A 576,716-nucleotide genomic window follows, 5' to 3' on the forward strand; every position below is an offset into this window, starting at 1 on the left:
TCTTTGTTTTGGGGCATTCAATATCTTCTCTTCTAGGTATATGAAAATATATAATACATTATTGTAACTATAGTCATCCTATAGTGCTATAGAACACTAGAACTTATTCCTTCTATCCAGCTGTAATTTTGTATCCTTTAACAAATCTTTTATCCTCTCTTCCCCCTACACTTCCCAGCCTCTAGTATTCTCTGTTCTACTTTTTACTTCTTTGAGATCAGCTTTTTTAGCTTCTGTGTATGAGTGAGAACATGCGGTGTTTAACTTTCTGTTCCTGGCTTATTTCACTTAACATAATGTCCTCCAGGCTCATTCATGTTGCCGAGAATGACAGAATTTCATTCTTACTTACGGCTGAATGAGATTCCATTATGTATATATACCACATTTTCTGTATCCATTCATCTGCTGTTGAATACTTGGGTTGATCCATATCTTGGCTATTGTGAACAGTGTGGCAATAAACATGGTGGTAGATAACTCTTTGAAATATTGATTTCTGTTCCTTTGCATAAATGCCCAGTAATGGGACTACTGGATCTTATGATAGTTCAATTTGTAGTTTTTTCAGGTACGTCTGTACTGTTCTCCATAGTGGCTATACCAGTATGCATTCCCACCAACAGTGTATAAGAGTTCCCTTTTCTCTGCATCCTTGCCAGCATATGTTATTTTTTGTGTTTTTGATAATACCCAGAGTATGCTTTTGAAGTCAGGTCTTTCTGACTCCAGAGTCTGAAGGTGTAACACTACCCTGGGTTGCCTCTCCATAGCATGTTCCCTGATTTCTTGTTCAAGAAGACTTTTTTCTAACAGGTGTCATTCCTAGATGGCTCTCTTAAGATCTTACTCCCTTTTGGCATTTTACACCTTACTTATACAATCATTTTTAAAAAAATAGCAATTCAAAAAAATATAATTCAAGTGTTCATCATATCCAGGCATGCAAGCCTTTTCTAAATTTTTTTAAATAATAAAAAAGCCCCACGGAGGGAAGGAGGTTATTTGTGTCCTTCTGACACACACTTTTAGATTTTGGTCAAAAAGTCTAGTGGGTGCAAAGTGACCCCCTTTGTCATTGGAAACAAATAGGAGCATTCTGTGTGCTACTGTCCACAGCCACACAGATATGTTTCCCAAGGGAGCTCATCAGGTCTTCAAACATTTAGCAAGCATGACGTGTGTGAGAGACAGTATTGGAGAAGGAAGACAAGCCTTGCTCTAAAGAAACTTACAATCCAGGAGCTCACCCCTTCAAGGAATTTACAGACCCCAGACAGATAATAACATTAGGTCCATGAAAGCCCACAGGGCAAGAAGTTCAGGAGAGAAAGAAGTCATAACCACCTTGGAAAAAATCTCAACTTGTTTTATCAGAACTCAAAGGCCAATTTCTCACCTCTAGCTCTCTTCATTAGCGCTTATTGACCAGTATTAGGGAGTACCAAGCCAAGAGTAAAGCTAGGGTGGCAGAGGCCATAAGCTAATTGCAAAGAACAGAGTTAAAGAAACATGCGAGTTTCCCCTGAGCACCCAACTGCATGACTGAAAATGGATTAATTTGTATTTCTAATGGATATTAAAACAAGAAACATGTGAATATACTAAAACAAATTTAAGGTCAAGCAATGCAAAGTGTTAGTGTGTTTTCCTTCCACTCTTAGCGGCAGCCTCTTATTTGGTTCTTGGGCTCCTTCATAAAAAGATTCTGTGTTGTTTAATGGCGTCAGCTTCTGGAAGGCTCAGGCCACTTAGTCCATCAGGTGGCCAGGCCTGAGGGATGGGTCTGAAGAGTGGGCATTGGAGAGTTAAACCAGGGCTGACTTCACCAGGCCCGGTCAAGTCAGGGGCGAGCACATTGTCCTTCCACTGGAAGACGGAAAGGGGAGAGGAAGGCAGGCCCTCCCCACTCACAGGTCACCTCGCAACTTTGCTAGGCACTACCCACCCTTTAGGGATAAGTCAAGTATGTGGTGGGCATAAAAGGCGGACAGGGGAGTCATTCTGGCAAATTCCAAGAAGGTTTTAAGGGCTCCCGAGGCAGGTAGGCCCAGATGCTGTTTGGAACTTCCTTTGGGGTGGAGGGTCGGGGGGCGGAGGGCCAGGGCCCCCGCATGAGGGGACATGCTTTTAAACAGCTGCCTTCCAAAAACCATTCTCCCTGCTTCTCTGAGAAGCACCCAGCTGTTGTTTATATTTTAGGACAGCAAATCCGGTTATTTGTCTCCCTATTCCGTGATATTATAAAGTAATGAATGGTCCATTAAACTAAGTTTGGGATCTCGTCTCCCCACAGCCACCTCGCCGGCACCCTCAGCCGGGGAGGCCGTAGGCGCCGGCTGCAGCCTGTCAGCCTCATTCCCCTTCCCTCCACTACCTCCCCCTACTCCTTCCTCTCCTGCACCCCCCCTCCCGGTTATTTGGGAGATTAGAGTTCATTAATTAAATCCTGTGCTTAGATCGAACTGTAACATTATTCCAATCACATTTATCTTGCAGGCGACGGCGGAGATGGCAGCCTCGCTGGAAACGCGCGGGGGAGCCTGAGCCGGCGACCGGGGACGCACGGCGCTGCGCGCTCCTTCGCCACGCCGCCGCGCAGCCCCTCCATCTTCCTGCTCGGCGTCCGGCCCCGCGCGCCCCTGCCTAGGGGGTCCCGCTGCTTTCCGGGGCTCCTGCCGGCCCCAACCCCCGGCCCCTGTCGCCACCCCGCCCCCGCCCGGGTCCCCCTCCTCCGCCACGCGCGCGCTCACACACACACACACGCACACACACACGCCAGCGAGCTGCTGGCCGCTCAATGGACCGATTTCCCCGGTTTCCCTGAACCCAGCCCAGCCCGGGATGAGAAATTGCAAAATGGCCCGGGTCGCCAGTGTGCTGGGGCTGGTCATGCTCAGCGTCGCCCTGCTGATTTTATCGCTCATCAGCTACGTGTCCCTGAAAAAGGAGAACATCTTCACCACTCCCAAGTACGCCAGCCCGGGGGCGCCCCGAATGTACATGTTCCACGCGGGATTCCGGTGAGTGCGGGCCTCTGTGTTAGCGCCCTCGGGAATTTGGTTGCTGGGGTGTTTGGGGAAGGGGAGACGTGGGGGAGGGGTGTTTTGGCTTCTCCAAGACTCTTTGGGCCAGATAACTGCGCGGTCTTTCCACTCCTCTCTCTAATTCTCCCTTCCCCCTCTCTGTTTTTTTTTTTTTTTTTTTTTTTTTTAACCCAAAGCCCCTAGAAGCCGTTGTCCAAATCGATGTGATTGCATTTCTCGTATTCTTCCTCAGCATCCCTTCCCTCATTTCAGAAATGGGGGTTGGGGGAGGCTTTCAGGAGGGTGAGGGTGGAGGGAAAGACGGTGTGTGTGTTCGGGAGGGGGTGGCGAGAGGAGATGGACTGGCGTGAGGGGAGCGCCCTCCCAGCGCCCTGTCCTCAGACTCCGCGAGCCGGGCCCGGGGCGGTGCGGGCGGTTTAATGGCGCAGGCGCCGGACTCCCCTCGCGCCCTCCTCCTCTCCTCCTCCAGCCCTATCAAAGGACACGCGGGTTTATTCTCAGGAAGCCCCTGGGGCGTTCTCCCTCGACCCTTTCCCTCGCTGCCACCGCCCCCACCCCCTTTCCGGGATTCCTGCATCCCCCGCCCCCTGCGGGAAGCGAGCCTCGGAAGGGCCGCCCACCCTCGCCAGGTCGGAGTCACCGCCCGGCGCTGGGCCGGACTGAGAAGGCTCCAGGCGCAGCTTGACGCAGCTCTGCGAGAAACCCCACCCCTACCTGTGACCCTGGGAGCTCTCCCAGCGGGGCATCCTGACGGGCAGGTGGCAACTACAAAGTGCCACCTGTGGTCGAAGCTGGGACCGAGGCGAGGAACCCAGAGGAGCCCCGCCTGGACCGAGAAGCGGAGTTGGCCGGCGGCTCCCGGGGACCCCCAGCCAAGTTATAGGAAGTGAAATCGGACGTGGGCTCGGGAAGGAAGAGGTTAAGGCAGGAACCACCCCTAGCCTTTCCCTGGGTCTCAGGTTTCCTCTGCCCTTTCTCCAAAAATCAGTTCTCTGGGGCTGCAAGGGCGTAGCGGGTCAGGCTGGCGGGCGGCCGCTGTCCGCGGTGCTGATTCCGTGGTCCTCGCAGCGCCGCGGGCTCCAGCCCTGCGTCCGGCGTGCGCCCTGCTCTCCGCATGACGGCCATTTTATGGTCTCTCCGGCACCCGGAGGGATGGACAATGCAGATGGGGTTCCCTAGTTTTCTTTCTTTCTCTCGGGTGTGTGTGGGAGCAGAGGGCGGACCAAATGAGAGAGGCTCCGGGACGGAACGGAGCCCGCGCGCGTGCCAGCCTGCCGCCGCCCGGGCCGCTGGACTTTAATGGCTACCTTGGCTTCCCCGAGCTGAGGCCAGCACGTTTGTCTGTGCTCATGCTCCTCTCCAGGTCACAATTTGCGCTGAAGTTTCTAGACCCGTCATTTGTGCCCATTACGAATTCTCTCACCCAGGAACTCCAAGAGAAACCTTCTAAGTGGACATTTAATCGGACAGCGTTTTTACATCAAAGGTAGGATAGGAGGAAAAGATCCAAAAGGTGCTTTTAAGAATTCTAGAGCTCGAAACAAAACAAAACAAAAACAAGCAAACAAAAACATCTAAAACAACAAACATCTATACCCCCCACCCTCACCACCAGGTGTATCTGCATTGTTTTCTTGGCATGACTGCCCAAAACAATGATCAGGAAACTTCTCCTGAGTATGTAGTGTCCTGTCACAAAAAGGACACATCAGGACCAATGTGAATAGAAAAAAAAAAGGGTATTTCACTTGGGCTTGACTGAGCACCATGATTTACAGCTAACAAGTCTGGCAAGTACTACCAAAGCCATCTATTTTTAAAAAACAGACAAAAGGTTAGTTGCAAAAAGACCACCCAATGCATTTTCATTCCGTCCCTGAAAAAAACTTGAAAAATAGAATAAAATGGTATTGTTTCATTGAAACACACGGAAAATGCCATAATCTGTCTCCATCAAATTACTTGTGAAAATGCTGGCCCAAATGTATGTAGGTATTTAACTATGGTTTTCTTTTGGTTTTGCCTTTTCATTGTCTTTACAGCTTTGCTTATTGTAAAGCTAACTTAATTCACACTAATTGTAGCAATTTCATTTTATAGACGTAAGATGGTTTTGGGGTTTTGTTTTTTTAGGTGGAAGGAAGAAGGATGAGATTTGTTAAAATGTATTTATTCTACTCAATGATTCTGGTCTACTCTTAGCAAACCACAGTAACTCATTACTCCTTCCTTCACGGTGGGATTATTATACTGCTAAATGGGATGTGAGCCATCTAGTGTATTCATTAGAAGTGTGAATACTTATTTTACGAACCACTTTATTTAGGGAGTTGTGTTTTGGTCTTAGCATTTCTAGTATTGCTTGTTCTCTCTCTTTTACAAGTTTAATCTACGGGCAGAATTAAAACAAATTCAGTGGATATTCATGGTCTCATGAAAATACTGTTTAGATGAAAAGTCAACATACAGTCATATGATTAAGATTAACATTTTAAAAATACTTATGGTTAATTATAAATTAGTTCATGAAAATTGATCAATTCTAAAACTCTGGAAGTGTTTTTTTTTTTTTAAATAATTGGGAGGGCTTTAATTCAATATTAATTTTATAGTCAACCCAGAACATTTTCATGGGTAGAACACATTTTAGGTTTCCCAAGAACATGTTTCTAACTCAATAAAAAATATTCTTCCCACACTAGGCCATGTAACCCAAATGACCAGTCAGAAGAATATTTCTTTTTCAAAACTTCCCTCATTTTAATTAATTAGATAATCTTTAATAAAATTTTTACCAGTAGCATTTAAAATCTGCCTTACTTTTTTAACAACTTGTAAGAATGGTACTGGTAACTTGGGAAGTTTCAAAGATTTCAGTTGCTGTTGCCTCTGTTTTGAAGAATAAAGTCATTTTTAAAATAAAATTCCAAGCAATGTGATGATATGTAAAGCATTTCATTTCATTCCCGCTACATTTTAGGCAAAAGTTACAAGAAATTCAATGGGATTACTTAACATTGGAGAATCTAGCAGCAAAGTAGCATGTTACTGGTCTCTCTTGAATATTTTAAATAGCTAAAACTTTAAGAAGAGATACTTAATTTTACTTAAAGCTCAATATGAAAGCAACCTGAAATTAGTTCTAAGTATCAATCTTGCCTTGTTTATGTACTGAATTGTTAGAATATGGACGTATTTTCAGGATTTATAATAGCCTTGTTTTCTAAGGATTAGGTTTCTTGTGTTTCTATATAATCAAGTAGAAAAAACTCCCTGTTTCATTATTCAGAGGGCCTTAATGAGATTATCATCTTATTTGTATTAAATATTCAGCTATACCCACTGCTATTACCATCTTCTTTTTCAATAATAGATAGTGCTGTCCTGACTCATATCTATTTGGCTCTTATTTGGACACCAATGATATTTGATACTGTTTGAGCACTGCAGTCCAGTAGCAAACGAGTAGACCCTACTTACAAACTCTGTGTTACTAATGTTTGTGCATTAATGTGAGCTATTTCGGGCCTGTGTAAATTGTCTCCCTGTATTTTCTGACATAATTTGCTCTATACCTCCCTGCTGATCAAATAAGATACATTCATCATGTAGAGCAGAAAACCAAGGTATGGCAGCTAAAACTGTAAGTTACATTTACAAGCCTCAAAGAATACACTCAGAAACTGACTGAAAGATTAGAATATGCGAAGATTGTGAAGCAGTCCTCCCTTCAAGGACCACAATTATGTATATATAATCTTTTTTGGATTCAATGAGCCTAAGATTCCCTCTGAATGAAATGTCAGCATAAGACATAAGATGAAAAATCAAGTCTTCTGAATGGAATGCTTTTCATGAATTTTTTTTTTATTTTAGGCAAGAAATTCTTCAGCATGTCGATGTAATAAAAAATTTTTCTTTGACCAAGAATAGTGTTCGGATTGGACAACTGATGCACTATGATTATTCCAGCCATAAATATGTTTTCTCTATTAGCAATAACTTCCGGTCACTGCTTCCAGATGTGTCACCCATTATGAACAAGCATTATAATATTTGTGCTGTGGTTGGAAATAGTGGGATCCTGACAGGGAGCCAGTGTGGACAAGAAATAGATAAATCAGATTTTGTTTTCCGTTGCAATTTCGCCCCTACGGAGGCTTTCCAAAGAGATGTTGGAAGAAAAACCAACCTTACCACCTTCAACCCCAGCATCCTGGAAAAATATTACAACAATCTCTTGACTATTCAGGACCGTAACAACTTTTTCCTCAGTTTAAAAAAGCTTGATGGGGCCATTCTTTGGATCCCTGCATTTTTCTTCCACACTTCAGCAACTGTGACCAGGACATTAGTTGACTTTTTTGTTGAACACAGAGGTCAGTTAAAAGTCCAACTGGCTTGGCCGGGAAATATAATGCAACATGTCAACAGGTGTGTATATTTTATTGCATTTTACTCATACTCCACCAGATGGCAAATCAATGTTGTAATCTCTTGGGGGTGGGAGCCATCCAATTCATTAGTTGTTGTGGTGAGTTTAGTAGTAGTTAGAAGAAACTCATACCTTTTGTAATGAGTGAATGAATTAATCATTCTAGCTAAGAAGTTCCATCTACCCACAGCTGGTAACCAAGTGTCAGATGGAAAGATTGGTGCTTCATCAGTCTCCTGTCTCTTCTCTGTCCTCTCCCTTGCTAGTAAGGCTATGGAGCAGTCATGGAAATCACCACAAATCAACAATTTTCTCTAAATAGGTAACTATATTCCAAGAATGCCAATGGCTAAATTAGAGACAAATCAAGTGGTTTTTTTTTTTTTTCAGAAACAATGAAGTTGATTTAAGTTTATGTGTTTTGTAGATGTCCAAGGTTAGCAAAACACCTAGATAAATCATAAATTGCACAATCTGCCTTTATAATCTGATATTTTAGGACAAAAACATGAAAAATGTATTCTATAAGCATATTGTTACCTCTTGGAATTTGATAGACAGATCAGCCAGAAATGCAATATTTTCATCTAGTCTGGTGATTTTCAATTCTGGTTGTATATATAATCACTTGAGAGCTCTAAAAATACTATTGTCTAGGCTCTGCCTCAAGAGATCCTAATGTAATTTATCTGGTGGGCAGGGAGGTGGAGACCAGGTACTTGGTATTTTTTAACAACTCCCCTGATGATTCCAATATGCAGTCAGAATTGAGAACCACTAGTCCAGGGCATTTTATAAAACAAGATTAATTGTAGAGTTTTTTTTCTTTTAACTCATCTGGAGAAAATTATCTCAACTTCAGTTTCCCCTATGTAAGTAGCCTCAGTGTCCTAACATAGCCCTAGATATTGCTATAAGTTGGGGTGGGTTCTGGGAGACCTGGTAAACAGAGAATTCTGAAGATCTTTGTTCCACAATAGATTTTCCCCATCCTGTAGCCTCCTAAGATGTAAGATCTGTTTAGTTGACCTCTCATAGGAGGAATTACAGCCTAATAAACTGGTTTGTATCTCAGTGGTAGAGTGATGCCATAATTTATGGTCCAAACTGGAACTTTTTGTTTGAGAGAAAGGGGGTGCTATTAATAATTGCAACACAGAAAACTGAAAAACTAGGACTGTCCTAGTTCCCCAGGATATATGGTCACCTTTTTAAGTAGTAATGTAGCCCAACTCCTAAGTTTAAAGATGAATCAATTAAGGTACAAGGAGCAGAAGTTATTTACCCAAAGTCACTGCCTTAAATGAGCAAGACCAGAGTTAGAATTCAGGTCTCCTGCCAACCTGTCCCATGGTCTTTTGATCTCCTCATTTTGCTCCCCTTTTGTTCAGTTTAAGTTTGACTATACCGAAAGGGTTGTCAGAGTCATTCCAGCTCCTTAGACAGGAATGTTAAAACCAAGATTGAACTTTTAAATTTCATCTGAAAGGGGAAATGTTCACCTTTGAAACCTTCAAGTAGTGAATAAGAAACTACATGTGCTTAGAAACTTCCGGAAACTATCCTGTGTGGCTGCCTGCCACAAAAGTGGAGTTAATCATAATGTTTCACAGCCACTCAGGCCTCAAAAAAATACATGGGTTCAATGAAAACTGGAAGGAAATACAGTCCACAGAAACCTGACTAATGAACAGTTTCATTCTGCCTGCATCTCCAATGATACACACACCACAGAGAAGCCTCAAATATTTGGTGGTGTCAGCAGGAAGGTTTCTGAGTACTAATATTATTTAAATGTGGAAGGACTAATACCTATAATTTATTATTTACATTTAATGTATCTTACACACTTTCTGAATTTAAAACATTTAGCATGCCAGATTGTGGCATGCTGAAGATGGGCTTGGGAATCCCCAGTTAGAAGACAAAGAAGCAAGGAATACAATTTTTTACAAGAGAGAAGAAAAATAAGCCTCCACAGTCTTTCTAAACTCCGAATGAAGGGTTTATTTCTAGGTTTGAGAAAGGAAGGGACAGAGGAGTTTCCCTTAGATTAAACGACCTCCTTTACCCTATCCAAGAGCCCTTTATGTAAAAAAAAAGCACAGTCATTTTTTGGTGGCCTTCTGTTGTGTCACTGCTGAGTCAGAGCCACACCACTCTTTAGAAAAACCCAGGGGCAGCTTCAAAGGCCAGCTTCAAAGGTGTGCAAACAGTACGATCCCAGGAAATCCCACACTCACAAGGGCCCAACACTTAGCTTAATACTTTGCTCTTGCACTCGAAATTTTCAATACTTTTTGAACCAAGAGTCCAAATTTTTATCTCTTGCTGGATCTCACAAATTATGTAGCCAGTTGTTCCCAGAGGTTGTTTTTGGTTGCCTAAAAGATAATTTCAAAGCAAGCACTATTTAGGTTACATTAACAAATCCACTACCCAGCCCAGTCAGATTGACCTTGCTGATTGAAACCTTCATCGCTGACCTTTGAATCCACATGTACTTATTGTTCCACAGGTACTGGAAAAACAAACATTTGTCACCTAAACGGCTGAGCACAGGTATTCTTATGTACACCCTTGCATCAGCAATATGTGAAGAGATCCACTTGTATGGATTTTGGCCTTTTGGATTTGACCCCAACACAAGGGAAGATCTTCCATACCATTACTATGACAAAAAAGGAACCAAATTTACCACCAAGTGGCAGGAGTCCCACCAGCTGCCTGCTGAGTTTCAGCTGCTATACCGAATGCACGGGGAAGGGCTCACCAAGCTGACTCTGTCACACTGTGCCTAAGAACTCCGAATGGAAAGTGCCAAATGGCTGTTTAAAAAGTGCCCCAAATCAAATTGAATAGTATTCAGAATAGAACCCTAGAGAATGTCTTATAAGGATTGTCTGCCATTTAAAAGGAAAGATGTCTTTTCTCTTTTGCACTGCTCTTTTAAGAGTTTTAGCAGATTTAGCAGGACAGATGCACTGAAGCCACATGGTTTAGACTTGATTGATAAAGGGAATGCTGCATTTGGAACTATGCTGCTAACTAAATGGTTTGAAGTATTTTCATGTTTGGATTTTAATAATAAACTGCCTCTCATTTTCATGAGGACTAGAGTTATAGTTTCTGCAGCTCTGCTCAGATAGTCCTCATAATCAGAGGCCTCTGGCCACCTGGGGCAGGATCTGTTTTGCTGGTGGGATCAGACTCTGAAAAATGGAAATGTAAATAACTGGTTTGTATATCTCATCTTCTATTTCCTTATCTCTGTCTCTGTCACCATCTCACTCCCTTTCTCTGCAACTACTCCCTGCCCTACCACCTTGCAGTTTAATAGTTTGCTAGGAATCCTATTGAATTCACTTTGCTTGTATGTGTTGCATTTGTACTTGATGTGTTTAAGGTTCTGGGTAACTTTGATGTTTCATGTCAAAATGAGCAAATCACAATGGACCCCCTTGTGATTCCTTTTTTAAAAAAATTGTCTCTGATGCAGTCCTCACCAATCCATTCAGTCATTCTACATCAGGATGGTCCCTCTGTGGTGAGTGGGATATAAGGCAGTGTATCTTTCATGATCACACAGAAAGCCTATGTTGTGGGTAGCATTGTGTCTCTTGACATAGGCATTGTTATGGCAAATAATAGCACTGTGGCCACATCTGTAAGGCCATTCCAGCCTAAGTTTAGTGCCTCCCATAATCCCAACCCATGCACTGGGCTAGGTGTGCTCTCAGAATATAGAGGCAATGAATTAGCTTAAGACCCTGGGACACATAAAGGAAAAGGAAGAAGAATATTTAGAAGTTGTTATGGAATTCTGTGTATCCCAAAGTGCAGTAACCATGTTACCCATTCCAGCTGGGTTAAAGTGGAGGAGGAGCTTGGCCAGGCCAGGCTCCCAGGTGACTAGTGCTGAGGTGCGATCATTTTCCGTATCATTCTGTGCACCACCACCAATCCAGAACCATTTGTTCTCTTTGAGAACACTGTAGCACTGGATACTCCCTCTTTCCACTGAAGTCAGATCTATACAACTACAAATTAAGCACTTCAAAAGAAAAAGCCATTGTGCAGTGGCAAGAGTTGGAATCCAAGATTATGTAGACCTGTGATGAAGGAAGTAGCTGGCCATTCTCATTTTCTTTATTTCAGCCTTATGAGTAGAAATCAAATCATTCCCATCCCTGGCTTTTTACTGAGCATCACTTTGTTCTTCCAGTTCAGCCCAAAGTCTGGCCAAGTTGATGTTAAATTTTAATAAGAGTTTTTATCTTCTTTCCAAATGCCAGTCAAGCATATTTGTTATGCATTTGAGTGGGGTAGCTCATTCTTTTCCTGAAATCTCATCCATATTGCTTGCAATGTGACAAATAACTCTAAAAAATGTGCTGTAGCTCAGTGATCAGCTCATTGCCCCTCTTTAGGAAGGTATGATCATGCCTAAAATTAAACCAAATATGGTAAGGAAAGACACTATCCTTATGCTCATGTTCTGCCTGGTCCTAAACCTGCCTTATTATTCTTTTCAGAAAGCAATCTAATTAAAGCAACTTGCGTAGATCCAGATACTAACTAATGAAAGAAACACCAAGTTCAAATGTGTTACCAATTGTGACACACATTACAATATAATTATTAGAGGAGACATTAAAAACATTTTTTAATTCAGTGGTATAATTTGATGGGTATCACAACCACACTGTTCCCTGTCCCTTTGAAGAGGACTGTACTAATGTCCTCACACTGTGCTCTGTTGGGATCACTGAGAGACTGACAACTGACAGAAGTGTTTAGTCGGCTGTTCCTGAGCACTTAGTTCATTTGGTTATAGCTAAGTGATATTAATGCCAATATTACATGGGCCAGATTCTGACTCTGGAGTTTTAATCCCAATGTGCCCATTAGTTTTCACTAAATATAAATGCATAGACACTATAAACCAAGAAAGTTAAAAGAGGAAAAGACCAGAATCTCTAAAAAACAGTTTATTGTTCTGTAGTGGACAATTTAAATTTTATCTCATCATAATGCCCAGGATTTTTGTTTAAGTTCAGGGAGATTTTTAAAATCTCATTGCACTCTTGGCTCCATCTTAACCTTAGAGTGGGAGGACTTTCCCATCCCCCACCACCGTGTTATCTATCATTTTAATGAAAACTCAAAATAGTGAGGAAATGGACTTCTCTTCAGAACCTGAGGGGTTTAGAGATCAGGCTCATCTCTGCTTATAAGGAGGACTTCCTGGAGATGATCCCAATAGATCACCCTTCTCTTTTGAAGAACAGCAGCTTCTAGCTGATCATGCAAAATCTCTGTTTTTAAAGACTGTTTCAAAGATTAAATCTATACAACCACTTTTATGACCAAAAAAGTTGGTGTGTCCCAAGTGTCCTAATTAGAAAGGCAGCTGGCTTTCCTGCAGCTCCCAGGCTTGTGTAGTCAGGTGCAGTGAACTGGGCAGTAATCAGCTCAGGACCATTGGCTCTTTCCTCCTCATTCAGCTACAGATACATGCCCTGGCTTTTGCATTGACCTTGCTTTGTTGGTTCTAGACTAATTATATCCTTTTGTTAGAGCCTTTTCCTTTTTTAGGATACTCACAACAGAGTCCACCTTCAGCTATTGGAATACATTTTACGACCCAAGGCTTTCTACCCATAACACCAACACAAAAAAACAATTAAGTTGCAGGGGGGGGAAATAATCACAAACTTTTGGCAACCTGCTTAATGCTAGACCCTCTGTTTTCATCGGTTATTCTGAGTGTCATGTGCAGACATAGATCCAAGGGAGACAGGGTTAAATGGTGGTGTAGAGAATTCCTCCCACACCCCAAAAAATCTTTCCAATATTTGATTATTAAAATGTCTATCATTTCTCCACCTTGTGTCTGTGTCTTAAGTGCCTGTGACTATTGTAAAAGTGCTGTATGTTTAGTAGTGTTATGTGCCTGGCAGTGCTGACTATGACTGCTGTGCCATCTTGTCTGTGACCTTGATGTCAGGTACCTGGCCATGGGGCTACCAGCAAGGATGTGCAAAGGAAGAACCGCTGCCCCTGCCCTCAGCCTCCTTATGCCCGAGCCACTATTTATCCATGAATGTGAATGCCAAGAGAAACCTAATTTGGTTGGGAAGACAAGGAATGGGAGAACATTTCTTCTGGTTTGAGTCAAGGCACTAATTATTAGACACTCTCAGACAGCAAAGCGGTATTGACCTGAGGTCAAAGGAAGCAGGGACAACACTGTAGAATGCTAGGACACTGGAAATTAAGAGGCCTTCAGCTTCACCAGTCTTGATTCTTGACTTTACAAATGAGAAAATTGAGAAACAGAGAGCCTAGGTGATTTGCCCCAGATGACACAGTCAATTAGTGGAGAAATTATGATTCCTCCTCTAGTACTTCTTGGCCTTACCAGCATCAAATGAAGCTGGGCTCACAGGGAAAGTGAGTTTTGGTCTGGGATCTGCAGGGCACATAAAATAAGTTGGAATGGCTATAAAAGAGGAAAACAGATTCTCCCCTCCCTCTCAAAAATTACTTCCCAACACAGAACAATAAAGGAAATGCTTATATGGGTATGCAACTGTCCACCAGTTATTACCTACCTTCTCCCTGAGATGAAAGAAAACACCCTTGGTAAATCATGATTTGATAAATAACAATTCAGTTACTGGTGGTTCATGCTTGACAGCTGGACTCTTACCCAATAAGCTATTCATCTTAATAAAACCTTGTTTAGTAATGTATATGCATAATTTAGAAGTTGAAGGCTGAAAATTGTTGTGTACTTCTCCATATATATATAACTTTCATCGGGGTCCCTTGAGTTAAGAAATGCCTTCTATTTTATAGGTAATCTCAACAACAGACTTTGAAATATTGTGTTTGGTTCAATATGCTAAGAAGATATACAAATAATAATAATTTTGTGAGTCTTCATGTGCAAAATGACAAACTGAGTAATTTTCTGTATAATTCTGGATTCTTAAAACCTTTTTTCCCATAATTGTTTGAATGCACTAGGCACAAGTTTCTGCTTAAGCCTCTACTTCCCCCGGAATGTGTAGAACTGTCATTTTGCTTACAAAGGGGCTATGTGTTTGTGGCTGGCAGCCCAGATGGAGCACCCTGGGTGCTGGGGATTGAGGGCACCTTGGCCAGCTGATTGACCTGTCTGGACTCTGTGGCCCAATTAATCAAGGCCACAGATCAGTTGGTACTAAGCATCAAAATGACTCATTATGCCTCTCTCACACTCCGATCGCTTTGCCACATAGATACAACATTTGAAATAGTAATCATTTTAGAATGTCATTATTGTATTATATATTGTTGTTATGCAGTATTTCTGAAAATTTATTTTTATTGTGATGACTTACGATTGAAGACGTGTATGAATAGATGTTCCTCAGTGAAGCCTATTCTCTTGTTGTTGATGACAGTGGCATCAGAGTGAAGAGCTATTGCTGAGTAGCTGACTTCAGTTTAAGGTTACCCTGGGGTTCTGGGGTTAGGACCCGGATTATGCAGCTGATTCCCCAGCAAACACAGCTGTATGAAATAAGCAACTCTTCAAAATACAATTCTTGCCACTCACTCTGGACCTTTGATTCATAATGTCCTGGGATAAGTCCAACTTACAAAGATTCCCAGGTGATTCATGTGGCCAGCATTTGGAAACCAATAATATATACATTGGGAGTCATATATACCATTTTGAACAAAGTAGCTAAAGCTTATCTGTCCTTGTGTGATTGGTTTCACATATTCCTTGAGGTTATCATGGTAAATGGCAATATAGACATAGTCTTAGTGACTCAACAATTCAGCTGTTTCAGCTGAATTGACCAGTTGCTAATTTATAAGCAAATAGTAACTGATCAGTTTAGTCAGAATGGATGCAAGCCCAAAGACAAGGTGGAAAGCATAGCTTTAATATACAGTTTATCTCAAGGCCAGCTCTTCATATTTCCCTCTTTATATTTCAAACTAAGAGACAGATCTCAGGTCACTCATCTTTAGAACTGGTGAGAATGAGAAACAGGGAACTTAAATGATTCATTCAGATTCAATTTGGAAATCATTCCCAGAGCCTAAAATATTTCCCTAAGGGGTCTGACTTATCAACCTCAGGTAGTATCCAGAACATGAAGGTATTCAGGCTAAAATGAAACCAATCAAAAAAGGAAATTCAAGAGGCTCCAGTTCTAAGACCAACCCAGTATAACAAGGTTGATCAGTTATTACTTGCAGCCTTGTACCACCTCTGTTGGATAATGTGCCACCATCCTAATGAAGCTTTGCCCAGACTTCTTTCTATAGCTGTGCACGTAGAAAGGCTTTAGACAACAGTGATACCAAAGAGTTCCTTTGATTTTCCTTCTGTGTGATTCTCAGACAGTTTTAGCTCTTTGGTGTGCTGCCAAATGTTTAACAACTGGCTCTGGAAAACAGTGGAACCCAGATTTTTAGCACCTACCAATTTCCATGGTGTAAATACTCTCATCCCAGCCAATTTCAAGCTACTAACTTAATGTCAACCAGCTGAAAACACAACAATATGTTTTCAAGAGCTAGTATAAGTTGGCTCCAGTACAGCTTGAGCCGGCTCCAGCACAGCACTGCCTGAACAATTTTTAAGTCAGTGAGTACCAAATAGGAGAGGCTAGCAGAGGCTTTGGAGGGACTTTCAAATGTCCCCTCCACCAAGAGGAGCATTTCCATGTTGGTTCGTTTTACTGATTTTAGTAAAACAGCATATTATTGGGTCCTAAGGTGTTCAAATATTCCACGTGACTCTTAGGAACCTCTCAACAGACTCCCCGGTACCTTAGGAGATTACCAACTGTGGCTTTTCTAATTTCTAAGGGTGACCCTCCAGGAAAACATTCTTTAACTACCAGTTAAAATCATGTTTGGCTGATCTTTTTAAAAAAATCTATACGTATAGTTCATCACTTGTTTCCCCAACTTTTGTCATTTTCCCTATCCACTTGCCCCTCATCCTTCTGACACAATAAAAAAAAATTACAGGTACCCACAAAACAGTCCCTGCAAAGGAGCAGGGGAAGAACAAGGCACCCAGTAAGCTTACTTAGCCCTACATATCTGGAAAGGCTCTGAGGTTCCAAGCTCTCTACCCCACCAGGGGACACTCAGTAAACATCATGCAGAGAGTTTAAGTTGCACTCAGCTGGAGTTGATTTGCCCTCAGAAAAGTTTCCAATGGTCAAGAAATACCACTGGGTAGGAATATCTCTGAGCAACTTCACTGCTGACTGGGCAAACTTTGTAGGATAAGGTGTCATGTGATGCTTTGCAGTTAGCTAAGCTAATGTAAGGCTGGACCATGAAAAACAAAAATCAACTAACACGCATTTGGCCATTGCAGTCCCCTGGCATTGAGCAATAGAGCAACTGTGCTTTCTCACCACTAGTTGTGAGTTTACTTCCAACTGAGTGTTTAGAAATCAGAGACTGGGCGCAGTGGCTCACACCTGTAATCCCAGCACTTTGGGAGGCCAAGACGAGTGGATCACAAGGTCAGGAGATCGAGACCATCCTGGCTAACACGGTAAAACCCTGTCTCTACTAAAAACACAAAAAATTAGCCAGGTGTGGTGGCAGGCGCCTGTAGTCTCAGCTCCTCAGGAGGCTGAGGCAAGAGAATGGCATGAACCCGGGGGGCAGAGCCTGCAGTGAGCCGTGATAACGCCATTGCACTCCAGCCTGGGCGACAGAGCAAGACTCCACCTCCAAAAAGAAAAAAAAAAAGAAATCAGATACTCTGGCAATCCACAGAACAAGCTTTGTTTGCAAATTGGAAGTTTTTCTGGTAGAAGTCATTCTTATGTGGGCTTCATTAAATCTTTTGGAAGGTAATGTTGGGAAAAAATATGCCTGATTCCTAGGACACAGTGAGTGGTCATAAATTGCTATCTGCATGTAGTAAATCAAAATTAGATAATGAAGGACCAACTCTATTTTCCTTACTGTAATAAAATACCCTACAGGTTCTGAAAGGCATTTCTAAACTAAATGCTTGAAACGCAAGGTAGACATTTTCTATACTATGTGTAAAACGCCAGGTTATACTTCTGTTTTCTTTCTTCCTAATGGTCATTGAAATGAGCTTGTTTCTCTACATTGAGCAAGCTACATTTTATTTTAAATGAGTCAGGCACATGTTCAAATGTTTGTCTGTATTCCCACAAAATTGCACGCAGCCTGAGCACAAGTATGCCTTCACCCTCTGGCTCTTTTCCTGACACCAAAGAGAGAAGTCCACAGCTACAAGCACAAGGGACTTGTGTTTTATTATGAACAAATTCACAAGAAAACCATTACTTGAGAAACTAGCCACTCCCATAACATTTTTAGTCTTAGGGAAGAAAATTGTTAGGGAAGAAAAATTGGCAGACAGTGGGAGAGAGGTTTGGTCAATGTGCGTAAGTGGAATAAAGTCACTGAAGTACTTGCAAAAAGAAGAGGGAGATTTCCCTCTGAAATATGGAATCTAGACCATTTTTTAAGACTGAGAATAACTGTACCCCTGATAGAAATGCTCTTTAGCCATATATCAAGATCCAGATCTGAACCCATATTGTGCAGAAAAGCACAAGAGCCCTTACAGCCAAGGGCCTTGGGAGGAGTTGATTGACAGGCTGAGATCCAGTCACTAAGCATCATTAGTTAGCAATGAAGTTCTCCCAGGACACAAAACAAATGTATTGAAACATCACAACACACTATCATTTACTCACATGGGACAACCACCTAAGTCCATAGCAAAACTTTACAGATCTAGATGTTATCTCACGTCAGGATTCCAGATCAACATCCTCCATGTGGAGATGAGACAACTGAGGTTCAGAAAGTTAGAGTGACTTATTTGCACAGCTAGCTAACTGGAATTAGAGTCTAGGTCTCCCAACCACTGATTCTGCTACTCCACACTGTGCTGCTTCCATTGGTTAGATGGACATTGACAATTCATTGTGAAAGCATTAATTAGAAGTCAAGATAAAAGAATGTTTATGATATCTTCTCTCACTTAACATACTTTGGTTTCACCATTTCATTTTAGCATTTTAAAGTATAGTATGTCAGTATAGAATGAGGAACAAAGCTCTTTAAGAGTAATGATGAAACCAAAAGGTAAAAAAGTAGAATAGCAAATGTAAGTTATTAAATAAATGAGCAAGAAGTATGTGTCAGGGAAAATAACTGCTTCTTATATTGTTAATACCATGATTCCTTGCCCACTCACCCCCTCACTCACACACTTGATGCATTTGTCTTGGAAAATGCCATTTTGAGATACTGGTATTGAAGACTTCCCTCTTTCCCAACTCTATCAGAAGTTCTCTTTCTCTTTGGAAGAAGTCAAGGGCCTTACGAATCAGACTGACCTCTCTTGTGACAGGCAGCCTCGCCTGTCCTTGGAAACAAGCTGCCAGACTGTGAGGGCCACAGAGACCCAAGAGAAGCCAGCACTGCTAGACTGAGGAACTTGTAAATATCTTCTGCCTTCTTGGTGAACAAGGACAGAGGCAATTGTGTGTATATTGTGACTGTAGTTTGTGAAGAAAATGCAACGGTTTGCTTTGACAGCTCCTCAGATGTACTTGTTAAGTGTGAATGTGCCTGCCTCATTGCCTTGTGTTCCAAACACAGTACTGAATGCGTTGTTTTTAAATAAACTGTTTTGTTGTGCTTTGGGAAACACTGGTGGTTGTTTGTCACATTTGGAAGACCCCCCCCCCACCACACACACACACACACACACACACACACACACACATACATGTGCTAACACGTACTCACATTTCATCCAGTGAAGAGACTGAATGCTTCCTCCTGCTTTATATTTTCAGCGTTTTGAGGTCCTTCCCTTGGAAATTTGTAGGACCCCAGAAAGGTTGAGCTTGGCTGTCTACAGCCATGAACAAGCAGGAAATACTCAAAGTCCCCACACATAACTTTTCCATTGGTCCTTTAAATGCTAATCATGTGACAGGCCTTAACATTATTGATAATAATACATTACTCTTGAATGTTACTATTACATACATCATTTTATTTAATGAATAATCAGGTGAGGGAGAGATGCTGAGGGAGTTGTCCCTGCTGTGCAGTTAGTGACAAGTCAAAATGAGAACTCAGCCTGACTCCCAGTCCAGTGCTCCTTCCTCTGTACCTTTCACCCCATCCCAGGCTCTCTCTAGATCACCTCCTCATAGAAACTTCCCCAACTGCTACTGTCAGCCTCTATCCCTTTCCCTGTGCTGGTTTTCTTCATGCCACTTTTTAAATGATACTATTAACTTGTTTACTCAATGTTGATCTGTATCATCCAATATATTATAAGCTCTACCTTCAACAAAGCAGGAAACATTGCCTGTCTATTCCCACTACACCCCCAGTGCCTAGAACAGTGCTATGAGCTGAGTAGACTCTCAATTGATATTTATAGGATGGATAGATGGAAGAATGAATGGACAGATGGGGGAAGGAGAGATGGACAGATGGATAAATGGATGGACAGGTGCACCATGGAGTCTGTGTAACACTTCAACTCTTTCTCATCCTCCTCCCCATCTTTGTACCCACGCCACAGACACCAGAAGTCTTAACTTTTCTCTGACTGTGCTGCCTCAGACAGCATTGTGAACAAAACTCAGTAAGCATTTATGGACTCAAGGAATGAATGAACAGTCCTAGGAATTATTTTTCTCAACATCTGTGCTCCAATGTCAAAAATGTCTCAGCATATCAATGCACAAAAACACATCCTGTTCTTGTTCCTAGTTGATTTCAATTTCCAGCAAAAGGAGAAACTCAAGCAGAGTAAAAAAAAATACGGCATGATTGAAAGCATTCCACCTTCAGTAGACAACGGTTGCATCTGAGAGGTCCTGTGGGTCTTTAATTCAAACATAAAATCCTTACTGTTCCCTGCACATAACACTGGGCAAGATATGAACAGGATACAAAATTAGCAAAATCACAATGATTATCCTAAGGAATTTAAAAAATCTTCTTGGAGAAATGGTGCAACATACTACAGGAGTGTATCTTATAAAGAGAAAGAAAGAAAGAAAAAGATGACCCCATTAAATTTGAATGAAGACAACAAAAATTTTAGAGGTCAAATGTAATGCTCAGGGCTTATATCTTCTGAAAACTATTTGCCTGGCTGATGATCCCTGGCAAACACACACACACACACACACACACACACACACACAAATGGTACATTCTGAAACAAAACAAAACACTTCACAAACTTCAGCAAAACATGAAATTGACACCAAGTATATTGCAGGCTCTCTGCCTGGAGCTGATTAGTACAAATTACATTTTTAAAGTAGAAATTATTTTTTCTAAGAAAATACATTACCATAGCTTGATCAAGACAAGAAAGAATTTTTTTAGAAGAGATACAGAGAGAACCCCCCCTCATAGAAGATCCAACCTAGCCCAAGGCCCCCAGGCCAGTAAAGATGCTGGCCTTCTGATTCCATCTAAGCAAGAGTGTGAGTTCCCCCTCGGACTAGGTTCCCATGCAGGTTGAGGGTCCAGGGGTGGCTGGTATCAGCTTCAGCTCCAGAATCATTCCCCGTTTTGAGTGTGCAATTCTTGGTAAGTGAGGTTGGTTCAAGGAATATGCTGCTCTGAACATTAACTCATACTGCTCAGAATGGCAGAGCTGATCAGGAACTTAGAGATTCAGTCAATTCAATGCTCTCATTTCCAGATGAAGAAACTGAGGCTTGGGAAGAGAAAGTGACTTATTCAGATATGCTCTCCTAGTGAGCAATAGTTTAAGTACCTTACCAGTTTTTATAAAACGAAAAAGAAAGTTCTTTTTTATATCAACTACAAATTCTCAACTCTAAATAAAAGTATTCAAAATGACAGTCTGCTCATTTCATTTAAATTAATTTATTTTTATTATTACTAAACTATTCATCAAAAAAATTAGAAAATAAAGATTACATTTGCATTACATTTGACCTCTAAAATTTTTGTTGTCTTCATTCAAATTTAATGGGGTCATCTTTTTCTTTCTTTCTTTCTCTTTATAAGATACACTCCTGTAGTATGTTGCACCATTTCTCCAAGAAGATTTTTTAAATTCCTTAGGATAATCATTGTGATTTTGCTAATTTTGTATCCTGTTCATATCTTGCCCAGTGTTATGTGCAGGGAACAGTAAGGATTTTATGTTTGAATTAAAGACCCACAGGACCTCTCAGATGCAACCGTTGTCTACTGAAGGTGGAATGCTTTCAATCATGCCGTATTTTTTTTTACTCTGCTTGAGTTTCTCCTTTTGCTGGAAATTGAAATCAACTAGGAACAAGAACAGGATGTGTTTTTGTGCATTGATATGCTGAGACATTTTTGACATTGGAGCACAGATGTTGAGAAAAAGAATATTTTTAAGACCTAAACCTTTCATCTGTTTTCTCTGAGTGTGTGTTTGTTCTGTACATACATACTATTGTGTTTTCTAGTTTTTTCTCACTTAAAATTATATCAATGACATCATTCCATGTCATTAAATATTCTATGATAAACTCAAAACATGAAAGCACTATAACTTATTTAACCTCTTCCTAATTATTGTTTTAAATGTAGGTTCCTTGCAACTTTACATTGCTATAAACAGTGCTCTGATGAATATCTCTGGAATTAAATGTTTGGTTATTTCCTTAGATAAATCCCTTGAAGTGGATTTTCAAGAGGTATGAACAAATTTTGTAACAGGAGTCTTTTTCAGGAATATTTGAGAAAAAGCTCGATGACCAAATTTCTAAATCTTTATTTTCCTAGAAAACTTACCAACATGTTAGAAGAAAAACATGCGTCACCATTAAGGAAGACTTCCTCAACAGAAGGATTATGCATTTTTGTGTACTAAATAAGCAAAATAAATAAGCTATTGTTGTGTGCTTCTTCAATTCAGTTACCATATCTCTTGTTTAGAATCTGGGAGAACTTCACACACTCAAGACAGAAAGCCTATCCAGTTGCATTATCATTATTAATCAAATAAGAAGCACCCAGGACCATCCGGAAGAGACGGACCTTCAATACAATGATAGACAGCTCTTTTCCTTATTCTGAGAGTATGTTTACTGCTTACTCAGTCCTACCAACATAATAATGCTTCCAATTCACATTAAGCCCAAGAAGTCAAAATGAGGAGGTTGAACTAAACAACCTCCCTGGAGGCTACACAAATCCTATAGATCAGTTGTTTTTGTTGAACCTCTTTTAATCAATATTTCCACTTCTATAGGAGAGATATGAATTTGTTTTAAGCAAATTCACACTATGAACATACAGATTTTTCAAAGCAGATATTATTAAGGGTAGCCAAAGCAGTCACCACAGGATTCCCTATCTACCACTGTCGCTCTTTTAAGTAAATCTGTATTTCTGCCCGACTAAAAAATTGTAAATACGGCCGGGTGCGGTGGCTCACACCTGTAATCCTAGCACTTTGGGAGGCAGAGACGGGCGGATCACGAGGTCAGGAGATGGAGACCATCCTGGCTAACACGATGAAAACCCCATCTCTACTAAAAATACAGAAAATTAGCCGGGCGCGGTGGCCGGCGCCTGTAGTCCCAGCTACTTGGGAGGCTGAGGCAGGAGAATGGCGGGAACCTGAGAGGCGGAGCTTGCAGTGAGCCGAGATCGTGCCACTGTACTCCAGCCTGGGTGACAGAGCGAGACTCCATCTCAGGAAAAAAAAAATCGTAAATATATTTATCTTCGTGGGCCTTATGGCTTCGGTTGTAACTCCTCAGTTCCACTGTTGCAGCACAAAAGCAGCCATAGATGATATCTAACTGGATGAGCATGGCTGTGTTCCAATAAAACTTTATTTACAAAAACAGGCAGCCGCCAGATCTAGCCCATGGGACCACAGTTTGCCAACCCCTGCTTTAAGAAACAAGCTCCTTACTGTATGTAAAATATTTCATTTGACCTTCAGCGTATTAGTCTCCCAGGGTGGCCACAATTAATCACTGCAGGCTTGGTGTCCTTTTTTTTTTAAACAGGGTCTTGCTGTGTCACCCGGGCTGGAATGCAGTGACCTGATCACAGCTCACTGCAGCCTCAACTTCCCAGGTTCAAGCGATCTACTCACCTCAGTCTCCCGAGTAGCTGGGACCACAGGCTTGCATCACCAAGGCTGGCTAATTTTTTATATTTTGTGGAGATAGGGTCTCACCATGTTGCCCAGACTGGTCTCAAACTCCTGGGCTCAAGCAATCCTCCCATCTTGGCCTCCCGAAGTGTAGAATTACAGGCGTGAGCCACTGCATCAGACCTGACTTGGTGTCTTAAAACAATTGAAATTTATTCCCTTGAGGTTCTGGAGGCCAGAAGTTTGAAATCAGCATGTCAGCAAAGTTGATTCCCTTTGGAAGCACTGAGAAAGAATGCATTTCATGCTTTTCCCTTGCTTCTGGCAGCTGCCAAACCCTTGTCATTCCTCGGTTTTTAGAAGCATAACTCCAGTCTCTGCCTCCATCTTCACATGGGTTTTCTGTGTGTCTGTGTCTGCTCCCCTTCTCTTCTAAGAATTTAGTGCCCACACAAATCCAAGATGATCTCATTTCAAGATTCTTACTTTAATTACATCTGCAGAGACCCTTCCCTCTGGAAAACATTCAGAATGTCCCCTATCTTTTGGGGGTCACAATTCAACTCACTACATCCATTTACAACAGGACCCCTCCACCAAATAATTCAAGGATTCACAGAGTAGAGCTCAGGGAGCACAATTCAGTGACACACGGACTCGAATGTACTCTAGATGTGACTGGTCCCCTTCAGAGGTAACAAATCTACCTTGCAAAAGTCCAACAGCATTATTGGGTGATGGAAGTTATGTCCTCAAATTATATTTTATAAAACTTTCCACTGTATTAGACAGTAAATTGTGTGCTTCCAACAACAGATTCAGAAACAAAGCAAACACCACCTCCAAGATCAACAAATTCCAAAGATGTTCCTAATATACAAGAATTTATGTCCCACACCAAAGACATGCTCAGAGCCAAGGATATTGATCTCATATGAGTTTTCCAGCTGGGCTGCATGCACCAAGTTGAAAAAAGAAAACATGGATAGAGAAAATATGAAAGTTGATCAACCTATGACATGAAGTGATAAGTTCAGAAAAATGTCTAAAATGTTTCAGTGGACACAGTTGTTCAACATCTTAAAGATCCATTTAAAACTCATTCTCATCTCTGAAGCAGATATCACAGATATATAGATATAGATTTAAACAACTTTAGTCACAAACACTAATACGTCTGATTTAACTTCCAGAAACCTTTGTGACCAAATCAGCAAACAAAACCTATTGGGAACTAAGGTGGAAATTTAATCGGAAATAATTTTCTCAGAAATGGAACACATTGAAACTATCTTTAACAACGTGTAGAAAATAGAAACAGTAGCTGATTAAATGACTTAAAGGAGAGAAAAGTCAGAATTCAATAGGAAATCAGAAACTAAAATGTCCACAATACTTGTTTCCTACTATTGGAAGTACTGTGTTCTTCAAAATGAAACATGAACAAGAAAATTTTCTGCCTTCAAGTATGTCAATACCAGAATGGCTGCTTGGATCCTTCATCCTTAGGAGACAAAAGTATATGTAATGTGAAGAACTCTAAGAGGACATGGCCTAACTGATCTTTCCTGGAGATAGCCTGGAGTATCCAGATTGGAGGCATACCACATCACATACCCCCAACCTGGGTATCTAGACCAGGGAAGTATTGTCTTGTGCCAGGGACCACTACATGGCTTATTTGTTCTCATTCTTTGATCCAGCCCTAGGAGAAGATATTTCCATGTGATGGATCCAGCAAACACTAGGGGAGGGAGAAGGGAGAATGGAAGAGGTAAGTTCAGTGAATCTTTGGTACAAAAGGAGAAGGGTCGAGTTGATCTGGATGTTATCTAAAGAAGAGAATCATGAACTACAAACCAAGGACAAAGGATTATTCTCTTAGCTCTTTGTAATTCCCTGTGTTCCTTATTGATGAATACCTAGACTGTTTCCATGTTGCAGGTAGAGTTTCCTCTCTGACAGCCCCTTTAAATAGTCTGTTATGGGCCGGGCACGGTGGCTCACGCCTATAATCCCAGCACTTTGGGAGACCAAGGCAGGCAGATCACGAGGTCAGGAGTTCAAGACGAGGCTGACCAACATAGTGAAACCCTGTCTCCACTAAAAACACAAAAATTAGCCAGGTGCAGTAGCGGGCACCTGTAATCCTAGCTACTTGGGAGGCTGAGGCAGAATTGCTTGAACCCAGGAGGTGGAGGTTGCAGTGAGCTAAGATCACACCATTGCACTCTACCCTGGGTGACAGAGGAAGATTCCATCTCAAAAAAAAAAAAAAAAAGTGGTTTGTTATGGTCTGAATGTTGGTGCTCCCTACCCTATTTCATATGTTGAAATTCTAAGCCCCAAGGTGAGAGTATTAGGAGGTGGGACCTTTGGGAGGTGATTAGATCATGAAGGTAAAGACCTCATGGATGGGACTTTATAAAGGGATCCCAGACAGTACCTTGCCCCTTCCACCATGGGAGAGCACAGAGAGAAGGTGTTGTCTGTGTACCAAGAAGTGGGCCCTCACCAACTACCAACTCTGCCAGCACCTTGATCTTGAACTTCCCAGCCTCCAGAACAGTGAGAAATACATTTCTATTGTTTATAAGCCAACCAGTCTACTGTATTTGTTATGACCACTCAAATGGACTAAGACATGGTCCCAGGATGCTGCTTCAGCAAAATCCTCCTCTATTTATTTCTTTCTGCCTACACTAACCTTCCTCACACATAGACCCTATAGTTCCCTCTCACTCAGCTCCTGGCTTGGTGCCCCCTTCTCCACTGCCCCTGTATGGATGTAACTCCAACTCCAGATTTCACCTTGTTTTGTAATGAAGATCACTCTTGAGATGCACAAGCCACAATCTCAGTCTTATTACGGTGCCCCCCAAACCTAAGCCAGGCCCTGGGAATGACTGACCAAGCCCACAGCACCCCAATAACCAAGCCCATTTCGGAAGAGCAATCAGACAATTATCAGAATTATCCCAGGAGCTGGGAACTAGAAATCTAGCCTCCTCTGCTGCCAGTTTAGGGACATAAAGAAGCCCAAGGGATAAAATAGGAAGTAGCATGGTGATGAAGAAAGAAAAATTAAAAGAGAAATTAACTGAGTCCCTCTAGGTAGGGAGAAAGTATCTGTAGAAAGAGAGTCAAGAAGCTGGAGTGGGCAGATTCCTGATAACATCATAGACAAAAATGCATCTTCAAAAACATATTCATGATTTTGCATTTCTAGCAGTGTTTAAGTCAGCCACATGAATTTCTGCTGTTAGACCACTGAGATTTGGGGCTTAATTTATTCTCAAAGCATAACCTAGCTTATCCAGATTAATACAATACCTTAGACTTTAAGCTTTCAAAAACAAATATGACCAAAGGATGGTCTGCACATAGAAACTGCCCCAATTTAACCTATTGGTATCCAGCTACAGACCTGACCTCCCCTCAGTAGGCTTTCATTCCCCACTCCTATTCCCTCCTCCTGATGTGGAATTATTCTCCGACTCTGCCCTAAAGTCCCCACCATGGATGGCATTCCTTGTATTTGTTGCTTCTTTGGACTTTAGCTCATCTTGCTTTGGATTTCTACTGCGTACCTTGTAACCCAACTAATGTAAGTTCTCTGGGGGCCAGGACCACCTCCCTAACCTCTTCATGTCCTTTACTCTGATGCATTCATAGCAGGCACACAGTGTTTGCTAACCACACAATTGCTGAGATGTACCTGTTGCTCTTCTTACAATCATGTCTGTGAAGTCCCTGTAGCAGCTCATCCTGTCTCCTTGGCAGTATCAGTTCTATCAACAGAAAGTGTCTCATACAGTTTCAGAAACAGGAGGATGGTATAGCTCGGTTTGTGGTCTTTGTACTAAACAGCAGATTGAAGGATAATTTACGCCTCAGTGATTGGCCTGTCTCAGGCCCAGCCAGAAAGTTCTGTTGTGGTCATTATTGCTTTTCTTCAAAAGTAAATTGCTCTGAGAAGTCAGCACACAGTATGATACTAATAGAATAGTAGACATAGTTTTCATGGGTCTATATATCCAGAAATCCCTTCACCTTCCAATGTTCAATCATGACACCTTCCCTCTTATCCCTTTAATTAGCATGTTAATTAACAATGGCTGGCTGGGTGTAGTGGCCCACACCTGTCATCTCAGCACTTTGGGAGGCTGAGGTGGGTGGATTGCTAAGCCCTGGAGTTTGAGAACAGCCTGGGCAAAATGGCAAGACCCAGCCTAGGCAATATGACGAGACCTCATTTCTACAAAAAAATACAAAAATTATATGGGCATGGTGGCCCACACCTGTAGTCTCAGGAGGCCAAGGTGGAAGGATTCCTTGAGCCTGGGAGGTCAAGGCTGCAGTGAGCTATGATCACACCACTGCACTTCAGCATGGGTGACAGAGTGAGACCCTGTCGCAAAAAAGCAAACAAACAACAAAACAATGGCTATCTCTGCACGTTGACATTTTTGTGCCTTTCTGTATTTTGTAAATTTTCTCCAGTGAACATTTATTTTTGATCTGATTTTATGATTTATGAACATTCATTTTTTGCCTTCTCCCTCTATCCCCCATGCCTCCTCTCCCCCCACCCCCACCATAAAACCTGATGATTTCATTCAGAACATAGTTAAAGACATGCTAAAATTCCCTCAGGGGATATCAAGTCCTCACCTATGGCTCAGTCCCATCAGTAAGTGACCACCCTGACTGGGTAAGTACTGTGATGGGTATCTTCATCCATCGACAAAAATGTTCAGCCAAACAACAGAAGCTAAGCAAGAGAAGTCAATAGGCCCCTACACTTGTATGGCTACACACAGGAGTCTCAGTCTCCACAGAAAGTTGTCCCAAATCACCAACTTGGGCTGGATGCCAGTGGTGTCCCATTAAGATTCAGTGTCTTCCTGGTGGGGAGACCCAAAGTGGGCACCAGCAGCTCCATGAATCGGGACTCAAATCAGGGAGCAGGAAGGAAATGAACCGGTCAACACAACCCCAGCCTGCTTCTTTCCACTACTTAGAAACAGGACGGCAAGAGACGATACTTTCCAGGTGAACAGGCACTAAAAGTGTGGGTTTCTCAGATTGCGAACCAGAGAATATTTAGAATATTAACATTGGAATTTAGAATGGAATTTAGACATTTCAGAGGCTCAGAGAAGCAAAACGATGTCTCCTAAGTCACACAGCTTGTAAATGACAGAGGCAAGACTGGACTCTAAGTCCCTTGAGACCTCAAGTAAATTATGCTTCAATAGGAAAGAAAGAAAATCCAGCCTATAGATGTGGAAAAACACAGCAATGTTAGCAGTGTCTGTGGTCATGAAGTCACGGAGATGCAAGATTGGACTCTAAGTCCCTTGTCATGCAAAGACATGACATCACATTAGAAAGAGCACAGGAATATCAGAACCAAGTGTGCCTCACCTTCCTGGGACCAGAATTGCCCCCTCCTGGTTCCTTAGCCCAGGATAGATCCGCTGGGTCATGTTTGGGTACAAAGAGATCCTTTGTAGCAGCCCAGAAATTGGAAGACTGCTTCCTCTTTTATCTAACAGGCTGGATTTATTTATAAATAAACTTATTTATAAGAGTCTCTGTCCTCCTAACTCTAAGCAGCATGTCTGTTTCCCCTTTTAAATTCCACTTCTCTCCCAAGATCCTAAGGAGGGTCACTAACTTTTGGAACATTATCCAGTTGCCTCCCAAATATTTTCTACTCCCTATAGCACTTATATACGCATGAATATTACTTATTAGATGCCTTCTAGGACTGAATTCTAGTCATATGTCTCCTTTAGTAAATTGAATCCCATCAACTTGATGTTCTAATATTTCAGAATGGCTAGAACCTAGTCACTTAGGACCTTTTCCTCAGTCCCGTCAAATCTTTGGCAGCCAGAAGTGACACTAATAGTTTTTATTCTCTATGGCTCTTATAAATACAGATTAATCCGTTGCCTTTCAAGATTTTTTTTAAAAGGTGACTGTTGTAAAGAAGATTCATTATTTTCATATTATCAGAGCAGGGGAAAGCAGGATCCATTTTTCATCCTATTGAGAAATTAACTTCATTTTAACAATAGTTTTGAACCTAGAAATGTCAATGTCTTCTTCTTAGGAAGTCTGTATTATTTCACAGGCATGGAAGGCAGCAGCCCATAGACTGGAAGGACTGCAGGCCTTTCTAAAACCCCTCTCACTGCTGTGCAATATCGACCATGCTGATAGATCCTGATGTGGCATCAGATCAAACAGAACCCCTGAGATCACTCATAAGATCCAACTCCTGGATGCAGACTGTCACCTCATATAGCCTGAGACATTTTAGAAATGCTTAGCTATAGGGCAGCAATTCATCCCTCTTTTCCCAGGACAGGAGCAGTCCCCAATTCTTGTACTGGCATAATTATCAATGGAGCTTTATTTGATTCATTCTAATGTCATGATTTGGGCAATATATAATAAAATGGTCATCCTATTTACTGACCATCTACTCTGGCCACTTCTTTTCATACAAGGGGAAACTAAACTCCAGGGAAATGAATGACAGATATCAGCTCCCAAAGGGAGGTGATGGCACCAACTGACCACCCCTAAGCACCAGCCAGCCAGGCTGTACTGGCATCTCCATGACTTGATGACTACAGACGCTCTGCTAACATTGCTTGTTTTTCCATATCTATAGGCTGGATTTTCTTTTTTTCCTATTGAAGTATAATTTACATATTTAAAATACACAGATTTTAAATGTTCAGTTTCATGAATTTTAACTCCCAAAACAACATACAAAACATTTCTGTCAATCCTGAAAATTTCCACTGGGCCCCTTTCAGTCAATTCTCCCATCCTAAAGGAAAACATATTCTGATCTCTGGCCCCACAGATTATTTCACCTGTTCTTTGACTTCATATAAAAGGAATCATACAGCTTATAGGTCTGGAAGGGGTGGTGGAGGGAATGTAATCATTATAAAATATACCCAGTTAGAGCCTTTTCTATAATAAAGGCCCACTCTCCAGAGGAAAATATTTTGCCAGGGCCTTATACCAGCTGGGGGAAGAGAATTTCTCCCACTCTAGCCTTCTGTAGCCTTCCTGTCTCACCTAAGAGAGAAAAAAAATGCAATCCACAGAGCTCAGAACTTCAAGAAAATAGATTAGGAGTGGTGCAGTCAGGGAAAGGAAACGAAACTGGAGGGAAAAAGAAGATGACTGAAGAAACACTTGTGAAGCTCGCCTCTCTGGGACACAGGCCCACTAAAAGACTGAGATTTAGATTACAGAATGTTCTTTCCTACATATACCTTACTACTACACCAGAAAAAATAGTAGTATTAAAACAGGGGCGTACAGCCGAAAGAGCCGCCAAAACAGAGGCACTGTCTGAGAAGGAGGACTTAGGAAAGCCCAAAGTCAAGAGGACACAAAAACAAGGATAATACAAGAAGCTGAAGCCTCTGGCACGTGTAACTACAGCACATGTTAAACACAATCCAAGTCTTAGTCAGATTAACATAGATTCTCACACTAAAGGCCTGTTTAGGTCAGTTTCTATTACCCAAAGCAGCATGCTTGGCTTTCAAGAAAAAACTACAAAGCAAAACAAAATGAAGAAAAAACAGAATCCAAAGAGCTAATCATTAGGTCAAGAGTCAGAAATAATACAGATGTTTGAGTAACAGGGAATTTTAAATAACTATGATTATTATGACAAGGACTCTAATGGAAATAAAAAACAACCTGAAAGAACAAATGGGTAATGGTAGAAATAGAAATGCTAAGAAAGAATCAAAAGGAAATACTAGAAAGTAGAACAGTGGTTACCAGGGGCTGGGAAATGGGGTTTAGGAGATGCTGGTAAAAGGATACAAAATTTTGGTTAAATAGGAAAAATAAATTCAAGAAATCTATTTCACAACATAGTGATTATAGTTAATACCATGTATTGTATTCCTGAAAATCACTAAGAGATTTTAAGTTTTCTCATCATAAAAAATGATAAGTATGAGGTAATGCATATGTTAATTTAGCCATTTCACAAGGTATATATGCTTCAAAACAACATGTTGCACATAATAAACATATGCAACTTTTATTTGTCCACTAAAAATAATTAATTATTTTTAAAAGGAAATGCTAGAAATCAAAAATGCTATAATAGAAATGTAGAATGCTTTTGATGGGTTCATCAATAGACTGAACACAGCCAAGGAAAGAATCAGTGAGCTTGAAGATAGGTCAATAGAAACTTCCCAAACAGAAATACAAAGAAAAGAAAGAGTGAAAACAATAGTAACAATAACAGAACATTCAAGAACTCTAGGACAATATCAAATCGTACACCACATGCATAATTGCAATACCAGGAGAATAAAAATGTAATGAAACAGGAGAAATATTTGAAGTAACAATTGTTGAGAACTTTCCAAAATTAATGACACCAAATCACATATCTAGGAAACTCAGAGAACATGATATTGTTCAGTTCTGCTACTTTATCACTAATTTTTCTGTCCATTGTTGAGGGGGTATAAAATGACCAATTATGACTGTATCTTTGTCTGTTTCTCCCCTTAAAAGGTCAATTTTATGCCGTAATATTTAAGTTATCTCATAAGGCATAAGTACATTTAGGAATATTACATTTTTTCATGAATTGGTCCTTTTATCATTATAATATATCCCTCCTTACCTCTGGTAATACTCTTGACTTGAAGTCACTTTTTAATATATTAATAAGTAATTATTAATAAGTAATATACTAAAAAGCTACACAAACTTTCTTATGCTTAGAATATGGGTGGCATAGGTTTTCCAACCTTCTACTTTTGATCTGTTTATATCTTCATAAAGTGTGTTTCATGCAAAAATTCATCGATTGGGGGTGTGTGTGTTTATTTAATCTAACAACAAAGGTCTTTTATGTAGGATATTCAGATACTTTACATTTAATGTAAAGTTTATTGGAAACAATATATTTGGACAGATGTTTCATCAAAGAAGACATGCAGATGGCAAATAAGCACATGAAAAGATGCTCAACATCATTAGCCACTAGGGAAATGCAAATTAAAACACAATGAAATGCCATTACCTACTCATTTAAGTGGCTAACATCAAAAAGGTTCACTACCAAATATTGGTGAAAACACAGAGAAATTGTTTCTCTCAAACACAGCTGGTGCAAATGTAACATGATACAATCACTTCAAAAAACAGTTAGGTAGTTTCTTAAAAAGTTAAACATATATCTACTCTATGATCTTGCCATCCCATTCCTTTGTATTTACCCAAGAAAATAAAGCATAGGTCTATACAAAAGTTTGTGCATAAATGTTCACAGCATCTTCATTTGTAGCAGCCAGAAACTGTACATAACCAAAATGCCCATCAGCAGATGAATGGATAAAAACACAGTGGTACAGCTCTACAACTGAACACTACTTAGCAATAAAAAGAGAAGAGCTAGTGATATGACCACCAACCTAGATGAGTCTCAATGTAATTATGTCAAGTGAAACAAGCCAAACCTAAAAGAGTGCATACTGCATGACTGTATTCACATAAAATTTTTGAAAATACAAACTAATCTATAGTGACAGAGAGCAGACCATTGGCTGCCTGGGAATGGAAGGGTAGGTGAGGAGGGTTGAGAGGGAGGATTACAAGTGGACAGAAAGAAACTTTTGGAAATGATAGATACATTCACTACTTTGTGGTGAAGGTTTCATGGGTGAATACTGATGTCAAACTTATCAAATTTTATACTATAATATTTGCAATTTATGTCAATTAGAGCTCAATGAAACTCTAACATATATATATATATATATATATATATATTTTTTTTTTTTTTTTTTTTTGAGATGGAGTCTCGCTCTGTCCCCCAGGCTGGAGTGCAGTGGCATGATCTCGGCTCACTGCAAGCTCCGCCTCCCGGGTTCCTGCCATTCTCCTGCCTCAGCCTCCCAAGTAGCTGGGACTACAGGCGCCCGCCACTGCGCCCGGCTAATTTTTTTGTATTTTTAGTAGAGACAGGGTTTCACCGTGGTCTTGATCTCCTGACCTTGTGATCCGTCCACTTCGGCCTCCCAAAGTGCTGGGATTACAGGCGTGAGCCACCGCGCCCGGCCTCTAATATATTTTTTGAGTCATTTGGAGTCCAGTTGGTTTCTTATCCCTGCCTTTGGTGTGTTTTCCTCCTGCCACTGCCCTATTCTTCTTTCCTAGGAAAAGCTCATCACTTTCTGGGTTATATTTCCTTGAGGTTTCTTTCCATCCTTGGCTCTCTGATTTTTTATAGTAAAGTTTATGTAACATACGATTTATAATTTTAACAATGTTTAGGTGTCCAGTTCAGTTGAACTAAGCACATTTACATTGTTTTGGAACCATCACCACCATTCATCTCCAGAACTTTGTCATCTTCCTGAGCAGAACTCTGTCTCTGTTAAACAATTCCCATTTCCCTCTTTCCCCAACCCTGGGCAACCATCATTCTACTTTCTGTCTCCATTAATTTGACTACTCTAGGTAACTCATATAAATTGACTCATATATTTGTCCTTTTTTGGCTGGCTTATTTCACTTAGCATAATGTCCTCAAAGTTCATCCACATCGTAGCATGAGACAGAATTCCCTTCTTTTTTATGGCTGAACAATGTTCCACTGTATGCAAACCACATGCTGTTTATCTATTCATCCATTGATGAACACTTGGGTGGCTCTATTTTTTGTCTATTGTGTCTGATAGGTTTTTTAAGCTACGGTTTTGTAGCTTATCTGGACTATTCTTCTTTTTAAGGTGGAAACAGTGGTGTTTTGCAACCTTCTATTCCCTGACAAGAATTAGAAGTCCTCTATATATTGAGTCACAATCTCATTTTTTAATCTGACACAAAATCCTAGAATTGAAAAGATATCCATAGCCTATCAAATAAAGAACAATAACAAATCATAAAAAAAGCCGTAAGTAATAAAGCCTCCAATTTCTAAAAGAGTTTATGTTTTTCAATGTCTGTGATGAGATACCTGCAGCATAAATAGGTATGCGGTCACAGCTGGGTAGAAACTAGAATTTATATGCTTCAATTCTTAGTCTAGTTGCTCTCCTGCAACATTGTGTTGTCTCCACAGCATTAGTGGGAGATGTAACATCAAATTGAGACATGATTTCACCAATTAATCCATTTTTAAATAAACTAATATGTAAATTTAACAAAATTCCAATAGAAATTTCAACTAGATAATGGTAATAGAAGGCAGAGATCAAGGCAAAAGCCAACTTAACTTGACAAAGTGACTATTAAGCTCAGCCCGAAGAATAACCATGAAAAAAAATCCAAAAATTATTGAAAAACAATTACTAATGAATGACTAGCCTTGGCAGATATTAAAACATATTAAAAAGTTACTATAATTAAAAGTGTATTGTTAGTGAATGAGTAGACAGAAAAATCAATATGCTCTGTTCTTGAACAGAAATTCTGAAAGCAGATCCAAGAATTCAGTATCTGATTATAATGACATTTTAAATCAGTGATTAAACAAATGGTATTGAGAAAAATTGGCTAAGCACCTGGAAATGAATAATAAGAATGTTACGGTCATTCAGGTTTCCATATCTAAAGAGAGGTAGTTGTTGCCATTCTCATTGTACTGTTGCTTTTAACACAATCTCTCATATTTCCATTAATATAATCTGTCCCATTGTATTTATTTTTTTGTTTCATTCACCAGGAAATTTTTACCAGATCACTCAAACATTTAGATAACGAATCACCTTGTAAATAGTCACGCAAAGTAAGCAACGTTTTTTACTGGCAAATTTTTACAAATTGGGATTTCTTTCATAGTACAAGCTGCAATGGGAAGGCGAGGGAATATTCTTTAGATATTTTCAAGACTGACATATTATTTACAAAATTCAACAAACACAAATTAAACTCATTCTATGGGTCCATCAGTGTGCTAAGTCCTGAGGATACAAAAATGATAAGGCTCAGTCCTCCCTTCAAATTGCTGTTTAACCCATCAATTATGTCAATAGACTGTCTGCGATATCATCACCAATTTGCTCATTGTTAGATCACATTGTTTAGTTATAATAATAAGAGCTCATTGGGTAAAAATACGAAATACTAGGCAAAAATCTAAAATTCCAGAAAAAGTATTCAATATAGCTTTTGCTTATTAGATCTGTGCAGAGATTAAGCAAGATCATTAGCATCTGATACCTGTGTCTGAGGATGTTCACTCTAGCAGATCTGCCGAACAAGATGGATCCTCCAGTCTTTCCCCCCTCGCCCCACAAAGCAGACACAGCTGGATGCTTTTCATTGCTCTACCCTCTCCCTGAACAAATCTGACAAGCTGATCACATTAGGCCATGACATACAAAATATGGCATAATTGTAGACTGTAATCATCATGATGATAGCTGACTTGATAAGAGAGGTCAAATCCCATTTTTATATCCTGAATTTCTAAAATATTGTTTCGTCAAAAAAATCAATTTCTCATTTTTCTAGCGTTAACTTGAAAAGGGTATAATTGATCAAGCCTAAATCCCTTATATCACCCAGGACTGTGTGAAAGGCTCAGACCCAGCAAGCCACTTGAGTTAGGGCCCGGTGAACAGCAGTTGTCTCCAGCATCTAACACCCATGGGCCTGAACGGCTTCAAAGCAAGAACACGTTTTACATCCTTTGGTTAAGACTGTGGGGAAAACACAGGCTCATGGAATATAGATGCTCAGCTGGCTCATTTGGGTTTTGTGGTCCAATTTGTGGATGAGATATTTATAAAATCCGGTGATTACAATGCCATCTCATTAACATTCGTTAAATGAAAACCACAAAGTGCAGGATGAGAACTCCAGTCTGAGTCTGAGGGGAGAGGGAGGAAGAAAATGCATAGGGAGACTGGTTTTGCTACCTCAGCACAGGCTTAAAGAGAGACCTGAGACGGAGGACCTCTCCCACTTCCTTTAAGTTAGACACTCACGTGACTAAATGACAAAGGGAGGGAAGAGGTAGGAGGGTCGCTTTGCTATTTGTCAGTTTTGTTCCACCTCTGTGCTAACCAAATCTAAGTCAAGGCCAACTTGATTTTCCTATGAATTCAAATTATCCATTCCTTGTAACATTTAGCCAAGGAGACATCTCCTCCAGGATGTCTGCCTAGATTACATTTACCCCCATGCTCAGTAAGGCTGTGTGGACTGGCCTCCACTCACAGTATTTCAGCACATAGCTGCTGTTCCTGCCTTGTGACTGATTTCTGCCCCTGTCCCTGTGGGGAGGAGTGTGGCTTCACAGAGAGAACCAAAACTATGCTGTCAGAAAAGCCTGGATTCCAGTCTCAGCTCTGGCACAAATAGTCCCAGAACCTCTGATAATATCCACTTTGCAAGAATGACACAGGGGCAAGAATTAGTGGAGGAGGGATTATGCAAATTCTATAATATCTATCCAGCAAGTGGGCACTCAAAGGTAGTTATAATTATTATTATTTTATTAATATTGCTGACTTTTCTCTTTTAGTCAATCTCAAAGTCACAGGCGGTTTAGATAATGGATTCTATGTAGACTCAGCAATAGGATAATTCATTCAGTGGACAGTCAGTAAACACTAAATAAATGTATGAATGATGCTACATCCACCAGGAGAACATTTAAAAGTTGGGCTCCATCTTCAGTGATTTATCAAATTTAGTGATGACGGCTACGCTGTGTGAAGAGGCTTTACTTAAGGACTCCGCAAAATTTTCAGACAGGTCTGTCTTCCTTCTTTGTCAATTATATAAAAGTCTAGATCTCCAGTTTTCTTCTCTCCTAACACACTACTGCACCTAGTCCCCATGACAGGCAAAAATGCTCACGCACACATGCACATGCACACATACATAGAGCCAAGATTGAGTCAATGGTGCTGACTCACTAAATGGGGAGCCAGAAACTTCAAAAGAATATGCAGAGGCAGAGACTACCGGACTTCTGCCACACAGTCAACCAAAAATCCTGACCCATGTCTGTATCTTTCGTGTATTTGGGGATGACAGGCAGAGGGCCATCAGCTAGAAAGAACTGTTTCTGTGACTTTAATTCCATGGGGCCTTTTGTGCTTTTCTTCTGCAGACCAGTGCTGCATGTATAATTAACCCTCTGCAGGCTGAGTAACTGAAGCTGTCCAGTAGAAGCAGAAGACTGAGGCTGTTCTCCTGAGGGCCAAATAGAGACCAAGAGGAGGAAGTTACCAGTGCTAAGACGATTTTCTAACCCTACTAGCCTAAAAGCAATAGAATAGGCTGCCTTGGGAGGTAACAAAATTTTCAAGATGATAATGACAGGAACTGTTGGAGAGACTCTTGCATTGGGAGGAAACAGAAGTGGCCAGCCTTTGGGGTCCCTCAACCTTCTCAGATTCAGTAAGCAGGCACCACTGAAAGGCCGGGAGGCAGAGGTAGAGTGAGCACCTTTGAAGCAGTAGTTTTGGAGCCATTAAGAAGCTACTGCGCTTCCCTGTTAATTATGTCTAGGTTCATATGAGAGAGTAGATTGTTATACACAGAGTCACATCATTCTATTCATTAAATCCTTTCACCAAGGGAGGAAGAGGTTTGGAGAAAATATTTTGTTTTATTTTTCAGCACAAGAATCTTAAAAGCCTTGACTTGTCACCTAATGGTTCCTTCCTTACAGCTGGAATATCCTTAAACTCCCTGTTCGATCTTCCAAACACACATTCCCTTTGTCCCTAGGTTTCCCTCTCAATTCCACCCTATGAAGCATAAGTAGAATAAGCAGCAGACAGCCTGGTATGATTTTAAAGGGATGCAAATTCCCTTCCATCCAAAGTCTAGCTCCTCTACCTAACTGCGACTGTCCCTGAGGAAAAAAAAAAAAAAAAAAAAAAAAAACTGCTATCAAAGACACAGCTTTAGGTCAAAGCAATTATTCAAGAAGGACCCTGGCAAGTGCACAACAAGCACCATAAACCTAGAGGCACACATGATTTTTACCAACTTCCTAGCAAAGAAAGTGTCCTGAAAAGACTGGTAGCAAGACCAGAAGATCTAGATGAGGGCAGGGTTGGGGAGGAAGCCAGTATGCAAGATGAAAAATGGATCACAGAGTTAAGAGAATGGCAAAGCCATGAGAAGCATCAAAGTAAGGGAGGGGAGCTGAGTAGCCAACAGTTCTGGAGTAGAGTGGAAACACTTCCTGAGTGGCTACTTTGTTCTGAGTACTACACAGTGTACTGAAAAAGGTCATGGCCTTTGATGTCAGCCAGGTCTGTGCTTGGTCACTAACTCAGCTTACTCGTGGTCAGGTATTTAAGTCCATCAGCTCTGGTTTTCTCCTTTGTTTTGCCAGGGGATTAAATGAGATAATTGTGTACAACACAGTCCTTGGCACATACGTGTCATTTTTCTCACCCTCCCTTTACCCTAGTTCTACAATTTGACAAAATTGACTCTTGTATTTTTGCTACAGGTTCCAGCTGTTCCAGACAACCACCCTCCCCAAAGCACACTCAATTTCAGGAAGGTGCTAAATTCCACTAGCCCTGGGCCTCAAGCAAGCATCCATCTCCAAAATCTCAGCAGAGCGGTTCTGCAGCCATGTTCAATGGTGAATACTATTTTTCTTTGAAAATAACGACAAGGGGCTGAACAAGATAGCAGAATAGAAGGTTCCACCTAATGCCCCCCTGCAAGGACAACATTTAACAACTTAACATTTAACAATTTAACAACTATCTACACCCACACAAAAAGCACCTTCATAAGAATAAAAAACCAGATGAGCAGGCACTGTACCTGGTTTAACTTCACGTTGATGAAAGAGGCATGAAAAGGTAGGAAAAACCATCTTAAATAGTCGCTTGCCACCCCCCACCCTTCTCCATGCAGCAGTGGTGTTGTGTGGAGAGTATTTTTGCTTGCTGAGGAGAGGGAGAGTACAGCAATTGTGAAACATTGAAATCACTGGTGCAGAAAGAGAAATCAGACCAAACTCAGTTGATACCCACACACAGACAGGGCATTTAAACCAGCCCTAGCCAGAGGAGAATCACCGATCCCAGTAGTCAGAACTTAAGCTCCTGCTAGCCTCACTGCCACAGGCTAAAGTGCTATGGGTACCTAAATAAACTTGAAAGGCAGTCTAGGCCACACGGACTGCAACTCCTGGGAAAGTGCTAGTGCTGAACTGGGCCCAGAGCCAGTGGACTGACAGGGAACATGACTTACTGTGAGATATTAGCTGGGACAGTTAAGGAAGTGCTGGAATCACCCCTCCTCTAACCCCCAAACTGCACAGATCACAGCTCCAAAGAAGACCCTTCTTTTCTTCCACTTGTAAAGAGGAGAGTGGAGGGTAAGAAGGACCTTGTCTTGCATCTTGGATACCAGCTCAGGAACAGCAGGATAGGGCACCAGTCAGAGTCTTGAGGCTCCCTTTCCAAGTCCTAGTTCCGAGATGATATCGCTAGACACACCGTGGGCCAGAAGGAAATCTGCTGCCTTGAAGGGAAAAAAAAACAGTCCTGGCAGGATTAATCACCAGCTAACTGAAGAGTCCTTGGGCTCTGAATAACCAGCAGCAATACCCAGGCACTATACAGAAGGCCTTGGGTAAGACTCTGAGACTCACTGGCTTCAGGTGACAGTCAGGATATTCCCAGCTGTGATGGCTACAGGGTGAGACTCTTTCTGCTTGAGAAAAGCAGAAGGAAAAGAAAAAGGAACTTTGTTTTTCACCTAGGTACCAGGTTGGCCACAGGAAGGTAAAGCACCAAGTAGGCTCTTGTGATCCCCAATTCCAGAACTTGGCTTTTGGATGGCATTTCTGGACCTGCCCTGGGCCAGAGGGGAGCCCACTGCCCTAAAGGGTGAGAGGGTGAGATCCAGGACAGGCAGCATTTACAAGCTGACTGAAGAGCCCCTGGGCCTTAAGGGAACATCTGCAGTAGTCTGGCAGTACTCCCCATGGGCCTGTGGTGGTGATGGCCATGGGGTGGGACTCCTTTGCTTTTGGAAAAAGGAGAGAAGAGTGGGAAAGACTGCATCTTGTGGTTGAGTGCCAGCTTAGTCATAGTACAACAGAACACCAGGTAGACTTCTAAGGTTTTTGACTGTAATCCCTGGCTCTAGGATGGCACCACTGGACCTACCTTGGGCCTGGGAGAACATGCTGCCCTGAAGAGAAGGACACAGGCCTAGCTGGCTTGACTATCTGCTGATTGTAGAGTCCCAGGACCTTGAGCAAACATAGGCAGTAGCCAAGGAGTGATTACTGCAGGCCTTGGATGAGATCCAGTGCTATGCTGGCTTCAGGTCTGACCCAGTACAGTCCTAGGGGTGATAGACACAGGGGTGCTTATGTCACTCCATCCCCAGTTCTAGATGACTTAGAACAGAAAAAACAGACTTCATTTGTTTGGGAGAAGGTAGGGGAACAGAACAAGAGTCTCTGCCTGGTAATCCAGGGAATTCTTCTGGATCTTGTCCAAGACCATCGAGGCAGTACCTCTGTGAGCCTGCAAAAACCACAGCCTTACTGGGCTCGGGGTATCCCAGCTTAGATCACAACACCCAAGTTCCTTCAAATATCTGGAAAGCCTTCCCAAGAAGGATGGGTAAAAACTAGCCCAGACTGCAAAGACTACAATAAATACCTAGCCCTTCAATGCCCAGACATAGGCAGACAACTATAAATATCAAGACCATCTAGGAAAAAAGAAGGCACCAGGGACCAATCCTGGAGAAACAGAAACATATGACCTTTCAGAAAGATAATTCAAAATAGTTGTTTTGCAGAAACTCAAAGAAATTCAAGATAACACAGAGAAGGAATTCAGAATTCTACCAGATCGGTTTCACAAAGAGATTGAAATAATTTTTAAAAATCAATCAGAAATTCTAGAGCTGAAAAATGTAATTGGACTACAAAATAATGCATCAGAGTCTTTTAATAGCAGAAATGATCGAGTAGAAGAATTAGTGAGCTTGAAGACAAGCTATTTTAAAATACACAGAGGAAACAAAAGCATGAAAACCAGTGAAGCACACCTACAGGATCTAGAAAATGGCCTCAAAAGGGCAAAGCTAAGCATCATGGCCTTGATGAGGGGGTAGAAAAAGAGATGGGGTAGAAAGTTTATTAAAAGTAATAATAACAGAGAACTTCCCAAACCTAGAGAAAGGTATCAGTACCTAAGTACAAGAAGGTTGTAGAACACCAAAGAAGGCTACCTCAGGCATTTCATAATCAAATTCCCAAAGGTCAACAGAAAGAAAGGATCCTAAAAGCACAAGAGAAAAGAAACAAATAACATACAATGGAGCTTCAGTATGTCTGGCAGCACACTTTTCAGTGGAAACCTTACCAGCCAGGAGAGAGTGGCATGATGTAGTTCAAGTGATGAAGGGAAAACATCTTTTACCCTAGGCTAGCATATCCAGTGAAAATATCCTTCAAACATAAAGGTTTTCCCAGACAGATGAAAGCTGAAGGATTTCATCAACACCAGACTTGTCCTACAAGAAATACTGAAGGGAGTACTTTAATTAGAAAGAAAGGGATGTTAATGGGCAATAAGAAATTATCTGAAAGTACAAAGCTCACTGATAATAGTAAGTACACAGAAAAACACAAAATGTTATAACACTTTAACTGTGGTATGTAAACCACTCTTATCTTAAATAGACAATGAATCAATCAAAAAAATAACTATGACATCTTTTCAAGAAAAAGACAGTACAATAAGACATAAATCAAAACAAAACGTTAAAAAGCAGGGGGACAAAGTTAAGGTGTAGTGTCTTTATTAGTTTTCTTTCTGCTTCTTTGTTTATGCAAACAGTGTTAAGTTGTTATCAATTTAAAATAATGGATTATAAGATAGTATTTGGAAGCCTCACAATAACCTCAAACTAAAAAATATGTGATGGATACACAAAAAGTAAAAAGCAGGAAACCTAAATCATATTGGCCAGATGCCTGTAATCCTAGCATTTTGGGAGGCCAAGGCAGGCAGACTGCCTTAGCTCAGAAGTTCAAGACCAGCCTGAGCAACACAACAAAACCCCATATCTGTTTAAAAAATAAAAAATTATCCAGGCATGGTGGCATGTGCCTGTAATCCCAGCTACTTGGGAGGCTGAGGCACAAGAATTGCTTGAACCTGCGAGGCAGAGGTTGCAGTGAGCCGAGATCAAGCCACTGCACTCCAGCCTGGGTAACCGAGTGAGACTCTGTCTAGAAAAAAAAAAAAAAAAAAATCATATCACCAGAGAAAATCACCTTCAAATCACCTTCACTAAAAGGAAGATAGAAAGGAAAGAAAGAAGGAAGAGAAGGCCACAAAACAACCAGAAAACAAATAACAAAATGGCAGGAGTAAGTCTTCACTTATTAATAATGACATTGAATGTAATGGACTAAATTCTCTAATCAAAAGACATAGAGTGGCTGAATGACTAATTTTTTTACAAGACCCATTGATCTGCTACCTGGGAGAAACACACTTTAACTACAAAGACACACATAGACTGAAAATAAAGGGATGGAAAAAGATACTCCATGCCAATGGAAACAAAAAAAAAAAAAGAGCTATACTTATATCAGACTAAATGTATTTCAAGACAAAAACTATTAGAAGAGACAAAGAAAGTCACAATATAATTCAGCAAGAGGATATAACAATTATAAATACGTATGAACCCAACATTGCAGCACCCAGATATATGAAACAAATATTATTAGAGTTAAAGAGAGAGACAGACCCCAATACAATAATATCTGGAGACATCAATACTCCACTTTCAGCACTGGACAGATCTTCCAGACAGAAAATCAACAAAGAAACATTGAACTTAATCTGTACTGTAGACCAAGTGGATATTTACAGAATATTTTATCCAACAACTGCAGGATACACATTGTTTTCCTCGGCACATGGATCATTCTAAAAGATAGAACATATGTCAAGTCACAAAACAAGGCTTAAAAGTTCAAAAACTGAATTAATAGCTTTATAGCTATAAAAGTGTTTACATCAAAAAAGAAGAAAAATGTTAAACAAACAATATAACAATGCATCTTAAAGAAGTAGAAAAGCAGGAGCAAACTAAACCAAAAATTGGTAGATGAAAAGAGATAATACAGATCAGAGGAGGAATTAATGAAATTGACATGAAGAAAACAACACAAAAGATCAACAAAATGCAAAGTTGGTTTTTTGAGAAGCTAAAATTGAGAAACCTTTATCCAGGCCTAAAAATAAAGAGAGAGAAGATCCAAATAAATAAAATCAGAGATGAAAAAGGAGACATTACAACTGATACTGCAGAAATTTAAAGGATCATCAGTGGCTACTATGAGCAACTCTATGGCAATGGATAAATTCCCAGACACATGCAACCTACCAACATTGAAGAAAAAATGGATAAATTCCTAGACACATGCAACTTACCAAGATTGAACTGTAAACATATCCAAAACCTGAACAGACAAATAACAAGTAATGAAATTAAAGCCATAATAAAGTGTCTCCCAGTAAAGAAAAGCCTGGGACCCAATGGCTTTACTGTTGAATTCTACCAAACATTTAAAGAAGAATTTATACCAATCTTTTTATTTATTTTTTTTTTTTCTGAGACGGAGTCTCACTCTGTCGCCCAGGCTGGAGCACAGTGGCCAGATCTCAGCTCACTGCAAGCTCCGCCTCCCGGGTTTACGCCATTCTCCTGCCTCAGCCTCTGGAGTAGCTGGGACTACAGGCGCCCACCACCTCGCCCGGCTAGTTTTTTGTATTTTTTTAGTAGGGACGGGGTTTCACCGTGTTAGCCAGGATGGTCTCGATCTCCTGACCTCATGATCCGCCCGTCTCGGCCTCCCAAAGAGCTGGGATTACAGGTTTGAGCCACCGCGCCCGGCCGAATTTATACCAATCTTACTCAAACTATTCTGAAAAATTGAGGAAGAGGGAATAGTTCCAAATTTATTCTGCAAAGCCAGTATTACTCTGATACTCAAACTATTCTGAAAAATAGAGGAAGAGGGAATACTTCCAAATGTATTCTACAAAGCCAGTATTACTGTGATACCAAATCAGACAAAGACACAAAGGAGGAAGGAAGGAAGGAAGGAAGGAAGGAAGGAAGGAAGGAAGGAAGGAAGGAAGGAAGGAAGGAAGGAGAAGGGGAAAGGGAAGGGGAGAAAGAAGGAAAGGAAGAAAGGAAGGAGAAATGAAAGAAAGAAAGAAGGAAGGAAGGAAGGAAAGAAAGAAAGAGAAAAAGAAAGGAAGGAAGGAAGCAGGGAGGGAGGGAAGGAGAAAAGAAAGAAAGAGAAAAGAGAGAGAGAAAGGAAAGGAAAGGAAAAGAAAAGAGAAAAGAAAAGAAAAAGAAAGTAAGGAAGGAGATAAAGAAAGGAAAGAAAGGAAAGAGAAAAGAAAGAAAGGAAAGAAAAGAAAAAGAAAGAAAGAAAAGAAAGAAAGAAAGAAAGAAAGAAAGAAAGAAAGAAAGAAAGAAAGAAAGAAAGAAAGAAAGAAAGAAAGAAAGAAAGAAGAAAGAAAGAAGAAAGGAAGGAAGGAAGGAAGGAAGGAAGGAAGGAAGGAAGGAAGGAAGGAAGGAAGGATTACAGGCCAATATCTCTGATGAATATTGTTGCAAAAATCCTCAACCAAATAAAATTCAGCAATATATTTGAATATCAAATTCAACAATATATTTAAAAGGATCATCCATCATAACCACCAGTGGGATTTATCCCTGAGATACAAGGATGGTTTAAGATATGCAAATCAATTAGTGTGATACATTATATCAACAGAATGAAGGACAAAAACCACATGATCATTTTAATTGATGCTAAAAAAGCATTTGAGAAAATTCAACATCTTTTCATGATAAAAATCCTCAAAACTGAGTACGGAAGGAAGATACCTCAGCAAAATAAGAGCCATATACAACAGACCCACAGCTAGTATTATACTGAATGGGAAAAACTGTAAACCTTTTCTCTAAGATCTGGAACATGAAAATGATGTCCACTTTCACCACTGTTATTCAACATAGTACTGGAATTCCTTGCTAGAGCAATCAGACAAGAGAAAGAAATAAAAGGCACCCAAATTGGAAAGGAAGAAGCAAAATTATCCTTGATTGAAGATGATATGATCTTCTATTTGGAAAAAGCTGCAGACTCCACCAAAAACCTAAGAGAATTGATAAACAAATTCAATAAAGTTGCAGAATACAAAATCAACACACAAATATCAGTAACATTTCTATATGCCAACAGTAAACAATCTGAAAAAAAATGTAAGTAATCCCATTTACAATAGCCACAAATAAAATTAAATACCTAGGAATTAACCAAAGCAATGAAAGATGTCTATAATGAAAACTATAAAACATTGATGAAATAAACTGAAAAACGCCAAAAAATGGAAAGACGTTCCATGTCCATGGATTGGATCAATATTGTTAAAATGTCCATACTACCCAAAGTAATCTACAGTTTCAATGTAATCCCAATCAAAATACCAATGACATTATTCACAGACATTGGAAAAACAATCCTAAAATTTATATGGAACCACAAAAAAACAGGATAGCCCAAACTCTCCTGAACAAAAAGAACAAGACTGGAGGAATCACATTACCCAGCTTCAATTTATACTTCAGAATGACAGTAACAAAATAGCATGGTACTGGCATAAAAATAGACACATAAACCAAGAGAACAAAACAGAACCCAGAAACAAATCCACACACCTTCAATGAACTAATTTACAGCAAAGATGCCAAGAGCATACTCTGTGGCTGAGAAAACTAGATATCCATATGCAGTAGAATAAAACTAGACTCTTGTCTCTTGCCATATACAAAAATCAAATCAAAATGGATTAAAGACTTAAATCTATGACCTCAAACTATGAAACTACTACAAGAAAACATGGAAGAAACTCTCCAGGACATTGGTCTGGGCAAAAATTTCTTGAGTAATACCCCCACAAACACAGGCAACCAAAGTAAAAATGGATAAGTGAGATCACATCAAGTTAAAAAGCTTCTGCACAGCAAAGGAAACCATCAACAAAGTAAAGGGACAGCCCACAGAGTGGGAGAAAATATTTGCAAACTACCCATCTGATAAGAGATTAATAACAAGAATACATAAGGATGTCAACCACTCTATAGGAACAAAATCTAATAATCCAATTTAAACATGGGCAAAAGACTTGAATAGACACTTCTTAAAAGAAGACATACAAATGACAAACAGGCATTTGAAAAGGCACTCAATGTCATTCACCATCAGAGAAAAGTAAATCAGAACGACAACTTATGTCCAGTTCTAGATGAAAATGGGATGAACTAGAATAACTTCCCCAGTGGTAAGGAGTCTGGACTACTAACGGTTCAAGTATAATTGTCTTTATCCAGTTGAATGGACCTCATTCATTCCATGAACAAATATTTATAGAGTACCTACTATGTGCCAGGCACTGGTGTAGGTGCTGGGGATACAACTGTGAATCAAACATAAGCTCTGACCTCTTGGAGTTCATATCTTAGCAAGGAGACAGGCAATAAACAAAGACAAAAAGAAAGAACAAAGGGAGGGAGGCAAAATGTATCACTACCTAAAATTAAAAGCTGGGGTCATATGTTAGAGTGACTAGGTGACCTGAATGACAAGAAGCCAGCCATGCAAACATCTGGGTGACAGCTATGAGTTCTTGCCTCATGTTTCATAGAATCATGTACTTTTCTTACTGAAAGGGACCTCAGTGATCAACCTCAATACCCCATTTTTTTAATATAATGAAATTGAGACTCAGCCAAGTAGCATGATGTCTCCAAAGTCACTCTGAAAATTACACAGGGACTTCCCTGTTTATTTGAGAGAAGGCTTAAACAGACAAAATGATAATTATTCAACAAACATGTATTGAGCCAGTACTTTTTTTTTTTGAGCACTGTGATGCCCACTCTAACTTCTTCAGAGGAAAAGGAGAAATACACAAGTGAAGTAAGCAGACACCCCTTCTGTACTAACTGCAGGCCTGACCATTTGATACAAAGTAGTAAAGACGAAGATTTACATGGGCTGATTCACCCCAGAAGGCTGAATAGAGGAGGTCGGGTGAATAGGATTTTGATAAGCAGAAAAGGCGGGAGGGCGATCCCATCAGGAGAAACATACCAAATCAGTGCAGAAAAGAGGAAGAATGGGGTGGGGAAGACTGAGGGAAACTAGGGAGTAGTTGAGGAAGGGTGGGGCATCAAGACTGGGGATGGTGACACCTCAAACACAGAGAGAGAGTTGGGGGAAGAGGAGTTGTAAGACACATAAACATCACCAGGCTCACCCTTTGCCCATCACTCAGTACCTATCACCTTCCAGCTTGCAGAGGTGCTAACATTTGAGGTACTTAAACTCATCTTGATCCTTTTTTCTCATCCCCTTCACTTTTTCTTCATAACAGATGCTGCACTGGGTACCCTACACATATCAATGTCTTCTAGGCCTCACAGGTACTAGTCATTACAATCCTAGCTAGCAAACTGAATCTCAGACAGGTTAAATAAGTTGCCTGAGGTCACACAGCTGGAAGACAGTGGAGCTAGGATTTTAATCTCTGTCTTTTGAACACCAAAGCCCAAGCACTCTCTACTTGTTACTATGAAAATATTCAAATACAAAATTATATAGAAAGCAAAATCAAACTTTGCCTCCTTCATCATCTAGCCATCAGCCAGTCCTACCTGCTTGAAGACTAGAGGTATTTTGGCTACTTCTGAAATTCTCTTTTTACCTCTTGTCAAATTTCCCAGATGTAGCTCAACTAGGGACAACTTGTACCAACATTTGTTTCACAAGCTATTACTAAGTCCTCCACACAGGAAATATGGAATGTATTTCTGCAGGTCCTTGAGCCTTTGCAGGTGGCATAGTACTATCAGTATCATATCTTTCTAAGACACACAAAAAATAATTGGTTAAAAGATGGAAGTGGAACAACAGGGAAGAGGCATGAACAAGTTCAGAGGACACATGGAAGCTTCATGAACAGGTGGTCCAGGCCCACATGTACTCCACCCCTGCTGCCCTAGCACCATTCATTCACTGTGAGGGAGTCCTTCAGGACCAGCTGATGTAGGAGAAAAAAGGCTGAGTTACTGCTGCACTTCAACACACTCTTGGGTGACCCAGAAGCCTGCAACGAAGACAAATCTTCCCAGCAGTCAGAGCTTCAGGTGTTGCCCCATCACCCACCTTACATGGGAAAATAAGTGGTCCAAAGCTAGGCTATACAATAACTCATGGACAATAGCCTAGCTGGTTATTCAGAGGTTAGGCAGATCATTTGGAAGACTGAGGACAAGAAGGTCTAGGAAGAGGCATGTGAATAACCTATAGGAAAAGAATATGAACAATGAAAATCTTCATATTATTTGTTGATTCTCATTACATAGCATCTCTGGTGGGAGACACCAAACCACCAAGTTGACAGAATGAATTGGCCAACTGACTTCAGCCTATTTTTTTTCATCAGCCACCCCAGTGCTGGGACGGTGCTTGATCACACTTAGTAGCAGTAATTGCACGAATGAAGCCTATGCATGGCCCCAGCTTACCAAAGCTACTTGCAGCTGCTACTTGCCACTGTCATCACCAAATGTCCAGCCTACCAGCAACAGAGACCAGTGCTGAGCCTCCAGTGGTGGTACCATCCCTCAAAGAGATCAACCAGGCATTTGGTGTCAAGTCAATTACACTGGACCTCTTCTACCCTGAAAAGGGCAGCAATTTGTCTTGGCTGAGATAGACACCTATTGCAGCTATGTGTTTTCCTTTTCTGCCATTAGGCCTGGACAGTACTCTTATCCAATGATTTGCAACGTGTTTAATGCACCAAGATGGGATTCCACAAAACACTACCTCAAGACCAAGTGACCCATTTTACAGCAGAGGTGGTATGACAAAGGGATACATGACCATGGAATCCACTGGTTCTATCACATACTGCACTACTGAGAAGACACTGGCCTGAAAGACCAGTGGCATGCCCTCTTAATGATACAGCAAAGGGGCCATTTTGGATATTATACTGTGGAAGGATGGTGCACTATCATCCAGGACTCATCATATACCCTAAATGACCTATATGATTCTGTGTCCCCAGCAGGTTGAATAAACAGGTCCAGGAACCAAGAAACGGAATGATTTACCAACAGTGCATCCAGTAACCCTCCTGGGATATTTGTTTTCTATCCACTCAGGGTTAACCTCTGTCAATCTAAATATTCTAACTCCCTAAAGAGGAACACTTGTACCTGGGGACGTAGTTAAGAGTCCCTTTGAACTTTAAGCTACAGCTGCCACTCAGTTACTTTGGGATCCTCATACCAAGAAACTAGCAATAAAGTAAAGAAATCAACCAACCACCTAGCAAAGGTAATCGACCCTGCCCAGCAGGAGGGGCTTTGCTTCTGCTACACAATAGAAGTAGGGAAGAATATGCTTGGCAGTCAAGTGGTCCACTAAGAGGTGTCTTGATGTTCCCATGCTCACCATGTAATGGTAATGCATAAGAATAGCAACCATAGACTGAGAAGCGCACAGCAACTTGGGGCTCAGGACCCTCTGGGATGAGGGTTTCATTACTTCCAGCAGGTAAGTTACCTAGACCAGCACAGGGAGTAGCCAGAGTTGAGGGGAACGAGTGTGTTTTAAAAAAAAAAGGAGGGGGGGCAGTAATAAACCTTGAGACCAAACTGCAGCAGCAAACGCTGTAGTATTTCTCACTAAACTTTCACTCGTAAGCTCCCGGGAAACCAGACCAATCAAAATCCAATAGAAGATGTTCCCAAACATAGCGCAGTTATTATAAGAAGTAAGTGGGTTTCAGCGACATGAGGGCTGGATTGGGTGCACACTAAGGAGATCTCCACTCAGATCCCCTCTTCAGTACAGACACGCTCAAACCTTTGCTGCTACGAATAGTGAGTGCTGGGGACTCACAGCTGAGTTACCCACCAGCAATTACCTCTGCTGCAGGGAACTGCCTCATCCACGATGACGGCCCCTCCTAGGGAACAGCCTATGGCCAATGACTGGCTTTTATGAAGGGATACGGAGGTCTGGCCCCATGCTTCAAATAGGATTAGCTCTAAGAGGCTATCCCAGCTCCAAACCTCTGTGTAGAGACACCTGAGACCTTTTTTGCCACAAGAATACAGGTCAGTTGCTTCATCACCTTACAGATGTATATCCTGAAAACACTTGCAATAACTTTCTGTGTCAAGTCTATTTCAACTCTGTTCCCAAGTCTGTTTCCCAGTACCCAGTCTCAGGCAGCCTCACTCACACCCATTATCACATGGCGCAAGCAGAACAGCACTGGAACAGAGAGCAGGAGAGTTTATTATCTTGGCCCCATCTCCTTTAAGTTCTCTGTTATTCAAACCTACCTACCCTCTCAAAACCTAGGTGGGTAATCCTCCCTCCGTGCCTCATTTTGAATCTACGAGGGTACAGAGATTATTAAATAAACACTTTGCAAAACACTCTGCTCCTTCTAACAAAATGGGCCAGTAAAGACAGTAAGGTAAGGACAAATGTCAGAAAGTTCACATGCTGGTGTCATCACAGACTGGTTCATGAGAAAGGGATAAGAAGACTAGTTCATTAAAGTCAAATGACGCTATGAAGGTCATTTAACCTCCATGACCCTGTTTTCTAATCTATTTTAAAGGCTTGTTCTGACTACCCTCAAAATTTTCATGAGACTCTTCTTGGTAAAGATAACAATACCTACCTCATGGGCTTCTTAGAAAGACTAGTTAAAATCATATGTTACAATATGTGGCACATGGTAAACACACCACATATGGCTAAAATCCAATGATAAAATGCCTGCAAATGACTTTGAAAACTCAAACATGCTACAAAAATGACAGTAATTATTATAACAATGCAACATATTTAATATGTAATGTTTCACCTTTTTTCAGAAGGTTGGCATTGTGTCTCTAATATGAATACGGTTCTTTTTTTCCGTTTCTTTTAACTACAAAGCAATTAGTGCAGTGTATGCCACTTGGTAAATGCTTAAAACCTTTTGCCTGACTTGCAAGGCAGGAATCAGTGAGTAATACCATGCCTTGGTAACCTGTCACTGCTAGGAAGTACTTCTGTAATGTTCTGTGGAAGAGAGATTTTTTATTTTTTGCATTAGACTTGAAAAGGGGAGCAGGAGCTACATTTCCCCAAACCACCTGAGACATCACACAATGATTTCAAATGCACTTCTATTTGTCTGAAAGTATTCTATTCAAGAGTTACTTCTAATCACCTGATATTTCAGGGTGCTGGTATATGTGCACCCATTTTCCTTTGCATTTTATTAAATGAGAAATCAAGGATTGTATCTATCCTATGCTCAAACTTTTTAATGGAATCAAAATCCTCTAAGATTATCTTAAATCCGGGTAATATTTTTAAGTGGGACCTGAATTTAGCCAAATAGCTGGGTGGTTTAGAAACATGTCTATCTGTCTCCTTAAAGTGATTCCATGAATTTGGATCTCTATGTCACTGATTCACTTCAATGTTGGCATATATACTATGAGGAAACACGTTGATAGAAATTCAAGAAACCCTCAAATAAATGCCAGTATGTCTCTAGAAAAGGATGGTTTAGACAGTCCTAAGCTATGTATTCCCTTCTCATGAGTGAAGCTAACTTTTTCCCTTATCCTTCACCTCCCTCTCTTTATCTATTATCAGTGTCCCAGTCTCTGCATCAACCAAACAGCTTTCTTTTCCAGAGTTATCTCAAATCTTACTTTCTGCTGCCTTTCTAATACACATTAATTTCCAGAACTCATCTCACTTGCAAAACTTGGAATGACCCCCATATAAATAATCACTGCAAATGCCAGGAGCTTTGTTCAGTTTGATTTCTCCCCCACAGGACTGAGACCAAAGCATGAGCTGCCACCTGTTATCATGGAAAAAGTTGTAATCATTATAGAATAACTACCTAAGATACTCTGTAGCATTTGGTGTTTGAATGACAGGTCTCTATTTCACAGAGGAAACACACTACAGAATTTTTTTCACTCATTCCTATTATAAAATGTTGTTTCTTCACATTAATGATCTACATCGATATTACCCTGGAAGACCTATAAGATTCATTCATACTTGATTAATTTGAGGCACTGATACCCATAAATCACAGCAGCCATATCTCAAGCTGAGTTTTGCATAGCACCTGAAAACATATCCTTGAAGAGTTCCATTCCCTGAGTTACTGCTGTATGCCAGAACAACATGATAGAAACATTAGTGCTAAAGTCTTGATGGTTGAGTCTATGTTCCTTTTCAGGATAGTGCCTGTTTTTTCACAAGATCTTCACCGTATGGTTTGAATCCCTGCATTGTTATAGTCAACATTTGGCCACTCAGAAATCTAGCCACCACCAAAATATGTCAGTTGCAAAATTATCATCAGTCTTGTCTTGTCTGACTCTAGTCTTCAAGATGGCTGAGGGTCTGAGGCAGGGGGATCCCTGAGCCAAGACCAAGAACCAGAATAGAATACGTAATAGTAGTCCTTGCTTTGCCACTTACTATGTGAGTTTCGGTAGCCCATTGACCTTTCCTGGCTTCAGTTTCTTCACAGATAAACCATGAATAATAATGTTTGCCCTGTATTCTACCACAGTGGATTGTAGTGATACATAAATGAGATAAAATATGCCATAATACTTTGAAACTGTAAAGTGATATAAAAAATTATTATTATTAAATCTCCAGCAATAGGTTCTTATCACAGCCAGCTGGCAGGACGCTATTGAAACCTAGAGATCCATTTCTTCTCTATCTATCTATTTCTCTATCTACATACTAACTACTTATCTATCTATCTATCTCTGTCTCACCAGACAAGGGAAAAGTTTCCTCAATTAGAGGGTTTTTGCTTCAGAATTAATGCTATATGACTTGTAAATTACATTCAATAACAATAGTTCACATTTGTAGAGTCTCCTTCCTATTGCAAAGCACTTTAAAACTGTCACGACCTGGAATTTTCACAGTAAAATCTGTCTTGTCTCATTCAGTTTTGTATTCCAATGATCAACAGAGTAATTTAAAAATATTTACATCTTGATCAAATGAATAAATAAATCCAAAAGAGAGAGAATTGACTAGGAAGCAGGAGAACTATTTCTAGTCCTGTCGCAGACAAGTGACTTATCCTCTCTGGATGTTATATACCTCATTAGTGAAATGGGGATAAGTACAGCTTGTCTCCTAATGCAGAAAGCTAGAAGGGAGTATAATCCTCTTATTCTATAGATGAAGTGAGGATAAGTGACTTTATGCCCTGGAGTTGGTAAATACTTAACGTAAATATATGTCACACCTCACAACACATTATTGTTTTGTGTAATCAATGTTCACTTATTTACCCACATATTTGTTATTTCCAATGCTCTTCACTCCTTCCTGCATTTGTTTCCAGATGTCATCATTTTCCTTCTGCCTGAAGAACTCCAGAGGTCTGAGGCCAACAAAATCTCTAGAATTGTATTTCTTTTGCCTTCACATTTGAAGGATATTTTTTCACTGGGTATAAAATTATAGATTAGCCGCTTCCCCCAGCCCCTTAAAGATGCCATTCCATTGCCTCTAGCATTCATATTATTATTCTGTCAATTATATTTTTGGATTATTTTTATGCATTGTCTTTTCTCATGGACTTTCCAAAAAATTTGTTAGATGAGAGTTTTCTCTGTATTTATCCTTTTCAAAGATCATAGAGCTTTTAAAACTGTTACTTGATGCATTTCATCTGTTTTGGAGGATTTGGGGAATTATGTCTTCAAATATTCCTTCTATCCCAATTTTTCCCTCATTCTATTCTGGAAATCCAATAATACATGTATTAGGCGTTTTCATTGAGTCGAGTACATTTTGTATACATGTTTTTCTATATTTACATCCTTTTTCCCTTTCATGCTTTAGCCTAAATGTTTTCTATTAACCAGTCTTTCGGCTCCCCAACAGAGTAACTTGGATGTCTACCACCACCTGCCAATAGTGAGGCAGTCTTCCTACTCTTCCCTGGGAAATGTCAGAACAAGCTAGCTAAAACAAATGTTTAAATAAGATCCAAAGTCTCATAGCATAATACTCAAAACATCCATGTTTCAGTGAAAACTCACACAAATAACAAAGAAAATATCAACATTAATTTTAAAATAAGAGCAATAGTCACCAACACTAAGATGACAGAGATGTTAGAACTGTATAACAAAGATTTTAAAGAATCTATTGTAACTATTCTTCACTGAGCAATTATAAACACGCTTGAAACAAATGAACAAATCACCTCAAGAAAGAAACACAAGATAATCAAATGGATTTTTTAAACTCAGTGGATGAGTTAGACAACAGAGTGGAGTGGGTACAGGAAAGAACCAGTAGAACAGAAGATAAAACAATAGAAATTATCCAATCTGAACAACAGAAAAAAATAGACTGGAAAAAAATAAATAGAGCCCTAGAGACACATTAGACTAAAACAAAAGAGCTAAAATTCATATAATTAGAGTCCCAGGAGATAAAAGGGCAGTGTTGAAAAAGTACTTGAAGAAATACAGCAAAAACTTCCAAATTTCACAAAAGACATACACCAAAGATTCAAGAAACATAGTAAACCCCAACAATATAAACCCAAAGAAATCCACACTAAGACAAATCATAGTCGAACTTCTATAAACTAAAGATAAAGAAAAAAATCTTGAAAGCACAGAAAGAGAGAACTGATATCTTGCCTATAGAGAAAATATCATTCAACTGGCAGTGGATTTCTCATCAAAAATGATGGGAACCAGAAAAAAACATGGCACAATATTTTTCAAGTGCTGAAAGAAAAGAACTGTCAACCCAGAATTCCATATCTACATAAAATATCCTTCAGAAATGAAAGATAAATCAAGGCAATCTCAGATGAACATAAACTAATTTTTTTGCCAGCAGTACTAACCTAAAGGAATGGCTTTTAAAAATCCTCTAAGTGGGCCGGGCGCGGTGGCTCAAGCCTGTAATCCCAGCACTTTGGGAGGCCGAGATGGGCGGATCACGAGGTCAGGAGATCGAGACCATCCTGGCTAACACTGTGAAACCCCGTTTCTACTAAAAAATACAAAAAAAAAAAATACTAGCCGGGCGAGGTGGCGGGAGCCTGTAGTCCCAGCTACTCCGGAGGCTGAGCCAGGAGAATGGCGTGAACCCGGGAGGCGGAGCTTGCAGTGAGCTGAGATCTGGCCACTGCACTCCAGCCTGGGTGACAGAGACAGACTCTGTCTCAAAAAAAAAAAAAAAAAAAAAATCCTCTAAGTAGAAATACTATTAGAAAAGAAAAAATATTGGATTATCAGAAAGAAATATACAAAAAAGCAAAAATATGAATAAATATACTAAATTTTTCTTCTACTCTTCTCAAAATTATGGTTGACAGTTGAAGCAAAAATTATAACACAGTCTGAAGTAGTATTAAGTAAATGTAAATGAAATATTCAAAACAAATATAAATGGGGGAAGGTAAGGTATGTAAAAGAAAGTGAAGTTTCTACACTTCACTTGAACTGGTAAAATGTCAACAATAGCAGGCTGTGATAAGTTATATATATGTAATATAATACCTAGGGCAACTGCCAGAACTATATAAAGATACAAATTTTAAAATGTAGTAGATAAATCAAAATAGAATTTTAATAAATTTTCAAGTAACACACAAGATATCAGGAACAAATAGAAAAACAGGAAACAGAAAGCAAAAAATTAAGCACAATATCAACAGTTACATTAAGTGTAAATAATCTAAATATATCAATTAAAAGACAAAGATTGGATGAGTGGCTTAAAAACCATGACTACAGGAATTCGAGACCAGCCTGACCAACATGGTGAAACCCCGTCTCTACTAAAAATGCAAAAATTAGCTGGGCATGGTGGTGTATGCCTGTAATCCCAGGTACTCAGGAGGCTGAGGCAGGAGAATCACTTGAACCCGGGAGGTGGAGGTAATCGTGCCGAAATTGTGCCATTGCACTCCAGCTGGGCAACAAGAGCAAAAGTCCATCTCAAAAAAAAAAAAAAAAAAAAATTAAAACAATTGCAATGATAGAGTATGTTCTTTGTTCACAAAGGAAGCAAACTAGAAATCAATTAACAAAAGTAACAGGAAATCTTCAAACACTTGGAAACTAAATGATACACAATTCATTAAGGAGTCCAAAGAAAATATAAAGATACACAGAACTAAATGAAAATGAAAATTCAATATATCAAAAGATGTACGATGCAGATAAAGCAGTGCTTACAGGGAAATTTATAGCACTAAATGCTTACATTAGAAAAGAGGAGAAGTTTCAAATCAATAATCTAAACTCCCATCCCAAGAAGTTGGGAAAAGAAGAGCAAAATAAACCCAAAGCAAGTAGAAGGGAGGAAATAAAGAGCAGAAGTCAATGAAATTGAAAACAGAAAAGCAACAGAGAAAATCAATAAAACAAACAGCTAGTTCTTTGAAAACAGATCAATAAAACTGACAAACCTTTAACTAACAAAGAAAAAGAGAGAGAAGGCAAAAATTACCAATATTAGGAATGAAATAGTGGATATCCCTTCAGACCCTGCAGAAATCAAAAGTATAATAAGAAAATCATATGAATAATTCTACACACATAAATTTTAAAGCTTAGATGAAATTTACCAATGCCTCAAAAAGCGCAAATTAGCATCCAGTATGAAATAGATTGAATAGTGCTTTAACTATTAAGAAGATTGAAATTGCAAGTTTAAAATTCTCAAAAAAGAAACCTGCACGTCTAGGTGATTTCATCAGAGAATTCTACTAAATGTTCAAAGAATTAACATCAATTCCTTTTTTAAGTTTTTTTTTATTTTTTAACTGACAAAAATTGCATGTATTTATGGGGCACAACATAGTGTTTTGTTGTTGTTGCTGTTGTTGTTGAGACGGAGTCTCGCTCTGTCACCCAGGCCGGAGTGCAGTGGCGCGGTTTCGGCTCACTACAAGCTCTGCCTCCTGGGTTCATGACATTCTCCTGCCTCAGCCTCCCGAGTAGCTGGGACTACAGGTGGCCACCACCACGCCTGGCTAATTTTTTGTGTTTTTAGTAGAGATGGGGTTTCACCATGTTAGCCAGGATGGTCTCAATCTCCTGACCTCGTGATCCACCTGTGATAAGATAATTTTTGTGAGTCACTGCACCCGGCCAAAATGTTTTGATATATGTATACATTACAGAATGCGTAAACCAAGCTAATTAACATATCTATTACCTCACATACTTATCTTTTTTTATGGTGAGAATATTTTAAAATCTACTCATTTAGTAATTCTCAAGTATACAATGCAGTTATTAAGTACAGTCACCATGTTGTGCAATAGGTCTCCAGAACTTATTCTTCCTAACTGAAATTTTGTATCCTTTGACCAACACCTCTCCAGCCCACCTTCCACAAGCCCTTGATAAACACCATTCTGTTTTCTGCTTCTATAAGATAATTTGTGTAGATTCCATATGTAAGTGAAATCATGCAGTATTTATCTTTCTATGTCTAGTTTATTTCACTTAGCATGTCTTCCAGATCATGCAGTATTTATCTTTCTATGTCTGGTTTATTCACTTAGCATAATGTCTTCCAGATTTATCTATGTCACAAATGACAGGATTTCTCTTTTTTAAGGCTGAAGAGCATTCCATTATATACATTTATCCCCTTTTATAGGATGAATATATATATGTATATATATTCACACACACACACATATATATAGTGTGTATAAGTGTGTGGGGGTATGTGTATATATATACACACATATATGTCTGCTCATTATCCACAACTTTGCTTTCTGTGGTTTCAGTTACCCACAGTTAACCACAGTCCAAAAATACTACATACAATAAGACATCTAAAGAGAAGTAGAGAAAGACCACATTTACATAACATTTATTTAAGTATACTGTTGTAATTGCTCTATTTTATTATTAGTTATTGCTGTTAATCTCTTGCTGTGCCAAATTTATAAACACTATCATAGATATGTATATATAGGAAAAACATAGTATTTATAGGGTTTGATAGTATCAAAAGTTTCAGGCATCCATCCACTGGAGGTCTTAGAATGTATGCCCTACAGATAAGGGGGGACTACTGTGCCACATTTTCTTTATCCATTCATCAGTCAATGGATCCTTAGGTCGATTCTATATCTTGGCTACTGTGAATAATGCTACAATAAACATGAGATTGCAGATATCCTTTTGACATATTAACTTCATTTCCTTTGAATATATATTCAGAAATGCAATTGCTGGACTATATGGTCATTCTGTTTTTAATTTTGGAAGGAATAGCCATTTTTTAAATAATGGCTGCACTAATTTACCTTTCCACCAACAGTATAGACGTATTCCCATTTCTTCACATCCTTGTCAAATTTTATCTCTTGTCTTTTTGATAATAGCCATCCTAACAAGTGTGAGGTGGTGAATTAAACACCAATTCTGTGAAGTCTCTTCAAGAATGAAAGAACAACTCTCAATTAGTTATATGAAGCTAGTATTATTCTGATATCAAATACAGACAAAGACAATATAAAAAAGGAAAACTACAGACCAATATCTTCATGAATTTAGATGCAAAAGTCCTAGCATCAAAATATTAGCAAATGGAATTCAGCAGTATATAAAAATAATTAGACATCATGACCAAGTGGGGTTTATTCCAGGGATACAAGGCCAGTCAAATACTAGAAAAACAAAACAAATCAATGTAACCAACCATATTAACAGGCTAAAGAAGAAAGATTACATTATTATATCAATCAATGTATAAAAAGTATTTGACAAAATTCAACCTCCATTCATGGTAAAGCTCTTACAAAAACAGGAATATAAGAGAACTTCCTCAACTTGATAAAGAGAATCTGCAAAACCCAACAGCTAACATTATACTAAATGGTGAAAGACAATGTGTTTAACCCTAGTATTGGGAACAAGGGAAGGATAGCCACTCTCACCACTCGTATTCAATACAGTACTAGAAGTACAAGCCAGTACGCTAAGGCAAAAAAAAAAAAAAAAAACAGTTATGCAGATCAGAAAGGAAGAAATACTTTGATCCGGCGGGGGGCAGAGCAAGATGGCCGAATAGGAACAGCTCCAGTCTCCAACTCCCAGCGTGAGCCACACAGAAGACCGGTGATTTCTGCATCTTCAACTGAGGTACTGGGGTCATCTCACTAGGGAGTGCCGGACAATCAGTGCTGGTCAGTTGCTGCAGCCTGACCAGGGAGAGCTGAAGCAGGGCAAGGCATCACCTCACCTGGGAAGCGCAAGGGGGAAGGGTATCCCTTTTCCTAGCCAGGGGAACTGAGACACACAACACCTGGAAAACAGGGTAACTCCCACCCCAATACCGTGCTCTAAGCAAACGGGCACACCAGAAGAATATATCCCTCACCTGGCCGGGAGGGTCCCACGCCCACGGAGCCTCCCTCATTGTTAACACAGCAGTCTGCAGCGATCTAACCGCGAGGCAGCAGCGAGGCTGGGGGAGGGGCGCCCACCATTGCTGAGGCTTAAGTAGTTAAACAAAGCCCCTGGGAAGCTAGAACTGGGTGGTGCTCACAGCAGCTCAAGGAAACCTGCCTGTCTCTATAGACTCCACCTCTGGGGGCAGGGCTCAGCTATAAAAATAACAGGGGAAGCAACAGAGGCCTGAGCAGACGTGAACGACTCTGTCTGACAGCTTTCAAGAGAGCAGTGGATCTCCCAACACGGAGGTTGAGATCTGAGAACGGACAGACTGCCTGCTCAAGTGGGTCACTGACCCCTGAATAGCCTCATTGGGAGACATCCCCCGCTAGGGGCAGTCTGACACCCCACACCTCACAGGGTGGAGTACACCCCTGAGAGGAAGCTTCCAAAGTAAGAATCACACAGGTACACTCGCTGTTCAGCAATATTCTATCTTCTGCAACCTCTGCTGCTGATACCCAGGCAAACAGGGTCTGGAGTGGACCTCAAGCGATCTCCAACAGACCTATAGCTGAGGGTCCTGACTGTCAGAAGGAAAACTATCAAACAGGAAGGACACCTATACCAAAACCCCATCAGTACGTCACCATCATCAAAGACCAGAGACAGATAAAACCACAAAGATGGGGAAAAAGCAGGGCAGAAAAGCTGGAAATTCAAAAAATAAGAGTGCGTCTCCCCCTGCAAAGGAGCGCAGCCCATCACCAGCAACAGATCGAAACTGGTCAGAGAATGACTTTGACGAGATGAGAGAAGAAGGCTTCAGTCCATCAAAATTCTCAGAGCTAAAGGAGGAATTACGTACCCAGTACAAAGAAACTAAAAATCCTGAAAAAAGAGTGGAAGAATTGACAGCTAGACTAATTAATGCAGAGAAGGTCATAAACGAAATGACAGAAATGAAAACCATGACACAAGAAATACGTGACAAATGCACAAGCTTCAGTAACCGACTCGATCAACTGGAAGAGTATCAGCGATTGAGGATCAAATGAATGAAATGAAGCGAGAAGAGAAACCAAAAGAAAAAAGAAGAAAAAGAAATGAACAAAGCCTACAAGAAGTATGGGATGACGTAAAAAGACCAAATCTACGTCTGATTGGGGTGCCTGAAAGTGAGGGGGAAAATGGAACCAAGTTGGAAAACACTCTTCAGGATATCATCCAGGAGAACTTCCCCAACCTAGGAGGGCAGGCCAACATTCAAATTCAGGAAATACAGAGAACGCCACAAAGATACTCCTCCAGAAGAGCAACTCCAAGACACATAATTGCCAGATTCACCAAAGTTGAAATGAAGGAAAAAATCTTAAGGGCAGCCAGAGAGAAAGGTCGGGTTACCCACAAAGGGAAGCCCATCAGAATAACAGCAGATCTCTCGGAAGAAACTCTACAAGCTAGAAGAGAGTGGGGGCCACTATTCAACGTTCTTAAAGAAAAGAATTTTCAACCCAGAATTTCATATCCAGCCAAACTAAGTTTCATAAGTGAAGGAGAAATAAAATCCTTTACAGATAAGCAAATGCTTAGAGATTTTGTCACCACCAGGCCTGCCTTACAAGAGACCCTGAAGGAAGCACTAAACATGGAAAGGAACAACCGGTACCAGCCATTGCAAAAACAGGCCAAAATGTAAAGACCATCGAGGCTAGGAAGAAACTGCATCAACTAACGAGCAAAATAACCAGTTAATATCATAATGGCAGGATCAAGTTCACACATAACAATATTAACCTTAAATGTAAATGGACTAAATGCTCCAATTAAAAGACACAGACTGGCAAACTGGATAAAGAGTCAAGACCCATCAGTCTGCTGTATTCAGGAGACCCATCTCACATGCAGAGACATACATAGGCTCAAAATAAAGGGATGGAGGAAGATCTACCAAGCAAATGGAGAACAAAAGAAAGCAGGGGTTGCAATACTAGTCTCTGATAAAACAGACTTTAAACCATCAAAGATCAAAAGAGACAAAGAAGGCCATTACATAATGGTAAAGGGATCAATTCAACAGGAAGAGCTAACTCTCCTAAATATATATGCACCCAATACAGGAGCACCCAGATTCATAAAGCAAGTCCTTAGAGACTTACAAAGAGACTTAGACTCCCATACAATAATAATGGGAGACTTCAACACTCCACTGTCAACATCAGACAGATCAACGAGACAGAAAGTTAACAAGGATATCCAGGAATTGAACTCATCTCTGCACCAAGTGGACCTCATAGACATCTATAGAACTCTCCACCCCAAATCAACAGAATATACATTCTTCTCAGCACCACATCACACTTATTCCAAAATTGACCACATAATTGGAAGTAAAGCACTCCTCAGCAAATGTAAAAGAACAGAAATTATAACAAACTGTCTCTCAGACCACAGTGCAATCAAACTAGAACTCAGGACTAAGAAACTCAATCAAAACCGCTCAACTACATGGAAACTGAACAACCTGCTCCTGAATGACTACTGGGTACATAATGAAATGAAGGCAGAAATAAAGATGTTCTTTGAAACCAATGAGAACAAAGATACAACATACCAGAATCTCTGGGACACATTTAAAGCAGTGTGTAGAGGTAAATTTATAGCACTAAATGCCCACAAGAGAAAGCAGGAAAGATCTAAAATTGACACTCTAACATCACAATTAAAAGAACTAGAGAGGCAAGAGCAAACACATTCAAAAGCTAGCAGAAGGCAAGAAATAACTAAGATCAGAGCAGAACTGAAGGAGATAGAGACACAAAGAACCCTCCAAAAAATCAATGAATCCAGGAGTTGGTTTTTTGAAAAGATCAACAAAATTGACAGACCGCTAGCAAGACTAATAAAGAAGAAAAGAGAGAGGAATCAAATAGATGCAATAAAAAATGATAAAGGGGATATCACCACCCACCCCACAGAAATACAAACTACCATCAGAGAATACTATAAACACCTCTACGCAAATCAACTAGAAAATCTAGAAGAAATGGATAATTTCCTGGACACTTACACTCTCCCAAGACTAAACCAGGAAGAAGTTGAATCCCTGAATAGACCAATAGCAGGCTCTGAAATTAAGGCAACAATTAATAGCCTACCCACCAAAAAAAGTCCAGGACCAGATGGATTCACAGCTGAATTCTACCAGAGGTACAAGGAGGAGCTGGTACCATTCCTTCTGAAACTATTCCAATCAATAGAAAAAGAGGGAATCCTCCCTAACTCATGTTATGAGGCCAACATCATCCTGATACCAAAGCCTGGCAGAGACACAACAAAAAAAAGAGAATTTTAGACCAATATCCCTGATGAACATCGATACAAAAATCCTCAATAAAATACTGGCAAACCGGACTCAGCAGCACATCAAAAACCTTATCCACCATGATCAAGTGGGCTTCATCCCTGGGATGCAAGGCTGGTTCAACATTCACAAATCAATAAACATAATCCAGCATATAAACAGAACCAAAGTCAAGAACCACATGATTATCTCAATAGATGCAGAAAAGGCTTTTGACAAAATTCAACAGCCCTTCATGCTAAAAACACTCAATAAATTCGGTATTGATGGAACGTACCTCAAAATAATAAGAGCTATTTACGACAAACCCACAGCTAATATCATACTGAATGGGCAAAAACTGGAAAAATTCCCTTTGAAAACTGGTACAAGACAGGGATGCCCTCTCTCACCACTCCTATTCAACATAGTGTTGGAAGTTCTGGCTAGGGCAATCAGGCAAGAGAAAGAAATCAAGGGTATTCAGTTAGGAAAAGAAGAAGTCAAATTGTCCCTGTTTGCAGATGACATGATTGTATATTTAGAAAACCCCATCGTCTCAGCCCAAAATCTCCTTAAGCTGATAAGCAACTTCAGCAAAGTCTCAGGATACAAAATTAATGTGCAAAAATCACAAGCATTCTTATACACCAGTAACAGACAAGCAGAGAGCCAAATCAGGAATGAACTTCCATTCACAATTGCTTCAAAGAGAATAAAATACCTAGGAATCCAACTTACAAGGGATGTAAAGGACTTCTTCAAGGAGAACTACAAACCACTGCTCAGTGAAATAAAAGAGGACACAAACAAATGGAAGAACATACCATGCTCATGGATAGGAAGAATCAATATCGTGAAAATGGCCATACTGCCCAAGGTTATTTATAGATTCAATGCCATCCCCATCAAGCTACCAATGACTTTCTTCACAGAATTGGAAAAAACTGCTTTAAAGTTCATATGGAATCAAAAAAGAGCCCGCATTGCCAAGACAATCCTAAGTCAAAAGAACAAAGCTGGAGGCATCACGCTACCTGACTTCAAACTATACTACAAGGCTACAGTAACCAAAAGAGCATGGTACTGGTACCAAAACAGAGATATAGACCAATGGAACAGAACAGAGTCCTCAGAAATAATACCACACATCTACAGCCATCTGATCTTTGACAAACCTGAGAGAAACAAGAAATGGGGAAAGGATTCCCTATTTAATAAATGGTGCTGGGAAAATGGCTAGCCATAAGTAGAAAGCTGAAACTGGATCCTTTCCTTACTCCTTAAACGAAGATTAATTCAAGATGGATTAGAGACTTAAATGTTAGACCTAATACCATAAAAACCCTAGAAGAAAACCTAGGGAATACCATTCAGGACATAGGCATGGGCAAGGACTTCATGTCTAAAACACCAAAAGCAACGGCAGCAAAAGCCAATATTGACAAATGGGATCTAATTAAACTAAAGAGCTTCTGCACAGCAAAAGAAACTACCATCAGAGTGAACAGGCAACCTACAGAATGGGAGAAAATTTTTGCAATCTACTCATCTGACAAAGGGCTAATATCCAGAATCTACAAAGAACTCAAACAAATATACAAGAAAAAAACAAACAACCCCATCAAAAAGTGGACAAAGGATATGAACAGACATTTCTCAAAAGAAGACATTCATACAGCCAACAGACACATGAAAAAATGCTCATCATCACTCGCCATCAGAGAAATGCAAATCAAAACCACAATGAGATACCATCTCACACCAGTTAGAATGGCAATCATTAAAAAATCAGGAAACAACAGTTGTTGGAGAGGATGTAGAGAAATAGGAACACTTTTACACCGTTGGTGGGATTGTAAACTAGTTCAACCATTATGGAAAACAGTATGGCAATTCCTCAAGGATCTAGAACTAGATGTACCATATGACCCAGCCATCCCACTACTGGGTATATACCCAAAGGATTATAAATTATTCTACTACAAAGACACATGCACACGTATGTTTATTGCGGCACTATTCACAATAGCAAAGACTTGGAATCAACCCAAATGTCCATCTGTGACAGACTGGATTAAGAAAATGTGGCACATATACACCATGGAATACTATGCAGCCATAAAAAAGGATGAGTTTGAGTCCTTTGTAGGGACATGGATGCAGCTGGAAACCATCATTCTTAGCAAACTATCACAAGAAGAGAAAATCAAACACCGCATGTTCTCACTCATAGTTGGGAACCGAACAATGAGATCACTTGGACTCGGGAAGGGGAACATCACACACCGGGGCCTATCATGGGGGGGTTAGGGGGGAGGGATTGCATTGGGGAGTTATACATGATATAAATGATGAATTGATGGGTGCTGACGAGTTGATGGGTGCAGCACACCAACATGGCACAAATAAACATATGTAACAAACCTGCACGTTATGCACATGTACCCTAGAACTTAAAGTATAATAAAAAATAAAAAATAAAAAATAAATAAAAAAAAAGAAATACTTTGATCCTTATTTGCATGTGTCTAAATGTTTGTATAGAAAATCACAATGAATCTATTTTTTAAAATTAGAACAATTGAGTTCAGCAAAGTTGCAAGAGACAAGGTAAACACACAAATCCATTGTATTTCTATAAATAGCAATGAATATATGGGTATCAAAATTTTAAATATAATACCATTTATAATTTTTGTCACCCAAAACAAATAAAATTATTGGAGAAAATGTAACAAAATATATATAGGACTTGTATGCTGAAAACTATGCAACACTGATGAAAGAAGATATAAATAAATAAAGAGATATGTGTACATAGATTGGAAAACTCAACATACTAAAAGATACCGATTCTTCCAAAACTGATGTACAGGTTTAGCAAAATTCCAACCAAAATCCCAGCAAGATTTTTGTAGATATAGACATGATTATCCTAAAATTTATATGGAAAGGTAAAAGAACAAAACAGATAAAATATTTTTTAAGGAAAGAATAAAGCGGGAGGAATTAGTCTGCCTGATTTCAAGATACTGTCTAGCTATAGTAATCAAGACTGTGTGACACTGGTGAAAAGACAGACACATAGATCAATGGAACAAAATATGGAACCCAGAAACATACCCACATATTTATACCCAATTGATTTTTCACAAAGGTGCAGATACAATTCAATGGAGGGTAAGATAGCCAATTCAATGGAGGGCAAGATAGCCTTTTCAAGGAATGGAGCTGAAACAATTGGTCATCCATAGGCAAAAAATAAAATTAAGAAAAGACCGAAACTTCACACCTTATACAAAATCAACTCAAAATGGATCACAGACTTAAATGTAATATGTAAAACTAAAAAACTATGAAACTAAAGAAAAAAATGTGAGAACATCGGGCTCTAGGACCAGGCAAAGTACTCTTAGCCTTGAAACAGAAAGTATGGACCATAGAGAAAAAATTAATAAATTGGACTTTATCAAAATTAACATTTGCTCTGTGAAAGGTCCTGTTAACAGGGTGAGTAAACAAGCTGCACACTAGGAGGAAATATTTGCAAATCACACATCTGACAAAGGAGTACTATCTAGAACGTAAAAAGAATTCTCAAAATTCAACAGTAAAAAACAAAAACAGTAAAAAAAAAAAAAAAAAAAAAATCCAGTTAGAAAATGAGCAAAGGTATGAACATTTACTGAAACACATACACAGATGACAAAAAAGCACACGGAAAGCTGTCCAACATCATTAGTCACTAGAGAAATGAAAATTAAAACTAAAATAAGACATTATATACTTACCAGAATGACTAAAATGAAAGTATCAATACCTAAGCTGGCAAAGATATAGAGAAATTGAATCACATATTGCTGGTGGGAAAGTAAAATGGTACAGTCACTCTGGAAAAAAAGTGTGTAATTTCTTTAAAACATGAAATATGCAACTACCAAATGACCTAGCAACTGCAATACTGGGCATTTATCCTAGAGAAATGAAGATTTATGTTCACACAAAAACCTGTACATAAATGTTCATAGCAGCTTTATTCATAAGAGCCAAAAACTGGAAACAATATTCAAATGCTGAATAGTTAAACAAACTGTGGTACATTTGTGCCATGGAATATTAGCCATAAAAAGGAGCATATTACTCATATACACAACAAACTAGATGGCTCTCCAGAGAATTAAGCTGAATAAAAAGCCAGTCTCAAGGGGCTACATGCTATATGGTTGCACTTGTGTAATATTCTTGAGACAACAAATTATAGAAATGGAAAATAGATTAGTTAGTGGTTTCCTATGGATAATGAGGGAATGGATATGTGAGGGAAGTGAGCATGGCTATAAAAAGCCAATGCAGGGGATCCTTGTGATGATGGACATGTTCTGTATCCTGATTGTATTGATGTTAATATTCTGATTGTGATATTGTACTTAGTTTTACAAGATGTTTTCATTAAGGAAAACTGGATAAAGTGTAAAAGGGATCTCTGTATTATCTCTTACAACTACATGTGACTCTACAGTAATCTCAAAATTAAAAGTTTAGTTTAAAAAATTGGGAAGTATAGAGTTACCAACCACTTTGATAGGAAGACTGTGAGAGCATTTTGGGAAGTAGAAATCAAGAGTGCTTAGACAAGTTGAGTTTTAGGTCATTATTAGAGACCCAAATATCAAGTGAGCAGTTGGATATATTTGACTGGAGTTCAGAAAATAGTTCTGGACTCTATATGTAAACATGAATATCATTGGCAAATCAATGTTACTTAATGCTATGGAAGATCTCCTTACATAAGGAGGAAAAGAATATAGAATCAAAACAAGAGAGAATCTAAGATCAAGCCTTAAAAAATTCCATCATTCAGAAGTCAAATAAAGGAGATAGAACTAGCAAGTCTGGAAAGACTGACCAGAGATACAAGCAGAAAAGCATGTTGTCACAAAATAACAGTCGAAGGGTGTTTTGGGCCAGGCGTGATGGTTCACGCCTGTAATCCCAGCACTTTGGGGGACAGAGGCGGGCAGAATGCTTGAGCTCAGGAGTTTAAGACCACCCTAGGCAATATAGCAAGACCTCATCTCTACAAATAATAATAGTAATAATAATTAAAATAGCCAGGCATGGTGGCACACCTGTAGTCCCAAATACTCTAGAAGCTGAGGTGGGAGGATTGCTTGAACCCAGGAGGTCGAGGCTGCAGTGAGCTATGATCATGCCACTGAACTCCAGAAAGACCTTGTCCAAAAAAAAAAAAAAAAAGCGTTTCAAGAATGCAAAGGTGTCATACACAAACTGTAGTTGAGAAAATACAAGATAATGGGACCAGACTTATAACAATGAAATTGCCTGGTCTCTGATTTGCATGATCTAAAGCAAAACCATCTGTGCAATATTTAGTCTTTTTGTTTTTCTCATTTTTTTTTTCCGGACGTAGGAGACAGAGGAAAATCATAGGCTCTCTTTTTGGCCCCAGTTTCATCACCTCAACTGACACTACTTCCTAACAAAAACATTCCATTTTTTTTTAAGGCGGGGCTTACACTTACTCTCCTTCATGTTCATCTCTTGGACTCAACCTCTGCTGTCCTCTGCTATTCTTCTACCCTCACTATCTCCTACCATTCTGTCCCTGCTCACACTGTGTGCAAACATCCTAAATACATGCCTCACTGGTTTGTTCTTCTCAGTCTCTTTTGGTATTCTCCTTACATTTCCAAAGAGTTCCAGATCCTTACATTTTCCCTATTTAGATCCACTCTCTAGATTATTCTCAACCAGTTCTATGGCTTTCACATATCACCTATACGCAGACAACTCTTAAAATTTCTGTCTCTAGCCCCAACTTCTCACCTTGATTCCTGACTTATATCCAATTGCCTGCCCAATATCTCCTCTTGAATGAATATTAGACACTTATAGTTAACATGGACAAACACTCGATTTTTCCCCATTCCCAACTTGTTCCTCTCTGTCTTCCCCAGCTTTCATGGAGCTCCCTAATAAATGGTGTGATAGTTTTAAAACATGGTCCCAAATTCTTTGATGCTCCAATGTCCCCTCCTCCTTAAATATGGAATGTGCCTGTGATAAATTCTAAACATAGAATATGGTGGAAGTGGCATTATGTGACTTCTGAGGCTAGGTCATAAAAAACCATACAGCTTTTTCCCGGTTTTCTTAGAATGCTAATTCTACGGACACTTCCTAATGGATACTCCTTCTTAAAGCCCAGTCACATGCTGTGAGAAGCCCAAGCCAATGGAGATAGCAAAAATGATTGTTGTTTAAGTTCACTACTTTGGGGCATTTTGTAATGATAGAGAACTGGAACTGATGGAACTGATGGTAGCTTTATTGTTTCAATTTTTCAGACCAAAACTCTAAAGTCATCCTTGACACCTTTCCTTTTCTCACACTCCATATCCAAACCATTAGTAAATCCTGTCAGCTCTCTCTTCAAATATGCCCCAAGCCTGACCAATTAACACCAATCTGACCAATTCTGACCAATATCTCATCCATAAAGTGAATCTCTCCTAGGCAGAGATTCTTGGTGGGAAACAACAGAAACTGACTCAAGCTAATTTTCACAGAAAAATATTAGGTAAAAGGAACCCAGATTACTCACAGAATAGACTGAAAGGGATAAGAACCAAGTTCAGAAAATCATCTGAAATCAATGGGTGACAGGTGTAAGAAGCACAGCCAGAGAACCAGTTGGGTTGATGAATTGCCTCTGTTGGACACAGAACGCACAACCACACTAGTGCAAGTTGTAGGCTGTCTCCACACCGTGGAGATCTAACATCCAAGGAGGTATATCTTTCTGGTTGGTTCTAAATGACATTTCTGAGTCACAGCTACCAGGGGATGGGGAAAAAGAGAGTTTGGGCTTTTTGGATTTCATAGTAAGAAGTAGGATCCTATCTTCCATAAAAACTCATTTTACATTTCACAGTGCATTCTCTAAACACAATAAGTGGGTACAAATTCTGAGCAGCCAAGTAAAAGTGAATGTCTAAGGGTTGGGTGAGGAGAAAATGAAACATTTTCTATCACAAACAGGCTCCCAATGTATGTTAATGTGTTAGAAATATAACTACATTGTGAACTAAAGCCTTGGATTCAAGTCCTGTTCTACCACTTACTAAATGTGTGACCCTTAACCAATTCCTCAAGTTCCCAGAGATTAAGTTTTTTCATCTTCAAAATGGGAACAATAATATCACTCCCACTTTTCTTACGTGCTGTTTTGAGGATCAAATGAGTGTGTGAATACTTTGAGGCACTCTTAGTTCTCATTCATCTTTGTAACATGGTTGCCGAGCTTAAGGCCAGTCTGGAGCAGTGTTCCATAAATGTTCCCTCAAGGTCCTGAATTAGCAATAACTACAGAAAGGATTTGTAAAATGAAAGCCATTAATTAATTTATGCAAATAACTCATCTATGTAGGCCAGAAAAGTATGATATGGTCATCCAGGGCCAGTCATTTTTTTTTTTTTTTTTTTGAGACAGAGTCTTGCTCTGTCACCCAAGCCAGAGGGCAGGGGCGTGATCTTGGCTCACTGCAGCCTCCACCTCCCAGGTTCAAGCAATTCACCTGCCTCAGCCTCCCAAGTAGCTGGGATTACAGGTGTGTGCCACCATACCCAGCTAGTTTTTGTATTTTTTAGTAGAGACGGGGTTTCACCTTGTTGGCCAGGCTGGACTTGAACTCCTGACCTAAGGTGATCTGCCTGCCTCAGCCTCCCAAAGTGCTAGAATTACAGGCATGAGCCATCGTACCTGGCCCAGGACCAGTCTCAAGTAATATCAAGTATGCTTTGGGAGGAGGCCCTGATACTGATCATTTTTGCCACTGGCCTCTTTATAAAATAAATATGGAAATAGCAAAGCAACTTATTGCTTTGTTATATAGTACAAATGTGGTTCATAGAGCAAATTCCTTCTGTGACAAATTTTAGGGACTCGTTAATACTTCTTGGGAATTATTGTATCATGGGGAAGCTGTATAGCTTATTGTCTAGATCTCTGGCCAATGGATTCAAGTTATCCTGAGAAAACAAGAACTATCAAACTATAGGCTAACTAAGAATACAAGTGCACAATCTCTTAACCAAATCCTTTAGAGATAGATGCTTTAGAATTGAGAATTTTTCAGATATTTGAAAGCATTTAGTGGTAAAAATTATACATTACATAACCCCCAGCAAGGTCTGGGGCAGCACTTTCTCATCAAATACAATATTTCTGCACAGGTATGTGTGAATACTAATTCTAAGTGGAATAATGACCATAAAAAGGCTGAGTGCAATGGCTCATGCCTATATTCCCAGCACTTTGGGAGGACAAGGTTGGTGGATCACTTGAGGTCAGGAGTTCAAGACCAGCCTGGCCAACATGGTGAAACCCTGTCTCTACTAAAAACACACACAAAAAATAGCTGGGTGTGGTGGCATGCACCTGTAATCCCAGCCACTCCAGTGGCTGAGACATGCAAATGGTTCGGGAAGGAGGCAGAGATTGCAGTGAGTGAAAGGGCGACTGAGGAGGCTCTATTTAAAAAAAAAAAAAAAAGACTATAAATAGTTTCATATCAGTTCAGTTATGGTTACTTCAACATACAAAATTCAAAAAAACTTTTTGGTTTTTAGAGCTTTTTGGAATTTTAGAAATGCAGACAAGAAATAATTATTTTACTTTTCATAAAGAAATTGTACTTTTCATAAAGATAGTTTTATAGCGTTTTGAGATAGAAAATGCTCCACTATGTACTTTTAAAGTCTTCATAAGCTTGAATATTAATATTACTCTAACCCTTAAAATTATCTACATAAAATTACTTTCACAATATCATTTTTAAGTTTTATTTTTAATTGAAAAATAACTGTACATATTTAGGGAGTATAACACGACGTTTTGATACATGTTTACATTTTGTAATGATCAAATTAGAGTAGCATATTTAGCAACTCAAATATTTATCATTTCTTTGTGATGAGAATACACAAAAACCTCTTTTCTATTTCAAAATCTATAATACATTGTTATTAGCCATAGTCGCTCTACTGTGCAATAGAACACCAGATTTTATTCCTCATTTCTAATTGTAATTTTGGGTTTATTGACCAATGTCTCCCCTTTCCTATTCCACTCCTCTCCCCCAGCCTCTGGTCACAATAAGGTCTTACATGACAGACCCACAACTAGTATTACACTGAATGGAGAAAAGCTGAAAGATTTTCCTCTAAGATCAGGAACAAGACAAGGATACTCACTTTCTCCTCTTCTATTCCACATAGCACTGGAAGCCTGGAAGTCTCAGCCAGAATAGTTAGGCAAAAGAAAGAAATTAAAAGTATCCAAGTTGGAAAGGAAGAAGTTAAATTGTTCCTGTTTGCAGAAAACATGATCTTATATATAAAAAAAAACCCTAAAGACTCCACTAAAAAACTGTTAGAACTAATAAGCAAATTCACTAAAGTTTCAGGATACAAAGTCAACATACAAAGTTCAGTAGCATTTTCATACACTAACAGCAAAAGATCTGAAAAAGAAATTTAAAAATCCTATTTATAACAGCTACAAAAAATAAAATACTTAGAAATAAATGTAATCAAGGAGGTAAAAGATCTTTACACTGAAAACTATAAAACATTGATGAAAGAAATTGAAGAAGACATAAATGGAAAGATATTCTGTGCTTATGGATTGGAAGAACTAATATCGTTAAAATGGCCATGCTGAAAACCAAACACTGCATGTTCTCACTCGTAAGTGGGAGCTGAACAATGAGAACACATGGACACAGGGAGAAGAATATCACACACCAGGCCCTGTCAGCGGGGTGGGAGGCTAGGGGAGGGATAGCATTAGGGGAAATACCTAATGTAGATGAGAGGTGATGGGTGCAGCAAACCATCAGGGTACATGTATACCTACGTAACAAACCTGCACATTCTGCACATGTACCCCAGAACTTAAAGTATCATAATAATAAATTAAAAAATAAAAAAGAATAAAATTTTATTATAAGTTTGAATAGGCAATAAATCAATTAAATCATCTTTAAGATATAATTTAAAAATATACCTCCAGGGAAAAAAAAATGGCGTTGCTACCTTATATGGTTTGGATTTGTGTCCCAGCTCAAATCTCATGTCAAATCGGAGGAGGGGCCTGGTGGGAGGTGACTGCATCATGGGGGTGGATTTCCCCCTTGCTGTTCTCGTGATAGTGAGTTACCATGAGATCTGATGGTTTAAATGTGTGTGGCACTCCTCCCTTCTCTCTCTTCTTACTCCACCATGGTAAGATATGCTTGTCTCCCCTTCACCTTCTGCCTCAATTGTAAGTTGCCTAGACCTCCCAGCCACGCTTCCTGTACAGCCTGTGGAACTGTGAGTCAATTAAACCTCTTTTCTTAATAAATTATACAGTCTGAGGTATTTTGTTTTTTTGTTTGTTGGTTGGTTTTGTTTTGTTTTCTGAGACAAAGTCTCACTCTGTTGCCCAGGCTGGAGTGCAGTGGCACAATCTCAGCTCACTGCAACCTCTGCCTCCCAGGTTCAAGCGATTCTCCTGCCTCAGCCTCCTGAGGAGCTGGGATTACAGGCATGCACCACTACGCCCAGCTAATTTTTGTATTTTCAGTAGAGACAGGGTTTCTCCATGTCAGTCAGGCTGGTCTTGAACTCCCAATCTTAGGTGATCCACCCACCTCGACCTCCCAAAGTGCTGGGATTACAGGCATGAGCCACCACACCCAGCCCAGGTAGTTCTTTATAGAAGTATGAAAATGGACCAATATACTACCCAAAATGATCTACACATTGGACGCAATCCCTAGAAAAATACCAATGACATTTTTCACAGAAGTATAAAAAACAATCCTAAAATTTGTACAGAACCACAAAAGACCCCAGATAGGCAAATCCATCTTAAGCAAAAAGAAGAAACCTGAAGGTATCATACTAACTGACTTTAAAACACACTGCAAAGTTATAGTAACCAAAACAGTATAGTACTAACATAAAAACAGACACACAGACCAGTGGAATATAATTGAAAGCCTAGAAATAAATCCATGTATCTACAGCCAACTGATTTTCAACAAAGGCACCAAGAGCACATAAAACTGATATTCACATGCAGATTAATGAAATTAGACTCTTTTCTTTTACTACATACAAAAATCAACTCAGAGTGGATTAAAGACTTACATTTCAGACCTGAACCTATGAAGCTTCTGGAAGAGAACACAGGGGAAAATCTCCATGACATAGGTCTGGGCAAGGGCTTTTTGGATAAGACCTCAAAGCACAACCAACAAAAGTAAAAACAGACAAGTGGGATTACATCATACTAAAAAGCTTCTGCACAGCAAAGGAAACAATCAATAGAGTGAAGAGACAACTAACAGAACGGAAGAAAGTATTTGCAAATCAGATATCTGATAAAGAGCTAATATCCAAAATATATAAGGAACTCAAACTACACAATAACAAGAAAATGAATAATCCTATTTTAAAATGGGCAAAAAACTTGAATAGACATTTCTCCAAAGAACACATACAAATGGCCAACAGATACATGAAAAAATGTTCAAAGCAAGCCAAAACTCTCTAAACATCAGAAAAATGCAAATTAAAACCACAATGATACATCACTTCATGCCTGTTAGGTCGGCTATCAGCAAAAACATGGAAGAGAACAAGTGTTGCTGAGGATGTGGGGGAAAGGGAACCCTTATACACTGTTGGTAGTATTGTAAAGTTGTAAAGTAGTAAAGTAGTATAACCATTTTGAAAAAACAGTATGGAGATTCCTCAAAAAACTAAATATAGAATTACCATGTGGTCCAGCAATCTCACTACTGGGTATATACCCAAAGGAATTGAAATCAGTATGCTATAGAAATGTCTGCACTCCCATGCTCACTGCAGCACTATTCACAGAGAGCTAAGATATGGAAACAACCTAAGTGTTCATCAATGGATGAATGGATTTAAAATGCAGTATACACATGAAATGCAATACTATTCCCCTATTTCAAAAAAATAGGAAATCCTGTCATTTGAGACAACATTGGTGAACCTAGAGGATAATATATTAAATGAAATAAGCCAGGCACAGAGGGACAAATACTATATAATCTCATTCATCTGTGGAAACTAAAAAAGTTGAACTCATAAGAGTAGAGAGCACAGTATTATTCTTTTTAATGTTCAATTCAGCAAATCCTGGGATTCAACCAAAGAGATCATCTATTTCAACCTGCTGCCTAATTCAGCTGACTCCTACTAATAGCATCCTAGCCAGGTAGTCAATTAGCCTTTGCTAAACAGTCATATGAGTGAAGAATTCACTCCTTCACGGGGCAAGCTGCTGTCCTCTAAGACAACTTTAATCATTGGAATCAAAATCAGCCCCTCTGTCACTTTTACCCTTTGGCCTAACTCTGACTTAGAACAGGAAAAACTACCGCCTCTGCCACGTGACAGCTATGCAAATATTTGAAGTGGCAGCCATGTGCCACATTATTGGCCTCTTCTCTAGGCTAAACATTTGCTCTAACTCTTCCACGTAAAGCATGGTTTCCTCTTCCCTCACTTCCTAATGACCCATGTAAGTCTAGTTTACTGATATCTATATTAAAATTAGGTACCTAGAGTTAGATTCATCTCCAGCCCAGAAGACAGGGAATTTGCTACCTTTCTTGTAAGTTGTATACCATATTTCCAGTAATGCAGCCTAAAAATGCATTATCTTTTTTTCATGCTGCATAATACTGTTGAGTCATTTGCATTTGTAGTAGATAAATGCTTCCATTTTTCTCACATGCATTCTTGTCACAATCCAGGAACCTCCCTTGATTTCTATTTTTCAGCTTAAATAAAGGGCTTTATATTGGTCCTTGTTAAATTACATGATGTTGGTTGTAATTCTAACATGCATATTCCATTTTGAATCTTGATTTTGTCTTTCAATATGTTAGCTATGGTTAAAATATTCTCTCCGTGTCATCTAAAAATTTGATGAGCATCCGTCTAACCTTCAGTAAAGACGTTGCTAAAAATATTGGACAAGATAGGGATCAAGAGCGTTATGGCATTCGACTAGAGACTTCCCCCCAGGATGGTATCCTCAAGTGCTTACTACCTAAAGAGCCAATAATCCACATAGATCAATAGCAGTACAAAGCTTTAGATAACATGTACCAAATGAGGAAGCAAAAACAAACCATAGACATAAACAAAACAAAAAACAAAACAAAACAAAACAAAACACATCCCACCACCATCAGAAAAGCTTCCATACTTTAGTAACTAATTTCAAACACAACTCTGGCTACAATAGGGTATTTAAAAAGATGTCTTCCCTTTCTCAAAGAATTAAAAACAGAACTGCCATATGATACAGCAATCCCACTACTGCGTATATATCCAAAAGAAATGAAATCAGTATGTTGAAGAGATATCTGTATTCCCATGTTCATTGCAGCATTATTCACAATAGCTACACATGAAATCAACCTAAGTGTCCATCAACAGATAAATGGATAAAGAAAATGTGTTGTGTGTGTATATATATACACACAGTGGAATACTATTCAGCCTTTAAAAAAAGAGGAAATCCCTTCATTTGCAACCACATGGATGAACCTCGAGAATATTATATTAACTGAAATAAGCATAGAAAGACAAATGCCGCCTGATCTCACTTACATGCGAAATCTAAAAAAGTCAAACTCATAGAAGCAGAGAGTAGAATGATGGTTCCAGGGGCTGGCAAGTGGGAGTGGGGGAAGGGAGACATTGGTCAAAGGATACAAAATGTTAGTTAGATAGGAGAAACAAGTTATAGTGATCTACTATACAACATGGTAACTCCAGTTAATAACAATGTACATATTGTATACTTGAAAATCACTGAGAGTAGATTTTTTAATATTCTTGACATAAAAAAAAATATGTAAGGTGGTACATATGATAATTAGCTCAATTTAGCCATTCCACAATATAGACAAATTTCAAAACATCATGTTGTAAACCATAAACGTATAAAATTTTTGTCAGTTAAAAATATGAGAAAAAATTCTTTCCTTCCTGAAATGTGTGTATATACACACATACATATATTGTGTATATATATTACATGTATAACATATATATACAAGATATATAACATAACATCTATATACACACACATACACTAAGATCACAACAGAAAATCAATTTCCTACTATGGGTCTCACCCAGAAAGTTTACTAACACAGTATTAAAGTATGAGTGGGATTTGAAGTAGCACAGAGGAGAGGAGAAGCCAAGGAAAAATCTTGCCCCATTAAGGATGAATAAATTCCTATAAAATGTAACTCTTTCACTGACCACTGTACTCACCCCACCCCAACTACCCACCACTGTAAGCCACCCCAATATGCAGAAATCAATATTTTAAGTATATATATTTTTAAATGATTGTTTGGTATTCCAAGGTATTACTCACTTTTAAAATTGGTCATATGAGGGCTCAGTTACAAAGCAAGTGACTATGGTTTAATATGTGTTCATTTGATGGACACTCAGTTTTTCAAAAAAAAGACACCAAGAAAACAAATACAAAATATCCAGGGTTTCTGCTGTTTGCTTATATTGTGTAACAAAACTAATGTTAAACATGACCCTTGAAACTGTCCTGGCATCCTTCAGTCAGATACTATGATGAGTATTATGAGCCCATAGTAAATTTCACTATAGTTCCACTTGGAAGAAACAAGGTCTAAACAAGGATTTTACCCCATCAAATACTTTTTCCTAACTTCTTGGATGGGAATAACTTAAAATCTCTTCAGAAGAAACACCCACTCAAAAATCTATAGTGGATTTTAAAAAGTCACATAACTCTGAAGCAATTCTGGCTCAGTGATCACTTCAAATTATGACTGTTTCTGTTCCTCTCTCTGTCCTCAGTTTCTTTTGCCTTTCTTGGTCTGAAAATACAGAGAGGAACCAAAGACCCAGTACATAATTTGAAACTAAAAGCAACAAACCCATTCATTGAAGTATAATAGGTCATTTGGAAATAAAATTCATTTTTTAAAAAGAGAATCCTTGTTTGGAATCCATTTTTGGAATATGAAGTCAATCATTATACCTTTATCCCATCAGAAATAGCTTTTTAAGGCTATAACCCCCAAAACTATTTGGATTAAGAATTAAAATATCTAAAGAGCCCATAGGAAATTAACCCAATCATCATAAAAATCCCATTTTAATAAAAGGGGAACCATATTAAATCAGACTTTACATGTGGAAGGGACCTTGAAGAGCATCTACAGAAGGAAATGCAGGCTCTTGGTCACACAGCTAGACAATAATAGGATTGGGACCAGAATGCAGGCCCCGCCTCTTGATCCAGGACTTGTTTCCACTGCATCCTTGACCTTGAGAGGGTGATGGAATCGACCTAATTCCTCCTAAACCAGTCATTTATAACTTCCTCTGACCAACATCCAACCACGTCAAAAGAGAACAAGAAAAAGCAAAACAAAACAAAACAAAAAACAGGTAGAAACTTAGTCCATTACTTTGAGATGGGATCTGAATATTTTTTCTCTTTATACAGAAAATGGAGTTATCATCACCACCTCACTAAATTGTAAGGTTCATGAGAACAGGGACCATATCTAACTTACTCATGGTTCTCTTGCGAGAACTTGTGTGGTAACATATTTTTGGGTGCTTTTTATTTATTTGTTTTTGTTTTTGCTGTCCACTATTCAAACACTCTGAGGTGACTCCCTAAAGTGTGTAATACAGGTGAAATGCAGTGCCCCCTTCTCAATCCCTCGTGGCTAGGACTCTTGTATATGCTCTAGGAGAGGTCACACCCTAATTGGCTCTTATAGAAGTGACACAAAAACATAGGACGGTGTGGAAGTTACTCTTAGCTGCGGCAGCAGCAGCAGAGACAAGTGGGTCAGCAGAGGCTCCCTAACCAGTCTACTGCAGGGCATGATCTTGGCTTTGTTCCTATTCCCAGTCTCCCTTGGAACTAGGAATTGGTTCCTGCTTGACTCTCCTGCCTTCTGATCACTTCTGTGAATTATCTGGTTTCTTTCTCAGACGTTCTTTCCTACTTGTTTGTCTAAGGCAGCTTCTGTTGTTTGCAACCAAAAATTCTAATAGGCACATAGTAGGCACTCAAATAAGTCTTAAATGAAAATGAAATTAATGAATTATTATCATAATTTTTGTAGAACACTTCACAATTTCCAAGCACTCTCTCATATCCTAATTACTGCACCTGGTTACTGTCTCATTTGTCTTCCAGTTAAGTTATTAATATTTAACAAGGGCAAATCCTTCTTGATGCAAGAGTCAAGTTAAAGAAAATTTTAAAAATCTAAACCAGGCTTAGACATGATTTTTCCAAAGTATGCTATGCAATCTCATGGTATTAGGTACCACTAATGAATGGTATCATTTAAGTAAAAAGGAAGTCTAAAAAATGAAATTTAGAATACAAGCTGGAGAGTAAGAACTGGAAAGTATAGGGCATGAAATAAAGTTTAAAACTTTTTGAAGGAGGCTGGGTGCAGTGGCTCATGCCTGTAATCCCAGCACTTTGGGAGGCCAAGGTGGGTGGATCACCTGAGGTCAGGAGTTTGAGACCAGCCTGGCCAAGATGCTGAAACACCCATCTCCACTAAAAATACAAAAAAATTAGCCAGGCATGGTGGCGCGTGCCTGTAATCTCAGTTACTCAGGAGGCTACGGTACAGGAGGCAGAGGTTGCAGTGAGCCAAGATTGCACCACTGCACTCCAGCCTGGGCAACAGAGTGAGACTCTGTCTCAAAAAAAAAAAAAAAAGAAAACTTTTTGAAGGAAATTTGATATGCAAAATAGTTGCATAGAAGAGATCTAGAAATGGTAACTGAAACTTCAAATATGAGCTGGCATTCGCCAGATGCAATAGCATCAAAGAGCTCTAGAAAAGAGCACTGAAACTTCAGATAGGAGGTTCACCCACCGCTCATCAGGTGCAGTGGGCGTAGAAATGGTTCAGGTGTAGAGGTCTAGAAATGAGCACTGAAACTTTAGATAGGAGCTGGCATTCACCAGGTACAGTGGAGGCAGAAACCGTTCAGACACTGAAGGAGCAACAACATCTACAAAGGCAAAAACTATGTCCCTTCAAAACACAAAGAATTTTTGCTTTAATCATATGGCTCTAACCAAGGGGGGAAGGGTTGTGAATTCTTAAAAATGTCTCCACCCACCCCATCTCACTTTACTAGAAATTGAAGTCAACCATAACCCACACCCTTCTCCAAGAATTAAATGGGAAATTTTATAATTACAAATGGTATTTCAAAACTTGATGTTTCAGAATTCCATTAATAATTCCACTACCTTGTTATCAAATTATGTTGATAAGGTAAAGAATTTGACACAGTGCATCCTATTCGGTCTCTGTCAACACGAAGTCCCCAAACCAGGTTTCCCCAATCTGATAGTTGGAAAACTGTTACAAAATCCATTAGTCCATCTCAGTAAGGGAGACAGGAAAGGTCATTTTGTGTGCAGTGACCTATCCTAAGCCCCATGGATTATGTAGCAGGAGATGTAGTGGCGAGGCTCCCTTTTTACTCTTTGTGTCTGATCTCCAAGGAGTCAGTGCTCAACTCTTTCCAGGATAAAGTCTGAAGAACACATTTCACCAACAAAAAAGATAGTAAATACTTGACTCGTTTCAGAGAGAGAAAAATATGAAACACTGAGGATGAAGCGTTTAAATCTTTCATGTTTTTGGACAACACAGTCTATATGTTTCCCGCATAATTTATGATTTCTTTAAACTATAGTATTAAAAATAATTTCAAATTGTAATGAAAAGTCATTTGGCTTTAAAACCACCCAGGAAGAGGATATCAAATGCATATACCAAAAGACTACGATGCGGCTTCCAGTGCTTTTCTGATATAGATCATAACAATTTTAAAAGGCTTTTGTCAGGCTGTCTGAATACATCAAATACTTCCTCATTTCTGTGTCTACTGTGAGGCTCTAATTATAGTGGCTTCTCTAGCAGGTATTCTCCGCGCAACTGTGCCAAATCGCTCTGAGGACACCCAGATTCTCCTTCTCAAAACAGACATTCCTGACTGGGTCCTAGGACAGGGAGAGGGGCGTTGACCCCCTCACTGCCCTCTGGTTCTCCGCGCACCAGGACTTGTTGCTCCGGCGGGAACTCGCGCGGATCCACCGGCTCGGCACATCCTGCCTACAAGGAGGGCGGCGTGTGCTGGGAGCTGGGCTCCAGGCCGAGTCGTCCGTGCCGCAGCGGAGAGCTCCGGCCGGCGCGGCCTCACCAGCCGCTGACCTTCGCCCAGCCGGGCCTGGAGCCCGGCCGCGGCCTCCCTAGGCCTCTCTAGGCCGGGCGCCGGTTCAGCGAGGACCGGAAGCGCCCGCCGCCCTCCCTTCCGCCTCCAGGCCGCGGGCGCCAGGCCGGGAGCCGGCTGGGGACGCCCTGGGAGTGGGCCGGGGGCCGCCCTCTTCCCCGCAAGCCCGGAGGGGGCGTCCCTCCTGCCCCCACCTCGTGTTCAGTTCCCCAGGTGCTTTCGCCGCCGCGTGGGTAGGAGAACAGACCGGAGCCTGGAGCCAGGCCCGCGGCCCCTCGAGCACCAGCCACGTCTGGCCCGCCGGGCCTAGGGCAGAGAGAGGCCCTGGTGCTTGGCGGCCGGGGCCGGGAGAGGTCGCACGGCCGAGGACACCCGAGGGCCGGGGCTGCCTCCCCGCCCTTTCCCGCCCCTCCCCTCGGCCCTGGAATCAATAGTGGCGGCTGACTTTTCACGACAATTGCAGCTGTCTAATTCATCAGCGAATAATTAAATCAGAGGCCGCCGGGCCTGCCTGGAGTTGGAAACGAGGGGTCGCTCCTCTCAGATCCTCTCGAATTGGGGAGCCAGTGGGCAGCGCGGAGGGCGGACAGGCCTCGCCCTGCGCGGAGGCTGCGAGAGTCGCCTGGGCCCGGCACCATTCCCAGTGTGGGGGGAAGTAAGCCCCCAAGTGTGGGGAGCAAAAGGGAGTACGAGCGCACAGGCGGGGGCCCCGCCGAGGCTGGACTCCCTGGTCAGCAGGGCCCTCCTGGCCGGTGCGTGGTCCGCATGTCCGGCGTGGGGCCGCGGCCGTGGGGCCCGCAGACACCCTCCTCGCGCAGACTTCGCGAAGGGCGCGGAACTCCACCCTCGCAAGGCGCTTTGCCTTTGAGGAAGATGGAGAGGAGTCGGGAGAAGTGCCTAGAAACCGCATTGATTTAGACATTAATCCTGGCCAGCTCCCTCCGCCTCCTGAGCTGCGGGGCCGCGCCGCCCGGTCCCCGAGAAGCGGGCCTAGGGGCCGCCGGGCTCCGCCGAGCCGGCAAAGGTAGCGGCCTGCGCCGCCACCCCGCGCCCACGGCCTCGACGCCGCCGCCACGCCAACAACGATTCCTCGAGGCCAACAGGTTACTCACAGTCGTCTGAGTCTGCAGCGCCGTCCGCGTTGCTCTCCCAACCTGGTCGGCGGGACGCCCTCTGAGCTCGTGCTCTCTTGAGGCCGCTGAGCCCACTGAGCCCGGCCGGGGCGCTGGTTCGCGTGGGCCGCGGGGAGCGGGTCCCGCTTCTCCAACGACCACGGCCCCGGCGGCTGCGAAACGGCCACCTCCGACCCTTGAGTCCGCCAGAGTCGCCTTCTCTTCCACGTTTGCAAACAAAACATTCGTAATAATGACATTGAGGCACTTTTCCAAACTAAAATGATCCTAAAATAATCTGCATGTACTCTGTTACTTTTGATCGTGTTACCCCAGAAGGTCAGCTCAGATTCACTTGGTTCTTTAATTTCTTTGGGAGATGATACTCGAGGAATCTGAAAAAATATACGATTTTTAAAAACGATCTGATTCGCATACCTATTTCAACGTCTCGGTTGGCTTTGTTAGTTTCCAAATAGAAATATCGCCTTTTGAAATCGGAGATACTTCTCAAGTTTAAAATTTAGTCAAGTCTTTTTTTTTTAATACTCCGTATGAAATTTTTTCCATGGTAGCTAGACAATTGAAATTATACACAAAGCTTTTTAACTCTCGGATTTTCATTGGAAGGGGAAGTAATAGTTTTTGTACTAATGCCTAAACAATATTGAATCTTCAATCAAAAATTATTTCCAGGGCAAATAAATGATAGTTTTAAGAGGGTAATAAATAAAAGCAACACCCGTGCTTTGTGTCTCAGGGCAACTTGAAAACAGCTCCACTTTCAAGGAGTTAAATTTGTCCTTTTTACAATCAACTGCAACTTTTGCCTTCCTTTGGAAAGGACAACAAAAAGATTTCACGCACAACTTGACCGGAACAAAGGGACATCATGCCAGTTTTTCTTTTGTGGGGTGACAACTGGAGGAAATGAAAAGTTTATTTTAACCATACTTGAGTCGTACTTTTGGAACGCTCCTTTAAAAAGAAAATGTGACGGCAGATCTCACAACTTAAAAATCGAAGCTATGGGGCTTTGGGGCAGAAGGGACAAATAGCGGGAACAAAACTGAAAGTCGGTAAGGAGAAATTTTGTCTTCGTTCTCAGACTATATTGCCTATTTAAAATGCAACTTTCTTCTAGAGCAAAATCCCCGGTCCCCTAAGAGCTGTGCTCCCCCCGCCCCTTCCGCAAAAAGAAGCCCTTGGGTATTTGCAGGTTCGAATCCTCAACCTTCCCTCCTTTGAATTTCATTTTCCCAAAAGGGTAGAATTATTTCTCCCACCAGCTTCTGCAGCGTTAGCAGCCGAAAAATCGGGTGGGTGGGGCGTTGCAGAAAGGGTCTGCTGTTGGCCCCGAATTCGGAGGAAGGAAAGTCCCCGGAAGGAACCGCAGTTCCAGCCCCCGGTCCTGGGGACCGGTCCAGATCAGAGGCCCTGCCACCCACTTCCACCCAAACTACTCACGGGAGGGGACTGTGGAAACCCAGAAAGGGCAGGGAGCCGAAGAAGCAAAGAAATGTATGTGTGTGTGTGTGTGTGTGTGCGCGCGCGCGCGCGCGCGCGTGTGTGTATGTGTGTGTGTGTGTCGGGGAAGTAAGCGGTTCCCGAAGACACAAAACTTCAACAGTCCCCTATCTATATGGGTAGAGGAGGGCGATCAAGGTCGGCCGCCGTGGTGTTCTTTAAAACTAGATAGGTGGACGCGCTAGCAGCTTAGCTAGGCAGAGCTGGGATTCCAGTTTCCCCTGCAGACTGACACTCCCTGGAGCAGGTGCCAAAGCTCTTTGGGGTGGGGTCTCTTCCCCTTTCCCCTCCCTCAAGCCTGTCCACTCCCGGTGTCTGGACTACGGAGGAAATTGCGGTTTGCTTCCCGCGGCCCTACTCTCCACCTTCTAATCCAGGTGCTGGGCTTGGGGCTCCAAGAGAACCTTCCCACAGCAGGCAGGGCTCCTGTAGCTTCTTTTTCCTTTCCTTAAAAGGCCGGATGAGGGTGAGAACAAGACTGACAACCCCATATCTGTCCCTGCCCCCACGCAAAGTATCTTTTGTCAACCAAAAAGTTAAGGGCAGTCCCCTGCCAGCTCTGCTAACCTGGCGTTTTGAATTTTAACAAGATTAACGGAGAAGAAGGAGACAAAAAAGGACGCGTTTGGCCTCACCACCCAGAAAAACAAACAAAAAACTTTCCAAGATCCAACTGCAAATTTGAAAAGTGACGGTGAATTTCTGAGCTGAGAGGCCAAAGAGAGTTAGTGGGGCCGGGCTTCGCTTTTAGTTTTATTCTCCCTGGGCTCAACCAGCCCGAGTTTTCAGACAAGAAAACTGAAGCTAATGAAGATCTCAAACACAGCCACAATTCAGAGGGCCCCTTTTCCGCCACAAGCACCCACTGTCCCATCTGCACGTGTAAGCACAGACACTTGCCGTGTCTTCATCACCAGGGGATCCCAGGAAAGGGGAGAAAATTCTCTGTCGTGAAAAGGAACCTTGAGTTACCCTACTGTTATTTGTGTATAGCGACCTAAGAGTTTCCTTGTCCTCTTCAAATTCCCCTACAATATTGAAACAGCATTTGTTGTCCCATTCTTACAAACGCTTGAGGCCTTTCTGGAAAACCATTACCATTCAATGACTAGAAAATTGCTCTCCTTCCTTTAAAAAAAAAGGCAGGCGCAGCAGCAGCTACAACAGACAACAAAAACTTTCTCCCGCATAATCCTCGCCCTCAGAATGACAAAGAAATGATATTGACTTACCCCCGAACGGATGATGTGTTTGGGGGGGGGCGGAATTTTTTTTTTTTTTTTTTTTTTTTTTTTTGAAGATTTCTGTTGAGGAGCTGCACAGACAGCTGCAATTCATGGGCGACGCTGATTGCCAGAAACGCTATGGATTGGCATGGGGTCTGCAGCTCACAGATCCCTGATCAATACCCCTACACTCACACGCCAGATGGTTTGGGGAAGGGCAAAAATAAAATAGTCCAAATCAACCCACCATTATGTTTCTCTGTGTGTGTATTGCTCTGATAAACCTAGTTGTAGCATAAATGTGTTCTACCCTGACACAAAACCTGACAAGATTTCAAGCATTGGGGTAGAAATTAGCAGCCCTCCTTTACCCTAGATTTGGGTCATGGTTACTGTTTTATAGTAAATTGGGCCCTTTATGCAGATTAGATTTACTTGTGGTCTGTTTATCTTTTTCCGTGAATAATTTATAAAGTCTGTCTTTTAATTGAATGTTTACCTCTCTGTGTCTTTCTGTACCTAAAAACAATTTTAATGTGGAAAACACATATGAAAAACTCCGATAGTAAATATTTTTATTTTCCTGCAATTGCTAACTCAAGTTCAGAATATTTTTTTTCTTTTACAGTGCAATAGCCAAAATAGCCTTGTTGTCGAAGCTGCATTTTATTTTCATGCTTCTTTTGACCCATTTAAGTTTCTGATCTTCAAGAAAATTGGACCTGTGAATGTGGCATGCTAAGTAAAATCCAGGTCCTGATATAATGCTTGGTACAACTGTTTGTCCAGATTCTAATAGCCGTGAACTAGCACTTATCATACCACATTTCTAAACAGTGTGTTTGTAAATCAAATGCTGGTGGGGAGGGGGGAGAAGAGGAGTGTGACTTCAAATTAAAAGACAAAATTCCAAGTTGCAGAACTTCTGAAGGTTGAAGTATGGATGCTAAACGGGGCAGTTAGAAAGCAACTTTCCCTTATATTTTCTTAAAGAACTATAGAGAAAGAAACATCAAAAATATTTCAAAAAATACTTAAAATTGTATTAGTGTTGATACTTCAAGAATTGTCTTGAAGTAGAAAATATTGTTCTTTTTTAGAAAGAAAGAGAAAAGGGCATCCAAACCTAATTCAGTAAAAACTAGGGTGCTCACTAAACAAGCACATCCATTTTCCTTTTAAATGGATTTTGGGTTGAAACGTAAAACCTCAAACCACCATTAGAAAAACAACGTGAAAAATCTGCCTCAATTCTAGCCCAATGAAATTATACACAAAGAAGCCAATACGATTTCATGATTTCCCTGAGATCGCCAATATTGATCGAGGGAAGGCGGAGGGATGGTGGGACTGAGGGAGGAGGGAGGGAGGAAGGAAGGAAGCAAGGCAGAGAGAAAATGCGACTCACCTTTCTGCTCCCAGGCACACCGAAATATAATTCCCAAGAGCAGGTTTATCTTGGTGTCCTGGCAAATAAGTTTAACATTTTGAAAATTTATTTAAATGGCAATTTATATACGTAGGTTTCTGTATGGAGGAAGCATCAGCCTAGGGTAACTGGCCACTCCTTGAGCCTGAAGCCAGCATAGCAGCAGAGGCTACCTTAGCACTGGGGCATATCAGACCCACTACTTCCCAGTTCTGCTTCTCTCCTGCTTCTCTCCCTGTGCACTCGTGGACCAAGAGCAGGTTGCACTCTCGTGAACTTTTGTTCGACTCAGTATTATATTTCAAACATTAACTAATTCAAATCATCCCAAGCGTCCAGCTGCCATATATAATAAAGTAGGGAGTGCGAAGAGAGACAGTAGGAGGGGTTGAGGAGGAGAGGAAAAACAGAGAAACCAAAACCTGAGTTATTTTACCTGTCTCCTGTTGTGACACTAGAGATGTGAGCAACCAGAAAAGTATGTCTGGCAAACCAAGGGATCTGCCGCTTTCTTACTCAGGCTTTGATAACACAGAGAAGACGCTATTTGAAAGAATAATTGGCAGCGTATTGGCCAGAGCTCAATAAAGTTGATCTATGAATAACGTCACTGTAAATTCATGTGACAGGGTGGGGGTGGGGGTGTTGCTCTGAAGCTGGAAGAAAGAGGAGGGCGGCAGAAAAGGTCACTGAGACTAAGAACTGTTTTCCAAATGAATTAAATCTTTCTCTAGCACCAAGAAGGGACATACAGTATTCCGAGCTGTGCCCTTGTTTTCTTATCAAGTTTTCTCTAACAGCTGGAAGTGGTTGAAGGGGGCTGTCTTAAGGAGACCCCCTGCTCTTCTTTTGACAGCTGATGAAAAGAAAATAGGTCACGCTTCTCAAACTTATGTCCACCCTGTCCTTAATTACTGTCTCTTTAAACAAAGGCAACATCTGCGCAACCTCAGCTAGCTTGAATCTTCGGAGGCAAACAGAGCGCAACCTGCTTTGGAAGAATCTGTTACTTTTAAGGCTTTATGCCGGGGGTTGGCCTCTCTGTCTTCAACCACCCCTCCACCCCCACTGGGGCTGCAGAAATCTCCAACTCCTCTGTCCCCCAGTTCCACTCCCACCTCTAGACCTAGGGTTGCTAAACAACGGAAATTCTAGGAAGACATTGGTGCACTTTTTAAAGCCTTGGCTTGCGAGCGTGCTCGGGCTGGCCGGTTGCTGGCCTTTTCAGAAACAAGGTTTGAATATGCAGATGTCAGCCAGGACTCCTTTTCGTCTGCCCACCGCCGTTCCTCTCTCGGGATTCGAGAGAAGCGGGGGTGTGTGTGTATATGTGTGTGTGTAGTGTGTGTTAGGAGAAAGGTCCGTGGGTGCCGTCCCAGCTGGTTTGCTTACTCTCTGCCCCCAGGAGAAGTTTGCTTACTACGGACACCAGCGACCCTCCTCACCTCCACCCCTCTAGTTCTACACTCTCCCCACTTCTTTCCAAGTCGCTGATGCAGAAAGCACTTGGTCACCTTGAAACGGCAGCTCCCGGAATTCTAATATTGTTTTGCAATCTAGCAGGGCTCTTCGGAAGCCTCATAACTGAGATTTATGGGCTCACCGGATAATTAAATGATGTTATTGTGTTAACTTTGCATGCATTACGGCTGCCCGCGCCGCCCGTGGGCCGCCGGCCGGCCGCAGCTCGCTGGCGGCGAGGGCGCTACAGTTCCTCTGGCCGCGTAGATTATGCACGCCCCGGCCTCGGGAATTTACCGTGTATTAGAATACATTAGCGACTGCATTTTAAAAGGCTAAACTACTGGCTCGCAGCTAGGGACCCTCGGGAAGTGGCTTGTTAGCGACGAGTGTTCGTCTACACCGGCACATAGCGGAGTCTTTTGCTCACGGCTTACTCGCCTCCAGGGAAGCTTTGGGGTGAGGCGAAGGCGACTGAAGCAATGCCCCTTCCCCCAGATCGCAGCTTCCCGGGGGAACACAGCGCGGCATCTTTCACCTAATCTCGCTCGCTCGCACTCCAGCCTCCCTCTCCCCACCGACCCCCTTTCCCCTCCCTCCCTCTTCTTGACGTTTGATTCCAGGAGCAAAGGAGGAAAAAAGGCACCGAGCCCTCAGCCAAACCTGAAAAGCGCCGCCCCGCCCCCTTCACAGCCATTGGTAGCTTCCCGTAGAAGGCCCGCCTCCTGGGGGTAGATGCGGCCTTGGAGTGGCTGCGCGTGGCGCCCGTCGGGCGTGGCCCCGCCCCAGGTCCGGGAGGCTAGGTTGGCTGCCCCGGCGAGCGGCAGAGCCCTTCTGGACAGCTCCCGCTAACCCAAACAGAAGACGTCGGCGCCGGAGCGGGCTCGGACATGGCGAGGCTGCGCGCCGGCCCAAGCGGCGGGGCCCGGTGATCCCTCCCTCCCTCCCCGTCCCCTCCCCTCTCCCGCACACACGCCCCGTCCGCCCCCACCCTGCCCCCACCCCGGGCGAGCCCGCCCGCAGCCCCGGGGCGCACACCCGCACGCGCGCTCCACTCCACTCACTCCCGCACTCCCGCGCCCGCCCCCACTCCCGCGGCCGAGCCCCGCCACGCGCGCCTTGCCCGCCCGCCGGCCGCCCCCGCCGCCCCTGCAGCCCCCGGGCCCCGATGGACTGAATGAAGGCTGCCTACACCGCCTATCGATGCCTCACCAAAGACCTAGAAGGCTGCGCCATGAACCCGGAGCTGACAATGGAAAGTCTGGGCACTTTGCACGGGCCGGCCGGCGGCGGCAGTGGCGGGGGCGGCGGCGGGGGCGGCGGGGGCGGCGGCGGGGGCCCGGGCCATGAACAGGAGCTGCTGGCCAGCCCCAGCCCCCACCACGCGGGCCGTGGCGCCGCTGGCTCGCTGCGGGGCCCTCCGCCGCCTCCGACCGCGCACCAGGAGCTGGGCACGGCGGCAGCGGCGGCAGCGGCGGCGTCGCGCTCGGCCATGGTCACCAGCATGGCCTCGATCCTGGACGGCGGCGACTACCGGCCCGAGCTCTCCATCCCGCTGCACCACGCCATGAGCATGTCCTGCGACTCGTCTCCGCCTGGCATGGGCATGAGCAACACCTACACCACGCTGACGCCGCTCCAGCCGTTGCCACCCATCTCCACCGTGTCTGACAAGTTCCACCACCCGCACCCGCACCACCATCCGCACCACCACCACCACCACCACCACCAGCGCCTGTCCGGCAACGTCAGCGGCAGCTTCACCCTCATGCGCGACGAGCGCGGGCTCCCGGCCATGAACAACCTCTACAGCCCCTACAAGGAGATGCCCGGCATGAGCCAGAGCCTGTCCCCGCTGGCCGCCACGCCGCTGGGCAACGGGCTAGGCGGCCTCCACAATGCGCAGCAGAGTCTGCCCAACTACGGTCCTCCGGGCCACGACAAAATGCTCAGCCCCAACTTCGACGCGCACCACACTGCCATGCTGACCCGCGGTGAGCAACACCTGTCCCGCGGCCTGGGCACCCCGCCTGCGGCCATGATGTCACACCTCAACGGCCTGCACCACCCGGGCCACACTCAGTCTCACGGTCCGGTGCTGGCCCCCAGTCGCGAGCGGCCACCCTCGTCCTCATCGGGCTCGCAGGTGGCCACGTCGGGCCAGCTGGAGGAGATCAACACCAAAGAGGTGGCCCAGCGCATCACCGCGGAGCTGAAGCGCTACAGTATCCCCCAGGCGATCTTCGCGCAGAGGGTGCTGTGCCGGTCTCAGGGGACTCTCTCCGACCTGCTCCGGAATCCAAAACCGTGGAGTAAACTCAAATCTGGCAGGGAGACCTTCCGCAGGATGTGGAAGTGGCTTCAGGAACCCGAGTTCCAGCGCATGTCCGCCTTACGCCTGGCAGGTAAGGCCGGGGCTAGCCATGGGCCAGGCTGCTGGGAAGAGGGCTCCTGGTCCGGTGCTCGTGGCCCAGGTCTGCGCCCCCAGTCACTTATCTTGATTCTTTCCTTCTCTTTCCTATACACTTCCTCTTTCTTCTCGTTTTTATTTCTTCTTCCATTTTCTCTTTCTCTTTTGCTCTTCCCCTACTTTCTCTTCTCCCTTTTCTTTTTCTTTCTTACTCTCTCTTTGTCCCTGAGCTTTCATTGACCGACCCCCCCCCCCCCGTTATATTCGCTCTCCTCTCAATGTGCCAACCTTTGCCCTCTGTCCGATCTTCCCAGGTACTGGGAGGCGGGATGGGAGTGTGCGTTTTCCTCTAGGAGCCCTGTCTTTCCAAGACTCACAAAAACGGGAACCTGCCCTTATTCAAAACCCTGTGCACTTCAAGTATTTTTTAGGCAACACATTTCAATTTTCCGGGCTGGCTAGTCTCCCTGTGCAGCGGCAGTTGAGAGGCTTTGCGCTGCAGAGGGAAGAGAGCTCTCTACTCTCCCACCCACCATACAGGCAAACTTAATTGGTCATTGGCCAAAGGCACAGCCTTGCCCGCGCGGGGAACCGGCGGCCAGGATACAACAGCGCTCCTGGAGACCATCTCTGGCCTTGGCGTTGGGGCAGGGACTTTCTGACCGGGCTTGAGGGGCTCGGGCCAGCTCCAATGTCACTACCTACAGCGAGGGCAGGGTGTAAGGTTGAGACGGTCACATTCACCGCTTTGGGAGGACGTGGGAGAAGAGACTGAGGTGGAAAGCGCGTTGCCTTGCTCACCTGCCGCCCTTGCCCCGGTCCCAGCGTTTAATGGGATTTGCCGGGATTTGCCCGGATTTGCCCGGGCTGCGGGAGACACTGGGCGCTCGCGGGAAGAGGTGCTGAGAAATTAAAAATTCAGATTAGTTAACGCATCCCGACCACGGGCTCCAGGCTCCGCCTTTGCATTAAGCGGGTGCTGATTGTGCGCGCCGGGCGACCGCGGGGAGGGCTGGCGGCCCGCGGGCGAGGACGCGTAGAGGCGCGGGTTACATTGTTCTGGAGCCGGCTGGGTTCTTTGTGCCTCCTCTAGCGGCCAAGCTGCGAGGTACAGCCCTCTATTGTTCTAGGAGCACAGAAACCTCCTGTGTGGGCGGCGGGTGCGCGAGCTGGAGGGAAAGATGCGGTAGTTACTGCGACTGGCACGCAGTTGCGCGCTTTTGTGCGCACGGACCCCGCGCGGTATGCGTGGCGACTGCGCTACCTCTAGGAGCCAGCCACTGGCCCAGAGGGGCAAAATGTCCAGACCCCCCTCACTGGGGAGGACCCACTATACCCTATTGCAGGCCAGGGTGGGCGGCTTCTCATGGACCGGGTGGAGGGGGTATCTTTTAGGATCGGCGGGCAGTCTAGGGGAACAATTCGTGGTGGCGATGATTTGCATAGCGCCGATCTTCGAATGTGCGCATTTTCGAGCCGACCTCGCACAGCTCGCTTCCGGAGCTGCAAGCTCAGGTTTCTACCCCCGATCCCCCGGGCTTTCCTCGCACCACTGAGCCCAGCTTGTGGGGTGCACTCGACCGATGCCCGACAGGGCTGGGGAATGTGACAGGCAGCAGGTTCACCCGGGCTTGGGGAGGAGGCGTTTCCGCTTTGACAGCATTTTCCTTTGCCAGCTGCTGGTGGATTCCGATTCCCAGTCGGTAATCGCCCCGCAGTGTTGATCTAAGAAGGTAAAGAAAACCTGGTTTCCCTGCAAAGAGCCTCCCGCAAATTGGCGGACTCCGGATACTTTGAGTGGATTTAGAAATTTATGTAATCTTTCTCCTTTAGTTTATTCTTCATTCTCTCCTACAGTTTTCTCTGATTTGCTGTTGGTTCGGGGCAAGATAAAGCAGCCAGTAGACAGTAATAATAATAGCGGCCGGAAATAAACTGGAGGTTTACTGTTAGTTCTTAACATTGTAGTACCCCTTTGTCATAGATCCCCCCCAAATGTCCCAGGCCCTTTCCAGTGGGTTTTAGCACCCGCCGGCTTCTTGGCACTGGGAACCAGAAGGATGGTCTTAGACGGGTACAGTTAAAGGCAGGATGACAGCTATTCTACTCCTGCTCATCTCAGAGCGCTGCCGCCCCCTCATGCCTGTTGCGCAAAGAACACAGCTTTTAAAAAACACGTGCCTTCTGCCCATATAGGTCTGAAAGTGATGTGGAAAGTAATACTTCGCCTATTAGCGAGTTTCAGCTTTTAAAATGACCCCAAGCATTGCCGAGATGAGAAAGCGTGGCATCCCGGGGGTCTTCAGCCCCACCCGCGCCCGTGGTGCAAGTCTCCAGGGGCAGGCCCGGGAGAGCACTGCCCACGCCGCTAGATTTTCCGCAGAGGAGCGCTGAAACCGCCTTCGTGGGAGACAGAATGCCTCCTCCAGCGAGTGGAAAAGGCCTGCTGAGGACCCCGCTTTGCTTGGAGCATTCAAATGTATGTCTGTTTTATTACCCTAGGTTGAAAAGGGACAAGAGCTTTAGCCTTTTTATCTGGCCATTTTATCAGCAACTACAAGTGTGTTGAGTGATTATTATCACATAGGAGGCTTTTCAGTTTGGGGTCAGTAGATCAGTCTCTTCAGACACTGAGGCAGAAGCTGGGACTGGTAAGTAGGTATTATGTGCTCAGAGTGCTAGGGGACAGGAGCAAATGGAGAAGAAAAGCAGAGGCTTTATCCGCCGGGAGTATCGATCGGAAACCCGCCGGGACGCCGCAGAGGGCCCTCGCCGTTGGGCCTCGGGGGTTTAACAAGCCCAGCGGCTCCGTAGGCGCTCGGCCGGACTCCCAGACCCGTGCCTGGAAGACACCGTCCCTGCCCCGCTACAGCCAAACCTGCCTCTTCTGTTTCTCTCTCATAGGTTATAGGTTCCCTTTCTCTCTCATTTTGGCCCCGTCCCCGGGTCCTGCCAAACGGCCAAGCAGGCTGGGGTTTAGGGGGCTCAGAATGAAGAGGACTGATTTGAACAGCGCACCCTTAGGCGAGGTACTGCCGGTCACAACAGAGGCAGGTCCTCCCTCCCCAACGTGCCGGTGTAGTCACAGCCAAGGGTGGCACTTAAAAGGAATGGGGAGAAAACTTCGGAGAAACTCAGATTGCCCCAACATTAGATTTCAGAGAAATTGACTCCAAATGCCCGGATTCTTTCGGAAAGGGCGGCTAGGTGGCAAGTGGTTGCAACCCCGCCAGGTGGGGCCTTCGCAGAGGTTCCCCAAGACTAGCCCTTGCGGGGCGGTTTTCAGCAACCTGACAAGAGGCGGCCAGGACAAATTTCCGTGGGTTCGAGCACACACTCTCAGGCGTTGGGCCCCAGAGACCTCTAAACCAAGCACAAACAAGAAGGGAGTGAGAGAACCCAGGCGAGAACTTGAACGGGCGTCCCACTGAGGAGAAGTGAGACCTCTGTGGCAGGCATGGTTTCTTCTGATGCCCGAAAATCGAGCGGAGAGCCCGACTACATTTCCTGCAGAGGTTTCCGCCTCCAGTAAGCCCGGATCTCCCAGCGGCCTGCCGGGGGCTGGTCTCCAGTCCCCACCATAGTCCGACGCACGGCCTTCTCCTGGCAGCAAGCTCCCAGCGGCCAGTCTGAAGCCAATTCTGTTCAGGCGGCCGAGGGCCCTTAGCCAACCCACCATGATGTCGCCTGGGCCACCTGACGCCCGCAGCGGTGGGACACGGCCCGGGCAGTGCTCAGTGGCTTCTGCTAGGGGCACCGCGTGCGTGCTTGTATTCCGCTGCGCCGGGGACGTCCTTGGGTGACACGGGCCGCTGGGCACCTCCCAAGCGGAGGAAAGCGGACCCCCTTCGCAGAGTTTCGCGCCCACCCACTAACCTCCCACCTCGTCTGTCGCTGCTCGGGCTCCCGACTCAGCCCACCTCTCCAGGCGGTTTACTTAGGGATACGAGCTGGAGAGGCTGAACGCAACCCGCGCCAGTACGGAACAGACGATGTGTTTGCCTGCTAGCTGCTTGGATGAATAATTGAAAAGTTCGCTGCAGTCTGCTTCGTCAAGTCCCGGGCGCCGGGAGAACACCTTTCCAACACGCATCAGGGTGGGCGGGAGCGGGCAGAGGAGGCGGGACCCGAGGGAGGAGAGTGAACCCGAGCAGGAGAAGCCGCTCAGGCCACCAGGCGCCCTCGATGCGAGAGGCTGGGCATTTATTTTTATTCCAGGCTTTCCACTGTGTGGTTATGTCACTTTCTCAAACAAATGTGTATATGGAGGGAAATCGATGCTGATAATGTTTAGAAGATTAAAAGAGCATTAATGCTGGCAACAATAACGTAAACGTGTGGACCCAGATTTCATTGATCTGGAACTTGATCCGGCGCGTTTCCAGTAAGCCCGACGGCGCGCTCTTCCCAGCAGAGCGCTCGCCAGCGCCACGGCCCCGCGGCTTTCCAGCGGAGCCGCTTCGCCAGCTCTGCGCGGGTTCTCCCGTGTGACCGCAGCTCCTCCCCCGTGAGGCCCCAGCCCGTCTCTACTTCCCCGAGGTTTTCTCCTCCTTTCGCGGGGCTCCCTTCCCTCTCCACGACCCCCCACCCCGCCCCTGTGCGCACTAGCCGCTACTAGCGCTTCCGGCGGCGGTCACACTGGGCGGCTGGATCCGCGAAGCCAATGCATGGAACGGTGCCCGAGGTTTCCTAACTATCCTGTGCTTGGCCGTTGCCACTGGGCCCTTGTGACCAAGCCCAGGTTTGAAAATGACGTGGCTAAAGCTGCCTGCTAACGGCAGAGCTTAGTCAGCCGCAGATCCCCGCCCATCCTCATCGGTTCTCGTACTAAAAAAGGCTCACGCGCAGACTTTTTACGCAGGTGCGTTCGTTGGACAAGTAAACGTGGCCCTAGTAACAAAAGCCTGAACTTCATCCCCCCGAATAGCAGGCTCTGCGCTGGGCTGGTCGGGTCTAACTGGGAGAATCCTGTGTCCTACCTTGGCTGGTACAGGAAGTAAGAGAAGCAAACTGGGGAACCCCTGCCCCACCCCTTCCCAACCCCTGGACCTCCTGGGCCGAGGCCTGGGTCACTGGCCCATCGCGGGTAAGGGGGTGTCCTGTGGGACACCTGCATTGACTGGAAAAGAAAGAACTTTAAAGCTCTTCCTTCCTGCTTGTGGGGGACACCACCACACCCTGCCAACTACCCCCCTGGCCAAATGGTGGCTTGTTTTTCCAGAAGGAGCACCAAGGTGAATTTTATGGAAAAAAAATAAAAGAGCGGGGACCGAAGCAGGGATAGGATGAGAGCTAATCGTTCTGGGTTTTTTTGAAATTATGAAGCCCTCCTGTTGGAGAAGGCTGAGTTTTTCCAAGAGCAGATCTCAATCAGGAGGGAAAGCACTGTTTTCCAGCCTTCTCCAAGAACAGTAATTAATAAGAGGAAGGAAAGGAGAGATGGGAAAGCAAATCGTGCATTGTTCTGCTTTGAGTTGAGGCAGAGGGTAGGCTGGTGTTTCTTCCTCATCTTCCCACCAGTGTTCTTCCTTAAAGAAGGGAGCTTTGGTACACCACCTTGGTTCCTAGTCAGAAAGTGCCCTACCTGACCGTTTGTTGTTGTTGTTGTTGTTGTTGTTGTTGTTGAGAGGGAGTCTCGCTCTGTCGTCTGGGGCTGGAGTGCAGTGGCCGGATCTCAGCTCACTGCAAGCTCCGCCTCCCGGGTTCACTGCCATTCTCCTGGCTCAGCCTCCGGAGTAGCTGGGACTACAGGCGCCCGCCACCTCGCCCGGCTAGTTTTTTGTATTTTTTAGTAGAGACGGGGTTTCACCGTGTTAGCCAGGATGGTCTCAATCTCCTGACCTCGTGATCCGCCCGTCTCAGCCTCCCAAAGTGCTGGGATTACAGACTTGAGCTACCGCGCCCGGCCAACCTGACCGTTTTAAACTACAGGTATGTAGTTAAAGATAGCTGGGTAATCAGATATGTAACTAAGGAGGAGGGTAGGTGTTTTCCCTTTGGTCTGGCAGACAACTGGCTCGCTCCCCACAGCCCCCACTTGAAAGACTCCTAGGCTCTGGCAGGAGCAAGTGGACCTTTAGAGAATAGAATTCTAGACTGTCTTCCACTCTCATCTTAGAATTCCAAGATTGGGCAGGATTCCTGTTGAATGGTGAGGGCCGGGCAAAGAATAAACTGATTACCCTAGATTCTCTGTCCCTACAAGGCACCAGCAACTGCTTCACTCTCCTCTAGAGCCAGGTCTGCCCTGAGCTATAGCACCCTAGGCCAGTTTTACCATCCCAAGCGCCAGACTTCAGCCCTGAGGGAAGGAGAGCCAGCCTCTCCTGCAGTCTTCAAACTGAGGCTTCATTTTACAGTCACCCCCTGATGTGGGAGAGAGCCTCCCCACCAGGTTTTCTGGCCTTTAGACACTTTTTCTTTTCAAAGAAGAGACCAGAGGAACAGGACTGAAGAACTCTCAGGAAGAAAGTCCTGGGCTTCACACTCTATGGCTACTGGCTGAATTTAGCAGAAAGTGTCTTCATAAAAAGTGGTATCATGGAGGGGGATCCCTGGAGCAAGGAAGACCTCAAGGGAGAAGCAGAGAGATTTAGTTTCTGGGTTCTTGCCAAAGGAAGGGAAATTAGGAGGGAATAAATAGAAATAATTCCCTGGATAAAAGGCCCTGGGGAGGAGGGTGAAGACGGAGGCACCCTAGGCCTTAAACTTCGTCTAGACTCCCTGGGCTATGCTGACTTCCGACCCTTTCAGGGACCTTTGTTTTTCCTAACTTGGGGAAAGTTCCTTTTTCTGGGGAGACAACTCTTCTTAGAGGGGAGAGTCCATGATGAGGAAGCCCTCTGGGGTGATTTATGCTGTCAGGTACAGAGCTTCATCAGGCTAACTCACCCTGTGGGGCCCTGTCATCCCCTCTTATCACCCAGGCTTTTTCCCTAACCGACCTCAGTGCCTTTGGGGGAAAGGCTTTTTGATTTCCCAGTCTCATTCAAGGCAATGGCTGAAAAATGTACATAGGTTTTTCTATGGGCAGGTGGGGAAGAAGTAGGGAAGTAGATTGGGTGACCCAGCCCATCTAATGCCTGACATGGTGCAGATGGGCAAGACTTGGGAGTCTGGCTGTGGACTGTGCAGATAGAGATGGCCTCACATCGGGAGCAGGATTCCTAGAAGCTGTGGATGTTTATTATGAAAAACTGTCCCACACAAATTGTCCCAGAGGGCAGGGAGGCTCTGCATTCCACCTCGGCGCCTCTTTCCCCATTTGAGGATCCATTACGCTTCTGTAGAAAGCAGACTTTGTTTGGGTTGGAAGCACACCTCCAGTGTAATTTAATCAGCATTGGACTTTGGCTCTTGTAATCAAATATACATATACTTTCTCCTGCAGGAAGAAAAATAATTTCTCTGTAACTGGTATTGACTTGAAGTCATGTAATCTCTGGAAAGCATCACATTTTTAAAGGGAAAGGTAAAATTAAGGGGAAAAGAACCCACAGTGTTAGTGGTTTGCTTTGTCATTACTAACAAGAGCCAGTTATCTCTTAAGAAAGGGCAGAAGAAGCATTCCTAGAGCACATTCCTAGTGCTGCTCCAATTGTAGATATTTCATTTATAGTTTTCTCTGTGCAGTCAGCCTCAGAGATGGTTAAGGATAGGAAACTAGGTTGACTGGCTCACCAAATTCTAGAATGTGGGCTTTATTACTTATGTTGCATTGACATCCTTGAAGGAACCTGTTTGACAGCTCATTTTTCTGCCCTATTTGGAGAGGCTACAGGCAGCAGCAGCTCCTTGAGTTCCAGCAGGATCTGGGTAGGTAGCAAGCCTTTTCTTTAAAGGGTGATTGGCAGCCATTGTCAGCTTGCTTCCCACTCCACCCCAGTGCCCTTGAGCATGAAGCTCTGTGCTAGTGTGTCCCCCTGGAGCAAGCTTGGAGTGCCCACCCCCCAGGGTGAGGTTCTGGGCTTTGCCCAAGTTGAGTCTGTTAGGGAATCTGTTGTAAACACAGATCCATTGATTTGCATTTGTCAGAGAGTAAAGTTAAACCAGTGAAAAGAGAAGCCCTTACCCTTTTATGCAGGGCCAGGGAAACCTTTCATATTGATCCTATTGATCCAACCTTTCCCTTTAAGGAAACCACATAGTTAAAGACCCTCGTTCAATAGATTTACCCTTCGTGCTTGTGATATTCCTTTAAGTGTTCTCATCTAGGATAGCTGGGCATTAAGCCCACACTCCAAACCAAACAAAAATGAAAGGGGGGTGGAAAGAGAGGGGGTCAGGAGGCAGAACTGTGGGAAGTGAAATTAAATCAAACTGAAATGTGCAGTGACCCAGTTGGGGATGTTTTCCTCATTCTTCTAAAATGACATGCAGAGATAAAGACAAAATAGGTGCATTTGGCATCTTTTTTTTTTTTTTTTTTCTTTTTGAGAAAAGGAAATCTGTTTATATGACTAGAGTAAAAATGTCTCAGGAACATCATTTTCTACTGTAAAATTATTTCATTTCAACTAAACCACCAGTTTGCTTTATTTAAGCTGGTTCACTTAAAAGCAGTGATGTTGCCACAATTATTTTGGTTCCTTTGTAGCAAATCAGAAAAAGGATTGTCCCCAGAAATGCAATATTTTGGACTCTGTATATGAGCATAAGCACTGAAGTCACTTGAAAAGAGAGAGGATTTGGAGTTTTTATGTTCTGCTGAAAGTGGGAAGCAGGGGGTAGAACTTCTGTTGTAGAGCAGACTAGATGGAATAGGAATTGCCAGATATTGCTCAGTATCCTTCTTGCTTGCAGATATAAAAATGAAAGTCTCATTTGCCTCCAGAACCATTGGCACAATCCATTTCATTTCTTCCCTGACTTTTTTTTTCCTCTCTAAATAACATGCATTTGTGATTTTTTTCAACACAGTATATGAGCTATTCCTAATTGGCTCTCTCTTGGGTTGTTTTTGTACATTCATGTTTGTTTTATGTGATTGGAAAATATTAATGATTTTGTAGGTGAGCTAATGTATTTATCTGCTGAGTGAGTTCAAAGGGCAGAGTTCAGCTATGGTTCAGGTTAATTGAACAGGAAGCAGTGAGCTCTCCAGGCTGTGTTGAACAAGGGATCAGTCCCTTAAAATATCACACTCAGCAAACACAATTTCACTGTCTTCATCCTAAAGTCTGATGTAAGAGGCTCAGATCAACTTGGATCACTTGTTTAAAAAACCAAAGCAAAGCACAGTAACTGCAGCAAAACCCTGGAGTCCCCCTCGGGGAAGAAGAGTTTTCTCATTGGCTAATTGCTTTATTGGTAGCACTGACCTGCAGAGCAGCTGCAGGAGCCTGGAAGAAGGCTTAGGCCTCAGAGTAATGTGCTCCATTAGAACAGGGCAAGGCATTTTTTGTTTACTCAACTGGAGCTCCCTGCAAAGTGCCATTAACCCTGGCCCAACTGCTTGTGTGCTACAAAAGCCAAAGGTCACACCAGTCAGTCTGTAGGCTCAACAGCTCTGCCCTGGTAGGAAGGTTGGGGGCGCATCCTGCTGGCACTGCCCTCCCAGGGGCTTGGGCCAGCCCTCTGGGCCCTTTCCAGAGTTTTGACTAAAGCAAGCAGTTGCACAATTAGTTTACATTTCCCAACTGCTGAATCATGTTTTGATGATTAAACAGTTTTGATCTCAGCACCATCAATCACACACATACACAAAATCCCCCCACTGCCCCTGTATTTTCTATTTATGCTCCCTTCACTACTGTGTATTACAGTAAACAGAATTGTGCAAACGGTGCTTTTAGCAGGAATATAGTTCGGATAAGTGCTTGAATCAAGGGGAAGACAGATCTCCATACATGGCCGGGGGCTGTTTGGTGGAAGAAAGGTTTCAAGTGGAGCCAGGGAGCACAGTCAGGGCTTCCACCGCCGGCAGGTGAACTAGAGTGCCACCTGCCGGGAGTCTTCTAACTGCACTAAGCCCTGCACCTTCCACAAGGTCCAATCCCCTTCCTTCACTTTGTTCCTAATATCCTTGTCCCCATTCCCCACCCTCCAGATCGCTACCCATGCAAACATTATCTTCCCAGAAGTAGCTTAAAGGGCTTTTTCCTGGTCCTTTGAAACTCTAACCTCTGCCTCTTCTAATTCATTACCAAGGAGAAATCAACAGTTCTGCTGTCTTAGATGAGGTGATTTGCCCGTCCTGCACATTGAGGTAATAGTCTCCTGCTTAGTTGGACTGTGCTTGGGGGAAGAGAAGCAAAGAAAGCAAAAAATAGCCGTGGGAGGGAAAACGAATGTTTATGTGTGGAAGAAAAATGGCTCCGTTGATTGTGCCAGTGAGGGCTGTGCCAACTGTAAGGTGTTCTGCAAAGATAAAATATTGTACAAAGGAGAGAGGATGAGAGAGAATTAGCATCTACAGGGAGGACATCGAAAAAGAGATATTCCAAATCAGCAAACTAGAGTTGGGCTTTGTGAAATCCCCTGGAAAGAGAAAAAGTGAACTAGCCGTTTTGCAATTGCAAAGAAGTGAGCCAGTGGACTAGACTTCGAGCCAGAATGTGGAGCTGGCTATAGCTCTGTGGGTGGCAGCTATTTCCACACTTGCTTCACATAGACCCCTGCCTGGAGCCCCTGGTAGCAGAGCACCTGTGGGTGAGTTGCTGCCTCCCCGCCCCGGCGCAGGCTTCAGGACCAGGAACAGCGCCATGGAGGCATGCTGTCTGAGCGAGTTTCCACCTCAGCCTACACAAGGGAGATGAACCCCCTACTGGGGTTAAATCCAGGCAAGAGCCTGACCAGTAACTCCAGCTCTGTAGGTCTCAGCGCCCCAGTGCAGGGCCTCATATTTTCCTCTGGAGCCCTGTGGCTTTTCGGTTCTCTGTGTGAGATCAGCAATAATAAGGGGAAGAGGAGGCGGCGTCTGGGTGAGAAGACAAAAGATGCTGAACGACTCTTTCCTTCTGAAGAGGAAGAGCATTACCACCGCTGGGGGGCGGGGGATTGAACTGTTTTTCTCCATATTGCTGCCTTCTGCAGGCATGATTACCACCCTCAACGGGATATTTTAGATTTAGGCTTTCCCTTCAAGTGTTACTGTCTGCCTGCCCCCACGCCCCACCCCCAGGTATACACAAAGGGATGTTTTTGTTTCCCCAGTTGCATGCACTTGATTTTTGAAAGCATGACTTTCATTATATTAAACAATATTCTCACATTATAGCAGCAGTAATGTCACAGGGAGAGCCAACTGTGAAGCATCACCACCTTCGATTAGAAACTGGATTTGATTTCTTGAGAGCCTAGTGATGAGGGTCTTTTCAAGAAAAGCCTTGCCACTGCTTCTGCCCCTGACCCCCTCCAAAGGGCCAGAGATGTTGAGTGACTTCCTCCAGGCCACACAGTGGAGTCATATGGCACTGGCCAGGGTGAGAGCTGACAGTAGGCACTGACCCCTGACTCTGGCCTTTTTCAATCAGTTGCTCTGCTTTATTTCTGTTTTTATTCCAGAGAAAAGAGATAGGAGAGTCCTTTTGGTCTATGATTGAGCACAACTCATGTCTCTTTGGGTTTTGAGTAAAATGGCCCTTGACTTCCTAAAGCTAATTAAAATGTAAAACTTTTGCCTTATTTCAAATAACTTTAGTTCAGACCTAATTTATTGCTAAGGTGGTTCTCAAGGAGGTGGAGCATTGGAACAGAAAAGTGTGTCTCATTTAAAAGTCAAAGGTGTGATAAATAAGATTTTTTTCCCCTGTGACAATTTATCTTCAAGTTCCAGGTGGCTGTGTGAAAGGAGGGAAAATCCAGCCCAAAACAAAACAAATCTGGTAGAGCATTCAAATTTGATGTTGAAAAAAAATTGTTCCTGTGTGTCTAAATGCCCAAAATTTTGTTCTAAAAATGAGCAGGAACATATCTGAATCAGATATACAAATGGGTGTTAAATATATTTTGTAAGCTCTGACTAAAGAAGTTTCTTCCAGCTGTGTAATCTTTGAATCTGTGGATGTGCCTGTCTCAGGAGTTGTTGGGTTCCACTGTCAAAACCTTTTCCAGTAAAACATGGATTTGGCAACAGTACGTGTAGCCTTTTTGGCCCATTTTATATGCATCACTGCATCTTACTAAAATGAGGCATTACGCTCTGCAAGGACTTGTACTGAATGCATTTCCTTTGTAATAAACTCAATATGCTTTTGAAAAGATATTTTGACAGAACTGCCATGTAAACAAGACCTTTTATATTATCTGTTTTGACTCCAAATACTGAAAAATGTGTGGAGTACGATAATTTTATGCTTTTCTGAATTAGTGCCATAGATCCCCAAACCTAAAAGATGTAAGGGAAAAATTCTTCTTGGATGCAATTGCCTCCTAAGTTCATTTAAGTATACCAGAGTTCATTTCAGTTCATGTTCAAGGGACAAGAGTGAATTCTGCATTCACTTTCAATGACTAACCCTTCTCATCCTTTCTTTCATTCTTCTGAAGAGGAAGAGGTGGACTTCCTGTTGAAGACCAAATCCTCTCCTGCCTTCCCAGTACTCCATTCTTCCTGTATGTAGATGTCCCTGCCTTTGTGAAGTTTTCTCCGTCCTCCTAAATTGGGATCTCCTTGGACCATCCCTCCCTTTGCATTTATAACATAGATAGGTATCGCCTGCTGTCTTGTCAGTGTCGCCCATTTAAGATCCAGAAGAGGAGGTTGGATACAGCATACAGGAGGCAGCCAATAAATATCTGTAAATAAGTTTTTGTTTTTTTTTTTTGAGACGGAGTCTCGCTTTGTCGCCCAGGCTGGAGTGCAGTGGCCAGATCTCAGCTCACTGCAAGCTCCGCCCCGCCTCCTGGGTATACGCCATTCTCCTGCCTCAGCCTCCAGAGTAGCTGGGACTACAGGCACCTGCCACCTCATCCGGCTAGTTTTTTGTATTTTTTTTTTTAGTAGAGACGGGGTTTCACCGCGTTAGCCAAGATGGTCTCAATCTCCTGACCTCGTGATCCGCCCGTCTCAGCCTCCCAAAGTGCTGGGATTACAGACTTGAGCCACCACGCCCGGCCCTCTGTAAATAAGTTAATAAATAATTTTCTTTTATATGACACTGTTTCTACCCATTGTATTTCCCCCGTATTATTGTAGATGGCATCTGAAAAGGAATCATCAGCCCCAGCACATCATTTAGGAGAAGAATTTCACAATGGCAAGTTCTCATCAATGTCACTTTCCTCCCAAATTACGATGTTATAACCATGTATTAATTCTAAAGGGAATCTCAAAGTAGGGTTGAGTCTTATCCAAATCTTCAGATTATTGCCAATGGAGCAAGATATGTGCAATGATCATCACTAGACACTAGACTAGGGACCCATTTTTCCAGTTGGCTCTAGTTCCCCCAAAGAAACCCTCCCCAGTCAGTCAGTTCTCCTCGTTTTCCTGCTCAGACATTGTCCTCACTGTCCCGTCCATGTCTTTGCACATTCTGTTCCTTCTGCCTGGAATTCCTTATCTCATCAATCCCTCTCCAGGTCTTATCATTCCTAGCCACCTCCAATCCTCCTCTGAAATCTTCCCAGCTAACTTTGGCCCATTCCTTTCTCTTTATTTCTGAACTCGACTTGCTATCATTGCAAATGACAGAACAGCCTTGTTGACTCTGGTCTTACACTGCTCTCTAGGTCTTTTCTGCATCTCCCTTTCTTCCCCATGGCTCTGGAGGGGAGATAGCATATCTTTGAGTTCCCCGTAGCTGCTGGTCCGTGGTTGAACCCACACCAGGCATTCTTTTTTGAGTAAGTCATTTGATGGCCTCCTATCTGTCTTTACGGAAGCCCCCAATTTCAGTCACTCAATGGGAGAATAGGTTGGGTGTGTTTACTTACATCTATCATTCTTTTCTAGCTTCTTCTCTTGAAAGGGGGTATTCTTCTCTTATTTTGTTTGTTTGAGCCGGAACCTCACTTTGTCACCCAGGCTGGAGTGCAGTGGCGTGATCTGGGCTCACTGCAATGTCCATCTCCAGGGTTCAATTGATTATTCTGCCTCAGCCTCCTGAGTAGCTAGGATTACAGGCACCTGTCACTATGCCTGGCTAATTTTTGTATTTTTAGTAGAGACGGGGTTTCACCATGCTGGCCAGGCTGGTCTCAGGCTCCTGACCTCAAGTGATCCTCCTGCCTTGGCCTCCTAAAGTGTTGGGACTACAGGCATGAGCCACTGCGCCCAACCTAAAAAAGGGGTATTCTTTTCTGTAATTGTTTTGGTCATTGATGGAAATATTGGCTTACATAATTTAAAATGGATTTCTGTGTTAATCTGAAATAAGACATAAGCTTAATACAGAGAATACAGGGCTCGTGATGTCTTGGTTAATAGCAAAGGTTGTTCTGCTTCATACAAAGTGCAAAATTTTACCCACCTCAGGTGCCAGCAATCATATCAGCAAATCAGAGGGACTACTTTCCTATTTTAAGTCATTTTAATTATCAGTAAACTAAACTTGCGTTTAAACAGCCGTTACTTGAGATACTACAAGAGCTTAGGTTATTAATAACTTAAAGTTACCTGTGAAGAAAAAAGCCAGAGGTTAATATTTTTATGTTTTTATTTTATTTTTATTTTATATTTTATTCTTTTCCTTTGATGAATCCATTGCTGCCTATACTGTACTGAACTAAGTAGTTAGGAGTGAAAATATATCAACTAGCCCTTGTGCCTCTTTGATTTTACTGTACCTTTAAGATTTGAGTGGATACACCCTCACTTACCTTTACAAAATCCATATGGAATTGAGTGAGAACAGAGTTTATTATTATCTCAACTTTAGTTAGAAACTGAAACTAAGATCATTTATTTGCTATACATCTCATGCAGAAATTATATATTGCCTTGTGATATTTCATCTTTTTTACAGTTATGTTTTGACATTCATATTACATGAGTAACAAATTATGAAGACTAAGCATTTATGAACAGAATTTAGTGTTAAAGCATTCCAGATTTTCATTTTCTGTTGCCTTGAATTGAATGCATTGCTGTGCTGCATGATAACTGGGTAAACAATTGATCTGTGTGACTGTCATTTTTGTGCCTTGCATAACCAAACCAAGTTTCCTTTGACACTAAGGCAGAGACAGGCAGGGATGAGCTGGGCAGGAAGCAGCTCTGAGGCCTCCCTGAAGGGCCTTAGACTCCCAGTGGGGGAGTCAGAGGCCACCCTGTTCTCTGGCTACGGCACCATAGCCTAGACATGGCTGGCACCAAAGGCTATACACTTCCTTCTTTAGCCTCCTTTTCTGCCCTCTTCCTAAAGGAAGCAACTGGGACCAGAAAGAGTCCATATTGCTAGCACCGCTCCTCCCTAACCAATTCTCCACCCAGAGCCTTAGATTCAGGTTTGCACAGGCAGATTCTGGAAAGTCCATTGAAAGAGCAGGGTGCAGAGTAAATAGGTGATGAATTGGAGGGGAAAGGGAGGAAAATTCACAGCAGAGACAGGTGGACTTTCCTAAGTAGATAAGCTACACCAACTCAAGAATCCAAGAATTCCACCCCTGGAAAACAAGAGGTGAAAGCAAGTTGGTTCCACTGGTGAAGGCAAGTCACCTGCCTGAGTCCAGAGACAGGGTGGAAAGGCTCTACAAAGTTACATGGCAGGAAGCATGGGCACAGAAAAGGCAAGCATGAGGAATTGGAGGGGTTTTTTTGGGTTTTTTTTGTTTGTTTGTTTCGTTTTGTTTTGTTTATATTCTACCTCATGCTACGTATTTTAGCTCATTTATTATTGGAAGATGCCCCTGCTATAGTGATACATGGACATCAAGGATGTCCAATAGTATAGGGCTAATTTTGGCAACAGACAGAAGATAAGGGTGGGGGTATTTCACATTCATAAGTAACAAACCTATGCCCACTTTGACAGGAACCATGCCTCTTTGTACTGTGACTGTTTGTGACATGCTTGATCTTCTCGACTAGATCATAGCAAGCAGGGACCCTGAGCTTTGTTCTCCTGCCTCTTCCCTTTAGCCCCACCACAATGCCTAACATATAGTTTGCACTTAGTAAATACGCAAAGCTAAATGATCCCCAGCATCTCACTGCTCTAATGTCCCAATGGGAGATCCCCTCAAGCCCCACCAGGTGATTGCTTGTAGCTCAACCTGTATTTTATTTTATTTTATTTTATTTTATTTTATTTTATTTTATTTTATTTTATTTTATTTTGAGACAGAGTCTTGCTCTGTCACCCAGGCTGGTGTGCAGTAGTGCAATCTCGGCTCACTACAACCTCCGCCTACTGGGTTCAGGCTATTCTCCTACCTCAGCCTCCCAAGTAGCTGGGATTACAGGTGCCCACCATTATGCCCAGATAATTTTCATATTCTTAGTAGAGATGGGGTTTTGCCATGTTGGCCAGGCTGATCATGAACTCCTGACCTCAGGTGATCCGCTCACTTTGACTTCCCAAAGTGCTGGGATTACCGGTGTATGCCACCATGCCTGGCCTCAACCTGTATTATAAAATACGGTTTCAGTTTAAACTTTTAAATTTTGTTCTACTACAATAATTAACAAATTCCAGGGGAGCAAAGTCCAAGCCTGTTGCCTACAGAAGTTAAGGCATCCAATTCAGATCTCAATTATTCTGTGTCAAGAAAATCTAAACAAGGCGAACACTGCTTAGGGTTTACCAATGAATATAGGAGCAAGTTGGAAGTGATATCAAAACGATCGAAAGGTTTGCTCATTTATGACTTTAACATTGTCTCAGTTTTTTTAACCTTAGATTCTACATCTGTAGCATACTTTTTTAAAAATCATAAGCAGTGTTAAAAAATACTTGACAGTTTTGTCTTGATTCTTAATATGAGTGTTAAGGGATGCCGTCCATTAGTGAATACACCCCAGATCATGTGTTTATTGCATCCTCCTTCTTCCCTGCCTGCCCCTAATGATCTGATGCACAGAGGGCTACTTGAGCTGACTTATATGGATCTCAGTTGCTGTCATTTGTGCATACTTGATTCAGAGAGGTGATCACATTGATTTCCAAGCCCCAGTTTTTAAGACACTGTACTCACGTAGATATCTTAGCTGCTCTATGTTGTCTGAAAAGGAAAACATTTTAAGCCTTTGGAAGCAATTTTGATGGACATTTCATTGTGTTCTATATTACTCACATAATTAAATTTCCTTCACGTCAAAGTCTGTTTAAAATTAAATTGAGAAATATTTTTGAGTTCCATCGGGCAGATAACTTTGTTTAGCTAGATTCATTCTGCATACTTATGAAATGGCATCCTATGAATCAATACCCAGTGCTCACAGTTCCCTTGAATGTGAAGAAATGGCACCCTTAGTAGGCAGTTGTAATCTCCTGTAATTCATAACAAGCTGTCCCTAGTTATTGAATGTGTTTACCCTGTAATTCCAGAAAGTCCTTGTGTTTTTATGCCTATGGTTTGGCAGACTGATTTATTCAGATGCTGAGCATTGTGAACTACATTCATACTTCTTTCATGCATTAGCTGGAGTCAGGACTCTTATTTACAGACTCACAGCCCAGCTCATAGTGGCTAGCTTTCTTTGGGTCGTACCAGAGTCTTATTTGCATGGCCAAAGGGGTAGAATTCCAACTTGGGTTTGAAAGCAAATAGGGTAAATTGTCAGAAGATGTATTCCTGTATGCATCTTTGGAAACAAGATATAGGAACAAACCCTTATTTTTCAACTCTACCCACCCTGCTGAGGACAGAAGAACAAGCCCTCCTCATCTTTTAACCTGCCTCTCCTTGAGACAGCCATTCCATTAAATTCTATGACAAGGGAATCTATGGTGTTCAAGCTGTAATTGAAGAATTGGCATTCCATAAACGCTGCTTTAATTTAAAAAAAAAAAATGTTCCAAAGAACTGCTTTTTGTTGCATTGTTAATTAGCCTTTGAACATTTTTGAATTCATTATAACCTTCAAGGTCTGCCGAGGTCTTTCAGATTTCTTGTTTATGGTTTTGCCTCTAAATAACTGTAGGTACATTGTAATGCTATTGTGAGCCTTAAGTAAGTTAATGCATATAGATGCTTAGAACAACTGGTAAATAGTAAATACTCGCTAAAATAGCTGCCATTATTATTGATTGATTAATTTTCTGTAACTTCTCCATATATCAGCAGGAAATTTGGCCTGAGTCACCAACGTTCCCATAGTTTTTATATATTAAGAATATTGCTTGGCATTGTCAATGACAGCATGAGGCAAACAGATCCAGTTTGTATCTGAGCCATCATTTACTAGCTCTGTGATGTCAGGCAGGGGACTACTCTTGAAGAGCCCCAGTTCCTTCCTCTGTAGGAGGAGGACAAGGTAGGTCCTGACATTATCTAGTTAGTGTACAAATTAAATGAGATGTCATAAGGGTGTATGGCACCTGGTACATTGCCTCCTACCTCCTCAGTTCTGCATTTAACATCCTATCACACATGGGCACATCTGCACTTCAGCGTAATTTTTTTGCCATTTTCTCAGGTGAGATTTAGGATGAGTGAGATTGCCAGACTCTACACTCATCACTGGGCATTCTCTTTGCAAACTGGCCAACCATGCAGCCGGACTATTTACTCCCCACCCCCAGTGTCCTTTTAAGACTCCCTTAACAATTATGGGCGTTTTGCTAAGGCTCATGCTTAGAACCCAGAAGTTGACTGTGTACACAGTAGATTCTGACTGAATCCCTACAGGCTTAGATTGGAATACAGTGCATTTTGCAAGTGTGGTATGTATTGAGCAGACATTCTATATTTGATGGAAGTTCTCATATAAAAATGGCAACTCAGCCAACAAAGCTCAAATCGTCTGTCTCTATAATGATCACAGGTTTGAGAGGTCTTATCAGAAAGTTATTTTTATAGACGCCCGGGTGGTCATGAGATTAAAAATGCTAAGGAGAATGGCTTCCTCTTTAACCTCTTTTCTGTTTTTGATATGTCTGGGCCCTGCTTTTTTATCTTGTTCCCCAAATCCATTCACTTAGGTTCTGACTTGGCTCCCCAGAGAGCTCCAGTTTTGGTTCACACCATCATCTTTATTCTCAAATTAGGATCCTTAACAAGGAAAGAGAAAAGAAAGAAAACCTATAGACATCCAGATGTTGCTTTTTCTGAAGTAGTAACTTTATTTGATAATATTTTGAAGCCGTGGGCCTGAATTCTCAGCATGCAAGTTTATTTAAACAGTCTCTAGTATCCTTTCCTGACCCCAAATTACTTTCAAGCATTAATTGTCCTAGTGGTTTCATGGCCACAGTATTTCATATTCATTAGTGTTTTCATGAAAAATTATAACACTAATTAGAGTGCCTTCCAGTTAATTCACTTGGTGATTCATTACTCTCTCCTTCTTGGTGATCTGCATGTGGTCATCCTGGAGAAAGCATCCAAGGGTAATTGCAGCTCTATTCCCTGAGTGATTGCCTAATGCCATTAGTTCTGATCCACAGGAGCATCTCGGGCAGCTCTGATGGGGTCTGATTATAGCTGCACCCTCGTCCAGCCCTTTGGATTCAGGGAGAAAGGGAAGCCTGCAGTGAGGACTGGTCCTCTGGAGGGGTCTAGGGAAGCAGAGGGGAGGGACGTCTTAGAGAAAAGGAAGTAGAAGCAGGGGAGGGAGTTCAGGAATTTGAACATCACTTTAACATCTTCCAGAATCTGGGGTAAGGACAAGATAGAGTAAAATCTGCCCTGATAATTTGCACATAGAGTAAGAAAGGTGGTTTCTCTTCAGTTTCAGCAGACGTGTGGCCAGGCACTGAGCTGGAGTTTGGAAACCTGGTTCCCTCTCAGAGCTCTGACATCCCGTTCTTCCAATTGAAAGTTTATTTGACCTCATCCCCATTAGGATGGCTGCTGTAAAACAAAATGAAAACAAAAAATAACAAATGTTGGTGAGGATGTGGAGAAATTGGAACCTCGTGTGCTGTTGGTAGGACTGTAAGATGGTGTAGCCACTACAGAAATAGTATGGCAGTTCCTTGGAAATTTAAAGTGTGAATTATCACATGACCCAGAAATACCACTTCTGAGTATATACTCCAAAAGAACTGAAAGCAGGGTGTCAAAGAGATATTTGTACACCCATGTTCACTGCAGTGTTATTCACAACAGCCAAAAGGTGGTGGAGGCAATCCAACAGTTCATCAACAGGTGAATGGATAAACAAAATATGGAGTTTTCATACAGTGGAATATTATTTAGCCTTAAAAAGGAAGGAAAATCTGACATATGCTACAATATGAATGAGTCTTGAGGATATTAAGCTAAGTGAAATAAGCCAATCACCAAAAGACAAATACCATATGATTTCATTTACATGAAGTATCTGGAATAGTCAAACTCATAGAAATGGAAAGTACAATAGGTGCTTGCCAGGTGCCTGAGAGAGGGAAATGGAAAGTTGTTTAATGGGTGTAGAGTTTTAGTTCTGCAAGATATAAAAGTTCTGGAAATTGTACAAGAATGTGAATATACTTAACACTATAGAGCTATAACCTTAAAAGTAGTTAAAATGGTAAATTTTGTTATGTATATTTTACCAAAATTTCAAAGAAAGATTATTTGTTATTTATATTATATTGCTTGCTCAATTTTTTAAAAAATTAAAAATAAAAACAAAATAGAAAAACAAAAAGCCAGGTGCAGTGGCATGTACCTGTAGTCCCAGCTACTGGGGAAGCTGAGGTGGGAGGATTGCTTGAGCCTGAGTTCTGGACTGTAGTGCATCAAGCCCATCAATGTCCACACTAAGTTCAGCATCAATATGGTGACTTCCTGGGAGTGGGGTATCCCCAGGTTGGTGAGAGGAAAAACAACTACTGCCATGTTGCTTTCAGTTCTTTTGGAGTATATACTCAGAAGTGGTATTTCTGGGTCGTGTGGTAATTCACACTTTAAATTTCCGAGGAACTGCCATACCATTTCTGTAGTGGCTACACCATCTTACAGTCCCACCAATAACACACAAGGTTCCAATTTTTCCACATCCTCACCAACATTTGTTATTTTTTGTTTTCATTTTGTTTTGACAGCAGCCATCCTAATGGGGATGAGGTCAAATAAACTTTCAATTAGAAGAACGGGATGTCAGAGCTCTGAGAGGGAACCAGGTTTCCAAACTCCAGCTCAGTGCCTGGCCACATGTCTGCTGAAACTGAAGAGAAACCACCTTCCTTACTCTATGTGCACGTTCTCAGGGCAGATTTTACTCCATCCTGTCCTTACCCCAAATTCTGGAAGATGTTAAAGTGATGTTCAAATCCCTGAACTCCCTCCCCTGCCCCTACTTCCTTTTCTCTAAGACGTCCCTCCCCTCTGCTTCCCTAGACCCCTCCAGAGGACCAGTCCTCATTGCAGTCTTCCCTTTCTCTCTGCATCCAAAGGGCAATTGTGTTTGCTCAGTAGTGGGATACTGCCTGTGAATAGCCACTGTACTCCAGCAGCTTAAAACTGCATTTCTTAAAAACATTTTTTATCAAAAGTTCTGCCACTCCACTATTCACAATAGCAAAGACTTGGAACCAACCCAAATGTCCATCAATGATAGACTGGATTAAGAAAATGTGGCACATATACACCATGGAATACTATGCAGCCTTAAAAAAAGGATGAGTTCATGTCCTTTGCAGTGACATGGAGGAAGCTGAAAACCATCATTCTCAGCAAGCTATCACAAGGACAGAAAATCAAACACTGCATGTTCTCACTCATAGGTGGGAGTTGAACAATGAGAACACATGGACACAGGGTGGGGAACATCACACACTGGGGCCTGTTGTGGGGTAGGGGACTGGGGGAGGGATAGCATTAGGAGAAATACCCAATGTAAATGACGAGTTGATGGGTGCAGCAAACCAACATGGCACATGTATACCTATGCAACAAACCTGCACATTGTGCACATGTACCCTAGAACTTAAAGTATAATAATAAAAAAAAGTTTCTGCCACTCAAAGAGAACCACATTAATATTTTGCTTTTATTAAAATTATTTTTAATTATTTAAGCAATGCATTAAAACATTCTACTTATAAAAATCAAAACGTTAACGATCAGAATAAAGTCCTCTTTGCCCGTCTCCTTTAATACCAATCTTCTTCATTACTTTCCAGCAGCAATCACTCTTCTGGCTACAAAGAGCAGGTCTGCCAATCCAGGCACGTCCAGTGCATTTATTTACCTACATATGCACTCATATAAATTGTATAAATAGGTAGGTAGAAAGACAGATAGATGGATATCATAGATTTGCGCATTGTTTTCACGTAAGTGGCATCACACTGCATGCATCATTCCAAAGCTCCCTTCTTTCCTTCGATAGTATGCCTACCTAGCTTGTACATATAATTGAGGTTCTCCCAACCCACATTTATTGCATAGTGTCCCATGGCATGGCTATTTTCATTTATTTAGCCATTTCTGTATTGATGGGCAATTAGGCTGTTTACCATTTTTGGTTGTTTGCATTGTTTGCTAAGCAGTGATGAAATGTACTACTTTCTATCAGTTTCTGCACTCCATTCTGTTTTATGGATCTACTAATTTCTGTGTCAACATCATACTATTTAAATTATTTTTGCTTTATAATATATTTTGAGCTCTGATAGAGTACATTTTCTCTCCTCATCTTCTGTTTCTACATCTTCTTAGCCTTCCTTGTATTTTTACTTTTCCATAGGAATTATAGAATCAGCTTGAATTTGTATATTATTTTGATCTTCTCAGTTGTACAGAGGGCACAGAGTTCTATTTATTCAAATCTTTTTTTTTTTTTTTTGAGATGGGATCTCACTCTGTTGCTTAGGCCTGAGTGCAGTGGCACAATCACAGCTCACTGCAGCCTTGACCTCCCTAACTCAGGTGATCCTCCTGCTTCAGCCTTCTGAATAACTGAGACTACAGGCACACCCACCACACCTGGCTAATTTTTTGTAGAGACAGGGTCTCACATTCTTGCCCAGTCTGGTCTCAAATGCCTGAGTTCAAGTGATCCTCCCACCTCAGCTTCCCTGGTATTACGGCATGAGCCACCACACCTGGATCCCAAATCTTTATTTATGTCCTCAGCAAGTAAAAGTAAGTTTTAGTTTTGGCCTTTTTATTGTTTGGTTACAGTTATTTCTAGTTATTTGTTACTGTTGTGAAGGTTTTTTTCTGTTACGTTTTGGTTTCATAGTTCTTTATACTCAAGTATCCTAACCGCTATAGTTTAGCATTGCTGTTTTTTTTTAACTTTATATAAACAGACTCACTGTATGTGTATTTCTTTATATCTGATTTCTTTTTTCCAACATTGTCTTCATGCTGTTATGTGTTGCTGCATGTAGTAGCAGTCATTCCTTCTTTTTTGTAACTCTATAATATTCTACTAAACTCATATGCCACAATTAATCAATTCTTCTGTCAATGGGCTTTTGGATTGTTTCCAGTTTTATTACAGAGCTGCTCTGAACATTCTTGTACATGTACATGCATCCTAATGTACTTAACCATACATTCTGTGGAGTTTTCTTAATTTGAGTTTCTTCAGAAGCAGATCCTGAAACAAGAATTCAAGTGTGGGTAGTTTATTTGAAAGGTGATTCCAGAAAACACTAGTAAAAGATTGGAGAAGCAAGACAGAGACGGGAAGAAGCCCAATAAGAGTCACTTGCATGAAGCACATTACTAGAGTGGGCAACTCTGGAGCTTAATCCTGCTGAGTAACTCTGTGAAACTCCATAGAAAACATGCCTTAGAGTTGTTCCAGCTGAAGAACAAGGGTGCTGGGGCATTTAACTGGCAGCTCCAATCATTCACTAATTGAGGGAATCTCCTGGACCCTTCCCCAGCCCTTCTGGCCTGCACTGCATGTGGGCAGGGCAGGCTCTGGCAGCCAGAGAAAGCCCTCAGGCGAAGAGCTGAAGGTACTGGCAGTTAGAAGTTGGGCTGGCATGCCCCAAAGTGGTGAAGGCCAAGAGAGTGTGGCAGCACATGACAGAGTTTGTTATAAGAGAGTCTTTCCATGAGCAGAATTTCTGGGTCATAGGGCACATATATATTCAACCATTGCAGATACTGCCAAACAGTCTTCCAATCTGTTGTCCCATTTTGCGCTCCCACCAGCAGCCTAGGAGAACTCCCACAGGGCTGTGTCCTTGCCGGCCCTTGGTGTTGACTTTTACATTTAAGCCATTTTGGTAGGTGTGTAATGTTGTCTAATTTGCAGTTCCTGGATTTCTGATAATTTTGAGCATCTTTTCATGTAATTTTTGAAAATTTGGATTTCTTCTGTGAAGTGCCTGTTCACGTCTCTTGCCTGTTTTTCTATTGGAATGTTTGGCATTTCCTTATTGATTTCCAGAAGATTTTATATATACTGGATTCAGGCCCTATGGCAGTCATATGTGTTGAAAATATCTGTGGCTCTCTTTTTTACTATCATTCGTGTCTTTTGAAAAACAGAAGTTCTTAAATTTTTTTGAGAGACAGGGTCTCACTCTGTCACCTAGGCTGGAGTATAGTGGCATGATCATAGCTCGCTGCAGCTTTCACCTCCTGGGCTCAAGCAGTCCTCCCGCCTCAACCTTCCAAGTAACTGGGACTTAGGCATACACCACCACTGCCGGCTAACTTCTTAAAATTAGTTTTTGTGGAGACAGGGTCTCACTATGTTGCACAGGAGAAGTTCTTAATTTTAATGAATATATAAATATTTTTCCTTTGGGCTAGTACTTTTTGGGCTAGTACTCAAAATATACACAGGAAAGAAACCTTTCCTGTGATTATGAAGAATTACCCTATGTTATTTTCTTTTTCTTTTTCTTTTTCTTTTTCTTTTTTTTTTTTTTTTTTTTTTTGAGACAGAGTTTTGCTCTTATTGCCCAGGCTAGAGAGCAATGGTTTAATCTCAGCTCACTGGAACCTCCACCTCCCGGGTTCAAGGGATTGTCCTGCCTCAGCCTCCCGAGTAGCTGGGACTACAGGCATCTGCCACTGCGCCTGGCTAATTTTTGTATTTTTAGTAGACACAGCATTTCACTGTGTTGGCCAGGCTGATCTTGAACTCCTGACCTCAAGTGATCTGCCCGCTTCAGCCTCCCAAAGTACTGGGATTACAGGCATGAGCCACCCTGCTTGGCCTCCCCTATGTTATTTTCTACAAACTTTATTGTTTTGCCATCCATACTAAGGTCTGTAATCCATGTAGAGCTTATTTTTTGTGTATGACATGAGGTAGGGTTCAAGAATTACATTGTGCCACAATGCCTATCCAGTTATTCCAGCTCCGTTACAGGAAAGAACACATGTTCCTCACGTGCTGCGTATCCAATCTTGTCATTGAATCCAGTGTCCATATGTGTATGGAGCTATTTCTGGGTTTCTGTTCTTTGCCACTGGTCTGGCGTTATATGTCCTTGTTGCAGTATTATACCATCCATTGTAGCCTCATTAAAGATCTTGGTAGTTGAAACAGAAAGTTGTCCTACATTGTTCTTTTTCATCTAGAATAGCTTAACTATTCTTTGATTTTTCTGCATTCCCAGTTAAATTTCAGAATCAGCTTGTCAAATCTGCTGGGATTCTGATTAGAGATTTTATTGTACCTGTAGATCAATATGGAAAGAATTAAAACTCTTTAAGTATTGAGTTTTCCAGTCAATTTAATTTACTTAGGTGTTCTTTAATTTCTCTAACAAAGTTTTGTAGTTTTCCCTGTCAAAGTCTTGTATACCTATTGCTAGATCTATTCTATGTACCTTCTTGATGTTTTGATCCTATTGTAAATGATATCGTTTTCATTTACTGTTTGATGTGTTATAGAGAAATACAATCAATTTTATCTACTGACTTGAGTCTTAGAATCTTACTAAATTCTCATACTAATTCTAACAGTTCATCTTGTATTCTCTTGGATTTTTAAGTACACACAATCAATATTGATTTTCTATATTCAGGTTGAAACTGGCCACCTTACTGAACTTTCTTATTAGTTCTAGTAATACGCCTTTCAAAATCTTGAGTTTTCTAGGTTACAAAACCAAAAAGAAAAAAAAAGCCCTCATATTAATTTATAATTATGAGGATTCTGTTTCTGGCTGAAGACACTGTTAAGTAAAAGAAGTATGGCATCACAGTACCTGAATTTGAATCCCAGCCCGTTATTTACTATGTAACTTTAAGTAATTTTCTTAATATGTTGGTATCATTAATTATGAGCTGCCTCATAGGGTGGTTGTAAAAATTAAATGAGTTTATACACTTAGAATTGTGCCTGTCAAATAGTAAGCACTCAACTTATATAAGCTTTTGCCATTTCATCAGTTTCCTAAATTCCTTTCTAAATTTTCTTTCTAAATTTTCACTTCTTATTTATTTTTTCTTATTTTATTGTATTGGCTCCTTTTCCGATATAACACTGAATCATAGTGGTGCTTATACACCTCATCTGAAACTTTAACACTTTGAAACATTTCTTTCTAGTTTTTTTGTTGTTATTTTTTGTTTTTTGGGTTTTTTTTTTTTTATTCTTATTATACTTTAAGTTCTAGGGTACGTGTGCATAACATGCAGATTTGTTACATATCTATACTTGTGCCATCTTGGTGTGCTGCACCCATCAACTCGTCAGCACCCATCAACTCGTCATTTACATCAGGTATAACTCCCAGTGCAATCCCTTCCCCTTCCCCCCTCCCCATGATAGGCCCCAATGTGTGATGTTCCCCTTCCCGAGTCCAAGTGATCTCATTGTTCAATTCCTACCTATGAGTGAGAACATGCGGTGTTTGGTTTTCTGTTCTTGCGATAGTTTGCTGAGAATGATGGTTTCCAGCTGCATTCATGTCCCTACAAAGGACACAAACTCATGCTTTTTTATGGCTGCATAGTATTCCATGGTGTATATGTGCCACATTTTCTTAATCCAGTCTGTCACTGATGGACATTTGGGTTGATTCCAAGTCTTTGCTATTGTGAATAGTGCCGCAATAAACATACATGTGCATGTGTCTTTATAGCAGCATGATTTATAATCCTTTGGGTATATACCCAGTAATGGGATGGCTGGGTCATACGGTACTTCTAGATCTAGATCCTTGAGGAATCACCATACTGTTTTCCATAATGGTTGAACAAGTTTCCAGTCCCACCAACGGTGTAAAAGTGTTCCTATTTCTCCACATCCTCTCCAGCACCTGTTGTTTGCTGACTTTTTAATGATTGCCATTCTAACTGGTGTGAGATGGTATCTCATTGTGGTTTTGATTTGCATTTCTCTGATGGCCAGTGATGATGAGCATTTTTTCATGTGTCTGTTGGATGTATGCATGTCTTTCTTTGAGAAATGTCTGTTCATATCCTTTGCCCACTTTTTGATGGGGTTGTTTGTTTTTTCCTTGTAAATTTGTTTGAGTTCTTTATAGGTTCTGGATATTAGCCCTTTGTCAGATGAGTAGATTGCAAAAATTTTCTCCCATTCTGTAGGTTGCCTGTTCACTCTGATGGTAGTTTCTTTTGCTGTGCAGAAGCTCTTTAGTTTAATTAGATCCCATTTGTCAATTTTGGCTTTTGTTGCCGTTGCTTTTGGTGTTTTAGACATGAAGTCCTTGCCCATGCCTATGTCCTGAATGGTATTCCCTAGGTTTTCTTCTAGGGTTTTTATGGTATTAGGTCTAACATTTAAGTCTCCTTATTCAGAATTAATTTTTGTATAAGGAGTAAGGAAAGGATCCAGCTTAGGCTTTCTACTTATGACTAGCCATTTTCCCAGCACCATTTATTAAATAGGGAATCCTTTCCCCATTTCTTGTTTCTCTCAGGTTTGTCAAAGATCAGATGGCTGTAGATGTGTGGTATTATTTCTGAGGACTCTGTTCTGTTCCATTGGTCTATATCTCTGTTTTGGTACCAGTACCATGCTGTTTTGGTTACTGTAGCCTTGTAGTATAGTTTGAAGTCAGGTAGCGTGATGCCTCCAGCTTTGTTCTTTTGATTTAGGATTGTCTTGGCAATGTGGGCTCTTTTTTGGGTCCATATGAACTTTAAAGCAGTTTTTTCCAATTCTGTGAAGAAACTCATTGATAGCTTGATGGGGATGGCATTGAATCCATAAATTACCTTGGGCAGTATGGCCATTTTCATGATATTGATTCTTCCTATCCATGAGCATGGTATATTCTTCCATTTGTTTGTGTCCTCTTTTATTTCACTGAGCAGTGGTTTGTAGTTCTCCTTGAAGAAGTCCTTTACATCCCTTGTAAGTTGGATTCCTAGGTATTTTATTCTCTTTGAAGCAATTGTGAATGGAAGTTCATTCCTGATTTGGCTCTCTGTTTGTCTGTTACTGGTGTATAAGAATGCTTGTGATTTTTGCACATTAATTTTGTATCCTGAGACTTTGCTGAAGTTTCCTATCAGCTTAAGGAGATTTTGAACTGAGACAATGGGGTTTTCTAAATATACAATCATGTCATCTGCAAACAGGGACAATTTGACTTCTTCTTTCCCTAACTGAATACCCTTGATTTCTTTCTCTTGCCTGATTGCCCTAGCCAGAACTTCCAACACTATGTTGAATAGGAGTGCTGAGAGAGGACATCCCTGTCTTGTGCCAGTTTTTAAAGGGAATTTTTCCAGTTTTTGCCCATTCAGTATAATATTGGCTGTGGGTTTGTCATAAATAGCTCTTATTATTTTGAGATACGTTTCATCAATACCGAATTTATTGAGCCTTTTTAGCATGAAGGGCTATTGAATTTTGTCAAAGGCCTTTTCTGCATCTATTGAGATAATCATGTGGTTTTTGTCTTTGGTCCTGTTTGTATGCTGGATTACGTTTATTGATTTGCATATGTTGAACCAGCCTTGCATCCCAGGGATGAAGCCCACTTGATCATGGTGGATAAGCTTTTTGATGTGCTACTGGATCCTGTTTGCCAGTATTTTATTGAGGATTTTTGCATCGATGTTCATCAGGGATATTGGTCTAAAATTTTCCTTTTTTTGCTGTGTCTCTGCCAGGCTTTGGTATCAGGATGATGTTGGCCTCATAAAATGAGTTAGGGAGGATTCCCTCTTTTTCTGTTGATTGGAATACTTTCAGAAGGAATGGTACCAGCTCCTCCTTGTACCTCTGGTAGAATTCAGCTGTGAATCCATCTGGTCCTGGACTTTTTTTGGTTGGTAGGCTATTAATTATTGCCTCAATTTCAGAGCCTGCTATTGGTCTATTCAGGGATTCAGCTTCTTCCTGGTTTAGTCTTGGGAGAGTGTAAGTGTCCAGGAAATTATCCATTTCTTTTAGATTTTCTAGTTTATTTGCATAAAGGTGTTTATAGTATTCTCTGATGGTAGTTTGTATTTCTGTGAGGTTGGTGGTGATATCCCCTTTATCATTTTTATTGCGTCTATTTGATTCTTCTCTCTTTTCTTCTTTATTAGTCTTGCTAGCGGTCTGTCAATTTTGTTGATCTTTTCAAAAAACCAACTCCTGGATTCACTGATTTTTTGGAGGGTTCTTTGTGTCTCTATCTCCTTCAGTTCTGCTCTGATCTTAGTTATTTCTTGCCTTCTGCTAGCTTTTGAATGTGTTCGCTCTTGCTTCTCCAGTTCTTTTAATTGTGATGTTAGAGTGTCCATTTTAGATCTTTCCAGCTTTCTCTTGTGGGCATTTAGTGCTATAAATTTCCCTCTACACACTGCTTTAAATGTGTCCCAGAGATTCTGGTATGTTGTATCTTTGTTCTCATTGGTTTCAAAGAACATCTTTATTTCTGCCTTCATTTCGTTATGTACCCAGTAGTCATTCAGGAGCAGGTTATTCAATTTCCATATAGTTGAGCGGTTTTGATTGAGTTTCTTAGTCCTGAGTTCTAGTTTGATTGCACTGTGGTCTGAGAGACAGTTTGTTATAATTTCTGTTCTTGTACATTTGCTAAGGAGTGCTTTACTTCCAATTATGTGGTCAATTTTGGAATAAGTGTGATGTGGTGCTGAGAAGAATGTATATTCTGTTGATTTGGGGTGGAGAGTTCTGTAGATGTCTATTAGGTCTGCTTGCTGCAGAGATGAGTTCAATTCCTGGATATCCTTGTTAACTTTCTGTCTCGTTGATCTGTCTAGTGTTGACAGTGGGGTGTTGAAGTCTCCCATTATTATTGTATGGGAGTCTAAGTCTCTTTGTAAGTCTCTAAGGACTTGCTTTATGAATCTGGGTGCTCCTGTATTGGGTGCATATGTATTTAGGATAGTTAGCTCTTCCTGTTGAATTGATCCCTTTACCATTATGTAATGGCCTTCTTTGTCTCTTTTGATCTTTGATGGCTTAAAGTCTGTCTTATCAGAGACTAGTATTGCAACCCCTGCTGTTTTTCGTTCTCCATTTGCTTGGTAGATCTTCCTCCATCCCTTTATTTTGAGCCTATGTATGTCTCTGCATGTGAGATGGGTCTCCTGAATACAGCAGACTGATGGGTCTTGACTCTTTATGCAGTTTGCCAGTCTGTGTCTTTTAATTGGAGCATTTAGTCCATTTACATTTAAGGTTAATATTGTTATGTGTGAACTTGATCCTGCCATTATGATATTAACTGGTTATTTTGCTCGTTAGTTGATGCAGTTTCTTCCTAGCCTCAATGGTCTTTACATTTTGGCATGTTTTTATAATGGCTGGTACCGGTTGTTCCTTTCCATGTTTAGTGCTTCCTTCAGGGTCTCTTGTAAGGCAGGCCTGGTGGTGACAAAATCTCTAAGCATTTGCTTATCTGTAAAGGATTTTATTTCTCCTTCACTTATGAAACTTAGTTTGGCTGGATATGAAATTCTGGGTTTAAAATTCTTTTCTGGCCAGGCGCAGTGGCTCAAGCCTGTAATCCCAGCACTTTGGGAGGCCGAGACGGGCGGATCACAAGGTCAGGAGATCGAGACCATCCTGGCTAACACAGTGAAACCCCGTCTCTACTAAAAAAAACAAATACAAAAAACTAGCCGGGCAAGGTGGCGGGCGCCTATAGTCCCAGCTACTCAGGAGGCTGAGGCAGGAGAATGGCATGAACCCGAAAGGCAGAGCTTGCAGTGAGATGAGATCTGGTCACTGCACTCCAGTTTGGGCGACAGAGCGAGACTCCGTCTCAAAAAAAAAAAAAAAAAAAATTCTTTTCTTTAAGAATGTTGAATATTGGCCCCCACTCTCTTCTGGCTTGTAGAGTTTCTGCCGAGAGATCTGCTGTTAGTCTGATGGGCTTCCCTTTGTGGGTAACCCGACCTTTCTCTCTGGCTGCCCTTAAGATTTTTTCCTTCATTTCAACTTTGGTGAATCTGGCAATTATATGTCTTGGAGTTGCTCTTCTGGAGGAGTATCATTGTGGCATTCTCTGTATTTCCTGAATTTGAATGTTGGCCTGCCCTACTAGGTTGGGGAAGTTCTCCTGGATGATATCCTGAAGAGTGTTTTCCAACTTGGTTCCATTTTCCCCCTCACTTTCAGGCACCCCAATCAGACATAGATTTGGTCTTTTTACATAATCCCATACTTCCTGCAGGCTTTGTTCATTTCTTTTTCTTTTTTCTTTAGATTTCTCTTCTCGCTTCATTTCATTCATTTGATCCTCAATCGCTGATACTCTTTCTTCTAGTTGATCGAGTCGGTTACTGAAGCTTGTGCATTTGTCACGTATTTCTCGTGTCATGGTTTTCATCTCTGTCAGTTCGTTTATGGCCTTCTCTGCATTAATTATTCTAGTTATCAGTTCTTCCCTCTTTTTCAAGATTTTTAGTTTCTTTGTGCTGGGTACATAATTCCTCCTTTAGCTCTGAGAAGTTTGAAGGACTGAAGCCTTCTTCTCTCATCTCGTCAAAGTCATTCTCCGTCTAGCTTTGATCCGTTGCTGGTGATGAGCTGCGTTCCTTTGGAGGGGGAGATGCGCTCTTATTTTTTGAATTTCCAGCTTTTCTGCCCTGCTTTTTCCCCTTCTTTGTGGTTTTATCTACCTCTGGTCTTTGATCATGGTGACGTCCTTCCTGTTTGTTAGTTTTCCTTCTAACAGTCAGGACCCTCAGCTGTAGGTCTGTTGGAGATTGCTTGAGGTCCACTCCAGACCCTGTTTGCCTGGGTATCAGCAGCAGAGGTTGCAGAAGATAGAATATTGCTGAACAGCTAGTGTACCTGTCTGATTCTTACTTTGGAAGCTTCCTCTCAGGGGTGTACTCCACCCTGTGAGGTGTGGGGTGTCAGACTGCCCCTAGTGGGGGATGTCTCCCAGTTAGGCTACTCAGGGGTCAGGGACCCACTTGAGCAGGCAGTCTGTCCATTCTCAGATCTCAACCTCCGTGCTGGGAGATCCACTGCTCTCTTCAAAGCTGTCAGACAGAGTCGTTTGTGTCTGCAGAGGTTTCTGCTGCTTTTTGTTGTTGTTGTTGTTTAGCTGTGTCCTGTCCCCAGAGGTGGAGTCTACAGAGATAGGCAGGGCTCCTTCAGCTACTGTGAGCTCCACCCAGTTCGAGCTTCCCAGCGGCTTTGTTTACCTACTTAAGCCTCAGCAATGGTGGGCGCCCCTCCCCCAGCCTCGCTGCTGCCTTGCCGTTAGATCACAAACTGCTGTGCTAGCAATGAGGGAGGCTCTGTGGGCGTGGGACCCTCCCAGCCAGGTGTGGGATATATAATCCTGGTGTGCCCGTTTGCTAAGACCCTTGGTAAAGCGCAGTATTGGGGTGGGAGTTACCCTGTTTTCCAGGTGTTGTGTGTCTCAGTTCCCCTGGCTAGGAAAAGGGATTCCCTTCCCCCTTGCACTTCCCAGGTGAGGTGATGCCTCGCCCTACTTCGTCTCTCGCTGGTAGGGCTGCAGCAGCTGACCAGCACCGATTGTCCGGCACTCCCTAGTGAGATGAACCCAGTACCTCAGTTGAAAATGCAGCAATCACCTGTCTTCTGTGTTGCTCCCGCTGGGAGCTGGAGACTGGAGCTGTTCCTATTCGGCCATGTTGCTCCGCCCCCCGTTTTTTGGTTTTTTTTTTAATAGGAATGTTGTTTTGTTTTGCTTTTCATGTTTGACGTATCTGAAATTGCCTTTGACTGGACTTCCGAGTCTGGTGGTAAACTATGCAAGACAGAGGTACTTTTCCAAAGCAATGTCTTTTGTTCAAACTATATTATTCACATAAAAACGAAAAGTAATAATGAAATAATTTGTTTTTAAACATCGCAATTTGGTTGTGAATGGAGACACCGACCCTTTTTCCTTCCTGCAGATTCATTAGTGTAGTCTTAATGAAGAGGTGCTCTTCATTCATGTAATAAAACTTTTTAGGATGTTTGGAATGAGCTCAGGGATATTCGTAGCCACATAGGGCTGTTGGCCAATTCTTTTTTAAGACAATATCACATTCTTGAGCTTTTAAGTTTGATTAAATTCTTAGTAAGCTAGAGTATGTCTTCAAGTTAGTTTTCTTTTCATAGAAAGCCTATAGCTAGAATTTTTGAGTCATTAAATAACTAAGAAAGCCTTTCTACAGGAAAGACCACCTGAACTGCATAAAATCCTAGCATTACCTCCACAGTGTCAGTTTTGCTCTTAATTTCTCCAGTGCCACTACTGTATTTCTCATTTTCTTGCAAATTTAAAAAATCTTACTCCTCTTTTTTTGGGGGGTGGGGGAGAGGGTTGTTTGTTTGTTTTGAGACAGGGTCTCATTCTGTCACCCAGGCTGGAGTGCAGTGGCGTGACTGCGGCTTACCACAGCCTCAACCCTCTGGGCTCAATCCTTCTCCCTGCTTCAGTCTCCTGAGTAGCTGGGACCACAGGTGCATGCCATCCATGCCTGGCTAATTTTTGTACTTTTTGTAGAGAAAGGGTTTCACCATGTTGCCCAGGCTGGTCACAAATTCCTGAGCTTAAGCAATCCACCTGCCTTGGCCTCCCAAAGTGCTGGGATTACAGGCATGAGCCACATCGTCTAGCCCATCTTTTATCTTACTATTTTTTCATGACATATGGTTACTTATAAATTGCTGTTTTCTTCTTAATAATTTTCTGTTTCTGTTTCATAAAAGCCACCTCTTTTGCATCATATTGTTATATCAAATGATTCTCTAAAATGTTCTTTAAGTTTCTGGAAGATATTATCAGTTAAATTTTCTCTGGTTTTCGGATGAGGATCCCTTTTTGTCTTCTACTAGTTTTTCAATTGTCTCTTTTGTCCTGTTTATTCATTCTCAAATGAGAAGAGACTCATTCTGGCTTGCCATGGTCAATAGAAAGGGTGCATGTTTTGCTCATGACCTCCTTTCTGGACGTTAGTGCACTCATTCTCTAAGCCCTATACTAAATCTTAGCCAGTTGATACACCTAACCAAGCCTCCATCTAACTAGCTTCCTTGTTGTGTGGCCCTGCTGAACTGATGTGCACTCATCTCCTGCATCCAATCCTGGGATACTGAGAAGCTGATCAACTGGAATACACATGACAACCCCCAGTATACTGCACATCAAGGGCTGCTCTTGTCCCTGCACTCACACTGAGTGCTCTGGAAACTACTTCTCCGAGGGAGTGAAGTACCAGCCTTGGTGTCCCTCCTCTACCCTGCAATTTTTTTTTCCTAGTTGTTTTCTGAGAGTTGCAGTTCTTAATTGGCAGGCGGAAGGGAGTGGGGAGCACTCTGGCTCTTTCAAAAGGCAGCACCTACCAAGTAGATGGATGGCTGCTGAATTTAAATTTCTCAACAGTTAGAGGACTCAGGTGTTATTTTTTCAATCCTGATGTCCCTTTTCAACCTATTTCCATTGGCCTTGTGTTTAGGTAAAAATTCTCCAGACCTCCCAAAACAGGCTGACTGCAGTCCTAGTTTTTGGTATGCTAAGTTTTATGTTTCGTTATAGGACTTCGAGACGATTTTAGTAGGAAGTTGAAGAAGCTGCCCCATGCTCTCCTAGCCATTTTAAGCAACATGTTTGTATCTGGAATTAAATATTTGTTTTTAGCAACTCACGACTTCCTGAATGGCTTGCAGGAATGCAGCTTGGCAGCAGAGCTAAAGATCCCTCTTTGCCAGGCTTCTGCATAGGCAGAAGAGATGACCAGGAATTGTGATTTCAAAGGCTGAGTGCCCCAAATGATTTATTCTAATAGGAAGGAAGAAATAAAAGCCCCACTGGACTAGACAGAAGGGAATATGGGTTCTCAGGGCTGCGTCACTGCATAGGTGACCTAGCTGGGGTTCTGATCTCTTATTTCTAAAAACAAAGTTAGACCAAGTGCTCTTTAAAATCCTGCCTTTCTAGAAGTCTGTGGTTTTACCAGCTGGCCTGGACCATCTGCTATTAGAAGCCTGTTCTTTGAGGCTTCTCATGTTTGTTAGAGCCTCTGCTGGAGGGAAGCAGAGGTAAGAGGTTCATCTCCACTCGGTGTGCAGGCTCCAGTGTGCTTCCTACAGGCAGCACCTGCGGGCAGCTATGGGGGCCTGAACCTTCCCTTGGGAGATTTGCCCGCCGGGGGCACTCTGGCCCTTTGTCAGGCCCCGTCTGCATATAAGAAAGTTGTGAGACATCTAAGAGCCCTCATTTCCTGAGTCCCCTTCAGTGACTTTGTATTGAAAGTAAAAATAGAGACAGGAAATAAAACTTGTTTTTTTTAGAGAATGACTTTGAAGCTTGGGAACGCAGAATGGTCACTGTGCAGTCTGCCTCCATCCGACAGTAAGTGGACACTGGGGAGTTGCTCTAACCCTTGTCAAGACCAGCTTGCTCAACATCCAAGTGAAAGCAGAGACGGCAGTGTGGAGAAAGAGCAGAGATTTGCCGTTTATCATCCACGTTTCCTTTTTTTTTTTAGATGGAGTCTCTCTCTGTTGCCCCAGACTGGAGTGCCGTGGGCAATCTTGACTCACTGAAAGCTCCGCCTCCCGGGTTCACACCATTCTCCTGCCTCAGCCTCCCAAGTAGCTGGGACTACAGGCGCCCGCCACCAAGCCTGGCAAATTTTTGTATTTTTAGTAGAGACGGGATTTCACTGTGTTAGCCAGGATGGTCTCGATCTCCTGACCTCGTGATCCACCCACCTCAGTCTCCTAAAGTGCTGGGATTGCAGGCCTCATGAGCCACCGCACCCGGCCCTTTTCTTTTTTTTTTAAGACAGAGTCTTGCTCTGTCACCCAGGCGGGAGTGCAGTGGCGTGATCTTGGCTCACTGCAATCTCCGCCTCCCGGGTTCAAGTGATTCTCCTGCCTCGGCCTCTTGAGTATCTGGGATTACAGGCACACACTACCACACCCGGCTAATTTTTTTTTTATTTTTAGTAGAGATGGGGTTTCACCATGTTGGCCATGATGGTCTTGATCTCCTGACCTCGTGATCCACCCGCCTCAGCCTCCCAAAGTGGTGGGGTTACAAGCGTGAGCCACCTCGCCTGGCCTATCATCCACATTTTCTAGATGAGAGTAAGAGTGTACTACAGGAAATCCCCCCAGGGTCAGAGATTTGTCCTGTGTCAGAGGTGAAGCCCAAGACATGGCTCACACCAACGTTCCAGGGCAGTGCCGAGCCTCCCGGGACTTTGGGCAGCTCAGAACTTGGGGACTTTACCCTCACCCTCCAGCATCTCCAGAATGAGGGGAGAGTATATGTGTGCATCGTGCATGGCCCCTTTTGCCTTCTTGTTCCTTCTCCCTCCTCTCTCCTTTTTTGTCTTGCTCCACCATTCTCCCGCCCACAATATCTGCTCTAATAAGCCAGGCGGCAGTGCTCCGACTAGCCCGTAGGTGGTTCACACTGGAGTACCTTGTGCAGGATAATTTGCCAAATGGGTTAGAGGTCTGTCTTGCCAGGGCTGTGCATACACCCACAATTAGAAGGGAGTGAAAGGAGGAGGGGAGCCTAACAACCAAGAATGGCTCCACATCCTTTTGCACAGCATCCACCCCGTCTCTGCCCTTGGCCTCCCAAATGGATGTTGGTCTGGACGTCACTGGCTCCACTGCCTGTGTGTATTGGTATCTGGTACATGAAGACCAAGTTTCTGAGGAAAGCCAGCTCTCAACCTTGAAACAAAGGCATTAGGTTTCTCATCTGACTCAGGTCAGGCACGTTTGGAGAAATGAGGACCAAGTTAGAGTTTAGTTCTAGGGGTGGTTGGAGGCGGAGGGCAGGTTCATGGTATTGGCTCCATGGTCATCTGAACCTAAGTGACCTTTGGTGATGCGTCAGAAATCACAATGAAGCAAGGAAACCTGCAAGGCATCTAACTGGAAACTATTTATAGTTTCCAAAATTTAGGGAGCACAAAATAATCCAATAATGATTTTAAGACAGCCCCTACCCCTCCATCAAGGCCTGGCTCCTCCCAAGTGGGTGATCAGTGCTTCTGGCACCAGCTGGCCCTGAGTGGTCAGTGGAGCTGCTTAGAACCTGAGCCCCAAATTTTGTGTGTTAGGCCCCCACTCCCAAGGTCCCTGTGGCAATGTGCTGGCACCTAATTGTTTGCGGACCCTGAGAAGCATGCATTGCTGAGATTGACCAGCATTTATGACTTACTGAACGTCAAATATTTATTAGCAGAGTGTACAGTTCTATTTTCTTTCTTCCTTGTTTGAATTCAAGGAATCTTATGATTTTTATTTTAAAGGCTCTTGATCATGCAGATTCATTCCAAAGGAAGGGTGCTCTCCTGGACACCATCACCTCTCCCATAGTCTTGTCATTCTATCAGTACTGAAGGACCACCAGTTCACAGCAGGGAAGTAAAAGGGGGTTATTTCCATTCTTCTTACCTCAAACACCTATAGGTTTCTCAGGGAACAAGGCCAGAGGTACAAATGTGAACTTACTTTTGTAATTGATTTTTCCAACATAACCCCAATTGACTGCCTTAGTTAATCTTTCCAACAGAACTGCAGCCCCATGTCCTCCCGGGAGAGGGCCCTCCTTAGTGGAAAGGGTCATGCTCCCCACTTTCCACAAGCCTTCCTAGGAGGGGAGCTGCGAGCTCTTCAGCTGAAAGGTGAAAAGGCTTCTTCTGCAGGCATACTTTTCAAACCTGTATCCTTGGAGGCTGAGTGTCTGCTGACAAATGCACACCCTAGATGGTCTCTCTCCCTGCCCCCACCCTTGCCCTGGCAAGATCACATTGAACTATTGAGGGAAAGTATCTACTGAATGCAGGGAGAATAGAGCACTTCTGCATTATTTATGAGGGGCTAACAATGCCCATCATATGTAGAATGTATTTGGACATAAATTAGTGATGTGAGGAAACTCCAGTGGCCCAAAACCTATTAGCATCTCTGACATATGTGTAAAAACACGTCGTAGTCTTACCTCTTATATGAGGCTGGGAACTGGCTATGAGACAGCCTCACAAAGAAAACAAACATCTTTAACCTTTTATTTGCCATTAGCCCTCTGGGCAATTCGTCTACTATTAAGTAAGACTTGGAATCATGAATTCTTAACCTCTCCTTACACACCTTCTTTCTGCTTTCTCTAAGGAAGAAGGAAGAACGTGCACATTTCCTGAGTGTCTACTGTGTGCGAAGTGTTACAGCAAACCTCTTGATGTCCTGGAGTGCTGGGCATCCCCACTCTATAGGATCAGGAAACTAAGGCTCACAGTCCTGCAGCTGATAAGTGGCTGACAGGGAGTAGGAAACAGGGTCTTGGCTTCCATCTGGGCTTCTTACAGTCCATTTGACTCACCCCTGGGCAGGAAGGCAAAGGTTGTTCTTGGCTTCTGTATCAGTTATCTGTCACCACAATAATGCTGCAAAACATGGAACCACAACATGGGTGGTATAAAACAATAAAAATCTATTTTTGCCCAGAAGCCTGTTTGTTGGCTGGGTGTGTCTGCTGATACAGGCTGTGCTTGGCTGATCTCAGCTGGACTCAAGTGTGCATCTTTATTCAACTGCTGGGTCAGCTGGGGCTGGCCCATCCAGGATGGCCTGGGCCAGGACAGCCCATCCAAGTTGAGTGGGGAGTTTCAGTTCCAGGGCAGCAAGGACTGGAGGATTCTGACCTGTTGTTGAGTTGCTCTTACTTCACAGGCTTCCCAGAAACTGTGGAGGCTGGGAAGGGGTTTTCCAAGATCAAATCCAGGATCCAGTGCTAATTGGGTCACCCTAAACAAACCCGTTTCCTTCACCAAGAGTAAAATGGGAATCCATACCTCTGCCGCACCTCCCTGTCAAAGATGTTGTGGAAAGAAATTCCCAGTGGGGGATCCAGACTTTGGCTTCAGCTGGGACTCACCTCACTGTGCCTTCAGTTCCCTATGTGAAACTGACGACCCTGGACTGGACAAAACACTGAGGTTCTATGGCTCTGTGAGGAGGATCAAGCTAGGAGAGACAAAAGATGTTCAGGTGCCTTGAAGAGCTAGCACCACTGCACCTGTGGAACCAGGTGTCAAGGTGACATACGATTCCAGGGTAATTCCCCCACCTGTATCTGCCTCCCTGAACCAACCAGATACTGTCCCCCTTACCTTACCCTCCACACCACACACACGCAACCGAGGTCACTCTACCCTGTCTCCGGGAATGGGCCCTCCCTCATCTCTCTCCTTGCTTCCCCTCCCCACCAGCACAGAGGCCCTGGCTTCCAATACCCCATTATTGCTCAGCATCCAAATACCCAAAGACCTTTGTTACTAGAAGGAAAATGCATGATGGGTGAAAAGCAGCCTTTCTGGCCAGAGAAGCTACTCGGTTACTGACCACGCAGTCGGAGGCAAGGCCCCTCCCCAAGCTGAGAGAGAAGGGAGAGCACAGGACACCACGGAGCCTTTCCTGTGCTCTGTGATGTTCTGTGGTCTCACACAACCCTCACCCTGTCCTGCCTCCCTTTGCATCCCCTCTGGATGGGAATCACCCCTGGCTTGATGAGCATTGCTGCACTACTCTGACCACACACCTTTGTGCTGCCCATGGGTAGGCGATGGACAGGGCCAGGGCTGGTTAGTCTGGGTGTCAGAGAGCAGCTGAGCTCCTAGAACACCCAGGAGCAGCCACTCTGGAGGCAAAGTAGACCTGGCCCGCAGGATTGGTTTGGGATGGGGAAGGCAGGGAGAAAGGGTCAGTTGTGAAGAGACATTGTCTCTCTCCACGTTACAGCTGGGGAAGATCAGCTATGGGGAGCAGCACATTCTTAGAAGTGCACTTTCTTTGTCCTGTTTCTGACCTCCTGAGGGACAAAAGTCCGGTGGCCGCCAGGGAGAAAGCAAGTTGGTGTCTCAGGATCTCAGAGAGGGCTTGTGCCCGAGGCCAGGGCTTCCCTTATCTTACCCTGGGAACCCAGTGGTTTGAAAAATGTATCTACCAAGGAACCTATATTTTTAGGCAGTAGCTGTCTGCCATCCTTCTTGTTAATCACAGATTACACACAGATGTGTACATGCCTGCCAGTACAGGTCCTGGGCCACAGGACAAAACCAGCATGACCAATCTGAGTCAATATTATTTATTTCAAAAAGTGGGGAAAGGCACTATAACCTGCATAGGTAGCCTTATTGTAGGTAAACAAATGACTTCTCTTTGTCTTTGAAATGGAAGTGAGTGCTTAGCGTTCCACATGGTCCTACATAGGACCTGCTTCCCTGTGAGAGGGAGGGAGGTCAAGAATGGCTGAGGGCTTTTGGGGTCTACACCCACCTCCCCATCAGGCAGTGACACATCAGCGCCTGGCATGCTCTCCCTGCTTTCCTCCTAAAAGAAAGAGGAGAAGAAACAGATCCAAATGGTCTAGACAGGGCTGGGCTAACCTCGCACCTTCCATGGCAGAACTGGCTTTCAGCAGCTGGAGTCCAGGAGACCCTGACCAGCCTGTGACTGTGTCAAGACTGAATCTATCAGTGCCACTGGAACACCTCCTGTTTCGTTGGGTTTCTATTGCATCCTTGGGTTGGAGGGAGCTATTGACACTTTCCTAGCTGTTCAAAAATGGGCACATGTTGACTATAGAGTGTAGTAACTGAACAGCACCAAAGTCGTTTGTACTCTGCTTGTGCCTGCAAGCACACCTGGCTCCACAGCCTGGGTCTGAGGATGCTGAGGTCAAAGCCTCACGCCAGCTCCCAGACGTCATCAGATCTGTCAGTTTTTCTTAGACTTTCAAGGCAGGTGTTCTCCCTCCTGTTCTTATTTTCCTTTAGCTCCTGACCAACTGCTTTTGTCAAAATCAATGGCTGGCAATTGCTAGCTATAAAACCCTGGACAACATATGGACATACTGCCTCATTATTTGGAGTATTTGGACTTGCCATATACTTCTAGACTGCAAGGTACAGCTTTGCATTTGCTGCTCTGGCATCTGGTGGCTTCCGAAGGCTATTGGGAAGTCATAGGCAGGATGTATTGATCTGTTCTCTCTGTGCAGTTTGCTTCACATTAAGTCTTTAATATTTTTCTCTCACATTAAATATGTGTGTATACATATATATGTATATAATTTTAAATATATATATCTCACACAAAATAGAATCTGACAAGCCAATGTAAACCTGTACCCACACTGTCTAATCACCCTATTAAAAGCACAAATACAGCATTATCTGAAGAATAATCAATATTGGTATGAAAATTGAGAGTTGTGTGGTTAATCCAAAGGAGTGTAAATTGACAGAGGATCTCAGCCAATGTTTGCAGAAGATATTTGCATGGATTTTCTTATCAGGAGATTATCATGCTTCACTATTTATTCAGAATCCTCCAGATGAAGGCTTGGCACCAGTAGTCCCAGGGGTAGGGTCAGGGACGGTTGTCCAGGGACCTGAAGTGGCAGTAGGGGCAAGCATAGTGACTTCTACATCTTTTTTTTAGACGGAGTCTCGCTCTGCCGCCCAGGCTGGAATGCAGTGGCCAGGTCTCAGCTCACTGCAAGCTCCGCCTCCTGGGTTTACGCCATTCTCCTGCCTTAGCCTCCCGAGTAGCTGGGACTATAGGCGCCCACCACGTTGCCCGGCTAGTTTTTTGTATTTTTTTTTTTAGTAGAGACGAGGTTTCACCGTGTTAGCCAGGATGGTCTCGATCTCCTGACCTCGTGATCTGCCCGTCTCGGCCTCCCAAAGTGCTGGGATTACAGGCTTGAGCCACCGCGCCCGGCTAACTTCTACATCTTAAAAGGGGCTGCAGGCCGGGCACGGTGGCTCAAGCCTGTAATCCCAGCACTTTGGGAAGCCGAGACGGGCGGATCACGAGGTTGGGAGATCGAGACCATCCTGGTGAACACGGTGAAACCCTGTCTCTACTAAAAAAATACAAAAAACTAGCCGGGCGAGGTGGCGGGCACCTGTAATCCCAGCTACTCAGGAGGCTGAGGCAGGAGAATGGCGTGAACCTGGGAGGCAGAGCTTGCAGTGAGCTGAGATCCGGCCACTGCACTCCAGCCTGGGCGACAGAGCAAGACTCCGTCTCAAAAAAAAAAAAACAAACAAGGGGGCTGCAGAGGTTTATAGAAGCACAGATTCCAGAACCTCGCCCCACATGGTGAAAATCAGAATTTCTGGGGATGGAGACCCAGAGGCTGCCCTGCAAAGAGGTCCTCTCTGATGTGCAGTCGGGTGTGGGTGCCGTTCCCTACAAGAGAAATGTTTGTTCTTTCTTTCCCCAGGTCTGCAGCAAACCTGGGATGTGGTGTCAGTGCCTTCACTTATACTCCAAGGTCTCCATGTATTTCCTTTTTAAATGAAAATCATTTTGCCTGATTTGCCTAGCTCAGAGTTACTGGGGTAATACAATGGGAAGGAAAGTGTGAAGTGAAGATGTACCTGTTATCTCACTTAAGCCTCTCTAGAGTTGAGCAATTATTTCCTTATTCAGATGAGGAACACAGGCACCAAGAGGCTAAGTAATTTGCAAGGCCCCAGGTCTTAGAGGTGGGGAAGCCCAGGTTTGAATCCAGAGCTTTCCATTGCATAACATGCTCCTCTGAGACTAGAAATCAGGCAGACCCTTGCAGCTCAAACCGAGGCATGTGGACCAGCAGCATCAGCATCACCTGGGTGCTGATGAGAAATGCAGAATCCCAGGCCCTGTCCAGGCTGACTACATGAGAGTCTGCATTTTGATGAGCCCTCCAGATGATTCCTATGCATCTTAAAGTTTAGTAGCACTACTGTAGAGGACTTCAGATTGAGCAAGAGAGAGTAGACCTCAAAACAAGGTTCCCCTGCAAAGGCTATTTTTGTTTGTTACCACCACACAGGAATCATCAGAATCCACCAAAAATATGCGGTCCTCACAGGAATGAGCAAAGAAGAAATCATTACCAGTAAGCTGTTGGAAGAAGGATGGCAGTGAGCAGTCTTAGCCCTTTCTGTCTGAGCTCCCATTGCAGGGGAAGTGCTCCTTATTCAAGAAAGCCAAAATGCCCCAAGAGAATGAGTTTTAAGATGAAAACAAATTGTTTTTATGTGGATGTGTTGTGTGTGTTTAATTTTTGAAGACAATCTGAATACTTTTAGAAATGAGAGGAGGAAAAATCGGGAAGAAAGAGTTTAGCCAAGCTGATACAGCCTAGCAGCTTTCCCATTCGGGAGCTCTCCTCTTCCTGCCTTTTGAGAGTATCAGCGCATTTTGATTATTTCAGGAGTGACTCCTTTATGTTACTTTATAGCACACGGCATCCAGCAGGGAGGGCGGCCAGTTAGGTAGAAGGAAATTCAGCTTCCAAGTATCTTTCCCATAAGTGTTTGTCCTCAGGTTAAATCCTGTCTTAGTCTGTTAAGGCTCCAGTAACAATCACAACAATAAAATACCATGACTTACTGCTTATAAACAACAGAAGTTTGTTTCTCACAGTTCTGGAGGCTAGGAAGTCCAAGATTAAGGTGCCAGCGGATTCAGTGTCGGGCAATAGTCTGGGTCCTGGTTCATAGAGAAGTCTTTCTCACTGTGTCCTCCCGTGGTGCAAGGGGCAAGTCTCTCTCAGGCTTATTTTATAAGGGCACTAACCCTATTCATGAGGGCTCCAGCTTCAGGCCCAGTCACCTCCCAAAGGCCCCACCTCTTAATACCATGACCTTGGATGTTAGGATTGCAACATATGAATTTTTAGGGGGGACATAAACATTCAGACACCATAGCAGACCCCCACATAAGATGCTGCCTGCAGAACATAATTAGGAAATGCTGTGCCCGAAAGCCAGGAAACAAAATATACAAGCCAGGGCACAAAATATACAAGCCAGGGCTTTGAGAAGCATAGGAAAGCATCTGAGTAGCACCCTGGGTGCCAGGCTTGGGGGAATGTCAGTCCAGTGCAAAGGGATTCTCAACCTCTGGCCAGAATATCCAGTGGGATGGATTCTGAGGGTGACTGCCCTATGTGGGCCTCTGCTCCTTCCTGGCCTTCCTCCGGTTCTTTCTGTTGAAGCCACATTCTCACCACACCCCTAGGGGAGCTGGGACTTATTTCAAGTGATTTTTTGTTTTTTTGAGATGGAGTCTTACCTTGTCACCCAGGCTGGAATGCAATGGCATGATCTCGGCTCACTGCAACCTCCACCTCCTGGGTTCAAGCGATTCTCCTGCCTCAGCATCCCAAGTAGCTGGGATTGCAGGTGTGTGCCACCATGCCCAGCTAATTTTTTGTATCTTTAGCAGAGATGGGGTTTCACTATGTTGGCCAGGCTGGTCGCAAACTCCTGACCTCATGATCCACCTGCCTTGGCCTCCCAAAGTGCTGGGATTACAGGTGTGAGCCACCGTACCTGGCCATTTCAGATGATTGTAACACATGTTCTCATGTTTTAACATTGTGATCTATAATACTGTATTTAACCTTTACAGGTCACTTTTCTGAGCCACCGAACCTGTCTGTGAAGTGCACAGATCCCCTGAAAGAGTCAAGAAGTCATTTGTCCTCATCTTCCCAAACATTCATTGTATCCATGGCTCCAAAAAGAATCAGTCAGGAATACTACAGAGGCCTGGTTGCTGCCTTCTAGGACCTTGTAGGCTAAGGGAGAGGTTGTGACACATAATGTCCTTGACTGCATATGTCAACCCAGGCATGGATACTCATTTCTGCTAAATCAAAGAGACTCTACATATACTAACATATCTGCAAGCCTGAAGTCCCATTGTAGTGTTGGGCTTCTTCCCCTACCCTCATCCCCTGTCTTCTTGTACTGGCTTCCAATTTCAAACTAGCCAAATGAGAACTGGCTAAACCAATTTTTCTAGTCTTTCTTTCCCTTGGTCTTCTGTTTTGTTTTGTTCTAATTTTTCAAAAGTCTGGACGAAAGGATTTTGGATTGGAATGATAGCATCATTCTGTCACTTCTAATTTCATTCTGTTAACAATTTTTAGAGTCACATGGGTAGAAGCTTTGATTTTGAAAAACTACGCACTTTTAAGTTTTGACTCCAGAAGGTAATTTCAACTCAGCTGTAAACAATTCGAGAGGGTGAATACGAAAGAGGAACTGCCTCACCAGGCTTCCCCCACCCCAGGGTCTGGAGTCCTCCCTGCCTTCGTGGCACCTGATTTCGGAGATAAATAATTTCATTTATCTCTGGATAAATGGTGTGCTGGAGGAGAGAGGAGGTAAAAGGGAAAGACAACTGCAGTTAGTTCAAAACCAGACTGTGAAACAGCCCTGCTGCTTTCTCCTTTCTCCCATCCCCCACTCACTCACTGATACCTTCCATCACCCAGAGATTACAGGAAAGGCTGGTTATTGACAGCTGGGCAATTTGCACAATAAAGTTTAACGGTTTACATCTCTCTGTACAACTTTGTCAATGTTTTCCATGGATCACCTTCTCGGGTGAGCCCACTGACTCCTCTCCTTCTTCTCTTTCCCTTCAAGCGTGCAAACGCAAAGAGCAAGAACCAAACAAAGACAGGAACAATTCCCAGAAGAAATCCCGCCTGGTGTTCACTGACCTCCAACGCCGAACCCTCTTCGCCATCTTCAAGGAGAACAAACGCCCATCGAAGGAGATGCAGATCACCATTTCCCAGCAGCTGGGCCTGGAGCTCACAACCGTCAGCAACTTCTTCATGAACGCCCGGCGCCGCAGCCTGGAGAAGTGGCAAGACGATCTGAGCACAGGGGGCTCCTCATCCACCTCCAGCACGTGTACCAAAGCATGATGGAAAGACTCACTTGGGCACAAGTCACCTCCAAATGAGGACAACAGATACCGAAAGAAAACAAAGGAAAAAGACACCGGATTCCTAGCTGGGGCCCTTCACTGGTGATTTGAAAGCACAATTATCTTGCAAAGAAACTTCTATTCTAGCTGTAATCATAGGCCAGGTGTTCTTTTTTTTGTTTTTAATAGCTATGGAGTCCAAGTGCAAGCTGAAAAATTAATCTCTTAGAACCAGACACTGTTCTCAGCATGCTAAGTATCCCAGAAACCCAAATGGGGCCTTCCTGGAGTGAGTTAATTCCAGTATGGTGTCAACCAAGCTCAGGATTGCTTAAAATGTCATCCGTCCCACTTCAGGTCCTGTCAGCTTCTTGCAGTCAGCGTTCCTACGACTAGCAATAGGAATTTGGCGTATGTAAGGACTCTGAGTTTAGGCTTCCAAGACACAACAATAAGAGAAGAATCTAGCAACAAGAATGACCTCATTTGTTTTCCACATACTTAGCCTCATTATACCACGGTATGTCCAAGTTCACAGCCATAACATAAACAGAAGAATTACTGAGCACAAGTTTTAAATATGGACGTTTAAAAAAAATCCAAGGACCTGTTTTTCCAACCCAGACATCTTTTCATTGAATGATTTAGAAAGCTTTAAATTGATCCAGCTTACAATTTTTTTTTTCTTTACCTCCTGGAAATCTCATATAGTCTTGGATCCATCAAAACACCAGTCAGTTCACTTGAGCTCAAAGTATCAAGCACAACAAAAATAAACAGAAGTAAGGAAGGTTCTGGGTTCACCACATCTGCATTTTTACCACATCTGGATTGTGAAGTCATTAGGGAATTAATGAGAATATGACTTCAAGCACATTTTGCAGTTTGCTACAAATTCTGTTGTACATAATGCAGACGCACACTCAGGAGGCCAATTTAACTGTTAACAGTACATGGATCAAATGCAGCATTTTAAAAGATCTAGGATTTTTAAGATCATTAATGTGTCCTTCTTGGTTGATCAGTCATCTGGTCCCTCCTACTGTGCGTTATGACCACCACGTAATCCATTCCCACTCTTTCTGATTTGGGGTTTTTCGTCATCCATCCCATTTAGTAGGGATGTTTTCCGTGTTTTCTAGCAAGAAAAAGAAATCAGTCAATCAAACCTGCATACATGTTACTCATGACTGTCATCTAATCCTAAATCTCTTCTGTTGTTGAATCATCCTTGCAAAACAGCTGAATAAATCTGGAGAAAACACAGCACACCAAAGAAGCAGAATACTGCAAACCAAAGACATTTATGACTTGTCATTTTCTAGCCTAAAAATACTGTGATTACTTTTAGAAATCAGAAAACCTCTGCAACTCTGAATGGCATTTGGCACATCATCAGGCTGAACAGACCAGCTATGCCAAGGACGTTAGCCAAGCCACCCAGGGGAGTGGCTTTGCCACACCAGTTGTCACCTTCCCATAGCAAGTGGAAGAGCATCCACAGAACTCTGGGAGATTGCGGAGGTCACAATGTGCATATTTACCAGTGAATGGCCCCGGGTGGGGCCACGTGGGGGTGTTCAAAGCAAGCCAAACGCTGCAATGATTCTTTACAGACACTTGAGACTGACTTTTTTATGAATTACTTAATCGAAACCAAAGAAACTTTTTCTGCACCTACTTCTGCAACAAACAAAACTGTCCCATTAAAATGAATAAATAAATCCGTAAATCAATGGAAATCACCACCAATAAGAAGGAAGCACGCCAGAAAATAAATGAAAACAAAAAAAACAGCGAGACACACTGTGTTCAAACAGACCTCTTGGGACATTTTTTGGAAGCAGATTTTAAAGAAAGGGTTGAGACAAAGATAGAAATAAGGAAGAGCCTCAGTGGCTGCTGCTTCATTTGACAACTCACGCGGTAATCTTAAAGTTGAAGATTGTCTTTAATTTGTGCCTATGCAGTTTTTCAAAAGAACACGGAACAGAGCAACAGAAACCTCAACAGCTACAATACCAAAGATGAGGATTTCTCACACCTTTTGTTTCAGTTCATTATCTCCTCTTGCCTGGCTAAAATACTAATAGCGCCATTGATCTGTATAAAGGTAATCAGTTATGTTTCTCTGAGCAACAAAAGGAAAGGGCCATTGATTTGATTTTATTGTTTCCCTTTAATTTTGTTTTATGGTTTTTTACCCCAACATGGAATCTCTCAAAAGTTTCCATGGACTCCAAGTTTAAGATGTTGGGATATTGAACAGTTCTCTCTGCTCAGCAGAGAGTAGGGAATAACATTATCACTTGAATGTTCTTTGCTTAACCCTTAGTCTTGGTTCCTTCTATGTTCAGAGTCTCATCATCAGGGGAGGGAAAGGGAGTGAGGGTCAGGGATAGGGTTCTTGGTGATGCATCCTCTCCCGAGCCACAGAACCAAAGAATTTATAGAGGAATTTACAGCCTCGTTTTCACATGATTGCTACATCCTAACAGGGCTTCATTTGGGGGTGGGGGAAAACATGTAAAAATAATTGCCAGTTTCTACTTTTCTATTAGCTTTTTAAAAATCAGCTGTAAAGTTGCATTTCTAAAGAAAGATATATATAATATATAAAATACATATATAGATCAACTTGACATTGGTGATAACCAAAATTATTGCTGTCCAAATTCATGTCTTGCTTTCGTCCAGTGCTTCATTTGTTAAGTATTCGGTTCAGAATTTTTCTCATTTCTCATGCCATTCCAGAGTTAATTTGCCACTGTGGATGATTTGAATTATTCAGATCTCTATGGAAGTTTCTGGGAAAGGTTTAAAGTCAAGATCAAGCATTTTAGCACTTAACCTGTTGATAAATGGATCCATGGTGTAAATGAGTTTTATTTGTATTCGGAGTCATCTCTATTCTATCCCTCAGCCTCGATTAAGGTGGTGAGTGAAGTACATCCAATAGGCTCAGCCCAGAACTGGGCCCTGACAGGGGGGTGCTCATCTTCTGTAACTGTTGGGAAGGCTCAGTGGTCCATTTTCACCAGTTAAAGAATATGAGGCCAGCCCAGAAATCTGTTCTCCAGGAGCTGCCCTGTCCCATCTGGGTGTGCCAGACCCCCTCGGTGAGCAGATACACCAAAGTGACTTCTCATAGGGGAAGTCCAACTCCTGTTGCAATGGGTTGATAGATTTCCTCAGGGTGGTAATTACCAATTTGTATTTTGACAAGCCTATGTGCAACCACAGCTGGCACTGGGGTGGGCGGTAGTGTTGGGTGGGGTGGGGGAGAGTGTCTCAATCCTGGAGAGAAAATATAAAGCAGGTTTTGGGGAGACTCCTGGAGTCCTGCCCCTGGAGAGCCCCATTGTTGTTCTTTGTGCCACCTCCTCATTCCCGCTGTGTGGGTCTCCCTGTGCAGAAGCTGTGAGAGAATGTGACCTCCACAATTTTTATAATTCATCCTGCCTGGGAGATGGTTCCTTGGCTTTTCCCTTGTGTCCCTTTGTCCTTTGCTCATACTCCATGTTTCCTTTGTCAAATGACTAAGAAAAGAGCATATTTCAGCAGAGGATGTTCCCATGTGGGTTGATTTCAACTAGAGTATTTCTAAATGAGTCCTTGTGACATGTGTCCAATGGAAATGATTGCTCTTTTCCAGACTGGATTGAGGAATGAAGCCTGCTTGATTTGGTTAGTGATTCTTTGACATAGTAATCTCAGCATTTGGGTCTCCAGCATCCTCTGAAGATGTCTAGACCAGTAGAGGCTGCCTTTGTGACCTGACATTTCAACATTAGTCAAACCAGTCCTCTGATGGTCAGAAGAACATGTCATAATTGTTAAAAAAAGAAAGGCAAGAATTTCCCCCCAAGGAGCTTTGATAAATGTCTCATACCAGATAATGTCATACCAGAGAGAAGTGCTTGCTTTTAGAAAAGTATTTACATGCATATATATGTGTATCTATATAGTTATGTGTCAAAATTTTAAGCCCTGCAGAATTTCAATTTGTTAGAAATCTAACAGAAAAAAATTTCTATATTGGGTAATACAATTTAACTCAGTGAGTTTACTCAAGGATTTTTAAATTTAAGTTAATAATTTCAGAGAAAATAACCATTTGGATTTGATTATAGTTTGTGATCCGTTACCTCAATCCAAGGAAAATTTCAGGCATTCCTCAGCCGTCAGCAAAAGGGACAGTGTGAAGGAACAGTTCTCAGCCAAATTTCACATTCTTGAGGCAGCAGAAATCAAAATACAGCCATTAAGTGGAAAAACAATTTCCTTTATTCCTTTACACAAATAGGCTTGCATTGTTTTTGTTTTAATGTGATTTTGGTACTAGGGATGTAATTATTTAATTCCAGGAAATAATACAAACACAAAACAGAGCCAATGCATTTCTTTTTTTAAAGGAAACAGCAACAACAATAAAAACTCAACACCAATATTTAAAAGCTTTTCCAAAATGTAAAAGAAGTGTTTAGCTTGCACCATGCATAAAGGTGCAGGCTAGTTGAGCCAGGAAGCATGGCACTTCCTCTGGAGAAATCCAGAAAGAGTTGCTTCTAAGCTCCTTTTTCCCCCTGCAGCCTCTTGGCAATTGTAGGCTTTAGGAAATCCAAAATAATTTTCAATTCAAGCTAAAATAAAATCAACATTTGGAATGTAAATCTGATACAGACACACACACACACACACACACACACACACACACTTTTCTAAGTCAAACAACATATTTCAAAACCAAAAATAAATACCTTTTAGATAATCAGTCATTTTCTTTGTCTATACTGGGCACCCATCTACTAGTGCTGGTAAATTCAAGTTGAACAGATTTTTTAAATCATTATTATCTGGGTATAGAGGGAAACTTCCCCACTTTTGAAAATGTTTGTAGAATTATAGGAATGTCTCTTTGATTATCATTACCAAAGTGTCATGACAGTATGCCTTTGTAGTGAACTCAGATTTTCAGGAGTTTGAATAGTTGGATATTTTAAAATCAAGAAGAAAAGTCCTGTTTCCAATGTTGTTGAAGAATAATGGACTCTATTAAAAAGTGGAGAAAAAGATGATACATGTGGTCAAGGTTGACCACAAGGCCCAGACACAACTACCTTGGTGATAACCTGCTATATTCGTAACAGGTTAGAGGTGACTTTTTGTTTTTGTTGATGCTGTGTGATTCAGACTTCTTAGCCTAACCAGGAAGAGTAAGTGGAAATGTTAGATGAAGAAGGGATAGAGCTGGTGTATCTATAACTTTCTGATATTTGTCTGCCAAACTTGATAGATTAGTAATTTTGTATCTTTAGCTAAGACTAAGTCACCCCTGAAACAACAGGAGATTCTAGTTTTAAAATAAGGCCACAAAAATCCTTACTGAATGAAGAATGGCACCCCAGTTGGTTGTATAAATCTCATAAGATAATGAAGTTGGCGTTAAATATGGATGTCTCGATGCCTATTTTCTATCAATGATTTGTTTGTTTCCAAGGTCGGGGAGGGACAGAGGGGAGGGTTTATCTGTTTTAGAAAGTCTCAGAATACTTACAAAATACAAAAGTAGTTATTAAATATATAGGACCTCACATAGGTAGATACATAACTTACCATTGAGGCTGATGGGCTGTTATGTGAATCACACAGGACCTTAAATGAGGCTCATTATTCTCAGACACCAAAATGACTCTGACAGCCTGAAGCAGTTATTGCTAGAGCCCAAGCTTTCCTTAGAAGTTTGGAGTTAGGTTGATTGGAAGTAACCAGCTAATACCTTTTCTAGTGGAGAAAAACACGTTGCTACCAGCTTGTTCATCCCATAGAAGTCTTCCACTCTGCTCCATTTTTAGCAGCAGGCATTTCAGGTAGCATAAACCTTGGCAGATAAATGTGCCTAAAGCTTATACAGTCTGTCTGCTTGGATGTATACAAATTTAGATACATATTTTAACATGTATTCTCATAGATGACTTTACAACAACACACGTTACCTATAGGTGTCTAGACTGTGTACATACAAGTGTGTACAGACATGCTTCATACCTTTATACTGTAATCTGTTACAATAAATTTTAAATCATCGTTTAACATGTATGTGGTACTTTCACAGTGTACATTGTTTTCGTTATTTATTGTAACATTGAACACCAAAATGCAGGGAAAACAAAAGTATCCCAGCATCTTCATCCTGTACACTTGGAATTAATTTCATTTGGGCATATCCAAGATAAACTCAGTTTTCAAGAAACCTTTTATATTATTTAATTATCTGTGTTAGGATGACACCTATGCTTGATGACTTGGGTTGAATAGCTGTATTCTGGATCTTTCATAACTAAAGCTAAATCCAAAGACCTGAAAAAGGACAAAAAGAAAAAAAAGAAAAAGAAGAAAAAATAGTAAAGTCAAGCGCAAACCAATGGGGAGACAGTGGGCTCTGGTTTCCAGGGTTGAGACAACGCTACTGCGGTCTTGGGGAGACTGCATTAGCTAGTGGGGAGTGGTGATTTTTTTCATGCTTGTCACATCTAAACGGTCTTTAACATGAGAAGGTTTTAGAGGTTATAATTTCCTGCTTTGTTTTCATTTAGACTATCAAAAGAAGTTATACATGTTGTCATTCAAAAAATGAAGACACCCTCTGCCCCGCCCCACAGAATGTTTTTTATCTTGTCTCTTTGGGTTATGACCCTACAAGCTAAGTACCATTAATGTAATTAACTTATTTAAATTAGTTTCTAGTACATAAATGTATAAGATTTGGGTATTTAATCATCCTTCCTTAGTTTGATTTTACTCTTTGTACTTATTTATCAAAACCTAGACCAATGGTGCATCAGAGATGCAAAATTCTACTTGGAATACTCTTGAAGTTTAGTTTGCTTTATAAAGCAGTGAAATTCTGTTACAGACAGGGAAGAAATACAGGCTACAAAAAGAGAATTTGGGATATTCTTCCCTCTTAAATTAACTTTTAAAATAGTCTAAGTAACACTTATTAAATTATTTAACTTAAGTTCGTAGCCCCACCTGGTACCAGGCGAACTCCACCTCTAATTATTGTGGCCCTTGGAGCCTTCATATTGTAACTTATTTATTTAACTTATTCAGCATCTGTGAAAGGTGCACTGTATAGTTTATGTTTTTTATTTAAAACAACAGAGAGCACTGCAGTTTGTTTGCTGTCAGAACAACAGAGCAAATTTTGTGGACAAGCAATGACTATTCAGCCTGAACCTGTGCATTCAGAACACATAAGCTGAGACCCTGCTTCACCAGCCTGGATTTCGGGGCTTCTATACAGAAACTGGAGAAATACATTTTAAAAAAAATCATAAACAAAAAGAGAAACCCTTACACTAGCTGCTTCCAAGAATGAACTCTGTGTGTATGTAAAGCAACAAAACAAAAAAGGAGAAAAACAAAAAGCAGAAAAAAGAAAAAAATAAAAAGGAAAAACTTTCTATTTCTAGTGAGAACCAAAGAAGGCTACCTCACTGACTTTTTCCATTTGTAATTTTAATCGTGTTGATGACACCAAAGATACCAAAGATTTCTTTCTCTGTGCGGTCTGCATTTTGCTTGTGCTCTTTTATAATTTGAACGATTTTCTCTGACATATGGTATGTACAGCCACAGCTCAGATACCCCAAAGAAATAATTATCTATGTGACGGCGGCTGCTAATTTGGAAAGGGATATTTTCTGTGTTTCTCTTCTTTGTTTGCTGTCCTCTCCACATGTTCAGGATGTGAGTTCAGATGCTGCTGTAATTGGATTCCTTAAATTCTGATTCCAAACTGGGGAAGGAAACTGGTTGGAAATGGCCTTCAGTCCTAGCCGTGGCCTCTATCCCTGCTGGGACCTATCACCGTAAAGATTGCCAATTACTGAACCACAGAAGCTCTGACCATTGAGTAGCTGACCTGGAAGAGACCTTAGGAATCATTTAGTCTAAGCCCCGGTGGCCCAGAGGAATGAAATAGTTATCCAAATCAAATACCTCTTGAGAGTGAAAGCCCACACACGCCTCCTGGTTCCTGCCCCAGTACTCCACCTATTTTGCAGTGCTACCTTTACATGAGAGTGGTCCCACATTGACAAATAGGACGGTGGCAATCCTTTAGCAATGACCAGGGACAGGGGTTTATCTCTTAACATTTTCCCCCGTAAAATTAGTCACAAGCATTTTCAGTGTCCCGTTAGTATCTGAACATAGTCACATATGATCAGTTGCTTCGTGAACGTGGCTTGCCTTGAAATACCAGGGCTCATACAGGGGTTTTTGCCCTAGGAAAAACATGTTGATCCCAACAGTGTGATCACTTTTGAACCTCTCCATTACAAAGCATTGTATAAATAACTTTTTAATTCAGTGGGAGGAGAAAGTTCATTCTTGGCTTGTTGGCATTCATTATTATGGGTACTTTAAAGTCAATATTTATCAAGAAAGGAAACTTGACCACCATTGGCACTTGTGACATTTTAAGTTCTTCAGCCTTTTCCTTTCTAGTTGTAGGTGTTTACATTTCATTTCTAAGCCAACTCTGTATTTATGAGAGAAGTTTAAGCTTTACATCATTTGATACTAAAGGATTATTCGTGGTAAATGAAAAATGACCCCCAAATTGCAGAGGAATATGCCAGTTTAAGAAATTGTTACTTAAAGTTGCTTCTCTCTTTCCTTCTTACTCATGAAATTAATTGGTCTTCTTCAAGTTTTTTTAGATTCCATTAAATGGTTAAATCACTATTAAGAGCTGTTCGTCAGCGTCATTTGTGTGTTAGCCAATGAATCTGTCTCAGCTTTTGACCAAATGGGTTTTAGACACATGCAAAGATCTGCCTCTAGTCCATATAGCTCTTTATGAGTGCTAGTATTTTGCATTTCACATAATGTAGTTATCTTTGAGCTTTTAAAGAGACCATTTAGACAAAGAAGCAAAGAGAGGAAGAGACCAATCAACTCATCAGTTCCATGCACCAACAAAGCATAGCTAGTAGAGGAATATAGATGACAGATTGACAAACTGTAGGAAACACTATTACTCTCTTTCTGAAGTTTTCAAGCACCATCCTATGTCCAAACAAGCTCAAAGCCCCATCTTTTCCCTACACAAGGCAGACCCGTAAGGCCTTCCTTCCAAAGAGCACATTGCTTTGGTTTTCTTCCTAAATTCCTATTGGAATTTGAACTCTCAGAATCCCTGGGAGACAAAGCAAAGATGACTTAATTCATTGAGCAGCAGAGCTCCCTATAAGCGAACATCACCTTCCCCAACTTTCCTACTGCCACATCCATACGAGAGAGGATCTAGAAAGAGTGATGGCAGCCTGAACACAGAAAACATCCCCACCTGGCAGACCCCTCCTCAGCAATCCCCCCAGCCTCATGCTTCACTTGCAAAGTGTGACATAACCACGGGACGAGTGCCTTGCTTGAACCAAAGCAATGATTTAGCCAGTCTGGACCTCTCTGTGCTTTTTTTAATTCTTCCTGTGAATACCTCAGCTTCAACTGGGCCTCCATACAGTCAGTTGGTGGGCTTATTGTACTGTGGTGCTTTGCAATGCAACCCTGCAAAGAACAAGATTTGTACTAATACCAAAGGTTCTTTCTCTATGTCTCCTCCTCTGCCTCCCTTGTTCTTCCCTTTTTTCTAGTTCTTCACGGTTCCAAAGCTTTACTATGAACCCGGGCATGTTGGCAATGCAGACCGCGCAATTCCTTACCGAATTTTCTCAGATATACCTCATAGACAATAGTGTTTAGAGTAATGTTATTATAGCGTATGTAATAAATTATTCACTGTTTCTTTTGGTAACTGTGATTTAAAAAACGAAAAAAGAAAAAAAAGCTTTATACGTTTTAGGTTGTGCTTTTGTAATAGACAAAAAAGGTGCGCTTAAAAAGAAAACGTATGTTTCCTTTTCCCCTTTGGATTTTATTTATGCTGGATTGGGGAAAGTTGCAGAATGAGCCCAAAGTTTACAGTTTCATATTTTGCTGAAGAAACAATCTGTGTTCATTTGCTCTGTTGAAAAGAATAATTATTTTCTACATTTGTGCTACTTGGTCTGAACAATTAATTGTTCTGTGTTAACAGTGTAGTATTATAATTAGCAACTGCCAATCAGTGCTATAATTTTATGCATGAGGCTAAAAATTTAGCAGTGTGATGCATTGTGCTCTTAATAGCAGCATTTTTCATTTTGAACTAGATCTCCCCCTTTGGTTCAATGGACTTTATTTATGCATGGGCGCCTATTGTTTGTTAGCAGTTGTGGAACAGTTGTGTATACATTAAACTGTGAAAATGTACACAGTTCAGCCTCAGACGGTGGTAATATTGGTTTTACTGGGAGATGTCTCACCTCGAAAATACCCTTTACATCTGTTGGGATCTGAAAATGAGTCACATTGAATTGGGTTCCAACTTTATAATGAGAAAGGTTATTCCAAATTTTTGAGTTCGCCAATTTGCATTCCACAAATTGGGATCCTCATAACCCAGATATATCACCATATCTGAGAGGGGTTTGAAAGCAAGTATTTGCTTTCAAAACTCACCTTTGCGTATTTAATTTCCACCAAAAGGAGTTATTTTGGCTTTATGCTCATGAACTTAGACCTAACTGGTCATGTATATGGAGGTGCAAATTCATCCACTTGTGGCCCTCTTTGATCTCTGCTTGGGAATGGCTATTTTTGACTGTGTGTGGTTTCTTTTAGTATTTTGTGATCAGGTCAGCTCACAGTAGAAACTCAAGTGGCATCAATATTACTAATTCTTCTCTGCCCACTTCTCTTTTGTCCACTCTACTGGACATTCCCACCAACTGTTCCAGTGATTTGGGCAAAAATACGCAGCCATTTCCCAAAACTTCACATGTGTAGCTATCATGGCTCTCCCTCCCTAGACTTGGAGGTGACTCTCACTTAATTTTTACCTGCCTGACAATGTTCCATCTACCTTCTAAAAGGGAATATAAGAAGTTTTCAAACCCACTTTAGAAAAACCATCTTCTTTAAATCCTTCAATTATCTGAGGTCTCTGTATGTCAAAAGTTTTTCAGTTGCAGGGGATTGGGCAAGCTTGTTCTTTCTTATACTTGGGTTCAAAGACCCATTCTCGAGTTTCATATTTCCCAAACCAACATTCTTGACATAAAGCCAAATCAACTGCCAAGCACACTTTATTTTGCATAGGAGCTTACAGCCTAGGAAACCTTGGTTGAAAAGCAGCAGTCTGCTATGCAAAATATTGGAAATCACTGACAGTATAGCATTCATATTATCTGTGAGAGTATGTTGGGAACATGCTCTCATGAATAATACAAAGAAACGTATTTTTATTTGGTCTTATAAAGTAGATTCTGGGAATGTAAACTTTGATATATAGTCTTTTTATTTTTCCCTTATCTGCCAAAGATGGGAACAGATACAAGAATTTTTCAAATCGGCTTTTGTAAGACAGTTGATGATTGTAATAGTGTTTAATCTTACAGAAAGCTTTATATGTTCTTCCACAATAAAATTGATATTTGTTTCAGCAAAGTTTTCCTGACACTCACAAACCCACAAACTGTTCCTCTTAATGCAGATATTGTAGAATCTACAAAGTTCAAATCCATTTTTGATCCAAAGAAAACAGAGGGGTGTTTGAGACACGAGTATACCCAGCCCTTTTTTATCACAGGCAATGTGTGGGTCTGCTCGTTACACTTTGCCAAGAAGACTTGTCTTATGAAACCCAAGGTATATTTTGTTATGCCGTTTTATGTCTTTTTTTTTTTTTTAACATTGTGGAAAGTGGTATGTTGAATCAAGTGTAAGCTGAGTTTTCCAGACAACTGAAGTAGCTACATCGTGAATGTTATTTTGTTATTAAAGGGTTTTTACTCAATGCTTTGTGCCAATGGATGTCCTTTTCCTTGGAGACACAGAACTACGAAATTACCTCAGCTTGGCCTGGTTTTCTCTCCTCCCATCTTGGGGAAACATGGGCCTGGCCTGGGAAAAGGCAGGTCATGGGCTGGAAGGTAGGTTTTGATCCTAGGAAGAGATCTCTGTCAGCTTTAAAGAGAACTGGGCCAAAAATCTCTAACCTCACTCTCTCTGGACTCCAACACTTCCCTGCAATCCCTTGGTCTTGAGCATGTGCCAGCATGAAGGCAGACTCCAATTCATACATGAAAGGCAAGAAAAAGAAAATAGTAACCTTGAATCTTCTGTGGGCCACCGGGCACTCACCTTTTCCCACCTTGCACTCTACCCAGTCAAGGCTGTCGCAGCCCATCTGGTGGTTTACCTGAGACATTACCAAAGGCTCTTCTTCCATGCTGGGGTTGCAAAGGATCCAGGTCCCCTCCATCCAGTGGGGCTCTTCCACATCAGAAGTCCCCTTCCCACCATCCTCTGCATCCTGTTTAGCTATCCCATCTATACCTTTTGGAGATGGTTATTTAGAAAACAAAGAAAGGTATGGAATAGGGTTTCCTATTGTTTTCTAGGTTATATTTTAGCTATTCTCAATTCTTTGATCTGGAAAAATACAAGAGGGAAAAGGAAACCCCACTGTCTCCCTGTGCTTTGCTCCCACCTCGGGGGCAGGGGCAGTGCACATTGCCTATGCTGTTGATCTGTCTTGGGGGGACAGGCTGAATCACAGCTATGGCCCCAGTCAAAAACATGGCCCATCAATGCCTACTTTATCTCTGCTTGAAAGTCCTATTCAAAAAGTTGTAGAGTTTGAGGTTTTTTACCCCTTATCCTTTGCTTTGGTCCAATTTGGCCTTTAGCTTAAGAGTCAGCTTTATCTCTAGGAAAGTTTTTTCAGATTATGACAAGGAACCTGCCACCTGGGAAGAAAAGAGTCCAAAGACTATCTAGCAATTGGATAGGTAATCATACCATTAACAGATACTTCCTTGAAGGCAGAATATTATTTCCTTTCTTTACCATTTTGTGTTACACAAGTCCAAGTGGTGCCAGCAAACCTCTTACCGTGTAATGTAAAACACCTGGCAAACTGAAATTTCTGAAACAAAAACACAAGCTTCACATTGATAACTTGATAAATAACCACTGAAGTTTAGATGCAGGGACTGAGATGATACAGGCAAAATCTTGGTGTTGGTTTCTCTTTTAATTCATATCTTCAATCACCTAACCTTCCCTCAATCCAAGAGCAGTTCAGTCTTTTCTTCCCAGGTCTGGGATGCCAAAGAGCTTCATAGGAAAAGATAATTAAGGATTGACCAGCGTTTCAATTAGTTTTCTTCTTCATCCTTTGCATTTCTCAGAAGTGTTCTCCTGGACCAGAGAGAAAGAGCTGGTCCATTTTTTTTTTTTTTTCATTCTTTCTATTCAAATATTTCCACCCAGATAATACTTTATTAACACAGGTACTGTGTATCCTTCCCTGGTCAGTGATTTATTACAAGAGGATCTATCCTTCCACCAAAGTGAGTGAAAACAAGTTCCAGTATCTTTTCTTCCATCCAGTTTTGTTCTCAGAATGCAAGCCAGTCCTGGCTCTTTTCTCACTTTAGGCCCTGGTCTCAGATGTGTTTATTTTTGCTATTTAAAAATACCTTTAAATTTCACATGCTGGCCTGCAGGACTTGCATCATTTATTCTATACTGTCGACTGCTTGATGTTATTGAAAGGTGACTATAATGAGGGAAGAAAGGAGGAGGTGAAGAGAGAAGAATTTGTCCCAGATCTGTTTAAAGTTTTAAAATTTTATAAAGAGACCCATTAAATTATGGGAAAATGGCTATAGAATGTGAGCCTCCTTTGACCATATGCTCAAAGACCGTACTCTGCCACCTGCCTTCTAGGTAGCTATTCTAGAAACTCAGCCCTTTAGTAGAAACCCAACTACCTTTTATAGGTCTCTTTCCAGATTCCAAAAGGACAAGAGATCAGAGAGTCACATATACGCCTCTTGTTTTATTTTCTTGCTTTCACAGGTATTATCTCCAAGAAAATCGTAGGGAAAAACTTTAAACTGTTCTTTTCAGTTGATCCCTTTGACATCACCTCTCATGTTTAAAATCAGGAAAACACACCCCTAAAATTTACACTCTCTTCTGTTTTGATAAAGAAAACCCACACACAAATCCACACTATTATTATCTTTCACCCTGAGCTATATTTCCAAAGCGTATTATAATCCAGATTTTGCCCCATCTCAAACATGTTAAGTCAGACTGTGCTGAAAGACTTTCCAGGGACGGTCAACAGGGTATATGTTCAGTGGCTGCCCTGAAATCCTGGTGGGGATGAGGATCACACTTCATCATCAAGGGGATGCCAACCCCCTGATAAGCTCCCAGTCCTTTTGGAAGATTTCTTCGAATGTTAATTGCATTTTCAATTTTGCTCATTTCCCACCCCAATGTTTTGTCTGCAGCATCGCTTACACTGGATTCTTTCTATTTTTATTCCTATCATTAAATGGTAGTGCTGTAAATTCTGCAATTAATGTTAAATAAACTGCTTTAATTCATTGATCATGGCTCAGTTTCCTTCTTTCTCTTTTCATGGAAGGAATTAAGCACTTTCCCCGCTACTGCATCCCATTGTGGTTTCATAAAAAAAAAAAAAAAAAAAAGTAAAGTTGTTCTTAGTGAGACTACAATTTCTATCTCTGATAGTATGCAAGACACATCTTATAATCAACAAACCTGTTATCATTGTTATAAATCACAAAAGATGAGAGATGCTCCATAAAAACTATCTTTTTTCTTAACCTGTTAACACTGTAGAGATAGCCTGTCCTACACTTATCTTTGCACAGATTTTGTATGAGGTCACATATGGTGAGTCAAAAGAAGGATCATGTTATTGTCACCTTATGCAAGAATCAAGAAAAATAGACAAAAAATAAGGCCTCATATGGAATCTAAACCCTGCCACAAATTAGTTGTATGGCTTTGAGCAAGTCATTTAGACCCTCTGGGCTTCAGTTTCTCCACCTGTACAAGGTCAAGGTTAAACCTGGTTTTATCAAAAGCCCCTTCCATCTTTGCATTTGCCCCAGATTTTTGAAAATATTAACATTTTTGTACAGATTTTATCTTGGCTTATTATATTCTCTAAGTTAATGAGTTAATGAGTTTGTTTTTTTATTTTGTTTTGTTTTCTGAGATGAAGGCTCGCTCTGTCACCCAGGCTGGAGTGCAGTGGCACAATGGCTCACTACAACCTCTGCCTCCTGGGTTCAAGTGATCATCCCACCACCTCAGTCTCCAAGTAGCTAGAATTACAGGCGTGCACCCAGCTTAATTTTTTTGTTTGTTTGTTTTGTGTTTTAGTACAGACGGAGTTTCACCATGTTGGCCAAGCTGGTCTCGATTCCTGACCTCAAGTGATCTGCCCACCTCGGCCTCCTAAAGTGCTGGGATTACAGGTGTGAGCCACCTCACCCAGCCCATCTATTCATTTTAAATTTAGATATCTGAGATTGGAGACTATTATTCTAAGTGATGTGCCTCAGGAATGGAAAACCAAATATCGTGTGTTCTCACTGATGTGGGAGCTAAGCTATAAGGATGCAAAGGCATGAGAATGATACAATGGACTTTGGGGACTTGGGGGAAGAGTGAGTGGGGGGCAAGGGATAAAAGACTATGAATATGGTGCAGTGTATACTCCCCAGGTGATGGGTGCACCAAAATCTGATAGATCACCACTAAAGAACTTACTCATGTAACCAAATACCACCTGTACCCCAATAACTTATGGGGAAAAAATTTAGATATCCACAAGATTCAAAGGAGTCCCATTGGATTAACCCTTGGTCTAACTCACCTATAACCTAGCCCATGAAGCACTGAGTGCCTTCATCTAGACTGGTGGTTTTCAACCCTGGGTGCTCACGAGAATCACCCAGAGAGCTTTTAAAATATATTCTACCTAAGGTCCATTCCAGATCAATTTATCCAATTCCACAAGGGTGGGCCTCAAACATTGGTGTATCCATTAGCTTTTGCTAGAGTTAGTTAGTGGGAACAAATCACTCTAAAACATAGTGACTTAAAAAACAGCTGTATTTATAACTCATAATTCTGTTGGTTGTCAATTTGGGTTGGTCTCAACTGGGTAGTTCTTCTGATTGGGCTGGGCTCACTCATGCATCTGTAGTCAGCTCCCCAGTTGGCTGGGGGCTGGCCAGTCTAGGATGGCCTTAGTTTAATCAACTGAGCTCTGCTGTCCTTTATCATCCAGCAGGCTGGCCTGGGTAGGGTTCCAGGAGATCAAGTGAATCACACAAGGCCCCTTAAGATCAAGGCATGGAACAGGTATGATCACCTCTGCTGCATCCTACTGACTGAAGGACACCATAGGTCCAGCCTCACAGGGGTAGGAGTGAAAAGAGATTCCTTTAGTCAAAATGCTTTAAGTTATTGGTAACTGCCCTTGCAAATCCATTCTCTCACTTTTTTCTTCTCCCTGAACTCTTCCCTCCTTAAGTGGTGCTAGGAGGGGGGAAATCATTTGCAAAAAGAAAATTAAAAGGAATAAATCCATGTGGACCCATGAAGCATGAAGAAGCATTGGTCAGTCCACAATGGTTCACTGAACACAATTATTTCTAGAATTAATGATGGTGGTTGCCAACCGTAGAGGCAGCCACTATGCTGTCACCTCCAGAATCCTCCTTCCTTGATCTGCACAACAATCATGCAGGAGACATAGGCTAGGGCAGGGTGCAGCAACGTCAGGACCAAGAGGCAGAATTAGCATTCAAACTCAGACGTCAGAGTTGACCCCGTGCAACTGGTCACTCGGTGCTGCACCATGGAGACCTGGAAGTTAGTAAGGCATGCTTCCTCGGGTTGCAGTGATAGAGCATGTATTACCAAGCCATTCCTGCTATGGAGCCATATCAGCTATATTCCAAATAAGTCACACAAACAACAAAAAAATGCCAAGAGTTCAGAAGAAATGGGGATAATGCTAAACAGGGCTAGTCAAAAAAGGGCTCTCTCATTTCATTAAGATTTCCAAGTACTACAGTTTTATTACTAAATCTAACTGAGCATAACTCAATGCATGGCCAAGTGATCTAGGTTTGTAGAAGTAGATTACATTTCTGCCCCCAGGTAGTTGCTCCCAGGTAACTAACCTAACTACCCCAGGTAGTATTTTTCTCAGATTATCAATATGTAAATGTCTGAATCATGCCTCCAGTAGTACTTCTAGCTCTGATTTGAGAGAGAAACCAGCGGTTTGAGTCAGAAGATATTAATTCGTGTCCTAGGCCTACGTCTTACTGATACATGGCTCTGGGAAGGTCATTTAAATTCCCATCTATAAACTGGGGATAAGAATATCAACTGTATTACTGTCCTGCCTGGTTCACAAAGTTGCGTGTATATATGAATATATCGCTATTAAAGACAACCAACATTTTATAAAAGAGAAATCTGAGGCTCAGAGAGGTCAGGATAATTGGCCTAGGTAACACAGTAGTGGAGCTACGATTTGAGCCAGGATCATCAGCTTCAAAGCCCACCTGAAAGTGTCAACTAAACATGAATTCCCCTAGTGACATGAGAAAGCTGCATCGTGGCACTGTGGCGATGCATGCCACAAGACCTAAGCCATTTCTTAACAATTAGCTTTGACAATGCAAGTGCAACTAGTAGAAGAATTTATAAACTTGCTTGTTTTGCCCTGAATTGACTATTCATAAAAATTGTCATGCACCGACTAAGCCAATTTGGTTATGTACAACATTTAGGTTCTTGTGGTAGCTAATGGTAGCCACCCAAAGGTTTTGAGATGGGCAAGAGTCAACTACTTCCCCACAAACTTCTTGCCAGATTTTAAAGAAAGTGAGTCTGAGACCAAATGTTACCACATATAGGTATTTACTTAACATGTTTAATTTAGCAAATCAGTCACAGAACCACACATACCACTCACTGTGGGAGTTTTGTGAAGTGTGAGGTCTCTGTATTATTGGGAGTCTTAACCATATTCCAGATAGACTTAGGAACATTTTGGAGGCAGGCTTTCATTAGTCCTTGGGCAGCAGCAGACAACAGGTAATATTCTAGACTGAGGACTGAACACAGGAACTTTTAGGCATCAAACCTCTCCTGTATTCCCTAAAGCAGGCTAAGGGTTTCACTGAAGTCTTATACTCTGTGTATGCAAGAGAGTAGATTTAGGGCTTCCCCAACCCACCTATCTCAAATACCTTTAATTTTTCCAGTCACCAGAATCCATTTATAACATTTTCCATGATACAGTGATAGGTGACTGTCGAAGTGGACTGAGATGTGGATGGCTGAAGCACTGTTAGTGACCATCCTGCAGTGAGAACACTCTGAGGTAATGTTCACCAGCTCCCTGTTCTTGGTTAGGATGATTTACTGCCCCCAGATTACAGCTTGAACAAACAGACACATGAGTAACACCAAGCGGTCTGTGCCAAAGTTTATTAAAATAAGTCACAGTCATTGCAACAAAGAAAAAACATAGTCCCTGTGTTAGAAAAGATTGAAGACAATATGTTAATTTTAATATTAGGACACTTTATGTGTGCATTTATTCATCTCATTTTTCCTGCAGCCTATAGTGCAGGCATTATTATTATTCCCATTGAATAATTAAATGCTAGAAGTTTAAATCATCTTCCACTGCCTCACCTAATAATGACAGCTTACATGTGTAGATATTTACTATTGCTAAGTATTGTGCTAAACTTTTCATGATTTAGCTCATCTTGTTCTATCTTGTGAGGCATGTACTGTAATTATCCCCACAATACACATGAAGGAACTGCTCTTTAGAGAAATAAAGTAACTTGCTTCAGGTCACACACTAGACAGGCTGACTCCAAGGCTAAGCTATTAATCGTGTTGAGTTTTCCTTCAGCCAATGGCAGAGCGTATCCTAGTACTCACTGCTTAGGACTCTGACTCATGTGTTCTTTCAACATTCTGATTGCTAAGCAGCTGATGTGGGTAGAAGTGAAGGTAACTAGTGCTAACGCCCTTCCAGCATCTCCAATATAAATGCATTCACAGCTGTGATGCTGTGGTTTATGGCTGCTCAGAACTTGCTCACATTTCCAAGTCTTTATTTCACCGTTGGAGAACTCCATTCAGGACATGTGTGTGGAACTCCATGGAGCTTACAACCAATGATTTGGGATGTCCCAAACCACACAGAAGCATACAGAAGTGCAGGTAAGATATCACTGTTGGCTGTGCATATTCACAGGATTGCAAGAGCTGTCACATTGAAACCAGATAGAAAGAGCCTGGTATTGGCATAAACTGTTGGCTACAAATACATCTCCAAATGGGGACACTTTGGGTAACCTCATTTGAGCTTTAAATGGTCCCAAAAATCATCATTGCCATTGTTGTCATCATCATCTTCACCTTCACCACCCTGGCTGAATTTTTAGGAGACCAGTAAATAACACTCCTCTTTCTCTTTCTGAGTTTAGATCGAATAGAAATAAGACACAAAAATGAGAGCCTTTTTAAGAATCAGCTTTATTGGTAAAGCTGATTCCCCCCAAGTTGAGCTTCCCCCCAAAATCTCCAGGCCAACTCTTTCTTCACCCATCATGGGGAGGCAGGGAGGAGTTACTCCAAAGAGCACTTCCAATAAACCTCCACATGTAAATTTTGGCCTCTCAGAGTCTGCTTCCCAGGGAACCTAACCCAAGGCACCCATTTACATGCCTCCCCTTACTCCACCTCTTCCCAGAACTGACCTATTCTACAATTAGAGACATTCATTTCCTAAGGAAAAATGTGCAATATAAAATATCAACGTTCTCTAAGATCTGCTGTGAGAAGGTCAAATCAGAACCATGGACAGCCTCCAAAACCATCCTCCTTCCCGTGCTTAATGACTGCCCGCTGCTCCTCAGCTGCCTCCCTCTGGCTGGGCCTCTTCTTGCTCAGCATTCTACAGCAGGTCCAGCAGAGAAGGAACAGCAGTCGAGAGTGGGCCGTGTAATGTTTCTACTCAGCAGGGTTAGAGCAGCCCCCCAGGCTCTCCTCTACCCACAGGGAAGAGCAGGACAGGAGACAGGAGGCCCCAGGTCCTTGTTCCTTGATGCACTGAAGAAGGACGTTCATGGTCCACTGTACCAATGAGGCAACTATTATCCCGTCAGAGAAGCAGTTGCATCTTCCAAACCCAATGTGGCCATCTAGCTACTCAGGATCAAGCTATGCTCAGACATTTCTTTCAGGGACAGCTTTCAAAAACCACAAGTCTAAGAACAAAGAATGAGTTTGTACCTCCTGCATGCAAAGTGGAAAACCTTACACACACACAGAATGGACAGTAGCCTTTATGGAATATGACATAAAAGTGATACCTGCTCTAATACTGTGTCTAAAACCCTACCAATCACAGTGTATTGGGGGGAGGGGGCATTAAATATTGTCCTCTTTGGGTATTCACTTTTGTTTATCTTTCTTTTAAAGTACATCTCTTGCATATATATATATATATATATATATATATATATATATATATATATTTCCCTTTTTAGCCTTGTGTTTTACATAGGTAGTTCTCAATCAGGGGTGATTTTCTCCCAATGGGACATTTGGATTTCTCCCAGAGACAATTTTTGTTGTCACAGCTGAAGAAGTGTTGCTGGCGTCTAGAGGGTAGAGGCCAGGGATGCTGCTAAACATCCTATAATGCGCAGGATGGCCACCCACTACAAAAATTTTCCAACCCCGAGGGTCAGTAGTCCAAGAATGAAACACTCTGCTCCATACACATTTCCTTCTCTCATAGCAATGTTATCATTTTGTTTGTATGTGTTCACATAGAATCTGCATTGTAGAGTGCATGTATTTTTAATTTATGTGACTAGTATTATATTAAATCATCTCACTCTACCTTATGGTTTCTACTCATCACTCTGTTTTTGAGGTCCATTTATATTACCCGTGTGCACTGTGATGCATTGCTTCTGGGTTCTACATAGAAATCCACAGAATGCATCGCCACATTGTTCCCATCCATCATCTCCAGAAAGGGATCCCCAGGCTGCCTCCTACTCTCTACCATCATAAACTTTGCTACAGAGAACATCCTTGTGCATGCTTCTATATGGCCCTGCATGAGAACATCTGTGGGGTAAATACCAGGAGTGGAATTGCTGGATATCAGGTAGGTGTATTGTAAACTTAACCAGATATTGACAGACAGCTCTCCAGAAAGACTCTCCCAGTCCGCACTCAAACCAGCAGGCCATGACGCTTCCTAGATCCCTCATTTAAAAGGTACTCTTCTTGAAAATGCACATAACCTATGCTAAGATTAACATATTAAATCACCATTACCTTCCAGATGAATCCATCAGACCATCTTCCTCACAGGAAGTAGCTTCGGTGGCCTGGGTGCCTAGGCTAGAAAGACTTCAAGTAGGGGATGTAAGTAGAAAGAAAAGTGGGAGGACCCAAAGACAGACCCTCTCCTGCCCTCTGGGAGAATTTTCCTCACTCCTGAATTTGCTGCCATTCATTTTAACGGATTGTTTGATGTCTTCCATTATTAAACTTTTTTTAACTTTTATAACTTCAACTTGAAGGGTGTTTTCTTTTTCCATAAGCAGTCTCAGCCTAAATCAAGGTGAAAAAACCTATAGAAACAGAAGCACGCAGGGTTCAGACTCTTCTGAGAGGTGTACATGCTCATGATGGCACTGCTTCTGCTTCCTCAGTCATTCAGCTCGCCCGTGGGACACAAGGATCAATAAAGCGATAGAACCACAAATAACACAGGCCTATCAGCAATATATTAGCAAAGAGTGTTTAAAAGCAACTTTTAAAGAAGATTCAATAGCATTCGATTCCAAAGTTGGCCAACTCCAATGTCCTGAAGCTCAAGTTCATTCCTACCGAGTTAGCAAATGATGGACAATAAGCCTAACTGTCAGACAGATGGGCCTGGACTGCTGGGAAGACCATTTGGGGATGTCAGAGGGGTTGGACTGACAACAGGGAGCCCCGGGTGGGTCTTATGCTCTCGATGGCAGTGCTTTTGAGGGCCAAATGTCCTCAGAGGTGGGTCAGGACAAAATCTTCTCTAGAATACATAGCTCCTTCAGGTAAGAGAAGGGATTTTGCAAAACCTCATTACGTTCTAATACTTTTTTTTTTTTTTTTTTTTTTTTTTTGAGACAGAGTGTCACTCTGTCTCCCAGGCTGCACTGCAGTGGCGCGATCTCGGCTCGCTGCAACCTCCACCTTCTGGATTCAAGTGATTCCCCTGCCTCAGCCTTCCAAGTAACTTGGACTATAGACATGAGCCATGACGCTGGCTAATTTATGTATTTTTAGTAGAGACAGGGTTTCACCATGTTGGCCAGGATGGTCTCAAACTCCTGACCTCAAGTGATCCACCTGCTTCAGCTTCCCAAAGTGCTGGGATTACAGGTGTGAGTCATTGCACCTGGCCTCTAATACGTTTTTCACCTCAGAACAAGGAGTAGCCACTAGGAAATCCCTTTTTATCCACTCCCATGGGTCATTAGGCAACTGAGCTGAGCCCTAAGGTTCCCAATGAGCTCCAATCCCCTGGGGGTTTATGACCAGAAGCAGAACGCCTGCTCTCTGCCAGGTATTGGACTTGATGTTCAATCAGGCAAAAGGTAATATATATAAACTACTACAACTGGGCCTCACACACAGTGTGAGCTCTACAAGTGATTGCTATTCTTATTGTTGATCATCATAATTGTCATCATGATTATTCAATCCTAGATTCTTATGACTTTGTCCATAAGACAAAGTCCTTTCTTTCAGGGAGTTTATAGATAAGTAGTGCAGAGACATATAAGAAACCATTAAAAAAATAAGCATGTAGAATAATAAATGAAAGTTATAAGTGCATTGGAAGAAACAAAGGCCTGGAAGAGAGAATTTGGATATTGCATGGAATTGTAAATGGGATTAAGCTGCAAAAAAGAGGAAATGCTGCTGGGCACAGTGGCTCATGCCTGTAATGCCAGCACTTTAGGAGGCCAAGGCAGGAGGATCACTTGAACCCAGGACTTCAAGGTTACAGAGTGAGATCCTGTAAGCAAAGCAAAGAAAAGAAAAAAAAAGAAAAGAAGTAAAGAAAAGGAAATGGGAAAGGAGAGGAGGGGAGGAGAGGGGGAGGGAAGGGGAAAGCTGGGTCCCGTGGCTTACACCTGTAATCTCAACACTTTGGGAGCCCAAGGCAAGGAGATCACTTAAACCCAGGAGCTGCAGACCAGCCTAGGCAGCATAGTGAGACCCTATCTCTATAAATAATACAAAAATTAGCTGGGCATGATGGCACATGCCTGTAGTCCAAGCTACTCAGGAGGGTGAGGTTGGAGGATTGCTTGATTCCAGTAGGTCAAGCCTTCAGTGAGCTGTGATCACACCACTGCACTCCAGCCTGGGTGACAGAGTGAGACCTTGTCTTGAAAATAAAAATAAATAAAAGAAGAAGAAATGAGGAAATGCTATGGCCTGTGGTGGTAGCTTTGGGCTGTGTCTGCTTAGATCTTGATTTCCCAGAATTTTCTTCCCTGCTTATTTGGGGGTTCATATGAACATAAGAGACATTTTGGACAAGAACTGGAAATCAAAAGTAAATCAGCAGGCTCTTTTTTTTTTTTTTTTTTTTAATCCTAAGAAGCATAGTGCAGGGCATTGGTGACTGGTGCTGTCACAGATTACACGTGCTGTCCCCGATCCCCTTGCTGGTGCAGGGCAGCAGTCCACCCTGCAGCTCCTGCCCTCGCTCCTCCTTTAAACTGCTCCAAATCCTGGGCTGGTGACAGCAGCTCCATGAAGGGTGCCAGCTTTTTCTGTAGCACCAGCATCGTGAAAGTTGGCTGTCAGGAGGCAGTGAGGGACAGATGTGGATTCCAGCTCTTCCGCGGAGTTCCCAGTCATTCTTCTTCCCCCCAGTTCACATTGTTTGATTGCTTGTGCTTTTGCTGCCATATCTAAGATCCCCTAATCCAAGATCATGAAGATTTACACCTGTTTTGGAATTTTATAGGTTTAGCCCTCACATGTACATCTTTGATTCACTTTAGTTTTTGTATATGTTATGAGGTAGAGGTCTAGCTGTTGCATATTTTCCCAGCACCGTTTGTTGAAAAGACTGTTGTTTCCCCATGCATTGTCTTGGTAGCTGCACTATTTTACATTCCCACCAGTAACGTTGGAGGATTCCAATTTCTCCACATCTTTGCCAACATTTGATATTGTGCATCTCTCTGATTATAGCCATCCTAAATAGGTGTGAAGCCGTATCTCATTCTCATTTTCATTTGCACTTTCCTAGTGGCTGACAATGTTGAGCATATTTTCATGTGGACACTGATTTTTAAAATAAACTTTGTTTTAGAACAGTTTTAGGTTTGACCGGGTACAGTGGCTCATGCCTGTAATCCCATCACTTTGGGAGGCCAAAGTGGGTGGATCACTTGAGGTCAGGAGTTTGAGACCAGCCTGGCCAACATGGTGAAAGCTCGTTTCTGCTAAAAGTACAATAAAAGTAGTTGGGCATGGTGGCACACACCTTTAATCCCAGCTACTCAGGAGGCTGAGGTAGGAGAATTGCTTGAACCTCCGAGGCAGAGGTTGCAGTGAGCCGAGATCCTGCCATTGCACTCCAGCCTAGGCAACAGAGCGAGACTCTGTCAAAAAACAAACAAACAAACAACAATAACAAAACAAAAAAGTTTATTTTAACAACAATAACAAAAAAAAAAAAACAGAAAAATTGCAAAGATAGTACTGAGAGTTCACACATACACCATAACCACTTTCCACCATAATTAGCATCTCACATTAGGACAGTACATTTGTTACAATTCATGAACCATTAATGACAGATGATTATTAAATCAAGTCCATATTTTTTTCAGACAGATTTCCTTTGTTTTTACTTAATGTTCTTTCCTGTTCATTCCATGTTATATTTAGGCATCCTATCTCCTTAGGCCCCTCTAGGCTGAGACAATTTTTCAGACTTGCCTTATTTGTGACACTCTGGGCAGTTTTGAGGAGTACCAGTCAGGTATTTCATAGACTGTCCTCCCATTGGAATTTATCTGCTGTTTTTCTCATGATTAGACTAAGGCTATGGGTTTGGGGGCTTCCGCAGAAGTAAAGTCCCATTCTTATCACGTCATATTAGGGGCATACACTATTGACATGACTTACCATTGTTGATGTTGACCTAGTCACCTGGCTGAGGTAGTGTTTGTCAGTTTCCTCCACTGTGAAGTTACTCTTTCCCCATCCCCCTTCGACTGTCCTCTTTGGAGGGAAGTCCCTATGTGCAGCTCAAACTTAAAGAGTGGGCTATCTTTCTTCTTTTCTACTTTTTGTCCCGCGTTTCCAATCTTTTCAAAATCTTCAGCTCAGCTCAATCCTAGACGGGGCGAAGAGTTCATTTGCAGTGACACAGAGCTGCAAGCTGCTTCCCTTCCTCCCTTTGGCTTTGCCAAGCTTGGACTCAGGAGAAGCAGCTCCACCTTTGTGAAAAGTTACCTGTCTCTATATATCTCCCGTTGCGATAGAGACAAATCGTGTCAGAGTTCCTACAAAAGTTCCAATCTCAGCAGTTTTGTCCAGCATTCCCTAAATATGCTCCAATCCTCAACTCAGGAAGAAAAAAAAATTCATCAGATCATTAATGTGCAGGCACACATGCACACACACACACACACACACACACGTGTGATGTAGAGCAGACCCTCCACAAAATTCTGAAGCAGAAGGAATTATCTTTGATGTCCTCTCTCTTGCCTTTTCAGGCTCTCCCTAGAGGTCCCCCATGAAAGCCCCCATCCTGGCCTGTTCTCCAGTAGCCCTGGATCTCTTTGTCTCTCCTTCTTCCTAAACTGGGAAACAATAACAAGCTAATTAGTGGTTGGGAGTGCAAACTGTGTCCAGGACAGGCAGAGCGGGATGGAGACACCAAACTCTCTCCAGGTAAGAAAGAGGCCAGACAGGGTGGGTTGGCAAAAGCAATGATTTTTAATTCATTCACCTGTTATTTCTTGAGCACTTGGAAACTTTCCTACCTCTGTGCTTTCAACCTATAGAAAATGCAGTCATCATCGAACAGTGAAAAATTGATTCTGCCTCTAGGAGTTTCTATTTAGCCAGGGGATCTAGAGGCAGCTTTAGATTTACATTTCTATCACATTCTCTCCAAGCCTGATTAAGGTAACCTGTGCTTCCCAATTGCCCTGTTATTTTTCATAGTGGTTACCTTTGGCTTCTCACATTCCCACTCCAAATCCATTTTGGAAATACTAGTCATTTCTCAAAAACTTAGGAAACTTTTTCCCTATTTGAAGTTTTAGAAAAAGGTTTATTTTCCCCCCCAGGCTTATTTTACTTGGCTGAAGTCATTGGAGACAGCGTAGACTTTGCATTTTTATCAGGCCTCTTTCAAATGTGCTGGCACTGCAGTTGAATTTCAATGACTGCATTCAATGATTTGCAATAGAGACTATCAAAAATGCCCACTTCCAAAGCTTTCCTGTTGAGGAAAGTCCAGACAGCACAGCATTCACTGTCTATTTATTCTCAAGATAAGTACTCTGTCTTCTTATTCTTTTCACAGATAATTATGAGCACTCTCATTTGGACCCAACATCTATGTTAACAGCCAAAAACACACAAAAAGTTTAAGGTAATCCACTTTCCTTCAGAAGCTGATAATCCAATTGGGAGTCAAGGTACACACATAATATGGTTAAATAACATTCTAAAGTCATGTGAATGTGTCTGAAATAAGTATTCTAGTACTTACACATCTACAGTAGTCAACTTATGGGACAAAGCCCTCATTCCAACAGTACTGCCATGGCTCAAAATGTGTACACTGGCTACAATTAATGAACCATCCAATTACAATTAATGAAAGATCCGATAAATGGATCTTTCATAGGGCTAACTCCAGTGCTTGTTTAACAATCACAAAAGAAAACCAGCTTGTCTATTTCAATGTTAGAGCTTGGTTTTGTGGTTGCTTTTAATATTATAGCTTCCTGTTTGATCACCACTTTCTTAAGCTTTGACTAGAAATGACTTTAAACTATAGTCAAAATAATATCTATTCTCAAAGGAGTATTTTTCAACCTGTTTCATTCTCAATCCACCAGCCTCCTGCCATCTTGATTTCTATCCAGTCTAGAGCATGGAACTGAATCTCTAGTGACACTCTGCCCAAGCTCTTAACTCCTTTGCTTCTGTGGGCTTCCATTCCACACACATGGAAACACCCCAGCCTGGGATTCATCCCACTTTCTGCCTCCTTGGCTTTACACCAGGTCCTCAGAAACTGGGATTTCTCCTTGGCGTCTCTCTGACCCTCATCCTTTACCTGGTTGGTGACATTTCACTTGCTCAATATCTCTCAGATCTGCCTCTTTTTCTGTCCCTCTGCCACTGCCCTGGCTCAAGGACCCTCATCCATCATTTCAATATTGGATCTTCAAAAAGTGTCTTGACTGATCTTTTTGCCTACAGGATGGTCTCTCTCCAGCTCAGTGTCTACACTGCAGCCAGATCACTTTTTCTAAATCATTAATCTGATTTTGTCACTTCCTAGAACAATTCCAATCGTTCTCCAATAAACATTTTAGGATAAAGTCCAAAGTCTTAGTGTGTCTCTCATGGCTTTTCTTGATCTGAAATCTGTCCATCAGCCCCACCTATTACCATCCAGTCTCCCACCCTAGAGCCACTGACTGGTACCTACAGGCTTCAACCACTTGTTTGCCCCTAGCCCTTTATATACCCTCTTCCTTCTTTCTGGAATACCTTTCATTGACTGATGAACTCCTAGTCACCTTTCAAGGCCTATATTTCGATTGAAGGTCTCTTCTATCCCCTTCCATGATCCTTCAGGTTGGAGGTCTACCCCTTGACTTGCTATCGTCCTCATTGCACTGTGAGTTGCTTGGAAGTAAGTGCTGAATTTTACTCCTTTTCATATCCCCAGAATCTAGCATGATGTGTTCCACATAGCTGTACTCAAAAGTGTTTGCTGCATAAGTAAAAGATTTGATGCCACGAGGACATTCAAAAGGAAAATAATAGCTAATACTTATAGAGAACTCACTATGCACTAGGCACTGTCCCAGGTACTCTTTTTTTTTTTTTTTTGAGATGGAGTCTTGCTCTGCCACCCAGGCTGAAGGGCAATGATATGATCATAGCTCACTACAGCCTCTATCCCATAGGTTCAAGCGATTCTCCTGCCTCAGCCTCCCGAGTAGCGGAATTGCAGGCATGTACCACCACGCCTGGCTAATTTTTGTGTTTTTAGTAGAGACAGAGTTTCACCATGTTGTCCAGGCTGGTCTCAAACTGCTGACCTCAAGTGATCTGCCCTCCTCGGCCTCCCAAAGTACTGGGATTACAGGTGTGAGCCACTGTGCCCAGCTGTGTCTCATTTTAATTATTACAAGAAACTCTGCGAGAGGAACTGTTGTTATCCTCCATCTCATAGATGGCTCACAAAGAGTTTAAGTAGCCTGCCCCAAGTCACAGTGGGCTGCAAACTTTCAAAAGGCAATTCCAAGAGAAAAATTCCCAGGACCGCCTTCCCTCCCTGGTAAGAGACTGCACCAATGACTACATTATTGGTTACTGATGATGTCACGCTATTTGCAGCTCTTGCCATCAGGTACAGACAGCCCCTCAAGAACACTGAAGTTATCATCTAAAATTACCTGTGCCGAATGATGCTTCCAAGGATCTCTGTTTGAGAAGAATAAAAGCAGCAAGGAAAGGTGGGAGTAGGGTAAAGATGATTCTTTCTAGGGTCAAGGTGACTAAGCCCCAGTTCACAACAGCTGATTTTCCAACTGATTCTTGCCTTTTCCTATATGAGCTGGATGAATGCTCCATCACAGCAGCTTAAACTTACTTTGCTCAGGCTTCCTCAGCATAAGGGGTTGGAAAAAAAGGCTTTGTCACAGTAGGGGACTTTCCACACTTGCCAGAGAAGATCAAAATGAGACAAAGGATGAGTATATGTATGCCCCCTACCTTCTCACTCCCCTATGGTTATTTGATTTTCTGCAGATCTTAGAGCTCCAGAGAACTGATTTTCTGACCATTCACAATGCCAGAACGTTTTAGTTACAAGTAAGTTGATAAATTCATCCTCTTGCTCTATGTCTGTAACAGGACTCGACAGTGACTGCATGTCAACATATAAAGCTCAACAAGGAATTTTATGAACGTCAACAAGTCTCACAGCTTCTGCCCCCAAGATTTTTCCTGACTCTGTCTACTGCCTTCTGACCTCATTTCCCCTCCCTCCTCATCAAACTTTAGAGCGTTCATCTTCTAGATGGTCTTGTTCCTTTCTCATCTTCCCTCCCTTCCCCTAAGACATTATCCAAACCACAGCTTAAGTTAAAATGACAAAGCCCAGGTCTGATTATGGCGTTCTCTTGCTCTGAAAACCTGAAGTCTCTTCAGTTGGCTACGGAAGAGTGTAAACACTGTAAGTTGGCATCTTTCCTGCTTCCCAGCCTCCTGTCCCACTTCTCTCTTTCTTGCTTCAGCCATGTGTCACCGCTTACTTCTCCCAAAAACTCCCATGCACTTTCTCAACTCCCTGTATTTTCCCACGGCCTGGGATATCCTTCTCTATCCCATCTGCCTATTGAGGCACTCACTATCAGTAAAGGAAGACTAGGTAGTTCAGACAAATCCTTCCTCAGGAAATAATGAGGAAATCTGGATGAAATGCAGAAATATTGTATTAAAAACATCAACGACCCCCCCTAATAAGATGGTGAAAAACTGCTAACCAAAGTGTGCGAGTGGCCAGGCACCTAGAGAGATAAACATCACTTGGGGAAGCTTTCACCTGGGAGCCTGTGCTGATGCAGAAGAGGTGAGATGCTGGGCTGTGCTTTCGGCAGCCTCTCAAAAGTTAAGGGGACAAAAGATTGAGGGCCTACCAATGGCTAGGATGCTTAAGGACTGCACTGCAGGCATTTAGATACCTGGAAGCAAATCAGTCCACAGGTGGTCATCTGTTCAGCCAAGAAAGTGTCAAACCTTGAGTGTGCATCAAGTTTGCTGCCCAAAACTACTAGCATCCCCAAGGATTGTGGCAGAAACAAACAAACAAACAAACATCTCTCCGGGGGAAGATAACATCATATGAGGTCATAAAGATTTCTATAAACAGTCTTTCAAACACAATGCCCAGCACACAGTCAAAGTAACCAAGCTTCTCCAGGAGTGAGGCAAAACCAGAAACTAACATTAGACTCTGATAACTCAAGGGTGCATATTGTACTCCTAGAGTAGCTTCTCATGAATAGAAAAGAAGAATGGAATACTTCTTAGCTAATAAGGAGAAAAAAATGGAACAACAGTATTAATGATAAACCCAAAAGAAGGCAAGAAAGGAAAAAAAAAAAAAAAGGGAACACAGAGCAGGGGGCACAAATTGAAGAGCTATTCATCATTCAAGGTGCAGCTCAGATATCCTCTTTTTCCCTAACAATCCCTTATCTCCTCCCCCCCAATCCAGTGCTCTCTTCATACTTTATTTAGATTTCTACCATACCATTTATCCCATTGTACTGTAATTAATTGTTCAAGTGTTTACTTTCCCAGTTGTATTTTGCACACCTTGAAAGGTGTTCTGCTTATTCATCTTTGTATCTTCAATGCATAGAACAGGGCTTGGCTCACAATACACATTCAACAAATACATACTGAAGTAAATTTAGTTGAAATGAACTAACTAAAAGAATACTGAGGTGTGATGCTGCCGGAGCTGTCGATGATTTTTCCTGCCTGCAGAGAGGGGCACATGGCTCAAGGAGGCTATCACATTACTGATTCCCCATATAGAGTATTAGTACAAAGGCTTATGACCCAAGTGGTACTAGTCTTCCATAAGAATTAGGTCAGGCACTGTGGCTCACTGCTGTAATCTCAGCACTTTGGGAGGCCGAGGCTGGCGGATCACCTGAGGTCGGGAGTTCGAGACCAGCCTGACCAACATGGAGAAACCCCGTCTCTACTAAATACAAAATTAGCCGGGCATGGTGGCGCATGCCTGTAATCCCAGCTACTTGGGAGACTGAGGCAGGAGAATCACTTGAACCCGGGAGGCAGAGATTGTGGTGAGCTGAGATCGCGCCACTGCACTCCAGCCTGGACAACAGGAGTGAGACTCTGTCTCAAAAAAAAAAAAAAAAAAGAAAAGAAAAGAAAAGAATTAATATACAGGCCAGGCATGGTGGCTCACACCTGTAATTCCAGCACTTTGGGAGGCCGAGGCAGGCGGATCACCTGAGGTCAGGAGTTCGAGACCAGCCTGACCAACATGGTGAAACCCCATCTCTGCTAAAAATACAAAATTAGCTGGGCATGGTAGCTCACACGTGTAATCCCAGATACTTGGGAGGCTGAGGCAGGAGAATCGGTTGAACCTGGGAGGTGGAGATTGCAGTGAGCTGAGATCGTGCCATTGCACTCCAGCCTGGGCAACAAGAGCAAAACTCCATCTCAAAAAAATAAAAAGATTTAATATACAAAGAAAATAAGAGATAATTAGATTTTCTTTTGTATCACACACTATACAAGTATAAATGGTGATTCCAGAAACCATCTTCCATCCCACAAGGGGAAAGTCACGTGAAAGTGGTGCAGTGCACAAAGCAAAGCAGAACCAAGTTGGTGAGAGAAACAGATCCCTGGAAACACTGTTTGAACCTCTGGATTCAGCTATGACTGAATATATATCCACCTTGACTTCCTTGGCTAAGAACCGATAAACTCCCTTTGTTGCTTAAGCTAATTTGATTTGTGCTTCTGTGGCTTGGAATCAAAAAGAGTCCTAACAAATACAAGAGACTTCTATGAGAAATTCTACATATGAAGGCCCTTGCACTAACTTGTATTGGGATCGGCAACAAGGTATAGATGATCAGAAGACACTGGAACACTGATAGATCTGACTGTAAGGAACATAAAAACTCAGTAACTGATTGTTTAACAAGCAGATTAGAATTCATGCATCCAAGTGTATATTGATTCTTTCATAGTAGCTACCTTGGGAAACCAAATACTTATTCCAACCACTTGGCAAGAACTAAGTGAAAGGGCAAGAGTTTCTGTGGAAAAGGCCCCCAAATTAGAAGGAGCATGAGGTTTAGAGGCAGGTGGAAACATGAGAATGGGAAGGATCAATCCCAGGAAGAGGGGATCCAGAGACCATCCCACAAAGAGCAGCGAGGTCTGGAACCAGCCAAGTGCCAGCAGTCAGCTCATTGTCCAAGGACTCTTGGAAAGTGGGGACCTGAGTCTCTGTTTTGAGTCTTGGAGACCTAGCTTTGCTGGGGCCCACCATTCCCTGGCCGAGGCAAGGCCTGATGATGAGTTAGGTTGGAGGGGCAAGGATGCCCCTTCTCATGGGAGAGCTTGGAGACGTGCCCAGACACCGTGGCCTCTGAGTGCTCATGCTGCTGAGAATATGCGGGGCCCACGAACCAACACATTAAGGCGGATTAGCTTGGGACCAGAAGCATGAGCCCTGGACAGCCCAGAGAGCCCTTGAATTTCCTCCCTTCCCCGAAGAAATGAGTAAGGATGCTATAAATTTCCTTATTCCATTTTCAAAAGCCTCAGTTAAAATTTGCTTCCTCTTTGTGTCCATCTCTTTGACATGTATATACACAATGGCCCTGACAAGAAAAGTCCCTCTCTTGTATATGAGCTGCCGTCTCTCTCCACACCACCCCCCATGAATGATGATACAATATTTATTAAGCCTTAAATAGCACTGTTAAGTGCACATGTTGACTTAGAATGATGGAGTGTGTCAGTGCACAGAACAGGAGCTCAGCCACAGACCAGGGACCCACAAAGACAAGGAGATACGTCATTAGCTAAAGACCCAAGCTAGCAAATGTCATCAGCAGAGACAAACAAGTCCTTAATTAGAGCTTTCTTTATACCTATTGTTAATACCAATTTTTATAAGTGTATTTTCAAAAATAATATAACATATATGTATAAGATTAAAAAAATTAAACTGTACACACTGGTATGAAATAAAAAGCAAACCCCTATCTGCTGTCTCCCACACAAGTCCTATACTTTGGAGGAAACTCTTTTAAGCTTTTTTTTTTAATTCTTCTGATAAGTTACCACCATAATTCTAAACAATATGCATAGATTTCAGTTTTTGGGTTTGCCGTGATTAGATAATATCAAGTCACTTGCACTATTTAATAGAGGAGGAATTTAGTTCACTTGCAATATTTTCAATCATCTCTCTCGATTTTGAGTTTCATTTTATTATTGTATTTGGTTCTTCAATTAGTTGTCTTTTTATTTTTAAATAATATACATAATCCTTTATTTTTGTCCCATCTCCTTTACACAATACCTCTTGTCTCATCCCAAAGTCAAATGAAGAAAGTTGCACCTACACTTGCCCTTCCTCTTCTTGCTCACAACTTGAATTCCCCTAGCTTGAGCATCACCTACACAGTGTCAATCGTTAGATGCACATTCTTGTCTATAATTGCCTTCTGTTTTGATTATAAAAATCAAAACTAGCAAACGTTTAGTTATAACTATGTAAATGTAATTATATAATTATTGATCACTATAGAAAGAGTATAATCAGATCCACTGAAAAGGAAATATGATCATATGTTGCTAGCTGACTCTCTCTCGAAGAATGCTACCAGGAGGAGGTAAATGGATCCTCTTTTCTTTATTCCATCAATTGCTCAAAACCAGGCCACATTTTTGCTGATTTTACATTTGAACCAAACCTTTCTTCTCTGGTTTTTCTGTTTTGTTTTCTTGGCATTTCAAATTGTGCCTCTTCTTTCCTAAACAGAGGGGGGAAAAATACACCTGTTTCTTTCCCACTGGGCCGAGATTTTCTACCTTTTTCATTGTCCTGCCTGTTAACTGACCCCCATTCTATGCTTGAAGTTTTATTCAGAGTCTTCTGACTTCATATTCCGATTTGAGCCATGTTTCTAGACCTGTTGTGGAAGTGTCCCCCGAGATTCCTTTCTGTTTCACACCTAGAAGCGTGGCCCTGTTTCTTGGACCATGGCTGCTCCTTTCTCTCCTAGACACTGGATGATTGGTAGATAAAGGTCCTGAATTCACTCTGAATCCAGCATGGCTGGAAAAGTGTTTATTTCACCTTCATATTTGATTAATAGGTTGGCTGAATATTAAATTTTGATTTAAGATCTTTTCTTCCTCCAATAAATTTAGACTATAATATTTTTACCAGGCGCTATGGCTCATGCCTGTAATCCCAGTGCTTTGGAAGGCTGAGGAAGGAGGATTGCTTGAGGCCAGGAGTTCCAGAACAGCCTGGGCAACATAGCCTGGGTCTCTATGTGTTAGCTGGTTTTCATGCTGCATATAAAGACATACCCAAGACTGGGCAATTTACCAAAGAAAGAGGTTTATTGGACTTATGGCTCCATATGGCTGGGAAGGCCATACAATCATGGTGGAAGACAAGGAGCCAGTCACATCTTACCTGGATGGCAGCGGGAAAAGAGAGGGTTTGTGCAGAGAAACTCCCAGTTTTAAAACCGTCAGATCTTGTGAGACCCACACACTATCATAAGAAGAGCACAGGAAAGAGCCACCGGGTCCCTCCCACAACATGTGGAAATTATGGGAACTATGAGATGAGATTTGGGTGGGGACACAGAGTCAAACAATATCACTCTACAAGAAAAAAATAAAAATTTAATTAATAAATAAATACTATAATTTTCTGTCCTCCTGCTTTTTTATGGAAATCTGAAATCGATCATACCCTCATTCTTTTTTGTGGCTGATCTCTCTCTCTCTCTCTTTTCCTGTCTCTCTGTCTCTCTCTCTGGATGCTGCTAGAATGGCAATGCATAATGGAAATACAATGTGAGCAACATAAGTAATTTAAAATTTTCTAGTAGTCACATTAAAAAAGTAAAAAGAAATTTTTAGTGTATTTAATTTTATAGTGTATTTTTTTAACCCATTTCTGTATATTCAAAATAGTATTTCAACTTGTAATCACTATTTTTAAAGTTATTATTTAGATATTTCACATTATTTTTCTCATTCTAAGGCTTTGAGATCTGTAGGTGTTTTACTCTCGCATCACATCTCAATGTGGACCAGCTGCATTCAAGCACTCAGTATCCAAACATGACACCTGGCTACTCTGTTGGACAGGCCCAGTCTAGAATCGTCTCTTTATCTCTGTGGTGCATTGCTTCACCTAGAGATACGGGTCTGTTTTCATTTTTCTGCTCAGAAATCAGTGCACCTTTTGAATTTGTAAGCTTCTGTTTTTCTTTAATTGTTAAGCTCACACTACTTCAATTTATGCATTCATTTCCTCTCTCCACCTGTTCTTTCTCTCATCCCTTTAATGCTGGATCTCTCGGAATAACATTTTGTCTCTTAATTTTAATCTCATACTTTTCATATTTTCACCATTTTGCTCTGTGCTCTAAGAGATATTATCAAATTCATCTTCAGCCATTTTATTACATTTTCAATTTTGGCAATTTTATCTTTAATTTCCAATTATTCTTTTTTGTCTTCTGGAGATTCTTTTTCATAGTAGCCTGTTCCTTTTTTTCTTCTACTTCTGGTTCCTTCTTTTTTTTTTTTTTTTTTGAGATGGAGTCTCGCTCTGTCGCCCAGGCTGAGGTGCAATGGCCGGATCTCAGCTCACCGCAAGCTCCACCCCCCCGGGTTTACACCATTCTCCTGCCTCAGCCTCCCAAGTAGCTGGGACTACAGGCGCCCGCCACCTCGCCCGGCTAGTTTTTTTGTATTTTTTAGTAGAGACGGGGTTTCACCATGTTAGCCAGGATGGTCTCGATCTCCTGACCTCGTGATCCGCCCGTCTCGGCCTCCCAAAGTGCTGGGATTACAGGCTTGAGCCACCGAGCCCGGCCTCTGGTTCCTTCTTAAACAAAAAATTTTTTGAGACAGGATCTCACTGTGTCACCCAGGCTAGAGTGCAGTGGTATGATCACAGCTCACTTCAGTTTTGACCTCCTAGGCTCAAGTAATCTTTCAATTTCAGCCTCCCTTGTAGCTGGAACTACAGGCATGCCCAATTAATTATTTTTTTTAGAGATAGGGTCTCACTGTTTTGCCCAGGCTGGTCTCAAACTCCTGGATTCAAGTGATTCTCCTGTCTCAGTCTCCCAAAGTGCTGGGATTACATGTATAAGTCACCGCACCTGGCCAAAAAAGTTTTTTAATTTACACACAATAATTGTATGTATTTATGGGGTACATAGTGATGTTGCAATACAGTGATCAAATCAGAATAATTAGCATATCCATCATCTAAAACACTTATCATCTTTGTGTTGGGAATATTCAATATCATAGTAGCCTGTTCTTGTTTCACAAATCTAGATCCTGGATCTCTCCGAGGAGTCTAGGAAGATTTTTAAAGTTCTCTCCATTCTTGAAATACATTTTTCTATTGGGTTTTGCTGTTCATGTTAATGTTAGTCTTCCCTTGTGTGCAACTTGTATCCTTCGTTGTCTGTTGGCCTTGGATTGGCAACATTGTCTACTACGCATTCCTCTGCATGAATGAAACACTAAGTTGACTAATATGGGAAGCCATGGTGGGCTTCCTCCAAGAAGGTGTACATTTCCACACATGACCTCACCTCTTACCTGAATTGGGATGGTTGTGGTGGCTGACAGTCAACTCAGCTCTTGAGAGCTGGCACCTCCTTACACCCTTTTCCCCAACCCAGGGCCACAAATTTAAAAAGGCTTTATAGTAAGTGTATTAGTGAGTTTTCACACCGCTATAAAGAAATACTCATGACTGGGTAATTTATAAAGGAAAAAGGTTTAATTGACTCACAGTTCCACATGGCTGGGCAGGCCTCCCAAAACTTACAATCATGGTAGAAGGCAAAGAGGAAGCAAGCGCCGTCTTCACAAGGCATCAGGAGAGACATCATTTGAAGGAGGAATTGTCAAACACTTATAAAAACATTAGATCTCATAAGAACTCACTCACTTCCATGAGAACAGCATGTAGGAGACTGCCCCCATGATCCAGTCACCTCCCACCACGTCCCCTCATCAACACATGGGGATTACGGGGATTACAATTCAAGATGAGATTTGGATGGGGACACAGAGCCAAACCATATCAGTAGGGCACCAGCATCCACACAGGGAGCTCTAGCCTTCTCTAGGCAGCTCAGTTCATTCTTAGATACAACTCTGTTGTGATTTATTAATTGCATCTCTTACAGAAACTAGAATCTCTGGGCTGTTGATAGAGATTGTTGATGCTGTTGATGCTGCCCCCACTTTCATTCTTAGTGCTATTATGGATTTTTGATCTTTAGATATCTTTACTGTGTTTTCACTGGAATTTTGCACTCATCTGCCATCTTGCACTAAAGGATCAATTACCTTTAAGGGAACTATTCTTCCTCCCCTAAAGCCATTGTTACCCATAAGATAATGAACAAGATTTTGACTTTTGAATTTTATTTTCTGTTGCTACTTGTGGCCAAAGCACAGTGTTTTACACTGACAGACGGTGATCCATCACAACAGAAATTTAAACATACATGGGTATGTTCTAATTTTCCTCTCCGGAGGTTTTTTGTTTTGTTTTGTTTTGTTTTGTTTTGTTTTTTGTTTTTGTTTTGTTTTTGTTTTTTGTGAGATGGAATCTCGCTTTGTCACCCAGGCTGGAGTGTAGTGGTACAATCTCAACTCACTGCAAACTCCACCTTCTGGGTTCAAGCAATTCTCGTGCCTCAGCCTCCTGAGTAGCTGGAATTACAGGTGCTCGCCACCACACCTGGCTAATTTTTGTATTTTTAGTAGAGACGGGGTTTCACCATGTTGGCCAGGCTGGTCTCAAACTCCTGACCTCAAGCGATTCACCCACCTTGGCCTCTCAAAGTGCTGGGATTACAGGCATGAACCACCATGCCCAGCCCAGAGTTCTTAAATTGAAACTTTTTTTAATGAGATGTGTAGAGATATGGCCAACTCATGTCTTCTCCTTTAATGATCAGTGTTTGGTGGAATTGAGAAGTGAGGGTTTTTCTGTAATGTGCCATCTACAATAGAGTGGGAAAGCACTGGTCTAATGGTGAAGGGAAGGATTCCAGTATCTGCATAGTCACTCTCAGTTCTGGCGATGGCCCCCAACACTGTGCCTCAGTAGCCTTACCTGTAAAGAGGACATAAACACCCTTCCTGCATGTCTCACAGGGTGGATATGAAGAAGAAAAGAGCTGATGTGCTGACACACACTCAGTACTCACTGAGTATTCGTTCATTGATTAAACGAAGGTTTCAAGGCAGGGATATCTTCTTAAGGGTGTGGCTGCTCTGTGGCTGAAGGCCATCAGAGATGATCAACCTCCTTGCCAGCAGCCAGTTTGGCATGCAGAGTGGACCAAGCTCTGCCATCTCTCCCAGAGGTCTTTCCAGGATGATTTTGGTGGTCACTGCAAAAGCAAAGATACACTAATCACCCTGATCTGATCACTGTACATTATATGTATGACATCATCACTATTTACCCCATAAATATGTATAATTATTATATGTCAATTAAAACTTTATTTAGAGCAAAGAGAGCCCTGTTCATGGCCTTCTCCAGCTTGCTGACCACTGACCTTGAGAAGCCAATGGTTTCTCATAAGATGGAAGAGAAACAGGAACAGCTCCCTATGTTAATATACCAGGAAGGCCAGGGAGCTGATGGGAGGCTGGGAATTATGAAGGGCCTAATCTCATACTCTTCATTCAGACACGGGGGACCAAGTGGCTCTGAGAGGGAAAGGATGTGCTCAGTTAGTGACAGAGCCAAGACTAGAGTGTTTTGTACTTGTGTGTAATCATCACAGATGCCATCACCCAAGACCACACCTAAAGCTCCATTTTGAAGCACTTCTTGGAGCGGGTATCTCTTCTCACCATTGCCAAGCTGGGTTTTGGGAAGTTGCCCTAAGCCCACCTCAAGCCCAAGAGGGCTTTGGACCCCAAATCCATACAAACACCTGCTGGAACTCACAGCTGCAAGAGATCTCTTGGAGAGCAAGTTCCACTTGCCCAGTCCCCAGGCCACTCTTTTTTACAGTGATCTCCAAAGCCTCTGGACGCAGCTGCCAGCTCCACCCCCGGCTCTGAGGTCCCCCCTGGCAGGAGCACACATGCCACCGCTTTGCACCAAATCCCCAAAGTGCCCAGCACATTCTAGGCTCCCACTGTCTCCAAGGGACCCTAGGGCCCTGCTAGAGAAGGGTAATGGCAGGAAGCCATAATATATTAAAACAGCAGATTAAAACAAACAAGAGCATTTTGGATCGTATTACACATCACTTTCCTCACGTCTGACAACAGAAAAAAATCAAAGGCGGTAAAAGACAATCGTAGACCATAATGGTCTAATAACTTGGTGATAAAAGTGCTTGTGGGAGCAGCGTGGGCGTCCGTGGCTCCGGGTGCAGGAATTGAAGCCCTCTTCCAGATCCACAGTGATGTGCTCAGAGGCATTACTGCTTAAGTGCTCGTTTAAGACTTCCTCCAAAATGCAGTGCATTCGCTGGAGAATCATAATTAGGCCCCAACTGTGGGCCATATTCACACATTGTGCATCATTCTTAAAGATGACAGAAAAAAACATTACTCAGGGCTATGTGGTATGGATATTAGATCTTTTACCATTGTCCTCCATAAAAAAAAAAAAAAAAACACTTAATAATCTCCCGTCTCGACTCATAGCTTGAATACTGAGCAATATGACTTAGTTTTGTTTTGAAACGGAAAAAGGAAAGCTAAGAAAACGGAAGGTTGTGAGCAGTGGAACTCTGGGATTTAGTTTACAGCCTATAGATGTGGTCAAATCCATAGGAAATGAAGTGTAAGGGATCTTCCATTCATGAGTCACTGTCCAAACCAAAGTCAGACCAAAATTCCAGAAAAACGTCCGGTGGCATTAGGAAGGAGTATACCAGCCCAGATCTGATTAAACATTTGGAACATGTCAACTTTTGAAAAACACTTCATTTATTTATTTATTTATTCATTTATTTTATTTTATTTATTTTTTCAGACAGGGTCTCACTCTGTTGCCCACCTGGAGTGCAGTGGCAGAATCTCGGCTCACTGTAACCTCTGCCTACTGGGCTCAAGCGATCCTCCCACCTCAGCCTCCCAAGTAACTGGGACTACAGGTGCAGAACATCGTGCCCGGCTAATTGTTTTTTGTATTTTTTATAGAGACAGGGTCTCACCATGTTGTCCAGACTGGTCTTGAACTCCTGCACTCAAGCAATCTACCCGTTTACTTAGCATCCCAAAGTGGCTGTGAGCCACCACACTCGGCTGTCATTTAATAGTCTGTATGCTGAAAGAAAATGCCACAAAAATGTGCAGCCACTTTTCCATGTCTCCTCCCCATTTCCTTCCCTACCTTCTCAACCCAAGCCCATTTCCAAGCTCATGGGAAAGAGCTTTCTAGGAATTAAGAAACAAATCTGACCATGACTCATGTTCTCCACGCCAGCCTCTGTGCCCGGCTCACTGCTGCCTTTGCCCCCAGGCCAAAGGTTTCTTGGGAGAACTTCATTCAGGTCAGGTCAGCTCCCTAGGAAAACAGACCTAAACCTGAATTCAGGCCATCCTCCTCGTTTTTAATCTGAACTTACCTACTGCTGTCATTTTTTCATCTGCTTCTTTAAACTGATCCCCCACCCCAAAAGTGGCATCCATTTATTGTTTTTTGTTGTTGTTTGGGGTTTTTTTGTTTGTTTGTTTTCATTTTTGTTTTGAGAGGGAGTCTTACTGTGTCACCCAGGCTGGAGTTCAGTGGCGCCATCTCGGCTCACTGCAACCTCCACCTTCCAGATTTAAGCAATCTTCCAACCTCAGCCTCCTGAGTAGCTGGGACTATAGGCGTGCACCGTCATGCCTGGCTGATGTTTTGTGTTTTTGGTTGAGACATGTTTTTGGTTTGCCATGTTGCCCAGGCTGGTCTCGAACTTCTGAGCTCAAGCTATCCACCCCTGTCAGCCTCCCAAAATGCTAGGATTACAGGAGGGAGCCACCACGCCCAACCTATTTATCTTATTCTATTCACATAGATTTACACATGTGATTTTTAGATTTATCTAAAAATAAATAGTATATTTTCATGACAACTCTGGGTGGTCAGTGATGGATTGTTATTTTTCACTTTACAGATTCTAAAATCTGCATTTTAATAAGAGCTTCATAGCTAATAAAGGAGATATTACAAGTCAGTGAGAAATGAATGAATTAGTTGAATGTGATTTGGAAAAAATTGGTTCTCTTGGTGGTATAAACATCTAAATCCTTATCTCACATCATAAAATAAAATAAACTGACATTAAAATTATAATACCTGAAAAACTTGAAAAACCATAAGAAAATGTAGATAAGTATTTATTTAATCCTTGCATTGAAAGAAGTTTCTAAGTATAAAATAAGGAAGGAAATCACAAGGGAAAGGACTAACATTAGATCACACAAAGATTGTAAACATCTAGATGTCAAAAAATTACAAGCAAACAATAAACCGAAAAAATATTAGCCACATACATGACAGGCAAAAGGTTAATATTCTTACTATACAAGGCATTCATACAAATCAATAAGAAAAAAGAAATAGAAAATGGGTAAAGGTTATGAATAGATAATTTACAAAAGAGAAAATACAAATGTTTGGCTAATACACATAAGAAAGCTACTCAGCTACAAAAGGAATCCAAAAAATTAAAAATAAAGTCACCAGAGATAGCTTCCTGTTTATCAAACCAGCAAAAAATAGAAATATTAATAGTACTGGATGCTATAAAAGTGAAGTGAGAGAGGAATATAAATTATATGACCTTTCTGGAAGGCAGTTTGGGCAATGTGTATCAAGAACCTTGAAAACACTCATGTTTTCTGACCTGGTAATTCCTTTTTAAGGACTTCATCCTATAAAGTAATTAAAAATGTGGGCTAAGCTGTTTGTAAAAGATAATCCTTAGAGAGTGAGTTATACCAGCAAAATATGGGAACAATGTCCCTCACCCAGAGAGTGGCTTAAATTTTAGTGCATCTATATAATGAAATATTGTAAAGACATTAAAATTGAAAAATAATTTTAGTGACAAGGAAAAATACCTATGCAATAGTGTTAAATGACAAATGCTGCCTGCAAAATAGTCTACAGCATCTTAAATATATAAATATATGCCTAGGAGAAAGAACTGTAAAGTGGTATCATCAGTGTTTACCAGTGAGCTGAAGAACAGTACATACTTTGAAAAACACTTTTCTAATTTTCTACAATAACAGGTATTTATTTTATAATCAGAAAAATAGAACTGAGAAAACTCTCTTTATTTTTTCATACTGACACTCCATTTATGTTTTTAAATTTTTTATTTTAAAATATTTAACTAACAGAGATTGAATATACTCAAGGTCTACAATGTGATGATTTGAAATATGTAGACATTGTATAATGATAACCACAATCAAATTAATTAATACATCCATTACCATCCATGCTGTCCATTAGATTTTCAGCACTTAGTCATCTTATAACTAACATTGAACCCTTTGAGCACGTCTCCCTGTTTTCTCCAGCCCCAACCCCCTGGCAACTGCTGTTCTACTCTCCACCTCAATGAGTTCAACTTTTTTAGATTTCACATATGCATGAGATCATATAGTATTTGTCCTTCCATATCTGGCTTATTTCACTTAGCACAATGACCTCCAGGTTCATCCATGTTGCTGCAAACATCATGTTTTCAATGAAAAAGTTTCAAAAAGGTAAACACCATAATGCAGTCCCACATCTGGTCACATGAATCCATAACCACAGTTTTATCTGCCCTGTGAATTTTTCTTTTTACAGTAAGGACAAAACATACAACTACAAAGCCCACAACACTTTAAAATCACTTCTGAGTTGGTCAGTATACATAATTGCAAGTATATAGTTATTAGTAATCAGTCCTAATTAGTGTTTCTGTGTTTTGCTTTGTCTATTTAATATGATTTAATATTTAAGTGCTCATGTGTCAGCATAGTCAACATGTGTAACTTGTTGACAGTGTGGCAATCACTGCTATGTGTTCAGCAAACAATTCCCCTTTCACCCCGGGCTTATAGCAAGACTACATTTCCCAGCCTCCCTTGTAGTTAGATGTGGCCATGTGACTGCGTTCTGACTCCTAGAATGTGGGTAGAAGTAATGTTGCCTCCAGACCTCTGAATCTGGCTCATGAAACCTCCCTTGCAATCCTCTGTTCTCACTCTCTTCCCTCATGGATCTATTAGACACAGGGAGGAAATGGTGGAGCTACTAAACACAGAAGCCTAGGTCCCTGAGTGATGGCACACGGAAACCTGTCTTCCCAACTGACCTACATTGGGTTGCAACATGTGTAAGAAATAAACTTTATTGTCCTAAGCCACCAAGGTTTGTGGTTATTTGTGAAAGTAGTTATCCTACCCTAAGCCCAAAGATTTAGCTACTATCCCATTGTCTTGACAGATCATAGTGCTTAACCACTTTCCTGTCTGGGATATTTTCATTGTTTCTAAATAATGCCATGATCATCTTTGAACAAGATTATGGTTTTTCTTTTGCTTCTTTTGGCTTATGCTTATGGAGTAGATTTCCCAAAGTGGTATTACCAATGCATCATCAGGGGATAATGTTCATAGTTCTTGATACACTATTACCAGACTGCTTTCCAGAAATATCAGAGCAAATGAGTGCAGCATCCCCGATGCATGGTGTTTCCCACATCCCCAGCAACACTGTGTTTATTATTTTTAGCTTTGTTTGCCAATGCTGTGGCACCAGCTAGAAAGTGCTTCCAAGGTCATTTACACTTGCAATACTTAGTGAGAGTTCCTGTACTATAGAGTATGTGACAGATAATATTTTGATCCACGAACCTCACCCTACTTACTCACCCCTTGGCCTGCCCTCTGGTATAGGCAGCCGTAGAGACATTCACACGCCTCGCATTAGTGAAGTGATGACATTGTGAAATACAGTAAAAGGAATCAAGCTTTCACTTCTGTGTTACAAAATAGGCTTCTGGAAACTCACAGCAGAGACCATAGTTTTAAGGGGGGAAGAAGCTTTCTGTATTTCAAAGCCCAGCTTTTGAGCATAAGAAGCCTCAGGCCTGAAAGACTCAGGGCATACGGTTTAGGCATAAATAATAGATTTAGAAGAATATGTGATCAGTCAGAGCCAGACAGCCCTGCCCCAGGCTGGATAAAGTTTCTCTGGATTGAGGCAGTGGAGAGGTAGAGAAGGAAGAAGAGGCTTAAATGGTGGGTCCTGAAGGCAGAAGGCTGCGACAGGAGCAGCAAGGGGCAGATGGACGCTGCATTCCCTAAACTGCTCATGTCCACATGGTGCAGTGGAGAAGGCTGTGTGCAAATGCCAGTCATTCAGGAGGGGTTCCTGCACGGAAGCTGTCCTGAGCACTGTGGATGCAGCAGTGAATGAAGAAGACCAAGTCCTTGCTTCTGTGGAATAATGTTCTAATGGAGGAAAATAGACATCAACAAACAAACAAATATGCAGGCATGCCTCACTACAGCGCGCCTCACAGACATCGTGTGTTTTACAAATTGAAGGTTTGTGGCAACCCTGCATGGAGCAAGTCTGTCCTGGCCATCTTTCTGACAGCATATGCTCACTTCATGATTCTGTGTCACCTTTTGGTAATTTTCGTAATACTTTGAGCTTTTTCATCATTATTGTATCTGTTACAGTGGTCTGTGATCAGTGATCTTTGCTGTTACTATTATCATTGTTTTTGGGTACCACTAACCACACCCATACAAGATGGCGAACTTAACAGATGAATGTTGTGTGTTCTGACTGTTCGGCCTCCCTATGCCCTGAGACACACAAATATTGAAATTAGGCCAATGAATAGCCTTACAAGGGGCTCTAAGTGTTCAAGTGAAAGTAAAAGTCACACAACTCTCACTTTAAATCAAAAGCTGTAATTACACAGTGAGGAAAACACACTGAAAGCCAAGACAGGCTGAAAGCTAAGCCTCTTGTGCCAGTTAGTCAAGTTGAAAATGCAAAGAAAAAGTTCTTGAAGGAAATTAAAAGTGCCACTCCAGTGACCACACAGATGATAAAAAAGCAAAACAGCCTTATTACCGATGTAGAGAAAGTTGTAGTTGGTTTGGATAGAAGATCCAACCAGCCACAGCATTCCCTTAAGCCAAAGCCTAATCCAGAACAAGGCTGTAAATCTCTTCAATTCTATAAACACTGAGAGGAGAGGACAAGAGAGGAGAGGAGAGGAGAGGAGCGGAGGGGAGGGGAGGGGAGGGGAGGGGAGGGGAGGGGAGGGGAGGGGAGGGGAGGGGAGGGAGGGGAGGGGAAGGGGAGGGGAGGGGAAGGGGAGGTGGAGGAAGAGGAGAAGAGGAAGAAGAAGGAGAGGAAGAAGAAGGAGGAGGAGGAGAGGAAGAAGAAGGAGGAGGGAAGAAGAGGAAGAGAAGAGGAGTTGGAAGCTAGCAAAGTTTGGTTTAGGAGGTATAAGGAAAGGAGCCATTTCCACAAACATCAGCACTTGAGGTAAAGCAGCAAGTGTTGATGGAGAAGCTGCGGCAAGTTATCCAGAAGATCTAACTAAGATTATTGATGAAGGCAGCCACACTAACAGATTTTCAATGTAGATGAAACACCCTTATATTGGAAGAAGACGCCATCTAAGACTTTTATAGCTAGAGAGCATAAGTCAATGCCTGGCTTCAAAGCTTCAAAGGACAGACTGACTTTCTTGCTAGGTTCTAATGCAGCTGGTGACTTTAAGTTGAAGCCAATGCTCATTTTCCATTCTGAAAATCCTAGGCCCCTTAAGAATGATGCTAAATCTACTCTCCCTGGGCTCTGGAAATGATCAACAAAGCCTGGCTAATAGCACATCTGCTTATAGCATGGTTTACTGAACATTTTAATTCCACTGTTGAGATCTACTGCTCAGAAACAAACAAACAAACAAAAAACCCTTTCAAAATATTTGACCATGCACCTAAACACCCAAGAGCTCTGATGGAGAGATATATAAGAAGATTAATGTCGTTTTCATGCCTGCTAACACAAAATCTATTCTGGGGCTTATGGATCAAGGAGTAATTTTGACCTTCAAGTTGTATTATTTAAGAAATACATTTTATAAGGCTATATAGCTGCCATAGTGATTCCTCTGATGGATCTGGGCAATGTGTGCAACTCACTTTATCATAATATTTGCTTTATTGTGGAGGTCTAGAACTAAACCCACAATATGTCTGAGACATGCATATATATATACAGACATATACATATATGTGTGTGTGTGTGTGTACACCTGTGTGTGATATACATGCATATATATATACAGACATATACATATATGTGTGTGTGTATGCATATATGTACATGATGTCAGTGGTGATAAGTTCTCTGAAGACAAATAAAACAGGACAGAGAGTGATGGATGGTGGAATTATTTTAAATAAGGTGGTCAGAGAAGACCTTTCTGAAAACATGATACATGAGCAGTTGAAGTGGGAAGGGAGCCCTGAGCATATTTGGGCATAGAGCATTCCAAGAAGTAAGAACAGTGAGTGCAAAGGCTGAGACAGAAGTGTGTGTTGGCATTGCCAGACCTATAAGAAGACCAGTGTGGCTGGAGCACGTGAGAGAGAGGGAAAGAGATGGTGGGAGGGAGAAAGTGAGAGAGAAAGCAGGTAGGCCAAGGCACGGTGGATGGGCTATCTGGACAGACAGGACGGAGGCAGCCTTGGTTAACACAGGGCTTGTCTCCTTTCCCAGCGTGGTATCTAAGTCCCAGAGGGCACTGAGGGGTCAAGGCAATGAGAGTAGTGTGCCTTGGGGGACAGTGTTTGGATGTGGTTGATGGTCCTCGAGGCCTCCACTGCATCCTCCTGGTTCCACACCACTAGCCTCTATGTCCACTTTCCACTGCCTACCTCTGGGCCTTTTCTAAGCCACAGCAGACTGTTGGCTTTCCCTGTACCTTTGCTTGCAGGGTGCTGAGCAAAGTTCAGAGGAGAAGCTGGTCTCGGGACCCTGGCATCCTTTTTTCCCCTGCTTTGCATCTGTGATGGTTAATATTGTCAACTTGATTGGATTGAGAGATGTAAACTACTGTTCCTGGGTATGTCTGTGAGGGTGTTGCCAAAGGAGATTAACATTTGAGTCAGTGGGTTGGGAAAGGCAGACCCACCCTTAGTCTGGGTGGGCACCATCTATCGAATCAGCTGCCAGTAAGGCTAGATTAAAGCAGGCAGGAGAAGATGGAAGAGCAGATTTTCTGAGTCTTCCAGCCTTCATGTTTCTCCTGTACTGGATGCTTTTTGCCCCTAGACATCAGACTCCAAGTTCTTCAGCTTTTGGATTATTGGACTTACACCAGTGGTTTTCCAGGGGCTCTCAGGTCTTTGGCCACAGACTGAAGGCTGCACCATCAGCTTCCCTACTTTTGAGGTTTGGGGACTCAGACTGATCCATCACTGGCTTCCTGGCTCCTCACCTTGCAGATGGTCTATCGTGGGACTTTACCATGTGATCCTGTGAGTCAATTCTCCTTAATAAACTTCCTTTCATATATGCATATATCCTATTAGTTCTGTCCCTCAAGAGAACCCTAATATAGCATCCTTGCTCCTACTTAAGGCCACACTACTGCTGGCTTGGCCCACCATCATGTATATGCACCAGTTTCAAAATCCCCACACCTTCCTTGAGCTCAGGAATTCAGGCTGAAGTCAACTGATTCTGTGAAGAAGTAACATGTACATTGAAATATGAATTAAGGCCAGGCATGGTGGCTAATGCTTGTAATCCCAACACTTTGGGAGGTCAAGGCAGGAGGATCACTTGAGGTCAGGAGTATGAGACTAGCCTGGGCAATATAGCAGGACCCCTTCTCCACCAAAAAAAAAAAAAAAAAAAAAAAAATAGCCAGGTGCAGCAGCACATACCTGTGGTCTCAACTTCTGGGGAGGCTGAGGTGGGAGAATCACTCGAGTCCAGAAGGTTGAAGCTGCGGTGAGCCGTGACTGCACCACTGCACTCCAGCCTCGGCAACAGAGTAAGATCCTGACTCTAAAAAAAAAGAAAAAAAAGAAACGAAAAGAAAGGAAAGAAGGAAGGAAGGAAGGAAAGAAGGGAGGGAGGGAGGGAGGGAGGGAGGGAGGGAGGGAGGGAGGGAAGGACAGAGGGAGGGAGGGAAAAGAAAAGAAAAGAAAAGAAAAGAAAAGAAGACAAGACAAGAAAAGAACCCTCCATGGATGTTAGTTGGTAAGCAAGATAAATCTCTAACTAGGTGAACATGGAAGAGGAGTTTTTCCTTTTAGCAGCTTCTTACCTATTTCTCCACTCTGGCAGGTGAGCACACACACACACACATGCACGCATACACACCAATACACCTCTGCATGCTCCAGAAGAGCAAGGATCTGGAATCCAGACCCAGCTATCGACAGATGGCCACTCCTATTCTAAATGAACTGCCGGCCTGGGCCTCCCTTTTATCTCAAAGGCCATTTGCCATAACCTCATTCATCTGCACAGACTGTCAAATTCTCTCTCCTGGACTTCTCCTGTGACCTTCATTTTATTCTCTGCTCGTGCCTGAGTGTGGCAGCTGAACTGGATTAATTAAAGTTTTAGCCCTGTCTTGTTTTAATACAAGAGCTAAACTGAGCATTTAAATGAACTCACAGCAGGACTGACTGGCAGGCTTCTGGAATCTGGTTAACATTCCTCCTGAGGCACTCTCACCCGCCTTATCTCTGCTCTGTGTCCGGGTTGGTTTCTGGGTGAAGTTCACTGTTGGTTAAAAATGACATCATTGGAGCAAGTGAGAGTAGATGAATGTTCACTTCCATCCATACATCCATCACTGGAGACCCTGGGCTCATTAAGCGTGCGCCAGGCACGGTTTCCCTCTACATCCCATAATTCATCCGTGGGTCTAATGAACCAAGATGGAGTGTGTCAGTTTCCCCCAGTTTGACTAGATGGGACAACAATTCTTTGGTGCTCAGAATCTTTTATCCTATAGAGAGAGACTGTGAGCAGAAGAGAGAGCAAGTCCCAGCACAGCGACATAAATGTCGGTGCACATCCATTCATCATTTCCACCTATAAACACAGTGCCCTCAAGAGCTGGGACACTGAATCCACACCCTTTCTTCTGCAGGTCTTGGTCTGATTGCTATTTTTCAGGGAGTCACCTGGCCTCTCCATTTGGTTATCCCACTGTAATTGCCTGTGGTTCCTAAGACAGAGGAAAGAGCATGGGCGGGCAGGTCTAGGCATCCATCACCCAGGGCTGGATCAGGCATATAACTTCATACCATGTCCCCTCTAAACTCTCAAGGGCCTTCTCATCCATCCATCCATCTACCCACCCATCTGTCCATCCATCTGTCCATCTGTCCATCCATCCATCCATCCATTTATTCATATATTTAATTCAGCAAGTATTTATCACTTGCCTTCTATGTAACAGGTACTGTGCCAGATGCTGGGATTTTTAAAAACATACCCAAGAGGTTGTTCTTATTCAGGGATGATGTGTTAGGCTGTTCTTGTATTACTATAAAAAAAAAAAAAAAAACCTGTGCTGGGTAAATTATAAAGAAAAGAGGTTTCATTGGCTCATGGTTCTGCAGACAGTACAGGAATCATGGTGCATAGTGCCTGCTTCTGGTGATGGCCTCAGGAAGCTTCCACTCATGGCAGAAGGTGAAGAGAGCAGGCATCTCACAGGGTGAGAGCAGCAGCAAGAGAGCGAGTGGGGAGGTACCACACTGTTTTAAACAACCAGATCTCACATAAATTCAGAGCTAGAACTCACTGGTCACCAAGGGGATGGCACTAAGCCGTTCATGAAGGGTCCACCCTTATGAGCAAACACCTCCACCAGGCTCCACCTCCAACCCTGGAGATTACATTTCAACAGGAGATTTGAAGGGGACAAATATTCAAACAATATCATATGGTAAGGCCAGCAGATTATGAGATGACCACCACTGAAAAGATCGTTTGTTACTTACAGTTCCCAAGAGAAGGGGACAGACCATGTCACACCATTCAGAGCCACACAGGGAGGCACCAGGTCGGGTCAGGAGGCAGGAGTGGGGGAAAAGCATGGGCCAAGTTTTTTCTTCATTTGTGGTTCTCAACGGAAGGAACGGGCGAGGCAGGGCAAGCCACTGAGCAAGTTTAAGATTGGATAGGTTGAATAACTTCAGCAGGCTCTGCGCTATCAGGGCGGTCCCTAGTTGAATGGTATCTGACCCTAGGGTGACTTTGGGCAGGAGGATGATGTCTAGAGTTTCCTAAGCCTGATGAAAGGAGCCAGTTTGGGGAACGGACTTGGGATGAGTTGGTTTGCATATCGAAGGCATCTTGCAGGCAAGTTGTTTGCTACCTGTAGGAAACAGCCAACCCTGGGAAGGGCAGTCCCTTCCTGGGTCCACAGGGCCCCAAGATGTCAAAGCATCTTAAAATACAGAAAACAAAAACGTGATTAATACATAGGGTTTCAGAAAATGATGTCTGCCCTTAAAGACTTCACAGACTTCAAAACAAACAAGAGTTTCATAGCATATGGCACCAGCTGTGCCAGTCACCTTTGGGGATGTCTGCCCAGCACAACATTTCCATTCGTGGGAAATACACCCCAGATGTAAGGGTGGGTTCCTCAGCGGCGGGTCAGCTTCTAGTTCATTGCCCATCCCCCTGGTGGTGGCTAATTGGATCAAGAAGGACACGTGATCCCAAGCTCAGCCAATCAGATTTCCTCTCCCACTAATTTGGGATTGCGATTCAGAGACCAGTAGACCTGTGCTGACGGGTACAGCAGCAGGTAAACACAGGAGCCAGGAGACAGTCTGACTTCACTGTATATAGATCTGCGATCTCCAACCCTAGGTGCACATTGGAGTCATTAGGAGTTTTTAAGAAAAAATGAGGCCGGAGTCCCCATTCAGACCACTTCAATCGGAATCTCTGAGGTTGGGGCCCAGGTGTCCAAGCTCCTGTCCCAAGCCTGACTCACTCCTCACACCCACAAAAGTGAACTGTTCTGGGCCTGCGTCCCCACTCCAGGAGTACCACCTCTGGCCCTGTCCCTTCTTGTCGTGTAGAAGTGACACAGGACTATGCTGTGATTGGTGTGGATATCCTACACACACACAGACTCATGGAGCACAGCAGCGGGGAGGGGGCATGCTTTAAATTGACACATGACATTCGTGCATGTGCAAGGGGTGCATATGATCTTTTGTTGCATGTGTAGAATGTGTAATGATCAAGTCGGGATATTTAGAATCTCCATCACCTTGAGCACTTATCATTTCTATGTCTTGGGAACATTTCAAGTCTGCTCCTTTAGCTATTTTGAAATATATACGATATATAGCTATTTTGAAATACAATTCATTGTTATTAATTACAGTCACCCTACTCTGCTATTGCACATTAGAAATTATTCCTTCTGGCTGGGCGAGGTGGCTCATGCCTATAATCCCAGCACTTTGGGAGGCCGAGGTGGGCGGATCATGAGGTTAGGAGATCGAGACCATCCTGGCTAACACAGTGAAACTCCGTCTCTACTAAAAATACAAAAAATTAGCTGGGCGTGGTGGCGGGTGCCTGTAGTCCCAGCTACTCGGGAGGCTAAGGCAGGAGAATGGCATGAACCCAGGAGGTGGAGTTTGCAGTGAGATGAGATCAGGCCACTGCACTCCAGCCTGGGTGACAGAGGGAGACTCCGAGACTCTGTCTCAAAAAAAAGAAATTATTCCTTCTATCTAACTGCACATTTGTACCCATTAACCACTCTCTCTTCATTCACTCCTCCCCTACATACACACAAATCCTTCCCAGCCTCTGATAACTATAATTCTACTTCCTACCAGAGGGAGCATTTTTTTTTTTTTTAAGATGGGGGCCTCGCCAGGGCGCGGTGGCTCAAGCCTGTAATCCCAGCACTTTGGGAGGCCGAGACGGGCGGATCACGAGGTCAGGAGATCGAGACCATCCTGGCTAACACGGTGAAACCCCGTCTCTACTAAAAAAATACAAAAAAACTAGCCGGGCGAGGTGGCGGGCGCCTGTGGTCCCAGCTACTCGGGAGGCTGAGGCAGGAGAATGGCGTGAACCGGAAAGGCGGAGCTTGCAGTGAGCTGAGATCCTGGCCACTGCACTCCAGCCCAGGCGACAGAGCGAGACTCCGTCTCAAAAAAAAAAAAAAAAAAATGGGGGCCTCACTCTGTCACCCAGGCTGGAGTGCAGTGGCACCTCCTTAGCTCACTTGCAGCCTCCAACTCCTGGGGCTAAGCAGTGCTCCTGCCTCAGCCTCCTGAGTAGCTAGGACTACAGGTTCAAGCCACCATATCTGGCTAACTTTTTTAAAAAATCTTTTTTTAGAGACATAGTCTCAATATGTTGCCCAGGCTAGTCTCAAGCTCCTGGCCTGAAAGCCATCCTCCAGCCTTAGCCTCTGTATTTGTCCGTTTTCACACTGCTGATAAAGACATACCCAAGACTGGGAAGAACAGGAGGTTTAATTGGACTTACAGTTCCACATGGCTGGGGAGGCCTCAGAATCATGGCGGGAGGCAAAAGGCACTTCTTACATGGTGGTAGCAAGAGAAAATGAGGAGGAAGCAAAAGTGAAAACCCCTGATAAACCCATCAGATCTCATGAAACATATTCACTATCATGAGAATAGTACGGGAAAGACCAGCCCCATGATTCAATTACCTCCCCCTAGGTCCCTCCCACAACATGTGGGAATTCTGGGAGATACAATTCAAGTTGAGACTTGGTGGGGACACAGTCAAACCATATCAGCTTCCCGAAGTGCTAGGATTACAAGTGTGAGCCACTGTGCCTGGCCCAGGGGGAGCATGTTAAATCAATGGTCTCCCACTCAACTTCTAATAAAATGAATGTCCATCAAAAGAACATGTGCAGTGCACCCAAGAAGTCAATACATCAATTAACCAAGAAATATTTTTAGAAAGAGAGATGAATAAGAGGAAAGACAAGGTTCCTGGCCTGGAGGAGCCTTTAGTCCAGCTGGAGAGGGCTTTAGATGTTGATGTAGATATGTACACATAAAAATATGTATGCACATGTACAGTCTACTTGATTAACATTACTAAACCAAGCATGATACACACTGGAAGAATGGCACTCCATGTGATCAGAAAGGAAAGATTCCTCTGGGCTGGGCTAGTCCAGGAAGACTTCCTGAAGGTGGGAGTATTTAACCTGGTCTTGTGAAGAAAGGTGAGTTTCAAACAGGCCCATGGGCCAGAGTAACCAGCTCTGTAGGTGCTTGAAGGACAGCCGTCCTCCACACTTGGTGTGCAGAACAGGTCCCATCAGAAGGCGTTCTCAGCCTCAGCCTCGGGCTCTGTCCCCCTCTTTCCCCACAGAGTGAATTTTTTATCACTCAAGCAAACCAGGGAAACTCAAAGGCTTGAACTAATAATGGTGGCCCAAGTCCAAGCATAGATAAGGACCCAGGTAAGGTCCTCTAACCACTCAGAAAGCAGGTGTCAGGAGACAAAGGGGGTGATTGGGTAACTAGGGGAGACAGGAGACCTGGACTCACCCCTGCACAGATGCCACCTTTCAAAGACATGGTGCCTTAAACACTGGAACCCAGATCCACTCACAGTCAAACTGTACCTCTTCTTTAAAATAGCTGCTCTAGGGAGACAGAGATGGAGAAGAGCTCTGCCCTCACTGCTCACTCTTCCCAGGAGCTAAGCCTAAATACTGAGGGCCTAGACTAAGAATAAAACCCAGTCATGGCTGGGCGTGGTGGCTCACACCTGTAATCATAGCACTTTGGGAGACCAAGATGGGGGGACCGCTTGAGGCCAGGAGTTTGAGACCAGCCTGGGCAACATAGTGAAACCCTGTCTCTACAAAAAATAAAAATGTAGGTTCAAGGGTACCTGAAGCGAATTTGCACCAAAGCAGCAGCTCCATTGTCGCAGTTCTAGCTTCACCTTCACGATGTTTCCCTTGGTCAAAAACGCACTAAATCGTCTCCAAGTTCGAAGCATTCAGCAATCAATGGCAAGGCAGAGCCACCAGAAACTGTACACCTGATTTTCATGACAAATACGGTAATGCTGTATTAGCTGGTGGAGCCACTTTCTGTATTGCTACATGGACATATGTGGCAACACAAATCGGAATAGAATGGAACCTGTCCCCTGTTGGCAGAGTTACCCCAAAGGAATGGAGAAATCAGTAATCATCCCAGCTGGTGTAATAATGAATTGTTTAAAAAACAGCTCATAACTGATGGCAAATTATAGCACTGTGTACCCATTAAGATATGGCATTATTGAAGAAATAAAGTACATTTGAAACCTTCAAAAAAATAATAATAAAATAAAATAAAATAAAAATGTAAAACTTAGCCGAGTGTGGTAGTGCACAACTGAAGTCTCACCTATTTGGGAGGCTGAGGTGGGAGGATTGCTTCAGCCCAGGTGGTCAAGGTTGTAGCAAGTCATGGTAGCTCTGCTGCACTTCAGCCTGGGCAACAGAGCGAGATCCTGTCTCTAAAAATAAAATAAAATAAAACCCAGTCATTCCAAAGAAAATGTCTTTCCTCTATTTCCATATTCACAAATCCCTCCCCAGCTCTAGAGGAACTAGCCACCCCGTGAGCTGTCTTCCCTCTGAGTCTCTTCTTCTTTCCCTCAGCTTCGCCCTCCCATTCTCCCTCTCTCTATCTCCCTATCTGGACCCCTTATTCCTCAGCTGCAATTATTCGGCCTGCAATTCCTGAGCATCCATCTGGTACTGCTAAGCCTTCAAACCCACAGCCTCAGGTCTGAGTTTCAGGTCAGGAGTGTCCCTTTCTCCTGCCCTTTGTGGAAGCTCGAATTTCTACACATCCACTTCTTTTAAAACATCCCTTCCCTCCACTTGGTTTGGGCATGAGAATAACGTCCGGGGACAGATGTGTCTGAATCATCCCGACTTGGGGCTTGGTTTCCCCCTCTGTGCAGTGGGGAGTGAACCCTGCTCTCTCTCTAAGGATGACCCCCACACACACCCCATCCTGAGTACGAGCTTTTTCCAGGACGGCAGGACGGCAGGTTACTCGCAGCTGTAGGCTTCCCGCCACACTTGCTTCGCTGCTTCCTGCTGCCAGTGAAAGACTTTCCATGCCACTAGGGAGTGTAAATGCTCCTTACATGCATTTTCCAAACACCTTGGAAACCTCTGCATAAATCAGTAGAAGTTCATTTATGGTTTTAGAATATTCTGGCTAATTTATCTGTTCAGATTTATTTATCTGCAATTTCCAGGTTGGGCCCTGTAGGGCTCCGCTGCATTTCCCTTGCATGTTTGTTTTGACTGGCCCTGAAATTCGAGCCGGCCACAAGGAGACCTTTATCATTATCCAAAGAGATCTTCTCCTTCCCAATGACATACTTGTGGGAGGTTTGACTCCAAGCCAGTGCTTCTTCTCCTTTTAAAAAACCAACAGCAAACATAGAGCTCTTCCTTCCAAACTACCAGGTCGCAGCTCTCGGATTTCAGCCTTGCCTTGATGTCCTTCCTGTGAGTTTGAACTCCGCTATGCCAGCGTGTAGGCCCTCCCAATGCCCTCCTGCTGGCCTTACGCGGGCCAGGGCAGGCAGTGTACAGTAACAGGGACCCACTGGTGGTGATGCAATGAAAAAAATAGCCTGGCAGTCTGCATGGTTGAGCTTTCAGGGGCTGTCTTACCAGAAATCACTGTAGAAACATATGGCTGACATTGTTAGCAATTATCCCGGTGTCCAGCCCCAGAGGCGTTTTTACATCCTTCCTGGCTATGGTTTGAGATTTCGTTGTTTGATGCTCCCTGAATTTTGCTCTCTCAGTATTTCCTCTACCCTGAATCATGTGGCCAAGCCTTAAACTCCTGTCCTTTGAGGACAATCAGAATGACACCTTTAGTGTTTGTGCCTTATTTTATGGCCTGATGATCTTGTGCCCTTCAGAGTTCAAAAGTCACATCAGGCAGCAGGCCGGGAGGTTTTTGATGTAACCTTTGAACCCCAGAAAACAAAAGAATGGAGGCCCACAGAGACCATCCATCTAAAAAACGATCCTATAAAGAATGCAACTCAATCAGCCCAGAGCATGCAAATCACATAACATTTTTATGGCGCACCCTGCTAAATCCAAACTTGCAGCCAGAGGAAGGCACACAAACCCCATGATCCTAATACATAAATCAAAGCTTGAGAAAAGCAAAGACATGAGTTTACAGCTGGCTAAGAATGGAAGGATTTGCAAGATGTGATTTATACATTTGTTTCCTCCCTTCCTCTCACCCCCTGTCTATACACAAACACACACTCACACACACGCTGGTCAATACCACAGCACCATAGGGAAATCCAGCATTTTCCTTTCCAAAGGTTTGCTCTGTGCTAAGTCTACCATGGACAGACATGGGAGAGCAACTGAAGGCCAAGAGCTTCCTCCTTGGCCACCAGAACCATCCTCAGAGACAGGCAGAAAGTCCCTAGGGCAGGCAGCCAGATAAGGAAGATGAGGACTTGTCATATAGGTAAAAGACTGGCCCCACGAAGAACGCCACATCCTGTAGAACAGATGTCACCTTCCCTATGACACAGATTGTCCCTCAACAGTCCTTAATACCTGGCACACATGTCCCCAGGGCAAAGGCCAGACTAATTTCTGAATTGATGAGAAATACTGTTCAAATAGTTAGAGAGCTGAGCAGGAGGTGCTCCTGTTTTTCATGACTATTGAAGTTTTGGTTTTTTAAAGAAGAAATATTGAAGTCTGTTTCTAGATGTCTAGATAGCACACTGATGTTGGGTAATAGATCTTGAGAAGTCTGCCAAGTACGTCTGTAGTAGAAAATGTTCCGTAGAGAGTGAAAAAGAGGTTCCCTTTTAAATGAAGACTGGGTTTGCAATTAAAATGTGTATTCTTTTCTTTTCTTTTTGTTTGTTTGTTGTTGTTGTTTGTTTGTTTTTAAGATGGAGTCCGGCTCCGCCGCCCAGGCTGGAGTGTCATGGCGCAATCTTGGCTCACTGCAAGCTCCGCCTCCCGGGTTCACACCATTCTCCTGCCTCAGCCTCCTGAGTAGCTGGGACTACAGGCGCCCGCCACCACGTCCGGCAAATTTTTTGTATTTTTTAGTACAGACGGGGTTTCACCTTGTTAGCCAGGATGTTCTCGACCTCCAGACCTCGTGATCCTCCTGCCTTGGCCTCCCAAAGTGCTGGAATTACAGGCGTGAGCCACTGCACCCAGCCTTTTTGTTTGTTTTTTAGACAAGATCTCATGGTGCCACTTAGGCTGGAGTGTAGTGGCACAATCACGGCTCACTGCAGCCCTGACCTCCTGGGCTCATGTAGTCCTCCTGCCTCAGCCTCCCAAGTAGCTGGGACCACAGGTGCACGCCACCACTTTCAGCTATTCTTTTTAAATTTTGTAGAAATGAGGTCTTACTTTGTTGCCCAGGCTAGTCTCGAACTCCTGGTTTGAAGTGACCCTCTTGCCTCAGTCTCCCAAAGTGCTAGGATTACAGGCATGAGCCACCGTGCCCGGCCTTTGTGTCTTCTACAGTGAAACTGAAAAATTGTGTAGGTGCATCTAGATCTTCATCATGAATGTTGCATCTGGAAGAATCTCTGCTCTATCTCATCCAGGTTTCTCCTTTCTTTTTAACTTTGCACTAGATTATAATGTTTCTGGGAGCTATGAATATATTTTTAACTCTATCTGAACAATAGCACAACTGTGTCTAATAAAAATGTGTCCTCAACAGTGGCACCCCAAAGCAATTTCAGATGAAATAAGAATCCTAGAAAGAACCCTAGAAAGAAAAAATCCTGGCCTTAGAATTGGAAGACCAACTCTGTGTGACCTTGGTCAAGTCACTTCACCTCTTTGAGCTCCCATTTCTGAAAGTTGAATGGTCCTGGTGCTTTCTGAGGGCCTACTCTGCACAGGCCCTGCCCAGGTGCCAGGATAACCTCTGTCCTATCAGATTTAACACTGCATGACGTCTCTGTTTCTGAGGCATCTTACTTAGACACAAAAGAATGAACTAAACAGCTCCTCCTCTACCCCCGTCCTTTAACTCGGGGATTTCACAACCTGTTTCCTACTCAGGAGAGGCAAAATGCAACCCAGTGGACGAAGCCCCATTTTCCAAATGATTCCTAAGCAGCAAACATGATGTTGAAATGTTCTGCAAAATTCTCCATGCAATTTTGGAAGCCCAGTCTAAGGAATATATATGACTGCTGCTTAAGCTGCTCAAAAATAAGATTAAGCAGGGTCTCAGAGTCTTTCTGGCCCAAGACTATCGTGGCTGGAAAAGCTAGGAAATTATCCTGCCTAATCTCGACCTCTTTACACATTCCACACATGCTCTGGACAGGGGCTAGGGGACACTCACCAGAGGTCACAGGGCTAATTAGGCATAGTCAGGACCAAAGCTCAAGTTCCTACAGTGCCTGCGCACACTAATGGCTACCCCAGTGCACACTGGGCCATGGCACTGGCTTCTTACCCGTCATCTTGGTTCATCTCTACAACAAAACTGTGGGTAGGTGTTACTATCGCATGTCAGAGATGAGGCGCTAGAGTCCTGGGAGGTTCAGTTACTTGCTTAAATCTCACAGCTGATACATGGGAGCTGTGACTGGGCTCAGGCTTTGTCTGATTCCAGGCCTGTACTTGTAAGCACCCACCTCAGCCCTGAGACCCCATCTGTATGCCACAGCAGGGAGCCTCACACGCAGAAGATGATGAGCCCACAGAACCTAAGCAGGAACAGTCTCAGGGGAAGGGAAGAAGGGGGCATGCAGTGAGTTTAATGGTGCCCCCCTAAGAGATCCTAACACATCCTAACCCCCACAACCTCTGAATGGGACCTGTTTTGGAGAAGACAACTTTGCAGATGCAATTAGTTTAAGTATATCTTGAAAAGATTATCTGGATTATCCAGATGAGTACTAACCCAAATGACAAGTATCCTTACAAGAAACAGAAGAGGAGCTGGGCAGAGTGGCTCACACCTGTAATCCCAGTTACTTGGGAGGCCAAGGTAGGAAGACTGCTTGAGCCCAGGAGTGTGAGGCTGCAGTCAGCTATGATAAAAATAAAACTAATAAAAATTTAAAAATCAGAAGAGGAGAGGACACAGACACAGGAGAGAAGGCCATGTGAAGATGGAGGCAGAGATGGAGCCATGCAGTCACAAACCAAAGTATGCCTGAAGTCACAAGAAGCTGGAAGACCCAAGGAAGGTTCTTTCCTTGCCCTGCTGTTGCCTTGACTCTAGGCTTCCTGGGCTCCAGCATTGTGAAAGAATAAATATCTCTTGTTCAAGCTTTGTAGGCCCGTGTAGCACGAGAGTCGTTGGGTACTTAGACTTCTGAGGCCAAGGCATTAGGTTCTGAAGAACTGAAATCTCCACACTTTGGTAACAATGGGCTTTGAATGACCCCCTGGTAAGTCAGCCCCAGCCCCAGCTGTGCTCTTTACCGTTACCCAGCTTCTAAGAACAGAAGGCCTTTTGCCCAGAGGAACCCAGTTCCTTACTCTTAGTAAGATTTGGCAATTGAGCCAAGACATATTCTAGCCTGAGTCAAATATCTAGATTGATAAATTGGCCAAGTCAGGTGTGTGTTGGGGAAAGATTCTCTACTTCGGTGAAGGTTTCTTATAGATCCCTAACCCTCTCAAATATATGTTCAACGCAATTAGATTTTTAAAACTTCCATGATATGGTTAGGCTTTGGTCCCCACCCAAATCTCATCTCAAATTGTAATCCCCATAATCCCCACAGTCCCCATGTGTCAAGGGAGAGACCAGGTGAAGGTAATTGAATCATGGGGGCAGTTCCCCCATGCTGTTCTCGTGATAGTGAATGAGTTCTCATTCACTATCACGTGAATGGCCGGAGATGACCTGCTTGGGAACTCAGGCCACCTCAGGCGACACCTGGCTACACTCCAGGCTACAGAAACTGATAAGTTCCAAGCACACCGAGGAACCTGCCCAAGCACGAGAGTCAGGAGCTCTTTCCCCTTCACTCAGCACTTCTCCTTCCTGCCATCTTTTGAAGAAGGTGTCTTGCTTCCCCTTCACCTTCTGCCATGATTGTAAGTTTCCTGAGTCCTCCCCAGCCATGCTGAACTGCGAGTCAATTAAACCTCTTTCCTTTATAAATTACCCAGTCTCAAGCAGTTCTTTATAGCAGTATGAAAACAGACTAATGCATTCCATTTCTATGGACATTTTCAGAAACACACTTCTATGTAAAGCAAGTTCCATAGTACAGACTGCCTGCTTGTTCCCAATGGGTCCTTGGCTTATAAGACTACAAAGGCAGAGGTGGCTGGGCTTCCTTATTGAGACTTGCTGGCTCTGAGACAGAACATTCCAGCAGGCAGAAAGGAGATGAGGATGCTTCATCACTTCAGCACTGATGGCCTGAATGCTTCTTCCCTGGATCATTGTATCCTAGAAGCCCAGTCTGAGGATGTGAATAGCAACATCTATCCACAGCTTTGTTGTAAAAATGAATAAAGATGATGTGTAAAAAGCCAGCACTCTGCACTGGCATGATCATGCAAGGAAGTAGCCATTATTACAGGCTGGGAATGGAAGAACATCTGCTTCAGTCTTGACTGTTCCTAACTAGCCATGTATACCTACTTTTCTCATCTGTATACTGGAATGAGCATCAGCCCTAACTAAGCGGCAGATTTAAAAATGAATGGCACAGACTACTTCTCAGGCTGTGAACTGGGGACATGAATGTTTTTAATTGTCATCCTTGACACTTGATTCCAGTGTTTTCAAACATTTTCCCGGTAAAACAGAGGTCAGATCCTCCTTTGCTCATGCTGCTCTCAGGAGCCCAGACAGCACTGTTCTGGTGGCCAGAGATGACCTGCTTGGGAGCTCAGGCCACCCCAGGCCACACCTGGCTTCACTCCAGGCTGAAGAAACTGGTAAGTTCCAAGCACACCGAGGAACCTGCTCAAGCACGAGAGTCAGGAGCTCTGCCTTACACATGTCATATTTTTTCTATCTAGCCAATATATTTAATAAACCCAATTTTCAAAAAAAAGTAATTGAGTCTCAATCCTCAGAAGCAAATCCTGGAAATATGGAAATATTTGAAGATGCCTCCACAGCAGATAAAAGGAAAGTAGAGGTTTTCAAAAAATAGCAGCTTATGCTAAGATTTTTGATAAAATGAAATCCCCATAATATAAAATTCCCCAATCCATAGTGAGTAAGACCTCTGACAAGGAAGAGAGTCAGACACTGCTTCCATCTATGAATCATGCTAAGAAATAACTACCTCTCCTCGGGTGCTGAAAACTCCTTGTGAATATCTAGTTTGGAAGAAATATAAAAGCCCTACTCTCCTCTGATTTCAGAAGAAAGACTCTTTCTTCCTCCATCCTCTGGCTCCCACAAACTTCGGGTGCACACACATGCACGCATGCTCACACACGCGTGCGCAGACATACACATACACACACACAAACACACACAAAATGAACCAAGAAAGGAAGGAAAAGAGATTGGGAATGAGAGAGCCCACTAATGGATTGGCTTAAGTATAGAACAACATCCCATCACTGTTCTAGAAAATAATCAATCGAGCACTTAATTTTAAACATAAAAGTAAGCTGCCAGGAGACTGTTAATAGATAACCAAATAAATTAACAGTTGTAGGTGGGATTTGAAACCAGGTCAGATTTTCCCCCAAGCTCCAGGCCCTATGCATACAAAGGGTCTGACCAGCTCGGGCACTTGATCTCACACTGTTCCAAAGTGGGAGATCTCCTTTTAGCCAACATCCCTTCTCAGCGGGCTTATCACTTCAGGGGTTTGTTCTTTGTGCGTCTTCCATAAATTTTATAACACCACTACTTTAAAATATTGATGGGCAATTTGGCCTTGGCCCAGGCCCACAGTGGGTTAGCACGGACATGAAAACCTTCAGGAGGGTAGAAACAGGAAGAACACATTCCCCGCTGCCTTTTCGTAAGGGACAATTGTGTAAGTGCGGTGGTTACCTGAGCTGGAGGCCTGCCCAGCTTTGATGGATGGTTCTGCCCTCTGGGAGCCTGCTGAGAGCTGTTTGGGGACAGGAGGGCACTCAGAACACACTCAGGCAATGCTGAGGTACCTGTAGACCCACAAAGGGTAAGTAAAATCCACACATAATCCCCCAAGTTCTTTCTAACCTGAAACTCCACTTTCTTAACACTCAGACTCTTCGCAGTTATTGATAAGTAAGAACAAATGGCTTTGTCATCTGTCTCTTCTTCCTATGCCCATCAATACATTCTTCCTATAACCCGATCAAAGCAAGTGACCAAAAGTAAACGGTAACAAGGAACAGAAAGAGCAGGACAGGCCGGGTGTGGTGGCTTACACTTGTAATCCGAGCACTTTGGGAAGCTGAGGTGGGAGGATCTCTTGAGCCCAGGAGTTTGAGTCCAGCCTGGGCAACATAGGGAGACACCATCTCTACAGACACACACACACAGAATTAGCTGGCCATGGTGGTGCACCTGTAGTCCCAGATATGGTTTGGATTTATGTCCCTACCCAAATCTTGTGTAGAATTGGAGGAAAGGCCTTGTAGAAGGTAATTGGTTAATGGGGGCAGATTTAACCTTGGTGTTCTCATGGTAGTGAGTCCTCACAAGATCTGATGCTTTAAAAGCATATGGCACTTCTCCCCTCCTTCTCTCTCTCTCCTGCCACCATGTGAAAAAGGTCTTTGCTTCTCCTTCGCCTTCTGCCATGATTGTAGTTTTCTGAGGTCTCCCAGTCATGCTTCCTGTTAAGCCTGCAGAAACTGCAAGTCAATTAAACCTCTTTTCTTCATAAATTACCCAGTCTCAGGTAGTTCTTTATAGCAGTGTGAGAACAGACTTACACATTCAGCTACTTGGGAAGCTGAGGCAGAAGGATCACTTGAGCCCAGGAGGTCAAGGCTGCAGAGAGCCAGAATTATGCCACTGCATTCCAGCCTGAGTGACAGAGCAAGACCCTGTCTGAAAAAACGAAAACAAAACAGGACAAGAGAACCGATCCCCTAGATTCCTGCCATCACACTCTCTTCATAATAGCCCCAGAAAAAAACTGTAACACCACTAAGAACAATACAGCAAAAGTGTGCTAACCAAATTAATACAAGATCATAATCACTACCATTTATTGGGCCTTTAACACACATACATACACTCATGCACACACACATATCTCAGGCACTGCACTGTACTAAACACATTACATATGTGCTCTCATTTCATCCTTTAAAAAAAATCTGCAAGAATATTCTTTGATTCAGACAACCCACTTCCAAGAACTTTTCCTATGGAAATGATCAAGGATATGCCCGAAGATTTTGTCTATAAGGATATTTGTCAAAACCATTGTTTAGTAATATGTCATGACAAATAAGACATATCCATGAGACGTTAAGTGAGCTATACAGAGTATAGAAGAGAAGAAACATATGAGTATTTTTATAATTTGAAAATATGCATAAAATATGTGGGGTTTCATCGAAGTGTCATAAGATCATAGGTAATTTCCCCTTTTTATGTATCTTACTTTCTATGTTTTAAAATACTTTTTAGTAGGAAAAATATATTTTAAAATTATGACCTAGGTACTATGTCCAAATAGTCATAGATGTTAATGAAATAATAGCCCATTACAGATACAAAGCCCTTTCTAGTCTACACTCTGGTTTTACATGTTGTTTCAGATTATTCTCACACCATCTTTTCGGGTGGGCAGAGTGGATGCCTTATAATGCTAAAGATTTTTAAACATACAAAAAATAATTAAAAGGCTGGGTGCAGTGACTCATACCTGTAATCCAGCACTTTGGAAGACAGAGACAGGAGGATCACTTGAGGCCAGGAGTTCAAGACCAGCCTGGGTAATATAGAGAGACCCCATCTCTACAAAAAAATAAAATAAAAATAAAAATAAAAATTACCCTGGTGTGGTGGCATGGACCTGTAGTCCCAGCAACTCAGAAAACAAGCAGGGGGAGCCCAAGAGTTCGAGGCTGCAGTGAATTATCATGGCACCACTGCACTCCATCCTGGGACCCACAGGCAAGCACATTCAGGCCTCTCTGAAGAGAGGCTGCCCTTGGCTGTGGTCCACGGGGTGTCTACTCCAGGCTCCCAAAGTCCATTGTTGGGGTGCTCCAACTGCCGTGAAAATAATCTGCCTTATCACTCCTTGGACTCCCCATGCTCCCATTACTTCTTAGGTTCTGCAGGATTCCGCTCTGTTCAGGACAGGAAGGGAGCAAGGTGGGGGAACATTCCAGAGTACATAGTGAGTGGGACCTCTGACAAGGTATAGAGTCAGCAATGTGCAGCCACTGGCTCGCACTGGCTCAGGAAAGCCAATCTTTAACAACTCTTCCCAACTGTATGATCAGTAATGTCATGTTGGTAGCCTGGAGCCAGCAGCAATGGTAGTATTTACACCATGGAAATCAGCAAATGCTACAAATCAGGGCTCTTTTTTCTCCCAGAGAGCCTGTTATTAAACATTGATCAGCACACCACTGGATGCAGTCTCGGAAAGAAAAATTCGTATATTCAAATACAGGTCAATCCCTCCAAACCCCTGCTTTAATTAAGCAGGACTACAGCTGCACAGACTAAGCAGGCTGTGAATGTTGTTTTAAAATAACATATTATTCAGAAAACTGTTTATGTATTTACAAATCTTGCCAATCTACCCACTCTCCATCCCTCCTTGAGGTCACTTAAATTTGTTTCCTTTTGCTGTGTTTCCCCCAGAGTCAAAGAAAGCCCACCTAGTACACTTCTTTTGTTTCTAAACTTGATGGACCCAAACAGTGGTTGAAACAGACAGCCAAGCTCTGAGCACGGATGGAAGAAAGTCCTGCTCACCACGGTGGTGCCTACATCTGTGTCAGACAACCCAGTCTTGCCCCGAAGTCAGACTTTCCTGAGCCGAAAGGCTTGATAACATGTTTGCCCCTGTCCTCCGGTTTCCCAGTCGTGGGGCCGTCTTCACTGGTGCTTCATGAACAGTCTCTACACTGCACTTGAGGACGACTCAGCTGGGAGTGAAACATGATCAGGAGATAATCTGGCCCAGATGGCTCTAATGCAGGCAAGAGCATTTGGCTGTGCATATCCTCAGTCTAGGGAAACCCATTTAAGTTTTTTTGAGAAGGGAATGTAACCAAGCAGCCACATACCCTCAAAATGCTACCTCATGTTTTACAGCTGCAATGAGATGTCTGATCATGCTCCTGGAGAGACATTTGGCTCTTAGGAAGGTAAAGCCAGGCTAGCCTTTGCTGCTGGATGCCACCACGGCTTGGCTTGGTACTTGGCCTTTGGGGGATTCAGAAGGGATCAGGCATAAAAGCTTGAAGATATTCCTAGCTCCTGAGGATCAAGGGATTGCAGCAAAGGATAACACCGCAATTGGAAACAGGAGAAAGCATCGCAGAAACAGAGCGAACCAGGAGTTCAGAAGAGGCCCAGGGAGAGGCTTGGGGGACACAAAAAGGTGAAGTGGCTGCTTAGAGTAGCTGTCTTTATTTGCATCAAGCTCTGAGGCATAGGAAGGGGTTAGAATTCACTATTTGACACAGTTTTTCTTTTCTGTCATGCAATTGACAGGAGAAAGATACAAATAAAAGAAGGTCTGCGGAGCGTAGCTTGGGGAAAAGATTGCTTTGCTTCAGGAAAAAACAGGACCGTGCAACCCAAGGCTCTAGAGTATGATGGGGACACACTGGTGAGAGGGTCTCACCAGTGTTAGTGAAAAGGTGGGCTGCCTTCAGGGGCCAGCTGGAGCTCTACGGTTCTGCACACAGTGTTCCATCTCATTCTCTCCAGTGTAGTCATGGACACTGTAAGGTGTAGCCCTCCCAGAGACCACTTGGTTCCCCACTGCCTAATCTTGAGAGTCAGCAACTCATGCTCCCCTGAAGTGGGTGCTTCCCCACTGTGGCATTGGTCTTCCCCTGTGACAAGTTTCCAGGGCTGGAGGAGATGACAAGTAAAAAATGGACTTTTCAGACAGACCTATGTCACTGGAAAGTTTTTGTCCCTTTTAGCCCTCTGGCTGGAACTTTGACTGGGAAGTCACTTTCCATGGATTCTGTGAGTACTACAGGCCCATAGGTTTTTGGTGAAGACAAACGGAATCTTACTAAAAAGACTTATGCCCCTAGTCACTGTGGGGGTAACTTTTGTTCCAAATAGGCAGTGATTATAGAGAGAGCTCCCTCTCTATATCATGAATGTGGAGAACAATACAAGTATGCAATCCATAGATATCATTTCCATCATCCCAGAAAAGTTCCCTTTTAGGCAGCAGTGTGCTGGTAAATGGTGACTAACCAGCAATCTGAAAAACAATCTATGCATATATGTATGTGTGAGAGTATGTTTACTATAAATTTTACTTATCTAAAAGACATGGAACACACAATTTACAAATAATAATAAAATACACAATACACTTTCCTATAACTTCCATAGAGCCAATTCATCCTCAGAGAATGCTTTTGTTGATTTTTACCAAGCTCTTGTATCTGCAACCAACCTATGGTTGCAATTGATCAACAAGCATAGTTCACACATATTGATGTTTTGTTTACATTAATGAGCAATGCAAATATGAAACAACTTCTTTGTATGCCAACACTTCACTTGGATAAATTGAATAATAGTTTTCAAATAATGGAAGACTATTCAAGTGTTCAAGTGTTTGTGAATATCACAATGTAATGGTTGCAGAAACAATTATGTATTGTGTTATTAACGTTTTTCCCATCACTTTCCTAAGTCTAAATAATCAACAACAAAAATAGGGCGAAATAATTAGAAAGCAACAAATTTTGAATGTTACCTTTGTTTTTAATATAACTTAATTTGAAAGTTATTATTTTAATGATTGTAACTTGAAATTTTAACAATGGGTTCACAAGTCAACATGTCATGTGCCTGTGCAATCAATTCCATGCCATATGTACACTTTTTTTAAAATAAGGAAAAGGTAAGAATACAGAACACTCCATGGATTCTCGAGGTTAAATCTATTCTTTCTTAACATGACAGGAAAGTAAAGCTTTGACCCGCAGGGGAGACTGGAGAGGGGAAGTTGGCCTGTCTGTTCCCATTTCAGGAGCAGGCTAACAGTGTGTTTCTGGAAACAAAACTGTCAGAGTGAAGGCTCACAAGAAATCAGAAACAGAACCCAGATCTCTGCCCAAGGACTTATAACAAAGGCTCAAAGCAGGCTTTTTTCCAAAAATGTTTTTAATTCCAACATCCATCTTAATGGCCTACTGTAGCCTAATTTAGCCAATAACTGTTACTCTAAAAATGGAAGCTAATGATTCCAGCTAAAAACAATGAAGCCAGTACTATCACAGCATGTTGTAAGAAACTGATTATCACGGGGTGCATTTTTCACTTCCTTTTCCCTGAAGAAAGGCTTAATACGAGTCCCACATCAAAAGCAAAACCATTTCTTTCTCTCATGGGACCCCAGGATATTAGGAATGTGTTCTCTAGAGGCAACCACCTCCCAGAACTACTCTTCGGCAAGAGGCATCACACGCACGGAGCGATGGTCTGGCTGAAGGGCACCACCTGCTATTGCTCATCATGTTCGCGCCATTCAACAAATATTAGCAGCATCACTTTACTTCTCTGAAGCACCCGCAGGTACCCACCACTTGGCTCAGTGCTATATAGCTCTACACACTTTATATTTTGCAAAATACGTGCATATGGAAAAGAAGCACAACATTTAAGGCAAAGATCAGATAATAGCCATATTGCACAAGTGTCTAGCTGGATAAAATTGGCCAAAAAAAAAAAAAATAGAAGGTTTGTAAAATGATCAAACGTTTAGATGTGCAGGATAAATATGTTCTGGGCATCTAACACACATAACGAATACAGTTAATAATACATTCAAGAACTGTGCACGGTTGTCCTTCTATATTGGCGGGCATTGGTTCCAGGATCCCCCACAGATACCAAAAGTTATCCAAGCTCAGGTCTCCATTTTGTTATTAACAACTGAGAAGCTGAATAATCTTAATTTAGGGCATTCGTTTCCGGGTGAGCTCAGATTTTCTTATTCCAGCTTGTGACATCTCAACGAATTTCCCATTTCCACCTAATGTTGGGAGCCATGTTCGTGGACCACCTTCAGGATTCTGGCAGAAGGGGTTTCAGGTGAGGTGAGAAGGTTAAGAGGCAAACTGGAGGTTCCTGGCTGATGCACCTACGCCTTCACGTGCCCCCGTGCGCACACACAGACATTCTCTTTCTTACAGCTGCCAGCTTTAAATTCTGCCTTCCCGCTGTCATTGTGCAAGGTGGTCCTTTGCCGCATCGAGAGGAGCTCATACGGCAGAGCCCCTAGGAAAGCAGGTGCCCTCGGTCACCTACACTCTGAGCAGGGGCAGGTCTTGCTGCTCACTCCACTTGGGGTATGGTTGCAGCCCACTCTCTCACCCTTTGTGGGTAATGATAATATACTTTGGAAAAACACAAAATAGCATCAGATTGAGCAAAGGATCTCTTTTATGTGCCTTCAATTATGGTTTCTTGAATTAAATACCCAAGTTATGAGAAAGATTAGCCCACCTCTTGCATCAGCGTGAGCTGGAGGTGAGACATGGAGTCAAAGATTATTCTGTAACTTTAATGAGTAGGCTGGGGGTGGTGGCTCACACCTGTAATCCCAACACTTTGGGAGGCCAAGGCGGGCGGATCACGAGGTCAGGAGTTAGAGACCAACCTGACCAAGATGGTGAAACCCCATCTCTACTAAAAATACAAAAATTAGCCGGGTGTGGTGGCACGTGCCTGTAATCCCAGCTGCTCAGGAGGCTGAGGCAGGATGATCCTTTGAACCCAGGAGGTGGAGCTTGCAGTGACCCAAGATCGCACCACACTCCAGCCTGGGCAACACAGGAAGACTCATCTTAAAAAAAAAAAAAAAAATGAAGGACTGCCCTGCCAGGTTTGAGACTTGCACAGGGGAGTGCAGTAGCGTATGGGGCCTGTAGCCCCTGTATTTTGGCCAATTTCTGCCATTGGGAATGGGAACATTTACCAATGTCTGTACTCCCATTGTATCTTGGAAGTAACTAATTTGCTTTTAATTTTACAGGCTCACAGGCAGAAGGGGCTTGTCTCAGATGGGACTTTGAACTTGGACTTTTGGGTTAATGCTGGAATGAGTTAAGACTCTAGGGCACTCTTGGGAAGGCATGATTGGTTTTGAAATGTAAAAAGGATGTAAGATTTGGGAGTGGCCAGGGTGGAATGATACGGTTTGGCTCTGTGTCCCCACCCAAATCTCATCTCAAATTGTAATCCCCATAATCCCCACGTGTTGAGGGAGGGACCTGGTGGAAGGAGATGGAAATGTGGAGACAGTTCCCCCCATGCTGTTCATGTGAGTTCTCACAAGATCTGATGGTTTTATAAGGGGCTCTTCCGCACTTGCTTAAGCTCTCACCTGCTGCCATGTAAGACATCTGCTTCCCCTTCTGCCATGATTGTAAATTTCCTGAGGCTTCCTCAGACATGCCGAACTGAGTCAATTAAACCTCTTTCCTTTATAAATGACTCAGTCTCCAGTATTTCTTTCTTTTTCTTTTTCTTTTTTTTTTTTTAATTTTGGGACAGGGTCTTCCTCTGTCACCCAGACTGGACTGCAGTGGTGCAATCACACCTCACTGCAACCTCAAAATGCTGGGCTCAAGCAATCCTACCAACTCAGCCTCCCAAGTAGCTGGAACGACAGGCATGTGCCACTATACCCAGTTAATTTTTACTTTATTTTTTGTAGAGTCAGGGTCTGGTCTTAAACTCTTGGGATCAAGCAATCCTCCAACCTCGGCCTCCCAAAGTATTGGGATTACACATGTAAGGCACTGCAGCCAGCCTCACATTTAAAGGGCTTTTAATAATGAGTTCAGGGCCAGGTGCAGAGGCTCATCCTTGTAATCCCAGCACTTTGGGAGACTGAGGCAGGAGAATCCCTTGAGCCCAGGAGTTCAAGACCAGCCTGGACAACATGGCAAAACCCCATCTCTACAAAAAATATAAAAACGTAGCCCGGTGTGGTGGTGCACTCCTATAGTCCCAGCTACTTGGGAGGCTGAGGTGGGAGGATCACTTGAACCCAGGAGGTGGAGGTGGCAGTGAGATGAGATTGCACCACTGCACTCCAGCATGGGTGACATACCAAGACTCCATCTTAAAACAAACAAACAAACAAAAAAATCACACAGACACACAATGAGTTCATTTCTCCTGATATGAAGCAAATTTTGAGTGCAAAAATTTATTTTGATTTTTAAAAAGTTAAGTAGTTCAAGAATGCATATTCTTTAGAAGAGCACTGTACATGCAGGGACCTGGGCTTTATCATCACCCTGGCAAGCTAAACTGCCTTATCAACACTGTCCTTGCAAAAGTTTCTGTAGAAGTTGATTCATCAATTAAAAGCCAGATCTGTACATACACAACTTGAAGAAACTGCCAGTAGTTCATTGCTAATTACCAGGGCAAACATTTGTATTTCAAAGTTGACCAACAGGATGACAATTCTCAAAGCTCTAAAAAGATTTTGTCCTACCAAATGCTAGCCTAGTGTATGACCATTACCCATCCATGGTTAGTAACAATCAAAGGCAACACTTCTTACAATAACAAATGCCATGAGCAGCGATCTCAATAAATCCCTCTTTGGCTGTCACTATAAAAGCTGGTCTGGTCCCAACTCAGCATCAAAGACATTAGTCCAGACAGCACAGCACTATCAATTCAGGTTTCCTTAGCAAATAATTGCTTCAGATATACTCGCAAGGGCTCCTGAATTGGAGTTTTCTGCATCATCTCCATAAAAATCTTTTTTCACCTCTATTTTTTCATTGAAGAATTGAAGTAGACCCTTGGGAAGTTTCCTTAAGGACAGAGAGTGGCTCCAAAAATAACCTTCCTTCCAGCACCACACCAGTAACCCAGAGAATTCACTTCATGGTGGGATGGTCACTCAAAGTCTACTGTGAACCTAATCCCCAAAAAGGTAATGGAAAAGGCTAGAGGAAAATCCTAAACAATTACCTATGCCTTGTATCTTTCTCTAGAAACACAATCTACTAATAGAAAAGCCAATCTGAAATTTTAAAAATGTAGATGCTACTCAAGAGGGCTGTCATCAATGTGGGAAAACTATTAACTCAAGTGGATGGCATGTTTCTTTTCCTGTATTAAAAAAGCTCCTTACATTTAATAATTTTGATTTAGATCAGTTTTGATTTAACAGACAATATGAATCAAACTTAGTTAAAACCTTAATGATATTGTAATATTTATTAACACAGCCAATTCTCAATATAGAAGATTTATGAATCTCCTAATACTTCCAGTTTATGAACTGGCTTAAAAAAAAAATGCTCTTTTGAAGAACAAAGTTTCAGGGTTTGGAGGAAAGAGAAAGTGATCTTTACAAATTCTTCTTGGAACCACCAGGGATCTTTTAATCCATTTAAATACAAATATAGATCAGATTCTGATCTGACATTATTTCTATACTTTTAGAAACACTTTTCACTCACAAATCCAAGGTGACAATGGCATTAAAAATATCTACAGGAAAGGACTAGCATGAAATACAATATTATGATAATAGTTATTTCATTAAAGTGGTTACTTTTCTGTATTCTTCACGTGTCCCATTGTATGGCTATAAATTTTTATAATAAAAAATTGTAAATTAAGAAAGAATTCAAGTAAAGTATTGCTGACTTTATAAAATAATTCTGAAAACAAATGTGTAGAAAGAAGGCATTCAACTAAGAGAAGATGCTGGATGGAAAGGCTTGCGAGGTCCAGGGTGAAGCTCATCATTAGCCTTTCCAGCAGCACTGTCCTTGGAGACCAGAAGCAGTGGGAGCCCCTTCCCTGTGGCACCACAGACTCCCACCAAGGCACGTATCATGAACACTGTACTGGCACACGTTTATTAGCCTCGGGTGTACAGGGAATCTCTGAGCACTTCTGAAATCCGTACTTGTTCCTTTTTACACTGAGGAAAGTGAGATTAATACACAAATACCAAGATGACCAATGAATGGTAGCCTCACTGGCAATAGCAGCCATTGCAGGTAACCAAATTGCCTCCCTAGAATTCTGTAACCCACGGGCTTAGGGAAAGATTAAGTAACATTTCTTTTTCAAATTCACTTCAAATACTCAATTATGTTCATTTAAAAAACAGCAACTATATGCACAAGACTAAACAGATCTCATTCACACTGCCAGCCCGCAGAGGGGACTCTCTGTACCCTTTCAGGAGGCTTTTGGGCAATAAAGCCAAAATCTGTATTTAAAATAGGTGTGTCTAATAAGATAAATTTGTAACTCATTTATTAAAGGTCCTAGTGGACATTCCAAACTAGTAACATACCTTGAGAGAGAAAATACAAATGCTTACTGTATAGTTATATAAAAATAGAAATCCATCAATAGAGTCCAATCCTCAAGAAATCACACAATTTGTACCCAAAGGCTGTATATATATCAAGGAAGGATGACTTCCTTCCTTGATCTCTAAATAACATCCTCTCCACATCGGAGGTATCTGGAGGTTGGGCATTTGCCTAATGCCACAGGGTCCACCAGTGGGGGTCACAGCTGCTGGCTGGTGAAGAAGGATTTAGTCTCCCTGCAGACAGGATTGACACAGAGCGGACAGCTCAGGGTCAGCTGCTTGGAACACAGCTCGTTTGACTGGATGTGTGAATGCACCAAGTCGGCCAGGGCCTGGAAGACAGACAAGAGGCAAAGAGGCATGAGAAGCACAGGGTCTGCTCGTCTGCCATGCCCCCTCCTCCAGCTGCCCAGGTCAGCACTCTGGCTTGGGGTTTCTCTTCATCCGAGTGGTGAGCCCTTTGAACCAAATTCTACAGCATCTTCCTTTCCTGAAAATCCTCAGCTTAGAGAAAGTTAAAACAGAGATTTCAGGAAATGAAAACCTCTTACCCCACCCACTAGGCCTTTTCTCTGGAAAGCAGGTTTTAAATCAGACATAGTTATAGGTGGGTAGAAATCAGAAAATTGGGGCTATCTGAAGGAAAAAAGACTGAGCAGATAAGGAATTCGATTTTATTTTTGTAATTAATTGGAACTCCAAATGTTCTAATATGAGAGAAAAACCAATATTCTGCAAGAGTTTCTCAGAGGATTACTCCCTGGTATGTTCTACTAAAACGGTTGTAACACTGTAGGTACCTTAGAGAACAATGGATTTCCATTAAGAGACTCGGCTCTTCTGATGTTTTCAACTCCACACTGAATCAAATGAGAAAAGGGAGGAAAAACACAGACATCCTTTATTTTTCTTTTTTTTTTTTTCAAAGAAACTGCTACAAAAAAATAAATACACACAGACACACACACACAATTCAAAGTCTGACTTCAACTGTTCACAGACTGCTCATGAACGAAAAACAGTCACAGGGTGGGGCTGTATGTTGATTCTGTATCATAAATTATTCCTCAGTTCTTATGTCCTTCCCCTTCCCGTTACCATCCTACAGGTGGTTTGTTTGCAAATCCTTTTTGTGGTTACACTTGATGAAATTCTCAAGCAATTTAAATCTGTTTACCATTCTTTTTTTATTCTCTTTTACTAGTGCATACTTTTACAGACTCTAAGTAGAATGTTGCTTTAAATATAGCTTTCATACTTGTTTTGATCCCAAGTGCCAAAATGAAGTAAATTAACTTATTGACTATAAAATGTATATTGGACCTACACTGGATCCAATTCAGAGTTGGCGAGGAGACTGGCCTGGGAAAAACATTGAGATTCAGCAAACACATGGATCTCAACTGAAAAGGCTATATTCTCAAACTTCATATAAAAGTCAGTTACGACAGAATAACCAGTGCTGACAAAGGGCATTCTCCAACAATGTTGATGGGAGAGTCGTCAGCGATACACTAACTAGAAAAATAAATATCAACACTGAAATTCTGTGTGCACCTGTAGTCCCAGCCACTCAGGAAGCTGAGGAGAGGATCACCTGAGCCCGGGATTTTGAGGCTGCAGGGAGCTATGACTGTGCCACTGCACTCCAGCTTGGTTGAGAGAGCCAGATTTCATCTCTAAGCAAATTTATAAAATCATAACAAATTTAAAATAAAAAATTGTTTTCCAAATATATTGGTATAAACTATATTTTCACTGAAGTTTTAGCAAGTTCACAATTAGCCAGCTCATGGAGAGATACAGAAGGCATCTTTAAACAAAATCCATAGACGATGCTGCAACCACTTCTTAGCCAATTACAACTTGCCTGCAAATCCTGTGTAAGAACCACTGACAAGAAACTTATGTGCTCCCTAACTTCACCCACGTCTGATTGATGTCCAGCATGGAAATTCAAATTCCATGGGGGTCGGGTGTTGGCTCAAGTTCTGTCCCCACCCACTCTCCCCCCTGCCCTCCACCTGCTGCCCAGTCCCAGAGAGGGTGAAGTCTCCTGCAGGCTGGGCCTCCATCTATCACACATGGGGTGACCAGGGCCAGAAACTCTGGCAGAGAGGGAGAAAAGTGTTTCTTGGGTCCCAATGCTTCCACACTTCCCATAAAAATAAAGCTATAAATTCGACATAGGTTTTAGGCTGGCTCTCAAAAGGCAGGACATAGATGAACAATAGTTTTTCTCCACCCTGCATGACAATTCACGTCCGTCTCGTATTACAAGACACCAAAGATGGTATTTGTTATTTCAATAATCAGATTGATCACAACATGGCAGCAAACAGCTAATTAAGTGAGTGCATAAAAGAGGCCAAGGAAATCACACCACACATTGCTTCCACATTCATTTCACACTCTTCTCTTAAATGACAATGACTCCTATATGCTTTGACACCCAACAAGAAGCCATGTAATAGCCCTGAGTAAAGGTCACTATTAGGCAAAGAAAAGAAATTATAAAACAATAAAATGTTTTCCTTTGGAATTAGTGAGAAGTACATTTCTTTTTTCTTAAAGAAATGTAGTTGTTATTACTTTCGAGTAGCCCAGTAACTCAAACAAAATGATGTCAGCCACAGTGATCCCTGGGGCACCTGGTTTAAGGAAAACACAGGTTTCCCCTTCCACTGCATGGAATTAACTCAATGTGTTGAGATTATTACTCAGATGAATTATTATTCAGGAGAATGAGGACACTGTACATGCAAAAAAATACAGTAAACAATATTTTGAATGACACATTAGTTAGTTGCAGAGAAAATTTCCTTTTAAAACAACTCATGATGGGATAAAGGCAGATGGGTGCATTTACCTCCTTGGCTAAAACTTGAGAGTACTCGATGTCCAGCTCATACAGCGTTTCAATGTGGTCACTGGTAAACGCTATTGGAACCAAGAGGATATTCTTCCTCCCCCTCTCACAAAGCCCTTTGATAGATTCGTCTGTTTGAGGACCCAACCAGGGCATTGGACCAACCTATGCAAAAGGTAGATGAATGTGTAAGTGGACCACGCCTCCTGATGGTCTGTAGTACCCGTTTGTTCCCCTGGGCACACGCACTGCCCACTGGGGGCAAGAGCCACTCTTTACACCTGCTTGAATGGATTCTGATATTTTCACATGGAAACTTGAATCCTAGTAGTTGCCTCAATATAAATAAATAATAGTTTCTGTCATTGCAGCTAAAAGTAAAATATTAAACCAATGGAACTCCACAAGTCACTTGATTTCCCCTTCTATCTTACTCACTTGCAGATTCTTTCTGCCCACGGTGAGCCTTCAGGTTATGGAAGAGCCTGTCTATGTGTAAGAGCCAAATCTAACCATTTTACAACTCATAAAATAAATTTTACCAAAAGAGCTGGCTGCCCGCCAGTGTGGAACCCACCTACCTTGGACTGCCACACCAGTCGGTAGGGGTTGCAGTACCCCAGCCTTTCCATGACATTTTGGACAGTGGCGCTTACCTCCTGAGGATATGGGTCGCCTCTGTTGACCACCTGCAGCGGAGACACAATGGGTGTTCAGTCATTAACACTGGGAAGGCCCCGAGAGCCTCTGACTATGTGCTGACATGGTGTGAGCGCTGGAACAAAGCCTTCCCTTTCTGTCTCCTGCACCAATGATGACATGGTCTGAGTTCAATCACCAAACTTCCTTAGTTCCACTTCGTCATCAGCCAAAGAAAAACACCACACTCAATCATCTCTAACGTCCCTAAGAGGGTGGAGAATTCTATGTTCCATGTTATTCATGGGAGACTCACAAGATCTAACTAAGGAGGATGATTCTCTCTCCCTCATCTGAAATATGAAGATGACACAGAAAAGCTGGGCAGGATGGGAACTTCTACGCTGGTAGTCATGTGAGTAGTTGATTTCACAACAGGAACTGAAACAGTGCTGCATGGACAATGTACAGAACGGCTGGATTTACGGTAAACCCTGGTGGAATTAGAGGAGGAAAGCAGCAGCACATCAGTGCAGGTTACGGGCACCTCCAAGAGTATGACCCACACCTTCCACTTCCTCTCTCCCCACCCTTCCTGCAACAATGGACAACAGGCAAACACTTTGTGCACAGCAAATGTTTCATACACGATCTCTTGTTAATACCTTTGAAAATTTTCAATGCAAATTTTAATGCTTTAAACATTCACTGTGTACTGACTCCCTAGCCCTCACCTGGCTTTATTTTCTTCTATAACATCTATTACATGCTAATCTACCATACCATTTTCATATGTATTATGTTTATTACCTTTTCTCCCTACTCTCTGCAGACAAAGATTTTTCTGTTTTCTTCATTCCCCTACCCGTATGATATGGCTGGAAACAGTGACTGGAATATAGCAGGTGCTCAAAGAATACTGGTGAAATGAAATATACTGACAGGTCGGGCACAGTGGCTCATGCCTGTAATCCCAGCACTTTGGGAGGCCGAGGCGGGCTGATTGTCTGAGGTCAGGAGTTCGAGACCAGCCTGACCAACATGGTGAAACCCTGTCTGTACTAAAAATACAAAAATTAGCTGGGTGGGGTGGCACACACCTGTAATTCCAGCTACTCGGGAGGCTGAGGCAGAAGAATCGCTTGAACCCAGGAGGCAGAGGTTGCAGTGAGCCAAGATTGTGCCATTGCACTCCAGCCTGGGCGATAGAGCAAGACTCCATCTCAAAAAAAACAATTACATATATACGCTGGCAAACTATTTTAAGATTATTACTACTGGTCTGTTTAAAAGCCATGGGAGGCATAAATGTAGAAGGAATGAAGGAAACACAAAGTTGCCAATAGGACAGCAATGCAGTAATTGCTACAAACATGATCTACCCATGGATGCTAAGATTAGGGGCAAAGTATAAGGAATAACCAAATCTCTGTATTGTCTCAAAGTGTCTCCTCCAAGATATTTTTAATTACAAAAAGAAAAATAGTAATTTTAGGATGGATCAACACAGCAGATACACCCTTAAACAAGTGACCAGGGATCACATCACCAGTAGAAAAGCACATTGACATCACAGACCCCCAGGGTGTGATGCACAGAGCAGGGCCCCACACCCCTGTGGGTTCTTGCCAATGATGCATAACCGCAATCTAATCATGAGAAAACTTCAGACAAACCCAGATGGAGGGACGCACCACAAAACAACTGACATCCTAAAAATGACTCCTCAAAAATATCAACGTGTGGCGGGGCGTGGTGCCTCACACCTATAATCTCAGTGCTTCAGGAGGCTGAGGTGGGTGGATCACCTGGGTCCAGGAGGTTGAGACCAGTCTGGGCAACATGGCAAAACCCTGTCTCTTCAAAAAATACTAATATTAGCCAGGTGTGGTGGTGTGCGCCTGTAGTCCGAGCCACTCAGGAGGCTGAGGTGAGAGGCTCACCCAAGTCTGGTAGGTTGAGGCTGCAGTGAGTTGTGACTGCACCACAGCACTCCAGCCTGAGTGACAGAGTGAGACCCTTTACCAAAAATAAATAAATAAATAAATAAATAAAATCAAGGTGATGAAAGAAAAGCCAAGTATCAGGACTGTCACAGATTGGAGGGTGCTGAGGAAACCCCACAGCCACATGCAGTGTGGGACCCTGGACTGCGTCCTGGGAGTGAAAAAGGACATTTTTGGAAACACAAGTGACATCCACATGAAGCCTGGAGTGCAGTTAATAGTATTGTGCCAGCACTGGTTTCTCAGTGTTGGTAACTATACAACGGTTGTGTAAGATGTTAACACTGGGAAAGGCTGAGTAGAGGGTAACTCTGCACTCTCTTAACCAGTTTTCTGTAAGTCTAAAAATTTCTTCAAAATAAAAAGTTTAAAAAGTTGTCAGAAGTGAACGTAGGGGAAGAGAAGAGTGTGCTAGATCATTGTTCTTTCTCACCTCTCCAACTGTCCTCCCCATACCTGACTTATCCTTATGACATCATGGCATTTCCCGGTCCCACAACGAGGCTTGACCAGCAAACTAGCCTGGAAGCAGCGTGCTCTGCCCCCAGGTGAAAGAATAAGGGAGCGAGGCCAGGGTGAGAGGAGGCAAGGCAGCTCCTGGAATCCCCACATACAAAAATGGGTTTCAGCCGGACACAGTGGCTCATGCCTGTGATCCCAGCACTTTGGGAGGCCAAGGTGAGTGGATCACTTGAGGTTGAGACCAACCTGGGCAACATGGTGAAACCCTGTCTCTACTAAAAATACAAAAAATTAGCCAGCCGTGGTGGTGTGTGCCTGTGGTCCCAGGTACTCAAGACGCTGTGGCAGGAGAATCGCTTGAACCCAGGAGGTGGAGGCTACAGTGAGCTGTGATCGCACCACTGCACTCCAGCCTGGGCAACAGAGCGAGACCCCGTATCAAAAAAAAAAAAAAAAAAAGGCAAATGTGTTTGCTCTGGGCTGGTTCAAGAGCTTCCCTTCTGGCATCTCAGGCAAGGTCTCACCTTACATAGGATGAGGCTGCAGGAGGACGGACACGTGAAAAGGACTGTATGACAACAAAAGGAAAAGCAACCCCATTAAAATAGGCAGGCTTCCAGAAGAGAGGAATTTATCTCCAGAGCCTCGGCCCAGCAGAGATAATGAGTAGAGGATCTGCAAGGGCTTGGCCCTAGTGGCTACCAGGGGGCGGTAAGGCCCAGTTACAAGCGTGGCCCAGAGACTGAGGCTGGCTCCATTCCCGACGTTGTTAAAACCTCAATCACACCTATGAAGATGTAATTATCCACCTCTCTGGCTTGGAAAGCACTGATTTTAGGATACAATGCCAGTTCTGAGCAGATGAAACTGGTTACTTATTCCAAGCACTTCTATATATCATACAGTACACTAGCTTGATCATTCTTGTTTCCAACAATACAACAGCTATGGCACAGATTGTAGCATCTGGACGAATAGCCTAGAGTAATATGATGAACTAAGGAGCAGCCAGACCCCAACTTGATCCTCTATATTCACTTGCAAAAATGTGGTCCTGAGTCTTAGCAAACTGCAATGGCTGCCTGGAATTCAAACAGCCCCTAACAAGTCCATCCAAAAGCATGGGACTGAGAACGCTTCGTCTGAATGGAGACCCTCCCACTCAACACACAGAAATATCAAGCTGAGCTCTGCCGACAGGGCAGGCAAAAGCACGCTTCCCTTAACTGTCCCCCTTATTAGAAAGTCTTATATATGAATATATCTTCAAGTTACCATTTTAAAGAAAAGAGAAGCCAGGTGTGGTGGGGCTCACACCTGTAATCCCAGCACTTTGGGAGGCCTGGGTGGGTGGATCACCTAAGGTCAGGAGTTCGAGACCAGCCTGGCCAACATGGTGAAACCCAGTCTCTACTAAAAATATAAAAAATTAGCCAGGCATGGTTGTGAGTGCCTATAATCCCAGCTACTTGGGAGGCTGAGGCAAGATAATTACTTGAGCCCAGGAGGCGGAGGTTGCAATAAGTCGAGATTGCGCCACTGCACTCCAGCCTGGGCAACACAGTAAGACTCTGTTTCAAAAAATAAAAGAAAAGAGGAAAAGATCTACTTACAATATTATAATTTGGATTCATTGTTATGAGGTTTTAAGAAGTGAGGCTAGTTAAGTTAGCACCAAGTCTGAGATTTGAGAATTCATTCTTGCACTGGGCTTAGGCACATAATGGAAGCTGGACCCATTTCACACATTTAGCAAATGAAATCACCCAATCCTCTATCACTAGGTCATCCAAGAAAATGTTCTTACTTACAGACATCGGCAGTGAGTGAGCAGAAAACAGAATGACCACCTCGCTTCTCTTCTCAAGTGGAAAATGGTCCAGTTCCTTTAGAATATGATCTGCAAAGCACTGAGGGAATAACAAGAAAGGAGGATAAAGAGGAAGGGAAGAAAGAAATGGAAGGAAAAAGAAAATATTTTTAAAATGAAGCCTACACCAAAAATCTCAGAGCAACCCTCAAAAAATCAGAACTCTCTTTTTTAAAAAATTGCAAACAGTCCAGCCTCTCAGCATTGGTTTATCATCAAAATGGATCATAACGGTTTCAGGGGCCTAGGGAATTTGCTGGGAAACTTCTAAAGCTCGCTAATGGCTCGCTGCAAATGCGGGCTGTGGATCTGCTTCCCCTCGGGAAGGACAGGGCACATTTCCAGATGGAAAGGAAACACAGATGGGAAGGAGAAGTTGTTTTAAGACCTCTCATTTGCTCCGTTAGCAGGAAAACAGCTTACAGGGTCCTTTCTAAAGCTTCCTTAGTTTGGCTTTCAGGCATACCACATTAAATACATTAGTCAGGAATAGTAGGGAAATAAGAAAACACTGTTCTATTTTTATAACATTTTCTTCTGAGCCTCGTATCCCCATCAAGTTAAGTTTTATAAAAACCTTCATAACAACAGATGGACAGGTGATACACACCCATTAAATAGGAAAGATGTGGTAAACTTAGGGGCTCATTCAGTCACATCTGTGGAACTTGGGAAAGAACATGGTTCCTGCCTCTCCCTCCAAACCTCTGTCTACCAGACCAGGGAGCTCCCTTCGTCTAGCTGGCACTTTGATTCATGTCGATAGGTGCTGAAATACCAGAACTGAAGGGGCCTTCTTTCATCTTATACTTTAATCATTCTCTGTCATTTAGCTTATAAAAAATGCTACAAAAGTCACAAAGGGGTCAACTGACAAAATCAGAATATGAATGTAGATTAAGTAAAAGTTTAAATATTGATGTTAAATTTACTGAAGTTGAATGTTGTACTGTGGTTATGTAAGAGAATATTCCTGATTTTAGAAAACACACATTTAAGTGTTTAGGTGTAGAGGATGATGATATATGCATAACTTATTCTCAAATGGGTCAGAAAAAAATCATGTGTATACAAACACAGAGACACACACATACATACACACACACAGGGCATGTGAATGATAAAGCAAGTAGGAGATACATGTTAATAACACATCAATAGGCCAGATGCAGTGGCTCACACCAGTAATCCCAGCACTTTAGGAGGCCAAGGCGGGAGGATTGCTGGGGCCCAGAAGTTCAAGACCAGCCTGGGCAACATGGAAAGACCTAATCTCCACAACATTTTTAAAAATTAGCAGGGCATAATGGCATATGCCTGTGGTCCCAGCTATTCAGGAGGCTGAGGCAGGAGGATCACTTGAGCCCCGGAGGTTAAGGCTGCAGTGAGCTATGATTGTTCCACTCAACTCCAGCCTGGGCAACAGAGTGAAACCCTGTCCTGTCTCGAAATAATAATAACACAGTAACATAGGTAAAAGAGTAGATGAGAGTTCCTTACACTGTTCTTAATATTGTAACTTTTCTGCATATCCATAATTATTTCCCAATTGTCCTTTGCAACTTTTTAAAAACTATAAAGGACAATTGATCAGAAACATGTAAATCTGCACTTGTTGGTATTTTGATATATCAGTGGTCAGTGAAAACTATGGGATAAGCAAACTATTCCCTAATAAATATTGGGATATTATTAATCTTTCCATACCTCTTGAAATTTGGCAAATAAATATCCTAAGGCATAAAATGGTTCCTAAAGTTCAGTTCCCTTTTCAGAATTTATAATGCAAATTCTCAGTAAATGTGATAGGATTAGATACAAACAAAACCAATATTTTCTGGTCTTTGCAGTGTTTGGAAACTAAGGATGCTCAGAAAGGATTATCTTTGGACCTCAGCCTAGATAAGGAGGTCCACTGCAAGGTTTATACAGGAGTCTAGAACATAAATTTGCCCCAATTAATCCAACAGCTAGATAAATACCAATATTAGAGAAAACAGTAATAAAATGGCTGTTTGGAGCAATCACTACCTATGCCAAGTAGAAATGTGGATTCAAAACAGAATTTGTAGTTTTAAACTATACTTTTTGTTTTAGTTTAGGGTTTTGTTTTCTGGTTTCCAAAAATGTCATATCGTATCCAAAGCTTAGTGTTTTTCTTTTCTTGGCTTGCAAAGCTGCAAGTAAAAACACAAATCATATGGCTTGCAACAGCCTCTAAGCCGTCTTCAAAACTGAGGTGCCATGGGCAAGGAGAAGTGCTATTTAAATCACCTAAAACCCATCTGTGGCATTTTCCATGCGCAACCTCTCTGCAGAATGAAAGAGGCACCCAGCCTCTCAGAGCCTTCAATCACACCATCTAGGAGGGCAGATAAATGCCTCTAAAATTCCCTTTCATTTTATGAACAGAGACTTCCTCAGTTAAGAGACCTTTCCATCGTTCTGCTTCCCCCCTTTTCAAAGGGCTGAATTTTAATGCAAATCTAATTACTCACTTGATCAGGGCAGGCAGATGCTGTGCAGATCCCTCCATTCCCTGCTACCACATGTCAATGCTGACCTGAAACCCCCCTCCTTTCCAATCGCAGGCCTCCCAAAGCAAAACCCAGGCTGCTGGTGCTTCAGGCAGTACTGGCTGGACCAAGCAACACAGCCGTCAATGCTGCATACAGAGACCACAACTACACCCACCCCTAAGGGTAAGCTCCTTCACTTTTTACTTAAAATTGGATTTCAACCCAAGTGTTAACCCTTTATATGCCTAAGGAACACAGCTGTGGGGAGAGCTGGCCTGATTTCAATGATGTCTAGCACCATCTAGTGGTCACAGATTTAAGTGATACCAGGCTTCTAAAGCTGTTAGTAGGGTTTTTTTGTCAAGAGTCAGAAAACCTTCAGGGAGTGAAAAATAAAATGGATAAAATCTAAATGACTTAATATTTCCTCTACCTAAAATAACTCAAAAGCGGGAACTTCTACTAGCAGAACAAAATTATATTTGCCTAATTTAGGGCAATATTTTACCAACTGTCCTCTCATTTTTGACAGGCAGAAAAGAATATAGTAACATCAGTTCAAAGCTATTAACTTTAGAACTGTAATTTTAATTTATTCTCCTAAAATCAAGCATCTGCTAATAAAAATATTATATATGTAAACTGTACAGAAGAAATATGAAATTTCTTTTAATATGTAAAACTTTCTCAATTGAAACGTTCAATTTATTTTCATGTCTCAGAAAATGTAGATATATTACTTTTACATTTTTAAAATCTTTTGACATTTTAAAGGATTTAGAAAATAGAAAATTTAATTCATTGGTCAGTCATTCAGCCTACAAATGAAAGTTAACTGAAACACCATGCACAATCTTTAATGCTCTTCGGGTCACAGGAAACACAAAACTCAAAATATTGTTCTGTTATGGTTTGGGACTAATAGCATTAATCTGAAGAAAGAAGACTCTAATCATTTTAATCTTTAAATGTATTTTCTCTTTTCATAATAAATCAAGAATATAATACTTTTATTTAATCCCTAACACACAATTTAAGCAAATGAACAGAAAGGCTCAGAAGGACATCCACAAACCCAGAAGGGACAAGAAGCTGACACACACTAGATGCTGGGGTGACAGGCAGCTGACAATCACTGGCTTACCTGGATGAGGAGGTGATGTGTGGGCCACCTGTCAATAGTGCTCCACTTCATCGTGGGCTTCCGTCCCATTTGATTATAGTACCTGTAAATGGCATTTAAGCTGCTGCCTGAAATATACAGAGGCCACTTAGTAGATGCATTTTGATTATGATGAAAATAAAAAACAGACTCGTAAAGGTAGTATATATAAGTTCAAAGCAGGTAACTGCTTCTATACTGAATCAGTCTAATTATAATCATTTCAGTACTCTAAAATGCATATAGATTTAACTACCCTGCAAATGAAGATCACTAAAAAGCAATAAATTTCAATGGACTTTCAAAGATTATTGATGTCAGTTCTAGTGAAAAACAAGATGACTGTAGAGTTATGAAATATAAGCAGTCATATTTGCAGGGACCAAGTCTTACAATTGAAAGTATGTTGGCCAGGCGCAGTGGCTCACGCCTGTAATCCCAGTACTTTAGGAGGCCGAGGCTGGTGGATCACCTGAGGTCGGGAGTTTGACACCAGCCTGACTAACATGGAGAAAGCCTGTCTCTACTAAAAAATACAAAATTAGCCAAATCTGATAGTACACCTGTAATCCCAGCTACTTGGGAGGCTGAGGTAGGAGAATCGCTTGAACCCAGGAGGTGGAGGTTGCGGTGAGCCAAGATCGCACCACTGCACTCCAGCCTGGGCAACAAGAGCGAAACTCTGTCACACACACAAAAAAAAAAAAAAAAAAAAAAGTATTTTTTTTGTTTTTTTTTTTTTCAGTTACAAAGGTTATCAATCCCATTATAGGAAATGTATGGGATGGGGAAGAAAGAAAAAAGAAACTGACCATTATCCCAGCATGCTAATTACAGTCATTGTTTTACTCTAATATGGTTCTTTTTTTCTTTATAGATGTTTTGTTTTACGAAGTTGTAATTTTTAATACATATGCAATTCTGCATGCTGAGTATTTTGAGCATCTTTACTTAATATTAAGAGATAAATATTTTCCATGTTACGATAAAAGCTTTGTAACTATTGTTTGTTTGTTTATGAGACAGAGTTTTGCTCTTGTTGCCCAGGCTGGAGTGCAATGGCACAATCTCGGCTCAATGCAACCTCTACTTCTCGGGTTCAAGTGATTCTCCTGCCTCAGCCTCCTGAGTAGCTGGGATTACAGGTATGTTCCACCACGCCTGGCTAATTCTGTATTTTTAGCAGAGACAGGGTTTCTCCATGTTGGTCAGGCTGGTCTCGAACTCCCAACCTCAGGCAATCTGCCCGCCTGGGTCTCCCAAAGTGCTGGGATTACAGGGGCGAGCCACCACACCCAGCATAACTATTGTTATTAACGGCCTCATGATAAGGAGAGAAAATTATTGAGGTTCCTGTGAGCTCTCATGCCCTAGAATAAGCTAAATGGACACCAAATCATTACAAGTAGTCTAATAAACTTATATTTCTATAAGAGAGAGATGGAAATCATGAAAATTCAAAGCCAAAAGGAAGGCAGATGGTGTCAACCCAATGCAACTTTTTCCTGTCTAGGGGAGTTAGCATTGGGGTCACATCCGAATCCTATGAAACCAAGTCTAACACACAGCCTCTTCCTCAATCTTAACAAAGAGCAAGTCCCAAAACATTTCTATGTTTTCCATCACCAACCCACTGGGCTCTCTAACTATAAGAACTATTAGTTAGGTTTCCAATTTAAAATGTTAGGAGGGAGCATATTTTAAATCAAATATACTCTCAGACTAAGACTCAACTTCCAAAAAGATAAAACAGGTTCAATTTTGGTGAGTAGAATACAGTGAATCAGAAGAATTCAAATGGACTCCATTCAAGGTTCAAAAACAATCTCTCCAGAAATCAAAAAATTGTCACCACCAGATTCACATTACAGACCACACTTCACAGGTGGATATCATTTTCATATGTGCAAGAGGGCATCTGGACATATGTGCAAGGAGGCATCTGGCGTTAGCTCTTTCACATTGTGTGGAAACATTCAACAAACAATCCAAAGAAGTCATTAAGAAGGAGAAAAATGTGACTGAGAAATTCATTTGTGATGAAGACATACACTGGCTCTGCCACAATAGTGCATATCTAAAAGATCCAACAGATAAACAGCACCTGAGTGGCCTTGAAGAATTCATGTACTTCCCAAAGCCTTCCACAACTTGGATGTACCTGTCCTTATATGAGATACACTCAAGGAAAACTAAGCATATGCTGAAGGTTTGCATACACTGTCACTTGTTAGAGCCAGCTCTGAAATAAAAATCATAGTCAATCTTCTGTCATGTAAATAACAAACTTCTTAATTTATCTAATTGTGAGAGTAGCCATTTACATATTGAGGTATATTTCTTAAAACAAGGCAAAAGGAGAGCTTAAAAGTTCATAAAATCTGACTCCTTCTCCAGTAACGTATGACCAGACATTTTGAAGTTGTAGTGGTGCATTTCAAAAAGAAAAATAATAATTCAGGCCGAGTGCGGTGGCTCACGCCTGTAATCCCAGTGCTTTAGGAGGCTGAGGCGGGTGGATCACTTGTGGCCAGGAGTTTGAGAACAGCCTGGCCAACATGGTGAAACCCCATCTCTACCAAAAATACACAAATCAGCCGAGTGTGATGGCGCGTGCATGTAATCCCAGCTACTCGGGAGACTGAGGCAGAATAATTGCTTGAACCCTGAAGATGGAGGTTGCAATGACAGAGACTCTGTCTCAGAAAGAAAAGAAATGATAATTCAAACCCTTGAGGGTCTCTGAGAACTCAGGCATTTTAATGGGTTCTCCGAACAAATATTTAAGGCACATAACAAGCTTTGACTTTTTCCAATAGCCTTTTGATTCTCCTTACAGTTATAGAAATGATAAACATTAACATCCGAAAGCTATCTGGGACTAAGAATGTGCTGACCTCAGTCCTTGCAAGGGAATGCAAACAAATATATCTGTGGGTGACAGCAGCAGCTTTGCCTACAATGAATGATACAGAGGTTGCCAAACACCGATTATCACCCAGCTCCAGTTAAATATACAGAAAACAACAAGTAGTAACATTTTCCAAAATCAAGAACACAGAAAATTTTGCAAAGGGAACCCCAAACTGGGCTTTAGTTTTACCAGCAACCAACTCATAACTGAAGCACAACAACAGCAACAAAATACCAGTATTTCCCATGTTGTATGGGCATCTTTGCTTTCAAAATGCAAACAGTTACAATCTTTGCTACATCAGTAAGAAAATCTGGGTAGCCATAAAAAGGTTTATCACACAAACCTAAAAAGAGCCTTAAGGTTCATTACTGATCCATTACACAACGGCATTAAAGCACTGAACACTTATAGCTACTGCCTACCACCCACCATTTGTAATTCCCAGCCAAGTGGCCAATAATTCAAGGGACAGATGGACCATGAGATTTCAAATGGACTGACCTGAACTCTCGTGTTTAAAGAAGACAGGTTGAATTTGCCATTCAAATTGCAAATGATTCATCCTTCCCTTCAGTACTTAGACTCCTTGGTTATTTTTGCCAGCACCATATCTACCTTTCCACTGGCAGAGAGATGCCCTTACCTGTCGTGGAGCAGCTGTACTGTGGATACTGTGTGAAAGCAATAGCCCTTTCTAGGCCATCTCTCTCCATCTCCTCAATTGCTTCTTCTGTTAAAGGATGGACGTACCGAAATCCAATATAGTATTTGTGAGGGGCTATTAGGAAGCACACGTGGAAAGGAGAAAGTGTTAATCTTTATATAGATTCCTCAGAGTCACCGAACGTAATGCAATGCCCAGAACAAAAAACAGTTCATGGAATTTCCTATGGCACTGACGGTGGAGGCAAGTTTAGCATATTCCTTGGATCGTATCCACTCTTCAGCTGGTATGTGGACTTTTAATCACGATTTTCTGGGATCAGCACCCCACCCTCACACCTTTACTGCACAGTGGTTTTTAAAACTCAAACTTCTCTTCCTAATTCTCTGTTCTTGGCTGGCCTAAGAAAGCCTCAAGAGAAAGGAGGAAAAAACAACACTTATTCTAAAATATAACTTCCTCTTGCATACCAGATACTATGGTAGACACTGGGCATTATTTTTTTTAATTTTTTTTTTTTTTTTTTTTTGAGACAGAGTCTCGCTCTGTTGCCCAAGCTGGAGTGCAGTGGCGCGATCTTGGCTCACTGCAAGCTCCGCCTCCCGGGTTCACGCCATTCTCCTGCCTCAGCCTCTTGAGTAGCTGGGACTACAGGCGCCCACCACCATGCCTGGCTAATTTTTTGTATTTTTAGTAGAGACGGGGTTTCACCGTGTTAGGCAGGCTGGTCTCAATCTCCTGACCTTGTGATCCGCCCGCCTTGGCCTCCCAAAGTGCTGGGATTACAGGCGTGAGCCACCGCGCCCGGCCATATTTTTTTAGTCATTTAAACCTGATTTTTCAGATAAGGAAACAGAGACTCTGAAGGTTAACTGAACTACCCAAAGCCATACCGTGCAGGTGGTCGAGCTGGAATTAGAGCCTGGGTCTCCCGAACCATGCTTCTTACTCCTCCCAGAAACCCCCTCACCTGGCTCCTATTACCCAGTTCCCTGAAACCCCAGGCCAACTCGTTTATATATATAAAAAAGCAAGTGCTCTTGGATATGTAAAAAAAATTCGTTGATAACAAATGATGAAAATGATTCTCCTCATTACACATATAAAACAGTGCTTAATTTGGAGGTGCCACGCGGGATTGAGAGCCATTGTTCTTGGTACCTAAATGGCCCATGCCTGCTGCATATCCTCGTGTTCTTTCCCTGTCCCTTCCCTGCCCTTTCACTAATACCCTCCTTCTATCTTCTTTATCCTCCTGCGTCTTCCTTTCGTGTAGTTCAAAAACATCCACACCACGTAATTGCTTAAGCATGTATAAAGTCATAAAACTACAAGTTTCCTAAACTTACTTGGTCTTGCTTCCTTGTGTTTTCATAGGATTACATATAACTTACACTCAAGGATGATAGTGAGAATTACTACATGAATGTCAGGTAATAATAAGACCATGATCATGTTACTGTCCAAAGCATTAGCAGGGGCTGCAGCTATGAATGTGACATAAATTGCCACAAGAAACATTTAGGTTAAAGTGAAGGAAAAGACGGGAGTTTATCTCATTTATACATAGATATATATAAGGAGGACATTCCTCCTAACTCGACCCACAGAACTATGAGCCAATGGAACACATTCCCGAGGGAGAAGCAGAATGCCGTTAGGCAAGAGAAGCACATGTGTGCACAGAAAGGCTGGCTGGACTCAGTAGTCTCTGGTTGGGGACTGCAAAAAAAAAGAGGAAGGAAGTAAAACTGAATCATTTTTAGTGCTCTGTCCATTTTCAGGCCATGAATTTCATGCTGCCTTGCATAAAATGGTCACTAGCAGTTAAAATATATCAGAGGACATGATCCCATAAGCAAACTCCAAATGACTTAATTGTTCAAAGATTACATGCTTTGTGCTAAAAACTGCCAACTATTACAATACCAAATCCCTTGAAGCAACTCTTGGTGATCTGAGCTGAGGTTCAGCAAGCAAGTGGAAACTGCTTTCGAATCTACTTTGAAACAATACAATGATCAGAATGACATCCCCAGTGCTGCAGGTCAACCTGCTTCTCACATTTTATTTTCACCTGTCCAGTATCTGAAGGTTACAGTCTAAATGCCTGGAGTCTGGGAGTTCCTCAAATCGTGCATACTAAGAGGTAGAGGGGCTGCCCTTGCAGATAAAGACAGGGCAGGTGACCACATTTTAAAGTGAGACAGAGAAAAATACCCTGGAAAGAACTGATAATGTTTTCTAAATGCTTTCTAAAGACAACCTGTAAACACATAGCGTAGAAAAAGCGGCAATGCACTCTCCAACTGGGCATTTCCTGAGGAACGAACAAACAGTGTTCACAAAGGCCCCTTGTCCACTAGGGTGGGTTTCACACAGAGGCTGGCTGTCCCTGGAAGGATGCAGGGACGGGAAGGAGCATCTCTGATGTTAACCAGCGCCACATCTTGTGGGCACATCTGGCCAGAGTGAGTCCAAAAGACATCACTCACTGGCCTAGCCTAGGTACTCTCAGAGCAGCCGTCTAATGTAAACAGTCTTCAGCAAGAACTACTAAAAGAGAAACGAGATTTTGAAACAGCAAAACTTCATTAATTTAGCACGTACAATAGTTCAAATGTCCGATTTGTACATGATTTTTTGAAAGAAAAGTTTGAAATATGTAGCAAATGCTTCTTAATTTGTATCAGATCATGAACCCTGTGCTAATCATGAATTAAAAAGCTCACATATATTGAATTTTTGTCATGTTAATGCCTTTCAGGATTATCTCATTTAATTTTCACAAGGATCTAGGAGTTGGGTTCTATTACCATCCCCATTTTCTAGCTGAGGCTTAGTGAAGTAAGTAAACTGCCTGAACCAGAGCAGGGAAGCCAGCACCATCAGAGAAAAGAACCTATACTCCTACCCACACTGCATCCGGTAAAGAACAGAATTATTTCATGAGTCATTAAAAGCAGTTACAAGCCAAACAGTTAAACTATAATTTGTATAGCATATTTGAGATTTAGACTTTCCATCACATGATTACACTTCTCATCTATTTCCGTATCTATTCTCTACATTTCTGCAATGCAACTACATGAAACCATTTCCTGATGTAACTCATCGTCTTAGCTAACTGGTCAATTCTATGAAACCAGCGCAAGTCTCAAAATGTCCACACTGGCTACCAAGCAACAACCACTTCCCTAAAAAATGACAGCATGAAACGTGTTTATCTGTTTGCAATTATCACATTTTCTGGCCTAAAGAGAATTTTTCTTAATAGAAATAAATGAATAGACATAGTTCAAAAGTAAACTTTACAACTGTATAGGAAAGAAAGGATCAGAAGGGAGGAGAAATGAGAAGGAGACGGAGAGGTACCCCCAGCAGCCTTGCCACAGAGACAGGAGGTGGCGGGAAGGATGCCCTTCTGTCTATTCCTTTTTCAAGTCTGACAACTCTACCAGGACTTTAACTCCTGGGCTCATGCAATCCTTCTGCCTCAGCCTCCCAAACAGCCGGGGTGTGCCCCACCCCCATGCTTACTAGCGCTCTTTGTAATGATGGGTACTACAGTAACATAAAAACAGGAAAAATGGGAACCTTTCTGGCTCCTCTTCCCACTGAAGACACCACAGCAATTGCAAATCTGGTTCATAATAAACCCTTTTTTTTTTTTTTTTTTTGAGACAGGGTCTCACTCTGTTGCCCAGGCTGGAGTGCAATGGCGTGATCATGGCTCACTGTAGCTTCAACCTCCCTGACTCAAGCGATCCTTCCACCTTAGCCTCACAAATAGCTGGGCCTCCAGGCGCGTGCCACCATGCCTAACTTTTGTTGTTGTTGTGTGTGTGTGTGTGTGTGTAGACAGAGTTTCACCATGTTGCTCAGACTGGTCTTGAACTCCTGGGCTCAAGTGATCCACCTGCCTTGGCCTCCCAAAGTGCTGGAATTACAGGCATGAGCCACCAAGCCAGGCCCACAAGAAATCTTTGATCGGGATAAACTGTTAATGACTGGAGTTTGTTCTCTATCAAGCAGGTGTGAATGGAGGGCTGACATTTTAAAGGTGCACTGTGGCATGCACGGAGGAACTGCATAAGAAATGCCCTTGAGCCACAGCTGAAAGCAGGAAGCAAGCCAAATATGCAGAAGCACAGTTGAACAATTTTCCATGTGAGGTGATCTGAGAAGGGGCCAGGACCCTTTGTTACTTTGTGCCATTGGAACCAGTGGATTCTGAGAGCAGCTGGAGTGGACGCTTGCTCAGTGATGTCAGCAAAGGGTGAAATGCTCCTTTTGGTCCTGCCTAGTGGAGCTGTTCTCCTTGAGGGTTCCCAGTGTCACACACCTATCCTGATCCCAAAGCTCTAAGATATATTTGCAATGAATGTAATTCATGTGTCCTAAGATGTACATTTTTTTGGTTTTAACATTTCTCATATCAGTCCAGTCCACAATAGATGGTGTCTTAAAATTAACTGGTAGTGCTTTTGTGTCTTAGTATTATACAAAAACGGGCTGTCCTGCAATCAATTGTGTCTTCGATGTGTTTAATACGGCATTTTTGCTTCATCCATGCATTTAGTGGTTCATTCTGCACACTATTATTCTGGATAGAGGTTCTCAGATGTGCACAATCCTCTTTTTGGTGCCACATCCAACGAGGACCTTCAATACCTTATGATGGTGGTATCCTGAGAGCTGACAGCATCACTGTAAGTTGCTTAGTGTCTTGTGGCTTCCATGATAGCTAGCTAATACTGCTCTAAATATTCTAATTAGCTAACAGAAAGAAAAGAAAACAGCAATAGCAGCAGACTCAATTTATTTCCCAAAGATTTCTTTCCAGCGTAATGATGTATGCATCTTTTATTCATGGTATGTTGCTTATGCCTTATACTCTACCTCAACTTAACAAACATCTCGAACTTCCTTTTGAAACTCATGTCCCAAATCCTTAGCATTTTTTCACTTGTAATGTAAGAAGTCATAGCAAAGGCTAAAGGTCAAGGGATAATGCCTGGAGACCTAAATTAAATGACCATGTATTATGTAGGAACACCACAAATCGAGTTGCCAGTACATATGAAGCATTTAGCATCTACTACTGTTTTGAATTTCATAACTACTTTGAAAGAACTAATCTAGTTACATGTTAATGAAGAAACACCATACCTGTGTTGGGGGACAATTCATCCAGCAGCTTCACCATGCCCTCTCCCTGCTTGGAAGTCCATATCTTGATGGGGGACCCGCCTCCAATCCTGCGGTACTGCTCTTGAATCTTGGGGGTTCGACGTTTGGCGATGAATGGTGCCAGCTTACTAAATCATTTAACATACAGGTAAGTGGATTTTATTCCACCTTAGCAACCTGAGAAATGTTTTCTACTCAATAAAAAAAAAAATAAAATAAGATTAAGCCTTTAAAATAGAAGCTTTCACTGACAATAGCCAGCTCTCTTGTTGTAGATTATGGAGCTAAAGCTAGACCCTCTCTGAGGAATACCCAGCTGTGCTCCACAAGTTGTTCCAGTAGCACACCCTGAAGATTCAGGACACACAATACCCATGCGGAGAACCCTGGATGTGTGCTAGCTACTAGAGTAACACATTTTGATCCCACACCTAACGAGAACTAGGATATAAGACAAAGGAAGTATACATTTCTCTTTATTTAAAAAATAAAGTCTATTAATCTTATAGACACACTTGCATATAGGAGCAAAGATGTATGCACAAGAATATTCACTGCAATACTGTAAACAACCTAATTGTCCCACATGAAGCACGGATTAAACAAATGAAGTTACAGCCATATGATGCAATTCTAAATAGTAATCAAAAAATGAGCCAGACCTATATATCAATATAATGTTATGAAACAAGATACAGTGTTAAGTTTAAAAAAAAAAAGGAAAGTTTCAAATATAGTACATAAGTACATTCACATTTGTGTAACAAAGTGGGGGAGGGTGTGTGTGTGTGTGCGTGTGTGTGTATGTATGTGTATACTTGGATATGCACAGACTATTTCTGGATGTAACAGTGTTGACCTCCAGGTGGGTAACTGGGAGTGCAAGGGGAAAGGGACATTTGCCTTTTACTGTAATTACTTTTATACTTTTGTAGTTCTTATCACATGCATGTATTAATTTTTCATTACAAAAATCTATTTTGAAAGAAAAAGGAGAGAAGGAAGAAGGAAAAGAAGGATTAAAGGAAAAGAAGGGCAGCAACAATCCATATTTATAGTACAAATGAATAATAATCATTGCTTCCCTGACTGTTAATCAGCCGTTAAGTGCCAAGGACAAATACATCTTTAAAAATCTTTAAAGGTGCTTAAGCTTATGTCAAGACAACTGCAATTTCCAGGGCTCTGGGGAGCAAAGGGCTCAAGGAGAATCCTCACTAACTTATTTGCTCTCTCCCCCTGAAATTTTCTGATATCATACCCTTCTGATATCCAACAGAAAACAATGCTGCTGCTTTAACCATTACCAGATACGCATTAAAACGATTTACTGGTTTGAAACTACAGAATTGAGAGACGCATGTCAATGCAGTGCCAAGGTTATAATCAAGTCGAGGTGTTTATATGGATCTCACTTCTGAATAGGAAGCGTCATGAGGTCTCGGTCCAAGAAGAGTCTCAGAAGGAAGTCGTGAACATCTCCGAGGGTTTCGGGGCCTCCCATGTTTAGCATTAATATTCCAGTTTTGGGCTTCCTACATAAAATAAAATACAATGGTTGATTTGTCATACTTCTTATTTTCTTCCAGGGTGGAATCTTGGTTCAGCCAGCAACTCTTATCTAACCTGTTCCGTACAAAGGTAAATACTACGGCTCTTTTCACTGCCATCACACGGATACCTATTCAGGGACATCTGTGGCCTCCAGTTCCTCATGGTCCCAGCTCAGACGTGGACCTTTGTCTTTTGGCTTAATCCATGATATCAGTCTTCACTCAGCTGGAAATGTTTCCCTTTTAAAGTCTCAGCCTGAACAGAGATCGAATCTTTAGGGACTGGGAGTCAAGGTAGAAGTCTAAAATTGTCCTGAGGCTAAAGCATCTGTACACGTGAATGCCATACGAATACAGAGGTTACCCAACCTCTCCCAACTTCAGGTTTCCTCATCTGGAAAACACAGCACCCACCACCTACTCAAAATGCTGTTTTGAGAATTCAGTGGTAACAGCTTCAGCTGGCACATGGTAAGTTCTACTCTACACAGAGCAGGGTTCCCCCCTAATTTTAAACCTCCACAGTCTAATACCAGCCCATCCCCACTCTTGCATCTGCTCCTGTCTCTTTAGTCAATGATTAAATTAAATGAGTACTGACTGAAATTATTTGTTACATTTTATTGTATTTTTGAAATGGAGTCTCACTCTGTCACACAGGCTGGAGTGCAGTGGTACGATATCGGCTCACTACAACCTCCGCCTCCCAGATTTAAACAATTCTCCCACCTCAGCCTCCTAAGTAGCTGGGATTACAGGCACCCGGGCTAATTTTTGTATTTTTAGTAGAGATGGCGTTTTGCCATGTTGGCCAGGCTGGTCTCAAAATCCTGACCTCAGGAACCGGCCTCAGCCTCCCAAAGTGCTGGGATTACAGGTGTGGGCCACCGTACCAGGACTGACTGAAGTTATTGCTTGCTCCTCTGCTTCCTTCTCTAGGACCTCCCTCTATTCCTTCACCCGTAGCTCCTGTTATGATAAACTTCTCCTCTCCATCCTGCATGTAAATTCACTGCTAGATAATTCCTGCAAGAACCGGTGCTAACATTCAAATTAGTCCCAGGCTAGAGAATCAACCACTGAATGAGCAGGAAGAAGCAAAAAGAAAGCAGAGCTCCACAACAAGTTTTAGGTCAAGCAGTTTCTGGAAACTTAAAAAATCAAAGTACTAGGCAAAAATGTAAACCTGAACTCCAGATCAAGCTCCGGAGTCAACACAGCCCAAAGTGAGCCAGGCCAGGAGCTCTCCATTCCTAAGCCCCACCAGACAGCAAGGCGAAGCCGGAGCAGGACCAGGTGCCACTGGCACGCTGGCAAGAGCCATCAGAAGACCTTGTGTGTCCCCATGAACAGGTAGCCATGGGATGGCAATAACTGGGGAACTAAAGAACAAGGAGCATTTCTTCCATTCATTCATCTTTTTTCCATTTTTAAAAATTGAGATATAACTCACATACCATAAAATTCACCATAATCTGAACAATTCAGAGGTTTCTAATACATAAGGAAGGGCAGGAAACCACCACAACTATCTAACTCCAGGACATTTTTACCCCACAAAGAATCTTTGTATCCATTAAAGCCACTCCCCATTCCCTCCCCTCTCACCCCTAGCAACTACTAATCGACTTTCTGGGTCTATAGATTTGCCTATTCAGGACATTTCATAGAAATAGAATCACATGATTGTGTCTGATTTTACTCAGCATAAAATGTTCATGCTACATGTCGTAGCATGAATCAGCACACTTCACTCCTCTTTATTGCTAAATAATATTTCATTATATGGTTATACCCTCTATTCACTTTCAATAAAGCAGCTGAAAAACAACCAGCCTGAAGTTTATCTAAACACCGTTATTACGAGTGCTGAGGGGTCTACTTCCTGAATCTCCTATACCAGACCACCTCTGACTACAGCAGCGACTAAGCCAACGCTGCTGAGACAGAGCCTGTATAGAAAAACATTCTTTATGTGCTCTACAACTAATGATACTACGATGACATCTTTTTTTTTTTTTTTTTTTTTTTTTTTTTTTTTTTTTGAGACAGGGTCTCACTCTGTCACCCAGGCTGGGGTGCAGTTGCACAAACAAGGCTCACTGCATCCTCGACCTTCCGAGCTCAAGCGATCCTCCTGCTTCAGCCTCCTGAGGAGCTGGGACCACAGGCACCTGCCTCCATGCCTGGTTACTTTTTAAATTTTTTTATAGAGACAGAGTCTTGCAATGTTGCCCAGACTGGTCTCAAACTCCTGGCTCAGGCTCCCAAAGTGCTGAGATTACAGGTGTGAGCCATTGTCCCGGGCTTATGATGACATCTTAATGAGTAATTTTTAAACAATTATTAACAACATTTGGCAATAATGTAAGGCAGCAGCATATGTCAAATGTAAACAGGTGGAAACTTTTCTTGATCAAACCTATTGTAAGTGAATGAGGTAAAAATCTGATTTCTCAACCTAATTTTTCAGAATACGAATCAATTCCTGGGGAAGAAGAAATATGGCATTACAATGAGGTCAGGGATTTTCTCATTTAGACCCCATTATAAAGATTAACTAAGGTCCCTTTTCACATCATTGCCTTCGACCAGGGTTCCTCAACCTCAGCACTACTGACGTTTGGGGCTGGAGAGTCCTTTGTTGTAGAGGACTGTACTGTGCAACGCGGGAGGCTTAACAACATACCTGGCCTCTACCTATAGATGACAACAGCACACACCCCACCCCAGTGTGACAACCAAAAATGTCTCCAGACATTGCCAAATTTGTCCCAGGAGGCAAAAATGACCCCTTCCCCCTACTGAGAATCACTGTCTTAGAGGAAGAGGGCTTCATCCCCTTTTAAAAAACCAAGCAACTGCAGTGAAGATGTGGTTGTTATATAACTCTTCCATGCTCGAGTCCTACGACTGCATTAACAGGGGTGTGTTGAGTTTTCTTTCCTTGATATCTGAAAATTCCAGATGCATTATTTTGTGATATTCCTTTAATCTTTCTACTTAGACCACCAGTCTTCTCCTGGGATCCTGTCTTTCGCCCTCAAAATCTGTGACTCACAATAAATTAAGTGCATTTCCCATGGATTGCTGCCAGTTAACAGATTACTGGTTAAAAAACCTCAGGCTAAAAGACTTACCCAAGCCACAGACAGTATCAGTGTGCAAACGGGATTTAGAGCTGTTTTTCATCTATAACACCTGAGCTCAGAACAAGAGTGGCTTTAAAGGGGATGCTACTCTGCCCTGCTCATGGTTTTGCAAACCCATGTTGATCTTACACATTAAAGAGATGCACACGACTTGAAAATACCTAAATACACATGCACTTAATTCAAAACTGTGTTGTGCATGATGAATAGCGCATTAGTAAGTCCTAGTCTGACACCCCTCTATTCTAGAATGTGAAGTGAAAGCTTTAGTCAAGGGCCTCCATCTCCTCTCCTTCCAGACAGAACACACCTGAGACCAAGGTCTGAACGTTCATGTTCCGTTTGTTTGAACATAAAATTGTATACAGCAAAATACATTTAAAATTTCTCACTTGGAAAGGTTTCAACATTTTGCCATTTTTATATCCCAGGACTCTCAAAATACAAGGTTTTTCCTTGAAATATTAAATGTACGTAACAGAAACTTAAGCTTGTCAATTCATAAACAATAATTCTATTCTACTCTATATGGTCAGCCTCAAGAAAAAGTAATAAGATCCTAGCTCTTCACTGAACCTCTAAGACATGATTGGCCTGTGGGTCTATGATGCCTCTAGAACAGAATTTGGTGAACTATAGCTCAGGCACTAAATCTGTGTACACACATACACCCCTACTGCCTGCTTTTGTAAAGAAAGTTTTACTGGAACACAGCTCCCCTTATTGTTTATGTAATATCTGTGGCTGCTCTCACATTTCAACAGCAGAGTTGAATAGCAGCAAAAGAGAGAGTTTGGCCTACAAAGCCTGAAAAATTTACTGCCTAACCCTTTACAGAACGAATCTGTCAACCCCAGCCTAGTGTAGTGTCTACCCTAGTACTGCAATCTAGTCCAGCCCAAGCATTAAGCAGCACAATGCCTTCATAATGTCTGCCATCAGAATAATCCACAAAGACACACTCATTGCTTCACCATTTCTAATATTAAAAAACTAGAAATCACCTACACGACCCATAATGTTGGACAGGGTAGTTTATGACTTAATAAAATACTCTTCAGTTACTAAAATACTATAGACAAATATTTATATGATGATAAATAAAAAGAGGGCATTATAAATATATGATGTACAGTATGGTCACATCTTGCTAAATACATACAGAGTGAATCTTAATAGTCATACAGACAAAATTGGCCTGGCTGGTCGTTCACACCTGTAATCCCAGCACTCTGGAAGGTTGAGGCAGGAGGACTGCTTGACCCCAACAGTTCAAGACAAGCCTGAGCAACACAGTAAGACCCCGTCTCTATTTTTTTTTTTTAAGAAGACAGAGACAAAATATTGGGTGGTAAGACCTTTCATAATGTTTAAAGTATTTTTTTCCCTATCTATATTCTCTAAAATGATCCCATGTATTTTATATAAATATGATCTAAAGTTACCTAGTAGAATTTAAAGATTTTCATTTAATTTTAATAATATTAAGGCTACTTATATTAATGAGTTGCCACTAGAATAACACACAAATGAAATAATTTTTCTTCCAAGATTCCATATTGAATCAGTTCTTCAGTTTCTATCAAATCCCAACCCTCAGTACCTATGGCTGAAGTGGGGAGAGGGGCTGGGACGGGCAAGGAGAAATGGAATGGGCCTGCTTGGCAGGCTGCAAGATGAAGAAGGTATCCAATGCCCATCCCCAAGTAACCTCAGGTTACACAGCAATCAATCATCATACTCATGATCATACACCAAAAAATAATAAACACACAATAAGAAAATTTTGGTTTTGGCCAGGCACGGTGGCTCGTGGCTCATGCCTGTAATACCAGCACTTTGGGAGGCCACAGCAGGAGAACTGTTGGAAGCCAAGAGTTCAAAACCAACCTAGGCAGCAAAGTAAGACCCCATCTTTACAAGAAAAAAAATTTTTTTAATTAGCTGGGTGTGGTGGTGTGCACCTGTAGTCCTAGCTACTCAGCAGGCTGAGACAGGAGGATCGCCTAAGCCCAGGAGTTCAAGGATGCAGTGAGCCATGATCACACCACTGCACTACAGCCTGGGTAACAGTGCAACACTTCTTCTCAAAATAAAAACGGTGGCTCACGCCTGTAATCCCAGCACTTTGGGAGGCCAAAGCAGGTGGATCACTTGAAATTAGGAGTTCGAGAGCAGCATGGCCAACATGGTGAAACCCCATCTCTACTAAAAATACAAAATTACTGGGTGTGGTGGCACACACCTGTAATCCCAATTACTTGGGAGGCTGAGACAGGAGAATTGCTTGAACCTGGCAGGTGTAGGCTGCAGTGAGAAAAGATCAAGACACTGCACTCCAGCGCCTGGGTGAAACAGCAAGACTCCCTCTCAAAAAAAAAAAAAAAAAAAAAATATATATATATATATATATATGACTGGGTGTGGTGGCTCACGCCTGTAATCCCAGCACTTTGGAAGGCCGAGGTGGGCGGATCACTTGAAGTCAGAAGTTCGAGACCAGCCTGGCCAACATAGTGAATTCCCATCTCTACAAAAAATACAAAAATTAGCCGGGTATGGTGGTGTGTGCCTGTAATCCCCGCTACTCAGGAGGCTGAGACATGAGAATTGCTTGAACCCAGGAGGTGGAGGTTGCAGTGAGCTGAGATTGTGCCACTGCACTCCAGCCTAGGTGACAGAGTGAGACTCTCTCAAAAAAATAAAAAAGTATATATATATATACACACACACACACACACACACACTCATACTTGTATAATTTTCATCAAACAATGTGTGATCTAGGAGAAAGGTCATGGAGTTAAATAGGTCCTAGCTACTTTATCTTACTCTGCCTGATATTAAAGGGTGCTGTTTCTACGTACTCATCTTGATAACTTCCCTTTATAGAGTCTTCTGTTGACTCTGTACAGAGGAAGACTTGGGAGCAGTTGTGACTTCTGCTACTAAAGAGGACCCTTGCAACAATGCCATGCCTGCTGCCAGCCACCAGCAACAGAAGAGGTGAGGTATGAAATGAGTACTTCACTTCTTTAATAGATGATAAATCATATTACTTCCTTTATAATTATGTTCAACAATACTCTAGTTTCCTATAGAAATTCTTGGTAGATCAGTTATTCGTTATCCTGTACAGAACATACATTTCATAGGCATAATTATGTTAGGTTCATAAATACATTTCCAGCATATATAATTTGTGTTATGTGACATATTCCAGAACCAAATTCTTAACACAATTTGCAGACTGTTTGTACTCAACTGTGTCTTTTAACAATAGCCCTGTTGCGGGGAAAGATCCAGTGGGGAAGGAGGGTGTAAAATCTGCTAGGAAGCCAAGAAAATAGCACACCGCTCCTTCCACACTGGCTTTTCCCAGCACCTTTCCTCCTAGGCAGCTTGGGTCTACTGGTGTCTGCGTCGATAAAGAGAAATCCTTATTTGCATCTGATGTTAGACTCATACCTCTTCTGCGGCTGAACTTGAGGTTTGGCATGCTGGGCATGCTGGGCTGTTTCTGTGGCGGCGGCTGCTGCAGCTGCACCTGACTTCCACCTCCATGGCTGACAGACCCTCCAGCTGCTGGATGCCACTGTGACAAAATTAAAGTGCTTGCATGAAATCTAGCTGGAAAGTAATTTCTTCTGAAGAGGTCCTCAGAGCATAATTCCTGGATTTAAAATTTAAAGAGATGTGATGGCAGAAATGATTTTCCTAGCATTTCTCTGCAGGCAGGTAAAGGCACTTAAGGCCTGTCCAAGGGGATGAGGTGGAGGGTCGCTCCCCTAGGATGGCCGATGAGAGCCTGCAGGGAAGCATTTTAGAAACTACACACACCTCCTCTCCCCACCTCGGCTGCAGATGTTGATACAATCCCTCACAAGAAGCCCTGCCTGAGACCAACATGACTGACAGTAGCGTGCTGCTCCTGTGGAAGGACAAGGGGCTGCAGAAAAGGTGAAAAGCCGCCAATTTCAGGAGTGGTAACTGGGCCAGTTTTCAAATAGCTGCAGTTCTTCGGAAAGTACTGGTGCTGAGGACCCAGAACTGCCCTTGAACCTTGACAAGGGGCCTCTGCTTCCTAGGGCCTGTTCTAGCCCTCCTCCCACTGCACCCCACCCCGCGGGGTATGCAGTCTCTACCACCAAGGAGACATGCCCCGCCAGGAGTCCACATCCCACGTACCAGACCAGGCTCCCAGCACCCCAGGATTCCCTGTCCCCCAACCTCCACACCCACTCCCAGGGTCGGTGCAGGCATCTTTTCTGGATCCATCCTCCTGAGGGAGGTTGTGCCATCAGTGTAGCAAGTCTTGACCTGAATGGTGGCCAAGGGATAGCCGTTTGCAGGAGCAAGAGTGGAACCGGGCATGCAGACCAGAGAATCCATCCAAGCCGTGGGCGAGACTCCTCACAAGGCCAGAAAGAGCTGGCAGCAGGAAGAGAAGCAGGAAAGTGTATGAATCAGAGGCAACTCTCCAAAGGCCTCTACATTTCTGCAGGAGCTCAGAGAGTTCAAGAGCTCACCCTTCCAGGTCGTGATCAAGGTCTATTTGTCAATGTAGGAGGACAGAACATATTTCCCAGTTTGGTAGCTTGCGATATCCCACATACCATATATGTGCCTTCAAGTATACCCTTGTCCTGGGCCCCACAGGAGGTGGCAGTGGGCCTGAAGAACCCACCTGAATTGAGGAGTCCATGTGCCATACTCAGCTGTCATATGAAGAGTACTGGTCCTTAAACATCCAGGGAAATGAAACTGAAGCCATAGAGGATGTACTGAAGACGGCCATGTGAGAGGGCGGTTACTATGGCGCCTGGTGCTATGCACATGACCTCTTCCCCATTCTCAAACCCGTCGGTTATAAATCAGCTTGCCGTCAGTCTCCTTCTGCCCTCCTCCTCCTAACAGGCAAAGGTGCCCTGAGGAGGAATTTAGGCTGTGGGTCAAGCAGCTCTGACTCTGAATTCAGCTCTGCCACTTACTAGCAATGTGACCTGGGGCCAGGTCTTCCTGAGCCTGAGTGTCCCCATCTGTAAAATGACACCTTGCTACAGGGATTCTTGTAAGGAGGAGAGTAGAGGAGTGAAGCGCTCTGCAGCATCCACCATGTGATTAGTGCTGGCGTTAGTTTCAATTGTCAGTTTCTAGAGAATGGGAACTATACCTGCTCTGATGTTATCACCTACCATGTCTGTAAAATAGAAGAGAATGATATCTCCAGGCCATTAGATTTCCAACTATCCAGATTGTGCACATTCCCAGCAGAGCCAATTATGTGAGCTTATGCTGAATAATCTTTACCAACTCAAAGTGGAAGTGCAAAGATTCCATAAAGAATTTCAATTCCATCTGGTTTGAGTTAGTGTTTAAAAAAAAAAGAAAGAAATTCCAAGGCTCAAACCAACTCACATCTCCTTTTTTACATAAGTTTAATTCTGAACATCATCATGGGATTTAACCAGGTTCCTAATCATGCTGTAATGTCCCTAATTCCTTATATGAGTGAGACTGTATCAGATTCCATGGGATATGAGAACAAAACCTTGGCATTCCACAATTTGACTGCTGGTACAAGTTTAGCATCCCATATGTGAAAATCGAAAATCCAAAATGCTCCAAAACCCGAAACTTTTTGAGCGCTGACATGACACTCAAAGAAAATGCTCATTGGAGCATTTTGAATTTTAGATTTTCAGATTTGGAATGCTCGATTGGTAAGTATATTCCAAAACCTAAAAAAATCTGAAATCCAAAACACCTCTGGTCCCAAGCATTCAGGATAAGGGGTACTCCACCTGTAATAAAATGACATTTCCTCCTTCAAACCTAAAAAAAGGAAGGAGTTCCAGGTGTGGTGCCTCACACCTGTAATCCCAGCACTTTGGGAGGCTGAGGTGGGAGGATCGCTTGAGCCCAGCCATTTGGGGGCAACTTGCACAACATAGCAAGACCCTCGTTTCTACAAAAAAATTAAGGAGTTAAAAAAAAAAAGAAAGGCCGGGCACAGTGGCTCACACCTGTAATCCAGCACTTTGGGAGGCCGAGGCGAGTGGATCACAAGGCCAGGAGATTGAGACCATCCTGGCTAACACAGTGAAACCCTGTCTCTACTAAAAATACAAAAAAAAAAAAAAAAAAAAAAAAATTAGCTTGGCATAGTGGCAGGTGCCTGTAGTCCCAGCTACTCGGGAGGCTGAGGCAGGAGAATGGCATGAACCCAGGAGGCAGAGCTTGCAGTGAGCTGAGATCGCACCACTACACTCCAGCCTAGGTGACAGAGCAGGACTCCGTCTCAAAAAAAAAAAAAAAAAAGAAGGAAGCGGTGGGTGAGGGACTAGATTTTCCAACTAGTAGATGAGGATTTCCTAGTAAAATCTGGGAGCTAATAGCTTTTCAAGCAGCTTAACTATTACCATGTCCTACTTGCAAAATTATTTTCTCCATGGTTCACCAGATTCTCAGAGAGGAGAATGATATTGCTACCAAGGGACCCTTTCCACTCAGGTGAGTTAATACACTCACCCTTCAAGGACTCATCTAAAACACTCCTCTCTCCTAATGATCTGAAGATTCTAGAGAAATGAAGAGTGTCTCCTACCAAACAATTAGCATTTGTCCATGCTAAAGGAGTTTAAAGCAAACATTCAAAGGGCCAACTGAGACTCTGGAAAAGACTCAGCTCACAGTTGAAGAGAATCTGATGGCACAGGCAGCATTGCATGGCGTAGAGAGTACGTGTTCGGAAACCAGAGAGATCTGGGCAGAAATCCCACACAGGACCAAGAGGCTGTATGGCTGGGCCTGGGCAACTCACTGAGATGCTGCGAGTCTCACTTTTCTCATCTGCAAAATAGCGATAAGGCTACTTCTGCAGGGCTTCTGTGAAGATAAGAGGGAAAAATATGTCCAGCCCCAACAGCAATGCCTTGCCACACTGCATGTGGTTAAGCAAAGGGGTGAAGAATATCCAATAGTACAGACTTGCCCATTTATGAGCTAAGACCAAGTAATTCTGCCCCTCCTCCTTACATGGATAACTGTTCTACCTTTAGAAGGCCTACAAACAGGCCGGGCATGGGGGCTCACACCTCTAATCCCAGCACTTTGGGAGCCTGAGGCAGGGGGACTGCTTGGGCCCAGGAGTTTGAGACTAGCCTGGGCCATGTGAAGAGACCCTATCTCTATTTTTTTTTTTATTAAAAAAAAGAAAAAAAGAAAGCCTACAAAAAAAAAAAAAAAAGAAAAGAAAGCCTACAAACAATAAAAATGATCAAACCAAGAGCTAAGCAGCAAAACAGAAGATGACATAAGAAAACAAAACTTCACCAGGTGCAGCGGCTCACGCCTGTAATCCCAGCACTTTGGGAGGCCGAGGCGGGCAGATTACAGGTCAGGAGATTGAGACCATCCTGGCTAACACAGTGAAACCCATCTCTACTAAAAATACAAAAAATTAGCCGGGTGTGGTGGCGCACGCCTGTAGTCCCAACTACTTGGGAGACTGAGGCAGGAGAATCCCTCGAACCTGGGAGGCAGAGGCTGCAGTGAGCCAAAATCACGCCACTGTACTCCAGCCTGTCCACAGAGCCAGACTCCATCTCAAGAAAAAAAAAAAGAAAAAAAAAAAAAAAAAACTTCATAACTCCTGCAGTGGTGAACACCTGTAGTCACAGCTACTTGGAAGGTTGAGGCAGGAGGCTCACTTGAGCTCAGGAGTTCAAGACCAGCCTAGGCAACAGAGTGAGCCCCGGTCTCAAAAAAAAAAAAAAAAAAACTTCTCTCAAAAAACAAACTTCATAATTCCTGGACAAATCCAATAGGTGATCATTCAAAAGTATACCCATGACTTAAGAAGTTCGTAAGTTAATAAGTATCAAGTGGTTCTTCAAAACCAAATTAACATTTTGGATCCTTGCAGGTGAGGCAGAAGAGAGTAAAAGGCGAGGTACACAAGTACTGAAATCTGTGATGGCCCTTTTCTATCACACAGGAGATGAAGATTACTTCAAAAGTACTTATAAAATATGCACCATTTTGCCGGGCGCGGTGGCTCAAGCCTGTAATCCCAGCACTTTGGGAGGCCGAGACGGGCGGATCATGAGGTCAGGAGATCGAGACCATCCTGGCTAATACTGGTGAAACCCCGTCTCTACTAAAAAATACAAAAAACTAGCCGGGCGACGAGGCGGGCGCCTGTAGTCCCAGCTACTCGGGAGGCTGAGACAGGAGAATGGCGTGAACCCGGGAGGCGGAGCTTGCAGTGAGCTGAGAGCCGGCCACTGTACTCCAGCCTGGGCAGCAGAGCAAGACTCCGTCTCAAAAAAAAAAAAAAAAAAATATGCACCATTTTTAAAATTAACAACAGAAATAAGGTTCTATATTGTAACTATCAATAAACATAGTGGGTGCTTCAAAATATTGGTTAGCTGCTGATATGGAGCCAAAATGTTCTAATGTCTTTTATGTAAACCCTAAAACTCTTATTATCCTAGAATTTTTTTTCTAATTACATAAGACAATATATGCTCAGCGAAAAAAAAAAAAAAGTTTGGAAGGCCAGGCACACCAGATCATGCCTGTAATCCCAGCTACCAGGGAGGCTGAGGTGGGAGGATCACTTGATCCCAGGATTTCAAGGCTGCAGTGAACTATGATGGCACCACTGTATACCAGCCTGGACGACAGAGCAACACTCCATCTCTTAAAAAACAAAACAAAACAAAACAAAACACGTTTAAAGTTTGGAAAGAAAAAGGCACCAAGAAAAAAAATAATTCATATAGATAGCTAAACAGACAGACAGATAATATATGGCCCACCCCAGGAAGCTTATTAATTCTGTAATACGCTAGACACATAAAGTATAAAACTTTGCTTTTCCACTTTTACTGTCAGAACTCATTTTCAGAAATACTCCTCAATGTTTTCTCACACAGAAGTTGATTTTTTCCTATCAACCAAAATGATGATTATAACTACACCTTCAAATCAAAGTCTGTAACACAAATAGACTCCAAACCTACTTCTGCTAGAGTTTTTGAATCCTTCCACTTTTAATCTAGACTACAAATAATTTAAAGTTCACGTATTGTTCCATGACCTCAAATCTAAGGCCTGTCAGACTTCATTTGCCACAGGAAAGGTCAATGAAAGAAAAGATTAGTTCAATACTTCTTTCAGCCCCACGACTGGCACTGTGCTGCCTCTTCTTAAAAAACAATGTCCTTTGTCCCCCAGTGCCTTTAGTGAGCTAGCCTCATTGTACACCGGGTCCTTATTATGTTCCTAACAAAGCCACCTCTAATGAGATATGGAGGTTTAGAGGGGATTCTCTCCACTCCAAGTCGGTGTCAGACTGATGAACTTCCTAGAAAAATATGTCCGGTCTGTGTCCAGTCACCGTTCAGATGATGCGTTAAATAAGCATCTTATTTGTGGCAGCCTTCTACATGAATGGCTAGACATTTTGAAGATGCCTGTGTACCTACTGTGTGCCAGGCAAGGTGTTCATGTTCAAGGCAAGCCTTAAAAAAATTAGGATTTCAATGTACATTTACCAAAGCTCTGGCGAAGTTAGGTGCCTTGTTCAAGGTGTCACGGTTGGAAATGCTGTCCCAGCCAGGTGGGTGAGACCCACAGTCCCATCAGCTCATCCTGTGGTCACAACCTATTCACGGTTTGCATCAGAAACATGGGAGGCTGTTCCTGGGTCTCACATGTTCTCCAAATATCTCTAGAAAACACCGGCCCAGGCTGCCCCACGGTGGGTCCTGCTGCCAAGGAGAAGTGGGCATAGAGGGACCAAGGGCCATGGGCTTTCCTCAGCAGGGAAGGAAATGCAGAGCAGATGTCCATGGTGGTGATGATGACGATGCCTTCCTTACTGTCCTCTACGGCAGGCCCATAACATACCTTCCCTGGTCTGGTTATTACAAGTGACAATAACCAAGGCTCTAGGAAATTCCAGCCACGGCTCCAAGCCACCCAGCCGACCGATGGGACTTGAACCTGCGCCTCCTGGATCCAGGCGCCCTCCCTGCGGCCCCCTGAGCCCTGAGTGCTGCCCTCACCCCTCCCTTCTCCGCAAAGCCCCTCGCCCAGTTGCTCGCAGCGCCCCCACGGCCGATCCCGAAATCCCCCGGGCGCGAGGGCCCCGGCGCCAGCTGCCCGCTCTGCCTACGCCGTCTCAGGGACCCTGGCCCTGGCGGCCGCCGCGACAGACCCACTTACGCGGATCGCGGAGCAGGACGCCCGCGGCGCGCAGGGCCGCAGCCATGTTTGCGCCGAGTGAAGGCATTGCCCGGGCAGCCTCGGCCCGAGTCCGGCCTCCTCCTGCGTTGGCGCGCCCAGGTGTCCGCCCAGCAGCGGCCGAGCGGGGCAGCGCTCCCCACGCGCGTCCCCAACCCCCTGACCTCGCGCCCTCCCGGCGCGCCCCTTCATTCGCTGCCGGGCCGGGGCGGGGCCTCAGAGGCGAGGCCAGGCGGGGACACGCCCCTCGCGGAGAGCCCGCCCCAGCTGGGCGCTGCTCCCTGCGTGAAAATGGGCCTGGAGGCTGAGCTAGAAGCCCACTCCCCACCACCATCGCAGGTCACTGCAAAACCTGCTGGACTCGTATTTGCGCTGGACGGGTGCCCTGGTTGCATCTGCCAAGCTAGCCAACTCAGGATCCTCAGCCATGACTCAGCAAATAACTTTTTTTGACGTTTCCTTTACTATTATTTAGATATAAGGATGCTTTTGCCTCAGTTCTCCAGTTTTCCTGCCTAGTCACAGCACACGTGTGCAAATCCTGTTTTGTTTTGCTTTATTTTCAGAATAGAAAAAGGGATTATTCAGTTTATCTGCACCCTCTCTGTGTAGCAGAATTTGACAGGTGAGACTCACAGAAGAGCATTAGGAAAACTGAAGGCCAGCCTGGCAAGTGCATTTCTTGGAGGGACGGTATGATGAGGTTTGTCTGTATCATATCCGCGCACCTTCCCAGTTTAACCACCTGCCCTGCCCCTAAGGTCGCACACTGAGACCACAGGGAGGAACAGGTGCACATTTCATTCCTACACCTCCGCCAGCCCACCCTGCCCATATATGTTCAATGCATTGTGGAGTAGGAAACCAGCCCTTGGTACAGAAAGGTCTCAGGCATCGGTATTCATTGAACAAATATTGAGCACATACTATGTGCATTGGGAAAACAGTAGTGAATAGAGCAGACGGGGGTTTACATGGGGTTAGAGGAGACACAGAAATTAATCACAATATGTAGTATTTTGAATGATGGAGCCCTTCCACAGCCTCCCCTCTTCTTTTTCCTTCTCAGGACAAAAGAAGAATGAAGCAAGCTAAAAGAGATGGGGTAGCGTGGGGGAAGGGACTAATGCAATTTGAAGCAGGTGGGTCAGAGTTCACACACATTCCAGCAAAGGCCTTATACACATTTGAGCGAAGGTGGCAAGCCATATGGAACACTCAGGGAAGATGGAGTCCAGATTCAGCTGAAACCCAGTTTTCTGTAGCTTAAATATGTGCTACTGATGGAATTAGTTTATTTCTTATTCAAGTTGGTCCTCCTGATGGTTATAAGGCCAATGCAAACTGTCAAATTAAATGGATAGCCTTTCATATTACCTACTTGATCTTCATATCCAAGCGGATGTCCTGAGAAAAGCACAGTAAAACCTGATCCAGGTATCAACTCACCTTCCTTATATGTGTAGCTAATTCTCTACCCTCATAACAAAAATTAGAGTCTTCTTAAGTTGCCCTTTAAAGATGTAATCTTCATGGATAATATACTTCTCTACTTACAATCTGAACCCATTTTGTTGTTGTTGTTGTTGTTTGTTTTGTATTTCTAGTAGAGACAGAGTTTTGTCATGTTGGTCAGGCTGGTCTTGAACTGCTGACCTCAGGTGATCCACCCACCTCGGCCTCCCAAAGTGCTGAGATTACAGGCGTGAGTCACTGTGCGCGGCCTGAACCCATTTCTTCTAAAGAAACTAAATTAAAAGGCTTCTCATATTGCAATAGTGTGTTGCCAGAAGTGTAGACAAGGCCAGAGAATAAAATGGCTAGGGGTGTTAGACGTCTGAGCTATGAAGGCTCTTCTTGTCCCCTCTGGGAGGCCCTGGAGAAGTCATCCCTTCCATCCAGGGTGCTGGGCCCCTCCTGCTGGGTGCAGATAAGGGGGCCTCTGGTCCCTCCCAGGCAAACGCTGATGATTAGTGACAAGGCGTAAAGATGCCAAGTCTCACCAGTACAAAATCAATGGCTGGTGCAGGTTAAATTTGTTTCTGTCCAGAAATGATAAAGGAACTAGCAAAACATACTTTATTAAATATTTTAATGAATCAGCATCATTTCATTTCTTTTATTCACATCTTATACTTTCATTTTTACTGACTTCCATTTTTTATTTTTTCATTAATTATTATTATTATTATTTTTTTTTTGAGAGGGAGTCTCACCCTGTTGCTCAGGCTGGAGTGCAATGGCGTGATCTCGGCTCACTGCAACCTCTGCCTACTACGTTCAAGTGATTCTCCTGCCTCAGCCCCCCGAGTAGCTGGGATTACAGGTGCCTTTATGACTTTTAAAAACTCATTAAAGATTCCTCATGTATAAAACCTCCTGGTGGCACATATGAAGAACTCATAGGTAATAACTGAAAACAGAACTTCCTCCTTTTTCCCCAACAGAGAGTACCATAACAATTGTTATTCCAAATCTATGGCTTATTTCTTACAAACATTGAATATAACAGCTCTCCAGTAAGTAAATTTTTATGTTCTTATGCAGTGAAAGCAGATAAAATGTGCTTTATGTTGGTCCTTTTCAAAACTGGTAGAAAACAGTCCTTAACCCAGAAATTGTGAACTCTAAATACAGGCTTACCAGAAAAGCCCTTGAAAGGCTAAAGAAATTTGCAGAACCATATGACATATATAATATGAATTTTTTCTAACAACATATTTTTAACAAAATTACACACCAATTCCATTAGCAAACAGAAGGCTAAAAAGGCACAGTGTCTGGGCTAACAGAGATAAGGAGCACCCCAACCAGGAGGGAGAGGGTTTGTCTGGGGCCTGGTGACTTCATTAGTGAATAAAGCACTCACCTGTCACAGACACCACTTTGAGTGCAGCCTGTGATCCTAAATAAAATGAATTTGTTGGTTTCAGCTCAGTGCTTCAGGGAAAAGGGTGAGAAATCTCTTCATTCATTATTTGCCATGATTGGCACCTCTGAGCTACACAAACTAAATTTAGATTATTCAACTCTGATTCCTTAATCAGAAAAAGAACTGGGGAAGGGAAGAATCAGGAGGGATTCAGGGCAAGAGAAACATGGCTGCATGTGACAAATGGTAAGCTATAATGATTACTCAGAGAAATCTGATCGATTGTCCCTAGAATCATTTTACAACAAAGAGGCCACCAAATCCAGGCCAACATGCCACGCGTTTTGACTTGCCCCTCTTCACCACGCAAGCCTTCAGCCCAGTGGTGGTGACAGGTTTATTAATCCATCTGCCCATATTTCCTGACTGTCTTACCATGAGCAAAACATTAGGTCATGTGGAGGATAAAAGAGTGAAAAGGAAAACAATTAAACAACATTCTCAAACAGCTCATTCGCTTATGAAACAAATGTATGGGAGACTCCATTCTATGTCAGGCACGTGGCAGGCAATGGGTGTGCAGCAATGAACCGGACGGTCTCTACTGTCGTGGAACGTACCTTCTAGAAGGCAAGGCAGATGATTGTTTTACAACAAAGAGGAAAGACATATAACATATTGTCAGGTATGGCTAGGGTCTGTGGAGAAAGCTAAAGGAGGGGGAGGAAGGGAGAGAAGCTGCAACTGCTCAGGTCAGTAGTGTAGTCAGGACCAGCCTGTCTGCAAAGGTGGCATTTCAGCAGGGACCTGCAGGGAATGAGGGCGTTGTCTGAGGAAGGGTTTGCAAGCAAGAGAGACCAGCAAGCGCTGGAACACATTTGAGGCTTGTATTCATTTCCTACGGCTGCTGGAACAAAATACCACAAATGTGTTGTCTTCCAGTTTTAAAGGCTAGAAATGCAAAATCAGGGTGTCAGCAGGGCTATGCTCCCTCTGAAACCTGTAAGGGAGAATCCTTCCTTGCCTATTTAGCTCGTGGTGGTGGCAAAAATCCTTGACGTTCCTCAGCTTGTAGATGCAGCACTCCAACCTCTGCCTCTGCAGTCACAAGCTGTCTTCTCCGCTTGGAAGGACGCCAGTCATTTTGGATTAAAGGCCTACCCTAATAACCTTGTCTTGACTGCGTCTGCAAAGGCCCTGTTTCCAAATAAGTTCATGTTTACAGGTTCCTGGGGGCTAGGATGTCAACATGTCTGTTGGCAGAACACAACTCAGCCCCATAACGAGGCTATCAAGGAACAGCAGGGAGGCCACATGGCTTGAGTAGGGGGCTGGGAAGTAGGGGAACCAGGGCAGATTGATGTAGAACTTTGTAGGTAATGAAAAATTGTGTCTTCTGAGTGACCTCCATTTAGCAGAGTGATACGTGCTTATGTTTTAGAAGGTTCACTTTGCCTTCAGTATGGGGAATAAACTGAAGTTTCTGAGCCAGTCTTCACTTATACTGCATGACTAAATGTGCCCATCGTGGCCGGGTGCGGTGGCTCACACCTGTAATCCCAGCACTTTGGGAGGCTGAAGCGGGCGGATCACCTGAGGTTGGGAGTTTGAGACCAGCCTGAGCAACATAGAGAAACCTGTCTCTACTAAAAATACAAAATTAGCCGGGCATGGTGGCACATGCCTGTAATCCAGCTACACAGGAGGCTGGGACAGGACAATCACTTGAACCCGGGAGGCGGAGGTTGCAGAGAGCCGAGATTGTGCTGTTGCACTCCAGCCTGGGCAACAAAAGCGAAACTCTGTCTAAAAAAAAAAGAAGTGCCCATTGTTTTTTGTTTGTTTGTTTTGTTTTTAGCTCATCCATACTGAGTGTTTTTTCCAGAGTTCTCTGCTTCCTGGGTGGTGGAAGGGTCCCTAAGGGGCCTTTCTGATTTGCTTCTTCCACGACCCAGCGGTCCCACCAGTCTTAGACCAAGTTTGTGTGAATATCTCAACTTGGTTGTCCTCTTCCCTGCAGGTGTATAAATTCACAGCCAGGGAGAAGCAATCCCCAGAGCCCTGAGAAGATAGCAGGCTTCCTTGTGCTTCTCTGGGCTAGAGGGCCAATTTTCTGCATTACTTTTCACAGAAGTGCCGGGCCTCTGCAGCCCTGCTTCACGGAGGGGTCTGGTTCTAGCTCCACCTTCCTATGGCTGCATGGGCATTCTAGGAGCTGGGCACGTGATGTGTTCACTGTGAAAACTCAGGGAGTTGCATGCTTATGATGTATGCCTTTTTCTGTATAAATGCTATACTTCAATGAAACTTTTCTTTTTTTAAATCCGGCTGGGCTCAATTCTCCCAGGAGCCCCCATTGCTAACCTAACAGCTCTGACTTTGAGATTCTCTCTAGCCCCTCCTCTCCAATTCTGATGCCCAGAGATGTTCCTTTCTCACCTAGGATTTTGAGGGCAAATAGATGTATCTAAGTAAATCTGTTTATAATGCGGTAACAAGAGGTGGGCAGAAGTTTCCCTGATAAAAGTGAGAGAGGGTTTCAGGCTGAGAAAATGAAGGAAGGCTTTCCATCGAGGAGGCATCAGAACTTACAATAAGAGGACTGAGATGGGCTGAATGTGCAGAGACAGCACGAAGGTGGAAGAGCACATGAGAACCAGGAGCAAGACCTTCACTTGGCCACAGCACGGTGTATGGCGAGCACTAGGAGAAAAGGCAAAAGGACCAGCCTGAATGCACTGAGGGCCTGGCCCTTCATAGGCCAACAGAGGCATCGAGAGCTGTGACAGTCAGGGAGGTGAGCAGCTGCTTAGGGCTGTGGCAGAGTAGAATACTGAGCAAGCAGGGTGTGGGTCACAGGATGTAACAGGGGCCAGGCAGGGAGACCGAGCTGGACAGAGTGGCCACAGGTGAGGATCGAAGTATTGAGCAGAGTGGCAATGGAAGTAAAGATGGCAGAGGGGCAAAAGGTATGGAGAAGGCCAGGCCCAGTGGCTCACGCCTGTAATCCTAGCACTTTGTAGGCTGAGGCGGGAGGATCACTTGAGCCCAGGAATTTAAGACCAGCTTCGGCAACATGGCAAAACCCCATCTCTACAAAAATTACAAAGATTAGCTGGGCATGGTGGTGTGCACCTGTAGTCCTAGCTACTCAGGAGGCTGAGGCAGGAGGACTGCTTGAGCCGGGGAGGCCAAGGCTGCAATGAGCAGTGATCATGCCACCTGCACTCCAGTCTGAGCAGCAGAGTAGGACCCTGTCTCAAAAAATACATTTAAAATTTTTAATTAAAAATAATTTTTAAAATTTAATTTAAAAAAAGGTATGGAGAAGTTGAGAGGATGGGCACAGGTTATGACATATTAAGATAAGAAACAGGCTGGAATCAAGTAACTCCAAGGTTTCTGGCCTTAAGGAGGCCGAAAAAGAGAAACGCATTAGTTAGCAGCAGCGCTGGTGTGAGACAAAGCTGAGGGCTCTTTGTCATTGCTGTTCTCATTTTGTTTTGTTTCTAGCATATATTTATGCTGCAGGAGACAGAAAAGAAAAAGAGGTACAGTTTTGTTTTTTTTTTTGAGACAGAGTTTTGCTTATATTACCCAGGATAGAGTGCAGTGGCACAATCTCGGCTCACTGCAACCTCCGCCTCACAGGTTCAAGCAATTCTCCTGCCTCAGCCTCCTGAGTAGCTGGGATTACAGGCGCCTCCCATCACACCCAGCTTATTTTTTGCATTTTTAGTAGAGACAGGGTTTCACCACATTAGTCAGGCTGGTCTCAAACTCCTGACCTCAAGTGATCCACCCTTCTCGGCCTCCCAAAGTGCTGGGATTACAGACCTGAACCACTGTGCCCAGCCAAACTTTTTAAAAACCTTTTAGTGGTCATCGATATAGCAATAATGATTGAAGCCAGCCATTCATTCATCATTTTTTCACAGCCTGCTATGTGCCTTGCATAGCCCACCACTGCCCATAAGCAGCTTATACACCAGCAGAGAAGCAGCTATCTAAACAAAGAGAAATAAAAGGTATAGAGGTCTGTTCTGGGTTCCATACAGCAGCGGGAGGTGAGGGGCAGGGCTGTCAGGACAGCCCCGAGGGAGAGGCTGCTGGTGCCCCGCATCAATTTCTAGAAAGAGGGGGCAGCTGCTAGGGGACAAGCCTTGCAAGTCAGGAGAACAGCAAGCACTGTGACAGCAAGATGTGTTCTGCAGCTGCTGGTTGGTCAGCAGCAGGGGACTATCTGAAGGATTTAGCGAGGCGAGTACTGAGTCCTGGAGGTGGGCAGGGGTCAGCTCACAGGGAGCCTGGTGAGCCAGGGTCAAGGTCTGGGCTGGGTCCTGTATGCCACAGACTAAAGCAGCTGCAACAAGGAAAGTTAAGACAGGCTTCTGGGTCACACACACATTTAGCCTGTTGGAAAAGGAGTCACAATAACTGTAATGGCTTCCATTTACTAAGTGCCAGACATTGAATCACTGCAACTGGCTTATAAAGAGAAGGTACCACCCTATTTTACAGATGAGGATAACAGAGTCACAGAGGTCCCTTGACTTGCCTGAATCCAGTTAGCAAGGGGAAGAGCCAGTATTTGGACCCAGGTATGTCTGGCTCCCAAGCCAGGGCTGGCTCCATACCTTCAGCGTGCATCTCACAAGAGAAAAAGATGACAGAAAACAAGGTCGGGCGTGGTGGCTCACACCTGTTATCCCACACTTTGAGAGGCCGAGGCAGGTGGATCACTTAAGGTCAGGAGTCCAAGACTAGCCTGGTCAACATGGCAAAACCCCATGTCTACTAAAAATATAAAAATTAGCCTGGCATGGTGGTGTACGCCTGTAATCCCAGTTACTAGGGAGGCTGAGGCAGGAGAATCACTTGAACCCAGGAGGCAGAGGTTGTAGTGAGCCAAGATCACACCACTGCACTCCAGCCTGGGCAACAGAGCAAGACTGTCTCAAACAAAAAAAAGCAAGCAAGCAGGGGTCAGAGAGCTCCTATGGAGTTCTCACCACTCACCCAGGTGTTCCTGTCACCAATGTCTTGGATTTGTTAGAGGCGCTGTAGGAAGCTATAAGACAATTATGAATTCAAATTTGTCGGTGAACCTGAATGCACTAAGGAAATTCTTTTTTAATAGACATAGTCAAAGAAAAATAGGTATCTACCCATTCCCATAACCCAGTTAAATTTCACTTACAACCTTTCAGAGTTATATACTGCTTTTTTCCCATTTACAGAGAATTCATCATTCTCCTTGCTATTTTTCCCCTCCTAATAGCTAATAACTGAACATTTCTTCCCTTTTATTTATGCCCACTCCCTTTTGATTGGTCTTCAAATACAGAGTAATGACCTCTGGGTAAAGATGGGGCTTGAACACAGGGGTATAGTTTCACTCTCCCACCAAAACCCCACTAAAATGACAGTAGGGATTTTGTTCATGATGGTTCATATTTTTGTTTGTTTTTAAGCACAAACCTAAAAGGATGGGAAAAAAGAAAAAGTGAACCACAATAGAATTTTTAAAGTGACAGCAGATGAATAAATACTTAAAATGTTTTAGCAGACCCAAGAAAATTGAATCCTAAGCTGGCCATCCTTAGACAAGAACCATCCAGATTACACTAGGGCGCTCAGGACTGGCAGTAGCAGGTACCACTGGAAGTAGCGATGAAAGGAGATGCTAGAATGAAATATACTGAAAGTCTGTTAAAGCAGGCCGGGCACGGTGGCTCACGCCTATAATCCTAGCACTTTGGGAGGCTAAGACAGGAGGATCCCTTGAGCCCAGGAGTTTGAGACCAGCCTGGGAAACACAGGGAGACCCTGTCTCAAAAAAAATAAAATAAAATAAATAAAATAGTCTGTTAAAGCAGCAGATTGCCTAGATTCCCACCCTGCAGTGGGGTGACTGCTCCCCCCGAACCCCCAAAGCCAACTAGATGTTTGGTTCCTGGAGAGGTAACAGAGGGCTATGGACTGCAGATCCCAAGTACAGCTGAGAGCAGGGCGACCACAGAAAACAGCTTAGTGAACTGTACTAACTGAAGGTGCAGACACCCAGCCCTCTTCTTTCTCCCTCCACAGGAAACCCAACCAGCCTAAGAAGAAAGACCTAACAGACAATGGCATGGGCCTCCCCTGCTAACCCGCCTAGGGCAGATAGCTTACAGTAAGTCTCACATTTATTCACACGCCTGGAGCATCCAATGGACATTTTCATCTCCTATCCTGAATTATCTCTGAATCATCAGCAGATAACCAAGCAGCACCTGCCATCTGAAGAAAGCCTCTAACAGGAAAACCAGAGATCAAACAAAGCAAGAAAAAAAAAAAAAAAAAAAAAAAAGGCAACCCAACATGGAGGAAACTGGAATGATACAGTAAAAAAACTAGAAAACCTAGATAAAAAAACTAGAGATAGCCGGGCGCGGTGGCTCAAGCCTGTAATCCCAGCACTTTGGGAGGCCGAGACGGGCGGATCACGAGGTCAGGAGATCGAGACCATCCTGGCTAACACGGTGAAACCCCGTCTCTACTAAAAATACAAAAAAAACTAGCCGGGCGAGGTGGCGGGCGCCTGTAGTCCCAGCTACTCGGGAGGCTGAGGCAGGAGAATGGCGTAAACCCGGGAAGCAGAGCTTGCAGTGAGCTGAGATCTGGCCACTGCACTCCAGTCCGGGCGACAGAGCGAGACTCCGCCTCAAAAAATAAAAAAAAAAAACTAGAGATAGAACTTTCTGAAACCAGAATAAGGATTTTGAAAAATATATTTTTACTATGGTTAACAGAAATAAAATACTCAAAGGACTGGGGAAGAGTTGAGGAAAACTTCCCAAATTAGCAGCTTAATAAAGAAGATGGCCTGGTGCGGTGGCTCACACCTGTATTCCCAGCACTTTGGGAGATGGATCACTTGAGGTCAGGATTTTGAGACCAGCCTGACGGACACAGTGAAGCCCCATCTCTACTAAAAAAATACGAAAAGTAGCTGGGCATGGTGCCATATGCCTGTAGTCCCAGCTACCTGGGAGGCTGAGGCAGAATTGTTTGAACCCAGGAGGCAGAGGTTGCAGTGAGTCGAGATCATGCCATTGCACTGCACTCCAGCCTAAGCAACAAGAGCAAAACTCTGTGTCAAAATAAAATAAAGATAAGGGCCAGGTGTGGTGGCTCCCACTGTAATACCAGCGCTTTGGGAGGCCAAGGTGAGAAGACTGCTTCAAGCCAGGCATTCAAGACCAGCCTGGGCAACATAGGGAGACCCCATCTCTACAGATAATTTAAAAAATCAGCTGAGTGTGCTGGCATGCACCTATAGTCCCAGCTACCCAGGAGGCTGAGGCAGGATCACTTGAGCCCGGGAGGTCGAGGCTGCAGTGAGCTATGATCATGCCACTACACTCCAGCTTCAGTGACAGAGTGATAACTTGTCTCAAAAAAAGAAAAAAGAAAAAAAAAAGAAAATTGAAAGGAGGAGGTCTAATATCTAAATAGCAGTTGTAGAAAGAAAACAAAAAAAGAGGGGAGACCTTCGGTGAAATAATTTAAGAAATTTTTTCACAACTGAAGGGCACGACTTTCTGTATTGAAAGGGCCAATTAGAATGGATAGTCTCAATACATATCATCATGAAATATCAGACATTGAACTAAGCTTCCCGAATAGACAGGTCGTATGTAAAGGACCATGTATCAGAATGCTTAGGAATTCTCAATACCACCACCAGAAAGCCAAACTTCAAAATTCTGAAGGAAAAATTTTATTATTATTATTTTTAGAGACAGGGTCTCACTCTGTCACCCAGGCTGGAGTACAGTGACACAATCATGGCTCCCTATAGCCTCAAACTCCTCAGGGCAAAAGATCCTCCTGCCTCAGCCTCCCAAGTAACTAGGATTAAAGGTGCGTGCACCATCACACCCAGCTAATATTTTAAGTTTTTTGTAGAGACTGGGTCTCACACCAGTCTGGCCAACATGGCAAAATCCCATCTCTACTAAAAATACAAAAAATTAGCCAGGCATGGTGACTCGTGACTGTAGTTCCAGCTACTTGAGAGGCTGAGACATGAGAATCACTTGAACCTGGGAGGCGGAGGTTGCAGTGAGCCAAGATCACGCCACTGCCCTCCAGTCTGGGTGACACAGTGAGACTCTGTCCCAAAAAAAAATAAGAGACTGGGTCTCAAACACCTGGCCTCAAGCGATCTTCCCACCTTGGCCTCCCAAAGTGCTGTAATTACAGGTATGAGTTATTGCACCCCGCTGGAAAATGTTTTCTAACCTACAATTCTTTATGGAGAGTATGTGAAGATAGATTTAAAACATTTTTAGACAAGCAAGGTCTCAATGAATTTACCTTTCATGAACCCTTTCTCAAAAATTACCGGACAGTTGGGAGCAGTGGCCCAGGCCTGTAACCCCAGCACTTTGGGAGACTGAGGCAGGCAGATCACCTGAGTTCAGGAATTTGAGACCAGTCTGGCCAATGTGGTGAAACCCGTCTCTACTAAAAACACACAAATAAGCTGGGCATGGTGGCAGATGCCTGTAATCCCAGCTTGGGAGGCTGAGGCAGAAGAATCATTTGAACCCAGTTGGTGGAGACTGCAGTGAGCCAAAATCATGCCACTGCACTCCAGCCTGGGCAACAGAGCCAGGCCTCATCTCAAAAAAAAAAAATTACCAGAGGATGTGCCCAACCACAACGAGGGTGTAAACTGAGAAAAACAGGAAACATGGAAAACAGGATGTCCAGTACAAGAAAAAAGGGAAAGGGAACACCCAGGATGGTAATGAAAGATCCCAAGATGACAACTGTGTTCCTAGAGGGCAACTCGTTCAAATTAAAGCAAGCAGACTCCAGAGGACGGATAGACAATCCAATATATGCAAACATCTTCTGTGATTGAATTATTAAAGAAAAAAATAAGACAATTTTATTACAGGGAAAATAAAAAGTTGGGCAGAAAGAGAAAAGCAATTATTGTGAACTACGCACCCAACCAAAATTATAATTTAACTAAGTTGGAAATATGACGACACGGTTTGAATGTTTGTCCCCTCCAGATCTCATATTGAAATGTAATCTCCAGTGTTGGAGGGGGCGCCTGGTGGGAGGTGGTGGTCATGGGGATGGATCCCTCATGAATGGCTTGGTGCTCCTCATGAAGTGATATGTGAGTCCTTGCACTGAGTTCACAGCAGATCTGGTTGCTTAAGAGTGTGGCACCTCCCCCATCTCTTGCTCCCTCTCATCATGTGATATGCTGGCTCCCCCTTGACCTTCTGCCATGATTGGAAGTTTCCCGAGGCCTCACCAGAAGCAGATGGCAACACCATGCTTCCTGTACAGTCTGCAGAACGGTAAGCCAAAATAAACCACTTTTCTTTGTAAATTACCCAGCTGCAACCCCAAAACAGCCTAATACAGTTGGGGAGATGAGAAGGGTGAACACGAATGGTGGGGATAGGAAAAGGAAGAAATGAAATACTCGTATGCAAGAGAAGGGCAATAAATAACGCCTAAAACTGAAAAATCAATGAAGTAATATAAGTCTGTTCAAATATGGAGGTAAATACTGAAAAAAAGCTAAAACTTTTGAACACCATTTCAGTAAGCTGGGGTACTAAGACAAGTTATATCCAATCAAACTTGACTTTGACTCTAGAAACTAGTCTTTGTCCCACATAACAAGTTTATCAATCTCTTCAAAGATGTTCCTCACCTGATCATCACGTTAGTTACGATCCATAAGGTAGAAGGAAACTGAATCATTAACCAGCAATTTCCAAACACTAGAAATTGCAGTATTTGTGTATCATGACATCCCTTCCTTTTTCCCAGAAGGGCTGGATGAAATATACTGATTCTATGGCAGTTCAAAATTCAAGCTTTAAAGTTTCTCAGCCCTGCTTCAGTGTTCCCATTTCAACTACAGAGATTAATATGAAATCGAGAGAGAACCTACAGCAACAATAAGAGAGGCTTAAGGTTGAGCTTAGGAGTAGGAGGAAGTTACCTGGCGACTGTCAACCTCACTGTGCAACAACCTCCCCTGGGGAAGCTTTTAAAAAATACCCTGGTCCCATTTCTGAAATTCAGATTCAACTGGTCTGGGGTAAGGCCCAAACACCATTATTTTTGAGGTCCCCAAATGACCCCAATGTTCTGCCGAGATTGCTTCCTCACAGAGTTGAACTACTCTACGTATTAAGGACAACATTTTTAAGAACTGTTACGAGGCAGCAAGACGGCAGGGACTGAACGGCAAGGTGGGAAATTGGGTCGCCTGAAATGGCTGAAGAACATTTAAGAAGGCAAGCTGATACTTAAGCAATTGAATTAGCCTCCTGTTTGTCTCCAAAACTGAGCAGGTCACACAAGTGCCAAAGGTGAAGGGGGTTTCTGGTATGAAAAGCAGGGAGTTTCAAGGAGAAAGTCATGAGCTGCGGAGTCCTGAGAGGGTAGGGTTGTCTGTGAGCTGTCCAAGGAACGCGGGATGGCATCTGTGACACCTGGATTAGGGTAGTAACTACACAGCGAAGGAGTGAAGTCCACACCTGTGAGGTTTGCTGCTCACCGTGCTCAGCCTCTCGGCCTGAGGTCACGACCTTAACTCCCTTATCCATACCTTATCCTGGCTCTCCTTTAATATTTTAAAACTCTCGACCTGTTTACACCATTAAAATTTAGGCTGAGCCTAACCTCTTCACTTAAATTCTGATAAAATGAATTGCCTAGTTGAAGTCATCTATAGCTCATTCACATTCTTCCAAGCATTTTTTATTTAAAGATGCAGGCCGAATAGATTATAAATGCCTCATTTCTTCTTCTTCTTTTTTTTTTTTTTTTTTTTAAGACAGAGTCTTGCTCTGTCGCCCAGGCTGGAGTGCAACGGTGCGATCTTGGCTCTCTGCAAGCTCTGCCTCTCGAGTTCAAGCGATTCACCCACCTTAGTCTCCTGGGTAACTGGGATTACAGGCACCCACCATCATGCCTGGCTAAGTTTTGAATTTTTGTAGAGATGGGGTTTTACCATGTTGCCCAGGCTGGTCTTGACTCCTGACCTCAGGTAATGCACCCACCTTGGTCTCCCAAAGTGGTGGGATTACAGGTGTGAGCCACCATGCCCGGCCTAAATGCTTCATTTTGACCTGTCATTTCACTTAATTGCAAAACAGGATAAAATCTAATGTCTCCAAAAGTAACACAAAAATGATTACAAAAAAGATGTAACCATGACCCACATATCTAATTTTAAAATATCATTCCTTCTCATTACCATGTAATGCTAGCAATACCTAAATTTAGTAGTAGTACTTAATTTCACATATATACATCATAAAAAAGATAAAATAATTGCAAAAGCATGAACTAATGTGACAGAGATGTTTAGCTTTAAGAAAATTAAGTCAGCAAAGAGTTTTTACAGGTGTTCATTTATTGACTGCTGGGAATACGGCCTATTGAGAATACATGACATGCATTTGGTGGAGAAATCAACTAAATCTGAAATGAAGCCATTCAGTAAGCCTGCTGTGAGTTAATAAGGTAGCACAGACTATATCTAAGGACATGGTGGGGGCAACTCAAACAGCCACTGACAATTGTTATTAAGATTCCAGCTACAAATTCTTTTGGAACTTATTTATTTTTAATTACTCAGGAATTACCAGGAAAGAGGGAACATCAGTCTGCCTCTTTACCTTAAACTAATGCTAAGAGGGATATTGTGAATCACTAAAGAACTCTCCCCAAAATTATGCTCTTACTTCAAATCCTTTAAGGCAATTCTGTTTTTACAAATTCTTCCATATCAATTTGTATGCCTCAGAATTATAAGCAGCTATGTAGACTTAGAAAAGTTTAATAACTGATACAAAAGACTATCATTTGATTCTAGTGCCTACTGCTGAATTATACTGTGTTCTAATAGGAGCAGATTTTTACACCATATTGCCAATTTCTTCCCCCAAGATTTTTGCTTTAACTCATTAATGCAATAAAATAAATCAAAGAATTCCGGGTACACTTAAAAGCACAGATAGATTAAGTTACTGGAATATCTTACACCATAATCTAAAATTGTTGAATTATATATACATATAACTTGAACAAAATGAATAACTTGAATAAAGTGAATAAAATGCTGGAATGTATCCCTAACTACAGTTTCATGCCAGGTATTTCCCCCAAACTTCATAATAGATATTTTTTCTTAAGATGATAACCTTATCTCGATGTTCAGGTGATTTGAGGTACTTTTTAACAGTAGTAGAAAGAAACACAGAAAGAGAAAACCCCAATGAAACAAAAAAAGGAAGATTCCGGCTTTTTGTTTTCTTTTTTAAAGAGCCTGTTCCTTTCACAACCTCTCCTCCACACTTCTGGAGAAATTGGTTATGGCGTGCAGCGCTGGACAAATCGAGGGTATAAGCACACGTCTCGGATGTGATACCTATTCAGAATCCATGTTAAGAATCGTTCCAAGCCCAAGCCATATCCTCCATGTGGACACGTGCCATATTTTCTCTGAAAGAAAGAAAAGAAAGAAAAGAAAGAAAAGAAAGAAAAGAAAGAAAGAAAGAAGAAAGAAAGAAAGAAAGAAAGAAAGAAAGAAAGAAAGAAAGAAAGAAAGAAAGAAAGAAAGAAAGAAAGAAAGAAAGAAAGAAAAGAAAGAAAGAAAAGAAAAGAAAAGAAAAGAAAAGAAAAGAAAAGAAAAGAAAAGAAAAGAAAGAGAAGAGAAGAGAAGAGAAGAGAAGAGAAAGAAAGAAAGAGAAAGAAAAGAAAAGAAAAGAAAAGAAAAGAAAAGAAAAGAAAAGAAAAGAAAAGAAAAGAAAAGAAAGAGGAGTAAATACTTAGCTAAAAATTTCATCTGAGGTAGTTAAGATTTTCCACCATGAAAGGAGTTAGCTCACTGTGGTTAAGAATTCAACTACGGCCAGATTCAGTGGCTTGTGCCTGTAATCCCAGCACTTAATCTCTATGCCTTCATGAACCATGTGTAATGAAATAATTTGGTATGAAAAATCAACCAGGGAATAAGTACCACCCTGGAAAGAAGAAATTCTTAAAAACTTTTAAAATAATCTCTCTTTATGAGAGGAAAATGAAGAAGGGTACTAGATACTGGTAGGATCAATTTTTTAAAACTCAGTTGCAATCAACAAGCCAGCCGTTAAACAGGTTTTCCAATGAAATCAACACATAACTTGGCCAAGACAAAGCTGGCAATATTTACACACCACATTATTATAACCTGGAAGCTGAACACATACAGCTCATTCAAATACCAAAGTACTACCCTGAATTCTCCCCTTTTAAAAATGTCAATATATACAGAATGATTACAGTGAAAAAAATTTTGAGTGCTTAAAAAATTGGTTTTACCTGATCTGTATACCAGTAATAGGGAGCAGGGTCAATCCCTTCCCTTTTATAACCTGCCATTATTTCTTCAGCATCGCAGGTACGCATTGAGCCTCCCACAATCTCACCAACATTGGGCATCAACACGTCGACCTTTAAATATAAGTGAAAAGAAGATACACAATTACTCTCAAGCGATCAGACACAGGACTGCTCTAGAGTTCAAATGAAAATTACGATTAAGCTCCAAGGGCTAAAGGAGGCACTATGATTACGTAATATTCAAATATTTACATTTCTCTAATTTAACCAAGCACGTCAACCTCAATCAGGGGAGGGGGAAAAACCCAACGTCTTTAAATATTGTCATTCTAGATAGAGAATGACATATTTGTCATGAGCTGTATCTGATTCCAGATGACAGTCCCCACCCCCTTAAAAAGCAAAATTATGAATACTCTTTGAAACAGAAACTGACAGATTCAGTAAGACAGGAATCCTCAGGACATCGCTGCATGTAGAAGGACTTGATCTCCACAGGAAATCGACACAGCAAGATTGGTTCATTAATGGTGTCTGTCATCAGTCTCTCAGGAGCTTCTGGGATATCCTGAGGTTAAACAAGACTTCATTAACATTTACAACTTAGATTGCAACAAGACAGAAGCAGCTCCTTCACCCTGTACCAGTCCTTCCTCCTATCAATTCAACAGAGTAGAGGAGACACACCTACCCTTAACCCATACACATTTGTGTAAAGAATAATTTCTTTCAAAAAGAAATAAACATATTCTTAAAACTCAGTTATTTAATGAAGTGTAAAAGATCTGTCTCCCTTTACAGCATATCTCAAGCACTATGCTGCTTGACGAAGGAAAATCAAAAAAACAAAAACAAAAGCCAGCCTCAAGCTGTGACTAGACACAGCTCAGTATTTTTCTCAGTGGCCCGTTTTGTCTAGCTCTGAAGCAAATGAGGTCCACTTAGTCCCATAAGGCATATGGTAATCATGAATGCTCTAGAACATCATTGATCTACACACAGAGTATATTACTAATGGCACTAATCTTTAAACTCTGTTATCTGCCCTTCTTTCCTGTTGTAATCAATCAGTTATGCCTTCAATGACAGAAAGGCACAATCATAAGACAAATAACCAATGTCAAACTGGTAAGTGTAAGCACACCTGGAATAGTTGGCCAAACAATGTTAGATGATGACTCAAGCTCATTACTTTCTCTCTCAAAACATCCTTCTGAACCACACATAAAGTTAACACATAAGTTAAAACTGAAAAGTCTTGTCCCAGTAAAAACGGATTGAGAGAACTGGAGAAGACTCATAGATTTGTTTAATGAAGAAGTGAAATGGAGGTAGCAGGTAGCAATCACCCAGCACACCTGTTTTCAAGCTCCAGGCCCTGGAGCCCTTGCATCCTTGGAGACGCCAAGAGGCAACAGGAGATGAGCAGGAGAGCTCTAGTCTCTCAGCTTGCATCTGCTTTACACAGCGGGGTTCTGCATAAGATTTAGTTAGTGGAAAACAGGTCTTATTTCATACCCCCAAAAGCCTGAGGGCCATGTATCTACTCTAGTGTCCTCATGTGTGTGAAATAGCAATGTATAGTAAATGCTGACAGGCTCCCCCTGCCATTGTCCTGGCTAGGCATTTTGCTCCTATAGTCCCCACAATCTTGCAAAATGGATGTTACTTCCAAGGTAGAGATAAGGAACCTGAGAGGGGGTCACTGGTCTTCAGTTACACAGCACAAAAGAGGTGGGAGCTAAGCCCACCTGCGGGGGCTTCTGACTCCACAGCTTGTGTTCCTTCCACTCAACTACACTATTTTACTAAGTAATACAAAATTTTGTCATTATACATTATAAACTGAATTCACAGGCTGGGCACAGTGTGGCTCACACCTATAATATCAACACTATACAGTGTGGCTCATGTCTATAATCTCAACGCTATAATCTCAACACTCAGGTGGCTGAGGTGAGAGGATTGCTTGAGGCCGGGAGTTTGAGACCAGTCCAGTCAACAAAGCAATACTTCCATCTCTTTAAAAAAGAAAAAAACTGAATTCACAGAAACAGTAAGAGTGCTTTACATAGACCTAGTATACTGTTTCTATTAATTCCTTCTAAAACCCAAAAGTAGTTAGTAGCAGCTGCACACATTTCAACTCTAAAACAATTAGATGTGCAAATATTACATAAGTAATGGTTAAATGCATAGGAAAGAGGGCCTAGCATAGTGTTGAAAACTTGAACCAGATGCGGTGGCTCACGCCCGTCATCCCAACACTTTGGGAGGCCGGGGTAGGAGGACTGCTTGAGCCAAGGAGTTTGAGACCAGCCTAGGCCAACATAGGAAGATGCCATCTCTACAAATAAAAAATTAGCTGGGCATGGTGGCTCACATCTGTAATCCCAGCACTTTTGGAGGCTGATGTAGGAGGATCACTTGAACTCTGGAGTTCAAGGTTGTAGCCAGCTATGATCGCACCGATGCATTCCAGCCTGGACGACAGATGGAGACGCTGTCCCAAAGAAAGAAAATTTGCAACCCGAGTGCATGCTGGGAGAGTGGTTCTCAGGCAAAACCAAAATGCTAAGTTTATCTGGGGCACTAGGCTACCTTTTCCAAGACCTTTTCTCTTGGTTTTGCATTTTTAACCAATGGCTATCTTCTTTCTCACCTTCCACATTAAGGAGCTTTAAGTCACTGTTTTGGGGGAGGGGATGAACCTCTTTTTAAAAGCACAAGATACATTCTCCAGAAAAAAAAAATATATGTATCTATATACCATCATTTTGCATGTGATTTCAAAGGCTTCACAACCTTCTAAAGCACTCCTGCCAGCCTAGAGAATAAGGAGAGTTTATAAGCTGTGGCCAAGGAAGAACAATGAAGGAAGAGGGAAGAGGCAAAGCAGGAGACGTGAAGGCATCTTAGAAACTCACACTTGGCCAGGAGCAGTGGCTCACGCCTATAATCCCAGCACTTTGGGAGGTTGAGGCGGGCGGATCACGAGGTCAAGAAATCGAGACCATACTGGCCAATATGGTGAAACCCTGTCTCTACTAAAAATAATAAAATTAGCTGGGCATGGTGGTGCACGCCTGTAGTCCCAGCTACTCAGGAGGCTGAGGCAGGAGAATCGCTTGAATCCAGGAGGCAGAGGCTGCAGTGAGCCGAGATCATGCCACTGCATTCTAGCCTGGGCAACAAAGTGAGACTCTGTCTCAAAACAAACAAACAAAAAAAACAAAAAAAAAGAAATTCACTCACACTTACTGGACGCTACAGAACAGGCACTGTCCTAAGGCTGACTCTGTTAACTCAGTGAATCTGCAGGCAACCCCATGAAGCAGGTTCTGCTGTTACCATTTATTTGAGGACAGGCAGATGCCACCCACATTACTAGTTCATTAACCAGAAGAAGAGAACTGGAGCCCAATCCCACCTTGGAAACAATGAGAGAAAGGAATACATACTTCTCCAAATTCATAGAAAGTTCCATCTTCTTTCTTTATATCATGTTCTTTTAGCCAAATGATAGCATCTGAATAGTTCATCCGTTTGAAAGGCCGTTTGGGGGGCTGAAAGTTCTATAGAAGAAAGGAAAAATATAATGTGTATATATATAAATGTAAACATTAACACTAAAATTTCCATTAAAAAACTATTATTATAAAATATTATTATTATAAAATATTACTTCAGTTAGGGGTAGTGGCTCATGCCTGTAATCCCAGCATTTTGGGAAGCTGAGGTGGGCAGATCACTTGAGGTCAGGAGTTTGGGACCAGCCTGGCCAACATGGTAAAACCCCATCTCTACTAAAAATACAAAAATTAGCTGGGGGTAGTGGTGGGTTCCTGTAATCCCACCTACTCAGGAGGCTGAGGCAGGAGAATTGCTTGAACCTGGGAGGCAGAGGATGCAGTGAGCAGAGATCATGCCACTGTACTCCAGCCTGGGTGACAGAGCGAGACTCTGTCTCAAAAAAAAAAAAATACATACACACACACACACACACAAAACGTCAGACTAGAAAACTATGTAGACATTCCTAAAATACAAAACGAGTCTCTTCTTACATAACTGAAAACATTATAAAATTATTGACAATGACTAACATCAAATTCTAGTCTTCAAAATAATTAGTCACTTATTTCAGCTCACTAAGCCATCAAATCTACAAAAACTGAGGATGACGACTTCATTGTCTTCCAAAAAAGGACTGTGACTTTTTCTTTCCATAAACACTGCACCTACCGGGTTGAGCTCATACACTATGCTCCCTGCAGGTGACTTCAATATTCGATCTACCACATCACAAATCAAGTCCTCCAACCGGTTCAGGAGGTCGTCAAAGGTCAGGAAAGGACACTCGGCTTCCACGTGAGTGTACCTGAAGAACAAGACACTAGTTCAGCACTGCTTTTCTCCTGCACTGTTTTTTCCTCCAGCAAGGCTTTTAACATCGGGAAGTTGTCCATAAAATTCCAACAATGCTACCAATTCCCAGCTTTGCAAATGAGCTGTGGACTCCCCTCTTCTCCACTGAGTAGCAATTTCCTGTTTGTTCCTTCATATATAAAAGATCAAGTCAAAGTGAAAAAAGAGACCTTAGCTATGATCTAAGGTGGCAAAACTTTGTCATATGTTCTTCCGTTAACCACTTAATATATCAGTTTTTTGTTTTTTTAAACAGACATAATTTACCTACACTAAGATTTCTTCTCTAAAGATATGAACTAAAAAGAAATAAAAACAAAAAGACAATTTCATACTCAGCCAGGTGCCTTCGTGTTCTGGACTGCTCTGCCCGGTATGACTGCGCAATACAAAAAACATCTCCCAGGGCTGGGAGGCAGGTCTCCAAGTACAACTGAGAGGATTGAGTCAAAAATGCCTCTTCTCCAAAATAGTCAAGCTTGAAGAGTGTGGCACCACCTTCTACTTGTGTTTGCACTAATGATGGAGGAGTAACCTGTTCAAATGCAAAGAAGGAGTAAATCAATGTCTATCGTGAGCACCACTATTCAAGTTTCAAAATGGCAAAAAATGTATTGTTTGCAAAAGCTGACGAACACATACTTACTTCACAGTACCCCCTATCAAAGAAGTGATCTCTAAAGCACCTGGTGACCATGGATCGCGCTTTTAGGATTTTGGACATGTTTTCTCCTCGGATCATCATGTGTCTGTTGTTGAGCTGGACGTCAACATCAGACTCCTCATTGATCAGGTTGTCAGCTCCTCCAGCAGGGGCCAACCCAATTAGCTCCCAGAAGTCACAACTCAGCTCATGGCCACCTGGAGCCTGCATTTTTAAAAAGTGGGGTCCAGAGAAAGAAGGAAAAGGAAATAAAAAATTAACAGTATTGAGGATTTTAATTTATGTCAAAGTTTTGGTAAGCGGAGATTTTTAAGAACCTCATAATTCTCAGCCTTATTTTAGTTTTATATTGATATTTTTATGAATATTCTTTCTGGATACACACTCACATACACACAAATATCTTTTTTTTGAGATGGAGTCTCACTCTGTCGCCCAGGTTGCAGTGCAGTGGCACAATCTTAGCTCACAGCAACCTCCGCCTCCCGGGTTCAAGTGATTCTCCTGCCTCAGCCTCCTGAGCAGCTGGGATTACAGGCGCCCACCACCACACCTGGCTAACTTTTGCATATTTAGTAGAGACGGGGTTTCACCGTGTTGGCAAAACTGGTCTCAATCTCCTGACCTTGTGATCTGCTCGCCTCGGCCTCCCAAAGTGCTGGGATTACAGGTGTGAGCCACCACATCCGGCCTGTGCATTTCTATTTTTAAAAGATATTTGTGGCTGGGAATGGTGGCTCACACCTGTAATCCCAGTACTTCGGGAGGTCGAGGTGGGCGGATCACGAGGTCAGGAAATCAAGACCACCCTGGCCAACATGGTGAAATCCCATCTCTACTAAAAATACAAAAAACTAGCCAGGCATGGTGGTGCACACCTGTAGTCCCAGCTACTCAAGAGGCTGAGGCAGGAGAATTGCTTGAACCCGGGAGGTGGAGGTTGCAGTGAGCCAAGACTGCGCCACTGCACTCTAGCCTGAGCGACAGAGCGAGACTCCATCGCAAAAAAAAAAAAAAAAGAAAAGAAAACAAATGCACAAACTACAAAATAAATTGTAATCCCACAACCTGGAGTCCCTACTAACTACTGTTAACATGCTAATATATTTTTCCAGCTTCTACTCATCTACTTTATTTTTATTTATTTATTTATTTTTTGAGATGGAGTCTCACTCTTGTTCAGGCTGGAGTGCAGTGGCACAATCTCAGCTCACTGCAACCTCTGCCTCCTGGGTTCAAGCAATTCTCATGCCTTAGCCTCCCGAGTAGCTGAGGTTTCCAGGCGCACACCACCACATCTGGCTAATTTTTTGTATTTTTAGTTGAGACAGGGTTTCGCCAAGTTGCCCAGGCTGGTCTCAAACCCCTGAGCTCAGGCAATTCACCTCCTCAACCTCCCAAAGTGCTAGGATTACAGGCATGGGCCACCACGCCCAGCCTTACTCACCTACTTTAAGTTAACGTACTTGCACATATTAACTTCTAAAATGCAAAGGTTTTATTAAAAGCTGTTTATCTTTGAAACATATATATAGTAAAAATTCAAATTCTCCCTAATAATTTCATTAGAAAGCAATTCATTTTAAAAGCCACATATATGGAACATATAATTATCCTGGTGCCATAAAAACCACTTTATTTGGCCAGATGCGGCGGCTCACACCTGTAATCCCAGCACTTTGGGAGGCTGAGGTGGGTGGATCATCTGAGGTTGGGAGTTCGAGACCAGCCTGACCAAATGGAGAAATCCTGTGTCTACTAAAAATACAAAATTAGCCAGACATGGGGGTGCATGCCTGTAATCCTAGCTACTTGGGAAGCTGAGGCAGAAGAATCGCTTGAACCCAGGAGGCAGAGGTTGCAGTGAGTGGAGATCGTGCCATTGCACTCCAGCCTGGGCAACAACAGCGAAACTCTGTCTCAAAAAAAAAAAAAAACAAAAACAAAAAAAACAGGCTCTCAAATTTTATTAAGAAATTCTCTGAAAATTTTTAGGTGGGTTGTTAAGTTTTTATTTCCATCTGGCTGAAAAGTAATTCATATATCTACAGCCCATGAGGATGATTCAGGAACTCTGTAAGGCTGGAAATCATTGTATTCTTTTTATCACGAGTTGTATAATGTACATATTTCACTGAAAAAGGCATACGGAATATGACATGTACTTCACATTTATTGTATTTATATGCTGTGATGGTTAATATTAAGTGTCAACTTGATTGGAATGAAGGATACAAAGTATTTTCTGGGTGTATCTGGGTGTTGCCAGAGAAGATGAACATTTAAGTCAGTGGTCTGGGAGAGGCAGACCCACCCACAGTGTGGGTGGGCCTCACCCAGTTGGCTACCAGCCTCACTAGAAAGAGCAGGAGGAAGAAGGTGGAAGTGTAGACCTGCTAGGTCTTCTGGCCTTCATCTTTCTTCCATGCTGGATGCTTCCTGTCATCGAACATCAGACTCCAAGTTCTCCAGCTTGTGGACTCTCGGACTTACACTAGTACTCTGCCAGGGGCTCTTGGGCCTTCGGCCACAGACTGAAGGCTGCCCTGTCCGCTTCCCTACTTTTGAGACTTTTGAACTTGGACTCAGCCACTACTGGCTTCCTTGCTCCACAGCTTGCAGATGGCCTATCGTGGGACTTCATCTTGTGATCTTCTGAGCGAATTCTCCTTAAAAACTCCCTTTCATATATACATCTATCCTACCAGCTCTGTCCCTCGGAAGAACCCTAATACATATGCCAAATGTACAACCCAAGACACTGGAAAACAAACCAATAAACAAACTATTCATTCACCCAGTGCGAAACTCAATCCACTCACCTGCTTGCCCTTTGGGGTAAGATTTAGCATTCCATACACTGCAACACTGCTCTCCGTGGACAACAGTACTCCATTGTAGCACTGACACTATAAAAAGATCAAAGCTCAACTTTAGTTATTTACATTGATTTAAAAATTCTACCATATAGAAAATCAAAGGGATTATTGACAAACAAGTTATCTGATCAAATACTAGTAAAATAAAGAGTGAGATGGCCACATATTATTAATATTAAAATATAGCTATTTTTGTGGAAGACAGAGGTTTATCTATATATACACATATACATGTAAATATAAACATATACATGTACATACACACTTTACATACATATGAATAAACAACACTGATCCACATCACTTAAAAATATCTGGACAGTTTATTTATTTATTTATAAAAATCTAGACTATTAAAGTAACATACAGGTTGGGCACAGTGACTCATGCCTGTAATCCCAACACTTTGGGAGGCTGAGGTGGGAGGCTCACTGGAGCCCAGGAGTTCAAAACCAGCCTGGACAACAAAGTGAGAGATAAATAAAAATTAGCTGGGTGTGGTGGTTCTTGCCTATAGTCCTAACTACTCGGGAGGCTGAGATGGGAGAATTGCTTGGGCCTGGGAAGTCGAGGCTGCAATGAGCTATGATGACGCCACTGTACTCTTTTTGAGAAACCCTGTGTCTCAAAACAACACACAAACAAACAAAAACCATACAGAGCCCATCTACACTATAATCACTTCTTACTGAAGTCATTAGGAAAAAATTGATGGGGAACTCTAAAAAGAAGAAGTCAGGCTGCCAACACCTGAACCCACTAGTCATAAAAAAGACAACCGGCCAGGCATAGTGGCTCACGCCTGTAATCACAGCACTTTGGGAGGCTGAGGCGGGTAGATCACCTGAGGTCAGTAGTTCAAGACCAGCATGGCCTATATGGCGAAAACCTGTCTCTACTAAAAACAAAAAAAAATAGCTGGGTGTGGTGGCATATGCCTGTAGTCCCAGCTACTCGGGAAGCTGAGGCAAGAGAATCACTTGAATCTGTGAGGCAGAGGTTGCACTAAGCTGAGATCATGCCACTGCACTCCAGCATGGGTGACAGAGCAAGAATCTGTCTCAAATAAAAAAAAAAAAAAAGACAACACCTTACGTGCCTCTTGACGTGATGCAACTAAAAGAATGTAGCTTTGCCCAAGAAGTAGTTGTGCCAAAAAACTGAACCTAATCAGACTTAACCTCCAACCTCCAATTTATAAAAAATACAGAGACTAGAAGAACATGCTAAAGACCACCACAAGGATGCAACCAACCAAATCCAGAATGTGAGAAGTTCCACAGGACAATCCACCAGGGTTTTCCCAAGAAATCTATATTAATGGGTGGGTGAGGGGCAAAAGAAAAGAGCATGCAAAGGGAGCAGCAGAGTTACAAAGAAAATTTCAAAGTCATATTACTAAATGCAGCATGTTAATCTTGTTAGAATCCTCATTCAAATCAACCAACTATAAAAAGGCAGTATGAACTGGTAAGAATCTGGATATTAGATCATATTTAGGAGTTGTATTAATTTGGTGGAGGGTGTGATAATAGTAGGTGACTATATTATCTTTCCTTCTTTCTTTTTTTTTTTTAAGACAAGGTTTCACTCTGTTGCCTAGGCTGGAGGGTGGTGGCATTATCTTGGCTCACTGCAACCTCTGCCTTCCTGGCTCAAGCCATCCTCCCACCTCAGCCTCCTGAGTAGCTGAGACTACAGATATGCACCACCATACCTGACTAATTTTTGTATCTTTTGTAGAGACAGGATTTCACCATGTTGCCAGGCTGGTCTCAAATTCCTGGGCTCAAGCAATCTGCCCACTTCAGCCTCCCAAAGTGTTGAGATTACAGGTGTGAGCCACCATGCCCAGGCACATTATTTTTCTTAGAGATGCATAAGCATGTGTATTTAAATGATATGATGTCTGGGAGGCAATATCTTACCAGGATTAGCCATATACTGGTAGTTACAGAAGCTGGGTGATGGGCATTTGAGGATTTTTTATATGGTTCTATATTTTATTGTGCTGGAAATTTTCCACAAAAGTTTTCTTCCCCTAGCCTTATTAAGGTATAATAAAGAAATAAAAATTGCATGTTTATAGTATACAATGTGATATTTTATTGACATTCATTGTCAACAAAATAAAAATTTTAAATAAATGTATACAGATTCTAGAATTCCCAGAACAATAAAGGAATCTACTGAAAACATCTAATTTTCAGGCAAAAGTAAGAGAAAATATTTACCAACTCATCCGCCAAGACACACTGAAGATAACCCGTACCATCTCGCAACACCAGAAACATTAAATTCTTTCCTAAAAATGAGAAATAATAATTTAGGCAGACTGTTCTCAAGGCACCAAATTTTATATATATATATATATATATATATATATAATTTTAAAGATAGGGTCTCACTTGGTCACTCAGGCTAGAGTGCAGTGGCACAATCACAGCTCACAGCAGCCTCCTGGGCTCCAGCAAACCTCTCACCTTACCCTCCTAGATAGCTGGGACTACAGGCACATGCCACCACACCTGGCTAATTATTTCGTAGTGATAGGGGTCTCACTGTGTTGCCCAGACTGGTCTCAAGCTCCTGGACTCAAGCAGTCCTCCTACCTCAGGCTCCCAAAGTGCTGAGATTACAGGTGTGAGCCATTGCACCCAGCCATGACTTAATCTTATCCAAAGGAAACTCCAAGGTTAAACACTGAAGTTCAGACCTCCCACATGGCTCCCTGACCATGAAGTACCCACTGGTCATACCACTACTCAGTATCTGTAAAATATTTTATTTTCAATGTATTGGACTTTCAAATCCTACATGATCCCCAAGATACACACAACCAGGTGAAAGCAAGACAGAAGGCAACATGAGTTAAGGCATTACGCCTTATCCACCTTTGAATCCCCTGCAATGTCTGGTGTAGTACTGTGTACTCAGTGGGTGATGCATAAATGTTCTTGAACAAAATCACTTTTTCTTATTTATGTCCCAAAGGTTCATTACTGAAATCCACTTAAAACATTTATTTGTATTTTTTGTCCCCTCCTTGCCGCTTTTTTTTTCAGATGGAGTTTCGCTTTTGTTGCCCAGGCTGGAGTACAATGGCATGATCTCGGCTCACTGCAACTTCCGCCTCCCAGGTTCAAGTGCTTCTCCTGCCTCAGCCTCTCGAGTAGCTGGGATTACAGGTGCCCACAACCACACCCGGCTAATTTTTGTATTTTTAGTAGAGACAAGATTTCACCATGTTGACCAGGCTGGTCTTGAGCTCCTGACCTCAGGCGATCCACCCACCTTGGCCTCCCAAAGTAGTGGAATTACAGGTATGAGTCACCGCACCTGGCCCATCCCACTTTTTAATGAAAGATTTGCTAAACCCTTATAATAAATAGTAAAACAATAATGTTTATATATTATAAAATATATAACAAAAAGAGAAAGAGGAAACAAAATGTCAGAACCAAGGGAGAATGCAAATACACTGTTTTTAAGAGTCAAAACTATGGCCAAGTTTTGGCCATATGACTCAGATGTAAACTTCCTATATGTCACACCCCTTGGTTTTCCCTAAGTAATTAAAACTGGTCTCAAACTCCTGACCTCAGGTGATCTGCCCACCTCAGCCTCCCAAAGTGCTGGGATTATAGGCTTGAGTCACCACGCCCAGCCAGATTTCCAGTAGTTCTTATTGCTGATGAATTTTTCTATTATTTCCTTAGTGATGGAGCTGGTGTTTTTTGGCTACATTCACCAGCCCCTTCCTCTACTCATCTCCTTTCTCGCTCTCTTGCTCAGGCTGGAGTGCAGTGGTGCAGTTTCTGCTCACTGCAACCTCTGCCTCCTGGGCTCAAGCGATCCTCCCAATTTGACAAATACTTGACAAATATTTACTGGACACGTCTTCATCACTGAGTGATGCTACAGTGTTTAACTGTTTAACTGTTAAAATAGCATTTAAAAATTTTTATATTTTCAATAGTCATTTTAAACAAGAACAAATTTAAGATATAAATCACTCTATCCTTTAAAGCCAGGTGAGGTGCTATGTGCCTGTAATCCCAGCTGCTCAGGCTGAGGCAGCAGGATGGCTGGGGGGAGTTCTAGCCAGTATACCAAAAAAAAAAAAAGAAGGGCCAGGCGTAATGGCTCATACCTGTAATCTCAGCACTTTGGGAGGCCAAGATGGTGGATCACATGAGGCCAGGAGTTCCAGACCAGACTGGCCAACATGGTGAAACACTGTCTCTACTAAAATTACAAAAATCAGCCAGGTGTGGTGGCAGGTACCTGTAATCTCAGCTACTCAGGAGGCTGAGGCAGGAGAATTGCTTGAATCTGAGAGGCGGACGTTGCAGTGAGCCAAGATAGCACAACTGTACTCCAGCCTGGGCAACAAAGTGAGACTCTGTCTCAAAAAAAAGGGAGAAAAAACCCCCTGCATATCTTTGTTTTTCTTCATCTAAGGCCAGGGATATTTAAAAATTAGAAAGAAGGAAAAGCTTTGCCATTTACCTTGCCTACGCAGCCTGTGGACCCAGCCAAACACCTTTACTCTTTGGCCTCTATATCCTTCTAATGCACTAATCTTCACCTGTCAAATTGAAATAAGTAACATTTGTTCAATAATGTCATTTATACACACCAACTTTTTCACTAATATTAGACAGACGGTAGTAAAGTGTTAAAAATCACAAATGGTTCAAAACCGGAGACAGACCCTCTACTGCAGGCCAAAACCAAACTCATTTCACTGTATTGGAGTGGTTTAAAACAAAAAAAAAAAAACTCAAGTCTTCTTTCTTAGGGTAAAACTGGTAATGAGAAACACCCAGAAGCATTTCAGATATTGCTAGATGAAATTAATTAATAAATGAATTCATTTGTCATAAGTGGAGCACTTGCGTCCCACAATAGCAACAATCCCAGTCCACACACAGCCTTTTCCGTGACCCCACAGTTCTTCAATACCTTCCAGAACCTGGTATCTAAAAAGGCTCTTTTATTTGGGGGATGAAGGAGAAAGGAGATGAGTAGAGGAACGGGTTGGTGAACGTAGCCAAAAAACCCCAGTTCCATCAATAAGGAAATAATACAAAAATTCATCAGCAGTAAGAACTACTGGAAATCTGGCTGGGCGTGGTGGCTCAAGCCTGTAATCCCAGCACTTTGGGAGGCTGAGGTGGGCAGATCACCTGACGTCAGGAGTTTGAGACCAGTCTGGCCAACATGGTGAAACCCCATCTCTACTAAAAATATAAAAATTAGTCAGGCATGGTGGCGGGCACCTGTAATCCCAGCTATTTGGGAGTCTGAGACAGGACGATCACTTGAATCTGGGAGGTGGAGGTTGCAATGAGCTGACATCTCCCCACTGCACTCCAGCCCAGGTGACAACAGCGAAACTCTGTCTCATAAATAAACAAATAATAAAATAAAATAAGAACTACTAGAAATCAAACCATTTTCATTCATAGTCCAGCAATCTATTTGGGATCCAGAAAGAACAGAAGGAAGAACAGTGAACCTAATTTCACAGTTCACAAACTTTTATTCCATTTAAATAAACATGAAAATCATGGATTTCAACCTCTTCATTTTATAAGCAAACTGACTACTAGAGAGGGTTAAATCACTTGACCAACATCATGAAGCGCAATCAGGCCTGGGTCCCCTATCTGCTGGCATTCAGTTGGGACAGAATTCATTCAACATGCATTTTCTCAACTGTGTAATAAAATGAACCCCTAAAGAACTAGCCTCATAACTCTAAAACATTATTTCTCTATGTCCCTTCTGAAAGGAAGTAGGCCAGGCATGGTGGCTCACGCCTGAATTCCCAGCACTTTGGGAAGCTGAGGTGAGAGGATCCCTTGAGCCCAGGAGTTTGAAACCAGCCTGGGCAATATGGGAGACTGTTTCTACAAAAATTAAAAAGAAAGAAAAGTTAGCCAGGTGTGGTGGTGTATGCCTGTGGTCCCCGCTACTTGGGAGGCTCGCTTGAGCCCAGGAGGCAGAGGTTGCAGTGAGCAGAAACTGCACCACTGTATTCCAGCCTGAGCAACAGACCGAGATTCCGTCTCAAAATAAATAAATTAAAATTTAAAATTAAGAAATAAAAAATAGGCCGGGCGCGGTGGCTCAAGCTTGTAATCCCAGCACTTTGGGAGGCCGAGACGGGCGGATCATGAGGTCAGGAGATCGAGACCATCCTGGCTAATACGGTGAAACCCCGTCTCTACTAAAAAATACAAAAAACTAGCCGGGCGACGAGGCGGGCGCCTGTAGTCCCAGCTACTCGGGAGGCTGAGACAGGAGAATGGCGTGAACCCGGGAGGCGGAGCTTGCAGTGAGCTGAGAGCCGGCCACTGCACTCCAGCCTGGGCGGCAGAGCAAGACTCCGTCTCAAAAAAAAAAAAAAAAAAAAAAGAAATAAAAAATAAAAGGAAAGTAAAAACAAAACGTAAAGGAGCAAACCATATGGCACGTCCCTCACACACAGAAATAATGATCTGATGTAGCCAAGTCCACAGTATTTGAAAAGATAAACTTACACATTTTGGCTCTGGGAGACCTGGATCGTTTTTAATGGTAATCTTCTTTGCTTCTTCCAGGTTCTTTTCTCTTCGTAAACTATCTTCTGCCTAATTTTAATGATGAAGCAGTTGGTTAACATTGTTTCCAGAGTTCTAACTTTAGCAACGTTCACTGTGATAAGTTCAGGACTCACCTCTTTCTTTTCCCGGGATTCACTCTTCATTTGTTCCCTATGCCACATCTTTTTAATGTTCTTCAACTGTGATTTAGAAATAACATTCCACCTCTCATTTTCTTTTTGTGAATCTACGTAAATGGTAGGAAATGGTTCTTTTCCTACTGTCATCAAAGCCTTGGGTAGAGAGGAGAAAAAAAGTTCTTGAACATCGTACAACACTTAAAATCAAAATAACATCTCAAGTATAAGGCAACTTGAACAATCTAAGCATAAAGACCCCAACACCCAAAAGCTGATGTCAGCGGAGTGACTGGTTGAACATGTAAGAAGCACACTGGTTGGCTGGGCATGGTGGTTCACGCCTGTAATCCCAGCACTTTGGGAGGCTGAGGTGGGCAAGGTCAGGAGATTGACATCATCCTGGCTAACATGGTGAAACCTCATCTCCACTAAAAAAAATATACAAAATTAGCTGGGTGTGGTGGTGGGCACCCGTAGTCCCAGCTACTCAGGAGGCTGAGGCAGGAGAATGGTGTGAACCCGGGAGGCGGAGCTTGCAGTGAGCCGAGATCGCGCCACTGCGCTACAGCCTGGGCAACAAAGCAAGACTCCGTCTCAAGAAAAGAAGAAACAAAAGAAGCACACTGGTTAAAGCTGAAGCTCTGAGGTCCTCTTACAAACAATTCCAGCAAGTTCGGGCATACACTATACAGTTCTCCAGGACAAGCAGACTACAAGCAACAGATCTTAAGTGGCTGTAGCAACCAGCACAGGTACACAGAAAACAGAAGAGACACCTGACAGCAAAAGCCAACTGCAGGTGACATCTAAAACGTAGCCCTCTGTGAGAAATCAGAGAAGTGTCAGACATTTTTGAAACTTTCAACAAAACAATGGTTAAGAACACAAAAAGGGGCTGGGTGCGGTGGCTCACACCTGTAATCCCAGCACTTTGGGAGGCCGAGGCAGGAGGATCACAAGATCAGGAGATCGAGACCATCCTGGCTAGCACAGTGAAACCCCGTCTCTACTAAAAATACAAAAAATTAACCAGGCGTGGTGGCGGGCGCCTGTAGTCCCAGCACTTTGGGAGGCCGAGGCAGGAGGATCACAAGATCAGGAGATTGAGACCATCCTGGCCAACACAGTGAAACCCCGTCTCTACTAAAAATATAAAAAATTAGTGAGGCGTGGTGGCAGGTGCCTGTAGTCCCAGCTACTTGGGAGGCTGAGGCAGGAGAATGGCATGAAGTGAAGCTTGCAGTGAACCAAGATCGCATCACTGCACTCCAGCCTGTGCGACTCCGTCTCAAAAAAAAAAAAAAAAAAAAAAAAAAAGCTAAACTCATTTAATCTGAAAAATTCCCACACTGTAGAATACCTCTTTGCAACAATGGAACATATCAGGCATTGCTGTGTTACATATCATGGGATAGTTTATCGTTTGTGGTTTTCAAAACATAGTTGAAAGTATATAAAAGATGAATACTTTAAAGCCTCAAATAATCTTTCGAAATCTCTTCCAAGTTATTAAATCAAACAAGAAATGCAATGAATTATTCTCTTGTTGCAAGATCTGCAGCCTATAAAAACGGACTTTTTCTCAGCTCCATGACTGCTGCAGAGAAAGAGGGAATCTGGATCTTTTGAAAACATTCAAAGGCTAGGCGTGGTGGCTCACGCCTGTAATCCTAGCACTTTGGGAGGTCGAGGTGGGCGGATCATGAGGTCAGGAGTTCAAGACCAGCCTGGCCAATATGATGAAACTCCATCTCTACTAAAAATACAAAAACTGGCCAGGCGTCATGGCACACATCTGTAGTCTCAGCCACTCGGGTGGCCGAGGCAAAAAGAATCTCTTAAACCCGGGAGGCAGAGGTTGCAGTGGACTGAGATTGTACCACTGCACTCCAGCCTGGGCGACAGTGCAAGACTCCTTCTCAGAAAAAGAAAAAAAAAAGGAAACATTTAATAGTCCATCCTTTTAACAACTAGACATTGTAAGAATACATGTAGGGGCTGGGTGCAGTGGCACACGCCTGTAATCCCAGCCTTTAGGAGGCAAGGTGAGTGGATCACCTGAGGTCAAGAGTTCGAGACCAGCCCGGCCAAAATGGTGAAACACCATCTCTACTAGAAATAATAATAATATTAAAAAAAAATTAGCCAGGCATGGTGGCGGGTGCCTGTAATCCCAGCTACTCAGAAGGCTGAGGCAGGGAGAACTGCTTGAACCCAGAAGGCAGAGGTTGCAGTGAGCCGAGATCACACCACTGCACTCCAGCCTGGGCAAGAAGAACAAAAGTCTGTCTCAAAAAAAAAAAAAAAAGATAGCCACTGACTAAAATGCAAAACCAAGAGAGAAGGTCCCATGAATACATGTAAGTCATTCAGAATTCACTTACTACCCGACAGTCTGTACTGATCCCTCCTTTTGTATCACTGAAATTGAAAGAGCCAAACTATCAGTTCCCAAATCAGAACGCTACACTTTTGTTAAGAGCGACATTCTGCAAATGTTCATCTAAACAGTGTTGTCAGTTTTTGGGAGCTGCAAAATGAGGCAACCAACAATGTAGAAATGAAAGATTTCCCCTTAAGAGCGGTTAAAAAGTAAAACCCAGACAGGAGTGGTGGCTCACACCTGTAGCCCCAGCACTTTGGGAGGCCAAGGCAGCAGGATTGCTTAAGCCCAGGAGTCTAAGTCCAGCCTGGACAACATTTGTAGACCTCGTATCTACAAATAAGAAACAAATTAACTGGGTGTGGTAACATGCCCCTGTGGTCTGGGCTACTTGGAATGCTGAGGTGGGAGGATCCCTTAAGCCCAGGGTTGAAGCTGCAGTAAGCCATGATGGTGCTACTGCATTCCAGCCTGGGCAACAAAGTAAGATCCTGTCTCAGAAAAAAAAATAAAATTAAAAACAAGTACCCATGTATGACACACCAAAGTATAACCATATGGTATGATCTAAAAGAGGAGAGAGGAGAATGCTCCCAGGTTAGAAGGACTTGATAGTAACTATAAATGTTGTAACACAGTTAACAAAAGGGAGGCACACAAAAAGGAGGGTCAAGGCACCGCTTTTCCTAACATACTTCAAGGAAGAAACTTTTTTGTTGTTGCTGTCCAGGGTGCAAAGCACTGACACAATCATGGCTCACTGCAGCCTCAACCTCCTGGGCTGAAATAGTACGCTCATCTCAGTCTCCCGAGTAGCTGGGGCCACAGGTGCAGATCACCATGCCTGGCTAATCTTTTTTTTTTTTTTAATTTTTTGTAGTTGGCGGGGTGTGATGGCTCACTCCTATAATCCCAGCACTTTGGGAGCGTTAATATCCTATCTTTATTTTTTAAATTAAATTTATTTAAAAAGTTTTAAGAAGTTAAATTTTTTGTAGAGATGAGGGTCTTACCATGTTGCTCAGGCTGTTCTCAAACTTCTGGGCTCAAGCAATCCCCCAGTCTCAGCCTCCCAAAGTGCTGGGATTACAGACCTGAGGCACCAAAGCCCAGACCCAAGGAAGGAACTTTTAACCATCTTCCTTATGTGGCAGTTGTAGCCAATGGATTCTAGCATATGAGTTCAACAGCCAAGTCCATGGTCTATTTTAAGAAGGTTGTCTTAGGCCACACTTTACCCTGATACAATCAACTACCTAACACCCACGTTGTGAGTCCAAGCCCCTCCTTTTTTTTTACTTTTGAGACAGGGTCTCAGGCTAGAGTGCAGTGGCACAATCATGGCTCACTGCAACCTCCACCTTCCAGGCTAAAGCAAGCCTCCCACCTCAGTCTCTGGAGTAGCTGAGACCACAGGCATGCGCCATCATGCCAGGCTAATTTTTATGTTTCTTATAGAGACAGGATTTCACCAAGTTGCCCAAGCTGGTCTCATACTCTTGGACTGAAGTGATCAACCTGCCCCAGCCTCCCAAAGTGTTGAGATTATAGGTGTGAGCCACTGCACCTGGCCTGAGTCCAAGCTCTTGACAAACCTCTTTGAGAATGAGCTAAACTCATTCAAAGATTCTAGATCCTGAGAAATAATTGCACATTAATAAATTGGCATTCTAGCTTTAAGCTCTAAGTCATGAGTCAGCTCCAAGAATCCATTCTTGGTGTGCTGGTATAAACCAGGTCTTGGAGTCAAATCTCAGGATCACACTCTGAATTGTGGTAAATTCACCAAAAGCCCTCTCAGGAGCCCCCTGGTCATGAGCTCACTGTGACTGAGGAAAGATAACTTTTATCTTTACAAGAATTGAAAATCCAGCAATCTGACTCATTGGAGAGAAAGATTCCAAGAAGCAATGCCATGTGGTAAAAAAGAAGATACCTTTTTTTAAAACGTTAAAGTAAGTTTAGACTTTGATCATCTAACAATCTTAAAGTCACATATCTGTACACATTCCTTACTTTCCCTTTTCTGAAAATTCTCTTTGGAACTCAGGGTTTGAAATTAAGTTCTTGACAAGTCACACGATAATTGACATAAGTCATTAATAAATGCAGTCTCATTTTCCTAATGAGAAGAGACTCTACCTTTAGACCAGTTTTAAATGGTTTCTCCTTGGTTCCATCTCCCGTGGCATCGCTTCCCTCTCGGTCAGAGACGTACAGCTCTGCTGTTTGACAAAATGAGGGTAAGTTGTGGTCTGGCCATTAACTATTGGTCACCTTACTACTTTATTCATTCCTTACCTTTGTAAACAGAACAAGCATCGATTAGTAAAAATTACTGAGGTCCATAAGAAATTAATATCCTAATTATTTCCCCACTCCATTTCAATAACATCTATCTCATAAAAACATTAGTTAACAATCCAGGTTTTCAAAATGAACTCTGATCATTTCACTTTGTGATATTTATTCTATCCACTTGGGCACCCAAAAATAAAACAAGGGCTTTGAAGTTGGTCAGACATACGCTGGAGTCTGGGATTTTGTACTTTAAAAGGAAGGGTGACTCTGTAGAATTCACTTAGCCTTTCTGAGCTTATTTCTTTATCTATAAAATAAGAAAAACAATCCCCATCTTCAAAGGCTGTACTGAGGATGAAATAAAATAACACATACAAATCAGATATCCCAGTGCCAGTTTTTGTAGAGATGGCAAATAAACACCAGCTCCCTCTGATCTTCAAAGGAAACAGAAGCTCTGAGGTTGGAAAATTTCAGGCCTCACAACTAGTAGGTCTGAACAGTGACATCCATCCAGGTCTCTTTTTTTTTTTTTTTCCTACTGCACAGTATGGTCTCCCCGGAAACCTCAATAAAAAAATGAGGCTGGGAGAAAAACAACTGGAATCCTAAAGCCTCTTCCTGACGATCACTTTGAAGATCTGCAGGAGTAGGGGCTACCCTGTGTCTGAACCCCTCCCAGCGCCTGAGTCTCAGCGTAATCGGGACGTTTCGCAGCGGGGCAGGGGCAGGGCCCGGAGCCATCGCCATTGCAGCCCGGGAGAACGACGGACTCGGGGAAGCCGGGCCTGGCCCTTCAAGTCCCGGGCCCAGCAAGGGCCAGGACCCTCCCTTCCTCCCTGCAATCGGTCCCCAAACATTCGCGGGGCGCCCACTCTAGTACGCACTAAGGAAAGCGCCGGAACCCGGATGGAGCAGAGTTCCTGCCCCAGGCAGGGAACACCGCGCCACACACCGAGTCTCACCCACCTAGCACCATGCCTGCAGTGGCCCTGGTCACCTCCAAGGACATAGACTGCAATACCGCCGACGTCTTAACACCCCGACGTGCACCAACAGTTTCCGCGACTCCCGCGTTGCATCAGAGAGCGTAGAGCAGAGACCGCCTGCGTGAATCAGCCGACCGCCGCGGTTCCATTGGTTACGAGAGGCGGGCGAGCGGCGCCGGGGCCGCCATGTTTGGTGAGGGCAGAGACAACTTCCGGATCCGGAGACGCACCGCCCCACGCGTTTGCGCAGCTCAGAGTGCGACGCCTGGCCCGGGGCTGCTTGGCCCTGGAGACCCTGGCACAGCGTCACTTTTGCACTCTTTCTTCCCCACCTCCCCAGCTTTCCTTTCTGAACCTTTCAATTCTGTCCCAGCTGGAGGCGTGCGGGTCCTCTTGCAAACCAGACCAAAGGATATCACCCCGATCCCCAGATGCTGGAGGCTGGTTGAGTTCCTGTCACCAGCAAACACCATGCCAGCTGCGAGACGGGGTGCGCGGCGGTGGAGGGGACGCAGCGGGATGCGTTAACTTTCTTACCTCCGTGAACCAACGTCTCTCGGTGTTCAGGACAAGAACTATGGTGTATGTTCATTTAAAATTACAAGGATTACTGTTAGGGAGTCCATAATAATGTGTGGAAAAGAACAAAAGGGCTTCGGAATACAAACCTGCGTTCTGCCTTTTACTAACCGTGTGTCTTCAGATAAATTATCTAATCTGAATGAGCTTCATTCAGCGAGTTTGGGGACCGGTTGCAGGGAGGGAGGGAGGGTCCTGGCCCTTGCTGGGCCCGGGACTTGAAGGGCCAAGCTGGGCTTCCCCGAGTCCGTCGTTCCCCCGTGCTGCCATGGCGGTGGCTCCGGGCCCTGCCCCTGCCCCGCTGCGAAGCATCCCGATTGCGCCGAGACTCAGGTGCTGGGAGGGGTTTATCTGTGTCTTCACATAAATTACCTAATCTGAATGAGCTTCAGTTTCTCTGTTTGTGAAAGATGATGTAAGTTCACTGCTCGGGCATGTAAGAGGTGCTAGTAAAGGATCTGTCATCATTTTCAACATTTTTGGGGGGCTTTTTTTTGGAGACTGGGTCTTCTCTTGCTCAGGCTGGAGTGCAGTGGTGCTATCATAGTTCACTGCAGCCTCGAACTCCTGGGCTCAAGCGAGCCTCCCACTTCAGCCTCCCAAGTAGCTGGGACTATAGGTGCACGCCACCACGCCCGGCTCGTTTTTTTTTATTTTTATTTTTTATTTTTGTGGAGATGGAGGAGGGGAGGGGTCTCCCTGTGTCGCCCAGGCTGGTTTCCAACTTCTGAGATCAAGTGATCCTCCTGCCTCAGCCTCCCAAAGTGCCTGGCCCTTTATTCTCAATTTAGTGGAATACCAGAGTTTGTCCCTGAAGCAAAAGAAAACCCTTTTTTTATGAAAGGTCCTCAAAAAAATAACTCCATATATAGGTTCAGGGCCTATCAAGAATATGAACCAGATCCAGGCACAGTGGCTCACGCCTGTAATCAACCCCAGCACTTTGGGAGGCCAAAGTGGGTGGATCACTTGAGGTCAGGAGTTCGAGACCAGTCTGGCCAACATGGTGAAACCCCGTGTCTACTGAAAATACAAAAATTAGCCAGGCGTGGTGGCACGTGCCAGTAATCCAGTAATCTCAGTTACTCAGAGGCTGAGGCAAGAGAATCACTTGAACCCGGGAGGCGGAGGTTGCAGTGAGCCGAGATCGTGCCATTGCACTCCAGTCTGGGTAACAGAGTGAGACTCCATCTCAGAAAAAAAAAAAAGTACCAAATACTATTCCTAAGGAATATTTCACCTAATTTTATGAACTTCTCTCTTTTCCTCTTTGCTGAATGTTTTCTGTTGGTTCATGAATTAGTATCAATTGCTGCGAAGCAAATTATCCCACACCTTAGCAGCTTAAAACCCCAAACATTTATTACCTTAGCAGTTTCTTTTGAGACAGTCTCAGTTCTGTCACCCAGGCTGGAGTGTGCAGTGGTGCAATCTCAGCTCACTGCAACCTCCACCTACTAGATTCAAGAGATTCTCCTGGCTCAGCCTCCCGAGGAGCTGGGATTACAGGTGTGTACTACTACGCCTGGCTAATTTTTGTATTTTGAGTAGACACGAGGTTTCACCATATTGGCCAGGCTGGTCTCAAACTCCAGACCTCAAGTGATCTGTCCACCTTGGCCTCCCAAAATGCTCGGATTACAGGCCTGAGCCACCACGCCAGGCCCTACCTTGCGCAGTTTCTGATGGTCAGGAATAAGGTAGTGGGTTAGCTGGAGGTCCTGGCTCAGGTCTCTCATGAATCATGCTGAAGGCAGGGTCTGCAGTCATCTGAAGGCTTGGGTGGGTGGGATCTGCCCTCAGGCTCACTCATAAGCTGTGGTCAGAAAACCTCAGTTCCTTGCCAGGTGGGCTCCCCATAGAGCTGCTAATGACACAGCCGCTGACTTCACCTAAAGCGGGTGATCAGAGAGAGAGAGAATATTAGTTACCTTTGTTTTATAATAAATTACCCCAAAGCATCAGATGGCATTTGTTATCTCACATTTCTGTGGACTAGGAATCTGGGCACAGTTTAGCTGAGGACTCTGAGCTGAGTCTCTCCAAAAGCTGCAGTCAGCTTAACTTGAGATTCTTAAGTCTCACCTGGGGTGGATCCCCTTCCATACGCACTCAGGTGGGTGTTGGCCAAAGGTCTCCCTCAATTCTTTCCACACAGGCCTCTTGCTTGGCTAAAGCCAGCAACCAAGATGGAATTTAGAACCTTTAGTTGCCTGATCTCACAAGGGATATATCCCAATACTTTTGCCATATTTGATTAATTAGGATCAAGTCACTTGGTCCAGCATACACTCAAAGGAAGGGTATTACACATGGGCATGGATGCCAGCAGGTGGGAGTCATGGGCCATGAAAAGCTCCCCACTGCAGTGACCAGAACTGAGGTTTCAGTGTCTTTTCTAACCTGGCTTGTTAGGTGAAATGTCATTGTCTCTGCCATATTCTACTGGTCACACAGACCAGCCCTAGAGGTGAATACCAGGGGTGGAGCTCACTGGGTACCATCTTACAGGCTGCCCACCGTAGCCTGTCCAGATGAATTTCTCCACTTCATCCTGCTCTGCCCCAGAGGCTGACTCATGTGAACCACATCAATGGGCTGTCTCGTTCTCTGACTCCTGGTCAGCTGCAGCCAATGGGGAACACTTGCAGAAGAACAGAAGTGGGATGTGAGGTTGGGGTCTTTATTCCCCTAGCTCCTCATTGCAGGCTGGCTGCATCCTCACTTGAGGGCCACTGCTCCTGCCAGGTGGCACCAAGAGATTCATCTGAACTGCCCTTCATTAATTTAGTTTCATCTGATCATTAAAACTGAATTTACTGGCCGGGCATGGTGGCTTACATCTGTAGTCCCAGCACCTTGGGTGGCCGAGGCAGGCAGATCACTTGAGGCCAGGAGTTCGAGACCAGCCTGGGCAACATGGCAACATCCCGTCTCTATTAAAAATACAAAAATTAGCTGGGTGTGGTGGTGTGCTCCTATAATCTAGCTACTCAGGAAGCTGAGGCAAGAGAGTTGCTTGAACCTGGGAGGTGGAAGTTCCAGTAAGCCAAGATCAGGCCACTGTATTCCAGCCTTGGTGACAAAGTGAAATTCTGTCTAAAAAATAAAAAAATAAAAATTGAATTTACACAGCAACATTCCGTTGTGAAATAAAAAGTGTATGTAGAACTGTACAAGCAGGCTGTACAAGAGGGTCATTTAAATTCCCACCTCGGGGCCGGGCGCGGTGGCTCAAGCCTGTAATCCCAGCACTTTGGGAGGCCGAGATGGGCGGATCACGAGGTCAGGAGATCGAGACCATCCTGGCTAACACGGTGAAACCTCATCTCTACTAAAAATACAAAAAACTAGCCGGGCGAGGTGGCGGGCGCCTGTAGTCCCAGCTACTCCGGAGGCTGAGGCAGGAGAATGGCATAAACCCGGGAGGCGGAGCTTGCAGTGAGCTGAGATCCGGCCACTGCACTCCAGCCCAGGCGACAGAGCAAGACTCCGTCTCAAAAAAAAAAAAAAAAAAAAAAAAAATTCCCACCTCTGCCTCAGCCCACACCTATAAACTCATAGGATTTCTCTATGTCCAGTTAGTACAGGATGGAAAAATGGGCCTAGAGTTGATATCTGCATAATATTCTGGCACATGCCCAGCCAGTCTACTCTAGCCTCACTTGGAAGAAGCCCTAAAAAGACAGTGGTGAAGCTGGGCGAGGTGGCTCACACCTGTAACCCCATCATTTTGGGAGGCTGAGGTGGGCGGATCATCTGAAGTCAGAAGTTCGAGACCAGCCTGGCCAACATGGCGAAACCCCATCTCTACTAAAAGTACAAAAATTAGTTGGGTGTGGTGGCAGGTGCCTGTAATCCCACCTACTCAGGAGGCTGAGGCAGGAGAATCACTTGAACACGGGAGGCAGAGGTTGTAGTGAGCCGCGATCACACCACTGCACTCCAGCCTGGGTGACAAGAAGGAGACTCCATCTCAAAAAAAAAGAAAAAGAAAAAAAAGACAGTGGTGAAGGGAAGTCATCTCAGATGGTGGAACTCTGAGCACCGTGCCTGGTTTTCCACTTCTCAGCTAAGTAGGGATGGCCTGAAGGACCAGGCCGGGAACGGTGGGTCACGCCTGTAATCCCAGCACTTTGGGAGGCCTAGGTGAGCAGATCACCTGAGGTTGGAAGTTCGAGACCAGCCTGACCAACAAGGAGAAACCCCGCCTCTACTAATAATACAAAAATTAGCTGGGCACGGTGGGACATACCTGTAATCCCAGCTACTCAGGAGGCTGAGGCACAAGAATCGCTTGAACCTGGAAGGCAGACATTGCAGTGAGCCAAGATTGCACCATTGTACTCCAGCCTACACAGCAAGAGCAAAACTCCATCTCAAAAAAAAAAAAAAAAAAAAAAAAAGTACTGATGGACACTGGCTCGAGGGTTGGCCAGTTGATCAGGGACTAAGAAAGAACAAGATTAAAGATTAGGTACAGGAGGTCTGGTGGGGATGTGGATAGACCTTTTTGAATGGGCATTGAATGTGAAGATTTCTTGTCCTCTGCAAACATCCATCAGAAGGCATTCGGTATGGAGGAGGTCTCTGTCATCTGTGGATGTTGGACTTTTCCTCCCAAAACATCTCAGTTCTTGCTCAAAGAGCCCATATGCAAAGTGGCTATAGTAACAGGATAGAGGCTATGCATGTGTTCAGCCTCATGAACTGCCCTTCATCCTAGCTGATCTAGCTGGCCACTCTCACTGTTAGGTACCCAGCCCCCAGCCTGCCAACAGCAGAAGCCAACTTTGAGAACCTGATAGGACACGATTCTTTTTTTTTTCTTTTTTCTTTTTTTGAGACAGAGTCTCACTCTGTTGCCCAGGCTGGAGTGCAATGGTGCAATCTTGGCTCACTGCAACCTCTGCCTCCCTGGTTCAATCAATTATCCTGTCTCAGCCTCTTGAGTAGCTGGGACTACAGGCGGCTGCCACCACACCTGGCTAATTTTTGTACTTTTAGTAGAGACGGGGTTTCACCATATTGGCCAGGATCCTCCCGCCTCAGCCTCCCAAAGTGCTGGGATTATAGGCGTGAGCCACCGCATCCAGCCAGGACACAATTCTTTAGGGAGACCAGCTGGCCACTTGACGGCAAGTAAATTACATCAGACTCCTGGAGGAGGCAGCAATATGCCTCCCAGGTATAGACTCTGTCCACACAGGGATGTGCCTTCTCTGCCTGCAGCATCCACATCTATGGACTTACAGAATGCTGCATGTGTCTTTAGGGTATGCAGCATCTCTCACCCTGGGACACATTTTTAGTAAAGAAAGTGTGACAGTGAGCTCCTACTTATGGAATTAATTCAGTGGTCTAACCATGTGCTTTGTGTTAGATTATTATATAAAGTAATCAGACATGCTCCTGTGAACCCAGAAAATCAGAGACAGGTCTCAGTTAATTTAGAAAGTTTATTTTGCCAAGGTTAAGGATGCATCCATGACACAGCCTCAGGAAGTCCTGATGACATGTGCCCAAGGTGGTGGGGCACAGCTTGCTTTTATACATTTTAGGGAGACATGAGACATCAATCAATAGAAGAATTACATTGGTTGGGTCTGGAAAGGCAGGACAATTTGAAGCAAAGGCAGGAAGACTCGAAGCACAGAGGGGGATTCCAGGTCATAGATAAGTGAGCCACAAACGGTTGCATTCTTTTGAGTTTCTGATTAGCGTTTCCAAAGCAGGCAAGTAAGATGTGCATATATCTCAGTGAGCAGAGGGATAACTTCAAATAGAATGAGAGGCAGGTTTGCCTTATGCAGTTTCCAGCTTGAGTTTTCCTTCATAAAAAGGAAAATATTTTTGGGGTCCAAAATATTTTCCTTTCACACTCCCCTCTCCCATACAGAAGGAATATACTTCCCTGCTTCATTTCTGCTGGGCTTAGCCATGTGCATTTACTTTGGCCATAGGATATTGGCAGGTCTGATGCAAGCAAAGGTTTACAATGTGTTTGTGCAGTTGAACTTGTGTTTTTGCTTCTGCCATTATTAGGGAAGCCGGGGCCTAGGAAGGCCAGAGTGACACCATTTTAAGTTCAGCTCCATCTTGAGACTAAGGCACATTCCTTGCCAGTCACGACCCATGGTCATAAGATGTTTACAGTTGAGAAAACAGCCTAAAGATACCTGCAAGGACACAATCTTGTAACAACAGAGTGACCAGATGTCCCAATACTCGCAATATATGCTTTCAAGATAATTATAGTTATGCTTACTTACACACTAAAATGTCAAGGACAGTTTTCTTTACATCAACAAAATAATAAATTTTGTCCTGCTGTCAGCCCACATGCACATACGTACAGCTTTTACATAGACAAAACCCCTATATAAGAAAAAGTTAAAACAGGTGGGGCGCAGTGGCCCAGCATTTTGGGAGGCCGAGGCGGGTGGATCACCTGGGGTCAGGAGTTTGAGACCAGCCTGGCCAACATGGCGAAGCCCTGTCTCTACTAAAACCACAAAAATTCGCCAGGCATGGTGGCAGGTGCCTGTAATCCCAGCTACTCAGGAGGCTGAGGCAAGAGAATCGCTTGAACCCAGGAGGCAGAGGCTGCAAACCGAGATTGCGCCACTGCACTCCAGCCTGGGCAAAAGAGCAAGAGTCCCTCTCAAAAAAAAAAAAAAAGAAGAAGGAAAGAAAAAGTTAAAACAAAGATGGGGCATTCCTTTGCCTGCTTCCTGAGGATACCCTACTCTAATGGAGGAGCTTTCAATAAACTCTCACTGCACCCTACAACTTGTCTTGAATTCCTTCCTGCGTATAATTCAGGAGCCCTCTCTTGGGGTCTGGATCAAGACCGCTTTTTCTGTGAACAATCACCATGAGAAGAACACACCCTGACTGACCCACTGGTCCAAGGAAGGTGAGAGACATGGAGAAGACAGGGACCAGTCTTCAGCTTGGAGACACGTCCAGCTGAACTCAGCCCACATCAGTGACCTGCAGATGCATGAGAGAGAATAAACGATTGTTGGGTTAGGCCTCTGAGTTTGGGAGGCATTTTGTTACACCTCTTTATTGTGGCAATAGTAGACTAATACATGCTCTATTATCCAGAAGTGTGTGGCTTAAAGTAATAGTTGAATGGCCAGGTGCGGTGGCTTAGGCCTTTGGGAGGCCAGGGTGGGAGGATCACATGAGGCCAGGAGTTCAAGACCAGCCTGGGCAACATAGTGCGACCCCCGTCTCCACAAATTTTTTTTTAAAAATTAGCCTGGCGTGACGGCCAGAATGAACAGCATTGTTCATGTCTCTTCATTCCGATTCTGGCCAGCAAGGGGCGGCCTCCCGCTGCGGTCCTTGCTGTTAGGTCTCCGCGTCCACTCATATTTGCGCTCAAGGTCGCTTCACCGGCCCCCACTTCGCTCTTCCAGGGGCAGGATGAGCGTTTCTGTTCTTTTAATGTGGCGTCCCCCACAGGCCACCGTACCTGGCCGCCGGCTCGAGGTTAGGGCACCTGACGCCTACGCCGCCATGTTGTCTCCGGGCCACTTCCGCGTTTCAGGCGGGTTGTGCTGTATTTGCTACTTTGTCCTGCTCGCGGCGCCGCGCCTCTGGGTGTTGGGGAGTCCGGGATGGTGGGGAGTCCGGGGCTCGCCCTAGTCGCGGGGACACTGCCTTCCAGGAGCTGTCCCCAGGCAAACTCACAGACATCTTCAAAGAGCCTTCCTGGACATTCTGGTTTTTGCTCCTCAAAACAGGCTTCGGAAAGAGAACAGGCAAACATCACTGCGAGCGCCCCTAGTGCTCCTTTCCCTGTCCCAGGACTGGGAATCGGGGAGGGGGTCCAAGCCGAGTGCACTTAACAAATCAATGAAACAGTTGGAAAATCTCAGTAATATTTTACATGAGATCGAGGGCGGTGACTCACGCCTGTAGTCCCAACACTTTGGGAGGCCGAGGCGGAGGTGGAGGGTCGCTTGAGGCCAGGAGTTCGAGACCAGCCTGGGCAACATGGTGAGCTCCCCCTCGCCCCCACCCCTCTACAAAAATTACAAAAATTAGCCGGGCTTATTGGCATGGGATTGTGGTCCTAACTACTTAGGAGGCTGAGGTGGGAGGATCGTTTGAGCCAGGGAGGTCTAGGCTGCAGTGAACTGTGATCACGCCACTACACTCCAGCCTGGGGCTACAGAGAGAAACCCTGTCTCTAATTAATAAATAAATTATAAATAGATGATAGATGCAATAAAAAATAAAATTGGATTGTAAATGGCAAACTAAAAGTGGGAATTATCATTACGATGAAACTATTAATTTGAGGAACCGAAAACTTAACTTTCCTTTTCCTGTAGTTAAGTTTAAGCACTGAGATTTGCTTCAGTGATTCCCAGGCTTCTTCATGATTGCAAGCTGCTTACTTGTAAGCACTTTGTCTCTCACTAAAAAAATTACAATTATTTTAAAGTCCCCCTGGATGCTCACTCTTTAAGGAGGGTGAACAATGGTAACTCCTGTACAGTTAGAGCTCTGAATGAAGCCAGAGAGATGCGTTCCATAGATCACAGAACTCATTTTCTGGCTTGGTGAGCCTGGTCAAGTTTCTTAACCTTTCTAAGCCACAGATGTTTCAGTTGTAAAGTGATAATAAACCATAGGTCCTTCCCACAGCCCCAGATCTCAGCAAATTACCAGTCTCTTATTTCAAGCTATTAAATGGGTGCTATCTGACAGCCCTCCGTTGACACCTACACTCTTGTGCTTTGGCATCCATCCTTTCCCTCTAGTGCAATGCAAGTCGCCTCCTCCCTCTGGCTAGCCTCTCCACCTATCTTCTGGATTCCCCACACCTCTCCAATCTAATCTCCACACTCCAGCCAGGGCGAACACTTTCAGATATAAACACAGTCATTTCATTCTCTATCTAGCAACTTTCCATGGACTTACTTTTGCTCTCAGGGTTCATCTCAACATCCTTATAGGCTTACCAGGCTGTGTATGCTCTGGCTTGCCACTGCCTCTTATTTTTATTTTTCTTCTTCTTCTTTTTTTTTTTTTTTTTGAGACAGAATTTTGCTCTTGTTGCCCAGGCTGGAGTGCAATGGAGCAATCTCGGCTCACCACAACCTCTGCCTCCCAGGTTCAAGCGATTCTCCTACCTCAGCCTCTGGAGTAGCTGGGACTACAGGCATGCACCACCATGCTGGCTAATTTTGTATTTTTAGTGGAGACGGGGTTTCTCCATGTTGGTCAGGCTGGTCTCAAACTCTTGACCTCAGCTGATCCACCCACCTCGGCCTCCCAAAGTGCTGGGATTACAAGTGTGAGCCACCACGCCCAGCTATTTTTATTTATTCTTTTGAGACAGGGGTGATCCTCCCACCTCAGCCTCAAAAGTAGCTGGGACTACACGCACACACTATCACACCTGGCTGATTTTTTCTTTCTTTTTTTTTTTTTTTTTTTTTTTTTGTAGAGACAGGGTTTGGGGAGGTTTGCCCTGTTGCCCAGGTTGGTCTCGAACTCCTGGGCTCAAGGGATGCGCGCACCTTAACCTCCCAAAGTCTTGGGATTACAGGCGTGAGCCACTGCACCCGGCCCTATTGCTTTTTAAAGGTACATTTAACTTTAGCCCAGGCTAGCTGCTTCACAGAATTGATCTGGGTATAATGTGGGATTTGGGATAGCTGTTAAGAAAGGTGAAGACAGAGTCAAATAGAGAAGAACATTTTCTCTGTAGAGGTGGGGAAACTTGCAAAGCAGAATTAATTGTGTCCTCTAAAAGCAATGAAGTCCTCTTGGTTAGTTTGAAGAGCGATCTTGTATCAGTTTATAGGAATTGAGACTTTTTTTTTTTTTTGAAACGAAGTCTTGCTCTGTCGCCCAGGCTGGAGTGCAATGGCATGATCTCGGCTCACTGCAATCTCCACCTCCCAGGTTCAAGCTATTCTCCTGCCTCAGCCTCCCAAGTAGCTGGGATTACAGGTGTCTGCCACCATGCCCGGCTAATTTTTGTAATTTTAGTAGAGACGGGGTTTTTCCATGTTGGCCAGGCTGGTCTCGAACTCCTGACCTCAAGTGATCCACTTGCCTTGGCTCCCCAAAGTGCTGGGATTACAGGCGTTAGCCACCGTGCCCAGCTGGAATTGAGAGTCTTAAGGGGTCTCTGGGGGTTTCAGAAGCTCAGCTGATGATATTTTAGTTAATCAGGTTTGGGTTTTTTTTTTTTGTTTGTTTGCTTTTTTGCTGTTAGGTCATAAAAATATTTTCACCCCAAGCCACAAAATCCTATAAAATAGCTCAGTCTTGGACAAATTCCGTAAATATAAAAGATCCCTTTTGAGTTTCTATTTACTGAAGATGTTTGCAGTGAAAAAATCTTGATGTAAATTTTCTAGAACTTTCAAAGCTCCTTTAGAAACAGTCCTTTGTGTTGTTTTTGTTAAACTCTTCAATGAGCACAAAGTTTTTATGTTGTTCACACAAAATTTAAATAAGGAAGCCGAAGATAGGTGGGAACCCCCAAATGGATGGTAACAGAAAACCTCCTATAGCATTTCCATAGATTGGTTTATTCATTATGCAGCTTGGCTCAGCAGAACCATTTTATAATGAAACTGCAAGATGACTCCCAGTGGGCAAATCAACCTCTATTCTAAAGGTTGATTCTTATCAACTGGGAGAATTGATTCCTGATGAGAAATGCTAGACTGAAAAACCCTCCCACGTTCACTCTACAAGCCACATCCAATATCTTTAATCCTCTCATGGAAAAGAAACAAGGAGACATTTCAGGGCTTACAACAGCCTTCCAGAATAATTGCAACAGTCTCAGCATCAGGGGCCAAAGGAATATTGACATTTTCCAACTGGAAGTCATAAACAGGTTATCGCCAATCTGTATTTTAAACTTGGCCAGAGCACCTTGGATTTTGGATTTTTTTTTTTTAACGGAGTCTTGCTCTGTCACCCAGGCTGGAGTGCAGTGGTGTGACCTTGGCTTACTGCAACCTCTGCCTCCTGGGTTCAAGCCATCAGCCTCCCCCGTAGCTGGGACTACAGGCATGCGCCACCATGCCTGGCTAATATTTTTGTACTTTTGGTAGAGACGGGGTTTCACCATGTTGATCAGGCTGGTCTCCAACTCCTGACCTCAAATGATCCACCCGCCTCAGCCTCCCAAAGTGCTGGGATTACAGGCATGAGCCACCGCACTAGGCCAGCACCTTGGATTTTTAACCACCATCCTAGATCAGGAAGTTTAAATTTCTCTCCATATTAAAATTTTCCTTCCTCATATTTATTGTTAACACATTACTATTTGATTAATACAAATACATTCTATTTGATTCACGTTTTGAAGCAAAATTCCTGATGATTTTTAAATTGTGAGAGTTATTTCTTTCTATGCATCTTATTGCTAAGGTCATCTTAGCTGATAATTAATTGGACAATATGGTGGTAAATCCATACTGGTCTTTGACTCTGAAAACAGTCTTTCAAATTCCATTGGTCCTTGCCACTATTTTGACATGACTTTAAGATGTTACCCAGACTCTTCTGAGGGCAAAGAATATGTGTGTGCATATAAATGACCTAACAAAACACACCACTCTGTCTATAGCAACAGGAAGTCCCCATCTCTGAGCACTGCCAGTCACCCAAGAGGACAATGTGAAGAGCTGCAGTTGCTGCTCTAGGGAGAAGCTTGTGGGCTTGGGTGGCTCTTAGTTTGGGAGGCTTTGTGACTTAAGCAGGAAAAATATTAACTCAAATTACTCCTTCTGGCCTAAAAATCATTTCTATTTTTTATTGTTTAATTTTTGAAATAGAAAATGTGTTCATATGGTTCAGTATTTTTAATTTTAAAAGTATGAAAAGATAATTCAATATTTAAAAGTCTCACTCCTCATAACAACTTTCACTAGTCTCTTTTTTTTTTTTTTTTTTTTTGAGACGGAGTCTCACTCTGTTGCCCAGGCTGGAGTACAGTGGTATGATCTCAGCTCACTGCAACCTCCCCCTCCCGGGTTCAAGCGATTCTCTGCCTCAGCCTCCCGAGTAGCTGGGATTGCAGGCATCTGCCACCACACCCGGCTCATTTTTGTATTTTTAGTAGAGGCAAAGTTTCACCATGTTGGCCAGACTGGTCTCGAACTCCTGACCTCGTGATCCACCCGTCTCAGCCTCCCAAAGTGCTGGGATTACAGGCATGAGCCACCGTGCATGCCCTACTAGTCTCTTTTATATCTAGAGATTCTTGTTGAAAGTATGACTATTCCTCTCAATCTACCTCCTTTATTCCTTCCTTTCTTTCCTTAAAACAGCTTTTGTTTTGTTTTGTTTTGTTTTGTTTTAGGCATAAATAATATAGAACAGCCTGAGCACTGTGGCTCATGCCTGTAATACCAGCACTTTGGGAGGCTGAGGCGGGCGAATCACCTGAGATCAGGAGTTCAAGACCAGCCTGGCCAACACGGTAAAACCCCGTCTCTACTGAAAATACAAAAATTAGCTGGGCATGGTGACGCATGCCTGTAATCCCAGCTACTCAGGAGGCTGAGGCAGGAGAATCTCTTGAACCCGGGAGTTGGAGGTTGCAGTGAGCCAAGATGGTGCCCCTGTACCCCAGCCTGGGCAACAGAGTGAGACCCCATCTCAAAAGGAAAAAAAAATATATGACAAAGTGCACACATTTAAAATGTGCAATTTGATATGTTTTAACTTATGTGTATACTTGTGAAACCATCACCACAATTGGGGATAGGGAACAAATCCATCACCCCAAAAAGTTTTCTAATGTATTCCCCTAGTGACTAATGATGTTGAGCATCTTCTCGTGTGCTTTTTTTGCCTTACCTATATCTTCTGTGTTGAAGTGTCTGTTCAGATCTTTTGTGAGGACAAAGTATGGTTCCAGGTAGGGATCCAAGTTCATTTTTTCACATGTGACTATCAAATGTCCCGGCACCATTTATTGAGAAGGCCATCCTTTCTCCACCTCATCGCTTTTGTAACCTTGTTCAATATCAGTTGTCCATTGATGTATGGATTTATTTATGCACTCTATTAGGTTCCATTGATCTATCTGCTCTCTTTAAGCCAATACTATGCTGTTTTGATTGCTGTAGCTTTATAACAGTTTTCTCTTTTTTGGCCCTAATTTCACATTTATTTTATTTTTAAAATTTTGACTTTTATTATAGATTAAAGGGTATAGCTTTGTGGCATGGGTAAATCGTATGACTCTGAGGCTTGAGGTCCCAACAATCCTGTCCCCCAGGCAGTCAGCATAGTACTTAACAAGTGGGTCTTCAGCCCATGCTGGTAACAACTTTCAAAATCAAGTAGTGTTCTTCCTCCAACTTTGTTTTTCTTCTGCAGAGTTATTTTGGCTATTTTAGGTCCTTTGCATTTCCAGATGAATTTTAGAATCAAATTATCAATTTTTACCAAAAAAAAAATCTCATGGGATTTCAATTGGAGTTGCATTGACTGTACACATCAATTTAATCGCCTCCTCTTTTTTCTTTTGTATATGAAAGGTTGTCGCCATATACACAGTTCTGTACCTGACTCTTCACACTTCACAATGAATGGAGATCTTTTATTCTTCTCCCTTAGCTCCCATTATAGTTTCATTGTATCCTGTTATTGGGATGGAACTTATTTCATTTAACTGTAGTTAAACTGATGGATTGCTAGCTTACTGCCTGCCGATATTTTGATTATACAATCACTGTACATATCATTTCCCTTGTGGGCAAATATATCTGCAAGATGAATTTGAGAAGTGTGATTGCCAAGTCAAAGGGAATATACACTTAAAATTTTAATGGCAAGGTCTGAGCGTGGTGGCTCACACCTGTAATCCCAACACTTTGGCAGTCTGAGGCAGGCGGATCACAAGGTCAGGAGATCGAGACCATCCTGGCTAACATGGTGAAACCCCATCTCTACTAAAAAAAAAATACAAAAAAATTAGCTGGGAGTGGTGGCACGTGCCTGTAGTCCCAGCTACTCAGGAGGCTGAGGCAGGAGAATAGCTTGAACCTGGGAGGCGGAGGTTGCAGTGAGCTGAGATTGCGCCACTGCACTCCAGCCTAGGTGACAGAGCTAAACTCTGTCTCAAAAAAAAAACAAACAAACAAAAAAAAACATTAATGGTTATGGCTAAATTGCCTTTCCTAGAGTTTCAATTTGTATATTTTTCAGTAATAAATTAGAAGGCTTGTTTTGCCACAGCCTTAACAGTGCATTGCCAAACTTTCTTGTTTTTGCCAAATTAATAGGTGAAGATGGCTTGTCAAAATCATTTTGATTTGCACTGCTTTATTTCAGGTAACTTTAAACGTCATTTCATGTGTTTAAGAGCCATTTGTATTTCTTTTTTTTGAGACAGAGTCTGGCTGTATTACCCAGGCTGGAGTGCAGTGGTGCAATCTCAACTCACTGCAACCTCCACCTCTCAGGTTCAAATGATTCTCCTGCCTCAGCCTCCCTAGTAGCTGGGACTACAGTTGCACACCCAGTTAATTTTTGTATTTTTAATGGAAACGGGTTTTTACCATGTTGGCCTGGCTGGTCTCAAACTCCTGGCCTCAAGTAATACGCCCACCTTGGCCTCCCAAAGCGCTGGGATTACAGGGATGAGCCACCATACCCCGCCCCATTTGTATTTCTTTTTCTCTGACTTTTTTTTTTTTCACAACCTTGGCTGCTATGGTCTGAAGGTTTGTGCCCCCTTAAAATTCATATGCTGAAACCCTAACCTCCAAGGTGATATTAGGAGGTGGAGACGTTCAGAGGTGATTAAATCAGGAGGGATTATGTCTTTATAAAATAGTCCTGAAGGAACTTGTTGGCCCCTTCCACCACGTAAAGACAGAGTCAGAAGGCACTATTTGCTAACCAGAAAGCATTTCCTCAGCAGGCACCAAATCTGCCAATCCCTTGACCTAAAACTTCTAGCTTCTGCTAGAACTGTGAGAAAAAATTTCTGTTGCTTATATAAACCATGCAGTTTGTGGTATTTTGTCATAGCAGCCTGAACTAAGACTTGCACACTTTTTCTCCATTTTGCCATTTGTCTTTGCTTATACCTTTTTTTCTTTTTCTTTTTTTTTTTTTTTGCCATAATGGAGGTTTTAAAAATATTTACATATTTGAAATTATTAGCCTTTCCTTTGAGGCTTTAGATTTTTAGTCTTAATTAGAAAGTCTTTCCCCACTCCAGTATTTGAATTTCCTCGTGATTTTCTTCAAGTACTTTTATGAGTTTTTTTTTGTTTTACATTTAAATCTCTTTATTATTTGGAGTCTATTCTACTACCGTGCACAATATCTAATTTGTTTCCCTCTTGTCTCAACACCATCTGTTTAAAAGTCCATCTTTCCCCCACCCACCTTTGATGCCACTTTATATAGTAAATGTTCACGTGTTTGTGTCTATTTCTGGATTTTCTATTCTGTTCCGTGGAATGTCTGTGTCATCATGCATCAGAACCATACCACTGAAACTGTTTTTCAAATTACAATATGGCGTAATATCTGGTAGGAGTAGTCTCACCTCATTGCTTACAGTTTTCTGACATTAATTTTTCCATATGAACTTTTGAATCAGCCTGTCTATTATAGGAAACTGTTGGCATTTTTATGAGGAATATATGCCATTTTTAAGTTATTGCAGGGAGAATCAACCCTTTCTAGTGTGATGTGTTTTTTTTCTTTGACGCAGAGTCTTACTTTGTCACCCAGGCTGGAGTGCGGTGATGCGATCTCGGCTCACCACAACCTCTGCCTCCTGGGTTCAAATGATTCTCCTGCCTCAGCCTTCCGGGTAGCTGGGATTACAGGTACATGCCACCACCCCTGGCTCATTTTTGTATTTTTAGTAGAGATGGGGTTTCACTATGTTGACCAGGCTGGTCTCCAACTCCTGGCCTCAGGTGATCCGCCTACCTCAGCCTCCCATAGTGCTGGGATTACAGGCATGAGCCAGCCTCAATTTTGATGACTTTCCCTGATGACTAATGATGTTGAGCATATTTTCATATGCTTATTGACCATTTATATCTCTTTTTCTTTTTTTTTTTTTTGAGATGGAGTTTCTCTCTTGTTTTCTAGGCTGGAGTGCAGTGGCATGATCTCGGCTCACTGCAGCCTCCACCTCCCAGGTTCAAACAATTCTCCTGTCTCAGCCTCCCGAGTAGCTGGGATTACAGGCACATGCCACCATTCCCAGCTAATTTTTGTATTTTTAGTAGAGACGGGGTTACATCATATTGGTCAGGCTGGTCTCAAACTCTGGACCTCAGGTGATCCGCCTTGGCCTCCCAAAGTGTTGGGATTACAGGCGTGAGCCAGCCACCGCCCGGCTATATCTCTTCTTTGGAGAAATATCTAATCAAGAAAATCGTTTTCGCTGTTTCTTTTTGTTTGTTTTTTTTCTCTGAGATGGAGTGTCACTCTTGTTGCCCAGCCTGGAGTACAATGGCGCTATCTCGACTCACTTTAACCTCCGCCTCCCGGGTTCAAGCGATTCTCCTGCCTCAGCCTCCCGAGTAGCTGGGATTACAGGCATGCACCACCATGCCCTGCTAATTTTTATTTTTAGTAGAGATGGGGTTTCTCCATGTTGGTCAGGCTGGTCTCGAACTCCTGGCCTCAGGTGATCCGCCTGCCCGGGCCTCCCAAAGTGCTGGGATTACAGGCGTGAACTACCGCACCCAACCTTTGCTGTATTTTTTAGGAGAAAGAAAATAATTACATTACAGTGCTTATATTTAAGGGCCCCAACCTCCACTTTGTCCTGAGATCTACGTTGTATTGTTTTCAGTGTTTTGACAGGCCTTTTCATATTTATAAATGCCCCAGAAGTTGTAGTGCAGCCCTAACTTTCTAGCAGGACTCTTAGGAGCTGACGGTTTTCCTAAGTTTCATTCACATCACATGAAGGCCGCAATTGTTAAAATACATTTTGATTCCATTAGGGTACATTTTGCTATCACATTGAAGTCTCTCAAGAATCATTTTATTCCCATCAGATGTCGTTACTGAGCAGTTTCTGGAGCTGAACATGAGTAAGAACCTTTAGGTGGTGCTCTTTGATTGAAAACATTTATCCCTCAAACAACTTAAATACAGTAGTATATTGCAGGAAAAAGTGACCTTTATTTTTTTAGGGATGATCTCCCAGGTTTGCTCGATTTTCCTGCCATTTATATTGCAGAGGCTAGTAATTTGCCCATCTCCTCCAACCCCAAGCACCCCAAGACTGATATTTTTCTATCACCTGCTGCTAATTATGCCTCCCAAAGAGTCTCCCATCTCTGACGCAGAGAGAACCTTCTTAGTGGGGTCACGGCTTCCCTTGCATCCAAGAGCTGTCTGTCCCACAGCCTGGTCAGACTCCCGCAGCCTCAAACCCCAGGTCTCCCATCTACTTCCTCACTCACTCCTCTTTGCTCATTTTTCTGCCAAGGATTCATCATGTATTTCTAGGACTATCTGCTCACTTCCCAGCCCTTACTTTTTTTGTTTTGTTTTTTGAGATAGAGTCTCTCTCTGTCATCCAGGCTAGAGTGCAGTGTCACAATCTCAGCCCACTGCAACCTTCTTCTCCCGGGTTCAAGCGATTCTTCTGCCTCAGCTTCCCAAGTAGCTGGGATTACAGGCATGCACCACCATGCCCGGCTGATTTTTTTATTCTTAGAAGAGATGGGGTTTCGCCATGTTGGCCGTGCTGGTCTTGAATTCCTAACCTCAGGTGACCTACCCACCTTGGCCTTCCAAAGTGCTGGGATTACATGCGTGAGCCACCATGCCCAGCCCCAGCCCTTACTTTTGGTTGAGGGTTGCCTTTCCTTTCATTCTGGCTAAAGAGTTGAAGTCAGTTGGAAAAACCCAGAGTTAATCTTCCTTTTTTTTTTTTTGAGAGAGTCTTACTCCATTGCCCAGGCTAGAGAACAGTGGCACAATCATGGCTCACTGCAACCTCCGCTTCCTGGGTTCCAGCAATTCTCCTGCCTCAGCCACCAGAGTAGCTGGGACTACAGATGTGCGCCACCTCACCCAGCTAAGTTTTTGTATTTTTAGTAGAGCCAGAGTTTGGCCATGTTGGCCCGACTGGTCTCGAACTCCTGGCCTCAAGTGACCCACCCACTTCAGCCTCCTAAAGTGCTGGGATTACATGCCCAGCTGACCTCCCTAACTCTAAATCTTTACCGCTCTGTCTCTAAAGTCTGACCACCTTTTTAATTCTTTTAGAGACAGTCTTGCTCTGTCACCCAGGCTTCAGTACAGTGGCATGAGCATAGCTCACTGCAGCCTCAAACTCCTGGGCTCAAGTTATCCTCCCACCTCAGCCTCCCAAGCAACAGGGACTACAGGCACATGCCACTACATCCAGTTTTGTTTTTGTTTTTTTTTTTTTTTTAAAGACGGAGTCTTGCTATGTTGCCCAGGCTGGTCTCAAACTCCTGGCCTCAAGTGATTCTCCTGCCTCAGCCTTCCAAAGTACTGAGATTACAGGCGTGAGCCACAGTGCCTGGTCCTGATCACCTTTTCTCCATCACTTCTTCCCTAACACTTAGTTTCCCTGTCCCTGACTTTCTCACCACTAAAGGACCCCTGCATTCCTCTAGAAACCTTGTGGGACTAGATTCTTCTGTCACATACCCTATTCTTAAAAATAACAACAACAACAACAAAAGCCCATTTAAATACTTTAGAAGATTATACTTTTCAAAGATTTTACTAAATCATTTTTTAAACAAAATATACATTAAATCTCAGATTTACAGAATATAGAAATAATTTATCCAAAGAAATTTGCATTTTAAAATTGTTAATATTGCACCCAACAGTATGTCTTTGACACATTTGCAATGTCAATCTTTCCCACAATTTGCGAAAACAGGAGAGAAATCTGAAACTAACAGAATTACACAAGCTAACTTTTCTGTAAAAAAAAAAAAACTTACAATTTTTTATTTACAAGTTAAGGAAAAGTTGTAAACGTTCAGCATTTTAGTTCCACAGAATAAAAAGCCATACATTCTTTTATCAAACATAGAAAATGAACTATTTACACATTGTGATTACCTCATAGGAATTCAACGGGACTAATATTGTGAACATTCACAGCCCAATGGTAAAGAACAGAATTATTGAACTATGGAAACTAGTGTGTGAAAGACACAGAATGAGAAAAATGTCTGGAAAAAAATTACTTTTACCTCTTTGAGGAGTTCCCATAATTACCTAAAGTTATCTTCAAATTTAAAAGGACACACCATTCCCCAGTCTTAGGAATGTGGCTGCCAATAGCCTTTTCTCTCAAGACATTAGACAAGTGAAAAAGAGAAGTCTCTGTTCAAGTCCCTTATAAAATACTTTACATATAGGCAGGCACAAAAGTTTGCTTTCCAAAAGAAAGCTTTACAAAATATTCTGCAATTTATTACTGATATCCTCAGTTTTTAACCCCCCCCCCCCTTTTTTTTTTTGAGACGGAGTCTCGCTCTGTCGTCCAGGCTGGAGTGCAGTGGCTGGATCTCAGCTCACTGCAAGCTCCGCCTCCCGGGTTCACGCCATTCTCCTGCCTCAGCCTCCTGAGTAGCTGGGACTACAGGCGCACGCCACCTCGCTCGGTTAGTTTTTTGTATTTTTTAGTACAGACGGGGTTTCACCAGGTTAGCCAGGATGGTCTCAATCTCCTGACCTCGTGATCTGCCCATCTCGGCCTCCCAAAGCGCTGGGATTACAGGCTTGAGCCACCGCGCCCGGCCTAAAACCCCCTTTTTTAAGCCCAGAAATATTTAGATGCTTTAAAAAATGAGAGTAGGGAATCAAATCATTTGGTACTATGGGAAGCTGCTAAAATAATATTTGATAGTAAAAGTATGTAATGTGCTGTCTCACCCAGTAGTAAACCAAAAATAAACTGAAACTTTATGGAATCTGAAGTTATTTTCCTTGATTAAATAGAATTATTAAACCAATATGAGGAGAACATGAAACCATGCAACCTACTATCAACTTTGAAAAAGTGATTGAACCACTTAGCTTTCAGATGATGAACACTGATAAGTCATTTGTCATTACTACTATAAATTTAAAAATATGTTAAGGTGGCCTATGGGGGTTAAAAAGGAGCCTCTGGTAAATTATGCTGAAGATCACAGAAAGGAAAATGTAACTAATTTTATAATACAATACCATTTGAACTGAAATACAACATGCTTTGTAATTCTATTGCCCTGGATTGAGACTGGATTAGAATGTTCCCTTTCAACCATAATGTACATAACCAGTTGAATAATAGGACTTTTATTATTATTAAAAAAAATTTTTTTTGAGATGGAGTCTCACTCTGTTGCCCAGGCTGGAGTGCAGTGCCACAATCTCGGCTCACTGGAACCTCTACCTCCCAGGTTCAAGCAATTTCCAGCTAATTTTCATATTTTTAGTAGAGACGGGGTTTCACCGTGTTGGCCAGGCTGGTCTGGAACTCCTGACCTCAAGTTACCCGCCTTGGCCTCCCAAAGTGCTAGGATGACAGGCATGAGCCACCGTGCCCGGCCTATTTTTACATTTTTCTTAAGACATAGTCTTGCTCTGTCACCCAGGCTGGAGTGCAGTGGCACGGTCTTGGCTCACTGTAACCTCCATCTCCCAGGTTCAAGCGATTCTCCTGCTTCAGCCTGTCAGACAGTTGGGATTACAGGTGCCCGCCACCAAGCCCGGCTCATTTTTTAATTTATGGTAGAGACACGGTTTCACCATGTTGGCTGGACTGGTCTCGAACTCCGGGCCTCAGGTAATCTCCCCTCCTCAGCCTCCCAAAGTGCTGGGATTACAGAAATGAGCCACCACGCCCAGCCGAATAATAGGACTTTTAAAAGTCCTATTTCTTGGCTCTGCTATTGTTTAATAATCCAACCCAAGGAGTTTGTTATAAAGGTTATTTATTGTCTTCAATATCTTTGTGACGAATGCAATTCACACACACACAGGAAGTCCTGAGAATCTTTCATAAAAAAATAGACGTGCTCTGTGGCCGCGTCCTGGCCTGGGGGTGAGGGATCAGCTGTCCCCGGTGCGCCTGTACTCCGCGGTGCCATCGGCCACGATGGCATCAAGCGGCGAGCGCTTCTTGCGGATGCTGCGCCCAGAGGAGATGAGGTCCGCATAGCCCCGCTGATGCGAGAAGGCGTAGGCCGAGCGCCGCGATGACACGCCCCGGCGGAACACCTGCTGCCGCCGCTGCCACTGCTCCTCCGCCTTCAACCGCTTGCGATGCTTCTGGATCTGCAAGAGGGAGAGATGGGGGGGTGGATGAAGATAGGGTCCAAGCCAGGGAGGAGGCCTGGCCAGACACCTGCCCCATTTTGATGCAGGCAGCTCTGTCCCCACTTTATAGTGTGTGTGTGTGTGTGTGTGTGTGTGTGTGTGTGTGTGTGTGTGTGTGTGTGTGTGTCTATATATATATATTTTTTTTTTTTTTTTTTTTTTTTTTTTTGAGATGGAGTCTCGCTCTGTCACCCAGGCTGCAGTGCAATGGTGCGATCTTGGCTCACTGCAACCTCTGCCTCCCGGGTTCAAGCAATCCTCCTGCCTCAGCCTCCTGAGTAGCTGGGGTTACACGTGCTGCCACACCTGTCTAATTTTTGTATTTTTATTATGTTGTATATTTAGTATGTATTTTCACCATGTTGGCCAAGCTGGTCCTGTCCTCCTGAACTCCTGACCTCAGGTGATCTGTCTGCCTCGGCCTCCAAAAGTTCTGGGATTACAGGCATGAGACACAATGTTTGGCTATATCTATTTATCTATAGAGAGATATATTGACATATAGATATGATGATATAGATCTATATCCCTCTGTAGTTATACATAGATTGATCAATCGATCTACCTACCTACCTACCTGGAGATATATATAGAAGCTGAGGGAAGTTTATCTAACTTTTCCAAGGTCACACAGCTAGAAAATGCAAAGCCAAGATTCCCACTCCCCAGAAGCTAGTGCCCTTTTCTAGTTCAGACCAGATGGGTACAGTCAAAGAGAAAACTCAGTAGGGCCTCTTTCCAGGTTGTTACGGTGTACTGTTGGTACTGCAAAAGGGAGACCTGAGGGATACTGAAGGTTGCCTCACTAGCCTCTGCTCTCTCCTTCTTTCTAATGGAAATTGATTGTATTCAGATCACCACCCCCCGCCCCAACCTCCCACAGCCACATTTCTCATGGGCGGTGGGCAGGTTGATTTCCCTTGCTAAACTAGTCCAGAATGGGCAAGTGACCTAATTTTGGCACATGAGACCTGAAGGCACTGTACTGGGGCCCTTGGGTGAGAAGTTCCATGGCCCCTAAGGAGCTACAGAATAGTATCTTATATCCCCCCCGACACTGATATGTCAGGATGTGATGCTCAGAACTGCTCTGGCCATCTTCCAGCATCCATATGAAGCTAATAATGAAGGTTTCTGGAGGAGAGATGGCAAGAACCTGCCCAATCCTTTTTTGACATTAAGTTGTTCAATCAACTGGGCCTGAAGTCTGCTAATGATTAATGACGACGCACTACTGTAGAGATACTTTGAGTCACAGATTTCGGTTCCTTGTAGCTCAAAGGATCTTGCTACAGAAGGTGACATTTTTCTTTAAATAAAGAAAAAAAAACCCAATCTGATTTGTATGACAAAATGTTAACACGGTAATTGTTAAACTGAGGGGATAGATATACGGGGCTCATGATTCTATTCTCCCTTTTTTGTTTATGTTTGGTAATCTTTGTATTAAAAAGAAAGCACACTAAATTCCCAATTCCAAAAGACTTATTTGTGAGATAGAGTTAAAGAAAGAGAAGCAATCATGAAAAATCATTCTTACAAAACTTCCCACGAGCTTAGAATTTTGCAGGAAAGGTGCTGTTGGGAAACGCTTTGGTTTCTGTGAGGGACAGATTTGGGAGAGGACTGTATTCGATATACCTTATCACTTTCTGATGGCCAAATGGTCATTGACAGGAATCGGATGGCAACGACGGGCAGTAAGCACACGGCAACAGTCAGGATTATAGTTAACCAAATGTATGGCTGTCTCAGAGCGTTTGAAGCTGTGCCTGTAAAGAACATGGCAAATGAATCACTGTGGTCCTTTTTTCCTAAGAACATAGTTAATATTTCACGAGGTGCGGTGGCTCATGCCTGTAATCCTAGCACTTTGGGAGGCCAAGGTGGGTGGATTGCCAGAGCTCAGGAGTTCGAGACCCGCCTGGGCAACATGGTGAAACCCCGTCTCTACTAAAATACAAAATATCAGTTGGGTGTGGTGGCATGCACCTGTAGTTCCAGCTACTCAGGGGGCAGGAGAATTGCTTGAACCTGGAAGGCAGAGGTTGCAGTGAGCCGAGATCATGCCACTGCACTCCAGCCTGGGTGACAAAGCAAAAGCAAAACTCTGTCTCAAAAAAAAAAAAAAACACATAGTTAATATTTCATAATCTATAAATAGATCATTTATGGTAAAGTTTTACCACTGGATTGGACTCCCCAAAATATCCATTGTGACTCAAAGAAAAGACATTTTAAAATCAGACTAAGCTAAGCAAAATTGGGAAGGTAAATTATTTGAAACAAGGCAAATGTACATTGTGGGGAAAAGAACGAGAGATCAGCTTGTTACCATGTCTATATAGAAGGAAGTAGACATAAAAGACTCCATTTAGTTCTGTATTTGAGATGCTGTTAATCTGTGACCTTACCTTCAACTTTGTCCTTGCAAGAGACATGTGCGAAGGTGATTTAAGGTTAAAAGGATTTTGGGCGGTGCAGAATGTGCTTTGTTAAACAAGTGCCTAAAGGCTGCTTATGGTTAAAGGTCATCACCGTTCTCTTAAATCTCAAGAAAGAGAAAAACATTTGTCTCCTGCCCCTCCCTGGGCAATGGAACATCTCCGGGTAATACCCATTGTGTGCCTTGTTTACTACTGAGTGAGGAGAAACCGCCTTTAGGAATAAGGTGGGGCTTGCTGGAGCAATACTGCTAAAAGGTTTATGGAGATGTTCGCATATGCATCTCAAGGCACAGCATTTTCCTTTAAACTTATTCATGTTACAAGGATTTTTTGTTCATATGTCTTACTGCTGATTTCCTCCCTACAATGATCCTATTGTCCAGCCACTCCCTTATCTTTTTGATGGTAAAGATAATTATCAATAAATACTAAGGGAACTCAGAGGCCGGTGCCGGCGTGGGTCCTCTGTAAGCTGAGCGCCGGTCCCCTGGGCCCCACTTTTCTTTCTCTACACTTTGTCTCTGTGTTTTATTCCTTTTCTCAAGTCTTTCGTTTCCACCTAATGAGAAACACCCACAAGTGTGGAGGGGCAGGCCACCCCTTCAGTACATAAGTGAGCAAATAAGGAAAAAAAGCACATATGTTGACATTGCATTGATTAAAAATGCAAAGTTAGGTGATCAAGACTTCTGACTTTTTTTCTGAGATAGGGTCTCACTCTGTTACCCAGGCTGGAGTACAGTGGTGTTATCATGGCTCACTGCAGCCTCAACCTGCTGGGCTCAAGTGACCTCCTACCTCAGTGTCCTAAATAGCTGGGACTATAGGTGTGCACCACCACGCTTGGCTAAGTTTTGTATTTTTTGTGGAGATGGGGTTTCACCATGTTGCCCAGGCTGGTCTCAAACTCCCGAACTCAAGTGATTCACCCACATTGGCCTCCCAAAGTGCTGGGATTACAGGCACAAGCCACGGCACCTGGCCTTCTGAATGTAAGGATTTAAAAAAGCACTTTTCAGCCGGGTGTGGTGGCTCACACCTGTAATCCCAGTACTTTGGGAGGCCGAGGTGGGTGGATCACCTGAGGTGGGGAGTTCGAGACCAGCCTGGCTAACGTGGTGAAACCCTGTCTCTACTAAAAATACAAAATTTGCCGGGCGTGGTGATGCATGCCTATAATCCCAGCTATTCGGAGGCTGAGGCATGAGAATCACTTGAACCTGGGAGGTGGAGATTGCAGTGAGCCAAGATCATGCCACTGCACTCCAGTCTGGGCAACAGAGTGAGAATCCATCTCAAAAAAAAAAAAAGCACTTTTCATTTTTAGTTCTGGTTTGAAACTCCAAATAATAAAAGCTATAGCACTACCAGGCTGGGCGTGGTAGCTCACGCCTGTAATCCCATCAATTTGGGAGGCCGAGGTGGGCAGATCACCTGAGGTCAGGAGTTCAAGACCAGCCTGGTCAACATGGTGAAACCCTGTCTCTACAAAAATACAAAAATTAGCTGGGGATGATGGCAAGTGCCTGTAGTCCCAGCTACTCTGGAGGCTTGAACCCGGGAGGTGGAGGTTGTAGTGAGCCAAGATTGTGCCACTGTACTCCAGCCTGGGTGACAGAGTGAGACTCCATCTCAAAAAAAAAAAAAAAAATGCTAGTACTGCCAGTACCTGGTGTTTTATACAGATCATGTCATTTAATCAGTTCTGAGAGATGGGTATTATCCCTGTGTCACATAAATAAATTGCGTTATGGAGAAGTTGAAAAGTTTGCCCAAGCTAACAAAACCAACCATGGCAATGCCTGAATTAAAACCTCCTTTTGCCTGACTGGAGCCATGCTTTTCCACTGCAATTTGTTTTCTGAATTTTTATGTCAGATGAAGTAATAATTCAATTCAATAATACAATCACATAATCACAGACATGACCCAATTTTCAAAATCAAATGACCATCTTCTAGAGCCATGTTTCTCATCATGTTTTCTGTACTTACACTCTCAGTTTGTAAAAACAATGGTCTTTATTTATTTTAAATGCGGTTTTTACCCTGCTAAGTGTGTATGGGATTAAAAAACTCCCTATGGGAATATGCTAAGTAACTGGGTTACTAATATTTTAAAACACAGAGTTAGTAAAGAAAATCACAAAAAGCTGAGCTGAATCCCAAGAAGGAAAGGGTTACCATAGCAATGGACTTTTACAACCCAGCTACTGGTCATAAAAATCTGAATCTTTTACAGGGAAACTAGTTGGTTTTTTTTTTTTTTTTTTTTTTGAGACTGAGTCTCACTCTGTCGCCCAGGCTGGAGTGCAGTGGCACGGTCTCGGCTCACTGCAAGCTCCGCCTCCCAGGTTCACGCCATTCTCCTGCCTCAGCCTCCCGAGTAGCTGGGACTATAGGTGCCCGCCACCACACCTGGCTAATTTTTTCTATTTTTTAGTAGAGATGGGGTTTCACCATATTAGCCAGGATGGTCTCGATCTCCTGACCTCGTGATCTGCCCACCTTAGCCTCCCAAAGTGCTGGGTTTACAGGCATGAGCCATCGCACCCGGCCAGGGAAACTAGTTTATGGGGACTGTTTTTCATTGTGAGTCCAAGCTCTCTATTCAAAGTAAGAAGCTCATGAATTCCAGTTCATAATTAATTTTTATTAATATTTTATATTTATAATATTTATGACATTTTTATCACTTCAAATTCATTCTAGCATTTGTCATTTTGTCGTATATTTTATGCAATTATAATCATTGGTCACGTAACTATTTTGTTTTCTATCAATTTACTTATTGCTCTGCACACATATTTCTTATTTGTCTCTTTTTTATTACTTTATTATTATTTTTTTAAGAGACAGGGTCTCGCTATGTTGCCCAGGCTGGTCTTGAACACCTAGGCTCAAGTGATCTTCCTGTCTCAGCCTCCCAAACTGCTGGGATTATAGAGGTGAGCCACTGTGCCTGGCCTGCGCACGTGTTTCTAATAATGTTGACCACTTTTGAATTCTAGAATTTCATCATATTGGTATTTCATGGTATGATTAGCTAATTTAATAATATTCTTAGGTCTTGGGTTATTTCCATTTTTTCCTCTTGTTTACAATTAGAAATGTTATGGTGGAGCCATCTGTACAAATTAGCTTTGCCAAAACTTCGTGTGTTTTATTATCTTAGGATACTTTCCCCAAGTAGAAATACCTGGCCAAAATGTGTGAAAAGTTTTATAATCCTTTATGCATTTTCAGATGTTTGGAAAACTTAAAATATATTGCAGTGTTACCAGCAATACTTGTATACTCACTTTTCCAAAAACCTACCAATACTAGGTTTTGGGGATTTTTCTTTTAAGAAAGGGTCTCACTCTGTCACCCAGGCTGGGGTGGCATAATCATGGCTCACTGTAGCCTCAATCTCCCAGGCTCAAGCAATCCTTCCCACCTCAGCCTCCTGAGGAGCTGGAATCACCAGTGTGTAGTGTGTACCACCATGCCCATTACTTTTTTTTCAATTTTTTTTTTTTTTTTTGGGTAGAGACGAGTTCTCCCTATGTTGCTTAGGCTTGTCTTGAACTCCTGGATTCAAGAGATCCTCCTGTGTTGGCTTCCCAAAGTGCTGGGATTACAGGCATGAGCCACCACATCTCACCCCAATATTAGGTTTTATGGGAAAGAAAGAATAGGCTTTTATTTAGCCTTTTAAGTCTTAAGTTATCTAATTCAACAGACGTACAGCGCTATTGTAAAGCTATTTTAATTTGTTTTCCTCCCATCATGTTACGCACTTTCAACCCACCATCACCACTAATTTCCAGACAGAACATTAATTTTCACTAGCAATACTTTATACTTTGTATATATTTGTTTTGTTTTGCTTTGTTGTTTTCTTTTTGAGACAGGGTCCCGCTCTGTCAGCTGAGCTGCAGTACAGCAGTGCGATCACGACTCACTGTAGCCACAATGTCCGGGTCAAGCAATCCTCCCATTTCAGCCTCTCCAGTAGCTAGAACTACAAGCATGTGCCACCATGCATGGCTAATTTTTTTGTATTTTTTGTAGAGATAGGGTTTTGCCATGTTGTCCAGGCTAGTCTTGAACGGCTGGGCTCAAGCAATCCACCTGACTCGGCCTCCCAAAGTGCTGGGATTATAGGTGTGAGCCACTGCTCCTGGCCATTCCACCTTGTATATTTTATTCCTTACCAGAAGTTACGTCAAAATCTAAACTACTGACATTTGTCTGTACATTTATTTTTGGAATTTGGAAAATACCAACCTGTAAATTGAAATGTAGATGGAAAGAGAACATGTATTCCAGCACTATGAATGTCAAACATGATGCCAAAATAAAGTGCAATGCTTCCAAAAATTGAAAAAGCATTCACAAAAGTCCAATAAGAAGTATCCAAGCCAATCTGTTGGGAAACCAGAGAAAAACAGCACTCATTTTGGGGAGTTAGCAAGAAATAAAGGATCTAACAATCCTGAAAACAGAATTCAGCACGTTAGGCGTGATGTGGCTTGAATACTGGACCAGAAACTAAACCATCCTTGACTCAGGCAAGAAATAGAAAATGTGCTTGGTATAAGAGATGAAAATAGCATTTATATTTTGTAAGTGGCACAGGTGCAGTGGGAGTCAGTTGGATGTGCACGCCACCCTATATACAGAAATATAGGTAGGTACCAATAGACACTGAATACGGCCAATGCAAGCCACGTACCTGGAAATTGACTGTTATTACAAGAGCAGAGGCAATGGTGACAGCAAAAGACTGGTAGTCAGAAGGTGCCTCTCCATCCTGCCCTACCGTTTGCAGATAAGCTCCAAGAGGTATGAAGAAGAGGATCATCGATGTTAGGACCCCATGCAACAAGCTTACGAAGAATCTCTTATAGTTGAATAGTAAGTCTCTTTGTCCCACTATGTATAACCCAGGGAATCGGAGGCTCAGTTTGTCACTCACATCCTTAAGGAGAAAACAAAATGATGGTATTTTATTCATCAGGTCAAAGCAGTCAGAGATACGTTATAATTAATATCTCACAAAAAGTTGCAGCCTGCTGTTAAATTTTAGGAAGGCACAAACTGAACAAGATAATCGATCAATCCTGCAATATTTGTGGTGTGCAGAACTCCACCTCATTGTTTAGACCACCATTACTTAATATTTAATTTAGAGATGGGCTAAGTTAATTACTTTGCTACTTATGGAAAGAAAACAAATTAGTAATATCAAATATATATATATATATATATATATATATATATTGCTACTTTTTACCTCCTGAGTGAGGTATTTTTACCTCCTGAGTGAATTTTTACCTCCTGAGGCTATTTTTACCTCCTGACTGAATATATATTGTTGCAAATCCTTTGGGAAAAATTTTTCTCATGCAAGTTGATGAGTTAATTGTAAATTATTATTTTTTAGTCTTTATAGTGCTTCTTTTTAAGAATTGGTATTAGATAAAAATATACACTGGCTACATAAATTTTGGAAAGGATTTAAACTTACTTTAAAATGAGTAAATTATTATTGTAGAGATATTGGACTCTCAGGTGCTTTTTTTTCTTTTCTTTTCTTTTGAGATAGTTTGTTGCCCAGCCTGGAGCGCAGGTGGCACAAACATAACTCACTGCAGCTTCAACCTTCCAGGCTCAAGTGATCCTCCCACCTCATCCTCCCAAGTAGCTGGGACTTCACAGGTATGCACTACCATGCCTACTAGTTTTTAAGTTTTTCTGTAGAGATGGGGTCTCCTTATGTTGCCAGGACTGGTCTCAAACTCCTGACCTCAAGCAATTTGCCTGCCTCAGCCTCCTAAAGTGCTGGGATTACAGGTATGATCCACTATGCCTTCAGGTATCTTCATAGTAAGGTCTTACTGTCTAAAAGGAACATAACAAATACATGTGCCAATGAATTCAACCCCAGTCACAGAAATCCTCTTTTCTCTCTCTCTTTCTGTCTTTTTTTTTTTTTTGGTCTTAGAGATGGGGTCTCACTTTGTTGCCCGGGCTAGACTTGAACACCCGGGCTCAAATCATACTCCTGCATCAGCCTCCCGAGTAGCAGGGACTACAGAGAAATCTCTTTCCTTACTACAAAACAAGAAGCACAGCCGTGACAACAGAATTATAATAGGGTTTGATCAGAAAGAAGTAAACCAGAAGAATGCATTGAAACATTTGCTTGGGACTTCTCTAACGCGTGCTCATCTGTCCTGAAGTGTCCCTGCTCGTGCGAGGCTCCTACCTGGTCGAGCAGTCCCATGAGGAGCACGGGGAGGCTGGAGTATAGCACGTTGTAGAGAGTGATGAACCAGTCCTCGTATGCAGTCTGTGAGGGGAGGACAGAGGCTCCACGTCACCAACAAAGACACATGCCGGCCTAGTTAGCACATACTCCTTTGCTTCCTTTATTTAACATTTTGTTTGTTTGTTTTAATAGAGATGGGGGTCTTGCTATGTTGCCTAGGCTGGCCTCGAACTCCCGGCCTTAAGCGATTTCCCCTTCTCAGCCTCCCAAAGTGTTGGGATTATAGGCAAAAGTCTATGTGCCTGGCCTGTTATCACTATTCTTTTTTTTTTTTTCTGAGACAGGTCTCACTCTGCGGCCCAGGCTGGAGTACAGTGGCACGATCTTGGCCCACTCTAACCTCTGCTTCCCAGGTTCAAGCAATTCTTCTGCCTCAGCCTCCCAAGTAGGTGGGATTACAGACACACGCCACCATGTCTGGCTAATTTTTGTATGTTTTGTTGAGACGGGGTTTCACCACGTTGGCCAGGCTTGGTCTCCAACTCTTGACCTCAGGTGATCTGCCCACCTCGGCCTTCCAAAGTGCTGGGATTACAAGCATGAGCCACTGCACCCAGCCCCATTATCACTACTATTAATGGCAAAGTAACATGAAAAAATAACCAAAGATAAAGACAAAAGCATACACGCAAATCCCCTCCTTTTTTTTTTTTTTTTTTTTAAAGACAAAGTCTTGCCCAGGCTGGAGTGCAATGGCACAATCTTGGCTCACCCGCAACCTCTGCCTCCCGGGTTCAAGTGATTCTCCTGCCTCAGCCTCCCGAGTAGCTGGGATTACAGGTGCCTGCCACCACACCCGGCTAATTTTTGTATTTTTAGTAGAGACCAGGTTTCACCATGTTGGCCAGACTGATCTTGAACTCCTGACCTCAGGTGATCCACCTGCCACAGCCTCCCAAAGTGCTGGGATTATAGGCATGAGCCACTGTGCCCGGCCAAACCCCTTCCTTTCTAAGGCAAAATGTTTTTATAGCACCAGAAACATTTAGAGAAGTCATGATCATTCTTAATTATGCCCCAACTGTAAGGAGACACAGCCCCAAAACTATAAATATAGAAGAAACAATTTGGTTTTTCAGAACTAGAATTTTATTCATTTAAGAGCTCTACTTAGTAAATGACAATAACAACAACATTACATTACCTGTGCAGAGTAGCCATTGAAGAAGGAGTACCAGAAATGAACCAAAGTAAAGGCAAAGTTTTTGTAAAAGAAGTATCGTAGGAACTTGCACATCCTTATGTAAGACCACCGGCCGTGCACCAGCAGTAGCCTCTGCAGATAGCGGAACTGAGCAAAGGAATAGTCACTCGACATGACAGCTTGCATTCCTTCTTGTCCACTTATTCCAACGCCAATGTGGGCAGCTATAGGGCAGAGGGAGAAAACACTGTGAATCATAAGCCGATTGTGAGACAAAACATCAGATGATAAAAAGGTTCCATAGCAAACAAAAATCAAAGACAGACATTGATGGAACAATAATACAGAAGCTCTTGCTCACCATCTCTTGCCCCCAGCTCCTGAACTCAACTCAAAGTCAGTTACAAGTTGCTAAACAGGGCACATAGTAGGGCCTCCATAAATATTTGGGAAAGGATCTCATGTGGGTGGTGAATTCCATTTGGATTATCTGCCCAGAACACAGCCATCCCTTCCACCCACAGGGTGAGCCCCAGGCACCCATGTGTACACTGTGTCCTTGCCTCTTTGGCAACAGCTCTGTTGCCATGGGCAGATACATAATTTGTGGTAGATACTACAAATCAGCTCCCCCAACTTGATTCCACCCTTGTTCTAATTAGAGAGATGGGAAAGGAAATAAAAACCCTACATTTCCCAGACTCCCTTGCAGCCAGGCTCTTTTGTGATTAGGTTCCACTGTTTAGATCCACTTATGACTTGGAAGCAGAAGTGAATCAGAGCCCAGCATCCCTTCCTCTTTTGGCATTTCTGCAGCAGAGCTCATATCTACTTTCCAGCTACCTGAATGTTGACAGGCTTCTTAATTTGAAGCTCTTTAGAGGAACCTCTTACCACTTACCAGAAGGGTAGAAGCTCTTCTGGTCAGTGACCCAGCCTAGAACCTGCTTCTGTAGACCATCCAGAGCTTTTGAAAGTACCTAATCCCCTGTCTTAATCATTTCTTGCTTAAATACCAACTGGGGTCTGTTTCCCATGCTAAACCCTGACTGACAGAAAACCCAAGTTGAGCCAGTCTGTCTCTTGATATTCTGGAATTAGAAGTCAGTTATTTTGTGTCTAGAATTTTAAGGTCTAAATTCTTGAGGTAAGAAATAGTTATATTTCTTTCTCTCTCTCTCTTTTATTTTTATTTTTATTTTTATTTTTGAGATGAAATCTTGCTCTGTCACCCAGGCTGCAGTGCGATGGAGCAGTCTCGCCTCGCTGCAACCTCTGCCTCCTGGGTTCAAGCAATACTTGTGCCTCAGCCTCCCGAGTAGCTGGGATTACAGGTGTGCACCACCACACCCAGCTAATTTTTGTAGAGACAGGGTTTCACCATGTTGTCCAGGCAGGTCTTGAACTCCTGAACTCAGGTGATCCACCCACCTTGGCCTTCCAAAATGCTGGGGTATTACATGCATGAACCACTGTGCCTGGCCGAAATAGATATATTTCTTCCTGAAGATTTCTAAGGGGCAGAGAAAAAAACTAGGAGGGGAGAGTGGTGGGGAGAAGGGAGAGAATGGAGGGAGAAAATGGGGGGAGAGAATGAGGGGAGAGAAGGGTGGGGAGAAGGGAGGGAGGGGAGAGAGAGAAAGAGGGGAAGAAGGAGGAAAGGGAGACAGAGGGGGAGAGAGAGAGATAGACACTGGGTTCCTGGTGCAAATCTATGTTCTTGTTCCAGTATCTTCCTGAGGCCTGGCTGCTTCTTGGGCAACAGGAGGTGTCTTTGTATCTTTTAAAATAAATTTACTTTTTTCTTTTTTTTCTTTTAAGTTCCAGGATACCTGTGCAGAACATGCAGGTTTGTTACTTGGGTATACGTGTGCCATGGTGGTTTGCTATACCTATTGACCCGTCCTCTAGGTTCCCTCCCCTCGCCTCCCACCCCTCAAATTTACTTTTTTCTTTTTTTTTTTTTTTTTTTTTTTTTGAGGTGGAGTCTCGCTCTGTTGCCCGGACTGGAGTGCAGTGGCCAGATCTCAGCTCACTGCAAGCTCCGCCTCCCGGGTTTACGCCATTCTCCTGCCTCAGCCTCCCTGAGTAGCTGGGACTACAGGCGCCCACCACCTCGCCCGGCTAGTTTTTTTTTTTTTGTATTTTTAGTAGAGACGGGGTTTCACCGTGTTAGCCAGGATGGTCTCGATCTCCTGACCTCGTGATCCGCCCGTCTCGGCCTCCCAAAGTGCTGGGATTACAGGCTTGAGCCACCGCGCCCGGCCTACTTTTTTCTTAAGCTAGCTTTGGTTGTTCTCCAATACTTGTAATCAAAAGAGTTTTAACTAAGAAACTATTAAACTTTCAAAGTCTTATTCATGGCCCTCCAGGACCTTAAGACATTTTTTTTTTTCTTTACAGGGGGAAGATTTCCAGAATGTATAAAATCCTTCCAATAGTAATAAATAACACTTTCAAATTAGAGAATGATTAGTTTTGTCTGGGTCTTAAAAGTAATGAATGTGAAGATAGACAAGATCATTTAGAAAAGATACGTTGGAGGACACAACCTATCGTTACTCAGACCCTGAAAAGTGGCTGCAAAGCTGCGGCATTTCTAACTAAAAAGAAGCTTCAAAAATCCTGCCCTAGTTATAGAACACAAGGTCTAGCAATTCAAAACACAACTGTGATGATGTTTCCAAACCTACGTTTTCAGTAACACTTTGCAGTTCTAAAAAAACAGAACAAATTGCATCTCATATAATATTTATGATCTCTTTGAAAACACACAAATATTTCCTATGACCAGCATGGTTGCCAAACTGCTCTTTCCTGCCAAACCATGGCCTTTTCTTTCCTGAACAAGCCACCGAGGAAAATGCTGAGATTCTCTTGGCTGATGTGGCTGAGGAAGAGGAACCCCTGTCCCAAGCCCTGGTCCTGCCCCAGTTCTCAACTTTCCCACTGAGGAGACGAAGGACAGATGTGAAATGAACACTGTCATAGTTCCCAGGGCAACAAAAAGCACTGAACAGATACACTACAAGGTGACATTGGTGTTTTTTGTAAAATTTAAGTATAGGCACTTAGAGTTTCCTGAAATCTCAAATGCAGTGTTACGTGACTCACTGGTAGGCACTCCTTTATCATTCCTTAACAAAAGGATTATTTCCTCACTGCAGCAATAATCCCTCTTGCTGTTTTTTGTGTGTGTGTTTTGCTTGTTTGTTTGTTTTTTGTTTTTTTTTGTGAGATGGAGTCTTGCTCTGTTGCCCAGGCTGGAGTGCAGTGGCACGATCTTGGCTCAGTGCAACCTCTGCCTCCCAGGTTCCAGTGATTCTCCTGCCTCAGACTCCCGAGTAGCTGGGATTACAGGTGCCCGCCACCATGCCCGGCTAATTTTTGTATTTTTAGTGGAGACGGGGTTTCGTCATGTTGGCCAGGCTGGTCTCGAACTCCCGACCTAAAGTGATCTGCCTGCCTTGGCCTCCCAAAGTGCTGGGATTACAGGCATAAGCCACCGTGCCCCACCTTGCCTTTATCTCTCTCCTGCTTCATGTATATTCTCAGGGTCTAAGACCAAGAAGAGACAACATCCACCCAGCTGGTATGAGATACCTTCCGGTAGGATAGAGGGAGAAGGCAGTCTGTGATAGTCCTTGGATCCTTGCTAGGGGCAAAAACATGGTGGGTCATGATTCCTTCACTTCTTCCAGACTACACTGCTAAACATGAATATTAGCAAATGCTCAGATTATTTTTTGACACTTGAATTTCACTCGACTACTTTATGACCAACAGTTTGTGTGTGTGTGTGTGTGTGTGTGTGTGTGTGTGTGTGTGTGTGTGTGCTTTTTTGTTGTTGTTGGGGAAAGGATCTTGCTGTGTCACCCAGGCTGGAATGCAGTGGCGCAAACATGGCTTACTGTAGTCTCAACCTCCCAGGCTCAAGTGATCCTCCTGTCTCAGCCTCCCAAGTAGCTGGGACTACCTGTGTGTGCCACCATACTTGGCTAATCTTTCTGTATATTGTTCTTGATGCAGTTGGAAGAAATGACAGCTTTTACAAAGTACATAAAGGCACTAATACTACTTGTATAACTTCTAAGGAGACCCCCAAAGTTTCCTATATTTTTATCCCAAAGGGATGCTCTATAAGTCACATATAAAAGTACCTGGGACCAGGTGCAGTGGCTCATGCCTGTAATCCCAGCATTTTGGGAGGCTGAGGCAGGCAGATTGATTGAGCCCAGGAGTTTGAGACCAGCCTGAGCAACATGGCAAATTCCCAACTCTACAAAAAACACAAAAATTAGCTAGGCATAGTGGCTCATGCCTGTAGTCCCAGCTACTTGGGAGACTGAGGTGGGAGGATTGCTTGAGGCCAGGAGGTAGAGGTTGCAGTGAGCCACGGTCGTGCCACTGTACTCCAGCCTGGGTCACAGAGGGAGACCTTTTTTCTTTTTCTTTTTTTTCTAAATGTACCTGGCATATAACAGTGCTTCATAAAAATTTTAAAACAACTTAAGAAAAGCCCCTCTAAGATTATCTACATTGACTTTGTGCAATCCCTCTCACTGCTGAACTCAGAGGAACAAAATGTTTCAAGCCTAAGTCACATAATCAGTTGATAAATCTCCAAAGCAAATCCGTCCCCTCCCATTAGCTAGAAGACTACTTTATAACTGAATAAAAATCATGTTTGATTTGTCCTTTTGGCACAGCTAGTTATGCTAAAGGTACGTAATGGCAAATAAACTAGTGCTGGCTGGCTATGGAGGAAAGAGATAGATCTAATTCCAAGCAAGCAATACCATTTGCATGGTAGGGCAAGCACATGCAAAAACAAAAACAAAAACAAAAACAAACAAAACAAAACAAAAAAACCGTGTGGATGAATTAAACTGCTAGTGACGACAGACATACGCACTGATAAAGAAGGCAAGATGACATACGTCATATAGCTGACTCCTGTTGAGGAAGATAAAGTTGGAATATTCTTAGTATACATCGAGGAGGAGGAGGAGACTAAGAAAAGAAAGAGACAGACTCATGAACCACAGAATAGACTGAAAAGTCTAGTTATATATAATGCATTTAAGCACCACAGGAACATGCAATTACCTATGTACCATCAGGTAATACTTCAGCTTAGTGATAATATGACAGAGCTGGAGGTGACATTGGGGATTATTTTCTTTTCCGATGAGAAAACTGAAACCTGAGCATAAGCCCGAGGTGACACCAGATTTTGGCAATAGGATGAGGACGAATATCCAGGTCATTAGTTTGAGTATTTTTATTACAAGATACTCCCTTATAGTAACAGAGGGAGGAAAAAGGAACAGGATTCAGACATAGAGATGAGGGCTGCCGGTGTGGTTCTGCAGGCTTTAATACCAGCACAACTGTATTTCTGTAAGGCAGGACTCAATCTTTTACTTGGGTGGACTTAACTTCTAGCATCCAGCAAAAGGCAGCCTTCTAGGGAGGTCAGGAGGATGGTGAGAGAACATGGAAGCTTTTCTTCAATGCTAAAACTCTAAACTCACTCCAGGTGACCCAATGATGAAGTTCCCACAGATTTACCAAAGGTAGGAAGAAAGTCCCAGAAAGAAATGCTTAGGTGAAAGGGAATGACATTGTCAAAGCAAGCACCAGAGCTCAACAATTTATGTCTTACAAAACTTATTAAGTATCAGGGTTTTGTTTTGTTTTGTTTTGTTTTTTTGAAATGGAGTCTCACTCTGTCGCCCAGGCTGGAGTGCAGTGGCGCGATCTCAGCTCACTGTAACCTCCGCCTCCTGGGTTCAAGTGATTCTCCTGCCTCAGCCTCCCGAGTAGCTGGGATTACAAGTGTGCACCATCACACCTGGCTAATTTTTGTATTTTTAGTAGAGACGGGGTTTCACCATCTTGTCAGGCTGGTCTTGAACTCCTGACCTTGTGATATGCCCACCTTGGCCTCCCAAAGTGCTGGGATTATAGGCGTAAGCCACTGTACTGTGCCCAGCCAATATCAGGGCTTTTAATAAACCCGAAATATGGGAAGAGAACCAGTAAGAGGGGAAAAAATACACCACATCTATGTAAAAGAAGAAAAATATAAGGATAAATTCCCCCCCATAGACCTTATCTTCCTCTTAGCATCTTTCAGGAGCCCTGTCAGCAATATTCTTTCCTCCTGATGGGCTATGGGCTTTCTGGGGGTAGGGTCGCAGGTGTTGTCATGGTTAAGTTGCTTTATGAAACATCTGTTCTATGAAAACCTAAGCTGTAAAATCTAAAAAAAAAAAACCACCCCCTACACATTCCAGCCATTTTTCCTCTCTGGCACGTTGGGCCCCACTGGCCGTCGGTGCATGACTCACTTTTGATCATGTTCACATCATTGGCCCCATCTCCGATGGCCAGCGTGATGGCTTTCTTGTACCTCTTCACCAGGTCCACCACCATGGCCTTCTGCTTGGGGGTGACGCGGCAGCAGATGACTGCGCTGCACTCGCAGGCCAAGTCCACAAAGTTTTTCTGCCGCTGCTCTTTCTTAGCTTCTAGCCTCCTTTTACTTTGGGTCCGCATCCGTCTTTCTTCTTCTGTTCTTGGGAACTTCAGCTTCAGAATCTTACTTCTCTTGGTCTTTTTCTCGAGAAGAATTTCATTCTGTGAAATCAGAGAGGGAAAAGGTTACATTCATTTTAGTTCTACCCCAGGAGTACCATTCCCAAGATTTGTATTAAGTGAAGGATAATTTTTGGTTATATCACTGATTATATTTGACAAACAAATTTGATTTCATAATCAAAACATGTATATGTATGTGTATACATATATATACACACACACACATATATATATGTATTTTTTTGAGACGGAGTCTCTGTTGCCAGGCTGAAATGCAGTGGCACAATCTTGGCTCACTGTAACCTCCACCTCCCAGGTTCAAGCGATTTCCCTGCCTCAGCCTTCTGAGTAGCTGGGACTATAGGTGTGCGCCACCATGCCTGGCTAATTTTTTTTTTTGTATTTTAGTAGAGACAGGGCTTCACCATGTTGGCCAGGATGGTCTCCATCTCCTCACCTTGTGATCTACCCACCTTGGCCTCCCAAAGTGCTGGGAGTACAGGTGTGAGCCACCGTGCTTGGCTATATATATATTTTTTAAATGGAGATGGTGTCTTGCTGTGTAGCCTGGGTTGAAGTGCAGTGGCTATTCATTCACAAGTGTTCGAGGTTGCATGCTGCAGCCTCGAACACCTAAGCTCAAACTACCCTCCTATTTCAGCCTCCAGAGTAGCTGGGACTACAGGCGCATGCTACCACATCCAGCTTATAAAATGTATATGCAACAAAAATTTAGAAAATCCAACAATCTATAAAGAAGAAAATGAAAAATACCCATTAATTAATAAACCAAGATAACCACTTTTACCTCTTTGGTATACATCCTTTCATATGTCATATACTATTAAGTCTTAAACTTGGAAAAATCGCACTTTCATGTATAGGCTAAGAGACTTTTAGGTTGGCAGTTAACATGCGAAAGCATCTAAAAGTGGTCCCAAAAGAACTTCTTTCTTCTGGGTTAAAGGCACAGATACACTAATGATACGTACCAACCAAGAACCAGTGATGATTAACGCACGGTTTCCACCGGGTGGAAAAAAAGGTTCCTGCACAGGAGGTGCAAACTTTGCATAGACTCCACCTCTATTCCTCTGGTTTTCCATCCTTGCATGAAGAAGAGAACTAGGGGAAAGCAAATTTAAGTGTTTAAAGTGTAAGACCATAAATAGGCCCTTGACTCTGAGATAATTTTGACTTAAAAAAAAGTGACAAAAAAACAAAGTTTACCATCTTAACTATTTTTGTTTATTTTATTTTCATTATAATTTTTTTGAGAGAGGGTCTCACTCTGTCACCCAAGCTGGAGGGCAGTGGCATGATCATGGGTCACTGCAGCCTTGACCTCCCAGGCTCAAGTGATTCTCCTGCCTCAGCCTCCTGAATTGGTGGTACTATAGGCACACACTATCATGCCTGGCTAATTTTTGTATTTTTTGTAGCAATAGGGTTTCGCCATATCCCGGGCTTTGACCATTTTTAAGTGTATAGCTTAGTAATGTTAACTATAGTCACATTGTTATCCAACCAATCTCTAGAACTTTTTCATCTTGCAAAACTGAAACTCTATACCTATTACACAATAACACCTCATCTCACTCACCCTCCAGTCCCTGGTAACTTCCAGTTTACTTTCTGTTTGAATGAGTTTGAGCACTCTAGATACCTCATATATGTGAAATCAAACAGTATTTGTCTTTTTGTGACTGGTTTATTTCACTTAGCATAATGTCTTCAAGGTTCATCTATATAACATGTCATAATTCAAGGTTCATCTATATAACATGTCATAATTTCCTTCCTTTTTAAAGCTGAATATATTCCATTATGTGGAGGCACCACATTCTGTTTATTCATTCACACAATGATGGGCACCTGGGTTGTGTCCACCTCTTGGCTACTGTGAACAGTGTTGCTATGAACATGGGTGTGCATGTATCTCTTTGAGATCCTGCTTTCAATTATTTTGTGGATATACCCAGAGGTGGGATTGTTGAATCATATGGTAACTCTTTTTAAAAGTTTCTGAAGCATCACCATACTGTTTTGCATAGTGGCTGCACCATTTTATATATTTCATCAACAATGCACAAAGGTTCTTTCAACAATGCTTGTTATTTTCTATTGTGTTTTGTTTTTGATAGTATCCATCCTAAAGGGTGTGAGGTATTGTCTTGCTTTGGTTTTGATTTCTCTTCCCCTAATGATTAGTGATGATGAGCATCCTTTCACATGTTTATCAGCCATTTGTATGTCCTCTTTTGTCCTCTTTAGAAAAATGTCTACTCAAAGTGCTTTGCCCTTTTTTTTTTTTTTTTTTAGACAGAGTCTTACTCTGTCACCAGGCTGGAGTGCAGTGGTGTGATCTCAGCTCACTGCAACATCCGCTTCCTGGGTTCAAGCAATTCTCCTGCCTCAGCCTCCCAAGTAGCTGGGACTACAGGTGTGTGCCACCACACCCAGCTAATTTTTGTATTTTTAGTAGAGACAGGGTTTCACCATATTGGCCAGGATGGTCTCAATCTCTTGACCTCACAATCCGCCCGCCTCAGCCCCCCACAGTGCTGGGATTATAGGCATGAGCCACCATGTCCAGCCAGCCTTTTTTTTTTTTTTTTTTTAACTGAGTGACATGTAATTTTACTAAGTCTCGATTCGTCCACCATGTGGGGGTACCATGTTCTTCGTAATTCACCATTTTTCAAAGACAGCTAAAGGAAGATACAGTTGAAAATGTGTACACAGCAACAGAAGAAAGGCAATCTTAGGCCAGGCACTGTGGCTTACGCCTATAATCCCAGCACTTTGGAAGGCTGAGGCGGGCAGATCATCTGAGGTCAGGAGTTCCAAGCCAGGCTGGCCAACATAGTGAAACTCTGTCTCTACTAAAAATCCAAAAATTAGCCAGGCATGGTGGTGGTGCCTGTAATCCCAGCTACTTGGGAGGCTGAGGCATGAGGATCACTTGAATCCAGGAGGTGGAGGTTGCAAAGAGACAAGATTGCACCACTGCACCCCAGGCTGGGTGACAGAGAGAGTCTTTCTAATTAAAAAAAAAGGAAAGGCAATCTTGATCTGAATTAGAATACTGGCTATTGTTTGTTAGGAAGAAACTTATTTTCATACAAACAAAATTATATCTGTGTTTGAGAAATTCTCAGTGCTTTATATCAACAAATTGAATGTTTGTGTTAAAATGATATATGTGACAAGGCCACATATAACACTTTCATGTGATAGAAAAATGAGTCATGAAATTTTGGAGTGGAAGGGACCTTAAATATCTTGTCCAATCTCTTCATGTTACAAATAAGGAAATCAAGCCAGAGGAAGGTGATATGATTTGCCTGCTGTGAGTTGATAGGAAGACTGGAATGAGGACTCAGTTATCTTGTAACTCCTGGCTCAGGACTCTTACTATTACACACAAAAAGCCATTGTTCTTCTCCTTCCAAAGAAGGTTTCTCAGCCTTAGCACTCTTGATGTCTTGGGCCTAATAATCCTTTATTTTATGTGGCCATCCCTTGCATTGGAGGATGTTCAGCAGCATCCCTGGCCTCTCTACCCACTAGAAGCCAGGAGCACTTCTCCTCTGCAGTTGAAACAAACAAGTGTCTCTGGACAGTGTCAAAAAGGGTCCCTGGAAGGCAGACTCACTCCCCACTGAGAATCATTCCATATAGTAATTAACCGAATTACTTGAAACCCAGAACTAGTAAAGTAAACTCATTAAGCATTTATTTGTCTGTTGCTACCTTTTTTTTTTTTTTTTTTTTTTGAGGTGGAGTCTCGCTTTGTCACCCAGGAGGGCTGGAGTGCAGTGGTACGATCTTGGCTCACTGCAACCTATGTCTCCCAGGTTCAAGCGATTCTCCTGCCTCAGTCTCCCGAGTAGCTGGGATGACAGGCACCCGCCACCACGCCCGGTTAATTTTTGTATTTTTAGTAGAGACGGGGTTTCATCATATTGGTCAGGCCCTCAAACTTCTGACCTCATGATCCACCTGCATCAGCCTCCCAATGTGCTGGGATTACAGGCATGAGCCACTGTGCCCAGCCTGTTGCTACTTTTTTAAAACCTAAAAACACTAAGGGGCACGGTTAATGTGCCTCTATTCAGGCACACAAACTAAATCAGTTCTAAATGGAACCGAATTAGATCATAAGGCTACTGATTTTGTCTAATTTAACGGAACACCTAATATACTAGAACAACTAGAAAATGCTTTATCACCGTCATTAGAAATAAGACGAATATTGACCATCAATTCCCTCATCACTTCATCACACCTCGCAAGTGTGTATGTTAACAGCGTAATCTGACCTCATGCTGGCCTGAGAGAGGTGTTGTAGGGAAAAAGCTTGAGGAACTGTCAGGCCATCAGTAAACACAGTAACTGTGTGCAGCATATTATAGCTTCAGAACAAGACATGGCTTTTTCATCATACATTTCCAGGTCTGCTGCGACTCTGATTTAAAGCTCACAAATGTTTCAGCATATGCTGACATTTGAATTATCAGGCCTGCCCCACCTAGACTAGATTACAGAGGACCTACATGATGTAACCCACCCACACATTTCCTTCCGGGCAAAAGCTTTTTTTTCCTTTCTTCTATTTCCCTTTCAAAAGTAAAAGTTCCTAGAAAAAGCAAAACAGGACTATAATTCATATTAATTTGCTAATGATATGACAGGTTCACTTCCTTTTCCAGTAGGTGAACAGAGAAGACTTTTTTTAATGAGAGAGTTTCGCTCTTGTCACTCAGGCTGGAGTGCAGTGGCGTGATCTTGGCACACTGCAACCTCTGCCGCCTGCGTTCAAGTGATCCTCCTGCCTCAGCCTCCTGAGTAGCTGAGACTACAGTTGCCAGCCAGCACACCCAGCTAATTTTTGTAGTTTTAATAGAGATGGGGTTTCACCATGTTGGCCAGGCTGGTCTAGAACTCCTGACCTCAGGTGATCCCCCTACCTCAGCCTCCCAAAGGGCTGGGATTACAGGCATGAGCCACTGCGCCTGGCCTGAGCTTAGAAGGAATAGAGAAAAATGGCCTCTGAAGGGCCCCAAGTTTCCCTAAAAGTAAAATCTGCTCAAATTTAGGCTGAACCTTGATTACTTGGAACTGCCTGTTGTTGTCTTGCTTCATTTAAACACAAGGAAACTGCCCCAAGTGGCATATCGTAGCCCCTATTTCTCCATATCTGCTATCTTCTACAGACAGCCTTGCATTTGAAAAGATGAGCTCTTATGTAATTTCATACCGCAGGCTTTTACTCACTTAATATCTTCCCCATAGCAGATGGTGGTGTCTTCAGTCAGAAGTTCACAAGCAAATCCTATATTTTCAGCAGTTTCTACAATAGAATAAAATTAAGTCAATGTCATTCCTGCTGTTTTTGTTTTGTGTTTTTGAGACAGCATCTCACTCCCATTGCTAGGCTGGAGTGCAGTGACACAATATCTGCTCACTGCAGCCTCAACCTCCAGGGCTCAAGTGATCTTCCCATCTCAGCACCGCTCCCAGCCCCCAAGTAGCTGGGACTACACAACTCGCTACCAAGCTACCAATAGAAAATACTTTTGTATTTTTTCTAGAGACAGGATTTCGTCATGTTTGCCAGGCTCATTCTTACTGTTAAACTGAATAATTGCTTTTACCTAGTAATGATATTTTTTAGTTCATGAACATAACCAGATTCACACAAATATGCTGTTTTTCTATAGCAATCTACAGGAATCACTTGCAGAAAAAAAATGCTGTTCTCTATAAGAAAACAAGTGAAAGTCAAAGTCTAATTTGAAATGTTTTCAATAAATAAAATGTGCTATATTATCAAACATATAAACTGGTTATTTAATAAAGCAATGTTCACTAAATTACTAAACACTTTCAGTTCATGGTTTACTCTGTTATTGGCAGGGGGAGGGGAGCAGAGGGAAGCATAATAATTTCCACCAACCCTTACGTGAAGATTTTTATTTTCCTTTTAAATTACCACCCAATTTGGCATTTATTTAAGGTCAGGGCTGTGCTTCCCGTAACTTTGCAGAGCGTGTAACCCATTGACAATTTCAGAGCAAGAGACGTTATTTGATTTCTTGTGGAAGGCTTGCAAAGTAAAGTGTCAATACCAAACAAGTGCTTGTTGAGTTCTAAAGTTAAAAAATTAAAATTGGGCCAGGCGCGGTGGTTCACGCCTGTAATCCCAGCACTTTGGGAGGCCAAGGCGGGCGGATCACAAGGTCAGGAGATTGAGACCACGGTGAAATCCCGTCTCTACTAAAAATACAAAAAATGAGCCGGGCACGGTGGCGGGCGCCTGTAGTCCCAGCCACTTGGGAGGCTGAGGCAGGAGAATGGCATGAACCCGGGAGGTGGAGCTTGCAGTGAGCCAAGATCGCCCTACTGCACTCCAGCCAGGGGGACAGAGCGAGACTCCGTCTCAAAAAAAAAAAAAAAAAAAAAAAAAAAAAAAATTAAAATTGTTCTTTCCTTAGGAGAGATAAGACCAATTATAATCATCAAGACATGGCCAGAAGCTAAATTATAAGGAAGAAACTGCTACTGAGGGGGATCAGGAAAGGATGCAGAAGGGTGTGCTGGAAAAACAGAGGAGGGTTTCTCAGAAAAAGCATCTTCCGTCCAAAGAAACAGTGTTTGTACAGGATGAAAAGTCTGAGGAGGTCATCTTGGGCAAAGGAAACGGCAGCTATAAATATTTGTGAATTAACAGATATGCTTCCCTGCACAATGAATTACCCTTTTTGTCTCCAGTAAGCACCCAGATCTTAATGTCAGCTTTTGCAAGTTTTGAAATGGTTTCTGGAACTCCATCCTGTAGCTTGTCTTCAATAGCTGTAGCTCCCAGGAGCTAGAATGTATATTTTTAAAAAAAAAGGGGGGGGGGGGGTGGAATTAGCAAATAAACCAAAAGTTTTCTGTAATTACAGGTTGCCAACCTGTGAAAAGAAGGGCAAATTATACATCCTGGTTGCTGCTCTCCTGATGCCAATGGCCAGTGTTGACAGGGAAGGCTGCCATGTTTCTCAATTACTGCAAACCAACACAGCTAAAAACATTTTCCCTAAAGGATGAACTATTTAATTTGCCAAGATAAAAATGCAAGTACAAAATCAAGGATGTTAAAAATACACTTTCCTTGTGTATTTGTGGCTTTACACTGACATTAACCAGTTGCAACACTAGCTATTTGTTGAATATTTTCCACTGATCTAAACTCTATGAAAACTATGTATTAAATTTGGAAAACTTTTAGAAACAATATATTTTTCTTATTTCAAGATTTTGCAGAATATGAATTGTTTCAGTAATTCCCCCAATGTAATAAGTATTGGATGCAGGTTCGTTATTGTTTAAAAATTATAATAAATTTTAATAAGTGATATACAAATTATGGAATTGAATTAGAATCTCTCCTAATGTATTTTGTCTTTTGGTTTCTCATAATGGCAACTTCTGTACTGCTCCTATTTTGGTGAACAAAAGAAATTACCTTCTTCCATTGTGCCAGTGTCAAATGTTGAAGTTGCAATTATCTCTTAAGCATGAGATCAAATATTCAATAAAACTTAAAAAAAATTCAATTCTGCTTAGAATATCAAAGAAAAAGTTATTAAGGCTAAAACTCACAATTAAGTCTTTTTCAATCTCCTCATATACTTTATCCAGAGCTTCGTCCCGGTTGGTGGAGGCCACACTGGCAGCCATAAACTTTTTATTCCATTCTGCAAATTGTTTTTCTTCAATTTCCTTGTAGCAAAGGCATAGGGTTCTAAGAGTTTCATTTGCAAAGATCTGTTTTATTTAAAAAAATAAATCCACCAATGCAAAGAATAGTTAATTTTATGTAATTCAGGATCAAGTATGAAATTTTACTTTGAAGTAATATACTAACAGAATTTAAAAAGAGACCATTAAAGATGACAGATTCTGTACAAATACATTTTAGAGAGGGTATTAAATGTCAGTTTTTTTTTTTTTTTTTTTTTTTTTGAGACAAGGTTTGGCTTTATCATCCAGGCTGGGATGCAGTGATGCAATCCTGGCTCACTGCAACCTCTGTCTTCCAGGCTGAAGTCATCCTCTCACCTCAGCCTCCCAAGTAGCTGGGACTACAGGTGTGCACCACAACGCCTGGCTAACTTTTGTACTTTTTTTGTAAAGACGGGGTTTCATTATGCTGGTCTTGAACTCATGAGCTTATGTGATTTGCCCAACTCAGCCTTCCAGCATGCTGGGATTATAGGCATGAGCCACTGCGCCCAGCCTAAACATCACTTTATAATAGACTTTGCTTTTCTAAACTTCCGTAGGGTCCAGGACTGTACTTCTAGTTTCCAAAGGGAAAAGTTTACCTTTCTTCTAAGTCTTCTATTACCTTTCTCTTTTTCTCTTAATGATTTTTCTCTTAAAGATTTTCTCTTTTTCTCTTAATGACTAGGAAAATATCAGACCAAGGGAGCTGCCTTGGGGTGTAATGACGTAAGCACGAACCTGACAACTTTATAACTTGTTCCAACAAACTGTGATACAAGTCCAATCACCTATGAACTCTCCACCAAGCATGATTCCCTCAAACCAATTCTAAAATACAGAAGCCATTATTAAAGCTGAGGTCAAACCTTCTAATGGTAAAGAGTATCTGGCAATTTTTCAGTGGTGAATGATTTAAACATTTTCTTTTTTTTTCTTTTTCTTTTCTTTTTCTTTTTTTTTTTTTTTGAGATGGAGTCTCGCTCTGTTGCCCAGGCTTGAGTGCAGTGGTGCAATCTCGGCTCACTACAACCTCCGCCTCCCAGATTCACGCCATTCTCCTGCCTCAGCCTCCTGAGTAGCTGGGACTTGCGCCCGGCTAATTTTTGTATTTTTAGTAGAGATGGGGTTTCACCATGTTGGCCAGGATGGTCTCGATTTGTTGACCTTGTGATCCGCCCACCTCACCCTCCCAAAGTGCTGGGATTGCAGGCGCAAGCTACTGTGCCCAACCCGATTTAAACATTTTAAGCAGTTTCAACAAGAACCAGTAAATATCTCATTACTTTATAGTCACATCTTTTTTTTTTAATTAAATTAAAATTTTTTTTTTTTTTTTGAGACCAAGTTTTGCTCTTGTCACCCAGGCTGGAGTGCAATGGTATGATCTCGGCTCACTGTACCCTCTGCCTCCCAGGTTCAAGTGATTCTCCTGCCTCAGCCTCCCAAGTAGCTGGGATTACAGGTGCCCACCACCACACCTGGCTAATTTTTTGTATTTTTAGTGGAGACGGGGTTTCACCATGTTTGGTCAGGATGGTCTTGAACTCCTACCCTCAGTTGATACACCCACCTTGGCCTCCCAAAGTGCTGGGATTACAGGCATGAGACACCACACCTGGCCTATAGTCACATCTTGTCTAGCCAAGATGGCAGAAGTGGTTCAACTGGTTGAGTATTTGCTTTCAAGATTCTTTGGAAGGTTCTGCATTTATATGATTAGATTGTCATTGTTCATATCCTCATAAGATCCCATCAGTTTTAAGTGCATCAGCATCAGTATATAATCTTAAAATGTGACTCCATCTAGGAGACAATATATTAATCAGGCTCTTCTCTGAAGGATGTTTGGGTGGTTCTAAAACTCAATCGACCCTTAAAGCAAAGGGGAAACATCCCCAACCTTTATTAAGTACCTCCTAGGTACTAGTCACTATGGAAGATGCTTTCTCTTGCAATGGTCTTCCAAGATAGGAATTATCCCTTCCCTCTTTCACAGGGGGAATTAATGATTCATATGATATATCTACCATTTTTTCCAAAGACACAAGCTAGTAAAGAGGCAGGGACACCAGGTCTGCCTGATCTCCTCCACGCCTCCCTGCCATTGTTGTACCAAACAACAGTGTAAGATCCAGAGATATTCTGAGTAGCGACAACATCACGGGACTAAACATACAGACAGCTTCCTAAGGACTTGGAAGTAATTAAGACCAAAGTGATTTTACCAACAAAGCTATCAAAAGTCAGTGATCCAACACATTGCTCTGTCATCCTGCCACATATGAATGCTTTCCTTCCTTCACACTACACCTTGAAGTTAGTGGAGTTCTTGAGGGCCACACACATAGTAAGACTACAACCTAATATGGTTGTGTAGATTGCTCAAGGTCACTGGAAGAGAGCTAAGTCATTCTCCTGCCTCAGTCCTATAGACCTTGAAGACCCACATGCTGGGAGAAGGCACCACGGTGATATCCCAGGAAGTCAGTGGCAGGGGCAGAACAGGAACCCAGATGGCTATATTTCTACTTTGCTGCTCTTTCCACCCCAACTATTCCAAAGCAAAGGGAGGGTCAGTAGTTAACATACAGCTTTCATGCAAACTTAACAGATAGCATCAGAGAGTAAGATCAGAATCCCTTGCAGAAAGAATAAAAGTGGAACTTACATCCAGGGCATCCTGTGTTTCTTGCTTAGTAGGATTCATTCGATGTAACCGTTCATAAATAACAGTGTCAGCACCTTTACAGTAAAGCTTGATATTGCCTTCTGGGGTTCTTACTGGCAGTAAAAGAAGGAAATAAACACAACAAAGTTTGATTTTTTTAATATATATTTTTTGAGACAGGGTCTTGTTCTGTCGCCCAGGCAGGAGTGCAGCAGTGCAATATTGGCTCACTGTAGCCTTGACCTCCCAGGTTTGCAATCCTCCCATCTCAGCCTCCTGAGGAGCTGGGACTACAGGTGCATGCCACCATGCCTGGCTAATTTTTATTTTTATAGATATGGAGGCCTCACTATGTTATCCAGGCTGGTCTTGAACTCTTGGGCTCAAGTAATCCTCCTGACTCAGCCTCCCAAAGTGCTGGGATTACAGATGTGAGCTACAGCACCCAGCTAAGTTTGATTTCTTAATATAAAACTACATTTACAAAGTTAATTTGAAGTGTTACTATCTCATAATTCAGTATTAGCTTAAAACCATCAGTTCCTCTAAAAAAGTGTTGCCTTCAACAAAACTGGTAAGTCATTATCTACATTGAATATAATAGCGAAATAAATATAAAAAGATTCCTTCACAGTCAGCTCTGTTTTTCATAACCTTAGTTATTCTTCCAACAAATATTTACTGACTCCCTACCATATGCTATGCCATGTGCTAGTTACTTTCTTTCATAGAATTTTTCTCCATCCAACCAACAGGAAGTTTCTTAACTATGAACTCGCAACACTTACTGCCTTTAATACTTGGACCACAACACCCCTCCTTGCGACCTTTTCATTTTTTTGTTTTTTTGATTAATGCAATAATTGTAACACATCCCTCACTGCTAACTAAATTTTAAGTCAAGGTAGATGGCAAGCATGATAATCAGTCTAGATCTGTGTGAGGGCACAGAAAGCATTCATTAAGTGTGCCTAAGGAGAGTGTAATAGACAGTTAAACCTATATATTTTTATTGGTTAAAAATTCAGTCATAGTGGAGAAGGCTTGTAGACACCACCTTAACCCAGTGATCAAAGTTAACATCTCCAATAATGAGACAAACCAATAATATATACCTTCTGGCCAGGCAGGGTGGCTCATCCCTGTAATCCCAGCACTTTGGGAGGCCAAAGTGGGCTGATCACCTGAGGTCGGGAGTTGGAGACTAGCCTGACCACCATGGAGAAACCTTGCTTCTACTAAAAAATACAAAATTAGCTGGGAGTGGTGGCGCATGCCTGTCATCCCAGCTACTCAGGAGGCTGAGGCAGGAGAATTGCTTGAACCTGGGAGGTGGAGGTTGTGGTGAGCTGAGATCATACCACTGCACTCCAGCCTGGGCAACAAGAGTGAAACTCAGTCTCAAAAAAAAAAAAAATATATATATATATGTATATATATATATAAATAAAATATATACACATACATATATACACACACAAATATATACACATATATGTATATACACACATATACACATATATGTATATACACACATATACACATATATGTATATATAAATATATACATGTGTGTATATATAAATATATACGTGTGTGTATATATAAATATATACGTGTGTGTATATATAAATATATACGTGTGTGTATATATAAATATATACGTGTGTGTGTATATATATACCTTCTGATGTGATACTTAAAGAAGAGCACAGCATCACTTATGGACTCGTCCTGCCAACAATGTGTAACCTAGCTCTAATCATGAGGGAATATCAGACAAATCCAAGTGGGGGGATAGCCTATAAAATAACCAGTATGTGGTTTTTAAAAATGTCAGTGGATGAAAGATCAAAAAGAGGTTGAACCATCCTTGACTCAAAGTCATGGTCACCTAATGTAACCTGTGATCTTGGATTGGATCCTGGACCAGAAAAACATAAAGAATGAACTTCCCTAGTAAAATCTGAAAAAGTCTATTGATTAGATAATATTGTACTGTTTTAAATTTTCTGGTTCTGATCATTGGACTGTATATATAAGTGAGTGTTCCTGTTCTTAGGAAATACCTACTATGGTATACAGTATAGTATTTAGGGGAAAAGGACATTAGGCCTGCAATTGAGTCTCTTTTTTATATTTTTATTTTCTTTTTTTATCATGTAATCTTGCTCCTTCTAGTGCAATTTATTCTCAAATGGTTCAGAAAACAATAATGTGTATGTATGTGTGTGTACATATATATGTATGTATATATATAGATATATAGAATGAAATTATATATATACGGCAAATGTTAACAATTGGTGGATATGGAAGAGTATGAGAGTTCCTTAAACCATTCTTTTTTTTTTTTTTTTTTGAGGAGGAGGAGGAGTCTCGCTCTGTCGCCCAGGCTGGAGTGCAGTGGCGTGATCTCGGCTCACTGCAAGCTCCGCCTCCCGGGTTCCCGCCATTCTCCCGCCTCAGCCTCCGAGTAGCTGGGACTACAGGCGCCCGCCACCTCGCCCGGCTAGTTTTTTTTTTTTGTATTTTTAGTAGAGACGGGGTTTCACCGTGTTAGCCAGGAGGGTCTCGATCTCCTGACCTCGTGATCCACCCACCTCGGCCTCCCAAAGTGCTGGGATTACAGGCTTGAGCCACCGCGCCCGGCCATCCATTCTTGCAACTTTTCTGTAAGTTTGAGATTATTTCAAACTATGAATTGAAAGCAGTTCAGTGGTAGGAAGTGATTTTCATCTTCACTTGGTGGTCTGTTACGTGCCTGCATTGCAGGTATGATTTTGATTCATAAGCATAGCCTTGATTTTCTCAGAAATCTTTTCCTGCTGAGCCCTCCCTTCCCTGCCATCAAGTACAGAAGACAGCACTCAGAGGTGCTCAATAATAAAAGAGCTTGCGTTGTTTAAAATAAAAGACTGCTACAAATGTCTATCTGCTACTTCAGAAGCGTTCCACCTGCCACCCCAGATTCAGCATCTGGCAGCCCACATGGTTAAAGAATGTCAGTAGCTATAATCCCAGCTACTCAGGAGACTGAGGCAGGAGAATCGCTTGAACCCGGGAGGCGGAGGTTTCAGTGACCTGAGATTGCGCCACTGTACTCCTGGGTGACAGAGCAAGACTCCATCTAAAAAAAAAAAAAAGAAAAAAAAAGAGAGAGCGAGATTAAAAAGAGTATGAGCAGCATTTGCAAGATTCAGAGATACTGCGGCTGTCCCTTTGAGTAGGGAACATAGTGAAGAATGAAGAAAACAATACCAGTTTCAAAAAATCTGCAGAAATCTCCCAGGAGCCAAGTAGCTCGTTCGCTGGCTGCTTTATCCAGGTGCCATTCAATACAATGGGCACAAGCAATATCTAAATGAGCGATTCATAGACAGACTCTGAGGGGGACTTACCAATGATAGACATTCGCTTCCGGTCACTGTTGAAGTCCAAAATGGCAAGAACATTATAAGTCCTTTCAGTGCCCAGCTCACTGATGGTGATGGTGTTCTGGGTCCTGGCGAGGAAGGCAAAGCCGAAGTTCCTGGCAGCATTTACCAGGGCACCTTCATCGGGTGAGGCTGCCTGGTAGTTGAGCTGACCTAACAAGAAAGCAAGAGAAATCCCAGAAAAGCTGTAAAACCAAATGCAGAGCTCATTGTTGAGGCCTCCGCTGAGGCTCTTGTGGGGGTCAGCTGGGCTGCAAAGCCCAAAGCATCCCCAGGAAAACAAGTCATTGACTCTGAAGGGTTATGCCAAGATGGAAACTTCTTTGTTTTATCTTGACTTATAAACAGTAATACAACTAAAAGTGAAACATTGGCGAAGAATGGGGGAAAATTCCCATAATCCCACTAGCCACAGGAAAAACAACAGGTGTCGACACTTTATCATTCCTTCCAGTGCCTTTTAAAATGTCTGTATCTGAAATTGTTTCTATCAAGCTGAATATACATTTACATCTTGATCATTTTAATGCTGTATCTGAGTATATTGCCATCCCTTTTTAAATTCTTTATAAACATTTAAACAGATGTAAACATGTTATCATTTTCCCGTTACAGACACTTAGAACTATTTCCAAAGTTTTTTACTCTCAAAAAATAACATTTTAATAACCCTTTTGTATGTGTGCAAAGATTTTTCTGTTTCTTTTTTCTTTTTAGAGACAGGGATCTCCCTATGTTGTCCAGGCTGGTCCTGATCTCTGGGGCCCAAGTGATCCTTCTGCCTCAGCCTAATGAGTAGCTAGGACTACAGGCGCATATCACCACACCTGGCTTATTCTCTTTCTTTCTTGTTTTTCTGAAACAGGGTCTCACCCTGTTGCCCAGGCTGCAGTGCAGTGGCACGATCATGGCTCACTGCAGCCTCAATCTCCCCAGGCTCAGTGATCCTCCTACCTCATCCTCCCAAGTAGCTGGGATTACAGGTACATGCCACCACACCTAGCTAATTTTTTGTATTTTTTTTGTAAAGACAGGGTTTCACCATGTTGCTCAGGCTTTTCTCAAACTCCTGGACTCAAGTGATTCGCCTGCCTCAGTCCGTGAGGTGTTGGGATTACAGGCGTGAGCCACTGCCCCAGCCCCTGGCTTATTTTCTTTCTTTCTTTTTTTTTTTTTTTTGAGACGGAGTCTCGCTCTGTCGCCCAGGCTGGAGTGCAGTGGCTGGATCTCAGCTCACTGCAAGCTCCGCCTCCCGGGTTTACGCCATTCTCCTGCCTCAGCCTCCCAAGTAGCTGGGACTACAGGCGCCCGCCACCTCGCCCGGCTAGTTTTTTGTATTTTTTAGTAGAGACGGGGTTTCACCATGTTAGCCAGGATGGTCTCGATCTCCTGACCTCGTGATCCGCCCGTCTCGGCCTCCCAAAGTGCTGGGATTACAGGCTTGAGCCACCGCGCCCGGCCACCCTGGCTTATTTTCTAAGAGCAGATTCCTATTAGGAAAATACTGAGCCACAGAACACTGACAATTTTAAAACTCATTGGTATACATTACTAATTTGTTTTCCAAGAAGGTTGTACCAGTTTATCTTCCCTCTGAAAGAGTATGTTTTCTTTCTATCTTTTGTTTTTTTGAGACAGGGTCTTACTCTGGCACCAAGGCTGGAGTGCAGTGGCATCATCTTAGCTCACTGAAGCCTCGATCACCCCAAGCGCAAATGATCCTCCTACCTCAGCTTCCCGAGTAGCTGGGACTATTGGCGCACATCACCACGCCCAGCTAATGTTGGTATTTTTTTGTAGAGATGGGATCTCACCACGTTGCCCAGGCTATTTTTTTCTTTACCATAGCTATATTCTCCTTATAAAAAACAAAACAAAACAAAACAAAACACAAAAAAACACAGGCTGGGTGCATTGGCTCACACCTGTAATCCCAGCACTTTGGGAGGCTGAGGCAGGCAGATGACGAGGTCAGGAGATCGAGACCATCCTGGCTAACATGGTGAAACCCTGTCTGTACTAAAAATATAGAAAGTTAGCCAGGCATGGTGATGTGTGCCTATAGTCCCAGCTACTCGGGAGGCTGAGGCAGGAGAATCACTTGAACCCAGGAGGTGGAGGTTGCAGTGAGTCGAGATTGCACCGCTGCACTCCAACCTGGTGACAGAGCGAGACTCCATCTCAAAAAAAAAAAAAAGAAAGAAAAGAAAAGAAAAGTTGAAACCAACCAACCAACCAACCAACCAACCTTAGTTTGATCACTATCCGATATCTTAATGTTTAAAAGTTAAATAATGGAAAATTGTCTTCTATTCACAACTACATTTCAACAATAAGAATAAGCTAGGTTCGGTGGCACATGCCTGTAATCCCAACTATTCAGAAGGCTGAGGCAGGAGGATCACTTGAGCCCAGGAGTGTGAGGTTATAGTGAGCTTCGATCATTCCACTGCACTCCAGCCTGGCAGACAGAGCAAGATGCAGTCTCTTTTAGGAAAAAGGAAAAAAACCAATAAGAATAGGAATAAATCTCACAGCCAGATACACAAAAGAGTACATATGCTACATGATCCCACTTATATAAGCCAAAAACTGACAAAGCTAATCTGTGTTATTCATAGTCAGGAAAGTACTTTTCCTGGAGAGTTAATCACTGGAAAGGAATGTAAAGGGAATTCTAGGGGGATTGACAATGTTTTTTTTTTTTTAAATCTGGGTGCTCATTACAAGAGTATTAGCTTGTGAAAATTCATTGAGTTATATACTTATGATACGTACATATCTCTGTATACACATGTTGTACTTCAGTAAAAAGTTTAAAAAATACTCTGCCTACCCAAGATCTTCTATTTTTCTACTCTAGTTATTTTGTCTCAAAATAGAAGGAAAAGCATTTCCATGGCCAGATGACTTTGGACAGAAAGAGCATTTAGTTTTCCAGAATACTTTGACCAGGATGAAGGCCACAGATGCATGAGCAGCTGTTTATCCCCTAGTCTCACTTAGAATGGTCAGTGCTCTGGGGTAATGGTGGCAGAGAGAGCTAAACACACCTCCTTCCTTCACAATTGGCTCAGAGGATTCACTCTTTAAGTCAGAATTAATCACTTCCTAATTAATAATTAAAGATGACACTTTAGGATCTCTCTATATTAGTTCACCCAGAAAGTCATTCACTAGAAGCTATAAATGCACTTCCTAAATCCGGCCACGTAGCAAACATATACAAGTGCCAGAGGGCAAAGTATTTAACCAGAGACAAATCAGCAGCGGTGAGAAAAAAGCCTTTCCCTTCAGCAATTTAAGCTGGCACAGCGATATATGGCATAAGTGACAGCAAACGCATTTCCAGCAGAAAAAAGAAACAAAATAATAAAAGGTGGTAAAGTTCCCACAAGTAAGACAATCATATCTAGAGCAAATACCTTGATCTTTTAATCATTAAAGAAAAAAGAAATGTTTTCCATTACCTTCCAATAATGGAATCACAGAATTGTAGACTAACAGAGATGGGAAGAATGTCAAAGACTTGGTCCAAATTTCAACCTTATGACTGCTGGAAGACACTTGGACTAAAAAACTATTCAGCCATAAAAAAGAACAAAATCATGTCCTTTGTCACAATAGAGATTAGGCCATTATCCTAAGCAAATTGACTCAGAAACAGAAGACCACATACCTAACACATGTTCTCACTTAACACTGGGTACATGAGTACATTGGGACATAAAGATTGCAAAAATAGATAGTGGGGACTTCAAGAGAGAGGAGCGAGGGAGGGCAACAAGGGTTGAAAAACTTGTTATCAGGGCCAGGCGCAGTGGCTCACGCCTGTAATCCTAGCACTTTGGGAGGCCAAGGCCAGTGGATCATGAGGTCAGGAGTTTGAGACCAGCCTGGCCAACATAGTGAAACCCCATCTCTACTAAAAATATGAAAACTTAGCCAGGTATGGTGGTGTGCACCTGTAATCCCAGCTACTCAGGAGGTTGAGGCAGGAGAATCGTGTGAACCCAGGAGGCAGAGGTTGCAGTGAACCGAGATCGCACCATTGCACTCCAGCTTGGGCGATAGTTCGAGACTCCGTCTCAAAAAAAAAAAAAAAAAAAGAAAAGAAAAAAAACTATTAAGTTCTGTGTTCACTACCTGGATGATGGGATCAATTGTACTCCAAACTTCAGGATCATGCAATATACCCATGTAACAAACATGCACATGTATATCCTGAACCTAAAATAAAAGTTGAAGGTATAAAAACAAACTAAAAGAAAACAAAGCCACCTTCCCTGCTGGAAGGAACTTTGTACATCCAACCTTCTTACTACAACACCGAGGAAGGTGGTTCTCAGACAGGGACCCAAACTGGGCTGACTCATCTCTAGCACATAGTCCAGGGCTCTTCCCATAATATCCCACTGGGGAAAAATAGAATAGGGACCACAGGATGAATTTACATTTGCCTAAGTTGACCAGTTAGCCCTTAAAATACTATCATGTACTCAGAGAAGAGTACAATTGTCAAAACCAAAGAGAACCAGGTGACTTTGTAATGTCATACTTTATGCTTACAGACTGAGTAAAATTGGCTTGGCGAGTCAAATAGACTTTGACCTCTGCTTCCATGATTCATGACCTGGTATCGTCCCTTTCTATCTTTCCCCACATTGTCTGCTGATAAACCCTTCCATGTATCCACCCTAATCTGAACTCTGTTACCTTGCTTCATTGCAATATTAGATTCATCTGTGGAAAATGGGTTTCTTTGAAACTTGCTGAAAGGTATCACATACTTCTATACATTTAGGTGTTTTTTGTTTTGTTTTGTTTTGTTTTTTGTTTTTTTGAGATAGGGTCTCATTCCATCACCCAGGCTGGAGTGTAATGGTGAGACTATGGCTCACTGCAGCCTTGACCTCCTGGGCTCAGGTGATCCCCACCTGAGTAGCTGACACTACAGGCATGTGCCATCACGCCTGGCTAATTTTTGGTATTTTTTGGTGAGATGGGGTTTTGCCATGTTGCTCAGGCTGGTCTTGAACTCCTGAGCTCAAACAATCCACTCACCTCGACCTTCCAAATGCTGGGATTACAGGTGTGAGCCACCATGCGTTGGCCTACACATTTAGTTTTTACGCATATTCCTTCTCTGGAAATTTCATACCTGCTACATATGAAACATGAAGGTTGAGAACAGAGAGGGACTTATGTATGCTGCACTGACTGAAGTAAAAAGTGGAAGATGTAGTGAAGTGGATGAAGTGAATGAATGAAGTGAAGGCAGACTGTGCTTCATTACAGAAACACCAAAGGAACTCCTTTTGCTCTTTCTATAAAGTGTATGTGTGTCTATATAACTTATCATTATGTCCATTTGTGATAAAATGACTAGCTTTCCTTGATATAGGACAAACTTCCTGTGACAAAGCTGGCACAAACTGCATTGAAGGATTCTGCAAAGGAATTTACAAGCCATTCTGCTTGTTCCCATGAAATTCACATTAATTATGCTCCTTTAAATGGAAAAGGCACCCAGAAGAGATCCAGGCTAAGGCTGATATTATTTCAAACCCAAACTATAACAGAATCTAGTAAATAAGAGCATATATCTAAAATTATTTGGTAGAAAAGATTAGTCAAGTTCAGAGTCCATTTCTGATATAGATAAGGCTTGACTTTTCACACTCAGTAAATGCTCAGTAATAAATGTGCTAAGAAAAGTTAGATTCTTCTATCATAATTCAAGTATCAATCATTTCTTTCAAAAAGATTTCATTTGCAAAGTGAAAAAAATACACCTGGAGCCATAACTATGAATAAGATGTAAATTTTCAGGGACAAGAAGCTTGTTTCCTACTTTGCTCTTCCATAAACCATCTAGTGGTAAGTGCTGAAAAATATTCACTGCATTCGAATATGCGACAGATTTGTACCACTTGACATGCATTTGAGTCATAAGCAGGAGTTACCCGGAAACAAAAAACCTGGTCTCTAATGCCTGAGATGCCAGAGAAACGCTCACCATCAGTCCTATCCACCATAACCGTGTGGCAAACTGCGAGCAAGAAGAAGAACTGTCGTACTTCTGGCTCTTTCCCCGACTGGATTTGCTCAATAAGATAGTGGTCATAAAATGCAAGCTTCCCATCAGCATATGTGTTCCAGCTAAAATCAACTTGCTGAAAGAAATGGAGAAAAACAAAATATGATTTTATAAAATATTTTTCACTTAACACATGACATGAACTTTCCTTGAAAGGCAAGGTTTCAATTATGCAAAAACCACCTTAGGATTTTAGCACATTCTTAAATGTCAAGAGGCTCAAAACTGTCTTCAATAAAAAGATACTTTTTTTTTTTTGGAAACATATATGACCATATATGGGTCTCACTCTGTCACCCAGGCTGGACTGCAGTGGCTTGATCTCAGTTCTCTGCAACTTCTGTCTCCTGGGCTCAAGCAATCCTTCTGAGTAGATGGGCCTATGGGCATGCACCACCATACCTGGCTGATTTTTGTATTTTTTTTTTGTAGAGATGGGGTTTCTCTGGTTTCAAACTCCTTGACTCAATTGATCTGCCCATCTCAGCCTCCCAAAGTGCTGGGATTACAGGCATGAGTCACCAAGCCCAGTCAAAAAGGTACTTTGTGGTGGACTAAACTGTGTTCCCCCAAAAGATATGTTGAAGTTCTAACCTCTGGTACCTATGAATGTGACCTTATTTAGAAATAGGGTCTTTACAGATGTAATCAAGATAAAATGAGGTGATACTCAATTAGGGTGGGTCCTAATCCAATGATTGGTATCCTTATTAGAAGGGGAAGTGTGGACACAGAGACACACAGACACACAGGGGGACACCATGTGACAACAAAAGCAGAGATACAGAGTTGTGTTTCCAAGTCTCCAAGCCAAGGAACACCAAGGACTGTGGACAACCACCAGGAGCAGGGAAAAGGCAACGAAAAGAGTCTTCTCTAGACCTTCAAAGGAAGCATGGCCCTGCTGGGACCCTGACATCCCTAGCATCCCAAACAATTCTTCAGCTTAAAGGCCTTACCTCTATTTTGTTATGGTTGTGTTGAGAGGCATCCCGATGGTCCCCTGAGAAACAAACAGGATAAAACAAATTGATTCTCCACCTGTGTCCAGATAAAACAAATTGATTCTCCGCCTGTCTCCTTACATGGCTTTGCTTATGTAGTGGTGGAGGTAAGACCATATATGGCCTGGACAAGCTAACATATTTATTATCTGGCTCTTTACAGAAAACATTAGATGACCCCTGGTCTAGTTATTCAAATACTGGTGCCTGTCCCTACTACTTTCTCCTAGGGGCCTGGGGCATATCCTTTGAAATGCTTTACCTCCCCCAAGTCAGAAGGATCCACACATGTGAGTCACGTCCTCAGCCCCTCAGTGCCCCACCATCTTCACTGATACTCCTTATGAGAAAAGGCACTTACGGTGTACAGTTTCCTACAAGTAGGAAGTATATATGCATGTCCCTATATCATTTTAAATAATTGTGTTTTTAAGTCTATTTAAAATAGAGAACACTCTATTTGAATCTAGTATTAACCTTAATATTATTTGTAAATTTACAGACAATTAAATTTCTAAATGTTTCAGAAAATTAGAACCGAAATCAATTTTAAAACTATTGGCTGGGTGTGGTGGCTTACGCCTGTAATCCCAGCACTTTGGGAGGCTAAGATGGGCGGATCACCTGGGGTGAGGAGTTCAAGACCAGCCTGGCTGTCATGGTGAAACTCCATCTCTATTAAAAACACAAAAATTAGCTGGAAATGGTGGCACACACCTGTAGTCCCAGCTACTCAGGAGGCTGAGGCAGGATAATTACTTGAACCCGGAAGGCAGAGGTTTCAGTGAGCCAAGATTGCACCTCCGCACTCTGGCCTGGGTGACAAAGCTAGACTCTGTCTCAAGAAAAACAAAAACAAAAACAAACAAACAAAAGACTATTGTAGGCCAGGTGTGGTGGCTCATGCCTGTAACTCCAGCACTTTGGGAGGCTTAGGCAGGTGGTTCACTTGAGGTCAGGGGTTCGATACCAGCCTGGTCAACATGGTGAAACCTCATCTCTACTGGAAAAAAAAAAAAAAAAATTAGCCAGGGACGGTGGTGTGCACCTGTAATCCCAGCTACCCAGGAAGCTGAGGGAGGAGAATCATGTGAACCTGGGAGGTGGAGGGGTTGCAGTGAGCTGAGAGCGCGCCACTGCACTCCAGCCTGGGTGACAGTGAGACACCGTCTTAAAAACAAAAACAACAAAGAAAACAAAACAACTGTAGTGAAATACACATAACAAAATTTACCATCTTAACCAATTTTTGGTTTGATGTTTTGAGTCAGGGTTTCACTCTGTCACCCAGGCTGGAGTGCAGTGGTGTAAACCCAGCTCACAATAACCTTGATGTCCCCGGGCTCAGGTGATCCTACCTCAGCCTCTCAAGTAACTGGAACTACAAGCACATACCACCATGCCTGGCTAATTTTTGTATTATTATTATTTTATTATTGTTTTTTGTAGAGGCGTGTGTTTTTTTGGTTTTTTTTTTTTTTTGAGACGGAATCTCGCTCTGTCGCCCAGGCTTGAGTGCAGTGGCACAGTCTTGCTCACTGCAACCTCCACCTCCCAGGTTCAAGTGATTCTCCTGCCTCAGCCTCCTGAGTAGCTGGGACTACAGGTGCCTACCACCACGCCCAGGTAATTTTTGTATTTTTAGTAGAGATGGAGTTTCATCATATTGGCCAGGCTGGTCTCGAACTCCTGACTTGGTGATCCGCCCACCTCAGCTTCCCAAAGTGCTGGGATTACAGGCGTGAGCCACCGTACCTGGCCAGAGATGGGGTTTTGTCATGTTGCCCAGGCTGGTCTCAAACTCCTGGTCTCAAGGGATGTGCCTGCCTCAGCCTCCCAAGGTGCTGGGGTTGCAGATGTGAGCCCCTGCACACCAGCCAACCAAGTTTCGTTGTTGCTGTTTTGAGACAGGGTCTTGCTCCGTCACCCATGCTGGAGTGCAGTGGTGTATTCACTGTAGCCTTCAACTCCCAGGCTTAAGGGATCTTCCTGCCTCAGCCTCCCAGGTAACTGGAACTATAGGCATGCAGCACCAAACTCTGCTAATTTTTAAAAATTTTTTGCTTTGTTACCCAAGCTGTTCTAGAATTCTAGGCCTCGAGCAATCCTCCCACCTTGACCTCCCAAAGTCTTATTATTATAGGCATGAGACACTGCACCCAGCCCATTTTAACCACTTTTAAGCATACGGTTCAGTGGCATCAAGTATATTCACAATGTCGTGCAGCTATTTCATCTTGCCAAATTGAAACTCTGTGCCCAATCAACAGTAACTCCCAATTCCCCTGACCCCAGCCCCTGGTAACCATCATTCTACTTTGTCTCTATAAATTTGATTATTCTAAGTACTTCATATAAGTAGAATTATACAATATTTGTCCTTTTGTGACTGGCTTACTTCACTTAGCATAATGTCCTTAACTCATTTATGCCTAGTGTTCCATTATTGGAACGCTAAGTATGTGGGAGTTATTTATATCCTACTGCTCAAGGTCGTCACCAAGTTCTGATTGCAAAAATTCAAAAAAATTTAACCTCTGGCATAAATGAGTTCAGGTTCATCTGTGTTGCAGCATGTGTCAAATTTTCCTTCCTTTGTTAGACTGAATAATATTCCATTGTGTGTATCCACATTTTGTTTATCCATTCATCCACTGATCAACGTTTGGGTTGCTTCTATCTTTTGGCTATTGTGAATAATGCTGCTATGAACACAGGTGTACAAATACCTCTTTGAGCCCCTGTTTCAGTACTTTTGAGTATATATCCTGAAGTGGCATTGCTGGATCATATAGTAATGAGACTTCTAAGTTTTTTCTTTTTTTTTAGACAGAGTCTCACTCTGTCGCCAGGCTGGAGTGCAGCGGTGCAATCTCAGCTCACTGCAACCTCTGCCTCCCGGGTTCAAGCAATTCTTCAGCCTCAGCCTCCCAAGTAGCTGGGATTATAGGTGTGTGCCACCACCACACCTGGTTAATTTTTGTATTATTAGTAGAGATGGGGTTTTGCCACATTGGCAAGGCTGGTCTTGAATCCCTGACCTCGTGGGATCTATCTGCTTCACCCTCCCAAAGTGCTGGGATTACAAGCATGAGCCACCGCCCCTGCCGTGATCCCACTTTTGGCCGCTGTCCTCTCCCATGCATGTGTCCCCAGTGCTGTCCATGGTGCTTCTCTGGTGCTCAGCTGGAGAATGGTCCCAGCAGCAGGACTCTGCATTGGGAGGGCACCAGCAATGCCAGGAGACAGGCTCTGGTCCAGGTAGTGCCCTGCACACGGCAGGCAGCCCCACTTACCCAGAAAATGAGTGACGGCTTCCACTCACCGTATATCTGCCCGTTGATACAGCACTTTTTAAAGGTCATGATATTTTGTGTGAGTGTCCCCGTCTTATCAGAGAAGATATAATGGATCTGCCCGAGCTGTTCATTGAGTGTGGTGGTTCTAGCTTTTGCAGGTGTGTCCTTCTCAGCATAGTACATTTGCAGGTCCCAGTTGATGAAGTGACTCTGTCCAAGACGAATCACTTCCACGCTAGGAAGACAGAAGATTATTTTCCGTAAGGAGCTCAGATGTGAGTGGCAAGTAGTAGAGATTTTATTCTCATTGTACAGATAAGAGCAAGCTGCTTATTTACTGCTATGGTCTGAATGTTAGAATCCCCCTCCAAATTCATATGTTGAAACCCAGTCCCCAATTCAACAGTATTGAGGTGGGGCCTTTCGAAGGTCATTAGGTCATGAGGGCTCCACCCTTATGAATGGGATTAGTGCCCTTAATAAGGGGCTCAAAGGAGCTTGCTTGCCCCTTCTGCCATGTGAGGATGTAGCTAGAAGGCACCGGCTGTGCCTATAAAGGGGAAAGTGAGCCATTGCCAGACCCTGAATCTGCCGATGCTTTGATTTGAGACTTCCCAGCCTCCAGAACTGTGAGCAATAAATTTCAAAGATCTTTTGTTACATCAGCCCAAACTAAGCCCTCTCCAAGGAGACAAGCCTATGCACTCAGCCTCTGGTTTCTCCTAACCACATGCATCATTCTCAGGCATCAGGGTCAAGCTGATTTTAGACAAGTAATTTCCATTCAAAATTGCTCAGTGAGATTTGCCACTCACTCCTGGGCACATTTAGCCAAGGCACCCATGTTCAGAATCCACAGCCCAGCAGAATGGATGACACAGCAACAATGACAGAGCAGTGGACACAGCAAGACTGACTCTTCTCCCCCATTCCCCATAGCACCCAGGAGCACTGGAATGGCCACGTTCACCTTTGCCCTCAGTGGTAGGGCAGAGGGAGTGAGAACACCCTAGGGTACAGACTCCTCTGCGCTCTCAAATAGGGCAAAAGGCTTTTGACAAATACCCCAAATCATGATCCCTAAATTATGATAAGGTTATAGAATATCCAAAATAAGATATTATAAAAGGATCATCTGCATTTTAAAACTGTAAGGGACATTACCTATCTCAGTTATAAGGAAGCTGTTTACATAGCCAGCAATTGTTAGGTGGGCAAAGGAAGTCCATAACAAGTTAAACAGATGGAAAAATAATGCTCTCCCCACATCTTTCCCTTCCATAAATATTTCTTAAGTGCCTACTATGCACCAGATACCATTCTAGGTCCAGGGGACGTGTCTGTAAACAAAACAAAGTCCGTTCTCTTAAGGAGGTTACTTTCTAGTAGAGACAGACAAATATATAAACTAATAAAGAGAGGCTGTATCAGAGACAGAAGTTCTCTGCGGAAAATCAAAGCAGAGGCCAGGTATGGTGGCTCACGCCTGTAATCCCAACACTTTGGGAGGTCGAGGTGGGCAGATCATGAGGTCAGGAGTTCGAGACCAGCCTGACCAACATGGTGAAACCCCATCTCTACTAAAAACACAAAAATTAGCCAGGCATGGTAGCATATGCTTGTAATCCCACCTACTAGGGAGGCTGAGGTAGCGGAATCACTTGAACCCGGCAGGTGGAGGTTGCAGTGAGTTGAGATCGTGCTCCTGCATTCCAGCCTGGGAAACAGAGCAAGACTCTGTCTCAAAACAAAACAAACAACAAACAAACAAAAATCAAAGCAAAGCAAGGTAAGGAGATATGAAGATCTCCACGGAGGAGAAGTGGTCAGAAACAGAATGAGTCAGGAAAGGCCACGGTAATAAGGTGTTGTCTGAGTAGAGTCCTTTTTAGTGAAAGGGGAGCAGATAGATACCTACATAAGGATGCTCCTGGCAGAGAAAAGAGCAGGTACAAAGGCCCTGTGGCAGGAAGAATATCAAGGGGCCAGAGTGGCAGAAGCCCAGGGAGGTGGGCTGAGGTGCAGAAGGTACAGGCAGAGTGGAAGGCTGAGCACCAGATCACACTTGGGGCCTTGCGGGGTGCGTTTATTCTGAATGAGGGTTGAAGTCAAAGCAGAGATACTATCTGGAAGAACTTGCTCCAGCATGTTTTCAAAGGACCTTTATCTCCAAGAAAATAAAGAAATCATATTTGTCACGTGACATACCTTTATACAAAATTATGTATACAGTTTCTTTTATAATACACATTGATAGTTTTAGGCAAAATTCTCTGTGTAACAGTTCCCTTGACAAAGGTAACACTCATCTCAGTTTTTCTCACAGTAGCCGTGGAACAGATGGCTGCCCCAGGGCTTTCCTTCATGTTAGAAGAACAACAGTAACTACGTGTAATCAAATTAAAAATAAAGCAAATGCACATATAATGACACTAAAATAAAATAAATGCCTCTAATTATAGGTGTGTATGTGATCCCTATGTCTCTGGGCTATTCTTTATCAGAACTAAGAATGAACTGTGGCTGCTGGGTTTATTCCAAAGCACTAACCCTCCCAAAAAGCTCTCAAAGTCAGTTTGGCCAAGGGCAGTGAACTTTCCTGTTAAAAAGAGAAAATTCCCGGGCGTGGTGACTCACGCCTGTAATTCTAGCACTTTGGGAGGCGAGGTGGGCAGATCACCTGAGGTCAGGAGTTCAAGACCAGCCTGGCCAACTTGGTGAAACCCGTCTCTACTAAAAAGACAAGTAGCCAGGTGTGGTGGCGGGCACCTGTGATCCCAGCTACTCAGGAGGCTGAGGCAGGAGAATCGCTTGAACCCGGGAGGCGGAAGTTGCAGTGAGCCAAGATCATGCCATTGCACTCCTGCCTAGGCAACAAGAGTGAAACTCCATCTCGAAAAAAAAAAGTAAAAGTGAAAAATTAAGAACTATCACCAAATCAGCTGCTTACCACTTATCAGAGATATATGCCCCTGACTTTGTTGTTGTGATTGAGATTTGAGATGAAAAAGAGAACATTTTGAGAGGTTGATGAAGGACAGGGAATTTCTTTCCTACCAGGAGGTAGTGGCCAGAAAGCACAAGTTCTCCACCTTAGGTGTGGCAGATGATAATAAGGAAGGCTCAGATAAGAGGTGAGGACCACTTCGGAAAGAGAAAACTAAGTTTTTCCATCACATGCTAAATCTTCCCCTCCTCCCAGGTTCTTTCTGAAGTCTGGGCTTTGGAACCCGGTGTGAAGGGAACCTCACTAATAAGACAATGACTACAGGAGTATCAATCGATCTTTGAAATTCCCTAGCCTTATCTGCAAACAGGATGAGATAAAAGGTGCCTGGCACAGAGTGGATACTCAAATGTTAATTTCCTTTTCCTCTCTTACTCTCAGTTCTGAAATGAACGTGATTTTCTTACCTGTTCTTTGTGACCTTTGAAACAATGATTGTTAGAAATGAAGGCACTACGTTGGGAGAAGGTACAACACTCTTCCATTAAAGCAAAATGCCAGAGAGGACAGCCTTACCTGACATAGAGAGAGATGGGTACCATGGTATTGAGAACAATGATATAGCCCCAGAAATTGAGGAATCCACGGTAGGAGGGTGTATCATCTTCTCCATCATAGAGATACCAAGAGTAATTGCCCACCTGTGCTTCCCAATAAGCATGGCCGATGGCAAGACCAGCAGAAAGCAGCGTAAGAACAACAAAGATCTAGAAGACAGAAAACATTTAAATGCATTCTGAAGATGGATTTCCAACCTCTTGCATCTCCTAGATGCTAATTAACCTTACTCAATACTTCATATGTTTGAGAATTTAGTAGTCTGTAAAAATAATGTATGTCAAATAAAAACAGCGCCAACATAATGCTTTGAAAGTCTATTTGATTGCTACGATTGACTGATGTATCCTACATCTCCCACAGAAGGTGAGGTTTTGTTCCCAAAATTATCTTTCAAAAGAGAAGGTGGTGTCTTATATTCAAATCCTTGAAGAGTCTTATATTGTAGGGCATTCTCTCAATTATGTTTACTTTGAACAATAACATACTGTTTGGGGAAGTTATCTTACTTAGCATGAAACAACTTCCGACAAGGCTGAATTGGAAAACTGGAATGCGTATAGAAAATATTCAACAGATTTTTTTTTAAGACAGTCTCACTGTATCGCTCAGGCTGGAGTGCAGTGGTGCCACTGTGGCTCACTACAACCTCCACCTCCCTGGTTCAAACAATTCTCATGCCTCAGCCTCCTGAGTAGCTGGGATTACAGGCACACGCCACCACGCCTGGCTAATATTTGTCTTTTTAGTAGAGATGAGTTTAACCATGTTGGCCAGGCTGGTCTGGAACTCCTGACCTCAAGTGATTTGCCTGCCTCAGTCTCCCAAATTGCTGGGATTACAGGTGGCCCTCACCCAACCAGAATTTTTTTTTTCAGGGTAACAAAATTTCATCTATATTTGGGCCATTATTCCTTAAGGTGTAATGTCACAAGTATTGCATAACTTTGTAAAATAAGATCACTTAAGAAGCAATATGATAAGTATTATGTTGTAGAAGTTATGAGCATATATTTAGGGAAGGAATAAAAAGTCAACTCTCCTAGTGGTACTCAGAGATTTGCAAATGGGAATAAAATTCCAGAGACAAATTTAAATATCTGAACACAGACTCCAAAAGTGCTATATCTCACAACTTTGTCGTGGAAATCGCAGAGTGCCAATAGGCTTTTGAGAGTGCCGCACTCATAACCACAACCATGACACCAGCAATGACTGTGAAAAGTTCAAATACAATTCTCATGAAACAAGAAAGCAGGGGAAAATGTTTCTTAAATTATTATTTTTATCTGATTTTAAATATGTATATGCAATCAAAGAGTAAGTATTAGAAGTATGCATTCAAATTGAACTAAATACTTGAAAACATTTTCGGCCGGGCGCGGTGGCTCAAGCCTGTAATCCCAGCACTTTGGGAGGCCGAGATGGGCGGATCACGAGGTCAGGAGATCGAGACCATCCTGGCTAACACGGTGAAACCCCGTCTCTACTAAAAAAAAAAACTACAAAAAACTAGCCGGGCGAGGTGGCGGCGCCTGTAGTCCCAGCTACCCGGGAGGCTGAGGCAGGAGAATGGCGTGAACCTGGGAGGCGGAGCTTGCAGTGAGCTGAGATCCGACCACTGCACTCCAGCCTGGGTGACAGAGCGAGACTCCGTCTCAAAAAAAATAAAATAAAATAAAATAAAATAAAATAAAATAAAAAAAGAAAACATTTTCGTTGGGAAATAGAAGGAGTGCTTAATATTTGGGGTCACCACATGGGCAGAAAAGTGCAAACATAGCAGGTCTGAGACTGCTTCCTCCGAAGCCTGCTTGCAAGGTTTGCCCTGGGCTGGTATCTGGTAACTTAGATGTTTGGAGGATTTCCCGGTTATTTTTTATTCTCTGATGAGAACAGCTCATGGGCTGGGTGCAGTGGCTCATGCTCGTAATCCCAGCACTTTGGGAGGCCGAGGCGGGCAGATCACTTGAGGTCAGGGGTTCGAGACCAGCCTGGCCAACATGGTGAAACCCCATCTCTACCAAAAATACAAAAATTAGCCAAGTGGAGTGGCAGCTGCCTGTAATCCCAGCTACTTGGGAGGCTGAGGCAGGAGAATCACTTGAACCTGGGAGGCAGAGATTGCAGTGAACCAAGATCATGCCGTTGCACTCTAGCCTGGGCAGATGGGCGAAACTCCATCTCAAAAAAAAAAAAAAAAAGAATAACTCACGATGCCTAACTGTGCAAACAGCATGGTTTATGCTGACCATCTGTATTCTTTTGGGGAGTCTAGAGTTTTTTTGTTAAAAACCCTTGACACCGAGTCTCTCATGGGCTTCCCTGGTATAGACAACATTTCACTTGTGGTGTCATTAATTGCTGCTGGGAGAAGTAAGTGCTTATTTTGTGTGTGGCTTGGTGGGGAGCGTGGGCGGGATGGCAGACTTTTGGAAGCTTGCACTTGGTTTCCTTTGCACTTTGCTCCATGAGCCTTTGGCTGATCGTGCTCTGTGTCCTTTTGTTGTAATGAGTCACAGCTGTGAATACAACTATGTGCTGGGGCCTATGAGTCCTTCCAGTGAATCATCAAACCTGAGAGTGATCTTGGGGGTCCTTGACATACTTTATTTTAAGCCTTGCCTTGTATTTGGAGCTATACAGTAGACGTTGCGGGGTGGGGGGCCCAGGGGAGGTTTGCTTCTAAGAGAACTGCCTCTATGGGAAAGTAACAGCAATGAAATCAACCCTACATTGACTTCAGGAGTCCAGCTTCACTAATTTATCTAGGGCGTCTGGGTTTTCCAGTTCCCGTCATCAAAGCACTCAGGGCACCCTACAACTGAAATTTCCCTTCCCAAGGGGATTCTCCTGTTAAAAGTATGGCATTTCTGAGAAAAAGTGAGGTGTTTTTGAGAAAAATCCCTTCTTCCTGCATTTGAAGCTTGGAGTGCCCAAGAATTTTTCTGTTCCACCTAAAGAGGTAAGATTTCTTTGTATTAGAAAAACATACAATAATATTAGCACAAAAGACAGTAATCTAGATGAGAGATCTACTGAGATGAAAAATAAATACCGTGTAAACCATGTAGTTCATCAAGTAATCAATTTTAGTTCTTTTAAATCTGGTTTTCCCACTATTCTTCATTATTTTAGTGTCAGCACCTGAAAATGGAAAATTCAATGTAATTATCAATTGGGAAAAAAATCAATTCACTAGCTCGCCAATAAAATTACTCGTCTTGGCCAGGCATGGTGGTTTACACCTGTAATCCCAGCACTTTTGGAGGCTGAGGTGGTCGGATCACCTGAGGTCAGGGGTTCGAGGCCAGCCTGGCCAACATGGCAAAACCGTCTCTACTAAAAATACAAAAATTAGCTGGGCATGGTAGCACATGCCTATAATCCCAGCTACTCTGGAGGCTGAGACAGGAGAATCACTTGAACCCAGGAGGCAGAGGTTGCAGTGAGCTGAGACCGCACTGCTGCACTCCAGCCTGGGTTACAGAGTCAGGCTCTGTCTCAAAAAAAAAAAAAAAAAAAAAAGAATAGCTCACGATGCTATTACTCTTCTTTTGGTTTTGATAGAGAAAGGACAGAAAAGCAATCCCCTCCTTTAAGTCTTTAAAGATCATAGCTGATTAATTTCCCAAGAAACTCTGAAAGTACCTGCAAAAATGACTAAGCCATGGCAGAAATCGGTGTTCCTAATTACACAGCCACGTAACAAAATTTTATCAGCATCCAAAGGAAAACTTGTGTTTCTCCAAAATAGTGTTCCCGTAAACTTATCTAGTCGGTTATTGGGTTCTTCACATTCAATAAAACCTTTTGAAAATATAAGATTCACATAATTAATCGCATACAAAACTCTTTCTGGTTTTAATCAATAGGAATTGAACCAAGCAACTAAAATTTAAAGCAAAGTAAGACATGTTTTGTACAAACCATCAAATGTTGCCAATGTATCTTCTCTTTGGAGGTACTGGTCTGTGATTTCAAGTGACATCTTAAATTTTAAATTGGTTTCTCTAAAGGAAGGGGGAAAAATGAATTAAATGAACCAATTTTCGAGTTCAAAATGGATGTTAATCATCCAAAGTTACATTAGCCGTATCTAGACATGAAGGCTAAATAATTAGCTGTTTCTATTTTCAAACTCTGTTCACCTTGGAATTTCAGGTTTGGATAAGGTTATGCCCTGAACTAGAGAACATGTCTGACCTTGGGAAATGTTGGTTCCCTTCACTGTTTGTTGTTGTCAAGGTTAGCACAGAGGTGCCCACAAACATCCTTCTCACTGACTTGACTTTACCACCAGCTGGGACTACCAAAGGGCTATTTGAAAATGTAGCATCTAATATTTAATCATAATAAGATGATTCTACAACGTGTATTTGTTACAGAAATTCTGTTTCACCCTGTCAAATTCTTTTCCAGAGTGAATAACTGGATCACATGTTTTTGAAAGATAATTTCATTTGGAAAAGGAGGTGGTAGCTTTACTCCCAGTTGCCCCACCATAGTGCAAGGTAAAGTCGTGGGTGAGCACAAGGGCAGGCTGGGGACAGGGTGAGGCTGCCTTCTCATGACTGATGGCTTTATATAGGATTCAGGAACACTCAGGAATTTCCATGGACTAGGTAAGTTCATTCTCAGCCTCACCATTCTGTTCTGACAGGGCATGTTAGGAACTTATGTCTTTGTGAAGCTTTAGAATCTCTCATGGAAATAATAGCAGTTTTATAGTCCAGAATAAACAGTCAGTTGGGCGCGGTGGCTCACGCCTGTAATCCCAGCACTTTGGGAGGCAGAGGCAGGCAGATCACTTGAGGTCAGGAGTTTGAGACCAACCTGACAACACAAAGCTCCATCAGGCAACTGCCCATACTCCAATTTGGGTATAGCCTCAAGGCCTTAAAGGGAATGCAGTGTCTTTGTCAGTTAAGCCTTTACAATTAAGACGTGGTTAATTGGTTTTAAGTTTTTCTCAAAAAAAAAAAAAAAAAAGTGTGATAGATTTCCAACAGTCAATTGATCTATGAAGCAAAGACAGCCCTAGTTTTCTCTTTTTTTTTTTTAAATTGAGACAAGTCTCTCTCTGTCGCCGAGGCTGGAGTGCAGTGGCACGATCTCAGCTCACTGCAAGCTCCGCCTCCCGTGTTCACGCCATTCTCCTGCCTCAGCCTCCAGAGTAGCTGGCACTACAGGCGCCCGCCACCCCACCTGGCTAATTTTTTGTATTTTTAGTAGAGACGGGGTTTCAGCGTGTTAGCCAGGATGATCTCCATCTCCTGACCTCGTGATCTGCCCGCCTCAGCCTCCCAAAGTGCTGGGATAACAGGTGTGAGCCACCGCACCCAGCCAGCCCTAGTTTTCAGTCTCATGATTTCGGCTCTCTGTAAAGCAGTGTATGCATATCTGGAGCATGAGGCACGAGGAGCAGAGGGAGCAATGTCCCAACTCTACCACTCACTGTGTGACCTTGGGCAGGCTGCTGCACCTCCCTGGGCCTCCGATTCCTCATGGGTAATACAGACCAGTAATATTCATCTCACATGGTCATTTAGAGGATTAAATGAGCTAATATGTAAAGTGCCTGCAACCTCGTGAGCACTCAATAAATGCCTTGAAAACTGGTCAGAAAACTGGTCAAAAACAGAACTTCATTCTCTTTTAAATGATAGCATAGTAACCAAAACCAACACAAGAAGAATTCAGAATTGCCTATTGAGGCCAGGTGCAGTGGCTCACCCCTGTAATCCCAGCACTTTGGCAGGCCGAGACGGGCAGATCACTTGAGATCAGGAGATCGAGACCAGCCTGGCTAACATGGTGAAACCCCATCTCTACTAAAAACACAAAAATTAGCTGGGTGTTGGGGCTGGCGCCTGTAATCTCAGTTACTCAAGAGGCTGAGGCAGGAGAATTGTTTGAACCCAGCGGGTGTGGAGGTTGCAGTGAGCTGAGATAGCTCCACTACACTCCAACCTGCACAACAGAGTGAGACTCTGTCTCAAAAATAAATAAATAAATTGCCTATTGGTAAAGACTTTAAAAATCTGTTCCTTTCTCTGACACAGATAATAACCTCAGTATTATTCATATCTGTCTGGACACTGCTCAGCAGTTGATAAAGGGCTCAGACAGATATGCGCCTTTCTGATCTTTTACCTTCCCTGAGAGGTGGTGAAAGGCAGGTAGTTAGAGCTCTGCTTCACAGAGGGGCAAAGGTGAGATCGGTAGGGACAGGCAGCAGGTGGCAGAGGCAAGGCCAGATATCAATCCCTCTGGTCCAGAATGCTCCGATTTCAATGGAATGAATGTGCCTTCAAAGACCAGCTTTAAATGAGGCCCATCGAGACACACTTACCCATCCAGTTCTGCTGTTTCCACATAGCAGAGGCTGTTCGGCTCAGAGCTAGACAGCAGGAGAATGTCAGCCTGTCCAAAAGAAAACACACCAATAACACCGAGACCCTGAGGGAGAAGCCGAGCGCAGGGGCTGGGGGAGAACAAGGAACAAGAGAAGCAGAAGTTGGTCACTTACTGGAACAAAATCATTTTTTTTCAGACGAATGACGTCTCCAACTTGAATGTCTTTCCATTTGGCAACTTTGAACCTAAGGATTAAAAATAATGAGGATTTATTGAAATTTTAAGTTACAGGCAAGGGAATTACTATTCTTTCTGGATGTTACAGATTCTGGAAAATGTGTAAGTCACAGAGAAAATGATAAAATTTTGCTTTTCAATGACGTAGACATATTAAGTGGGCATGAAAATCGTATTGACCTCTGAAGGAAGCAATGATGATGACTTGATATGCTCTTTCCCTCTAGGTCATGTAAGGAAGAGTTTATGGGGGCCACTTATGTTCGTGGCAGGGAATTGCCACCGCCTTTTGTTTTTGCTTATGTCCAACTCGCCTCCCTGCTGTGTTCCTTCTTAGTGACCCATCACTTGCTCCGTGCTGGTCCCAGGACAGGAGCACCTACGTTATGGCACCCACGAGGGCCTGCCAGAGTCTTCGTGGGGGCTTCAGAGCTTGCCTACTCTCTACTGTTTAAATTATCTTTATTATTTAATTATTAATTATTATTATTTTTTTTTATTGAGACAGAGTCTCGCTCCGTTTCCCAGGCTAGAGTGCAGTGGCACGATCTCAGCTCACTGCAACTTCTGCCTTCTGGGGTTCAAGAGATTTTCCTGCCTCAGCCTCCTGAGTAGCTGCAACTACAGGCACGTGCCACCACGCCCGACTAATTTTTGTATTTTTAGTAGAGATGGGTTTTTACCATGTTGGCCAGGCTGGTCTCGAACTCCTGACCTCAGGTGATCAACAGAGCTGGGCCTCCCAAAGTGCTGGGATTATAGGCATGAGCCACCTCACCTGGCCTGTTAACTTCTTAATTATAAAGGCTTAACTGGCAAAGACACTGCATTCCCTTTAAGGCCCCGAGGTTACACACAAATTGGATTATGGTCAGTTGTCTAATGGAGATTTGTGTTGTCAGCACAACTTGTGTTTATACAACTCCTTCAGCCTCCCTAGCACATCATCTTCAGGGCTTTGCTCAGTCTTGACATCTTTCCCCACATTCCCTTGCTAAAGTGACTTTTGCCTTCCCTGAACTGTCAGAGCATTTTGTTTTTATCGTTTTTTATTCTGATATGGATTTTATTAGAATGATGTGTGTAGGTGTCTCATCTTCTGTCTTGAACTGTAAGTTTCTCAAGGATACTGTCCTGCCTCCAACATGCAGAAAGTGCTCCATAAGTGTTTGTTAATTTAATGTAGTCAACTGTGACAAAAGCACAAACTCAGCGATCAGTAATGAGTTGTTTTTTGAGCAAGAGCCTCCAGGCAGAACTGCAAATTCAAGTGCTAAAAATAGTAACTAAGGCCTAATTCCAAGACTTTTTATGTGTCAACACTGAGGAAAATAACCTGACTTACAGCTGTACTTCCACCCTGTATAATTCAAATATAGACTATACCAAGCTATAAATGTGTTTAGGTGGTTTTTTTTTCCCTTGCAAATAAAAAAATTATGTTCCAAAGTTACCTTTCAAGTGTCAAAAGACAAAATCACAACAATTTAAAGATCTTTGTTTACAATTCTAAGATTAGGAAACACTTCATTCAGTAAAACAGAATAAGTGTCCCAATGAGACTAGCAGAAGAGGTTGTTGTTGTTGTTGTTGTTGTTAAGAGAGGAGTCTCGCTAAGTTGGCCAGGCTGGCCTCGAAGTCCTGGCCTCAAGTGATCCTCCTGCCTTGGCCTCCCAAAGTACTGAGATTACAGGTGTGAGCCACCGTGCCTGGCCAGCCCATATGTTTAGCCTGTACCATAGCTACTACACTGGTAAAGAGGAGCTGTGGGTTGCCTTGAATTTGGAAATCTAGCGTGCATGTCTGGCAGGGCCATGGCTTGAGCAGCCCTTGCAGTGGGGTCACAATTCTAACAGAATTGCCTCCAATATTTCAGTATTCAGAATTGCCTTCTAATAGCCCTGCCGAGAAGGTGCAGGCCTATCCATTTGTCATTTCAGACTTACATGCAAATTTCTATTTTAAAAATTTCAGAAATATTGAAATGTAAAACATCTACAATTTCATTTATTGAAAGATAAGCCAATTTTTTTTTTAAAATCCTGGAGTTAAGAATTGTGTACTAAATTCTTGTGACATTACAGGAACTGGGGTATAAACATATATTAAAAATGTATTTTAAATCTCCAGGTCATTTTTGGCCATAAATGAATGGCAGATAAACATATAGTGATTAGATGTCTGCCTCCAAATAAATTAATTTTATTATTTATAGTAGGTTCATTATGTCCACTGGGTATATCATTTGTATATGTGAAAATCTTTAAAACAATATTATAGTTTAAAACTTTTAAAAGTGTTGATATGTTAACAATTTTAATGAATATTTCCTATGGAATTTAGTGCCCAAAGTAGTCATCTTTTTATCTATTTTTATCACTATCCTTATTAGATATATTACAAAAGGGGTACATACTCATTAAAAAGATAATTTAAGACCAGGTGTGGTGGCTCATGCCTGTAATCCCAACACTTTGGGAGATTGAGGAGGGCAGATAACTTGAGGTCAGGAGTTTGAGACCAGCCTGGCCAACATGGTGAAACCCTGTCTCTACTAAAAGTACAAAAATTAGCTGAGTGTGGTGGTGCATGCCTGTAATCCCATCTACTTGGGAGGCTGAGGCAGGAAAATTGCTTGAACCTGGGAGGTGGAGGTTGCAGTGAGCCAAGATCGCGCTACTGCACTCCAGCCTGGGTGACAGAGTGAGACTCTGTCTCGAAAAAGAAAAAAAAAAGTTAATGTACTAATAGCCTTCTACATTGTAATAATTATCTCTGAATATGTTTCTAGGCAGAATTGTGCATTACATCCTTGAAACTCAGTTACTAATTAAAGAAGACACAGTACCTGCCATCCTTAATGACTTCACACGTCCTATTGTTGATTTCCTTATCCATTTTATGGCGAGCCTTGAGAAGGAAGATGGGGAAATGCTGTTTTAAACGTCTCAATACAGAAGGAAGGCATGAGAACTTAAAGTCAATTCAAAGCAATGAGTAGAAGGTTGTATGAGAAATCCTCACCACATCATCCACCAGGTCTTTGATTGCAGTGACCCCCAGCACCAGAAGCAGGGGCACTAGTGTGGTGTACCAAGCCAGGGTAGAGATTTGAGGAATTGCCTAAAAGAATAAAACGGCTTATGTGTGTGTCCATGAAGGCATATCAAGCTTACAGGTAACTTATTGCTAATTCTAAGCTTGCTAATTCCAAGTCTCATCTCCGTCATCACGTAAGTCTACATCCTGCAGAGTGTGTAGGAAAGGCTCTTTAAGCATCTGGACAACCTCCTTCTAGTGGTTCTCTCTAGCTTCTGGACACCTGGAACAGAGCCTAGAGGGCAGTGGCTCCTGAAATCATCTCATTGCGACCTTAACTGGACACCAAGGGAGTTTTGTATCATGATACCTAAAAGAGAGTTGCTCTAAATATTTTGTGAAAATCATATTTAACTGGGGGTGAGGGGGTAGGAGTGGCAAAGGAGAAGTCTCGTCTTAACTTTTTTTTTTTGAGATGGAGTCTCCCTCTGTCACCCAGGCTGGAGTGTAGTGGCACAATTTTGGCTCACTAAAACCTCTACCTCCCAGGTTCAAGTGATTATCCTTCCTCAGCCTCCTGAGCAGCTGGGATTATAGGTGTGTGCCACCACACCCGGCTAATTTTTTTGTATTTTTAGTAGAGATGGGTTTTCACCATGTTGGCCAGGTTGGTCTCGAACTCCTGACCTCAGGCAATCTTCCTGCCTTAGCCTCCCAAAGTGCTGGGATTACAGGTGTGAGCCACCATGCCTGGCCAAAGTCATCTTAACTTTTAAGGAATGCATGCATAGTAGGTTCTGCACTGCAGGTTTCTCAGCCAGTGGTTTCTGAGGATCCCATGTTAGAGGCAAAGATGGCAGGAGGTACTAGCTGCCTCTGAAAGTGAGGGATTAGGGAGAGCATCTCTGAGGGCATTAGAAGAAAGTGCTTCCTTCATGATCATCACTATTGGCCTATCCAAGAAAGTGAGATGGCCTTGCAAGAAGCCCTACCTCCATCAAGACAGCCTCTAAGTTTGAATAAAGATTGGGACACAAGTTTAATAAAGTTATTTCATAACCATCCTCCTGATCAGTGGGCTATATAATGTAGTGGTTAAAATGACAGGCTTTGAAGTCAACTCCTAGATCCAAGGCTTAGTCAGCTTTACCATTTATGGCTTATGGGACTTTGAGCAAGTTACTTTAGCTTACTAGGCCTCAGCTCTTCTCTGCAAAATGGAGGTCATGCCAGGCCTGACCTTCTAGACTAGAAGAATTAAGTGTAATGACAACACAAGTTAAGAAGCTACCTACGGCTATTACTGTTATCCTAATTTGGATTGCTGACATTAAGAGGAGATAACTGGGCCAGGTGGGGTGGTTCACGCCTATAATCCCAACACTTTGGGAGGCCGAGGTGGGCAGATCACCTGAGGTTGGAAGTTTGAGACCAGCCTGACCAACATAGAGAAACCCCGTCTCTACTAAAAATACAAAATTAGCCAGGTGTGGTGGCGCATGCCTGTGTAATTCCAGCTACTCAGGAGGCTGAGGCAGAAGAATGGCTTGAACCTGGGAGGCGGCGGCTGTGGTGAGCTGAGATCACACCATTGCACTCCAGCCTTGACAACAAAAGTGAAAGTCCATTTCAAAAAAAAAAAAGAGAAGATAACTGCAGTTGGAAGACAGAAAGATCCTTCTTCCCCCATCATGGTGAATATGTGAAACTCCTCTCCCCTGCTAGAAGGAAGTAAGGGAAAATGGCCTACTTCCTATAGAGCTGCACCTTAGAGTTCGCAGTGCTAACCTCGACACACACCTGTCTAAGCATCTCCTTTGATAACAGGGCCATCCTTTACTACTGACTTGCAGGTCTTTCAGTTTCCTAAATCATTGCGTATCCATTTCTCCTTAGCATCGCCTCTTCTTTTTCCCTCCTCTCCACGCATCCTCCATTCCCACCTAGACACACATTCTACCCCACTTTCATAAAACCTTAGAGGGTCAATCCCGGCAGGTATAAGTTTTCCAAATCCAACGCTTGCTGTAAAGAATCTGATAAAGTGCTGGCCGCAGTGGCTCATGCCTGTAATTCCAGCACTTGGGGAGGCTGAGGCGGGTGGATTAACTGAAGTCAGGAGTCTGAGACCAGCCTGGTCAACATAGTGAAACCCTATCTCTACTAAAAATACAAAAATTAGCTGGACGTGGTGGCAGGCAACTGTGATCCCAGCTACTCGGGGGACTGAGGCAGGAGAATCACTTGAACCCAAGAGAAGGAGGAGGAGGTTGCAGTGAGCCAAGATGGTGCCACCGCACTCCAGCCTGGGCAACAAGAACGAAAAAAAAAAAAAAGTCTGGTGAAACCAGGCGTATATTCTGAGCTTGAGCTTTGTAATCTGCACGGCAGACACTAAAGGTTGATTCTGGCGCTAACTAGTGTGTGTGGAGTTCCCTTGATTACAGCAACAGTTCTTGCACAGTTAAACTCATGCTCTCTGGATAACTGGATCCTTTGCCACAATTAGGAAAAAAAAATTTTTAAGTAGCCCTTTTAAAATGTAAAAACAGGCCGGGCGCAGTGGTTCAAGCCTGTAATCCCAGCACTTTGGGAGGCCGAGACGGGCGGATCACGAGGTCAGGAGATCGAGACCATCCTGGCTAACGTGGTGAAACCCCGTCTCTACTAAAAATACAAAAAAAAAAACTAGCCGGGCGAGGTGGCGGCGCCTGTAGTCCCAGCTACTCGGGAGGCTGAGGCAGGAGAATGGCGTGAACCCGGGAGGCGGAGCTTGCAGTGAGCCGAGATTGCGCCACTGCACTCCAGTCTGGGCGACATGCCTCAAAAAAAAAAAAAAAAAAAAAAAAGTAAAAACAGTTCACAAAAATAACTTACTGAAATTTATGACCAAAATTTTAATAAAAAATTAACGATCTTTTTGGGGGGAAATTCAGCATGTAAATACAATAATAAAAGACAAGCACAAAAATAGGTTTAACGTTAAGGTGCAAATAATTTTACAAAGTAAGGATTTGATTTCATTTTTTTGAGATGGAGTTTAGCTCTTGCTGTCCAAGCTGGAGTACAATGGTGGGATCTCAGCTCACTGCAATCTCCGCCTCCTGGGTTCAAGCGATTCTCTTGCCTCAGCCTCCTGAGTAGCTGGGATTACAGGCGCGCACCATCATGCCTGGCTAATTTTTCGTATTTTTAGTAGAAACGGGTTTCACCATGTTAGCCAGGCTGGTCTCGAGCTACTGACTTCAGGTGATCCACCCTCTTCGGCCTCCCAAAGTGTTGAGATTGCAGGTGTGAGCCACCACGTCCAGCTTTTTTTTTTTCTTTTTTTTCTTTTTTTTTGAGATGGAGTCTCGCTCTGTGGCCCAGGCTGGAATGCAATGGCATGATCTCGGCTCACTGCAACCACCGCCTCCCAGCTTCAAGTGATTCTCCCACCTCAGCCTTCCAAGTAGCTAGGATTACAGGCACCCGCCATCATGCCCTGCTAATTTTTGTATTTTTGTAGACATGGGGTTTCACCATGTTGGCCAGGCTGGCCTCAAACTCCTCACCTGAGGTGATCTGCTCGCCTCAGCCTCCCAAAGTGCGGGGATTACAGGCGTAGGCCACTGTGCCTGGCTGGATTTTAGTTTTATTCACTTCAGGAATACCAGTTTTAACACCAATATCAGTATAACATGAAATTTTTAAAAATACAGAATTAGAATAATATTTCCATTTGCTCCCTTTCCCTGTTCATATAGCACTGATTGAGCTGGTTCTGTGTATGAGGCACTGTTCCTTTATGTACAGATCCCTGATGCTAATATAAAACACTTTCAAGATTATTCACATTATATGTATCTACAGCTTAAATGTTATTGAGTCACTATAATTCAAACAGATTTAAGATAGCAAAAGGCATTACCTGTAAGATAAGAAGAATCAGGAAATATAAATTGGCTGCTCTCTTAAATTGCTCAAACAGATTCATTGGTATAAAGGTAAATGCGTTGTACTTGTATGTTTTAATTGCATTATTCTGTTGGAAAAAATAAGAGTCATTCTAAATGATGCTGTATTTATCACAATGTATACACATCTGCAAAAATCACTAAGTCCCACAGCTTACAGTGACAAAGGAACATAATCTATCAGAAAGATATTGAGGATTTTGGCTGGGTGCGGTGGCTCATGCCTGTAATCCCAGCACTTTGGGAGACCGAGGTGGGTGGATCACTTGAGCCTAGGAGTTTGAGACCAGCCTGGCCAATATGGTGAAACCCCATCTCTACTAAAAATACAAAAATTAGTCAGGTGTGGTGGTGCACACCTGTAGTCCCAGATACTTGGGAGGCTGAGGCAGGAGAATCACTTGAACCCGAGGGGCAGAAGTTGCAGATCATCCCCCTGCACTCCAGCCTGTGTGACAGAGTGAGACTCTGCCTTAAAAAAGAAAAGAAAAGAAAAGAAAAAAGATACTGAGATTTCTTTTAAGCTTTTAATTCTAGCCAAGCAGCCAAGCCTCAAAATGACTACTTGGAGTCTTATGACAGAGGCAGTAACAAGAAATATACATCAGACTGTGACCAAATAAATCCTGCTGTCAGATTCCTTGACCCATTAGAGACTGTTAGAAAACAGGGTAAAGGTAGACAACAACATGGCAAAAGCCAGGAAAAGTGACGCTTTTATTTAGGTGAGGAGACAGAAGACCTACTATGTAAGAAAGAGCAAAAGGTACTGTAGTGGGTTGCATTGTGTCCTGCAAAAGATATGTTCAGGTCTTAGTGCTAATACCTATGAATGGGATCTTATTTGGAAATAGGATCTTCGCAGAGATAATCAAGATGAAGTCACATGTGATTAGGACAGGCTCTAATTTAATGAGGTGCTTGTTCGGACTGGGGTCCCCATAAGAGGAAAGCTGCACATAGACACACACAGGAAGAGTGCCCCTTGAAGATGGAAGCAGAGATTGGGGTGACTTCATCTGTAAGGCAAGGAACTCCAAGGATTGCCAGTGGCCACCAGAAGCCAGGGGAGAGGCAGGGGAGTCTCCTGCAGAGGCTCCAGAAGGAGCCAACCCTACCAACACCGAGATTTCAGACTTCTGATCCCTGCATCGGGAGAGAGTGAACTTCTGTTGTTTTAAGCCATCCAGTTGTGGTACTCTGTTATGGAAGCCCTCGGAACTAAAACACACATCTTACAACATTTAAGCCCACACTTAATATTTATTATTATTATTATTGAGACAGGGTCTCACTCCTGTCACCTAGGCAGGAGTGCAATGGCACAATCTCAGCTCACTGAAATCTCTGCCTTCTGGGCTCAAGCGATTCTCCTGCCTCAGCCTCCCGAGTAGCTGAGACCATGGGCACATGCCACCGCGTCAGGCTAATTTTTGTAATTCACGTTTAATCTTTAAGCATTCTTTATCACATTCCAAAGGTAATAAGTATTTCTGAGTTGAAAATATGTTTAAAATCTCTAAATCCATTCCAGGCAGAGAAGGGGAAGACAAGCTCTTTAGAGATTCCTTTCAAACCCATTACTTTCAAGCAGGAGGCTTCTGTGCCGTCATTGTATATTCTTCCATAAAACATTTTTAGAGAGCTTAAAATTTAAAAAAGAGAGAGAAAATTTCAATCTACATAATTCTGTTTTGTTTCAAGTCACCCTCTACGCACCCCAAAGATAAACATTAATAAAAATGACATTCTATAGAAATAATAACGATTATCAATAGCCCCAGGCAGGTGGTTACATAGAAGGCAGGTGTAGCAAGAAGGTAGTAAGCATGCTAGCTACTGGAAAAAACTGCATTTTAATAAAAACAATTCAGAAAGTTAACAACTCACCGCATATTTACTCTCCTTAATACAAAAGAACTTTGTGTTCATAAAGTGAGGTTGTTCGTGGTACTTGCGATCATTTGCTTTGACTTGCCATGTACATTCTTTAAAAAAAAGGGAGAGAAGTTCGTAAGTAGCAAATTAACATGTTGTTATGAGTTGAATTGTGTCTTCCCCAGATTCAAATGTTGAAGTCCTAAACCTCCATCCCTCAGAATGTGACCTTATTTGAGGAAACTGCTCACTGCAGATGTAATCAAATGAAAGTGAAGTCATTAGAGAGGACCCTAATTCAACATGACTGATACCTTTACAAAAAGGGAAATTTGGACACAGAGATAGACAGAAGACAATGTGAAGTCACAGGGAGAAAATGGCCATCTGCAAGCCAAGGAGAGAGGGCTAGAACAGACCTCTCCCTTGTAGCTCTCAGAAGAAATCAATCCTGCTGATATCTTGATGCCTAGAGGAAGGAATAAGGATGCCGCTGCTATGAAAGCTGAGGCAAGCATACTATAAACCAGGAAGAAAATGAGGAAGCAGGTGGGGAACAGTGGCTCACGCCTGTAATCCCAGCACTTTGGGAGGCCAAGGCGGGTGGATCACGAGGTCAGGAGTTCAGGACCAGCCTGGCCAAGATGATGAAACACTGTCTCTACGAAAAATACAAAAATTAGCCGGGTGCAGTGGTGGGCACCTGTAATCCCAGCTCTTCAGGAGGCTGAGACAGGAGAATTGTTTGAACCTGAGAGGTGGAGGTTGCAGTGAACTCAGATTGCACCACTGCACTCTAGCCTGGGCAACAGAGCAAGACTCCGTTTCAAAAAAAAAGAAAAGAAAAGAAAAGAAAGAAAACGAGGAAGCACCTCTTTGGCATCAAGTTCTCCATGAACATGCATGCTGGATGAAGCTCCCTTGAGTGACGCACATAATGGAGTGAACTAGGTTTTGACGAATACCCACCAAATCGGCAGAGAGGAGAAATGAACGATGGGTGTGACACAACTATTTGTGGAGATAGGAATATATTCAAAGACACTTGAAAGTAAAAAATTACAAAAATATCAGTCTTAACAACTATAATAATAAAAATATATACTTCTGAAAATAGTATATTTCACTTTTAAAATAATGTATTATCCTTTTTTTTTTTCCTTTGAGACAGTCTCACTCTGTCACCCAGACTGGAGTGCAGTGTGTGATCTCAGCTCACCACAACCTCTGCCTCCTGGGTTCAAGTGATTCTTCTGCCTCAGCCTCCTGAGTAGCTGGGATTACAGGCGCCTGCCACCACACCTGGCTAATTTTTGTATTTTTAGTGGAGACGGGGTTTCACCATATTGGCCAGTCTGGTCTCGAACTTCTAACCTGGTGATCCGCCCGCCTTGGCCTCCCAAAGTGCTGGGATTACAGGCATGAGCCAGGGATTACAGGTGTGAGCCACTGTGCCCAGCAAAATGATGTATTTTCTAGACTCCTACTCCAAAGGAAATATAGACAATATGGCAAGAGTAACAAGTGTAGGCCAAGCACGGTGGCTCACACCTGTAATCCTAGCACTTTGGGAGGCCGAGGAGGGTGGATCACTTGAGGTCAGGCATTCAAAACCAGCCTGGCCAACACAGTGAAACCCATCTCTACTAAAAACACAAAAAATTAGTGGGGCGTGGTGGTGCATGCCTGTAATCCCAGCTACTTGGGAGGCTGAGGCAGGAGAATCTCTTGAACCTGGGAGGCAGAGGTTGCAGTGAGCCGAGATAGTGCCGCTGCACTCCAGCCTGGGTGACAGAGGGAGACTTTGTCTCAAAAAAAAAAAAAAAAAAGAAAAGAAAGTAACAAGTGTAGACTATTGAGGAATGCAAATAATTAACCTGATTGCTTTTTTAAAGCCACAATATCACTATTGAACATTTTTCTCGCATCATTTTGGCTGCCTTTCATCGGGTAATCATAACAGTTGTGTTATTACAAATGAAAATGTTCCTGGTATCTTTGTAGCTCAAGTGCAATCTTATCAAAAGGGAAAATAAAAATGGAAATATAAAGCCACTCATAAGCACTGTAATCATGTATGCAATCAGAGCAGTGCATTCCACTCAAAAAGGAGATCTCAAAGTAGGTAGATAAGATCTTATATAAGGTACTCTTGAATCCATTCTATTTGGTGGCAATTTGCAGATGCATGCACTTTTCATGGTTTACTTTAGCTCACAGATGACTTGTGACACATCCCAGCCACCAGTGTTCTAGAACACTGTTCAGAACCACTGTTCCAAATTCAGGAAGGCTGAGAAGAACAATAGACAAGATTCTTCAAGAAGACAGAAAAGGCCAATAAGGGATTTTTAAAAAGTCAATTTTAGAAATACTCAACCAGAAAGAAGAAACTGCCCTGTTACGGAGCTGGACATAAAGAGCTTTCCCACCCCGCCTCTGGTCCATCCCCCTTGTGGCTCTGTAAATTTGCTTCATAATTAAGCCATCAAGCTGGTGGTGGCTCTGATTGGTCCCAGCACTATACCCTCATCCCTGGCCAATTTTGATTTGGATGATTCAGACAGAGAGGGTGGCATCTGACCTCGAGTAGGAGCAGTGAGGGGTTACCAGAAATGACCTTGATCTCTTAATTTTACACTTCTGCCAATACTGTGGGGAGCCTGGAGAAAGTAACCAGTATGTCTTTGTCTGCAATTGAACCACAAACATGTTTTTACTCAATTTTAGAAATCTGACTGCAGTCAAGTAATCAATAACCCTATTTCCAGTTAAAGATCTTTGTTTGGCCTAATTCAGACAAATCAGGGGACAAAAAAATTGATGTCTACTCCTGATTCATCTATGAGTTTAGACTAATTGCTTGAGCTGTATTTCAATGAGATACCATGAAAGTATGAAAACAGAGTTCTGTGGACAAACACACTTGCAGAAGACAGCACCTTGCAACCCTCTCTTGGAAGTTCAATGGATTTGCTGGTACATTAAAGGCTGTGAGAAGTCCTGTAGCAAATAAACTGATTGTATTTTATAAGTTAAATGTTTCAAGATGCTTTAATATGTAAAATAGCTTTTCCAAAATTAATATAATCACAGGCACTTTTAAAAAAATCACAGATCACTTGTTAACATGAGTCAAGAAGCGTTGCACTGACGCACATGCCTTTTGGAAGGGCAACAAAACAGCACGCAGAGGAATTGACCTTTTTGAGCAAACATTTATTTTAAGTGTCTGCTTGGAACAGAGAACTTTACTGGACACTTGGACTACAAAAATAATTTACAGAAAAAATAGGCATCTTGCCCCATTTTCTTTTTTGTCCTTCTTTCTTTTTCTTTGTTCTTTTCTTTTCTTTTTTGAGACGGAGTCTTGCTCTGTTGTCCAGGGTGGAGTGCAGTGGCGTGATCTCAGCTCACCGCAGCCTCTGTCTCCCAGGTTCAAGCAATTCTCCTATCTCAGCCTTCCCAGTAGCTGGGACTGTAGGCGCACACCACCATGACTGGCTAATTTTTGTATTTTTAGTAGAGATGGGGTTTCACCATATTGATCAGGCTGGTCTCACACTCCTGACCTCAGGTGGTCCACCTGCCTCGGCCTTCCAAAGTGCTGGGATTACAGGCTTGAGCCACCATGCCTGGCCACTTTTTCTTTTTCTGTTCTTTTCTTCTCCTTTTTTTTTTTTTTAAGAGATGGAGTCTCACTATGTTGCCCAGTGCCTATGCTGGCCTCAAATTCCTGGGCTCAAGTGATCCTCCTGCCTCAGCCTTCAGAGCAGCTGGGATTACAGGCATGCACCATACTGTGCCTGGCTCATCTCATTTTCTAGAATGGATATATTGACAAAGAAAAGAGAAGAAATAAGAAATGTACCAGCAAAAAATGCACCTTCACCATATGGCCCTTTAGCTAAAAGCTACAAAGCTAACAAGGGTGTGTCATCAAAACCATCCATGTACATGTACAGAGATGATTTTAACAGCTGCCACGTGACATGTGGCTCAAAGTCATCCCCATCCCGAGTCTACTAAATGGTTGTGTTGTCAATATATATAAATGTGGCTACGTGCTCTCCAGAGTGTTCCCATGATCACCACGTCCTTTGATCACTTCCATCTGGAAGAGCAGATGAGTGCAGCCCTCCCCTTGTCTTCTCTGTGCTGGCACCAAATGCTTGCTTACAGACCTACCAACAACCAAGCAGCTGCACTGGTTGGTACACACTGCAGCAAACAAGGAAAACAAGAAGATAAAAAGTCTAACATCAAAAGAAGAAAAAAAAAACAATAGAAATAAATGAAGAGAGAATGGGTAAAGGACATGAAAAGACAGTTCATACAAAGGGAAATTCAAATGCTGCTTTCGCCGAGGCTGGAGTGCAATGATGCAACCTCAGCTCACTGCAACCTCTGACTCCCGGGTTCAAGAGATTCTCCTGCCTCAGTCTCTCGAGTAGCTGGGATTACAGGTGCCTGCCATCACGCCTGGCTAATTTCTGCATTTTTAGTAGAGACCTGGTTTCATCATGTTGGCCAGACTGCTCTTGAACTCCTAACCTCAGGTGATCTGCCCACCTCAGCCTCCCAAAGTGCTGGGATAAAGGACATGAGCCACCGCACCTGGCCTCAAATGGCTCTTAAACCTGTAAGAAGATACTCGGGTTCCTAAAAGAGAAATGCAACTCTTCACGGAGATAGTAGTTTTTATCCTATAATAGCAAAATATTGGCACATGGTAATGATTGGGATGACATTCTAGGTTGAAAAGAGAGCAGAGAAACAGATGCTCCGAGGTAATCTTTATGGAGAGCAATTTGGCCAGATCTCAAAATTTAACACACACATATGCACTGAGCGAACAATCGCACTTCTAGGAAATATCCCCCACATACCTACTGCAGGGCTTTTCAATGCAGCCCTATTTATCAGAAAGACTAGAAACAACACAAATGCCTACTGGGAGTAGCCAGTTAAACACGATTACAATAAAAGCCTATGCAGTCCTCAAAAAAAGGATGAGGTGACCCCATAAATATGATAGGAATGACCTCCAAATTACACTGTTAAGAGGCAAAAGCATAAGGGTATCTACCATCTTGTGCTTTCAGCTATGTTATGCACAGAATTCATACACGATATGAATGCATATGTGTACACACATACGCACATCTATGTTTCTGCATATGTGTATGGGCATATAAGGAAACAAGTTTGTAAGCATTCTTTGTGCATACAAGCATGTGTATCTCTCTGGAAGGATATATTTTGAGAAACTGGTAACCGTAGTTTCTTTTTGTTATTTTTTTAGAAGACAAAGTCTCATTGTGGCACCTGGGCTGGAGTGCAGTGGCAAGTGGCATGCTCACAGCTCACTGCAGCCTCTGAACTCCTGGACTCAAGCGATCCTCCCACCTCAACTTCTGGAGTAGCTGAGACAAAAGTGCATGCCACTGTACCGAATTTTTAAAACTTTTTGTAAATATGAGGTCTTGCTTTGCAGACCAGGCTGAACTTGAACTGCTGCCCTCAAGCTATCCTCCTGCCTTGTCCTCCCAGAGTGCTGGGATTACAGGTGTGAGCCACCGTGCCCAGTCCAGCAGTATTTTTTTGGAAAGGAAACTGCATGACTGAGGGGCAGAAGAGGCAGGAAGGAAAACTTCATTTTCATTCTGGACCCTTTTCTCATTGGATTCATTTACATGTATTACTGTTTTAAAGCAATGTTTGTGATTCCACTCCTTCCCTCTATTGGCTTATATATATAGCGAACATGGAGAGGAGCAAGATGGCCAAATACAAGCTTGCACTAATTGTAACTCCCATAGAAACATCCAATGTAACAACTTTCTACAAATAAAAAAGCACCTTTAAAAGAACCAAAACATCAGGCACTCACAGCACCTGGTTTTAACTTTATATTGTTGAAAAAGGACTGAAGAGGGTAGGAAAGATAGTCTTGAATTGCCAATGCCACCCCTCCCCCAACCCCAGCACCAGGCTTTGCACTGAACTCTGTGCTGCACTATTACAGACAGTAGAAAGCAAAAACAGGCTGAACTCAGCTGGTGCCAGACCATAGAGGGAGCATTTAGACCAGCCCTAGCCAGAGGGGAATCTCCTGTACCTTGGTCAGAACTTGAATTCTCGCAAGCCTCGTCACCGAGGGCCAAAGTTCTCTGGGGCTCTAAATAAACTTGAAAGGCAGTGTAGGCCAACATGAACTACAACTCTTAGGCAAGTCCTAGTGCTGAGCTGGACTTGGAGCAGTTGACTTAGCAGGCACATGACCTACTACTGAGACACCAGCCAGAGCAGCCAGTGGAACGCTTATGCAGCCGCTCCCTGCCAATCTCACTGCTCCAAAAAAGACCTCTTCCTTCTGCTTGAGTGGATGAGAGGAAAGAGTAAAGATAACCTTGTCTTACATCTTGGATACCAGCTCAGTCACAGTAGGATAGAGCACCAGGCAGAGTCCTGAGGCTATTTCAGGCCCTAGCTCCCAGACAACATTTCTAGATACATCCTGGATCAGAAGGGAGTCTGCTGCCTTGCAGGGCAAGGACCTGGCTCTAGCAGTCCATCACCTGCTGATGAAAGAGCCCTTCAGCCCTGAATAATCAGTAGCAATACCCAGTTAATATCCAAGGCTGCGGGCCTCAATTGAGGCTGAGATGTCCTGGCTTTCGGTGTAACCCAGTACATTCCCAGTTGTGGTGGCCATGGTGAGAAATTCCTTCTGCTTGAGAAAAGCAGAGGGAAAAGTGAAGGGTACTTTGTCTTGGACTTACTTTATTTATTTATTTATTTATTTTCAGAGATGGAGTCCTGCTATGTTGCCCAGGCTGGAGTGCAATAGTGTGATCTCAGCTCACTGCAACCTCTACCTCCTGGGCTCAAACAATTCTCATGCCTCAGCCTCCTGAGTAGCTGGGATTACAGGTGTGCACCACCATGCCCAGCTAATTTTTTAAAAATTTAATTTAATTTAATTTAATTTAATTTAATTTTTGAGACAGAATCTTGCTCTGTTACCCAGGCTGGAGTGCAGTGGTGCAATCTCAGCTCACTGCAACCTCTGCCTCCCAGGTTCAAGCAATTCTCCTGCCTCAGCCTCCTGAGTAGCTGGGATTACAGGTGCATGCCACCATCCCTGGCTAATTTTTTTTTTTTTTTTTTTTTTTTTTTGAGACGGAGTTGCACTCTTGTTGCCTAGGCTGGAGTGCAGTGGTGCAATCTTGGCTTACTGCAACCTCTGCTTCCCGGGTTCAAGTGATTCTCCTGCCTCAGCCTCCTGAGTAGCTGGGATTACAGGCATGCGCTACCATGCTTGGCTAATTTTGTATTTTTAGTAGAGACAGGGTTTCACCATGTTGGTTAGGCCAGTCTCGAACTCCTGACCTCAAGTGATCCACCCACCTTGGCCTCCCAAAGTCCCGGGATTACATGTGCCACCGTGCCCAGCTGTGTCTGGCTAGTTTTTGTATTTTTGGTAGAGATGGGGTTTCACCATGTTGATCAGGCTGGTCTCAAACTCCTGACCTCGTGATCCACCCACCTTGGCCTCCCAAAGTGTTGGGATTACAGGTGTGAGCCACCACACCCAGCCTATTTTTTTTTTTTTAATTTTTTTATTTTTAGTACAGATAGGGTTTCACCATATTGGCCAGGCTGGTCTTGAGCTCCTGGCCTCAAGTGGTCTGCCCGCCTTGGCCTCCCCAAATGCTGGGATTACAGGCATGAGCCACTGTGCCCAGCCTGTGCTGCACTTTAGGTACCACCTTGGCCACAGTGAGGTAAAGCAACAAACAGGCTCTTGGAGTCCCTGAGTCTAGGCCTTAGGTTCTTGGATGACATCTCTGGACTTGCTTTTTGCCAGAAGGGAGCTCACTGCCCTGAAGGGTGACTGAAAGCATTTACCACAAGCTGACTGAAGAGGCCGTAGGCCTTTACTGAACATCAGCAGTAACCTGGCAGCCCTCCTCATGGGCCTGTGTTGATGGTGAACATGGGGAGAGGCCCCTGAGCATATGGAAAGGGGAGGGAAGAGTGGGAAGGACTGGCTAATGGTTTGAGGCCAGCTCAGCCACAGTAGAATAGATAGGACACCAGGTAGATTTCTAAGATTTTGGACTCCAGTCCATGGCTCCCAGATGGCATCTCTGGATCTGGCTGCAGCCTGGGGGAATTCACTGGCTTGAAGCTAGCCTGACTGGTTTCAAGACCTGCTTATTGCAGAGCCCCAGGGCATTGAGTGAACATAGGCAGTAGCCAGATCATGGTTACAGTGGGCCATGGCGAGACCCAATGTGGTGCCGGCTTGAGGTCTGACCCAGTACATTTTCAGTGGTGATGGCCACAGTGGTGCTTGTATCACCACACCCCTGGCTCTGGGTGGCCCAGCACAGAGGAACAGAGAGAGGGAGAGGGGGAGAGGGGAGAGGGGAGAAAGGGGGAAGAGGGAGAGACAGATAGTGAAAAAGAGAGAGATTGAGATTGATTCTGTTTGGGAGAAAGTAAGCAATAAGAACAAGAGTCTGGGCTTCATAATCAAGATAATTCTTCCAGACAGTCTGCAAGAAATGCAGAGTTACTGAGCTTGAGATGCCCCCTAAGGCAGATATGGGTTTGATTATAATATCCAAGTTCTTTTGAATACCTGGAAATCTTTCCCAAGAAGGATGTGTATAAACAAGCCCAGACTGTGAAGGCTACAGTAAATATCTAACTCTTCAATGCCCAGACTGATGAACATCCACAAGCATCGAAAACATGACTTCACCAAACAAACTAAATAAGGCACTAGGGGTCAAGCTTGCAGAAACAAAACTTCATGACCTTTCAGACAGAAAATTCAGAATTGCCATTTTGAGGAAACTCGAAGCAATTCAACGTAGCACAGAGAAGACATTCAGAATTCTATCAGATAAACTCAACAAAGAGGAAACTCAAAGACATTCAAGACAACACCAAAAAATTTAGAATTCTATCAGATAAATGTAACAGAGATTGAAATCATTAAAAAGGGTCAAGCTGAAATTCTGGAGTTGAAAAATGCAACTGACATACTGAAGAATGCATCAGAGTCTTTTAATAGCAGGATTGATTAAGTGGAACAAAGAGTTAGTGAGCTGGAAGACAAGTTATTGGAAAATACGGTCAGAGGAGACAAAAGAAAAAAGAATGAAGTACACCTACAAGATCTAGAAAATAGATTTAAAAAAGCAAATCTAAGAGTAATTGGCCTTAAAGTGGAGGTAGAGAAAGAGAAAGGGATAGAAAGTTTATTCAAGGGGGTAATAACAGCAAACTTCCCAAACCTAGAGGAAGATATCAATATCCAAGAACAAGAAGGTTGTAGAACACCAAGCAGATTAACCCAAAGAAGACTACCTCAGGCATTTAGTAATCAAATTCCTAAAAGTCAAGGATAAAAGGAAGGATCCTAAAAGCAGCAAAAGAAAAGAAACAAATAAAATACACTGGCTCTCCAATACGTCTGGCAGCAGACTTTTCAGTGGAAACCTTATAGGCCAGGAGACAGTGGCATGACATATTTAAAGTGCTGAAGGAAAAAACTCTTACCCTAGAAAATATATTTCAAGCATAAAGGAGAAACGAAGACCTTTCCAGATAAACAAAAGCTGAGGGATTTCATCAACACTAGATCTGTCCTACAAGAAATGCTAAAGAGAGTACATTAATCAGAAAGAAAAAGGATGTTAGTGAGCAATAAGAAATCACCTGAAGGCACAAAACTCACTGGTAACAGTTAAGTATACAGAAAAACCCAGAATAGTATAACACTGTGACTGTGACATGTAAAATACTCTTCAGTAGAAAGACTAAAAGACGAGCTGATAAAAAATAGTAACTAGAACAACTTTTCAAGACATAGCACAGTAAGATATAAATAGAAATAATAAAAAGTTAAAAAGCAGAAGGAGGAAGTTAAAGTGTAGAGTTTTTATTAGTTTTCTTTTAGCTTAAAATAATGAGTTATTAGACAGTTCTTACAAACCTCATGGTAACCTTAAATCAAAAAACATACAATGGATACATACAAAATAAAAAGCAGGAAATTAAAGCATACCACAAGAGAAAACCACCTTCACTAAAAGGCAGAAAGGAAGGGAGGAAAGAAGGAAGAGAAGACCACAAAGCCACCAGAAAACATAACAAAATGGCAAGGGTAAGTCCTTACTTATCAATATAACATTGAATGTAGATGGACTAAACTCTCAATCAAAAGACATAGAGTGGCTGAATAGAATTTTTTTTTTTTAAAAAAAGACCCAATTATCTGTTGCCTACAACAGATACTCCACCTAGACTGAAAATGAAGGGATGGAAGAAGATATTCCATGCCAATGGAAAGCAAAAAAGATACCTATATTTACATCAGACAAAATACATAGACAAAACTATAAGAAGAGTCAAAGAAAGTCACTATATAATGATAAAGAGGTCAATTCAGCAAGAGGATATAATAGTTGTAAATATTTATCCACCTTACACTGGAGCAGCCAGATATATAAAGCAAATATTATTAGAGCTAAAGAGAGTGTTAGACCCCAGTAAAATAACAGCTGGAGACATCAACACTACACTTTCAGCATTGGACAGATCTTCCAGACAGAAAATCAACAAAGAAACATCAGACTTAATCTGCACTATAGACCAAATAGATATTTATAAAATATTTCATACAACAGCTGTAGAATACACATTCTTTTCCTCAGCACATGGATCATTCTCAAAGACAGAACATATATTAAGTCACATATATGACTTAACAAGTCATATATAAGACTTAACAAGTCTTAAAACATTCAAATAAATTGAAATAATATCAAACATCTCTGATTGATCACAATGGAATAAAACTAGAAATCAATAATAAGAGGAATTTTGGAAACTATACAAAAACATGGAAATTAAACAACATGTTCCTAAATGACCAGTGGGTCAATGAAGAAATTAAACAGGAAACTGAAAAATTTCTTCAAACAAATGATAATGGAAACATGTACACCAAAACCTGTGGGACACAGTGAAAGCAGAACTATGAGGGAAGTTTATAGCTATAAGTACCTACATCAAAAAATAAAAAAAACTTAAAACAACCTAATGATGCATCTGAAAGAACTAAAGCTGGGTGCAGTGGCTCACGCCTGTAATCCCAGCACTTTGGGAGGCCGAGGTGAGTGGATCACGAGGTCAGGAGATTGAGACCATCCTGGCTAACACAGTGAAACCCCATCTCTACTAAAAAATACAAAAAAATTAGCCGGGCATGGTGGCGGGCACCTGTAGTCCCAGCTACTCAGGAGGCTAAGGCGGCAGAATGGTGTGAACCCAGGAGGCAGAGCTTGCAGTGAGCTGAGATCGCACCACTGCACTCCAACCTGGGCAACAGAGCGAGACTCTGTCTCAAAAAAAAAAAAAAAAAAAGAACTAGAAAAGCAAGAGCTAACCAAACCCAAAGTTACTAGAAGAAAAGAAATAATAAAGATCAAAGCAGAGACAAATGACATTGAAGCAAAGAAAACAATACAAAAGATCAATGAAACAAAAATTGTTTTGTTTGTTTTGGTTTGGTTTTTTTTTTTTGGAGACAGAGTCTCACTGTTGCCCAGGCTGGAGTGCAGTGGTGTGATCTCGGCTCACTGCAACCTCTGCCTCCCAGGTTCAAGTGATTCTTGTGCCTCAGCCCCTTGAGTAGCTAGGAGTAGCCAGGACTACAGGCATGTGCCACCACGCCTGGCTAATTTTTGTAGTTTTAGTAGAGTCAGGGTTCCACCCTGTTGGCCAGGCTGGTCTCAAACTCCTGTCCTCAAGTGATCCACCTACCTCAGCCTCCCAAAGTGCTGGGATTACAGGTGTGAGCCACTGTGCCTTATCAAGAAGTTAGTTTCTTGAAAAGATAAACAAAATTGACAAACCTTTAGCCGGACTACCAAAAAAAAAAAAAAAAAAAAAAAAAGGCAAAAAAAGAGAGACCCAAATAAATGAAATCAGAGCTGAAAAACGACACATTACAACTGTTACTACAGAAATTCAAACATCATTAGTGGCTACTATGAGCAACTATTCCAATAAATTGGAAAATGTAGAAAAAAAGGGATAAATTCCTAGATAGATAAAACCTACCAAGATTGAATCATGAAGAAATCCAAAACCCAAACAGACAAATAACAAGTAACAAGATCAAAGCTGTAATAAAAAGTCTCTCAGCAAAGAAAAGCCCAGGACCCAATGGCTTCACTACTGAATACTACCAATCATTTAAAGAAGAACTAATACCAATCCCACTCAATCTATTCTAAAATACAGAGGAGGAGGAAATACTTCCAAACTCATTCTACAAGGCCAGTATTACGCTGATGCCAAAACCAGACAAAGACACATCAAAAAACAAAAACAAACAAACAAACAAAACCAAAAAAATCTACAGGCCAATATCATTGATGAATATTGATGCAAAAATCCTCAACAAAATACTAGAAAATCGAATTCAACAACACATTAAAAAGATCATTCATCATGACCAAGTAGTATTTATCCCAGAAATGCAAAGATGGTTCAACATACACAAATCAATTAATGTGGTATGTCATGCAACAGAATGAAGGGCAAAAACCATATGATCATTTCAACAGATGCTGAAAAAAAAATTGATACAATTCAACATCCCTTCATGATAAACATCCTCAAAAAACTGGGTATAGAAGGAACATACCTCAATATAATAAAAGCCATATATGACAGACCCATAGCAAGTATCAAACTGAATGGGGAAAAACTACAAGCCTTTCCTCCTAGATCTGGAACATGTCAAGGATGCCCACTTTCACCAGAAGTCCTAGCTAGAGCCATCAGACAAGAGAAAGAAATAAAGGGCATCCAAATTGGAAAGGAATAAGTCAAATTATCCTTGTTCGTAGATGATATGATCTCATATTTGGAAAAGCCTAAAGACTCCACCAAAAAACTATTAGAACTGATAAATTCTGTAATGTTGCAAGATACGAAATCAACATACAGAAATCAGTAGCCTTTCTATTTGCCAATGAAAAACAATCTGAAAAAGAAATCAAGAAAGTAATCCAATTTATAATAGCTATGAATAAAATACCTAAGAACTAAGTTTACCAAAGAAGTAAAAGATCTCTGCAATGAAAACTATAAATTGATTGCAATGATGCTAGAAACTAAACAGGACACCAGAAAAATGGAGTGATATTCCATGCTCATGGATTGGAATATTGTTAAAATATTCATACTGCCCAAAGCAATCTACAGATTCAATGCAATCTTTATGAAAATACCAATGGTAGTCTTCACAGAAATAGAAAAAACAATCCTAAAATTTGTATGGGAACCACAAAAGACTCAGAATAGCCACAGCTCATCTAAGCCAAAAGAACAGAACTGGAGGAATCACATTACCTGACTTCAAATTATACAACAGAGCTGTAATAACCAAAACAACATGGTATTGGCATAAAAACAGACACACAGATCAATGGAACAGAATAGAGAACTCAGAGATAAATTCATCATCCTCAGTGAACTTATTTTCAGCAAAAGTGCCAAGAACATACATTGGGGAAAGGCAGTCTCTTCAGTAAAAGACACAGGGAAAAACTGCATATTTATATGTAGATGAATGAAAGTAGACCCCATCTCTTGCCATATGCAAAAATTGAATCAAAATGGATTAAAGAATTAAATCTAAGACCTCAAACTATGAAATGACTACAAGAAAACCCTGGGGAAGGCCAGGCGTGGTGGCTCATGCCTGTGATTCCAGCTCTTTGGGAAGCCAAGGTAGGTGGATCACGAGGTCAAGAGATTGAGACCATCCTGGCCAACATGGTAAAACCCCGTCTCTGCTAAATACAAAAAGTTAGCTGGGCATGGTAGCACATGCCTGTAGTCTCAGCTACTTGGAGGCTGAGGCAAGGGAATTGCTGGAACCCGGGAAGTAGCGGTTGCAGTGGGCCAAGATGGCGCCACTGCACTCCAGCCTGGCGACGGAGCAAGACTCAGTCTCAAAAAAAACCAAAAACCAAAAAACAAAAAGACACACACACTGGGGAAGCTCTCCAGGACACTAAACAGGGCAAAGATTTGTTGAGTAATACTTCACAAGCAAGGCAACAAAGGCAAAAACGGACAAATGAGATCACAAGTTAAAAAGCTTCTGTAAAGCAAAGGAAACAATCAACAAAGTAAAGAGACAAAAGAATGGGAGAAAACATTCAGGCCACTGAATTCATTTTCAATGATAGATTCTTCCCCTTGTCTCATCCCAGAACCACTCTATATCTGCAGGGACTGGGTCCAGGCACCTAGAGAGTTTGTAAAAATTCCACAAGAGGTTCTGATGTACAGGCAAGACTGAGAACCTCCAGTTAGTGCAAGGGAGAGTGTCTTCCTATAGTGACTTCTATCATTAAAAATCTACTTCTGAACTTGGGCTGCAAAGTAGCAGGAAGAAAACCAACAGCTGAGTTAGGTTTCCATGAGCAAGAGAATTGTACCCAAGGTTCAATCATAAATTACGTGACTCGAAAGCAAATTCTCTAAAATGAGCATGTTGCCTAAGATCTTAAAAATAAATAGAATAGACTGGGCACAGTGGTTCACGCCTGTAATCCCAGCACTTTAGGAGGCCAAGGTGGGCGGATCACCTTAGGTCAGGAGTTCAAGACCATCCTGGCCAACATGGCAAAACTCCGTCCCTACTAAAAATACAAAAATTAGCTGGGCATGATGGTGGGTGACAGTAATCCCAGCTACTTGGGAGGCTGAGGCAGGAGAATTGCTTGAACCCGGGAGACGGAGTTTGCAGTGAGCTGAGATCGCAACACTTCACTCCAGCCTGGGCAACAAGAGCGAGACTCTGTCAAATAAATAAATAAATAGAATAAAATGAGATGGCACAGTATCACCACCCTTCCCCATCAGTAATCACTCAGTGCAGGAATACCCCTCACCCCGTGGCTTTACAAGCTTCAATTACTCTGGTGTCCTTAGGCTGTGGAGGTGGATGGCAATTTACAACCAATCAGAGAAAGAAAGAAAATAAGTAGCCAGAGTAGACTACCAAATGTGGTATGTGCCAAAAATGGAAAATGCATCTTATTAAGTGGAACAGCTCCCTCAGCACTTTTCACAGATTCCCTAGGATATCCTACAATTGATATGTTTCAATGAGCCATCTTTATCTGTGTGTTGGTTCCAACTAAATATTAATTCATAGATGCTCTAAAGACCCCACATTCTTAATTCCAGATTATTTTATGAAGATATCACTTTAAGGCTGGGTACGGTGACTCACGCCTGTAATCCCAGCACTTTGGGAGGCTGAGGCTGGCAGATCACAAGGTCAGGAGATTGAGACCATCCTGGCCAAAATGGCGAAACCCCGGCTCTACTAAAAACACAAAAAATCAGCCAGGCATGGTGGCACACGCCTGTAATCCCAGCTACCCAAGAGGCTGAGGCAGGAGAATCGCTTAAACCTGGGAGGGAGAGGTTGCAGTGAGCCGAGATAGCGCCACTGCACTCCAGTCTGGGTGACAGAGAGAGACTCCGTCTCAAAACAAAAACAAAAACAAACAAACAACAAAACTCCAAAAATACAAAAACTAGTGTTTCCCAGAACACATGCTGAGAAGTGTGTTCATCAGGAAACGAAGGAGCTCATTCCATAGCACTGAAAACATTGCTGCTCATTTCTGAGAGTCTTTGCTCCATCTTTAGACAAAGGGTAAAGTTACTCCACTCGAACCTGCGGGCTTATCTTTCTCCATGGCACATTCTAACAGCATGTTTGTGCCTGTCCTTCCTTCTCACAAAACACAATAAAGGTCCTTTTACTGAAAAGTACTCCAAATGGGTCTCTCAAAACACTTGTTTAACAGGAAAGCTTAGCTGGGCTGGGGATTTCCTTTCTTTAAGAAAAAAGAAAGCAACTTTCTGTGCTACAATCCTCATTAAAGAAACGAGCGCAGTTCAGGCCACTTAGGCAGCGCTTTGCTGGAACGGGTGCTGGTCCTTGGTGATACTCAGCCTGGTGATACCTCGCCGGGTGACTCATATTCTGATGTCTTAAAGAACTGATCCTCTGAAGGAAATTATTCAGGATGTGAAATGTCAAGAAAGACAGATGATATTAAAAAAAGAAAGAGAAGTCAGGGTTACACTGAACTTAATTGGGAAATTGTCCAAATGAGAATACGGCAGGAAAGGAAAGAGGAGGAAAGAGGGATGAAGAGGGCAAAGAGAGGAAGGGAGGAAAGAGGGAGAGCAGACTGGCTGTGAGGGAGGCAGGGCAGATGGGAAATGGGAGGAAAGAGGTCTGGCATTTACTGAACATCATCTGTGTGCTTGGGAAGGGCACAGAAAGGTACTAGAATAAGAATTTTTGTAAAAAGTCACAGGCAAAGTAATTTGATATGGGTTTTGAGAAGCGAGAACCACCCACATCCCCTGGGAATATAAACCATCCTTGGAAAACACGACTAAGATTCAAGACTGAGAATTTTTTTTTTTTTTTTTTTTGAGATGGAGTCTCGCTTTGTCACCCAGGATAGAGTGCAGTGGTGAGATCTCAGTTCACTGCAACCTCCACTTTCCAGGTTCAAGCGATTCTCCTGCCTCAGTCTCCCAAGTAGCTGGGATTATAGGTGTGCACCACCATGCCGGACTAATTTTTGTATTTTTAGTAGAGATGGGGTTTCACTATGTTGGCCAGGCTGGTCTCAAACTCCTGACCTCAAGTGACCCAACCGCCTTGGCCTCCCAAAGTGCTGGGATTATAGGCATGAGTGAGTCACTGTGCCCGGCCAAGACTGAGCTCTTTTAATGCCCATATGCCGAGGGTAGAAATCTACAAAACATATGACCTGCAAACTGAACCATCAGGAAAGGACCCTAACCACCAGAATGGGCAGGCAGAGTTGGAAAAAAACAGGGTATGAGAGTTTCCACTCACTATATGCTTTTCTGACATTTCTGCAGGCACCCAATCCCAGTCCCTTTGCTGTGTCCCAGACTACACGTGTGTCTGATGGCGTGCCACCAAGCACCAAGAGCGAAGTTGACCCTTGACCCCACGGAGCCAATTCTCCTGCCACCCCATCAGATATCTACATTTGGTAGAGATTCCAAAATTGTGATAGGAGCCTAAGCAGTGCAGTTGTGGGGGAAAGGAATGAGGAAGAAGCATATTTTATTCACTGTTTGGGCAATCAACTAGAACTTCCTTGTAACTTGTCTGGCTGCTTCAGCTTTAGCTAGTTCACCAATATCCAGTCTGGACCTGTTATGACAGAGGCCACCTTCCTGTTTAGATTGGTGGGAATTCCATTTTCTTTCTTTCTTTCTTTTTTTTTTTTTTTTTTTGAGACAGAGTTTCACTCTTGTTGCCCAGGCTGGAGTGCAATGGTGCCATCTCGGCTCACTGCAACCTCCGCCTCCTGGGTTCTAGTGATTCTTCTGTAGTCCCAAGTAGCTGGGATTACAGGTACATGCCACCACACCTGGCTAATTTTTGTATTTTTAGTAGAGATGGGGTTTCACCATGTTGGTCTGGCTGGTCTTGAACTCCTAATCTCAGGTGATCCACCCACCTTAGCCTACCAAAGTGCTGGGATTGCAGGTGTGAGCCACTGTGCCCGGCGGGAATTCCATTTTAATTCTGGTCAAATACCATGATTTTAGTACCTTCTGCTTCGGGGCAGAAGGCACTTAAGCTCAATCCTCAACAGCTTGAAATTAAATCCAGAAACTCACTCTAAGAGGTAATGCATCTAAATGTTTGCTATGGAGAGGTAGGGGACAAACGACATATAGGAGTCAATGGCCTCCCCAAATTTGGGTGAGATGGGGCTCCCAGGAGTACATGCACTCCCCACACTGAGAATCTCCCCACAGGGAGAACAGGAAGAGGAAGAATCATTGCAGAAATGGGATTTCATGGCATGTCACATTTTCTACAGGTGAAAATTATTAGAAAAAAATAGCTCATCCAGGTAGCAGAACCCAAGAAAGAGAAACTAGAGGGGGGGTTGGCATGGGGGAAAAAGAGACTTCTAGAAAACCTGCAAGGGCAGAATGGCAGGAACAGAGACCTCGGGAAAACCAGCTAAAATCTGAGGCTTCTCTGAGTAAGGCTGCAGAGAGGCATGTCTGGAGGGCTGAAACCGGAACACTACGATAATGATTTCTGTGAATGTGATGCTAAGGTTGTTCAGTTAGAATTTTAGGGAACACCATGGAAGAATTATTTTCAGCCTGATATCAAACCTGGGGTCCAGAGAGAAAAGTCTCAGCTTGCTCATGGAGAAGAGCTACAAGAGAAGCACACATCAGTTTGCCAGGGTGGGAGAACCAGTAGCAGATGAAATAGAAAAGCCACAAAGGAAAAGGTGTTATGGTAAAAGCAAGCCAAGTTCTACTGCCCTCAGTGATGTACTGTCTATGGCTACTTACACACAACATTGGCAGAGACCACGTGGTCCACAAAGCCTAAAATGTTTACTTGCTGGCCCTTTACAGAAAAAGTTTGCCGGCCTTGGTCTAGACCCTGCCTCTGATGCTGACCTGACCCTGGGCAGACCATACATACACACACACACACACACACACACACAAAGGGTGGTTATTTATATAACTCATACTGCCAGTTTAACAATACCAATAGTAAACATCTAAAGATTGATTGATATGTATCCTTTAAAAATTTCTGGGTGCAATAACATGCAGATTCTTGTACACATAACTCCGTTTTAAGAATATATACACTGGCTAGGCATCCTAGCTCTCATGCCTGTAATTCCAGGAGTTTGAGAGATTGAGGTGGGTGGATCCCTTGAGCTCAGGAGTTTGAGACCAGCCTGGGCAACATAGTGAAATACCATCTACACACACAAACACACACACAAATACAAAAATTAGCTGGACATAGTGGTGCATGCCTGTAGTCCAGCTACTCAGGAGTCTGAGGTAGGAGGATTGCTTGAGTCCAGCAGGTCGAGGCTGCAGTGAGCCAAGTTCAGACCACTGGACTCCAGCTGGGGAGACACAGTGAGACCCTGTCTCAAAAAACAAACACACACACACACACAAACAAAACAAAACAAAACAAAAATATACACACTAACAAAGACCTTAATGTATTTTCTCTGCAGAACTTGTCAGATATGCTCTCCCAGCCCTTCATACTAAGCACAATGGGTACTTGTCCAAGCCCATCCACCATTCTGTCAGTTGCATCCTAAGAAGACATCAGAGAAGATTCCTTCCTAGACCACACAAAATGGACCGATCATCTTTGGCACGTGTGGCCACGACCCACGTGAGGATTTATAAGCAACCTAGTCACCGGGACTTCATGTGGTTACCTTTTCTGAATGGCTCCCGGTTCTCCTCTGCTTCCCTGTTGATTCGGTTTTGTTCTGGTTCGACAGTAGACCCCTGGTCATCAAGTTCATCTTCTGTTTCATCATCACTGTAGGGAACCACTTCGTCATTAGGCTGAGAATCCTCATCAAATGTTGTTTCTGAGTCTCTTTCTGTACTCATTCTGCTGGCAAATTGGAACTACCTGCTTAAAAGGAAAGAGAAACCAGCGTGGATTATGACTCTTGCCCAGTTTTTGGTTGAATCCTGCCTGTATCCCGTTACAATGCCCCTTTTACAGAACATTGTCTTACTGCCATGTAAATATTCTGGAATAGTACCCGCAAATTCAACTTAACATGCAAGTAAGAACAAAACCATTCAGTACTGATTAAATGCTTGGGTAAGATTTTTTAAAAATATGTAACTGAAAACCTTTTATTTTTAAACAAGGGTGTGTATATATACATATTTTAAGGCAATATTTAAAATTAGGGGGTCTCTACCCAATGAAATAAATTTAGTGGGTAACAATCAACATTAAACTAAAATGAAACAGACTATAAAATATCTGATTACAGCACATATAATAAGAATAAGTACTGCTTGATAACACAGTTGTACACATTCACACGTTTATTTGCATTGTGGGTGTTAATGGAGTTGAATTTCTTCCTGTGGATTGCTGGCAAAGTTGACAAACCACTGCTCTAAGATATCTGGTTTCTGCTAACACTAACATTCTGAGCCTTTGTTCTGACACAACATTTTTAATATAACCTTAGATCTTCCAAGTTTACCGACTTCCCAGGAACACTCCCTAGCTTTTCTATCTTCCCAACTACCACTGCCCACTTTGTATCTGCAATTTGTGCTTGAGCATCTACCGCATAAGATGACTCCAAACAAGTGCGAAGAACAACCTTAGTTATATTTATTTTAGGAAAATATTTACACAAATACCTCAGGTTACAGACACACAGCCTGACATTTACATAAGCATCACAGTGCCGTGTAGTCAGTATTGTTAATGACAGCAGCTCACATTTATTTTGTGTTAACTGCATGCCAAGCCTTGCACTAAGCACTTTATAGACATGGGCTCGTTGAAACTTCCTACACCACCATGGTGAATAACAGTCTTATTGTTATTCCTACCCAGCAGAGGAGAAAAATCAAAACACTGGAATGCCAAATAACTTGCACAATAATTATTAAAAATTTAAGGCAGCCGCGTGCCGTGGCTCACGCCTGTAATCCCAGCACTTTGGGAGGCCGAGGCGGGTGGATCACGAGGTCAGGAGATCGAGACCATCCTGGCTAACACAGTGAAACCCCATCTCTATGAAAAATACAAAAAATTAGCCGGGTATGACAGCGGTCGCCTGTAGTCCCAGCTGCTCAGGAGGCTGAGGCAGGAGAATGGCGTGAACCCAGGAGGCGGAGCTTGCAGTGAGCCGAGCTAGCACCACTGCACTCCAGCCTGGGCAACAGAGCAGGACTCCGTCTCAAAAAAAAAAAAAAAAAAAAGCCGGGCGCGGTGGCTCAAGCCTGTAATCCCAGCACTTTGGGAGGCCGAGCCGGGCGGATCACGAGGTCAGGAGATCGAGACCATCCTGGCTAATACGGTGAAACCCCGTCTCTACTAAAAAATACAAAAAACTAGCCGGGCGAGGTGGCAGGCGCCTGCAGTCCCAGCTACTCGGGAGGCTGAGGCAGGAGAATGGCGTAAACCCGGGAGGCGGAGCTTGCAGTGAGCTGAGATCCGGCCACTGTACTCCAGCCTGGGCGACAGAGCGAGACTCCGTCTCAAAAAAAAAAAAAAAAATTAAGGCAAAAACAACTGCTTCACAAGGAGAGGTCTATGCTCTATTTTTGTATTATGGTTTATGATATATTTTGAACGAAAATTGCCTTAAGTAGAACTATGTAGCTGATTGCACATTTTGCACCAAATCTTAGACCTCTAAAATAATTTTTACATTCACAAATGCAAACTTAAGAAATTTTCAAATATTTATATGAGGATTTTTGCCAAGTATTATGTAAAACAGCAAAAGCCGAAAGCAAGCTGGGTTACAATTGTCGACTATATGAATAAATTGCGGCATCTGATATTCTAGGATAATGTGCAACAATTTAGATGATCAGAAGAGTATTTGATGACATTGCATGAATGACCTTAATAGGTAAGTTATTAAGCCATATGTACAGCATACACCCAGTTATTCACATACACACTTGTTCATTTTCCAAAATCTCAACAATTGACATACATTATTTTATTATTATTATCTTTTGAGACAGAGTATTACTCTGTCGCCCAGGCTAGAGTGCAGTGGTGCAATCTTGGCTCACTGCAACCTCTGCCTCCCAGGTTCAAGCAATTCTCCTGCCTCAGCCTCCTGAGTAGCTGGGATTACAGGCGTGTACCACCACGCCTGGCTAATTTTTGTATTTTTAGTAGAGACGGGGTTTCACCGTGTTGGCCAGGCTGGGACATACATGATTTTAAGTGAGATGATGCATGCAAAATGCTCAACTCAGTAGATAGCCTACAATAAGTACTCAATAAACATTAACCATTAATTTTTCATATAGTTCTTGGTGATTTGTATGTTTCCTTTTGAAAAATGTCTATTCATGTCCTTTGCCCACTTTTTAATGGTATTATTATTATTTTAAAATATTGTTGGCATTCATTACAAAGAATAACTTAGATTCTATTGCATGATGCTGTATGGTGGCACAGTTCTAAAGAGCCCTATTCTAAAGATGCTAAGTTCCTAGCACTACTGGTCCTCAGCACCTCAGGCCATTTTCTTATGCCTTCAAAGAATATTCATTCCCCAAATCCATAGTCTTTACCTCTGGCCTTAGCTTTTCAGTAGCAAGCACAAGCCTTCCTGGAAGTACTTATAATTTCATTGGTTATACTTCTACTTTCCTGGTTATATTTATACTTTCCTGGCCGTACATATACTTTCATGGTTTATACTATTTTAAAATTATTTTTTATTACATGGAGCTAAATTTTTAAAAAGTGATCTTTTCCACTAAATCGGCATCACCATGTTAAATCTAAATTTCCCTACTAAGTCTTTTTTATTTTATTTTATTTTATTTTACTTTAAGTTCTAGGATACATGTGCAGCACACGCAGGTTTGTTACACAGGTATACATGTGCCATGGTGATTTGCTGCACCCATCAACCCATCAGCTAGGTTTTAAGCCCTGCATGCATTAGGTATCTGTCCTAATGTGCTCCCACTCCTTGCCCCACCCCCCTGCCCCCAACAAGCCCAGTGTGTGATGTTCCCCTCCCTGTGTCCCTGTGTTCTCATTGTTCAACTCCTGCTTATGAGTGAGAACATGCAGTGTTTGGTTTTCTGTTCCTGTGTTAGTTTTCTGAGAAAGATGGCTTCCAGCTTCATCCATGTCCATGGAAAGACCACGATCTCATTCTTTTTTATGGCTGCAGGGATTATTTGTTTTTGAGTTGTTTGAGTTCCTTGTATATTCTGGATACTAGTCCTTAGTTGGATGAATAGTTTGCAAATATTTTCTCCTATTCAACAGGAAACATTTCACTCTGTTGATTGCTTCTCTTGCTGAGTAGAAGCTTTTTAGTTTAACATAGTCCTATTTGTCTAGTTTTGTTGTTGCTGTTGCCTGTGCTTTTGAGGTCTTAGCCATAAAATCTTTGCCTAGACCAATGTCCTAAACATTTTCCCTATGTTTTCTTCTAGTATAAAGTTTTATTCGTTTTTTTTTTTTTTTTTTTTTTAGCGAGAGATAGGTTTTCACTCTGTCACCCAGGCTACAGTGTAGTAGGACGATGATAGCTCATTGCAACATTGAACTCTTGGGCTCAAGGAATCTTCCTACCTCTGCATCCCAAGTAGCTGGGACTACCAGCACGTGCCATCATGCCAATTTTTTTTTTTTTTTTGGTAGAGATGGGGTCTCACTGCATTGTCCAGACTGATCTTGAATTCCTGGGTCAAGTGATCCTCCAGGCTTGGGCTCCCAAAGGGCTAGGATTATAGGCGTGAGCCACCGCACCTGGTCCCATTTAAGTCTTTAATCCATCTTGAGTTGACTTTTGTGTATGGTGAGTGACAGGGGCCCAGTTTCGTTCTTTTGCGTGTGGAGATTTATTTCTGGGTTCTCTACGACTAGAGAACTTCCATTGGTTTATGTGTTTGTTTTTTTGCCAATATCATGTTTTGGTTACTACAGCCTTGTTTTATACATATATATATAATATATATATATGTATAAAACAATGTGACTTTGAAGGTACCATATGGAAACATTTTTTATTGTTGCAAAAATATATGTAACAAAATTTACCATTTTTGCCATTTTGTTTTGTTTTTCTCATTGCAGCCTCCTGGGCTCAAGCAATTCTCCTCCCCCAGCCTCTTGAGTAGTTGAGACTACAGGTACAAGCTGCAACATCCAGTTGATTTTTGTATTTTTAGAAGAGACAGGTTTTGCCATGTTGCCTAGGCTGGTCTCAAACTTCTGGGCTCAAGTAATCTACCTGCCTAAGCCTCCCAAAGTGCTGGGATTACGAGCGTGAGCCACCATGCCAGGCCTTGTTTCACCCTGTTTTTTTTCTTTTCAAATTTCTTAAAGGTGTACCATTGGAGAGTTTAAACTTTTTGTCGGTTGGTCGATTTTCTTTCTCTCTCTCTCTCTCTCTCTTTTTTTTTTTTTTGCATCTCAGATGACACAAACCGTTGTTTGTTTTCTCAGACACGGTTTCTCTCTGCCACCCAGGCTGCAGTGGCATGATCCTAGTTCACTACACTCTCAAATCTGTGGGCTCCCGCAATCCTCCTACCCTGCTCTCCAGCCTCCCGAGTAACTAGGACTAGCAGCACGAGCCACCATGCCTGACTTTTTTTTTTTTTTTTTTTTTTTTTTTTTTTTTTTTAAAAGATACACTCTCCCTATGTTCCTCAGGCTGGTCTTAAACTCTTGGCCCCAAGCGATCCTCCCATCTCAGCTTCCTTTTAGCCATTTTCAAGTGTAGGGTTCTGTGGCATTAAGTGTATTTTATACAAACATTTTGTAAGTTATCCTTTTCATCATTGCTTCCAAACTGCCAGGCATCTGGATATTAACACTGTCTCCAGCCCTGTGAGGTTGAGAGAGGAAGCAAGTACAAAGGAATGGATTTGACAACCCACATGTCTGTGACTCAAAGCAAGCAAGGCCTTGCACAACCAACTCGCCACCCACACAATCTACACAGGCTCAGTGAGAAAGCAGGGGCAGGGAGCTCTACACTGAGAGTGAAGAAATGTCCTCAACTTGACTTCTCTGCAGTGTGCATGTGTGTGAAACACAGACACACACGGGAGGAATTTGGCTGTGTCATTTTAGTGTACCAAAGAGAAAAACAGGGAGAAATCACTTGTTCGAAGCCCTAAATGACATAAAGAATTTTTTCCCAGGTCTAAATAATGATCCCTAAGGTAAGGTGCTGTGTACGGTATGGATTTGGAAACTTGATAATGTCTCTCACCGCCACTCCAGGACACTGCAGACAGGTGCATCTACTCGGCACCCAGGAAACACCTGCAAGATGCAGAGTACTACACTAGGCACAGGGAACAGAGCCACTGACTGACTGTGAGTTTTGAGGAATACAGATAAGTCAACTATTAAAGCTAGGAAACAGGCGGGGTGCAGTGGCTCACGCCTGTAATACCAGCACTTTGGAAGGCTGAGGCGGGTGGATCACCTGAGGTCAAGAGTTCGAGACCAGCCTGCCAACATAGTGAAACCCCATCTCTACTAATAATACAAAAAAATTAGCCAGGCGTGGTGGCACATGCCTGTAAGCCCAGCTACTCGGGAGGCTAAGGCAGGAGAACTGCTTGAACCCGGGAGGGTGGAGGTTGCAGTGAGCCAAGATTATGCCACTGCACTCCAGCCTGGGCAACAAGAGTGAAACTCCACCTCCAATAAACAAATAAAATAAAATAAAGCTATAAAACAGCAAAGCCAGTCGTTTTTGCCTCAAATACTCCTCCAATTCATCCCTTCCTCTCCATCTCCATGGCCACCATCACCTCTCCCTGGAAATGCTACCAGATCCCTCTAACTAGATTTTCCACAATTAACTTCCACATGACCACCAAAGGCATGCCATTCTCCTGCTTACACCCTTCCTGGGTGTTGTGGATTGAATTGTAGCCCCCAAAGTCATATGTTGAAGCCATAACACCCCTCAATGTGACTACGTGGAGACAGGTCCTTTAAGGAGGTAGTTAAGATTAAACGAGGTAATCAGGTAGGGCCCTAATCCAACAGGACTTGTGTCTTTATTTTATTTTATTGTTCTTTTAGACTGAGTTTCGCTCTGTTGCCCAGGCTGGAGTGCAGTGGTGCGATCTCGGCTCACTGCAACCTCCACCTCCCAGGTTCAAGTGATTCTCCTGCCTCAGTCTCTCGAGTAGCTGGGATTACAGGTGCCCACCATCATGGCGATTTTTGTATTTTTAGTAGAGATGGGGTTTCACCATGTTGGCCAGGCTGGTCTTGAACTCCTGACCTCAAGTGATCTGCCTGCCTCAGCCTCCCAAAGTGCTGCATCCAGCCATGGACTGGTGTCTTTAGAAGAGGAGAAATAAACACATGATCTCTCCTTCTCCATGCACACAGAGGAAGGGCCATGTGAGAACACAGCAGGATGGCAGCCAACTACAAGCCAAAGAGAGGCCTCACCAGAAACCAACCCTGCTGGCACCTCCATCTTGGACTTCCAGTCTGCAGAACTGTGAGAAAATAAACGACTGTTGTTTAAGTCAACCAGTACATGGTATTTTCTTATGGCAGCCCACGTGGATTTAACACTAATCCACTATGGATTCCCATCACTTTAAATTAAGTCCAAACTCTTTTCATGACTCTAAGGGCTCCCCACACTTCTACACCCTCCTTCTTGCTCACTATTGCTGAGCCCCACGGCCCTGCTTTCAGCTCCTCAAGCAAGCAAAGCATTTCCTGCCCCAGAGCCTCTGCATATGCTCTTCCTAGTACCTGGAATGCTCTTCTCCCAGTTCTTTGATGACTGCTATTTCTCATTCTTATTTTATTTTATTTGAGACAGAGTTTCTCTCTTTTTGCCCAGGCTGGAGTGCAATGGTATAGTCTCGGCTCAGCACAACCTCCGCCTCCCGGGTTCGAGCGATTCTCCCGCCTCAGCCTCCCAAGTAGCTGGGATAACAGGCTGGGATAACATGCCTGGATACTTTTGTATTTTCAGTAGAGACAGGGCTTCTCCTTGTTGGTCAGGCTGGTCTCAAACTTCTTTTTTTTTTTTTTTTTTTTTTTTTTTTTTTTTTGAGATGGAGTCTCGCTCTGTCACCCAGGCTGGACTGCAGTGGCCGGATCTCAGCTCACTGCAAGCTCCGCCTCCCGGGTTCACGCCATTCTCCTGCCTCAGCCTCCCGAGTAGCTGGGACTACAGGCGCCCGCCACCTCGCCCGGCTAGCTTTTTGTATTTTTTAGTAGAGACGGGGTTTCACCGTGTTAGCCAGGATGGTCTCGAACTCCTGACCTCGTGATCCGCCCGTCTCGGCCTCCCAAAGTGCTGGGATTACAGGCTTGAGCCACCGCGCCCGGCGGTCTCAAACTTCTGACCTCAGGTGATCCGCTCACCTTGGCCTCCCAAAGTGCTGAGATTACAGGCATGGGCCACCACGCCTGGCCGATTTCTCATTCGTTAGGTCTCCACTTCAGTGTCCTCTTCCACTCGTGGTGTTGAACAGGATTCTGCCCTCCTCTTCCTGCTACTACTGGCCCCCTTGAGCACTTACATTTCTGTTTCCTTTCTAGTACTTGCCATGATTTGTAAATATGTATTTGCTTTTATTTATCTGCCTCTCCCACCAGACCATAAGCTCTACAAGAACAGACTGGTCTGTGAATACTCAGTGCCTACTACACAGTTGACACTGAAAGATCTGGGGAAAGAGCAAATCAACTTTTAATAAAGTCCTCAAGGGCTCAGAGAGTTGTCTTATACCGAAGTTCTTTACCGTCTTTATACAGGTCACACCTACCACATGGTAACAGATTCACAAAGTCACTGGACTAAGGATGAAAGATCGAGGGCAATGATGGGAGAGAAGAGCAAAAGCTAACTTCAGAAGTCATACAAGATGGAACTTTTTAGGAGTCTGAGTCATTTGAGGCCATCCAAAAACCATTGCCTAAGATTTTACCATGTACAGAAAACTAAACCAGCCCTCTGGTAGGGTACTAAAGATATCAAAGGTGAGGACCGATCTTTCTTGTTCATCACTAGCACCTACCAGAGTCTGTCATATAGAAGGTTCGTTTGCTTCTGTCCTTAGGAGGCTTGACTAGACCAGACTATAGTCTAGATAAGAATTGGCAAATTATAGCCCATGGGCCAAATTCGGCCCACTACCTATTTTTTTAAATAAAGTTTTATTAGAATATACCCTTACTCATTACTGACATACTACTGGCTATGGAAGGTTTTTTTTTTTTTTTTGAGATGGAGTTTTGCTCTTGTTGCCCAGGCTGGAGTTCAATGGTGCGATCTCAGCTTCACCTCCTGTGTTCGAGCAATTATCCTGTCTCAGCCTCCTAAAATGATGGGATTACAGGTGTTAGCCACCATGCCTGGTCCTTCATCATTTTTTTTTTTAATGGCTTTTAAAGTTCCCAAGAAGAAAGACTATTTCTGAAATGTGTTTTTCCTCATTTTGTTTATTATTATTATTAAAGACAATGCTGTAAAATATTTAACATATCATAATTTATAAGTATGAATTATATTCCTATATGTTCTATGCTATATGTGTTTCTTACTATATGTTCCATACTAAATATAAATTACTACTCTAAGATGGCCCCCGGTGATCCCACCTCCTGGTGTTCACATCTTTAATTCCCTGTGAATGTGGCATACACATGAGGTGCTTTGCTTCTTTTTTCTTCCTTTTTTTTTTTTTTTTGGTGTTGGTGTTGTCGTTAATACAAGTTCTTGCTCTGTCACCCAGGCTGGAGTACACTGGTGTGATCAAGCTCACTGCAGCCTCAATCTCCTGGGCTCAAGTGATCCTCCCGCCTCAGCCTCCTAAGTAGCTGAGACTATAGGTGTGCACCATCACACCCAGCTAATTTTTTTGGTTTTTAGTAGAGATGAGGTCTTGCTAGTTTGCTCAGGATGGTCTTGAACTCCTGAGGTCAAGCAATCCTCCCTCCTTGGCCTCACGAAGTACTGGTATTACAGGTATGAGCTACAGGTATGAGCTACCGTATCCAGCCCCTTTTCCTTCTTCCTTCTTCCTTCTTCCTTCTTCCTTCTCCTTCTCCTTCTTCTTCTTCTTTCTTCTTCTTTTTTTTTTTTTAAATAAGCCTGAGTTCCTGAACCTTGCTTCTTTTTTGTTTTTGAGATGGAGTCTCGCTCTGTTGCCCAGGCTGGAGGGCAATGGCGTGATCTCGGTTCACTGTAACCTCCGTCTCCCGGGTTCAAGTAATTCTCCTGCCTCAGCCACCCGAGTAGCTGGGATTACAGAAGTGCACCACCATGCTGGGCTAATTTTTTGTATTTTTAGTAGAGACAGGGTTTCACCACGTGGGTCAGGCTGGTCTTGAACTCCTGACCTTGTGATCCACCCATCTCGGCCTCCCAAAGTGCTGGGATTACAGGCATGATCCACTGCCCCCAGCCTTGAACCTTGCTTCTAACCAATAGTATATGGTGCAGGTAATAGGATGTCACTTCCATGATTATGTTATAAAAAACCATGACTCCCTTCTTGCCAGTCAACTCTTTCCCCTTCCCGGCTTTGGTGAAGCAGCTGCCCTATGGAGAGGCTCACACGCAAGACATGAAGTGAGCATTGACCAACAGCCAGCAGGGACTGGAGTCCTCATTCCCTTAAGGAATGCAGTGAATTTTGCAATCACTACATGAACTTGGAAGCAGATCCTTCCTCAATCCTGCCTTCAGATGAGACATCAGGCCAGGCTGACACCTTAATTGTAGGCTTGTGAGAAATCCTGATACGGAGAACCCAGTTAAGCTGTGCTCAGACACTTGATTCATGGAAACCATGAGATAATAAATGCATGTTGGTTTAAGTTGCTAAGTTTTGGAGTAGCTTGTTACACAGCAATCGATAACCAATACACATACCATTAGTCACAAGTAATAATTCTAGGGTCAGGCAGTCAATGTGGCCACTATTATTTCCAAGTTATTCCATAGAGCCCCCATCTAAAAGGTAGCAGAAATCTTCTCTATTATCCTAGTTAGTCCAGACCCTGTTTGGAATCTGCCCAGTGTTCTTTTATTTACTTCTTTGAGACAAAGTCTCACTCTGTGGCCCAGGCTGAAGTCCAGTGTTGTGATCTCAGCTCACTGCAACCTCTGCCTCCCAGGTTCAAATGATTCTCTTGCTTCAGTCTTTCCAGTAGCTGGGACTACAAGTGCATGCCACCACACCTGGCTGATTTTTGTATTTTTAGTAGAAATGGGTTTTACCTTGTTGGCCAGGCTGGTCTTGAACTCCTGACCTCAAGTGATCTACCCACCTCGGCCTCCCAAAGTGCTGGGATTACAGGCATGAGCCACCACACCCGGCCAATGCTCAGTATTCTTGAAAGTAAAATGACAAACTTGATGAAGTTGTAATTAGATAAAGAATCTCATGAAGCAATAGTAATAAAATGTGTCCAAGATCTACATTAAATTTAAACTTTATACTGTTATAGAAACAGCATAATTACAGTTCCCAGCAGGAACAGGATTACATATTTTTTTCCTCCCAAGGTAGGACCGAAAAAAATCTAGAAGCCTGGGATAAATAACATAAAACTAAGGGATCAACAGTATCAATGTAGTGGGGACAATTCAGCCAGGATCTTTACACATGATAGAAAAGGCTTCTCTGGGTCCACAGCTTCACCCCCTAATCCTCAGAAAGTCCACCCCAGAGCCCTTTCTCACAAAGGAAGATTGGCTGCCTGGGTGCGGTGGCTCACACCTGCAATCCCAGCACTTTGGGAAGCTGAGGCAGGAGGATAATTTGAGGTCAGGAGTTCAAGACGAGTCTGGGCAATATGGCAAGACCCTATCTCTACAAATAATAATTTAAAGAACTAGCTGGGCACCTCTAGTCCCAGCTACTTGGGATGCTGAGGCAGAAGGATCGCTTGAGCCCAGGAGCTCAAGGCTGCAGTGAGTTAGGATCATGCCACCGAACTTCAGGCTAGGTGACAGAACAAGACCCCGTCTCTATTTAAAAAAAAAAAAAAAAAGCCTGGCTCTTGTTTCATTCTGCACAATTTCAATGGTGGTCATTAGAAAAGATACAGGGAAAATTTCAACACCTTGGCCTTTCAGAGATGAGCAGATTGTTCATCCCCCTGGCTAAAGTTCAAAGGATTTCTTAGTCCAACATTGCCATGGGCTCCCAGCATTTCCTAGTAATATTGTATTTCTTCTAATCCATATAAGGCAGCTCCTTCCAGGACAAAGGATTTTTCATACACATTGTCTCATGCAATTGTCATAGAATTATGCTGAGGTGAGTCGCCAGGCAATGTCATTACCTTCTTACTAATGAAAAAACTGGGGTGGTTTCAAAGCTTGCCCAAGGTGATTTAGCTCCTAGCTATTCAGGCCCTCTCCACACACATCCCAGCTCTGTGCTCTCTGTTGTACAGTGAATGCATCGTGGATTCAGACTGGAATTCAGGCTTTGCCCAGGAAGCATCAGAGCCTGCTCCCACTCCCAACATCACCTGCTTCCCTCCCTTCCCCACGCCTGCTAACAACATCATTAATCACAAGAAAACCCTAAGCAAAGAAAGAATTTGACAAGCAAAATCAATCAAACTTTGAGGTCCACAGGCAGATCTATCCCACACTAATGAATTCTAAAATGTAAAATGCTTCCCAATGTATGCCACTGAAGAGTGAAGTGAGATCAATCATTATTTCCTAGGCGGTTTTTGAGCTGGGCAACCTGGGAGTCACAGAGGTGAGCAAGAACTTGGGGTGGGTGGGAGAGAGATATTAAGGAACCAAAAGAAAAAACTCAGAGGCAGGAAAATGCAATGGAAAGGCCCAGCACCAGTACAGCTGGGAGATGTGGAGGAAAGAGCAGACCTGGGGAAAGGTAGTTTTGGAGTCACCTTCAAAAGTAAGGTGGCCCATGCAGCCTTAACAAGGCTTTATTCCAGGGAGTGAGAGGGCCCATGGAAGGTGTCTGCAAAAGAAAGAAATCTGATCTGCACAGCGCTCATCTGACAGGAGGAAGAGTGTGAGTAGCAGGGAAGGTGAGATCCTGGGAGGCAGACTGTTCAAAAGTCACCCTGGAAACAGCATCTCCTTGTCACAGTTTCTTCACCTGGAACACCAAGTGGTTCCACCTTATTACCTCCACCATCACACTCAGCAACAACACTCAGTGCGTGAATCTAACCACAGCAAGAAGAAACAAGGGTCTGGGCCAAACGCGGTGGCTCACACCTGCAATCCTAACACTTTGAGAGGCCAAGGCGGGCTGATTGCCTGAGGTCAGGAGTTTGAGACCAGCCTGGCCAACATGGTGAAACCCCATCTGTACTTAAAATAACAAAAATTAGCTGGGCATGGTGGTGTGCGCCTGTAGTCCCAGCTACTTGGGAGGCTGAGGCAGGAGAATCGCTTGAACCCGGGAGGCGGAGGTTGCAGTGAGCCAAGATCATGCCACTGCACTCTAGCCTGGGTGACAGAGTGAGACTCTGTACCAAAAAAATGTATATATATATACACAAAAAAAAAATAGAAAAAAGAAATACAGGCCTGAATTAGGGTGGCGGCAGCTAGAAAAATGTGCTTAAAATGAAGGCAGGGTGGGGCTGCCATTCTTTTGTCTAGAAAATGAAGGGGAAAAAAAGTAAATAAAAGACTGGGGCTGGTTCCCATAGGATAAGAATGCTGTAATTCCCCAGATATTTATTTTGGAGACTCAGCCTCAATCCACAATGTACTTTTTATAGTAAATAATGAAAGTTACCAGGATAAAAGCCTTGTTATTTTTATATTCAAGTGTCATCCTTACTTGTTAGGGACAATGGTCTCATTTTTACTCCATTACTATTGTCTCTATAATTAGGCTTTAAAGTTATATTCACGTTTAAATAAAACAAAGTCATAGGAGCTTTATAATTGACAGCTACCTGGAAGCAAACCCTCCAGGGTAAAATAAGTCTGTCAAGCTGAATTCATTTTAATGTTAGAAGAGTCACCAAGCTATTAATACGAAGATTGCACTCCCAAAAGACATACGAATCATCATAGCTTTCTGGAACAAAATATAAACTTTGAAACTTTTGATCTACAGAGAGACAACTTATATTCCCTATCCAGACTCACTAGGAATGGCTTGTTTGAATGAAAAGGCAGTAGAAGAGGCAGATAAGTAAATAGAAATAATAAACACATAAAATGATACAATAAAAGATTACTCTTACTAGTAATCAAAGAACGGCAAGTTGATGAAAACGTAGACACCATTTTATGCCTCTTCAGTTGATGCTATTCACTATTTTCTTTTCCTTTTCTTTTCTTTTCTTTTCTTTTTTTTTTTTTTTTGAGAAAGAGTCTTGCTCTGCTGCCCAGGCTGGAGTGCAGTGGCACGATCTCGGCTTACTGCAAGCTCCGCCTCCCAGGTTCATGCCATTCTCCCGCCTCAGCCTCCCAAGTAGCTGGGACTACAGGCGTCAGCCACCACACCCGGCTAATTTTTTTGTATTTTTAGTAGAGACAAGGTTTCACCATGTTAGCCAGGATGGTCTCCATCTCCTGACCTTGTGATCTGCCCGCCTCAGCCTCCCAAAGTGCTGGGATTACAGGTGTGAGCCACCATGCCCAGCCACTATTCAATATTTTCAATGTCAGCAGTGGAGATGAATGAATCCTCACCCACCTTGCTGCTGACCTTGAAATTAATATATGCATTACTGATGGCAACGCTTTATGTACCCAAAACATTAAAGATAAATTTGAAGCAATCACCTCATTTACAGAGCCTTTTCCAACAGGAATACTTCAATAAAAGGACTCTTATTCAACCTTTTTTTTTTTTTTTTTTTTGAGACAGAGTCTTGCTCTGTCACCCAGGCTGTAGTGCAGTGGGGAGATCTCAGCTCACTGCAACCTCCGCCTCCCGGGCTCCAGCAATTCTCCTGCCTCAGCCTCCCAAGTAGCTGGGATTATAGGCATGCACCACCATGCTTGACTAGTTTTTGTATTTATAGTAGAGACAGTGTTTCTCCATGTTGACAAGGCTGGTCTTAAACTCCTGACCTCAGGTGATCTGCCCGTCTCAGCCTCCCAAAATGCTGGGATTACAGGGCTGAGCCACCGCACCTGGCCACAAATTTTTTGATTGGCATCATTGGTTATAAAAAGCAGAAATGGAAACCACATGAGTGTCCAACAAGATCTCATGGTTTTACAATTTTTTTTTCTGACGTAGGGCCTTGCACTGTCACCCAGGCTGGAGTTCAGTGGCGCGATCATGGCTCACTGCAGCCTCAACCTCCTGGGCTTCAGCGATCCTCCCACCTCAGTCTCCCCAAGTAGCTGGGACCACAGGCACATGACACCACAACTGGCTAATATTTTGGGAAAATTTTTGTAAAGACGAGGTTTCACTACATTGCCCAGGCTGATCCCAAATTCCTGGCCTCAGGCCATCCTCCCACCTCAGCCTCCTAAGGTGTTGGGATTATATGCATGAGCCATGACACCTGACCTACAAATTTTTATGTTTTAGTGTAGCTATTAAAAATAACAGCTATTTGTAATGACACTATGAGATCAAACATAGGAAATGTTTTACAGTATTAACAGTGGGAGTGAGGCAGAAATCAGAATTGTGTTCTATAACTGCAGCTTTGTAAATAATACATTTGTTTTTAGAGCTAACATTTGCACTGAAAGATACATAATTCTCTGTGTGTTTTTCCTTCCAAAATGATCAGCAATTAATAATAGCTATCCACCCCTATATCCAAACACTGCTGAGCAATTGCTCATATACTGGGTACATTTTGTGCAATTTTTACAGCACACACAAAAGGAAGGGCTTATCCTAATTTTGTGGGCTTAGAGAGGTTAGGTGACTTACTTCTCCAGGGTCACATATTGAGGTTTCTACCAGGTCTGTTTGTCCCCAAATCTCTTATGATTTGTCCCAGTGTTGTTCAAATGGGGTGAAGAGTTGGATCAGGCGATTAGGATTATGTCCACTGATGCTTACTTTTTTTTTTTTTTTGAGACAGAGTCTCACTCTGTCACCCAGGCTGGAGTGCAGTGGTGCGATCTCTGCTCACTATAACCTCCACCTCCCTGGTTCAGGCAATTCTCTCCTGCCTCAGCCTCCTGAGTAGCTGGGATTACAGGTGCACATCACCACACCCAGTTAATTTTTGTATTTTTAGTAGAGACAGGGTTTAACTGTATTGGCCAGCCTGGTCTCAAACTCCTGACCTCAAGTGTTGCACCTGCCTTGATCTCCCAAAGTGCTGGGATTACAGGTGTGAGGCACTACCATGCCCAGCCACCGATACTTTCTTAATATCATTCTGTCTCTTTGTAAATGATTACTAAAACAAAAATGGTGGTATGGAAGTGGGTTCATGGAACCCACTGTGCATGGTGCATGGAAGTGAGCTCAGAAGGGATGGTTTGCACGTCAAGGCAGAAGAGATGAAACTTGCCACATTTTGTCTCTTGTATTATATCTTTCCGGTGTGTTAGTAAACAGAAGATTCCATCTCCCTCTTAAGGATGGTGAGCTGCACGACATGTAGTCTGGTCCACCTTTTCCTCCAAGAGCCCTTTCTGATCCTCAGCAAAGATCCCCAACCATTGCTTAGCACTAAGGACAATGGACCTTGAGTGCCCTGGAGAGGGGCCAGTGACAAAGACAGCTTGAAAAGTTACTGGCCCAGGCCTGGCACAGTGGCTCACACCTGTAATCCCAGCACTTTGGGAGGCCGAGATGGGTGGATCACCTCAGGTCAGGAGTTCAAGACCAGCCTGGCCAAACATGGTGAAACCCCATCTCTACTAAAAATACAAAAATTAGCCAGGCGTCATGGCAGGCACCTGTAATCCTAGCTACCTGGGAGGCTGATGCAGGAGAATCGCTTGAACCCAGAAGGTGGAGGTTGCAGTGAGCTGAGATCACACCACTGCACTCCAGTCTGGGTGACAAGAGCGAAACTCCGTCTCAAAAAAAAAAAAAAAAAGAAAGAAAGAAAAATCAGTGGCTGTCCCTAGTGATCTGCATCCAAAGCTGTGGCTTAGCTGAAAATGCTAACAGATGCTCTTAAAATTCCCATATGGCACCTTTTCATATGTAAATATCTCAAATTTCCAAATATTTATATGTAAACACGTTCCAAAGCTTAAACAGACACTAAGGTGATCGGCATATTAAGTATGATTAAGGCACTTGCTATCTTTTCTAGATACTACCATGGTTTCCTGAACATCTAAGACTGGTCGACAGAGTCTTACCTCTCATTCCATCTGAAGGTTAACACCTTTACAAATTCTGGGTCTGAGATATTTAATCACTGTCTCTTGTGCTGTATTTCAAGTCAGGTTAGAGTTCTCAACTTAGATTACAAACTCTTCCAAGGCAGCAGAGTTCACATCCTAAGTTTTTGACCAGGATTCTACTGCAAACATATGGCTAATATTTTATAGGTCCCTTGGAAATATTTGCATTTGGCTTGAAATATCTACAGAGCTTCCTACCAACAGTCAGCAATTCTATCTGTTCTGGCTTTCAGAGTTTGAACAGGTCAAATAAAAGGAGTGTGTCCAAGCTTCTCCTACAAATCTGATCAGTTTAAGGTCCCATGGTAAGACTTCTGATATAAGGCTTCTGAAACTTCCCAGGAAGTTATCCTAGGATGATGGTGGCGTGCGTTTACAGAGAGTGAACTATGTGTTCTACGCATCAGGCTCTGCACTATGTATTCGCATTAGCTTAGTTTGTTAGTTGAGGATTGAATTATTATCCCCATTCTACAGATAAAGAAACCTAACTGAGAGGTTAAATTCTTTGCCCAAGGACATACAAGAGGTAACTGGAATAAAATCCCTTGGAGACATGAACTTCCAGAAACTAGGAGAGAATCCTGAAACAGATCCTTCCCCAGCACCCTCACAGGGAAGGTGGCCCTTCAAAACCTTGATCTTGAACTTCTGGCTTCCAGATTCGTGACACAATAAACTTCTGTTCTTTAAGCTGCTTGTTACAGCAGCCCCAGCTAACTAATATATGGCTTTAACGTGTAGCTTTAACATTGCAGAGGGCTTTTCAAATTCCTTAATTCCAACAAACAGAGGACTTCACTGTCACGTACTGCAAATTTGTTACTTGATGTCTTTAAATTCTGAATCCACCTTTGCCAACCACTATGTGCACAAAAGGAAAAACTGTGGTTACCTTTCATAACAAGTTATATAAATAAGACCTAAATGACCATGTTTTCTTTTCTCTCTTCTAATTACCCAAAGGTAAAGCATGCTGTTTTAAAGTTTGATTTAATTTAATTTTGCAGCTTACCCAGGTTTAAGAGTTATTTGCAAAGAATAACCAGAAGGAACTGCAACTGGTGTTTAATGCAAATAAGGCCAGGCTGCCGAACTAGGGATGACTCATGCAGGCCTTGTGCAAACATCTATTTTGATTTGCATTTAAGAGAAAAGGTACACCTGTAAAAGTATCCAACGTGTATTAAAACATCTTTGAAATGTTTTGGAGTTTTAAAGAAGTGCCCATTAAAGACGCTTTCTGCTCCACCTCTTAAAAAACGCATGACCCCAGGAAAAATGCTAATGTATTCTAGACCGTTTTCTGCTGTGATATTTTCTCCTCTCAACCAATGTTTGCTTCCCCTTTAAAATCTCTGTGTACTTTCATGGGTGCAGTAGCACATGGTGATGAGGGCTTGGGTTTGATTGAGTAATGCTCACCCCATCTCCAGTCCCTGCCCCACAAAGGCAAGTAGTACAGAAAATATATATACATATGATTCTGACACAAAATACAATGTAAAGCCAACCAAAATGTTTGCATATTTTTTGCTTTTCTACATTCCCCCTTCTCCATAGACCTAGACGTCAATCAACCTGCATCTTTTATAAAGAAAAAATGACTTTCTTGAACGCAACTGGACTCCAGTGATAAAGAAAACAATCCTCTCTAACTTTATTGTTATCAAATTACTATTTATAACTTTTATCTTACTCAATTAATGCTATTATAAGCTCTTATATATTCAACATGTTACTAACCTGAAAACTTACCCCCAAATTAACCTGATTTAGGTGAAGACTCCCTAAAGAACTCCGAGTTGAGTCAGGAAGATTGATCCATTATTTAGGAAACAGAGCTCACTGTCATTGTCCCCTATAGGTCTGGGGAGAAAGCAAGCTCTGGCTGAATTGTCTAGAGGATTCTCTCCCTTCCAGCAACTCATCTCCTTCCCACCCCACCTCCACTCTTGTGAGCAAACCCTCGGCTGTCCATCAATAAATCAATGCCGGTGATAAATTCCCAACACTAGCAAATCTAACTGGTCTGAACTTGATATTTTAACACATTGATCCTCCTAACTTCCCAGAGCTCTTTTCAAAAAGAAAGGGAAAAAATGGAATTAGTATAAGAATAGAGAGAAGAACATTAAGGATAAACTAGGAGTTTAGGGCCAGGTGCAGTGGCTCACGCCTGTAATCTCAGCACTTTGGGAGGCCAAGTTGGGAGGATCACTTGAGGTCAGGAGTTTGAGACCAGCCTGGCCAACATAGTGAATCCCCGTGTCTACTAAAAATACAAAAAATTTGCCGGGCGTGGTGGCGTGAGCCTGTAATCCCAGCTACTTGGGAGGCTGAGGTACGAAAATCCCTTGAACCTGGGAGGTGAAGGTTGTGGTAAGCCAAGATCATGCCATTGCACTCCAGCCTGGGCAACACAAATGAGACTCCATCTCAAAAAAAAAAAAAGAAAGAAAAGAAAGAAAGAAAGACAGAATAAACTAGGGGTTTAAATAGTCCCTAAATCAGCAGTCAGAAATAAATCAGGAGTACCTGCACACTGCACAACTCAAAGAAAATTACTGAAAAGTCTTTAAATGTCACATGGATTTGAACTTTACTATTAGATATCTGGAGCTAATTAAAATATTTTCAAAGATGTTTTAAAAGCGCTCTGAATAGACTGTGCTCTGGATTTATATGATGCCATCCTTTCAAATATTTCAGTGCTGTGACATAGGCTCTTTTGCAATATTCATCAATGAAAAACTGGGCTACACTCAAGATCAAAAGCTGGTGTTTGGGCCACAAAACAGGTCACCTCCAAGTGCTCCTCAGCTAGGCCTGCCTCGCATGTCTGTTCCTAGGCTCATTCTGGCTATGGCCCCACCCATCCTCAAAGTCCAACCTACTCTTTTCCTCCTTCATCTTAAGAGACCTGTCTACAGTGAATTTGTGTCTTCGTTTTCCAAAGCTCAAACCTCACGCACAGAAACAATGTTGCACTAACCATGACAGCTAACTTTATGCATGTTTCACATGAGTATTTAAATATTATCAATGTTTGGCTTGGGCACGGTGGCTCATGCCTGTAATCTGAGCACTTTGGGAGGCCAAGGCAGGTGGAACACTTGAAACTAGGACTTCAAGACCAGGCTGGCCAACATGGTGAAACCCTGTCTCTACTAAAAATACAAAAAGTTTAGCCGGGCGTGGTGGTGCACACCTGCTGTAATCCCAGTTACTTGGGAGTCCGAGGCACAAGAATCGCTTGAGCCCAGGAGGCAGAGGTTGCAGTGAGGAGAGATTGTGCCACTGCACTTCAGCCTGGGTGTGAGAGCAAGACTATCTCAAAAAATAAAATAGAATAAGAAAATAAATATTATCAACGCATGTTACGGTTTAAACATTAGTAATTTAGGCTATCAATAAGGAATTTTGGGTTGTGCCTGTGGCTCACACCTGTAACCCAGCACTTTGGGAGGCCAAAGCAGGAGGATCACATGAGCTTAGGAGACCAGGCTGGGCAATATGGTGAAACCACAGCTCTACAGAAAAATGTAAAAATTAGCAGGGCATGGTGGTGTAGCTGTAGTCCCAATTACTTGGGCGGCTGAGGGAGGAGTATCACTTGATCCCAGGAGGCAGAGGTTTCAGTGAGCCAAGATACTGTCTCAAAAAAATAAAAAATAAAAATAAAAAAGGGAATTTAGTTTGCTGTCTGGACCAAACACAAAATACAATTACACTCACCATATTCTGAAATCAGAATCAAGGACTCTCAAGAAACGGCTTCCATAGGTCAAATGGGGATCTGCAAGGCTTTCAAATTATCTTCAAAATCTATTTGATAGACATTTCTGTTGTGCTTCATTATGGAAATTACTAGATTTTTATACATGCGTTAGAACTTGGAGAGGCTCTATCTGCTCTGGCCCTGCCCATTGCAGGCCCCACCCTAGCTCCAGCCACCTTCTGCCCCCTCACAAGTATACTCACAAGGGCAGTTAGGCACCTTCATTCCTTTTCCAGGTCCTCAAATCCCAATGTAATGCCTTTATCATTTGTACTTTAACAACTTATTGCCTGAACCATTCTTTGCATTATGGCTTATACTGTGGTTGTTTTTCTTTCTAACAGAGTAAAAATCCAAAGGTGCAGGCAAGGCATGGTGGCTCATGCCTATAATCCCCACACTTTGGAGGGCTGAGGTGGGCAGATTGCTTGAACTCAGGAGTTCAAGACCAGCCTGGGCAATATGGCGAAACCCCATCTCTACAAAAAAATACAAAAATTAGCTGGGAGTTGTGGTGCACACCTGTGGTCCCAGCTACTTGGGAGGCTTAGGTGGGAGGATTGTTTGACCCCAGGAGGCAGAGGTTGCAGTGAGCCATGACTGCACCACTACACCCTGGGCAACAGAGTGAGACCCTGTCTCAAATAATGATAATAATAATGATAATTTAAAGGTGCAAGACCATTGTCTATTCCTCTTATTTCTCAAGTGGGGCAGAATCAAGAGATGGTTAAAGGCTCCTGTCTGAGGATAGATAGACAGGGGATGAAATCCCAGCTCTAAGGCCTACCACCTGCAGAAGCTTGGGAAAAATATTCTTACTAAGCTCCCACTTCTCCATTTATAACGTGAAGATAATGGTTACCTTACAGGGTCCTCATGAAGCTTAATCTTGATCCCATGTAAAGCCCTTAGCAGTGGGCACAGTATGTGGCCCCAGATATCCACTTAGTGAGGCATTCCAGTGATGCATTTCATCAGAAATTCAGTAAGACACATAGATATAATTCATAGTATTTCCTCCTTCAATAAAACTTAGTTTATTATTAACTATTATAAACTGGAAACATCAGGGAACTGAAGTTTTCAAGTGAAAAACAGAGTAGGAAAACAATAAAAACCTTTATAATTGCACTTCACAGCTTGCAAAAGCTTTTCACATACCATTAACATACTTATCTATAAAACATCGTGGAAAAGTAGATAATTTTCATTTTATTCTCTATAGTAGCTCCATTGCCCAGAACAGCATGTAACACACAGTAGACCTTTCATAAAGAACTACCAAATGTAGAATCGAGCTCGGAGTTCAAGGCTGTATCCAGATTCTCAGAGATGATAAGATGTAGTGGAACCAGAACCAGATCTTAGCATCTGAATCCAAATCCTGCATCCTTTCCCCTCAATCACACTGTCTCCTGCCCCCAGGGTAAGGTTTCACAGAACTGTAATTATTTAAGACATTCTATATTTTCTAGATGACAATAACTTCAAGATAAGTGGAGTGCTTTAAAAACCCCGATTAAACAACAACAAAAAAAGATCACTCTTGTGTCAACAAGGGAAGAGATAGCCAGTAATACAACTACTTTGATACACATTTTTGCTTTCCTCAAAGTACACTCAGCAAACCACCTTGATCATGGTATGAACAAGTAAAACAAACCAAATTTCAAAACCAGGTTGAATGGAAAGATGCATTGGTTGAACTTGCTTGGAAGTAATATGAAGAGAGAGGAAGTGGACAGATCTATAGATAAAAACAACATTGGCCTTTGCCATGAACAAGGAGGTTCATTTTCCTATTTCTACATACGTTTGAAATCTTTCTAAATCAAAACAATGCCAACAACGACAACAACAAAAACTCTCCTTCAAATAAACCAGTGTATTAACATTAGGTCACCATTGTGTAAGGCACATGCGTACTAATCACTAACACGGGCTCTGAAGGGAACACATGCTTTGTGCAGCTATTGGCTCCATCTTGAAAACTCAGATATTAAATAATTTTTTCATAGACAGTTAGCAGGAGATTATTTTTAAAAAATGAAATATAGGCCGGGCACAGTGGCTCATGCCTGTAATCCCAGTGCTTTGGGAGGCCGAAGCAGGTGGATCACCTAAGGTCAGGAGTTCATGACCAGCTTGGTCAACATGGTGAAACCCTATCTCTACTAAAAATACAAAAATTGGCTGGTTGTGGTGGTGCACTCCTGTAGTCCCAGCTACTCGGGAGGGTGAGGTAGAAGAATTGCTTGAACCTGGGAGGCGGAGGTTTCAGTGAGCCAAGATCATACCACTACACACCACCCTGGGCTACAGACAGAACAAGATTCTGTCTCAAAAAAAAAAAAAAAAAAAGAGAGATACACTTGAATATTTAATAAAATGAAAATGTTATAGAAAACCATGTTTTATGAGTTGGGGCCACTCCATTTGCATTGGACTTGAGGAGGCATATTTGCTCTTTGGTTAAACAGGAATATTTAGCATTTATCTGTTTTTTTTGTGCATTACAGTTTTTTTCTTTTAAGAATCAGTTTCAGGCTGGCACAGTGGCTCACGCCTGTAATCCTAGCACTTCAGGAGCCTGAGGCAGGTGGATCACTTGAAGTCAAGAGTTTGAGACCAGCCTGGCCAACATGGTAAAACCCTGTCTCCACTAAAAATGCAAAACTTAGCCAGGCATGGTGGCACATGCCTGTAATCCCAGCTACTCAGGAGGCTGAGGCAGGAGAATTGCTTGAACCCTGGAGGGGGAGGTTGCAGTAGGCCAAGATCGCACCACTGCACTCCAGCCTGGGTGACAGAGTGAGACTCTGTCTCCAAAAAAAAAAAAAAAAAAAAAAAAAAAAATTATGAAGTAATATTGCTGTTCCTCAGTTTATCATCTGTAAAATGAATAAAAACAATAGCAGCTGCCTTTTACAGCTGCTGTGAGGATAAAATGATTCAATATATGGAAAGCTCTGGAATAGAGCTTGACCCAAAGGAAGTCTCAGTAAATATTAGCTGTTGTTATTCTTATGTGAGAGAACTAAATACTACGAGAAGAAACATATCACCAAATTGACACTTCAGGGACAGTTGAGAAGTTACTACAGCCTACGCCGGGGCTCAAATTTACTTTCGTGTGTTGAATCATTAATAGCAAGGGAAATACCTAACTCGTAACCTACTGTGCTCAGGCCACAGGAAAATGTCACCCTAGTAGTGAGAGAGACATTAAATATTTTACTCTACCAGCTGCTCAGAGCAAAGCAGCCTGGGGTGTATCCATTACTGCCTTTTTCAGATCTCCTGAAACATGTCACAAACCCCAAACTCTAGAATTTCGAATATAATATGAACAAAACATCTTAGAGTTGGTGTCTTTGCATAGTGAGTAAATGTGGGATTTTTCAGAATGATAAAGTGTTTTTGTTTATGGTGTTTGTTTTTTTGAGAAATAGAAATTGTCTTTATATCTGACACCTCTGCCACAATATCCAGTGTATATCTTGCCAGTAAGAGACACATTACACCGGCCAGCCTAAAATAGTCTCAGGTTGTTTACCAACAATGTATGATTGTGCATTGGAGAACCCAGAGCTGAGCGTATTCACATATTCATTTTACACTCCCATCAGAATTGCCTTATTAAATGGTTCTAATGCTGGCATCCTACATAAATGGTAAAATTCATGCATTATATAACAACATCAACATTTGGGAAGGGAAAGATTATAACAGATGCTGAATCTTTTAATTTTTTCTCTACCAAGATAAAAAAAAAATCCTTGATATGTGCTTGCTTCAGCAGCACATATCTGCTTAATTAATTTAATTAATGTTTATTTGCTTAATTATTTGCTTAATTAATTTAATTAATGATATCTGCTTAATTAATTTGATTCTTGATTATTTGTGTGTTGGCTGACTGATGTAGTCATTATCGGTGAAACCCAGGCTGGTCTCCCTTTCTGGTCAGCTGCCTGGCCTCACTTAAGTTTACATAGGCAAACTCCCAAAGGTAGCTTTTAACTTTTAACTGTTTAAAAAGCAGTTAGAGGTGATCAATATTCTAATTGTTTCCAGGTCTTGAAAACAGAGAATCCCATATTCTCTCCTGTTCTCTACAGAGTCACAGCAGTGTGATTCCAATTCAATCCAGTCCCTAGCCATAAGATAATTAACAGCGCAGCACTGCCAGGGACAGACAGATGAGGAGGGCTTGCGTGCACCCAGACACCAGGCTCCCTGCTGAACCATTTGAGCTTAAGTTACGTGGTTCATCATACCCCTTTACCCCTAAATACTTCAGGGGTAGTCTCTCACATTCTCTTACATAACCACCATAGAATTATCAACTTTAGACAATTTAACATTAACAATAACATTCACAGTTATCTAATAGTCTGATTTTGTCATTGACCCAATGATATCAATTATAGTATTATTTTTCCTCTAGCCCGGATCCAGTCTAGAATCAGGTGTAACTTTAAGTAGCCATGGCCTTTAATCTGAAACATTTCCACAACATATATATATATATGTGAGACTGAGTTTAGCTCTATCTCCCAGGCTGGAGTGCAGTGGCATCATCTTGGCTCACTGCAACCTCCACCTCCCAGGTTCAAGCTATTCTTGTGCCTCAGCCTCCCAAGTAGCTGGGATTACAGGTGCCTGCCACCATGCCCAACTAATTTCTATATTTTTAGTAGAGACAGGGTTTTACCATGTTGGCCAGGCTGGTCTCTAACTCCTGACCACAGGCGATCTGCCCACCTTGGCCTCTGAAGGGGTGGCCTGCCCCTCTACACCTGTGGGCATTTCTCGTTAGGTGGAACGAGAGACTTGAAAAAGAAATGAGACACAGAGACAAAGTATAGAGAAAGAAGAAGTGGGCCCAAGGGACCGGCACTCAGCACACAGAGGACATGCGCCGGCACCGGTCTCTGAGTTCCCTCAGTATTTATTGATCATTATCTTTACCATCTTAGAAAAGGGAAGTGGCAGGATAATAGGATCATAGTAGCGAGAAGGTCAGCAGAAAGACATATGAATAAAGATCTCTGTGACATAAGTTTAAGGAAAAGTGCTGTGTTTTGATATCCACATGTAAACATCTCCATAAACCTTTTTAGTGCATAAAGAGCAGCATTGCCGCTAGCACGTCCCACCTTGGGGTTGGGGGTAGGGTCACAGATTAACAGCATCTCAAATACAGAACAAAATGGAGTCTCTTATGTCTACTTCTTTCTATATAGACACAGTAACAGTCTGATCTCTCTTTCTTTTCCTCACAGGCCTCCCAAAATACTGAGATTACAGGCGTGAGCCACTGCGCCCGGCCTCCACAACCTGTATTTGCCATTTACAACACTGACATTAAAAGATTAGGGTATTCCTTCTCTCTCCCTCTCTCTTTTTAAACAGAACCTCCCACCTTTGGGCTTTCTCGGTCATTTCCTTGGGACTGAATTCAAGGTCTCTGTTCTTGCTGGAACATCACACAGGTGATGCTGTGTCCTTTCAGATGTGACATCTGGAGGCACATGAGGTCTCCGCCCCTTGTCGGTGATTGCATTTTGATTTTATACTTTGGTCATGTGGTTAACATGTTGTTTGATTTCTCCACCGTATATATTTTTTGAACTTGTAATTTGTGGGGAGACACTTTTAAGACATCGCAAATGTCCCGTTCCTTATCACAATTTCCTCCTAAATGTGACATTCATGGATGGTACTCCCCTGATCCAGTCTCTACTACAATGGCCATGAAAGGACGATTTCACAGCACCCATTCCCTCCACGCATACTAGTCAGCCTGGGCATGCCGCTGTAAGCATAGCCTCCCTACTTTCCACTTACTAGTTAGTAATCAATATGGATGTGTAAATTCCTATTTTTTTTCCAATGGCATGTAATTCCTTACTGTCCATAATTATTTTGGTGTCCACATGGTCCCTGGTTTGGCCAATAAAAGCACTTTCAAGCTAGCACATGTGTCCTTGTGACAGGCTCCCGTTATTCTTTCAGCATGTCCATACCGTGTGACAATAACAAGATGTTCCAGGCTCAAGTTGTACCTCTCCTGCCCCAGCCTTTAATCAGCCATTTCTTCTGGTAGCCCTGGTTCCTTTGAATGGGAAATGATAATAGAGACCAAGATCTTGGCACTTGATGTGCTTGTCACTAGTGGGGTGGCTTTGCTTCTTGGTCCTTTGGTGGACAGAGCTAAGTAAAAAATATACACACACACACATACATATACACTTATGCACACACACATGCTACATGGGAATACTTATACATGCATGTATTTCAGAAATCAGTTCATACCTATTCCTCCAATTCCAATTGATTCCCACAGTGTTCTTTTCCCCCATCTCCCATTTCGTATCTATATGTTCCTTCTTTCTTAGTGAGAACCCTGGCTCTCCAAAACAATTACTCATTTGCTCAGTGCTAAAATGCATCTAAAACTGTTTCAGAGTTGCTTTGCCAGTATCACTACATAAAGTATACTGTAAGAGTTTAAAATTTCTTTGCAAGTGTCCCTCATCACCCAACTTTAGACAAGAGGGAGCATATATCATAGAATACTGTGTTCATAGCTCCCTGGATTATTTCTGTTTTTCCCCTCCTCACTGTGGTTATGGAATTCATTTGAAATACAATTGGGTTTCTTCATTTCAAGTTGCTCTCAGTTTTAGGGTTTCCCCTATCCCTATTATATAGATATATACTGATATTTAAATATAACTTTAAAAAATAGGGATGGGGGTCTCACTATGTAGCTCAGGTTGGTCTTGAGTGGGAGGAGCATTTGGTCCTCAGCTCAAACGATCCTCCCACCTCAGTCTCCCGAAGTGCTGAGATTATAAGCATGAGCCACCGAGTCTGGCCCCATCCTTGATTTAAATTTATTTTTGAATATGTAGGACATAGGCTCCCCCAAGCCAACACTATGCAAAAGGGTGTCTTAGAAAAGTAACCTTCCTCACATCATCCCTTCTCCTTGTTCCCACCCACCCTTTGTTGGTAACCGACTTTACTGCTTTCTGTTTATCCTTTCTGTGTGTTTTATAAAGATAAGAAGATAGGCCAGGCGTGGTGGCTCACTCCTGTAATCCCAGCACTTTGGGAGGCTGAGGTGGGTAGATCACCTAAGGTCAAGAGTTTGAGACCAGCCTGACCAACATGGAGAAACTCTGTCTCTACTAAAAAAATAAAAATACAAAATTAGCCGGGCATGGCGGCGCATGCCTGTAATCCTAGCTCCTTGGGAGGCTGAGGCAGGAGAATTGCTTGAACTCAGGAGGCAGAGGTTGTGGTGAGCCAAGATTGTGCCATTGCACTGCAGCCTTGGCAACAAGAGCAAAACTCCGTCTCAAAAAAAAAAAAAAAAAAAAAAAAAAAAAAAAAAAAAAAAAAAAAAAAGAAGATGGTTATATTTTTCCATATGTTTCCTTTTTTCTTTTATGAAAGTAGAATATATATGTTCTTTTGCACTTTGCTTTTTCCACTTAGCAATATCTCCTATAATCACTAGAAGTCACTTCTCAGGCAACTGTTTGCAAGTAGAGAAATATTTATGTCTTACGTCTGTGTATAAATCATTTTTCTGGAAAACTTTTTAAAGAAATCCATAGGCTGGTCGCAGTGGCTCACACCTGTAATCCCAGGACTTTGGGAGGCTGAGGCAGGAGAATCATGAGGTCAAGAGATTAAGACCATCCTGGCCAACATGGTGAAACCCCATCTCTACTAAAAATACAAAAATTAGCCGGGCGTGGTGGCGCGCCCCTGTAGTCCCAGCTACTTGGGAGACTGAGGCAGGAGAATCACTTGAACCTGGGAGGTGGAGGTTGCAGTGAGCTGAGATGGCGCCACTGCACTCCAGCCTGGGCAACAGAGCGAGACTCCATCTCAAAAAAAAAAAAAAAAAAGAAATCCATAGATCCCACCATGGCTTGCTTCCCTTTCTTTCTCTGTTTTCCAAGACAGAAGTCTTCATCTACCACCCTAGGTCCTAAAGTCTAGCTTTCCTTTAAAGACTCAATTTTAACTGGGGTAAATTACTGCAGTAAATCTATCAACCTCTAGGCAAGATATTTATGACTCCAGGGACCTTCCCTAGGCAAAATTTCAATCTAAGGTGGTAGCTCCACTGGTAGCAACTAAGTAAATATTCACTGAAAATTTTTCAAAAATCACCTTGTGATCCTTTAATCCCTGACAGATAATCTGGTAACTCATGGCAAATGATTATGAAAGAAACCAGGAAGGGCCAGGCATGGTGGCTCACGCCTGTAATCCCAGCACTTTGGGAGGCCGAGGCAGGCGGATCACGAGGTCAGGAGATGGAGACCATCCTGACTAACATAATGAAACCCCATCTCTACTAAAAATACAAAAAAAAATTAGCCGGGCATGGTGGCGGGAGCCTGTAGTCCCTGCTACTCTACTCGGGAGGCTGAGGCAGGAGAATGGTGTGAACCCGGGAAGCGGAGCTTGCGGTGAGCAAAGATTGTGCCACTGCACTCCAGCCTGGGCAACAGAGTGAGACTCAGTCTTAAAAAAAAAAAAAAAAAAAAAAAAAAAGAGGTATTTGGATGACTCAGAATAGGCCACCATCGCTGTCAGGAAACTCCTAGTCCTGCCCCATGCAAGCCAACTGCAGCTTAATTGTCTCTGACTGGCAGTTGCTACCACCTTCCTACCATTCCCATCATGTAGGAGAGCTGCTAGGAGGTCCACTCACTTAGTCACTAGCACCCTAGTTCAAAGGCACCAGAAAGAAGCTATCACTCCAAACCCTCTACACACCAGCAAGAAGGAGATTGGTACTGCCGTACCTGGATATTCCAAGTTGGCCAATCTCTCCAAATCTCTCCAATATACAAAGATGGGGGGGTGGGGAATGACTAAAAATTATCCTCCCACATAGTGATTTTAATTCCTGGTAGAAAGCCAAAGATGAATTCAGTACAGTAATATCACGATTAACAAAGTCTCAGGATTAACATTTCATAAACATAATCACTCTAGGATAATGCCTGGGTGGATGAGATACTTGAGTAGCTTCTGCTTCTACCTGTCCTAGATCCAGCAGAGGGAAAGGGCCTGTCCCTAAGGCCCTGCCAGCTGGGAACAGAGCCTGCAGCCCCAGAGATGCCTGAGGAAACCCCTCTGTGGCCAGCCCATCTCCACCTTCGCCTTGCTCCTCCGCCGTCGCCTTGCTCCTCCGCCGTCGCCTTGCTCCTCCGCCGTCGCCTTGCTCCTCCGCCGTCGCCTTGCTCCTCCGCCGTCGCCTTGCTCCTCCGCCGTCGCCTTGCTCCTCCGCCTTCACCAAACTGAACATGGTTTCTTTTAAGGGAAAGAGCAGCTAGTGGCTTCCACAAGATCCAGCCCAAGAGTAATGCATGTTCTGGCACTTAACCTGAACCTCCTGCAACCTCTTCTCATCTTCATGAAGCTTCTGACAAGGAAATGTGGCTATACTATATCCTCCTCTTTGTTCACCAAGGTAATAAGGAAGATACTTTTTATTTTTTTATTTAAGATGGAGTTGGCTGGGCGCGGTGGCTCACGCCTATAATCCCAACACCTTGGGAGGCCGAGGTGGGTGGATCATGAGGTCAGGCGCTGGAGAGCAGCCTGACCAGCATGGTGAAACCCCGTCTCTACTAAAAATACAAAAATTAGCCAGGCATGGTGGTGCGCACCTGTAGTCCCAGCTACTCCAGGAGGCTGAGGCAGGAGAATCGCTTGAACCCAGGAGGCAGAGGTTGCAGTGAGCTGTGATTGCACCACCGCCCTCCAGCCTGAGTGACAGAGTGAGACTCTGTCTCAAAAAACAATAAAATAAAATAAAATGAAGGCTTGGTTGGAGTGCAAACTGTCTGAGAAATCCTTTGAGAGCGTGTGGTAGTAGGAATATGAAGTAGATAAACCAGCTATTCTGATTCCTGTAGCAGTAGCCATTCCTAACCCTGTAAGTAGTGGTATTAGTTGTATGGCTTTGCATTGACAGACTTGAGCTTTGAGGGGTATTGATAAGGTCTGATTTCCTGGGACAATGTTAATGTTGGGACTTCGACAGAATAAGGTGCAGGTGCCTGTCCAGTTAGTGGGGAGGCAGATATAGGCCGATGTTCCATGTAAGAAGAATATGCCTTGGCTGGGTAGTCATTTAGAAATTTACTCTGGGGGCTTTTAAAGGAATAGGGTACACCGTTTTTTCTTCACTATTTCTACCTCTCTTTTTTGACTTCTTCATTGTCTCTTTCTCTCTTTCTCTCTGACACCCTCTTTTTCTCTCTGTCTCTTCCCCCCCCTTCTCTTTCTCTCTTTCCTTTCTGCTACCACTGCCAGCTGCTTATGCTGCTGTTCTCCCTTCTCCTTCCCCTTTTTGATGGCTTTGGCAGTGTAAGACTGCCACCTTCTTCAGTTTTTGCACTGCATGCAGTAACTCCATGATTTCCTTGTGGTATTTAATGGGGATTCCCAGAGGTTAGGAACTCCCTTTCTTTCCATACTGCAGCATGGGCATGTAGGATTAGACAAGCATACTTGCTATCTGTATACACATTTATTCTTTTTCCCTTTCCCAGTTCTAAGGCTCAGGTAAGTGCCACTAGTTCTGCTAACTGGGCACTGGTACTGGGGGAAAAGGCTTATTTTCAAGTACAGTTACATCACTAACTATGGCATAACCTGCCCTTCGTATCCCATTCTCCACAAATGAGCTTCCACTGGTATATAGGTTAAAGTCAGGATTAGCTAAGGGGAATTCTAAGAGACCATCTCGGGCGGCATAAGTATGGACTACAATTTGTTGGCAGTCATGCTTGATTGGTTCCCCATCCTCTGGGAGAAAAGTAGCAGGGTTGAGGGCCACGCACGTGTGTATTTGAAGCACTGGTCCCTCAAGGAGTAGCACCTGGTATCTAAGTAGGTGGTTATCTAATAGCCATAAACTTCCTTTGGCACCCAGTATGCCATTTACATCATAAGTAGCTAGACAGTGAGATCCTTTCCTTGTGTTATCTTGATAGCCTCTGACACTAAGACGGCTAGTGCTGCAACTACCCTTAAACAGTGAGGCCAGCCTTTTGCTACTACATCAGTTTCCTTAGGTATGCCACTAGTTGTGGGGTTCTCCCACGAGTCTGAGTAAGGACTCTAAGAGCTATCCCTGCTCTCTCTGTGACATATAAAGAGAAGTTTTGTCCTATGGGAAGGTTTAAGGCTGGAGCTTGTACTATGGGAAGGTTTAAGGCTGGAGCTTTAAGGTTTTGAAGGCTGTTTCTGCCTCTGGTTCCCATTCTACCAAATGAATATTTGCCCGCTGGGTTTCCTTGATTAGAGTATAGAGGGGCCTGGCTATCTCGCCAGGGATCCACAGTTGGCAAAATTCCAAGGAACCCCTGCAACTGTTTTAATGTCTTAGGGCAAGGATAAACCAGTATAGGCTGTATTCATTCCTTGCTGAGGGCCCTGGTCCCTCCGGCTAAGATTAGGCCTAGATATTTGACCTGCTGTAGGCAAAGCTGGGCCTTCGACCTAGACACCTTGTACCCTTGATTAGCTAGAAAGTTCAAGAGATCTAGAGTAGCTGGCTGGCATGAGGCTTCTGAACTGGTAGCCAAAAGTAAGTCATCCACATACTGAAGGACCAGAGTGCCTGGACTTGAGAAGTGGCCTAGATCTTGGGCCAGTGCCTGACCAAACAGATGAGGGCTATCCCGAAACCCTTGGAGCAAGACTGTCCACCTAATTTGGGACGTGTGGTCTGTGGGATCCTCAAAGGCAAAGAGAAACTGGGAATCAGAGTTCAGGGGAATACAGAAAAAGGCATCCTTGAGGTCCAGAACAGTGAACCGTTCTGCTTCCTCTGGTATTTGAGAGAGCAGGGATAGCTAGTCGCTTTTAACTGGCCGACGGGTGCCCAGTATTTTGCCCCGAAATTCTAAGGAAAAATAGGACAGAATAGCAAGCGAAAGGGGTCCGTTGGTGCTCACCACTCTGACAGTAAATATCCCACTGCTTGGAGGAGGTGCTGAGAGCGAGGGCTGCTAGCATGTTGTCACCTCTCATCATCACACAATAAGTACTCAATGTGTGGGTTTTAATGACCAAGTAAGTAAATTTAAGAAAGTTTGGAAAACTGGCCGGGCGCGGTGGCTCAAGCCTGTAATCCCAGCACTTTGGGAGGCCGAGACGGGCGGATCACAAGGTCAGGAGATCGAGACCATCCTGGCTAACACGGTGAAACCCCGTCTCTACTAAAAAAAAAACAACAAAAAACTAGCCGGGCGAGGTGGTGGGCGCCTGTAGTCCCAGCTACTTGGGAGGCGGAGGCAGGAGAATGGCGTAAACCCGGGAGGCGGAGCTTGCAGTGAGCTGAGATCCGGCCACTGCACTCCAGCCTGGGCGACAGAGCGAGACTCTGTCTCCAAAAAAAAAAAAAAAGAAAGTTTGGAAAACTTTCTCTACCTCTGACACAATTCTTCTCTTGTTGTAGTTGTTGTTGTTTGCGATGAAGCTTTGAAAAATTTCTTTTTCCATAATATAAACATGTCAGTCTTTCCCTTTAGCTCCTTCTTCCACTCCTCCTTCACTGTGCTGAAGAGATACTGAGTCCTTTCAGATTTTTGCTTAGCTGGGTAGTTTCCGAACTCAACAGACTCTCCAGGTAGGTAGTTCCTGCACAAGGCTTTCCTGTCACTGGATCTATGACTTTTCCAACTTTGAAAACGTTTTTGGCCAGTTCATGTTTCACATGCTTCGTTCACCGGACAGGTAAAGCTCCGAGAAGCACGATATCCCCAGCTGTGCACTGCCAAAGGCCATCGTGAACAAAGGAGGTTTTCCACTTATTATAATACTTTAACAAATAGGGATCCAGAACAGGCGTGGTCACTCTTGCTTTAGCAGTCTTTTGCATTTTTGTCCCAAACACCTTTCCCGTGATCCATTTGGCATGGACAGATGAACGAACTAGAGACATGTAGCTTTGGTCACCTCCGCCATGACTGTGCAGCCACCTGATCCAGGGAGTCTTTCTTTCTTTCCTTCTTTCTTTCCTTCCTACCCTCCTTCCTTCCTTCCCTCCTTCAGAGTCTTGCTCTGCAGCCCAGGCTGCAGTGTGGTGGTGCAATTTCAGCTCGCTGCAACCTCCCTCTCCTGGGTTCAAGTGATTCTCCTGCCTCAGCCTTCCCAGTAGCTGGGATTACAGGCTCCCGCCACCACACCTGGCTAATTTTTATATTTTTAGTAGAGATGGGGTTTCATCATGTTAGGCAGTCTGGTCTCAAACTCCTGGCCTCAAGTGATCCACTGCCTTGGCCTCTCAAAGTGCTGGGATTACAGGTGTGAGCCACCGCGCCTGGCCTCACACTATTCTTGGATTATTTCACTTTCAGTTGTCAAAAAACAGAAAATAAGTGTTGGTGAGGCTGTGGAGGAGTTGAAACACTTTTGCACTGCCAGTGGCAATATAAAATGGTGCAGCCACTATGGAAAATAGCATAATGGTTCCTCAAAAAATAAACATAGAATTACCATTAGATCTAGAAATCCCACTTCTGGGTATATACCCAAAAGAATTGAAGGCAGGAATCTGAGCAGATATTTATACAGTAGACCCATGTTCACAACAGCGATATTCATAAAAGCAAAGATGTAGAAACAATCCAAATGCCATCTGATAACTGGATACACAAAATGTGGCATAGAGACAAGGAACTATCATTTGGCCTTAAAAAGGAAATCCTGGCACGTGCATCCTATGACATGGATAAACCTTAAAGACACTATGCTAAGTAAAATAAACCAGTCACAGAAGGACACGTGCTGTATGATTCCACTTATATGAGGAATGCAGAGTAGGCAAATTCAGAGACAGAAAGTAGGATGATGGTTGCCAAGGGTTGGGAGTTGTTTCATGAGTGCAGAGCTTCAGTTGGAGAAGATGAAGAAGTTTTGGAGGTGGATGGTGGTGATGGTTGCACAACCATGTGAATGCCCTGAAAGACACTGAAGTGTACAATTAAAAATGGTTGGGTCAGGTGCAGTGGCTCACGCCTGTAATCCCAGCACTTTGGAAGGCCACGGCAGGCAGATAACAAGGTCAGGAGTTCGAGACCAGCCTGGTCAATACGGTGAAACCCCATCTCTACTGAAAATACAAAAAATTAGCCAGGCGTAATGGTGGGCACCTGTAGTCCCAGCTACTTAAGAGGTTAAGGCAGGAAAATCGCTTGAACCTGGGAGGTGGAGGTTGCAGTGAGCCAAGATCGCACCACTGCACTCTAGCCTGGGTCACAGAGCAAGATTCCATCTCAAAAGAAAAAAAAAAGGGGGTTAAGGCCAAGTGCAGTGGCTCACACTTGTAATCCCAGCACTTTGGGAAGCTGACTAAATCATCTGAGGGCAGGAGTTCGAGACCAGCCTGGCCAACATGGTGAAACCCCGTCTCTACTAAAAATACAAAAATTAGCCGGGCATGGTGGCAGGCAGGAAGCTGAGGCAGGAGAATCACTCGAACCTCAGAGGCAGAGGTTGCAGTGAGCCGAGATCACGCCATTGCACTCCAGCTAGGGCGACAAAGCAAGACTCCATCTCAAAAAAAAAAAAAAAAAAAAAAAGAAAAGTTAAGATGGTAGATTATATGTTGTGTATATTTTACCACAATATATTTTTTTCTTTTCTTTCTTTCTTTCTTTCTTTCTTTCTTTTTTTTTCTTTTTCTTTTTTTTTTTTTTGAGACAGAGTTTTGCTCTTGTTGCCCAGGCTGGAGTGCAATGGTGCCATCTCGGCTCACTGCAACCTCTGCCTCCCGGGTTCAAGTGATTCTCCTGCCTCAGCCTCTCCAGTAGCTGGGATTACAGGTGCCTGCCACCACACCTGGCTCATCTTTTGTATTTTTAGTAAAGACGTGGTTTCGGCCGGGCGCGGTGGCTCAAGCCTGTAATCCCAGCACTTTGGGAGGCCGAGACGGGCGGATCACGAGGTCCGGAGTTCGAGACCATCCTGGCTAACACGGTGAAACCCCGTCTCTACTAAAAAATACAAAAAGCTAGCCGGGCGAGGTGGCTGGCGCCTGTAGTCCCAGCTACTCGGGAGGCTGAGGCAGGAGAATGGGGTAAACCCGGGAGGCGGAGCTTGCAGTGAGCTGAGATCCGGCCACTGCACTCCAGCCCGGGCGACAGAGCGAGACTCCGTCTCAAAAAAAAAAAAAAAAAAAAAGAAGACGTGGTTTCACCATATTGGCCAGGCTGGTCTTGAACTCCTGACCTCAGGTGATCCACAGGTAGGAGCCACTGAGCCCGGATGACAATAATTTTTTTTTTAAGTGCTCAGTTGTTCTTTATCTCCTTTTGAGAAAGGAGAAGAGATTTAAACTGATTTCAACTAAAAAAATTTCTGGTCAGACAAGTTGCCAAAATAATAACTGGAATTTCTTCTCTGGCTGTGTTTCTCAAGTATCTAGCCAGACAGTGCGCTAAACGCTAGGGACAGTAGCAAACCAAAAATCACAGATCCTACCTTCATGGGGCTAAGAGTTCAGCCCAGTGGCTTTCAAACTTTAGCACATATGAAAATCCTCTGGTGGGCTTGTTGAGCACAAATTGCTAGCCCCTATGCTCAGGATTTCTGATTCAGGAGGACTGGGCTGGGGTCCAAGACTCTTCATTTCCATCAAGTTCCCATGTGATGCCAGTGCTGCCAGTAGAGGGACCACCCTTTAAGAAGCTCTAGGGCAGGAGGAGGGACTTGTAGGTAAATAAGCAGTTTCAATCAAGTGTGCTGTGATGGGAATCCACTCAGTACACATAGTAGGTAAAGGCACCCATCTGTCCTAGGAGAGGTCAAGGAAACCTTTCCCAGAGGAGCTGGTGCAGAAACTGAGATTTAACCTGAGACCTAGAGGACATGTAGGAGTCAGACAGGTGCATGAAAGGGACAGAGCATTTCAGGTGGAGAGTGTCCAATTGGATAGGTCTAGAGGTAAGAACAGCCTGTTCTTGAAATTGCAAATCTTTCCATGTCATGGGCAGTCAGAGAGTGATGGGGAAAGTAATGAGTAAGGAAGAGAGAGGTGAGGTCTATCAAAAAGGGCATTAGGAGCCTAGAGTTTATCCACAGGGTAACAGGAAGCCAACCTCAGGCAGGCTTGCAGCATTCAAGAATTGAAGCTCTAAGAACTAAGGTGAGCTCATCGCTTCCGGGAGAAGGCATAGGTACAGTAGAGACGCAGTCTAAGCATGTGGGGAAGGGGGCAGTGGTACATGCCCCTCTAATTCTCGGACCATCTCCCACAATCCAAGCTCCAGTTCCTCAGAAAGCCTTCTGCTGATCAGGTAAGAACAACCCAAGGCCATTGTGCCATCCAGTACAGTGGCCACGAGCCATGTGTGGCTATTAGCTAAAATTAGAAGCCAGATCAGCAGTTGCACTAGCCTCATTTCAAGTGTTCAACAAGCCACCTGTGACTAGTGGCTAGAGACAGAACACTTTCGGGCTGGGCTCGGTGGCTCACGCCTGTAATGCCAGCACTTTGGGAGGGCGAGGCGGGTGGAACACCTGAGGGCAAGAGTTTGAGACCAGCCTGGCTAACATGGTGAAACCTTGTTTCTACTAAAAATACAAAACATTAACCAGGTGTGGTGGTGCGCGCCTGTAATCTCAGCTATTCAGGAGGCTGAGGAAGGAGAATCGCTTGAACCCAGGAGGCAGAGGTTGCAGTGAACCAAGATTGTGCCATTGCACTCCAGCCTGGGCAACAACAGTGAAACTCCATCTAAAAAAAAAAAGCAGAACACTTTCATCATCCCGGAAAGTTCCCTAAGCCAGCTCTGGTCCAGGAAATGAAGTATAAGCAGGATTAGATCTAAGACTTGCCAGGCATTTTGGTTCTACTGCTTAAAGCCAGCAACCAACTGGTTTGGGTCTTCACTCATGAAAACACACACACATACAAATATATACACACAGAGCTCTAAATTGATTTTTAAAAAATCTATAGGGTATAAAGCTAGACAGTTAACGGTTATACATTATGTACAATCTACAAATATCCTAGATGTCACTTTTATAATGAGATATAAGGAATTCTGGCTGGGAGCAGTGGCTCATGCCTGTAATCCTGGCATTTTGGGAGGCTGAGGCAGGCGGATCACCTGCAGTGAGGAATTCAAGACCAGCCTTGCCAATATAGTGAAACCCCGTCTTTACTAAAAAATACAAAAATTAGCCAGGTGTGGTGGTATGTGCCTGTAGTCCCAGCTACTGGGGATGCTGAGGCGGGGAAATTGCTTGAACCCAGGAGGCGGAGTTTGCATGCCACTGCACTCCAGTCTGGGCAACAGAGTGAAACCCTGTCTCAAAAAAAAAAAAAAAAAGAAAAGAAAAGAAAAGAAAAAAGAATTTTCTTAAGCCACTAGGAAGAATCCTAGAATCATACCTATTCTCCAAAGCCATCCATAAATCCTAAAAATAACCAGTCAAGGGAATTGAGGGAGGAAAATATAGTCCAGATTAGAATTCTAAAAGGCCATTTTTACTGTTTATGTGAAAAAACAAAAAACAAACAAACAAACAAAAAAAACTAAGCTTTTAAAGCTTTCTCTATTGTGTATTTTACCAAAGTCAGTACGAAGGATTCAAAATATTACATAGCTCATCCTGACTCTAAGTTCTAAAAATAAAACGCAAGAGATAGTTGCATGCCAAGCTGGTAACAAATCCCTATGCCAAGGACAAAAGTGGAAATTGATGCAAGGAGGAAATGACTTATGCTGTAAAAGAAACACACACCCAAGAGAAAGGCTTAACCCTTGGGCCGACCATAGCAGCAAACACTGTAACCAGTTAAAAAGCCCAAGAAGCCAGAGGTAGATGGTAATTTCTACAAATAAAAATTCAGAGATGTTCTTGTTTTCCCAGCTGCTCTGCAAGGACTTAACCAGCCTGGATAAAAAAAGCCCACCTCCCACTGCCCGTGAAAGATCAGGTGGGCAGCTTCCCATTGATTAAGGTGGGTGGCTGAGTATCCCGATCTTGATGGTGAGGGACAGGTGGCTTTAGGAAGCATACTCAGACAAGACAGCTTCCTTGCTCAACCATAGTCTGACCCAGGCATATTAAGGGGAGGAGCAGCTCAGGAAGAAAGCAGAGCCAAGTGTATGCGTTGCTCAAAACCTCTGATGGCCAGGAAGGCTTGGCCGCCATTCCCCAGAGCCGTGACTTCTGCCTGCCCCACATCTCCTCCATCCTCAGAGCCATATCTCCTCCTGGGCCTGCCCTGCCAGATCTGACTGGCTCCCTTCTCCCTGCTCTGCTCTTAAACCCCTTCCTTGGGTTCAAATAAAGCTACTTCCTCTAGAGCCTTTCTAGGTATGCCCATGGACGTTTCCACTCCAAACCCACTACAAATGGAAGACCATTCATTCACCAATTCCTCGTTTAGTTAAAACCAAGACCCACCAGCAAGAAACTCAGTGCAAGGATCCTTGGAGGTGCTGGGGTAAAACAAGAAACTGCTAGTCCTTTGTTAAGCCAGCAGGCAACTGGTTTCAGCCTTAATTCATGAAAACACACACACTTTCCTCTAAATTGATTTTTAAAATGTTGTAAGTGCCATCGGACTATCTCAAATGGCAAGAAACAGCCAAAGATGACTCCAGAGTAGATAATTGAGTTGGGTGTGGGGAAAGTAAGCTCATTCAGGAGCACTGAGCCCAGGGCATCCCAAATATACAGCAAATAGTAGATCTGATCGAAGAACCTTTATTTGTAATTCTGATTTCATAATGTATTAATGATAGCACCAGCTATACAAGGATCCAGTAACATAGGTCTTGTTATTCCCCTTGTGTAAATGAAGACACTGAGGTCAAGAAACTTGTCCGTGGTCTCACAAGTGTGAAGTAGAGCCCAGATTAAAACCCAGCTAGCCCAGCACCCTGCTCATAAAACCCTCATGCTGAGAACTGCTGAACTGCTTTTTTTTTTTTTTTTGAGACAGGGTCTCATTTTGTCATTCAGGCTGGAGTGCAGTGGCGCGATCTCAGCTCACTGCAACCTCTGCCTCTTAGGTTCAAGCAATTCTCCCGCCTCGGCCTCCTGAGTAGCTGGGACTACAAGTGAGTGCCACCATGGCTGGCTAATGAGAACTGCTTTTTCTTGCACTCAGGCAAAAGTGCCTCAGCCTAGCAAGCCTCCCTAGGTGCCCACCTACCCGAGCTGCCAATGGGAACTGCAGTCCAAGATTTCACATTTCAGTTAGATGTCTCAAAATTTGTTTAGATCTGTCCAGAGCAGTCCACAAAATGCCACTTGCCTTGACAGGCCTGTGTTCTATATGCAATGGCACCACAGAATTTAGTCACCATGTGTGATGCCTCCATCCAGTTCGGGATCGTCCTCACTCCATGAGACACAAGGCTTCTTTCTCCTGCCTCCAGCCAGCCCATCCTCAGAACAGAATACCCCTGGAGCCAAATCGTTGAGGCAGGAGCTCCAGATGGGTAGAAATGGGATAGAAGAGAAGGAGAGGCTGAGACAGGGACCTTGAGATGCACAGCAAGCCAGCCAGTGGGGAGGCTACCCCTGGGGGGCAAACCACACATAGGGGACAGGTACACTGGGGCTCGCCTACTGCGGCAGATCACAAGTTCATGGCAACATACCTGTAGGTGAAAACGTGTCAACACGCCCCAATGTTAAGGACAGAACAGCAAAGGGACAGTCAGATACGAGTTAAAGTCACCGTTCTGCTAGGAACATGGATGTGAATTTTGTTTGTTTTGTTCTGTAATGGAGTCTCGCTCTGTCGCCCAGGTTGGAGTGCAGTGGCACGATCTCAGCTCACTGCAACCTCTGCCTCCCAGGTTCAAGCGATTCTCCTGCTTCAGCCTCCTGATAGCTGGGATTACAGGCACATGCCACCACACCTAGCTAATTTTTGTATTTTTAGTAGAGACGGGGTTTCACCATGTTAGCCAGGCTGGTCTTGAACTCCTGTTCAAGTGATCTGCCCACCTTGGCCTCCCAGAGTGCTGGAATTACAGGTGCAAGCCACTGCACCATGCCTGGACTTGAATTTTTGTCAGGAAGAGATTTGCAATTAATGCTGATTGCAACTGATGGCAGAATTAAGATGGTAAGTCTTATATCACAACCACCTCCTAAAATCAAAATGGAGCTGTTTCTGTAGGAGTCAGACTACCTCCCTTAGAGGATATGGGAGTAGTCCATCATGTATTCAGACAGTTTTATGAAGTTTGTATAGTCTACCTCTCTCAGCACTGGGCGTGGGCCATATCCTATTGTTAGGCAATTCCCTTATTTCCTGATCCTTCAATTCACTTTTTAAATAATGACTAAATGGTCTGAGATTACCAGGTTTCCCTTGCTCTAGCTTCCAAAAATCAGGCTGACGAGTTATGTTTGGACATCTGCTCTTCAAAAGCCAATGGCAGAGTTTTCTCTCTGTTAAATAATGAGCTGTCCAGGCATATTTTGATTCACTTAGGCCACATACAGCAGCAGGAGGCTCTGCGTGGTGACTCAGGTCTAAATTTTACTGTAATCCTACAGGTTGGAAATCCAGTTTCCAAAGATATGAGTCGCACCATCAATATAAATTAGTTCTCTAGTGATGTCAAAGGGCACACTTAGCAGTGCTGTCGGAACAACCAGAAAAACCACATTCAACAGGGAGCACAGCCTAAGGCACACAACTCATGATAAATACCTGGGAGGAAACCAGTTAGCTCTGCCTTTAGCTGTTCCCACCCCAATTTTCACAATTAAAGCTACAATCAACATACTGACTATTCGGCAGACATCTCTATCATGTTTATACTCCTAAAAAACATATTATGTTGGTTAACTGAACCTACACAATACTTAGAAATCTCCCTAAAGTTATCCTAAAAACAAAACAAAAGCAAAAACTTTGCAAGCTTTCTGAGTTCAAACCTGTAATTTTGTTACATATCAGTGCTTTATAAAAGAGCTAAGATAATTATAGGAACAAGCCTCCTAAAATGTAAAATTCCATTGTTCCTCTATTACCCACCCATCAATCCAATAAACAAATTATGCATTATATATAAAGATACAAAGTATATATAGTACTTCAAGTATATATGTATATAAAGTTACAAAGTACCTAAAGTAACACAATGAAATACACACCACATCCTCATAAGTGTGAATAGTGGCAAATAAACACCTTACCATGACATTCACCATGAGTATTGCTAGCAGGAGAAGTGGAAGAGAAAGCACTCAATTATACCTAATGGTCAGGGATGGAGAGCGAGAGGAAGGTTGTTGAGTTGGCCTTGAAGGTCAAGTCCCAAGCCGGGCCACTATCTGGTTGGGAAATAGAAAGTGAGAGGAGAAAGGCATTTCTGGAAAGAAATCCCTGGGGGCAAATATTCTGCAGCACCGAAGGCACGCAGGATTAGTTTAGAGTTACTAAAGTGCGGGTAGACAGGAGAGGAGGAGGAAGAGAGTTGAAAGAGGAGACTGGAAAGCAGCAGACTGAGGCAAGGCTGGGAAGGCCTTGGGTGCTAGAGGTGTTTGGAATTTGTGTGCTAAGCAGGGAGAGGCCATTCGAGTTCCCCCTGCATTGAGTAAACAACACCTCCTGACCCTGTGGCAGGTATTCAATTAGCTGCTGGTGAGTAATGTGGCTCCTGTCCCTATGAAGCTTAAAGTCTGGGGTAAGGTAGACCCTAAGAATTCAGACCACAGTAGCATTTCCACTGTGATGGAGAAGAAACAGGGACAATGAGGACATAGAGCAGGTAAGGGGGCCTAGGAAACGATTCTGGAACAAGTGAGTTGGTTCCTGAAGTTGAAGCATCTGCAGAGGTAAGGAGGTGGGGAGCAGAAGTGCAGGAACTGTCTGTGCAAAGAGCCTGGGGCCTCTACAACAGAAACTGTTCTCATCAGATTTGCATTTTAGAAACGATAACCCTAGGCCTAGCGTGGTAGCTCACGCCTGTAATTCCAGCACTATGGGAGGCCAAGGCTCTACTAACAAATCTCTACTAAAAATACAAAAATTAGCTGGGTGTGGTGGTGCACACCTGTAATTCCAGCTACTCAGGAGGAGGCTTAAGCAGGAAAATCTCTTGAACCCAGGAGGCAGAGGATGCAGTGAGCCAAGATCACACCATTGCACTCCAGCCTGGGTGACAGAGCGAGATTATGTCTAAAAAAAGAAAAAAAGAAAAAAAAAAAAAAGAAATGATAACCCTGACCAAGGACTCCAGGAGGAGACGGTGTTCATCTGTGCCAAGACAAGATTGCAGAAAGTCCCTACTGTCCTCTGGCGACAGGGGCTAAAGGCAGAGGCTAATAAGGTGGTGCAGGCAGAAAGGATGGGATTTATGGCAGAACTTTCAGAGGCAGAGACAGCATTTCACAACTCACTTCATCTGGGCAGGGGGACTGGGAGGTAAACCACTGAAAAAAGTGCCAAGTTTCTAGCCTTAGTAACTGCTGCCGGCAGCTGAACTCTGCAAAGGTTCTTATTTGGCCCCGACATTCTATACACACTTATTAGCATTTTGTTCAAGAAGAGGGTGGTGCCCCCAAATGTTTCCGTATTGCCAAAGGAAGCTAAATTTCAAACTTCAAGTGTCTACTCAAACCTAAGACTGAACCCCTCAATTTTCCTCATAACTCCATTATCCCCCAGGCTTCCTCCCATCAGTAAAAGGCAGCCCCATCTCCCAGGTGCTCATGCCAAACACCTAGAGTCATGCTGGAGTCTCATCTTCCCTCCTACCCTGCTCCCTATCCATCTGCAAGCCCTAGTCTCTGCCTTCCAAATGTTTCCAGAACCTAAAACCTCTCCCAACCTCTCTGCAACCTGCTTGGCTGAAGCTCTGCTCTCCCTCACCTGGATTAGAGGTAGCCCCAGAAAGCACGCCCTTCGGTCTAACTCCAACATGGGGGACAGGCTGATTCTTTCCAAAGGTAATCAGATGGAGTTACTCCTTGCCTCGAAACCCTGCAGTGGGTTCTCACTTCTCTCAGAGTAAAACCCAAAATCTATCTGCTTTCTTTTCCTCTCATCTACAGCCATCCTGGTGTCTCCCTGGTCCTGGAGCTTGGGGCCACACAGGATCTGTTCCTGTACCTGGAATGCTCTTCCCCAGTAGCTCCTCACCTTACTGTCCTAACTCTAATGTCACCTTTTTAGGAGCCCAATAAATCACCACCATATTTAAACCCCAGCCTTTCCGGTCCCCCTTCTTTACATTATTGTCCATAACACTTCTCATCTGCTATCAGACTTTAAAATTTATTAGGCTGGGCACAGTGGCTCATGCCTATAATCCCAGCACTTTGGGAGGCCAAGGCAGGTGGATCACCTGAGGTCAGGAGTTTGAGACCAGCCTGGCCAACATGGCAAAGCTCCATCTGCTACAAAAATACAAAAATTAGCTGGGAATGATGGTGTGTGCCTATAGTCCCAGCTACTTGAGAGGCTGGGGCGGGATAATTGCTTGAACCTGGGAGGTGGAGGTTGCAGTGAGCTGAGATTGTGCCACTGCACTCCAGCCTGGGCGACAGACTAAGACTCCATCTCAATAATAAATAAAATAAAATTTATTTATTAATCATCTCTTCTGACCAGAATGTACACTCCCAGAGCGAAGGGATTTTAGCTTATTTTGTTTAGCTACATCCCCAGCACCTAGAGTAGAGTGCAATACACAGTAACTATCTTACAGATGTTTGTTGACTAAGTGGAAGGTCATCTTATTAATGAGGCTCCCTGAGTCACCTGGACAAAGTAGTAAGCCCTCACCTCTTTTGCCCTTCATGCTTATTTATTTTTCCTTGCACATATCATCAACATGTGATAAATGTTAATACCACATATTAGTGTGTTTATTCTCTTCTCCACACAAGAATGCCAACTCCACAGGGGCAGGGATCTTGTCTTTTCTCTTTGCTGTATGATGAACACCCAGGGCAGTACCTGGCACAGAGGAGACGAGAAAGAGAAGGAAGGAGAGACAGAGAGGTCAGGTGTGATGGCTCATGCCTGTAATCCCAACAATTTGGGAGGCCAAGAGGCGTGGACTGCTCAAGCCTGGAGAGTTCGAGACCAGCTTGGGCAACATGGTGAAACCCTGTCTCTACAAAAAGTACAAAAAGTAATTGGGCGTGGTGGCATGTGCCTGTAGTCCCAGCTACTTGGAAAGCTGTGTTGGGAGGATTGCTTGAGCCCAGGGGTCAAGGCTGCAGTGAGCAATGATCATGCCACTGCACTCCAGCCTGGGTGACAGAGGGAGACCCTGTCTCAAAAAAAGAAAAGAGAAAGAGAAGGAAGGAGGGGGAGAGAGAGGAAAGAAAGAAAAAGAAAGGAGGAGGGAAGGAGGAAGGAGAGAAGAAGGAAGAGAGGGAGGAAAGGGGAAGGGAGGAAAGAAAGAAGGAGACAGGGAGGGGGAAAGAAATAGAAAGGAGGAAGGAATTCTAAGTCCATATTATCAAGGTCACAGATGAGTAGCCTAAAATAAGAAATTGGTTGTTCTACCTAGAGCAAGAGATTCTGTCAGGGAGCAGTGAACCAACTAGGCTTTTTTTTTTTTTTGAAATGGAGTTTCGCTCTTGTTGCCCAGGCTGGAGTGCAATGGGCAGTCTCGGCTCACTGCAACCTCTGCCTCCCGCGTTCAAGCAATTCTCCTGCCTCAGCCTCCTGAGTAGCTGGGATTACAGATGTGTGCCAGCATGCCAGGCTAATTTTGTATTTTTAGTAGAGACAGGGTTTCTCCATGTCAGTCAGGCTGGTCTCAAACTCCCGACCTCAGGTGATCTGCCCGCCTTGGCGTGCCAAAGTGCTGGGATTACAGGCGTGAGCCACTGTGCCCAGCTTAGGCATTTCTTTAAAATCTATCCATTCATGTGCTCCTTTAGTCAAAATAAAAGGCAATGTCTAGTAATGATGCCAGGATAAGGAGTAGGCTACTTTGGATTCTAATCAAAGGAGGCATGAGTCACTGAAAAACCATCATCATTTGTTGGCTGCTTTCTTCTATAGTTTCTGAACAATAAATAAGAAGGATTGGCCAATCTTATTACTTGGCATAACAAACCAGGTAAGCATACTTGATGATTCAATTCCATTTGGAACCGATACTACACATCAAAGAAACAAAACTAACATTGGTGTTCAGCCGAGTGCTGTCCATTGAGCCTTTGCCTCCACTGTGTCGTACTGGGCATGCTGCTATAATTTTAAAGGTAATGACTGTTATAGTACCACCTCGTATTCATGTGAGTTCACCTGATTCAGGCTTCCACCACTCTTGAAAGTCATTTTAATTATCTTGTTTAATGGCCTTCACCTTGCAGGAAGGAAACAGAGACATGAAGAGGTTAAGATACGTGATGAGGTCTCAGGGCCAGGCAGGGAAAGAGTGGCTTGTTCTGGAGCCTGGGAGCCCACCCACGCAATCAGCCACAGTCACCCAGATCTGCCTGCTCTGGTGAGAGAAAGGAGGGGAAATAAAACAGCAAGCTTTTTCTTTCCTCCTCACACCTGTTCTCAGGACTCATTTCCTGTCTAACTCAGAGTCACCTTAGATCCTTAAAAGTGACTGGAACCAAGTCACCAAAAAAAAAAAAAAGCAATTATTTTTCAAAATATGAAGACTTCTTTGGGAGAAGCTGGCTAGAAAATATGGGAGAAAAGGCTGAACAACTGTCTGGGACATTTTCTAATATGTTATTTTCACTGCCCCTTCCCTCAAAGGTCAACAAGACACTCCATTGTGGAAGCTTCCTCAAAAGCAGTTCATGTGGATGTCTCCAAGACTCCAGAGGGCTTCTCTAAGTCCTACTCCAGGCCAATCATCATGCAATCTGTTATCTTCCTTTCCAACTGTTTTCTCAGGCAATTTTTTTTTTTTTTTTTAATAGGGTCTTACTGTCGCCCAGGCTGGAGTGCAGTGGTGTGATCACAGTTCACTGTAGCCTCGTCCTCCTGGGCTCAAGTGATTCCTCCCACCTCAGCCTCCCATGTAGCTGGGACTACAGGCATGTGCCACCCAGCTGAGTTTTACATTTTTTGTAGAGATGGGATTTTGCTATGTTTCCCAGGCTAGTCTTGAACTTTTGGGTTCAAGCAATCTGCCCATCTCAGCATCCCAAAGTGCTGGAATTACAGGTGTGAGCCATAGTGCCCAGCCAGACTAAGTTCTAATCTATTGAGAGTTGGAATCCAAATGCTGGAATCCAATGCAGAAACTATGTAAGATTTCAATCTGTCATATGTCTACCATCTTCCTGAGACAGGCCATTGAAAGTCAAATTCCACTGTCATTTGTTTCAGGAGAAAAAAGATATATGAATGTATATATTTGTAAACACAAAGATGATTTCTAAAAAGATAACCAATAAACTGATGATGGCCAGTGCCTTTGGGTAGGAGAACTAGGTAACTGGGATAAAAGGAGGCAGGAAGACTGACACTTTTTTTTGTTTTGAGACAGGGTCTCACTCTGTTGCCCAAGCTGGAGTGCACTGGTGGGATCTCGGCTCACTGCAACCTCCGCCTCCCAGGCTCAAGCAATCCTCCCACCTTGGCTTCTCAAGTAGCTGGGATTACAGGCCTGTGCCACCATGCCCAGCTAATTTTTTGTAGTTTTTGTAGAGATGGGGTTTTGCCATGTTGGCCAAGCTGGTCTCAAACTCCTGGGCTCAAGCGATCCTCCTATCTTAGCCTCCCAAAATTCTGGGATTACGGGCATAAGTAATCACCTGGCTAAGGCTGACACTTAATACCCTTTTGTACCTTTTGAAGGTTGTACCATTTGCATGTATTACTTATTCCAAAATTAAATGAAAAAGCAAAATAATAGGTGGAACAAAACCGAAGCTTGGAAACTGTGGGAGCTCTTTATCAGGAAATAACAAACATGATGGTATCACATCTTGACTTTTCAGTGATGGTCGACAACAGAAGCATTTACCAGATAGTGAGCTCCCCACATGCAAGCAGCAACCTTAATTGTACCGTAAATCTTTGCCCTTGCATTAGTTATCTGTTGCTGCCTAACAAAATACCCTAAAATTTAGCAGTTTGAACCACAAGTATTTATTATCTCCGTTTCAATGGATCAAGAACCTGGGTATGGCTCAGGATCTCCTCGCAAGGCTGCAGTCAAGGTGTGTGCCAGGACTGCAGTCATCTAAAGGTCTGCCTGGGGAGATCCTCCTCCAAGTTCACTCACAGGGTTGCTGGCAGGATTCTGTACTCATGGGCTGTTGGCCAGAGGCCAGCTTCAGTTCCTTGCCATGAATGTCTCTCCCTGGGGCAGCTGGCTTCTCTTACAGCAAGTGAGAGGGTGAGAGAGCAGCAGCAAGAGGAAAGTGGGATGTTTCTGTGCCCCGGCCTCAGAAGTGGCATCCCATAACTGTGGCCATATTTTATTCACTAGAAGGGCATCACTAGGTCTAACCCCTGCTCAAGGGAGGGGATTTCCCAGAAACAGAAGAAATCACAAACTACACTTAACGAGAATCCTGAGATATTTTAGAAAGGTTCCAAATTTGGCCAAAAGTAGCTTGAGAAGGCTCTTACGGACCAAACATAAGAAGTCTAGCAGGGCTGGGTGCAATGGCTCACGCCCGCAATTCCAGAACTTTGGGAGGCCGAGGTGGGCAGATTGTTTGAGCCCAGGAGTTTGAGACCAGCCCAGGCAACATAGCAAAACCCCATCTCTACAAAAAATACAAAAATTAGCTAGGCATGTGCTTGTGGTCCCAGCTGCTCTGGAGGCAGAAGTGAGAGGATCACTTGAGCCTGGGAGGTTGAGGTGACAGTGAACTGTTACTACACCACTGCACTCCAGTTGGGTGACCGAGTGATACCCTCTCTCAGAAAAAAAAAAAAAAAAAAAAAAGAAGTCTAGCAGCAGAGAGAAATTACTTCACTCAAACCAGCATTGAGAAAGGCAGATAATTAGGAGCACTCACAGACAGAGCTGAAAGGCTCCCAGAAGGGGCAAAAATAAAATGTAAAATTAATCTTTGAAATCCAAAGTTAGTGTCAGGTATAGCCTAATGCTCACTTTTTAATGTTAGCAACACCGAACATGGTTTTTCTACCTTATTTTTGGTATAATTATCCATTCTTAACTTTTGTAATGAAAGAAAAAATAGGGCAGGGCGCAGAGGCTCACGCCTGTAATCCCAGCACTTTGGGAGGCCAAGGCGGGGGTGGATCATGAGGTCAGCAGTTCGAGATCAGCCTGACCAACACGGTGAAACCCCTTCTCTACCAAAAATACAAAAAAATTAGCTGGGTGTGGTGGCGGACGCCTGTAATCGCAGGGACTTGGGAGGCTGAGGCAGGAGAAGTGCTTGAAAACCCGAAGGCTGAGGTTGCAGTGAGCCGAGATTGCCCACTGCACTCCAGCCTGGGCAATAAGAGCAAAACTCCATCTCAAAAAAATAAAAAAAAAAATGAAAAAAATAACACAGGTAAATTAACATTTATAATATTAAACAGTCTCTTTTGGCTAAACCCGTCATAAATCACCACAGCATATAAATAAATGCTAGAGCTTAGATGCTGAATAAACCAACTGGCCTTGAAGCCCATGTTTCTAATTCTCATAACAGATTTATTATGAATCTCAAATTTCACAAATTTGTCTATCTATGTAAAATTGTTTTGGAAGATGTCAATAAATGTAGAGAAATGTTTAAAATCTGAAGTTAGAAAAAGGTAAACATTAGTTTTTAATCTTTTGCTTACTTGAGTAAACCCTTGAAAGGATTCAAAAATATCCAACTTGTGAAATTTGTTTAAAGTCCTTTTAAAATAAAAATGCATAAATGTATAATTACTCTAAACCTAACTGAAGACTTTATAGAATTCACCCAGTTTGAAAACAGAGGTCTTCTGGCCTGTCTCCCAAGTCACTATGCACAGCTGTGGGAAACATCCTGTTGTATGTTTACATATATTAACAGCTTCGGGAATTTCACAATTAAAACTATGGTGGGCTGGCTTCCAATTCAGGCAGGCGGGTGTGGGGGTATGGAGAGTGGGCGAACCGGAAATGAAAACAAGCTTCTCGAAAGATGGAGGGAAAGGAAGTCATAATTAATTACTTAGCAATCAGGAGTCCATATAGTTTGCCAGTTCTAAACGCTGGAGGGATTTCATTTAAACTCTAAGAAATACACTTGTTCAATCCTTACATTTTGCGACCTTCAAAATCTCTTAATTGGCTTCAACCAATAGGTTGCCTGATGGAGGTGATATTGTACATGATATGTAAAAAACCTTTATTTTTTCTGTGGACAGTTTCACCCCAGGAGAAGGAAGCTGTGGTTTCACCTTTCTCTCTTTTGTTTTTCCAGCATGCCCACCCCTCCTCCTGACATAACTGATTAGGAAAATGATTTCTAACTGGTCAAGAGTCCAGCCTCGATAGCCACGTCTCTGATTCCATCAGAATTTCTACAGAAGACAATTTCCTTGTCTCAGCAAGGTATGTATGATATATGTGGCCTGGTCAGTGGCCAGCTGCTCAAACAGAGCTGTGTTTGGGTCAGTCCACTGTTTAAAATGTTAAAATCAGACATGAAGACCGTTCCCATAACCACTGCTGGTCAGATATGAGTAATCTCCAAGAATACCAAAAAAGGAAGCTTAAATCCTGATTGGTCTTCTTCAAAATCACTTGGGAAACTCCAGAAAGGGAAGGGATAAAACACAGGAACTTCTACTTTTTCAAAGTCTCCCGAGGTGATTTTTAATCCTCAAAAGTTGAGACTGAGTTCCTGATCTAGGTTGAAGTGTAATGTGAATTCCATTCTTGCCAGTAGGTGAGTTACTTTGATCATTATCTTTATTCTTGAGACTATTTCACTCCATCTGGAGAGAGCTTTGTTGAGTTTTGGCAACACTGCAGCGTTGTTAAAATCACAAAACAGAACCGCCTGTTTTTGAGCTATATGGGTTATTGGAAAAAAATCTCCAAAATTCTTTATTTTTACAAGAGGAATCCAGAGCTCAGAAAGATTAGGGGAGGTGAGAGTGCTGAACTTGCATTTAGTCTCCCTGTGCCTCAGTGTCTCCATCTGTAAAGTGGAAATTAATATATTCATTAATTAATCAGTTATTGAATGCCTACTAGGTTGTGGACTCTAGGGATGAAGAAGATATGGTGATCTCTCACTATAACTTAAATCCTAACACAGACTGTTACAGTTCAATATGGGAAACATAGGCAGGTACAGTGGCTCGCACCAGTAATTCCAGCACTTTAGGAGGCCGAGATGGGAGGATAACTTGATGTTGATGCCAGAAGTTTGAGACCAGCCTGAACAACATAAGGAGACCCCCTGTCTGTACAACATTTTTTTTTTTTAATTAGCCAGGCATGGTGGCACACACCTGTAGTCCTAGCCACTCAGGAGGCTGAGGCTGGAGGATGGCCTGAGCCCAGAAATTTAAAGCTGCAGTGAGCTGTGTATGATCAGGCCACTGCACTCCAACCTGGGCAACAGAGCAAGAACCCATCTCTAAAAAACAGTAATAATAATATTTAAAATACAGTAAATGCCAGGAGAAGACAATATGCTCAGATTGCAGTGGGAGCTTGGCAAAGCCATACCTAACCCAGCCTGGGAAGCACATGGGAGGCCTCTGCCATAGGCCAGAAAGCTGCTGCAGTGAAATCCATTTAATTGGAGAATGGAGCAGAAAGGGCAGAAGATGCAAAGTTGACCTGCTGTCTATAGAATTTGCGAAAATAAGATGAAGCAATGGTTTGCCAGCGGCAAATAACTACACATATATGAGCTATGAAATTAAGTAAAATTAATCAAGGCCACCCACAGCTGCTGCCATTGCAGATGCCAATCCAGAATCCTTAAGTTACACCATTCATTTATTTCATCATTTTCCCCACAGGTTTATATCTAGACATTTCCATAAACCCAAGTAAATTTTTTATGCATGTAGGCATCCTGTTAAGAGTCTACTCTTTATAGGGTGTCTACTTTCCAAGCTGTTCTCTGTCTTGACTATGCACGAGAGAATCAGCCAGGTTTATCCCAGATTGGCTAATAAGACTCTCTGGCAAGGAGAACTCAGGCATCAATGTTTTTGATGCTTCCCAGGTGAACTTGAGAATCTCATTTATCAAAAAATCAAGAATGAATGGTGCGCACACACACACAGACAGAAAATTCTTCAGTCACCTCTGGTTTATGCATTTTTAGAAAGGCTCCAAATAATGTGAAATCTATTTGTTTGAGCCTTGACTATAATATGATTCTTTTAGGAAAACAGATTTACTGTCTAAATGATACCTGGCTCAGATTAATTCTAGTTTGTCTTTTTTTTTTTTTTTTTTTTTTTGAGACGGAGTCTCACTCTTGTTGCCCAGGCTAAAGTGCAATGGCACAATCTTGGCTCACTGCAAACTCGCCTCCTGGGTTCAAGCAATTCTCGTGGCTCAACCTCCCGAGTAACTGGGATTACAGGCGCCCACCACCATGCCCAGCTAATTTTTTTATATTTATTGGAGACGGGATTTCACCATGTTGGCCTGGCTGGTCTCAAACTCCTGAGCTCAGGTGACCTGCCAGCTTAGCCTCCCAAAGTGCCAGGATTACAGGCATGAGTCCCTGTGCCCAGCCTAGTTTGTCTTTTCTAAAGATGCACTGGCTGATGGGAGGCAGGGACTTTCCTAGAAATATGACAGGTGACAGAGAACACACTGTCCAGGTTAAGAATGCTCTACAGAGAGACTATAAAATAGAAACTGTAAAGATTACAGGGGAAAGAGGGCATCTGATGGAACACAGGCATGGATAAGATAATATTTATGTATCTTTATGGTTAACAAAAGTGCTAACATGCTTACTGTGGTCCTTTGAAACTGATGACAGGCACACAACAGGGTGGACACATATGGTTTAACAAACAAGTCTTTTTTATGTATTTATTTCCTTTAATAATATAGAAAGACTGCAGGGAATAAGAACTTTAAAAATATCAAATATGCCTGGTAGATGCTGCCTTAAGTGAAGCAAGACTCCTGATATTCACAAGAAGAGGCAATATAAAAGGAAATTGACGGCCGGGCACGGTGGCTCACGCCTGCAATCCCAGCAATCTGGGAGGCCAAGGCAGGTGGATCACTCGAGGTCAGGAGTTCAAGATCAGCCTGGCCAACATGGTGAAACACCATCGCTACTAAAAATACAAAAATTAGCCAGGCATGGTGGCAGGCACCTGTAATCCCAGCTACTCAGGTGGCTGAGGCAGGAAAATTGCTTGAACTGGGAGGCGGAGGTTGCAGTGAGCTGAGATCGTGCCACTGAACTCCAGCCTGGGTGGCAGAGCAATACCCTGTCTTAAAACAAATAATAAAAGTAAAACTAAAAAAGGAAATTAAGCATTGAAGAAAACACAGAAGCTGTGTCCTCTACCATACATTGAAGGGCACATGGTGACAGAGCTGTTGTCATTTCAACAGTATTTCTGGGCTTCCCCTGTTCTCTACATCCTTGCTACTCAAGAAAGAAAGAGGAGCAGAGGGCATAACTCAGGAGGGACTCCTATTTTAACTTTAACTGGGGTGGGCAGAGACTACGCTGAAGAAATGACACTTTAGCCAAAGGCAAAAGATAAGGAGCCATTCAAAGGAAGAGCTTTTCAAGCAAGAAAGCAGCAAATCTGAAGTTCCTGGGACAGGAAAGGACTCGTCATGCTTCAGAAACTGAAGTAGAAAAATAATGGAATTTGCAGGGGGAAGCCAGGGTCAGGGCAGGCTGGGCATGGTGAGCTGTGGAGAGAAGGTGGCTGTTGTTAAAACCACAGCATGAGCTACTGAAAGGGTTGGCAGGATCTGAGTGGGTACTCTGGTTTGGAAGGGGCGGGGTAGAAACGTAGCCCTCATGTGAGAAGGCTACTGGAATGGGCCAGGAGAGGGAGGATGACAGCTTGAACCTCGTAGATGGCAGCGGAGATAGAGGTTATTGGGTGGAGTCAAGGTCTTCCAGAGGTAGAAGCAACAGGCCTTGCAGATGGATTGGAAATGAAGGCGGGGTGCGGTCTGGAAGAGAAAGGGGTCAGAGATCGAGTCCAGGCTTAAGCCAGAAGGCTTAAGCACCAGCTAGAGGGGTATCATCTTCTCAACTGATGTCAGAGTTCAGTGCTCAAGGTGCTGCGTTTAGGGTCATGCAGGAAAGTACGAAACGTGCCTATGACTAAGTCCTGCGGGACCATAGCGTTTTAAGAGGACTCCTACCCATGGTTTAGGGTAGAAGTCCTCAACCTCAACCCTAGTGACATTTTGTGTAAGATACTTCTTTGTTGTGGAGGCTGACCTGCATATTGTAGGATATTTAGAAGTATCCCTGGCCTTGACCACTAGACACTTGCAGCATCCTGAATTGTGGCAACTTAAAATATTCCCCAGGGAGCAAAAGTCACATCTGGTTGACTAAGTTAGGTATACTTTTACAAAGTCTTTAATAAACTCCTGCCTGTCTTCCATCTCAAAAAGTTCACAGGCAGGCCAGGATAAGAGCTTCACAAATCATTTCAACTTTCTCAAGTTCCGGCTTTGTTGACAAGCACCTAAAATTGACTTTTAAAAACCAGACCTAGTATTAAGGTGGATGCTGCCTCATCGAATTAGGAAACAATTGGAGTTATACTAACCCCACAATACACAAGATCTTGAAAACTCTTTATCCTTTGTCTTTTGACAACAACATAAACCCAAAATAGAACAATGAGTGGATATAGCTGTTAGCTGGTTTTTCCCCTGTATGTAAATATTTCATTGCTCAGAGTTATGGGATGCCGTTTATTTCCAAGTACCATTTGTAAAAATATCTTTAACCCAAACTAAAATGCCACAAGAGTCCATTTTTTCCCAAGTAGATGCTTAAAAAAATTCCTGGTATTTTTGTTGCGTTTCCAAAATATGGCAATAAGTACCAAAAGTTAGTGCAAAATCTTTAAATATCTATTTTTGTTGTTGTTGTTGTTTGTTTGTTTTGTTTCTTGAGATGGAGTCTTGCTCTGTTGCCCAGGCTGGAGTGCAGTGGTGCGATCTTGGCCCACTGCAAGCTCCACCTCCTGGGTTCAAGTGATTCTCCTGCCTCAGCCTCCTGAGTAGCTGGGATTTCAGGCACACGCCACCATGCCTAGCTAATTTTTGTATTTTTAGTAGAGATGGTGTTTCACCATGTTGGCCAGTCTGGTCTCAAACTCCTGACCTCAAGTGATCCACCCGCCTCAGTCTCCCAAAGTGTTGGGATTACAGGCGTGAGCCACTGTGCCCAGCTGTAAGTATCTATCTGTGTTTGTGACTATTTTACTAAGTTATGAAGTCTAAGAAAGAACTTGATTATTCTCCTCTGGCAACTTAGGAAGGAGTAAAAGTCATAAAATTCACTTAATTAAGCTACGGTGGATTCTTTTTATTGTAGAGTCACTATAAAAATAGCCAACAATTATTGGTTCGATGTTGTTCAATGGCCTTCTCTCTTGTAAAACGTGCCTTTAATAATGGCAGCTAATGCTAGTGCCTCTCAGTGTGGAAAGGCATGTTTCTGACTTTACTATTTAATATATAATTACAGAACAGCTGCTACAATTTAAGAACTGCGCTGGGGGCTGAGCTACAACATGAGTCTTGCCAAGGTGCTATTCTCACCAAGGTGGCCACTAATGTAAACACAGACAAGTAGACCAGCAATGACAATATAACTCAGGGATGCTACACCCCTGGGCCCACATCTGTCCTGCTCCTCACCTGCTTAAGGTGACAGGACTAAGGAATCCTAACACATCTTTTCCTGCTGTGGCTGGACATGACCTCAGAATCCTGCTCATCAAACACCTCTCAGCCAGGGATTCTCAATCTGGAGCAGGCACCAGAATCACCTGGAAGTTTTGTTAGGACACTGACTGCTGGGTCTTAACCCCAGAGCTTCTGAGTCAGCGAGTCTAGAGTATAACCCCCAGTTGTGCTGATGTTGCTGGTCCAGGACCATACTTTGAGAACCAGTGTCTAGGCAACCACCACTGATCAAGCCACATCTGAGATAAAAGCCAGCTACCACCTCTGAGATGGTACCACCCATGCTAGGATGAGAATGGACAGGGAACCACCAGAACAAAGGAGGGGTCCCTCACTTTGGTGTGGGAAAGCCAAGGAATCAGAAAATCTTCCAGGAGGAGGTAGCACCTCCTGGAATATTTGCAACTATACGATGCTCAGAGCTAGTCTAAAAATGGTGCCTGTAACAGTCAGAGAAACAAGCACAGAAATTAAACAAAAATCCCAGAATCACCTTTTAAGTGGAGACCAATTGGTCCAGGGCGGAGGAGGGGAGAATCCACTAAATTTAACATAAACAGGACATTCGGGCTGAGAATGTTGCTGGGTATCTTCTAATCTAAGCCCCTTTATTTCTTTTTGTCTTTTTTTTTGAGGTGGAGTCTAGCTCTGTTGCCCAGGCTGGAGTGCAGCTGGTGCAATCTCGGCTCACTGCAGCCTCTTGAATCCCGGGTTCAAGAGATTCTCCTGCCTCAGCCTCTTGAGTAGCTGGAATTATAGGCATGCGCCACCATGCCCGTCTAATTTTTGTATTTTTATTGAAGACAGGGTTTCACCATGTTGGCCAGGCTGGTCTCAAACTCCTGACCTCAAGTGATCCACCCACCTCGGCCTCCCAAAGTGCTGGGATAACAGGTGTGAGCCACCGCGCCTAGCGAAGCCCCTTTATTTCAATAACAAAATGTGTTCTTCTAATAGTTCATGAAAACTAGAAACACAAAAAAATGTTAAAGGGTGTTTTTAAAAATTAAAAATTAAGGTTTGCTTGAAAGAGATATTATTATCTTTTTTAATGTCTAGTAAGGGGTATTGAAATACAGCAGATATGGAGAACAGTATCAACTTTGGAAAAGAAAAATGACCCCTAACAACTTAGAGCTTGGACAAATTTGAGAGTTTACAAAGACTGCCAGACAGGATGTTATGTTAGAAATACATTTAAGCGATATTAAAATAAGTATTCAAATACAAAATTTTGAAGACAAGCAACTTTGTAATATTCATATTAAATTCTAAGGGTATTCTGGACCGGAAATCATTGTATAATGCCTAAGATATCATGGTAAACAAAATTTTACGAGCAAATAAAATGTACTTTAGTTCTCGCAATAGTCACCAATCTTTATATACCCTTAGTCCTCTGCCAAGTGCAATTAAAGCCATTTTATGCTTACTGATTTCCTTATGACACACACAAAAGAACCTAAAAGATGACATAACTTCATCTGATAAGAAGTGGGTCTAAGAGCTCCATCTAGAACACTGCAGTGGGGCTCCATCTAGAACAGTGGAGCTCCATCTAGAACACTGCGGGGGGAGCTCCATCTAGAACACTGCGGGTGCAGCTCCATCTAGAACACTGTGGGTGGAGCTCCATCTAGAACACTGTGGGTGGAGCTCCATCTAGAACACTGCGGTGGCGAGCGTTGGCTCCGCTATACCATTTCCTCTTGTAATTTTGGCTTCTTTGCCATGAGCTTCTTTTTCAAAGCTGGCTTTGAGAGTCCATTGATTGCTGGTATTTACAGATTTTTAATTTTTTAAAAGTCTATTACTTTAAAAATGCTCTAAAGTTTGTCAAACCTTGGGGGTTAGGTACCTTTTTGAATGTCAGTATTTTTTCTGGAGGTTTAACATCTATCAAAATAGAGAAAAAATACCTTTAAAATACATAAGCCTCATTTGAAATTTTGCAAATCTTCTAAAGGGTCCTATATAGTATCCATTGTGTAGACATAACAGTACTGGATAAAAGTGAGTATTAGTCCCAGATACTTGGGAGGCAGAGGTGGGAGGATCCCCGGAGCCTAGGGCTTTGAGGCTGCAGTGAGCCATAATTAGACACTGCACTCCAGCCTGGGCGACAGAGTGAGATTCATCTCTAAAACAAGACAAAGTGAGTAGGGAATGAACAAAACAAAATCTATTATATATCCCTGCTACCAGAAACACATATATTTTATTAAAATATTTTTTATTTTATTAGTACCCTAACCCAGTTCCTGGCACCACCCACTCCCCCAAACCCTGCTTCCCTTGTGTTTCTCATCTGTTCCATGGGGATAATTCCTGTCCTGCCAACTCCCAAATGAGGAGATTTTAAAACTATGAAGTGCTTTAAAAATGTAAAGAATTGCTATTATTAGCTGAGGTCAGCCAACCATTCAGTGACTCACCAGAGCTGACATCTCCTGGGCTTGTTTCCCAAAACTGGGCTGCTGTTTATTACAAATCATAGTTATTAAAGATGGAAAAAATATCACAACACAGCCCTTTTAGGAGAATAGGAAAATCAATCCTCCTCCCACTCCCACTCCCAAATGCAACAAAATGCTTGGCAGATCCAGGAGTTTCTATAAGGAGCTTGAATATACAGGAAGCCCACGAATTACAAATGATTTTGTGTTCCAAGAGTTCATTTCTGGGTGGGTTACCAGATGAAATATAGGACACAGAGTTATGTTGGACATTAACATAAAGAACACATCATTTTCAGTATAAGTCAGTCTCAAACATTGCATAGGACATAGTTATACTAAAAAAAATTACTCATCGTTTGTCTGAGATTCAAACTGAACTGTGTCCTGTATTTTTATTTGTTAAATTTGGCAACCCTATCTCTGAGTCATTTGGATCGATTTTCCAACCTTCCCCTATGAGTTCTTGGAAAGAACCTTCGCCTTGTGAGTCTGGAAACACGACTGCAATTTCTGGTTTTGTCAATTACTAGTTCTGAGACTTCAGGCAAGTTATAATTCCTTTGCTTGCAAAAAGAGACGAGGAAATTAATACACCATGGGACTAAGTGGGTCAATACAACATGTGGAAATACAGTACATTGAGCACAAAAGCAGCACTACTTTGTTATACCACCCCACACACGTGAAAAGAGTGATTTGGTTTTTAAGTCAGGCCACACAAGCCAATTTTAAAAGTCGGTTTTCTACAAGAAATTCCCTGGCTTTAGCAAGTTCCTATACCATACAAAACGCCCCTTTCCCACATATGAGAACGTTTTGAGCCATGTATGGTGGTCTTGTCCACTAGGCAGCTCTGCATCAGCCCTCCACCCTGTCATCTTTGTCCATAAAGCAGGGCTTGTGACTTTGCACAAATGCTTTTTCTTTTCTCACATGTACATACTTTGGGGCCAAAAAATAGTTGATTACTTTACAAAAGTTAGTCCAAACTAAAAGGCTGATACCAACAATAGGAAGCACTGGCTTCTGAAGCGTTTCCAGCATCCACAAGCAGCTCCTTAAACTCAATCCTATGCTGCAATTCCCAAAATTGTGTCTCCAGCCCAGACTTCTGAATCACCAATGCTTGACCTCCGACCACACCCAGGTGTCCCAGCAACTCAAACTAAACATGATCGAAGCTACGTTCATCTTCTAAAACTACTCCTTCCCCTCAGTGACACCATCACCTTTTGTCACTTATGTTAGAAATCTGAGAATTGTCAACAATTCTCTTCTTTTACATCTTCAAATCCAGCCCATCACGAAGACCAGGATTCCCCTTGTGAAGTGCAGCTCCTACCTTCCACTTCTCATCCCCACTCCCGTTATCGGGCCCAAGCCCCCACCCTCTCTCTCTCATGGACACTGCAGCAGCCTCCCAAATTTCCTCTCCTTGCTTCTGGCCTCATTTCCTGCCCCACCCACCCCACCCCCACAAACAACCCATTCCCCATATCATAGTCTCTGGATTATCAGCCAAAACCAGGAATCAAATCACATCACTCCACTGCTTAAAAATATGTTAGTGACTTCCTATCAGGTTCTCTGCAGTTTGGTGCCTGCCTCCCTCATACAATGGCAGCCCCAGCTGTCACCCCCGGTATTCTGGCCTCTCACAATTCCTAGAGCACAGCACTAAGCTCTCACCCACCCCAGGGCCTTTGTACATGCTGTTCCCATTGACTGGACCACTATTCCCCTGACTGGTACCTTCTTATCCTCTAGGTCTCAACTTAAGTATAACCTCCTTCAAGAGGCCCCACTCCCTGGGCCATTTTTAAAATTATGCTAAAATAGACAAAGCATAAAATTTACCATTTTAACTACTTTTATTTTATTTTATTTATTTTATTTTTTTGAGATAGAGTCTTGCTCTGTTGCCTAGGCTGAAGTGCAGTGGTGCCATCTCCGCTCACTGCAACCTCCGCCTCCTGGGTTCAAGCAATTCTCCTGCCTCAGTTTCCCGAGTAGCTGGGATTACAGGCATGCACCACCACACCTGGCTAATTTTTGTATTTTTTAGTAGAGATGGGGTTTCACCATGTTGGCCAGGCTGGTGTTGAACTCCTGACCTTAGGCAATTTGTCCACCTCGGCCTCCCAAAGTGCTGGGATTACAGGCATGAGCCACCATGCCCGGCCTTTAATGCCTTCTAAGTGATATTAAGTGTGTCCACATGATTCTGCAATTACCACCACCACCCATCCCTAGAAATTTTTCATCTTCCCAAAGTGAAACTCAGGGTCCATTAAACACTAACTCCCCATTCTTCCCTGGCCCAGCCCCTGGCAACCACTGCTCAATTTTCTGTCTCTATGAACTTGACAATTCTGGGTACTTCATGTAAGTGGAATCGCAAAATACTTGTTTGTCCTTTTGTGTCTCACTTATTTCATTTAGCATAATGTCTTCAAAGTTCATCCATGTAGCATGTATTAAAATTTCCTTCCTTTTTTCTTTTTCTTTTCTTTTTTTTTTTTTTTTTTTTTCTGAGGCCGAGTTTCACTCTGCTGTCCCTGGTGGAGTGCAGTGGTACGATTTTGGCTCACCGTAACCTCCGCTCCTGGGTTCAAGTGATTCTTGTGTCATAGCCTCCCGAGTAGCTGGGATTACAGGTATCCACTGCTACGCCTGGCTAATTTTTGTATTTTTAGTAGAGACAGGGGTTCACCATGTTGGCTAAGCTAGATCTCGAACTTCTGGTCTCAAGTTGTCCCCCAGACTTGGCCTCCCAAAACGCTGGGATTACAGGCATAAGCCTCCGTGCTCAGCAAAAATTCCCTTCATTTTTAAGGCTAAGAGATATCCTAATCACATGGATACACCAATTTTGTGTATTCATTCATTTGTCAGTGGATGCCTGGGTTCCTCCTGGGCCATTTTAAAGTAGGTCCTCATTATTCTCTTAGAAATATCTTATTTTTCTTTAAGGCCCTTATCACAGATTATAATTCTAATATCAAATTGTTTCATGTCTCTTTTGTTCAATATTTTGTTTAGTCTCTATCTCTCATCGAACTCTCGACAACCCTGTAAGCTCCCTGAGGGGAAGGGCATGTCTGCTTTGTTCCTCACTGTATTTACTGGCAGTACCTGGCAATGTAGTGGGTATTTAATAAGTAATTGTTGAATCACTAAATGAAAGAAAATCACTAGGCCACCAGAAGGCCCCTTGTCTTTAGAGTCACAGTCACTGTGCACTTTGTAATCAATTGTGAAGGTGAGCAAATGAACACTTACATCCACACACACATATTTGTAGCTCTCTGGGCACAAAACATTCCTTTTATAACATGTCAGTCTATTTGCAACTAGCACACATTTCCATTGCCTGTGCATTTTTTCAAGAATGTATCATGTGCAAAAGTAGCTAGTGTGTTTGACAATATAAAGAAATTAAGTATTGACAAACAATACAATATGGATGAATTTTTTTATTAATTTTTTTTTTTTTTACAATTTAAAAAAATTGAGACAGGGTCTCACTATGTTGCCCAGGCTGGTCTCGAACTCCTGAGCTCATGCGATCTGCCCACCTCAGCCCCGCAAAGTGCTGGGATTACAGGTGTGAGCCACCGTACCCGACCATAATATACATTAAAAACATTATGCTAAGTGTAAAAAGATGACCACAAAAGACCACATATCATACGATTCCATTTATATAAAATGTCCAGGATTAGCAAACCCATAGAAGCAGAAGGTAGATGAGAGGCTGCCAGGGGCTGCAGGGACAAGGAGATAAACGAGGCACAGCTCAAAGGCACACGGTTTCTCTTAGGGGGTGATGAAAAGGTTCTAACACAGATTGTGGCAATGGGTGCACAGCTCTGTAAATATACTAAGAAACCACTGAATTGTGTATTTTAAAAGGCTGAATTGTATGGTACACGAATTAGATCTCAATATAGTTGTTTAAAACAAAAAATCCATGTGTATGGAGATGGGGAGTGGCTGGAAAGAGCTAAACCCCCCAATTAGGCAAAAGACAAACAGGATAGGGAAGGGGACTAGGGGCTTGTGAGTGGCAATACCTGCGACAGCAGCCCTGGCAGGACAGCCTGTGGGTTACAGACCACCCTCCTGTCAGTGAAGTCAAGTCCTCTGCTTCCTGAAAACCGTTTCTTTTCTAACAATGCCCTTTCCTCCAAACTAGGAAGACAGGCTGACGGTAAACACAAAGTTCTGTGAACCAAAGCCTTATATGTATGTTTCTGAGGAGCCTCTTTATAACCTAGTTGCAAGTGATCTGAACACAGCCCAGCGAATTTCCAGCATTTGAAACTCAGATTTCCTTTTGCAACCCAGGTTCTGCCGAGAAGGTTATCTTTGGCTCCTCTCTCTCTCTCACCCCACATCTAATCTCTCCGGAAGTCCTGTTGGCACTTCGATCTATCAAAATAAAAGTTGCACGTATGCCTATGTCCGATCCCCTTCTCTCTGTGTCCTTTCTTCTCTGTCTTTCTCAAGAATCTGACATTTCAGCTCCACAGCTACCATCCTGATGGACACTACCACCCTGGCAAAAGCTTCCACCCTCACTTGCCTGGCTTTGTCTCCTGCTTGAACTCCTGGATTGGGAACCTTCTGCCTGGGCGGGTCTTCACACAGATCACGCCACTCCAAGGAGCAATGCCCTGCACTGAGCCTCCATCTTCCAAGAAATCAAAGCCAAAGTCCTTACACAGCCTGGCAAGCTCTGCAAGACCTGGCTCCCCTTCCTCTCTGCCCTTACCTCCTTCTTCTCCTTCCCTTCCCCACTTACTCATTGGAGGAACAGCTAGATAAGCCAAGCACTCTTACCCTAGGGCCTCTGCAGCAAGTTGGCATTAAATAGGAAAGTGGGTGGACACCTAGGGATAGTAGTATTTTTGGTTGGCTTCAAGCTTTGATGAGTTTTTGTGTGTTTTGTTTTACTTTAAAAACCTGCTTTTTAAACATGCAAATCCTTATTTGACTAATTTTCAGGGCACAGTATGAGTATAAACTCATATGAGAGTCTATTGTTCTCTAGAAACTACAGATTAAGGTGTCTTGAACAGATTGACATCTAATTATTACACAAAGGTGTCTGGCTTTTATACCAGGACACCTAGAAGCACATTGTTATAGAGGTGGAACATCGGATAACTCTGCCATGCTATAGTCTGTCACTGACCTTTTGCCTTGCCATGGATTCTGCCCTAAGGGGAAAAACAACTCGACATTATTAAAATAAAATAAAAAAAAAGTCAATTCTATGGAATGTCATCTCTGGAAGGTGGCTGTGGTTAGCAGAGATGACCAGATGGTGGGGCTACAACCCTGGGGCTTTTACACCCACCCTGACACAGAGGAAAGAGTCACCCATAGCACAGACCAGTTGGATAATAGAATGGCATACGACAGGCATGTGGTGCGTGCCTGTAATCCCAGCTACTTGGGAGGCTGAGGCAGGAGAATCACTTGAACCTGGGAGGTGGAGGTTGCAGTGAGCTGAGATTGCGCCATTGCACTCCAGCCTGGGCGACAGAGGGAAACTCTGTCACAAAAAAAAAAAAAAAAGAAAGAAAAGAAAAGAAAAGAAAAGAAAAGAAAAGAAAGAATGGCATATGACCGCCAGCTCAGTGAGAGCAGCTGCAGGTGAAAAGGAGAGGCACGTGCTGCCTTCAGGTGTCTTCACCACCACCCTCCTCCCACATTCCTTGCATTCTTATTTCCATGCTACTCTGGAGGAAAGCATGGTAATAAATACTATAATATGCAGCCCTGCCCATCTCATTTATGAAGTATACATTTTACCAAACTGAGTAAGAGGGGCTCAAAAACTGACATGAACAAACAGATACGTGTATGCCCAGGTCCATGGCAGCATTAGTCACAATAGCCAGAATAGCCAGAGGTGGGCCAGGCGTGGTGACTCACACCTGTCATCTCAATACTAGGAGGCAAAGGCAGGAGGATAGCTTGAGCCCTGGAGTTCAGCCTGGGCAACATATCAAGACCCCCATTACACACACACACACACACACACACACACAATTTTTTTTAAATTAGCTGGCTGTGGTGGTGAGTGCCTGTAGTCCCAGACATTTGGGAGGCTGAGGCAGGAGGATGGCTTGAGCCCAGGAGTTCAAAGCTGCAGTAAGCTATGATCACACCACTGCACTCCAGCCTGGGCAACAGAGTGAGACCTTGTCCTAAAACATTTTTTTTAATTGAAAAAATTACAATAGCCAGAGGTGAAAACTACCCAAATATCCATCACAGATGAATGGGTAAACAAAATGTGGTATGTGCATACAATGGAATATTAATCAGCCCTCAAAAGGAAGGAAATTCTGACTCATGCTACAACATAGATGAACCTTAAAGATATTACACTAGTGAAATAAGCTAGTCATAAAAGGGCAAATATTGTGTGATTCTACTTAACCTGAGGTATTGTAGAATAGTCAAATTCATGGAGAAAGCTGAATAGAGGTTACAGGGACCAGGAAATAGGAAGAAAAGGGTAGTTACTCTTTCGTGGACAGTGTTTCTATTTGAGATGATGAAAAGTTCTGAAGGTGGATGGTGGTGATGTTTGCACAACAATGTGAATGTACCCAATGCCACTGAATTGTCCACTTAAAAAGGATCAAAATGGTAAATGTTACGTTATGTATATTTTACACTAAAAAAAAAAAAGATCAGGCGCAGTAGCTCACACCTGTAATCCCAACACTTTGGGAGGCCAAGGTGGGCGGATCACTTGAGGTCAGGAGTTCAAGATCAGCCTGGCCAACAAGGTGAAACCCCGTTTCTGCTAAAAATACAAAAATTAGCCCAGTCTGGTGGCCATGCCTGTAATCCCAGCTACTTGGGAGGCTGAGGCAGGAGAATCACTTGAACCCAGGAGGCAGAGGTTGCAGAGAGCCGAGATCGCACCACTGCATTCCAGCCTGGAGGACAGAGCGAGACCCCATCTCAAAAAATAAAAAAATAAAAAATTCCCATGGAATACACTTCGACACTAAGAAGACAAGATCATGAGGAACCTCTCCTCCTCTCAAAGTTGTACTGGTATAAATCAGGGCACCGATTTTCTTTTAATTCTTACAATCTTTGTAGTCTGATGAACTTCACACACTTAAAAGTCCTTATTGTAACAAAAGTTCTGGAGGTTGCTGGGTGCAGTGGCACATGCCTGTATTCTCAACTACTCAGGAGACTAAGGTGAGAGAATCACCTGAGCTTAGAAGTTCGAGACCAGCCTGGGTAATATCTTGAGACCCTGCCTCTAAATTAGAAACAAACAAACAAACAAAAAAACTGGAGGTTGTTACAGCATCTGGAAGTTGATACAGCAGCTACTAGTGCCTGACTTAGAGGACTCACACTTTAATTTTTCAATATAAAGATAGGAGCATTATTTCCCAGCATGAAATGTACAAAACCTACCCATCTCCCCAGTGAGTGAATATTTAAACCACCCAAGTCAAAGGGTTACCTATGTTGTTGTTGTTGTTTTTATTTGTTTGTTTGTTTTTGAGACAGAGTCTCACTCAGTCGCCAGGTTGGAATGCAGTGGTGCAATCTCAGCTCACTGCAACCTCTGCCTCCTGGATTCAAGCGATTCTCCTGCCTCAGCCTCTGGAGTAGCTGGGACTACAGGTGTGTGCCACCATTCCCAGCTAATTTTTGTATTTTTAGAAGAGACAGGGTTTCACCATGTTGGCCAGGATGGTCTCGATCTCTTGACCTCATGATCTGCCCACTTTGTCCTCCCAAAGTGCTGGGATTACCGGTGTGAGTTATGTTCTTATAGAAAATGTTAAGCGTTCCTCCTGGATTTACAGATCATGCACAGAAATCTCAGAGGATCATGTCAGTAATTCACTAAGTTCCAGGAAGAGAAAATAAGGATTTGTACACAAATTACGCCACACTCTATAAAATAAATAGTTCATCCAATCCATGGAAGCTTCCCTAAACAGCAAGAATAGACATTCTGATACTAAGTGAAGGACAGTATTTAGTGCCTGAGGGTTTCCAAAGAGGATTTTCTAGTGCAGCTCAATTTCAATAAAGGTTAGAAAACTGTTTTCAAACACTACTTGCACTAAATCAAACAAACCGCAACTCCAGTGGAACGAAAGACACTCGGCAGCAAAGTAACGAAGCCATAAACGACAGCCCTGTCAATAAAGACCAAGCTACCAGCCAAAGGTCAGGCTCCACAGTACTCAATGCAGAAGTGCCAGGCTTCTCAATCACACTGGGGGGATGGTGGCCTTCGCCACTGAAAGGCTGCCCAGGAACACAGGTGACCCTCCCCTCCAGGAGTCAATGTCAGACTGACAGCTGGTTTCCCACTCCATCCCCACCACAGCATCCAGGCCCATTTGTCACCTATTAAATGCAAATATACTAGATTGAAAGACTGATAAAGAACACAGATCTTCCAAGCGGAAGTGACCTGGGCTGTCCCCCAGGACCTAAGGAAACCATCCCTCCATGCAAAGAGGGACAAGGTCCCAAGCAGGAAGAGAGCAAACACCCGATCTGCTTGCTTGCTTGCTTGCCTTCCTTCCTTCTTTTTTTTTTTTTGAGATGGAGTCTCGCTCTGTTGCCCAGGCTGGAGTACAATGGCAAGGTCTCAGCTCACTACAACCTCTGCCTCCCAGGCTCAAGTAATTCTCCTGCCTCAGACTCCCGAGTAGCTGGGACTACGGGCACATGCCACCACACCCAGCTAATTTTTGTATTTTTAATAGAGACGAGGTTTCACTATGTTGGCCAGGCTGGTCTCGAACTCCTGAACTCATGATCCACCCACCTCAGCCTCCCAAAGTGTTGGGATTACAGGGGTGAGCCACCGCGCCAGGCCTCTGATCTGCTTTCTCACCAAAGAAGAAACCCAACTCAGGCCCTCTGTGAACCCCACAGACTTCCATGAAGCAGAGAGGTATACCAAGGTTCTCTGTCATTAGCAATGCCTACCCAGGATCCACAACTAAGAAGACCACAGAGAGCAATGAGCCTTTCAAGAAGCCACAGGGTTCAGAAGCTGTCGAGTTTTAAACAGAATAGTAATTAAAAAACAAAACAAAAAAACAGGAATGTGGGTCAGGCATGGTGGTTCACACCTGTAATCCCAGCATATTGGGAGGCCCAGGAGGGAGAACTGCTTGAGCCTAAGAGTTCAAGAGAAGCCTGGGCAACATGGTGAGACCCTGTCTCTACAGAAAAAATAAATAAATAGCTGCGCACTATGGCACCCACCTGCGGTCCCAGCCACTTGAGAGGCTGAGGTGGTAGAATCACCTGAACCCAAGAGGTCAAGGCTGCAGTGAGCCATGTTCGTGCCTCTCCCCTCTAGCCTGGATGACAGAGCAAGACCCTGTCTAAAGTAAATAAATAAACAAAAATTAAAAATAGAAAAACAGGAGCGTGGAGGATGAGGGAGAGAAGAGACCAACTGAAGTGAGGGGTAAAGGGGGCTCAGGAGCATTCCACAGGCTTCTACCGTGCAGGAGGAGGTAGCACCCAGGTGAGACAGCAACCAGGCCCCCTCACAAGTTGTCCTGCAAGGTTAAGAGGCAAATGAGCACTCTGGTCCTCTGAGCCACCTGGGCTTAAGAACAATAGTGTAGATCGGAGATTAGAACCTTGCCCCTGCTCTGGGGAACTCTGTCTTTCCAGTGCCTGGTGCAAATGGGCACTGATGTTTGCAAAGTAAATAGTAACTTGTAGAATGATTCCTGTTTCCTACATAGCCCAGGAGAAAGGCAATGACTGGGTGAGTGATATTTACAAAGTCATAGCAACAACACAACAATGTATTAATGACTACCTTTTACTGAGCTGTGTGCTAAGTCCTCTACCTAAGCTATCTCATTTGGAACTCATCACAGCCTTGTGAGGCAGTACTATTATTATCCCATTTACAGATTAGGAAACTGAAGCCTAGAGAGGCAAAGTAACTTGCCCTAGGTTATGCACCTAGGAAGCTATGAGGCCTGTGTTTCAATCCAGGTCAAAGGACTCCAAGGCTGGCAACCTCCGTTTCACTGCTGCCTCTGGACTGCTTGCAGGGACCAGTTATGAAACGTATTTCTCATTGTGGAAGGGTTGGGCAGCAATTTATTTAAAAGTGCAATGCATTTATAAGTATCAGGGAAAGTACTAATATGGCCTTAAGATTCAGATGATAAAAGTTATCTGTTTTTTAAGAAAATGAGGCATGGCGCAGTGGCTCATGCCTATAATCCCAGCACTTTGGGAGGCCACCTTGGTGAATTGCTTGAGGCTAGGAGTTTGAGACCAGCCTGGCCAACAAGGTGAAACTGGTCTCTACTAAAAATACAAAAATTAGCTGGGCATGGTGGCACACGCCTGTGATCCCAGTTACTCGGGAGGCTGAGACACGAGAATCACTTGAACCAGCGAAGAGGAGGTTGCAGTGAGATCACGCCACTGCACTCCAGTCTGGGTGACAGAGCAAGATTCTGTCTCAAAAAAAAAAAAAAAGAAAGAAAAGAAAAGAAAATGAGAAACAAGACTGATACGTACACATACACACGTATATATACATGCACATATCTATATATATACATGCACATATATATGCTTTCAGAATCTTCCTCCACAATACCAGGTCTTCAGTGACAGAGGACCTCAAAAGATCTTAGACTAGGTATTACTTTTAGCTGAGCACAGGAATGGGGATTCAGGAGTAACTTGGTTAACAGAATGAAAAGATAACCTATCTTCTTTTTATGTTAACTTCTGACAGCAAATTAATTTTTACTAATAAGTAAGAAAAAGCCTACAGGCATGAATACAGTTAATCTAACGACATGTCAACAGACCTGAAAACTCACAAGATACCTGAAGACACCACAAAGAAAAACTTTCCAGGAGACTAAACTAGAAGCAAGTATAGAAACAAACTCTAAAATTAAGTGCTTAAGCAATTTAAAAGGCATCTCTGTTTTAGAGAGATTTGGGACATAAATTGTTCTAGGGCCAAGCACAGTGGCTCACACCTCTAACCCCAGCACTTTCCAGCACTTTGGGAGGCCAAGGCAGGAGGATTGCTTGAGGCCAGGAGTTTTAGATCAGCCTGGGCAACATAACAAGGCTCTGTCTCTATTTACTTGATTTATAAAAAATTTTAAAAAACAACTTGTTCTGGTACCTAAAAAGCAAGTTCCTCTGCATTCATGAGTGCATCGGTTTCTTTTTCAGTGAGCGACGCTAAAGAGCAAAGGTAACTCGTAAAATCTCCCTGGAGTTATAAGAATTACCTGCATTCTGAGAATGTTGCTTAATAAAAACTAAATTGGAATTTTAATTCGTAAAGCAATAAAATATTAAAAATATACCAGATACCGGCAATAATAGTATTTTTAGATATCAGTCTAATAAAGAAAGTAAGAAACCAACATTCAAACACTGACTATGTATAAAGAATATTCACATGTTCTCTGATTTAATTCCTTCAACAATCCAAAGAGATTGATAATATCTTCCCCCCTCAACAGAGGAGCAAACAGAGGTTCAGACAACTTAAGAATTCATTTAAGTTTATACAATTAGCAGTTAAAAGAACTGAAATCTGTGGGCATCTAAATTCGTATGTTTTCCACTTCTCCTTGCTTCAAAAGGAAGGAAAAGAAAGAGGAAAGAGGAGTGGACGGAAGGAAAGGAAAGGAACATTCTACAGCCAGATCTGGTAGTGACTCCGTTAGCACTAAGATCCCCTAGACTGAAAATCAGATTAAACATAAAATCAGTCCTGAACTTGCCTTACTACTGAAGACTTCTTTTTGCTAAGCCATTTGCTTTACCACATTATTATTTTAAAACCTCTACTAAACAAAAAACAAAATGAAACCTCTCCCAGTTCTATCACTAGGATGTACTAACAAGTGCACACAGCCGTGTATGTTCCTTAAAATCCATAAGGAAACCTTGAAAGGAGCCAGAGCTGACCTCACACAGGTGGTATCTGTGTTGGACAGTAATAATCACACAAGTCTTGCTCGGCCCTTAATAACCCACACAAAGAATCACTAAGTTACTAAAATACAGCCACTGGAAAATGACAAATGCACAAAGTGGTTAATGTTCTTTCCCAAAATTATAGCAAGGAAAGCTCCACTACATAATGAAAATCATTAAGAGGATTCAGAGGAGTTAACTGCAGGCAGGCGTGACTTCTCCCCCAGAAAGTAATCAGCTAATAAGCATTAATTATCTTGTGCACAGTCTATGCATTTATAATAGGGTTTAATAAAGCCTTCAACAATAGACCCAGAATTAATGAATGGCTTCTTAGGTCTAACACAAAAGTATTCCTTAGCCGATGAAAATTAGCGCTTCTACTTCACATCTGCTGTTGTGTCCCCCATTTTTACGGGCTCATATTCACTATCCCTAGAGGCTTTATCACGCGTCGTTTTTTTAGTTTTTGTTCCTGAAAGCAGTTAACCTTCATCGATAACCTACCCTGTGCTGGGTGATCTCCAAACATCCCACTAGTGTTTTCTTTTTAATTTCCCATGGGTAGGGGCAAAATTTTGAAGGCAATACAACCAGGAAGATGGGAGCGAATATTTTCTCAAGCCAACAGGGAGGCCAGTTTCCGGCAGAGGGACTCGGCAGTGTTAGGAGCTACCCAGGAAGGGCTTGCAGCCCCCCAAGGGCAGCGTGTGCAGGCCAAGGGGGTCGGGTAGGGTTGAGTGGGGACTCACCCGGCAGAAAGGCGGCCCAAGTCCCCCTTACTTTTGCGTGTCAATCCCCCTCTCCCATTTTGCATCCTTACTGCACCCCAGTCTCTCCCGTACAGCTGTCACGGATCTGCGCTCCGAGCCTCCCCTATCCGCCCCCGCCCAACCCCGGCAGGGAATACAGGCACACGCCTCCCTCGGAAAAGTTGGGCGGACACTTCAGAACTTTTCTTTCACTTTGGGGAGAAGGAAGGAGTTGGAGAAGTGGGGGCGGGGGGTGTTAAAGCACTGGGCCATTCTCTGCAACATCTCCCCGCGCCCCCCCCCCAACAAGTAGTCCCTCCGCGTGCACACAGCGAGGTGACAGCGCCCCGCACCAAACTGCTGAGGGAAGGAGATGCCTGCAGCCTTCTCAGCTGGGCTGGCGGACGCGACCCGACAGTCACCGGAAAAACAGTGTCGGTTTTCCCCATCACCTCCCCTCCCCATCCCACAATAAAGCGCACGGAAGATGTCTGCGCGTACCCGGCCCTGCAGCAGGAGCTGGGGAGGAGAGCGATCTCACCCCCTCCATCCCTCCGGCAGGTGGGCTGCGGTCAGATACGTTTGGTCCGCAAGTCCTTTACGGACACGTTGGCATCTGCTCCCAAAGAGCGCCCCAGCAGAACCTGGTCATTGGGGACTCCCAGAGGGGCGGTAGCCACCGCACAGAAGCCAGCGGCATCCCCCAAGGAGCCGCAAGCCCTACCTGGCTTAACCCCTAGACGTGTGTGTAGCTACCTATCGAAGAACCCAGACACCCCGAGAGTTCCCTCCTCTAGGCAGATGAAAACCCCACGGAACTCTCCGCAGCTGCCCGCCCAGCTGGCGGTGTCTCTCACGCAGTCCCCGAGGCCACGGGGGCTCCCAGCACCTCCACCCACCTGTGCGGGCTTGGGAGTACTAGGGCGCGGACAGCTGCTGCCGCCGCATCCCGTATCTCCAAAGTGCGGCGGGAGCGGCCAGGAGACCTGCAGGACACCGCCGGGCCAGCGGGCTTGGGGAGGTCCGGGGGCCCCCGGCGCCGCTCCGCTCCTTACCTGGCGCTCGCTGGGCCCCGGCTGGGGCATCCGCCGGGTGCGCGCCGCTCCGAGCGCTTGCTGCGCACCTGGCCGCAGAAACCGCCCGCCCGGCCCCAGCCCTGGCAGCCGAGCTAGCGCTGCATGGCGTACGGGGGCTGGCCGGGGGCCCCGGGAAGCGTATCCAGTTGGCGGCGGCACCTCCGGCTCTCGTGGCTCGCCAGTGGCTCCTCCGCCTTTCCCCGCCCCGCGTCCTTGCACCCTTCCTCTGCAGCCGCCTTTTTCTCTCCGCTCCGCGGGACCGGCCAAACTGGTTTCTCCGCTCGGGGAGGTGCCTCTCGTCACCCTCCAGCAGCCGCAGCCGCCGAGACCCGCTGGGGCTGGGGCTGGGGCTGGGGCTGGAGGCGGGCTCGGCCTTCTCCCCTCCCTATTTCCCTCCCCAGGGCGGAGAGGGGCTGGACTGCAAGCCCCCGGGCGGCCCGAGGCGGCCCAGGTCCAGCTTCTGTCCCACGCCCTCCGTGAGTCCTGGAGTCAGGTGGGCACCCGCGTCAGTCTTCCGAGTCCAGCCTGCGACCCCCTTGCCTGGCCCAGCCTGAGACCTGGCTGCTGCAGCCGCTCTCGGCTCCCCGGGGGCCGCACTCGCTACTCCGCCTCTCCAGCCCAGCGTCACTTTCCCGCCGCCCTTGGCTGACTTGGCCGTCACCCCGGGTCGAGGACTGAGCCAGCCTGGAAAGCTGATGGGGCCGCGGCGCGCCCGGGACCTGAGCTCCCTCGGTAAGGAGAGCTGTGTCCTCTTGATGCCAAGTCATGTTTGGGGACCGGTCATCTAATGCGCGTCAAGGTTCGCCGCGTGGAGGGTGAAGAAAGAGGCCGCACCTCAAGACTTCCAGAAACGTATCCTGTGACTGCAGCCAGCAGGCTTTCTGCCGAGTCCAAACGCTCTCAAGTGTTTTGGGGTTGGAGTCAAAAGGAGTTAAGGTGCAGCAAGTGAACCACGCAACGTAGGTGGAAATTTTGGACTCAGCGTCTCGTGGCTGACTGGTGTCTGAGCGGGTGAATCGCGCCTCCCCAGCAGTATAGACATTACCCTCCTTCTTGAGTAGACTTTTACCGCTCCCCGACTATGGACGGAGTCGTTGAGATAAGAATTGAGGAAAGCCAAAGATCAGAGTCTGCTTAAAACGCAGTAGGGGAGCCAGGACTCCTAGACAGATTCCCAGTCACCTAGAAGCTCGCATCTGTGCACGAGAGTCCAGACTCCCAACTGGGTCATCACAGAGGCTTCCTACAGGAGGCCGTGCTTGATGGGACTCAAAGATCCACAATTTTAGGGATCAGAGTTGTGTGGAGAGGGTATTCAATGGGTGGCCGACTGGCTGGATCTTGTCTGATACCAACCCCGAGGCTGCTCTGGGCTTCCTTTTCATGAGTCAAACTTGTTCTCTGACTAGTTGCTGGTCAGTCACTCAATCTCTCCAGGCCTCAGTTTCCTCATTTGTAAAATGAGATTGGACCAGATAGTCTCTTCCAGCACTTCTTTTCTGAAGCTAACAACAGAACAAAGGTACCGATGCAAGAGAACATAGGCCTGTTGGTGACACTGGTTGATCTAAGACATTTAGACTTGTTTTTTGGTAGCACCTGCAAACCATTGACAGTTTAGGACCAGAGCATGAACATGATCAAGGCTGTGTTTTAGGAAAAATAATAGGGAGACAGTCTAGAGAGGATAAGACTAAAGACGGGAGAATCACTTGGGAGGCTGGGACAACGACATACGGAGGGGTTGCCCAGGGAAGTAAAAAGGGGGAAATTCAAGGGACACCACAGAAGAGAGATAGGGCACAAAGTGGCCACAACCTGCAACTGACTGGGAGAGGGGAGCAATGGAAGATGGGTCAAGTTCTCAAGACTGGGTTATGGCATGCAAGGAACAGCAGACTCCAAAGGGGGGAAGCCGTTTAGGAAGACTCTGCCCCTATCTGGATACATGCCAGCAAACCTAAGGAATCAAGAAGGGATTCCAGATTAAAGGGGGCACCCCCTCCTTTCAGATCCACTACCAAGTGCTCAACCTGTCCAAGAAAATGTTACATAGAAGAGACTACACAAGGACGCATCCAATCCACACCTGTACCTAGATCTGATCAGTATCATTCTGATGTCTCCATTTATTTACTTGTTTATTTATTTATAGAGACAGGGTTTCACTATGTTGCCCAGGCTGGTCTCGAACTCCCCAATTCAAGCGGCCCACCTGCCTTGGCCTCCCAAGGTGCTGGGATTACAGGCATGAGCCACCGCCTGTACTAAAAATACAAAAATTAACCAAGCTTGGTGGTGGGCGCCTGTGATCCCAGCTACTCAGGAGTCTGAAGCAGGAGAATCGATTGAACCTGGGAGACTGAAGTGGCAGGCAGTGAGCTGAGCTTGTGCCACTGCACTCCAGCCTGGGCAACAGAGTGAGGCTCTGTCTCAAAATCAAATGATATTCTTTCATTCAACAAATATTTATTGAGTGCTTACTATGTGTCAGGCACTTTTCTAGTTGCTTGGGTACATCAATGAGCCAATCAAGTATCTTTTTTTTTTTTTTGGACAGAGTATCGCTCTGATGCTCAGGCTGGAGTGCAGTGGTGTGATCTCGGCTCGCTGCAACCTCTGCCTCCTGGGTTCAAGCAATTCTCCTGCCTCAGCCTCTCGAGTAGCTGGGGTTACAGGCATGGCCACCAGGCCGGACTAACGGAGGTTTCACCATGTTGGTCAGGGTGGTCGTGAACTCGTGACCTCGTGATCCACCCCCCTCAGACTCCCAAAGTGCTGGGATTACAAGCGTGAGCCACTGTGCCACTATCTTTTTTTTTTTTTTTTTTTTTTGAGACGGAGTCTCGCTCTGTTGCCTGGGCTGGAGTGCAGTGGCTGGATCTCAGCTCACTGCAAGCTCCGCCTCCCGGGTTTACGCCATTCTCCTGCCTCAGCCTCCTGAGTAGCTGGGACTACAGGCGCCCGCCACCTCGCCCGGCTAGTTTTTTGTATTTTTTAGTAGAGACGGGGTTTCACAGTGTTAGCCAGGATGGTCTTGATCTCCTGACCTCGTGATCCGCCCGTCTCGGCCTCCCAAAGTGCTGGGATTACAGGCTTGAGCCACCGCGCCCAGCCTGTGCCACTATCTTAAAACGCAGCAAATGCTTTGAAAAAATAGAACAGGCTGGACTGGGAGAAGGTCCCCGAAGGAGCTGCCTTTTGGAGTGCTGTAAAAAGTTGTATTTCTTGATCTGAATGGTAATTATATGAGTAGACACATATGCAAGAATTCATTGACCTGTATGTTTAAGATTTGTACATTAAAAAATAATAGACCAGGCACGGTGGCTCACGCCTGTAATCCCAGCACTTTGGGAGGCCAAGGCAGGTGGATCACGAGGTCAGGAGTTCAAGATCAGCCTGGCCAAGATGGTGAAACCCCGTCTCTACTAAAAATACAAAAAATTAGCCAGGCGTGGTGGTGGGCTTCTGTAATCCCAGCTACTCAGGAGGCTGAGACAGATAATTGCTTGAACCCCGGAGGCAGAGGTTGCAGTGAGCCAATATTGCCCCATTGCACTCCAGCCTGGGCGACAGAGCGAATAATAATAATAAAAGCAGGATTAAGAGATTAGGAGTGGGAGGATAAGTCACAATTTTAAATAATATGGTCAGGGTAGGCTTCTTGAAAAGTTGCATTTGAAAAAAGACTTGCAAGAAAGTAGAGTTTCATCTTTGATGAGACAAATCCTTTGAAAACCCATCTTGCATGGAACTCACCAGATAGAGGCATGTTAAAATCTTATCCTAGGTGCCGTGCCTCAGGCCTATAATCCCAGCACTTTGCGAGGCTAAGACCAGTGGATTGCCTGAGCCTAGGAGTTCGAAACCAGCCTGGAAAACATGGTGAAATCCCTTCTCTACGAAAAATACAAAATAAAATTAGCGAGGCGTGGTGGCCCGCACCTGTAGTCCCAGCTACTCAGGAGGCTGGGGTGGGAAGATCCTTTGAGCCCAGGAAGTCAACACTGCAGTGAGTTGTGATTGTACCACTGCACTCAAGCCTGGGTGACAGGGCAAGACACTGTGTCAAAAACAAAAACAAAAACAACACCCGCACCCACACAACTCCACAACCTTATCCTAGAACATTTCCTCTGTGTAAGTCTTCCGCATCTTAGGAAGGAGGTTCTCAGAGTGCATCAGCTGGTGTTGCTGATGAAGGAATTAGCTTACCTGGAAACCGACCTTACCCTTTCTGAAAGAACCGTGCCACATTTGGGGTGCATTGTCAGGGCAATCATTGGAAGTGTCTCACATGCAACAATTTTAAAATGCATCTTACATGAGTCACTGAGAGGTGACTTCTTTGTCCTGGCAGAGCCCTGATTCCACCAGCCTCGGCAAACCCTTTCTCAGCGTTTTCCGATGGATTGAATAAACACGCTGGTTTTATTTAGAAGTCACTCTCATTTAGTAATCAACAAGCTGCTGGGGGAAATCATGAAATGTAACAGAAATAGCCATTTCTTTTTACTTTTTATTTTTTATTATTTTTTTGAGACAGGGTCTCACTCTGGCACCCAGGCCAGAGTGCAGTGGTGACCATTGCTCACTGCAGCCATCGTGCCCAGAAAAAGCCATTTCTAAAAGAGGGGAACAATGATTTTCAACTTTCATAGTTCACAATTTCCTGTTTCTTTTTTTCCTCCTTTTCTTGGCAGCAGTCTTATGTACATTTGCATGATGTGGATAGGAAAGCCAGGGAGGTTGCCAAGAGAGCTAGCTCAGTTTTACTGAAAATTTGTTTCCTGGAATTTTTTTTTTTTTTACAAGATAAGTGATAAAAGATATGTTTAAAGGGAGGTGATACTGCTTGTATTCAGTCTTTGCTAAGCCCAGTGGTCATTTAAGCTAAAGCATTTAATGCCAATGGAAAGATTCATGCTGCACTAGGTGCTATTGTAACCCATGCTTCACAGTCAAGATTAACTCAGTTAAAAGTTCTTCACAGTCATTATCCAGACCAGCTCCAGAATTTTAAATCTGTTAAGATACCTCTTATGTGAATCTGTCCTAGCAATAAGTGACATTAGAATTTTCAAATATCTGCCCCCACATCCTTCGAAATGGCTTTTAAAACAACAGATACAGATGATATATTCTATTTTCTCTGGCACAATGAGTTTTCCAACATTCCTTCTGAGTGACTAGGCTTTCCACTTCCTTTACTACTTAGTGACTTCTTTTTTTCTGACTAACATTTTAAAATAAGAAATTAGATTGCAAAAGAAATATTAAACATCAAGTAACTAAATGTGTCTCCATTATTTTGGCAATCACCCAGACTTAACATGCATAAAATGTTAGAGGAGGAATTATCATGTTATTACAATTCACTTCCCTTTCTTTCATATTCATAAGCATGCAAATGTGTAGGATTGTCTACTGTTCTTTTCTACAAGGAAGAGATTTTAATAAACTACTTACTGTCTTTCTCTATGGAAATGTAATAAACATTACATTGACCTGATGTTGATAATGTAACATCAGTTAAACTTAATGAGTATAATTAATACAGACAGTTCATGAATAATTTTCCAAAATAACTTGCGATTGTTGTTAGTATATGTAGCCATGTGTTCATGTAACTGTAGGAAGTTTGTGTGTATTATCTTAGGCTCTATTCTCATCATTTTCCATTGTGTCATGAAAACACATTTACCTTTCGGACTTTATTCCTCATCCTTCCGGACCTGTACTCTAAATGTGGCTAATTCCAGGCTGCTGTGAATAGAAGTTTAAATAGATTTTTTTTTTTTCCTTGAGACAATCTCACTCTGTCGCCCAAGCTGGAGTGCAGTGGCACGATCTCAGCTCACTGCAACCTCCACCTCCCAGGCTCAAGTGATTCTCCTGCCTCAGCCTTCCAAGTAGTAGCTGGGATTACAGGCATGCACCACCAAGCCCAGCTAGTTTTTTTTTGTAGAGATGGGGTTTCACCATGTTGGCCAGCCTGGTCTTGAACTCCTGACCTGAAGTGTTCTGACCTCCTCGGCCTCCCAAAGTGTTGGGATTACAGGCCTGAGCCACCACTTCTAGCTGAAATTTACTAGATTCTGAAGAGCTCTTGCTACGCCTTCTGCTTGAAATGCCCTACCTCATCTGCCTGATCCCGTCATCCTTCACATCTCAGTTCCCAAGTGGCTTTCTCTGGGAAAGCTTTGCCCTAGTCTCCCCCGAACTAACTAAAGTTTCTAACATTTAGTTGGCTTTTGCTGTTTCCACAGCATTTTGCCCCTGACTTCTAGGGAAAACTTCCCATTGTATTTTCACTGTTTACCTATCTTGTTCCTCACTGCACCGTGAGCCCATTAGACATAAAACTGAGTCTTCTTCTTTTGAGAGGGAGTCTCGCTGTGTCGCCCAGGCTGGAGTGCAGTGGCGCCATCTCGGCTCACTGCAAGCTCCGCCTCCCGGGTTCACACCATTCTCTGCCTCAGCCTCCTGGGAAGCTGGAACTACAGGGGCCCGCCACCACGCGTGGCTAATCTTCTGTGTATTTTTAGTAGAGACGGGGTTTCACCATGTTAGCCAGGCTGGTTTCGATCTCCTGACCTCATGATCTGCCCGCCTCAGCCTTGGCGTCCCAAAGTGCTGGGATTACAGGTGTGAGCCACCGCGCCCAGCCTGAGTCTTATTCTTTTTGATCTCTTTTGGCATAGAGCATTAAATAGAGCATTCCAGGTGCTTATCAATTCTTATAGAATGAATGAATGGTTGGCATAGTCATAATTCTCAATAGTTGTATAGTGTTTTCTCCTGCTGATGATTTCTTTAATCACTTGCTATTCTTGGATGTTTATGCATTTACCAAATCGGTTTCCAGAAATATCTCATTTATCACAACCCACCACTATGTTAAGGGCTTCTGAAGGTCATATTTCTATCTGGTTCCTGTTATTTTGCAGGCTGTAATCTGTCCCTCTGTATTTCATTCTAGAAACGGTGTGCCTCAGTATACAAACAATTTTTGTCTTGTTAGAACTAGGATATGAGTAAGCCTTTGTTGCTATCACTGGAGTGATAAAAAGAAGGGTATTCAAATTCTTCCATAAAATCACAGGAGTGTACCGTGCATATGAACACAGCCTTCTGCGTTTCCCTAAATTTCCAGTGAGCATGAGTGACTGTCCCTCCCAGTTAAAGAAAAGCAAATTAAATGCAAAGTAAAACAATGAGAAACAATTTTTTGCTTATCACATTGGCAAAGTTTTTTTTTTTTTTTAAGTCTGGTGTTGCAAACACTGGCAATGTTTAGGAGGAAACAGGCACTCACATACTGTAGGTAGGGGTACAAATTATGCAACTTCTTTGAAAGGAAATTCAGAACTATATCAAAATTTTAAGATACAGGCCATGTGTCCCAAGAATTTATGTCTAGGAATTTATCTTAGAGATATACTTGAACATTTATACAAAGGTAAATGTACACATCATGCCTGTGTGCCTTTTCTGCAAAAGACCAAAAGTGGCCTCAGTGTCCATTCAGAGGTTACTTCCATACAATAAAATACTAATCTGCCATTTTTTTAAATTAAGGAACTCTAGTTTATTTCTGTATACATAAATAGAATTCATATGTACAATGTTTATAGGTTTCCATTTGTGTAATGTATATAATATAATGTAATAAATAATATAATGTATAATGTATGTATGTATTATAATGTATATTATGTATACAATATAATGTCTATTGTATGCATATAATATAATGTATATTATATGTATATAATGTAATATGTATGTGTTATATATTCTATGTATGTGTAACATACATTAATATATGTCATATATTACACATACATATGTGTATATATAGACTGAAAAGATACACAAGGAGTTGATAATGGTCCTCATCTTTATGATGGGAGACTAATTTTCACATATATGTTTGTATAGTTGAAACTATTTTATTTTGTTGTGTTTTTCCCTGCTTTTTTTAACTGTAGAAACTTTGTTTTTTACCATATTTTTGGATGTTTTCTTAATTCAATTTTTTTGGCAAAAAATACGCATACATACACACAAATATATATTTTAAACTCAAATAGTACTTCAGAGTTTCTAAGGGAAGACAACAGTCCTGTCATTCCCCTCTTTTCTCAGGCTCAAATGATACTCTCCAGAGACACTCATTTTAAACTTTTAGTTGGTTCTTACGTTCACTTTCTTTTCTTTTCTTTTTTCTTTTTCTTTTTTTTTTTTTTTTTTTTTTTTTTTTTGATACTAAGTCTCGCTCTTTCGCCCAGGCTGCAGTGCAGTGGCGTGATCTCGTCTCACTGCAACCTCCACCTCCCAGGTTCAAGCGATTCTCCTGCCTCAGCTTCCGGAGTAGCTGGGACTACAGGCACCCGCCACCGCGCCCAGCTAATTTTTGTATTTTTAGTAGAGACGGGGTTTTACCATCTTGGTCAGGCTGGTATCATACTCCTGACCTGTGATCCACCTGCCTCGGCCTCCCAAAGTGCTGGGATTACAGGCGTGAGCCACCGCGCTCGGCATATTTCTTTTCTTTCCCCGCCCTCCACAGGTGGAGTCTCCCTATGTTGCCCAAGCAGGAGTGTAGTGGCGCGATCTCTGCCCACTGCAACTTCCGCCTCCCAGGTTCAAGCAATTCTCCTGCCTCAGCCTCCCAAGTAGCTGGGATTACAGGCGACCACCACCACGCCTGGCTAATTTTTATATTTTTTAGTAGAGGCGGGGTTTCACCATGTTGTCCAGGGTCATTCACTTTCATATTACTAATAACAAGCTCGTTTGGCCATGTCTTGATGTTTTCCCATTTTAGACATTATCCTATTGAATTCCTCTCAGTGAGGCAGATTTAACTGGCTTACGAATCCCACTCCTGACACCCTCCCATACAAACTCTTGCTCTTACTCCAATTTCAAATCATAATTAGATTGCAACTTATAGCTAAATCAATTTTCAGCAGACACCTTATTATAACTATGGAAATACTGTTTGCAGTTAAGCCATGTGGTATAGTATCATTGCACTTCCTTTCTCATAACGTTTTTTGGATTCGTGTTGAGTTAGTAATTGCCTTTCCCCCTCATTTACTTTGTCTTCCATGTACCTATCATTAATTCAGTTCCAAAATTTCTCACATAACCATAAAGTGCCTCTCGGTGTGGCCAGACACAAAATTCAGCTCTATGAATTTTTTTCCCCATGAGACATTTCCGGCTGTGGACTCTGTCCTCTTTCTCTAGGATGGAATGATCACTGTCATGATCCTGAGAATTCCTTTTTTGTTGTACTTGTTAGTTCTGGTGGAGCACATCTGAAAAAGAGAACACGAGAGAGAACTTTTTTGAGGCCTACGGCATCAGCTAGGATGCCTTCAACTATAAATAATAGTATTCTGGAATACAAATAGGATTTTTATTACTATTATTATCTCTAACTCTCTGAATGGTTAGCAGCTCAATGATGTCATCAGGACCCAGGCACTTTTCATACCCTTGCTGTGCCTTCATCACAGCAATGATGATGTGTCCTCTTTAGGTCATAGGTGGCTACAGCAGCTGGCTAATTTCATTTGTCAGAAACTGGGTCATATCCTAGCTACACGGAAGTCTCAGAAAATGAATATATATCATTCACATCTTCTATTGTGAGAACAGGTCTCAGACAATAGGAAAGAAGGGACTGGGGGAATAGCTGTTGGAGACGCAACCCACGAGGTCTGCAAATCATGTGTATTTAAAAATGTGTTTTGTCTGCATTCATAGTTTGGCTGGGTATAGCATTCTAGGTTGGAATGCATTTTTTTTTTCTTAGAATTTTGAAGGCTTTCTTTCAATATATTCTAGATTTCCAGTGTTGCTGTCAGATGCTTGATATTATTCTGATTCCCAATCCTTTGTATGTAACCAGCTTTCCACTTTCTGGAAGCTTTTCCTCTGATTCTAAAATATTACTGTAGTGTGTCTTAGTGTAGGCATGCATTACTTTTTCTTTTTCTTTTCTTTTCTTTTTTTTTTTTTTTTTTTTTGAGATGGAGTTTCACTCTTGTTGCTCAGGCTGGAGTAAGGTGGTGCAATCTTAGCTCACTGCAACCTCCACCTCCCAGGTTCGAGTGGTTCTCCTGCCTCAGCCTCCTAAGGAGCTGGGACTGCAGGCGCACACCACCATGCCCGGCTATTTTTTGTATTTTTAGTAGAGATGGGATTTCACCATATTGGCCAGGCTGGTCTTGAGCTCCTGATCTCAGATGATCTGCTCACCTTGGCCTCCCAAAGTGCTGGGATTATAGACATGAGCCACCATGCCCAGCCTACTTTTTCAAATCAAAAAGTAATGCAGTTTTTTAGGATGCATTTTTTAAAAAAACAGCAACAAAAAGATTTGAATTTGGATTATCTTTCTCAGTTACACTTACTTTTATCCAACTGCAATTGGCCTGGGCTAAGCTTGGCAACAATGAAACATCTTTTCCAGGCTATTCCGTTTGGAGTCTTTCTTGTTCTCTGGATCCCTAGACTTCTCTTCCCACCACTTGATGCCTTGCCCAACCTATCCTCTTCACATTTTCTTTACATTTAGAACTGACTAAAAGCATTGCTTACCTTTTAGAGCCAAGGTAGCTAATCTGATAAATTAATTCACAAAATATGACGATGAGCTGTCCTTACACAAAACATATAGGCATTTAATCACAATCTTCAATATTTTTATCACAAATGAATGAGTAAAAGGTGAGAATTTTGATGATTAAGTGATTCATATTTTCTCTCCTTCAAATCATATTTCCTAATCCAGTTCCTAACAGTTCTGAAACAATGCAGAAGAAAATCTTGGCTTTTTAAGGTATGCTTCATTGGATAGTAGTTTAAAAATCCACTTGTATTCAAATCTAAACAATCCATGACATCTGTGGGGCACCTGATCAAGAATTGCTCACATTCCATCTTGTGAGTCAAAGCACAGGATTGCTGTGCTTCTCTGAGTCCCAGCACTGAAGGCCTACCCAAGCATCTTTCCTGTGACTCACCTAAAATACTTAATTTCTCAAAGATGTAGACAATCAAACGCTGGCAGGTGATTGTGTGGGCTAACCTGTCTGGTCCTCAGCTGTGCTGAGTGACAGTGATATGCATAATGATCATTTTTAAACTTTTTTATATTCAGCTTTCAGTTGTTGTTTTCTTTAACTCTAACACCTCAAAACAGGACAATCATGTGCAAAACAGGAGAGACTGGAGCAGCTGACATGATTGGCACAATGGATGGCCCCTGTGTCAGGTTTACCATAAACCAAGTGACACTTACACTTCAGAGACTCTCCAAAACCTTATGCCTAATTTTACATTATTAATTTCATAATTTTTTTTTTTTTTTTTTTTTTTTGAGACAGAGTCTCACTCTGTTGCCCAGGGTGGAGTGCAGTAGCATGATCTTGGCTCACTGCAACCTCCACCTCCTGGGTTGAAGCGATTCTCCTGCCCCAGTCTCCCAAGCATCTGGGACTACAGGTGCATGCCACCACGCCTGGCTAATTTATTTTAGTAGAGACGGGGTTTTGCCATGTTGGCCAGGCTGGTCTCGAACTCCTGACCTCAGGTGATCCACCCAACTTGGCCTCCCAAAGTGCTGGGATTACAGTCATGAACCACCACACCTGGCCAAATTTTGTAATTTTTTTTTTTTTCTTAAAGAACTCTCCTCTTCCTCAATTGTATAAACTTCAGCCCCCACGAAACCTGGTTTCACATTTGATAGGACCCAGAGCTTCACCCTTCCTTCCTCTCCTCTTCAGCCCCCTCCAAGGAGCCCTAGTCCTCTGTGGAACAAAAATAAAAGACAACCTGTGACTGGGCACAGTGGCTAATGCCTATAGTCCTAGCACTTTTTGAGGCTCAGGCAGGAGGATCACTTGAGGTCAGGAGTTCAAGAGCAGCATGGGCAACATAGTGAGACCCTGTCTCTACAAAAAAAATTTAGTTGGGCATGGTGTCCTGTGCCTGTAGTAGTCCCGGCTATTTGGGAGGTTGAAGCAGGAGGATTGCTTGAGCCTAAAAGGTCAAGGCTGCAATGGGCTTTGATGGTGTCACTGAACTGTAGCATGGGCAACAGAGTAAGACCCTGTCAAAAGGGAAGGGGAGGAGAAAGGAGGGGAGAGGAGGGCAGGGGAAGGAAGGGGAAAAGGAAAGAAAGGAGAAAGAAAGAAAACAACAACTTGTAACGATTCCTGGACTAGGAATCAGGAGAGAGAGTCTGACACCTGTGCCTGCTACTAGCCCTTTGTGGACCTCAGTCAGGTCACTTGGCCTTTTTCAGACTCCATTTCATCATCTATAAAATGGGTACGTTTGACCTGATGATAGTTAAGCTCCCTTTCAAAACTAAGTCTTTGATTCTAAGTTACTAGGGCTACTTTCTACATTCCCTTACAATAGCTTCTATTCATGGGCTTGTCTTTCCCCACTGAGGTGCTGGAAAAACTCACCCTCTGATCTTCTGGGTCCTGCCCAGCCTCAACCCAGCCCGTCCCTCTTCAAGCAATGACGTCTGTGATTGTGATGGGACTGCTGGCTCTCCTCTCCCCATGATTCACTGTCTCCGCTCCTACTAGATGAAAGAGGAATGACAGGGTGCAGCTCTATGTGTTAGCCCTTCTCAGAGGACCTTCATTTAAAATAGAAATTAATATTTTATCTCAATGGCATAACTCTTTGGTGGTGAAATTTTAGGCAGCAGTTGCAGTCAAGTCTGAGGAAGAGAGATTGTCTTGAGCTCTTGGAGCAGGCAGTGTTTAGACCCCCTCAAGCCAAAAGGGGCCACTTCCCATTGTTCTAGAACCAAAAGATTGACCCAGGTTAAAAGGCACAGAAGCCCTGTCAACGCGGGTGCAAGGAGACTTTCACTTGGAATGTCATTTGCACTCACAAAGCAGTGGAAGCTAATTGCATGGTGGAGGATGGGGACTTCACCTGCTTCACCATCCATGCTCCACTTTCCCCCAGTCACAGATCCTGATATTATATGGCGGCAGCAGCATGCCCAGATAAGGACCATGTGTCCCAGTCTCCCTTCAGCGGCATGTGGCCATGTGATAAGGTTCTGACCCATGAGGTGTAGGCAGAATGTTACATGAGACGTCCAAAGACTCTCTGAAAGTCCAGAAACACACCCTTTTCCTTCGTCTTCTAGTCAGTGATGTGATGATGATCGCTGCTAAGTGGTTGCCATCTTGGATCTGAGGGGACTTTGCAGATGAAAGCTATTTACTGAGGAGGGTAGACCAGAAACATAAAAAGAGTGTGATTCCCTGATGACATCATGGTGCCACTCCCTCAGCCCAGACTGCCCCACTCTGGACTTATTTTTAAGTGAGAAAATAAAATCTTCATGTGTTTAAGCCAACTAGCTCTCAGTTCACTGTCACTCACAGCTGAATACATTCCTGGCTGAAATAAATGAAAAGACTAAGCTTTCCATCTTTTAAAGAAAGAATACAGTGAGTAAAAAACAGGGTAAAGTCTAGGAGAGATGCAAACAACCTTAAAACTCAACCATCCTCAGCAGGAGGATATAACATATTGTATATATATGTGTGTATACATATAAACATATAATATATGAAGTATTCATTTAAACCCAGAATCTCAAAAATTCACACAATCTATGGAAAGGAAAAACAAAATAAAAGCACTTTGGTATGAGCATTGGCGATTCCTGTTGCTCCCCAACAGGGTAGGAGATGAGAGGTTGGTCAGTCGGTAAGTGTCACCTCTGTGCACAACCTGGAGTTGTTTTGGAAGGAGGAGAGACGCCCAGAGCTTGAGCAATGCAAGCGTGATCCCTGCTCTAGGGAAGCGTGAGGTCATCTGCACGTGCTCATTCATGCTTGCTTTGATCCCCGCAGTAGCGGACTCCTAGCACCTCCCTCAGACCCCTATCTGTTTTGGCTGCTGTGGCCATAAAATCTGCACAAGCCTCTGTCACAGTGCTGAGGATACAACTGGCGAGCAAGCCCCATTGCTGGCCCTGGAGGAGGTGAGAGCTCAGTGAGCCGAGAGCAAGGAAACAAGCCATCAGCCCCTGGAAGGACAAGTGTTCACAAGGGGGAAGTCCTGTGAGAAGACAGAGGAGGGGCTCTGACTCATTTTTGGAAGTCCCAGAAGGTTTCTTGGAGAAGGTGACATCTAAATAGAGACCTGGAGGATGAGTAGGAGTTTCTGTCCTTCCCTTAGTCACTGTTCAGTGGCAGCTGCTGTCACATGACAGTTCTTTGCCCCAGATCCATAGAGTGAAGTAGGTAGCAATGAGGTAGTTAGAAGAATACACTGCTGGGCTGGGCGTGTTGGTGCATGCCTATAATCTCAGCACTTTGGGAGGCCAAGGTGGGCGGATCACCTGAGGTCGGGAGTTCGAGACCAGCCTGGCCAATATGGCAAAACCCCATCTCTATTAAAAAATACAAAAGCAATTAGCTAGGCATGGTGGCACATGTCTGTAATCCCAGCTACTCGGGAGGCTGAGGCAGGAGAATCACTTGAACCCGGGAGATGGAGGTCACAGTGAGCCAAGATCATGCCATTGCACTCCAGCCTGGGTAAGAGAGCAAGACTCTGTCTCAGAAAAAAAAAAAAAAAAAAATTAATTAATTAATTAATTTAAAAAAAGAATACACTGTCCTCTCTTTTCCTTTCCTGGAAGTCTGAAGACAGAACCATCTCATTTGATCTGGAAGGAGTCAGGGCTAACATCAGGGAGTGGGGTTAAGGGCCAGGGAAGATGCTGGGTTAGGAAATGCCCATCTCAGCACCGTGGGGGTCAAGCCCACTGGACTATTCAGGCAGTGAGCAGCAGTACATATGACCATGAGCCTTCTTCTCACACTCTTCTCTCCATGTGGCTTATTTTGGTAACAGCTTTACTGAGATATAATTTACTCCTTCCTGTAGGACATAGCTAAAAAAAAAAAGAGAGAAAGAGATAATTTATATACTATAAAATGCACCTCTCTAAAATGTGTAATTCAATGGATTTTAGTATATTCGTAGGACTGCTCAATGTCATCACAATCAATTTTAGAACATTTTCATCCCTCCAAGAGGAAACCCCATACTCTTTGGCTGTCACCCCTCAATTTCCCCAATCCTGGCAACCACTGATTTCCTTTGTCTCAATCGTTTTTGCTATTCTTAACATCTCTTTTTTTTTTTTTTTTTTTTTTTTTTTGAGACGGAGTCTCGCACTGCTGCCCAGGCTGGAGTGCTGTGGCCGGATCTCAGCTCACTGCAAGCTCCGCCTCCCAGGTTCACGCCATTCTCCTGCCTCAGCCTCCCGAGTAGCTGGGACTACAGGCAACCGCCACCTCGCCCGGCTAGTTTTTTGTACTTTTTAGTAGAGACGGGGTTTCACCGTGTTAGCCAGGATGGTCTCGATCTCCTGACCTCGTGATCCGCCCGTCTCAGCCTCCCAAAGTGCTGGGATTACAGGCTTGAGCCACCGCGCCCGGCCCGCTATTCTTAACATCTCATAGAAATGGAATCACTTACATGGTCCTTTGTGACTGATGTGTTCCACGAAGCAGAACGTTTCTGGGGCTCATCCAAGCTGCTCACACTCCTTCATTCCTTGTTATAGCCAAATTATACACACACCATTTTTCCTGTGTCTCAGACTGATGTCTGGGCCAGTCATCAATCCTATTCATCAATTTGTTCTCCAAATGCGTCTAGAGCAAATACTATGTGATACCTGTGGTTTTGTGGCCCCCAAAGCTCCCAATCCATCTTCTTGTCTCCGTCTCCATCATCACCATCCTGATCTGCCATCGTCTGTCTCTGGGACCAAGGAGTTTTCCAAAAGTGAAATGTTAGCCTTCAACAGTGACTGCCTGCCCCCAAGGACTTCCCATGTCTCAGAATAAAGACAAAGCTACCTGGCATGGCTATCAACACTCCGCCCAGTCTGGCACCTCCCTCCACTCTGTCTCAACTTCTCTCTTTTGGCTCCAGCTATCCTGTCTTCTCTCAAACACTGTCACTTGCCACCTTGAGGCCTTGGCCTGGAACAGGTTTTATCGCTCACCTGGTTAAGGCTAGTTTACCCTCCAGGCTGCAGGTCAGTGGTCTCTTCCAGGAGAAAGCTTCGCCAAAAGAGTCTCATCATAGCTCTGGTAATTCTAATAGCACTCTGTTCCTTTCCCATTCTGTCTCCCCTCTACACTGGAAGCCCTTTGAAGGTGGGCATTGTCTACTTTTGCTCATCATTGGCTTCCCTCCACCTAACAGTGCCTGGATTAGAAATACAGAAAGGACATCCATACCAACATTTATAGTGTGCCCTGTAAGCAGACACTATTATTGATTTTTTTTTTTTTTTTTTTTTAGTTTTTTAAAATGTCATTTTAAGTTCCAGCATACATGTGGAGGATGTGCAGGTTTGTTACATAGGTAAACATGTGCCATGGTGGTTTGCTGCACCTAACACATCACTTAGGTATTAATGCCAGCATGCATAGCTATTTATCATGATGCTCTCCCTCCTTCCTCCACCCCCTCCCCCGCCACCCCACCAACAGGCCCTGGTGTGGGTTGTTCCGCTCTGTGTCCATGTGTTCTCATTGCTCAACTCCCACTTACAAGTGAGAACACGCAGTGTTTGGTTTTCTGTTCCTGCATTAGTTTGCTGAGGATAATGGCTTCCAGCTCCATCCATGTCCCTGCAAAGGACATGATCTCGCTCCTTTTTATGGCTGCATAATATTTCATGGTGTATATGTATCACATTTTCTTTATCCAGTCTATCATTGATGGGCATTTAGGTTGATTCCATGTCTTTGCTATTGTGAGTAGTGCTGCAGTGAACATATGCATGCCTGTATCTTTATAATAGAATGATTTATATTCCTTTTGGTATATACTCAGCAATGGGATTCCTGGGTCAAATGGTATTTCTAGTTCTAAGTCTTTGAGGACTCACCACACTGTCTTCCACAATGGTTGAACTAATTTACATTCCTACCAACAATCTAAAAGTGTTCCTATCTCTCCACAGCCTCACCAGCATCTGTTGTTTCTTGGTTTGTTGATAATCACCATTCTGACTAGTATGAGACGGTATCTCATTGTGGTTTTGATCTGCGTTTCTCTAATGGTCAGTGATGTTGAGCTTTTTTTCATATGTTTGTTGTTGGTTGTCTTCTTTTGAGAATTGACCAGACAATTTTATAAACACTATCTCATGGCATCCTTATGCTAATCCTATGTGGAAGCGATCTTCAGCTTCATTTTACCAATGAGATAAGTGAAACTGTGGTAGTATGAATAAATAACTTGCCCAAAGAGGAAGCATTCCATCCCAGACCCATTGAATTCTCAGATCTAAGATCCTGCCAGGCTGTTTCTGGAATACAGAGCAGAAAATCCCCTCCTGTTCAAGCGTTAACTAGATAAGTCCTTCTTCACAAATGCCAAGTAAGCACAGAAAAAGAGCAACAGGGAAAAGTTTATACTCCAAGGAAAAAGTCAACCCCAGACTGCAGGGATCGTGGTGAGATTATATCAGGATTGGCCCTTGGGGAAAGCTTCCTGATATTTGAGACTGATAAAAAAAAAAAAACCCCCTCCCCACAGGTGGTCAGTTTGGTTCTTACTGGCTTGCTGGAAGTAAGTTCTCATGTTTCTAAATGCAGATCCAGTATTTCCTTTGGAATGTTCTTACATTGTTTTATTTTTGGGTGTCAACCTTTTCGTTTAGTTCAGCAAAGAACTCCTTGTTCATTTCCTTTGGGGTATTTTTTTTCCTCCTTTTTCTAAGGCAGCAGTACCTCTACCAGGAAAAACTGGTTACTAGTGCTGTCCCCAGAGGGTCTGCTGCTTTTGCATAGTTGTCACTAAGGCGTTTCCACCGAAAGCTTCTCTGTCACTTTGAGGTCACCTGAGAGTATGTGAGCCAGGCTCGCTGGTGACCTCATCCTTCTGGCCCTATTCCAGCAGCTTAGCTTTGAGCTTCATCATCACAGTGCAGAGCTGACTACTTGCTAACTAACGTGTTATGCCACTGATAACCAGGAATTTCCCGACTGATGTTGAATGGGAAAAGGATGGCGGATCAGAACCCCTAGAAGGAGGTCATCTTTGTATTACAAAGGACAGCCCATTTAGGGGAGTGACTTTGGTGCTGTTTAATAGATTCCCTTTGCTCTGAAGCACTGTGGGTATGTTCTTTTATAATCAAAACAGCTGATCAGTTTTCTTACAGAGATCAATTTGCTCAAAAATAATGCATCTATATATACAATGAGATATTATTCAGCCTTAAACAGGTAGGAAATTCTGACATGTGAATGAACCTTGAGAACATGATGCTAAGTAAAACAAGCCAGTCGCAAAAGGACAAATACTTACTTATGTGAGGTCCCTAGAATAGTTAAATTCATAGAGACAGAATGTAGCATGGTGTTTGCCAGAGGCTAGAGCAGGGGCCCCCAACCCCCAGGCCACAGACCAGTAAGAGTCTGTGGCCTGTTAGGAACCAGGTCACATGGCAGGAGGTGAGCAGCTAGCAAGCGAGTGATGAGTGGCACTTCCTCTGCATTTGCAGCTACTCCCCATCACTCACATTGCTGCCTGAGCTCCGCCTCCTGTCAGATCAACTGCGGCATTAGATTCTCACAGGAACGCAAACCCTACTGTGAACTGCGCATGCAAGGGATCTAGGTTGTTCACTCCTTACGAGAAGCTAATACCTGATAATCTGTCACTGTCTCCCATCACCCCCAGATGGGACCATCTAGTTGCAGGAAAACAAGCTCAGGCTCCCACTGATTCTACATTATGGTGAGTTGCATAATTATTTCATTATATGTCACAATGTAATAATAATAGAAATAAAGTGCACAATAAATGCAATGAGCTCCAGTCATCCCAAAAACATCCCCCATCCTGGTCTGTGGAAAAAATGTCTTCCACAATACCAGTCCCTGGTGCCAAAAAGGTTGGGGACCACTGAGCTAGAGAGAGGGGTTAGAGGGGAGTTTGTGTTTAATGGGGACAGAGTAGTTGTTTGGGAAGATGAAAAATGTCTGGAGGTGGATGGTGGTGATGGTTGCACAATCACGATTGTACTTAATGTCATTGAACTGTATACTTTAAAATGGTTATGATAAGGCCCAGTGCAGTGGCTCACACCTGTAATCCCAGCACTTTGGGAGGCTGAGGCGAATGGATCACCTGAGGTCAGGAGTTCGAGACCAGCCTGGCCAACATGGTAAAACCTCGTCTCTACTAAAAATAAAAAAATTAGCTGGGCATGGTGGCAGGCGCCTGTAATCCCAGCTACCTGGAAGGCTGAGGCAGGAGCTTGAACCTGGGAGGCGGAGGTTGCGGTAAGCCAAGACTGCACCATTACACTCCACCCTGGGCAACAAGAGCAAAACTCCATCTCAAATTAAAAAAAAAAATAATGGTTATGATGGTAAATTTTGTGTTGTGTATATTTTCCCACAATAAAAAAATAATGTGCTGAAGATGCTTCTCAAAGTCTTGCCTGCTATCCTGCTACTTGTTCATCAATTGCACGTTGGCTTGCCACCTACCTTCTTGGGCCTTGTTCCTCAAAGTATGGTCCCTGGACCAGCAGCAGCAGCAGTTGGAAGCTTGTTAGACTTGTGGCATCTTGGCTGGTTGCAGGGGCTCATGCCTGCAATCCCAGCACTTTGGGAGGCTGAGGTCAGTAGATTGCTTGAGCTCAGAAGTTCAAGACTAGCCTGGGCAACATGGCGAAATCCCATCTCTACAAAACAAACAAACAAAAAATATAAATATATACAAATTAGCCAGGTGTGGTGGCATGTGCCTGTAATCCCAGCTACTTAGGAGGCTGAGGTGGGAAGATGGCTTGAGTGCAGGAGCAGAGACTGCAGTGAGTTGAGATCGAGCCACTGCACTCCAACCTGGGTGACAGAGCCAGACACTGTCTCAAAAAGAAGGAAGGAAGGAAAGAAAGAAAGAAATGCAAATGACTCAGGCCAGGTGCAGTGGCTCATGCCAGTAATTCCAGCACTTTGGGAGGCCGAGGTGGGAAGAGCATTTGAGGCCAGGAGTTTGAGACCAGCATGGTCAACATGGTGAAACCCTGTCTCTACTAAAAATATCAAAATTAGCCAGATGCAGTGATACACACCTATAATCCCTGCTACTTGGGAGGCTGAGACATGAGAATCACTTAAACCCTGGAGGCAGAAGTTGCAGTGAGTCAAGATTGCACCACTGTGCTCCAGCCTGGGTGACAGAGCAAGACTCTGTCTCAGAAAAAGAAAAAAAGAAAGCAAATGATTTATATGCAGGTTAAGGTTTGTCGAGGGCTGTTTCTGAACCAGTGGTGGGCAAGTCTGCAGGCACACTGGAATCACCTGTGGAGTTTTAAAATTACTGATTTGATTGGTTTAGTGTGGCCAGGCATCAGGATTTACAACTGCTCACATTAGAATTCAAGTAATTCTGGCTGGGCGCGGTGGCTCAAGCCTGTAATCCCAGCACTTTGGGAGGCCGAGATGGGTGGATCACGAGTTCAGGAGATCGAGACCATCCTGGCTAATCCGGTGAGACCCCGTCTCTACTAAAAACTACAAAAAACTAGCCGGGCGAGGTGGCGGGCACCTGTAGTCCCAGCTACACGGGAGACTGAGGCAGGAGAATGGCGTAAACCCGGGAGGTGGAGCTTGCAGTGAGCTGAGATCCGGCCACTGCACTCCAGCCTGGGCGACAGAGCGAGACTCCGTCTCAAAAAAAAAAAAAAAAAAAAAAAGAATTCAAGTAATTCTAGTGTGCAGCCAAGGTTGGGATCAACACATCTGGATTATCTTTTCTTCTAACATTTCAGTGTTTTCATGCTTTTCTCATCTCAGTGCACATTTGTTTCCTGGGACATCATTTCGGCTTGATTATTTTTAATTATTTCAATTCCTTTGTTAAATTTATCTGATAAGATTCTGAATTCCTTCTCTGAGTTATCTTGAATTTCTTTGAGTTTCTTCAAAACAGCTATTTTGAATTATCTGTCTGAAAGGTCATATATTTCTGTATCTCCAAGATTAGCCCCTGGTGCCTTATTTAGTTTGTTTGGTGAGGTCACTTTTTCCTGGATGGTCTCGATGCTTGTGGATGTTCATCGGTGTCTAGGCATTGAAGAGTTAGATATTTATTGCAGTCTTTGCAGTTTGGGCTTCTCTATATTCATCATTCTTAGGAAGGCTTTACAGGTATTCTAAAGGACTTGGGTGTTGTGATCTACATTTTTGGTCACTGCAGCTGTATCTGCATTAGGTGCTACCCCAAGCCCAGTGACACTACGGTTCTTGTAGACTTATAGAAGTACTGCCTTGGTGTCTTGGATAAGATCCAGAAGAATTCTCTAGATTACCAGACAGAGACTCTTGTTCTCTGCCCTTACTTTCTCCCAAGCAAACAGAGTCTGTCTGTCTGTGCTGAGCTGCCTGGAGCTAGGGGAGGGGTGACACAAGCACCCCTGTGGCCACCACCACTGGGACTGTACTGGGTCAGATCCAAAGCCAGCACAGAACTGGGTCTTGCCCAAGGCTTGCTGTAACCACTACCTATGTTTGCTCAAAGCCCTAGAGTTTTCTAATCAGCTGATGGTGAAGCCAGTCAACCTTGTGTCATTCCCTTCGGTGTGGGAAATTCCCCTGAGTGGGTCCAGAGATGCTATCCAGGAACCAGGGCCTAGAGTTGCAAACCTTAGAAATCTATCTGGTGCTCTATTCTACTGCAGCTGAGACAGCACTGAAACCACACACACACACACAAAAATGCTCTTCCCACTCTTCCCTCCCCTTTCCCCAGGCAGAGGAGTCTCTCCCCGTGTCCACCACTCACCACTCCCACAGGTGCATGGGGAAGACTACTTACTGCCAGGGCACCACCAATGTGCCCTTAAGGCCCAAGGGCTCTTCAGTCAGCTTGTGGTGAATGCTACCAGGCCTGGGACCCACCCTTCAGGGCGGTGGGCTTCTCTCTGGGCCAGGTTAGGTTCAGAAGTGCAGTCCAAGAGCCACAGCCTGGAATTGAGGACCCCCAGAGGCCGCCTGGTGCTCTTCTCCACTGTGGCAGGGCTGATACCTAAGCTGCAGGACCAAGTCCCCTTTATTCTTTTTTTCTCAAGCAGAAGGAGTCTCTCCTCATAGCCACTGCAGCTGGGAATATGCTGCATCACATCTGAAGTCAGCACATCTCAGAGCCTCTCAGCCGGGGCCCACAGCACATACGACCTGGTTACCATGCTGATTATTCAGGGCTCAAGGCCTCTTTAGTCAGCAGGTGATGGATCCTGCCAGGACTGGGTCCTCCTCTTCAAGGCAGCAGATTCCCTTCTGGCCCAGGTATGTCTAGAAATGTCATCCAGCAGCTAGTGCCTGGAACAGGGGCCTCACGACTCTGCCCAGTGCCCTATCCTACTGTAGCTGAGCTGGTATCCAAGGTGCAAAACAAAGTCATCTTTACTCTTCCCTCTCCTCTGTTCAAGCAGAAGGAAGGAGTCACTTTCATTGCTGCAAGCTGTGCTGCCTGGGGTTGGGGGATACTCCCTTGGCACCCCTGGCTAGTGTTTCCCTAGGGTGCGTGTCCCCACAGTACCCTGGCTCCAAGCCTAGCACAGCACTAGGACTTGCCTGGGATTTGTAGCCCTTGTGGCCTAGAGAGCCTTTTAAGTTTATTTAGGACCCCAGGGCCATTTAGCCCATGGTGGCAAGGCTTGCCAAAACTCAAATTCCAACCACCGGTATGGGCAATGACCCTCTGGCTAAGGCTGGTCTAAATGCTCCTTCCTTGGGCGCCAGCTAAGTTCTGCCCTGTGTTGGCAGCACTGAGTTCTAATGCAAAGTCCCCCAGCCTCTGCATTCTCCTTCCCACAAGCACACAGATTCTCTCTCTGCACCGAGCAGCCATTGCTGGAAGATTGGGGAGGGGTGGCATCAGAGATTCAAGACTTCCTTTTCTACACTCTTCAATGCCTCTGTCAGTGATATGAAGTTAAAACCAGCTATTGTGATTGTTCACCTGATTTTTGGTTCTTATGAAGGTGCTCTTTAGTGTAGATAGTTGGCAAATGTGGTGTTCATATGAACAGAACGATTGCTGGAGGTTTCTCTTTGGCCATCTTGCTTTGCCTCCCTCCCTCGGGCTTCCTTCCTTCTTTCTTTCCTTCCTTCCTTCCTTCCTTCCTTCCTTCCTTCCTTCCTTCCTTCCTTCCTTCCTTCCTTCCTTCCTTCCTTCCTTCCTTCCTTCCTTCTTTCTTTCGATGCAACAGCCAGGCTGAAATGCAGTGGCGCAATCTCAGCTCACTGCAACCTCCGACTCCCTGGTTCAAGCGATTCTCCTGCCTCAGCCTCCCAAGTAGCTGGGATTACAGGTACGGGCCACCACGCCCAGCTTATTTTTGTGTTTTTAGTAGAGATGGGGTTTCATCATGTTGACCAGGCTGGTCTCGAACTCCTGACTTCAAGTGACCTGCCCGCCTCGGCCTCCCAGAGTGTTGCGATTACAGGCGTGAGCCACCACACCTTGCCACGAGCCACCGCGCCTGGCCAGTTCTGTTTGAAAAGTCTTGGCTGGGAGTGGTGGCTCATGCCTCTAATCCCAGAAATTTGGGAGGCCAAAGCAAGAGGATGGCTTGAATTCAAGAGTTCCAGACCAGCCTGGGCAACATGGTGAGATCCCATCTCTTTAAAAAAAAAAAAAGAAAAAAATTAGCCAGGTGTGGTAGCAAGTGCCTGTAGTCCTAGTTAGTTGGGGGGCTGAAGTGGGAGAATCACTTGAGCCCAGGTGATCAAGGCTGCAGCGAGCTGTGATCAAATCACTGCACTCCAGCCTGGGTGTCAGAGAGAGACTCTGTCTCTAAAAAGAAAAAAAAAGTCTCATCCTCTTGTTTTTTTTTCATAATCTACATGCATGCAAGAGAGAGACTTCTTGTGACCTCATTAATTGAACGCCTCATCAGGGCATGAAAAAATTTATATTGATTAGTTTTCTAGATAACTAAGACTTATTGCTTTTGTGACAAAAAAAAAAAAAAAAAGTTAAGCCGGGCGCAGCAGCTCAAGCCTGTAATCCCAGCACTTTGGGAGGCTGAGACGGGCGGATCACGAGGTCAGGAGATCGAGACCATCCTGGCTAACACAGTGAAACCCCATCTCTACTAAAAAAAAAAAAATACAAAAACACTAGCCGGGCGAGGTGGCGGGTGCCTGTAGTCCCAGCTACTCGGGAGGCTGAGGCAGGAGAATGGTGTAAACCCAGGAGATAGAGCTTGCAGTGAGCTGAGATCCGGCCACTGCACTCCAGTCTGGGTGACAGAGCGAGACTCCATCTCAAAAAAAAAAAAAAAAAAAAATTAAAAATTGTGATCATTTGGATGAAAATATCTAAAATGGGCCTGGCACCATGGCTCACGCCTGTAATCCCAGCACTTTGGGAGGCCCAGGTGGGTGGATCACCTGAGGTCAGGAGTTCGAGACAAGCCTGGACAACATGGTGAAACCCCATCTCTACTAAAAATACAAAAATTAGCTGAGCGTGGTGGCCGGTGCCTGTAATCCCAGCTACTTGGAAGTCTGAGGCAGGAGAATCGCTTGAGCCCAGCAAGTGGAGGTTGCAGTGAGCCGAAATCATGTCACTGCACTCCAGCCTGGGAGACAGAGTGAGACTCTATCTCAAAAAAAAAAAAAAAAAAAAAAAAAAAGGAAACTATCTAAAATGTATTTGTGTGTCCCCAATTCTTAATAGCAGGTCCATGGCTCATTCAATGGCTCATTCAATTATTAGTGAGTATGCTTAGGTGTCAGGATTCCTGGGACTCAGAAAATCAGGACAAGTGCTGTGATCACAGAGCTGTATCAACAGTGCTGATTAATAGAGAATATTTGGTAACAGACGTGTTTAATATTGGATAAGGAGACTGCATCTGGACACTGAGGAAATCCTGGGCAACTTTAGCCAAATGAACCCATTCACCTCACCTGTTATGCCTGAGAACTGAGTCCTTTCTCCAGGAAAACAAATACAGACCATCTACCACATGCCAGCAACTGCTGAGGTTCTAGAAGTACAGTGGTGAACGAGGAGGTTCCCATTCCCACTGAGCTGCACCCTAGTCTAAGAGATGTGCAAGAAACAATTGATTAAGCAGACAGAACTTTATAATCCGAGGTGTTAGTAAAAGCCATGAAGAGAAATAAAGCAGGATCGAGAGCTACTATTTTAAATCAGTGCTTCTCAAATTACCTGTGGTGAAGGACCAGATTTTCTTTTTTTCAATCTGTTTTGGACATTTTTGTTTTTTTGTTTTTGTTCTTGTTTTTTGTTTGTTTGTTTGTTTGTTTGTTTTTTGAGAGAAGAAGTCTCGCTCTGTCGCCCAGGCTGGAGTGCAATGGTGCAATCTCCGCTCACTGCAACCTCCGCCTCCCTGGTCCAAGCGATTCTCCTGTGTCAGCTTCCCAAGTAGCTGGGACGACAGTGTGCACAGTCACACCTAGCTAATTTTTGTATTTTTTAGTAGAGACAGTGTTTCACCATGTTGGCCAGGCTGGTTTCAAACTCCTGACCTCCTGATACAGAGCATAATATGGTTCTGAACTATTTCTGCTTGGCTCTAAAATCATTTATAACAGAGAAACCAAAATCACAAGGTAATAGAAATAGAAGAAGAAATTTTGAAGCATTGGATTAAGCCCAGGATATTAATTTTTTCACTTTTCTGCAAAAGGAAGCAAGTGATGCTGTATTTTCGAAATGTATCTTTAATCATTCATCAGTAGGCAGTCCCAACAATTTCTCCTGTAAAATTACAGGTCAATTTAAGCTCTTTTTTGATGGAAAAAATATATTCCAGATCTAAGAATTTCCTATTTGTGTATCTTCTTTTGATGGAAAACAAAATTCAAAACATTTTGTCAAGTTCATAATACATGTGGTGGTAAGTTTTGATAGACATGCAATATCAAGATTATCACCTATTTTACTGATAATTATGGAACATGTTATGACAATCTATAATCATAGCATCTGAAGGAACTGTACTGCCAAGCTTCTAACTTCCACTTTTGCCTTTTAATCTTTTGAAAAATATATTGTACTCCTTCCTTGCATGGAAATATTAACATTACTCAAAATACTGATGATATCAAGTAAATCAGCAAGATTGTTTTTACAATATTTACATATTTTAAAAGGTGGAACCAAGGCTGGGTGCAGTGGCTCACATCTGTAATCCCAGCACGTTGGGAGGCCGAGGCGGGAGGATCAATTGAGGTCAGGAGTTCGAGGCCAGCCTGGCCAACATGGTGAAATCCCATCTCTACCAAAAATACAAAATTAGCTGGGCATGGTGCTGTGCTCCTGTAATCCCAGCTACTGGGGAACTGAGGCAGGTGAATTGCCTGAACCTGGGGGACGGAGGTTGTAGTGAGCCGAGATCGCACCACTGCACTCCAGCCTGGGAGACAGAGTGAGACTGCATCTCAAAAAAAAAAAAGGTGGAACCAGCCAGGCGCGGTGGCTCAAGCCTGTAATCCCAGCACTTTGGGAGGCCGAGACGGGTGGATCACGAGGTCAGGAAATTGAGACCATCCTAGCTAACACGGTGAAACCCCGTCTCTACTAAAAAAAAAAAAAAAAAAAAAAAAAAAACAAAAAACTAGCGGGGCGAGGTGGTGGGCGCCTGTAGTCCCAGCTACTCGGGAGGCTGAGGCAGGGAGGCTGAGGCAGGAGAATGGCGTGAACCCGGGAGGCGGAGCTTGCAGTGAGCTGAGATCGCGCCACTGCACTCCAGCCTGGGCGACAGAGCGAGACTCTGTCTCAAAAAAAAAAAAAAAAAAAAAAAGGTAGAACCAACCTAGTTTTTTATCTTTCAGAGGTGTACAGTTTGTTTCATAGTTCAAACATTCTTGACAGATGGCCTCCTTTTGACAAACATCATACCTCAACATGCATACATATTACATGTAATCAGCTTTCATATTGTTACATGAAGATAACTATCTTAATTTTAACACATTAGCTTTTATTTTATTCACAATTCTTGTGATAATGCTAACCACATTGACTTTTTTTTTTTTGTAGTAAGACGTTATGAAGGAAGCAGTATGTTGGTTTATATTCCAGTGTAAAATCCTTAATCTGTGTATCTATTCTAGAAAGCTTTTCTGTCATTGCAGCTACACCATCAGAACTCACTCCGACGTGCATCTTAAAGTGCAAACTACACTTAAGCCAATATAATCCTTCAGAGTTTTAAACATCTCTGAGCTACTTGTGTCTATAGCCAATTAAGTTGAAAGAAATAATTATTTATTTGATAGCATCATCTTCAAATCACACATATACTTTAAAAATTGCCATTGGCAGCCATGTGTGGTGGCTCACTCCTGTAACCCCTCATTTTGGGAGGCCGAGACAGGTAGATTGCTTGCGCCCAGGAGTTTGAGACCAGCCTAGACAACATGGAGAAACCCTGTCTCTACAAAAAAAATACAAAAAAATTGGCCAGGTGTGGTGGCACACACTTTAGTCCCAGCTACTCAGGAGGCTTGAGGTGGGAGAAGTTGAGGCTGCAGTGAGCCATGATTGCATTGCTGCATTCCAGCCTGGGTGACAGAGCAAGACCCTGTCTCAAAAAAAAGAAAGACTGCCATTGGCAATATGTGTACATTAGTCAAGTTGCAATGAAAATACCAGCTTAATTTGTTCAGTTGGTTGGTTTCTGCAGTTCCTGAATACATTGAGCTATAATATCATAGGAAAATGGTACCTGAGCTACCTTCTCTGTCCAAGATTTACCCATTTCCAAATAAACTTTTTTTTTTTTTTTTTTTTTTTTTTTTTTTTTTTTTTTTGAGACAGAGTCTTGCTGTCGCCCAGGCTGGAGTGCAGTGGCACGATCTTGGCTCACTGCTATCTCCACCTCCCGGGTTCAAGCAATTCTCCTGCCTCAGACTCCCAAGTACTTAGGATTACATGTGCCTACCACTACACCCAGCTAATTTTTGTATTTTTAGTAGACACAGGGTTTCACCATGTTAGCCAGGCTGGTCTCAAACTCCTGACCTCAAGGGATCCACCCACCTCAGCCTCCCAAAGTGCTGAGATTATGGTCATGAGCCACCGCGCCCAGCCCCAAACATCTTTGCTTCAATCTTTTACTAATGTCTCAGCAACTGTACTTTTCAATCTTAGCAATCTGAAGTGCTACTTCATAAGATACCTGCAAATTACTAACGTTTGTAAATGAAATATCAAGTGACTGCTTCCATCAGCTTTTTAATTTGCTAGTCTTTCCTTAAGAGGATTTTTTTTTTTTTTTTTTTTTTTTTGAGATGAGGTCTCATTATGTTTCCCAGGCTGGTCTCAAACTCCTGTGTTCAAGTGATCCTCCCGTTTCTGCCTCCCAAAGTGCTAGGATTATAGGAGTGAGCCACTGCACCCGCCAAAAGGATTATTTTGGTTTTGAACTGTTCATGCTTTCTGTGTAAATGCTGCTTAAGTTTTGATGGTTTCAAAACATCATTAGCCAGTACAGCTCTATAAATAACACATCATAGTTTTTAACAATTTGCCATCAATGATAGCTACAAACCCAACATTGATATATAAGTGAATGTGTATCTGAGTAAAATTAGTATACATGATTTTGCTTTTACTCTATTGGAAATAACATCTGTTGTCATTATTTGGTTGACTACCACTGCTATTTTTGGAAAAAACAAGCCTTTTCTTGACAAAAATAATCCAGTAACGCTTGTGTCACCATCAGTAAATTAAGGTAAAAAATTAAATACAGAAAACCACTCACACCTGCAATCCCAACACTTTGGGAGACCAAGATGGGCAGATCACCTGAGGTCAGGAGTTTGAGACCAGTCTGTCCAACATGGTGAAACCCCGTCTCTACTAAAAACACAAAAATTAGCTGGGCGTGGTGACCCGTGCCTGTAATCCCAGCTACTTGGGAGGCTGAGGCAGGCGAATGGCTTGAACCAGGTGTTTGGACGAAGGGAGGCAAGATGGTGCACTTCAGGGTTCTTCATCACCAACTTTTCCCTCCCGCCCGAAAATGCAGCGGGCGCCAGGGAAGGTGCAGACCAACCGGGCATGCGCCAGGTGACCTCAATCCAAAGAGACCAAGATTTACCTGGTCGCACCTGCGGAAGGCCCCCCCCACCCACACACACACTTGTGCCCCGCCTATTGCCCTCCCACTCCTAGAAAAGCCGCTCCCAGCCAGCGTGCCGCACGGACTTCCCAGCCTCCCCACTCCTGTCGGGACTGCAGGAACTCCGTCGGAGAGCTCCACGGGCGACTCTGTTGGCCTCCTTTGCCGGAGGCCAACAGACCTCTCCCCCCACACCTTAGGTGACCAAAAATAAACTTGCAGTTTTGCTCCTACCCTTGCCTACTCGCTGGTTCTTTTGTGCCCGCTCTGGTGGTCTTTAGAAAAAACAAATCACCAGGGAGTCGGAGGTTGCAGTTAGCCAAGATTGTGCCACTGCATTCCAGTCTGGGCGAGGGCGAGATTTCATCTCAAAAAAAAAAAAAAAAAAAAAAAAAAAAAACAGAATACAAAATTCTTTTTACAACTAATAATGCTAAACTTTAAATTGAAAGCAAGCCTAATTAAGGGCTAAAATTATGATAATGCAATAAATTATAAAAATGTAATGGTGGTCCTAACATGCATGACTAGAATGTAGTACAGTCTACGTGTGACACAGCACCTGAATTCAACACCCCTCAAACTCATCTATACCCTGGTCAGTGAGACAAGTCACGGTCTTGGATATTGCAGCAGAATTCTAGATGTGCACCTTCAAAATTTCTGGGCTCAACTTATGGCCAAATGGCAGCAAACTGTTCACAGACAAATTCCGGTCTGTTTGCCTCACTTGGAGTAGCACCATTTTAAAATGGCTGGTCAGGGATTGCCTCTGGATAGAGATGACATTTGAGCAGAAACTTGAAAGCAGGGGGGCTACCTGTCTTGTACATATTTGGGGGAAGGCCCTATAGGTAGTGGGGCCAGCAGGTGTAAAGTCCCTCAGGCAGAAACATGTTTGTGTGCTTTAGAAGTAGCCAGGGGGGCAGCGTGGTGGCCGCACAGTGGAGAAGGGGCAGGGTCACGTGGGATGGGGTTGGAGACACGTGGGCAGGGGCTAGAGGACACTGGGCTTTGTAGTCAAGATAACAACTTTTGGGCCGGGCACGGTGGCTCATGCCTGTAATCCCAGCACTTTGGGAGGCCGAGGTGGGTGGATCACCTGAGGTCAGGAGTTCAAGACCAGCCTGCCCAACATGGTGAAACCCTGTCTCTACTAAAAATACAAAAATTAGCCAGGCATGGTGGCACGTACCTGTAATCCCAGCTACTCGGGAGGCCAAGCCACAAGAATAGCTTGAACCCAGGAGGCAGAGGTTGCAGTGAACTGAGATAGTGCCATTGCACTCCAGCCTGGGCAACAGAGTGAGACTCTCTCTCAAAAACAACAACAACAACAAACTTGATTTTACTTGGAGTGGGGGATTTGAGCTGGGGAGTGACATGTTCAGGTAAGTAATTTACTCCCAATTTAAACTTTCCAGGGTTACCCACAATTCCCCTGCATATGGCAAATCTTGCAGTAGATCAGGAGGGTCTGGGGTCAAGAGGAGGAAGCAAATGTCACTGAAGTGGCTACATTGTCTAGGGCATAAATCTGGGGTTTGGCTGGGCGTGGTGGCTCACACCTGTAATCCCAGCACTTTGGGAGGCCAAAGTGAGTGGATCACCTGAGGTTGGGAGTTCAAGAACAGCCTGACCAACATGGAGAAACCCCATCTCTACTAAAAATACAAAATTAGCCAGGCGTTTTGTATTTTTTACAAAATTAGCCAGGCGTTTTGTATTTTGTAAAAATACAAAATTAGCCAGTCTCACAAGTAGCTGGGAGTACCCAGCCTGTACTCCCAGCTACTTGTGAGACTGAAGCAAGAGAATCATTTGAACCCGGGAGACTGCGACTGCGGTGAGCCAAGACTGCACCATTGCACTCCAGCCCGGGAAACAAGAGCGAAATTCAGTCTCAAAACAAAACAAAACAAAAAAACCCAGCGATCATTGTCGGGCACCAGAGTAATTTAGGACATGGACACACAGGAAGAGTTTAGGAGCAGAGGTTTTACAGTTAGAAGAGAAGAGAAAGAAAAACAGGTTCCTCGGTAAAGAAAGTGTGTCTGGAGTTGGTTCCTGCCAGTGGGTTCGTGGTCTCACTGACTTCAAGAATGGAGCCGCGAACCTTCATGGTGTTAAAGTTCTTAAAGATGGCACGGACCCAAAGAGTGAACAGCAGCAAGATTTATCGTGAAGAGCAAAAGAGCAAAGCTTCCACAGCGTTGATTGGAACCCAAGCAAGTTACTGCTGCTGGCTGAGGGTTGGCCAGCTTTTATTCCCTTATTTGTCCCCGCCCATGTTCTGTTTCTGTCCTATCAGAGGGCCCTTTTTTCAATCCTCCCACAACTGACTACTTTTAGACTCCTACTGATTGGTGCATTTTACAGAGCGCTGATTGTTCCATTTTACAGAGTGCTGATTGGTGCATTTTACAATCCTCTTGCTAGCTGCAGAGCGCCGACTGGTGCATTTTACAATCATCTTGTAAGACAGAAAACTTTTCCATGTCCCCACTCAACCCAGGAAGTCCAGCTGGCTTTACCTGGAGTCTCCGAGCAGAAAGGACTGGCTGATGGAGAATGCACCGAGTTTTATAGTTCAGTTTGAGGAGGCGTTGTCTGATTTACTAGGCCTCACAGATTGGTTCCATCAGGTATGACATTTACAAAGCTCTTGGGGAAGGCTGGTCGCCCTACCCTAATCTTCTTATGCAAATGGACTTTGCAGTTGATGTGGGGCCATTTTGTCTGCTTCTTGCTGTACACATGGCTGGCAGAGAAGGCAAGATGGAGCTGCCATCTTGAAAATGTCTAGTCCTTAGTTTCTGCTGGCATTCATCTGTGCAACAAGCTGTCAGCTTGTTTGTCTATGTCTGCAGCTCAACTTTACCAGCTGCTCTTTGTTAGAAAATGATTTGGGGCTGCTTTTCATTAAAAGGAAAGCCCTCCCGAGGACTCCCATGCCCTTGCTATCTCCCTAAGTAATTCCTTTTTAACTCCTATATCACTACAAGCCAGCTTTCCTGGGAGTCCCCTAGTTTCTCTCCAGGGCCTAGGTCACTTCCTGTCCCCACTGAATCTGTCAACATCTTTTTGGTGCATTCAGGCCTCCTAGCTCTCCTCCACAGTACAGCCTTGAATTCATCACCAACTTTTCACATAGTGAACAGATGTAGCCATTCCAAATCACTCAGGGTCTTCATTCTGAACCCAAATCACCATTCTGTGCTTTAAACGATATCTCCCTTGCAGTTTGGTGTGGGCATAGAACTAAATTCTGGCCAATGGGGCTTGAGCAGAAGTGATGCGTGCAACTTTCAGGTCATGCCCCTTGCCCCTTCGTTTCTTTCTGCAGGAGGGAATACAGATGAGTTGGCGGGATCAGGAGCAGCCATGTTGCACCAAGAGAAGATGAAAAAAGCATATGTTGCAGATTGCAAAGTAACTAGGTAAGCATTCGAGTCCCTAAAACTATTCCTGGTATTACTGGTAGCGGCATACTAGCTTGGACTTCTGTGTGTCAGAGAAATAAACCTTCATCTCACTTAAATCAGTATTATTTGGGGCCACTCTCCCTGTAGTAGGCGTGAAACTAGTATCCTAATTTAACTGTCAAAAGAAAAAAAAAGTGAGGCGAGAAAATAAGGAATCAAGGAACAAAAGTCAGGTTTTACTCACTTCATAGTTTGGCTCAAAAGCAACTTTGAATACGTGAGAAATGCAATAAATAATCATGCATACAGAGAAATTCCTCAAGTGACAAATGCTTTTACTTTCATTTCCTCTCTTGAGAATTGACAGAGTAAGTTTCAGATGCATGTACTGACACTCATGTCAGTAACATCAGCTCAGGTTAAACTTTGGTCGTATTATCCTTTCGACTACCTAAGGGACTCATGACCAGTATATTTTACAGCCCCCAGGGCTAGTTCCTGAATTCTCACCTGAGAATGAATTCCCTAAGTCTGTAATGTTTCATCATCTTGCAACACAGATAAGCCTGTGTTTAGAGCAGGCTTTTCCATATGAGTCTCTTTCACATTGGGGCTGAGTAGAAGGTGATTGACCTGCCTGAGACTTCATCAGTTTGGAGTTTATGTTCCACGTGGTGTTGGAGGGAGCAATGGAGGCTGTGAAATCAGACATCGTGCTTTTTGACAGGGTTGTTTGATGACTCGCCCAAGCCAGTTTTAATCTCAGTGCACAGTCTAGTTTCCCTTCTCCCAACAGTAGCCTGATGCAGCTGTGCTTGCACTGTCCTTAAGCCTGTTGCTATTGTTATGTGGTGCCACTGAGGCCAACACTGCGTGTGTGTGTGTGTGTGTATGTGTGTTGAAAGGAGTAGGAAAGTGAGGATGATTTTCAACCACTAAACCCTCAAGGGACCATCTTCTGAAGCCTGGCATCATCATTTTTGTTCTCAAGAACATTTAAGTCAAAAATAACAAGGTTCCTTTTGCTCATCTTCAGATCATTCTACTTGTTTGATGCAACTGCGGGCAAGAAGGTCAATTCTTTCTGCTGCCATTTCATAATTCTAGTGTATTACAAAGAGATGGGGGCCGGATATGGTGCTCATGCCTGTAATCCTAGCACTTTGGGAGGTCAAGGTGGGAGGATCACTTGAGGTCAGGAGTTCAAGACCAGCCTGAGCAACATAGCAAGGCCCCCATCTCTACAAAAAATTTTAAAAATTAGCTGGGCATGGTGACACCCACCTGTAGTCCCAGCTGCTTGGGAGGCTGAGGCAGGAGGATTGCTTGAGCCCAGGAGTTTAAGGTCGCAGTGAGCTTCAAGTATTTATACCTTCAATCATACCATTTGTGGCTTAGGAACCCCTAATATATTACAGGGAGGGTAATGTAGACACCAAGAAAGTGATTGAAAACAATTTATGCCTAAATACATTTGTATTCTTTTTTAGAGAAACCTAGTAGACAAACTAAAAGCTACTAAGCAAATAAATCAAGGGACTGTATTTTACAAAACGACTCAATTTATGCATCATTTAAAGAGTGTGGGTCCCTTGGGCACTTTAAACACAGTTGCATTGGTTAAACAGTTGCTTCATTCAGATCCCTCTAGGAACTTGGGCAGCACAGGGGAAGGTGGGCCTCTGTTCCTACTGTGCGGTCCTGGTGGTCTGTGTGGGTATCTTCTTTTACCGGGTTAAGTGATAAAAATGGTGTCTTGTGCTCTTTTATCCAAGTCCAAGGGCATCTTTGTGGGTGTGAGGTTGCAATTGTACCTTTCCTCCCTGGGCTGAATCCACAAAGAAGAAGAGAAAACTCACATTTCTGGAGGCCTGGCTAAGCCCTGGAATAAAATGGTTGCCTGAGAGGAACTGCAAGTTTGGGAGGCAGGGACTCTTTTTATTGTAACCAAGAGTGGAGTCCTCCATTTCTTTTTCTTTCTTCTTCTTCTTTTTTTTTTTTTTGAGACAGTGTCACTTTGTCACCTAGGCTGGAGTGCAGTGGCACAATCTCGGCTCTCTGTAGCCTCTGCCTCCTGGGTTCAAGCTATTCTCCTGCCTCAATCTCTCAAGTAGTTCAACCTCTCAACCACGCCCAGCTAAGTTTTCGTATTTTTAGTAGAGACAGGGTTCACTACGTTGGCCAGGCTGGTCTCAAACTCCTGACATCAGGTGACCCACCCACCTCGTCCTCCCAAAGTGCTAGGATTACAGGCGTGAGCCACCGTGTCCCGCGTCCTCCGTTTCTTTTACTTTCCCTTAGTCAATCATGGAGACAGTGAAGGCATAAAAGTGTTCATGTTAAAGACCTTTTTGAAAATCCAGCCACTTCCTGTCTGTTACACTCCAGCTGCCTATGTCCTCATCATGTAATGGAAGGGTCACACTAGAAGAGCAATGGGCCACCTACTGTCTAATGTCACCATCCTCCTGCTGAGCTTGGGGAAAGCATCACTCTTTGCTCTGAACCCAGACCTAACCTCTGGATCTTGCTCTACGCCATGCTCCAGAAAGCCACCACTATCAATCTGAGTTGCCACAAAAATTCAATTTTTTGTTTAATAGACTTAGGATCTTCAGTGAAACTTACGGCCATCCCCAATGGTCACTTCCATCTCTAACATCTCATGACTTTATGAAAATAAAACAACCAGCTATAATCAGGGAGAGAACACAGTTAGGAGTTAGTGGATGAGGGTGAGGGTCATGGGTGAGTCACTTCCCTTCTCAAGCCCCCTACTCTGTCCTTCAGATCTACATGTTACTGTCTCAGGGCAGGTTCCCTGACCATCTTGTTTGCAATGACAACTGTACCTCCCACCTCTAAGTACTCCCTACTCCACTTCCCATTTTATATCTGATCATTAGCATTTGTGATGGTTAATTTTATGTTTCGTCTTGATTGGATCATGGGGTTCCCACATATTTGACAAAACGTCATTTCCGATTCTGTCTATGAGTGGATCACCCTCCTCATTGGGCTGTTGAGGGCTGTAAGGCAGAGGAAAGGAGAATTTGGTCCTTTTTCTTTTTCTTTTTTTGGAGACAAAGTCTCACTCTGTCACCCAGGCTGGAGTGCAGTGGTGCGATCTTGACTCACTGCAACCTCTGCCTCCTGGGTTCAAGCGATTCTCCCGCCTCAGCCTCCCAAATAGCTGGGATTACAGGCACGTGCCACCATGCCCAGCTAATTTTTGTATTTTTAGTAGAGACAGGGTTTCACCATGTTGGCCAGGCTGGCCTCAAACTCCTGAGCTCAAGTGGTCCATCTGCCTCGGCCCCACAAAGTGCTGGGATTACAGCTGTGAGCCACATCGCCCGGCCCTGAATTTGGCCCTTCTTTTCTGCCAGACGACTTGAGCTGGAATATCAGTCTCTCCTTCCCTCAGACTGCAGTTCACGTCGTCAGCTCTCCTGGTTCTCAGGCCTTTGGACTCAGATTGAATGACACCCCTGGCTTTCCCCAGCTGCCAGCTTGCAGATGGCAGATGGTGGGACTTCTCAGCCTCCATAACCACATAAGCCAATTCCTTATAATAACTCTTCTTCTCTTTCTCTCCTCTCCCCTTTCTTATTTTGAGCTGATTATTTTGGGAAACTGCAACCACAGGAGAAGCTCTGAAAACAGTGGAAGTTACCCTATCATCCACATTGTCCCAGGAAGAGAGGATGACTCTAAGTCACTGGAGACGGTTATACGTTGTTGATGGAGAAGGCACTGACTTAAATCTCCATAACAAATCTTACTCTTATTTGCCAGTTTTTCCTGAGTGTAACCAACTTTCCCTGCACCCTTCTTTTTGTTTCAGTAGACATGGTATTTAAGTCTGAGTTCAAAGCCACCGCTTCAAAATTTACCAATTTCTCTGGGTGTCTCCCCTATATATACTACACGAGGTATACATGTTCATAATCTTCTCTTTATCTGTCTCTTTTTAATCTGTTTTTTTTTTTTTTTTTTTTGTTACAGTGACCCATCCTAACTAAGAACTATGAAAGATGGAGAGAAAATTATCTACTTCCCTACACTGATAGTAATGTAAAATAGTATAGCCACTCTGGAAAATATCAGTTTCTTAAAAAGCTAAACACTTGGCCAGGTGCAGTGGCTCACACCTGTAATCCTAGCACTTTGGGAGGCCAAGGCGGGCAGATCACCTGAGGTCAGGGGTTTGAGACCAGGCTGGCCAACATGTCAAAACTCTGTCACTAGTGAAAAACAAAAATTAGCTGGGCATGATGGCAGGCACAAATAATCCCAGCAACTCAGGAGGCTGAGGCAAGAGAATGGCCTGAACCCGGGAGTGTGGAGGTTGCTGTGAGCCAAGATCGCACCACTGCACTTCAGCCTGGGCAGCAGAGTGACACTGTCTCAAAAAAAAAAACAAAAAAACTCTGATCCCTGAATGAATGCTCGGGGAGACTGCTTTTGAGTAATAATGAAACTCTGGTCTCCCACACAGACAGCTCTGCATGAATGACTCTTTCTCTCTCGAAATTCCCCTGTCTTGATAAAACAGCTCTGTCTAGGCAGTGGGCAGGGTGAACCTGCTGGGCAGTTACAGCATGAGGCAGCCTTGTAGTGATGGCACAGTTGTGTATCTCAATTGTGTTGGTGGTTACAGGAAGCTACACTCGTAATAAGATTGTATAGAAGTACACACGTGTACTTCTTATAAAACCAATGAAATCTGAATCAGCTCTATGGAGCATTTCAATGTCAATTTCCTGATTTTGATTTTGTACTGTAATTATTCAAGATGTTAACCACCACTGAAGGAGGCAAGGTATAGGGTACACTGGGCCTCCCTGAATACTTTCTTTGAACCTTCTGGTGACTCTATCATTATTTCAAAATGAAAAGTTAAAAAAAAATTGTAGTTGGCCCTCAAGCTTGGCATTTGGTCAGTGGGGACCCACACGGCTTCAACATGTGTTTCAAGAAGTGTTATTTCTGCTCGGGGCCCATCTACCCTGGCCACAGCATGATGTTCATCCGCAACAACTGCAAAGTGTTCAGATTTTGTAAATCTAAATGTCATAAACACTTCAAAAAGAAGTGCAATCCTCACAAAGTTAGGTGGACCAAAGCATTCCAGAAAGCAGCTGGTAAAGAGCTTACAGTGGATAATTCATTTGAATTTGACAAACATAGAAATGAACCTATCAAATACCAGCGAGAGCTATGGAATTAAACTATTGGTGCAATGAAGAGAGTTGAAGAGATCAAACAGAAATGCCAAGCTAAATTTATAATGAACAAATTGAAGAAAAGAAGTTCAGGATACAGAAGTTCAGGATATCAAAGAAATCAAGCAAAACATCCATCTTTATCCAAGCCCCTCTTGCAGGCAAAGGGAAGGAGTTGGAAGAGAAAATGATACAGCAGTTACAACAAGATGTGGACATGAAGATGCTTCTTAAACATCTCTGTAACCATTTCTTTTATGTACATTTGAAAATGCCCTTTGGAGACTTGGAACTGTTAAATTATTAGTTTATTTTTTATGTAAGTTCTCTTAAATGAAAAGTGATTAAAATATATCTCTCCTACATTGCCATCTACCAAACATCAGATATTACGAATGTTAGATTGCATCTCAGTGTTAAATCTTCACTGATAGATGCACTTATGTAAATCATGAAAATTCTACTTAAGTGAATTGTGGATGTAAAATGGTTATGTCATTTGGATAATGGCACTGGGCAGCATTTGTATAATAACTAATGGCAAAAATTCATGGCTGGTGACATATAAAATAAAATATTCTTTGCAGTAAAATGTTCCCTTTATTAATGTTATAGTAGTGGGGATACAGCAAGGAACTAACAATTTGTATGACAGTGACAAATATTTTGATTTTAGTATTTCCTGTTTTGGTTTATTTGCGTCTTAGAAGAGCATGATGACATTGTTTGATGAAGCCTAATTATGCTGGACTGTTTCGACCTGCTATCAGACTGTTAACCTTTCCGATAGCTAGTTGTGGATGTTTGGCATGAGAACTGAATAATCTTTGCCTGGAGTGACACTACACTCTAGAAATTCCACTTTGGAGAATACTCAGTTCTAACTTGTGATTCCTGGTAGAAAAAACTTTATTTTCCTAACCTAGCAATGATCTAGAAGCAGAGGAATCCCAGTGCCTTTTAAAAGTTATGTGGTTTTCTTTTAAAAAGCTCCTGTTTTTGGAAAGTAGAATTTATGGGTACAACATCTGCTCATTATTTGCACATAAAATAAAACCATTTAAAAAGAAAAAAGTTGTAGTTGGACATAAAATAATTTTTAAATTTAAAATTACCTCAGGATATACACATGTATAGAACTAATATTTTATACATAACCTTAATTTGCTTTGGTCAGTGTATCTACTTGTAAATGTGTCTCACCTTTCGGTTCCCTGTGTTCTGTTGCTAAATATGGTGCTATAGCACTTTTGGTATGATAACCATGGACTGTTCTCTGATTGTCTCCATTTTTTGCTAATGATGTGTAACTATGACATGTGGATAGTACCTGGATGGCCTGGTTTAATCACTGTGGCTACTTTTGTAAGCATCTCATGGCAAATCTTGTCGGAGCACAGATAGATTCTGTGAATCTGCATGGTCAGAGTAAGCTTGCTCTCCTTGGGTGGCTGGATGGTTACGAGTATTTTTCACAACTGTCACTTCCTGAACTTGACCTTTGGTGTACTTTCCAGATTTGCTAATGCATCTGCTGTGCTTGAGGCATGGCTTTAAAATAATATAACTTTTCCAGCCAGGTGCGGTGGCTCATGCCTCTAATCCCAGCACTTTGGGAGGCTGAGGCAGGCGGATCACTTGAGGTCAGGACTTCAACACCAGCTTGGTCAACATGGTGAAACCCTGTCTGTATAAAAAATACAAAAATTAGCCTGACATGGTGGCGCGTGCCTGTAATCCCAGCTACTCGGGAGACTCAGGCACAAGAATTACTTGAACCCGGGAGATCATGCCGCTTCACTCCAGCCTGGGCAACAGAGCAAGACTCTGTCTCAAAATAATAATAACAATAAATAAAATAAAATAAAATAAAATAAATAAATTAGGCTAGGTGCAGTGACTCACGCCTATAATCTCAGCACTTTGGGGGGCTGAGGCAGGTAGTTCATTTGAGCTCAGGAGTTGGAGACCAGCCTATCCAACATGGCTGAAACCCCATCTCTACTAAAAATACAAAAATTAGCTGGGCATGGTGCTGAATGCCTGTAATCCCAGCTACTTGGGAGGCTGAGGCATGAGAATCACTAGAACCCAGGAGGCGAAGGTTGCAGTGAGCCAGGATCATACCACTACACTTCAGCCCGGGTGACAGAGTGAGGGTCCATCTCAAAAAAAAATAGATACCATTTTGATCTCCTATTATGTACTAGTTGTTACATGTATTATCTTATTTAGAGCTTATACTAATCTAGTGAAATGTATGTTTCTTTCCTTGTAGAACATAAACAAGAGAAATTCTTTATCTGAATAAATGTTGTTCCTGAGCACCGTTATTCCAGCAGTGCTGTTGTGGTTCACAGCCCAGTTAAATGTGTCTTTTAAGCTTGTTTTCTGACTCTGTAGCACTCTTTTGACTGCACTCAGTTGTGGAAAATTTTCATCTTTTAAAGGTTAGGCACCTGTAGTCCCAGCTATTTGGGAGGCTCTGCTGGGAGAATCCCTTGAGCCCAGGAGGCAGAGTGAGCTATGATCGTGCCATTGCACTCCAGCCTGGGTGACGGAGCATGACCCTGTCTCAACAGGGTCTCAACAAAACGACAACAACAACAACAACAACAAAACCAAACAAAAATAATAAAGTTTAGAGTTTGTCTACTTACCTACCTACCTGTACCTATCATCAAAAGTCATTCAGCACAAATTAAAATAAGGAAGTATTTTTCACTTACAGGTTATAGAATGCATTTCCAATGCCACCAAAGACGCAGAGAACCCTCTGTGTTGCTGGGGTGAGTGTGAATTGCTACTACTTTTTAGAAAGTATGTTGACAATATGTTATGTGCACAGCCTTTAAAAATGTTCACACCTTTTAATGAGTCATTCTACTTTTGGGCATGTATGGTATATTTTGAAAAATTTGTACCAATTGACATCCACTGCAGCCACAGTCTAATGGAGGGAAATGGAAACCCAGTCCACCACCTACACAATCTATTCCAACCCCAATTTACCATAAGGTTTTACTTCCGTTATGTTTTTTTGCATGCATTTTTTTAAACATGTTGGCTTTCTTGGGGATGTAAAGTTTTTTCGAGAACTAAGTGTATTTTCAAGAACCCAGCACATAATAGATGCTTGAATAAATTTTATTCACAAATTTTATTCACTGGCTTACCACGAACCAGGGTTATAGAGATATTAACTTATTTCAAGACATCAAAACAACCCTATAAAGTAGGCTTTTCTTTCATATTTTATAGGTGAGGAAACTTGAGGCACAGAGAGAATAAGTAATTAGCCCAAGGTCATACAGCTAGCAAGAAGTGGGGTAAAGTGGGAAGCCAGGCAACGTCTCTTGAGCTCTAGGCTCTTAACTGCCTCTCCAGTGTGAGCAGATAGTCACACAATGTGCCAGGACTGCACCGGTTGCTATACATGTTAATTAAATAAATATGAACCCAGGACAACACTGATAAATAATCATGAGAAAATTAGAGTGCATTCTCTTAGTGAAACATTATCTAGCCATTGACATCATACTTTCAAAACTTACACATTAGTCTGGTTAAATGCTTTTAACACTAAGCAAAAATCAGGAGACAGAAGTGTATGTGCAGCATGGTCATACATAACACAAAATGACTGGAAAGAAACACATCAAAAGTGTCAAGAAGCTGCAAATCAGATGGGCATTCATTAATGAACGCTTTTCACTGTTAATTTCCATTTTCCTTTAATCAGCCTATTAGCTTGCTACTGCTGCTGTAACAAAGTTCCACAAACTGCGTGACTTAAAACAGAAATTTATTCTCTCACAGGAGCCCAGAAATCCGAAATTAAAGTGTGGATAGGGTTGGTTCCTTCCAGAGGCTGTTGGAGAGAATCTGTTCTTGCCTCTTTTAGCTTCTGGTGGTGGCTATCATCCTTGGGATTGCCTGGCTTGTAGCTGTGTTCCTGAAATCTCTGCTGCTGTCTTCACATGCCCTTCTTCCCTGAGCGTCTTCATATGGCCTTCTGGTAAGGAGTCAGTCATTGGATTTGGGTCCGACTCTAACCCAGTATAACCCCATCTTAACTAATTATATCTGCAAAGATCCTTTCACCAAATAAGGTCACATTCTGAGGTTCTGGGTAGACATAAATTTTGAGGGGATACTACTTACCCCAGTACAATAAGTATTTTTTCTATTATTTTATTTATTTATTTATTTTTCTATTATTTTATACTGGAAAAATGTAAACATCAAGAAAATAGAAGCTTGAACCAGGTCTATGAAGTTAGACGGATGATTAAACAGGATCAGAATAGTTGTAACTAAGTGATGGTACAGCTAAAACACTTTTTCCAACATGGTCGCAGACATAAAGCAGCATGGCAGCTTAGTACAAGTGCTAGATCTAGAAACTTCAGCCTGGGTTAGAATCCTGCCTCCCCACCTGCCTTGTGTGCCTTTGGGTGAAGGGCTCAAACGTTCTGAACCTTGTCTTCCACTCCGGTACAGAAAGAAAGCTATGGGTATTTTAGACTTCAACTGTTTCTAGCCGGACAACTGGACCTTCCAAGAGGTCCAGCATAAATAATTTCAGTGGGAAGTAAACTTTTTCCTGTCTTTTTCTTCTCACTGGGGCTGGAGAGAGGGGAGAAAGGAGTAAAAGAGATTTTAAAGCCTTGGTTGTTCCCCTGGGAGGCCAGGGTGCAAGAACAGCTCATGAATGGATATTTGGCTGAAGTGTAACCTGGAGTGTTTTGCACAATGAAGCAAGGCTGGTTGAGCTGGTAGAGATCCAAAGAAGGGGGCTGGAGGGATGAGGGAGTCTGTGATGGGGGCGAGGAGCAAGAGGTCACAGCCACGTGGCGGAAACCTTGCAGCCTGTGGAGGAAAACCCACCTAGGGGGTGAAGGTTTGCCAAGAAATTCTCAGGACTGAAGGAGAAGTGTGCACTGTTCAGTGTTAGGCTGTTTGCCCAGGAGTGCCATCGCATTCCCCAATGTGATAACGGCCATCTCTTGGTCATTTCCTCAACCTTTGATGAGCACTTATGACACTGTGGGGAGAGACGGAGAGAAGGATATTGTGTTCTCATCTGGGGTGTCATGCTGGGGCACCCGAACCCAGAACCCATGAGTGAGCCTTGAAGGGGTCAGCTGAGCCAGAGGTGGCTGGAGCCTTGAAGGGGTCAGCTGAGCCAGAAGGTGCCTGTCCCACTGAAGGTGGGATAGAGTTCCTGCTAATTTCATTTACATTTGCACCTCAAAGCACGAAGTGGTTTAGCTGACTCTGCTCTTCATGAAGGGCCCAGCTCACATCCTTTAGTAATAATTCAAACATTCTGACTTGCACTGGGCAGCATGTTTATCATAAATGCAAGGACTGCTACTTTGGTGTAGGAAATTATTTAAATGTGTAAAGTCTCATATACTAATTTGCAAATCAAACTCTTTTGAAGGCTTTATTTCAATGTCGTTGTTAGCTTTTTTTGCCTATTCTCATTTTCCCACTAGTTTGCTTGATTGCACATTATAGAAAATTCACCATTCTCATTCATTCTGATCCCACATTTAGACTTCTCTTTCAAGGACTTGAAAGAATTTATAAATATTTGCAATACAGGATGCAAATTAATCCTTATACACACTTGGAAAGGACCCTGCAATATCTTCCCCCATCTGTTACTCACCCACTGTATATTGCCCTCTGAACAATGTCCAGCCTAGTTCCTTTCTTATTTTGTTACATACATAAAATCATTGCTTCCCATCCACAGTCTCTCCTTAGAAATGCTGCCCTTTGGCTGGGCACGGTGGCTCACACCTATCATCCCAGCACTTTGGGAGGCCGAGTAGGGCCGATCACCTGAAGTCAGGAGTTCGAGACAAGCCTGACCAACGTGGAGAAACCCCATCTCTATTAAAAGTACAAAATTACCAGGGCATGGTGGCGCATGCCTGTAATCCCAGCTACTCAGGAGGCTGAGGCAGGAGAATCTCTTGAACCCAGGAGGCAGAGGTTGCGGTGAGCCGAGATTGTGCCATTGCACTCTAGCCTGGGCAACAAGAGCGAAATTCCCTCTCAAAAAAAAGAAAAAGAAAAAAAGAAAATAAAGAAATGCTGCCCTTCCCACAGCTACTCTACCTATGCTACCCTACCTGCCACATTACTACAAACTGCACCACCAGTGAATGTAACTCAAGTTGCAGTAAATTAAATATCTCCTAGAAATTTGGAGTTGGCACAGAGGGACCGAGCTACGTATCATCTGTGAAGGACCAGACTGGAGAGAAAGGAGAGAGAGAGAAAGAGATAGAGAGAGAAACTGCCTGGAGTTGCTACTCCCAGTTCTGAAGTTCAGTTGGGTTTCTTAAGATTTATCTCTTTATAATAAATCTCCCTTTACATGAATTAGCATGAGTGGATTTTAGTTAATTATACCTTTTTTTTTTTTTTTTTTTTTTTGAGACGGAGCTTCACTCTTGTTGCCCAGACTGGAGTACAATGGCACCATCTCCCCTTACTGCAACCTCCACCTCTTGGGTTCAAGCAATTCTCCAACCTCAGCCTCCCAACTAGCTGGGATCATAGGCATGCGCCACCATGCCCAGCTAATTTTTGTATTTTTACTAGAGATAGGGTTTCACCATGTTGGTCAGGCTGGTCTCAAACTCCTGATGTCATGTGATCCGCCCGCCTCGGGCTCCCAAAGTGCTGGGATTGTAGGTGTGAACCACCACATCCGGCCAACCAAATAATTCTTGAGTCAGATTTTCAGAGTGAGTCTTCAAAACAAAGTTTATAAAATCAGTGAGTACGTATTAACCATATCAGGAGCTAATCTCATTCATTTTTATTTCCTTTTCTATTTCTTCTTTTAAAAATGTGAAATGTATCATCCATACAGAAGAGTGAGCAAAATTTACATATATGGTTTAAAGCAACCCCTGGTTGAAACCATACATATATGTTGTATGCACTCTTCTAGGCCTGATAGTAAATATTTTTAGCTTTGCAGGATACATAGTCTCTGTCAAAACCGCTCTAGCCTGCTATTATAGCATGGAAGCAGCTATACGAAATACGTAATGGATGAACATGGCTGTGTTCCAACAGAACTTTATTTATAAAAACAGATACTGGGCTGATTTGGCCCACAGGTCATAATTTGCTGAACCCTGGCTCGAGGAAGAATTTTAAAGCAAAGGTCTGTATAACCACCACTCAAACTGAGACAGACACAGACACATCCCTGTGTGTCCCTCCTAGGTGAGAATGCCTCAGTCCTCTCTAGACTGGGCCCCTATCCTGACCCTTGGGATGAACATTTTCTTGAGTCTCTTTATAACTTTGCCATGTATGTATGCAATTTCTAAACAGTATAGCTTATTTTGTCTTATTTTTTGAAAAGAGAACTGTATTTAATGCATGCATCCTTTTTTCTCCACCTCTTCCTTCTTGGCTTGCTGTTTTATGTTTGTGAAATTCATACACAAGTAGCTATAATTTGCCATTTTATTACTGTACAGTTTTTCATTGTATAAGACACCACAATGTTTGTTTGTTTGTTTCTTAAATAGATTCCACTGCTGATTAAAATTTGGGCTGTTTTCAGTTGGGGAGCAATAATGAACAATGTAGCCATGAATGTTTCAAATGTCCTCTGAAACCCAAAACCTATTAGTCACCACCTTGCTATTTGGCAGAACATAGAAGCTAGCAGATAAGGGAGCCTTGGTGACACAGTGAATAAAGATTAGCCCCCAGCCATTCAGAGCAGAGAGGAGAGGGTGGAGAGTAACTCTCAAGGGCAATCCAAGAATATGCAGCACTCAGCTTCAACGAATTTCAAAGGATTGAAAGAAGTCACAGCATCTTCTCTCACCAAATGCAATTTAATAGAAATCAACAACAAATTTATATAGAAAATTCTCAGGCTGTGCTCCATGGCTCACACCTTTAATCCCAACACTTCGGGAGGCCAAGGCGGGCAGATCACTCGAGGTCAGGAATTTGAGACCACCTGGCCAACATAGTGAAACCCCGTCTCTACTAAAAATACAAAATTAGCTGGGTGTAGTGGTGCACACCTGTAGTCCCAGCTACTCAGGAGGCTGAGGCAGGAGAATTGCTTGAACCTGGGAGGTGAAGTTTGCAGTGAGCCAAAATGGTGCCGTTTTACTCCAGCCTGGGCAACGAGTGAGACTACATCTCAAAAAAAAAAAAAAAAAAAAATTCTCAAGGCCAGGCATGGTGGCTCACATCTGTAATCCCAGCACTTTGGGAGACTGAGGCAGGTGGATCACTTGAGCCCACGAGTTCCAGACCAGCCTGGGCAACATGACGAAACCACATCTCTATTTACAATTTTTAAAAAAGGAGAAAATTCTCGTATGTTCAAAAATTAAGAAATTGTTTTAAGAACCCCACAGATTAAAGAATAAGTCCTACTGAAAATTAAAAATAATTTTGAGGCCGGGCGCGGTGGCTCAAGCCTGTAATCCCAGCACTTTGGGAGGCCGAGACGGGCGGATCACGAGGTCAGGAGATCGAGACCATCCTGGCTAACACAGTGAAACCTCGTCTCTACTAAAAATACAAAAAAACTAGCCAGGCGAGGTGGCGGGCGCCTGTAGTCCCAGCTACTCGGGAGGCTGAGGCAGGAGAATGGCGTGAACCCGGGAGGCAGAGCTTGCAGTGAGCTGAGATCCGGCCACTGTACTCCAGCCCGGGCGACAGAGCCAGACTCCGTCTCAAAAAAAAAAAAAAAAAAAAAAAAAAATTTGAATGAATGATAATGAAATACCACATATTTAAATTTGGGGGTACAGCTGAAGTAGAAAAATGCTGAAAATTTGTAGCCTCATATTTGCATGTGATACACAGTTTAAAATAGACTAAGATAGTGTATTAGTTCATTTTCATGCTGCTGATAAAGACATGCCTGAGACTGGGCAATTTACAAAAGAAAGCGGTTTATTGGACTTACAGTTCCACGTGGCTGGGGAGGCCTTACAATCATGGCAGAAGGCAAGGGGGAGCAAGTCACATCTTACGTGGATGGCAGCAGGCAAAGAGAGTGTTTGTGCAGGGAAACTCCCGTTTTTAAAACCATCAGATCTCATGAGATCCGTTCACTATCACGAGAACAGCATAAGAAAGACCTGCCCCCATAATTCAGTAACCTCTCACTGGGTTCCTCCCACAACAAGTGGGAATTATGGGAGCTACAAGATGAGATTTGGGTAGGGACACAGAGCCAAACCATATAAGATAGAAATGATGAAAGGCTGAAAATTAATGAGCTAAGTATCCATCTAAAGAACTTAAGGAGCCACAAAATAAGCCCAAAGAATAGAAAATAAGTAAATACATAGTAGTAACAAGAAAGAAAATATAAAGTAAGTAGTAGAAAGGTAAGAATAGAAAACAATGAAATAGAAAACAAATATACTGCTGGGTGCAGTGGATCATGCCTGTAATCCCAACACTTTGGGAGGCTGAAGCAGGGGGACTGCTTAAGCCCAGGAGTTCAAGACCAGCCTGGACAACATAGCGAGACCTCACCTCTATAAAAAAATAAAAACAAAATTAGCCTGGTGTGGTGGAATGTGCCTGTAGTCTCAGCTATTTGGGAGGCTGAGGTGAGAGGATTGCTTGAGCCCAGGAGGTTGAGGCTGCAGTGAGCCATGATTGTGCCACTGCACTCCAGCCTAAGTGACAGAGGGAGATCCTCTCTCAAAAAGAAAAAGAAAAGAAAAGAATCATAAGTTGATTCTTTCATGAGAATAATAAGATGGCAAAACTCTGGAAAGAGAGTGAGAACACAAATAATGTTATGAATGAAGAAGGAATATTATAAGCCAGGCACAGTGGCTCATGCCTGCAATCCCAGTACTTTGGGAGGCCAAAGTGGGGAGATTGCTTGAGGCCAGGAGTTTGAGACCAGCCTGAGCAACATAGCAAGACTCTGTCTCTACAAAAAAAATACAAAAATTCGTTGGGTGTTGTGGCATGCACCTGTGGTCCCAGCTACTTGGGAGGCTGAGGTGGGAGGATTGCAGGAAGTTGAGGCTGCAGTGAGCTGTGATCACACCACTGCATTCCAGCCCGGGTGACTGAGCAAGATCCTATCTCGGAAAAAAAAGAAAGAAAAGAAAAAAGAAAAAGGAACATTACTTAAGTGCCACAGACATTAAAAAGATATGAGTAAGTTGTAAACAACTTTTTGCCAGTTCATTTGAAAAATTAAGTTAAATGGACAAATTCATATAGGCATATATTATATAGGAATCTCTATTCTAATAAGTGAGTACAAAGTGAGTAATTGTAATGCTGGAATCTAGGGAGGATGGAATCTCAGGGAGGGGAGCTGCATTTCCACTGATATTTGATGATCTAGGAGAGGGTGCCTGAGAGGCTGAGAAATGCTTTTGGATAACCTTGCAGGGATTACAGGAAGGGGTGCACTGGCATCCTGGAGTCCAGGGCTGCCAAGAAGGTGAGGCCCTGATGAGTACCTTTTGCTTTGTGTTAGAACCCTGAAGGCCTACACACTATGAATAGGGGTGAACTAGAAGTTAACACACTATTGTTGGGACTGCAGCTCAACCTCAAATCCTCTCAGTCTCTCAAATTGGATTGCTAGTGTTCCGGGCTCCTGGCAGGGACAAATTTCTCTAGAGAAAGATAGCATCAAACTAGGCATCAAATTATTTCTAGAAACAATTTTGCAAATATAAAGTCCAGCAGAGAATAAAAAACAACCAGGCAGCCAGGCACAGTAAGTGGCTCACGCCTGGAATCCTAGTGCTTTGGGGGGCTGAGGCAGGTGATCACTTGAGGTCAGGAGTTCGAGACCAGTCTGGCCAACATGGTGAAACCCTACCTCTATTAAAAATATAAAAAATAGCCAGGCGTCCTAGCGTGTGCTTATAATCCCAGTTATTTGGGAGGCTGAGGCAGGTGGATTGCTTAAACCTGGGAGATAGAGGTTGCAGTGAGCCAAGATCTCACCACTGCACTCCAGCCTGGGCTACAGAGTGAGACTCCATCTAAAAAAAGAAAAGACAAAAAAAAAAAAAAAAAAAAAAAAAAAAAAAAAAACCAGCCAGGCCACATGTGGAGTCAAAACACCACATGAGTAAAAAAGAGCAGAACTAACAAAAATTGAAACAGACCTAAAGAACTCCAGATATTGGAATTAGCAGACTAGACTTGCTTATCATATTCAAGAAGATTAAAAACAAGACATAATTTCAGCAGAGATCTGAAAACTACAAAAAAGAACCATTACAAGAAAGGATTATTCCAGGCTAATCTCAGTCATGAACATAGTTGTAAAAAATCCTATGCAAAATATTTACAAATAGAATCCAGCAATATGCAAATAGACAATAAGTAATGATCAAGTTGGGTGTTTTTTTCCCCAGGAAAAGAAGATTTATTTAATATTCAGAAATCAACCATTGTAATTATCTATATTACCAGAACAGAGGAGAAAAAAATGTATAATCACATCAAAAGATGCAGAAAAATTTTGATCACATTCAGTATCCATTTATTGTCAATGGAAAAAATAAAACTTCCTTAATTTGATAATGAGTATCTACAAAAAGCCTATTATAAACACCGTAATTAATAGTTAAATGTCAAAAATTTTCTTTTGATTTGTGGAATAGGGAAAGTATGTTGGCTAAGTCCTCTGGGAAGCAGATGTCAAGATGGATTTAGAAGTGCAATGGATTTATTGGAGGCAATTCTCATGAAAGCTCAAGAGGGGAGGCAGCAAGAGAGGGCAGAGAAAGCTTCAGACCTCAACGCTGATCTGACCCCTGTGCAAGGAGAAGGGAAGGAAGAGGATAAAGTAGGAAGAGCAGTAAATTACAGTACAGCTCTGAGAATATCTTGACTAGCCAAATGGGGAGCTGTGGCTCAAAGATGTCCTATGGAGGAGTCCTACGCTGGCCAAAAAGGTGAGTCCTTGCACCACTGCCAAGCCCATTAATTGATTGGAGGCTGCTCTGGAAATTTATGGCCTCAGCTCAAAAGCTGAAGGAGATGCTGAAGGTGCCTGCAGCTAGAAGCTGTGAGCGAACTGCACTCTCCAAGGCAGGTTTTTTTTTTTTTTTTTTTTTTTTTTTTTTTGAGATGGAGTCTCACTCTCACCCAGGCTGGAGTGCAGTAGCATGATCTCGGTTCACTGCAACCTGCGCCTCCCAAGTTCAAGCGATTCTTCTGCCTTCTTCCCTCTCTAGTAGCTGGGACTACAGGCATGCTCTACCATGCATGACTAATTTTTGTATTTTTTGTAGAAATGGGATTTCACCGTGTTGGCCAGGCTGGTCTCAAACTCCTGAGCTCAGGTGATCCACCTGCCTCAGTTTCCCAAAGTGCTGAAATTACAGGCATGAGCCACTGCACCTGGCCTCTGTTTTGAAGGAAGATATGAGAGGCTCATCTCCACATCTGCTACAAGAATATCCAATATCACCACTTCTATTCAATATTGTACTAGAGGTCCCAGTCAGGGAATAAAGAATAGAAAAATACAGAGAAGAAATTTAGAAATTTAGAAAGAAACACTACTGATGTTATTTGAAGATTTAGAAAATTTATAAATTTAGAAACACTACTGACGTTATTTAAAGGTTATATGGCTGTGTGCATACAATATTCTAAAGGAATATATAAATAAGTATTTAGAATAAGTGAGTTAAGCAATTTTGTTGCATATAATGTCTACTTAAAAAGTCAACTGTGGCCTGGAGCAGTGGCTCACGCCTGTAATCCCAGCACTTTGGGAGGCCGAGGTGGGAGGATCACAAGATTACAAGACGGGAGGCAGATGTGGAGAGATGTGGGAGGATCACAGGGTCAGGAGTTCGAGACCAGCCTGACCAACATGGTGAAACCCTATCTCTACTAAAAACACAAAAATTAGCTGGACGAGGTGCCACACACCTGTAATCCCAGCTACTCAGGAGGCTAAGGCAGGAGAATCCCTTGAATCTGGGAGGCGGCGGTTGCAGTGAGCTGAGATGGCACCACTGCACTCCAGCCTGGGCGACAGATCGAGACCCCGTCTTTAAAAAAAAAAAAAAAAAAAAAAAAAAGTCACTCGCATCCTTAAATACCAGTAGCATAGAAAAATCAGGTATTAGGCCAGGTGCAGTGGTTCATGCCTATAATCCCAGCACTTTGGGAGGTTGAGGCAGGAGGATGGCTTGACCCCAGGAGATCAAGACCAACCTAGGCTAGGCAACATAGGTAAGACCCTGTCTCAACAAAAAATAAAAAATTGCCCAGGCATGGTGGCACATGCCTGTAGTCCCAGCCACTTAGAAGGCTGAGGTGGAAGAATTGCTTGAGCCCAGGAGGTTGAGGTTGAAGTAAGCCATGCTGGTACCACTTCACTCCAGCCTTGGTGACAGAGAGAGACCCTGTCTAAAAAAAATAATAAATAATAAATAAAAATCAGGTATCAAGAAATACAATTTTAAAATGATGTGCAAGAGCTTTACACAGAGAAATGTAATACGTTATTCAGAGAAATACACACACACACCCCGCAAATAAAAGAAGAAACAAACATGTTCACAAACTGTTAGAATAAATATTGCAAAAATGTCACTTCTCTGTATTGATCTACGGATTCAATACAATTCTATTCGCATTTTACAATTTTGTTTTTTAGAGACAAGGTGATTTAAAATTAAGAAGTTGTACACATTTTCATGTTTCTTAGCTACTGGATATCACCTTTTATAAAGCACATGTTCCAGTTGCTTGCCTATTTTTCCGTTTATTGGCTGTCTTTTTCTTATTGAATTATAGAAGTTCTATGTATCTTCCAAACACAAGCCCTTCTCATCATGTGTATTATAAATATCTTTTTCCAGTGTGTGGCTTGCTTTTCACCCTCTCAAGGAAATGTTTTAACTTTTTTCTTTATGTCAAATGCATTGTATGTCTTGTTGAAGTAATCTTTCCCTATCCCAACAACATGAGGGTATTATCTCTTATTATCTTCCACAAACTTTATTGTTTCACCTTACACGTTTAAGTCTATGATCAACCTGTTATTAATTTTAGCATACAGTGTGAGGTAAGGTTGAGTTTTATTTTTTTTATATGAGGGTTCAATGTAAACTGAGTATTCTGGGCCAGGTGTGGTGGCTCATACCTGTAATCCCAGCACTTTGGGAGGCTGAAGGGAGCGGATTACTTGAGGTCAGGAGTTCGAGACCAGCCTCGCCAACATGGTGAAATCGCATGTCTACAATAATACAAAAATTAGCCTGGCGTGCTGGCATGTGCCTGTAATCCCAGCTGCTTGGGAGGCTGAGGCAGGAGAATTGCTTGAACCCAGGAGGTGGAGGTTGCAGTGAGCTAAGATAGCGCCACTGTACTCTGGCCTGGGCAACAGAGTGAGATCTATATCTATATCTATATCTGTATCTATATCTATGGCATTCTGTATATGAATGTTGTAATAAGTTCTGTTATTTAGTAAAGTGTGTCTGCCCACTTTATTCCTCAAGAATACCTTGGCTATTCTTGGTCCTTCACATTTCCATATAAAATTTCAGAACCAGCTTATTAAATTCCACTAAGTAAGAGAAAGAATAAAAAACCTGTTGGAGTTCTTATGAGAATTATATTGAAGCTGGGTGTGGTAGCCTGCGCCTATACTCCTAGCTATTTGGGAGGCTGAGGCAAGAGGATTGCTTGAGCCCAGGAGGTTGAGGCTGCAGTGAGCCATGATCATGCCACTGCACTCCAACCTGGGTTTAGGGAGATCAAGGCTGCAGTGAGCTGTGATTGCACCACTGCACTCCAGCCTACAGTGAGTGCCAGAGTGAGACCCTGTCTCAAAAAACACATTAAAAAAGTAAAACAACTAAAAAGAATACACCATCACTTGCATAGTAATCCTTCCATTTTTGCACAACCTGAGCTTAGTCATGAGGAAACATCAGACAAACAAGAATTGGGAGATATTTACAAAGGAACTGTATTTTTCACAAATGCCCGTGTGATGAAAGATAAATAAAAGCTGAGGAATTGTGCCATTATAAAGAAGACTAAAGACACATTAGAATAAAATGCATTGAGTCCTGGATTGGATTTCATACCAGAAAACATAAAAATTGCTATAGAGGACATTTTTGAGACAATTGGTAAAATTCAAAGAGGGTCTGTACGTGGGACAATAGTGTTGTTTCAATGTTAAATTTTCTGATTTTGGTAACTGTACTGTGGTTATATAAATGTCCTTGTTCTTGGGAAATAAACATACCTAATCATTTAGGATTAAGGAACCTGATGTCTGAAATTTAGCCTTAAATGTTCAGAAATATAGAATATGTAACATGAATTACATAAAATAAATATAGATAGATAATAAAACAAATGAGGCAAACGCTTTTCATAGAGTAGATTGTTTAAAGACACTGTACTAGGCTTCAATGTAACCTATAAATTAACATTGATTTATGCAAAACAAGGCTGTGAAAGCCCATGCAGCTATTCAATATACCTGGTCTCAGGTATATGACCTCCCTCACTTCCTTTGCAAATCTCCATAGGCCCCTTCTATGGCAGGATACCAACTGCTTCTTAGACATTCTAGAAGTCCAGAGGTCTCTCCCAATTCATTAGTCTCATTGTGAACTGTAGAAAGCATATTACAGAGGGTCAATAAATTTTGGCCAATGGTAGTGATATTTGTAAGCAATAAAAGAAGGTTGGGTTGATCAGTCCGTTATAGAAATCATATGTGATAACAGTAATCTTGCTTTGTAAATCTGGCTTAATGGTTTCAAGCCACAATTTAAGGCTGTTCATTCATATCATCAACTGAAGTTTAGAAGATACCATGGCCCACATAAAGGTAATCATTAATATCATTTTCCTGTACTTGTACTTATCAGAGCCTGCCATGTCCATGTCCCATTTAACCTTCACACTCACAGATGCAGATTCTCTTTCTCAGCTGAAGCACCAGGAAAAACAGTTCAGAGTTATATTTTAAACTAATGGTCTATTGACTCCTAGTACTAGTTAATAGGCTGGGCTATCTCTACTTTTGCTGAAGAATAAAATCGTATAAAGTTCACTATCATATTTTCTTCTTACAACAACAACAAAATTCTGTAGAAAGATCATTCCCACCTGATATGGTGCTCTTTAAATGGTCCACAGCTTAAAATGTATATGAGGTCATGTACACTTGTATTTACCTAAAGAAATTCTGGGAGAATAGACCCGAAACTAATAAATAAAAGTAATTCATTATCTGTGAGGGCTGGAGAGATGAAAACTCTAGAGATGAAGGATTTTAAAAAGTATTCGCTGGGAGACATTTTCTAGTTTTAAATTCATGAGTTATGTGAATATGTTAACGATTGAGAAAGAAAAATCCCTGGCTATCTAGGCAGACTTCCCAAAGGGCACCTTTGACTTTGGAATCGTTTAGCTGTAGTTTTCTGCTCTGAAAGCCTCTTTTGTTATCCCCGGTCCATCCTGCAGGTGTGGTTGATAACAGATGGCAAAGGATAAGTGAACATTTATGAGGTTAAGTGCAAATAATGAATATGACCCTCTTTGTGGTTCTTCCTCAATCTTCCATTCAAACACAAACTCAGTTCATGAAGAATGAAGTTTGTGGCATTGCTCAAGAAAGGCAGGATTCAATAAAATTTTTTTAGGGCCAAATGGAATTTTTTCAAATTTAATGATTTTTTTCATTAATTATGTTAAAGGAAGCCCCAGAATCTCTTTTTAAAAAGTATTTGTAGCCTGGGCAACCTGGCAAAACCTCATCTCTACGAAAAATACAAAAAAATTATCCAGGAGTGGTAGCATGCACCTGTAGTCCCAGTTACTCAGTGAGCTGAGGGTGGGAGAATCATCTGAGCCCAGGAGGTCAAGGCTGCAGTGAGCCACTGCACTCCAGCCTGGGCGAGAGAGTAAGACGTATCTCAAAAAAGAAAGCAAACTATTTTTTGTATCGTTTTTCTGATTACAAAGGTAAATTTGTTTGTTGTAGAAACTTCGGAATACATAAAAATTAAAGAGGACTAGTTCATTAATACATAAGTCATATTTTAACAGGGTCTAAGTTAGCCTTCCATATTTTGAACCCATTTACAAAATAAGAAATACATTCCAATTCATTTGTAATGTGATGGTTTATGTTTTCTTTAGACAGGATGTGATGTACCAATCTGAGTGCTAGGAGCAACTACAGCCTCTCTTTTGAAATGGAAGATCGTCAGCCCAAACTATAAACATGTTAGTCCGAAATTCATCTGGAATTTTGTTGTTTGGGATGCAAAACACAATATTCCCATAGAAACAATATAAAAATTATGGCTAGATTCTAAGGCAAGACAACAGACGTCCATGGAACCCAGTGGCTCAGAGCACCAACTGCCCAACTGCGCTTCATTTGCACAGAAAAAGCGAGACTAGAACATGTCTCTCCCTCAAAAAAAGCAAAAACAAAGTTTATGCAGAAAGTATTTTGTTATAGTGATATGATAATATATAATGAGATAAACTTTCTTATATCAATGATTTACCTAAAGTGACTTTATTTCTTATATCAATGATTTACCTAAAGTGACTTTATTTCTTATATCAATGATTTACCTAAAGTGACTTTATTTCTTATTTACTCCATTACTAGCAGGTTTATAGGCTTTTCCTCTCGCCTTTATTCACAATTTCTATTCTGCCTTTACTATTTGTTCTCAACCCTAATTTTGAATTCAAATAAATCACCTTCAATTTCATTTATGGAATTTAAAAATTTTAAAACATCTTATGTCATTATTTTTGCCGTTTTTCTGAGAGTCTCTGAAACTTCTGGTCTGAGTGTCTCCTCCTTCGAACAATAAAAATCATACCAACGTGACCACCACCAAAAACAAGAGCAGTAACACAGCGATGACAATAACCAAAAATTGTAGTTGTTCCTGGTAGTAGATTCCTGACTCTGTTCCAGGTATTATGTTTTGTTTTGTTTGTTTTTTGAGCTGGAGTCTTGTTCTGCTGCCAAGGCTGGAGTGCAGTGGCATGATCTCGGCTCACCACAACCTCCACCTCCCAGGTTCAAGCAATTCTCCTGCCTCAGCTTCCCAAGTAGCTGGGACCACAGGCATGCACCACCACACCCCGCTAATTTTCCTTTGTGTTTTTAGTAGACAGCGGGTTTCACCATGCTGGCCAGACTGGTCTCGAACTCCTGAGCTCGGATGATCTGCCTGCCTTGGCTTCCCAAAATGCTGGGATTATAGGTGTGAGCCACCATGCCCAACCCATGTACTATGTCCTAAAAGGCACTTTTTTCGGCTTAAACAGCAGGAAGTTATTGTCTCCCAGTTGCGAAGCCTGTCGGTCCAAGATTAGGCTGTCCACAGGCTTGGCTTCTCCTGAGGCTTTGCCTTGGCATACAGATGGCCGCCGCCTTGCTGGGTGCTTATAAGGTCTGCCTTCTGTGTGTGTGCAACCCTAGTGTCTCTTCGTGTGTTCAAATTTCCTCTCCTTAGAAGGACACCAGTTGAATTGGATTAGAACCCACCCATATGATCTCATTTTCACTTGCTAACATCTTCAAAGGCCCTTTCTCCAAATATAGCCACATTCCGAGGCGCTGCGGCTTAGGGCTTCAACATATGAATTTAAGAGTGGACATGGTTCAGCCCATAATGGGTGGTATAATCTTGCACTTCATCTCCACATCAAAACCCGATCCCTTTATTTAATTAATTAATTTATTTGGAGACGGAGTCTGGCTCAGTCGCCCAGGCTAGAGTGCAGTGGCGCAATCTTGGCTCACTGAAACCTCTGCCTCCCAGGTTCAGGTGATCCTCTATCTTCAGCCTCCCAAGTAGCTGGGATTACAGGCGCACACCACCACGCCTGGCTAGTTTTGCATTTTTAGCAAAGACAGGGTTTCACCATGTTGGCCAGGCGGGATCTCAAACTCCTGAGCTCAGGTGATCCATCCATCTCAGCCTCCCAAAGTGCTAGGATTATAGGCATGCGCCACCGTGCCCAGCCCTCCAACCCTTTTAAATAGCTGATTAAATGCCTGGCCTAGGCTGGATCCTCTGGGAGTCTGGAAACAGGAAGAGATACTGCCTGATCTGCGCTGATGGCTTAACTGGGTGAAGAATAAAACGGAGTTGGGTCTGTGTGTTCGAGGCAGGTCCACAGATCTATAGCAGCAGCAGAACTTATTATGTGGCAGGCACTGCTCTAAGTACTTTAAATGTATAATTTTCTTTATTTCTCCCAATAACCCTAGGAGATAAGTTTTTTTTTTTAATTTATAGAACTTAATGGTAGAAGAGGTAAGTATTATTATTACCTCCAATTTATAATTATGAAAGGAAAACAAAGAGGAGTTAAATAATTTACACAGTGTCATAAAATGCTTGCTTTACATAAAGAAGCAGAGAAAAATGTAAAAGAGAGATGAAGAAGAAGGAGAAGGAGGAGAAGGGGAAGGAGAAGGAAGAAGAAGAAGGAGAAAGAGGAGGAGGAGGAGGAAGGGGAAGTGAGGGAAAGAGAGAAAGAGGCTGTGGGTATTACACAAATTCACAGAAACCAGATAGGGCAAATCGGAGAGAGGAACAGACAGCTAGCAAGGTAGACATTGCTCTTCTATTTTAAGGTAGACTAAGCTGGTGGTGTGGGAGAAGTGGGTGTTCTCAATCATGACAATTTGGGTAATAATGAGTGTCCTCAGTTGTAGTCACTAGCTAGTGACATCTAAGCGTGCCTGGTGATGGTGTGATGTGCTTGTCACAATGCCCCATGCAAAATAAACACTCAGCGAATAAATGATAATATGATTGCTTTTCACTCTTCTTGAGCTGCTTAAACTAAGGAAGCAGAAAAGTTAGGCGTATAGTCTTCCATTCGACAAATATTGAATATGAACTCTGTGCCAGGCCCCGTGCTAGGTAGTGGCAATAAGCCCCTAAGAAGGCTGACTCACTCTCTGGGCTCCTGGAGCTCTCAGGCTTGAGGCCTAGGGGAGACAGAGAGAAGGAGATAGGCAATTACCCCTCAGTGTGAGATGGGCCAGGGAGGCTGAGATGCGATGGGAGTGCCCAGGCCAGCACCTTCCAGACTTTGGGAATTATGGAAAAGCTCCCTGGCAGAAGAGATTTCCGTTATGAGCCTCAAAGGACATGTAGACTTTCACGTGTTTGCTGGTTTAATTTTCATGTATTAATTAAGAACCTCAAGTCCTAGGCATTGTCCTCAAGCTAGAAATGCAACAGCAGCAGAGAAAGTGTAACCCAGCCCCAATGAGACATACATATATTGAGGGGGAGACAGACATTAAACAGGTCATTCATTATTCCAAGGGTGGCTGGGGAAAGGAGGAGGGTGTTCCAGTAGAAGAACAAGAGACTGCAGCCCAGAGTGGGCGGAGCTGCTGCAAGTCTCTGCTGAGCAGTGGTGAGAGATGAGCTGGAGAAGCAGGTTTAGATCAGGAGCAGCTTGAAGCCCTTTCGTGGGGTTTGGGCTTTATCCTGCCATGGCCGCAGGGCTGGGGTGGTGGTGATGGCAGTGGTGGTGGTGTTTTCCTTTAGGGAGCAATCAAACTTGCATTTTACTTTATTTTATTTTATTTTTTGAGACGGAGTCTTGCTCTATCGCCCAGGCTGGAGTACAGTGGCACAACCTCGGCTCACTGCAACCTCCGCCTCCTGGGTACAAGCAATTCTCCCGCCTCAGCCTCCTGAGTAGCTGGGATTACAGGAATGCACCACCACACCTAGCTAATTTTTGTATTTTTAGTAGAGATGGGGCTTCAGCATGTTGGCCAGGCTGGTCTCAAACTCCTGACCTCAGGTGATCCGCCTGCCTCCATCTCCCAAAGTACTGGGACTACAGGTGTGAGCCACCATGCCTGGCCTAAACCTACATTTTAGAGTTCATCAGGACTGCTCTGTGCATGCTGCTTTGGAGGAGGGGGATCAGTTGGGAGACTGTTGCAGCGGGCCGGGTAAGAAGAAGGAATCCTGGGCTGCAATGCCCAGAGAGGATGGAGTAGAGAATTATCTCCTCCCACTTCACCCTCCTATAAGAAGGGATTCCTCCTTCTCTTCCTCTCTTTCTCCTATTCCCTCACAACATTCAAATGAAGAGGGCCACCCGCTTTGCCCCACTCCTGGGCAGCAAAGACTTTGTGCCTCCCTCCTGAGCCTGGGACAGAAAGACTCCTCTCTTCCCCTTTCTGGCAATGAGAGGGGATTCCTTTTGCCTTTAATTCTTCTCCCCTTCGTTGCAAGAGCATCAAACTTGAGGTCAGGAGACAAAAGGAAATCTTAGGTACAACCTTTATTGTAGCTCCTTGACCAATGAAATGAGCTGGAGAAGAAGGGAGGGGCGTCCTGGACTGGCAGCTAGAGACCTGGGTTTTATTCCCATTGCTACCATGCTACCACCCAATCTTCTTACTTTTTTTTTTTTTTTTTTTTTTTGAGACAGGTTCTTGCTCTCTCATCCAGCCTGGAGTACAGTGGCACAATCATAGCTCAATGCATGCAGCCTCAACCTCCTGAGCTCAAGTGCCTCTCCACCTTCAGTCTCCCGAGTGGTTGGAATGACAGGCATGCACCGCCATGCCCGGCTAATTCTGTAGAGAAGGGGTCTCACTTTGTTGCCCAAGCTGGCCTCGAACTCCTGGATTCAAGGGATCCTCCCACCTTGGCCTCCCAAAGCGTTGAGATTACAGGCAGGAGCCACATTGCCCTGCCTACCCAATCTTCCTAAAAAAGGCACAACAATTTCCCTATTCCCCAGTTAACTCTTTGGCAAAGGCAGAGGATGTGTGAAAAGCTTGTGGCCTGTAGACTAGATATCAGAATTGATCCACAGAAAAGAACCTCTTTTCAGAAGCCGTGTTTACCTTGGGGTTTGATAAAGAACATAAGAGGCTGGATTGGTGCTATTTAATATTTGTTCCAGGACTGGTATTTGCATTTACAGTGAAATGACTTGATGCACATTATTTACGGTTAACTCTGAAGCTCAGGGGAAGGGGAATAATCCACTGAGTTAGAAGGCAGATATACCAGACTGATCATGAGTAAAACAAAGCCCAGGTGATCAGCTGTTCCTCTTATTCACTAACTGTATCTAGTGAAAATGGTTGCATTTTCAAGTGGATTTTTAAAAGCTATTCTCAATGCTTTAAAAGGTTTTACAACCTCGGGGAACAATGCAAGCAATTGAACCACACAATAAACAGTAAACACAATTGCCCCCCAATGAAAAGCTAATGGTCTTTGAGAATACTCTACAACAGACTCTACTTAGCAGCTAATAGTCTCCTGCTAATGGTCAATTCACTTTCAGCAATAAGAACCCAGGCAAACGGCCTCATAAATTTTAAAGAACAAAGGGTGCAATAAATGGACTGCAAATCGCCACATTCTCTGTAAGCAGCACTCTCAGGAGTGAAATTTCCAATTGCTAATGACCAGCATATTGGACAAGTGGAGATTTTCCTACTGAGGGACCAGAGAAGGTGACAAAAGATAATGGTTTTCACAAAGAGGACTAGAAGCTGGGGAAATTAAGTCCTTGGGTCTGTAGCACAGTTGGAGCTGTGAAAGTCATTATGACCAGAAAATTGTCTAGCCTTCTCTGTGGTAGCCTGAGAAGCTGCTATCAGATTGCTTGCTGTTTGCTTTAATGGTGTATCGAGATCAGAAGCACACACACTACTAGAACCAAAAATCCTGGATAGATTTAACAAAATCCTCCAACCTTTCAGGGAGGATACATGAAAACACCTTTTTTTGCATTTTGATCTTGTGGGTACTTCAGAAATGCCATTCGATTCATGATGGTAAGTAGCCTAAACGAATGCAATAATATGTGAATTGATTAAATTCTGTATCAAAAAGATATAAATTCTGTATCTAAGAAAGGAATAACAAGAATAGGAAAATAGAAATATTGTGAAAACGTTTTTGCAATAGACTGAATATGTTTTCCCAAAATCCTTCCCCTTCCCTTCCCTTCTCTCCCCTCCCCTCCCCTCCCCTCCCGTCCCCTCCCCTTCCGTTTCACAATGTCTCACTCTGTTGCCCAGGCTGCAGTGCAGTGGCACGGCCTTGGCTCACTGCAACCTCCGCCTCCTGAGTTCAAGCAATTCTCGTGCCTCAGCCTTCCTAGTAGCTGGGATTACAGGCACCTGCCACCGTGCCCAGCTAATTTTGTATTTTTAGTAGAGATGGGGTTTCACCATGTTGGCCAGGCTGCTCTCAAACTCCTGACCTCAGGTGATCCACCCCCCTCGGCCTCTCAAAGTGCTGGGATTACAGACGTGAGCCACCAAGCCCAGCCTGCTCCCAAATTCATATGTTGAAATCCTTCCCCCTAAGGTGATAAGATTAGGAGATGGGGCCTTTGGGAGGTGATTAGTTCATGAGTGTAGAACCCTCATGAATAGGATTAGTGCCCTTATTATAAAAGGGATCCCAGAGAACTCTCTTGCTTTCTCTCTACCATATGAAGATGAAAAGACTGCAGTCTGTTACCCAGAAAAGCACTCATCAGAACCCAATCACGCTGGCACCTTGATGTTGAACTTCCAGACTCCAAAACTATGAGAAATAAATTTCTGTTGTTTATCAAGCACCGTGCCCTGTCTATAGTACTTTGTTATAATAGCCTGAATTGACTAAGACAATTATGGAGCTAGAAAGAACTGTGAGATCCTCTTATGGTCAAAGGAGCTGAAACAGGCTTTGCCCTGAAATTTCCCTCTTTTTTCCCCTGAATCATTAGTTATTAATTTTCCCTTTCTTTGATCCTAGGTTAAAGAAAATCCTCGGCCAGGCGCGGTGGCTCAAGCCTGTAATCCCAGCACTTTGGGAGGCCGAGACGGGCGGATCACGAGGTCAGGAGATCGAGACCATCCTGGCTAACACGGTGAAACCCCGTCTCTACTAAACTATACAAAACTAGCAAAACTAGCAAAACTATACAAAACTATACAAAAACTAGCCGGGCGAGGTGGCGGGCGCCTGTAGTCCCAGCTACTCGGGAGGTTGAGGCAGGAGAATGGCATAAACCCGGGAGGCAGCGGAGCTTGCAGTGAGCTGAGATCTGGCCACTGCACTCCAGTCCAGGCGACAGAGCGAGACTCCACCTCAAAAAAAAAAAAAAAAAGAAAAAGAAAATCCTCTCTTCACCCTATATTCTGCTCCAGTTGTGTCTCATTTTTCTGTTGTCCTTTACATCAAAACTCTCCCCAAAGACTTGTTATGCTTTGTCTTGGCTTCCTCTCCTTTTATCTCTCTTGAACGTGCTTCACTCAGACATCTGACCCAAAACTCCACCAAAACTGCCCTTGTCAAATCCACTAGGCAATCTTTAGTCCTCATTTTATTGACAAGTCAAGAGCATTTCAACCAGTGGATCACTGCTGCTTTCGTGAACTGCTTTCTTTGCTTGGCTTTCATGATAGCTAATGCAGAGTCCAGGTAGATGGCAAGTGCTTTGGTTTGAAAGTGTCCCTGGAAGATGGTGTGTTGCAAACTTCATTGCCACTGTGGTAGTGTTAAAAGGTGGGGCTTTCTGGAGGTGACTGGGTCATGAAGGTGGAGCCCTCATGGTGGATTAATGCCATTATTGTGGGTGTTTGGCCCCCTTTTCCTTTCTGTCTCTCACACTCTCTTCTTCTCTCACTCTCACCCTCTCTCACCCTTCCATCTTTTGCCCTGCCAAGGGACAACTTTCCAGATGCCAGCACCACAGTCTTGGACTTACCAGCTTCCAAAACTGAGAAACAAATTTATTTTTAAAGTAAATTACCCAGTCTTGAGTATTCTAAGACAACCACCAGTGACTCCTGCTTTCTTTTCCATTAAGAAGAGCTCTTTTTGGGGTATAGAAGTAATAGGCCTTGCATTTCCCAAACCTTTTTCTCCCTAGGCAGGGGTAACAGAATTTGAAGTTAGGTGGTTAAGAAGTGCCTTCTTTACTCTTCCCCATCTGGCTCCAGGTGGATGCCCAGGGTGACTTTGGAAGCCTCTGTCAGCCTGGGTACCTGAGTAACTGTGTGGAGCAGAGCCCCTTGTGGTGTATCAGATGAACTTCAGACGTACAGCACAGCATCCGAGTTTCTCCTTCTGCTCATTGATGAGCATCTGCTTCAATCTTCCTTATTACAAACCAGCTGTCTTTGCTTCTCAATCCACATAGTAGGCAGCCTACAAGGTGGCTAACTGTAGCACCCTAGGGTCACATGTTTCAGCTCCAAAACATTTAATTGACTGAATTCCTAATTCTCAGAAAAGAATCTGCTTGGTCCAGATAAGGTCAAGTGTCTACCTCTGGTCCAATCAGCTATGACCAGAGAGATGTCCCTGAAATATCATCTTCGTGGTTGAAGATCTGCTCTGTGACCTTGTGCATCAGATCATGGGGAGAGGTTTCAGGAGAGTTTCTGTGTGAGTGGGCAAACTATTAAGTGCCTGCTCTACATCCCAATATTTCACAGTTTTTCCCTTTCTCTAGCCCCATCTACCATCCCTCTACACTCCACCCCATCCACCCTAAGTACTCTTTTACTTTCTTGAATCCTCTTGGGATGTCCTGCAACCCCAGTAGTCTTCTCTGGTCAATTTTGCATATTTTCCTATTGTGGGGAAAAGAAAGAGAGATCAGCCTGTTACTGTGTCTATATAGAAGGAAGTAGACATAAAAGACTCCATTTAGTTCTGTATTTGAGATGCTGTTAATCTGTGACCTTACCTCCAACCTTGTCCTTGCAAGAGACATGTGCTGTGGTGACTTAAGGTTAAAAGGATTTTGGGCGGTGCAGAATGTGCTTTGTTAAACAAGTGCCTAAAGGCTGCTTATGGTTAAAGGTCATCACCATTCTCTTAAATCTCAAGAAAGAGAAAAACATTTGTCTCCTGCCCCTCCCTGGGCAATGGAACATCTCCGGGTAATACCCATTGTGTGCCTTGTTTACTGAGTGAGGAGAAACCGCCTTTAGGAATAAGGTGGGACTTGCTGGAGCAATACTGCTAAAAGGTTTATGGAGATGTCACATATACATCTCAAGGCACAGCACTTTCCTTTAAACTTATTCATGTTACAAGGATTTTTTGTTCATATGTCTTACTGCTGATTTCCTCCCTACAAGGATCCTATTGTCCAGCCACTCCCTTATCTTTTTGATGGTAAAGATAATTATCAATAAATACTAAGGGAACTCAGAGGCCAGTGCCGGCGTGGGTCCTCTGTAAGCTAAGCGCCGGTCCCCTGGGCCCCGCTTTTCTTTCTCTACACTTTGTCTCTGTGTTTTATTCCTTTTCTCAAGTCTTTCGTTTCCACCTAACGAGAAACACCCACAAGTGTGGAGGGGCAGGCCACCCCATCATCCTATATTCAGTGCCTCAGAGTCAGATCTTGGAATCCTCTGATGTCTCCAGACCATTTGTCTTCTGTCCTTGTATAAAGTGATCAGCTCCTTCGAGGTCTACATCATTTGGCTATGCCTTTCTCTCTCTTCTCTTTCTGCTATCTAACCACCTCCCAGGTATCCACTTTCATTCATCACATATTTTACCACCTGTCTCAAAGCTTCCTCTTTAATTTCAGCTCCTGTTCTCTTCTGGGTGACTTCAGCTTTCAGATGGCAGGTACATCCCACACCTTACATTCTCCATGTATTGAACACCTCTACTTTATGACCTTCTTGTCCTCTCCATTTTAGTCTACTACATCCATGGCCACGCTCGAACTTTGTTCTCATCTGAAATTGTACCTTGGAAATCTTGAACATCTCAGTCTGTAATGGCAGGTTTCTGATTTTGAAATTCTTGCCCTTGGTTCCTCTCGACAGAATTGTTTTCGGTTTTGCTCTGCTCCACCCTTGATTTCTTTCCTTACCCACTTTAGACTCCATGAACCATCATTTCAACCACTCTTTTTTCAAAACCTTCAGCTCCTTTTCCCCTTCTTCCATTTTACCCGCTTTGAAAATCCCCAAATCTGGATGAATACAAGAAGGTGTCCTCTTCCCACCAACCCAAATATAATGACTTTATAGCAGATTTTTGCCTGCTTAATACCCCGCATATGCCTCAGGATAATGCCTCAGGATAATGTTCCAATTCAACATGGTGGCAAAGCTCCTGAAGACCTGGCCTCTACTTATGGCTCCAACTTTGTCCCTCACTTTGTTTTCTCCACTCCAACTGCACTGAGCTCTCTCCTGTGTCTTCCACACCCACATCTCTGCACTGGCTTTCATACCTACCTGGAAATCTTTTCTCCCAGCTAATGCTAACTCTTCCTTCAGTTCTTAACATAAACATAATTTTCTCCTTAGTCCTTTCTCCTGAGGTTTCCCAAAGTGCTGGGATTGCAGGCGAGAGCCACTGTGGCTGACCCTGATTTTAAATTTTCAATGTGAAGGAAAAGTGTTTGGCTTTTTTTCCGCTTTGATAGTCATAGCTCTTAGAGCAGACAGGATGCCAGACCCTGCATCTCCTTCTTTGAACTGCGTAACAACCCTGTGTTATGTTCAGCCTTCCCACTGTATAGGTGAAAAGTGAAATTCAGAAAAAATGACGGTTTGCTAATGATCGCAAAGCTCATAAAGTTCTGCCAGACACTGGATATATTCATTTCCATAAAAGCTATCCATGTGTTCATTTGCAAATGAATAAATATTTGCTTATTCAGCAAGTATTTACTGAGTCATATGCTTTCCTTAACACTGAGAACACAAAAATATACAGACTTCACTACATACCAGTATGAGAATATCACGTTCCCCCCAATATAGACAACTATTATATATCAATTTTTAAATTTAGCAGAATAAAATATTCATGACAAATAATAAGAGTAGCCTCTTTCTCCTTCCTTCCTTCTTTCCTTCCTTTGCTTTCTTGCTTTCTTTTATTTCTTTTTCTTTTTTTTTTTTTTGGGACAGAGTCTCACTCTGTTGCCCAGGCTAGAGTGCAGTGGCGTGATATCAGCTTGCTATAACCTCCCAGGTTCAAGCAATTCTCCTGCCTCAGCCTCCCAAGTAGCTGGGACTATCGGTGCCTGCCACCACACCCAGCTAATTTTTGTATTTTTAGTAGAGACGGGGGTTCACTATATTGGCCAGGCTGGTCTTGAACTCCTGACCTTGTGATCCACCCGCCTCAGCCTCCCAGTGCTGGGATTACAGGTGTGAGCCACTGTACCCGACCTATTTCCCTTTTTTTGAGACAGGGTCTCACTCTGTTGCCCAGGCTGGAGTGTAGTGGTACAATCTCTGCTCACTGCAACCTCCGCTTCCTGGGCTCAAGCAATCCTCCCACCTCAGCCTCCCAAATAGCTGGGACTATAGGCTTGTCCCACCATTCCCAGCTAATTTTTGCATTTTTTGTTGAGACAGAGTTTCTCCATGTTGGCCGGGCTGGTCTCACACTATTGGCCTCAAGCAATCCACCTGCCTCGGCCTCCCAAAGTGCTAGGACTACAGGTGTGAGCCACCATGGCTGGCTAACCCATTTCAAAACATTCCCAGTCTTTCAAAAATTAGGAAGTCCTGAGGGGAATAGAAAAGATCCAAACCCTCCACAAATTAATTTTGATAAATCCTTGACTGTCTACTACTACTAATCTTATTTTTGCTAAGAACATCTTTTTTCAGTCCACAATCAGAAAACATTCCTTTGACAACTTTTATGACTATTCATATTGAAGGAAATACTGAAAAAGAATCCTAGAATAAGCAAAATTCATTTTTAAGAAAAAGAGAGAGGCAATTAGAATGGACATTTATGCTTCATAAAACTTTTCTTTTTCTTTCTTTTTTTTTTTTTTTTTTTTTTGAGACAGAGTCTTGCTCTGTCGCCCAATGCAGCGTCGCAATCTCGGCTCACTGCAACTCCACCTCCAGGGTTCAAGTGTTATGGTTCCTCAGCCTCCTAAGTAGCTGGGATTAACAGGTGTGTGCCGCCATGCCAGGCTAACTTTTATGTTTTTAGTAGAGATGGGGTTTCACTGTATTGGCCAGGCTGGTCTCAAACTCCTGACCTCAAGTGATCCACCTGCCTCCACCTCCCAAAGCGCTGGAATTACGAGCATGAGCCACCATGCCTGGCCCCAGCACAAAAATTTTTGATAGCTCCATGTTCTTTATAATCTTGAATGATAATACATAATTTTACAAAACTGTCATGAGTATGTATACAATTTGGTGATATATTAAATGCAACACATTTTCACCAACAGTTTTCTAAAGTGTGGTGGAATACACAAGTGTTTTGCTTTTAATACTACACAATGTTGCCGGGCACAATCACTTAAAAAAAATACTGACCCATGAAGTTTAGCTCCTGAAGTTTCCTTAGAGAATATTTGGACCTAATGTACTATTGTGTGCTTGAGGAAGCTGAAGACTAGAACTTGCCCACACCTCATGTGGGGCTCATTCCCTGCACACTGCTTCTGAAAAGAGGATGAGAGCCTGGTAAGTTTGACTTCCCTGAACTGGGCCTGAAGCTGGAGGTATGGTATGGAGAGAGGTAAGGAACTTCAGTAGTGAGAATTCCGGGATCATCCGTGCTGTGGCTCTGCAGCTCTTGCTGCAAATTCCCAGTTCATTTAGATAAGAAAACAGCAGTGGAACAGGTGAGATGTCCACACAGGGTCAGGATTCATGGCAGAGGCAGAATATATTTGTGCACCTTTTCCTGGGTGCCCTTCGAGGTATGCGACAGTTGTTAGATGAAGGGAGAAGTTCTTTGTTGCTCAGAAACTTCATTCTCTCTAACCCTCAACTGTATCTGAAGACTCACAACATCATGGAATTGTAGCTGGGGGAGATGTTGGAATCAGGGCGGGAGGAGCAGGTAGCTCTGTGGCTTCCAAAAGCTACTGTAGAGGATCAATCAGCAGGTTTAGGGTGGAGCCCCAGAAACTAGAGTCTAACTTTCAAAGGCTCTTTAAGTGATTCTGATGAGAAACTGGTTAGGAAAACAGTGAAGTAGACCACCCTCCCACCTAGGCAGGGAGTCACTTCCATTCAGTGGAAAGCCCATGGGGATGTGAGGAGGGATTAAATATTTCCAATGACAGAGAACTCCAGTTTCTGAAACTTAGTCCCTGTGGGAATTCCCCCACCCAATACAAAAAAAAAAAGTTTTCCTTTTATTCCAGTTTAGCTATGGCCAGTAGTTGTTTGAAAGGAAGTTATACCTCTGCAAAGAAGTCACTAAAAACTGTCTTACAAATACTAAAATCTGCTCCTTGGATCAGTTTAGTAAAATGCCTTAGAAATTGCTCATACCCTTTGACCTGATCATTCCATTTCTAGAATATTATCCTAAGGAAATAATCAGAAATATTTTTAAAAGGAAATCATTTATGAACAGTTTTGTTTATTGCACCATTATTCATACTGGAGCAAACAACAACAATAACAATGACAACAGCTCTATTAGAAACCTGTTAGGTAACTGTAGAATGGTTAAGTAATGTTTGGCATGTCAACTCAATGAAATATTATGTGACCACTTAAAAAGATTTGACAGAGTTTGAAACTATGTGAAAAATAGCTTCTCTTACCCTGAGTGAGCCATGATTGCATCACCGCAATCCATCCTGAGTGACAGAACAAGACCCTATCTCAAAAAATAAATTAATAAAATAAAATAAAATAATTAAAAAGTAAGACAAATTTGAGACCAGGTCCAGTGGCTCACACGTGTAATCCCAGTACTTTGGGAGGCTGAAGTGGGAGGATCACTTGAGGCCAGGAGTTCAAGACCAGCCTGAGAAACATACTAAGACCCCCTCCGGCCCACCCCGTCTCTATTAAAAAAAAAAAAAGCAGGATGTGGTGGTTTATGCCTATAGTCCTAGCTACTCAGGAGGCTGAGATAGGAGGATTGCTTGAGCCTGAGTGAGAGGTTACAGTGAGCTCTGGTTGCACCACTGCACTCCAGCCTGGGTGACAAAGTGAGACCCTGTCTCATAAAGAAACTTTAAAAATCACCCAGATGATGAGACTTTTTTGAATAGAACTTTAGAGTATTCCATTTAGAAATGATATCCTAGCTGGGCACAAAGGCTCATGCCTATAATCCCAGCACTTTGGGAGGCTGAGGCGGGCAGATCCAGAGGTCAGGAGTTTGATACCATCCTGGCCAACATGGTGAAACCCTGTCTCTACTAAAAATACAAAAATTAGCAGGGCATGGTGGCAGGCTCCTGTAATCCCAGCTACTCGGGAGGCTGAGGCAGGAGTATCGCTTGAACCTGGGAGGCAGAGGTTGCAGTGAGCCAAGGTCGTGCCACTGCACTCCAGCCTGGGTGACAGAGTGAGACTCTGTTTCCAAAAAAAAAAAACCAGAAATGATGTCCCAGAAAATAAATGTACACTGAGATGAGAAAATCGTGAAAATGTCAAAGTGTTAGAAGAGAAAATCATCTAGATCTGTGGATCCTGACTCTGGCTGCACATTGGAATTATCTGGTAAGTGGCTGTAAATCTTGATTCCTGGCCACACCTGAACAATCAAATCAATAAAAATTTTAAATTAAAACATTTGAATAAAACATATGATAGAAATTTTGTAAAATAAATGCAACTCCATAAATGAAGGAATTTCTTTCTTCTTTTCTTTTGATTTCTTTCCTTTAAAAAGAAATCAAAATATAAAAGTGGTTGATTTGAATGACAGGGATGTAGGCAATTAGTTTTTATCTTCAAGGGCTTTCTTTTCCAAGTTTATTTGCTAACCATTGCTGAGATAATAAAAATGATATAACAGGCAATTAATAAAATTGCCATGTAGAAATATTCCAACTTTAATAAAGTATACCTTAATTTATTAATTAAGGGTGTGGTGCGAGCCCTTCCAGTGACCGGTTTCCTCTCTGAAACTAACATCCTACTCTGTCAACCTTGCTGACCTGCTCTCTGTGCTTTCTTGCTCCTCTCATTGCTTTTTGCTTTTGTTTTGTTGTTGTTGTTGTTGTTTTGGGTTTTGTTTGTTTTTTGAGACAGAGTCTCGCTCTGTTGCCCAGGCTGGAGTGCAGCAGTGCCATCTCAGTTCACTGTAAGCTCTGCCTCCTGGGTTAAGCAATTCTTGTGCCTCAGCCTCCCGAGTAGCTAAGACTACAGGCACCTGCCATGACGTCCAGCTGATTTTTAAAATATTTTTAGTAAAGACAAGGTTTTGCCATGTTGGCCAGGCTGGTCTTGAACTCCTGGCCTCAAGTGATCCACCTGCCTTGGTCTCTCAAAGTGCTGGGATTATAGGTGTGAGCCCCCACACCCGGCCAGGAACACTGTTAAAAGCCCACTCGCAAAGTCCAGTATTACAGAGCCAGCCTAATATTGAGGCTACACCAGGGCAACAGAGAACCCCTCCTAACCCCCACCATGAGCCTAAGAACATGTACCAAGCAGTAATACTCTATGACTAGGGGAAGGACAAAGGCAAGCAGAAAGGTCCTCTCTGTGGCTCAGTTGGCAGAGATAGCTAAAAGATGAAGGTGGGGCAAGAATATCCCCTCACCTCCCATCTGAATCACAGCCCAAGTTAGAGGAATTTGAAACTGGTTTGTGCACTGAAGGAAACCATAGCAACAACAAACCCAAACCCCCTCAACTCCTGACTAGACTGACTCAACCCTCCACACTAATGACCTATCATAAAAGGTGTGCCCATTTCAGACATAAATACTACTTACTTCAGTGTCTACTGTCCTATAAATGATGCCAGGTATTCAATAAAAAATTATGAGATATTAAGGAAGCATTAAACACTAAAAGCAAACAAACAAAATCCCAAGAGATAAAGCAATCAATAGCAAGAGATTGATATATGAGTGATATTTTGAAACTATCAAGCAAGAATTTAAAACAATTAGGATTAATGGGTTAAAATATCTGATAATAAAAAATGAACAACATACATGAACAGATGGGGAATTTCAGCAAAGAGATGGAAATTATAAGAAAGAGTCAAGAAGGAACAGCTTCAAAACAGCAAAGCAAGGAACTCCAACATTTCACTACTCCATTAAAGCAATGAGAATATTGTCAAAATAAACTTTTATAACTGTGAAAATTAACTAAAGGCTTGCAACATGCTGAGAACTCAAAATATTGAGAAGTACCTATTTAAGAAAAATGGCTGAGGCTGGGTGCAGTGGCTCATGCCTGTAATCCCAGCCCTTTGGGAGGCCAAGATAGGTGAATCACTTGAGGCCAGGAGTTTGAGACCAGCTTGGCCAACATGGTGAAACGCAGTCTCTACTAAAAATCCAAAAAAGAAAGAGAAGGAAGCAAGGAAGGAAGGAAGGAAGGGAAGGAGGGAGGGAGGGAAGAAAGAGAGAAATAAAGAGACAGAGGAAGGAAGGAAGGAAGGAAGGAAGGAAGGAAGGAAGGAAGGAAGGAAGGAAGGAAGGAAGGAAGGAAAGAAGGAAGGATGGATGGAAGAGGGGAAGGAGAAGAAGGAAAGAAAAAGCAAACAGAAGAAGAAAATATCACTACCAAAACCGAAAGAAAGACATAAATAACGAAAAAAAGAAAGAAGTCCGAAATCCCAAATTACCCGCCCGCACTCCCTCCCGCTCACCTCCCGAAAAAAGCTCCCTCCTAAGCATCTCCAGAGAAGAGAATAGAAGAGAAGAGAAGAGAAGAGAAAAGAAAAGAAAGAAAGAAAGAAAGTCGGGCACAGTGGTGCACTCCTATAATCCCAGCTACTTGGGTGGCTGAGGCAGGAGAATCGCTTGAATCTGGGAGGTGCAGTTTGCAGGGACTCGAGATCACATCACTGCACTCCAGCCTGGGCAACAGGGTGAGACTCTGTCTCAAAACACACACACACACACACACACATACACACACACACACACACACACACACACAAAAGCCCACCTGCCTGGTGGAGTGTTCAAGGCTTTGTGCCCAACACAGATGTGGGGACACAGGCTGGGAGACTTGTTGATTCTAAGAATTTAAGGAAAACTGGGGGGCGGAGCAAGATGGCCGAATAGGAACAGCTCCAGTCTCCAGCTCCCAGCGTGAGCGACATAGAAGACAGGTGATTTCTGCATTTTCAACTGAGGTACTGGGTTTAGCTCACTAGGGAGTGCCGGACAATTGGTGCTGGTCAGCTGTTGCAGCCTGACCAGCGAGAGCTGAAGCAGGGCGAGGCATCACCTCACCTGGGAAGCACAAGGGGGAAGGGAATCCCTTTACCTAGCCAGGGGAACTGAGACACACAACACCTGGAAAATCGGGTAACTCCCACCCCAATACTGCACTTTAAGCAAACGGGCACACCAGGAGATTATATCCCACACCTGGCCGGGAGCGTCCCACGCCCACGGAGCCTTCCTCATTCCTAGCACAGCAGCCTGCGATCTAACTGCAAGGCAGCAGCGAGGCTGGGGGAGGGGCACCCACCATAGCTGAGGCTTAAGTAGGTAAACAAAGACCAGGGAAGATCGAACTGGGTGGAGCTCACAGCAGCTCAAGGAGGCCTGCCAGTCTCTGTAGACTCCACCTCTAGGGACAGGGCACAGCTAAACAACAACAACAACAACAACAACAAAAAAGCAGCAGAAACCTCTGCAGATGCAAACGACTCTGTCTGACAGCTTTGAAGAGAGCAGTGGATCTCCCAACATGGAGGTTGAGATCTGAGAACAGACAGACTGCCTGCTCAAGTGGGTCCCTGACCCCTGAGTAGCCTAACTGGGAGACATCCTCCACTAGGGGCGGACTGACACCCCACACCTCACACGGTGGAGTACACCCCTGAGAGGAAGCTTCCAAAGCAAGAATCAGACAGGTACACTCGCTGTTCAGCAGTATTCTGTCTTCTGCAGCCTCTGCTGCTGACACCCAGGCAAACAGGGTCTGGAGTGGACCTCAAGCAATCTCCAACAGACCTACAGCTGAGGGTCCTGACTGTTAGAAGGAAAACTAACAAACAGGAAGGACACCCACACCAAAACCCCATCAGTACGTCACCATCATTAAAGACCAGAGACAGATAAAACCACAAAGATGGGGAAAAAGCAGGGCAGAAAAGCTGGAAATTCAAAAAATAAGAGTGCATCTCCCCCTCCAAAGGAACGCAGCTCATCACCAGCAACGGATCAAAGCTGGACGGAGAATGACTTTGATGAGATGAGAGAAGAAGGCTTCAGACCATCAAACTTCTCAGAGCTAAAGGAGGAATTGCGTACCCAGCGCAAAGAAACTAAAAATCTTGAAAAAAGAGTGGAAGAACTGATAATCAGAATAATTAATGCAGAGAAGGCCATAAACGAACTGACAGAGATGAAAACCATGACACAAGAAATACGTGACAAATGCACAAGCTTCAGTAACCGACTCGATCGACTGGAAGAAAGAGTATCAGCGATTGAGGATCAAATGAATGAAATGAAGCGAGAAGAGAAGTCTAAAGAGAAAAGAAGAAAAAGAAATGAACAAAGCCTGCAAGAAGTATGGGATTATGTAAAAAGACCAAATCTACGTCTGATTGGGGTGCCTGAAAGTGAGGGAGAAAACGGAACCAAGTTGGAAAACACTCTTCAGGATATCATCCAGGAGAACTTCCCCAACCTAGTAGGGCAGACCAACATTCAAATTCAGGAAATACAGAGAACGCCACAAAGATACTCCTCGAGAAGAGCAACTCCAAGACACATAATTGCCAGATTCACCAAAGTTGAAATGAAGGAAAAAATCTTAAGGGCAGCCAGAGAGAAAGGTCGGGTTACCCACAAAGGGAAGCCCATCAGACTAACAGCAGATCTCTCGGCAGAAACTCTACAAGCCAGAAGAGAGTGGAGGCCAATATTCAACATTCTTAAAGAAAAGAATTTTAAACCCAGAATTTCATATCCAGCCAAACTAAGTTTCATAAGTGAAGGAGAAATAAAATCCTTTACAGATAAGCAAATGCTTAGAGATTTTGTCACCACCAGGCCTGCCTTACAAGAGACCCTGAAGGAAGCACTAAACATGGAAAGGAACAACTGGTACCAGCCATTGCAAAAACATGCCAAAATGTAAAGACCATCGAGGCTAGGAAGAAACTGCATCAACTAACGAGCAAAATAACCAGTTAATATCATAATGGCAGGATCAAGTTCACACATAATAATATTAACCTTAAATGTAAATGGACTAAATGCTCCAATTAAAAGACACAGACTGGCAACCTGGATAAAGAGTCAAGACCCATCAGTCTGCTGTATTCAGGAGACCCATCTCACATGCAGAGACATACATAGGCTCAAAATAAAGGGATGGAGGAAGATCTACCAAGCAAATGGAGATCAAAAAACAGCAGGGGTTGCAATACTAGTCTGTGATAGAACAGACTTTAAACCATCAAAGATCAAAAGAGACAAAGAAGGCCATTACATAATGGTAAAGGGATCAATTCAACAGGAAGAGCTAACTATCCTAAATATATATGCACCCAATACAGGAGCACCCAGATTCATAAAGCAAGTCCTTAGAGACTTACAAAGAGACTTAGACTCCCATACAGTAATAATGGGAGACTTCAACACCCCACTGTCAACATTAGACAGATGAACGAGACAGAAAGTTAACAAGGATATCCAGGAATTGAACTCATCTCTGCAGCAAGCAGACCTAATAGACATCTACAGAACTCTCCACCCCAAATCAACAAAATATACATTCTTCTCAGCACCACATCACACTTATTCCAAAATTGACCACATAATTGGAAGTAAAGCACTCCTCAGCAAATGTAAAAGAACAGAAATTATAACAAACTGTCTCTCAGACCACAGTGCAATCAAACTAGAACTCAGGACTAAGAAACTCAATCAAAACCGCTCAACTACATGGAAACTGAATAACCTGCTCCTGAATGACTACTGGGTACATAATGAAATGAAGGCAGAAATAAAGATGTTCTTTGAAACCAATGAGAACAAAGATACAACATACTAGAATCTCTGGGACACATTTAAAGCAGCGAGTAGAAGGAAACATATAGCACTAAATGCCCACAAGAGAAAGCTGGAAAGATCTAAAATGGACACTCTAACATCACAATTAAAAGAACTAGAGAAGCAAGAGCAAACACATTCAAAAGCTAGCAGAAGGCTAGAAATAACTAAGATCAGAGCAGAACTGAAGGAGATAGAGACACAAAAAACCCTCCAAAAAATCAATGAATCCAGGAGTTGGTTTTTTGGAAAGATCAACAAAATTGATAGACTGCTAGCAAGACTAATAAAGAAGAAAAGAGAGAAGAATCAAATAGACACAATAAAAAATGATAAAGGGGATATCACCACCGACCCCACAGAAATACAAACTACCATCAGAGAATACAATAAACACCTCTATGCAAATAAACTAGAAAATATAGAAGAAATGGATAATTTCCTGGACACTTACACTCTCCCAAGACTAAACCAGGAAGAAGCTGAATCCCTGAATAGACCAATAGCAGGCTCTGAAATAGAGGCAATAATTAATAGCCTACCAACTAAAAAAAGTCCAGGACCAGATGGATTCACAGCTGAATTCTACCAGAGGTACAAGGAGGAGCTGGTACCATTCCTTCTGAAACTCTTCCAATCAATAGTAAAAGAGGGAATCCTCCCTAACTCATTTTATGAGGCCAGCATCATCCTGATACCAAAGCCTGGCAGAGACACAGCAAAAAAAGAGAATTTTAGACCAATATCCCTGATGAACATCGATGCAAAAATCCTCAATAAGATACTGGCAAACTGAATCCAGCAGCACATCAAAAAGCTTATCCACCATGATCAAGTGGGCTTCATCCCTGGGATGCAAGGCTGGTTCAACACACGCAAATCAATAAACGTAATCCAGCATATAAACAGAACCAAAGACAAAAACCACATGATTATCTCAATAGATGCAGAAAAGGCCTTTGACAAAATTCAACAGCCCTTCATGCTAAAAACGCTCAATAAATTCAGTATTGATGGAATGTATCTCAAAATAATAAGAGCTATTTATGACAAACCCACAGCCAATATTATACTGAATGGGCAAAAACTGGAAAAATTCCCTTTGAAAACTGGCACAAGACAGGGATACCCTCTCTCACCACTCCTATTCAACATTGTGTTGGAAGTTCTGGCTAGGGCAATCAGGCAAGAGAAAGAAATCAAGAGTATTCAGTTAGGAAAAGAATAAGTCAAATTGTCCCTGTTTGCAGATGACATGATTGTATATTTAGAAAACCCCATTATCTCAGCCCAAAATCTCCTTAAGCTGATAAGAAACTTCAGCAAAGTCTCAGGATACAAAATTAATGTGCAAAAATCACAAGCATTCTTATACACCAGTAACAGACAAACAGAGAGCCAAATCATGAATGAACTTCCATTCACAATTGCTTCAAAGAGAATAAAATACCTAGGAATCCAACTTACAAGGGATGTAAAGGACCTCTTCAAGGAGAACTACAAACCAATGCTCAGTGAAATAAAAGAGGACACAAACAAATGGAAGAATATACCATGCTCATGGATAGGAAGAATCAATATCATGAAAATGGCCATACTGCCCAAGGTCATTTATAGATTCAATGCCATCCCCATCAAGCTACCAATGAGTTTCTTCACACAATTGGAAAAAACTGCTTTAAAGTTCATATGGAACCAAAAAAGAGCCCGCATTGCCAAGACAATCCTAAGTCAAAAGAACAAAGGTGGAGGCATCACGATACCTGACTTCAAACTAAACTACAAGGCTACAGTAACCAAAACAGCATGGTACTGGTACCAAAACAGAGATATAGACCAATGGAACAGAACAGAGTCCTCAGAAATAATACCACACATCTACAGCCATCTGATCTTTGATAAACCTGAGAAAAACAAGAAATGGGGAAAGGATTCCCTATTTAATAAATGGTGCTGGGAAAATTGGCTAGCCATAAGTAGAAAGCTGAAACTGGATCCTTTCCTTACTCCTTATATGAAAATTAATTCAAGATGGATTAGAGACTTAAATGTTTGACTTAATACCATAAAAACCCTAGAAGAAAACCTAGGCAATACCATTCAGGGCATAGGCATGGGCAAGGACTTCATGTCTAAAACACCAAAGCAATGACAACAAAAGCCAAAATTGACAAATGGGATCTGATTAAACTAAAGAGCTTCTGCACAGCAAAAGAAACTACCATCAGAGTGAACAGGCAACCTACAGAATGGGAGAAAATTTTTGCAATCTAGTCATCTGACAAAGGGCTAATATCCAGAACCTACAAAGAACTCAAACAAATTTACAAGAAAAAAACAAACAACCCCATCAAAAAGTGGGCAAAGGATATGAACAGACATTTCTCAAAAGAAGACATGCATACAGCTAACAGATACATGAAAAAATGCTCATCATCACTGGCCATCAGAGAAATGCAAATCAAAACCACAATGAGATACCATCTCACACCAGTTAGAATGGCAATCATTCAAAAGTCAGGAAACAACAGGTGTTGGAGAGGATGTGGAGAAATAGGAACACTTTTACACTGTTGGTGGGATTGTAAACTAGTTCAACCATTGTGGAAAACAGTATGGCGATTACTCAAGGATCTAGAACTAGAAGTACCATATGACCCAGCCATCCCATTACTGGGTATATACCCAAAGGATTATAAATCATGCTGCTATAAAGCACATGCACACGTATGTTTATTGCAGCACTATTCACAATAGCAAAGACTTGGAATCAACCCAAATGTCCATCAGTGACAGACTGGATTAAGAAAATGTGGCACATATACACCATGGAATACTATGCAGCCATAAAAAAGGATGAGTTTGTGTCCTTTGTAGGGACATGGATGCAGCTGGAAACCATCATTCTCAGCAAACTATCGCAAGAACAGAAAACCAAACACCGCGTGTTCTCACTCATAGGTGGGAACTGAGCAATGAGATCACTTGGAGTCGGGAAGGGGAACATCACACACTGGGGCCTATCATGGGGGTGGGGGGGAGGGATTGCATTGGGAGTTATACCTGATGTAAATGACGAGTTGATGGGTGCTGACGAGTTGATGGGTGCAGTACACCAACATGGCACAAGTATACATATGTAACAAACCTGGACGTTATCCACATGTACCCTAGAACTTAAAGTATAATACAAAATAAATAAATAAATAAATAAGGCTAAGCATTACTTGCCAAACATAAAAAAAAAAAAAAAAAAAAGAATTTAAGGAGAACTGTCCAATTATTAGCCAACTACTAAACTAACCAAGAAACGGTAGGGGCCATACATAACAAAAAATACAGACTCTACAGAGTTAGTACAGGAAAGAAATTAAACAGCAGCAGTGGCAACAACAGCAAAACAGAAATGACAACAGAGAGGGGAAGCTCTGATTTGCAAAGTTGTCACACAATGTTATATAAAATATCCAGTTTTCAAGAACAAAAATGTAAGAGACATGCAAAAAATAAAGAAGTATGGTAATTGGCTTTTTTTTTTTTTTGAGACGGAGTCTCACTCTGTCCCCCAGGCTGGAGTGCAGTGGCACAATCTCAGCTCACTGCAAGCTCCACCTCCCGGGTTCACGCCATCCTCCTGCCTCAGCCTCCCAAGTAGCTGGAGCTACAGGCACCTGCCACCATGCCTGACTAATTTTTTGTATTTTGTTTAGTAGAGACAGAGTTTCACCATGTTAGCCAGGATGGTCTTGATCTCCTGACCTTGTGATCCACCTGCCTCAACCTCCCAAAGTGCTGGGATTACAGGCATGAGCCACTGCACCTGGCTGGTACTTGGCTGTTTTAACTATGTTCAAATAACTAAAAGAAGGTGTAAGAGTTAAAGCAAAAAATGAGAATGATGTCTCATCAGATAGAGAGTGTCATTAAAGACATACAGTTTTTTTTTTAAAAGAATAAAGTAGAAATTCTGGAGTTGGAAAGTACAATAACAGAAATAAAAATTCACTAGAGGGGGCACAACAGCAAATTTAAATTGACAAAAGAAGGAATCAGCTTGAAGACAGGCCAATTGATATTACATGAGGAAAATTTTCTTTTTCTTTATTTCTTCAAAAAAAAAAAAAAAACCCACCAGAATACATGTGCAGAACATGCAGGTTTGTTACATAGGTATACATGTGCCATGGTGGTTTGCTGCACCTATTGACCCATCCTCTGAATTCCCTCCCCTTATCCCCCACCCCCAACAGTCCCTGGTGTATGTTGTTCTCCTGTGTGTGTCCATGTGGTTCTCAATGTTCAGCTCTCACTTATGAGTGAGAACATGCAGTGTTTGGTTTTCTGTTCCTGTGTTAGTTTGCTGAGGATAATGGCTTCCAGCTTCATCCGTGTTCCTGCAAAGGACATGATCTCATTCCTTTTCATGGCTCCATAGAATTCCATGGTGTATATGTACCACATTTTCTTTATCCAATTTATCATTGATGGGCATTTGAGTTGGTTCCGTGTCTTTGCTATTGTAAATAGTGCTGCAATAAACATATGTGTGCATGTATCTTTATAGCAGAACAATTTATATTCCTTTGGGTATAGACACAGTAGTGGGATTGCTGGGTCAAATGGTATTTCTGGTTCTAGATCCTTGAGGAATCGCCATACTGTCTTCCACAATAAATGAACTAATTTACATTCCCACCAACAGCGTAAAAGTGTTCCTATTTCTCCACAGCCTTGCCAGCAGCTATTGTTTCCTCACATTTTAATAATTGCCATTCTGACTGGTGTGAGATGGTATCTCATTGTGGTTTTGATTTGCATTTCTCTGATGATCAGTGATGTTGAGCTTTTTTTCTTATGTTTCTTGGCCACATAAATGTCTTCTTTTGAGAAATGTGTGTTCATATCCTTTGCCCACTTTTTGATGGGCTTGTTTTTTTCTTGCAAATATGTTTAAGTTGCTTGTAAATCCTGGATATTAGACCTTTGTCAGATGGGTAGACCGCAAAAATTTTCTCCCATTCTTTAGGTCGTCTCTTCACTCTAATGATAGTTTTTTGTTTGTTTGTTTTGCTACGCAGAGCTCTTTAGTTTAATTAAATCCTATTTGTCAATTTTAGCTTTTGTTTCAATTGCATTTTTGTCATGAAGTCTTTGCCCATGCCTATGTCCTGAATGGTATTGTCTAGATTTTCTTCTAGGGTTTTTATGGTTTGGGGTTTTACATTTAAGTCTTTAATTCATCTTGAGTTAATTTTTGTATAAGCTGTAAGGAAAGGGTCCAGTTTCAATTTTCTGCATATGGCTAGCCAGTTTTCCCAGTACCATTTACTGAATAGAAGATTCTTTCCCCATAGCTTGTTTTTGACAGGTTTGTCAAAGATCAGATGGTTATAGATGTGTGGTCTCTGTTGTGCTCCATTGGTCTATATGTCTGTTTTGGTACCAGTACCATGCTGTTTTGGTTGCTGTAGCCTTGTAGAATAGTTTGGAGTTAGGTAGCATGATACCTCCAGCTTTGTATTTGCTTAGGATTGTCTTGGCTATGTGGGGTCTTCTTTGATTCAATATAAAATTTATAATCTTTTTTTTAAATTCTGTAAAAGATGTCAGTGGTAGTTTCATGGGAATAGTATTGCATCTGTAAGTTACTTTGGGCAATATGGCCATTTTCATGATATTGATTCTTCCTATCCATGAGGATGGAATGTTTTTCTATTTGTTTGTGTCCTCTCTTATTTCCTTGAGCAGTGCTTTGTACTTCTCCTTGAAGAGGTTCTTCACATCCCTTGTGGGCTGTATTCCTAGGTATTTTATTCTCTTTGTAGTGATGGTGAATGGGAGTTCATTCATAATTTGGCTCTCTGCTTGCCTTTTGGTGTTAAGGAATGCTTGTGCTTTTTGCACAGTGATTTTGTATCCTGAGAATTTGCTGAAGTTGCTTATCAGTTCAACAAGTTTTTGGGCTGAGATGATGGGGTTTTCTAAATATAAAAGCATGTCATCTGCAAACAGAGACAACTTGACTTCCTCTTTTCCTATTTGAATACCCTTTATTTCTTTCTCTTGCCTGTTTGCCCTGGCCAGAACTCCTTTTTTTTTTTTTTTTTTTTTCTTTTTTGACAGAGTTTCACTCTGTCACCCAGGCTGGAGTGCAGTGGCATGTCTTGGCTCACTGCAATCTCCACTTCCTGGGTTCAATCTATTCTCTTGTCTCAGCCTCCCGAGTAGCTGAGATTATAGGTGTATGCTACCATGCCTAGCTAATTTTTGTATTTTTAGTAGAGACGGGGTTTCATCATGTTGGGCAGGCTGGTCTCGAACTCCTGACCTCAGATGATCCATCCACCTTGGCCTCCCAAAGTGCTGGAATTACAGGTGTGAGCCACCATGCCCCTCCAACACTATGTTGAATAGGAGTGGTGAGACGGCACATTCTTGTCTTGTACTGGTTTTCAAAGGGAATGCTTCCAGCTTTTTCTCATTCAATATGATATTGACTGTGGGTTTGTCATAACTACCTCTTATTTTGAGATATGTTTTATCAACACCTAGTTTATTGAGAGTTTTTAACATGAAGGGATGTTGAATTTCATTAGAGGTCTTTTCTGCATCTATTGAGATAATAATGTGATTTTTGTCTTTGGTTCTGTTTATGTGATGGATTATGTTTATTGATTTGTGTATGTTGAACCAGCCTTGCACCCCAGGGATGAAGCCAACTTGGTTGTGATGCATGTTTTTTGATGTGCTGCTGGATTTGGTTTGCTAGTATTTTATTGAGGATTTTCGCATTGATGTTCATCAGGGATATTGGCCTGAAGTTTTCTTTTTTTGTTGTGTCTCTTCCCAGTTTTGGTATCAGGATGATGCTGGCTTCATAAAATGTGTTAGGGAGGATTCCTTCCTTTTCAATTGTTTGGAATAGTTTCAGAAGGAATGGTACCAGCTCCTCCTTGTATTTCTGGTAAAATTCAGCTGTGAATCCATCTTGTCCTGGGCTTTGTTTTGGTTGGTAGGCTACTAATTACTGCCTCAATTTCAGAGCTTGTTATTGGTCTATTCAGGAATTCAACTTCTTCCTGGTTTAGTCTTGGTAGGGTGTATGCATCCAGGAATTTATCCATTTCTTCTATATTTTCTAGTTTATTTGCATAAAGGTGTTTATAGTATTCTCTGATGGTAGTTTATATTTCTGTGGGATCAGTGGTGACATCCCTTTATCAATTTTTATTGTGTCTATATTCTCACTCTTCTTCTTTATTAGTCTAGCTAGTGGCCTATGTATTTCGTTAGTTTTTTCAAAAAAAGAACTCCTGGATTTGTTTATTTTTTTTTAAGATAAAACAGACACACACACACAAAAAACCCCAGAGCCTCAGAGACCTGTGAGAAACCATCAAATGTACCAACATATGCAAAGTGGAAGTCCCAGAAAGACAGAAAAGGGGAAAGGAAACAGAAAAAATCTTTGACTTTAATGGCAAAATTTGAATATGTGCACTCAAAGAGACCCAAACTTGGACACACCATAGTCAAACTGCTGAAAGCTAACCACAAAGAAGATGTCTTGAAAGCAGCAAGAGAAAGCAATAAATTATATAAAAGGATTCTCAAGAAGATTAATAACTAACTTTTAATCAGAAACAGTGGAGGCCAGAAGCAATGAGATGACATTCAAAATGTTGAAAGAAAGATTGTCAACCAAGAATTCTTTATCAGCAAACCTTCAAAAAACAAAGGGGAAATTAAGACATTTTACAGATGAACAAAAACTGAAAAAAGTCATCTTTAGCAGACCTGCCCTCCAAGAAATTCTGAAAGGAATTCTTCATGGTAAAATGAGAGAATCCTACATGTTAAATCCACATGAAGAAATAAAAAGTACAGTAAAGGTAACTACATAGGTAAATGTAAAAGACAGCAGAAATGGGTTTTTATTTTTAACTCCTTTCTTTTCCTCTCTTATTTAAAAGACAACTGCATACAGTAATAATTATAAAACTATGTTGATTTATAATGATTACAAACTATGTTTATAAACTAACTTGGTTTATAATGTATAATTAATATGACAAAAATCACACAAAAGTGGCATGAGAGAATGAAGCTAAATTGTAGCACAAAGTTTGTATACTGTTGAAATTAAGTTGGTATTAATCCAAACTATATTACTTTAAATTAATATATTAATTGTATTCCACAGGGAAACCACCAAAACAATGACTAAAAACATATAGTAAAAGAAACAAAGGGATTAAAATTGTATACTAGATAATAGCTATTAAGCAAAAGAAAGCAGTAATGTAGGAATAGGGAAATAAAAAATATATAAGACATAGAAAAACAATAGCAAAATGGCACACAAATTTAAGAATGAAAGACTAAATGTTTTCCCCTTAAGACTAGGAATAACACCAGGATGTCCACTCTCAACACTTCTATTTAATATTGTACTGAAGTTTCTTGTCAGAGCACTTGGTTAAGAAAAATAAATAAAGGAACCTAGATTACAAAGAAAATGAAATGATCTCTATTTACAGATAATATGATTTTGTATCTAGAAAATCCTAAGAAACCTAAAAAAGAATTGTTAGAACTAATAAACAGTTAAGCAGGGTTACAAGATACAGGGTCAATACACAAAAAGAAATCATATTACTATACATTAACAATAAATAACAAAAAATAAAACTAAGGAAACAATTGAATTTACAATACCATCAAAAAAGAATAATATATTTAGTGATAAATTTAACAAAATAAGTGCATAACTTGGACATTGAAAACTATAACACATCATAGAAAGAAATTAAGGAAGGCCTAAATAAATGGAAAGAAACCCATATTTGTGGATTGAAAGACTTAATATTGTTAAGATGGCAATCCTCCCTAAATTGATCTACAGATTCAATGCAATGCCTATCAAAATTCCAGTTGGCTGTTATTTTTTTCTTGCAGAAAATGACAAGCTGAGTCTAAAATTCATATGAAAATGTGATATGGTTAGGCTTTGTGTCCCCACCCAAATCTTATCTTGAATTGTAATCGCCGTAATCCCCACGTGTCAAGTGAGAGACCAGGTGGAGATAACTGAATCATGAGAGTGGTTTCCCCCATGCTATTCTTGTGATAGTGAATGAGTTCTCACAAGATTTGATGGTTTTATGATGAGCTCTTCCCCCTTCACTCAGCACTTCTCCTTGCTGCTGCTTTGTGAAGATGTCTTGCTTCCCCTCTGCCTCATGCCATTATTGTAAGTTTCTTGAGGCCTCCCCAGCCATGCAGAACTGTGAGTCAATTAAAACTCTTTCCTTTACAAATTACCCAGTCTCAGGCAGTTCTTCTTCATAGCAGTGTGAAAATGGACTAATAAAAAATGCAAAGGATCCAGAATAGCCAACACAACCTAGAAAAAGAAACAAAGTTGGGAAATTCACACCTTCAGATTTCAAATCTTACAAAGCTACAGTAATCAAGACAGTGTGGTACTAATATAAGGATAGACATATGGGTCAATGGAATAGTGTTGAGAATCCATAAGCAAATTCATATTTATTTATTTATTGAGATGGAGTTTCATTCTTGTCACCCAGGCTGGAGTGCAATGGTGTGATCTCAGCTCACTGTAAACTTTGCCTCCCAGGTTCAAGCTATTCTCCTGCCTCAGCCTCCCGAGTAACTGGGATTACAAGGGCCCACCACCATGCCTGGCTAATTGTTGTATTTTTAGTAGAAACAGGGTTTCACCATGTTGGCCAGGCTGGTTTCAAACTCCTGACTTCAGGTGATCCACCCGCCTCGGCCTCCCAAAGTGCTGGGATTACAGGCGAGAGCCAGCATGCCTGACCAAATTCATACATTTATGGGTGATTGATTTGTACCAAGACAATCCAGTAGGAAAAGAATAGGCTTTTAACAAACAGTGCTGGGACAACTGGATATCCACATGCAAAAAGAATCAAGTTGGACTTCTTCCTCATGCCATTTTAAATAAACTCAAAATGAAGCATAGACCTAAATAAAAGAACTAAAACTACAAAATCCTTTGAAGAAAACAGGTATGAATATTTGCAACCTAGAATTAGATAATGGCTTCTTAGTTATGACACCTAAAGCATAAGCAACCACAAAGAAAGAAGGGTTGCTATTGTATTTTCTCATTGATTTGTGGGGGTTCCATGTATCTAGGGAAACAATCCTTTTCTCAGTTTTAGGAATTTCAAATATCTTTGACCATTCTGTTATCTCTCATTAATTTTGTCCATGATTATCCTTTTTTGATCTTCAATATTTACCTTTGCCTTGTCCTTATGCTTTTAAAGTTTTGCTAAAAGTGTCTTTTTTCATCCTTAGGTGACAAAGATATTTTTCTATATTTCCTTCTGTTAACTTGGTTTTATCTTTCATGTTCAGGCCAACAATCCATCTAAAATCCACTTTTACATGTATTTTCATTTAGGGATCCAGATTCATTTTTCTGCATACAGTGAATTTATTTCCCTCAAAGTGTATACTGTATAATCATTTCCCATTGTTGTATGGGCCCCTCTTTATCATAAATTCAGTTTCAATATGTAAATGGATCTATTCCTGAGTCCTATACCATTCCATAGATCTATATGTTTGTTCTTACACCAACATTATTAAAAAATTAATACAGCTATTAGAAAAGTAGGACTAGAAGGACATTTTCTTTTTTTTATTTTTTTTACATTTTATTCATTTATTTATTCATTTATTTTGAGACAGAGTCTTGCTCTGTTGCCCAGGCTGGAGTGCAGTGGAGCGATCTCGGCCTACTGCAACCTCCACCTCCCAGGTTCAAGCAATTCTCTGCCTCAGTCTCCCAAGTAGCTGGGATTACAGGCATGCACCACAACACCTGGCTAATTGTTTTTGTATTATTAGTAGAGATGTGGTTTCACCATGTTTGCCAGGTTGGTCTCGAACTCCCGACTTCAGGTGATCCACCCTCCTCGGCCTCCCAAAGTGTTGGGATTACAGACGTGAGCCATTGTTCCCGGCCAGCTACACTTATCTAAAAACAAAAAAGGTAGATTTTTAAGACAATGAGCACCAGAATCAATATCAAGGAGAATGGTGACAGCCTGCCCTTCAAGACATACTTATTTATTCTTGCTACAAATGAGTATATAAGTTGCTATGGTGATGGTTGTCAACTGGACCACAGAGCTGGACTGGACATTCAACGGGGTGAAAAGTAGGTACCCCCTGCTGCCTGTGAGAGGTAAGACATCCAGCATCTCATCAAACTGATGCCAAAGAAAGATTTTCTGCTCCCTGTAACGTAAAAGGATTTTACTGCATAGGTGTATCAGTGAGTGCATTTAGGTCAACAAACAGTTCTACTGAACAACCACACAATATGTAGAGCTTGCTCAAGCAAATTATGTGATAACCTTTTGCTTTTATAAACAATGTAAGTCATTGCTACGTATTATTTGTAATGATTGCTGGCTTGTTTAGTGCGGTTCCTGGTCTTTTAATCCCTTCACATATGACCCCAAATTTGAGAATTTGTCAGATATCCAAGTGGTGATATCTGGTGGACAGTAGGATGTGAGTCTGGTGCTTGCCAGAGAGGAAATTGTGAGTTTGACTGCCGTCAATGCTGTATCTCCTTGCACTGGAAGAGATCACTTACAGGAGGAGTGTAGATATAGAAAAGAAGAAGGATGAAGACAAAAGTCCTCAAGAACATCAATATTAGAGGTTGGGGAGCCAAAAAGGAATTAGGCAAGGAAGAAAGGCCAGTGTGGTGGGAGGAGAGCCACAGGGCCTAGAAGTGTTTTGAGAGTGAAGGAGAACCCACGTGTGTCTATTGCTGCTGGCAGATCTAGTTAGGTTAAGATGGAGAACTGACTTTGACATGGGTCACCCTGTAGCATGAGAATAACTCTAAGAAGGGCCATTTTGATTGCATGTTGGACACTGCAAAAGCTCCATTGGAGAGGGTTCAAGAGCCCATGGGAGGTGGAAAGTAGCAGGTAAAAGAGGTAGTGGCTGGAGTGAATCAAGAGAGAATACTTTTTAAAGACATACAAAATCTGATCATGTTAATTTGCCAGTGGGAATACTTTGATTGAGGGAACAATCAATATAGCATGAAAGAAGGGGATATTTGCAAGGGCAGAGTTCTTGAGAGCAAAAGGGGATTGAAACTCAAAGCACAGGTGGAGGAGTGGCCTTCTTCATCCCTACCAGGAGGGAAGGTGGATTTTGCAGTTACAAGCCCAGGTAAAGTGATAGACGCAGTGGTAGAGATGGAATGGTTCTTTTTGACTGTCCACCTTACTATGATATATTGGGCAATGCTGTTGGCTGAGATGGGATGGGGTGGGGGGCAGGTGAGGGTGATTTGAGGAGAAAGAAGGAAGTGTGGAATTTGCATCCCAGAAAGTAAGAGGGAAATATTTTCCGGAATTGTAAGTGAAGTGACAGACATTCCTAGGTGCCATGTGAGAGTTGTGGTCGTAATTTTGAAGTAAACCAAGTTGGCTTGGTTTGTATGATTTTTTAAAAGTATTCATCTGTTTAGGTGTGAGTAGAGAGTCAAGAAACAGTCGAGCTAGACCAGGGTTTGGTGTTTCCTAAGTGTATCGATTAGGATGCTTTTCATTGTGAGTAACAGAAAACCTCTCTCAAGCCACCTTCAACAATAAGAAAATGAATTATTTAACTTAAAGGAAGGTTCAGATATAGGTCAAGCTCCAGGGTTGTTGATTCAGTGGCCCCGTGAGTTCATCAAGGACTCAGGTTCTTCTTCCCTGAGTCTCTTTTGGATTCTTATCCTGAAATTCAGGATCCATGAATGTATTTGAGAGAGGCTAAATCTCCTGGAATTATGTACATATTTCTTCACACAATTTTCTGTATACAATTGCACACAGTTTTTGTGTGTGTGTGTCATTTTTGTATGTTTATGACATGTTAGGGGCATAAAAAGAGATTGGGTCCACAGTTTTTATTATTTCTCAAGTTTGTGACCTCAAAAAACGTTGAGTCAGTCTTTGTTTTTTTTTTTTGAGACGGAGTCTCGCTCTGTCTCCCAGGCTGGAGTGCAGTGGCGCAATCTGGGCTCACTATGACCTCTGCCTCCTGGGTTCAAGCGATTCTCCTGCCTCAGCCTCCCGAGTAGCTGGGATTACAGGTGCCCGCCACCATGCCCGGCTAATTTTTTTGTATTTTTAGTAGAAACGGGGTTTCACTGTGTTGGCCAGACTCTGGTTTTGAACTCCTAACCTCGAGTGATCCACACAGATCGGCCTCCCAAAGTGCTAGGACTACAGATGTGAGCCACCCCACCCGGCCCAGTCATTTTTTTTTTTTAAGAGAAAAATACTCAAGCCTTTACAGGGTGTCTAGATGAAAAACTGCCTTTAAGGGTATCTGTTGTTGTAGTTATACATTTTAATTTTATTTTATTATTCCATTTTATTTTATATTTTAGTTTAGACAGGGGCTCACTCTGTCACCCAGGCTGGAGTGCAGTGGTGCCATCATGGCTCACCGCAGCCTCAACCTCCCAGGCACAAGTGATCCTCCCATATCAGCCTCCCAGGTAGCTTGGACCACAGGTGTATGCCATCATGCCCAGTTAGTTTTTAAATTTTTTTCTGTAGAGACAGAATCTCCCTGTGTTTCCCAGGCTGGTACGTCTCCATTTTAGATGAAAAGAAAGGTCCCTTTGTCTTTTTGGTGATGTAAGAAATACTGTATTATGGAATTTTGTGGGATAATAAATAAAAGGGGGCTGGTATATGGAACAAAAGGAAATTAATTTTGTACCTTAATAAATCTATGTCATAAGAGAATTTTAACCTCCATAGAACACTGTCTTGGAAATTGAAAACTAAAAACAGGAAAAGCGTCGGGGGGTGCGGTGGCTGACGCCTGTAATCCCAGCACTTTGGAGGCCGAGGTGGGTGGATCACGAGGCCAGGAGATCGAGACCATCCTGGCTAACACGGTGAAACCCCGTCTCTACTAAAAATACAAAAAATGAGCCGAGCGTGGTGGCGGGCGCCTGTAGTCCCAGCTGCTCGGGAGGCTGAGGCAGGAGAATGGCGTGAACCCGGAAGGCAGAGCTTGTAGTGAGCCGAGATCACGCCACTGCACTCCAGCCTGGGCGACAGAGCGAGACTCCGTCTCAAAAGAAAAAAAAGAAAATCATCATAATTTTTCTCTTAAAAAAATTCTGTTTTCTCTCTCTTTGTTCTTTTTTCCCTTCCTTTCTCACTCCTTCCCTCTCTCTTTCTTTCTGGTTAATCTTAATCCTGGATATTTTCAGATTAACAGGCAAAAGTCTTCATTAGAGTTATAGTTACAACATGAAAATTACAGGACGAATTTAACTGTTACCAAAAAATGCCAAAGGCAGATGGCAAGTGTACAATTCTTGTCTGTCTGACCTTTCCCGCATTCACCACGAGAGGGAGCGCCACACCACGGAGACAGCTCCCTTCACTACCCGCATAACTGTCTTAATGGTCGGCTATGTCGTGAACATTTTGCATCGTATGCACAGAGATCAGCAAAATCATGGAAGAAGAGGGCCTTGCTGATTGGTATACATGCCATGAGGGGCCCCAGCAGACCTCAGCTGTGTGTTCAGGTCAGGAAGCTGCAGCTGACCAGAGACAGAGCAGCTCCCAACCACGCCCTGACGTGCAGCCTGCGTGCTGCTGCGGGGCAGGTCCTGAGGGCTCCACCGACTCATCTTTTCTAGAATGGCAAAGTGAAACTCAGTTCCTTCCTCTACAGGTGACAAAGCTGGTAGAGTAATCGATGAGCTAATGAGTGAGAAGATATGTTAAAGCATTTATGAGATCTATTAGGATCTCCTGAGAATGATAGGAAAGTGATGCTATAGACGAGAAACTGACATCAGATTCGTTTATTTTTATTAACAATTTTCTGTCAGCAGCTCTGTGCTGGTGGTTGTATTTGAAGTGTATGGACTCAGGTATTGATGACAGCTGGAGGGAGATCCTTGGAGGCTGGCCTTCAGGCTCTTTTGGTTTTTATTGTTTTTAATTGTGGTCAAATATACATAAAAATAACCCCTTTTAAAGGTGCAGTTCTGTGGCATTGTGTCCATTCACATTATTATGCAACCATCACTACAGTTTATCTACAAACCCTTTTCATCTTCTCAGATGGAAACTCGGTGCCCATAAACCAATAACTCCCCATTCTTCTCTCCTCCCAGTCCTTGGTAACCTGTTCTACTTTCTGTCTCTGACTCTATGCATTTACCTTTTCTATTCTAGGTACCCCTTATAAGGGGAATCATACAATATCTGTCTTTTTAAATCTGGGGGATTTCACTCAGCTTGTCTTCAAGATTCATCCATGTGGCATATATCAAAATGGCACTCCTAAATGTGGTATATATGTGAGGAGTTATTATTTATATTGTATATATTCCACACAATGGAATATTAGTTAGCCATTAAAAAAAAAAAAAAAGAAATCATGTCCTTTGCAGCCACACTGAAGTAACTGGAGGTCATTATGTTTGGTGAAATAAATGAATACATAAGCCAAGCACAGAAAAGCAACTCTACACATGTATGGGAACTAAAAACCCTGAATCTCATAAAGACAGAGAGTAGATTGTGGTTACCAAATGCTGGAAAGGGTAGGAGAAAGATAGGGATGAAGAGAAGTTGATTAATTGGTACAAATATTTAGTTAAACAGAAGAAATAAGGCCTAGTGTTCAATAGGGCAGTGGGGTGACGATACTTAACAATACTCTGCTGTATATTTCAAAATAGCTATAAGAGAATAATTCAAACGTTCCTAGCATAAAGAAAAGATAAGGCCGGGCGCGGTGGCTCATGCCTGTAATCCCAGCACTTTGGGAGGCCGAGGCGGGCGGATCATGAGGTCAGGAGATCGAGACCATCCTGGCTAACACAGTGAAACCCCGTCTCTACTAAAAATACAAAAAAATTAGCCGGGCATGGTGGTGGGCACCTGTAGTCCCAGCTACTCGGGAGGTCGAGGCAGGAGAATGGCGTGAACCCAGGAGGTGGAGCTTGTAGTGAGCCAAGATAGTACCACTGCACTCCAGCCTGGGCGATAGAGTAAGACTCCATCTCACACACACACAAAAAAACAAAAAACAAAAAACAAAACAAAACAAAACAAACACACACACAAAGAAAAGATAAATATTTAAAGTGGTGGATGTACCAATTACCCTGATTTGATCTTTACACATTACATGACTGCATATGATGTGTGTATATAATATTTAATGTACATAAACATGTACTACAAAAATATGTACATCTATTATGTATCCATAAACTTAAAAAAAAAGTCTCTGTTGTTTAAAAAAAATGGTCATTCATTTTTAAGGCTGAATAATATTCCACTGTATGCATATGTCTTATTGTGTTTAGTGTTATTATAACAGAATACCTGATTCTGGGTAATTTATTTTAAAAAGAGGTTTATTTAGCTCATAGTTCTAGATCAGGATGTTCAAGGGCATGGTGCTGATTTTTGGTGACGGCTTCCATGCTTCCATGCTGTGTTATAACATGGCAGGACAAAGGAGGAGCAGGCATGTTCAATATCACAAGAGCAGTGATACCACTTTATAAGAACTCCTAGGCTGGGCACGATGGCTCACACCTGTAATCTCAGCACTTTGGGAGGCTGAAGAAGGCAGATCATGAGGTCAGGAGTTCCAGAGCAGCCTGGCCACTATGGTGAAACCCTGTCTCTACTAAAAATACAAAAAAACAAAAATTAGCCAGGCATGGTGGCACACGTCTGTAGTCCCAGCTACTCAGGAGGCTAAGGCAGGAGAATTGCTTGAACCTAGGAGGTGGAGGTTGCAGTGAGCCGAGATCACACCACTGCACTCCAGCCTGGGTGACAGAGTAAGACACCATCTAAAAAAAAAAAAAAAAAAAAAAAGAACTCCAACTTCCAGGAAGTAATCCATTCCTGAGCAGGTGGGAACTCTCTCATACCTGTAAGACAACATTAATCTGCTCATGACAATGGGGACCCGTGAACCAAACACCTCCCAATAGGCTCCGCCTCCCAATACTGCCATATTGAGAATCAAATTTCAACATGAGTTTTAGGTGGGGATAAATCACATCTAAACCATAGAAGCAGTATACACCACATTTTGTTTAGCCATTCATCCTTTGATGGACATTTGGGTGGCTTCTAGCTTTTGGCTATTGTGGGTAATGCTGCAATGAATATTAACGTACAACTATCTGTTCCACTCCCTGCTTTCAATTCTTTTGGGTGTATACCCAGAAATACAGCTCCTGATAATTCTATGTTGAATTTCTTGAGAAACTACCATACTGATTTCCTCAGTGACTGTCCCATTCTGCATTCTCACTAGCAATGCACAAGGGTTCAATATTTCCACATCCTTACCAACACTTATTGTTTTCTTATTTTCTTTTTCTCAGAATAGCCTACTGGGTGTGAAATAGCCATCCTAATGGGTGTGACTTGTCTTGTTCAACAGTTTTGTCAATGATTTAGATGGAAACAAAGAAAAGTTGCTTATCTGATCTGCTGAGCAAAGGAAGGTAGAAGCCAATGTACTATACGACAGAACTGGGAACAAAAATAAAGTTGCTCACTTACACAGGGATTGATAAACTATAGCCTATGGGAGAATCTGGCTTGCTTCCTGTTTTTATAAATAAAGTTTTATTGGAACATATCTACATTCATTTGTTCATGGATGTCTATGGCTGCTTTGTGCTATAATAGAAGAATTGATTACTTGTGACAGAGACTGCATGGCCTATAAAGCCTAAAATATTTATTATTTGGCCCTTTTCAGAAAAAGTTTGTTGACTTCTGGATTATATGTTTTTTAAAATTCTTTTTATTTATTCATTTATTTATTTTGAGATGGAGTCTCACTCTGTCACATAGGTTGGAGTGCAGTGGCACGATCTCAGCTCACTGCCACCTCCACCTCCCAGGTTCAAGCACTTCTCCTGCCTCAACCTTCCAAGTAGCTGGGACTACAGGTCACCACCATGCCTGGCTAATTTTTGTATTTTTAGTAGAGACGGGGTTTCATCATGTTGGCCAGGCTGGTCTCTAACTCCTGACCTCAGGTGATCCACCCGCCATGGCCTCCCAAAGTGCTAGAATTACAGGCATGAGTCAACATGCCCAGTCTGGATTATATGAAAGAGACCAATTTAACCAGAAAATATTTAATCTCTATAAGTATAAAATATTTGTATGTAAGTAATTCAAACAATAAAGAATTGGGAACTGGCTGGGTGTGGTGGCTCACTCCTATCATCGTAGCTTACAGGAGTGGAAGGCTGAGGCAGGAAAATTGAGCTTAGGAGTTTGAGACCAGCCTGGGCAACACAGTGAGACCTTGTCTCTAAAAAAGAAAAAAAAAAAAAAATAGGAGTCAGTGGCTTTCTACCATGTAAAAAAAAGACATGGTGTTTTGTTTTATTTTTTAACAGTAGGCTAAATATGACTCAGTCTTGAATTTAGTAAAAATTGGTTATAATTTTATACCACATTAATAGGAGTAAGCATCTATAACAGTGATTCTCAAGTTTGGCTGCACACTGAAATCACCTAGAAGATTTGAAAATATTGATGTCAAATCCCTGGGGAATCTGATGTAAGCGGTCTGGGTGTGACCTGGGCATTGGAGTTTTTAAACCTCCTCAAGTGATTCCAATGTGCAGTTGTGACATTCCCCTCTGCTGGGCTCAGGGCAGTCTCACCTACGGCTTCATTCCATGTCCCGTTTTATTTAGTTTTTATTTTTGTTTTTTGAGACAGGGTCTCACTCTGTTGCCCAGGCTGGAGTGCAGTGGTGCAATCATAGCTCACTACAGCTTTGACCTCCAGGGCCCCCACCTCAGCCTCCTAAGTGGCTGAGACCGCAGGTGTGTGCCACCACACCTGGCCACTTTTTTTTGAATTTTTGTAGAGCTGAGATCTCGCTATGTTGCCCAGGCTGGTCTCAAACTCCTGGCCTCAAGCAACCCTCTTGCCTTGGTTTTCCAAAGTGCTGGGATTGTAAGCATGAACCACCATGCATGGCTGTGTCCCATTTTAAAGGAAATAAAGACAAGCTGTTTCCTTTTCAAGGAGGAGGAGTCAGAATTGTAGGGGAAAAAACCCCAGGAATTCATTTTTATAAGAGGAACGATTGCAGAAAGTACAAGTGTGAGGATCCTGGAGAGACAGTGAGATGTTTGTAGCTGGCATTCTGCATTTGAGGGCTACCTCGCAGAAGAGGAGTCTGACTGCTTTTGTATGACATGACCCAAGGATAAAAGCTGGGAGCAAGGAGTAGAACTGCCCCGCTATTATTATGACTTTTCTTGTAAAACAGTACAGTCCAAAGAGGGATGCTGCCAGGGGGTCCGCCCATTCCCCAGATCACCAACAGGGATCCCATGGAGCAGGTCCAGGAGTGGAATGGCTGATAGTAATGGTCAAGACAGCCCAATCCCAATGGTGTGCATCTATTGTTGCTTTCTTGTGCCAGGCACCATGCCCAGACACTGCGTTTTCTGACTTGTGAATTCACACCATTCCCACAGGGAAGGTGCTATGATTTTTCCAGGTCATATTTGAGGAAGCAGAGGTTCTGAGGCTTGTCCTGTGTCATGTGTGGTGGCAGAGCTAGGACCCATTTGCAAGAATTAAATCTGTCCACAGAGAATGCATATTGCCAACGCTGAGGGATTTATAAGGAAGGAACTTTTGCTTCCAAATTGTTTGACGGATGGTTTTCCAGCCTGGGCTTCTCTGATTCTAGAAAATACAATGTGTGAATAACTGGAAATATGAGGCCGAGTCTTAGGAAAAATGAGGCTGTATTTAAACCAAACCCTCCGGCAGTGACCTATGCAGATGAGAGGTGGGATTCAAAGCAGTCTCCTTGGAAAACTTGATCCTTAGAATCTGGCATGTCAGGGGTCCAAGGAAGGCAAGGGATGATCTAGTCCGCACCCATCTCCCAATTTACAGATGAAGAAACAAGTCCAGAAAGGGTCTGGAGACTTGTCCTGGACTACATATTTAATACTTAGAGAATAGTGTTCTTCCTCTTGCTGCCTTCATCAAGCAGTCCTACCCTTGCTCAAAACAGTGCTGGGGCTCGGCTCATCTCAGAGTCCATGCGGCAGGCACCGAACAGAATCAATCCCTTCACTTAGTGATACATTTTGACTTTGATTCAAAACCACATTACTGAGCACTCTGCACTCTTTTCATGCTCCAGACTTAACTCTGAATGACTCGTGACTATCTGCAACAATTAAATCAGCCTAGAATGAATGCAGATTGTCACCACCAAGGGATTGACAAAGAAAGAACTTTTGCTTCCAAATTGCTTGAAAAGTAATTTCCAAAGAAGAGTTGCCAAGGAGCTGTTGTGCACATCAGTGTCATGGACAGGGCATTCCTGCCCACCTGCCCAGGGCAACTCCACTGGAGAGTCCAGCAGGCCCTGCTAGGTGCATTCTGGTATGCGTGCCACAATTCAGCCACTGAATAGCTTTCACAGAAGCTGCTCCCAAGAGAGCAGCTCCCCTCTGGGAAAAAGCTGCTAAGCTGGGGTGACATTTCTCAGCACCCCACCCTCATCTACCCACTCAGACCTTGCATCCAGGTCTCCACCAGTGTAACCAATGAGTAGAAGGGCTGCATGTGACTTCTGGGGCAAAGGTGTGTAGGAGAAAAGTGCACCTTCTCTTCTCCTGCTCATTTCCCATCAGGGAGCTGCATGCAACTACCTCCTATGCCCCAGGGAGCGAGCGCCACAAGAGGGAAAGAACCTGGGTCACAACCAGTTTTATACTTTAGCTGAACAAGAAATAAACTTTTATTTGTTAAGCCTTTGAACTATGAAGGTTGTGCAGCAGGTAGCATAGCCCTAATGTGGCTGCCCAGGTCAGATTTTACCAAAACCTAAACAGAGACACAGTGGCTAACATGGTGCCTACTACACTAACAGCATTTAATAAATGTGTTGGTGAGTAAATAAATGAATCTAAAGGATGTGATTAATGGTTTATTTAGTCAAAAGGAAGTTAAAGAATGCTAATAAATGACTTTTAGGTTGCAGAGTGTATTTTGCTACATGCTGACCCCTGGTTTTCCCAGCTGCACTCAGGAATAAATTAGGGGAAATGAATTGTAATTGCTACGAAGAGACCGCCACACCCATGAACGGATTTCTAAATCAAATGAGGTCATTTTAATGCATGGAGAGCTCAGAAAACAGAGTAAGGAGCTCCTCTATTACGTGAATTTAGGGTTCTTGGTTGGCTTGTGGGTGAGGACATAGAGCCATGTCCATATACTGTGTCATTACCTTGAAATGCTGTATCCTGAACATCACAGCTGGAAGTGATCACAGAGTACCTGGCCTGTTCTTCATGTCACAGATGAGGATGCCAAAGCCAGGGAAGTGGACAACTCGCCCAGGGTCCCTTGGTCATCAGCAGGCCCACACTCTAGGCAGGATGGTGTGGATTAAGGGTGGGGACAGTGGAACACAGTTGCTAAGCTGGATTTTTTTTCTAGGTCACTTTGCAAGTCAGGGATCTTCAGCCAGTGACACACCACTCAGACCTCACTCAACCACGCTACCTGCTACAGGAGATCGTCCACCCATTTGGACCACCTAGGCCGAGTCTGGCTTGTGCACTGGTTCCCAAGTTCCTGTCCCATGCCCAAGAAGAATGAGGATGCACTGACAATTAAAGAGAGAGCAAATGGGGAGTTTTATTGAGTGATGAAACAGCTTTCAGCAGAGAGAGGGTGTGGGAGTGTTCCCCCTACCCAAAGGCAGGAGTGTCCCCCCTAATATGGTTAAGTCCGGGGCTTTTATGGGCTCAGAATAGGGGAAGGGCAGGCTGTAGGTAGTATTGGAAAAGGCAATATTTGATTGGTTAAAAGGCATTATTCAGAAAGAATAAATTAGGAAAGGGTGGGGAAACAGGAACAGGAGTTCTCACTTTGGGACGCAGGTTTCATCCAGGACCATCAGTCCGGTCTTTCAGCCTTCAGGCTGTTTTTGACTTGAAGGTAGGGTTTCACTGGGCACCCACCCCTATCTTCCAAGGCATTTGGCTGCCTCCTGTCACTATCAGTTGCCTGGAATCAAATCCCATCTCTGCTTCTTGCAAATTGCTTAACTCCTCCACACTTGTTTCCTTACCTTTAAAATGGGGATAATTGGAATAGTTACTTCATGGTCCTGTCATGAAGATTAAATGAGTTAATATATTTAAGGTGCTGAGGATGGACCTGATACGTAGTAAGTACCATGTAAATGTTAGTGGTTGTGGTTGCATTATTGTGATTATTATTAATGAACTCAAATTGCCCCTTTCCTGTGTCACCGTTCTCAAGCTTCAAAATAAAGATATTAAACACCATGGAAAATGGAAAGCCACAGTGAATTAGAGGATGCCAGGAACTCCTATACCAAGTTATCAGAACACACAGCTTAAGAAACCAAAATTTGTTATAAAATAAAGTGTGAATTGATATTTGGCACACATGGAGTTATTCATTAAGAGTAGAGAATTCAGGCCTTATTCATGTCTCAAGAATGGTCTAAGGACAGTATAAGTGCACCATTGTTCTTAACTGTAGAAAGGAAAAGAAAATATGAGTGTAAAATTAATCCTGGGCAAGAGAGAGAATGGAATATGAGAAGCAGCCCAGAAAACAAACATGGTCAGATACTGCTTTTCTGTGGTAAGATTCCAAAGACATTGATTTTTGTGGATTTAATATTGCAAAGAAGTTTATCAGGTTTGGGGAATCCTAGAATGTCAGGCTTTTAGAGAACTGCCTAGAACCCAAGAGGGCTTCATTGAACCAAGCACACACATCCTCTCAAGTTCTCCTGGCCCAACCTTCATTAGATGGCAGATCTCCTTAATATATCACAGCGGATGGTCGGCCGACTTCTGCTTGGATCCTCTCCTGATGGGAGGCTCAGGGCACCAGGGGCCACCCACTGGTTACCAGACAGCTCTGTTAGAGAATTCTTTCCTAGACTGGGCCAACAATCTGCTTTCCTGAATGTTGGCTGATTATCCCTACATTTATCTTTTGATGTAAAACAAAATAAATCTTGCTTTCTCCTTCTTGATGGTGGAGAGTAGCATTAGAACTTCTGGTAGAATGCTGGTTCTGACATTCACTTAGCTAAGAGACCTCAAACTTAAGCTCTCAGTGTCTTGCCTTGCTTTGCTTTACCTCATTTTCATAAGGGACTTGTGAAGGTTGAGGTGAATAAGCATGATATAGATAAAACATGGAGGAGAAAGCCTGTTACTGTTAATCCAATACATGATAGTTAAAATTATCATTACATGAGTTCAGTTCTTGGGACTCCCAAAGCCTTGTCTAAGCTAAATATCCCATTTTCTCTATGATACGATTTGGCTGTGTCGCCACCCAAATCTCACTTTGAACTGTAGTTCCCACAATTCCCACATCTCATGGGAGGGACCCGGTGGGAGGTAACTGAATCATCGGGGCAAGTCTTTCCCATGCTGTTCTCATGATAGTGAATAAGTCTCATGAGATCTGATGGTTTTATAAAGAGGAATTCCCCTGCACACGTTCTCTTGCCTGCCGCCATGTAAGACATGACTCTGCTCTTCATTCACCTTCCACCATGATTATGAGGACTCCCCAGCCATGTGGAACTGTGAGTCAATTAAACCTCTTTCCTTTATAAATTACCCAGTCTCAGGTTGTCCTTATTAGCAGCCTGAGAACAGACTAACACACTACAGCTGTTCCTACGTGGCCTGGTGGCCAACCCTCACCCCATTCTGGTTTCTCTCTTGGATTACTTAATTCAAGGTTTCACTTCTCCCTCCACTTGTCCCATCATCATCAGTCCTTGTCCAATAAACAGAGATCCTCAATGAAGAGGGACTCAAGTAAGAATGGGTGCAGCTGGCTCCTGAAGAAAGAGTGAAAATATTCTAACTTGAGGGGCTGAGACATTCTAGTGGAGAGGAGGCCTTTGGTGTGCCCCAGGAGGAAGTCAGGTCAGGGCATGAACCCAGAGGTGGCTGCTCCAGGGTTGTGGTGTGGGCAGAGAGAAAGCTAAAGGGGAGATTTCAGCTTTTCTCCCAGAATGTTCAAGCCATCTCCAAGGAGCAAGAAGCCAGTTAGGATTCAGTGAAGATCTGTCCACAAATAAGAAACTATGACATTGGAAAGCACTTGCTTTATCTTGTGTCCCTCAAGACCCTGAGCTCAGTTAATGGGGTGCAAGAGGTAGCCTCTTGCTGAATTAGGTTTATTTATCACCCTTGATCTGGGCACTACAATATCACAAAAACTGCCTAAATTCATGCCCCCTTTTTGCAGCCACACGTGCTAACAATGTTACTCACTTACTGAGCTTGTGGTCACTAAAACCTTTAGATTTTTTATCATGAGAACCACCTGCAGAGTTTTTTTTCCATGCTGAGTGTGTGTAGCTGACTTTGGAAATCAAATAGGGAAATTTATAAGCTGCCAGCACAGTGTCTAGCTTGTTGTAAGCACTGAAAGAATGGTAGCTATTTTATTAGTAGTAGTAGTATTAATATTATCCTTGTTAGGTTTCATTTTCCTGGTTTCAACAGCTTTGCTTGTTGAGGTTATTTCGAGTACCAATTCTGTTTCTCTCTCTCTCTCCCCAACCCCCTGTCTCCTCCCAGCCTAAAGCTAGGCTCCAGTCTGACTAGGGTGCTGAGTCTATCTTGGGGATTAACTTAATGATAGAATCTGATACAGCCTAAGACACACAGCATGCACAATTAGAAGCAGTGCTACTACTTCACTCCTTCTTTTCATCCAGAAATAGATCCCTTATCAATGTCCAAAATTTTACAATGAGAAAATTTCTTACCTGGGTTTAGCATTGTCCTTCTTTCTGTTATTCAAATGTAAAATGCAAATGTCTGTGGAGAAACTACTTATTAACCACCTAGGAACTTAGACAGAATTAGTTGATAAATATGAGGATCCTGGGTTATGGGGAGACGGTGGAAGTAGAAGGAGGTGTGACATCATCACAAAATTATATATATATATATTTTTTGGTCTCTGTCTCTAGTTCCTGGCATAGAGTTCCTAAAACCTGTAAATTCCTGAGCATTTGGGGTGCTAGGTATATATTTTGTTCTACTTTTTTTTTTTTTTCGAGACAGAGTTTTGCTCTGTCTCTCAGGCTAGAGTGCAATGGCACAATCTCGACTCACTGCAACCTCCACCTCCCAGGTTCAAGCAATTCTCCCACCTCAGTCTCCTGAGTAGCTAGGATTACAGGCACCTGCCATCATACCCAGCTGCTTTTTGCATTTTTGTAGAGATGAGGTTTCACCATATTGACCAGGCTGGTCTTGAACTCTTGACCTCAGGTGATCCTTCAGCCTTGGCCTCCCAAAGTGCTGGGATTATAGGCGTGAGCCACCACACCCAGCCTACTATTTGGTTTTTAACCCGGTTTTCTGAAACAGAGCTTCTAATCCTTGAGGTTTCCTGGGTGATGAGAGCATCTTTTGTTCTAATGAGGTGACTCCTGGTGGCTCCTGGATGGCAGCTGGTCACCAGAAAGACCATGCCCCATGATTAGAAGCATAGAACTTTCAGTCCCATGCCCCCATCCTCTGGGAAGGAGTGAGGGGCTGGAGATGGAGTTGAATTCATAATTGCTCATGTCTATGTGAGGAAGCCTCCCTAAAAATCCCTGAACAACAAAGTTCAGAGAGCCTCCAGGTTACTGAACAGGTGGAGGTGCTGGGAGATTGGTGCACCCCAGAGGGCATGGAAGCTGCATGCCCCTTCTCCCCTATACCTTGCCCTAGGAGTCTCTTCTATCTGGCCGTTCCTGAGTTGAGTTGTATATTTTTGTAATAAACTGGTAATCAAGTAACAAATTGTTTCCCTGAAGTCTGTGAGACAATCTAGAAAATTATCAAACCCAAGGAGGTGGTTGGGGTCAGAAGCACAGGTGACATCTTGGACTTGCCAATGGCGTCTGAAGAGGGGGCTGTGTTGTGGGACTGAGATCCTAACCTGTGGGGTTTGCACTGATTTCAGGCAGATACTGTCAGAATTGAATTGTAGGACACCCAGTTGGTGTCTGCAGAGAGCTGGAAAATTACCTGGTGTGGGAAAAACCCATACACATCTGGTGCCAAAAGAGAGTATTATGAGTGAGTGTAGAAGGAAAAGCAGTGGCTGGGCGCAGTGGCTCACGCCTGTAATCCCAGCACTTTGGGAGGCTGAAGCTGATGGAATACAAGGTCAGGAGTTCAAGATCAGCCTGACCAAGATGGTAAAGCCCTGTGTCTACTAAAAATACAAAAATTGGCCAGGCATAGTGGTGGGCACCTGTAATCCCAGCAGTTGGGAGGCTGAGGCAGAGAACTGCTTGAACTCGGGAGGCAGAAGTTGCATTGAGCAGAGATCGTGCCACTGCATTCCAGCCTGGGCAACAGAACAAGACTCCATCTCAAAAAAAAAAAAAAAAAAAAAAAGAAGGAAAAGCAGTGAGTTTTCCCTGCACAGTGTAAAAGGAGATAAACCTGTGATGAACAGGCCAAACACAGACTTTATTTACATCCCACACTTGTTCTCGGGAAGTTTTGCTGAAGCTATGCACCAAGAGAATGGTAGCTATTTTATTAGTGGCATTATTATCCTTGTTATGTTTCATTTTCCTGGTTTCACCAATTTAGTTTGTTGAGGTTATTTTTCCCTTGCAGAGAGGGGCAAAATCTTACACACAGAGATTGTAGTGAGTTGAATGGTGGCACCCACCCCAAAGCAAATACCCACATCCTAATCCCTGGAAGCTGTGGGTGGGAACTTATTTGGAAAAAGGATCTTTGTAGATGTAAGTAAATTAAGGATCCTGAAATGAGACCATCCTGGATCATCCAAGTGCACATAAATCCAACAACCAAGTGTCTCAAGTGTCTTTTTTTTTTTTTTTTTTTTTTTTTTTTTTGAGATAGGGTCTTACTCTGTTGTCTAGGCTGAAGGGCAGTGGCATGACCACAGCTCACTCTAGCCTCGATCTCCTGGGATCAGGTGATCTTCTACTTCAGCCTCCTGGGTAGTTGGGACTATAGGCCCACACCACCACACCATGACTAATTTTTGTATTGTTAGTAGAGATGGGGTCTTGCCATGTTGCCCAAGCTGGTCTTGAACTCCTAGGCTCAAGGGATCCTCCTGCCTTGGTCTCCCAAAGTGCTGGAATTATAAGAGTTACCCGCCCACCCAGCCTTAACAAGTGTCCTTTTAAGAGAAAAGCTGAGGGAGGTTTGAGATGGAGCGGAGAAACCATGTGAAGATGGAGACGGAGTTTAGGGTGATGCATGGAGGAAAGCCAAGGACTTGCTGGAGCCGCCACCAGAAGCTGGGAGTGGCAGGAAGGATTCTCCCGTAGTGCTCACAGAGGAGGCATGGCCTTGCTGACGACTTGATGTGGAACTTCTTGGCCTCCAGGGAGAATAAACTTCTTTTAAGTCACCAAGTTGGTTTGTGATAATTTGTTACAGCAACAGCAGAAACTAACACAGAGGGTATTTTCCTCCTCAGAGTCTGAAGGACCTGCCCAGGGGAAGAAGTAAACCACAAGGAACCACAAGGAAATAGGAAGTGAGGCCTGGTAGGCAGAGGGAAAACTCAAACTGGTGATTAAGGAATTAACCTGTCACTTGAAGGATAACGCCTCGGTGAGCAAGAGGCATCCCGAGTTCATAGCAGACAAGGAGGCCTGACAGCTCTGGGGGTTCCTGACAAGTCTGACACCCACAGGGAAGCCTGAGGGGAGGAAGTTGGCCTGGGTGACAGGCGCCATGTTGGATCCCAGGGAGGCAGGAAGGCACCAGGCAACGCCCCTGACTGGGAGTCGTCCCAGGCCAGCGTCTTCCTGTTTGCTCAGGAAGAGACACTCATTTTCTCTGGCCTCAGCCTCCTAAACTGAAAAAAATAATGTTGTTCCACTCTAAGAATACTGCTGTGGGCTAATTTATTCATGGCTGTGACACACATAGCTTTCTTTAAAATAAAGTCCCTGGTGCCATTTTTAATAGGGTCATAAATGCAACTGGAAGAAACTGTCTTTTTGCATCTACCTGTGATTGCTTCTTTGTGTCAGTCAGGGTAGTCTGGGTTATTCTGTGGTAACAGGCAGCACCCAAATCTCAGTGGTTTAAAACAATGAAGGTTGTTGTAGGCTGAACTGTGTCTTCATATATGGTCACGCTCTGAGGTGCATACGGATTTTTGAGGGGACACAGTTTTTAAGGGGACATTGGTCATTGAGGGAACACAGATCTTTAAGAGGCAATTAATTCAAATGAGGTCATTAGTGTGGGCTTTTATCCAATATAACTGGTGTTCTTAGAGGAGAAAATGTGGACACAGACACAAGACACAGAGGGAAGATGATAGGAAAATAAAGGGAGACAACGCCCATCTATAAGTCAAGGAGACAGGCTGGGAATGGATCCTTCCCTCATAGCCTTCAGAAGGAACCAATGCTACGGACACTTTGATCTCAGACTTCTAACTTCTACAACTGCAAGACAAGCAATTTCTGTTGCTTAAGCCACCCAATCTGTGGTACTTAGTTACAGGAGCCATAGCAAACCAGTTGGCTTAGAATGGGTGAATTAATCCATTCTCACACTGCTCTAAAGAAATACCTGAGACTGGGTAACTGATAAAGAAAAGAGGTTTAATTGGCTCATGGTTCTGCCAAGTTGTACAGGAAGCATAGTGGCTTCTGCTTCTGTAGAGGCCTCAGGAAGCTTCCAATCATGGCAGAAGGCAAAGGGGATGCAGGCACTTCACATGCCTGGAGCAGGAGAAAGAGAGAGAGAAGGGGGAGGTGCCACACACTTTCAAATGACCGGATCTCGTGAGAACTCACTATGGCAAAAACGGCACCAAGGGGGAATCTGCCCCCATGATCCAATCACCTCCCACCAGGCCCCACCTCCAACACTGGGGATAGCAATTCGACATGAAATTTGGGCAGCGACACAGATCAAGCCATATCTATGAGGAATAGAGATTTTTGTGCTTTTTGGTCATTGCTTTCTCCCTGGTTCCCAGAACAGGATTATGTTCTAGATGCTTAAGAAATATTTGCTAAATTATGTTGAGTTAATCTTATAATAACATAATTAAGGTCAACATTGGCTATTTGTGTGATGTTAGTTTCTTCAAAATAATGTCTTCAAATAATTTCTCTGAAATAATAATTGCTGAAGTGGGAGAAGTTCTGCTTACTTGTGTCACTGAGTCCTCAGTACAATTGCCTGGAGCTGAATGTGGTCCTGGCCCTGGCCCTGCCGTGTAGCAGAAGATCTATGCTCTTGGAGATGCTGCGATATAAACCAACTGGTTTAGAGAATGGAAGAATTTCTTTTTTATTTTTTCCCTAAGGAGTTAGCAACAAAGTCACGGTAAGGGTAGGGGGTCCTTCTGGGCCACAGAAACAACTAGAAGCAGAGTTATTGATTTATTTATTTATCTAATTTTATTTTATTTTGAGACAGAGTCTCGCCCTGCCACCCAGGCTGGAGTGCATTGGTGCAATCTCAGCTCGCTGCAACCTCTGCCTCCTGGGTTCAAGTGATTCTCCTGCCTCAGCCCCCTGAGTAGCTGAGATTATAGGTGTCTGCTATAATGCCCAGCTAATTTTTGTACTTTTAGTAGAGAAGGGGTTTCATCATGTTGGCCAGGCTTGTCTCAAACTCCTGACTTCAAGTGATCTGCCCACCTTGGCCTCCCAAAGTGCTGGAATTACAGTCATGAGCCACTGTGTCTGGCCTAGAATCAGGGATTAAAATAGCACCAGGAATCTCTCTCTCTCTGTGTCTGAATTCTGTATGTGCTTCTTTCTTCGTAGCAACTTCTTTCTTTCCTACTGTGTCATGCTGCACAGTGGCGTCCTCTATATGACTGGCACCTGGCTGTTGGATTCTTTCCTTAGCTCCAATTTGGAAAACCTTGGAGAAACATTTTGATTGGTCTAGCTTGGGATGGGTGCTACCTGGAGAAACATTCTGATTGGTCTCCTTTGGGATGTGCCCTCTCTCTGTTCCCATCAACTGTAGCCTGATGACCGTGTACTCTTGCCTAGTGTAGTCAGGTATTTAACTCTATTAGCTGTGGTCAGGGGACAGTCTATAGCATAGACACGGCCACCAGACACCATTGTTTTAATTCTCATTGAAAGAAAAACTAGAAACCCATCACTGTTATGCAGACCCTTTCTTTTTATTGGGTTCCTGTTCCTGCTTCGTAGTTGATTCGCTGGTCACTCATCACAGCCTGCACTCAGGAATCAACCGTGTTGTACTTTATACTGATCCTTGTTAAGGAATCTGTCAAAGTCTCAGAAATGCCCAATTCTGTAACAAAGCCAGACCACCTCTACAGGTCAGGGCCTGTGCCCACCGCAGGCTAAACAGTCTAGATTTGGCCAAAAGCAGGGATTGAAGAAAGAGGCACAACACAGCTGGGCACCCAGTAGGCGTCAGTACACTGTGTTGAATGAAAGGTTCTGAGCCAGAGCCCTGAAGCAAGTACCTGGGCAGGAACAATCACAGGGCTCTCACCTCTCTAGCTGGGACCTGGGCCTGAGCTCAGTCCCCATGATGGCCCTTGGTGAATTTCTCATCGTACCCCTTTCTTCTCCTTTGGTGACTTCCTATGGCTGAATTCTACCTTTACTGTGTACAGGATTGCTATCTATCTCAAGCCCCTCCCTGTCACCTATCCTAAGCTCCATAAGGGCAGGCAGTCTTTTTCATTCTGCATGCCTGGCATCTAGCTCACTGCCTGGCATATGGTAGGTACTTGAATATATGAATAGGGTAATGGGTGATCAGGGCCTGGAAGAAGGTAGCAGGGGAATCTATACTAGACCCAGAGTCAGGAAAGGCATCCCCAAGAAATGGCATTAAATCTAGGGTCTGATGCTAGGGTGAGAATAGTCTGGGAGGAGGATAGGCACAGAGCTCCAGGGACTCTCCTTTCTCCTTCTCTGCCTAGGGACCCGCTGCAAGCTGGTAGCACAGACACGGCCACTGGGAAACAACTTGCAGCATGTCCCTGGACAGGGAAGGAAATTAGTGGCAGAGCCAGGCCTAGACTTTGACTGTCCACACTCGCTGTCACAGCCAGGAGAGTCCCTGGTTTGGTTCCATTCCAGAAGGATTATAGTAGGTTGATGCTTTCTTGAACTCCAGTGTGGTTAAAATCAGCACCAAACACTTGTACCCAATCAGAGGACTCCTACTGTTTGATATTCCATAGACTCTCAAGAGGAAACTATAATTGCCTATTAGTCATTTTGCAGCTGGTACCAAATTATGAAGGACAGCACACTCGTGTGTGTGTGTGTGAGAGAGAGAGAGAGCGAGTCAAGAAGTGGATACTAAGATAATGCAGAATGGCTTAGAATAGTTGAGAAAATAAACAAGTGAAAAGATTGGTAAATAAGAAAACCATTGAGTCATTTATTTGAATTATACAATTGATTCAGAATAGATTAAACACCACAAATGGATAGAGCTGATGCTCTTAAACCCCAAAAGAAAACGCTTTATCCACAGTGTTGGCAGTGTTGGTTCAGCGTTAATCCAAATACGATATGAAGCTACCCAAATTCGAATTAAAGGGTTCTTAGTACAGCAAAAGCCAGGACAGAATAACGAGAATCCGCCATCCACCCAAAGTTAAAAAAAATGCTGTGCATGGCTGAAACCCTTCTTTCCCAAGTGGAAACACCAACGCATTAACAAATATTTAATGGGACTTTCCATGTGTGAGGTACTCAGAGAAACTTCCAAACTTAGCAACCCATTTTGTGGCTGTCCTGAGAGATCCTTTCACATTTACTAATTGCACCTCAGATCCATTTGTTGATGAAAAGCACCATGCAGATGGAGGTCCTTTATCAAGATTTTACATCCCCGCCCTCTTGCTATTCGGCTTTCTTTTCCAACAGCATCCAAAAATGGGGCATGAGCTCATGTTCCCCTCTTCCCTTTCTCCTGCCACCATTCAAGGGGTAGGTTTAGGTGATTTGGCTACAGATTGTTCAGCCCAGTTGGACCCCTTTAAGAGTTCTCCTCACCCTTTTACACTGTTTGTGGGAAAGTAAATTAGTTCAACCATTGTGGAAGACAGTGTGGTGAGTCCTCAAAGGCCTAGCACCGGAAATAATACAATTTTACCCAGCAATTCCATTACCAGGTATATACCAAAAGGAATATAAATCATTCTATTACAAAGACACACGCACGTATATGTTCATTGCAGTACTATTCACAATAGCAAAGACATGGAATCAACCCAAATGCCCCATCAGTTATAGACTGGATAAAGAAAATATGGTACATATACACCATGGAATACTATGCAGCCATAAAAAGGAACAAGGGACATGGATGGAGCTGGAAGCCATTATCCTCAGCAAACTAACACGGGAACAGAAAACCAAACACTGCGTGTTCTCACTTATAAGTAGGAGTTGAACAATGAGAACACATGGACACAGGGAGTGGAACAATGCACACTGGGGCCTCTGAGCAGGTAGGAGAACATTAGGAAAAATAGTTGACGCATGCTGGACTTAATACTGAGGTAATGGGTTGATAGGTGCAGCAAACCACCATGGCACATGTTTACCTATATAACAAGCCTGCACATGGACCCTAAAAATTAAAATAAAAATTAAAAATTAAAAGAAAAGAGTTGTCCTCTGCCTGAGCAACACAGGAGACCCTATCTCTAAAAAACACTTTAAAAATTAGCTGGGCATGGTGGCTTGCACCCATAGTCTCAGCGACTCAGGAATCTGAAGCAGGAGGATTGCTTAAGCCCGGGAGTTGGAGGTCACAGTGAACTTTGATTGCACCACTGCATGCCAGCCTGGGCAACAGAGTGAGACCCTGTCTCTAAAAAAAAAAAAAAAAAAAAAAATTGTCAAGCCGGGCATAGTGGCTCTCACCTGTAATCCCAGCACTTTGGGAGGCCAAGGCGGGTGGATCATCTGAGGTCAGGAGTTCGAGACCAGCCTGCCCGACATGGTGAAACCCCATCTCTACTAAAAATACAAAAATTAGCCGGGCATGGTGGCACCCGCCTGTAATCCCAGCTACTCAGGAGGCTGAGGCAGGAGAATCGCTAGAACCCAGGAAAAGGAGGTTACAGTGAGCCAAGATCGTGCCACTGCACTCTGGCCTGGGTGACAGAGCAAGACTCCATCTCAAAAAAAAAAAAAAAAAAAAATTGTCCTGTGGCCTAGAAAGTTGTCCCTCCTCCACTACAGAGTCCCCTGGAGGACACCTAGGACTCAAGGCCTCCCTTATCATAAAATGACACATCTGCACAGAGCAGTAATTTGATGAATGAGTCTCTCTGACTCCCCTGTAGACTCACAGCATTGCTTCCCAGGCCAAGTTCTGGAACACATCATCCTATTCCCCCATCCATACTGCCCTCTGACAAGGATTTGAAATGTTTTGGTCTAGATTCCTATCTCAGGCAGACACTTAGAGTTTTAGAAGCCATCAAGTTGAGTATTGTTGTTAGAGGTGGCACTAGAACCCAGAAGCCAAACCCTCAAGGGAAAGGTGTGACCAGGGACCACACAGTGGATGTTTCAGTGACTGATGGAAAGCTCATTACAACCAACTGATATCTGTTCACCAGGTATGGTAGACTGAATATGGCTTTCAGATATATCAGGTCCTAATCTCTGAAACCTGTAAATATTACATCATTTGGAAAAAATACATTTGCAGATGAGATTACATTAATTATCCTGAAATGAGGGAGATTATCTGGATTAGCCGGGCCCTAAATGCAATCACATTTATCCCTGAAAGAGAAGACCGAGGTAGATTTTACACACACACACACACACACACACACACACACACACACGGAGGAGAGGGTGATATGAAGATGGAGGCAGAGATTAGAATGATGTGTCCACAAGTCAAGGAATGCTTGCAGCTCCTAGAAACCAAAGGAGGCAAGAACAGATTCTCTCTGGAGCCTCCAGAGACAGTATGGCCCTGCCAAACCTTGGTTATGGCTCGGTGATAATGATTTCAGACTGCTGCCTTCTGGAATAGTGAGGGAATAAATTTCTGTTGTTTTGACTCACCTAGTTTGTGGTGGTGCTTTGTTAGGGCAGGCACAGGAAACTAACACACCAGGTACAGAACATAAAGAGTGGCGTCATGTGTGAGAGACACGCCTTTCTCATTTGGCCTTTCCCAGAATTAGGTGTGGCTGGTAAATCTCAGTGCTTGATGTCGGATATTGATTGCTTGAGACAGGGGAGAATGATGTGTGAGGCTTTGTAAATCCAATGAGTCAACCAGGAGCAGGCAGTTGGTCATGGAGATGTCTAGGTAAGCTACCGGTGACCATGACTGGGTTAAGCTAACACTTCTATTAGAACACGTGCTTCATACAAACAGTCCAGACAGACCTAGAAGATGTGATCTCCTAGGTCTACAAACTCCTACAAAGCAGAAGACCACTGAGATATTAGGCTGGTGCAAAACTAATTACAGTTACTGCCATTTAAAAGTAATGGCAAAACTGCAATTACTTTTGCACCAATGTAATGTAATGTAATGTAATCACAGAGCTGGAACAGAGGTTAGTGCCTACTTCCTTCTGCCCATCTGTGTGACAAAGTCCCAGGGTTACACAGCCAGCCAGGAGGGAGCCTCCCCTGGCGCCCATGAGTCTCATGACTCCTAGCTCCCGGTTGGTTTTCTTTCTGCTTCTGCCCAGCTGCTATCGACGCGTCATTCATGAAAATTGGGTGCCTCTGTTTCTAGGGAGCTGTATAGAGCCTAGACAAGTTCAAATCATCCCAAAGGACTTAGAGTGGGTGGGAATCAACATAATCAATGTCCCTGACATGCCCCTCCATATGCTCTACAGGAGTTGGGAGCGTGCGCTTCCACCCTATATTGCTGTCTCCAAATTCTTCTCTTCTCGCCTTCCCCACCCCGTGGTCAGCCTCCCATTCTGCATGTCTAGCCAAAAGGTGTCTCACCTTGATCATGAGAAAGAGGGGTCCCAGTGCCAGGAGAAGCAGGAGCAGCCCAGGAAGGGGCTTTTAGGACCCTGAGAACTGAGCCATGGACTGGCCATGTGCAGTTTTAGAACACAGCCGGCAGGACACCTCGGCTCCTCTTCACCAGACACTAAAATCAAGAGAAGCATCAGAAGTTTTGGAGTTCTCACTGTTCTTGCCCCCGGGCGGCAGAACCTCAGCTACCTGCTCCTCCCACAAGATCCAGATAACTCTCAGCCTCTCTGGAAGGGTCCTTATTGTTCTAGGCTCTCAGCCACCCTGGAGGAGTCCTTATTTCTCTAGGCCCCCAGGGGTTCTCAAGCCTAGACACATTAAAAATACCTGAATATTTTCAAATAATCCCAATGCCTGGGTCCCTCTCCTAGAGACTCCGATTTATTTGGTCTGGAGTGGAGCCCAGGAATCCAAATATTTTTGAAAAATCACTCCAGGATATTCTCTCTCTCTCTCTCTCTCTTTTTTTTTTTTTTTTTTGGTACTTTATTTATTTATTTATTTATTTATTTATTTATTTATTTATTTATTTCCAGAGAGAGTCTCACTCTGTCACCCAGGCTGGAGTGCAGTGTTGTGATCTTGGCTCACTGCAACCTCTGCCTCCCAGGTTCAAGCAATTCTCCTACCTCAGTCTCCCGAGTAGCTGGGATCGTAGGTGCCTGCAACCATGACGGGAGAATTTTTTGTATTTTTGGTAGAGACGGGGTTTCACCATGTTGGCCAGGCTGGTCTCAAACTCCTGACCTCAAGTGATCTGCCTACCTCAGCCTCCCAAAGTGCTGGCATTACAGGCCACTCCAGGAGATTCTAATGTGCAACCAAGATTGAGAACTCTTGAGCTGCCTGGCCTTCAGACTTTTTATTTTGCGTTCCCTCTCAGCAAATCATGAAAAGCCATGTTCCCCGGCATCATAGCTTAAATAATTTAAAGTAGTTGCGTGGAATATTATTTCTAACCTATTATACATAACTATGAACATTTTTAAACAAGGCCATTTTGAATTTATTAAAAAACATATCCAATGATATCTAAACATCATAGTGATTTGATATCTATTATCCATTTAAAAATACATAAACAAGCTGGGTGCAGTGGCTCACGACTGTACTCCTAGCACTTTGGGAGGCCGAGGCAAGTGGATTACTTGAGCAAGACTTCATCTCAAAAAATAAAAGAAAAAAGGTACATAAACAAGCTCCTTTATAGTAGTCTATTTTAAAAATTTTTTTTTTTTTTTTTTTTTTGAGACGGAGTCTTGCTCTGCCACCCAGGCTGGAGTGCAGTGGCCGGATCTCAGCTCACTGCATGCTCTGCCTCCTGGGTTTACGCCATTCTCCTGCCTCAGCCTCCCAAGTAGCTGGGACTACAGGCGCCCGCCACCTCGCCCAGCTAGTTTTTTGTATTTTTTAGTAGAGACGGGGTTTCACCGTGTTAGCCAGGATAGTCTCGATCTCCTGACCTCGTGATCCGCCCGTCTCGGCCTCCCAAAGTGCTGGGATTACAGGCTTGAGCCACCGCGCCCGGCAAATTTTTTTAAATTAAAAAAATTTTTTTTTGAGACGGAGTCTCGCTCTGTCGCCCAGGCTGGAGTGCAGTGGCGCGATCTCGGCTCACTGCATGCTCCACCTCCCGGGTTCACGCCATTCTCCTGCCTCAGCCTCCCGAGTAGCTGGGACTACAGGTGCCCGCCACCTTGCCCGGCTAGTTTTTTTTTTTTTTTTTTAGTAGAGACAGGGTTTCACCGTGTCAGCCAGGATGGTCTCGATCTCCTGACCTCGTGATCCACCCATCTCGGCCTCCCAAAGCGCTGGGATTACAGGCTTGAGCCACCGCGCCCGGCCTTATAGTAGTCTGAAATTTTACACTACTTTTTTTCTTCTTGAACTCGTATTTTCATTGCCTTTCCCTAATGTATTTTTCTAATGTAATGTATTTTTATACTCCAATGCCTGTTGATCATCCTGTTTTACTTCTCTGTCACAAGAATATCTACGTAAATTGAAAATTTTGTAAATAAGACTTTTTTTCTGCATCCTTAAGCCCTAAGTGTTAAAATATTTCTTCTTGGTTATCATGAATGCCACTAGTCATACCCATTAATCAGCGTAACATAAAAATATCACAAGTTATTAAACATGAATATAATTTTTAAATATGAAAAGTAAAATTGCATTTGAAATGAATTTCTCAATGAGCTAGATGAAAGTGTTTGTGTTTTCCAATAAGCTCATGTATATGGGAATGAATGAGACAGAGTTAGGAACAATTTTATTTTTATCCTTAATTTTATAGATTCAGGTGCTGGGAAACATTGGCTTACATAAATAAGTAGGAGGAAAGAGAAAAATTCATGTTAGTAACACTCAATTCTCTAAGCTGCTTCTAAAGTATCTGCCAAAAATCATATTTTCCATCTATCAGTTGACAGCTCCATTAAGTACTCTTTCAATTTTGCTCAAGGCAAGGAACTAGAAACCGTTTGACTTGCAGAAGGATTTGTTACTCAGTCATTCGAACCACTCATTTCTCTTACTCTCTAGGAAGTACACCAAAAAGCTTTACCAAGACTTACCAAGTGATTCTTCATTATAGCAGTTACTTTGGAAGCCTGTTTTCATACCTGGTATACTCAGAAAATACCTGGTATACTTTCTATACTTAGAAAGACTGAAATATCATTAATTTCTATTCTTGTTTATAACATAATTTTAAAATCTATACTTTTTAAACTACGTGCTTGAACATGTGGGCTCACCCCACCCTGCCCTCCAGTTTCAGTCATTTAATGTACAGAAAATGTCTGCTATGTAATGAAAATAGCAAGGCAGGGTCTCATTGTCAAAACAGACTTACTTTCTGTTAGAAAATGTACAGCTTTGCCAGGCACAGCGGCTCATGTCTGTAGCCCCAGCACTTTGGGAGATTGAAGTGGGCAGATTGTTTGAGCCCAGGAGTTCGAGACCAGCCTGGGCAACATAGTAAGACCCCCATTTCTTTCTTTCTCTCTCTCTCTTTTTTTTTTTTTTTTTTTTGAGACAGAGTCTTGCTCTGTCACTCAGGCTGGAGTGCAGTGGCATGACCTTGGCTCGCTGCAACCTCCGCCTCCTGGGTTCAAGCAATTCTCCTGCCTCAGCCTCCTGAGTAGCTAGGATTACAGGCACCTGCCACCACTTCCGGCTAATTTTTGTATTTTTAGTAGGGATGGGGTTTCACCATGTTGACCAGTCTGGTCTCAAACTCCTGACCTCGCGATCTGCCCACCTTGGCCTCCCAATTTCTACAAAAATAACATTTAGCCAGGTGTGGTGGTGTTGTGTGCTTGTAGTCCCAGCTACTCAGGAGGCTGAGGTGGGAGGATCATTTGAGCCCAGGAGGCCAAGGCTGTAGTGAGCTGAGATCTCGCCACTGCACTCCAGCCTGGGTGACAAAGTGAGATCCTGTCTTAAAAAAGAGAAAAAGTGTTCAACTTTATTTTTTAATGCAAATCTTTCTGTTGACTTGCATCCTCCATGATGGCATCCTTGCATTTCTGACTGAGACATGGAGTGCTGGGCCATGGAGCCCCACCATGAATGTCTGGGTGACAGTGTAATGGGGTCCAGGTGAAGGAAGGCTCAGCTCTGTCAGGGCAACGGCTTTGTGCCCATGGGATCCACCTTAGGAGGGCTGCAGTCTTTGACAGCCAGGGCAGGGGGTAGTTTATGGTGGAAGAAGGGACCCGTGTTTGGGTAGGTTCTCCAAGAAACAGATCCACGATGAGCTTACACATGCAGAGACTTGGCATGCAAAGATTTTATTAGAGGAATCAAGGATGAGAGAAAGCGAAGGTGGGGTGGCGGTGCTGAGGAAGGCTGGGACCGGTCAGATGGCAGTGTGAGTGCGAGGCTGCATGAAGGAGAGAGGATGGAAGCATCCTAGGCTGCCGTGCACCCTCAGGAAGTTTCAGCAAGGCCACCAGGGAATTTGCGAGTCAAGGCTGGCCATCAGAGGTGTCCTGAGTCTCCCAGGAGCAGATCTGCCTCAGTTTCCCAGTCACATTCAGCAGTTGGCTGAGAGCAGCTCGTGGTGATGGAATCATGCACATTTGTGCCAATGGATTTCAGAGGGCAGGAACTGGGGCTCCTGAGTCAACTGACTTCCCTGGAGCTGGAGTTCTGTGAGGAGTCTTCTCATGGCCACTCCGGGAAATGTTTGAATGGAACTTGGCATCACTTCTGCCACCCTGGTCTTTGACAGATGTGAAACAAGAGCATGACGACATGGACAAAACACCATGGTTTGTCCATTAGCCACAATATACTTAAGATGGAACCAATCTTGGGCTTGTAGTATCTTGACTGAAGAAGGCCAATGCCAATATTTCACATTGTTCTTGTTTGGCAGCTGGGATTTTGTTTTGTTTTGTTTTGTTTTGTTTTGTTTGAGACGAAGTCTCACTCTGTCGCCCGGGCTGGAGTGCAGCTCACTGCAAGCTCCGCCTCCCAGGTTTATGCCATTCTCCTGCCTCAGCCTCCCGAGTAGCTGGGACTACAGGCGCCAGCCACCTCGCCCGGCTAGTATTTTTTTTTTTTTTTTTTTTTTTTTTTTTTTGTATTTTTTAGTAGAGACGGAGTTTCACCGTGTTAGCCAGGATGGTCTGGATCTCCTGACCTCGTGATCCGCCCATCTCGGCCTCCCAAAGTGCTGGGATTACAGGTGCTGGGATGTTTTTAATACCCCTGGGGCAATGTTCATACTCAAATGCTGGAAAAGTGAAAGGGATCTCTCTATTTTGCATGGTGGGACAGGGGAGATTATAAATGGGCAGAAGGGAAAGGACTCCTTTTACATAAACTAGGACATCCCTGTGTAGAGGTTTCCATGGACATCCCAGAGGGGCAGTGTCAGTTTGGGTCAGTCTGCTTCTTAAGAAGGAGACACTAAGATGGAATTAGATACATAAGAGATTTATTGACTGGGGGACACATCTGTGAAAGGTAAAGAGAAAGCCTTCAGAGTACAGCTCAGACCTGATACCTGTGGGAGGATCAAGGGGAGGAAAGTGGCATGGATAGGAGGAATCTCAGGGAAGCCCAGCAGATGGGGATCTTCAAGGCAAAGGAGCATTCACTCTGCTCAGTGATGGGCTGGGAGCAGCTTGAGGAGTGCAGTGGGGGTGCTGGGGGCTCAGTGTGAGGGCTGAAATGGATCAGAATATGCAGAACGCTGTACACCGGTTTCTCTCTGTGCAGCAGGTTGTCTTGAAGGGAGATCAGAGCAGCATACTTTGTGGCTGTACAGTGTTCCCTCCTGGGGACGTCTCTTTCCTTCCATTGCCTCCACCTCCCTCTCCCCACACTGTGCGGAACCTTAGTCTCTTCTCTCCTTCAGGCCTCAGCATCCCCTCTCCCTGGTCTGTCCGACTCTGCCGCACCCCAGCCTCCATTTGTGTCGTGAAAATCTATGGGCCCCATCCAGGTGCACAGAAGTCACAGCTAGGCTCTCTCCTACCCACTCTGTTGTGTGGGGGTGGAGGGGAGAGCCCTGAGCCCTGAGGATGGAGGCATGAAGAAAAGAAATTGGGATGGTCTTGACTCAAAGTAGCAGCTCACTTTTCTTTTCTCTTTCTGATTTTCCTTTGTCAGCCTTGGACATCTGAAAATAAACTGGTCCTCTGGCACCATGACGGTTAATCTCTGCCATTAACCTCCCCTGGCCTGCAAGAGATGTCCTTCCTGCAGGCACAACAGTGGGACAACACGTTGCTAATAGAGTCAGTAACCTGAATTGCATTACAAAAGGCTCCGGTAAATTAGCCTTGCGAAGTGCCCTGCCCACTTGCTGGGTATATTTTTCCTTGTATGTAGCAGGGGGAAGAGGAAGGGCTGTCCAGCTCCCAAGCAACTCTTGAAACTCTGTCTTCCATTCAGAAGGCTGGACTTTGCATCACTCAACTTTGGTTCTTTTCACGTTCCCAATTCTAACCCTAAATAGATTTAATACAAAATAAACTGCACCTCAAATTAAGATAGTATATTATTTGTGCTTTACAGGAGTCTCAGAAATCACTTTCAATAATCTCTGTATAAAGTTTTAAAACCCTCAAGCCTGTAATCCCAGCACTTTGGGAGGCCGAGACGGGCGGATCACAAGGTCAGGAGATGGAGACCATCCTGGCTAACACAGCGAAACCCCGTCTCTACTAAAAATACAAAAACTAGCCGGGCGAGGTGGCGGGCGCCTGTAGTCCCAGCTACTCGGGAGGCTGAGGCAGGAGAATGGCGTAAACCCGGGAGGCGGAGCTTGCAGTGAGCTGAGATCCGGCCACTGCACTCCAGTCCGGGCGACAGAGCGAGACTCCGCCTCAAAAAAAAAAAAAAAAAAAAAAAAGTTTTAAAACCCTAAACTAGAGTTAAACTTGTGGAAAAGAAAGGGAGAAGTGAAGGGTTAACATCAGTTCACAGTAGGTATTTTACTTAGTAATAATACTGCTGAATTTCTTTCTTTATTAAAAAAAGCAGGCATTTACAATCCTTGATGATCACAACTCCCTTGGTTATAAAATTAAGTTTATGACATGTATTACTGATAACTTTAAAATGAGGCATCTAGAGCCCAGAGTGATTAAGCAACTTACTCAAGGTCACACAGGAAGTGATTAGGAAAGCTGGAACTACTACTCTTTGGCCTTTTGGATCAGACCTCTATGCTGAAAAAGAATCCTGAGTTTCAAGTCTGGAAGATGAGGAAGGAAGCCGTGATGTTTGGGGACAGAGTGTGCCTTCTATAGCTCAAGATAAAATTCTGTTCTAGGAAGCAGCTCAGATTTCTTCAATACCAAGATTTGATCCCGTCAATGACCAATAAAAGCTTATTATCTGCAACAATGTCAGACTCTGGCCCAAGAGTTTAATCTTTGTAATCACATATTCTATACATTATTCAAGGAAGAAAGATCCAGAAAAGCATCCCTAAAGACTCAAATATTCCAAGGAGCAAAAAATACAGACAAGGCAAAGCTCCAAAGACTCCTGTCGGTGGAAATAGCTGTCAGATGTTATGGGGAAGGGAGCTGATGGGTTCCCACAGAGTATTAACAAACCATGAAGAAGTCCCTTAGCCTTCTGACCTGGAGTTCTCAACCCTGGCCGCACATTAGAATCACCTGGGAAGGTTCTGAAACTCCCAATACCCAAGACATACCCAGGACCATTTCTATCAGAATCTTCCAGTGATGGAAGCCTGGTGTTGGCAAGTCTTTAAGGCTCCCCAGCTGACTCAAATGTGTAGCCAAGGTTAAGAACCATGACTCTAGGACCTAACACACAAGTGCTTAGTAAGTATTGTTGAATGAATAGATGGATGGATGAATATCAGCAACAGAACTGAAAAAAGAAGAAACATTAAGAAACTAAATTTGATGTTATTTACTCAGATGGAAGACCCTGAGGTCCTCACTCAAAATGCGTATGCTGTTCATGAAGAAGCAGTTCTATGAAGTTTGGATGTCAAGATTCTCAGCTCACAACAGAGATGAGAAGAGAAGATTGTTCTCTGTGGAGCGGAGTCGCCAACAGCAGCAGGAAGGACACATGTGACAGCCTGAAAGACAAGTAAGAAATGCAAATCCTACTGCTACGGTTGCATGTGTCCCCTCAAATTCGTGTGCTGGCAACTGAATCCTCAATGCTAGTGTTGAGAGGTGAGTGGTGTTAATCACCTTTAAGAGGTGATCAGGTCATGAGGCTCTGCCCTTATAAATGGATTAATGTCGTTAGGGTGGGAGAGGGTTAGTTATCACAGGAGTGGGTTCCTGATAAAAAGGATGAATTTGGCATCCTTCCCCTTTCTCTTTCTCACATGTACTCTATTGTCCTTCCACCTTCCACCATGGGATGACCAGCAAGGCCCTCGCCAGATTGTAGCCTCCTTGACCTGGGTCTTCCCAGCCTCCATAACTGTGAGAGATAAATCTTTGTTCTTTATAAATTACCCAGTCTTTGGTATTCTATTATAACAACACAGACTAAGACACCTATAAAGCAGGAGACAGAACTCAACCAAGAGTTGTCTGGGACCGTTTAATACCAGGGCAAACTGACCTGCCCAGCCCAGTTTCCCTGGAGGCATCATTGTATTAGCAGAACAGTGCAGTTAATTGGTGTTTGGATGCCTGTGTCACCCAGTGGAGGCGAAGTTCTGTTCTGTCTATGCTGTGTAAGAACTCACAGGAGGATGGGCAGAGCACTCGACTTCCTCAGCACTGGATGTCACAGACTGCCCTCACTAGAACTGCATCTGTTTTTGGAAGCCTGGGTGAGTTTAATAGTCGGTAAAAGCAGCACGTTAAAGTTGGCAGCAGAAACTGCCTCCTAGGAGAATCACTTCCTAAGAGGGGAATATGAAATTTCTCACTGAGGCAGCCTGTCTCCTTCTGTCCCTTTGTCAGGGAAAGCTTTTCTCGGGGGGAAAGCAAAAGTGGCGCTAGGGGTGCATAGACCTCTGTGAAGAGAAAACCTGATTTGGGCAAAATGGTCCTATTACAGATTTCTTAGACTGAAGAGTTAAGCTTTTTCTTGGTTTTGCAAATTCCGTGTCTCTTTTGGCAGACATTTGTTGTTAGAAGAGATCTGTACTTTCTCAGCAGGGAGTGACATTGCTCTGTGTCCTTAAGATATTGCCTGTTCTGGGGAGTTGGGTATGTTCTCCAACAAGCTGGAGACCTACATCTGTGTTTCCGTGGGAACAGGTGACCTCTGCAGACTTGAACTTGACCTCACACTGAAGGAAAGTCTGTGTGAAGGCAGTGGACTATCCTAGTGGCAGTCATTTAAGTCTGAGTGCCCCGGAACACAGGGATATTGGGTACTTTCCGGTGCCACTTCATTTGTCCCACTCAAGGCCGTCATGCAAGCTTGGGGAGGAGGCAGTACCCCGAGAAAAGAGACCATCCTGCTGACAAGCCTACTAACCTGATTCTAGGTCGGTAAATGAAAACTTGAAAGGTGAACTTCAGACTGTGGAAGGCCGCGGGGAAAGGGACTCAGGTCTGTTTTTCTGGGCCCCAAGGCAGTGTAGGCAATGTGGGGCTGGCACTGCATCGGGAAGACAGTTAAGTGCTAAACATGGTGAGGAACTCTGGGGCGGGGTCCAGGCTGGAAGCTCAGGGCCACATCTCTTTGGAAGTATCAGCTGTTCTTTGGGTTGTATTTCCTTTTTTCTGGCCCCTGAACAATATATCAAGGAAGTTTGGCTGCAAGTAACTGCCTGACCCCTAAGATGCTTTGGGGAGAATGGGGAAGGCAGGTCCCACATTGGGAGGGAGCATCTAAGATGACGAGAGAGTTGCTATGAGCAGGGGTCACCAGCAGAGGGCAGAGGTGCCCAACGGAGCAGAGAGCGCTCAATGGCCGTGAGCGGCAAAGGGTGCAGTGGGATCGCAGTCAAAATGCAGGCTGAGGGGAACCTGGGCACCCGGGCGGCGGCTTACAGAACTCTTTAGAGAACACACTGAAGGGCGCCAATCCCTGACAATTAGCAAGTCAGGATTGAGGCCCATATAATTCGAGTATTTCATGGAAACAATCTCCAACTACAGTTGGCTCTTCAACATGTGGGAAACACTGGGAATTGAAGACTTGTGTTCAGAAATTCTATCCACCAGCTCCCAGCTATGGGACTTCAGGCGAAGCACCCGCGCCTCCCAGTCTCAGCGCCTCACACGACAAACAGGTGCCTGACATTTACCCTCCAGACCTCTTGCGGTTGTTTTAAGTAGCAAAGGTAAGAAAGCTCACGTATATTGTGTAAATGGTAAAATACTTTGCAGACTTAACAAATTATTTTATGTTGGAAAGTTTTTCCAACTGAAATGATGAACCAGGTTAAACATTTTTTGACTTTTACCTGTGACCCTAACAGGCACTCCGGGGGATTCTATCTGGCAAGTGTGGGAAACACACATCTCTCCTGGTCCACTGGCCTCCCATGGAGGGAAGAACAGTCCCTAGGAGGCCGCCCGTGGATCTGGGGAGGAGGTGTGGGGTGGCACACTCATCTCTGACTTACAGGAAAAACAGAGGCTGTCTCTAAAGCAAATAAAACGCAGAAAATGCAGCTCAGGCCGGGCGCGGTGGCTCAAGCCTGTAATCCCAGCACTTTGGGAGGCCGAGACGGGCGGATCACGAGGTCAGGAGATCGAGACCATCCTGGCTAATACGGTGAAACCCCGTCTCTACTAAAAAATACAAAAAACTAGCCGGGCGACGAGGCGGGCGCCTGTAGTCCCAGCTACTGGGGAGGCTGAGACAGGAGAATGGCGTGAACCCGGGAGGCGGAGCTTGCAGTGAGCTGAGAGCCGGCCACTGCACTCCAACCTGGGCGGCAGAGCAAGACTCCGTCTCAAAAAAAAAAAAAAAAAAAAAAAAAAAAAAAAAAATGCAGCTCAGCATATAACCAAGATAACCAAGCAGAGAAAAATATTTTTTAAGTCACAAATTGGCAGTTTACTGAATATTAACATTCTGAGGGAAAATTCAGGAGACAGTTGATGAATCCACAAGTTCTTACTCAATTAACTTTAATTGGCTAGTATCTGATAGGCAGCTGTTTCAGGCAGGGCACTATGGAAGTTCTAATGTTAAACAGAAATAGATGTTGGCTTTGCCCTTAAGGAACCATATATATATATTTATTTTTTTTTAGAGTCTGGGTCTTGCTCTGGCATCCAGGCTGGAGTTCAGCAGCATCATTATAGCTCACTGCAGCCTCAAACTCATGGGCTCTAGCAGTCCTCCCACCTCAGCCGTCCAAGTAGCTGTTACTACAGGTGTGTACCATCATGCCCAATTAATTGTTAAAAGTTTTGTAGAGACAGAGTCTTGCTATGTTGCCCAGATTGGTCTCAAACTCCTGGCCTCAAATGATCCTCCTGCCTCAGCCTCCCAAAGTGCTGGGATTACAGGAGGAGCTGCAATTTTGGGGAGAGAAAAATTTACATGTGCAAGAGCAGCAATAGGCCAAATATGAGCCATGAGATCCTACACCTATGCCATCCAATATGGGAGCAGGCCATGAGCCACATGTGGCCAGTGAGCTCTAGAAATTCAGGCCACTTTGAGAGGTGCTGCACATGTAAAATACACTCCAGAGTCCAAAAGCTTGGTACAAAAAAAGAGAATGTAAAATGTCTCATTAATCAATTTCACACTGATTACATGTTGGAGTGATATTTTTAGTATATTGGGTTAGATAAAATATATTAGTAAGTTTTATTTAAAAAAGTGCTTTTCAATAGATAAACATCAGTTATCTGATAAATTTATTTATGTGGATCCTCCTACCCAAATAAGCTTTAATTAGATGTTGTTGTGCTCCTGTTAAATTCAACTCTGTGGAGTTTAGCACCATGGCCAAGAGCCTCCTTCCTAGTACGTCTCTTCTTCCTCCTTTAGCGGCAGTTCTCAAAATGTAGTCAGAAGGCAGAGACTCTGTTTTCACCTGAATTTAATCTAAATCTGATTCCAATCAAGATCCAGATAAAATGCTTGTTACTTATCCCAGAAGCTAGTTTCCCAGATTCAGGGAGTAACATAAAACACCTGCCTAACAATAGCAGCATTCTAATATTTTGAATGCCCTGGGCCAGGGACACTTTTGTCACTATTCGGTTTCTGCCACCAATGAAAACTCCTTCTCCTTAGCTACCTGGTATAGATGGTTGACTAACTGGTTGACTAACTGTCTAGAGTCTTTGAAGCTTCCTGAGGATGTGTAACACTCAGTCATACCTTCACCGTGCTTACAAGAGCACCTGTTGCATATGTAGTCGGTGCCCCACAAGTAGTTGTATTGATAAATTCTAAACGTTGCTATTCTTTAGAAAAGCCTGAAAGAAGGCTGGAGG

At 43.0% G+C, this 576,716-nt stretch overlaps 6 protein-coding genes, 1 long non-coding RNA gene and 2 pseudogenes across 14 annotated transcripts; 4 read left to right on the plus strand and 5 right to left on the minus strand.

The window, feature by feature from the left end:
- Positions 1-841: 841 nt before the first annotated feature.
- ST8SIA3 (ST8 alpha-N-acetyl-neuraminide alpha-2,8-sialyltransferase 3) lies at positions 842-10,931 on the plus strand. The gene is made up of 4 exons (XM_010374687.2): positions 842-3,023; positions 4,411-4,533; positions 6,924-7,481; positions 10,001-10,931. Exons 1-4 carry the CDS (start codon positions 2,845-2,847, stop codon positions 10,281-10,283), a joined length of 1,143 nt encoding a protein of 380 aa, XP_010372989.1. The 5' UTR covers positions 842-2,844; the 3' UTR covers positions 10,284-10,931.
- A 79,029-nt stretch (positions 10,932-89,960) lies between these two features.
- ONECUT2 (one cut homeobox 2) lies at positions 89,961-140,412 on the plus strand. Its single transcript, XM_030926217.1, has 2 exons — positions 89,961-91,188; positions 137,019-140,412. Exons 1-2 carry the CDS (start codon positions 89,961-89,963, stop codon positions 137,303-137,305), a joined length of 1,515 nt encoding a protein of 504 aa, XP_030782077.1. The 3' UTR covers positions 137,306-140,412.
- A 51,004-nt stretch (positions 140,413-191,416) lies between these two features.
- LOC104671254 (cytochrome c oxidase subunit 7B, mitochondrial) lies at positions 191,417-191,857 on the plus strand. The gene is given in 2 exon segments (XM_010374686.2): positions 191,417-191,570; positions 191,572-191,857. Coding segments are annotated over 2 exon segments (243 nt in total). The 5' UTR covers positions 191,417-191,483; the 3' UTR covers positions 191,728-191,857.
- Positions 191,858-207,857: 16,000 nt separating this feature from the next.
- FECH (ferrochelatase) lies at positions 207,858-245,493 on the minus strand. Of its 5 annotated transcripts, XM_030925976.1 has the most exons (12): positions 245,295-245,442; positions 244,622-244,731; positions 238,524-238,650; positions 231,766-231,885; positions 230,330-230,478; positions 225,137-225,271; positions 221,559-221,665; positions 217,837-217,935; positions 213,500-213,607; positions 212,919-213,083; positions 210,850-210,909; positions 207,858-210,381 (listed from the first exon to the last, which is right to left on the minus strand). In XM_030925976.1, exons 4-12 carry the CDS (start codon positions 231,861-231,863, stop codon positions 210,247-210,249), a joined length of 1,056 nt encoding a protein of 351 aa, XP_030781836.1. In that variant the 5' UTR covers positions 231,864-231,885; positions 238,524-238,650; positions 244,622-244,731; positions 245,295-245,442; the 3' UTR covers positions 207,858-210,246. The 5 variants fall into 5 exon arrangements, with proteins under 5 accessions (XP_030781836.1, XP_010372985.1, XP_030781835.1 ...); XM_010374683.2 differs by lacking the exon at positions 244,622-244,731 and having other exon boundaries at positions 245,295-245,493; XM_010374684.2 differs by lacking the exon at positions 244,622-244,731 and having other exon boundaries at positions 207,880-210,381; positions 213,575-213,607; positions 245,295-245,456.
- Positions 245,494-259,612: 14,119 nt separating this feature from the next.
- Positions 259,613-282,191, minus strand: NARS1 (asparaginyl-tRNA synthetase 1). Of its 2 annotated transcripts, none has more exons than XM_030925783.1 (14): positions 281,961-282,191; positions 280,833-280,915; positions 276,302-276,460; positions 276,126-276,215; positions 274,087-274,165; positions 271,809-271,879; positions 269,518-269,604; positions 266,678-266,899; positions 266,367-266,566; positions 265,849-265,984; positions 265,065-265,178; positions 262,040-262,171; positions 261,583-261,714; positions 259,613-260,724 (listed from the first exon to the last, which is right to left on the minus strand). In XM_030925783.1, exons 1-14 carry the CDS (start codon positions 282,001-282,003, stop codon positions 260,593-260,595), a joined length of 1,680 nt encoding a protein of 559 aa, XP_030781643.1. In that variant the 5' UTR covers positions 282,004-282,191; the 3' UTR covers positions 259,613-260,592. The 2 variants fall into 2 exon arrangements, with proteins under 2 accessions (XP_030781643.1, XP_030781644.1); XM_030925784.1 differs by having other exon boundaries at positions 280,833-280,912; positions 281,961-282,130.
- Positions 282,192-288,135: 5,944 nt separating this feature from the next.
- LOC115895530 lies at positions 288,136-290,317 on the minus strand. The gene is made up of 3 exons (XR_004055730.1): positions 290,046-290,317; positions 289,462-289,555; positions 288,136-288,738 (listed from the first exon to the last, which is right to left on the minus strand). It is a non-coding gene; the product is annotated as an uncharacterized LOC115895530 (long non-coding RNA).
- Positions 290,318-303,508: 13,191 nt separating this feature from the next.
- On the minus strand, positions 303,509-455,195 carry ATP8B1 (ATPase phospholipid transporting 8B1). Of its 3 annotated transcripts, none has more exons than XM_030926161.1 (28): positions 454,718-455,195; positions 383,159-383,361; positions 363,759-363,856; positions 361,823-361,936; positions 357,898-357,996; positions 357,722-357,783; positions 354,809-354,881; positions 354,632-354,702; positions 352,207-352,289; positions 351,928-352,086; positions 351,335-351,423; positions 348,235-348,425; positions 344,738-344,946; positions 341,368-341,411; positions 340,328-340,484; positions 334,273-334,461; positions 330,873-330,985; positions 328,079-328,243; positions 327,188-327,299; positions 325,706-325,781; positions 321,418-321,550; positions 320,176-320,464; positions 313,820-314,043; positions 312,613-312,696; positions 311,164-311,322; positions 310,629-310,767; positions 305,552-305,682; positions 303,509-303,868 (listed from the first exon to the last, which is right to left on the minus strand). In XM_030926161.1, the coding sequence occupies exons 2-28, from the start codon at positions 383,337-383,339 to the stop codon at positions 303,644-303,646; spliced, it is 3,669 nt and encodes a 1,222-aa protein (XP_030782021.1). In that variant the 5' UTR covers positions 383,340-383,361; positions 454,718-455,195; the 3' UTR covers positions 303,509-303,643. The 3 variants fall into 3 exon arrangements, with proteins under 3 accessions (XP_030782021.1, XP_010372984.2, XP_030782020.1); XM_010374682.2 differs by having other exon boundaries at positions 311,077-311,322; XM_030926160.1 differs by having other exon boundaries at positions 311,077-311,322; positions 383,159-383,364.
- Positions 416,173-416,580, minus strand: LOC104671250 (annotated as a pseudogene).
- Positions 455,196-492,365: 37,170 nt separating the features above from the next.
- Positions 492,366-492,931, plus strand: LOC104671260 (annotated as a pseudogene).
- The last annotated feature ends 83,785 nt before the right edge of the window (positions 492,932-576,716 follow it).

Source organism: Rhinopithecus roxellana, chromosome 21, assembly GCF_007565055.1.
Source record: "Rhinopithecus roxellana isolate Shanxi Qingling chromosome 21, ASM756505v1, whole genome shotgun sequence".
NCBI classification, from domain to species: domain Eukaryota; kingdom Metazoa; phylum Chordata; class Mammalia; order Primates; family Cercopithecidae; genus Rhinopithecus; species Rhinopithecus roxellana.

Bases quoted from the DNA above. Each gene is read 5' to 3' on its own strand.
- ST8SIA3 (XM_010374687.2), top strand. From the start codon at position 2,845: ATGAGAAATTGCAAAATGGCCCGGGTCGCCAGTGTGCTGGGGCTGGTC. The intron at 3,024-4,410 runs GTGAGTGCGGGC...GCTCCTCTCCAG, and splicing joins ATGTTCCACGCGGGATTCCG to GTCACAATTTGCGCTGAAGT. The intron at 4,534-6,923 runs GTAGGATAGGAG...TTTTTATTTTAG, and splicing joins ACAGCGTTTTTACATCAAAG to GCAAGAAATTCTTCAGCATG.
- ONECUT2 (XM_030926217.1), top strand. From the start codon at position 89,961: ATGAAGGCTGCCTACACCGCCTATCGATGCCTCACCAAAGACCTAGAA. The intron at 91,189-137,018 runs GTAAGGCCGGGG...TTTCCCTTCAAG, and splicing joins GTCCGCCTTACGCCTGGCAG to CGTGCAAACGCAAAGAGCAA.
- FECH (XM_010374683.2), bottom strand. From the start codon at position 245,361: ATGCCTTCACTCGGCGCAAACATGGCTGCGGCCCTGCGCGCCGCGGGC. The intron at 213,084-213,499 runs GTAGGTGGGTTC...CCTTTTGCATAG, and splicing joins GACTGGTGTGGCAGTCCAAG to GTTGGTCCAATGCCCTGGTT. The intron at 210,382-210,849 runs GTACCTACAGTG...TCTGTCTTCCAG, and splicing joins GAAATCCATTGTTCTCTAAG to GCCCTGGCCGACTTGGTGCA.
- NARS1 (XM_030925783.1), bottom strand. From the start codon at position 282,003: ATGTCCTTGGAGGTGACCAGGGCCACTGCAGGCATGGTGCTAG. The intron at 276,461-280,832 runs GTAGAGTCTCTT...TCTCTACCCAAG, and splicing joins CATTTAAAACTGGTCTAAAG to GCTTTGATGACAGTAGGAAA. The intron at 261,715-262,039 runs GTCAGTTTCTGT...TTATATTTAAAG, and splicing joins ATTCCTGTCTTACTGAATCT to GTCGACGTGTTGATGCCCAA.
- ATP8B1 (XM_010374682.2), bottom strand. From the start codon at position 383,339: ATGAGTACAGAAAGAGACTCAGAAACAACATTTGATGAGGATTCTCAG. The intron at 334,462-340,327 runs GTGAGCGTTTCT...CTTTCTTGTTAG, and splicing joins TATGGTGGATAGGACTGATG to GTCAGCTCAACTACCAGGCA. The intron at 305,683-310,628 runs GTTGGTATTTTC...TGTTCTTTACAG, and splicing joins ATCTACATTTCAATTTACAG to GCACAGCTTCAAACGCTCTG.